This window comes from Corvus moneduloides, chromosome 23 (genome assembly GCF_009650955.1).
Source record: "Corvus moneduloides isolate bCorMon1 chromosome 23, bCorMon1.pri, whole genome shotgun sequence".
Classification (NCBI taxonomy): domain Eukaryota; kingdom Metazoa; phylum Chordata; class Aves; order Passeriformes; family Corvidae; genus Corvus; species Corvus moneduloides.
The window spans coordinates 1,030,452-1,593,380 of NC_045498.1; the positions used below are offsets into that span (position 1 = coordinate 1,030,452).

The 562,929-nt window shown below is 54.6% G+C and overlaps 7 protein-coding genes and 1 long non-coding RNA gene across 20 annotated transcripts; 4 read left to right on the forward strand and 4 right to left on the reverse strand.

Annotated features, from left to right (window-relative positions):
- Nucleotides 1–228: 228 nt before the first annotated feature.
- SNRNP40 (small nuclear ribonucleoprotein U5 subunit 40) lies at nt 229–14,261 on the reverse strand. Its single transcript, XM_032132579.1, has 10 exons — nt 14,035–14,261; nt 13,194–13,323; nt 12,668–12,761; nt 11,530–11,695; nt 10,862–10,984; nt 8,896–9,016; nt 7,319–7,401; nt 6,864–6,925; nt 3,898–4,001; nt 229–647 (listed from the first exon to the last, which is right to left on the reverse strand). The coding sequence occupies exons 1-10, from the start codon at nt 14,254–14,256 to the stop codon at nt 598–600; spliced, it is 1,155 nt and encodes a 384-aa protein (XP_031988470.1). The 5' UTR covers nt 14,257–14,261; the 3' UTR covers nt 229–597.
- Nucleotides 14,262–14,508: 247 nt separating this feature from the next.
- ZCCHC17 (zinc finger CCHC-type containing 17) lies at nt 14,509–29,806 on the forward strand. Of its 6 annotated transcripts, none has more exons than XM_032132463.1 (8): nt 14,509–14,661; nt 14,778–14,885; nt 16,094–16,151; nt 18,443–18,543; nt 18,625–18,716; nt 19,187–19,287; nt 21,086–21,234; nt 26,743–27,108. In XM_032132463.1, exons 2-8 carry the CDS (start codon nt 14,844–14,846, stop codon nt 27,052–27,054), a joined length of 855 nt encoding a protein of 284 aa, XP_031988354.1. In that variant the 5' UTR covers nt 14,509–14,661; nt 14,778–14,843; the 3' UTR covers nt 27,055–27,108. The 6 variants fall into 6 exon arrangements, with proteins under 6 accessions (XP_031988354.1, XP_031988356.1, XP_031988355.1 ...); XM_032132465.1 differs by lacking the exon at nt 26,743–27,108 and adding an exon at nt 25,622–26,391 and having other exon boundaries at nt 14,511–14,661; nt 21,086–21,241; XM_032132464.1 differs by lacking the exon at nt 26,743–27,108 and adding an exon at nt 29,073–29,806 and having other exon boundaries at nt 14,512–14,661; nt 21,086–21,241.
- A 788-nt stretch (nt 29,807–30,594) lies between these two features.
- Nucleotides 30,595–34,246, reverse strand: FABP3 (fatty acid binding protein 3). Its single transcript, XM_032132469.1, has 4 exons — nt 34,037–34,246; nt 33,193–33,365; nt 31,017–31,118; nt 30,595–30,890 (listed from the first exon to the last, which is right to left on the reverse strand). Exons 1-4 carry the CDS (start codon nt 34,107–34,109, stop codon nt 30,837–30,839), a joined length of 402 nt encoding a protein of 133 aa, XP_031988360.1. The 5' UTR covers nt 34,110–34,246; the 3' UTR covers nt 30,595–30,836.
- Nucleotides 34,247–37,979: 3,733 nt separating this feature from the next.
- LOC116455156 (cAMP-dependent protein kinase inhibitor beta-like) lies at nt 37,980–52,713 on the reverse strand. The gene is made up of 5 exons (XM_032132639.1): nt 52,488–52,713; nt 40,520–40,653; nt 39,471–39,572; nt 39,059–39,210; nt 37,980–38,467 (listed from the first exon to the last, which is right to left on the reverse strand). The coding sequence occupies exons 4-5, from the start codon at nt 39,201–39,203 to the stop codon at nt 38,385–38,387; spliced, it is 228 nt and encodes a 75-aa protein (XP_031988530.1). The 5' UTR covers nt 39,204–39,210; nt 39,471–39,572; nt 40,520–40,653; nt 52,488–52,713; the 3' UTR covers nt 37,980–38,384.
- An 11,588-nt stretch (nt 52,714–64,301) lies between these two features.
- SERINC2 (serine incorporator 2) lies at nt 64,302–76,326 on the forward strand. Its single transcript, XM_032132605.1, has 10 exons — nt 64,302–64,418; nt 71,463–71,624; nt 72,364–72,551; nt 72,658–72,737; nt 72,849–72,986; nt 73,101–73,270; nt 73,892–73,982; nt 74,099–74,234; nt 74,998–75,216; nt 75,570–76,326. The coding sequence occupies exons 1-10, from the start codon at nt 64,380–64,382 to the stop codon at nt 75,706–75,708; spliced, it is 1,362 nt and encodes a 453-aa protein (XP_031988496.1). The 5' UTR covers nt 64,302–64,379; the 3' UTR covers nt 75,709–76,326.
- Nucleotides 76,327–83,691: 7,365 nt separating this feature from the next.
- LOC116455042 lies at nt 83,692–85,522 on the reverse strand. The gene is made up of 2 exons (XR_004244286.1): nt 85,371–85,522; nt 83,692–84,872 (listed from the first exon to the last, which is right to left on the reverse strand). It is a non-coding gene; the product is annotated as an uncharacterized LOC116455042 (long non-coding RNA).
- An 87,358-nt stretch (nt 85,523–172,880) lies between these two features.
- On the forward strand, nt 172,881–430,396 carry HIVEP3 (HIVEP zinc finger 3). Of its 8 annotated transcripts, none has more exons than XM_032132044.1 (12): nt 172,881–173,003; nt 174,170–174,279; nt 282,898–282,969; nt 309,661–309,753; nt 331,923–332,017; nt 358,711–358,775; nt 363,628–369,298; nt 374,194–374,336; nt 410,450–410,625; nt 419,637–419,735; nt 424,688–425,754; nt 428,417–430,396. In XM_032132044.1, exons 7-12 carry the CDS (start codon nt 364,184–364,186, stop codon nt 429,239–429,241), a joined length of 7,425 nt encoding a protein of 2,474 aa, XP_031987935.1. In that variant the 5' UTR covers nt 172,881–173,003; nt 174,170–174,279; nt 282,898–282,969; nt 309,661–309,753; nt 331,923–332,017; nt 358,711–358,775; nt 363,628–364,183; the 3' UTR covers nt 429,242–430,396. The 8 variants fall into 8 exon arrangements, with proteins under 8 accessions (XP_031987935.1, XP_031987934.1, XP_031987936.1 ...); XM_032132043.1 differs by lacking the exon at nt 172,881–173,003 and adding an exon at nt 234,213–234,278 and having other exon boundaries at nt 173,730–174,279; XM_032132050.1 differs by lacking the exon at nt 172,881–173,003 and adding an exon at nt 427,524–427,588 and having other exon boundaries at nt 173,731–174,279; nt 428,417–428,469.
- Nucleotides 430,397–532,377: 101,981 nt separating this feature from the next.
- EDN2 (endothelin 2) lies at nt 532,378–537,949 on the forward strand. Its single transcript, XM_032132608.1, has 5 exons — nt 532,378–532,634; nt 532,933–533,065; nt 534,174–534,293; nt 535,104–535,208; nt 535,905–537,949. Exons 1-5 carry the CDS (start codon nt 532,577–532,579, stop codon nt 536,014–536,016), a joined length of 528 nt encoding a protein of 175 aa, XP_031988499.1. The 5' UTR covers nt 532,378–532,576; the 3' UTR covers nt 536,017–537,949.
- Nucleotides 537,950–562,929: the final 24,980 nt, after the last annotated feature.

The window sequence follows — 562,929 nt, forward strand, 5'->3', positions numbered from 1 at the left end:
GGGGCTGCCCCTGGATCCCTGGCAGTGCCCAAGGCCAGGCTGGACATTGGGGCTGGGAGCAGCCTGGCACAGTGGGAGGTGTCCCTGCCCATGGCAGGGGTGGAATGGGATGGGAACCATTCCCTGAGTTCAACCTCGATGATTTCCCTGGTCATCCACAGGTGAGGACTTGGATTTAATATTGGAGAACAGAAAAGGAACCAGAGCAATAAAGGCCAGGCACTGAGCTGTGTAAAAAGCCATTTATTGCAGTTTTAACTGTATCAAAAAAACCCAAGAGAAACAGGACAGGGAATTTACAGGCCACGGGTGGAACTGAAACAAAACTCCTCAATTTCAAGGGATCTGGAGAAGGGTTTCATTGTCAGTGGCAGGGCCAAAACGGAATTCCTTTCAATCCCAAATTTTCCTGCCTCCCCAAAGAAAAGGGGAGGCGGAAAAAGCTGCACAGTGAGATGTGGAGAGGGGACAGGCTGCAGCAAGGTGGGCTGGGCTGCCACACCGAGCTGCTGTGACCTTCTCCACTGGAGAGAATCCATCCAGCTCCCGCAGATCCGGGATCCCGAGGGCGCGGATCCCACCAGCTCCTCGTGGGCCTCACTGGATCTCCCCCATGTAGAGCCTTTTGTCACTGGATGCGGAGAGAACTGAGGGGGGGAGGAAGAAAGGAAGACAACAAAGTAAACATAAAAATGGGAATGGAATACAAAAATGAGAATAGAACATAACAATTAGAATATAAAAATGAGAATAGAACATAACGAATAGAATATAAAAATGAGAATAGAACAATTAGAATAGAATATAAAAATGAGAATAGAACATAACAATTAGAATAGAATATAAAAATGAGAATAGAACATAACAATTAGAATATAAAAATGAGAACAGAACATAACAAATAGAATATAAAAATGAGAATAGAACATAACAATTAGAATAGAATATACAAATGAGAATAGGACATAACAGAATAGAATATAAAAATTGGAATAGGACATAACAATTAGAATAGAATATAAAAATGAGAATAGGACATAATTAGAATAGAATATAAAAATGAGAATAGGACATAACAAATAGAATATAAAAATGAGAATAGGACATAACAAATAGAATATAAAAATGAGAATAGAACATAACAATTAGAATATAAAAATGAGAATAGAACATAACAAATAGAATATAAAAATGAGAATAGAACATAACAAATAGAATATAAAAATGAGAATAGAACATAATTAGAATAGAACATAACAATTCTCCCAGTGGTCTGAGACCTCCCGAAGGCCACAGCACTGAACTCCTCATTTTGCTGGAAGCCGAATTTCAGTTGCTTCCCAAAAAAAGCCATGGAACGAGTGACACCGATCCCAGGCCGTGCTGGCCGCTGCCATCCCCTGTCCCGAGTGTCCCAAAGTGCAGGCGGGAACGGCCGAGCCGGGAGTGGAGGGAGAGGGGGATAAACAGCTCTGGAAAGGCTCCCGAGCTCCACCCCGGGAGCGCCGAGTGCCGCTAGAGGGCCCATCCGGCCAAGAAAGCGGCCCCAGGACCCTCCAAGCCCTGGGAACAGGGAAATCCCCCCGGGAGCCGGCTCGCACTGCCCGGAGCCGCCCTGCCCGCAGCCACGGGACCCGAGGGGCTGGGGAGCCCCGCCGAGCCCAGCGCCAGCCCCAGGGCCACCAACACCCACAGGACTCCGGAGCGTCTCCAGGGATGGGCACTCCACCACCAGGGCTGGACAGCCCTTTCCATGGGGAAATGTTCCCAAAATCCACCCTGAGCCTGCCCTGGCCCAGCCTGAGGCCGTTCCCTCTCCTCCTGTCCCTGTTCCCTGCCAGCAGAGCCCGACCCCCCCGGCTGCCCCCTCCTGTCAGGGACTTGTGCAGAACCACAAGGGCCCCCCTGAGCCTCCTTTGCTCCAGCCTGAGCCCCTTTCCCAGCTCCCTCAGGAATTCTCCAGCCCCTTCCCAGCTCCTTCCCTTCCCTGGACTCGCTCCAGCCCCTCAGGGTCTCCCTCACTGTGAGGGGAAAATAAAAAAGTGGGAGAAAACGTGAGGGGAAAAGAAAGTGAGGGAAGTTTGGGGAAGGCTCTGCTGCAGAGCTTTTCCCTTCTGGATCCTCCTTTGCTCCAGGCTGAGCCCCTTCCCCAGCTCCCTCAGGAATTCTCCAGCCCCTTCCCCAGCTCCCTCAGGCACTCCTGGAGCTCCAGCCCCTTCCCAGCTCCCTCAGCCTCTCCTCACAGGATTCCCTCTCCAGCCCCATCCCAGCTCCCTCAGCCTCTCCTCACAGGATTCCCTCTCCAGCCCCTTCCCAGCTCCCTCAGCCTCTCCTCACAGGATTCCCTCTCCAGCCCCTTCCCAGCTCCCTCAGCCTCTCCTCACAGGATTCCCTCTCCAGCCCCATCCCAGCTCCCTCAGCCTCTCCTCACAGGATTCCCTCTCCAGCCCCATCCCAGCTCCCTCAGCCTCTCCTCACAGGATTCCCTCTCCAGCCCCATCCCAGCTCCCTCAGCCTCTCCTCACAGGATTCCCTCTCCAGCCCCATCCCAGCTCCCTCAGCCTCTCCTCACAGGATTCCCTCTCCAGCCCTTCCCCCCTTCAGGGAATTCAAGGCACAGAGCCACAGGAATGACCCAGAAGAGCTGGGTTTGACACCAGCTGTGGTTTAATCCCTGTCCAGGAGAGCTCTGGGGGCTCCACCACCAGCTGCAGCCCGGTGTGTGTCACCCTGCCACAGCCTGGCTGCCCGTGCAGCTCAGCATCCCGCACTGCTTTATAGGATTAGCGTTCCCAGGCCTTCACAGCCAGCAGCTGCACGACTCCACAGGTTCTTAATAATAGCTTTTTAATTTTTATCTGAAGCCCAGTGATTGATGACCCAAGAGGAGCTCGGCACATGATCCCACACCCAGAGAGGAGCTGGCTCTGCTCCTCCAGCACGGCCCCAGCCTCAGGAAGAGCCATGAAGAACCAGGAATGAATCCAGAACTCCCTCCCTGCCCCTTGGCATGACCGAGCTCTTAGCTTGGCTTTGGGGTGGACTGCTGGCAATTTTTGGCTGCTGACCTGGCCAAGGTGAGCATTTCCATGGAAACACAGCACCCCGCACCCCTGCCCAGCCCATGCTGGACCAGTAAATGGGGATGGAACCTGGTCCCAGCTCCTGCTGAGGGTAAAAATGGCTCTGAAAAGCCACCACAAGCTCTGCATCACCCAGCTCTGACTGTGGTGCCACGTGTGAGACACCTCCACTGCACCAAGAGCTTCCTTTGGGTGGGATCTTGGGAAGGAATTGTTCCCTGGCAGGGTGGGCAGGGGCTGGCATGGAATTGCCAGAGCAGCTGGGGCTGCCCCTGGATCCCTGGCAGTGCCCAAGGCCAGGCTGGACATTGGGGCTGGAGCAGCCTGGCACAGTGGGAGGTGTCCCTGCCAGGGCAGGGGTGGCACTGGGTGGGATTTAAGGCCCCTTCCAACCCAACCCATTCCATGATTCTGTGATTTTGTGATTCTCTGATTTGCTTCCTACAGCTTTTGGGGAAGTCAGGACACCGCAGGTGATCCACGTCCTCACAGAATCCCCAAACACGGTTCTATCCCTGTGTCCCAGACATCTCAAACCCTTTCCTCGTGGCCCCTGGGAAGGCTGGACGAGCCCTGGGCAGTGGCAGCCACCCCCAGAGCCACCCTGCTGCCCTCTGGGTGTCCCCACCCCAGTCCCAGAGTCCCTGTGCTCAGCCCAGGCTGCCCCCACCCAGATGAGCAAACAAGACCCTGCCACCCCTAAATCTGATAATGGGGCTCTGAGCCACTCTGGCAATTTTGGGGGCTGCTTCCCAGAGGATCAGCAGTTCAGTGAGCCCTGGAGCTGCCTCCTGGGGAGGAGGGGAGCACTTACTGATGGGTTCCTCAGGGTGGAAAGCCAGTTCATTCACGGAGCCGGCGTGGCCGGGCAGCTTGTAGAGGATCCTCCTGGAGGTGGTGTCCCACACGTACACAAACCTGCAACAGAGGCCCGATGAGGGCAGCAAGCAGGGAAAGAAAGCACCCCCGGGTGGTTCTGAGCTGGCTGGAACAGCTCAGAGTGCGGATAAACAGGAACTTCTCGGGAGAAAAATGCTGCCCTGACTGATTCAGGAGAGCAGAGGGCTGAGCAGGTAGGAATCAAAAGGTCAAGAGGCAAAAACCTCACTGCCAGCACTGCATTTCATCCCTCAGGGCACAGGGGATTTGGATTTGAAAGCTGTGAGGCCAAAGGAATCCCTGATAGTGCAGGCACAGGGAGAAAATCAGCACTGGGAATGGGGAGGAGGGGTCTCACCTCACAAACACCCCCAAACACTCTCTGCACGTCCAGGCATCACCTTGGGCTGGCAGTGAGGAGGGGCCCAGAGCCCCCCAGCCCCTGCTGCAGTGCAATCCCTCACAGCCAGCAGCTCCAGAGATGGATTTCCTCTGGCTGTGCCACATGATCCACTTCCCAGCAGTTACTAGGGAGTGATGGGATCACCCTCATCACCCTCCCTCAGGCCTGAGCCCCCACCTGAGCTGAGGGGCAGAACCCGCCAGGATCCTTCCCTGGGAGCTCAGGAAGGAATGGCTGGCACCAGGCCCAGCTCAGCTTTCCCACTGCTCCTACAAATGGCCTCAGAGCCAGGGAAACAGAGCCCCAAATCCCTGGGTGTGCTGTGGGGAGCTCCACAGGGAAGCAGAGCCACGCCCTGGCCTGGCCAGGGAGATTTGGATGCAGCACAACAAGATGCACACCCTGCAGGCCCAGGGGAGGCGGTGCTGCAGCTCACCTGCACAGGTATCCCACATCCCTCCCTCCCTCCTTCCCTCCCTCCCTTCCCAGCACCAGGGAAGGGAATTTGGCACGAGGCTCTCAGCTCTGCAACAACAGAAGAGAAATCAGTGGCTGGGGAGAGCTGCAGCTGGGTGATGCTCACCCCGCTCCTTGGGGAGGTGATGGACAGCTCAGACGGAATTCCTGGAGCAGGAAAGGGCAGCAGTTGGGTTTGGGGGCAAGAGCAGCTCTGCAGTCGCCCCCCAGGGCATCCCTGGGCTTCCAGAGGCTGAGGGAGGGGGACAGCCCCTGGACACTCGGAAAAGCAATCCCCTGCTCCCAGGGAAGGTCACTGTGCATCCCAGGGTTCTCCCGCAGGGATTCAGACCTGCTGGGGATGGGTGGCCCCTCCCTCAGCCCTCAACACCAAGGCTGGACCCTTCCAGGCTTCTTTGGGGCTCCTCAGTTTCCCCCTTCCTTTCCATGGCAGGGCTTTGCAAACCAGACAAAAAAAAAAAAAGATGATTTGTTTGTACAATCAGCCTGGATTTTCACTGAAATGCTGCTTTTCACCCCCAGAAAAAGCCCTGAATGATTTATAACCCCTGCTGGCTGCCCAGACAGGGCACTGGGTACCAGCACCAGGTACTCCTCCTCCTTAGGAACTTTTCAGGCTGGTGCCATTCTGTGATTTATTTCCTTGAGGGAAGCCCCCAGGCCTGCAATGCAAGCCTTGAATGAGGATGATTTCAAGCCCAGCCCTTATCCAGCAGGCAGGAATTGTCCCTGTTGCTTTCTCAAGGCACTCTGCTGTTGTGGTTTTTAATTTGGTGTTGCAAGGCAGGCAAAGTGGCTGATTTTACTACAACACTTCTGAAGGACTCAACCCCAAAAAACATTCAGGTGATTGTCCCTCCAACACAGGCACAGTGCACAAGGAGAGAGAAATCACTGGGGGACTGTTTTGTACTCAAACCAAAATGTTTGTTTAACCTCGCTTTGCTTTTCCTGAAAATAGTCCTAAAAAAATTAAAATAACAATAAAAACAAAAAAAAAATTTAAAAAATAATTTAAAAATAATTAATTAAAAAAAAAAACAAAAATGAAAATAAAATAACAATTAAAATAACCTGAAAGCTCTCTGATAGCAGAAAGATTGGAGTGGCCTGGTCTGACCTGCCCCAGGAGCTCCATCAGCACCTGCAGAATGAACCCACTGACCCAAACTCCTGGCACAGCTGCCCAGAGCAGGGCTCAGCCTGCCCCTGACGCAGGGATCCAGGCAGGAATTCCTCTCCCAGGCAGGAATTCCTCTCCCTGTCACTGCCCAGCAGGGCTGGGGGCAGAGTCCTGGCTCAGGTTTATGCTGGGACAGCTGCCCCACTAAAAGTGGGCAGGGAGAGCTCGAGTTCTGCCTCTCTGCTACCAGAAACTCATTAATCTGCTGATTACTGCTGCTCCATGCCCTGGCCCCCAGCCTGCAGGAATTCCTGTCTCCCTGGCTCTGCATTTGGGCCTGGATTTGCTCCAGGGGCCGTTGGTGTCCTTCACAGGGACCTTCAGCCCCCCTGCTGCTTCTCCCTCTGCCCCTTTTGCTCCTCAGTTGTCTTTACAGAATCTCTCATTCACGAGTCTGATGTGTGCTAATTGATCTTTATTTCTCCTCAGTTAAAGGAGGGATCACTAATGATCCCTGGAATCCCAGCATGCAGGGATGTAACTGGGATTTGTGCTCCTCATCCTCTAACCCCACACGCAGACCCTGCTCTCAAAGACCCTCCCAAGCTTCTGCCAGGACACCCAGGGGTCCAACCCAGTGGCAAAGATGTCGCTGTCACCTGCTGGCCCTGCTGGGGGATCCTGAGCAGATCCCCAGCCAGTTTTTGACACTAATAATCAGATTTTACAACAGTCAGAAGCTCCTCCACAGACACCAAAGCAACAGAAACGCATCCCTGAGGAAATCAGGAAAACTCCTGAGGGTTGTTTGGGATCTCACACCCAACCCTGAGCCTTCAGAGTTGGATCCAGGAATGCTGCAAATCCATGGGGACAGAGGGATGTAGTGGCAACTCACCTGTCAGCCGACCCCCCTGCAATTTTGCTGCCATCTGGGGACCAGGAGCACCTCAGAAGGTTCTAAAATAAAAGAACATGCACAGATCTGCTCAGTTTTCCCCTTCTCCTTGAATTAAAATCGCCAGGAGACTTTAACCAGCACCACTTTAATGATCTCCCTTGGAAGACGAGGTGGTAATTACAGATTTTATTTTATTGCTGCAAACAGCCAGTGCCTTGTTATTTCACACAAAGTAGATGGTAAGTGTAGAAAATACTTAATTTACAGCTAATTACAGCTGAACTGAGCAAAGAAATCTTGTTACTGAGGCTTTAATTGGAATCCCACTTCGAGTATTCATCTTTCTTTGAGTTCTTATTAAGGCCCTTTCTGGCCTAAACTTGAAGTGAAAAAAACAATTTAGAGAAAAGTTAATAGCAGGGGGAATTGAACAAGGAGTGGAGCACACTCACCTTCTCAAAATTATGGACATTCCCCTGGAAAATCTTCACACATCTCTCCTTGGGGGCGAAGGGCCTCACGTCCCAGATCCGAACTGCAACAGAGTCAGAGCCAGCAGCTGAGGGTGCCAGGGAAAGGGCAGCCCTGGAAAACCCTTCCCCGTGCCCAGGACGTGCTCCCTGTCCCCTTCATGTCCCCAAAAGCCAAAGGGAACCAGCAGCTTTCCCTGCAGGAAGCTTTGCTCTGGCAGGACAAAAGCAGCAACGTGTAACTACACCCAGAGCGGGAAAATCCAAACCAGCTACCCCAGAAGTCAGCCACCACCTCCTTACAGGAGGATTTGCTTTATCCTGACACATCCCATGGGCACGGTCCTGATGGGCTCAGCCTCACTGGGCACCTCGATGGGACGGGCAGGGTGGCAGCTGGGCTGTCACTGCCATGAGGGGACAAACCTGTGCCATGTCCCGTGTCCCCAGTGCCCTGCAGGAGCTGGGCTGTCACTGCTGCTCAGGGACAAACCTGTGCCATGTCCTGTGTCCCCAGTGCCCTGCAGGAGCTGGGCTGTCACTGCTGCTCAGGGACAAACCTGTGCCATGTCCCGTGTCCCCAGTGCCCTGCAGGAGCTGGGCTGTCACTGCCATGAGGGGACAAACCTGTGCCATGTCCCGTGTCCCCAGTGCCCTGCAGGAGCTGGGCTGTCACTGCTGCTCAGGGACAAACCTGTGCCATGTCCCGTGTCCCCAGTGCCCTGCAGGAGCTGGGCTGTCACTGCTGCTCAGGGACAAACCTGTGCCATGTCCCGTGTCCCCAGTGCCCTGCAGGAGCTGGGCTGTCACTGCCATGAGGGGACAAACCTGTGCCATGTCCCGTGTCCCCAGTGCCCTGCAGGAGCTGGGCTGTCACTGCCATGAGGGGACAAACCTGTGCCATGTCCCGTGTCCCCAGTGCCCTGCAGGAGCTGGGCTGTCACTGCCATGAGGGGACAAACCTGTGCCATGTCCTGTGTCCCCAGTGCCCTGCAGGAGCTGGGCTGTCACTGCCATGAGGGGACAAACCTGTGCCATGTCCTGTGTCCCCAGTGCCCTGCAGGAGCTGGGCTGTCACTGCCATGAGGGGACAAACCTGTGCCATGTCCCGTGTCCCCAGTGCCCTGCAGGAGCTGGGCTGTCACTGCTGCTCAGGGACAAACCTGTGCCATGTCCCGTGTCCCCAGTGCCCTGCAGGAGCTGGGCTGTCACTGCTGCTCAGGGACAAACCTGTGCCATGTCCTGTGTCCCCAGTGCCCTGCAGGAGCTGGGCTGTCACTGCCATGAGGGGACAAACCTGTGCCATGTCCCGTGTCCCCAGTGCCCTGCAGGAGCTGGGCTGTCACTGCCATGAGGGGACAAACCTGTGCCATGTCCTGTGTCCCCAGAGCCCTCCAGGAGCAGGCACAAACCCCCCTGAGGGAGCTGCTCCCCCCGCCAAGGACGCGAATCCACGGTTTAACTCCGGAGCCAAACTCCCTGCAGCCCACCCCACCTCTGGGTGCTTTTTTCCCGGGATGAACACCCAGAGGTGTCCCGGGAGCCTCAGCAGGGTGTACCTGTGTTGTCCATGGCGTTGGAGAGCAGGTAGGAGCCCTCGGAGCTGAGGCTCAGGCCCGTCACGGAGTCGGCGTGGCCCCGCATGGTGTAGGTGAGCTTGTTCTGCCGCAGGTCCCACACCTGGCACAGCAAACACAGCCAGGAATGCTGGAGCTGCAGCTCCCAGAGCATCCCACACAGGTACTGCCAAATCAGCTCTGGGTTCCAGCTGCTGGGGGCTGGAGCTTGAGGGGTGTTGTAGGAAAAGGGGATTTGTGCCTTAGGAGATTCCTGACTGAACATATTCAACCCCCAAGGAGTCACACGGCAGCAGCCCCACATGTGCAGGACCCAGGCAATGGCTTCCCAGTGCCAGAGGGCAGGGCTGGATGGGATCTGGGGAAGGAATTGTTCCCTGGCAGGGTGGGCAGGGGCTGGCATGGAATTGCCAGAGCAGCTGGGGCTGCCCCTGGATCCCTGGCAGTGCCCAAGGCCAGGCTGGACATTGGGGCTGGAGCAGCCTGGCACAGTGGGAGGTGTCCCTGCCCGTGGAGGGGTTTGGAGTGAGCTGGGCTTTCAGGTGTTTCCCACCCAAACCATTGCATGATTCTATGAAAATATGAGGCTGGAACTTTGTGTGTGTTGGAGGAAGACAGAATTTGCCTTTTAGAAGATTTCTAAGTGAAGATGTTCAACCTCCAAAGAGTTCAGTGTCAGAACTCCTGAACTGGCTACAAAATCCCCAAATCCCACTGCCAGGTGGCACAGAGAAGCCAGTCCCAATTCCCAGTTTCAGGCTGTTCTTCCCAACGAGGGGCAGTGGGAACAGCTCTGGGGGCAGTGCCAGGCTGGGGACAGCTCTGGGGGCAGTGCCAGGCTGGGGACAGCTCTGGGGGCAGTGCCACACCGAGCCCTGGCTGTGCCACGCTGGGGACAGCTCTGGGGGCAGTGCCAGGCTGGGGACAGCTCTGGGGGCAGTGCCACACCGAGCCCTGGCTGTGACACGCTGGGGACAGCTCTGGGGACAGTGCCACACCGAGCCCTGGCTGTGACACGCTGGGGACAGCTCTGGGGGCAGTGCCACACCGAGCCCTGGCTGTGACACGCTGGGGACAGCTCTGGGGGCAGTGCCACACCGAGCCCTGGCTGTGACACGCTGGGGACAGCTCTGGGGACAGTGCCACACCGAGCCCTGGCTGTGCCACGCTGGGGACAGCTCTGGGGACAGTGCCACACCGAGCCCTGGCTGTGACACACTGGGACAGCTCTGGGGGCAGTGCCACACCGAGCCCTGGCTGTGACACGCTGGGGACAGCTCTGGGGACAGTGCCACACCGAGCCCTGGCTGTGACACGCTGGGGACAGCTCTGGGGGCAGTGCCACACCGAGCCCTGGCTGTGACACACTGGGACAGCTCTGGGGGCAGTGCCACACCGAGCCCTGGCTGTGCCAGGCTGGGGACAGCTCTGGGGGCAGTGCCACACCGAGCCCTGGCTGTGCCACACTGGGACAGGCTGGAGCAGGGGCTGAGGGCACAGGGCCACAGCCTGAGCCCTGCAGCCACCAGGGAAATCAGCTGAATGAAACGCTGAGCTCACTCTTAAATAAGAACTTTCCACACCAGCAGGTGCCAGAGCGAGCTGCAAACTGGAGCAAAGGGCACAGAGGGGACAGAGGGGACGTGGCACCACATTTTCTTCAGCTGAGCTCACATTTGCCCTGTCACAGGCTGCCAGCACAGCCAGCATTCCACACTGGGTGACAGCAGAGCTGGGACACCAGGAATGCCAGGCTGTCACGTGCCAGCCCGGAGCGGCTCCCTGCCTCTTCAGCCACCAGCAGGGATGGACACAGCGGGTCCAGGGGGGGTTGGGATGTAAAATTCAGCAGGTGACCCCCATGGGTGCCCTTGAGCAACGCGGGGAGCGACAGGATGGAAAAGGGGGGCACAGTGGGAAAGGGACACGGGGACACGCAGGGTCCTACCTTGATGTCATTGTCGATGCCTCCAGAGATGATCTGGTCACTGGTGTCATTGAAGGTGACAGCCAGGACCTGGTAGGTGTTCTGGAATGTCTGGACAGCAGCTTTTTTCCTGATATCCCACAGCTGGGAAGAAACGCGGCAGTTGTAAGAGGTGGACACGGATATTTAACACCAAAATCCCAGGGAGCTGCACAGATATTGGCAGAGACTCAGACTGCTCTCCTAAAATCCCTCTTTAGGTCTCGGGAGATCATGATAAAAAAGATTCAATCTAGAGATCTTCATAAAAAACATTAAACCTGGTGTGTTTGGAGCACAGGAATGGAGGGAGGGAAGAAGGGGCCAGCACAGGAGAGTCCAGGAAAGAGAAGAAGGGGCCAGCACAGATTTCAGGAGAAGGAAAAAGGGACCAGCACACATTTCAGGAATAATTTTCTCATGCTTTGCTAATCCAGAGCAGCAGAAAAAAAATCCAACTGAGCAGCTCAACCTTCACAACCCCCTGAGAACCACAGAAAAAAAAAAAGGAGCAGTGAAATTCGGTGTCGCATTTTTGATTTTGAACTCGCAGCGCTAAGATAACGGAACGAGCAACAAAAGGCTCAATTCAGATCCCAAAAACTCTTCCACCTTTCTTCCCCAGCCTTTTCCCCTGGGAACACTCCGACCTTGACGGTGCCATCGTCGCTGCCGGTGCAGACGAGCTGGGGTCCCCTCCGGGCCGGGTAACAGGAGTTGACGAAGGACGTGTGGCCCTTGAGCCTCTTCACCCTCTCGCCGGTCTCGCTGTCCCACACAGCCACGGTTTTGTCCGTGGATGCTGAGAAGAGCATGCTGCAGGCAACAGCCACCGTGAGGGCTCCGCTCCCTCCCCAGCTCTCCTTCAGGAATAGCCAGCAAGGGAAGAATGTCCCCCCATTTGGTGTTTCAGAGGAGCCTGACTGACACTGGAGCAGCACAAACTCCCTCTAATCCTGGTTATCAATTGTTTTTCTGCCTCCTCAAATGTTCTCTGGGATGAACACAGGCAGAAAAGCTCAGCAGGAATGGTGGAACAGCCTCTTAAATTAACCAGTATCTCACTTGTTCTCTCTCTCCCTCGCCAGCACCCCCCAGACACCCAACAGAAGCTTCCCTCTGTTCCCCAGAACTGCATCAATGGCACTGGTGGGTCACAGGTGCCCCCAGATCCTTTGGGCACGCAGGAAAAGCCACACTTCAGGGACTGGATGTCCATGGACTGAGCAAGGGCAACAATTCCAGGATCACTGAGGTTGGAAAAGCCCTCCAGGATCATCAAATCCGAGCTGTGCCCCATCCCCACCTCAGTGCCACCTCCAGGAATTCCCTGGGCACCTCCAGGGATGGGCACTCCAAACCTCCCTGGGCAATTCCAATCCCTGAGCACCCTTTCCATGGGGAAATTCCTGCTGCTGCCCACCCTGAGCCTGCCCTGGCCCAGCCTGAGGCCGTTCCCTCTCCTCCTGTCCCTGTTCCCTGCCAGCAGAGCCCGACCCCCCCGGCTGCCCCCTCCTGTCAGGGACTTGTGCAGAGCCCCAAGGGCCCCCCTGAGCCTCCTTTGCTCCAGCCTGAGCCCCTTTCCCAGTCCCCTCAGGAATTCTCCAGCCCCTTTCCCAGCCCCCTCAGGAATTCTCCAGCCCCTTTCCCAGCCCCCTCAGGAATTCTCCAGCCCCTTTCCCAGCTCCCTCAGGCTCTCCTGGGGCTCCAGCCCCTTTCCCAGCCCCATTCCCTGAGGCTCAGTGAGTCCCCGGGGGACCCTGAGCAGCAGAAGGCCCCTGCCCTCACCTGCCATCCGTGTTGTAGTGCAGCTCCATGACGGCCCCGCTGTGTCCCTTCAGCGTGGCGAAGTTGTCGCAGTCCCCGTAGACGTTCCAGAGCACTGGGGGACAGCAGGGGAGGGGTGAGTGCAGGACAAACACGGGAACACCCCCCTGCTGTGTGCAGTGTGGGATAATTAACAGCAGTAACGAAGCACTGTGTGAGCTCCAGGGCAGAGATGATTTAGGGGTTTTGATTAAGGTGAATTTATTAGGAAAAAGATCATCTTTGCTTCAGCAACTCTAAGTATTAAAAAGGGCATTTCTGCACACTTCTGCAGCCTGAGTGAGGGGGACACAGCGCTGTGCCCAGCAAGACACATTCCCAGCACCATCAGGATGGGACCTGGAGAGGAGCTGGGAAAAGCTTCCTGCACCCTCCTGGGGAAACCCTTCACGCTCAGGACCCAGCCAGGCCAGGGCTGAGCTGAACCCCTCAGCAGCAGGGCCTGAGCCCGTGTGAGCTCAGCCTGGGGGACAGCAGGGACACTCACAGATGAGCCTGTCGAAGCCAGCCGAGGCCAGGGTGTTGCCATTGGGATGGAACTTGCAGCAATAAACCTCCCCCTCGTGTCCCGACAGCAGCATGATGGGGGCCTGCAGCGAGGAGCAGCGCGGGGGGCCCTGAGGGACACACGGACACGGTGAGGGGACGAGGGACGAGCCCAGGGTGTGGCCAGCCCTGCCTGGCATCCCGGCCTTCCCACACCACATCTCACCAGAATTACAGAACCCCAGGATCATCGAGGGGGGAAAAGAGCTCCCAGAGCATCGAGCCCAGCCGGTGCCCCATCCCCACCTTGTCCCCAGCCCAGAGCACTCAGTGCCACCTCCAGGAATTCCCTGGACACCTCCAGGGATGGGCACTCTAAACCTCCCTGGGCAGCCCCTGCCAATCCCTGAGCACCCTTTCCACGGGGAAATTCCTGCTGCTGCCCACCCTGAGCCTGCCCTGGCCCAGCCTGAGGCCGTTCCCTCTCCTCCTGTCCCTGTTCCCTGCCAGCAGAGCCCGACCCCCCCGGCTGCCCCCTCCTGTCAGGGACTTGTGCAGAGCCACAAGGTCCCCCCTGAGCCTCCTTTGCTCCAGGCTGAGACCCTTCCCAGCTCCCTCAGGATTCCCCAGCCCCTTTCCCTGCCCTGGACTCGCTCCAGCCCCTCAGGGTCCCTCTGAGGGGCCCAGAACCGAACGCAGCACTGGAGGTGCCTCAGCAGTGCCCAGCCCCAACAGCCTCCTGGCCCTTCCCTCCCACCGGAACCACCCCCGGGCTTCTTCCCTCACCCTTCCATCCCATCCCGGGTCTCTTCCCACCCCATCCCTCAGGTTCCCCCCATTACCGCCTGCAGCAGAGCTCCGGCCGGAGGCTGCCCCCCTGCACCGCCCGTGCCCGGCGCTCCCGGCAGATCATGGCGGGGCCGCTTGGCGGGCACGGGGACGAGCGGGAGGTCGGGGCCGGGCGCGGGGGCGGCGCCGGGGGCGGCGGGGCCCGGGGGGGGCCCGGGAGCGGGGCCGGGAGCGGGGCCGGGGCCCGGCACCTTCCGCTTCTGCTGCTCGATCATGGCGGGCCGCCGGGCCCCGCCCCCCGCGCCCCATTGGCTGCCGCCGCCGCGCCCGCCGCGCTGATTGGCGGAGCGCCCTGGATGTCCCGCCCCCCGACGCGCTACCGGCGCGCCGGGGACTGAGCGGGGAGTGCGGTGCCTTCTGGCGCGCCTCGCTCTGATTGGTGGAGAGAGGGCGCTGGCTAGCATGAGTAATACTGATTGGCTGTGGGTGGCCACCCGGCAACATTGCGCGCTGTGATTGGCGCGCAGAGCGGCCTCTCAGGGTGAGGGCGGCATGGCGGCGGGCGGCGGGAGCGGTTGAGGCGGTGGCGGCGCGTTGGTGTTGCTGTCGCGGGCACTGACGAGCCCTCGCCGCCCCGCGGGCTTCGGGAAGAGCTGTCTTGTCCCACCGCGCCCGTCCGGGTCAGTCCTGTACCGGGGCACCGCGGGTTCCTCTCAGGTCCATCCCCAAGCCGCTGAACCCTGAGGGTTCTCCGCGGGCGGGTTTTCAGGCGTTCATTAAATGTTCCTTTCCGCAGCACCCCCAGGGGAGATGCGGTAGCGCGGGCTGAATCCTGCTGGCTGCCCCGGGAGCGTTGGAGGCGATGGAGCCGCTGCCAGAGCTGTACTCGATCTTCCAGGGCGAGGTGCGGGCCTGGCCCGTGCGCTTCGTGAATTCCTTCTGTTGGTTTGGTCCGGGTTTAGCGCAGGGAGGCTCGAGGGCCTGATGATGCCTTTTCCTGGTCTTAAATTCAAGAGTCAAACACGGTTAGAAGGGAAAAGGGATTTTACCTCGGGATTTATTTTAAGGATCCTTAGGTGCACACGTCCAGGTCGAATGCAGCTCAGTGCCCCCCGCAATGCCCACCCCGATAGATCGGGTAGATCATTATAGGTGTTACTAATTAGCAGATCTATCAAAGATTCCCCAAGGAGAGGCTCGAGTGAGGCTCCCTCCCCAAGGAGCCTTCCCCTGGATGGTTCTATCTTGGTTTACAGAATGTGTTCTGGAGAGGACCTTGGGCTCTGGGGCAGGCTGATCCCTGGCTACGAAGCTTCTAAAATGTTGAGTCTCTCAGCTTGACAAACAAGGCCAAGAATGGAGGCAAAAAGCACTGAGAATACAGAAGTTGTAAAAAGGTGTAATAGGGGTACAAAACAAAAGGCAAAAATCTTCATGGCATCACTGAGAGCTCTGTGGCAGCTGCCCAGCCCTGTGTCCGTGCTCAGCTGGGTGAGCAGCGATGGGGGGATTGTGCCCCTCCGCCCTCCTCAGGTGATTCCCCACCTGCAGAGCTGGGATCCAACATCAGCAGGACCTGGAGCTGCTGGAGAGAGTCCAGAGGAGGCCACGGAGCTGCTGCAGGGCTGGAGCCCCTCTGGAGCCGGGCTGGGAGAGCTGGGGGTGCTCAGCTGGAGAGGAGAAGGCTCCAGGGAGAGCTGCGAGCCCCTTGCAGGGCCTGAAGGGGCTCCAGGAGAGCTGCAGAGGGACTGGGGACAAGGGATTCAGGGCCAGGAGCCAGGCAATGGCTTCCCAGTGCCAGAGGGCAGGGCTGGGTGGGATCTTGGGCAGGAATTGTTCCCTGGCAGGGTGGGCAGGGGCTGGCATGGAATTGCCAGAGCAGCTGGGGCTGCCCCTGGATCCCTGGCAGTGCCCAAGGCCAGGCTGGACACTGGGGCTGGAGCAGCCTGGCACAGTGGGAGGTGTCCCTGAAGTGGCACTGGGTGGGATTTAAGGTCCCTCCAACCCCAAGCATTCCCTGATTCTCCCCACATCAGACGAGCTCGGTGGGTTTGTTGTGCGTTTTCTCCCCTGAGGCCTTTCCCTCAGCTCCTGTGTGGGTTTCCTCCCCAGGTCGCTGCAGTGACAGATTTCGGGGCGTTTGTGGCAATCCCGGGCTGCAGGAAGCAAGGTTGGTGTCTGTGTTTGCTGGGGGTGCAGCTCCAGGCTGCTGCGGCCGCTCCGAATTCAAGGGTTTTGGAAAAAAGCTCCGAAAAGCAGCGAGCAGAAAGTAGGAATTGAGAAAGAGCGAGCTAAAGGTGAAAGAAACGCTTCCGAAATTAGGAAGAAATTTGAGTTCTTGAGGGGTGTTTAGAAGGTGATGGATTATTGCCTGCTTGAAAAAAAGACTCGGAGGGGTTTTTGGAAAATTCAGAATATGTTGGGTGGGTTTTTGGTAAGTTTGGGATATTTGGGGTGGGTTTTTGGTAAATCCTGAATGTTTTGGGTGGGTTTTTGGAAAATTCGGGATGTTTTGGGTGGGTTTTTGGAAAATTCGGAATATTTTGGGTGGGTTTTTGGAAAATTTGGGACATTTTGGGTGGGTTTTTGGTAAATTCGGGACATTTTTGGGCGGGTTTTTGGTAACTTCAGGATATTTTGGGGATGTTTTTGGTAACTTTGGGATATTTGGGGCGTGTTTTTGGTAACTGGGATATTTGGGGCGTGTTTTTGGTAAATTCGGGACATTTTGGGGATGTTTTGGGTAAATTCGGGATATTTTGGATGGGTTTTTGTTAAATTCAGGACATTTTGGGTGGGGTTTTGGAAAATTCAGGACATTTTGGGTGGGTTTTTGGTAACTTTGGGATATTTTGGGTGGGTTTTTGGTAACTTTGGGATATTTTGGGGGTGTTTTTGGAAAATTCAGGACATTTTGGGTGGGTTTTTGGTAAATTCTGAATGTTTTGGGTAGGTTTTTGGTAAATTTGGGACATTTTTGGGGGTGTTTTTGGTAACTGGGATATTTTGGGGATGTTTTTGGTAACTTTGGGATATTTTGGGGGTGTTTTTAGTAACTTTGGGATATTTTGGGGGTGTTTTTGGTAACTTTGGGATATTTTGGGATGGGTTTTTGGAAAATTCAGGACATTTTGGGTGGGTTTTTGGTAACTTTGGGATATTTTGGGGGTGTTTTTGGTAACTTTGGGATATTTTGGGGGTGTTTTTGGTAACTTTGGGATATTTTGGGGATGTTTTTGGTAAATTCTGAAAATTTGGGGGGTGTTTTTGGTAACTTTGGGATATTTTGGGTGCGTTTTTTGTAAATTCAGTATATTTTGGGTGGTTTTTTGGTAACTTCAGGATATTTTAGTGGAAGTTTTGATAACCTCAGGCTATTTTAGAGACTCATTTGAAGATAATGGCAGAACTATAGAAAATCTGCAATTAGCAAGTTTGCCCAATTCCCTTCTTTTTGTGGCCAATGTAAATTAGCAAAAAACCAAAAAAGGAAAAGACTGAATGGAAGCTCAAATAAAAAATACTGGGAAATCCAACTTAAAGCTGTGTCTGTGTTTGAGGGAGAGCTGCAAAGCCCAAGGAGCCCCTTCTCTGCTGCCCTGCTGAGGTTCCTGCTCCCTGCAGGACCCTGGGCAGGAATTTGGCTGCTGGGGGATCTCACCCGGAGGCAGAAAGTGCCCTTGGAATGGGAGCTGGAACAGCAAAGTGCTCCTGGATTTCTGCTCCCCTGCTGCTCACTTGTCAGTCACCCAAATTCAAATCTCATTTGGGGCAGTGGGACCTGTTTGAGCAGGTAAAAAAATGAGAGCCCTCTCCAAAGGACAGCTGTATTTATTTAGAATTGTGTTTATTATTTAACTTTATTGCTTCCGTGAGCAGCTTTAGTAGTGGCACCTACGTTATAAACAGCAGTCAAAAAATAGAAATTAAAAAAGAATGAGTTGAAGATGAAATAAACACTGCTGGTTTTTAAATGGCTAGGTTTTGTTATATTTTACTTATTATGTGTTTTTGTTTGGTTTTATTTCTATTATATATATATTTATATAGAATGTATTTTTAATATTTATTTGTATTCCTATTATATAGATATATAAATAAGTTTATTCCTACTACATAAATATTTTTATGTTTTAATGCATATTTTACTTCTTAATTATATATATTTTAATTTATTATATTTTACCTATTAGTGGTATAAAAATACATTTTCCTCACACCACAAAGGACTATCTGCTCCAAACCATTTTGGAAGCTACAAATCCAAGGTTCAGTGGAGAATTGTCTGGATAGAAGTGAAAAAAAGGATGAGCTAAGGATGAAATAAATGCTGTTAATTTAAAAATTGAATTTATTATGGTAGAAGAGTACATTCTTTCCACAGCCCAAGGGATTATCTGCATCCACTTCAGGAACTGCTGAGGGTTTTCTTCTCTCTCTTCTCTCCCAAACCCGCTCCAGGCCTCGTGCACAGGACTCACATGTCCTCCTGCCGTGTGGACAAACCCTCGGAGATTGTGGATGTTGGGGACAAGGTCTGGGTGAAGCTCATTGGCAAAGAGGTAACCTCAGCTTGAGGAGCATCTCCTGCCTGTTCATTAACCCCGTGCTCGTTTACTCGCTGCTAATTGCCTGCTTTGCAGATGAAGGAGGACAAACTGAAGCTCTCCCTGTCCATGAAGGTCGTTCACCAAGGCACAGGGAAAGACCTGGATCCCAACAATGTTTGCCTTGAGTAGGTGAATGTGCTGAGCAGAGCAGCTCCAGGGGAATGGCTTCCACCTGGAGCCGGGCTGGGAGAGCTGGGGGTGCTCAGCTGGAGAGGAGAAGGCTCCAGGGAGAGCTGCGAGCCCCTTGCAGGGCCTAAAGGGGCTCCAGGAGAGCTGCAGAGGGACTGGGGACAAGGGATTCAGGGCCAGGAGCCAGGCAATGGCTTCCCAGTGCCAGAGGGCAGGGCTGGGTGGGATCTTGGGCAGGAATTGTTCCCTGGCAGGGTGGGCAGGGGCTGGCATGGAATTGCCAGAGCAGCTGGGGCTGCCCCTGGATCCCTGGCAGTGCCCAAGGCCAGATCAGCTCTGCTCTTTGCTTTTACAACGTTTTACTTTGAGAGCAGCCTTTAAACCTTGTGCTCAGGTTGTGTTGGTGTAAAAACGGAAGGTTAAAGATGAGAATGGATTGAAAATGGCGCTGTCCTTCTCCTCCCAGCCAGGATGAGAGGAAGAAACGCACCTTCAGGGACTACACGAGCCAGAAGATCACCCTGGAGGCCGTCCTGAACACGGTGTGCAAGAAATGTGGCTGCAAAGGTGGGTTCTGCTGCTTCCTTACTGCCCTGTCCCAGGCAGGCAGCGACCCTTGGTGGGCTTGTATCATGGTTAGAATCCCAAAATGGTTTGGGTTGGAAGGGACCTCAAAGCTCATCAGATTCCAGTCCCCAGGGACACCTTCTGCCATCCCAGGCTGCTCCCAGCCCCAGTGTCCAGCCTGGCCTTGGACACTTGCAGGGATCCAGGGGCAGCCCCAGCTGCTCTGGGCAGCCTGCTGACGTGGTTACACATGGTTGTGCAAAGGGAATGAATTTTTGTGCCATGTTTCTCCTTTAGAGGAGGCATTTTTTATCACTTGCTGCAAAAACAGAAGACTTAGTTCGAGTCCTTTAAAAAAAAAAAAAGAGTTTATTCCTTAAAATCACACCCCCTTGGGCTCCTGGTGAGGGGCCACAAAGATGATGAAGGACTGGAGAGATGAGGAGAGACTGAGGGAGCTGGGCCTGGTTGTTGTGGAGAAGAAAACACGGAGGGGGAATCCCATCACCCACACAAATACCCCCGGGGTGCCCGGGGATGGTGCCAGGCTCTGCTCAGGGACAGCACCTGGGGTGATGGCCACAAACAAAACCCAGCGAGCTCCACATCACCCTGAGGAAGAACTTCTGGCCATGAGGGTGGCAGAGCTCTGGAGCTGCTGCCCAGGGAGGGTTGGAGCCTCCCTCTGTGGGGACATCCCAAACCCCCTGGAGCTGTCCCTGTGTCACCTGCTCCAGGTGATCTCCAGGGCTCCCTTCAACCCCAGCCGTTCTGTGCCTCCAGCTGGGCACAGCTCAGGACGAGTTCCCTTCCTGCCCTCTTTGCTTCCTGTGTCTCGTAGCTGAGATCTTATTCTGGTTTCGGTTTTTGAGAAGCAAACCAACCTTGAGCCATCACCTCACTGCCAACAACCACCACTGAGAATTCCAGCTCAGCTGCTGGGACGCTGGAGCTGTGTCTCAGAGCTAAAACCGAGTCTGTGACCTGCTGAAAGGGCATCCTGCCTGGTTCAGCAGCGTGAAGACGGATTTTGAGGTGCCTTCCAGCAGGTTTATTCAAGTTGCTGAGGCATAAAGTAGTTTTTTTTTGTGCAGGAGTTTTTGCTGTGGCCCTACTTGTGTTATGTGGAGTGAATGGTTAACGGAGCTCCTGCTATTCTGGAGGAGGTTAATGATCAGTGTGGGCTCTGTAGTGGTACATGAGTATCCTTAAAATACTATTTTAAAGAATTATTCCTATTTGAAGGACTGTTCTATATAAAGCACTCTTTGAAAGAACCCCAAAACCCAGGATTATGCCTATTTCCAACCTGCTTTTTAATAACAGTGTCTCCTCCTAACAGCAGGTGCCAGCTCTCCAAATTTCCACTGCAGCTCTTAGTAGGTCAACTTTGATGTCTCCAGAGGAGAAAGGGAAGAACCAGATGAGCTGAATTTCTCTTTCTTTGTGGCTTTAGCTCATTTTCCGGGTGCCAATCACACCAATTTACCTTTGCCCCACTCTCTTCTGGGCTGATTAAGCCCCTGCAGAGACACATTTTTGCTTGTTGAGACAAGACTTATTTTCTTCTTCGCCTCCAGGATGACCTGGGTTATGTTTGTTCCCTGTCCTGTTTAATCAGGACACGTTCAACCAGCTAAAATTTCAGGATCAAAAATGGTCCGGTGGAGATTGTCTCCTTGTCACTAAAAATAATCAAAAAGAGCCTTGGCAGCACTTGAGGTGTGTGAATTGTTAAAAAGAGAATAAAACTAAAGGAAAAGGGGATGGGTTGTTCCTTCAAACACCTTTTTTCCAGGTCACTTTGCCAAGGAGTGTTTCATGCAGCCTGGAGGTACCAAGTACAGCCTCATTCCAGAGGAGGAGGAGGAGGAGGTGGCAGCAGCAGGACGTGAAGGAGATAAAAAGATCAGCAAGGCTGAGGAGTCTTCAAAAAAGAGGAAGAAGGTACAAGGTGGGCTCAGGCTGGCCTGGAAAAGGACGAGGGGGATGGGTATTTGCTCTGTGGTTACAACTGAGTTACTACAGCAGCGTGGGTGTGAGTAGCCAGGTCTGGCCTGAGGAGCTGCCTCAGTTTTGGGCAGATTCTGTAGCAAAACAGGAACGTCCTATGCAGATTTCTTACTAATTCTTAGCTTTTCTCCTTTTATCCTTGTCAAGCTGTCTTTAAGCTGGTTTTGTGCTACAGCACCCAGCTCTCAGAAGAGATTTCTGGCAGTGAGATGATTACTGTTTTTCCTGGTCGTTGTGAGGCTCTATAGGAATTGCTTCAGTGCCCTGAATTTCTGTGATTGCTGCCAATGACCTGTTTTCCTCCCTTTTCCTGCCCTCACACCTTTCTTTGATCTGAGCTCAGTGCCCTGCTGGCTCCAGGGGTATCCTGACCCAGCCAGAGCTGTGGGAATGGGCTTTATCTGCACGCTCTGGGGGAAAACCCCTGGCTGTGTTTGCACAGGGAGCATTCCCAGGCTCCAGAGCAATTCCTGTCCCTGGGAAAGTGGCACCAGATAAGAGACATTTTCCAGGCAGTGTTTGCCCTCTGCCTCAGAGCAGGATGGGTTAAAATAAAACACAGAGGAGGCCTGAACCCAAACCAGGAGCTTTTGGTGGTCAGGTTTATTCAGTGACAAATATTCACAGAATCCCAGAGTGGTTTGGGGTGGAGAGGCCCTTAAATCCCATCCCAGCCCTGCCATGGGCAGGGACACCTTCCCCTATCCCAGGTTGCTCCAAGCCCCATCCAGCCTGGCCTGGGACACATCCAGGGGCAGCCACAATCCAGTTCAAGGCTTCAATAAATCAACTCTTCCATCAGCCCCTTCACAGTCCCACTTTTAATTACACTTCCAAAGCCCTTTTTCTTTTTTTTCACCCCCCCTTCTTTCCAGCTCTGTGGCCTCTCTGTATCCCTGGAGAGTGGCACCAGGCAGAAAAGGCTCAAATTATTTCAATGTTGTGGGGAGAAATTGCACTTAGAGGTGCACAAAGAGCTCGTTATCCTACCCCTGCCCATCCACCAGGATGGGGATTCCCAGTGGGGTCTTGCCCTGCTGACACTACAGGAAATGTGGGTCACTGTCCTGAATTTGTCCCTGATTTTTTTGGGGGGTTGCTGGATTAACAGCTTTCCTTGAAATCTCCCTTGTCCCTTTGATCTCCCTCCCTTCTCAGGGATGACATCAAAAGTTTTCAGATGTTTTCCAGAGCTGGAATAATAAAACTGGGAGCTTTTTTGGAGGCAGGATGTGGGATCCTGGAGATGAATAGTTCCCTTGTAGTCTCGAGTGCCTGCGGGGATCTTGTCTGGGAGCTGCCATGTGCCTCCCTGGAGCTCCGGGATTTACAGCACGTGGAAATGGCTCCGTGTCCTCAGTGCCAGCCTCCTTGTGACCTGTCCCATCCCATCTGTGTGACACCACTGTGGGGCTGGGGTTTTGAAATGAGGGGAGGGAGCTGCCAGCCCCCAAGGGATCCCGTTTCCACCGAGTGTCACAGCAGTGAGAATGACATTTGTGCTTGTTCAGGATCAGCATTTTGTGCTTTCCTGGATCTGATGTTTCCTTGCAGTTTCTGGGGTTTTTTTCCTCTTCCCAGAGATTCCTCTCCTGAGGTACTCCGGGGTCCTCACCCCCTTTTTTCTCACCTTGCCTTCCCAGTGGTTCCCAGCTTCTCTTTTCCCTCTTGCCTGAGCCCCACAGCATTTACAGGGTGGAGCTGGATTCAGGTCCCTGCACGGGGGTGGCACTGGTGTGACAGTGCCCATCTCTGGGGTGGCAGATCTCCCTGGCAGCACTGGGGGTGTGAGGCCTCTCCTGCCTCCTGGAATCCCTGAGAAAATGGGGGACTTGGGAGGGAGGAGGAGATGCTGGAGCGAGTCCAGGGAAGGGAAAGGGGCTGGAGAATTCCTGAGGGAGCTGGAAAGGGGCTCAGGCTGGAGCAAAGGAGGCTCAGGGGGGCCCTTGTGGCTCTGCACAAGTCCCTGACAGGAGGGGGCAGCCGGGGGGGTCGGGCTCTGCTGGCAGGGAACAGGGACAGGAGGAGAGGGAACGGCCTCAAATTGTGCTGAGAGAGGTTTAGACTGGATATTGGGAAAAATCCTTCAGGGAAAGAATTGCTAAACCTGTCCAGGGCAGGGGTGGAGTCCCCATCCCTGGGAGTGCTCCTAAACCACGTGGATGTGGCACTTGGGGCCGGGCTGGGTTGGACTGGCTGATCTTGGAGGGCTTTTCCGACCTGAACAATTCCACAGTTCCGTGGTGCCGTGGCAGCCGTGAGCCCCGGAGCCTGTTTGGGACAGCTGGGCAGGCACAGGCTCTGTGTCCCTTTCCCTCCTGGGGTCACGGGGTGAGGGAGCTCCTGTGGGAACAGCCGTGTCCCTGCTGGGCTTGTGTGGGAGGCAGCAGGCTGGGAATGGCTGAGCCCTTCTGATCCTGCTGTCTTTGCCTTCCAAGAAAAAACCTGCAGTGCTGACCGAGGGATAACCCCTGGGAGTGAAATTCTCCAAGTTTGTCCCATCTTCTGCTCACACAACCTCCAATTTGAGGGGTTAGATCCATTTCTAAGTTCCTTGCAGGCTTTATTCCACATGGAACAGCTCATCCCTGAGGTGGTTTTGGGTGGCCTTTGGGATTGGGGCTTTTTTAAGGCTTTGCTGCTCTTTTCCCCACCTTGTGGAAGATTTCCAGATCTTCCTGCAGATCTTCATGTGCAAACCACGCCTAAGGGTGTTTATTCTGTGACCTGTGGCTCATCCAGCCTTGGTCCATCCTCACTTTTACTGGTTTTACTGGTTCTTCCATGGCATTAAGAGGGCGCAGCCCTTCACACATTGTCTTCATCCGAATTTTTCCGAATCTGGCTGTCTTTATTTACTGGCTATAGGCTGGGTGCTTCTCCTCAGCTTCATCCTGCCTGCTCCTCCAACAAAGGATGCAAAAATACCTCTAGATTTATGTAATGCATCTGGTTTGGGATGAAATTGGGTGGTGGAATAAGGATAAAGAATAAAATTGAGAAGCCTGGAAGGATTCTTGGCACACCCTTGGAGATGCAGACACACATTAGAACTCCATTCTGGCTTTCCACAAGGACAGACACAAAATCTTTGGGAATGGGATCATAACTCCTCAGAAGGGTCTGGTGAAAGATATTTCAGCTTCTTGGAGAGTTCTGGGCACTCCCCTCTTATCTCAAGCCCGAATACCTTTAGGAGGAATGAGCTGTTGTAGCATTCTCAGAGCCCAGCCTGGAGCAGTTTCCTCACCAAGGGCAGGAGGGAGCCTGGAGTGCTGGGGGGGCCCCTCTTGGAGCAGGTTTTGGAGCAGTAGGGAAGGAATTCCATGAAAATCGGCACTGGAGCCTGTTGCTGTCCTGCTGGCAGCTCCGGCAGGGGCTTGGGAGAGAGGTTTTGGGGCGCTTTTGTTGGGTTCTGGTGTGTTTGCTGCCTAGGTGGGGCAGGATGTGCAGGGAACCGTGAAGTGCAGCTCTGTGTGCTGTGAGCCCTCTCGGCACTGAGAGCTGCTTGAGCCAAATCCTCTCCAAATACTCCCCCAAAATGCCGTGTTTGGAGTGCTGGGTGTGCCCAGAGCTGAGCTGAGCCCCAGCCAGCACTGCTGGAGGGCACTTGGCAGCTCGGGGTTGTGTCAGGGCTGGGCTGTGTCCCTGCAGGCACAAACCTGGGCTCTGCTGGGCAGTGCCTGAGCTGGAAGCGCTCCCCCTGCTCACTGAGTGCCCTGGTGCCCTGCACAGTGCTGATCTCCCCGGGCTGGGATGCTGCATCCAGGGAGAGCTGTGCTCTGGCAGCAGGATGCTGCTTCTGCAGGAGGATTTTGGAGCAGCGCCGCCTCCTGCTACCGAAAAAAAACGTGGAATGCTTTGGGGTGGAAGCACCTTAAACCCACCCAGTGCCACCCCAGGGACACCTCCCACTGTGCCAGGCTGGTCCAGCCCCAGTGTCCAGCCTGGCCTTGGGCACTGCCAGGGATCCAGGGGCAGCCCCAGCTGCTCTGGGAATGCTCAGCTCTCCTTGCTTCCCGCGGCATTTCCAGCCCAGGCTGTGCTCACTTGCTGAGGTGCCTGCACTGCTGCACGGAGAGAATCAGAGAATCATGGAACATCCAGGGTTGGAAGAGGCACAGGGATCTCTGAGTCCAGCTCCTGGCCCTGCACAGGACACCCCAAGACCCCCACTGTGTGCCAGAACAGGAATTTGTCTCTCTTGGAGTGATCTTGGCTGTTAGAAGCCCCCAAAAAGGGGAGAGAGAGGGTTTGTTGATTTTTTTTCCAGCCAGCACAATGCCCTCGTGTGCTTTCATGTCCCCTGTTCCATCCCCAGGAGCGTGTGTGACATCCTGTCCTGCCTGCAGCCCTCACGTCCTGAGAAAGTTTCCCAAGCTCTGGAATGAAACTCTGTTGCTTGTGAAGGTCTTGTCAGACTTTCTCACCATGTGCACGGGCTGCAAAAGCTTGAGAAAATTCTCCTTGCTGCATCCCCTTCTCGGGAAGATTTAACTCCTTCCCATCCTCTTCTCAGGACCGGGAGGATTTGCTTCTGCCTCTCCTCTGTGGGTCAGGGCCTTCGTGGTGAGGCTGTTGTTACCCCACAGGAGAACAGACCCCATTTTGGGTGTTTGCAGCGCTGTTGTGGAGCTAAAAAGTGCCAGGGGTGTGGTGGGTGCGACTCCATCTGCTGCTCCCTTCCCTGGGATTCCAGAGGACGCTGATTCTCAGCTCCAGGTGTTGTCTTGGCTCTTGCAGCTCCCTGGAATTGTTCTGTTTGATTAAAAATAAGCTGCCAGCTCCTTTCCTTCTTCCCCAGCTGACAGCCCGGGCCTGGTGCTTGGACACCCAATCCAGTTTGGGCACAGGAGCTTAAAAGCTGGGTTAGTCAGAGCCCTGAGCTGAGCTTGCTGGACCACATTCCTCACTGGGGCTGTCCAAGCCTGTTCCAGGGCTTTGGTTGCCTCACTGGACATCTCTGCTCCCTGAAACCCTCCTTGGCTTCTTTCCTTGTGTCCTCAAATAGAGCAAAAATTCCTGATCAGCCCCTCTGGAGCCAGGCTGGGAGAGCTGGGGGTGCTCAGCTGGAGAGGAGAAGGCTCCAGGGAGAGCTGCGAGCCCCTTGCAGGGCCTAAAGGGGCTCCAGGAGAGCTGCAGAGGGACTGGGGACAAGGGATTCAGGGCCAGGAGCCAGGGAATGGCTTCCCAGTGCCAGAGGGCAGGGCTGGGTGGGATCTTGGGCAGGAATTGTTCCCTGGCAGGGTGGGCAGGGGCTGGCATGGAATTGCCAGAGCAGCTGGGGCTGCCCCTGGATCCCTGGCAGTGCCCAAGGCCAGGCTGGACATTGGGGCTGGAGCAGCCTGGGACAGTGGGAGGTGTCCCTGGGGTGGAACTGGGTGGGATTTAAGGTCCCTCCAGCCCAAACCATTCCCTGATCCTCTGAGAGCCTTTTGCCAGGAAAGTCTCTCAGGTGTGGATGTGTCCAGGGATGGAATTGGCGGATCCTCGCTGGGGGCCGGTGCTGCTGTGCTTGGGCAGAGCTGGAGCTCTGCGTTCCCCGTGTGCGAGGTGCTGCAGTGGTTTTGGAGGCCCATTCCCCGCTGTCCCTTCACTTCCCAGAGCTGGGGGGGTTCGAGGGAGCACCTGAGCTTTTGCAGGATGGGCTTTGCCAGGCCCTCGGGAGCTGCTGGCAGCATTCCTGCTCCTGCTCCCTGCTGGAAGGGGATGCAGCAGCACGGGATCCATCAGATCCCCTCCCCAGGCCCGTGATCTGATTGAACATCCCCAAATTGCCATCCTGCACCATTAAATAGTGCTCATCTGCCTCGGGGTGATCCCAGTGCCCCCGGGCCTGGTCTCAGGGCAGTCTCTGCCCGCTGCTTCATCACACGCCTCAAACTGGAGGCTTCAGAGCCATTTCAAAGTTCCTTCCGAGCTTCGTTCCAGCACCACCTGCTCTCGTGCTGCATCCGAAGGTCGGGTCTGGAGCACAGGATGGGGGGCTCTGAAGGGGGAGGGAGCAGGAGGGGGTGCGAGGGAGGTTGGGGAACAGGAGAGGGTGCAGTGGGAAGTTGAGGATCAGAAGGGGGTGCAGAGGAAATTGGGGAGCAGGAGGGAGTGCAGGGGAGGTTGGGGAGCAGGAAAGGGTGAAAGGGAAGTTGGGAAACAGGAGGGTGTGCAAGGGAATCCAGGAGAGCAGGAAGAGGTGTGAGGGGAAACTGGAGAGCAGGAGGGGGCACAGGGGAAATTGGAGAGCAGGAAGGGGTGCAATGGGAAGTTGAGGGGCAGAAGGTGCAGTGGAAATTGGGGAGCAGAAAGGGGTTCAGGAGAAATTGGGGAGCAGGAGGGTGTGCAAGGGAAGCTGGGAAGCTGGAAGGGGTGCAGTGGGAGGTTGGGGAGCTGGAAGGGGTGCAGTGGGAGGTTGGGGAGCTGGAAGGGGTGCAGTGGGAAATGGGGGAGCTGGAAGGGGTGCAGTGGGAGGTTGGGGAGCTGGAAGGGGTGCAGGGGAAGTTGGGGAGCTGGAAGAGGTGCAGTGGGAGGTTGGGGAGCAGGAAGGGGTGCAGTGGGAAATTGGGGAGCTGGAAGGGGTGCAGTGGGAGGTTGGGGAGCTGGAAGGGGTGCAGGAGAAGTTGGGGAGCTGGAAGGGGTGCAGTGGGAGGTTGGGGAGCAGGAAGGGGTGCAGTGGGAAATTGGGGAGCTGGAAGGGGTGCAGTGGGAGGTTGGGGAGCTGGAAGGGGTGCAGGAGAAGTTGGGGAGCTGGAAGGGGTGCAGTGGGAGGTTGGGGAGCTGGAAGGGGTGCAGTGGGAAATTGGGGAGCTGGAAGGGGTGCAGTGGGAGGTTGGGGAGCTGGAAGGGGTGCAGGAGAAGTTGGGGAGCAGGAAGGGGTGCAGTGGGAGGTTGGGGAGCTGGAAGGGGTGCAGGAGAAGTTGGGGAGCTGGAAGGGGTGCAGTGGGAGGTTGGGGAGCTGGAAGGGGTGCAGGAGAAGTTGGGGAGCAGGAAGGGGTGCAGTGGGAGGTTGGGGAGCTGGAAGGGGTGCAGGAGAAGTTGGGGAGCTGGAAGGGGTGCAGTGGGAGGTTGGGGAGCTGGAAGGGGTGCAGTGGGAGGTTGGGGAGCTGGAAGGGGTGCAGGAGAAGTTGGGGAGCTGGAAGGGGTGCAGTGGGAGGTTGGGGAGCTGGAAGGGGTGCAGGAGAAGTTGGGGAGCAGTGGGAGGTTGGGCAGCGGAGGGAGTGCAGAGGAAGTTGGGAAACAGGACGGCACGTGGTGAAATCTTTGTGAGGTTGTGCAAAGAACCACATCTTGCAGAAGGGCGCTGACCTCGTCCTGGTGCAGGAAGCTCCACTGGGCTCTCCTGCAGGAGCAGGGAGTGTTTGGATGCTCCAGGGCTCTCGTCCTGGCAGGCTGGGGGCTGCTGATGGGCTGGGGCTGCAGGGATGCTGCTCATGGCTATTTTAGAAACACATTTTTGGGGGGGGCAAAAAAAAGCTTCATCCTTCCAACTTGCGTTAATAAAGAACAATGAAATAATGGAGTGAGGGCAAGGACTCTCGTTCCATGGAAAATCCAACATTTTCCAGCCTTGGATTGCCATGGTGCTGCCCCTGTGCTCTGGTTTCTGCCATGCCCTGTGCCCTGCCCCTGCAGCTGGGGGCTGGCAGTGCTGGTATCTGCTGGCCCCCGGGGCACAGCGCCCTTTCCATGCAGGAACAGGCCCAGAGAGGCCCTTGCTGCCCTGCTGAGCACCAGGGACAGCGTTCCCACATTCCCGGGCTTTTCCTGTGTTTTCCTAGGAGAAGAAGAAGAAGAAGAAGAAGCACAAGGCCAAGCAGTCCTCAGAGTCGGACTCGGAGAGCTCAGCCTCGGACAGCGATGGAGCTCAGCCCTGCAGCAAGAGGCCCAAGCACTGCGGGAAGCCCAGCAAGGCTCCCAAGAAGAAGAAGCACAAGAAGCACAGGAAGTAGCCCTGGGCTGAGCAGGGCAGGCCGGGCTCCCGGGTGCACAGCTCGAGCAGCCAGCAGGGCTCAGCACCTCTCCGGCTCCGGGGACACGGAGTTTCCCTCTGGAAGTCACACGGGCCCGTGGTGGTGCCGGTGCCGACCTTGCTACGAGCTGTCCTCTGCCACCTTGGGCACGGCTGCCCCTTTCTGCCACAGCTGCTGCCAGCCCGGGCTCGTGACGCCCTGCAGGGCAGCTCTGCTGTCCCACAGCCTCGTGCTCTGCTGGAGCTGCTGCCAGCTCTGGGTGACACCAGCGCTGTCCCTGGGGTTGGGGTGGCACAGCCAGGCCCGTGCTGTGCTGGGGACAGGGTTTGGTGGTGCTGGGCCCTGTGATGGGACCACAGACCCCTGGCACAGAGCTCGGGGCTGCAAACCTGCCCCAGCTCCCTCAGTGTTTCTGCAAACACTGGGAGTGCAGGAGCAAGGAGCAAATGGGGGAGCGGAGATACGGGGAGTAAACATGAACTGTGGAGTGTTTGCTGCCTTGGACAGGGATGGAAAATAATTCTCTGCCCTCTCCAGCTGGACTTTGGACCGGCTCCTTTCTTCTGTACCCTCCACACTTCATCTTGGGCAGGGGGAGAACAGCGTTGGCCGTGTGGAGGGGACAGGAAAGGGTTTTTTTGGGAAGTTCTGGCTGCTTCCCAAGGCTCCCGTGGGTGGGAAGGGGGTGTGTGGTGAGGTAACCCGTAGGAGAAGGCTGCTGGAAGGAGCATAAATGTTGTAACTGGAGCTGAAGGTCGGGCGGGGATGGCAGGGGCAGGGTGCCAGGAGCAGCTCGGCCCTGCCGGGACAGATGTGAGTGCGGGGAAGGAGTCGCCGCTGTGGCCTCTGGCTCTGCAGGGAGCTGGGGCTGGGTGGGGTTGGCAACCTGGCATCACAGGAGGAGTTGGGGTTGCTGGTGGAGCCTCCGCCTTATCCCTTTTCCTTCCCTGGGCTTCCCACCGCAGCTCCCCACGGCTGCAGCGCCCTTTGGGACCATTTCCCGTCCCAAATCCAAGTGCTGGGAACCTTTATTCCAGCTGAGCCTGCAGCTCTGGCTGGGGCTGCGGCTCCCTGCTGGATCGGCCTCTGGCATGGGAGGGGCATTCCGCATCCTGAGCTGGGCGGGAGAGCTCATTTCTAACCAGAACCGATTCCCACAGGCTGGAGAAGAGGCCGAGATGGGATCTGGGATCACTGGCCATTAACCCCATCCCTGCCAGCGCGCCTGGGCTGGCTGAACGCCGGTGCTGCTCGGCAGAGCCCGGCCTGGCTCAGCCCTGTGGGTGGGCCCGTGCCAAAAGCGCCTTTTCCCGAGCAAACCGCGCACGGAGCTGTAACAACACCTTTATTGTTTTTCCATGTGACTTTTCCCACTGTTAATTAAAAAAGAACCCAACAACAAACCACGAGACCACCACCCGAGTCCCTCGAGCCCCTGCAGGCGCCGGGCGGGGGCACGAGTGGCCCTGGCGGGGCAGAGGCTCCGAGCCCACGGGAAGCCGCGCCTGGCACGGGGCCAGGAGGTGGGGACGATGTGGCACCGGGTGACAGGCAGGGGACCTGGGACAGCGTCTATGTCGCCTTCTCGTAGGTGCGGGTGCAGACGACGTTGCCCATGGTGAGAGTCTGGGGACAGAGGGGTGCGGGGGGTTAGTGCTGCCTTGCCCGGCCCCCAGCCCTGTCTCGAGCTGAGCTCTTCCCACTTCAAACCATTCCTGAGGTGGGAACCTCAGAACAAAACCATTTCCTTACCAGAATTAACTTCCCATCCTTCAGCTCCCGCACCAGCGATGTCTCCTTCCCGTCCCACTTCTGCACGTGGACGAGTTTGCCTCCGTCCAGCGTGACCACGGACTGCAGGGAGGGATTGAGACCCACGGTTACCCTCCTCCCCGGGCTTTCTGGGCTCTGGGGGGGGTTTATCCCTCAGAGGAGACCCTGGAGTCCGGCAGGGCTCGGGATCAGCCTGCGGGTGCCACTGCGGGGATGCCCACCTGGCACCATCCCCGCCTGGCTCGGTCAGTGCTGCTCAGCCCAGCCCGGATCCTGCGCTGGGTCACGGCCTCGGCTGCCCCGCCGTGACCCCGCAGTGCCACCGGCACGGTCACCCTGCCCTCCGTGCCCGGGGCCAGCACAGGGAGCGCTGCCCGGGGCCACGTCCCGCTCCGGGGCCACCGGGACCTGTCCCGGCCGCTCCCAAGCGCGGCTCGCCGGCTCCGGCGGGGACCAGAGAGGCGGGGCAGGGATCGGGGCTTGGAACCGACCCTTCCCTGCCCTGCAGGGCCCATGAGGGTTTTTGGAGGGGCTGGTGCAGCCAACACGCCCCTGCTCGCCGCGCTGCTGTTTGCACAGCGCCGCTGCTGACTCAGCCCCGAGAGCCCGGCCCGTGCCAAGGCTGCTGTGACAGCGCCAGGCCAGGGCTGTGCCGGGACAGGCACTGGCACCAGCACTGGCACCGCCCGCCTGTCCCCATCCTGCCCTGTGCTCCCACCCAGCCCCTCCAGAGCCGGGGGCTGCCCCTCGGGTGCCCCCCTGGCTTGGGGCTGTCCAGAGCTCAGGTGTCCCCCAGCCTCAGGTCCCCACAAGGCTCTGTGTCCTCTCTCAGATCCCCAAAGCTGGGTCCCCCCACGGCTCAAGTGTCCAAAAGTTTGGGTACCCGCAGGGTTTGGGTGCCCCACAGGCCTGGATCCCAGTGCCAGAGGGCAGGGCTGGATGGGATCTTGGGCAGGAATTGTTCCCTGGCAGGGTGGGCAGGGGCTGGCATGGAATTGCCAGAGCAGCTGGGGCTGCCCCTGGATCCCTGGCAGTGCCCAAGGCCAGGCTGGACATTGGGGCTGGAGCAGCCTGGCACAGTGGGAGGTGTCCCTGTCCATGGCAGGGGTAGGATGGGATTTAAGGTCCCTCCAACCCAAATCATTCCACGCAATGCTGGGTGCCCCGCAACTCCCTGCACCCCATGGCTGACCCCCCCCGCCCCATCCTGTCCAGCCCCGTGCCCCGGTCAGCCGGCCTGGCCCCACTGACCCATCATGTGCCCTCTGGCCCCCGGCCGAGGGGCACCCCAAGGGCACGTCCCGGGCTGTGGCAGCGGCTCCGCGCCGGTCACACGTTCCTGCTGCTGGAACGGCTTCCAGGAGCCGGGCCGGGAGGGAGCCCGGCAGCGACGGACCTCGCACTCAGCCCCTTCCCCCAACCTCACTCCGAGCCCAGCCCTTTGTGCTTCCTGCTCTGGGGCCAGGAAAGGGTTTTGTGCCCAAAGAGCCCCCGGATCCCTCCTGCAGTGCCCCCGGGCTGGGTGTGGGGCACAGAGCTGCCAGCTGCTCCGTGCATGGAGTGTTTAGTGGGGCATGGGAGCAGCAGCGGAAATCTAGGAAAAATCAGGAGCTGGGCCGCTCCTTCAAGGGAAAATGTCCCTGCAGGGTGCGAGAGGCCGGGAACGACACTGCTCTCGCTCAGGTGGTTTTTTCCCTTGCTCTTAAAGGGAGGAGCAGCCTGGCCTGGGAAGTTTTGAGCTCCCCAGGTACCCCCCCAGCCCTGGGGAGAGGCACCGACCAGCCGGGATTGTCCGGCGCTCCATCCCTGTCCCTGCCTGCAGCCACAGAGGGGGCTCAACAAAGAGGTTTGGTGCCCCTCTTCCCCACCCCACGGCGGCCTTCTCTTGAGCAAGCTGGCACTCGCCAGCCTGGCTCTTGCACAACCTTCCCGGCAGCTCCGTCCTGCTCCCGGGGGAAGCCGGCGGCGAAACGGGCTCGGGAGGGGCCGCCTGGACGGGACCAGGCTTGAGCAGCAGCCCCGGCGGGCAGAGAGGTGTTCCCCTCCCACGGGCAGCCGGGCTGGAGCCCTGGAGCCGCGGGTGGATGGAGCGATCCCCCGGAGCCCGCAGAGCCCGTCGGGGGTGCCCCGGGGCGGGGCAGGGTTGGGGGCTCACCTTGACGTGCCTGTCGTCCGCCGTGGTCTCGTCGAACTCCTCGCCCAGCTTGAAGGTGATCTCGGTGTTCTTGAAGGTGCTCTGGGTCTTCACGGTGACCTTGTCGCCATCCAGCTCGATGATGGTGGTGGGCTTGGTGAAGCCGGCCACCTGCCGCGTGGCGAAGCCCACGCCTGGGGGGGCGAGGAGGGGCACGATGCAGCCACGCAGCCCCGGCATCACCCCCGAGCTCTTCCTCCCCGTGCTGGTGGAGGGTGAGCCCCAAAACTGCTCCCCGCAACCCCAAAACTGCTCCCCGCTCATGGTCCTGGGGGGTTCCGTGCGCCCCCGGGGCAGGAACAGAGAAGGGGGGCCAGGGAATGCTGTCCTTGCTGAGGGATGGATCCGGGACCAGCACCCACCAGCCCCTGAGCTGGGTGAGGGGGGGCACTGGTGTCTGTCCCCCCTCCCCGCACTGCTCTGGGGTGGGGGGCTCCCTCTGGCCGTGCTGGGGCTGGCTGTGGGGGGCTAGGGAAAGCTGGGGGGGTCCTGGGCGGCCCCCAGCAACCAGAGTGGGCATCTCATCCCTCCACCCTCTGCAGAGGCTGCCCCGGGGGGGGCACGGGAAGAACGAGACCCCCTCACCCAGCCCGAGACCCCCTTCCCCAGCCCGACCACACGCGCACAAAACCCCAGAGCCGCCCTAAGCCACCCACGCAGGCAGCAGCGACCCCCCCACCGCCTGCATCCCCCCAGCCAGACCCCGTGGGGGGGAGTGGGGGTTCACCAAGCAAATTGGGGGGCGTAGTAAAAAAAAAAAGGGGGTGATGCTACTCCGAGCCCGCTCTGAGCCGCGCCCACTCACCCAAAGCTTTCATGTACTCATCGAAATTGTTGGTGTCCACCAGCTTCCAGGTGCCCACGAAGGCGTCGACCATGGCGAGAGGGCGCGGGGGGGCGCGGGGGTCCGGCCGGCTGCGAGCGTGGCACCGCCTGCAGCTGCTCCGGCCCCGCAGCCGCCTTAAATAATGTCCTCATCACATGATTGGAAAGAGCGCGGCGCGCTCCAGAAATACTCCCCGGCAGCGCTGCCAGCGGCCAGCCCGGCCCGGCCACCCGCCCCCGGCCCCCGCCCCCCGCCCCGACCCCCGGGCAGGGCAGGGATGGGACAGCGCGGAGGGGCACTCGTGTCCTGAGCCGCGCCCGGGCTCTGCGGGGCGGCGGGTGCGGGGTAAGGGCGTGCTGAGGTGGGCGCGGGGGGTGTGCCCAGCCCAGGGGGTCCCATGGGAACGTGGGGGCTGCCCGTGGGCGCCGTCAGGGCGGGGGGACAGCGACAGTGGTGATGCCCTTCGGGGGCGGGGGAGCTGGGCACGGGGAGCAGCGAGCGCCGGGGGGTGCGGGGACACATGGGGGGACTCCAGGGGAGTGTGGGGACGTGTGTGACATCCCCCGCCTCCCCGTGTGGGGGGACGCGTGACGCTGCCCCGCTCGCTGCGCCTGTGTGACCCTGTCCCCGCCCAGTGCGTGCGTGCCACCAGGGATGCTCTGGGTGCCGGGGGGACGCTGGGGACAGGGACAGGCACGGGGCTCTGGGACCCACAGCCCGTGCCCCCATCTCCCCTTGCTTTGGGGCCAGCGCAATCCCGGCCCCTTCCCAGCGTGGGTGGGGTCACCCCTGGCCGTGGGATTCGGTGTCGCCCGGACCCCAGGGGGCGGTGCCCACTCCTGCCCCCATCCCCGGGTCGTGGACGGACCCAGCTGGGGGATCGGGTGTCCCTGAGCCCCGTGGCTGCAGCGCGTCCCGTTGTCTTGGGGACCTCGGCGTCAAAGGGACCCCATGAGGGGCTTGAGGACACTTTCTCCCTGTCTCTGGCCCCTGCGTGACATCGCAGACACCCAAAAATAGCCGGAGCTCGTGTTCAGCTTCCTCCTGCTGGCACTGCCACCGAGCAGGACCCCTCAGCTCGTGCCCGGGGGGGACAGGACCCGTCCCTGTGGGATGGGTGTCCCCTGTCCCGGCTGGGACACCGGGCACGGCTCGGCTCCCCAGGGTCACAAGGACAATTTACTCCCCAGAGAGACAGAGCCCCCATGGCCTGGGGGGAGACACAGAGGGCGAGGACTGTCCTCTGTCCCCTCACCCGGGTGTCAGTGTCCCAAACCTGCGCAGCCGTGCACCCATGGGTGCTCCTGCACCAACAGCACCGTGAGATGGGGACATTGACAGGAGCAGCTGCCCAGGCACAGGGACAGCAATCCACAGGGACAGCAATCCACAGGGAGCACCTGCGGGCAGGGACACCCACAGGGATACCAATCCACAAGGTCACCCACCCACAGGGTCACCCACCCACAGGGACAGCAATCCAAAGGGTCACCCACCCACAGGGACACCCATCCACAGGGACACCAATCCACAGGGTCACCCACCCACAGGGACACCCATCCACAGGGTCACCAATCCACAGGGTCACCCACCCACAGGGTCACCCACCCACAGGGACACCCACCCACAGGGACACCAATCCACAAGGTCACCCACCCACAGGGTCACCCACCCACAGGTACACCCACCCACAGGGACACCCATCCACAGGGACACCAATCCACAGGGTCACCCACCCACAGGGACACCCATCCACAGGGACACCAATCCACAGGGTCACCCACCCACAGGGACACCAATCCACAGGGTCACCCACCCACAGGGACACCCATCCACAGGGACACCAATCCACAGGGTCACCCACCCACAGGGACACCCATCCACAGGGACACCAATCCACAGGGTCACCCACCCACAGGGACACCCACCCACAGGGACACCCACCCACAGGGACAGCAATCCAAAGGGTCACCCACCCACAGGGACACCCATCCACAGGGACACCCATCCACAGGGACACCCACCCACAGGGACAGCAATCCACAGGGTCACCCATCCACAGGGTCACCCATCCACAGGGACACCCATCCACAGGGACACCCACCCACAGGGACAGCAATCCAAAGGGTCACCCACCTACAGGGACACCAATCCACAGGGAACAATCAACCAGGGGGAGCACCCAGTGCAGGGTCACCCGCCCACCGGGACACCCCTCCACAGGAACATCCAAACCAGGGGGACACCCAGCCGGAGGAGCACCCATCCACAGGGACACCCATCCACAGGGACACCCACCCACAGGGACATCCACACGGCTGCCCCTGCACACCCACCCTCAGGAGCACCCACTCACACGGACACCCACAGACACCCGCAGACGTGTGGGTGCTCCATGCACACAGAAACCCCTGGATGCCCACGCCCATGGATGGCTGTGCCCACACCCCTGGATTCACGTGCCCACGGGTGCACACACAGGGATACGCGTGGCTACACAAACGCACACACGTGTCCGTGCCCTCGAGTGCCCACGAAATGGGTGCCCGTGCCCCTGGATGCCCACACACGTGGATGGACGCACATGGACACCAGTGCCCGTGCACACGCAGACCCCCACGCACACGGATGCCCGTGGATGATCACGGGTGCCCCTGCCACACACACGGATGCGCACGGGTGCCCATGAACACGTGCACACAAACACAGATGCCCCTGCCCACGCACACGGATGCCCACACATTCGGATGTCCGTGCCCACACATAGGGATGTCCAAACGCACAGATGCCCATGGCCATGGATAACCACGCACGCGGGTGCCCACGCACACAGATGCCCGCACACACACGGATGTGCGTGCACACGCGACTCCATGCCCACGGACGCCCATATAAATGAGTGCCCACGACCACAGAGGTGCCCACACACGCGGATTCCCACGCACGTGGGTGCCCGTGACCCTACACGTGGATGCGCGCGTGCACACGGGTGCCCGTGGAAATGCGCGCCCCTGCACGCGGGTGCACACGCACAGGGATTCCCATGCCCACGAATGCCCGTGTAAAGGTGTGCCCACGCCCAGGGATGCCCACGCCCGCCGATACCCACGCACACGGATGCCCCTGCGCACGCCCACTCACACACAACCCTCCCTTCCATCCAGGACTGACCTCCACGCCAAGGGACGGACGCGGTGCCCGGGAGCCCGAGGGCGGCCACGGTAGCCTGGGGTGCTGGGGGCGGGGGCTGCTGGCCACGGTGGCCCCGCCTGTGGCCCCGCACGGCTCTCGCGGTCCGCTGGCGGTGGCCAGAGGGGAGCTGGCCTGCGGGATTCCTTTGCTGGTCCCACAGCGACGGCTATAGGTGACCATCCGGGATGGGATGGATGGAGGGATGGGGTGGCTCCAGCTCCACGTCCAACCACCCTGCCCGGCTCCGGCCACCGGCCAGCGACCCCCAGAGCGGGCAGACGAGTCCTCCCTCAGCCCCTCAGTGCCCGGCCGGGAGGGTCCCATCCCGCCCTCTGGCAGAAGCGGAGGATTTGGGGAGCACGGCCAGAGCCTGGGAAAGCCCCACTCCGTGCCGCCCGCGTCCCCAAGCGCCGCAGGACCCGGCTGGCCCCGTTGCTACCCCAGACCCCGGGGCTGCGGGAGAGGATCCGGCGTGGGGACAAGGGTGACCTGGCTCGGGGGCTGGGGGTGCCCCGAACAGCATCGCCCTGCTCCCCACTCCCCAAAACCACCAGCATCCCCCATCTCCCGGAGCGGGGACCACCCTGGGGTGCTCTGCTCCTCAGTGGGATCCCCTGGCAACCCGGGGACTTTGCTCAAGGGCTGGGGGACTCTCGGGTTGTTTCCCCAGCACCCCAAAACTTGGGAATGGCTCCTGCGCCACGCAGAAGAAAGGCCAGGAGACGACGTGGTACCCAAAAACATCACAGTGAACACCACACTCAGCAAGAAACACCCGTGGCTGCTCCTGCGGCCAGGAGGGCCCCCCCGGGCCCCCCCCGCGCTCGGCTCCGCCAAATGCCCCAGAAGAAAAATATTCCTCCCCCCGGGGAGGCAAAAAAATTCCCCCCCCCCCCCCCGAGTCCTGGCCCAGGGCGTGGGTGGGAATCGCCCCTGGGTCACGGCAGGTCCCCTCCATGTCCCCGCCACGTCCCCGCCACGCGCTGCTCCCCCATGGCCGGGGGGACGCTCCAGGGTCTCGCTGCGGCAGCACCGAGGAAATCCCAGCGGACTCCGGCTGGGCCAGGAAAGCTGGGCTGGTGCTCCACAGCCTCCTCCTTCCTCCGCCGGTCACAAATGTCCCCCGCGGGCGGGGTTAGGACGTGTCCTTCAGCTCGGGGCTGGGGGGCTGCGGAGGGGGCACCTCCGCTGAGGGCGACTGCATGTCCTGGGCACTGCCTGCCGGGAGAGAGAGGGGAGAGGGTCATGGGATGGGATCAGAGCATGGAATCACGGAATCGTTGAGGTTGGAAAAGAGCTCCGAGAGCATTGCGGCCAACCTGTGCCCGATGTCCGCGTTGTCCCCAGCCCAGAGCACTCAGTGCCACGTCGAGGCCTCCCTTGGACACCTCCAGGGCTGGGCACTCCAAACCTCCCTGGGCAGCCCCTGCCAATCCCTGAGCACCCTTTCCATGGGGAAATTCCTGCTGCTGCCCACCCTGAGCCTGCCCTGGCCCAGCCTGAGGCCGTTCCCTCTCCTCCTGTCCCTGTTCCCTGCCAGCAGAGCCCGACCCCCCCGGCTGCCCCCTCCTGTCAGGGACTTGTGCAGAGCCACAAGGGCCCCCCTGAGCCTCCTCTGCTCCAGGCTGAGCCCCTTTCCCAGCTCCCTCAGGAATTCTCCAGCCCCTTCCCAGCTCCGTTCTCTTCCCTGGACACGCTCCAGCCCCTCAATGTTTTCCTTCTCATCCTGAGGGGCCCAAAGCATGGGATGAACACGGGAATCGCCGTCCCTGCCCACCCCACATCCTCCTCCTCCTCCTGGTCACCCACCTGCGCTCAGGGACATCTCGGCCAGTTTGAGGGGCAGGTCCGCGGGGCTGACGCCGGCGGGCGAGCCCAGGATGTCGGGCAGGGCATTGCGCCGGCCCGTCCTGCCCGAGGATGCGAAGTCCAGCACGGGTTCCACCTCGGTCATGCTAACCCTGGGGAGAGATGTCCCCTCTGTCAGCCCCGGGGCACAGGGAGCGGACGGGACCCGGCTCTGCTCTGGCTGGGTGCTCTGGTGCCCTCTGCTCCCCCCCGCACCCCCTCTGCTCCCTCGGGGGCAAAGGCGAGGCCACCCTGCTCACTCGCCACCCCCACCCTGGCACCTTTGGGTGCTCTGATCTCCGCCGGTCACTGCAGCGTGGAGGAAGGGGGTCCCCGGAGGTCCCACCAGCACCCCCACCCCGGGCAGCCTTACCGGGCACCCTCCAGCCTGGCCTGGCACCGCGTCTGCCCCGTGCCCGGGTGAGCACCACGGGGGACAGGGATCAGTCCCGGCTGGGTCCCCTCTGGCTCCGACCTGAGGGAAGCAGAGCAGGGGGTCACCAGTGGGGCAGGGGGCAAGGAGGGGAAAAGGGAGCAGGGAGCGAGTCTGGGAGCGGGGGGACACAGCTGTGTCCCCATGGGAGCACCCACAGCACCCCCACCCTGGGGGCTGCTCTGAGCCGGGCTGGGACAGGCGGGGACCCCTCGTTCCTGGTGGGATGCAGGAGGGGGGAGCAGGGATGGATGGAGGGATGGATGGATGGAGGGATGGATGGATGGATGGATGGAGGGATGGATGGATGGAGGGATGGATGGATGGATGGATGGATGGATGGATGGATGGATGGATGGAGGGATGGATGGAGGGATGGATGGATGGAGGGATGGATGGAGGGAGGGATGGATGGATGATGGATGGATGGATGGATGGATGGATGGATGGATGGATGGATGGATGATGGATGGAGGGAGGGATGGATGGAGAGCAGGGATGGGGTGCAGAGGTGACAGGGAGGGAGGCTGAGGCAGCACTCCCAGAGAACAAGGGCGTGGAGTGCCCAGCCGGGGGACATCGCCGTGTCCCTTGGCTCTTGCTGAGCCAGGCAGGCACCAGCAATGCTGGGGTGCCCTGGGTGGGTGTGGGGGCTCTCCTGGGAAAGCTCTGGAATCAGGAAAATCCCACCGGCGCGGGGCCATCCTGGTGCTGGCGCTGCTGGGACCTTCCCGAGGTGTTTGCTCAGCTCTGGAAACACTTCAGGCTTTTGCCATGGGAGGTGGGAGTGGCACAGGGGTGGCACAGGGGTGGCACAGGACCTGGCAGGGACAGAGGTGCCCTCCACGCCCCCAAATGCCCTCTACCCCCTCACAGGGCGCAGGGACCCCACAGCACCACCCCAGCAGCCCCGTCCCCTCCAGGCCAGATGCCGGTGGCAGTGCTGGGACCAGTGTCCCAAGCTGGTGACAGTGGGGGTGTGAACTCACCGGTGTCCCACTGGGAATCCCTGCTGGGAATGGCTGCTGGGAGTCACTGGGAATTCCTGCTGGGAATCACTGCAGGGAGGACGAGCCAAGGTCCTTGGGCGCAGGTGCCGTGTGCACGGGAGGGGTGGCCGCGGCTGCGGGGAGAAAGAAATGATTAACCGGGAGGTGATTAGTTAATTAGTGATCAGTGCTGGGGTGGCTGTGCCGTGAGGGGCAGGACCCGGGGGCTGCTCGGGGGAAACTGAGGCATGGGCGGGGCCGGGGGTGACAAGGGCAGGGACGGTGACAAAGGTTCCCTGCACACCTGCACGGCCGCGGCCCTCTGGAGCCGCCGGCACTGCTCCAGCACAGGTGTGCGTGCATTGTCACTGTCACACGGGTGTGCATCGTCACTGTCACACGGGTGTGCATCGTCACTGTCACACGGGTGTGCGTGCATTGTCACTGTCACACGGGTGGGCATTGTCACTGTCACACGGGTGGGCATCGTCACTGTCACACGGGTGTGCGTGCATTGTCACTGTCACACGGGTGTGCATCGTCACTGTCACACGGGTGTGCATTGTCACTGTCACACGGGTGTGCATCGTCACTGTCACACGGGTGTGCGTGCATTGTCACTGTCACACGGGTGTGCATTGTCACTGTCACACGGGTGTGCATTGTCACACGGGTGTGCATTGTCACTGTCACACGGGTGTGCGTGCATTGTCACTGTCACACGGGTGTGCATCGTCACTGTCACACGGGTGTGCGTGCATTGTCACTGTCACACGGGTGTGCATTGTCACACGGGTGTGCATTGTCACACGGGTGTGCATTGTCACTGTCACACGGGTGTGCATTGTCACACGGGTGGGCATTGTCACTGTCACACGGGTGTGCATTGTCACTGTCACACGGGTGTGCATTGTCACACGGGTGGGCATTGTCACTGTCACACGGGTGTGCATTGTCACTGTCACACGGGTGTGCATTGTCACACGGGTGGGCATTGTCACTGTCACACGGGTGTGCATTGTCACTGTCACACGGGTGTGCATCGTCACTGTCACACGGGTGGGCATTGTCACTGTCACACGGGTGGGCATTGTCACTGTCACACGGGTGTGCATTGTCACGTGTGTGTTTGTGTGTGTCACCTCTGGTTGGGCTGTTCCATGTGACTGTACAGGTGTGCATGTGTGACACTCCCTGCCACACCTGTGTGCCTGTGTGACACCCCCGTCTCTGTGTGTGTGCACGTGTGACATTCCCTGACACACACCAGTGCCTGTGTGACACCCCCTGCCACACTGTGCCCTGTCACTGTGTGTCCATGTGTGACACTCCCTGACACACCTGTGTGACACCCCCTGTCACCGTGTGTCCATGTGTGACACCCCCTGACACACCTGTGTGACACGCCCTGTCTCTGTGTGTCCATGTGTGACACCCCCTGACACACCTGTGTGAGTGTGTGACACCCCCTGTCACTGTGTGTCCATGTGTGACACTCCCTGCCACACCAGTGCCTGTGTGACACCCCCTGTGTGTGTGACACCCCCGGCACACTGTGTGACACCCCCTGTCACTGTGTGTCCATGTGTGACACTCCCTGACACACCTGTGTGACACCCCGTGCATGCTGTGTGACACCCCCTGTCACCGTGTGTCCATGTGTGACGCTCCCTGACACACCTGTGCCTGTGTGACACCCCCTGGCACCGTGTGTCCATGTGTGACACCCCCTGACACACCTGTGTGACACCCCCTGCACACTGTGTGACACCCCCTGCACACTGTGTGACACCCCCTGTCACCGTGTGTCCATGTGTGACACTCCCTGACACACCTGTGCCTGTGTGACACCCCCTGTCACCGTGTGTCCATGTGTGACACTCCCTGACACACCTGTGTGTGTGTGACACCCCCTGCACACTGTATGACACCCCCTGGCACCGTGTGACACCCCCTGCGTGTGTGACACCCCCTGTCACCGTGTGTCCATGTGTGACACTCCCTGACACACCTGTGTGAGTGTGTGACACCCCCTGTCACTGTGTGACACGCCCTGTCTCTGTGTGTCCATGCGTGACACTCCCTGACACACCTGTGCCTGTGTGACACCCCCTGGCACCGTGTGTCCATGTGTGACACTCCCTGACACACCTGTGTGACACCCCCTGTCACTGTGTGTCCATGTGTGACACCCCCTGACACACCTGTGCCTGTGTGACACCCCCTGTCACTGTGTGTCCATGTGTGACACTCCCTGACACACCTGTGTGACACCCCCTGCACACTGTGTGACACCCCCTGTCACCGTGTGTCCATGTGTGACGCTCCCTGACACACCTGTGTGTGTGTGACACCCCCTGTCACCGTGTGTCCATGTGTGACACCCCCTGCACACTGTGTGACACCCCCTGTCACCGTGTGTCCATGTGTGACACCCCCTGACACACCTGTGCCTGTGTGACACCCCCTGTCACCGTGTGTCCATGTGTGACACTCCCTGACACACCTGTGTGACACCCCGTGCACACTGTGTGACACCCCCTGTCACCGTGTGTCCATGTGTGACACCCCCTGACACACCTGTGTGAGTGTGTGACACCCCCTGTCACTGTGTGACACCCCCTGGCACCGTGTGTCCATGTGTGACACTCCCTGACACACCTGTGCCTGTGTGACACCCCCTGCACACTGTGTGACACCCCCTGGCACCGTGTGACACCCCCTGCACACTGTGTGTCCATGTGTGACGCTCCCTGACACACCTGAGTGTGTGTGACACCCCCTGCACACTGTGTGACACCCCCTGGCACCGTGTGACACCCCCTGCACACTGTGTGTCCATGTGTGACACCCCCTGACACACCTGTGTGTGTGACACCCCCTGACACACCTGTGCCTGTGTGGCACCCCCTGGCACCGTGTGTCCACGTGTGACACTCCCTGCCACACCTGTGCCTGTGTGACACCCCCTGGCACCGTGTGACACCCCCTGGCACCGTGTGTTCATGTGACACTCCCTGACACACCTGTGTGTGACACCCCCTGTCACTGTGTGACACCCCCTGGCACCGTGTGACACCCCCTGGCACCGTGTCTGCACCAGTGGCTCTTCCCGACTCCCGCTGCCGTGTCACCTCCTTGTCCCAGAGTTTGTCCTCACTCCCCACCCACTCACGGCCCCGTCCCTCACCTGGCACCGCCTGTGCCACGGCAGCACCCGGGGGAGCCCCGAGCCTGGCACAGGGACACGCGTCGCACCCTGTGGGTGTCCCACCGCGTCCCCGGGGCTGCTCGGGAACACGCACCTGCGTGTGATGCTGTGAGCACACGCGTGCCAGGGGGTTCCGCGGATTTCAGGGAGAAATCCCGCATGGAAAGGGCTCTCCAGCCCTCGGAGCCACCAGTCCTGGGGGATTTCACAGCCACGGGGATGTGGCGCTTGGGGACGTGGGTTGGTGGCTGAGGGAACGGTTGGGCTCTGATCTCGGATGGTTTTTCCAAGCTAAAGGATTCTGCGGATCCCTGTGGATCCCTGTGGATCCCTGATCCCACGCTCACACACACACGCAGATTCCCTGCACATCCCAGCGGAGCCGGAGCCCCGCAGGCCGGATCAAAGCTCCTTCCTGACAGCCCCAGCGGCTCCCGCTGCCTCCAGCGCTAGAGAACCAGGAATAAGCATCCTCCAGGACCTGCTGGATCCTGCCCGTGTCCTTCCCGCAGCTCAACGCTCCCAGGGATGCGGGGATGGGCTTGGATCCTGCCACATCAGGGATCAGGACCCTGCTGCTGGCTGGGGACCCAAACCTGGGGGTTGTCAGCACCCTGAGCTGTCCCGTCGCTGTCCCAGGAGCCCATCGGGCTGTCCCTGCGCCCCGGGGACAATGGCCAAGCCACCAACACCTGCTCCGTGCCACGTCCTCCCGGTCCCACAGGCAAATCCAACCCGAACGGGACAAATCCCGCTGGATAAACGCGGTGAGCGGGGATTTCCCCCTGTAAGCAGGGACAGTTTCTGTGGCTTAACCTGGTCGCAGCCTAAAAAAGCTCCTGGAGTCACATGGAAGGTCCTCAGGGCCCCTGGCTCCTGCCTTAATGCCCCTAATGGGATAGAGGAGGGAAGGGCAGAAATAAACCTTAATCCTGCTGGAGATGGGCGGCAGGGAAGGTGCTGGGAGAGGCGGAGGGAGGAGATGGACAGGGATGTGCTCCTTGGTCAGGTTCCTTGGGAGCAGCAGAGCCCTGGAGGAGGGAAGGAAGGTGTGAACAGGGGGTGTGACCCACCCTGGTCATGAAGCAGTCCAAGAAACCCAGCTCAGGGTCAAACACATCCGTGGGCACATCCATGAATCCCCTCAGCACTGGGATGGCCCCTCTAACACAACTCCTTGGGGTGCTGGGGGTGGCAGGGACCCCAAACAGCACCTGGAGCCTGGGGACCACCACGGCCACACCACAGCTTTGCCAAACACATTCCCCCTGCCAGGGCCAACAAACCAGGAATGCTGCAGGAATTCAGGACCCAGGTGGTGTTTACAGGGATGCTGAGGATCCCATTTAACCACATTCTTCAGCTTCTGAGTGGTTGGTGGTCACGAGCTCCTCTCAAAGGGGTTTTGGGGCATTTGATGCTCTTGGCTTTCTCCATTTTGGGGGTTCCTCCTGCTTGTTTAATTCAACATTTTATGGGATCTGTGCTGGGAATGCTGCAGCCCACAACAAACGCCCTGAAAATCCCCCAGCAACCCCTCAATGCTGATGAACACGCTGAAAAACGGGAAGGACTTAGCGAGATGAAACCGTAAAATTGAGTGAAATGGGAAGGAAAGAGCTGCCCCAGATCAGAAGGGAACGGGAGCATCATCCCGGAAAATGAGCCAGGAGCCCACAGGGGAGCGAAATCCAGCGGGGCTGGGCTCACCAGAGCCCGACAGCCACCAGACAGCCCGAGCAGGCCCTGGAGCCGGGAACGGCAGATGGCAATAATTAAACACAGGATGGAATCTGGAGAGCGGGGAGCTCTCCGGGGAGGCAGCAGGTTCGGTCCTGGCAGGTTTAGTCCTGGCAGGTTTGGTCCTGGCAGGTTCGGTCCCAGGAGGTCAGGTTTAGTCCTGGCAGGTTTGGTCCCGGCAGGTTTGGTCCTGGCAGGTTCGGTCCTGGCAGGTTCGGTCCCGGCAGGTCAGGTTTAGTCCTGGCAGGTTCGATCCCGGCAGGTTCGATCCTGGCAGGTTCGGTCCCGGCAGGTTCGATCCCGGCAGGTTCGGTCCCGGCAGGTTCGGTCCCGGCAGGTTCGGTCCTGGCAGGTTCGGTCCCGGCAGGTTCGGTCCTGGCAGGTTCGGTCCCGGCAGGTTGGGTCCCGGCAGGTTGGGTCCCGGCAGGTTCGGTCCCGGCAGGTTCGGTCCCGGCAGGTTGGGTCCCGGCAGGTTCGGTCCCGGCAGGTTCGGTCCCGGCAGGTCCGGTCCCGGCAGGTCAGGTCCCGGCAGGTTCGATCCCGGCAGGTCAGGTCCCGGCAGGTTCGGTCCTGGCAGGTTCGGTCCCGGCAGGTTCGGTCCCGGCAGGTCAGGTCCCGGCAGGTTCGGTCCCGGCAGGTTCGGTCCCGGCAGGTTCGGTCCCGGCAGGTCAGGTCCCGGCAGGTCAGGTCCCGGCAGGTCAGGTCCCGGCAGGTTCGATCCCGGCAGGTTCGGTCCCGGCAGGTCAGGTCCCGGCAGGTTCGGTCCCGGCAGGTTCGGTCCTGGCAGGTTCGGTCCCGGCAGGTCAGGTCCCGGCAGGTTCGGTCCCGGCAGGTTCGGTCCCGGCAGGTTCGATCCCGGCAGGTTCGGTCCCGGCAGGTTCGGTCCCGGCAGGTTCGGTCCCGGCAGGTTCCTCTCCAGGGAAGCGGCTGCAGGCAGCAGCAGTCCCGTGCTGGAGCCCTGGGAATGCTGAGCCGGGTGGGAATGGGCTGTGCCACCTGCCCAGGGACGGCTCCAGGATCCCGGTGAGAGGGAAGGATGGGGATAAACATTATCCCGAACTCATCGCTGCCTGGGAAAGGGGGAGAAGGCCGCAGGGGTGTGGCTGGTGCAGGAATATTGAACGTGGAGGTGCAGAATGACTTTGGGAACAGGTTTTGCTCCGCACGAGGAGGTGTCTGGGGAGGATGATCCCTCCTGGCAGGGATGCAGATTCCAGAACCCATTCCCGTGGGATTCCAGCACCCCCCCCTTGCCTGCCCTCAGCAGCAGAACCTCTCCAACCATGGCCTGGCACTTTTATCCCTAAATCCCCAGGATTCCAAGTGGGCCAGGCAGGAATTTGGGCCGGCTCGGATCCTGCCAGGCACCTTTGGAGTGATGGTGTGGAGTGAAGCGATGCAGGGATCCTGGATCTGCTGGGAGCACCAGCAAGGTCTCGCACTGGTTTTTCCCCAGTTTTCCCCTGGCTCCTCCTCCTGCGTGGCCTCAGCTCTTTCCCAAAGCTCTGAGGAATTGTCCTGGTGGGATTTCGAAGCTGAGGTGACACTGGCAGCTCCCCAAAGCTCGGGCCCAGCCTGAGAAGCTCCAGCACATCCCGGGAGCTGCAGGATTGGCTCTTCCTTGTGATTCCCTTCCCAGCAAACCCCATATCCCAAAGGCATCGGACACGTGGCTCTCACTCCTTCCCTTTCCGTGGAGCAGCAGATGCTCCTCGTTAGGATAACGCACTTCCAGAGGAATTCCCGTCGCTCTCTGAGCCCCTTCCCGTTGTGTCCTGCCTTGAGCTCTGACTTCCTCCTGCTCCTGCACACTCATCCTCACAGCCAGACCAACGTTCCCTCTTCTCCACCGCTCCCGCTTGTGCCTGGATTGCCTCATCCATGGATTTGGGGAATGCTGAAGTGTCTCTTCATCCCCTCCACCATCCTCCCACCCCTTTCCCTTCTCCCTGCCTGGTCCCCATCGCTGCCCTTCACATGGGCAGGACCAGCTTTAGGCTCAGTCCCACCCCTGCTCGTACCCTGATCCTGAATTACCCCACCCAGACCTCTCCCTGGATTCCAGGGATCCTTTTAAAGATCAGCCTTCATCCTCTGCTTCCTCTCACACACTTCAGGGTCTCACTGCCTGGAGAAGCCGTGGCTGCCCCTGGATCCCTGGCAGTGCCCAAGGCCAGGCTGGACATTGGGGCTGGAGCAGCCTGGGACAGTGGGAGGTGTCCCTGCCATGGCAGGGGTGGCACTGGGTGAGATTTAAGGTCCTTTCCAACCCAAACCAGTCTGGAATTTTATGACTTGTTTTTTTTAAGGATTTTTTTTCCTCCAGCTGTAGGACTTGGATTTTTTTTTCCACACAAAACCTGAGCTGTGTCCCAGCTAAGATCGGCCTGGGTGGAGCACAAACCTTTCCCTTCACAGGCTCAGCTGGGCTTGTGGGATACAGGGACCTAAATTTCTGTTCAAGGCCAGGAGAAGGAAGGGCTCTGAAATGGGACACTGGTAATCTCCATTCCCTGTAATTCCCGGCTTCCAGCTGGGAGACGAGCACGGGAGGAGGGGTTTGCTGCTGACATCCACGGAATGGAGCCGCCGGGAGAAGCAGAGGCTCTGGTATTTCTCTGGCAGTCAGGGGGATGATGGCAGAGTTCAGCCGTGTTTGATATCCCACAAAACCCAGGAAAAATCCTGAAATCCAACCTGAGTCTCTCCAGAAGGGATTTCAGGCTGTTCGTACGAACTGGCCCTTTGGTTTCTAACGCTGGGAACACAAACCAGAGCGAGTCCTGCTCCGGGCTGGGAGTGAATCCGGCTCTTGTGCTCCCTGACATCCCAATCCTAAATTTTCCTGAGCAAACCCAAATTCTGCCAACGCAAATCCAGGTGCTTCCAGCCCTGCAGCTGCTCACACCACATCCCACACCAGGGCTTGGCTCCCCCAAAGGGCGGTGACCCCAGAGAAAATCCCCTCTGGATCCCGCAGGCCTGGACTGGGCCAGGAAAAAGCGCTCCCGAGGACTCAGCAGTTTAATCCTGGCACAGCCCTGCTGAGCTCAGCATCTCCTCCGAGTCCACACCGGGATAAAACGGAGGCGTTTTTCCTCTGGGAGCAGCACACGGGGCATCCTGGAAAGATGCCGGAAGCACCGGGCAAACCGGGATGCGTGATTCCCTCTGGACCACCTGGATTCCAGCCCTGGACAAGCCTGAGCTGCTGTAATTAGAGAGCAAAGCCCCAAAGGCTCAGCGGGCAGAGGCACGAGGACGTGGGCTGACACTGCAGGGCTTCGTCCTGCATCCCAAACCTCCGGGAGAGGGCACGGAAAACCTGGATAACCTCAGCTGTGCCGCCCGAGGTGCCCTGAGAGGGAAGGGCCAAATGCCAGCTCCTCTTCCCCATCCTCTGGGGCTCCCAGCCCAGCACATGTCACTGCTTCCCATCCCTCCTGCTCTCCCCTGGGATCCCAGTTCTCCCCTGGGGAATGTTTCCATCACTTTGTGCTCATAACAAGGGTTTCTAGCTTTTCCCATCGTGTGGAGCAGGATTCCTGCTCCCTGGAGGCTGGGAGGGGAGAGATCCCTCTGCCAGGAGGCACTCGGGGCTCTGGGAATGCTGCTGCTGGCAGGGGTGGAGCTGCTTGGCAGGAGGGCATCCCTGGGGAAGGGATCAGCTCCCTGGCTGGGCAAAGCACGGGAGTGGGAGCAGCTCCGGGACACCAGGAAGGGCCCCTCTGCAGCACCAGGGACATGAAAAGCACCCAGAAACCACCAGCAGTATTCCAGCCATGGCTATTCCCTGTGGGAACATGGCAAATCCCAAGGGCTGGCAGCGGTGGCAGCTCCGTTCTTCCCAGTGCCAGGGGGAGGGGACAGCCCCGGGGGAAGGGAAGGGAAGGGAAGGGAAGGGAAGGGAAGGGAAGGGAAGGGAAGGGAAGGGAAGGGAAGGGAAGGGAAGGGAAGGGAAGGGAAGGGAAGGGAAGGGAAGGGAAGGGAAGGGAAGGGAAGGGAAGGGAAGGGAAGGGAAGGGAAGGGAAGGGAAGGGAAGGGAAGGGAAGGGAAGGGAAGGGAAGGGAAGGGAAGGGAAGGGAAGGGAAGGGAAGGGAAGGGAAGGGAAGGGAAGGGAAGGGAAGGGAAGGGAAGGGAAGGGAAGGGAAGGGAAGGGAAGGGAAGGGAAGGGAAGGGAAGGGAAGGGAAGGGAAGGGAAGGGAAGGGAAGGGAAGGGAAGGGAAGGGAAGGGAAGGGAAGGGAAGGGAAGGGAAGGGAAGGGAAGGGAAGGGAAGGGAAGGGAAGGGAAGGGAAGGGAAGGGAAGGGAAGGGAAGGGAAGGGAAGGGAAGGGTCCCACCACATCCCAGGAAGCACTGGAAGCTGCTCCAGCCACTCCCAGGCCTTTGCCAGCCTGTGGGCTGTGACCTATTCCAGAGCTATTCCTATTCCAGCCCCCACCCCCATCAGTTAATTCCCTTTAATTAACCAATTAAAGGCAATCAGTTGTGGTGGGAGGAGCACAGGAATTTCTCCTGGGGGGGTTTGGGTGCCCATCAGGGACCCTACAAAGGTGCTGGCTGAGCCCCACTTCCCCACGCTCCTCAATCCCATTGGCTGTATCCGGGTGCTTTTGGAATCCAAGGGGGAAACGCGGCGGCCGCTTTGGGATGAGGGGGATGGAAACCGCCGGCAGCCCTCGGAGCGGGACCAGGAGAACCCAGCCCTGCTCCGGGAGCCAGCGGAGGCAACAGGATCTCCACGTCTCCGTGGGGAAGGAGGGGATCTAATGAGGGTAATTAGGGCGATCGAGCCCCGGGTAATGGAGCTCCCAGCAGAACCCTCAGTTCCCTGCTCCGACACACCACAAACTGTAATTTCGCATAATAAAACCGGGTAATTTTGTATAATAAACGTGTCACCCACACCCACAGCGCTTCCATTCCTCGCCAGGTTCAGGCTCCCTCCTCCCCGAAGGGTTTTCATCCTCTGCTCCAGCCTGAGCATCCCGGGTGGAGCCGGCGGGCACCAGCCAGGGATGGGGCAGGGGACACCCTCGGTTCTCCCGGCTGTGGAGCCGTGGGTGGCACAGGGATTGGTGCCAGGGGAAACCCAGGGAGCCGCGGTGAGGGCTGTGGGCTGTCACAGGGTGCCAGCTGGGTGCCACCAAGCCCTTCCCAGGCTGTGCCACGCCGGGATGCCACGGGCTGGGGGACACCGCAGCTCGTGCGCCACGGGACCCTCACCTCCCAGCACAGCGCCCTTCTCCTCCACCAGCCACTGGTGGCACCTGGGGAGGACCCTGGTCCAGCTGGGAATGGAGGAGGCTGCCAGCCCTGCCGGAGCACTGGGATGAGTGCAGGCACCTAGAATTCCAGGGAGCAGAGACAGCTCCCCGGGGAGCCCTGGGAATGTGCTCCCCCGGGCCCCTGGGTGCCGGCGGCTCCTCTCCTTCCCACTCAGCTCAGCCAAGGAGGGAGGTGGAAAACTTCCAGGACACCCAGCTCTGAGGCAGAACCCCCCACCCTGTGGCGAGGCCTTGCACGGAGGTGATACAGATGTTTTCCTCCGTCCCTGCACCAAGGATGGAAGCACCAGCAGGATTATCCAGCGTGGTGGCTGTCACCACCTCCCTGTGACAAAACCCCCGGCCCCGGGGAAGCTGCGAGGGAAGGGACCAAAAGCCAAGGAGGGAAGAAATCTGGGCAGGCACCCTGGGATCAGAGGCACGGCTGGAAATCCGTGATGGAGCAGAACCAGATCCAACAGCCCAGGGCTGAGCCAGAGGCTGGAATTGCCTGGCCCAGGGGCCAAGGGCAGAGCAGGGCTGGGTCCCCATCCTGTTCATGGTGCCAGGTCTCCCCAGGGCCCAGAGCACCCTGGCCAGGTCAGGAATGGGTGTCAGAGCTCCTCAGCTGCCCAAGGAGCTGAACCCCAAGGTCTCCTCCTACAGCCAAACCCCCAGAGCACCCCCAGAGCACCCCCACTCTGCCTCCCAGCATCCCAGTCCGGGCAGAAATGCTGGGATTCCCTCAACTGAAAGAAGTGAGAATCTGGCTGTGCCACCACCTTCCCCCTTCCCGACCTCCCGCTTTTTGGGGGGAGATGGCGCTGAGCAGGTGAAGGGTGGGGACAGGGGGACAGCGGCAGGGCCGTGCCCGTCTGTGACAGTGAGGACTGAGGTGTCCCTTGGTGGACACCCCAAGGTCATGGGCTGGGAGCATTCGGGGTGAGCACGGGCCGTCCTGCCTCTGCCACCTCCTCGGTGGCACTGCCACCCAGCCAGGGGACAGCAGCCAGCTCCGGGGACCAAAGGGACCCGATCCAAGCATCTGCAGGGGCAGCCTGCCAAAATGATGCCCTGAAGGCGGGGAGGAGGGGCTGTCCCTGGGGGAAGCCCTTTCCCCCCGGGAGGGAGCACCAGAGGAGTGTCCCCTGCCCGGGGGGTGCTCAGCCCTGGCGGGCTCTCCGTGCCTGGGGACCCCCGCAGCTCCCCGGGCCCAAATCATCCGGGAAGCTCCAATCCGGGAAGCTGAGGGCTGGAGCTGGGGGTGGGGGAGAAGTGTCGTGGTAGCTGAGAGGAGGACGGGGCAGGGGGAAAGGTGGAGGGGGCACTGGTGACCCGGGACAGGCAGGGGGTGGGTGCCGGGGTGCGACAGAGGTGCCACCACGGGGGTTGATCTGAAGTGCCCACCCTGAGACAGACGAGCCTCGCTCGGTGCCTGAGCGCTGCTCCCCCAAATCCTCCCCGCAGCCCCCTGCTCCTGGGGGGGGGGGGGGGTGGGCACAGACACCCCAAGCCCTCAAGAGAGACCCCACCGCAGCTGCTGCCAACTTTCATCCCCCCATCTGCCCCCGAGGCCACCGCCAGCCCCCGAGCCTCGGCCTCTCCGCCTTCCCAGGGAGGTGCCCAGGGCACCCAGTCCCCGGGATGGGCACCTGGTCCCCCGCCCCGGTGAGCGCAGGGCACCCTCCGCGGTGGCCCAGGGCCTCGGTGCCACCACGTCACCTGCACCCAGCAGCCGCCAGCCGCTCACCTGGTGCCAGCGGCGATCCCGGTGCCGAGGCCGGTGGTGATGGTGACACCGAAGGTGATGCCGATGCCGATGCCGGCGGTGCTGCCGGTGCCGGTGTTGATGCTGCTGCCGGTGCCGGGGGTGGTGGGGATGTCGGTGCCGGGGGTGGTGGGGATGTCGGTGCCGGGGGTGGTGGAGATGTCCGTGCCGGGGGTGATGCCGGTGCCGATGCTGATGCTGATTCCGTTGTCAGTGCCGATGCCGATGGTGTTGCCGGTGCCGGTGCCGGTGCCGGTCCCAGCCCGGCTGCCGGGGGAGGGAAGGATGCTCCGCGCTCGGCAGGAGCCGCGGGGAAGCCTCCGGCTCCAGGCGGCCCTGGGGCACCCGGGGCCGAGCCGCCGCCGCCGCCGCCCGCCCAGCGCCGCCGCTCCCGCCCGGCCCGGCCCCCGCTCGGCGCGGGGGGGACCCAGCGCCGGCCCCGCCCGCCGCCCCCCCCCCTCTCCCCGCCGCAGGGGCCGCCCCTCGGTCCCCCCCGGGCTTCTGTGTCCCCGCTTCCCCCCGCGCTGACACAAGGAGGGGGCTGCGACGTCCCCCCGGTCCCATCTCCCCCCGGCTCTGTGTGACTCTGCCCCGCTTGGACCCCCCAGCCCGGGCGGGGGCTCCCAGCTCGGCGTGGCCACCAGCCCTGCTCGGGGAAATGGGGAATTTTCCCTCAAATTTCCTCTGGATTCCGCTCCCCGGCTGCAGGAGCCCCACGGGCCCCCAGGGGGGGTGGGCTGAGGGGGCTCTGCTCGCCCACCAGGACAATTTGCCCCCAGCCCGCACAGCTCCATTTAGTGCAGCCAAAACCAATGTCGGGCTCCAAATCTTTGGGGGGAAAAAGGAGAATTAAAAAATCTGTGGCTGCACCTGCGTGGGATGTGGTGGATGGGGGAGGGGGCGGGGGGCTGGGAGACCCTGAACGCGGCTGGCGAATCCAGCGGATCGCGGCACAGCCCCGCGCTGTGCCCTGCACGGGGGCTGTCCCCGCCGGAGGACACCGGGCACAGCCTGGGCGCGGAGCGGATGCCACCGGCTGCTCCTGGCCTGACACCGGTGTCACCTTCAGGGGGGGACACGGCCAACGCCGAGGGTGTGAGACGGGGGTTCCCACCCCCACCCTGAGCTGGGTCAGGGCAGCGAGCCGGGGGAGGCAGAGGGGGAATTAGAATCGCCTGGAATTCCACACAGGAGCAGTAACCACCTCCCAAGGCTTCCATCGGCGCTCCTGCAACCGGGAAACCGCGTGGGGCTGGTGAGAGGCTCCAAAATGTCCCTCCTGGTCCTGCAGGTGGCTGTGCCCAGGGCTGGGGGAGCGGGCTGTGCTTTTGGGAGTGACCCCCGTGGGGGACGGGGTCCCTGCTCCCCATCCCTGCACGGGGACGCTGCTCCCCCCAGGAATTCCCAAATTCCTGGCTCTGGCCAAGCTCCTCTCCCTGCTGATGGCGCCTGGACCAAGGCGTCCATCCCGTCCCTTCCCCTGGAGCTCGTGGGCCATGGGGACACCGCGGTGGCTGCTCCAGGCACAGCCGGTGCTGCTGACCCGGGACGGGCGATGCTGCCCTGACACCCCCGCACCCACAGCGGGACAGCCCCGGCCGTGCCAGGGGACACGGCCGCTGCTCATCCCCGGTACCCCCGCACCCCAAAACCTGGGGAGGGGCTGCAGCCGCCGTCCCCGGCAGCCGGGGGAGGGACACTGGTGCCGCCGCTCGCTCTCGCGTGGTGACGGGCGAGTGGCAGCTCCCGCGCGGCCGGCGGCGAGCGGAGCCTTCGCCAGCCGCTATTTTTAGCTCCTCACGCTCCGCTTTCTCCTTGACTGTCTCCCCTCTCCGGAGCAGTCTCGGGCCGAGCAGCGGCGATGTTTATCCTGCCTGGCACCCGGTCGGATGTGACACGGCTGTCGCGGGCCGAGGGGACGGCTGGGAGCGAGGGACGGGGTGCGGTGGGGATGGGGAGGGACAGGAGGGGAGCCCGGCGTGATTCGGAGCACCTTGGAGAGTTCTCCCTTTCTCGAGCTCCCGGGCGGCCCCAGGGGATGCTCTCTGGAAGGGCAGCCACACCACGTCCCCGTTTCCTCCAAGGCTCAACAATTCCCAGCGGGATCCTTCGGGGATGGCTGGGCTGGGGGAGCTGGGGAAACTGAGGCACAGCAGAGGTGTGTGAGTCCCTCCACATCCCACCAGTGCGGCGCTGACACGGAAAAACCTCTCCCAAGCCGCCTGCATCCAGGGCATGCTGAGCAGCAGCAGCCCAGAGCCCCAGAATTCTCGGGTACAAACCCCAGGGGTTCAGGACAGCAGCTGGGAAGGGAAAATTATTCCAAACTTCTTCCCTGCTCAGGCAGCCCCCACTGGGAGCTGGTCCGGGACAGGGCCGTGGCTCCTGGTGCTGCACCAGCGTGGGGACAAAGGCTGCTCTGAGCTTCCTCTGCTCCTTCAGCTCCTGCTCTGGGGCTCTGCAGACCTTGGAATCCTCTTCCCAGGATGCTCCCAGCAGGATCAGCTTCTCTGCTGGTGCAGGGCCTAAAATACATCATTTGTGCCCTCCAGAGCTTTGGGAGAGTCCCTGGCTGACCCATCAGGGATGTGAGGGCAGCAAGGATGGGCTCAGACCACTCCCTGCTCTGCCACCTGCTCTAAATCCTATTTTCCCCTAAAAAGCCAGGATCCAGAACTGGGACAAAATGGGTCTGGGAGGGTTTATTCTCCTCGTGCTGCTGCTACTGCCCAGCTGCTTTATCCCCTGGGGCAGGAGGGCCAATAATCCCCCAATGACCCCCGAGCCGCCGCAGGTCTGGGGCAGTTTTTGGGGTGGAGGCAGCAGGGAGGGAGCAGAGCTGTTTTCCACTCCCCTGCCCAGCACTGCAGGCTCTGATCTGGGCTAAAAGTCACAGCTGAGGGAGAGCAGCCCTTTGCTGTTCCACTTTTAGATGCATCTTTCCGATTTCCAGCCCGGTTGAGCCCCTGCTTCCCTGCTGGGGACGCAGGTGACGCCCAGGGAAGGTTATTCCTGAGCTCAGGGGCTGCGTCAGTGCCGCAGCTAAGGAGCTATTTCGGGACGTGGGTCACAGGGTTTGGGGACCTGCAGGTTGTTCCCTGGCTGGGGCTGGGAGTTTCCATGAGCTCCAGCAGGACACGGCCTCGAGGCAGCCCCGGAGTGATGGAGTGGCATCCTGAGGGATGGATCCGCAGGGAACGCGCTCGGCCCTCGGGGAAAACCTTCCTGCCTGTGAGATCCCGGGGGCCACAGGCAGCGAGAGCGTTTCCTCGCCTGGGGGATTTCAAAGCAGAGGGAAAATGCCAGCAAACGGCTCCCAGGGAGGAGATTTGTCACCAGGCAGGCTGGAGTGTCACGCTGAGCCGAGAGTCTGGACATCTCCGTGCTGCAGCAGTGCCCTTCCCGGGCATCCTCCGTGCTCCAGGACTCTGCCATCTGGACCCCGGTGTGCCGCTCCGCCCCGTCCTTCACCGGGCACCAGGATTCTGCAGCTCCATCTGCCCCCAGGACACCTGAGAGCTTTTGGAGATCTTCCCCCCGCGCCGTGTGCCCAGCCCAGAGCATCCTGCCCTGGAGGGGGACAGCACACGAGCTGCTTTTCCTGGTTTTATCCCCTATTCCGAGCTGTCAGGGCAGCTGGAATACCTGCAGCGAGTTGCACAGGTCTTTGCAACTCGTCTGCAGCCTCGCCGTCCCCGGCGGAATGGAAAATTTCAACCAAAGGGATGATTTGCTGCTGTTTTTGCAGCAGCAGAAGCTCCTTCCTGACCCAAAGGTGAGGTGGATCCGGCAGCCAGGTGCGATCCCAGCCTGAGGCTCATCCTGCTGCCAGTGCATGGCAGGAGCTGTGGAAAAAAGGGGCATTGAACGACCCAAAATGCCTCTCTTGGGGCTCAGCCACCAAAATATTCATCCCCTGCTCCAGTGGACCAGCAGAAGGTGCAAATTGATTCTGGGAATTAGTTCAGGAAACCACCTTGCCTGTGCATGGGCTCTGATATTGGCTGGAAGCCCACATTTCTGGGCAGCAGCCACAGGCAGGAGAGAGCCCAGGCAAGGTCAGGACAGCAAAGAGCAGCACGGGAAGGCTTGGAAAGAGCTGGGATGTGCTGGGAAGAGCCGGGATGTGCTGGGAAGAGCCGGGATGTGCTGGGATTTGCCCAGTTCTTGCGTTAAGGGGCCAGATCAGGGCGGCGAGGGGAGCGCTGGGAGGAAAGGTGTGCTGGAGTTACCCGAGCAGAAAGCCAGCATCCCAAAAAAATGTGTTCACGGGCAAAAAAAGAAGCGCTCAAATCTATTCTCCACGCTCCAGTAACTTCCAGATGCCTCGGTGGGGTTGTGGAGCCTCACAAACACCTCCCAGCTCGGGTGTCCCTCCCGCCTGCCACTGTCCCCTGTGCGCAGAGGGGCACAGCCGCCCCCAGAACTCGGAGATTTCACCGAACCCCCCACATTTCAGCCCCCGACTGCCCAGCTGAGTGCAGGGATGCTGCAAACCAGCCCCAAAACCGTGCCAAGGCTCCAGGTGGGCGGACAGGGAGTGGCCACGGCCCGGTGCTACCGGGGGATGCGGGCACTGCCTGCAGCCCTGCCCGCCTCCACCTCCCGCAGCCGCGGGGATTTGTGCAAAGCTCCCAGAGCCCGGGCTGGGCTTTTTTTATCCCTGGCTGCTCTTACGTTGACATTCTGAGCTGTGCCACTGGCTCCAGCGCTGCTCGCTAACCCCTTTTACAGGCGGCTAAATATAGCCCAGGCAGCCAAGCAAAAATCTGCTCGGCACGGCCACGTGGGGCTCGGCAGCGCCGCAGCAGCCACGCCGGCCCGGGGGGGCTGCCAGCACCGGGGGGCACCGCCAGCTCCCTGCTGGTGGCATCTGTCACCCCGCGGTGCCTCAGCGCCGGGCAGCTGAGCGCTGATGCCCCCGATCGCTCCTCCCCGCCTTGGAGCGCCAGTTCTGCTCCGATCCCGAGGTTTTCTGGGGTTCTTGCACTCATCTGGAGCATCTGGAGTTTGTTAGGATCCCTGATCCTGGAAGAACGCGGTGTGAAAGCCCGGCTGGCTGCTGGGCCGAGCTAAGAGCAGCCGAGCGGCTCTGGGAGGCCGCGGGGTGCAGGGAGCAAGCCCCAGATCCGTGGAGGGCTCATGGGCACCCCACAAAGGCTCTGCAAAGCGGGGACGGGGCTCGGGGACGGGCTCAGCTCGGCTCCTGCCTGTCCTGTCGAGGAGGGACGTTTCCGCCGGAGCCATGAACTCATTAAGCAGACACTGATCTAATTGTCTCCACGCTGCCACTTGTGGGTTGTTGGGGTTTTTTTCTCTCTTTTTGGTTTTAACTGGCAAGAACGAGGTGAAAGGCCGAGCAGAGGAGTCTAATTGGATCCCCACGGCTCATTAGCCATTCTCCGCGAGGGAGAATCGCTACGGCTGCAAATGGGGAGGCTGGAAAACCTCACGTGCCTTGGGCAGCTCTCCCAAATTTGCCATCCCCACGGCATTGCCCTGAGTCCTGCGCATCCAGCTGGCACGGGGGATGTCCTGCCAACCAGGGGACACGAGGGATGCGTGGAGGGGCTCGGGGGGGCTCGTGATGGAGTTTGGAGGAAGGCTGGAGCCTTTGGGTGACTTTGGACACCAGGAAAGACAATTGAAGGGCTCAAATCCAGAGCTGGGCTGAGGATCCGAGCAGGAGCTCCCAGAAGGGAAGGGAAGAAGCAGCTCCTCCTGCCGGGTGGACCAAGGACACCTTCAGAGCAAGGTCTCACGCTGCTGCTTCCTCCTGCAGGTTCCCTCCCTGTGCCGCCACCTCTGTGGCTCAGACCCTTGGGGAAAAAAATGCAGCTCACGGTGGAGTAACCCCCCAGATTTTCCACCCCATGAGAGAGCCAGCAGTTGTGACAGCACAGAATCTCTGCTGTGACACCGCCATCCATCACCAGCCAGGCGTCTGGGCACTGCCAGGAGAAAGACAAACAGCATCTGTCCGAGCTCAGCAGGGAAATGCCGCAGCTTTCCCAGCCCGTCCCTGTGCCTGCGAGCCCGGGATAAACCAGGATCCAAGGACAGCGTTTCCTGCCCTCGCAGCCCTTCACCCTCCTGGAAGGGAGAGGCTGTGGGGAGAAGAGGGGATAGGTTTGGTGACGGCCCCTCAGCCATGGCAGCTCTGGGTCACCCCAGTGGCCTTTAAGACATCTCAAACTGGCCAAAGGTCCTTGAAGAGGGTCCCAGTTGCTCAGTGAGGTTCCCAGGAGCAATGCCAGAGCGTGGGAAGCCCATCAGGAAGCTCAGAGGGTTTTCTGGGGCTCCATCGGGCTCCTGTGCTGGGCTGCTCACAGGAGCCCCAGGGAATGGTGACATTCCCAAGGAGCTCCAGGAGCGCTGGGACACCGCTCCCAGGGGTGCGCAGGATGGGATTGTTGAGGCGTCTGGGCAGGGCCAGGAGCTGGGATTGATGATCCCTGTGGATCCTGTCCAGCTCAGAACATTCTGTTATCCAAGATTCTGGGATTTGAGACGTTCTGGGCTGGGAGGGTCCTGGTGAACGAAAGGGACAACAAAGGAGCTCAGGCTCAGAAGGTTCCGCAGATTCCTGACGTGTTCCTCCTGGAGATCGTCCCCCTCATTTCCCCCGGCTCTGAATCTCGGCTCCCGTGACCCTGAACACCCTGACTGGCTGTAATTAAAGGCCGAGCAATTGCCCGTCGCTCTGTGTCTCTGTTTATTACAGAGGAGCTTAGTGGAAAACTAATTCCCCGCCTGCCTCAGGGCATCCTCGGACCGGGGGAAGGGAGATGCTTCCATCTCAGCCCTTTTGCATCCGTCCTTCCCTTCCCAGGCTGGCTTTGTGCCTGTCCCCATCCTCACCTGGGGGCTGCAGACCCTGAGGGAGGCAGCAGAGCTGAGCAAAGGCACTTCGGGGGCTCCGTTCCTGCCCCTCCCAGCAGCACAGGGTGGGCGGGGGGACCCCCACACCTCCCAAAGTACCCCAAACACCAGGCTGGGATGTGCCTGATTGCAGCTGGGGGCTGAGGGGAAGGGTCCTGTATGCCCTAAATCCCACGCAGGAGCCCCCAGGATGCCAAAGACAGGACAACCCCACAGATCAGGAGTTTACCAAACCCAAACCCAAACCCAAAATTGTACCTGGTGCCACGGCTGCATTTCCCTGTCTAGACAATGCTCTGAAGAGCATTGCTGGGTTTTGCTGCTTTCCCAAATACAGACCCAGTTATTAATTATCATTAATTGCTCTGGCGTAGGTTTATCCATGCCGAGCAGGGCTCGGGAGCGGCAGGATTCCTGCTGGCTGCACCCACGGCTAAGCTGGTATTGTCCCAGATACGGTCACATGAGAGCGTTTGTTTTCCCGGGCCGAGGGCATCCCTGGCAAGCTGCTCCTGGCCCTGCTCCCCCAGCCCTGTAATCCCCTGCGGGGGCAGAAATGGGGCAGAAAATGAACCATATTTTAGGTTTTAGGTGCCCTGACCCCTAATGAACCACGCCAGGGGGAAAGATGCCCAGGGGATGCTGAGGGATGCAGGAGAAGAAGCAGAGAGGAGGCAGAGGGGGAAAAAAAGATGTTTTCTTGGGATACAGGGATGCTCCCAGCAGTGGGACACAGGCTGGGGTGGCTGGAGGCAGCCCCGCGTCCCTGAGCTCCGGTAACATCCCCCAGTGCCCGGTCCTCATCCCCCCGTGCGTAGGGTGAGGTGAAACCGGTCTGACCGGGCCCGTCACAGCTCTGCCACTCGTGACACTGCTGCCACACGGCTGCCACAGCGCTGCGTCCCGCCCGGCCCGGGACAGCCCTCGCTGCCCACAGCCCCTCCCGAGAGGGGGACACCGAGAGGGGGACACCGAGAGGGGGACATGGGGAAGGGGACACCGAGAGGGGGACACCGAGAGGGGGACACCGAGAGGGGGACACCGAGAAGGGGACACCGAGAAGGGGACATGGAGAAGGGGACATCGAGAGGGGGACACCGAGAAGGGGACATGGAGAGGGGGACACCGAGAAAGGGACACCGAGAGGGGGACATGGGGAAGGGGACACCGAGAGGGGGACACCGAGAAGGGGACATGGAGAGGGGGACACCGAGAAAGGGACACCGAGAGGGGGACATGGGGAAGGGGACACCGAGAGGGGGACACCGAGAAGGGGACACCGAGAGGGGGACACCGAGAGGGGGACATGGGGAAGGGGACACCGAGAGGGGGACACCGAGAGGGGGACATGGGGAAGGGGACACCGAGAGGGGGACACCGAGAGGGGGACATGGGGAAGGGGACACCGAGAGGGGGACACCGAGAAAGGGACACCGAGAAGGGGACACCGAGAAGGGGACACCGAGTGGGGGACATGGAGAGGGGGACACCGAGAGGGGGACACCGAGAGGGGGACATGGGGAAGGGGACACCGAGAGGGGGACACCGAGAGGGGGACACCGAGAGGGGGACACCGAGAAGGGGACACCGAGAAGGGGACATGGAGAAGGGGACATCGAGAGGGGGACACCGAGAAGGGGACATGGAGAGGGGGACACCGAGAAAGGGACACCGAGAGGGGGACATGGGGAAGGGGACACCGAGAGGGGGACACCGAGAAGGGGACATGGAGAGGGGGACACCGAGAAAGGGACACCGAGAGGGGGACATGGGGAAGGGGACACCGAGAGGGGGACACCGAGAAGGGGACACCGAGAGGGGGACACCGAGAGGGGGACATGGGGAAGGGGACACCGAGAGGGGGACACCGAGAGGGGGACATGGGGAAGGGGACACCGAGAGGGGGACACCGAGAGGGGGACATGGGGAAGGGGACACCGAGAGGGGGACACCGAGAAAGGGACACCGAGAAGGGGACATGGAGAGGGGGACACCGAGAGGGGGACACCGAGAGGGGGACATGGGGAAGGGGACACCGAGAGGGGGACACCGAGAAAGGGACACCGAGAAGGGGACACCGAGAAGGGGACACCGAGTGGGGGACATGGAGAGGGGGACACCGAGAGGGGGACATGGGGAAGGGGACACCGAGAAGAGGACATAGAGAAGGGGACACCGAGAGGGGGACACCGAGAAAGGGACACCGAGAAGGGAACACCGAGAGGGGGACACCGAGAGGGGGACATGGAGAAGGGGATACTGAGAGGGGGACATGGAGAATGGGACACCGAGAAGGGGACACCGAGAGGGGGACACCGAGAAAGGGACACCGAGAAGGGGACACCGAGAGGGGGACACCGAGAGGGGGACACCGAGAAGGGGACATGGAGAGGGGGACACCGAGAAAGGGACATGGAGAAGGGGACACCGAGAGGGGGACATGGAGAAGGGGACATGGAGAGGGGGACACCGAGAAGGGGACATGGGGAAGGGGACACCGAGAAGGGGACACCGAGAGGGGGACACCGAGAGGGGGACACCGAGAAGGGGACATGGAGAAGGGGACACCGAGAGGGGGACACCGAGAAGGGGACACCGAGAGGGGGACACCGAGAAAGGGACATGGAGAAGGAGACACCGAGAGGGGGACACCGAGAAGGGGACACCGAGAGGGGGACACCGAGAAAGGGACATGGAGAAGGGGACATCGAGAGGGGGACATGGAGAAGGGGACATGGAGAGGGGGACACCGAGAAAGGGACATGGAGAAGGGGACACCGAGAGGGGGACATGGAGAAGGGGACATGGAGAGGGGGACACCGAGAAAGGGACATGGAGAAGGGGACACCGAGGGGCTGCTGCTGGGGGTGCTGGCAGTGGGGTGGCCTCTGGTGGGGGCCACCGCTGCCAGGCGGGTGGGGACCCTCTCCCTGCTGCCAGCCGTGCCCGTGGCGCTCCGGGAGCGGCAGGGACCGAGCCCGGTGACCGCCCCCGGTGTCCGGCAGTGCCTCACTCCGGCGCTGCCATCTGGTGGCATCATTAAAGGGACCACGGGACAGTGCCCGTGGCGGGGGGACTGGGCCCTTCAGGGTGCGTGGAAGGATTCCTGCTGCTGGCGTGCCAGCGGGCTCACGAGCCTGCAAGGACAGCACGAGCAAGGGGACAAACACCTGCCCGGCCGCTTTGTCCTTCCTGAGAGGACAGGGACTGAAGGGCATTCCCGCTGTGGATGTCACAGGGCCCTGACACCCAGCCAGGAGGAGATGGAGCTGCCAGACCGCCCCCGCCCCTCCCGGGGGGCCGTGTCAGAGCCAGCCCAGAGCGTCCCGAGGCCGCGGGGTGCTGCCAGACCCGTGCCCGTGGCAGGATGTCCCCGCACACGCCCCAGCGCCTCCGGAAAGGAGAAACCTGAGCCCAGCTGAGATCAGAGCGCAGTTTTCGGCTTCTGACTTCTCCTGTTGCAGGGCTGAGCCCTGCCAGCAGCGTTTGGACGCCCGCAGAGGCTCAGACAATCGTTTATTAATTTGTGCCAGCTGCTGAACAGGGGCCAAACCACGGAGTTTTACCTCTGGAGCAAGAAGTGTGACACCCTCCTCTTCCTCAAGGACACAGGGGACACGTGGCCCCAGCCCTGTGCCCCCAGGTCTGCTGCTGTCACATACTCATGTACTTTCGCCTCTGTCTAAATTTAGGGTCTGGAAGTGGGCTGGCACCTCCCGGTTTATCCCAGCCCTTGAATTTTGCATGGCAGCAGCCCTCACTGCCCTGGGAGGTGGTGCCAGGCTCTGGCTGGGCAGGAAGGGCAGGGAAATCCTGTGGTGTGCCACCCTCAGGCCCCCTGACCCGGGGTCTGGCCCTGCAGGGGAGTGGGTTCAGGCTGGTGGGTCTGCTGGGAGTGCTGGGAGTGCTGGTGCTGGACGGTGTGATGTGAAATCCAGCAAGAAGGGCTCCTGGAGGAGAAAACGGGATCCAGAGATCCCATGGGCGAAGGCAGGAGCAAGGAATTCAGACCCTTGGTGGAAGAGGGGATGCTGCAGCACACCGGCTGTACTTCAGTGCTGCCTGATGCAGCCCAGGACACCTCTCACCTCCTGCACTGCTCTCGTTGCTGCCTCGTGTTCCCCCCGGTGCCCCCCGGCACCCCCAGGGCCCTTCCCAGAGCTGTTTTCCAGCTGAGAGGCCCCCAGCACGTATTGGAAACTGGGACTGTTCTCCCCAAGGCCAAAACTTTGCCATTCACTCTCCCTGTTGGGCTTCCTGAGGTTCCAGTCAGGCTCCTTGCAGGGCCTGAAGGGGCTCCAGGAGAGCTGCAGAGGGACTGGGGACAAGGGATTCAGGGCCAGGAGCCAGGCAATGGCTTCCCAGTGCCAGAGGGCAGGGCTGGATGGGATCTTGGGCAGGAATTGTTCCGTGGCAGGGTGGGCAGGGGCTGGCATGGAATTGCCAGAGCAGCTGGGGCTGCCCCTGGATCCCTGGCAGTGCCCAAGGCCAGGCTGGAGCAGCCTGGCACAGTGGGAGATGTCCCTGGGGTGGCAGGGGTGGCACGGGATGGGCTTCAGGATCCAACCCAAACCACTCTGGAATTCCATGACTCTTTCCCGCGGGCTGCTTCTAGCCCAGACAGGGTTCCTGGCCATCCCCCCCAGCCCTGAGGATGTCCCAGAGCCCCCACCCCGGCCCGTGCTCATGGGGTGGGTGGGGTCCCCTCGGCGGTAACCGGGGACAGAGGGGAATGGAGGAGGATGAAAGGGAGAGGGATGGAGAGGGATGGAGAGGGGGATGGAGGAGCAATGGAGGGACTCCCCTGCGGCCGGGAGGGGCCCGGACCATCCCTCGCTCCCCGCTCCGCCGCCGTAGGGGCCGCCCCGGGGGAGGCGCGGCGGGAGCGGCCGCCCCGAGCTCCCCGGTCCGGGCGGAGCTAACGCGGCGGCGGCGGCGGAGGGAACCGGGAGCCGGGAGCCGGGAGCGGGATCCGGGAGCGGCGGCAGCACGATGGGGGCCTGTCTCGGGGTCTGCTCCCTGCTCAGCTGCGTGAGTGTCCGCCCGGAGCGAGGGGGAGCCGCGACGTTGCGGTGCCGCAGCGGCGGGCGCGGCCCGGGGCGGGCGAGTCGCGGCTGCTGCGCGTCCGGAGGAGGGTCCAGGGAGGCCCGGGGAGGGCTGAGGGACACCCCGGGGATGTGCCCCGCTACGCCCGGACGCGGGGGGGGGGGGTCCAAGGGATTCCAGGAGGGTGATGCGGGTGACCCCCGGGGGGTGCACCCCTGTGTACATGGGGATGTGGGGCACGCCCGGGGGATGCGCCTCTGTGTATGGGGGGGGGATTCCGGGGGTGCGTCCCTCAGTGGCTGGAGAGATGTGGGGGATTCCCGGAGCGGGGCGTCCCACTGCCTCCGGGGTATCCATGGGAGACACAGAGCGTTCACTCCAGAGAACTCTGGGGCTCATGGTGGAGGGGAACGGGGTGGGGAATGGGGTGGGTGGCGCACCCCAGGGCACTTGGGGGATGTGAGAAGCCACAGGAGCGATGTGCTGCTGCACCTGGAGGAGCTGGGGGGTCCTGGCCCCGCCAGGCAATGAGGGGCTGGGGATCCTGCCTGGTTCTCACTGCCGAGCCCCAAAGTGGGGATGGAGTAAGAAAAGGGGCTGGGACCGGGGGTGCAGGGGGCTGTGTGTGGGGTGGCCTGGCCCACGGCGGGCGCAGGGAGTGGTGATTCGGGGGCCCGGGGCAGGCTCAGGGTGTGCAATTCAGGGTGTTGTGCCCTGTGACGTGGGGTGTGTGGTTTGGGTGACGCAGGCACCTGCTCACACCGGCCCTTCCTTCCCTGCTGGTGCCTCACCTGTGGGCACGGCGCCAGGGCAGGGCCGTGGAACCAGCCTGGGAGCTGCCGGCCTGGAAACCTGGAAATGGGACCTCTTTTGCAACTTGCCCTCTGAGTGCTGGAGGTTTAAGGAACAGGATGTTTAGAAATGAGGGGTCGGAGGGGGGTGGTCTGCAAGGCCCCCCCTCTGTGACACATTCCCTTACTTTTCCTTGTGGGCAGGTATTGGGAAAGCAGGGAGCTACCCAGAGCAGCGCTGTGCAGGTTTCTGGATGAATTCTTGGTGGTTTTTTCCCCCCAAAAACTGTTGTGGCTCAGACTGTGGTAACAGAGTAGAGTCACTGTGTGGGTTTAATTTTCTTGTTCCTTCTGGTGGAAGTCGTTGACAAAGGGGCTGTTTTAGCACCGGCCTGAGCTGAAGAACCACAACACTGAAAAACCCCAAAGCTGAACCAAACAATGCCTAGTCTATGTAATTTTAAAAAATTATTATTTTTCACAAGCTTTTGTTTAATTATCTTGTTGACGAAAGGCCTGTTCTTGCACAGGTCTGAGCTGAAGAACCACAACACTGAAAAAACCCCCAACCAAGCTGAACTCCCCTAGTCTGTGTCATCTTTTTTTATTATTATTAATTTTAATGAGAACATCCTGACTAACCCCTTCTGCTCCGCCTGCATCCCTTGAGTCACAGCACCACGAGATTGCCGAGCTCTTTCTTCAGCGCTTTCCCATTAAAACCCTGCAAGCTGCTCCTCGGTGAAACCTTGCATCACAAATGGAGAATTTCTCTTTCCCCGCCTCCCGTGGTTTTCCAGGCTCTGCCCGTGGCTGCCGTGAGCAGTGTGGTCATTCTGAGCTGCCTTCTTGGGGTTGGGGGTGCCAGCAGAAGGCTGCCCCAGCCAAAGCAACCTCAGGGGCTCAGGCAGCCCTTAGGCACCTCCTGGGGACACTCAACCTCGTGGTACCGATCCAAAGCCACCTGCCGGGCAGGAAAGCCACCAGCTCCCCAAGCCTGTGCCTGTCGCGGTGGGTTTGGTGCTGATTAAGCTGCCCGCTCGTTAACTTGGCAGCAGAGAAACACCGGTCGCTCGGCATTGCTTTGGGTTGACTCACTCCCGGTGTTCCTGGGGCTGCCGGGGTGAAGGCAGCTCAGAGATGTGATGTTGGGGTGGTGTAGCTGGGGTGGTGCGGTTGGGTTGGTGTTGTTGGGGTGATGTTGGGTGGGTGTTCTTGGATGGGTGTTGTTGGGCTGGTGTAGTTCACTCAGTCATGTTGGGCTGGTGTTGTTGGGGTGGTGGCGTGGGTCAGTGTTGTTGGGGTGATACTGGGTGGCTGTTCTTGGGTTGGAGTTGTTGGGGTGATGTTGTTGGGCTGGTGTAGTTTGGTTGGTGTAGTTGGGCTGTTGTTGGGGTGGTGTAGTGGGGATGATGTAATTGGGGCGGTGTAGTGGGGTTGGTGGTGTGGGTCAGCGCTGTTGGGGTGATGTTGGGTGGGTGGTTTTGGGCTGGTATTGTTGGGGTGATATTGGGCTGGTGTTGTTGGGTTGGAATAATTGGGGTGATGTTGGGCTGATGTACTTTGGTCGGTTGTGTTGGGCTGGTGGTGTTGGGGTGGAATCGTTGGGGTGATGTTGGGCTGGTGGTGTAGTTGGGCTGTTGTTGGGGTGGTGCAGCTGGGAAGATGTAATTGGGGTGGTGTAGTTGGTGCTGTTGGGGTGATGTTGTTGGGGTGATGTTGGATGGTATGGTTGGGCTGACACTGGCTGGGTGGTTTTGGGTTGGTGTTGTTGGCGTGATGGGCTGGTGTAGTTTGGTCGGCTGTGTTGGGCTGGTGTTGTGGTTGGGCTGTTGTCGGGGTGGTGTAGTTGGGATGATGTAATTGGGGTGGTGTAGTGGGGTTGGTGTTGTTGGGGTGATGTTGAGGGGGTGTTTTTGGGTTGGTGTTGTTGGCCTGGTGTAGTTCAGTTGGTCGTGTTGGGCTGGTGGAGTTGGGATGATGTAATTGGGGTGGTGTAGTGGGGTTGGTATTTTTGGGGTGACGTTGTTGGGCTGGTGGTGTGGACTGGTGTAGTTTGGTTGGTCACGTTTGGCTGGTGTTGGTGTAGTTGGGCTGTTGTTGTATTGGTGTAGTCAGGATGATGTAATTGGGCCGGTGTAGTTGGGTTGACGTTGGGATGATGTTTTTGGGGTGGTGGTGTTGGGCTGATGTAGTTTGGTCAGTCGTGTTGGGCTGGTGTTGGCGTAGTTGGGCTGTTGTTGTGGTGCTGTTGTTGGGGTGAAACTGTTGGGGTGAAATATTTGGGCTGCTGTTTTTGGGGTGCTGTTTTTGGGGTGCTGTTGCTGTATGCGTGTATTTGGGGTTCCTGTGGTAATTCCCTGGCTCTGGCCACGCTCTCCCGGCCCCTGGGCAGGGGAGGGATGGAGCAGCCGTGACGCCCGGGTCTCACTGGAGGTGAGCTGGACTCACCTTCATGAGGAAGTCGGCAGTGAAACTGGAGAGTTTAATCATCCACCAGCGGCTGAAAACCGACACTTCCTCATTAACCCCCGGCTCTCCTGCTGCTGCAGCCACTTCCCTCGCTGGCTTTTTCCATCCTTCTCTTTGTCTCTTGGTTGTGTTCACATTTTTTTGGTAACTTTAAAAGTCTTTGGAAGGAGAATCAGAGTGTCCAGGGACACTTTTCCTGGGATAAAAAAAACCTGGGAGGCTTTTCCTTGCTGTTAACCTTTGTTTTTTAGAGAAAAAGGCTGAAATCAGGAGTGCCCAGGCAGCTGGAGGGGTCAGTGTGTGGCACAAAGGGTTCCTTTGCTTCACTGCGAAGGAGCTTTCAGGGAGTTATCCTAAAAGGATATCCTAAAAGGAATCCACAGGATTCCCGTGTTACGGAGCAGAGCAGTGGAATGGGGATGTTGTATCCCGTTACCTCAGCGGCTGCAAGGGCCTGTGAAACCTGAACTACAACCACAGAGTTTGGCTGCGGAAGAGCCCTTCAAAATCAATCTCCAGTGATACTGAGGGCTCCTAAAAACCTTGTGCCTGTTCAAGCGAGTCTGGAGGAAGCCACGGAGCTGCTCCAGGGCTGGAGCCCCTCTGGAGCCAGGCTGGGAGAGCTGGGGGTGCTCAGCTGGAGAGGAGAAGGCTCCAGGGAGAGCTGCGAGCCCCTTGCAGGCCTAAAGGGGCTCCAGGAGAGCTGCAGAGGGACTGGGGATAAGGGATTCAGGGCCAGGAGCCAGGGAATGGCTTCCCAGTGCCAGAGGGCAGGGCTGGGTGGGATCTTGGGAAGGAATTGTTCCCTGGCAGGGTGGGCAGGGGCTGGCATGGAATTGCCAGAGCAGCTGGGGCTGCCCCTGGATCCCTGGCAGTGCCCAAGGCCAGGCTGGACATTGGGGCTGGAGCAGCCTGGCACAGTGGGAGGTGTCCCTGCCCATGGCAGAGGTGGGATGCGATGGTCTGAACCCCCAAACCACAACTTCCTAAAGAACACCAAACCTCAAGATTTTCCCATCCAGCACCAGTGATTTTGGGACTGGTGCTTTTTGTTTCAGTTGGCACTGAAGGAGGAGGAGCTGGAGGTGTGGATGGAGCACTGGGGTGCTTTGCTACATCAGGAGGAATAATGCAGGAATTCTGCATTTAAAGGGATTTTTGTTGTTGTTCCATGGTTTGTTTTTTTTTTTAATTTGAAGGGAAATACAGCAACGCCAGCACATTTTAATGCACTCTGATGCACGTGGTGCATTTAATGAGGCTGAAATGAAGCAGTCTCTAATTGAAAGCCATTTCCCCGTGCTTCCAGGTTGGAAACACAAAGCGAGGCCCTTCGAGCAGCTCCTGGAGAGGCAGGATGAGGGTTTCCATGGGATACCTGGGGTCTCTCACCCTGTGGGTACCATCAGCTCTTAATGGGGCAGGGATGTGGGGATAAGAGGAATAAGTAGGAAGGAGGGGATTTTTCTCCAATAACGGTGTGCTTATGTTTAAAAAAGATTCGAAGCCACCTTTGGTGATTTGGGGACATCAAAGTGGTCGCTTTGCAAAGGGAGCCACAGGCCTGGGCTCCTGCTCACACAGCAGCTCCACCCCTGGTTGTGTGTTCTGCCATGTCCGTTGTTTACTCTGATTTCAACAATGAGAAATACACCTTTGACTCGATGCCGAGCCATCTGTGATTAATACCGATGGCAGGGCCTGATGTGGGGGCACGTGGCCACAATAAACGCACAACCCATGCACATCCCTGAAGAGCAGGAGAGAGCATAGCCCTTCTCCTGCCTGCAGGGGTGTCTGGCTGCTGTGCCGAAGTGCAGGAGAGGAGGAGCAGTTCCACGGGAGCAGGGTTTGTTCTGCACCGTCCTTGTGCGGGAAACTCGCACCCGTGTTTTGGTATCAGTGAGGTTGGGTTTCCTCAGTGTCTCGGTTTTGAAAGACAGGTGTCTGCTAAGGAAGGCAGAGGCCCCCCCTTGAAGTGGCAGATATAACCCCTTTTCCCTCCAAGTTATTATATTTTGAAATCAAGAGCCTTTAGGCAAAGATGTGGGAAATAGGAATAACAGTTCTTTACTCTCTATATATATGTATATAACCAGTCAAACAAAACAACAACAACTATGGCAGTAACAGCAATCACAAACCCAGCCCCAGCCTTCTCGGCTGTCAGGCTATTTCCCCTCGGGTGCAGTTCCGCTCGCAGCCGGCAGGGGCGCTGGCGGCTCCCGGTGAGCAGGGCAGGTGCGATGGTTCCCCCGCGGCTGCAGGGGGCGCTCCGGAGCGAGCTCGGGGAGCACGCGGCACCGGTGCCCCGGGATCCCGGGAAGGGATGGAACAAAGGCTTCACAAACCCCTGGGCAGCCGATCCCGGACTCTCGGGAACAGCAGGCCGAAACGGCAGAGACGGACGCAAATCCCGGGTGGCAGGCGAGATGTATCCAGATGGGAGAACCCCACGGAGGCCCAGGCAGGCAGGGCGAGCAGGGCTACAGCGTAGCGGAAGCTCGAAGCAGCAGCGGGGCAGGGCAGCCACAGCTCGGTCTCCAGCAGGGCAGGGAAAGCGGCTTTTGGGGTCCCGGCGTTGCTTCCAGCAGAAAGAAAGAACGGCCAAAAAGAAAGAAGCAGCAGCTCCTTTCTCTGCAGCTTCTCTCTCCGGACGCTCAGAGCGAACTGACCCCACACCCAGGTGTAGACAAAGGAGTAGCCAGGTCCGCCCCACTCCCCTTTTGTCTTTCTTAAGTACAGCTATTTGTCCCCTAGCAACATGCATATGGGAGAAAATTCCTTTAACAGAGAAAAAAACAGACTAAACTAAAACCCCAACACTCAGCCAGGATTTCCCTGGTTCCCCAGCAACGGGAGCCTCTGGAACGGGGTGCACCTGGCAGCACTGCCCATGCTGGATTTGGGGACACACCGAGGACTCTCGGGAGTGCTGTGCCTCAGTTTCCCCACCTGTAAAGTGGCCCTTGCAGAGGGGGAAGGACAGCAGGAGTGCTTCCCCCATGATGGTGATCTCAGTGTCTCCCCAGCCTGGATTTGACTGAAAGGACAGCCTGAAATTATTTTGGGAACCTTATTTCTGTACAAAAAGGAGGCTCCTGCAGGGCAGGGCTTGGTTTGACCGGACCTCTGCATGAAGCACATGAGGGTGTCTCCAGACTCTCAGTGGCATTTTCCACGCTGGCTGTTCCTGTGGCTCTTTTGGTTTTCAGCAACTTTTTTGGGGGGGATTTGGTGCCGTTTCCATGAGGTCCTGTATTACCGCAGGCCTCGTTCCTACGGTATATCACCGTGTCCCGCAGCCGTAGGGAGGAGGACAAGAGAAGATCCAGCAGGCAGGAATTGTGCAGCAAGATTGATTTATTTAATTATTTTACAAACTCTTTTATAGACTTTTTTCTTCATAGTCTAATTGGACAAAGGATCAGCCACCCCTTGGGGGGTGATTGGCTAAAATCCTAAAACATCCATTGTCAAAATATTTTTCTACTATACCATAAACAAGACTTTCCAAGGTTGCAGGTGGCTTGGTTGTTTACATACTCTGCTACCTCTTCTGTGAGAGAGAAAAGTCTCTCACGGACTTAGAAAATAGCAAGAAAATCCTCGCTAGCAGCATTTTTGTATCTACAGTCCTGTGAGCTGTGGTGTGAGTAGCTCTAAGCAATGGTGTGGATTCCCAGTGGGATCTCCTTAAGGATTGCCTTGGGCACATATTTTGGGGCCCATTTCTCCCCCTCAACTCGGGCTGGTCTCCTTGCAGGTGTCGTGTCTCTGCGGCTCTGCCCCGTGCCTGCTCTGCGGCTGCTGCCCCTCAACCAAGAACTCCACCATCTCCCGCCTCCTCTTCACCTTCTTCCTCTTCCTCGGCACCCTCGTGTCCATCATTATGATAATCCCTGGCGTGGAGAAGGAGTTGCACAAGGTAAAGAACTCCTGGAGGTCGCTGGGAAGAAACAACCCAACTCGTGGTGGGGACATGAAGCTCAATCAAAAAAGTGAATTTTTGGGTCACGATGTGCTCCTGTTCCTTTTTTTCTGAGCATCTCACTGGGAGAAGGTGTTTTTAGCCCTAGTTTTCCACAGAGGGGAGAATGCAGTGGGATCATTTCGTGCAATTTCTAGTTTTCCCAGGTGTCTCCCTGGAAAGTTTCCTACATCCTGTTTTTTGGGGTTCAGCTGATGACTTGCACGTCAAGGAGGTGGGACTTGAGGAGGAGGGAGCAGAGCTCTGCCAGCTGAGCTGGGCTTTAGGGAAAGGCCATTTTCATCCCAGCTTTCCACTGACTGGCTGGGTGGCTTTAGCTGTGTCACCTCACCACTGTCCCCAGGCAAGTGGCATTGGACCAGTCATGGTCTGGCCCATCTTTAGTGGCACCAGGGCTTGTGAAGGGTGTGGAATCACAGAAGGGATTGTGTTGAAAGGAATCTCAAAGCCCAGCTCAAAGCCGTGGGCAGGGATGCCTCCCACTGTCCCAGGCTGCTCCAAACCCCGTCCAGCCTGGCCTTGGACACTTCCAGGGATCCAGGGACAACCACAGCTGCTCTGGGGCTTCCCAATCCAGGAGCTGATCTTCAATCAGCTCAATCCAAGACCTTCCCACAGCCACCAATCCCCAGCAGGATGTGCTGAGGTGATGCTCACTCCCCCGCCACAATTCCAGCTCCCCGGTTTCTGTGAAGGCAGCGGCTCGGTGCTGGGGGTCCAGCCCCACCTGGACTGCAGCAGCTTCCTGGGCCACAAGGCCGTGTATCGCATGGGCTTCTCCATGGCCGCCTTCTTCTGCCTCTTCGCCGTGCTCATGGTGTGCGTGCGCAGCAGCAAGGACCCGCGGGCCGCCCTGCAGAACGGGTGCGTGTGGTCCCTTTGGTCCCCGGGCTGCTGGGGTGGGGGTGGGCAGGACCCCCCATCCCTGTCCCCGCTGGGTGCACACCGTGCCTCCTCTCTCCTCCCACAGCTTCTGGTTCTTCAAGTTCCTGGTGCTGGTGGGGATCACGGTGGGGGCCTTCTACATCCCCGACGGTGCCTTCACCACAGGTGAGGAGCTGCCCGTGCTCTCCTGGGCACCTCTGCATGGGGTTAAACCCAGGCCTGTGCCCCCGAATCTCACTCGCCCTGCTCTCAGCTGGTTTTTCTCCTCCTCTCAAGTCTGGTTTTACTTCGGTGTGGTCGGCTCCTTCCTCTTCATCCTCATCCAGCTCGTTCTCCTCATCGACTTCGCGCACTCCTGGAGCCAGCGGTGGCTGTGCAACGCGGGCGAGAGCAACGCCAAGGGCTGGTACGCAGGTGGGTGTGGTGGCAGCGCCCGTGGCTTGGGGCTCAGCTCATCCCAGGGCCCGGTGAGGCTGAGCTGGCTGCGACTGGGGGCTCTGCTCCAGCCTCTTTGGTGTCCTCCCCCAGCCCTCTGCACCGTCACCTTCATCTTCTACGCCGCCTCCATCGCGGCTGTTGCGCTGCTCTACGTCTACTACACCAAGCCCGAGGGCTGCACGGAGGGCAAGGCCTTCATCAGCATCAACCTCATCCTCTGCCTCATCGTCTCCGTTGTGTCCATCCTGCCCAAGATCCAGGTGAGGTGGTGGGGAGCACCCAGGAGGCCGGGGCTGTGTCACCCTGGGGTACAGGAGCACCCAGGAGGGGCTGTGTCACCCTGGGGTACAGGAGCACCCAGGAGGCCGGGGCTGTGTCACCCCAGGGTACAGGAGCACCCAGGAGGGGCTGTGTCACCCTGGGGTACAGGAGCACCCAGGAGGGGCTGTGTCACCCCCGGGTACAGGAGCACCCAGGAGGGGCTGTGTCACCCCAGGGTACAGGAGCACCCAGGAGGGGCTGTGTCACCCTGGGGTACAGGGGCACCCAGGATGCCGGGGCTGTGTCACCCTGGGGTACAGGGGCACCCAGGAGGGGCTGTGTCACCCTGGGGTACAGGAGCACCCAGGATGCCGGGGCTGTGTCACCCCAGGGTACAGGAGCACTCAGGAGGGGCTGTGTCACCCCGGGGTACAGGAGCACTCAGGAGGGGCTGTGTCACCCTGGGGTACAGGAGCACTCAGGAGGGGCTGTGTCACCCTGGGGTACAGGGGCACCCAGGAGGGGCTGTGTCACCCTGGGGTACAGGAGCACCCAGGATGCCGGGGCTGTGTCACGCCGGGGTACAGGAGCACCCTGAGCACCCACTGTTGTATTTGCAGGAGGCTCAGCTGCACTCGGGGCTGCTGCAGGCGTCCCTCATCACCCTCTACACCATCTACGTCACCTGGTCCGCCCTGGCCAACGTGCCAAGTAAGGCAGACACAGCCTGGGGTTTGGGAGAGGGGAGGATGGGGCAGGAACGCTCACCGGGGTGGGAGTTTGTCCCTCCGTGTCCTTGGGGGCTGACCCCCCGTGTGTCCCCTCAGCCCAGCGCTGTAACCCCACGCTGCTGGTGAGGAACAGCACTGGCCCGGCCACGGCCACCGAGCTGCCGACAGCCTGGTGGGACGCCCCGAGCATCGTGGGGCTGCTGATCTTCATCCTCTGCACCCTCTTCATCAGGTGAGCTCTTGGCTCGTGTCCCTGAGCACAGAGCCATGGGAGGGGTCTCTGGAGGGGAGGTCACACCTTGGTCCGGGGGTTTTGTCACTGAAGGCTCCTTGCCTGCCCATCCCAGCTGCCCAGGGTGAGCACAGTCACTGTTTTTAGGGTTTTCCCACAGCCCCAGATTGCTCTGCCTGTCCTGGGGATGGCCCCAAGGACAAAACCCCTGCCATGGCAGGGCCTTATCAGAGCTGGGCACTGGATCCCGTCCCTCAGCCTGCTGGCAGTGCTTTGCCTGATGCAACCTTGGCTTTCTGCAGCTGTTCTCGTTGCTGCCTCGTGTTCCCCGGTGCCTGCCAGCAGCCCCAGGGCCTTTCCCGGAGCTGTTTTCCAGCTGAGTGGCCCTCATTCCACATTGGAAACTGGGATTATTCTCCCCAGGGCCAACCTTTGCCATTCATTCTCCCTGTTGAGCTTCCAGTCAGGCTCCCATGACCTAAAGGGGCTCCAGGAGAGCTGCAGAGGGACTGGGGACAAGGACGACAGAGATTTTAGGGTTTCCTCACAGTCTCTGTGCCCTAAACTGCCCTGACTGTCCCACACCTAAAGGGGCTCCAGGCGAGCTGGAGAGGGACTTTGGACAAGGGCCACAGTCACAGCTTTTAGGGTTTTCCCACAGCCTGCATCCCTCAAACTGCCCCGGGGACGGCCCCAAGGACAAAAGCCCCGCCGTGGGGGCGGTGACCAAGCGATGCTGATCCCCTCATCCCTCTGCCCGCAGCCTCCGCTCCTCGGACCACCCGCAGGTGAACAAGCTGATGCTGACGGAGGAGAGCGGGGCCGGGGCCGGGGCCGGGCCGGGCGGGGCGGCCGAGGAGGGCGGGGTGCGCCGCGCCTACGACAACGAGCAGGACGGCGTCTCCTACAGCTACACCTTCTTCCACCTCTGCCTCCTCCTCGCCGCGCTCTACATCATGATGACCCTCACCAACTGGTACAGGTGGGCAGAGCTGCCGCGGACACCCAGGGCTGGCCCCACTCCTCCACGTCCCCTCCTCCTGGGGTGCTGGTGCTCCCGTGCTGGGCACGGCTGAGCTGTGCGAGGCCGCCGGGTGTGCTCCCTTATCAGGTTAATTGTCTTTAGGGTTGTGCTTGGGCTTGCCAGCGTCCTCTGCTGCAGCCCGGGATCCCTTGGGATGAGGGGGGAGCAGGGACCGAGGCCCTTGTGGGGTCACACCTCCTGAGTGGCCACAGCCATGGGGCTCCCCCGTGTTCCCTGGGTGGCACCCGTCCCTCCCGGGGCGCTGGCAGGGTGTCACGGTGATGGTGCCACCCTCCTGTTCGCTGTTTCAGGCCGGATGAGAGCTTGCAGGTGCTGAGGAGCCCCTGGACGGCCGTGTGGGTGAAGATCAGCTCCAGCTGGGCCGGGCTCCTGCTCTACCTCTGGACCTTGGTGGCTCCGCTGGTGCTGCCGGACCGGGACTTCAGCTGAGGTGGCCCTGGAAGTGCTGCTGCCATCGTGGCTTTGTCCGTGGAGGCTGGGGACAGCCCCAGCTCTGCCTCAGCCTCGGTTCTGCTGTGCTGGGTTGCGCCTTCTTGCAGCTCTTTTGTTTTAATTTGAAAGGGATGAAGTGCCAAGCAGAGAAAATGAAGGGCTGAGAGAGAGACCTGAGGGTGTTTTCAAAGCTCTCATCATCTCCGTGTTCGTGTAGTGCCTTTGGCAGTGCCTCCAGACCCTCTGCACCCCGCAGACCCCACTGCCTTGCCTTGCGAGGGTTTGGTTCTCACCAGCTGGTGGTGCCCCGGGACCGTGGTGCCTTTTGGGGTCTCTGGGCTCTGGCCGGGTACCAGGACCCAGGACCCGGCCGGTGTCGTGTCCCCAAACAGCCTGGAGGAAAACGAATCCCAGGGACTTGTGGCTGGAGGCAGAGGTCCCGCTGCAGCCCCAGCCTCGATGGTGGCCGCAGCTCCTCGGGGCTGTCCCGGCAGGAGGACAGGTCCCTGTCCTCTCCAGAGCACAGGTCAGGTTTCCCACAGGCTGCGCCGGCCTGGCCCCAGCACTTTGCCTCGTTAATAAAATCTCATTTGGAATAAACACGGTGGATTTGTGCATTTGGAGTCTTTCCTGACGTGTGGGTGCCCAGGAGGCAGAGGGAGGGGGGTGTTTGACCCCACAGCGGGGAGGGGGCACAGCTGGCGGCCCGGGGGTGCAGGCAGGGGTGGCATCACTTTGGGGCATGGAAACTTGGAGCCCTGGACCCCATTGCCAGCCTGTGACAGCCCGAGAGCCGTGGTGGTGGTCAGCAAAGGGGGGTGCACGATGTGGGGTGCACGATGTGGGGTGCTGACCGTGCCCAGGGGCACCCGGGGATGGGGTGAGCCCCGCGGCGGGGCACACCCAGTGCCGGGGGGCACAGAGCAGGGGGTGGCCCCGGCTGGGAGCTCTCCCTGGCAGGAGGTCCCTGCCCTGCGGCGGCCGCGGGGCCGGGCGGTGCCCGCTGCCCACCCGTGAGCCCACCCCTGGGTTCCCGGCCATGCACTGCATTCCCGTTCCCATTTCATTCCCGTTTCCATTCCCGTTCCCATTTCCATTCCCATTCCCGTTTCCATTCCCATTCCCGTTTCCGTTCCCGTTTTCATTCCCATCCCCGTTTCCATTCCCGTTCCCGTTTCCATTTCCATTCCCGTTCCCATTTCCATTCCCGTTCCCATTCCCATTCCCGTTTCCATTCCCGTTCCCGTTTCCATTCCCATTCCCATTTCCGTTCCCGTTTCCATTCCCATTCCCGTTCCCATTTCCATTCCCGTTCCCGTTCCCGTTCCCATTCCCATCCCCGTTTCCATTCCCGTTCCCGTTTCCATTCCCATTCCCATTTCCGTTCCCGTTTCCATTCCCATTTCCATTCCCGTTCCCGTTCCCGTTCCCATTCCCGTGCGGGGCGGCTCCAGCCACGCGATGGCGCTGCGAGCCCGCGGTGCGACTCCTGCGCCCCGCGCCGGCACCGATCCGGCACCCGGTGACCCCCGCCCGCACCCAGTGACCCTTATCCCGCACCCGGCACGGATCCCGCACCCATCCCGCACCCATCCCGCACCCACTGACCCCCATCCCGCACTCGGCACCGATCCTGCACCCATCCTGCACCCACTGACCCCCATCCCGCAGCCGGCACCGATCCCGCACCCATCCTGCACCCACTAATCCGCATCCCGCACCAGGCACCGATCCGGCACCCGGTGACTCCCACCCGCACCCAGTGACCCCCATCCCGCACCGATCCTGCTCCCAGTGACTCTCATCCTGCAGCCGGAACTCAGCGTCCTGCACTCATCCTGCACCCTACATAGTTCACCCAGCACCCTATAACCCTTACCCTGCTCCCAGCACTCTGTAACCCTCATCCTGCACCCTTCATCCTGCACCCAGCACCCCTCACCTTTCACCCTGCACACTCATCTTTAACCCTTCACCCCCCTGCACCCTTCATGCTCAGCAGCAGCGGCATTTCTGGGAGAGCTGGGGGTGCTCAGCTGGAGAGGAGAAGGCTCCAGGGAGAGCTCCGAGCCCCTTGCAGGGCCTGAAGGGGCTCCAGGAGAGCTGCAGAGGGACTGGGGACAAGGGATTCAGGGCCAGGAGCCAGGCAATGGCTTCCCAGTGCCAGAGGGCAGGGCTGGATGGGATCTTGGGCAGGAATTGTTCCCTGGCAGGGTGGGCAGGGGCTGGCATGGAATTGCCAGAGCAGCTGGGGCTGCCCCTGGATCCCTGGCAGTGCCCAAGGCCAGGCTGGACATTGGGGCTGGAGCAGCCTGGCACAGTGGGAGGAGTCCCTGCCATGGCAAGGAGTAAAACTGGAGGAGCTTTAAGTTCCCTTCCAACCCAACCCATTCCGTTTCCATGATCATTTGCAGGGTGAATAATTCATCAGCGAACATCTGCCACCTCCAGCTCAGCAGAAAACACAGCCCTGGGCCCGGTCCCCTCCCTGCCTGTCCCTGCCCCGAGTCACAGCTCCAGCCTGGAGAGCGGGATCACACCAGGGGCATGCTGGGATCCCCCCCCCCCCCTCATTATCTCCCCATTAATTGCTCTAATTACTCTCCCTGGGGGGCCACCCCGGAGTGATGAATGGGGGGGGGATTAGGGTTGTGTGGGACTTTGGGGACCCCAGGTAAAGCCATGCAGCTGTCACAGAAGGTGACTGTGACCACTCTGTTCCCAAATTAATCGGGATTTAACCCCAGGGGTGGGCACAGGACCCTCATGGGGTCACCGAGGGCTTGGGACTATGAGAAGGGAGGATCCCCCAGTGACTCCCAGGTCAGGGCGGTGGGGACAGAGCTCCCACCCTGGCTCCCGGCGATCCTGCTGCTTCCAGGGGCTCCCCGGCATCACTTTATTCCCTTTAATGCACGGGCTCCCTTGGTTTTTATTTTATTCCTGGGATTAACACATCGGGCAGCAGCCGGACTGGCTCCTGCTCAAAAGAGGAGGGGAAGGCGTTTACATAATTCATTGAAATGAGGCACCCGAGGAAACCCGAATTGGACTTGCAGCGTGTTTACAGAGCCACGCAGAGCTCCGCCATCCGCATCTGGAGCCATTAATGCCTCCCAGGCGGAGCACAGGCCATGGATAATTAATTAATTGTGCAGCAGAGCCCTTGCCCAGCCTTCGAGAGAACGCTCGGGGGCACAGGGACGCCCAGAGCTCCTCCCCTGGCCTGCGGATTTGCTTCTCCCGAGCTTTTTCTCCTTCCCAAAATGTTCCTGGGGCCAGGAAGATGCTGGGGAGTGGTGGGGTTGAAGCCAGGGGAGGAATGAGCCGGGCTGGGCTGGAAAATCCCTGCCTGGGGGGGGTTTGTGGGGAGGAGGAGCCCTGCGAGGGCTCCGGGGGGCGGTGGCAGTGCCAGGGCTGAGCCCTGGCCTGGGGAGGGGGGACAGGAGGGGACAAACCCCCCCTGCAGCGGGGAGGGGACGCAGGGACCCCTCGGAGGGGACACAGGGACCCCTCAGAGGGGACAAATTCCCCCTGCAGCGGGGAGGGGACGCAGGGACCCCTCGGAGGGGACACAGGGACACCTCAGAGGGGATACAGGGACACCTCGGAGGGGACAAACCCCCCTGCAGCGGGGAGGGGACGCAGGGACCCCTCGGAGGGGACACAGGGACCCCTCAGAGGGGACAAATCCCCCTGCAGTGGGGAGCAAAGGGCCCTGCCCCAGTTAACCGCAAACATCCCGGTTTTGTAGGATCAGACACCAAGAGGAGGGGGTCTGTGAGACATCGGGGGTATCCCGAGCACCCTGCCCCACGCTCAGCCCCCTCCTGCCCTCGGGAATCTCTCCCTGTGGATCCCACAGGGGCTGGAATCCCTCCCTGGGGTGCTCCAGCTGCGGCACCCGGAGGCAGCTCCAGCTCCAAACCCGGCCCTGATCCGGGGGATGCTTTGGGGGGCTCTGAGGAGCCCCCGGCCCTGCCCAGGGACACGGGGACACCTCAATCCACCGAAACCCTTCATTTCCACCCCCTGCAGCTGGGATTGACTCCTCAGCCTCCCCGCTGCTCTCAGAGCTGCTGCCTCTACCCTCAGCACTGCTTTGAAGAGCAAAGGAGGGATGGGAAGGAAGACAGGGAGGGAAAAGAGAAGGAAAAAAATTGGAAAACCTCCAGCTTGAACCCTGCTGCTGGAGGAACATCTGTATCTATAAATATCCGTGCTGGAGTGGGAACAGGCTGTGTCTGTATCTGCAGCAGCTCCCGAGGCAGCAGCAGCCCCGGCTCACCCCGCTGCCGCTCCAGCACTGGAACACACTCCAGGCCCCGCAGCCCGGCAGGAGATTTTGGGGATAAAACCCCCAAGCTGGTCTTTGATAAACCAGGGAATAAAGCAGGGTCGTGTTCGTGTTTGCAGCGCGCGCCCGGCGAGGGCGAGCGGCGGCCCTGGGGTCACTGGGGCTCTCTGGGGGCGGTGGGGCTGTCCTTGCTGGGACACGGTGTCCTGCTGCTGTGCCACTGCGCTGCCACTCCGGCCGGGACCTCGACCACCCCTCCAGCCTGGAGCACGTGCGCTCAGAGAAACCCACACCCCAATCCCGCATCCCAATTCCACATCCCAACCCCGTATCCCCAACCCCGTATCCCCAGTCCCGTATCCCAATCCCGCATCCCAATCCCGCATCCCAACCCCGCATCCCAATCCCACATCCCCAGTCCCGCATCCCAACCCCGCATCCCAATCCCACATCCCAATCCCACATTCCCAGTCCCGTATCCCCAGTCCCGTATCCCCAATCTCATATCCCCAATCCCGTATCCCAACCCCGCATCCCAATCCCACATCCCAATCCCACATCCCAACCCCGTATCCCAATCCCACATCCCAATCCCGTATCCCAATCCCGCATCCCAATCCTGTATCCCAACCCCGTATCCCAATCCCGCATCCCAATCCCGCATCCCAATCCCGCATCCCAATCCCGCATCCCAATCCTGTATCCCAACCCCGTATCCCAATCCCACATCCCAACCCCGCATCCCAATCCCACATCCCAATCCCACATCCCAGTCCCGCATCCCAATCCCACATCCCAATCCCGCATCCCAATCCAATATCCCAGTCCCGCATCCCAATCCCGTATCCCAATCCCGCATCCCAATCCTGTATCCCAACCCCGTATCCCAATCCCGTATCCCAATCCCACATCCCAATCCCGTATCCCAATCCCGCATCCCAATCCTGTATCCCAACCCCGTATCCCAATCCCACATCCCAGTCCCGCATCCCAATCCCACATCCCAATCCCGCATCCCAATCCCATATCCCAACCCCGTATCCCAATCCCGTATCCCAATCCCACATCCCAATCCCGTATCCCAATCCCGCATCCCAATCCTGTATCCCAACCCCGTATCCCAATTCCACATCCCAATCCCGCATCCCAATCCCATATCCCAACCCCGTATCCCAATCCCGTATCCCAATCCCACATCCCAATCCCGTATCCCCAACCCCGTATCCCAACCCCATATCCCAATCCCACATCCCAATTCCGCATCCCAATCCCGCATCCCAATCCCGCATCCCAATCCCGCATCCCAATCCCGCATCCCAATCCCGTATCCCAACCCCGTATCCCAATCCCGTATCCCAATCCCACATCCCAATCCCGTATCCCCAACCCCGTATCCCAACCCCATATCCCAATCCCACATCCCAATCCCGTATCCCAACCCGTATCCCAACCCCGTATCCCAACCCCATATCCCAACCCCACATCCCAATCCCGTATCATGGTTTGAGACAGGGGGGACGTGCAGGGCACCCCAGAGCTGCTCAGCACACAGGGTACCCCCACATTGCTCAGAGTCCCCTGAAGTGAATCCCATCCTTATCCCTCCTTTGGATCAGGGCCATAAATCCTCAAGAATTCCCTCATTTGGCTCAAGGAAGGGGGGCCTGGAGCTCCCCAGCTCCGAAGATCCCTGAGGACCGAGCGAGGAGTGCAAACATTTCTCTGACAGACCTCTGGCTGTTCCCCCCAGTTCTCCCCATTTTTTCTGGCTTCTCTCCTCCCAAAATTCCTCCCCGTGCTCCCAGTCGGGGCCTGTGGGGTGGTTTTATTCCCATTGTTGGGATGCTGCAGCTCCAGGGGCTGCAGCCAGCAGCCGGCTCCTGGGACACGCCACTGTCGCAGCTTTGCGAGGACCCAGCGCATCCCAGATCGCGGAGATTCCCGTGCCAGGAGCATCCTCCCTCCCGGCACGTAGGGCCCGGGCAGATGGGAAACCCTTGGGATCGGCTCCGAAGGCAGCGGTGTGGGAAGCACGGGCTGCCCGCACGTCTCCCTCCTCCTCCCCGGGGTCTCCGCCGGAGCACCGCGCCAGAGCCGCGTTGTTTTTCCCTTTTTGTGCCTTTTTTCTTCCCCCCGTCTCCCTGTAACAACCAGGACTTTTCACGAGCCGCCTCCCTCCCCCTCTTTGCCTCCCTGACTCATTCCCGCTGTCCTTCCAGCCGGGATGTGCCGATCCCCACGTCCCGCGGGAGGGGCGATCCCGGGCCAGGGGACGTCGAGGGACTGAACGCGGCGTAGGGAACATTTCCTTTCCTTTTGTGCTAATTCCAGCCGGGAATTCCAGCGCCAGACACAAACAGCTCCTCTCCAAGGGGTTCAGAGGCAGAATCCCCCCACCCCGCGGCAGTGGGGCTTTCGTGGATCCTCATGGAGGGACGGGGTGGCCTTTTCCGAGCTAAGCCATTCCATGCTGGACGCAGGGAGGACAGCCTGGTCAGGGGCTGCTCCAGCACCACTCTGGGCCCTCCCTGTTGGTGTCTGGGGAGGGGACAGGGTGGGGTCACCCCGGTCCCGCCGTCCCCGCTGGGCTGCGAGAGGGTTTGGCTCCTGCTGGGATGGAGGTGGCTCCCTGAGCCCTGGGGTTTGTCCCCCAAACGCAGCAGTGCTGCCACATGGCAACCACCCGTGCCAGCCGTGCCCCACTCCTCTCAGGGACCTGCAAGGCTCCTGGGGGCTGCCAGTCCTGTCGCTGTCCCCAGAGCCCTCTGGGGACAGTTGTACTCCAGGAAAACAGTGAGGGACAAAAGCCACCAGCCCCTTCCATCCACACCCCCTTGATCCACAGATCCAGTCACTGACCCCTCTTCAGGTGTCACACCCCAGCCCCACCCCTAATCCCAGCATCCCCCCCGAGCCCCGTTAAGGGCACTCTGCACCCCATTAAAGGGGTTCAAGAGCCTGGAGCAGTGGCCACTGCCACAGAGGGACCCAGCCCGGTGACAAACTGGTATTTGTGGCACCCAAAGCCACGCTGGACACCCCTCGCTGTGCTGTGGCTCGCCATGGAGGGGTGGGAAGGCACTGAACCCTTCACTGAACGTGTGGGGTCGTCGCTGCGCAGGGCTCCAGTCCCATCCCAGCCTCTGAATCAGAGAAAAATAGAATGAAAAAATCATGGAATCACTCACGGGGTCACAGAATCAGAGAGTCACAGACGGGTTTGCGTTGGAGGGAACTTAAATCCCACCCAGTGCCACCCCTGCCATGGCAGGGACACCTCCCACTGCCCCAGGCTGCTCCAGCCCCAATGTCCAGCCTGGCCTTGGGCACTGCCAGGGATCCAGGGGCAGCCACAGCTGCTCTGGGCACCCTGTGCCAGGAAGATTTTTCTCCCTAATATCCAATTTAAATCTCTCCTCTTTTAGTTTGAAACTGTTCCTCCTTTACCTATCATGATCTGCCGGTGTTAAAAGTCCCTCTGCAGCTCTCCTGGAGCCCCTTCAGGCCCTGCAAGGGGCTCGCAGCTCTCCCTGGAGCCTTCTCCTCTCCAGCTGAGCACCCCCAGCTCTCCCAGCCTGGCTCCAGAGGGGCTCCAGCCCTAGAGCAGCTCCGTGGCAGGGACATTTCCCAGTCCAAAGCAATGCCACTAAATCAGAGAATCACGGAGTCACGGAGTCACAAACTGGTTTGGGTTAGAAGGGACTTTAAAGCTCATCTCCTTCCAGCCCTGCAGAAGCATTTGGAGACCAACGCAGTGGGGTGGGGCACGAATGCAGATTGATCCCTGTGCGTTTCTGTCAACAAATATCCCTTTGTGCCCTGACATCCTCACCGGGGCTCTGCGGAGGGAAATCTCCGGGCTGTGCCCTCCTGGGCACGGGAGGACGGACCTTGGTGCCACTGCAGTCGCTGCTCCTGCAAGGCTGCAGCCTGGATTTGCGGGATTTAAGGGCTGGAGGATTTACAAGCTTCATTTTGTTGCTTCTGGTGGAAACAGCTGGGAATTGAGGAGAGCCGAGTGTTGGTTCTCCCCTGGCAGGGATGCCCCGAGCTCCTGCCCCCTGACCCCACTGCAGAGGTGCCCAGGATCCTTCCTGGGGTGACCTGGAAGCCGCTGGTGACAGCTTTGCCCCTCTCCCTCGGTGCCACATCGCTTTTCCTCCCGGATTTCGGGGGAGGAGAACTCTTTGCCAAATTGCTGGAAGCGCTGCAAGCACAGATTTGAGTGTGAGACACCACCAGAGCCCCAAACCTCCGCTGCTGGGCCCAGCCCGGGCGAGTCCCGAGGACACCGATGTCTGAGTGACACTCTCGGTGTCCCAGCCTCCTGCTGTCCCCTGCTGCAGCCCCGGGCAGGGTGCTGGGGGTGCTGGGGGTGCCTTCCCACCCACGCCCAACCATCCGGGGCTGCATGAGCGAGGCTCAGCTGACGGCGAGCAGCGCCCGCGGGCGCGGGGACCGGGGCGAGCGTGGCTCGGCTGCGCATCCCCCGCTGCCAGCGCGGCTGCCGGGGCTGGGAAAGGAGCAGAAATTCCTTTTTCCAGGAGGTAAAGGCTGAGGAGGTGTTGGGGAAGGTGCTTCGTTGAGCTGGATGTTTCCGAGAGCACGGAAAGGAATCTGCTGGAAGAGGCTTCTCCCTGCGCAGGGTGCCCGGGTCGTGTCCCCGCGGCTCCCCGGGGACAGCAGCTGCTCAGGAGCCTCCCCCGTTCTCACAGCCCCGCGCTGGGGATGTCACCGCGGTATCAGAAATAAACGAGCAGCTCAGGCTGTCGCCGGGGGAGCTGCAGCCTGGACGCGGCCGTGGTCACATTCCGTCCCTCCGGCCACCGGTGCGGCTGGTCCGGCCCAGCCAGCGGGAGCATCCCTGCGTGGGAAGGAGCACCCTGAGCACACCCACGGCCCTGGGACAGAGGTTCCGCGGCTGGAGCTGCTTCTGGAGCGTGCCCGGCTCGCAGCAGCGCTGCAGCAGGCGCAGGACGGGCCGCTCCCCTCCTGTTTGTGCTGTCCTGGATTTTCCTGGTGCTTCCCGCAGGATCTATAACCCACCGAGCCCAGGATGGCCCCGAATAAATCACTCCTGACCGACCTTTCCCTCTCTGGGCATTAAATCCCCCCGAGAAGAGTTAAATCCCTGCAGCCCCGGGGATGCTGCATCCCCTCAGGCGAACCCTCCGCTGCTGGAGCTGTGTCCCGCCTGTGCTTCCCTGCAGGGACCATTCCCAGCTCCGTGGGCGCCTCTGCCGCGTCCCCAACACCCAGCGCGGAGCAGCCTGGCGCCTTCCCGTGTCTTCCAGTGATTTCGCTGTTTCCAGGTCCCCAAGCCCCGTTTCTCTCCTGCGACAGCTGATCGGATCTGACTCACGCTCGGCGTGTGATCGGCTCCAACCCCGGCGCTGCTGCTCCTGAGCTCCGCCGGCTCCTTGTGCTCTGGGTTTGTCCCACCGGGGCAGGACTGGATGGGATCTTGGGCAGGAATTGTTCCCTGGCAGGGTGGGCAGGGGCTGGCATGGAATTGCCAGAGCAGCTGGGGCTGCCCCTGGATCCCTGGCAGTGCCCAAGGCCAGGCTGGACATTGGGGCTGGGAGCAGCCTGGCACAGTGGGAGGTGTCCCTGGGGGTGGCACTGGGTGGGATTTAAGGTCCCTTCCAACACAAACCATTCCATGATTCCATAAAAACCCCCAGCAATGTCCTCCAGGTGACTCTTTCCAGCTGTGCTATCCCAGTCCTCACTGCCTCCATCTTTTGCTGCTTTTCCCTGCGATTGGTAGCAGTTAATGGAGTTCTTTCACATCTTCAACATCCCTGGAGGTGTCCAAGGCCAGGCTCGATGGGGCTGGGAGCAGCCTGGGACAGTGGGAGGTGTCCCTGCCATGGCAGGGCTGGGATGGGATGAGCTGTAAGATCCCTTCCAACCCCAAACCATTCTGGGATTCCCTGATTCTTTCCCTTTCCCAAAGGCACAGTCTCAGTGAAGCAAATCACAACATCCAGCCCCAGAAGGAACCTCCTGGAGCTCTGAGCATCAGCCACAGCCCGGCAGTACCCAGAGCCGATATTCCTGACTGGCATTACTTTCGAGAGAGGATGAGACAGACCCTAATATGGTTTTGAAAGATGATGCAAGCGGGCAGGAAGGATTGCTGGAGCTTATTTCCAACTGTGGACACTGGGAAAGGAGCGGGGATGTGGCCACAGCTGAGCTGTTCCTGTTCCCAGGAACACCCGAAATCCCTGAGCTGTTCCCAGGGACACCCTGAATCCCTGAGCTGTTCCCAGGAACACCTCAAATCCCTGAAATACTCCGACTCCTAGGAACACCCCGAATCCCTCAGGAGCTGTTCCCACTCCCAGGAACACCCTGAACCCCTCAGGAGCTGTTCCCCTTCCCAGGAACACCCCAAATCCCTCAGGAGCTGTTCCCCTTCCAGGAACACCCTGAACCCCTGAGGAGCTGTTCCCCTTCCCAGGAACACCCCAAATCCCTCAGGAGCTCTTTCCCTTCCCAGGAACACCCCAAATCCCTCAGGAGCTGTTCCCCTTCCCAGGAACCCCCTGAACCCCTCAGGAGCTGTTCCCAGGAACACCCTGAATCCCTCAGGAGCTGTTCCCCTTCCCAGGAACCCCCTGAACCCCTCAGGAGCTGTTCCCAGGAACACCCTGAATCCCTCAGGAGCTGTTCCCACTCCCAGGAACACCCCAAATCCCTCAGGAGCTGTTCCCCTTCCCAGGAACACCCCAAATCCCTCAGGAGCTCTTTCCCTTCCCAGGAACACCCCAAATCCCTCAGGAGCTGTTCCCCTTCCCAGGAACACCCCAAATCCCTCAGGAGCTGTTCCCCTTCCCAGGAACACCCTGAATCCCTCAGGAGCTGTTCCCGTTCCCAGGAACACCCGAAATCCCTGAGCTGTTCCCAGGAACACCCTGAATCCCTGAGCTGTTCCCAGGAACAGCCCGAATCCCTCAGGAGCTGTTCCCCTTCCCAGGAACACCCTGAATCCCTCAGGACAAGTCCCGTGGCTGCACTGTCCATCCTGAGGGCACAAGGACAACCTGCCTGGCTTTCCTCTGGTCCATCTCAAGCTGAAATCAAAATAATTTCAGTATTTTGCCCTTTTTTCTTTTGCTTCCGAGGAAATCTGGCTGCAGGATCGTTGCTCCCCACGTATTTCCATGTTCCGAAGCACTGGGAATATAAAAATGGAGGGTGAATCATATCCTTGCTTTAAATAAAGCTCCTTCCACCCTCGAGGACGTGTTCGTCACTGACTGTGTGACTCCTGTGATTGAGCAGTGCTCAGTAGGAATAAAGCAGCCAATAATTATCCTGAAATTCCCAAGGAGCGCTTTATTGAGGAAGAGATCATGAAAGAGGCAACGTTTGAGGGGAAGAAATGAAGGTTTTTATTAAATCAAACTATAGAGCTGGAAAATAACGACTGGCTTTTAACCACTGCTCGGAGTTCAGCCATGGACAGTGGAAAGTGTGGAAAAACCAATTTTTTCTCTCTATCCTGTTGAATCTAAAGATGTTTGTGAGTCAGCCCTGCCTCCCTTCCATCCTCTCCCGGCAGAGCTGTCACGGCACTGTCACAGCGGGACAATAAAAGTCACCTCCTCATCTGCCAGAGGGATGGACTGGGGGGATGACTTGTGGAAAAAAAGGGAATGTTGCCTTTCCCTGCTGCAGATCCCACCCTCACCTCGTTGTTTTCCTGCTTTTCCCTCGGGATGCTGTGCTGGGAGTGCTGGGAAGGGCTGGGTGATCCCTCACCTTGGGAGCTTTGGTGGCCTTTCCTCCTTTCCTCCACTCCAAAATGTCCCAACACTTTCCAGGCCATAAAAGAAAAGTTTGGAGAGCCGGCCTTGGAGTCAGGGAAGTTTCTCCAGTGGAGTCCTGGAGGAGGTGAGAGGCTCACGGCCGGAGGTCTCAAGCACCCTCTAGGGATGGGGACAGCCCTGCTCCTGTGGGAGGAGGCACTGGAGCACCTCTGCAAACCCTTCGTGCCCCAAACCAGGGCAAATCTTCCTAAAAATCCTCCTTCTCTGCAGGTCAGCAGGAAGGAGTGGTGGGTGGGAAAGGTTCCTCCTTGTTCCTCAGAGCTCTGCAGCAGATGCTGCTCCTGCGCAGAGAATGGGGAGGAAATGCGGATTTGAGTAACTTTTTGCACCTTCCCCTCCCCTGTCAGCAGCCTTGGAGCAGCAGGTGTGGCAGAAAACAGCCGTGGTTTGGCACAGGGTCCCTGTAAAGGTGATTTTCCTGTGTCCCGTGCCACGGCCACCCTCATTTCCGTCACCCTGGGCCCAATTCCCGCCGTGGAAAGGCCAGGGCAGGAAGCACGGAGCTGTTGGGCCAGGATATGAACCAACAGCTCGCTGTGTCTCTGCACAGTCCATCTCCACATTTATCTTCCTCTCCCCATCCTGCTCTTCCCACGTGCAATCTGCTGCTCCGCAGCGAGCCGGGTTTCCGTGAAGCCCCTGGGGCGATGGGGAGGGAGCTGCTCCACTTTGGGAGCCTCTTTTAGAGCTGGGTTGGAATCTCTGCTGCTCCTTTTCCCTTCCCAACTCGCCCCGGTCTCCAGGGAGATCGGGGGAACCTTTCCAAGCGGGGAGGAATTTTCCACCTAAACACTTTCCTGACCTGAAATCACTTCTTATCTTCCCAGCAGAAAATGTTATTTCCATAGAAGGTGCCTTTCCTCTCAGCAAATAAAAACCTGGAACTCTCAGCTCTCAGAAAAGAGAGGTTTTGTCCTGAACACTGAGGACCAAGGTTTTTTGCAAATAAAATTCCCCAGGATCCATCCTGAGGGGCCCACCCTGGGATTTTCCAACCCCCCAGCGAAGGCTGGGAGCCAGCAGCACATCAGCTCCCTGCAGAGCTGCTCAGCTCCTTCAAACCACCAGCACCGAGCTGGAAAGCCAAGGAACCCTCCAGAGGCAGCAGGACTTGGCTGCCAGAGGGGGCTGAACTCATTCCTGGTGATGCTGCTGGCAGCTCTGCTTGGCTGGGATCTGTGGATCCAGCCCTGGAAAGGCTGGGGCTGCCTAATGGCAAACACGTGGGCATTCCCTTCCCTTCCCTTCCCTTCCCTTCCCTTCCCTTCCCTTCCCTTCCCTTCCCTTCCCTTCCCTTCCCTTCCCGTCCCTTCCCTTCCCTTCCCTTCCCTTCCCTTCCCTCCCTTCCCTTCCCTTCCCTTCCCTTCCCTTCCCTTCCCTTCCCTTCCCTTCCCTTCCCTTCCCTTCCCTTCCCTTCCCTTCCCTTCCCTTCCCTTCCCTTCCCTTCCCTTCCTTCCCTTCCCTTCCCTTCCCTTCCCTTCCCTTCCCTTCCCTTCCCTTCCCTTCCCTTCCCCCTCCCCCTCCCCCTTCCCCTTCCCCCTTCCCCCTTCCCCCTTCCCCCTTCCCCCTTCCCCCTTTCCCCTTTCCCCTTCCCCTTTCCCCTTTCCCCTTTCCCCTTTCCCCTTCCCCCTTCCCCCTTCCCCCTTCCCCCTTCCCCCTTTCCCCTTTCCCCTTTCCCCTTTCCCCTTTCCCCTTTCCCCTTTCCCCTTTCCCCTTCCCCCTTCCCCCTTCCCCCTTCCCCCTTTCCCCTTTCCCCTTTCCCCTTTCCCCTTTCCCCTTTCCCCTTCCCTTCCCTTCCCTTCCCTCTGGGATGGAGGCTCAGGACACGGATGGAGGCTCAGGACAGGGATGGAGGCTCAGGACACGGATGGAGGCTCAGGACAGGGATGGAGGCTCAGGACACGGATGGAGGCTCAGGACACGGATGGAGGCTCGGGACAGGGATGGAGGCTCAGGACACGGATGGAGGCTCAGGACAGGGATGGAGGCTCAGGACACGGATGCTCCATCCTCTCCTCTGCTCCAGCAGCTCAGCCCAGCAGGACCAGCTGGCCCTGCACGGGGCTTGGCAGCAAATCCCAGGATTCTGTGCTCAAAGGAGCCTTTTCCAGGCCAGATGGAGGCTTGGGGACGGTGGCCTGTGGTGCTGCCAGCAAGGTCAGGACAAACCTGGAGAGGGAAAACTTGAAGGTTTCCCTTTGGGTTGTGTCCCCTGCTATCCCCACCTTCGACAGCCCAGGCGTCGGAGTAGGCTGGCCTGGGAGCAGCTGGAAGGATTCTCCTTGCACAGGGACACCTGCAGGGCCTCATTTGTGCCCACAGCCACAAGGGCTGGAAGATTTCCAGGAAATCTGTTCCTACCCCAAGGAGCGCCTTGAAGAACCCCCTGAGGAGCTGTGGGGGGGGGCTGGTGGAGCAACTGGGGCCATCCGAGAGGGAAAACCGAGGTGTGAAACCAGGGCATGGCTTCCAGACAAGCCCTGGAAGCATTCATGGGTTGATTTGTTTTATGGATACACCAAGGAGGTTGATATTGTTAAACCTTTCCAGGGTGGAGTGATGGCGAGGACGATTTCTGCAATCAAAAAACGGATTTTGCCCAACCTCTGTCCCTTGGTACCTCCCTGCATGAGATGCTGGGTTTCAGCTGCCTCATCCTGCAGAGCCAAATCCTCCTGGCAGAAGGTCTGGGACCCCAGGGACAACATTCCCTGAGGAGCCCCTCAAAGCCCTGAACCCCAAATCCATCTGCACAACCCTTTGTGTCCATGGCTGGAATAACAAAATCATTGAGGTCGGAAAATCCCTCTGAGATCATCGAGTCCAGCCATTAACCCAGCACTGCCAAGGCCAGAACCTCCAATCCTGGGCTCAGTTCTGGGTCCCTCAGTTCAGGAAGGACATGGAGGGGCTGGAGCGTGTCCTGGGAAGGGGCTGGAGCCCCAGGAGAGGCTGAGGGAGCTGGGAAGGGGCTGGAGAATTCCTGAGGGAGCTGGAAAGGGGCTCAGCCTGGAGCAAAGGAGGCTCAGGGGGGCCCTTGTGGCTCTGCACAAGTCCCTGACAGGAGGGGGCAGCCGGGGGGGTCGGGCTCTGCTGGCAGGGAACAGGGACAGGAGGAGAGGGAACGGCCTCAAGTCGCATCAGTGGAGATTCAGGTTGGATATCTGGGAAAAATTCTTCCTGGAAAGGGCTGCCCAGCCCCGGCACAGCTGCCCAGGGCAGGGGTGGGGTCCCCATCCCCGGAGGGGTTTAAAAGCCCTGTGGATGTGGCACTTGGGGACAGGGCTCAGTGGTGGCCTTGGCAGGGCTGGGTTAAAGGTGGGACCCAATGATCTCAGAGGGCTTTTCCAACCTTGATTTTATAATTCTATAAAGGCCTCAGAGCCTGGCCCTTCTGACCCATGTTCAGCATCCAGCAGGGCTCCATGACCCCCCCAAAGCCACCTCGGGTGCCTGAGGGCTCCAGGGCATTTTATCCTTGGAAACATCCCTGATTCCCTCAGGTGAGATGAGCCATTTCTTGCCTCTAAACACCCTGCCGGGTCCACGTCTGCTGCCATCCTGCCTCCCAAAACTGGAGTCCCACCCCTGGACATGGGATTGTATTAATGATGAAGTCACAGCTGCCCATACATCAGCAGAGAAAACAGCTGGATTCACACTCAGGAACAGCTGCTGTCTTATAGGAATATCACCCAGGAGCGATGATTTGACTGGAATCAGAGATAATGTGTTTAAAGGCTCGTAAAATCCGACCTGAATGGCTCTCGGATTATTATTATTATTGCCAGTGGATTGAAGCTGGGAGCTGCTGACACCAAAACACAAGTCCCATAATTAGTAACAAACAGCAGCGTGGTGGGGTTTTGTTTTATTACCTCATAATTTGAACCAGAAACTGCTGGTGGTGTCTTCTGGGATTAAAATAAAAACAACAATGCTCTGCTCCAGGCAGTTTGAGAGGAATATGCTGGATTTGATGGAAATGAAGGAACAGCTCCAAGGCCTGGAGTTTGTTGATTTCTCTGCTGCTGTTATTTCCAGTTTAAGTGTCATCTCGCTTGGATCTTCCATCCAAACTCCTTCAGGAATGTGTGAACCTCAGTCCCACCAGGATCTGTCTCGCACAGTGTGTTCCGTGTCGGGAAGCAAGGCCCAGGCTGTCTCTCAGCTCTGCCTCAGGCAGCTGCTGCCAGCAGGGACCTCACAGAATCACAGAATCCCTGAATCAGCTGGGCTGGAAAAGACCTTTGGGATCATCAAATCCAAGCTGTGCCCCATCCCCACCTTGTCCGCAGCCCAGAGCACTCAGTGCCACCTCCAGGAATTCCTTGTGCACCTCCAGGGATGGGCACTCCAAACCTCCCTGGGCAATTCCAATCCCTGAGCACCCTTTCCATGGGGAAATTCCTGCTGCTGCCCACCCTGAGCCTGCCCTGGCCCAGCCTGAGGCCGTTCCCTCTCCTCCTGTCCCTGTTCCCTGCCAGCACAGCCCGACCCCCCCGGCTGCCCCCTCCTGTCAGGGACTTGGGCAGAGCCACAAGGGCCCCCCTGAGCCTCCTTTGCTCTAGCCTGAGCCCCTTTCCCAGCTCCCTCAGGAATTCTCCAGCCCCTTCCCAGCTCCCTCAGCCGCTCCTCACAGGACTGCCGCACATTCCAACAGCGTGAGCTAAAAACAGCCTCAGTGAACCCCAGAATTCCAGACTGCTTTCGGTTGGGAGAGACCTTAAATCCCATCCCATCCCAGCCCTGCCATGGGCAGGGACACCTCCCACTGTCCCAGGCTGCTCCCAGCCCCGTCCAACCTGGCCTTGGACACCTCCAGGGATATTGAAGATGTGAAAGAACTCCATTAACTGCTACCGATCGCAGGGAAAAGCAGCAAAAGCTGGAGGCAGTGAGGACTGGGATAGCACAGCTGGAAAGAGTCACCTGGAGGAGGAATATCTCATGTCGGGCTCTGAACAGCTTCCCGAGTTGCCAGAAGGATTCGGTATCTGGAGTCACATCAGGACAGCAGCCCTGGCTGTGGATGCAGCTTTATTTGCAGCTCTGGCAGGAAACTTCCACTTTAGCCCTGCTGATTTCACTGCTGCTCCCCTCACCCGCAGGATACCAAGTGTCAGACTGGATGTGTTTGCAGATGAGAGATAACAACTGTCGGGAAATTAAATTCGGAGTGCTTAGAAAGTGTTCTGGGAGCTGCAGAGCCAAGCCAGCTGTGCCTGCCACACCTGGGAAGCGCAGGGGGAGCTGATAAAATCTTGCTGTTTCACCCAAAAACAGGTCCTGGAGGGAAATTGTCACCTGGCCAGGGAGGAGGAAGCGGCTGTCGGAGCCAGGAGAAAGCAGGGGCAGGTTTCGAGAGGCGCTGAGGCCTCGCCAGGCCTTTGAGGTGTGTTTGCAGGGCAGGTGCCAACAGCTGCGCTCCCAAAAAAAGCTGCGCCTCCTCCTCGTGTTTTGTTTGGATCCCATCCCTCAGGTCAGCAGGAGGGGACAGGGATTGAGGAGGCCTCGAGGCTGGGTCCCCCATCCCCAAACCAGGTGGGTACAGGGAGAAACTGCCCACGAACAAACAGATGCCAAATAAAAACCCCTCGTGGTTTCTCAGGACTGGCTGCGGAACCGGCCGTGCGCAGAATGCCGAGATTTGATTTTATTGACAATCAACTGGCCAAAGAGGGGAGAGGGGGAATTTGGGAATGATCTTGGGAAAGATCCATTTTCACAAGCAGAGGTCCCAGGGATGGGCAGCAGGACACCCTCGGGGTGGCCTTGCAGAGCTCTCCAGGCCCTGTCAGCGGGATCCGGCTCCAAACCCAACCCAAGCCCACAGAAATGTTGTTTTTGTGGGGTCGCATGGCTGGGAGCTCCTGCAGCAGCAATCGGTGCTTTATCCATAAAATTCCCTCCTTCACCTCATTCCCAACAACCTCCTTGGGATGATCCTGAGCTCTCTGCCCTGGAGCTCCTCTTGAGGAACAGCAAGTGCTAAAAAAGCCACCAGTGGTCGTGTCCCCAGGTCCCCGCCCCGTCATGGACACACCACGGACCTGTCCCCTCATGAGCCAGAGCAACACTCAAGCCCTTGGATTCTGGAGATATTCCACAGAAATTCCTTCCCTCCAAATATTTATTTTCACGACCCAACGGGTCAGACAGCCCGAGATGTTTTCTCGGTTGCTTCAAAGCTGAAGCAATCCAAGAATTCTGGGAATCTGCCTCGGAGTCGAGGTCCTGGGTGAACAATGCAGGACGTGGAGCACCCACCCTCCACATCTGCTGGGCTTTCCCTGGAGATTTATTATGGATAAAAGCAGCTCTTGGAAGAGTTGTTCTTCTGCTGTTGGAGCAGATGGACAGAAATATTTCACACATGACTCAAATCCTGGATGGCTCCACCAGAAACTCCAGACAGGAATGAGCAGGATGGACATTAAATCGTCCTCGATTTATGGACAACCCCACAAAATTAATCCCAGCCTTGTGCCAGGATCTTCCGCACTTCGGTTTCACTCTTGATCTCCAAGCCAAGAGGCTGAAATTCCAGGTTTTTGCAGTCCCAAAGCCAGGAGCAGTAAAAGTTTATAAAATCCTGGTGGATTTGGGCTGCAGGTTGAGTGGGAAAAGTGATCCGAGATGAAATTACTGCTCTGGAAAACAGGGATGGATTTCCAAGGCTGCACTTCCAGGCCTTTGCTCCTTCCTACCTGGGTCGGAACAATAAATATTTAACGAGGCAAATGGATCCTCCTGCACTCATAATTAACGAAGAGGGGGATAAATTGCATCCTAATTATTCCTAACAAAAGGGAAAGCAATTTCCTCCACGATCTCTGAGAATTCCCATTTCTCCCCAAGCGAAATAGGAGCAAGGGATGGGTTTGGAAAGGAACGGGTTTGGAAAAGGACATTTAGCATCCGATGGGAGATAAAAGGCAGCGCTCACCTCTACTGGGGTTTTATTCCATTTAAACTGGTTTTACTGGGATAACAGCGGGAATTCTGGGCTCATGGACCATGGGACACTCCCCATCCCCAGGCCTCAGTTTCCCATTTACAATCTGAGGATAAAACCGGCTGGAGCTCACCAGGACTTTGTTCCTGGAACGCTTTTTTCGAATGCCAAAAGTACGGATTGCAACATCTCTTGGGAAAAAATCCTCTCCGAGCAGATTTGCTGTTGGAAACCCTGAATATCCGAGCGTGGAATTCTCAAATATTGCTTCATATTTTATGATTTCCCCCCCCCCCCCCCCCCCCCAGTTATTTTTACGACTTTGAAGAGTTTTGCCTCACAAGCCTCAACTGTGAACAAAAGGGATTTATTGACTGATAACAAAATCAAACGCAGATGAACAGCACAGAATCGTGGAAGTGGCATCCAGCCTATCCCCAGCTGTCCCAAAAAGAGGGGAAATGGTCCTAAAAAGAGGGGAAATGGTCCTAAAACGAGGGAAATGGTCCTAAAATGAGGGAAAATGGTCCTACAATGAGGTTAAACGGTCCTAAAAAGAAGGAAAGGAGCAGGGGCTGGATCTCTGCTGGCTTTGTTCCTGTAGGGGAATCCCCTCCAATTTCACCCTCGATCCCATGAGGCTGCAGCCTCTTCCCTGCCCTCTCCGCCCCATGCTGGAGCATCCCTAAATCCCTGGCACTGTTCACACCCTTCTCTTTCCCTGGATGCTCCCTCCCCGTGCCCTGGCTCCCATTCCAGGAGTTTTTTCCCTTCCCATCCCTTTGTGCAGCTGATCCCGATCTGGAATCACATCTTCCACCCCACCAGCTCTGTGTCCATTCCCAGCCCCTTCCCCAATCCCAAATCCCTGGGGATATTCCTATAACTGTTCCCACTTCCCGTGCTCCACCCTGCCCCCTGTTCCCAGTGGATTTAACTCCAGAATTTTCACCTTCAAGACCCCAGACTGACAAATCCTCGAGGGCAGGAGGAAGCCACGGCTCTGCTGTTGGAGCTGTGGGATCTGGACCCCTCTGATAGGAACGAAATCCCCCCGCAGCCCCCACGGGAAGGACTGGGAGGTCACAAATTTGGAACAAAAGTCGGCTGGAATTACCAGGCTGGGGAACAAAAGGGAATTTTTTCCCTTCTAACTTTGTTCTTCAGAACTACTGAATTGTTTTGGCTGAATTTCCTGCCTCCCTCGTCCCTTAAAAAATAAAACCAGCCCGAGGTAGAGGCACCATTAGAGAAAATCTCAGCATAAATGATGGGAATTAAAATTATAACTCCAAGCAGAGCTTTCCAAGGGGAGTTTCAGGGCTTCTTAATAGGCCAAGGCTCTCCAGCTGCTCCAGTGAATCCCTGATTTGCTGGGAATATTAATGGGCCTCTCTGCACAATTACAGCCAGAAACAGCAATTAAAGACAAAATCGGAGAGGGGAGAAACTCAGGGAAGGATCCTCAGCCAGCGCTAATTGGAGCAGCACAGAAACCAACAGAGCCGAGCAGAATTCCACCCGTTCAGGGCAGCTCCGAGGAATTCCTGATTTGCAAAAATGAAGAATCTGGGATAATTGCGGATTTCTTCCGGCTTGGAAAAGTCATTTTGGGTTTTTTTAATGATACGTTTTATATTTTTTTGAAGATTTTTAAGAGTTCCAGTTCTGAGCATCCTCCAGGACCTTTCCTTTCTCTTGCAGCCTTTGAGGAAGCAAAAGAAACTCTTATTAGGCAGTTAAAAAAATGATATTTTTGTGAAGAAAAGGTTCTGATTGGAATTCTTTTAGATCTGGGAAACAAAGGACTTCACTGTCGTCATGTGCAGAGAGGTGGGAATAAAACAGAGGAGAAGAGTCCCATCAAAAAGTGAATTTTTCAGTGTCTCTAAACCCTTCCCTGAGCACAGAGGAGCAGAAAAAAACTGAAAAAAAGAGCAAGAATGGCTGATTTTCCTCTCAGGTCCAAAATCCCCATCTGTATTTAATCCATGACCTGCAGACAAAGAATTTGGGAATTTCTTCAGAAGGTGTTTCTCTCCTTTGGTGCCACTCTCTCAGTGGCTGGGTGACAACCTCAGGGCAGCAGCAGATTTGTGGGGCAGCTCCAGAAGCCCCAGAGTGCCTGAGGAAATTCACTTTTTTCCATCAAAATTGGGTTCCGTTAAAAATCAACCTTTTAATTTCATTTTCTGAGGAAGGTGACAAACGAGCCCTGGGGAAGTGAGAGGGAGGAGGGTTTGAAAGGCAGATCTTGGAGTCGGCATCTGGATTTGGAGGCTCCTGCATCCATTTAGCTGCAGATATCCAGGGAAAGGCACAGCTGGATCGACATGGGAAGACCTGAGCCAGGAATTGCTGTTGCTTCATGGAATTCCAGGGTGATTTGGGTTGGAAGGGACCTTAAAGTTCGTCCCATCCCACCCCTGCCATGGGCAGGGACACCTCCCACTGTCCCAGGCTGCTCCCAGCCCCAATGTCCAGCCTGGCCTTGGGCACTGCCAGGGATCATCTCAGAGCCCAGGGATTGGGCAGAGGGGATGGAAGTGATGCTGAAGCCCCTGGAGGGGTTTGCACAGAGCTGGAACTGCTTTCTGCTCTCCCCTCTGCAGCCTGGAGCACCAGGGAAGACCGAGGGGGTTGAGTTCCTGAAAACAGCTCTAGGAATCAACCAGGGAGGAAAGAAATCCTTGAGAACATCCTCGAGAACCCGGTTTTGGTACCCCTGACTCCTGCAGGGACAGTGCCACTGTCACCCCCCAGAGCCACTCGGAGTCAGAGAATGTCCTGAGCTGAAGGGACCCACCGGGATCATGGATTCCAGCCCCAGGCCCTGCCCAGACACCCCAAATCCCACCCTGGGCATCCCTGGCAGCGCTGCCCAAACGCTCCTGGAGCTCTGGCAGCCTCGGGGCCGTGCCCATTCCCTGGGGAGCCTGGGCAGTGCCCAGCAGCCTCTGGGGGAAGAACCTTTCCCTGCTCTCCAGCCTGAGCCTGCCCTGGCCCAGCTCCAGCCGCTCCCTGGGTGCTGTCCCTGGCCCAGGAGCAGAGATCGGAGCTGCCCCTCGGGAGGAGCCGCAGATCCCGGAGTTCTCTGCTCCAGCTGAACATTCCAAGTGCCCTCAGCTGCTCCTCCAGACCCTTCCCCATCCTCTGGACACTCTCCAAGGGCTCAGTTTTATACTGGGGCACCCAAAGTGCCCCCAGCACTCGAGGTGAGGCCACCCCAGCCCAGAGCAGAGTGGGACAATCCCTGCCTGGCCTGGCCTGGCCTGGCTCTTCCTGGTGTCCCCCAGCACAGGGATGTCCCTCCTGGCTCCAGGACAGCTCAGGTCACCAAGGCCTCATCCCGTGGCTGTGTAGGGCTCCTGCACGTGTTAAACACAGGCAGTGCCAGGCTGGGCTGGTGGCCATGGCACAGTGACAACCCCAAACCAGGCATCACCCCCTCCTTCCCACCCCAGCACAGAACACTGGCCCGAAGTCCAGCCCTCGGCTCTCTCGCTGACTTTCTAAAGCCCTGGGCAAAGCATTGAACCCTGCAGGAAATTCACACCGGGAGGGGAGGTAGGAAAATTGTCCTCCCCTTGCCTATGTGAGGGGAGAAAGAAGCAAAAAATCTGATTTTTAAAGCCAAAAATTCAGAAGTAATGAGTGACACCCCCCCCCACCTCCTCCTGAAATATTGTAAAGCCAACTCAAAAGCCAAGATCTCGGCTGCTGTTAAAAATAGCTGATGAAGTGACAGGAATTGCTCCGGGGGTGAGCCCCAGCCAAGTCCCAGCTCATCAGGAAGTTTAGAAGCATCCAACGGCAGCACCCGAGTCCTGCAAGCCCAGTCTGGGAGAAAACAGCGATTGTGCAAGAAAACCTGGCAAAAACAAGCCCCAAAACCAGCCCTCTGTTTGCTGCTCTCCCGGTGTTTGCCCGCTGGGCTTTGAGGCTGCATGGCTCAAGTTTTCCGTGTTTGCTCCAAAACAAATCATTGCCTTTTCCACTGGAGCTCGGGATCAGCGCATCATCGTCACCTGCTTCCCTGGGATGAGGCGAGGAGGCAGCGGCCCAAGGCCCAGCGTGGCCAGAAAACCCCGTGGTGTTCAGAAATGAGGTGTCTGTGGACACAGAGCGCAGGAGAACTCCGACCTCCCCCTTTCCAGACGTGTGTGAGACGCTTTCCCCGCGCTGCTGAGACTTGCAGCGGCCACAGAGCCTCATAATTAACGTAGGGGATCCAGAGCAGTGGAAAAAAAACCCTGGAAAAAGAAAACTGTTTCCCTTTTCTCTGCCAAAACCCGTGCCTGGTGTTTCACCTCTGCCTTGTGCATCTCCTGTGTGCTGCAGGAGGGGGAAAAACCTCCAGGGATTTCACTGCTGTGCCTTGTTCCTGGTGATATTTGAGGAGCAAAAGGGGTTTGGGAGCATCGTGTGTGCCCCGAGCCACACGGAGAGGGGAAAACCCAGCGGAAAATTCTCCTCGCAGGATTTTGGGTGCTGTTTGTCCCCAAGGCCAGGGTTTTCTGCTTCCATCTCCGGGGTGCTGGGGGCAGCAGGGGCGCTGTGAAATCGGGCAGAGCAGGGGGAGGTTCCTCTGCTTGGTTTGCCCAGAAATCATTTAAAAACCCAGCAGCTCATCCTGCACACCCAGGCACACACGTGTGGCAGAAAGAGAGTGGGAACGGGGGTTGCACTCCAAAAAATGTGCAGCTTTTTGGGGTTTCCCCTTCGAATTGAGCTTTGGGGGCTGCGAGAGCAGGGAGGGTTGGGCAGGCCGGGCAGAGGGAGCGTTTTTGACACGGGGCTGGCCCAGAGGAGCGGGATTTGGCACTGAGCAAGTCCCAGTGAGTCCCAGTCAGAGCGCTGGGATTCGCTCCAGCCTGAGCTGCTCGAGCCATTCCCAGCTCCCCGTGAGGGAGGAGAGGGCAGAGATGGGGTTTGGAGCATGTGCAGCCTCAGGGGTGCCTGGTGGTGGTGAGGAGCTGGAGAAGGAGGCTGAGCTCGCGTCCAGGGGTTTTTCCTGGGTTTCTCCAGGATTTGGGAGCCAGTGGCGCCGGGATCAGTGCTGGCCTGTGCTGCCTGGCTCAAAAAAAGGGAAAACCACCAAGGGACAACAACTTTGACAACTGGCTGCCACCAGCAAGGCGTGCAAAGGAGCTGGAAAGGCCACTCTCGTTATTCCCTCTGTCATTAAAACAGAATTTACTCCTCGTTCCAGGCAGCCTCCTGCAGAGAGTTAACCACGAGACTAACGAGGTGCCGGATGGTTTGTGCAGCCCCGCTCAGAACCGGAGCAACCGTTGGCTCCTCGTGTGCCCGGGGCTGCGAGGGCAGCCAGCTCCCCCCTGGCGACCTCCTGGGCTACCAGCGACGGCTGCAGATGGACGTTGGCGCTCGTGGCCGGGATTTGGGAGCAGCAGAGATGAGGGAACACGCTCCAAATCGCTGCCCTGAGCACGGGGAGGGGGACAGCAGCTCGGGGAAGGAGCAATGCCCAGTTTGCTGGCCCAGGAAGGTGAGGCCCATGAGTGGCTGTGGCATGGCTGGCCCATGAGTGGGTGGGATGTGTTATCTTGTGCTCTCCATCGTTTTCCCCAGATTTTAAGGACCTCTTGCTCCCAAAGCTCTTCCACATCAAACGCAGGCGGCTCTGAAATCGAGCTGCTGGCAAGACTTTGGCACCAGTGCCACAGAGCCCTGAGGGGCTGTTGCAGGCAGTGTCCCCCTGTCCTGCCCGTGTCCCCAGCGAGCAGTAATTACTCCAGGTTTTATTGGATGTGTTATCTTGTGCTCTCCCTTGTTTTTCCCCGATTTTAAGGACCTCGTCCTCCCAAAGCACTTTCACATCAAACCCACACGGCCTCCAAACACGGATTTCCCGTGCTGCTGCCACACCTTGATCCTTTCTCCAGTGGGAAGTGCTGACCCCCAAGGGATGCCCTGCACGGCTGGGAGTGAGAGGGACACAGCAGGAATTAGAAATGCCAGGATTTTCCCTTTCCAGACTTTTTTGGAGGGCTTTTCTTGCTGGCATCCTGCAGGGTGCACAGGCAGCTGTGCCTGCTGGGACGCTGTGACATTGTGACATCGGGACCTCTGCACCTCCTGCTTCCTTTCCCCTGTCAGGACACGGGGTGGGGCTCCCCAGGGGCCTGTCCCTGCTGCTCCTCTCCGTCCCCATAACTCTGAGGAGCTCAGGGATCCGTGTCCTGGAATTCGGGGGCATCACTGTGGCACTGGTGGGGTTCCCCCCTAAAATTTCTGAGGAGGAACAGTAGGGTCTGTCCCAGGAGGTGGCATCAGCCATCCCCTGCCCTCATCTTTTGTGGGTACCACCCTGGGCAGACCCCTCAACCCCTGATAAGAACCCAACCACCCTCCACTGGCAAAGCTGGGACTTCCCAACTCTCCCATCAGGGTTTTCTTCCTAAATTACCCTAAACCACCCAGAACGACCCTAAATCACCCTTCCCATGATGTGGAGAGCGCTTTGTCTCTCTCCCTGCACTGCCTGCTCTCACGCATAGCTCAGAGCTGTTATCACGTCTCCCCTCCAGCCCTTCCAGACTAAACAGGCCCAGGTCGTGTTTTTGGGACCTCTGAGCAGTCCTGGCCTGGCTGATCCTCCTCTCTCCCAAGGCAGTGCCCGCTGGATGCGGTTCCCCGGCCGGGATGGGAAGCAGAGGGATTCTTTGGCATTTCTCCTGGCCGGAGTCGGATTTACGGCTCCCAGCGGAGGAGAGGGGAGGAAGCCAAGCTCTGCTCGGCAGCTCCACCGATCACCCAGTTATGACTCCCAAAATCCAACCGGACACGGAGTTTTAGGAATTTTCTCCCTGATTCTGTAGCCCCAGGACCCGCTGGGTTTGGCTGTTCTGGTGTTCCCTGCACGTGGGAAGGGTGGGAGGCCCAGACCTCCCCCACCAGGGAGAGACTGCAAATGCTGGGATGGCAGAGACAGGCAGAAAAATGAGAATCCCTGTTCCCTGGGCAAGGATCGGGAGCAATTCAATGTTTTTTCCCCAGAGAAAATCAAAATTCTGAGAATTCTGGGCTGAAAACCAATAGGGTTTTTTTCCTCTTTTTCTTTTTCTTTTTCTTTTTTTTTCTTTTTCTTTTTTTCTTTTTCTTTTTCTTTTTCTTTCTTTCCTTTTTCCTTGTTCATTTTATTTTTCTTTCTTTTCTCTTTTTCCCTTTTTCCCTTTTTCCCTTTTTCCCTCCCTCCCTCCCTTCCTTCCTTCCTTCCTCCCTTCCTTCCTTCCTTCCTTCCTTCCTTCCTTCCTTCCTTCCTTCCTTCCGAATTCCTTCCGAATTCCTTCCTTCCTTCCTTCCTTCCGAATTCCTTCCGAATTCCTTCCGAATTCCTTCCGAATTCCTTCCTTCCGAATTCCTTCCTTCCTTCCTTCCGAATTCCTTCCGAATTCCTTCCTTCCTTCCTTCCGAATTCCTTCCGAATTCCTTCCGAATTCCTTCTGAATTCCTTCCTTCCTTCCGAATTCCTTCCGAATTCCTTCCTTCCTTCCGAATTCCTTCCGAATTCCTTCCGAATTCCTTCCGAATTCCTTCCGAATTCCTTCCTTTCTTTTTTCCTTTTTTCCTTTCCTTTTTACTTTTTTCCTTTTTCCTTTTTTTTTTATTTTTTTCCTTTTCATTTTCCCGTTCCCTTTTCTTTCTCCTTTTCCTTTTCTTTCCCTTTTTTCTTTTTTTCCTTTTTTCCTTTTTGTTTTTGTTTCCCTTTTTGTTTTCCTTCTCCTTTTCTTTTTGTTTCATTTTGTTTTGGTTTTGTGGGTTTTTTGTTTCATTATGCTTTGATTTTTTTAATTCTAGAAATTCTCTTCAGTGTCTCCTGCATCCTTCTGGACCTTCCTCTCATTCTCCAGCCAGACCCATCCTCCAGGTCACTGCACCTCCACCTTCACCCGACCTTGCTGTTCCAGCAGGGAGGGTCTGACCCCCAGAGATGCCATTTTTGCCCCAAAATCATCCCTTTTTGAACAGAAAAATGAATCTGTGACCCAAACCAAGCCCACAGCATCCCAGAGGTGCCCCTAAACCTCCCCTGGCCCAGCCTAAGGCCGTTCCCTCTCCTCCTGTCCCTGTTCCCTGCCAGCAGAGCCCGACCCCCCCCGGCTGCCCCCTCCTGTCAGGGACTTGTGCAGAGCCACAAGGGCCCCCCTGAGCCTCCTTTGCTCCAGGCTGAGCCCCTTTCCCAGCTCCCTCAGGATTCCCCAGCCCCTTTCCCAGCTCCCTCAGGCTCTCCTGGGGCTCCAGCCCCTTCCCTGGACACGCTCCAGCCCCTCTTATCATGAGGGGTGAACGGAGAACTGGGGGTCTCAGCTTTACACTCATCCAAGGAGCTTCAGGAAAGGTGAGTGGGACAGGAGTGGGGACAAACTCAGACAGAAACATCCCCCAGTCCCACCCAGCACCTCGTCCTGCCCCACTTCCCAAACACGACCCCACAGGAAAAGGCCCATCCAGCCCTCATGCTGTAAATCCAGGAGCTGTTTCCTCACCGAGGGACTCTCCCAGGCCTCAATAACGAACCTCCAGGAGGCTTTTCTTGTGGTTAGACACTGAGCTCTGTCTTGGCCAGGCCAAGTGGGCTCTGCTCTGTCCTCTGGATGAAGTGGGACTGGATTTACTGTTGTTTCTGCAGCAGTTGGAGGTTTACTCAGAAGGCAGCGTTCCTCACGGAGCTGCCTCCTGCAGGGCTCCTCTGCTTTTGCCGATGTTTCCCTTCTTGCCTTCAGCTGGATTCTCTCTGCCGTGAGCCATCAAACACAGAACTGCTCATAGATCACCTCCTGTCAGGGGCTGGCAGCGATTCTGGCTTGGCCTCTGAGCTCCGAGCTGTTGGAGAGCTTGCTTTGGATGGAGGGAGGGAGGGTGGCCTGGGCCTCTGGGCCTTTGAAGTCCAGGGAGCCCCTGGACATGTGCTCAGGCTCTGGGGTGTCCTCAGCCCATCCAGGCTCTGGGGTGTTCTCAGCCCATCCAGGCTCTGGGGTGTTCTCAGCTCATCCATGTTCCAGCAGCAGCTGGATTTTGGCTGGAAAACCATCCTGTTGTGAGAGGAAAAGCAGGAATGCAGCACCCACCTCAGGTGTTTCACAGAATCCCAGATTATCCTGAGTTGGGAGGGATCCACCAGGACCATCCAGCCCAGCCTCAGGCCCAGGCCCAGACACCCCAAATCCCACCCTGGGCATCCCTGGCAGCGCTGCCCAAACGCTCCTGGAGCTCTGGCAGCCTCGGGGCCGTGCCCATTCCCTGGGGAGCCTGGGCAGTGCCCAGCAGCCTCTGGGGGAAGAACCTTTCCCTGCTCTCCAGCCTGAGCCTGCCCTGGCCCAGCTCTCCGTCCCTCAGCCCTTCTTGAAGCTGAGCTCAAAACCTGAAGGATCCTGCTTGAAATATGGAGAGGGACTGGGACACCGGGAACGGCTTCCCAGTGCCAGAGGGCAGGGCTGGATGGGATCTGGGGAAGGAATTGTTCCCTGGCAGGGTGGGCAGGGGCTGGCATGGAATTGCCAGAGCAGCTGGGGCTGCCCCTGGATCCCTGGCAGTGCCCAAGGCCAGGCTGGACATTGGGGCTGGAGCAGCCTGGCACAGTGGGAGGTGTCCCTGCCCATGGCAGGGGTGGCACTGGGTGGGCTTTAAGGTCCCTCCCACCCCAAACCATTCCATGATTCCATGATTCCATGATTCAATGATTCCATGATTCCATGATTCAATGACCGTGTCTGTGCCTCTATCCTGACAAACACTCTCAGCTTTCCTCACTCAGCTCTGAACACATTTTCCAAGCCAGGTTATTATTTACTCACCCAAGGCAAAGAAAAATATTCCAAGCCGAGCTGGAATTGCTCTCACCCAGCCCCTGGCAGGTCCCTCTCCGGGTGCTGTGATTTAGGATGGGGAAGGCAGATCAGACAGCCTTGATGTGGTTTTGCTTTCTCCAGGAGCTTCTTCAGCACCCTCATTCCCTGCTCCCCGTGCCAAGCCCCTCTCCCTCCCCTCCCAGCCACAATGGAATTGCTTCTGATACCAGGAACTAAAGGAAAAACACTTTGTAAACTGCCTCAGGCTGTGCAGATAAAGTTTCCTAATTAAGGGTCCCAGAGCCTGGTGCACCCAGCTGCCCTTCACCTGCGTGGAAGGGATTTTGGAGGGATCACTTCTGGAACGCCGGGGTAATTTTCCAGCACTGCCTGGGTGCCTGGGATGGCAGTGAACTGCATGGGATTAGGAGGAGATCCTATTTTCCCACCTGGTCCCTGTGTTAGCCTGATCTGAAATGGCAGCCAAACCCCAGCACACACTGTCATTAGTTTTCAATTATGAATTAATAGATTAAAAAGTCCTGCCGGTTAATTACAACGGGCTAACGCAGCAACGTGGCTTTGCAGCAGAGTGTCCTGAGGAGGAAAAGCAATGGGATGAGGGCAGGGAGAGCAGTGGGATGAGGGCAGGGAGAGCAGTGGGATGAGGGCAGGGAGAGCAGTGGGATGAGGGCAGGGAGAGCAATGGGATGAGGGCAGGGAGAGCAGTGGGATGAGGGCAGGGAGAGCAATGGGATGAGGGCAGGGAGAGCAGTGGGATGAGGGCAGGGAGGTGCAATGGGATGAGGGCAGGGAGAGCAATGGGATGAGGGCAGGGAGAGCAGTGGGATGAGGGCAGGGAGAGCAATGGGATGAGGGCAGGGAGAGCAGTGGGATGAGGGCAGGGAGAGCAATGGGATGAGGGCAGGGAGAGCAGTGGGATGAGGGCAGGGAGGTGCAATGGGATGAGGGCAGGGAGAGCAATGGGATGAGGGCAGGGAGAGCAATGGGATGAGGGCAGGGAGAGCAGTGGGATGAGGGCAGGGAGGTGCAATGGGATGAGGGCAGGGAGAGCAGTGGGATGAGGGCAGGGAGGTGCAATGGGGTGAGGGCAGGGAGAGCAGAGGGAGAGGGGATAACACTGAAGGGTTACAGGGAATTCACCATCCCTGTGTTTTCTGCTGGAAAATTCGGCTTCATGAGCATGGACATGCTTCCATTTGGAGCTGAGGTCTGGATCTCCCATCCTGCACCGATTCCGAGAGGATCTGCAATCCCACCGAAAAAGCAGGATCAGTCCCAGTGCTGGGTGTCACTTCCACCCCTCACCAACCTATTCCCTATTCCCTGACCCTCCATGGGTTTTATAATTGTTGATCCCAAACTATAAATAATCCCCCTTCTCCCAAATTAACAGTGCCTTCCTCTGGCTTTTAATTATTTTCATGGGTTCTTTGCTGGAAATCTCAGCAGATTTCTGCTTCAAAGCTTCGTGGGGAATAAATCCTGCGGGGAAGGGATGGGGCAGGGTGAAATCTGTGTTGAATCCATGAAATCCTGCTGTGCCTCTTGGATTTTGAGTGGATTCTCTCCCTGATTCGTGCCTGTTCCTCTCAGCACAAGCTGGGTCTGGACCTGGTTTCTTTAAGCTGCCTAAAAAAGTGTTTTACAGGGCACTGGAGTTTATTGCCCTGTTGGAATCCCACATTCCTCCAGATGAAAAACGAGCCACTTAAAATGATAAAAGGCGCTGCTTTTTATTTCCTGGAGTGGCAACAGAGCTGCATCCCTCTCCTAGGCTGGATCCTTGTGGATCAGGCACTGCCAGGCTCTGTCTTTCCTGACATAAACCTGTTTGAAGGCTGCTGCAGGAATTCCTACCTGGCCTGAAGTTTATTCCCCTGAAGTTGAGCCATCCTTGCATCCTTCTCTCCGATCCCTGCATCCTTCTCTCCATCCCTGCATCCTTCTCTCCCATCCCTGCATCCTTCCCATCCCTACATCCTTCCCTCCATCCCTGCATCCTTCTCTCCATCCCTGCATCCTTCTCTCCATCCCTGCATCCTTCTCTCCATCCCTGCATCCTTCTCTCCGATCCCTGCATCCTTCCCATCCCTGCATCCTTCCCTCCATCCCTGCATCCTTCTCTCCATCCCTGCATCCTTCCCTGCATCCCTGCATCCTTCTCTCCCATCCCTGCATCCTTCTCTCCATCCCTGCATCCTTCCCTCCATCCCTGCATCCTTCTCTCCATCCCTGCATCCTTCCCTCCATCCCTGCATCCTTCTCTCCCATCCCTGCATCCTTCGCTCCCATCCCTGCATCCTTCCTTCCATCCCTGCATCCTTCCCTCCATCCCTGCATCCTTCTCTCCATCCCTGCATCCTTCCCTCCCATCCCTGCATCCTTCTCTCCATCCCTGCATCCTTCTCTCCATCCCTGCATCCTTCCCTCCCATCCCTGCATCCTTCCCTCCCATCCCTGCATCCTTCTCTCCATCCCTGCATCCTTCTCTCCATCCCTGCATCCTTCTCTCCATCCCTGCATCCTTCCCTCCCATCCCTGCATCCTTCCCTCCCATCCCTGCATCCTTCTCTCCCATCCCTCCATCCTTCTCTCCATCCCTGCATCCTTCTCTCCATCCCTGCATCCTTCCCTGCATCCCTGCATCCTTCCCTGCATCCCTGCATCCTTCTCTCCATCCCTGCATCCTTCCTTCCATCCCTGCATCCTTCCCTCCATCCCTGCATCCTTCTCTCCATCCCTGCATCCTTCTCTCCATCCCTGCATCCTTCCCTGCATCCCTGCATCCTTCTCTCCATCCCTGCATCCTTCCTTCCATCCCTGCATCCTTCCCTCCATCCCTGCATCCTTCTCTCCATCCCTGCATCCTTCCCTCCATCCCTGCATCCTTCTCTCCATCCCTGCATCCTTCTCTCCATCCCTGCATCCTTCCTTCCATCCCTGCATCCTTCCCTCCATCCCTGCATCCTTCTCTCCATCCCTGCATCCTTCCCTCCATCCCTGCATCCTTCTCTCCATCCCTGCATCCTTCCCTCCATCCCTCCATCCTTCTCTCCATCCCTGCATCCTTCCCTGCATCCCTGCATCCTTCCCTCCCATCCCTACATCCTTCTCTCCATCCCTCCATCCTTCTCTCCATCCCTGCATCCTTCCCTCCATCCCTGCATCCTTCTCTCCATCCCTGCATCCTTCTCTCCATCCCTGCATCCTTCTCTCCATCCCTGCATCCTTCCCTCCCATCCCTGCATCCTTCCCTCCATCCCTGCATCCTTCTCTCCATCCCTGCATCCTTCCCTGCATCCCTGCATCCTTCCCTCCCATCCCTGCATCCTTCTCTCCATCCCTGCATCCTTCCCTCCATCCCTGCATCCTTCTCTCCATCCCTGCATCCTTCCCTCCCATCCCTGCATCCTTCCCTGCATCCCTGCATCCTTCCCTCCATCCCTGCATCCTTCCCTCCATCCCTGCATCTTTCCCTCCCAGCCCTACCCTGGGAGAGAGGCAGGATGCAGGGAAGGGATGGAATCCACCCCGGAGGAGCAGCCGTGCAGGAGGGAAGGCAGTGGAAAGGAAGAGGGAAGGTGTCACGTGATATCTGGATGGGGTGGAGAGGGCCTGGGCCAGGGGGAGACCCCAAACCTCTGAGGAAGATGAAGGAAGAGAAGGGGGAAGGAGCGGTGGGGGCCTGACCTTGAGAGGGAAGGACAGAGAAGGGACACCAAAGCCACAGGGAAGGGGGGACAGGACTCCCCCAGCCCTTCAGCGGGGTGGGACGGGAGAGAAGGGTGGCAGGGAGAAGCTGCAGGTCCCTCCTGCAGACCCACAGAGAGAGGGGAGGGAGGGGCACAGCCACGGCAGGGAGTCTGACAGAATCAGGGAATGTTTTCAGCAGAGCTGAGCCAAACCATGCCCTGAGTGCTGAACCATTTCACCCTCCATGAGCCTGCTCCACCTCGGGCTAAAACCCCATTTTTAGCAGTTTCCAGGCTCCAAACCCTCCTGATTTCCGTGCGTCACAGGCTGAGATCCGCAGTCCCCGGGGACGGGGCTGCAGGAACAGCGAGGTGAAGGTGGCTGAGCCCTCTCCGAGGCGTTCACCCCCCGCTGTCCCCGCACGTGTCCCCGAGCTGCGGCTGCAGATGTCTGGGAACGTGTGCTGGCTCCAGCATTACATCACTGCAGGCAGAAATGCAGCAGCCTCAGAGCCGGGGCCGTCCAAAACAAACCTCTGCTGGGAAGGGGGAGGCGTTCCAGTGGAAAATGTTTGGGTTTTCACAAATCCCGTCACCTCAACGCTTGTGCCTTCAAGATCCTTCCTGAATACAAGGATGGGGAGGCGCTGGCACAGCTTGCCCGGGGCGGATGTGGATTCCCCATCCCTGGACACGAGCCCAGCCTGGCACCGCTGCCCTGCAGCAACACTGGGCATCCTAAAAACATGCGGGGACCCTGCCAGGGGGCACGGCCACACTGCCCTGCCCAGCCACAGGATGTGACCCTTTCCAAACCAGCTCATTCCTCATGCTAGGAGATGTGTTAAGATGGGTTGAGTCGTTCCCGTTCCCATTTTAAACTGCCAGAGGGCAGGGCTGGATGGGATCTTGGGCAGGAATTGTTCCCTGGCAGGGTGGGCAGGGGCTGGCATGGAATTTCCAGAGCAGCTGGGGCTGCCCCTGGATCCCTGGCAGTGCCCAAGGCCAGGCTGGAGCAGCCTGGCACAGTGGGAGGTGTTGCTGGACGGGAACTGGATGGGATTTAAGGTCTTTTCCAACCCAAACCAGTCTGGGAGTCTGGGATTCTGGGATTCCGTTCTGGTTGGACCCTGCAGTGATGGGATCACACAGGGAACTCTGTTCCCGTGGTTGCCATGGGAGAAACCAAAGGCTCTGTTCCATGTGCCATCCCTGGATGGGGAGCAGCTGTCATGACAACAGTGGCACTGTCACTCCAACACCAGGGTGAGTGCTGCAAACCAGACTTAAAGCGTCACCCCACGGAGCAGAGGAGCTTGCTGGGAGCTTGATCCAGATCCAGGGAAAAGTTGTCCCTGTTGGATGTGGCAGTGAGTGGACTTTCAGCCCCGGGGCCACCAAACAAAGGTGGCCACTCAGGGGATGATTTCCATCCCTTCCCTGTCCATACAGAATCCATATGGGAACCTCTGTAGGGACAGGGATGTTGGACCTTTGCCCAGCTTTAGTGGGAATGGCCCTGGATAATCCCAGCCTGTGGGGCAGAGCTCGGAGCTGCAGCGTTCCCGTTGTTTCCCGGCTCCTGCCACTCGCCGGGAATGCTGTGGATCTGTTTATAGGCACTTCATCAGCAACGTGGTGCTGAGGAACTGCAGCGAGTTCCTCCAGGGATTTGGTTTTTTTGGAGGCTGGAAGGACTGAATGTGCTCAGGATCTACAAAAAGGGCTCAGCTCAAAGACAACCTCCCGTCTGTCAGGTGGAAATGGCACTGCCTGGGAGGAGAACAAAGACTGGGATGGTTTGAAGTGGGAAAACAACTTGGGATGAATCGAGGCATGTGGGCCTTGGGAAGTAGAAAAGGATGGATGAGAAAAGCTTTTTCTTTTTTTGAATGGGAACTTAAAGGAAGACCAAAAAGATTAAATTTAAAAAGCAAGATAATAATTATTTTAAATATAAAAGGCAATGCAATAATTATTTTCAATTTAAAGGCAATCTGATAATTATCTTAAATGTAGAAGGCAATATAATAATAAAGTCTGAAAGACAATATAATAATTATTTTAAATTAAAACGCAATATAATAATTTTAAATTTAAAAGGCAATATAATAATTCTTTTAAACTTAAAAGGCAATATAATAATTATTTTAAATTTAAAGGGATATAATATTGATTTCCAGAGGAGTTTCATGGCTATCACCCCTTATTTCCTTTCTGGGATCCTTAATGCAGCTCTGTTGAGTGAAGGGCTTGGCCACTCTTCCAGATCCTCATTTTCCACATGTTTTTACTCCTGTGGATTTTAGTCAGGCTGAACCTGCTTCCTGCAGCTTATTCCAACCCCCAACCTGCTCCCATGGAATTCCTGCTGGGATCACCCCGCCGTGCTCCCATGGAATTCCTCCCGGGATCTCTCCACCTCCCAGGGACTCTGCCCAGCCCAGGGATGCGGCCACAGCAGTGGGACCGGAGCTGGTCCAGCCTCCCAGAGAGTGAGCTCAACCCCAACCCTGGGATCACTTTGTTTGGAAAACCAAATATTTTCCTTCTTAAAGAATATTTTTCAGGCAAGCAACGATTCCTCTTGTGTGTCACTCAGCCTAAGGAAGAATTCCCAATAAAATCCACGCTGGGCTGCAGCCTTCAAAGGCAGGAAGTGGATTTTGAAGCAGATTTTGGAGCTAATCTCCGTCCACAACAAGCCCCAAAGCATGGCTGTGTTCATTCTGGGACAAAACCCTCGGGAACGAATAAGTCCGAGAAGGGCAAGGAAATTTAGTTTTTTTCCTGGATGGAATATTTTTAATATCTTGTTATCAAGGAAAGGGAATAATAGAGGGAAAGGCTTCAGAATGGTGGCTGGAAGGTGGCAGCAGGTGAGGCTGGAGTTCCTCTGGAAGAAGAAGCCCTGGAGCTGCGGGACATTGGTCAAAACTGGGCCACCCTCCCCCTCCACAAGGTTCTCCTGCTTCCATCAGCATTCCAGCATCCACTCTTCCTTTGGAGTCAGGCTCCAGCTCCACCAAATCTCCCACAAGCCACCCACAGCCTCCCCCAGCAGGGTTTTTGGGGGTTGCTGGTGGTGCTGGGTGGTTTAGCACGAGGAATGTTGAAATTCTTCCAGGTTTTAGGTTGGCCGAGGGTTTCATCTCGGGAATGATGCCCTCATCCCATTTCCTGGTGGCTGAAGAGCATCTCCAGGCCACCTGCACCATCCCTTTCCAGGTGTGGATAATCCAGGCCACCTGAGGCTCCTCGTGATCCGTGGGGATGTGGGTGTGGAGTGGGACACGCCTCGGTCCAGTCCTGACCTGCCCTCGGGATTTGGGAATTCGGAGGTGCCCAGTGTGGACAGCCACAACATCAAAGCGCACTGATTCACCCCAGGGAGCTCTCTCACCACTAATTGCATTTTGTTCTTCAAAAACTCCAAAATTCCTTCCCCAAAATTCCACATCCCCACCCCTTGGATGAGATAATCCTTTCCAAGTGGGGAAACAAAGCCCAGAGAGACATCAAAGTGAGGGAGCTCTGGAATTCAGGCTCAGGGAAAACAGGAAAAATTCCTTCTCCAGAAAGATGGAGGAGGACAGGAGCAGTGCAAGGAGGAAACTTTGGGAAGACGTGGAAAAATTGTGAAGCATCCCCAAGGAGGAATCAGAGGTTCAAAGGCAGCGGAGGATTTGAAAAAGAGAAGGAAATGACTAAAAAGAAATTAATATGCAAAATGCAGTCGCACTGAGCGAAAAGTTCAGGCCTGGACATGGCACTGCAGAAATCCGGGTGGGAAAGATGGAAAATCCCAAGGGGAGATGGTTTCCCACAGCCTGGAATGAGTCAGAGCTCCAGCCCAAGCTCCGGCTGCCTGTGGAGGTGCCTTCCCCTCAACCTCTGGGACACTCACAGCCAAAGGACACGGGATTGTGGCATTCCAGAGCTTCCAGGTGGGAACGAGGCACCAAAACGCCTTTTTGGCTCGGTGTTTGGCCTCCCTGGCACCTCTGCTAAGGAAGTGCTGCCTCTGTCCCTCTGGAGGGCGGTGGGGATGGAGATTTTCCACCCCCGAGGTGTTTGTGGAATGTGGGATGTGCATCTCCCACTAGGAGGGCTGGGAAAGGGTTAACAGCATTCCCAGCTGACAAATTCCCCATTCCTGAGACATTTCAGAGCTCGGGACAGCTCTCCTGGCGTGTCTGGCAGGAGAACAACGCCCACCAGGAAAATGCCAACGCAGGAGCCTCGGTCTCCTCAAGAAACGCGTCCCACTCCGCGGGTTTTTCAGGAATTAATTGCAAAGACATTTCTGGGCTTTGGTGCGGTGGGGGTTGCCACGGCAACCGCTCCAGCTCCTCAGAACAAATCGGGAAGGCTCCCACTGTCACTGGGGCCATCTGTCCCTTCCATGGGGGGTCATTTCGAAGCCCCGCTCCAACCTCCACCAGCCAAATCTTCTTTTTAAGCCTCTGAAGGCCCTTGGTGCGATTTATCAACCAGCTCCTGCCCTCAGTGTCTGTTTCCTTTCTCGGCACTGACAGGATAATTTCCTCTCTATCGCTGCAAATTAAATTCGAATGAGGAAGCTCCGCATTTCAATGTGATGGAGAGCTTTTCTTCTCTGGGATGCTCCGGAGAGCTGAATCCATCAGGGTGGGAGGAGAAGGGATGAAATGGGAATGCCTGAGGTGCAGGAACTCTCCAGCTGCCTTGGGAAAGGCGGTTTTGTTGACAGGACAGGAGGACACGGCCTCAGGCTGGGCCAGGGGAGGCTCAGGTGGGACATCAGGAGGAATTTCCTCATGGAAAGGGTGCTCAGGCCTTGGAATTGCCCAGGGAGGTTTGGAGCACCCATCCTGCTCTCGCCCCGTCAAGCTCCTCCTGTCACTCCTCAGGACCTGGGCCCAAGAGCACATTTGCTCTGTTGTTCCCTTCTCCTCTTTCCTCTCCATTCTTCTCCTTTTGGGTCAGTTTTCCCAGATTTTCCACCAGCTGGATGTGCCATCACGGAGAAGTTTAAGACTTCTGAAATTGGCCCTGGCATCTGGGAGAAAACACCTCTAGGGGAACTCAGCTCTCTGCAGTTTCCTTCAGAGATATTTCTGAACCGGGAGTGAAGACGCCTGAATTTACCCCGGCGCTGCTGAGGGTGCAGGAATGTTCTGAACTTCAGCTGTTCTGATCCTCGGGATGATGAGAAGCCAGAGAGCTGCTCCCGGGGCTATACTTTAATGACAATTTGGGTCGATTTTCCTCCAGGAAGAAGCTGCAGACACACAGATACTCAGCTGATAGCACCCAGATGCTCAAGTGACAATCCAGAAAGTCCCTTCCCAGAGATTCCCCACCCCATGGATGCCGTGAATGAAGGGATGAGTTCCTAAGGGGGCGGAACTCCGGTGTTTTCATGCAATTTAAGGATGAGGAGATGTTAAAAGTGAGATTTGTGTTTTTAAACCACCAGGGCAGGGTGAAGATGGTCCCAGGCCTTCCCTCGGCCCCTAAAGTGAAATATTTGTGGAATCCTAGAATAATTCAGGTTAGTAAAGACCTCGGAGCTCATCAGAGCAGGAATTAACGAGCAGGAATCCTTTAATCCACCAACCAGGCCAAGCTGTAAAGTTTTGGCTCTCCCAGCGCGACGAGAGCTGATGCAGCAGAGTAGTTAAAAACTTGCTTAATTTGTTCATTTGACATGAAAGGCTCGCTGAACAGCTTTGAAAAACTCAGTCAAAACAGCTTCCGGCAAGTCCAGAGCAGGAACAGACCTCGCGCATCACCAGCTCAGCTCTTTGGTAGGTGAAGGTAAACAGCAAATAACTCAAATCTGTGTTCAGAGGGTGAATCATTCGTGCTGTTGGGTGAAGGCTTGGTGCAAATCCAGGGATATCAAAAATCGTGGTTTCCCTTGCTTCAGCCCCCATTTTAGGGTGAATTCCAGTCTTCCACTGGCTTAATTTTCTTTAAATCAGCAGAAATTCTGGGTTCAGGTGAGGAAAACCCTTCTCCTGCCAGGTTCTGTTTGGGTCCAGCCACAAGGAGCCATCCTGGCCCCTTCCCTTGGTATTGAGTGAAAAACCAGAGCATTTCTGTGCTCCACACATGGAGCCCATGGAGGAGTTCGCTCCAGGAGTGCAGGGAATGAGTCTGTGCCGAGCCCTGATCCCGAACTGTGCATCCAAAGCCTCTCCAAACGCAGAGCCAGAGCACATCCTGTTTTCCCGAGCTGAGTGCGCATCCACGGATAAATGTGCCAGGAGCTCCCCAGGCAGGGAATGGTCCTCCTGGGACTCCACAAATGAGTCTCTCCTCGTTAATTCCTGCACTGGGAAGTTGCACCACGATGCACATGAGGCCGTGGAGGAGATCCAAGAGCACAGAGCTCCTGACTCCGCTTTCTTCCCTGGAAATCACAAGGAGGAAAACCGAATGAGGAGTTCTCCCACCCCTCTAAAATTAACAGAAGTAGAACTTGAGTTTTGAGATGGTAACCAGAAGGGTTGTTTGAAGGCACAGGAAGTTCCTGCTTGCACTCTTGGAAATGGCATTCCCAGAGGAGACAACACTTCCTGAAGATAAAGCATTCCCGAGAGATAAAGCAGGAGGACACCGAGTCCTGGGAGTGTCCTGCTCTCGCCCCGTCAAGCTCCTCCTGTCACTCCCCAGGGCCTGGGCCCAAGAGCACATTTGCTCTGTTGCTCCCTTCTCCTTTTTCCTCTCCATTCTTCTCCTTTTGGGTCGGTTTTCCCGGATTTTCCGCCAGCTGGATGTGCCATCATGGAGAAGTTTAAGACTTCTGAAATTGGCCGCTCCGAACGTGTGCTGTGCTTGGCTTCCCTGTGGCTCCCAGGGTTATCCCAGGGCTGTCCCAAGCCTGGCTCAGGCTCAGCCCACACAATCCTGGCCCAAACGCGGAGATGAGCTTTGCTTTGCCTCTCTCTGGTGACATTTTCAGGGTTCCATAAATGGTGCATGAATGGGAATCAGGTGGCTCCTGCTGTGCAAGGAGATGCAGCAGGGCACGGACCCAGCGTCCCTGGGGCAGCTCCAAGGAATTCGATGCTCCTCACATGGCCAAAACCACCAGGACACGGCTGAGGACTCAGCAGCATTCCCAGATCCAGGCCTTCCAAGCAACTTCTTTAGAACAAGTTAGAATTTCCTTCCAGGAGAACATTCCTGGGACAATCTGGCAGCTGCACCCCCCAAGGAGGGGCGGAGTTCATTCACAGATTTTTCTCTTTTTTTCTCTCATTGATGCAAATTTGGTTTATAATCGAGGTTCCTTGGAATTTGCAACCCTGGAGAAACCATGGCTCTTCCAGGACCTTTTGGTTTCTGCCCTGAGTTTCCTTGTGAAGTTTCCGTGTGAGCAGCTTCCCAAGCAAAGGGCACAAGTTCCTACCCAAATCCCAGGGACAACCACAGCCAGGCATCCAGGGAATAACTCCATGGGGGCAGCAAAACGAGCTTCCAGTGACCTTGGTCAGCTGGAAAAATGTCCTCAAAAAAATATAATGCTGATGGGAAAGAGCACGGGAGAGAGCAAGAAGGACCACGGGCTGAGAGATCCAAAAATTAGGAGGTTGAGGGAAGGTCGAGATATCCAAAAATGAGAAGATTGAGGGAAGCACAAGGAGAATTTCCAGGAACCGGAAGGGTGGAGCAGATGCTCCGTGAGCAGGGCAGGCAGGACAAGAGCTGACAATCCTGCAGAGGGGTGGCTGGAGTGGAGATTTGGGAAAACCATCCGATGACGGAGGATTTCTGGGCACAGGGAATTGCTTGGGGTGGCCGTGGAAGCGCCATCTCACAGGATTTCGAAGGACAGAGGTCTCAGAAATTCCCAGCTGACCCCGCTCGGAGCGGTGGATGAGGGAAATGACATTTCCAGACTTGTTGTCCTTGGTTGTCTGTTATTCCCTGGTTTTGGCACAACCCAGGGAACGCAGTTAATTATAGCCCTGGAGGGAATTGATCATTGTTTTACCTTATTTGGTGGATAACAGCAACTCTTTCTTTGTGGCAACGAGGAAACCTGGCCTGGGAGCTCTGTCTGCAGTTACTGATCCAGGCGACAACCCAGCCCAAGGATTTTGGGTTCTTCCCTGGTTCTCCATGTCCCCCAGTGGGGTCAATCCCCTTTTCTTGGACTTTGCAAGGATTTTTTCCCGTGCAGCTCAACCCCACGTTTCGTCTCAGCAAGCCAGGGCGCCTCTTGCTGTGCACAAATCCAGCTTGGATGAGGAAACCCATCAAAATACACAACAGAAATTCAGATTTCCATGGAATTCAAGGTTGTCAGATGCAGGAATAGCAAGAAATGAGTGGCTGTGCAGGCTGGGAGAGCCCTGAATGCCAAGAAATCCTTGGGCTCCCTGCAGAGCTGCAGGGAGGCACCTGCAAGGAGAGAAAGAACCACTCCAGGTATCCAAGTCCTTTTCCCAGAAATATGGCCTAAAAATTCCCTTTTCACTTCCAAATGCCTCACATCTCAGCATAATACATCAAATTCAGGAGTGTCGGTTCAAAAAAACCTCAGGGTGAAATTCAGGCAAGAAGAAACCAAGATATTCCTGGGGCAGAGATTCCTGATCCATCTTTATCAGTGGGACAGGCACAGAAGGGCTCCGGAGCTCTGGGAAAAGCTGGAGGAACAATTAAATTCCTGGAGCCTCAGTGAGATCTGTGCGAATCGGGAGCTCTGAAGGCGTGAAATGAGATCAGAACCAGCCCTGGAGCTCCCTGCCCTGCCCCAGGCTCATCCTCGCTTCCCTGTCAAGCTCCAAGCGGGATTTCTTGGCTGAACGTGCTCCCCTTGGCACAGTGCCACCACAGGATCAGCCATCCCGTCCCTCGTCACTTCCAGATCATTCAATTATTTCTCTCTAATCCAATTTGCCACGAAAGCATGGAGCAATCCATGGGATACTTGAGCAGGAGGCTCCGTATCCATTTCCTGGAGTCCAGAGCATCCCTGGGGAGGGGCAGGCAAACGGGGAGCTGTTGATGCCATGGCACCACCTTAAAGATCCAGGTAATTTGTCATGAATTCCATGTTTTCTCCACTTCCAAGGATTTTTCTCCTCTTCTGTCTAGTCAAGAGGCGAACACCACGTTTTTGTCGAGCTTGAAAGGCACCTGTGAGGTCAGCAGGGTGGGACAGCATGTCCAGGAGCTCAGAGAGGGGATCAAATCCCACAGCTCTGGCTGGAAACCATCGGAACTTGTGGGAACCAGGCTGGAGAGGCAGCTCGGGGCTTTCTCCATCCTCCTGCGCCAGCAGGGAGCTCCAAAACCCCTTGGGGGTACCCCAAAGTCCAGGCTGAAGCACCTCAAAGGTTGGCCCAGCATCAGGTGGGGTGTCCCGAGCCCTTCCCGGAATTCTCCCGCAGCCCTGAGCAGGGGAATGGTTGCCCTGGTACGAATTCCAGCCAAGGAAAACATCCTGCAGCCCATAAATGCTGGATCTGGTCCATGGGGCTGCTCCAGGGGCACATCCCAGCCCTCAGAGGCTTCCCAGGGCCTTTTCCAGGGATCTCACACCAGAAACAACCCCAGACACTGAAGGGGGATGAGGAAGCAGCACAAGACGTTTTCCCCACCTGAGTTCCCCTGTTTTTAACTTGTCCCAGGGCTTTCCTGCCCTTCCCATATTCCCTGGGATCCCACACGTCCCTTTGCTGGGGTTGGCATCAGACGCTCCACATTTCCCTGCCTCATTCCGGCGTCCCTGCAGTCCTTCCTCTGACCCTCTTCCTCTCAAAGAGGATCCTTCAGGTGATGACAGCAGAGGGAAATAAAGGGGAAAAGCTCCCAGCCTGAGCCAGGAGCGGCTGGGAAAGCTCTAAGCACGAGTGGGATGCTGAAAATTTACAGGGATTCAGAGGGCAACTGGAAAAATTCTCAAAAAGAAAAGGTTTTTAGGGTTGCTGACTGCTAAACTCCCCCTTCAACTTGGAAAAACCTTAAGAAACACCTGGACGTGGCACTCAGGGCTCTGGTTTAGCTGACAAGTGGTGTTTGGTCAACCTTGGAGGTCTTTTCCAACCTAAATCCTTCTCTCATTCTATCCCAGCAAATCCCAGAGGCACAAACCAGCAGGGAAATGAATCCGGAACCATCTCCCTCCTGTCCCTGTTCACCCACCAAGCACCCACAGCTGCCTGGGATGAATTCCAGTCATGGAAAACATCCCGCAGTCCATAAAAGCTGGATCTGGCTCAGCACCCTGCTGCAGGACCCTTGAGCTGACCCCAAACCGCTGTTGCTGTGCTCCGAAGGAAAATTCCACCCAGCGGAGAGTTTGAGAGGAGCCAGCGCTGCCCTCAGCAGCCGCAGGCTGGTGCCTAATGAGCTTTCAGCTGATTGTTCCTGAGGGCAGAGGCACAATTAAAGCCCATTAACTGCCATGACATCACCGGCTCCGAGGAAACTCTGTGCTGGGCAGGAAGGAGGCAGGACAGCCATGGAATGATGGCCATGGAATGAGTTACAGCCATGGAGTTACAGCCGTGGAGTGAGTTACAGCCATGGAGTGAGTTACAGCCATGGAATGAGTTACAGCCATGGAGTTACAGCCATGGAGTGAGTTACAGCCATGGAGTTACAGCCGTGGAATGAGTTACAGCCATGGAGTTACAGCCATGGAGTTACAGCCATGGAGTGAGTTACAGCCATGGAGTTACAGTCATGGAGTTACAGCCATGGAATGAGTTACAGCCATGGAGTTACAGCCATGGAATTACAGCCATGGAATGAGTTACAGCCATGGAGTTACAGCCATGGAATTACAGCCATGGAGTGAGTTACAGCCATGGAGTTACAGCCATGGAGTTACAGCCATGGAATTACAGCCATGGAATGAGTTACAGCCATGGAGTTACAGCCATGGAATTACAGCCATGGAATGAGTTACAGCCATGGAGTTACAGCCATGGAGTTACAGCCGTGGAATGAGTTACAGCCATGGAGTTACAACCATGGAGTTACAGCCGTGGAATGAGTTACAGCCATGGAGTTACAGCCATGGAGTTACAGCCATGGAATGAGTTACAGCCATGGAGTTACAGCCATGGAATTACAGCCATGGAGTGAGTTACAGCCATGGAGTTACAGCCATGGAGTTACAGCCGTGGAATGAGTTACAGCCATGGAGTTACAGCCATGGAGTTACAGCCATGGAGTTACAGCCATGGAGTGAGTTACAGCCATGGAATGAGTTACAGCCATTGAGTTACAACCATGGAGTTACAACCATGGAGTGAGTTACAGCCATGGAGTTACAGCCATGGAGTGAGTTACAGCCATGGAATGAGTTACAGCCATGGAGTTACAACCATGGAGTTACAACCATGGAGTGAGTTACAGCCATGGAGTTACAGTCATGGAGTGAGTTACAGCCATGGAATGAGTTACAGCCATGGAGTTACAGCCATGGAATGAGTTACAGCCATGGAGTTACAGCCGTGGAGTTACAACCATGGAGTGAGTTACAGCCATGGAGTTACAGCCGTGGAGTTACAACCATGGAGTGAGTTACAGCCATGGAATGAGTTACAGCCGTGGAGTTACAGCCATGGAGTTGTTACAGCCATGGAGTGAGTTACAGCCATGGAGTGAGTTACAGCCATGGAGTTACAGCCATGGAATGAGTTACAGCCATGGAGTGAGTTACAGCCATGGAGTTACAGCCGTGGAATGAGTTACAGCCATGGAGTTACAGCCATGGAGTTACAGCCATGGAGTGAGTTACAGCCATGGAGTTACAGCCATGGAGTTACAGCCGTGGAGTGAGTTACAGCCATGGAATGAGTTACAGCCATGGAGTTACAGCCGTGGAGTTACAACCATGGAGTGAGTTACAGCCATGGAGTTACAGCTGTGGAGTTACAGCCATGGAATGAGTTACAGCCATGGAGTGAGTTACAGCCATGGAGTTACAGCCGTGGAATGAGTTACAGCCATGGAGTTACAGCCGTGGAGTTACAACCATGGAGTGAGTTACAGCCGTGGAGTTACAGCCATGGAGTTACAGCCATGGAGTGAGTTACAGCCATGGAGTTACAGCCATGGAGTGAGTTACAGCCATGGAGTTACAGCCGTGGAATGAGTTACAGCCATGGAGTTACAGCCATGGAGTTACAGCCATGGAGTGAGTTACAGCCATGGAGTGAGTTACAGCCATGGAATGAGTTACAGCCATGGAGTTACAGCCGTGGAATGAGTTACAGCCATGGAGTTACAGCCATGGAGTGAGTTACAGCCATGGAGTTACAGCCATGGAGTTACAGCCGTGGAATGAGTTACAGCCATGGAGTTACAGCCGTGGAGTGAGTTACAGCCATGGAGTGAGTTACAGCCATGGAATGAGTTACAGCCATGGAGTTACAGCCATGGAGTTACAGCCGTGGAATGAGTTACAGCCATGGAGTTACAACCATGGAGTGAGTTACAGCCATGGAGTTACAGCCATTGAGTGAGTTACAACCATGGAGTTACAGCCATGGAGTTACAGCCATGGAGTTACAGCCATGGAGTTACAGCCATGGAGTGAGTTACAGCCATGGAGTTACAGCCATGGAGTTACAGCCGTGGAATGAGTTACAGCCATGGAGTTACAACCATGGAGTGAGTTACAGCCATGGAGTTACAGCCATTGAGTGAGTTACAACCATGGAGTGAGTTACAGCCATGGAGTTACAGCCGTGGAATGAGTTACAGCCATGGAGTTACAGCCATGGAGTTACAGCCATGGAATGAGTTACAGCCATGGAGTTACAGCCATGGAATGAGTTACAGCCATGGAGTTACAGCCATGGAGTTACAGCCATGGAGTGAGTTACAGCCATGGAGTTACAGCCATGGAGTTACAGCCGTGGAATGAGTTACAGCCATGGAGTGAGTTACAGCCATGGAATGAGTTACAGCCATGGAGTTACAACCATGGAGTTACAACCATGGAGTGAGTTACAGCCATGGAGTTACAGTCATGGAGTGAGTTACAGCCATGGAATGAGTTACAGCCATGGAGTTACAGCCATGGAATGAGTTACAGCCATGGAGTTACAGCTGTGGAGTGAGTTACAGCCATGGAATGAGTTACAGCCATGGAGTTACAGCCGTGGAGTTACAACCATGGAGTGAGTTACAGCCATGGAGTGAGTTACAGCCATGGAGTTACAGCCGTGGAGTTACAACCATGGAGTGAGTTACAGCCATGGAGTTGTTACAACCATGGAATGAGTTACAGCCATGGAATGAGTTACAGCCGTGGAGTTACAACCATGGAGTGAGTTACAGCCATGGAATGAGTTACAGCCGTGGAGTTACAGCCATGGAGTTGTTACAGCCATGGAGTTACAGCCGTGGAATGAGTTACAGCCATGGAGTGAGTTACAGCCATGGAGTTACAGCCGTGGAATGAGTTACAGCCATGGAGTTACAGCCATGGAGTTACAGCCATGGAGTGAGTTACAGCCATGGAGTTACAGCCATGGAGTTACAGCCGTGGAGTGAGTTACAGCCATGGAATGAGTTACAGCCATGGAGTTACAGCCATGGAGTTACAGCCGTGGAGTTACAACCATGGAGTGAGTTACAGCCATGGAGTTACAGCTGTGGAGTTACAGCCATGGAATGAGTTACAGCCATGGAGTTACAGCCGTGGAATGAGTTACAGCCATGGAGTTACAGCTGTGGAATGAGTTACAGCCATGGAGTTACAGCCGTGGAGTTACAACCATGGAGTGAGTTACAGCCGTGGAGTTACAGCCATGGAGTTACAGCCATGGAGTGAGTTACAGCCATGGAGTTACAGCCATGGAGTTACAGCCATGGAATGAATTACAGCCATGGAGTTACAGCCGTGGAGTTACAACCATGGAGTGAGTTACAGCCATGGAATTACAGCCATGGAATGGTTAAAGCCATGGAGTTACAGCCATGGAATGAGTTACAGCCATGGAGTTACAGCCATGGAATGAGTTACAGCCATGGAGTTACAGCCATGGAGTTACAGCCATGGAATGAGTTACAGCCATGGAGTTACAGCCATGGAATTACAGCCATGGAATGGTTAAAGCCGTGGAGTTACAGCCATGGAATGAGTTACAGCCATGGAGTTACAGCCATGGAGTGAGTTACAGCCATGGAGTTACAGCCATGGAGTTACAGCCGTGGAATGAGTTACAGCCATGGAGTTACAGCCATGGAGTTACAGCCATGGAGTGAGTTACAGCCATGGAGTTACAGCCATGGAGTTACAGCCATGGAATGAGTTACAGCCATGGAGTTACAGCCATGGAGTTACAGCCGTGGAGTTACAACCATGGAGTGAGTTACAGCCATGGAATTACAGCCATGGAATGGTTAAAGCCATGGAGTTACAGCCATGGAATGAGTTACAGCCATGGAGTTACAGCCATGGAGTTACAGCCATGGAATGAGTTACAGCCATGGAGTTACAGCCATGGAATTACAGCCATGGAATGGTTAAAGCCATGGAGTTACAGCCATGGAATGAGTTACAGCCATGGAGTTACAGCCATGGAGTTACAGCCATGGAGTTACAGCCATGGAGTTGTTACAGCCATGGAGTTACAGCCATGGAGTTACAGCCATGGAGTTACAGCCATGGAATGAGTTACAGCCATGGAGTTACAGCCATGGAGTTACAGCCATGGAATGGTTACAGCCATGGAATGAGTTACAGCCATGGAGTTACAGCCATGGAATGGTTACAGCCATGGAGTTACAGCCATGGGATTATGGCCATGGAATGAGTTACAGCCATGGAGTTGTTACACCCATGGAATTACAGCCATGGAATGAGTTAAAATAATTGAGTTACAGCTGTGGAATTACAGACATGGAGATACAGCTGTGGAGTGAGTTAAAACCATGGAGTTACAGCCATGGAATGAGTTGCAGCCATGGAATTATTGCCGTGGAATTACAGCCATGGACTTGCTACAGCCATGGAATTACAGCCATGGAGTTGCTACAACCATGGAATTACTGCCATGGAATGAGTTACAGCCATGGAGTTACAGCCATGGAATTACAACCATGGAGTTACAGCCATGGAGCGGTTACAGCCATGGAATTATGGCCATGGAATTATGGCCATGGAATGAGTTAAAATCATTGAGTTACAGCCATAGAATGAACTACAGCCATGGAATTGCAGCCATGGAATTAAAGACACGGAATTGCAGCCATGGAGTTATCCAACAGGATGCTCAGGGTGGCCAGGACTGTCCCCAGCTGCTCCGTGTCACCCCCAGCACCCCATCAGTGACATCCCGAGCTGCCCCAGCCCTGAGTGAGCAGCAGCACCGAGACTCCCCGAGATCTCCTGATCTTTGGCTGTTCCCTTTCCCTGCTAAAGGGAGCTGGTTTTCCCTGGGACCACATTTCCCTGGAGCAGGAGGGACGGTGCTGCCTGGGGATGCCGGGGTGCTCCATCCCTCTGAAAACTGCTCGAGTTACTGGAGTTTTGGAACTGGAGCTGTGGGAGTTTGGGAGCTGCTGGAGCTATTTGGGGTTTCGAAGCTGGAGCTGTGGGAGTTTGGGAGCTGCCAGGATTTCCAAGCAGCAGCTTGGGACCTGAAATAGGGCACGGTCCCAGCCCTCCTGAGTGGGACAGGCACAGGCACAGCACCACGTGGGAGTCAGGGATTGCCTTAAAAAGCCATGGAAGTTGAGGAGAGGCTTGGGACTATTTTTCCATGGATGTACGCGGAATTCCTCGTTTCATCCGCACTGAGGAGCCGCTCTCCAGCCTCCCCAGGGTCCGTCCCTCCTTCCTTCCTTCCGTCCTTCCTTCCTTCCTTCCGTCCTTCCTTCCTTCCTTCCTTCCTTCTGAATTCCTTCCTTCCTTCTGAATTCCTTCCTTCCTTCCTTCCTTCCTTCCTTCCTTCCTTCCTTCCTTCCTTCCTTCCTTCCTTCCTTCCTTCCTTCCTTCCTTCTGAATTCCTTCCTTCCTTCCGAATTCCTTCCGAATTCCTTCCTTCCTTCCTTCCGAATTCCTTCCGAATTCCTTCCTTCCTTCTTCTCTCCCCTCTCCCTCCCTCCCTCCCTCCCTCACATATTTAAGCCCTGTTTTTCGAAGTTATGAAGAGTTAATGGCTCAGGGATGTGCTGCCCCCCTCACAGATGTGTCTGCTTTGGACGTGTTTGAGGTGCCCACCTGAGCACGGCCTCGGGGATCCTTTATGGGGAGGTTTGGCCCCATTGGATTCCATCAGAAACACCAATGAACAATTCCCCCCCGCTTGTTAACACCCTGTAAATTTATTAACACTCCGTAAAATGTCTATAAATGGAACCTTAATGTACAGCACGGCCTGGGGCAGCCCCTAAATGAAAACAAGGCATCCGGAGTCACCTCTCCAAGCCTCGGCCGCAGTTTTCGGAGGCTGTGGCAGGAGGCCAGATGTTGTCAGGCCAGATGTTGTCAGGAGCAGCTCTGGCTTTGCTCTGATATGCAGCACAGATGAATTCTGTGGATGAATGTGGATGAATTCTGCTTTCTTTCTGAATTCGAAAATATTTTGGTTTGCAGGAGAGGCTTTGGACCACCACGTTTTGTGCTGAACCCGCCAGAGCCGCCTTCGCTCAGCTCTGTTGGGTTGGAACCTCTTGCACTCCTTCACCTGGAGCTTTTCCCTCGCCCTGGAGCTGCAGTGGGAGCCCTGCTGGAGCTGGAGCTGCAGGACTGAGCTCGGGGCTGCTTCCAGGAGTCCAGGGAGCTGCGGGAGCTCTGTAAGCTGAGCCCGAGTTACACAACCGCGGGATTGCGGTCGGGCCTCAGCTCTGGATGTTGGCGTTTCCTTCAGTCAAGCTCCAGCCTGCAGAGCTCTGGGCTCCGTGGCCTGGGAGGTTTTTGGGAGCTGTGGGAATGCTCGGCTCAGAGGAGATGAAGAGTTCAGTTCCTCTCACTTCCCTTGAAATCCCAGCCCGGAGCCCTCCTGTGACTGTGAGCACGCAGGCAGCGCTTGCTGGGCTGACAGAGCCTGGGTTCCCCTTCCCAATCCACTGGGATTTTAGCAGCTTATCCCTCTGGAAAACTGGCAACAGAGAGGGCTGGTCCACAGGAGGAGAAGCATCATCTCAAAGCTCCAGTTCAAACATTCTTTTTTTCCTCCCTTCATCTCTCTTTGTTCGGTTCTGTCCATCCCCTGAGAGCTCAGACTCTCTGATTCCAGGTACTCAGCGCTGGGTTTTATCAAAAAATTCCCAGGGCGTTGATATGACCAGACCAAGGATGGAAAAGCACCCGGAGATTACCCAAAGGTGCAGCATTTTTTGGGTTTCAATGTGAAGCAGGGAATTGTTTCTATTTATAGGGAAAACCGCACGCAGTTCCTAAATGGGCTTTGGCAAATTTACATTCCCAGGAGCTGAGGTTCTCCTTTCCTGCCGGCATTTCACATGGACGCAGCCTGACAATCCGGGAACCCGGTGACCCCACACGTTTTCTTTTCCTTGCCATCCTTTTGCCCTCTTGCTCCAGAGCAGGAATTTCCTACCAGCGCCTGCAGAGCCCAGCCAGCCGCGAGCACTCCCAGCTTTTGCACAGATTCCGTCTTTCCAGACCCAGCTTTTCCCTGTTCCTTTCTCCTTCCCGTTTGCTTTCCCTCAGCCATTCCCAGCAGCACAGCAGCGACTGCACCGCTGCATTAACAATTAATAACAGAGCAGCAACGAGGAGAAAAATGGACCATAAATCAACTTTAATTGGACAGGAATGACGCCAGGTATCCCCCTGCCCCTTTTTCATCTGGGCTCAGCCAGGCTCCCACCCTTTGAGCTCCAGGATGCTCCTCTTGGAGCTTGAGCCAAGGATTTTGGTGTCATCCACGCACTGGATCAAGGCTGAGCCTTGAACAGGATGCACCTGACAGAGCTCAGGAGCACAGAGAAGGCTTTTATTGCCATGGAAATGCAAAGAAGCATCTGGAAACCTTGAAACCAGCCCAGGTTGGGCTCCGGTTCCTGCAGCAGGAAGTGTCCCCAGTTGGGAAGAGGCAGATGGTCCAAAATCCTGACGGCAGCAGCTCTGCAGGCTCCAGCCCAGAGCCTTGGGCTGAAATCTGAACCCTGAGAGGTGCCCAAAGCTTCCTGAGAGAGGCAGAGCCTGGCACCAGGGGGGATTTTAAACCTGGGACTGGAGCTGTCCCATCCGGTGTCACGGTCAGACCCCGACCTGGGGGTGCAGCCTTGGCCCAGACGTGGCTGGAGCCCAAATGTGGCAGAGAAATTAATCCAGACTCAGGAAAGCTCAAACCCCGCCTTGTTTCATCGCTGGGGGCTTTTATGGAATCATGGAATGGTTTGGGTTGGAAGGAACCTTAAATCCCATTCCATTCCACGGGCAGGGACACCTCCCACTGTGCCAGGCTGCTCCAGCCCCAATGTCCAGCCTGGCCTTGGGCACTGCCAGGGATCCAGGGGCAGCCCCAGCTGCTCTGGCAATTCCATGCCAGCCCCTGCCCACCCTGCCAGGGAACAATTCCTTCCCCAGATCCCATCCAGCCCTGCCCTCTGGCACTGGGAAGCCATTGCCTGGGTCCAGGCCCTGAATCCCTTATCCCCAGTCCCTCTCCATCTTTCCTGTTGCCCTTCAGGCCACAATTATTTGATCCCAAAACTTCTCTTCTCCAGGCTGAACAACCCAAATTCTCCCAGCCTTTCCCAAACCCTTCTTTAAGAGTGGATATCACAACCAGAACCTCCCCTGCCAAAATCTGAGCTCCCAACCACCCGGGCTACAGGAAAATCCCACCTTGGATGTGACTCAGTGGGATACGGGCACAGGATGTGGATTGGCTCGGGACACAAATCTGTGTTCCCACCTCAAGAGCCCTTAAAATATCATCTCTATTTGTGTGTGGGATTTCTCCTCTGAGAAATGTCCCAGGTTCTGCCCCTTCGGATCTCTCCCTTCTTTCCTTCCTCATTTCCAAGATCCCATCTGGGAGGCGGGAGCGATTAGGAGTAATTAGCTCGGTCACCGAGCCCCTCATTAGCACTTCTGTGGGGTGGGAAACAGCCTGAGCAGCTTCTGGAAAATAACTTCACCCGTATCCTGCCTGAATCATCCTCCCAGATTCCAAATGCCAGGCTGCTGGCATCGAAGGAACGGGATAATGATGCCCTGGGTGTCTCGGAAAGGAGGAATTCCATGGGACAACGGGAAAGGTGCTGAATTCCAAGCGGGGTGTTTGGATCAGGCTTCATCAGCTCCTATTTTATACCCCAAACCTGACATTTTCCTTCAATAAAACTGATAAAGGGAGGGCGAGAAATGCAACTCCCCCAATGAAATCTCTGCAGAAGGAGGAAAACAGGAAGCATTTCTTGGAAATCCCTCGTCCCCCTCATTCCCATAATTGCCCAGTGAGGAACTCCTGGGTTTTTCTCTCTAGTCAGGCATTTTCCCTGGGTTAGAAATCCACTATAGAAGTGCCAGCTGATGAAGTTTACAAGCGGCGTGAGGGCTGAGTTGCTGTGGAATTACCCCGCATTTGCTCTCGAGCGTTGCTGTCTTCAACTCTGATCCTGCAGGATCTGGTGGGCAGCAGGAGCAGCCAGAAAAATAAAAATAAAATTCAAAAAAGAAGGAGTTATCCTGGTATTTGGTGGCTCAATTCCAACATAAATCCTGCTCAGCAGAGCTGGAATGCTGCAGGACTCTGGGGCAGAGTGAAAATCCCCTGGTTTTCACATCCAAACACCCCAAACCACCAAAGTTTCCCATCCTCAGCTTGAAACCTCTGAGGTTTTGCAGCCAGGAACGGCACAACTGACAAATGGGAATTCCAAGCAGGAGCTGCTGTGGGAAGACAGGCCAGGAAAGGGAAAAACGGAATATTTCCAACCGGAGAAATGTGCAGAGGCTTCGCTGCTGAAGACAGGGCTGATATTTGCTGTTGCCCTGGCCAAAAACTCGCTCCTTTAAAACAATTCAGTGGTGTTGAGCCGGGGGCAAAACAAAGTCCAAAATTCCCAATTTTTTTCCAGACCAGCTTTTTCCCAATGGATTTTTCACTGAATGGGGCTTTCCACGGACGGAGGCATCATTAAAATGCGAATTTGCTGTTCCCTCCTCAGTTTTTCATCACGGAATGGGCCGGGCTGGGAGGACCCCAGTGGGTCACTGGTGCCACTTCCCTGCTCCAGAAGGAGCACAGGGCACAGGATTGTGTCCATGTGGCTCTGGAATATCCCGTGAGGAGACTCCCCAGCCTCCCTGGGATCTGTCCAGGGCTCAGGCATTGCCCAGGGAAGAAGTTTTCCCTCATTTCCAGGGGGAATTGCTGGGATCAGTCCCTGCCCGTCCCTCGGGTGCCATTGCTGGGCCCTGCACACAGGGACACACGAAGTCCCCTCCATGTCCCTTCCATGTCCCCTCAACGTCCCCTCAATGTCCCCTCAACGTCCCCTCAATGTCCCCTGTCCCAGCCCCTCGGTGTGAGCAGCTCTCTCCTTAAACAAATCCAGCCCCGCCTCCTCCTACCAGAATTCCCGTTTGGAATTTCAGGTGGAGCAGCAGCATTTTGGGGGAGTTCCAACAGGCAGAGCTTTACAATTCCGGCCACGGGGATGCCACCAGCTCTGTCCCCGATAAACGGGCGTGGGCACACCTTTGATGCATTATTATGGGCTGCATCCATAGGAAAAATGACGTCAGGGATCCCCAAAGCGCCGTTAACCAACAAAAGGACCCCGAAATCCAAACCCAGCCTGATGCAGCATCGGTGAAAGGAAAGAACCTTTTAATTAAGGACAGGGGAGGGGACGCTGATCCTGCAGCAGGAATGAGCCAAGAAATCCTTAGTTTTCCTGGATTTCAACGCTCTCACGTCAGCGGGACATCAGCACATCATGGAGTGTCCCCAGCAAATAAAGGGATGCGAGCTCAGCCTTAATTCCTCGGCACAACGGTGGCCTTGGAATGATGTTCCTGGGAGAAAAGAGGGATGCTGGGCTGGGAAAGCAGCAGGATCCTTCGGATGTCTCCACGTCCTCCAAAGGCTCCCCACGGTGGGAGGGTCTGTTAGGTTTGACGTATTAGGGCTGTTATGGGACCAGAGCAGCTCGGGTTTGGCCTTAATGAGACCTTTTAAATGAAAAACAAATGCTCAGACTCCCATTTTCTGTCACAGAAGGTGGGAAAAGCCCCATCAATCATCATTTTTGGGCTGCAGAAGAGGATTTCGTCCTTCCCCAGCTGGAGTTTTAGGGGTCTCCAGCATCAGGAAACGCTGCTGGTTTTATTTACGCTCTCAAATAATAGCGGGGCTTTGGGGAACTGGGCTATTTTTCAACAACTCTTTGCAAATCTGAGGCTCCCACAAATCAATTTTGTACAGATCCTGGGTGGGGAGGCACAAGAAGAGCCCCATTTCCTCCACCTTTGAATGATTTTCTCCCCAAAGATTTGGGATCTGCATCCTCAGCACCCTCCCCTCCTCGCTCTGGGGTCGTGTTTTGGGGCCGGGAGGTTTTTCAGGTCATGGAATATTGTTGGGCTTTTGGTTTTGAATCCCTGGTTTTGATTTGAGCTGGTGGGAAGTGGGGAGTGGCCCAGATCAGCCCCCCAATGGTTCTGCAGCTTTGAGATGCGCAGGTCCTTGGGAATTTTGGACTGGGAATTGCCTTTCTCTTCTTCGTTAAAAGCTTTATCCTGGATTCTTTTGGCTTTTGGTTGGGTTTTTGTTGTTGTTGTTTTGTTTTGGGGTTTTTTCATTTGATTTGAATTTTTTTTGGTTTTTAAAAGTTGGGGCTTTTTGTTTGTTTGTTTATTTGTTGTTTTTTGTTTGTTTTTTGGGGAGGAGGTTTGTTTGGTTGGTTTTGGCTTTTTTGTTTTGTTTTGGGTCTTTTTGTTGCTGTCGTTGCTTTTGTTTTTGTTTTGGTTTTTTGTTAACAGCTGATTTTTTTTCCCATCTTGAAAAGCACCGAGGGGACAACGATCCAGAGAATTCCTGGAGAAAACGGGCATTTTTGTGGACTTGTCTTTCTCCTGCTGAGCTAGTGGCACATTCGGAGCAGAACAAAACCCATGGAAGTGAAAGGCTGGGATCTGGGAAGGAGCAGGAAGGCAGAGACCACGTTTGGGCATTGTCCCCTCTTCTGTCCCCACCTCAATGACCCCGATTTTCCCGGTGCCTCAAAGCCACCTTTGGAGACTTTGAGGTGGATTCCTCAGGAGGGAAAATGCTGAAATATTTCCAGAAGAGGCTCCAATTAGGCTTTCAAACCTAAAAACCAAAAAGTCAGTTTTCAAAACAGAGATTAAACAAATATCACATAACCCAGGAATACGCAGGGCTCCATTCCAGGGGCTCTGCACGGGCACTCCGGTGTGGGACTGACAGGGAAGGCCGGCACCGGGAAAGGGATTCAGGAGAATTCCAGGTGAAATGTTGGTCCCACCCATCCCCAGCCTGGATTTGTGGCCTGAGACTGTGGGATCTCAATGTATCAGCCCCCACCTTTCCTAATCCCTGGATTAGGTGTTCCCGTTGCCGGGAGGAGCAAGCACAGCCCGAGGCTCCCATGGGCACAGGAGCACCTGTGAAATTCCCAAGGATTTGTGTGGGCAGAGCTGCCCCGGGCTCTGGGACAGCTTTGGCAGTGATCCCGCTCCGTGGGGAGTTTCCATCCCCAATCCCACATGGATGGGCCATCCCTGCTTTCCCCCACCGGGAATGGGGTTTGCTGTGCTCTGTGGGGAGCTTCCATCCCCAATCCCACATCCTGGGCCATCCCTGCTTTCCCCCACAGGGGTGCCAGGACACCCAGGGGTGCCGGGCACCGCTGGGCACATCCCTGCCATAGGGGTTTTCTCCCTCGCTCCAGGGATTTGCTCCACTGGTGCCAGGGCAGGGGGAAGCTCTCCCTGCTGGCCCCATCGGTGTCCCAGGGGTGTCCCAGATTTCTGCCCCATTCACTGATGGCTTTGGGGTTTTGCCCTGAGTGCTGCTGAGCAGATCCTATCCCTGACAGCAGCTCCCTATGATGCCATGAAGTTCTTTTAAACCCCTTCTATACCTTTTTACAACTTCTGTATTCTCAGTGCTTTTTGCCTCCATTCTTGGCCTTGTTTGTCAAGCTGAGAGACTCAACATTTTAGAAGCTTCGTAGCTGGGGATCAGTGTGCCCCAGAGCCCAAGGTCCTCTCCAGAACACATTCTGTAAACCAAGATAGAACCATCCAGGGGAAGGCTCCTTGGGGAGGGGGCCTCACTCGAGCCTCTCCTTGGGGAATCTTTGTTAGATCTGCTAATTAGTAACACCTATAATGATCTACCCGATCTATCGGGGTGGGCATTGCGGGGGGCACTGAGCTGCATTCGACCTGGTCGTGTGCACCTAAGGATCCTTAAAATAAATCCCAAGGTAAAATCCCTTTTCCCTTCTAACCGTGTTTGACTCTTGAATTTAAGACCAAGAAAAGGCACCACGTAAATCTTTGTGAAGTTCCGTGGATCTCATAAACCCAGCAAAGGCTGCTCCCGGAAATCTTGGTGCAGCCCTCGGGGCGCAGCGAGCTGGATTTGTGCAAAACCCCAAACGCAAGCAGATGAAATCCTGCAGCAGCCCAGAGCAAAATCCTATTGCAGTGCTGAGCACAAGAATGAGGCAACCCTGCCCTGGTGACTCCTGCCCCAGCTGCTTCCAGAAGTGTTTTCCCACCCTGTCCATAAAATTCCAATGTCTCTGGAGAACGCAGCAGCTTTGCTTCGGTTTTCATGGTTGTTAATAAGGATTTTTGCAGCAATTTCTTGGGGCCACTGTTACAGGTGATGTCCCAGAAGTGACGCCTGATTCCTTCACCTGAGGATATTCACCCTGCCCAGGTGATTCCCCACCTGCAGAGCTGGGATCCAACATCCAAAGGACCTGGAGCTGATGGAGAGAGTCCAGAGGAGGCCCCGGAGCTGCTCCAGGGCTGGGAGAGCTGGGGGTGCTCAGCTGGAGAGGAGAAGGCTCCAGGGAGAGCTGCGAGCCCCTGGCAGGGCCTGAAGGGGCTCCAGGAGAGCTGCAGAGGGACTGGGGACAAGGGATTCAGGGCCAGGAGCCAGGGAATGGCTTCCCAGTGCCAGAGGGCAGGGCTGGGTGGGATCTTGGGCAGGAATTGTTCCCTGGCAGAGTGGGCAGGGGCTGGCATGGAATTGCCAGAGCAGCTGGGGCTGCCCCTGGATCCCTGGCAGTGCCCAAGGCCAGGCTGGACATTGGGGCTGGAGCAGCCTGGCACAGTGGGAGGTGTCCCTGCCAGGACAGGGGTGGGGTGGGATGGGATGGGATTTAGGATCCATCCCAACCCAAACCATTCCATGAGTGTTTTACTGGAAAAGTTCCCTCAGCTTATTTCACCCCCAAACAGCTGTTCCAAGGATGCTGAGCTATCCCTGCATCCTCTTCCTGCAATAAACAGGGAATTTCTCACTCTTCTGTTCCCCCTCAGCCTCCAGCAGTTCCTGGAGCACTCGCAGAGCCACCACAAATTTATGGGGCAGCCTCACATCGTAAAACCTGTCCGGAATCTTCCTCTTTGAGCGGCTTTCAGACCACAAGAATTTGAAATCTCGCTGTGCTGGAGGCTCGGGCAGCTATCAGGGCTCCTTGTTTTTCCTTTTTAAAAGCTTGTTCTGAGTTACGGACATTTTTTGGCCAATTTAAATCGGGAGTTGAAGATAAAATTCCAGCCAAAATATGCTCTGCCTCTCCCTTCCCCGAAATAAGTTGGTTATTCCAAGGGAAAACGCTCCATGTTCAAAAAGAGGGGAATATTTTTTTCTCTGTCCCAGACTAAACTGGAATTCCGTGAGATTATTCCTACAGAAATTCCTGTTAAAGATGAATGTGGAGTGAGAAGAGAATCTCACAGAGGGTAAAACATATCCAGGATTTCACCACGGTGAGGGAAGAGTGTGTTGGAATCGCTCCTTTATGGAATATCTTTGCTCTGGAGGGTTTTCCAGGGATATTTCAATCAAGTTTTTAGCAGGAATTTGATCACTTTGGGAAAAACACGGTAGCCGTGGATTGAGGGCTTGTGAGGGTTTTTTTTCCTCACTGATTTTTATCTGGATAAAAGGAATTGAGGACACACTGGAAGATGGAACAACTTGGAGAAAAGTGTCGGATAGGGAAGAGGACAAACAGTGCTCAGAGTGAAGAAAAAATTGTGTTAAAATTTTTAAAAATGGAAAGTTGGTTTCCCTGGATTTCCCGCTGTGCGGCTGCTGGTGAAGGCACATCGGGATAATTCCTGTTGTTGCGGAATTTGGGGAGCTCGAGGAAGCATTTTCTGCCAGGCCAGGTTCACACCTGGGCATCCTGGGAGCCTTGGGGCTGCTGGGACTTGGGGTGGCCGGGAAGGTCCCAAGGCAAAGCTTTTGCTGCTTCCCCATCCATGGAAGTGCTCGGAGGAAAGGCTGCACGGGAATTCCACAACCCCTTTTCCCAGGAAAACAAAGCTTTCCCTGTTTTTTCTCCCCTCAGCCTCTCTCAGAGCAATTTTCCCTGGGCTGGGATAAGTTGGGAAGCACTTCCAGGGGTTCTGTGCTAGGACACGTCCCACGGAGCGGGAGGTGGAGCAGAGCTTTGGGTGCACGGGGTCGGTGCTAGAAAATTGGATTCCCCGGATTTCCCGCTGAGGGGCTGTTGGTGAAGGTACATCCTGACAACTTTTCTTGCTGTGGAATTTTGGGAGCCAGGAAATAGGAGCAACAGCAAAGAAAATGTGGAGTATTTTCCTGACCAGGCCCTTTTTCTCCAGTGGGATTTCAACCCCTTCCTGTTGTGGTGACTTTAAATCTCTGGATCTGTTGTGTCTGGATACCCTGGAGCTGAAATGTTCCTTAGCTCCTCTCCTAGGAGGGAATCCTGGATTTGCTGTGAGATTATGGACTCTGCTCTCTCCTGGGAAGGCTCTGCTTCGCTTTCTGCAGCCACAGCTTGGCAGGGAGTGGTGCTGCTGAGGTTCCCCCAAATTCCCCATCCCACAGAAGGATCTGGATTTATCCAGCACCCCCTGGAATTCCTGGAGGGAAGGCACAGCAGCAGCAGCTCCAGGAGTCCATTAAAACTCGTTTTTGGCAGATCAGCTGAAGAATGGAGATCCCGGGGCCTGCCCGCTCTCTTTGCAGCGCTCACCCTGTGTTTTCCTCATCCCGAATAAAACAAACAATTCCCAATGTTAACCCAGCTCAGGTGTTTTCCTCTAAATCCATTTGGAGGCAGAGCAGACGAGGGTATTTTCCCTCAGGGAATGTGAAAGGACCAATTCCACAAATTCACACATTTTTGGGACCTTGGGCTGAGCTGGAGTGGCCCCCCAGGGACACCAGGTCTACCCAGGGAATCGCAAATTCAATTCTTGCTGCTCCTGCCTCAGCCAGGCTTTGGGAAGGGCTGTTCCCAGCAAAAACGCTTCCCTGTGGCTCAAGCGTGGGCAGAACTCTCTGGGAGCCCCAGGCTGGCAGGGTGAAATCAGGATTTTTGCTGTGGGCAGGATGAGTTTCTCGCAGCTGGTTGTGAAATTCTTGGGCCAAGCCTGAGCAGCTCCGGCCTGGAGCAGAGAGTGGCAAGGGGTAAATGCGGATCCCAGCAGCTGGCTCAGCCTCGCTTCTCCCCTGCCAGCTTGGGGCAATTATAGCTGATTATAAAGAGCCCTTCGCTGAGCTGGAGCTCCAGGGAAAAGAGGGAATGTGCACAAAGAGGGATTAAAAATACCGGTTTGGGGTGAGCTTGCCCTGGTTGTGGAAGCAAAAAGCTCCCAAACGTGGCAGGAGTGGGCAGGAGGTGCCAACACACCAGCTGCCCGAGGTGCCACGAGGAGCTGGGGCTCAGCTCTCAGCGCTCTGCTCCTCCCGGAGTTAAACATATCCCTTACCTCAGATGCCCTTTGCAGGAGGCTGAATCATTTGCATTTTGATGCTCTGGCATTTTCTAAACCACCAAGACATCAGAATTTTTATCGCCTTCAACAACTGCGTTGCCAAGGGCAACGCTCGGGAATCTGTTCCCGAGCATCCAGCCCTGCCTGCAGCAGAGGGCGGTGTTTGAGTGGGAAAAATGCATATTTATGGAAAAATTATGGAAAAATCTCTCTGGAACCCTGGGCAAAATTCGGGGTCCGGGTCTCTCATGGCCGTGGGAATGGTACCAACCCCCCCCAGTCCGTCTGCAAACTCCTTTGTGTGCTGCTCGTGGGTTGTAACTTTGACTGGATAATCCCTGTCCCAAAGGATTTGGGATTTAAAAACCCTCCTCCTCACGCATCGCTGCCGTCCTCCTGGATCCCAGCCTTCCCTGGCTCCGATTCCTGGGATCTGCTCTGCTCTGAGAGGAAAACTCCACAAGCAAGCACCGTTCAATATTTGCTGTGGTTGTTTCCAAGAGAGAAGTGGAACACTCAAAGCCTTGACTTCCATTTCCCGGGATGAACTTCCCCAGTCCAGGTCATCCGTGCTCCGATGGTTTCCTGTCAGCACAGACAGAAAAGTGATTTAATTTTTAGTGTCCCTTTGAACTTCTAGAAGTGAGAATGAGTCAATTGTGCTGCGCTGGGGGAATCCCTGAGTCCTGCTCTGGCTCTGGCCAACCTTTGGGGAAACCTGGACATCTTTATGCTCTTTAATTCCCATCATTTCCATATGGATGAGGCTGATTCTTCCTGATGTTTAAGGATTTTTTTGGTGGAGAGAAGCGGGGTGGTGCCCACGAGGGTTGGTGGAGGCTCTGTTGATATTTCTCCACCGTCTCTCCCTTCTCCCTGGGAAGGGAAAAAGAAGCCAGACTTAAATTCGATGTTTCTGCATTGAACAGGAAACTCTGTGACAAATCAGACGAGAAAATAACACGTTGCAAGAAATAGTGCAGCCACTGGTGGGCTGCTGCTGTCCCTATTTAACTTCTCAGCAATTCTTCTGGGTTTTTTTTTGCCTTTTTGGCTGGGCTTTGTAAAGGGAAAAGAAAATGTTTGGCCTTTTCCAGAGGAAAAGCAGTGGGAGAGAGCAGCCCAAGGCTCGGTGCAAACCTCCCCTGGTCCCACAGCCACTTCAGGGTGGGTTTTAGGGACAATTAATTACCTGAGATCTCTAATAAGAGGCAAGGCTCAGCCTGATGTGCAGCTCTCAGGCCATGTTCCAACTGTGTCCCATTCAGGGAGCTCACCTGAATTTTGGGGCATCATTTCAGCACCAACCCCGCCCCTGCCCCAAACCTGGGGATGGGCCCCTCAGAGAGCACCCACAGGTTCTGCCTTGGGACTTTTCCAACCCCAACCCTTTTCCAACCCTAACCCACTTCAGGCTGTGTTTTACGGACACTTAATTACACCAAATCTCTTAAGAAGAGATGAGGCTCAGCCTCCTCCACCTGATGTGCAGCTCTCAGGCCGTGTTCCAGCTGGGGACTGGCGTGGGGGAGCTCACCTGGATTTTGGGGCATCATTTCAGCACCAACCCCGCCCCTGCCCCAAACCTGGGGATGCATCCCTCAGAGAGCACCCACAGGTTCTGCCTTGGGACTTTTCCAGAGGAAAAACAGCAGGAGAGAGCATCCCAAGGCTTGGTGCAAACCTCCCTTTGTCCCACAGCCACTTCAGGCTGGGTTTTAGGGACAATTAATTACCTGAGATCTCTTAATAAGAGGGAAGACTCAGCCTCCTCCACCTGAGGTGCAGCTCTCGGGCCGTGTTTCAGCCGGGCACTGCTGCTGGCTGATGTGGGGGAGCTCACCTGGATTTTGGGGCACCATTTCAGCACCAACCCTGCCCTGCCCTGCCCCGAACCCACGGGAGAGCCCCCCGAGGTCCTGGGACCACGAGCGGCACTCGCCGGTTGTTGCTCTCACCTGGCCCAGCCACACGAGCTCGGGATCGATTTTTTGCTGAGTAAACACCTTAAATAACTCCCTGAAGTGCTTCTGTGGTGTTTGGGGTTTAAATAAACTCCCCTGGGTGAGAGGGCAGGAGCTGGTGGGTGATGAAACGGTGCCAGGAAAACCAAAGCCTCCTTAGAATAAGGAGGGGGAAAAACATCAGGGAGAAAAGGGAATAAAAGCAGGAATTAAAGCCCGGGATGGTCTATAAACAGCAATAAATTCAAAGCAGAGGGTCGGGGCTTCTTGCTGGTTTGGATTTGATGCTCTTTGGGGGAGATGGGACCATATTTTGATAGGTTTTATGACTTTTTTATCACTGTTTTTTAAATCACTGCTGCTGCAAGGGAGATCTTTTATAGATACTGATTTATTTTATATATGTGTATATTTCATATATATTGATGTATTTTATATATATTGATGTATTTTATATATATTGATGTCTTTTTTATCTATTTATATATTTTATATATATGTGTATATTTTATATGTATTTTATTTTATTTTTTTATTTTATATATATTATATATTACATATTACATATTATATATTATATATTACATATTTATATATAAAATATAATTATATTAAAATATATAAATTATATATATTATATATGTATAATTTTATATATATAGATATATTTTGTATATTTCTATACCTTTTATATATATGTATTTTATATATGTTGGTATATTTTTATATTTGATAGTATATATATATTATATATATTATGTAATTGTCTGTTTTATATATTGATATATTTTATATCTATTTCTATATTACCTATTTTTAATTTTTATCTATTTATGTATTATAGGCGTATTTCTATATTTTTACTATTGATCTGTTTTTTATCTATTGATATATTTTATATATATTTATATCTTTTATACATCCAGAGCTGTCAGCTCTTGGTCCTGAGCCACCAAGGGATGGCCCTGCTGGAGCAGTGACACACTGGGGTCCCTTCCAGCCTGACCTATTCCGTGATCCCGAGAAATCCAGGGCAATTCCAGAGGGGTTCCACCCCTTCCAGCCCGGCCAGCACCCCTCCACCCCAGCCCTGGCAGCGCCAGCTCGGATCTCCCCCCCTCTGGAGGAGTGTCCCACCAGCAGGACTGAAATCCACATTTCCCCGAGAGTTGGAAATGATTTTAAAGAGGTTTTCTCACAGATTTTGTGGGGTCGAGCTCCTCTCTGGGTGAGCAGGTGGAGGAATGTATTAACTCATCCCAAGGAAGCCGAGCTGTCAGCATTGATCCGAGCAGGCAGAGCATGGAAATGTTGTTTTTTTCCCCATTTTAAATCTCTCAGCTCAACACAAAAGTTGCAAATCTGGCAGCGGAGCAGACGGAGGGAGGAGGAATTCGAGTTAAAAAGGCAATTTTCCCACCATCCAATTCCCCCCACTCTGTGTTTAAATGCTGGATTTGCTGCCGAGCACACAAAGAAATGATTTAAACCACAAAATAAATAACGAGAATTGCCAAACCCTCCGGGTTTCGCCGTTTGCTCAACAGATGCTCCAGGTAACCTCATTTAGCGGCTGGAAAGGGTGGAAAGGATGAATGCAGCTGCAGATTTTGCACAGTGGGGCCACCAGAACACCCCAATTTCTGCTCACGGATATTCTAATCAGGGCCTTTGCCCCGGTCATTCAGCCACTCCGCTTTTCCGACCGCTCTTTATTCGTGGGGCAGCAGGAAAATTGGGCTTTGATTCAAACAGCAAGGGAATGCTGCAAGGAGGAATAAATCACCCAGGGTTTGCTCAACCCTTTCGCTGGTTCTGTAAAACTGCCTCGTTTTAAGGGTTTTTTTCTAAGATTTGAGGGGACTTTCCTGGGCTGAGCTCTGGGGTTTTGCTGCCACAACTCAAATTTCAGCCATCAGTTCCTCGCTTGCCCTGCTCCCCTGAGAGGATCACTCTAAAACCTCACTGATGATACTCAAAAAACCCCCCCAAAAGTCGAATTTCCTACACAAAGCTTGATTTTGAGCTGTTCAAATTAGACCTGGCTTTAATTCATGGGTTTTTGCACAGAGCTGGGGTTGCCTCACATTATTTAGAGTCTAATTAAATAGATATTGATTACGTTATATTTAATGGATAGGTTCTCCAGCGAAGGTGTGAACAGAAGGGACACGGCCAAAGAGACCTGGTGGGGTTTGCCTCCTGTAAAATCCTTTCCTGAGATTCTCCCATGGGATTTGGGGCAGCTGGAAAACCACCAAAAAATTGCCAAAAGTCACTGCTGGGGGTGTGTCATGAAATCTGAGAGTCTCCACTCGTGACCTGGGGCTGGCACAGCCTCCCATCAGCCAAAACCAGGGAGGTTCAGCCCAAAGTTTGTGGATTTTGCATTTAAATTGAATGGTTTTATGGGGAAGGGAAGGGAAGGGAAGGGAAGGGAAGGGAAGGGAAGGGAAGGGAAGGGAAGGGAAGGGAAGGGAAGGGAAGGGAAGGGAAGGGAAGGGAAGGAAAAGGGAAAGGGAAGGGAAGGGAAGGGAAGGGAAGGGAAGGGAAGGGAAGGGAAGGGAAGGGAAGGGAAGGGAAGGGAAGGAAAAGGGAAAGGGAAGGGAAGGGAAGGGAAGGGAAGGAAAAGGGAAAGGGAAGGGAAGGGAAGGGAAGGGAAGGGAAGGGAAGGGAAGGGAAGGGAAGGGAAGGGAAGGGAAGGGAAGGGAAGGGAAGGGAAGGGAAGGGAAGGGAAGGGAAGGGAAGGGAAGGGAAGGGAAGGGAAGGGAAGGGAAGGGAAGGGAAGGGAAGGGAAGGGAAGGGAAGGGAAGGGAAGGGAAGGGAAGGGAAGGGAAGGGAAGGGAAGGGAAGGGAAGGGAAGGGAAGGGAAGGGAAGGGAAGGGAAGGGAAGGGAAGGGAAGGGAAGGGAAGGGAAAGGGAAGGGAAAGGGAAGGGAAGGGAAGGGACGGGAAGGGAAGGGAAGGGAAGGGAAGGGAAGGGAAGGGAAGGGAAGGGAAGGGAAGGGAAGGGAAGGGAAGGGAAGGGAAGGGAAGGGAAGGGAAGGGAAGGGAAGGGAAGGGAAGGAAAAGGGAAAGGGAAAGGGAAAGGGAAGGGAAGGAAAAGGGAAAGGGAAAGGGAAGGGAAGGGAAGGGAAGGGAAGGAAAAGGGAAAGGGAAGGGAAGGGAAGGGAAGGGAAGGGAAGGGAAGGGAAGGGAAGGGAAGGGAAGGGAAGGGAAGGGAAGGGAAGGGAAGGGAAGGGAAGGGAAGGGAAGGGAAGGGAAGGGAAGGGAAGGGAAGGGAAGGGAAGGGAAGGGAAGGGAAGGGAAGGGAAGGGAAGGGAAGGGAAGGGAAGGGAAGGGAAGGAAGGGAAAGGGAAGGGAAAGGGAAGGGAAGGGAAGGGAAGGGAAGGGAAGGGAAGGGAAGGGAAGGGAAGGGAAGGGAAGGGAAGGGAAGGGAAGGGAAGGGAAGGGAAGGGAAGGGAAAGGGAAGGGAAGGGAAGGGAAGGGAAGGGAAGGGAAGGGAAGGGAAGGGAAGGGAAGGGAAGGGAAGGGAAGGGAAGGGAAGGGAAGGGAAGGGAAGGGAAGGGAAGGGAAGGGAAGGGAAGGGAAGGGAAGGGAAGGGAAGGGAAGGGAAGGGAAGGGAAGGGGAAGGGAAGGGAAGGGAAGGGAAGGGAAGGGAAGGGGAAGGGAAGGAAAAGGGAAGGGAAGGGAAGGGAAGGGAAGGGAAGGGAAGGGAAGGGAAGGGAAGGGAAGGGAAGGGAAGGGAAGGGAAGGGAAGGGAAGGGAAGGGGAAGGGAAGGGAAGGAAAAGGGAAGGGAAGGGAAGGGAAGGGAAGGGAAGGGAAGGGAAGGGAAGGGAAGGGAAGGGAAGGGAAGGGAAGGGAAGGGAAGGGAAGGGAAGGGAAGGGAAGGGAAGGGAAGGGAAGGGAAGGGAAGGGAAGGGAAGGGAAGGGAAGGGAAGGGAAGGGAAGGGAAGGGAAGGGAAGGGAAGGGAAGGGAAGGGAAGGGAAAGGGAAGGGAAAGGGAAGGGAAGGGAAGGGAAGGGAAGGGAAGGGAAGGGAAGGGAAGGGAAGGGAAGGGAAGGAAAAGGGAAGGGAAGGGGAAGGGAAGGGAAGGAAAAGGGAAGGGAAGGGAAGGGAAGGGAAGGGAAGGGAAGGGAAGGGAAGGGAAGGGAAGGGAAGGGAAGGGAAGGGAAGGGAAGGGAAGGGAAGGGAAGGGAAGGGAAGGGAAGGGAAGGGAAGGGAAGGAAAAGGGAAGGGAAGGGGAAGGGAAGGGAAGGAAAGGGAAGGGAAGGGAAGGGAAGGGAAGGGAAGGGAAGGGGAAGGGGAAGGGAAGGGAAGGGGAAGGGGAAGGGGAAGGGGAAGGGGAAGGGGAAGGGGAAGGGGAAGGGAAGGGGAAGGGAAGGGGAAGGGGAAGGGAAGGGAAGGGAAGGGAAGGGAAGGGAAGGGAAGGGAAGGGAAGGGAAGGGAAGGGAAGGGAAGGGAAGGGAAGGGAAGGGAAGGGAAGGGAAGGGAAGGGAAGGGAAGGGAAGGGAAGGGAAGGGAAGGGAAGGGAAGGAAAGGAAAGGAAAGGAAAGGAAAGGAAAGGAAAGGAAAGGAAAGGAAAGGAAAGGAAAGGAAAGGAAAGGAAAGGAAAGGAAAGGAAAGGAAAGGAAAGGAAAGGAAAGGAAAGGAAAGGAAAGGAAAGGAAAGGAAAGGAAAGGAAAGGAAAGGAAAGGAAAGGAAAGGAAAGGAAAGGAAAGGAAAGGAAAGGAAAGGAAAGGAAAGGAAAGGAAAGGAAAGGAAAGGAAAGGAAAGGAAAGGAAAGGAAAGGAAAGGAAAGGAAAGGAAAGGAAAGGAAAGGAAAGGAAAGGAAAGGAAAGGAAAGGAAAGGAAAGGAAAGGAAAGGAAAGGAAAGGGTTTTAGTGGGAGCTTGCATGGCTGGAAGAAGAGAAATCCAAATATTTATTAACACTTCCTCATTTAAAAGCGTTTTAGGAAGAAAAGGCAATAAATGAAGATGATAAAATAAACGAAGATGATAAAATAAATGAATATAAAATGATAAAGTTTAAAAATGATAAAATAGAAAAGATAAAATAAATGAAGATGATCAACCAGGACCTGGGAGGGTTTCATTTGTAGGGAAGGTCACCCCGAGGCCATCCCCCAAAAACATCTCTATCCTGACCTTCAGGGGGTGGAAAATCGGAATTCTGATCATTTCAGTTCTCCCAGACAGCAAAAGCACCCAAAATCCTCTTTATTTTTCTGCTCAGGGGCATCAGAGACCCTCAGGGAGCAGAAGCACTGGCAGGTGCCACCAGCACGGGCTGGCAGCTGGCGGCTCCTCGGTCATTTCAGGACAGGAGGGAGGAGAAAAAAATCACAGAGAAAAATCAAAGACAGAGAAAAACTCTCCCTGGGGACAGAGCTATGGAGCATCCAGGGAAAACATGGAACAACAGCACACCTTGGACACGGGGAAGGGAGGGGACGTCAGGGAAACCCACCCCAGCCCTCAGCTGGGAGCTGGGCAAGGACTGGGCTCTGCTGTCCCCATGCCCCGGCACCAGGACATGGCAGCAGAGCAGGGCTGGATATAAAGAATATCGAACTATGTATAAAATATAGAAATATATATATCTATATGATATAAAAAAATAGACAAAAATAGACAAAAAATAGACAAAAATATAATATATAATATATAATATATAATATATAATATATAATATATAATATATAATATATAATATATAACGTATATATAATATATAACATATAGTATGTAATATATAACATATATAACATATAACATATAACATATAACATATAATATATAATATATGATATATAATATGTAATATATAATATGTAATATGTAATATATAATATGCGATATATGATATATGATATATATGACATATAACATATAACATATAATAAGTACATACAAATATATGTAATATATGTATATATAACATATAATCTATAATGTGAATATATTATATATAAAACTATAAAATAAATATATCGTATATAATATATATGAAATATATTCTATATAGTATATAATATAAATATATAGCAAATATATGCAAATATATATAATATATGAACACATATAATATATAATATATATGAAGATATATAAGATATAAGATATAATATGTAAGATATATATGTATTTTAATATATATAATATATAAAAATATATATTTATATATTTTTGATATATACCTGTATATAGTATATAAGTAGATATCAAAAATAAATTAATGTATTAAATATATAACGTATCAATACATAAAAATACGTAATAAATATATTTATATATAAATATATATAAATATATATTTTTATATATATATTTATATATATAAATATATATAAATACGTCTATAAAAGAACTCCCTCGCAGCAGCAGCTGTTTAAAAAATAGTGACAAAAAAGTGACAAATCCCTGTTGAAAAACGCTCCCGTCTCCCCCAAAGGAGCACAAAATTCCAACCAGCAGCAAAACCCGACCCTTCCCCGTGCCCCTGACCTTGGAGGCTTTTCCTGGCACATCCCGGTGAGGAGGCTCCAGCCCCTCTCCGCTCGTTCCCGTGCTGCCCTGGGCTGCCAATTCCCAGGAAATACTTTGGGCTGAGTTTTTTGCCTGTTTTTTTTCTCTGTCCCGGGCATTTTCGGGCTGAGGTCACTGCAGGGTCCTGTCCCCTCCTCCTGCTCTTCCTCCTCCTCTCCCTGCTCCCTCCTGCCCATCCTCACCAAATAAAAGGTACCAGATCCCGAGGTTTGTTTTTTTTTAAATTTTGTGACTTTTACGACTTTCCCAGCCATTCCCAGCTCCCCCAGGCACGTGGGGAATATCATCCTGCAGACAACCGGGATTTCTTTTCCCCTCCAACGCCGACCCTGTGAGGAACCAGAACCCAAAAGCGTTTCCTGCCTCGGCATTGGGAATTCCAGAGCATCATTCCCACCCCCAGCTCCTCTCCTGCTTTCCTCTGCTGATTTTGGCCCTTCTCCAGCCCCCTGGAGCATCCCCAGAGCTGGGAGGGGGCATCCTTTTATTTCCTGGGGTTTGTGGGGTTGTTCTTCCCCACCCAGGGGTTTTTATGGGGTTTCTGGGAACGGGCGGGTGCTGAGCCGGGGGAATTTGAGGGCTGAGCCCGTCCTTGTCCCCTGGGAGCAGCAGGACCCCGCAGCTTTCAGCCCCACTGAGGGCAGGAAGCAAAACCAGCCCCGTCAGCGCCGGCTTATCCCAAAATTCCCAGATGCCAGCAGCTTCCTGAGATATTCACAACCCCAAAATGCACGGAAAACAAACAAAAACGCTGACAGCCGGGCCCTGCTGATTTCACTGCTTCAAACAGTTCGGTTTTCCTTTTTTCCCTCCCCTCTCCCCAAAAGCCAAGAGCTGGATCTGCCTCGGCTCCTGAATCATCAGGAGCTTTGTTCCCCGCGGCAGCTGCAGGAATTGGGGCCGGGACGATCCTTTTTGAAAGTTTAATTTCGCCCATTTTGGAGCTTGAAAGGCTGGAATGGAGATCACAGAATCACAGGGAGGGTGAGGCTGGAAGGGATCGCAGAGAGGAATTAACTCGGGGATTCTCCTGCCCAGTGGGTCGGGATTTCAACCGGAATTTTCATATTTCTGATTGCATTTCCAAGCTGAAACTACTTTAAAAAAAAAAATAAAATTCAGCTTTTCTTGCTCCTTGCCAGAGGGGACAGAACAGGTTCGGCACAGTGGGAAGGGGGAAATCACTGAGCTGGCTCCTTTGGGGTCAAATTAAATATTTGGGCAGTTCTAAATTAATCTGTGCCTTAATTTAGGCCTGTCCCAAGGACAGGACTTGAGAATGCCACCGCTGAAGGATCAGCTGCAGCCCAGTGCCCATCATTATTAATAAATCGATAATTAATTTTTATTAATTAGTCCAAGAAATGTTTGGACAGCGCTGCCAGGGATGCCCAGGCTGGGATTGTTGGGGTGTCTGGGCAGGGCCTGGGGTTGGATCAGTGATCCCGGTGGGTCCCATTCCAGTCAGGATACCCTGTGATAATGGACAACACTGGGGAGAAAACTCGAATTGGGAAAGAACAACCTGGAACAGACGAGATAAAAAACTTTGGGCTGGCTTGGGTCGGGTGTTCTGTGTTTTGATTTACCTCGTGTTGATGAAACTCTCGATGAACTTTAAGATCATGAAAAAGAGAGAAGCCCAGGAAAAAATCCACAACTTCCCAGTTTAACACTTTAACAACTCAATAATTTCCCAATTTAACCATTTAACCACTTAAAATCTCACGATTTCACCATTTAACCCTTTCACCATTTCACCATTTAACCCATTTCAGCCACTTCAACAATTTCAGCCATTTCACCATTCCAAATTTCCCGCTTCCTGATTTCACGGGCCAGCCAGAATTCCCCACCTGGAACCCAGCAGCAGAAGGAAAAGCCCAGAAATCCGTGAATATTTTATAAAGCACTCAAAGCCCGCAGCGCTGAGCGCCACAGCAAAGCCTCCGAGGATCGGAGCGAATTCCTCTTTCCAGAGCAGATGTTGAAATAATTCAGGGAAGTAAAGCACAAACCTCGCTCTGCCCTCGGCTCTCTGCTGCGCCTCGGGGCCTGGCGGGAAGGAGTCACCTCAGAGGGATGCAGCAAAATTTATATGGGCAACAAATTGCATTTAAAGTGAGGGGAAATCCCTCTTTTTTTACATTCCCAAGCTCTGGACACCTTGATTTTGCCGTGCTGGTAAAACGGTGAGCACGGTGTGAGAGCAACTCCAGTGCGGGGAGGAAACTGAGGCTGGAAAGCTAAAAACGAAATATTCTGATGGCTTTAAAGAGAAAATATCTCCTGTGGCAGGAAAGACGGGATGGAAGTGGATGTGATGGTGCTAAAGGCCTTTCCCAATGTAACGATTCCAGGATTTTCTGGTTTGGAGAATTAAAAAATGGGAGATTTTCAGAATAAGCAGTGAAATGTGGGGTTATTTTTGGGCTCTGAAGGTCAGCCATTTTTTGCACCGATATTATTAAATAGAACATTTATATTTTCTGTAATTAATTAGTTGTACCATTTACACCAATATTGAATATAAGATTTGCACTGATATTAAAGATAACATTTATACCAATATTAATGACACCATTTATATCAATATTCATTATACCACTTACACCAATATTAGTTGTAAGATTTATACCAACATTAAATGTAGCATTTACACCAATATGAATTATAGCATTTAAATGAATGTTAATTACACCATTTATACCAATATTTTACACCAACATTAAATATAAGACACCAATATTAAAGATAACATTTATACGAATATTAATGACACCATTTATATCAATATTTTATATAATTATTAAATAAAGCATTTACACCAATATTAATTATATCATTTACACCAATATTAAAGCATTTACACCAATATTAATTATATCATTTACACCAATATTAAATAAAGCATTTACACCAATATTAATTATACCACTTGCACCAATATTAATTATATCATTTACACCACTATTAATTAAAGCATGTACACCAATTTTAATTATAGCACTTACACCAATATTAATTAAAGCATTTACACCAATATCAAATAAAGCATTTACACCAGTATTACTAATACCACTTACACCAATATTAATTATATAATTTACACCAACATTAATTAAAGCCTTTACACCAATATTAATTATACCACTTGCACCAATATTAATTATATAATTTACACCAACATTAATTATATCATTTACACCAATATTAAATAAAGCATTTACACCAATATTAAAATACAAACAGAAAAATCTTGGTCGCCCAGACAATAAAATATAATAATTGTCACAGGGCTGGAATTTATTATTTTTGTTCCTCTGTCCATAGGAACGGTTTGAATAAGCTCTGAGTGTTCCTAAAATTTCCCTGCCTCTCTTCCCCCCATCCCAAAACCACGGCAGGAGCTGAATTTCCACTGGTTTTGCTCCGGGAGGGATTTTCTGGTTTAGCAACTTGGTTTTTGCAGAGAGAGGAAATTTCGGGCTCGTCCTCTTCTCCAAGGGTATCAGGAAAAATTCCTTCAGGAGGGCTTCACATTCCCGGCCTTTGCCACTTTTGGGGGATGATTTTTGGGGCACCTACACCATCCCGAAGGCGGTTTTCCCCTGGATTTTGAGTCTGCTCTGTGCACCGACAATTCCCGGGGCTTTGCACACCTGTTTTGGGTTTAGTTCCACCGGGAAGAGCAGAATCGGGGTTGTGAAACCCTGGTTTGCATGGGAAACTTTGCTGATCGGCCACGTTCAGCTCAAAAACCCATCAGAGGTACAAATCTGCATTTTAACCCTGCTTCTCACCTCCTACAAACCGTGTTTTACCTCTGTTTTCACCTTTTATAAACCATATTTTAACTCTATTTTCGCCTCTTACAAATCCACATTTTAACCCTGCTTTTCACCTCTTACAAGCCACATTCTAACTCTATTTTCACCTCTTACAAACCCCCATTTAACTCGCTTTTCACCTCTTACAAACCCATATTGTAACTGTTTTCACCTCTTACAAATCCACGTTTTAACCCTGCTTTTCACCTCTTACAAACCCATATTTAATTCTGCTTTTCACCTCTTCCAGGGCCACATTTTAACCCAGTTTTCACCTCTGCTGGAGGCACTTCCCAGCCCCTGCGATCCCACCGCGTGCCAGGGCACGACAGAGCCTTGGGCTCCCCGCTCCTGCAATTCCAGGCAGCAAAAATCAGAAGGAACTCGGGGACTTTTAACTTCTCCTCCTGGATAGCCAGGTATATTTATTCCTTGAATAAATAGAAACATGCAGATTGAAACAAAACCCCCCAAAACAAAAAAAAAAAAAAAAAAAAACCCAAAACAAACAAACAAAAAAAACCAACCAACCCCAAAAGCCAAAAATTCTATGATTAAACCATGCTTGGTCACCGGTTGGATTTGGCTCTGTGAGCTGTTGGAGTTGGGCAGGTAAATCCACAAATTTGGGCACATCCAGGTAAATTCACAGATTTGGGCACGTCCAGGTAAATCCACAAATTTGGGCAGGTCCATCCTGGGAGCTCCCTTTGCCAGCCCCTGTCCCCGCTCTGCCTCATCCCCTCGGTCCCAGAGCTGGCAACTCCCTCAGGTTTTGCTCCCAGCCGTCCTCACCTCAACCCCTCATTATTTGCCATCCTCAACTCCAAATTTTCCTCTTTCCCCACATGTGGAATTTTACTCTGGACAGGGGTGGAGGAGCAGGAGTTCTCCCAGCTGGGCCACCTCTCCCTGGTTTTGGCAGGGGGAAATTTTGCTGTTCAGCCATGAAACCCCTTCCTCTGACCCCTTAAACCCCTTCCTTCTACCCCTTAAACCCCTTCCTTCTACCCCTTAAACCCCTTCCTCTGACCCCTTAAAACCCCTTCCTTCTACCCCTAAAACCCCTTCCTCTGACCCCTAAAACCCCTTCCTCTGACCCCTTAAACCCCTTCCTCTGACCCCTAAAACCCCTTCCTTCTACCCCTAAAACCCCTTCCTCTGACCCCTTAAACCCCTTCCTCTGACCCCTAAAACCCCTTCCTTCTACCCCTTAAACCCCTTCCTCTGACCCCTTAAACCCCTTCCTTCTACCCCTTAAAACCCCTTCCTCTGACCCCTTAAACCCCTTCCTCTGACCCCTTAAACCCCTTCCTCTGACCCCTTAAAACCCCTTCCTTCTACCCCTTAAACCCCTTCCTCTGACCCCTTAAACCCCTTCCTTCTACCCCTTAAACCCCTTCCTCTGACCCCTTAAACCCCTTCCTCTGACCCCTAAAACCCCTTCCTCTGACCCCTAAAACCCCTTCCTCTGACCCTTTAAAACCCCTTCCTTCTACCCCTTAAACCCCTTCCTCTGACCCCTAAAACCCCTTCCTCTGACCCTTTAAAACCCCTTCCTTCTACCCCTTAAACCCCTTCCTCTGACCCCTTAAACCCCTTCCTCTGACCCCTAAAACCCCTTCCTCTGACCCCTAAAACTGCTTTTTTCTCTCTCGATTTCTCGCTTTCGCTCCATCCCTCTCCTTTTCCAGGCGAGGTGTCCCCACTCCAGGGTTGGTTCGATTTCCCTGCAAGCCCAGAACACCAAATCGCTCCGGGAGTTGCTCTTAATTCCCATTTCCCTGAGTTTAGGAGGGCTGCCTGCAAATATCCACGCAGGCTTTGAACGTTTCTCCTCTATTTTAACCCACAAAAAAAGATTAAAATGAAAAAAAAAAAAAAGAAAAAAATTTTAAAAATTTAATTTTTTTTTAATTTGAAAAAAATCGAGAAAAAAATTGGAAAACTTTTAAAAAATTAAAAATAATGAAATAATTAACAAAAAAAATCCTAATAAGCTGTGCTGGCAGCGCCGAAGCCTTCGACAGGATCATGTAGGGCTTTGTGCTGCCTTTGTGAGGCATAATTAGCACTTGGAATGTGCTCACATCAGATGGCGGCCGAGCGGGAGAATTCCTTTAACCCCTGAGCCTCCGCGCATCCCTGCGTGTCCTGGAATGACACCGCTGGGAAGCAGCCCGAGAATTCCCGGGGGATTTGAGGCTCCGAATGCAAAGCGCCGAGTCCGCGCTTTGCTCTCCGCGTGTGGAGCAGGTGGTGGCAAGAGCGGGTTTTGTTTTGATATTAATTTGAATATTTGAATAATTTTGTATTTTACATTTTACATTTTAATATTTTTATTTTTTATGTTTATATTTTAATACATTGAATGTTTTTATCATTTTTATATCTTTATTTTACATTTTTATGATTTTTATATTTTTATAATTTTTATATTTTTATAATTTTTATGCTTTTATTTTATTTTTTTATTTTTTCGTATTTTTTATTTTTATATTTTTATATTTTTTATTTTATACTTTATATTTTATATTTTATATTTTATATTTTATATTTTTATGTTTTTATATTTTTAATGTTTATATTATATATTTTTTATATATTTATATTTTCTATTTGAATTTTCTTATATATATTCTATATTATATTTTATTCTATTATATTTCATATTTTATATTTCATATTTTATACTTCATATTTTATATTTTATATATTATAGATAATATTATATATTATATATCATATATCATATATTACATATCATATATTATATATCATATATCATATATTATATATTATATCGCATATTTCATATTTCATATTTCATATTTCATATTTCTATTTTATGTTTATATTTTATATTTTTTTATTGTTGTATTTTTAGATATTTTCTACTAATTCCGGCATTTAATCCCTTTTTTCCCAAGCCTTTGTGCCCATCTAAACATTTTCCCATTAATTCCAGTATGAAATCTCCATTTTTTAACATCTTTGTGCACATTTAGGGATGGCACAGGGAGTTTCAGTCCGGTGTGGGGGTGTCAGGATGGAAGCTGCTGCTCCTCTGCTGAATTCGGGATTTTCCTGACCAGAAAAAACCCCTCCGGACATTCCATTTCATTCCCTTCAGGCAGCAGCGTTTGAAGGTTGGAAATCAAACCCAATTTGCCCCAAATCCGTGAGCCAAGCGCAGCCCGGGCGGGCAGCACGGGGAAGGCTTTGGAATTCCCATGGGATTCCTCCGCCCCGTGCAGGGCACGGCTCGGCCTTTGGCACATCCCTGGCACTCCTCGCTCACCACGAGGCATTCCCGGAAGGACCCGAACACTTCTGGGAATGCCAGAGCGGGATCCAGCCCCAAGCCGGCCCCGGCTGTCGCGGTTTCCTGGCTCTTGGGATTCCCTGGCTGCGGCCGTTGGCTTTTCCTTGCTATGGAAGAGCCTTTGCTGTGTTCACGGAGCAATCGTGGCGGCAATTCAGCCAAAAACTTCGAGTTTATTCCTTGGCCCAGACTCGGATCAGCCTCTGGAAGGCCTGGCTTTTCCGGGACGTGCCCAAATCCCAAGGAAGGATGGGATGAGAGGAGCAGGGTGTGATCCCAGCCAAGCTCCTGCTGGCCGCCCCTCCAGCTCGATCCATGAATCCAAAGGAACTCTGTTTTCCTCCGTCCCTCGGCCCAAACCTCGAGAACGGAGATTTTGTTGGGAATGGAGCAGTGATTTTGGGAGTTTTTGTCTGGATTTGGAGTTTTTGTCTGGATTTGGGGAGTTTTTGTTGGGAATGGAGCAGTGATTTGGGATTTTTTGTCTGGATTTGGAGTTTTTGTCTGGGTTTGGGGTTTTTGTTGGGAATGGAGCAGTGATTTGGGGAGGTTTTGTCTGGATTTGGAGTTTTGTCTGGATTTGGGGTTTTTGTCAGGAATGGAGCAATGATTTGGGATTTTTGTCTGGATTTGGAGTTTTTGTTGGGAATGGAGCAGTGATTTTGGGATTTTTTTGTCTGGATTTGGGGAGTTTTTGTCTGGATTGGAGCAGTGATTTGGGATTTTTGTCTGGATTTGGAGTTTTTGTTGGGAATGGAACAGTGATTTGGGGAGTTTTTGTCTGGATTTGGGGAGTTTTTGTTGGGAATGGAGCAGTGATTTGGGGAGATTTTGTCTGAATTTGGAGTTTTTGTCTGGATTTGGGGAGGTTTTTTTGGGAATGGAGCAGTGATTTGCATAACTTCGCTTTCTTTGCTCGCACAAGTCCGAACAGATCCCTCCCCCCCTTCTCTCTCCTTCGACATCTGTTCCTGGATTTCTTGTTTTGTCCCTCCCAAATTTCCAGGCTGTTGCACGAGGTCCTGGATCCTGCAGAAAACTGGGATCCCAGGAGTGGGACCTCATCCCACCAGCCCCGTCCGGGCTCCCAGCACTGATTTGGGGTCAGAATTTCTGCTGCTCCTTTTGATCTCGATTAATAATGACCAAAAATCGCACTCGGGGGCCTCCTCCTTCCTCCCTCTTTGTTCTCCTCGTGGCTGTTGGAAAGTTGAGGTTCCCGGTGGAATGCCAGGGGTTATCTGGGATTTATTCCTTGCACAGGAGGAGGAGGAGGTTTCCGAAGGGAAGGGATGAGCCGAGCGTGGCCTGCCCTGGGATTTATGCAAATCTGGGTATTTTTATGCCAATTTCGAGTCAACCGCCTGGCTCGTTAGGGGAAGAGTGGCAAGGCTGGCTGCGAGCCAGAGCACAAGGCTCAGTCCCGCCATTCCCGCTTGGTTTTCAGGGATGGGGCTCCGATGGATGCGGGGCTGGGGGGAATCGCTGATTTAGGGATCCAGGCTGCTGCTCCCGGGCTGGGAGGTGAAACCCCAGGCTGGGGACGATTCCCTCATCCCACATTTCCCCCTCTGGAAGGTTCCTCTTGGTTCTGCCCCTCGGGATGTCCAGGATTTGATTCCTGTCTGGAATCTGCCTCTCCCAGCCCCACCCTGCCCTAATTATTCCTGGGCATCCCCCTTAGGAACTTTTCCTGTGTCCCATCCTTGTGACATCCATTGGGAAGGGGAACAGCCAAGAAATCCCGGAGTTAGGAGGTGAAACCCCAGGCTCGGGATGATTCCCGCATCCCACTTTTCCCCCTCCGGAAGGTTTCTCTTGGCTCTGCTCCTCAGGATGTCCAGGACTCGCTCCTGGGCTGGGAGGTGAAACCCCAGGCTGGTGGAAAATTCCTGATTCCTTCATCCCACATTTCCCTCTGGAACGTTCCTCTTGGCTCATCCCTCAGGATGTCCAGGATTCACTTCCCGGCTGGAATTACCGCAGAGCTGGAAGAGCGGAGCTGCCTCTCCCAGCCCCACCCTGCCCCAATCATTCCTGGACATTCCCTTTTTCAGCTTTTCCTGTCTCCTGTCCTTGTGACATCCATCAGGAATGGGAACAGCCAAGAAATCCCAGGCACGCCGCAGGAAGCCGCGGACGATGTGTGAAGCCGGAACCCCGCAGCTGCCTCGGGCATGTGGGGAAAAAACTTCCCATAAACATTTGGGGCTTCCAGTGAGACTTAAAAACAATAAAATAGAAATAACTCGAATCAAAATTCCTGCTGGAGGCTGGTGTTTCATTGGGAATTCTGGAATTCTCTTTCAACTCGGGGTTAGCGTCGGTTTTTTTTTCAAAGAAGAGCTGTGGGAGGCTCTGGGGACGAGACCTGCTTGGGGCTGAAGGATTTAAAAAGGTTTTTTTAAGTGATCAGAGTTTCTGCAGCACTGGCAGGGACTGCTGGAATACACGGAATTTAAACCAGGAGAGAGCAGGGCTGGATGGGATCTTGGGCAGGAATTGTTCCCTGGCAGGGTGGGCAGGGGCTGGCATGGAATTGCCAGAGCAGCTGGGGCTGCCCCTGGATCCCTGGCAGTGCCCAAGGCCAGGCTGGACATTGGGGCTGGAGCAGCCTGGCACAGTGGGAGGTGTCCCTGGGGGTGGAATAAATGGGATTTAGGATCCCTCCCAACCCAAACCATTCCGGGATTCCCTGATATTTGGATAGTTCCGGTTAAATCCCAGTAAACAAGGAAAGCTCTGATTTTATTTCCATTTTTTTTTGTCCCAAAGCCCTGATTCCAAACCTTTTGTCACTCTTGTTTTCCATGGAATATTTGGGGAGGTTTTTGTTTGTTTCGTTTGGATTTCTCCACCCAAAACCCAGCACAGGGAGAGGAATTCCAAAACTAGGAGAGTTTGCTGCAGCCAGAATTGGAAACACGAGGGGAAGGACGGACTCTGCCACCTCCCAAACCTCTGATTTAAACCTTCAGAGCCATTTTTTCCCGAAAAATCTTCAAAAATTCCTGGGAATTGGGACCTCAGCTCCTCATTTCCATGGTGCTTTGATATCTGAATTCTTGAGGTATTTTGAAACCTCCTGTGAGGAGCTTCATGGGCATCTTGAGGCACATATTATTTATATTGAAATGTGTATTATTTATATTGACATGTATATTATTTATATTGAAATTTATGTTGAAATTTATATAGAAATTCATATTATTTATATAGAAATGTATACAATTTATATAGAAATTTATACAATTTCTATTGAAATTCATATTATTTATACTGAAATTTCTATTGAAATTCATATTATTTATATAGAAATTTATATTATTTATACCGACATTTATATTATTTATATTGAAAATTTATATTGAAATTTATATAGAAATGTATATTATTTATATTTAAATCTATATTATTATTTTGAAATGTATATTATTTATATTCTTAATATTGAAATTTATATTGAAAATTATATTATATTTATATTTTTATTTATATTTGTATTTGTATTATATTTGTATTATTTATATTTATATTTATATTATTTATATGGAAAAATCAGATGTTGACCTGGGAGTTTCAGCTCACAAACTCCATTTACTGCACCTCGTGCTGGAGGTGCTTGGTTTTGTACCCAAAATATGCTTTGATAATTCACTTTTTGGGTCTTTCCAGCATTTTAAAATTTTATTTAGGTAAACAATGAGAAAACAAATACGATTTTTTAATAGAAATCCAACCAATTTCCGATTTCAGCTTGCCAGAAATTATTAAATAGCAAATGGAAGCTGTCCTGTGTCTTCGGGAAGAAATAAATAAAATAAATAAAGAAATGGATAAATCAGGGCTACAAACAGAACTTCTGAGAATCTGGGTTATAATTGCTGAGAGTCTTTTGCGTTCTCCAGGTAGCAAAAAACTCCCAAATTCCGGATTAATTAATTTATTCTCATCTCCCCAGCAGTTAAGGAGCATCAGGAATGAGACAAAAATCCATTTTTAAAATGGAAGTTCCCCATGGTTTTTCGCTCTGCTCAGAACCGTGGTGTTCATTCGGTTCCTGCTCCGAGTTTGGGATAAATTCGATGGCAGGGGAGGGAATTCTTGCCCAAGTTTCGGGTCTGTGGGTCAAAATCCTGGGGTAGTGCTAACAAAGCGCAACAATCCCCCAAAAAACGTAGAGAAAAGGAAACAAATTCGATAATTTAGGGTTTGTCATGGAGGAAATGAGTTCCTGCACGGCCAAGGAGACGGGATTTGGGAAGCAGAGGAGAGGTCTGAGCTGGAAATCCTTTGCCAGCCAGGACTGAGCTTTTTTTCCTGCTTTTCCCATATTTCAGGTGAGGCTCCTTTGGGTAGAAACCCAAAGTTTGGTCAAAGAATTCGGTAAAATCCCAAGGTTTTTGGGAAAATAATTTAGGGTCGCTTGGATGGGTCATGGAGGGGTGTTTGTGGCAATCCAGGAGAGATTTAAAGCTGGAATTTTATCAAATCCTTCATGGGATTTCATCAGAAAATGATCTCAGGGGCAGATTTCTGAGGTTCGGCCTGCTGGGGTTCAGCCCTGTCCCTCTCTCCCTCTTCCGTGAATTTTTGGGGATGAGTCCTGGGGGATACGAAGCTCATCCAATCCCTTGGTGAAATTTGGATTATCCTGATGTGGGGAAGGTGAAATCCCCAGCAGAGATATGGAAAACCTCAGGGAAAAAATCCTGAAGGAATTTTCCAGGCAGCAGCAGGAGCCAGTGGGGTGGGAGATGCTCCTGGAAGTTCTGGAATCAGGATGGGTCCTCCCTGAAGGTCCAGGATGGTGGGAGATGCTCCAGGAGTTCCTGGGAACAGGATGGATTCTCCCGGAACATGGAGGATCATGGGAAATGCTCCAGGAATTCCTGGGAGCAGGATCATGGGAGATGCTCCAGGAATTCCTGGGAGGATGATGGATCCTCCTGGAACATGGAGGATCATAGGAGATGCTCCAGGAATTCCTGGGAGATGCTCCAGGGATTCCTGGGAACAGGATGGATCTTCCCAGAACATGGAGGATCATGGGAGATGCTCCAGGAATTCCTGGGAGCAGGATGGATTTTCCCAGAACATGCAGGATTATGGGAGATGCTCCAGGAATTCCTGGGAACAGGATGGATCTTCCCAGAACATGGAGGATCATGGGAGATGCTCCAGGAATTCCTGGGAGCAGGATGGATTTTCCCAGAACATGGAGGATCATGGGAGATGCTCCAGGAATTCCTGGGAGCAGGATGGATTTTCCCAGAACATGGAGGATCATGGGAGATGCTCCAGGAATTCCTGGGAGCAGGATGGGTCCTTCCAGCATTTCCTTCCAGCCCCAGTTCTCCCCTTCCTGAGCCAGCCGGGGCTTGGAGGAGCTTTCAGAGGGAAGTGCTGGGATGCCACAGGCAGAAAATTCCTGGTGCTCCAGCCCGCTCAGCTCCTGCAATTCCACAGGAAAATTCCTGGTGCTGGACCTCCATCCCACTCAGCTCTCCCTCTGCCCCATCCATCCCTCGGCCCAGCTGGGATCAGAGCTTCCCTCCTCCTCCCCCTTTTCCCGGCAGGAAAACCTTCCCTGCTGCTCCTTTGTGCCGCTGGCAGCAGCTGCAGCTGGTTCCTGTCTTTCCCATGAAATATTCCTGGTTTTCCAGAGATGGGGGATTGCTTTTAGGGAAGGGGTTAAATTAAAACCAGGCTTAGTCCTTTCCCTCACTCCACATTTCCTCGCTGCACCCTTTGGAAACCAACTCCTGGGCATGGCTGGGATGCTGTTTTCTGGGATAATCTGGATGCAGTGCAGGGAAGCTGATCCCATTAAAGCAAATCCAGCTGCCAGGAGCCCTTGGAATTGTGCCAGGCCCCGGGCAGGACAGCCCTGGGCTGGTTCTGCTGCACCTCATAAACCCCTGATCCCACATCCCCACCTTCCATCCCGCATTTCGGAGCATTCCCGTCGTATTCCTGGCCACGGGGAGGGAGGAGGGGGGAAAATATTCCAGTGGGAAATGGAAGGAAACTCAATTCCATCCTGCCTGGGCTGGGAGTGGAAATGAAATCGAGATTTCCCTGGGTGGAAGGGGAAGCTGTGAGTGTGCAGCTCTTTGCCTCGGCTTTCCCACCCCTTCTCCTGCCTGGAATCATCCCAAGGCAGGACAGGACACTCTGCATTCCCGTTTTTGTAGGGAAAGCCGGCTTTCTGGGATTTTTGAGGCTCTGTAATTGCCGGCTTGGTGGTGAGGGGCTGCTGGGTTATAATTAAGAGCTGAATTTTTGGGGTGAGGGGAGGGAAGAAAAATAATCCAGCGGTAGCTGGGACAGCCGGGAACGCCTGGAATTCATCACTGGAAGTGCCAGGAAATGGGGCTGGACAACTCCTGGGTGTGCCCTGCAGTCCTGGGCCTTATCTCTGGCTGGAAGAGAGATAAGGGTGGTGGAAGAGATAAGTGGTGTCCCTAAAACCCTTCATGGCACCGGGACATTTCTTTTTCCCGGTAGAAATGGGAATTTGGGTTGATTCCAGAAAATTCCTGGCTGCTGGGAGGGTGACAACTGAAGGCCTCCAAACCCTGCTGACCAAATCAATATCCAGGAATGATTCCATCTTTTTCTTTTTTCCCAAAAAACCTTAAATTGATGACAGGATAAAGCGTTACCACCAACTCAATAATGAGGAGCAAAAATGTCACAGAATCCCACACTGGTTTGGGTTGGGAAGGACCTGAAATCCTCTCCCATTCCAACCCTTCCATGGGCAGGGACACCTCCCACTATCCCGGATTGCTCCAATTAATTGGAGCAATTGGATGGAGAACTTCCCACCAGGCAGACTTTGGTGACGTTGCCTAATAATGTGACTTTCAAAAATAAGAAATTAAAACCAACATAACGAGGCATTCCTAAAGTTCATGAGCAAAAAAGGGAGGGATCATTACGGCCCCACTCCTGAGGGAGAGGCTCCCAGCGTGAGGAAAAGAGGGAATGCTGCGTTCCTTCTCTCACACCTCCCGGCAAATTAAAGCTTGGGAGATTTCTGAGCTTCTGGGAGCACAAAGAGGCTAAAAAATGGTAATTCCAGCTAAGGAGAAACACGGCAGGTTGGAAATGAAAACGCTTCCTGTGTGGTTTGCACGGAAGCTGGAACTTTGCTCCTCCTGGCATCCGTAAAACCCGAAGCTCTCGTTCCCGGGTTTAAACAGCAAGATTATGAAATGGAGTATTTTAATTAAGTTTTTCTCCTAAATGGGGAATTTCTGGGTTTTCTTGAGGTAAAAGCAAGGCAGGGCCTGATCTTCACCTCCCTGGGCTGGTTCCTGCCTTGTCCTGGGAAATCCCGGTGTGGGATTTGGGGAATAAGGTTCAAACCACGCCTGTGGCCTCATTCCTCATCTTTCCTTGGGATCCCACCTTGGGTTTGGGTTCCTGCGTTGCTGGGAAGCCTCAATTTGTCCTCAGACACCAAAAACCACAGAAATTCCAACGGTTTCCATGAGTGTTTTAAAAGGGACTGAGGAATTTTTAACACTATTCATTTTTAATTCTACTTTTTCTGTTAATTCGATGAATGCCTCTGTTAAGGTTTGGTCGTTACCTCCGCTCTATCCTGCTGTGGCAGGTTCTCCCAGCCAAACCTCTTCCAAGTGCCCCAAAAATTCCAAATTTGACGCCCCAAATTCCCTGGAAGTGCTGCCAGAAGGCAGAGTTTGGAACAGGATCTTTGCTGATGTTCACATCTCCCTGTGGTGCCGTCACATTTCGTGTCCTGAGGCCACGCTCCGACCTGGAGGCTTCTCCATGGAAAAAAAACCTTCCAGGTTTGGGTTCAAAAAGAGGGCAGGGAAAAAGCTCTGAGCAGCCGATCCTGGTTTTTCTATCCAAAAATGGTTGGAATTTTGGGAAATTGGACACAATGCAGGTTGAAAGAAGGATTTGAGACGAAGTCTGAGGGAGATTTTGCACCGTCCTGAGGAATCAAACATCGGCAGCAGCTCTGTTAGCCCAGGCTTGATGGTGGTGGACCTCAGACAGGGATTCCTGGGAGAAATTCCCCTCAAAGTTCCTTAAAAACTTCAGAAATTCGTCATTCCTGCAGGCTGGGGATGGGTTTTATTCCCTTTTTTTAAGATTCCAGCTCAGGTTTGAGGTCAGCTTTCCCTTAGAGGAAGAAAGAGACCAAACCCAAGGGGGGATCCCAAGGAAGGAACCCAAATCCCAAAGTGGGATCCCAAGGAAGGAAACCCAAATCCCAAAGTGGGATCCCAAGGAAGGAAACCCAAACCCAAGGGGGGATCCTGAGAGAGGAACCCCAAACCCAAAGGGGGATCCCAAGGAAGGAACCCAAACCCAAAGGGGGATCCCAAGGAAAGAACCCCAAACCCAAAGGGGGGTCCCAAGGAAGGAACCCAAACCCAAAGGGGGATCCCAAGGAAAGAACCCCAAACCCAAAGGGGGATCCCAAGGAAGGAACCCAAACCCAAAGGGGGATCCCAAGGAAAGAACCCCAAACCCAAAGGGGGGTCCCAAGGAAGGAATCCAAACCCAAAGGGGGATCCCAAGGAAAAAACCCCAAACCCAAAGGGGGGTCCCAAGGAAAGAACCCCAAACCCAAAGGGGGGTCCCAAGGAAAGAACCCCAAACCCAAAGGGGGATCCCAAGGAAAGAACCCCAAACCCAAAGGGGGGTCCCAAGGAAGGAACCCAAACCCAAAGGGGGATCCCAAGGAAAGAACCCCAAACCCAAAGGGGGGTCCCAAGGAAAGAACCCCAAACCCAAAGGGGGATCCCAAGGAAAGAACCCCAAACCCAAAGGGGGGGTCCCAAGGAAGGAACCCAACCCCAAGGGGGGATCCTGAGGAAGGAGCCCCAACCCCAAGGGGGGATCCCAAGGAAGGAGCCCTAACGCCAAAGGGGGGTCCCAAGGAAGGAACCCAACCCCAAGGGGGGTCCCAAGGAAGGAACCCAACCCTGTTTTATGGAAGATGATTTTTCCCTCTGGTTTCCAGTAAAACCCCCCAGTTTTGTGCCATTTTGGGGAAGATTTCGAGCTGTGTCTGTGTGCCTGGGTGCTTCCCACCCCGTGCCACTCTTCAGTTGGCTGAAGCTGATTTATCCGCAGAAAAGAGGCAAATGAAATATTTGACATTTATTTTGAAATATAAATATAAATATAAATATAAAAAGATAAAAATAAAAATAAGAATAAGAATAAAAATTAAAAAAAATTTTAAAAATAAAAATAAAAATAACTTTAAAATATTTTAAAAATTTAAAATAATACAAATACAAATACAAATACAAATACAAATATAGATATAGATATAGATATAGCTATAATTATAAATATAAATATGCATATAAATATTAATATTAATATAAAATAAGAATTAAAATAAAAATAAGAATTAAAATAAAAATGAAAATAAAAATAAAATAGAATATAAACTTAAACACAAACATAAATATAAACATAAATATAAATACAAATCCCACCGATCCCCAACTCCCTTACACCATTTTAAAACCCACCTGTGGGATCCCCCCGATGCCAACACCGACAGCTCTCTGCTTTAGCAGCTCGACCTTCCCAGGCCCAAAAATTGGGAATTCACTGCACAATTTCCCATTCCTTTGTCCAGAGCTCGGGGGTTTTTTGCCCCAAGCCAAACTCCACGTCTGAAATCTTCTTGTCAGCCCTGCTACCTCGAGGCCGTCCCCATCTGCTGTCTCCAGCAGGGCCGAGAGAAGCGAGCTTGCCTCCTGATTCCTTTCCCATTTCAGTGACAAACTTCCCACAAATCCTTCCCAAATCCATCCAGTGCCTCCTTTTCTCCTTGTTTTTCCCATGCCTCCTTTTTCTCTTGGTTTTCTTTGCCCTCAGCTGCTCCAAGGATTCTCCTTGGGGTCAGTGACACACCCTGAGCACGCTCAGGGTAGCGCTGATTTCAGCTGCAGGGAGAAGCAGAAATCTTCCGTCTTCTAAGGAATTTTTTCCCAAGCATAGTCCCGGAGGTGATGATCTTGCAAAGGGGTGGTTACAGCTTCCTCTGTGACCTAACAGGACCTATCAGTGGCCAGTTTGAATATGGACAATTCTTTGAACCACTTAAAGTTGTCACCACCTCTGTGATCCACACGTAAGAATAGGAAACTCCGAGGCAGAGTCTCTCTGTCTCGTTTCTGGTGCTGGGACAGGTGGCTGCGGGCCCCATGTGGGGGCCAGTGGGGCTGGCCCAGGCCCTGCTCAGGCCAGGCCGGGCCGGGCCACGGCCATCCTGGAGCCGATGGGCCCTGTTCCACCTGCGGAACACCCCCCCCCCAGCCCTGCTCTGTGCAGCCGGAGAGGCTCCGCTCCACCCCATCACCACTGCGGCCAAGATTCAGCTGAAGCGGCCCTGCTGTCCGGCAAAGATCATGTGACCAACAGCGATAAGCGAAATTCCAGCTGCAAGGCGGAGGTGAGATTAACCCTTTTAGTGCTGTGAAGAGCTGAAAACCTGAGGGAAGAGAAAGAGGAGATGCTTAAAGCTGAAATTCTGTTGTGAAGCTATGACATATCAGAGTATCCCGTTGTCATTTCATGAAGATCTGGGGGGTGGAGTGTTCAACTCGTGAGCAAAAGCACCTGCGCTGAGATAGGAGATGCTGACGCAGCTGTAATTTCATGAGAAGTTTGGACAGGGAGAGATGGACCAGATGAGGACTTTTGCTCCACAGGGGAAAGGAGAAAACCTCAGTCCCTAGAGATGGACCAGATGAGGACTTTTGCTCCAAATGGAAAAGGAGAAAACCTCAGTTCCTAGAGATGCTCCCAGAGATAATCCTAACAATGAAGATGAGGAAGACCCTTTGCTCCCAGGGAAGGCGAAGGGCCTCTTTTCTTAGAGATGAAATGCTCCCAGAGATGGGTGAAGAGAACTTTTGTTTCTGAACGGCTCAACCTTAAAATTGTACCCCACAAAACTTCAAGAGCGGACCCTCGAAAGCAGTTGTGGGAAAAGCTGCAAGTCGGGGGAAAGGACTCACATGCAGGCAGAGAGACTCCTCTTCCTAAATGGACTGAACAATATTTGGAAGTGGGCGGCTGGCTCGTTGTGATAATGTTTTCATAGCATGAGCAGGAAGAGACTTCTCTTTCTAAATGGACTGAACAAGGTTATTATGGAAGTGGTAACAGACTGAACATCTTAAGGGTTGTCTTTGAACATTGTCAGTGGGAGAAGGGAGGAAGGTGGGGGGAGGAGGAGAGTTCTGAAGGTGTGTTTTTTTTTCCCTCTTTTAGGTCTGTTAATAAACTTCTTTATCTTCTTTCAAGTTTGGTGCCTGCTTTGCATTTCTCCTAATTCTTATCTCACAGAAGATAAACAGTAATGAGTATTTTGGACCAAACCACTACATCGTCCCACCCCGACACCCACCACGAGAAGGTTTTGGGTCTCGGCCCTGCTGGAAGACGACGGGAGGACTTCGCAGAGCTCCTTTGCTTTTCACAAATTTCCCACTTTTTTTCCACTTTGAACATTTCCAGGGATGAGGAAGAGAAGAGCAAAGAGATCCCAAAGTTTCCCATCCTCATGGAGAGGCTCTGCCAGCTCCGGGATGGGAGGATGGGGCTGTGCCTCTGCTCCAGCACCACCAAAAAGGGATTTTCCTGTGGTTTTGGGTCGTTTTCCTGCATTTTTGGGTTGTTTTCCTGCATTTTTTGAGTCGTTTTCCTGCAACTTTTTTTGGGTGATTCTCCTGCATCTTTTCGAGGTGCTTTTCCTGCATTTTTGGGTTGTTTTTCTTAATTTTTGGGGTCATTTTCCTTCATTTTTGGGTAATTTTCCTGCATTTTTGGGGTCATTTTCCTTCATTTTTTGGGGTCATTTTCCTTCTTTTTTTGGGATATTTCCCTGCATTTTTTGGGCCATTTCCCTGCATTTTTTGGGACATTTTCCTGCATCTTTTTTTGGGACATTTTTCTTCATTTTTGGGTTGTTTTCCTCCATTTTTTGGGACATTTTCCTTCATTTTTTGTGTCATTTCCCTGCATTTTTTGGGACATTTTCCTGCATTTTTTGGGTCATTTTCTTTCATTTTTTGGGACATTTTTCTGCATTTTTTGGGGTCATTTTCCTTCATTTTTTGTAATTTTTCTTCATTTTTTGGGTAATTTCCCTGCATTTTTGGGGTCATTTTCCTGCATCTTTTTGGGGTCATTTTCCTGCATTTTTTGGGACATTTTCCTGCATTTTTTGGGGTTGTTTTCCTCCATCTCTTCTGGGTCATTTTCCTGCATTTTTGGGTCTTTTTTCTTCATTTTTGGGTCATTTTCCCCATCCCCAGCTGGAGCTGCTGCTGTCCCCACTGCTGGAAGGACGCCGTGGTGCAGGGACATCCCGGGCAGGTGACAGGGATCAGCTGCTGCCTCCAGCTATTCTTGGAGCCAGGAATTGCTATTTTTACTCGGAGCAGCAGCGAGCTGCGCTCCCACAACGTGAGACAACCCGCTCGGTTTAAAGAGATTCAGTTAATTTCAGCATTAGGAGCAATTTAAACTCACTCATTTCAAAACCAGGGACCTTTTCAGCAGCTCCCCATCAGGCAGCGCTGCCACTTCTCCATTCCTCCTCATTCCCAATGTTTTTCCTGGTTTTTCCACGGAGAATCTGGAGCTTCGCTCCCCAAAGCCAACGCAGGCAGCTTTGGGCACTCGGAGAGCAGAGCTGCTGCCTAATTAAAACTTCCCAATTTGGTGCTTGGAGAGCAGCAAACCACAGGCAGAGCCCTGCAAAAGACGGAACCCAAAGGAGCAGAAGCAGAAAAAGGAACATTTTAGTGTGGGAACGTGCAGGGGGAACTTCCAGAACCTCTGGAGCTGCAGTCAGGCTTTGAAGTGCCTCAGTGAGGGATTTTTGCTCCTCACTGAGCTCTTGTGACTTTAAAACTTTATTGTTATCAATTTATGGGATGTCCTGAGTGGGGAGGGATCCACAGGGATCGAGTGCAGCTCCTGCACCCTGACAACCTCACCCTGGGCATCCCTGGGAGCGTTGTCCAAACGCTCCTGGAGCTCTGGCAGCCTCGGGGATCCTTGGGCACCCCAGCATTTCCTTGGCTTGGGGTTTAAACCTGCTTGGGGCAATATTTGGATGGGAAACCTCTTTGGGAATTGCCAATATTTTATTAATATGAAAACGTGGCTTGCTGAGATATGAAAGGGTTCCTCTGCTGGGAGCTCTGGCAGCCTCAGGGGTGCTGGTCAGTCCCGGAACACTTTTCCCCAGAATCCATCCTAACCCTCCTGAGAGTTTCTCACTGTTTGTATTTTCAATTTTCCAGCAGAGGAACTCCAGGGAAACGGTTTGTGCTGGGAAGGGGAGGAAGGCACCTGAATGAGGACCACAAACAGCTGGGGCAGAGCCCTGGGAAAGATTTGCCCACGTGCTCCTGGTGGAAGGTGGATTTTGCACCCATCCTGCCAGCTCATCTTTTGCCCACTCCTGGCTGGTTCTCCTTGTAGGAACCCGGTTTATTCCCAACCCTATTTTTCCAATTTCTGGATCGAGTTTCCCTTGTTAAAATTCCTGAGGTACCTGTGAAAGCCCTGCCTTCCTTGTGCGGGTTTATGGACAAATGGCTGCCCCCTCCCCTTGTTTGATTTATTGAACAGTTAAAAGTTTCTCTTTAAAGAACAAAAACAACCCAGAAAAAAACCCTGCCCTGCGGCGTTTTTCCCTTTTTGCAGAAGGTCAGCAGGGACGCTGCGGTTTTCCTCCGGGATAACAGATCCTCTGGAGAAGTTTGAGCAGTTCAAGGGGAAAACAAAACATTGCCAGTGCTGGGAAGTGAAATCATCTCCATTTGGAGATGGGGACATCCTGCTGGATTTTCTTCCTTTTTCTCGGGGATATTGATGGGGTTACGTGGGGTTGTTTTATTGTGAGGCCCATCTGTGGCTGCGGCCCCCCTGCCCTGGAAACTTCCGATTCCCAGGACTCAATAATGCAAATTAGGTGTGTGTTAATAAATTATTTCAGAAATCCTGTTGAAATCATGGAATCAGAGTGGTTAGGGTTGGAAAACTCATCGCGTGCCACCCCTGCCATGGGCAGGGACACCTCCCACTGTGCCAGGCTGCTCCAGCCCCAATGTCCAGCCTGGCCTTGGGCACTGCCAGGGATGGGATGAGCTTCTCTGGGATGCCAGATCAACACCTGCAGCTGGCAGAGCTGAGCTGAACATGTGCCAGAGTGGGATGGGACTGGGAATATGGCACGGGGAGGGAAAAGCTCTTCCCATTGCTTTTCTGTTAATACTGAATTTAGGGAATGTTTTCTTTCCTATTGCTGTCAACACAGGGAATACAGGGCAGGCAGAGCTGGGAGGTGCCAGAGGGGTTACCTGGAATTACAGAATCATGGGATATCCTGAGCTGGAATAACCACAGGGATCATTGATCCAGCTCCTGGACTCCAACAATCCCACCCTGGGCATCCCTGGCAGCGCTATCCAAGGTTGGATGGGGCTTGGAGCATCCTGGGACAGTGGGAGGTGTCCCTGCCCATGGCAGGGGTGGCACTGGATGGGATTTAAGGTCCCTCCAACCCAAACCATTCCAGGATTCTGTAAATGAGATTGGCAAGGTCACAGAATCCTGGAATATCCTGAGCTGAAGGGACCCACAAGGATCATCAATTCTAGCCCCAGGCCCTGCCCAGACACCCCAAATCCCACCCCGGGCATCCCTGGCAGCGCTGCCCAAACGCTCCTGGAGCTCTGGCAGCCTCGGGGCCGTGCCCATTCCCTGGGGAGCCTGGGCAGTGCCCAGCAGCCTCTGGGGGAAGAACCTTTCCCTGCTCTCCAGCCTGAGCCTGCCCTGGCCCAGCTCCAGCCGCTCCCTGGGTGCTGTCCCTGGCCCAGGAGCAGAGATCGGAGCTGCCCCTGCTGGAACTGGTAAATGGGACTTTCTCAGTGAATCCAGAGTTGGACCAGACTTAGGAGCTACAAAAATCCATCAGAAATTGAGATAAAGGGGAAAAGAATAAAAATTCCAGCTGCCTCCATGTTCCCAGTGGTGAAACTCCAACGAATGTCCGGCTCCACAGTGTGCAAAGATTCCTCCTGGGATGCTGGCCACCGTTTGGAATTCAGCTGGGATATTTTCCTGATCCAAGCAGGATGTTATCGGGAATACCAAGCACTGCGCAGAAAGGGAGCGGTGGAGGCTCCCCTGGGATATTTCACAGTTGTGTTGTCCTGATCCTGCTAAAGCAAACGGAGCCGGGCGTTGTTTATCTCAGGCCGTGTGGGAGAGGAGTCGCTGCCAAATCTGCTTCCAAGCTTCTCCTTAGCCCTGAATCCCTCCCTGAGGAAAATCTGGGCTCAGGAGCAGTTGGTCTGTCCTAGCTGCAGGTCTGGGTTTGGTTTAGGCTTGGCTTGGCCTTGCCTTCCACAGCCCGGTTGCTTCCTGTGCCGAGGGGGATGTTTATTCCTGACAATCCTGTTGGAATTCTTTTCTTTTCTCCATGCTTTTTAGGGTTTTTTTAAAATCCATAATTCACCTGGAGAGGTTTAAACAGGACTGACTTCAGCTCTCTGCTCCCAATGTTTCTAAAGCCTTTTCCCTTTTCCTTTTTTGCATTTCCCTTTTCCTTTTCCTTTTCTTTTCCTTTTTCCCTTTTATTTTCCTTATTTTCCTTTTCTTTTCCTATTTTCCTTTTCCTTTTTTCCTTTTCTTTTCCTATTTTCCTTTTCCTTTTCCTATTTTCCTTTTCCTTTTCCTATTTTCCTTTTCCTTTTCCTTTTTCACTTTAATTCTCTTCGCAGTCTCTGATTCACTTTGTTATTTTTAGAACACTGTTCCCCATTTCTTTCTTTTTGCCTTTCTTTGGGATCCTTTCTTTTTGCCTTTCTTTGGGATCCTTTCTTTTTGCCTTTCTTTGCTTTTTCTCTGCTTATTTCCTGCCTCTTCTGAGAGAGATTTATTCCACTTAGTCTGGAGCTTTCCTTCATAATTTTCCACCTCCTCCTCTTCTTCTGAAATGCCAATTCCTGCTGATTTTACACCCAATACCAAAGAAATTCCTTCTCTCTGTTCCCATCCTTAAACTCATCTAACAGAGCTTTTGGGGGTTTTTTAATAAGATATTTTCCCTTGAATCAAAGGTGGATTTTACCATTTTCTGGTTTTATTCTTCATTTAGTTGATAAATTTAAAGAATTCATAATTTACATGAGGCACCTGGGACTGGGAATGTCCTTGGGGGGGCTGAATTTCTAATTTCCAGCTCTCCCTGCACACCCCAGGCCCCTCTTGGAGCTGATTCTCCATCCCATCCTTCAGAAATTGGGAGCTGTGGCCTGCCAGTGCTCCTGGGAGAGGCTCTTCCTGCCAGGAAACTCTGAGGATCTCCCCCTTGACGAGGAAAAGGAGAGTAAAAGGAAATATTCTACTTCGTGATCAACCAGCACCACCGAGACAGATTCCAGCTGGAGGATCCCGGGACAGAAGCAAACCTGCCCCAAAATCTGATGGAATGGGTGCCCTGGGATGGCTTTTTTTGGGAGCAGGAGGAGCAGTGGGAGCTCTCCAGGACAGGGCAGAGAATTTCTCCCCCTCAGGGGCCCAGTCAGGCACTTCCCAGTCCCCAGAGTGTGATGCTCTCGAGCTCTTTAACCAATTAATTAATCCAGTAGTGGATATTTCCGTTAATTGCCCCAATTTCTGCTTCCACAGCAGCTGTTTCTCTGGGAATCAGTTACTCCCCACTAAAAATCAGGAATAACAGGGATTTCCGTGATTTATTCTGAATGTCAATTCCTCGTATGCACCAGAGATTTTGGGATTTTGTTATCCCATCCCAAGGAATTAAAGGAGTTCCTAAGGACTGGTCACGTCTTCCACTGGGCCTGCTGCTGTGACTGACAAAAATAGGCCTGGTTTTAGGCAAGCTGGGACTATTAATTCCAGTTTTAATCAGTTGTTTTCAGAGAGATCCAAATTCTTCCACGCTTGAATTCTCCTGTGCACCGCTCTCTGCTTGGTATCAATGTCAAATGCATATTTTTGGTGTAAATAATCAATATTTCTGGTCAAATCTCCCAGCTCAGTGTTTATTCAACCTTTTAAAATCCATTTTTGGAGCTCCTACCTGCGGCTGCCGTTCAGCTCCCGGCTGAGCTCATTTTCTCCAGGGTTAATGAGAACAAATCTTTTGAACTCCCAGCTTTTTTCTGGCTGATTTGGTGCCGGGCTCTCCCTGACGGCCTTTCCAGGGAAATTGCTAAGAGGAATTATCAAGGGTTCCACCGTGAAAAAGTTTGATTCAATTAATTAGAAATTCAGGGCTTGGCCTTTGGCCAAAGCGTAATTTGCTTTCCCCCTGCCCGATTTGAAACGAAATCTTTGGGCAGGTTTTAAGCTAAATAAAGAACAATCACAAGTTCTCTTAGCTCTTCTTTTCTACTGTTTAAAAATAACCCCAAATAAAATCCAATCGACCGACCAAAAACACCCCCCAAAAATCCCCAAACCCCAATAAATGAAAAGTGTGGAAGTATTTAAACAGGAAAATGAAACTCGGGGAGTTCTAAGCCAGGCCTGGGATCAGACGTTGATCCCAAATCCATCAGTGGGATGGAGATGAGGCCCAGTACCTGTACTGGTCCCAGTACCTGTACTGGTCCCAGTACAGCTCTGGAGAAGCCTTGGGCATCGGAGTTTCTGTGGAATCATTCCAGGGTTTGGTGCACAGAATGCCCAGTGGATTTTTTTGGTGTAAATAATCAATATTTCTGGTCAAATCTCCCAGCTCAGTGTTTATTCAACCTTTTAGAATCCGTTTTTGGATCTTCTACCTGCGGCTGCCGCTCAGCTCCCGGCTGAGCTCATTTTCCCCATTCCTGCAGGCCCAGCCTGGGCTGGGATCAGAGCAAAACCTGAGCCAGGGATCATCTTCAGGGTGGAATTCTGACCTGCAGCTTGGGCTGCCGCGCTCCCCAAACTCCTGGATTTGGGGTTCCTGAGGGACTCCAAATTTTCCACCCGTCCTTCCTGGTGGAGGCACCTGGATACTCCCAAATCTCCACGGGACCGGGATCTGAGCACGGCCAGAGGTCATTCCTGGGCCACTGTGCCAAGTGCCCAAGGTCAGGGTGTGGGGAGATGTTTTGTGTCCCAGATTTCCAGCCCCATGAGGATCCTCTTCCCAATCCCATGAGGATCCTCTTCCCAACCTGGTGAGGATCCTCTTCCCAAACTTCATGAGGATCCTCTTCCCAACCTTGGGAGGATCCTCTTCCCCTGGTGAGGATCCTCTTCCCAATCTCATGAGGATCCTCTTCCTAAACTTCATGAGGATCCTCTTCCCAACCCCATGAGGATCCTCTTCCCAACCTTGGTGAGGATCCTCTTCCGAACCCCATGAGGATCCTCTTCCGAATCCCATGAGGATCCTCTTCCCAGCCTGGTGAGGATCCTCTTCCCAACCTTGGTGAGGATCCTCTTCCTAATCCCATGAGGATCCTCTTCCCAGCCTGGTGAGGATCCTCTTCCCAGCCTGGTGAGGATCCACTTGGACTTTTGGGACAATTCTAGAATGACACAAGGAGGCATCAGTAACATCTGGGCCATGCTCTGACAGGCAAAAGTGCTCCCAAAATCAATGATTTTCCTGGTCCTTCTTTTAAATGCTCCCTGTGTTGGATCCAAGGTGAGAGATTGGAATTCCTGATGATGCAGGATGAGAAGTGGGAAGAGGGACCGTGGTTATCCATCCTCCCTGCAGCAGGGAGTTCACAGGCCTGTAAACTCTTTTCCTTCTGTCTCCACACCATTTATCCCCCCATCCCTCCACCTGCAGATGTGAACAGACAATTCTGGAATAACACAATTCATATCTGGGACCTGCTCTGATGTTCACAGGGAAAAGTGCTCCCAAAGGCAACGATTTTCCTGGTCCTTCTTTTAAATCCTCCCTGTGTTGGATCCAAGGTGATGGGTCAGAACTCCTGCTGAGAAGTGGGAAGAGGATGGAGAGCCCAGGTACCCCCAGCAAGGCTGGCTGGCTCCTGTCACATTTAACCTCCCTGGAGGAAGGAAAGCAACTCCCTACCTATTCCACCTAGATGATTTTATGCTCACCCCCGGCCTTTATTTCATTCTTCTGGCCATTCACTATTTTAATTATGATTTTTCCCCCCCTCCCTGGGCAGCCAAACCTCTTGGATTTTGCCTTTCGGTCGGGTTATTTCGGGAACTCATTAAACGCTGGGGTCACGTGCTCATTATTAGAAAATGAAAACAACTTGGTGGCCGTGCCACAGGAGAGGCTTCCTGGTGAATTACCGGAGTTAAGCAGTGGCTTAACAGCTTGAGGCTCCTGGAACATTAGGCAGGGTTTTTTTAGACCTCTAATGCACGGCAGATTACGACGCTTCCTGCTCGGAATGGTTTGAGGTTGTTGTCTGTGGTCGGTTTAATGGGGATGCTGCAGGGGGATAACGGAGGAATTAGAGAGGGGTGCCTGGGTGAGGACAAGGATTCGAATAAAGGGATGGGGAAAGCAAGCCATGAGAAAAGCCTGTCCTACAGCTGAGCCAGGATTGGGGCTGGGACCGGATTTGAATCGTGGTGGGATGCAGCAAACCCCAAATCGTGGTGTCAGACCTCGAGAAATCATTCCTTGGGAAGGAGCTGCTCGCTCTCCTCCCTCCCCTCCTGCCAGCTGAGATCATCCAAAGCCCCAGTGAAGCGGGGAGTGCTGGAGAGCCCCAGAACCTGCCCTGAGCAGCAGCAGAATCAGTGGGGAGACAGCAGAGATGAGGGATTGATACCTCAGCCGCACGGAGTTTGAGGACTTAACGCCTGTCCCTGAATGCCACCGGCAGACAGATGCTGAGGGGCCAAATGTGGCAGTGAAGGGACTGCAGCAAAGCTTTTCCGGCTGTCCCTCCTGTGCTGGGACATTCTTTATCTCATAAGGGCAGATTGTGGGGTTTTATACTGGTTTCTAGTTAACTGGGCAAAAATGTGTCCCATCTGAAAAGGTTGTGGGCTCAGGGAAAATCCAACAGGAAAAACTCTCCTAAACTGCCAGCTTTCTAATTGAAAACTTGAGTTTGTTGGGTTTACCCAGCCTTTGGTATCAGATGGTAACTTTGGAGCACAGAAGTAACAATCCAAATATTTCCAGACACTTCCACGAACTCTGCCCAGCTCTCTTTGTCACTTGTGGCTGTGGGCAGCGAGGCCCATGAAGGCCACCAAGCCTGGGTGGCACAGCCTGGTGGCACCTGGGGGTCTGGGCTCCCGTGGGTGGCGTTGGTGGGAGCCCGATGCCAACGTGGTGACACCACCCCAACACCTCCATCGGTTCCCCCAGGTTCTCCTGGATGGTGCCTGGCTCCTTGCACACCCTTGGATCATCAGCGAAGCCCAGGGGTCGATGGTGCAATGTCTGGGTTTGGAATTCCTCTTGGAATCTGGGAGAGGAAGAGAAGCTGAAGAGCTCTGGGGTTTTTTTTTTTTTTTGCTCAGTGGGGGTTTTTTGCTCAGCAGCCCGATTCTCTCATTTCTCCTCTCTGGTTTCAATGCCTACAGTGACACACAGTGGTGACGGCTTCTGCTGTGCCAGAGCCCTGCCTGGGCCTGGGGGACACTGGAGATGGTGGCAGTGGTGACCACCAGGCTCCCCTTGCAGGAGCATCTCCTGCCTGATGAGCTTTGGGCTCCAGGCTGCTCCTCACATGGCCAGAGAAGGAAGCTTTGGAGCTTTTCACTCTTCCACCCAATCTGCTGCCCATTTCCCACAGAGCTGTTTCCCAATTAGCAGAGAACCGCAGGTTCCCTAAGCTGATTTGTGCCACAAATGCCGCATCAAATCCTCTTTAGTTTCTGTGACAATGCAATATTTTTTTTGTCCTCATATAAGCAACCAGGAAATAAATGTTGGCTTTTGGCTGTCGTGTTTCCCCTGTTCCTTCCACTCCAGGAGAGCCCATCAGGCAGAGGTGGCTCTGCTGCTCCTCAGGAGAACATTTTCCATCGTCCCTGGATATGTTCATTTTCCATTGCCAGGTGTTTGCAGGGGGGGGATATCCCGGTTTTCCTCAGGATTATTCCGTTCTGCCACTCCATTGCTTCGTTCCCAAAGGCTTTTTTCTCACCTTCTTGGAGAAGGAAAATGATCAGATCAGGAGAAGTCTTGGGCTGTGTTCCCGCTTGAGCTGGGGATGGAATCCCAGAATCCCGGACTGCTTGGGCTCGGGAGGGACCTTAAAGCCCATCCTGTTCCATCCCATGGGCAGGGACACCTTCCATCATCCCGGGCTGCTCCAAGCCCCGTCCAGCCTGGCCTTGGACACTGCCAGCTTCAGACAACCCCTATTTCCAAATCCCAGCTCTCCCAGCTATTAAAAAGATAAAGAAAATACTGATACATCCTAGAAAGGTCTGGAAGTAAGGGGCAAGCTGCAAAAAAATGCCTTGAAAATGGGTGGAAACCGCAGGAATCCTGCATTTCTCAGGGCTCATCCCTCCGAGCAGCCGCGGTACCTGCGCTGTGCCCGGGCAGGCGGCTCCCGGAGCGGAGCAGAGGTGCCGGATCTCCCCCGGCCGGAAAACGCTCCTCGCTGGCAGCCACCGCACCCGCGCGGCTCAAGGTCAAGCTGCTGGCAGCTCCGTCCCTCCGGAGCCGAGCCAGAGGGGCACAGAACCCTCTACGAGCACCCAAATCCCTTCTCCCCGCACTCCCCGCGCCCTCTGCCCCGGCGGTGCTCGCAGCCTCGGGGACGCGGTGGTCCCGGGGGGGACGGGGCGGCCGCGGGCGGGCAGCGATGCTGGGCTGCTCTGACATTTCCGCCCGCGAGTGCCCAGCCAATTGGCGGGGCTGGAGCAGCCACACATGAAATATGATGATTTTCAGGAGGAGGAGGAGGAGGAGGAGGAGGAGGAGGAGGAGAGGGCGGGAGAGCCGCTGGCTCGCATGCCGGGGGCTGCGCACAGCACCGGCCGGAGGCGAGCGCGGCCGGCGGAGCCGCAGCACCCCGGGCATGGCCCCGCGCACTGACCAGGAGGATGCCACCGCCACCCAGGTGGGCCGGGCACGCTGGCACCACGACCGGGGGACGCTGCCCTGGGGCCTGGGGACGCGCAGCTTTGGGGGGATTGTCCCCCCACTCCCCAGACCTGGTGGCTCGGCGCTGTCCCCGGCGAGCTGTGCCACACGCGGGGCCACCGGCGCTGCTTCGCGGAGGGCTGAGCTTTTTTTTTTATTGGCGGGGGAGGGGGGGGTTTGGTCGGGTTCACCAAAAACCCGAAATGCCAGCCCTGGAAGGACGCGGTGCTGCTGTGCCAGAGCTGCTCGGTTCAAACTTCGCAGCCTGGTCCTCAGTTTGATGGGAAGCACTTGACAGAGCTGCTCTGTGCATGGCGTTAACCCTCTCCCAGCCCCGGCCGGGCTGGAAACTGTTAATCCTGAAAAATTCACTCGCAACAAATTTAACCCCGATAAGGAACCACGGCAGAACTCCGGGAATGGCATCCAGCAGCTGCTCCTTTTTATAATGACTTTGCATTTATCCCAGAGCCGGCTGGCGAGTTCGCACTTTATTATTATTATTATTATTTCCCCAGAGGGGAGGGGGTCCGATTAAAAATAATAATCATACAATAATATCCCCGAGGCAATCCTGGCAGGGCAAACCACACCTCCCCGTGCTCCGGCTGTGCCACCGCTGCCGCTTTATTAATTTCCCTGCGCCGTGAGTGACAGTCCTCCAGAAGTGATAATTGGTGCGCTGTGTCTTTAAAAGGTTAAAACCCTTTTCAAAAAGGCCTCGACTCATAGTGGGAAAAGACAAGAGAGGCTTTGGCTGGCTTTGGATCCAGAAAACAGCTGCTGATTAGAGTCTGCGTCTTCGGGCTGAATTTATTACATATTTTTCAGCAGCAGGGATTCTAGGAGGAAGCTTCCGTTTGGGTTTCTTGATCGTGGTTTATTTTTATTCAGAGGAATAACAGAGGAAGGATTTGTTCCGGCTGGAGCATGCTCACAACCTGCAAGACCTCCCATTATTAAACTGCCTACTTTGGGCTTTAATATCCATGTGGTATTTTTTTTGATTTTTATTAGCGTTATTATTATTTGGCAGCGTGCATCTCTCTATATTCTTTTTTTTTTTTTTTTAATTTTTTTTATAATTTATTCGGAGAGGAAGCTGATCTCGCAATGAGCTTTCTCCTTCCTTACTTGAAACAGGTGCTAATGAAAGAATGCAAATAGCACCGGCTGAGCCGAACATTTCATAAAGAAGGGAACAGCCACCGACCCCAAACGCTCCGGGATCTGCCCGCTGGCCCCCGGCAAAGGTAGGCACAGGGGCTTTTGTCGCTGTTTTTTTGCTGTTGTTCTCTGCGTGGATCTTTGCGATATTTTGTCGCCCTTCCTTCCTTCCTTCCCTCCCTCCCTCCCTTCCTCCCTCGCTGGCTGCGGGTGCCCAGCCGGCCGGCCAGATTCCATTTTGCCTCCCCGAAGGTGTCAGCGTGGCGTCCCCAGCCCGTGTCCCCGCGTCCCCGCCGGGGGTGGCCGAGGCCACCGCGCTGGGCGAGCGCCCCGAGCCCGGCGCTGTCACCGAGCCCAGCCCGGAGCCGCGGCCCCGCCACGCTCGCAGCTACTTTGCCGCTTAATTAGCCCTGGCTGTCGCATGAATTTATCGTCGCTTGACAGCAACTTCATTTTCTCCCACCGTGCGGGGAGGAGGAGGAGGAGGAGGAGGAGGTGGAGGAGGAGGAGGATGAATTGGCGCTGGCTGGTGGGAGGCAGCGCTGGGGGCGGTGGGAGGCGATCGCGGGGTGTGACAGGGACGTGCCAGCCGGCCAGGGGCGTGCGGAGGGACACGGGCTTGGGGACGTGTTGCTCCGGGGGGGAGCCGCGTCCTCCCGGGGCCCCGCCGGCAGCCGGAGCCCGGGGCCTGCGCCGCTTCCATCGCTTCCCTCCCCGCTGCCTGCGGCTGCTCCCTGATGCTACAGCCTGGATGGAAATATTCAAATTGAAAAATAAAATAAGGTTCCAAGGTTCATCCCAGCGGCGAGGTCCCTGCTGGTGGCTGGGTGACAAAGCCCCGGGGTTGGGGGTTTTTTGCCTCCTCCTGCTTGGTTTTATTTGGCTGTAGCATTCGGGGATCATCCTGCGCGGTTTGTCCTTTGGGAAGCCCGAGTTTTCCCCGGTGGTGGAGGCAGGTGGAGGCATCCGCAGCCCCTTGTGGTACCTGCCCGCGGCTCTGGCCGCGTTTTGTGCCGTGTTCCCAAGCCCGGGCTTGCAGCAGGGACTGCAGTGGCCTCTCCAAGGGCCAAATCCAGCCCTCCTCGGGATGATCCAGCTCCTCTGGCTGTGGGAGCCTCTGAGAGCAGGGATTTGCCCTTTGTCTGGAAGTTTGTGTTGATATTTCGGCGCGTTCAAGTGTTACATATTTCTGTTCGGGCTGTGCACGCAGGATATTTGTGGGGGTTTTGCCTGAGCGTTCAGGAAAGGATCTGCGAGAAAAGTTTCCCCCGATGAGTTGTGCGAGCTGAGGGTGGGCAGCACGTGAAAGAAAATATTTGTTTTATATAAACAGCCCCTTGAGGCTTCCTCGAGAGAGAACTTGGGAAAGTCTGACCTGACAGAGGAAAAGTAACCAAAACTCAGTGTGCATCTGGTCTGTCCATCCCCCCCGTTCCAAAAGCTGATGATTTTTAATTAAGAATTTGGTATGGGGTGTGTGTGCAGGAGAATGGGATTGAAATGTGTTCTGGAGCCAGCAGGATGGGAATATTCCTCTGCTCCTGGTTTGGGTCGGCTGAGGGGCCGGCAGCACCTCGTGTCCCTTGCCCTGCTGCTCTAAAAGACAAACCCAGGTGCTGATGGCTGCTGGAAACTCCCAGCCTCGGGCTTTGGGATGGGAGAACATGGATTTTTCCCAAAGCCTCGTGCTCCGTGTGCTGAGACAGCCGCTGCTCCTGCAGGATTCATTTCTTGCCATGCCAGCAACGGCGTTTGCCCAATGCTACTTCTTAAAAATTTTTGTTTCTGGAACTTGCAAAGCCCCTGAGCTGTAACAGAACTTGGGGGGGGGGGGGGGGTCTGGCTTTATTCCCTCCTCCCCCGGCTCAGCCGGAGCACTGCGATCTGTCTGAGCTCGGATCTGCTCCTCTCCATGCCCAGCACTCGCTCTGCTCAGGGAAACATTCGGGATGAGAAACCTGCCAAGAAAACTCCAGGGGGTGGTGGCTGAGGGGGGAGAGGACGGGAAGGTGTTTCTCCTATGGAGGGTGGTGTTTTCCTATAGAAGTTGGCGTTTTCCCTACGGAAGGTGATGTTTTAACTGTGGAGATGTTTCCCCAATGGAAGGAGGTGCTCCTCCTGTGGAAGGTGCTGTTTCTCCTATGGAAGGTGGTGTTTTCCCTATAGAATTTGATATTTTTCCACAATGGAAGTTGGTGTTTTCCCTATGGAGGTTGGTGTTTCTCCCATGGAAATGTTTCCCCTATGGAAGGAGGTGTTTTCCCTATGGAAGGTGGTGTTTCCCCTATGGAAGGAGGTGTTTTCCCTATGGAAGGAGGTGTTCCTCCTGTGGAAGGAGGTGTTTCTCCTATGGAAGGTGGTGTTTCCCCTATGGAAGGAGGTGTTTCTCCTATGGAAGGAGGTGTTTTCCCTATGGAAGGAGGTGTTTCTCCTATGGAAGGAGATGTTTTCCCTATGGAAGGAGGTGTTTCCCCTATGGAAGGTGGTGTTTCTCCTATTAAAGTGTCTCCTGTGTATGGTTTTGCCTTCTGTGCTGCCCGTGGGGCCGCAAACCTCCTTGTGCACAACCCAAACCCTCATCCAGCGATTTGGGCAGGACACAGTGGGGTTTTGTCCCAGGGTGCTTCTCAGCAGAGGTGGCGGCACCTGGGCCCTGCCAGGGGCGGCTTTGAGGTCTCTGTAAAACCCTGGGGACCGGTGGGAGTCGATGGCCCTGCATCCCCATGGTTTTTATCATTTCAACCCCCTGAGAAAGGGAAATAAATCTGGTTTTTGTCCCAGGGACTGCAGCCCAGCTCATCTGGCACTGGAAAGGATTCTGGTCATTATTTTCCTCGGAACAGTCGTAAAACTCCTGTAAACGCACACAACACGCAAGGCCGGGCCTTCCAAACGCTTCTCCAGCATCTTGGCTCCTTCCTGGGAATGGCTGTGGCTGTTCCATGGGAATGGGGAGATTTGCTGGGAATTCAGAGAGCTGCTGATGGGCCAGGAAGTTTTATGGAGCCCTGGAGGAGCCGGGCTCAGAGCGCTGAAAGGCCTCCTCCTTGTCCTCCTCCTCACGTGGAATCCACTTTAATTCTGGATTCGCACTTGGATAAAATTCCCAGGATTTTCTCTCTGCTCAGTGCGTGGAGCTGGTGAGGGAGGGATGGGTGCCAGGAGAACGGGAACTCACCGTTGACCTAAACCCCTCATTTTTCATAGGGGCAGCTGTGGGGGAATCGCCTGCCTGGTGCTGGTGGGAGCACAGAGAGCTCGGGGTTTGTTTGGGGTTAAAAACCTCGCTTTTCTCCGTGCCCGGCTCGGTCTCTGCAGCTGGCTCAGGGCTCAGTTCGTGCACATGGCTAATGTGGGGAGCACGGCAAGAGCGAGTCCAGCTCCCTGATGGATTCCCTGCTTAAAGGTGCCTGGTGAGACCTGAAGAGGATCTTCCAAAATACCTTACAGGGCTGGAGGTTGCTACCCATATTTAAGCTTATTTACCCATATTCCTGACCCATTTTTAACCATATTTACCCATTTTTACCCATATTCACCCATTTTTACCCATATTCCTGACCCATATTTACCCATTTTTACCCATATTCCTGACCCATATTTACCCATTTTTACCCATATTCCCGACCCATTTTTACCCATTTTTAACCATATTCCCGACCCATTTTTACCCATTTTTAACTATATTCCTAACCCATTTTTACCCATTTTTACCCATATTCCTAACCCATTTTTACCCATATTTACCCATATTTTGAACCCATTTTTACCCATATTCCCAACCCATATTTACCCATTTTTACCCATATTCCTGACCCATATTTACCCATTTTTTACCATATTCCTGACCCATTTTTAACCATATTCTTATTTACCTATATTCTTGACCCATTTTTACCCATTTTTACTCATATTCCTGACTCATATTTACCCATTTTCACTCATATTCCTGACCCATATTTACCCATTTTTACCCATATTCCTATTTATCCATGTTTTGGACACATTTTTACCCATTTTTACCCATATTTTGGACACACTTTTACCCATATTCCTGACCCATTTTTACCCATATTCTTATTTACCCGTATTTTGAACCCATTTTTACCCATATTCCCGACCCATATTTACCCATTTTTACCCATATTTACCCATATTTTGAACCCATGTTTACCCATATTCCCGACCCATTTTTACCCATGTTTACCCATATTCCTGACCCGTATTTACCCATTTTTACCCATATTTTGGACATATTTTTACCCATTTTTACCCAATATTTACCCATATTTTGAACCCATATTTACCCATATTCCTGACCCATTTTTACCCATATTTACTCATATTCCCGACCCATTTTTACCCATTTTTACCCATATTCCCAACCCATATTTACCCATATTTACCCATATTCCTGACCCATTTTTACCCATATTCCCAACCCATATTTACCCATTTTTACCCATGTTCCTGACCCATATTTACCCATATTTACCCATATTCCTGACCCATTTTTACCCATATTCCTGACCCATTTTTACCCATTTTTACCCATATTCCCAACCCATATTTACCCATATTTACCCATATTCCTGACCCATTTTTACCCATATTTTGGACACATTTTTACGCATATTTACCCCTATTTACCCATATTCCCAACCCCTATTTACCCATATTCCCGACCCATTTTTACCCATTTTTACCCATATTCCTGACCCGTATTCACCCATTTTCAGTGCCACTCCTGACCTTCCTGTGGCAGGCCTGTCACGATTCACAGGCTGCATCTCTCCCTTCAGTTCTTTAAAAAGCTCCCAAACTTCTTCATGGCTGGAATGGCAACGTCGCAGCCCCAGCAGTCAGGGATTTGCTCTCGGTGCTGGGGGGGGGGGGACCAGAATGGCCTTTTTTGTTCCTTTTTAACCTTTCTGCGCCTTCACTTTTCCTCCTGTGTGGGAAACGGGGAGGAGGGAGGGAGGGGGAGCTCCTGACCTGGCTCTCAGTGGGAGTCCCTGGCAGACTGAAAATATAAATAATAAGTTTTGACTCTAAACCCCAACTGCAGACAGCAGCACTCGCTGGGGTTTTTGGGGTTGTTTTCTTTAATTTTAGGTCATTATTTGCTGGGCAGACCGTAGGGAAAATGCCGTGGGGGAATTTTGCTGTGGAGCCCAATGGGGTTTGTGGCACTCGGAGAAGCCCCAGGGCTGTGGGTGCTCAGGGGGATTGGGGCTATTTCAGGGGGATGTCACACCTGGCAGTGAATAACGGGATCCTTTAAGCGGCCTGGGAAAGTCTGGGCTCTCAGAGGGCTCTGGGATGCTGCTGGCATCCCCACGGAGCACAGGGAGCCCAGGAATTGCCCCTGAGATGCTTCCCGGGAGCTGATCCCAGCCTGGATGTGCTGCTGTGTCCCACGACGCCCTGACCCCACTCCCTGCAGCTGGGAGAGGAGGATCCCACAGGAGGATTCCACAGGAGGATCCCACAGGAGGATCCCATGGGATTCAAGCCCTTCCAGCCCTGAAGCAGTTCAGATTTTCAGTGCAGCAGAATCTCTTCCTTTCTTCTCCTCTGTGCCACTCTGGCAGCTCCTGTGGGACCTTGGGAAGGAGCTGGGACAATAAAATCCGGGGGGAGAAGCCCGTGGATGGCTGGATCATCTCCTGCCTCCCTGGGGGAAGGGTCCAGGGCAGCTGCTGACTCAGGGATGGGATTTGGGCTCAAGCAGTGAGCAAATCCTGACCTAACCAGGGATGCTCTGGGATCAGCGAGCCCAGAATTGATCCCTGAGTCAAGGAGGGATGAGAAAAGCTCGTGGTGATGTCAGGGATGAGCTCAGAGGCTTTGGAGAAGCACCTCGGATCCAAACAAAACTTCCCTGCTGCTTTTTTAACTGCCTCGAGAGCTTAAGCATCTTTTACATATTATATTATTTTATTATATTATTAAATATTATTTAAAACGCTGTCTTATTTTACAATCCCAGTGAGTACTCCTGGAGGGATTTGTTCCTGGTGCATGGATTGGAAAACAAAAGGTCCAGGATGTTTGAAATAACCAAAAATGGATTTTAAATGGAATTTTATGTGCAAAAGAGTCCCTGGGAAGGGCTCAGCTGCACCATCCCCATCCCCATCCCCATCCCTGGAACCCCCATCCATCCCGCCGTGTTCCAAAGGCATTTCCAGTCCTCCCCCGCCAATTCCCCTTCGTGTTTTAATCCACGAAGATAAATTCCCCCTCATCCCTCATCTCTCCCATCCTTTCCCTGACTCCGTGTCCCTTTTCAGCGTCCCTACACTTGCAGGGATGTTCATTTTCACCTCCCTTTTGGTGGCTTGGGCTCATATTTTGAATTTCTTTTTTTTGTTTCCTGTACTTCTGGCATCAGAGGGAATTTCATGGGAGAGTGCAAATCGCTGGGACAAACAACTTGTTTTGGTTTTAAGGCCTGTTCCAAAGCAGTTTGGTCAGATTTTTCCTGAAAAAACCCCCCCCAAAACAAACCAACTCCTTGCTGCAGAGAATTTAGGGCAAGAAAGGAATTCTCCTGTGCAGCAGGAATGTCCCTCCCCCAAAAAAACGGTGATATTTGATTGATTACAACTTGGATTAATTAATTGGAGAGGAATTCTGTGCAGCAAAATAAAAATAAATCTGGCAAGTGAAAGGAAGGGAAGGGAAATATTTTGGGGTCAGACAAAGGTTCTGAGGTGTTGGGGGACCAGGAGAGCAAGAAATGCAGATTTAAATAAACAAATTAGGTAATTATAGAAGATCTTGCTGTTGTAGGCACATTAATTGGGGTTTTTGGGGTGTTGAGCCTGTTTTGGCTGACAGTGAGAGCAAAAGGTGCCTCTGAGCTGGGGCAGAAGTGACATGATTTAACTCCTAATTACGCTGGCTTCATCAGTGGGATTTAATTTTGCTTTGGGGACTCAGGGGCACCTGGAAGCAAAAGCCTTGGTGGAGGTTTTGTTCCTAAATGGCAGAAGAGGGGAATTATTTGGGTGCCTCCATCCCTGAAGGGAGTGCAGGGACCCAGAGCCCGGGGCAGGGGGTGTTTGAGGCAGCTGAGGGGAGGAAACCCCCGGGGCCGGGTTCTGGTTCTGTCTTTGGGGTAAAAATGTCATCCCTTGGCTTTAATTCCTGCTCAGCACCTCAGAGTGCCAGTTCTGCGGGGTTTGTGTGGGGTTTGTGCGGGGTTTGTGCGCGGTTTGTGCGGGATTTGTGTGGGGTTTGTGCGGGGTTTGTGTGGGGTTTGTGTGGGGTTTGTGCGGGGTTTGTGCGGGGTTCGTGCGGGGTTTGTGTGGGGTTTGTGTGGGGTTTGTGTGGGGTTTGTGCGGGGTTTGTGTGGGGTTTGTGCGGGGTTTGTGCGGGGTTTGTGTGGGGTTTGTGTGGGGTTTGTGCGGGGTTTGTGCGGGGTTTGTGCGGGGTTTGTGTGGGGTTTGTGTGGGGTTTGTGTGGGGTTTGACCCAGGGCTGAAATTCCCAGTTCCGTGGGGTTTGTGCGGGGTTTGTGTGGGGTTTGTGTGGGGTTTGACCCAGGGCTGAAATTCCCAGTTCTGTGGGGTCTGTGTGGGGTCTGTGTGGGGTTTGTGCGGGGCCAGAGCAGCAAGTGCCGGTTCTGTGGGGTTTGTGCGGGGTTTGTGTGGAGTTTGTGTGGGGTTTGTGTGGGGTTTGTGTGGGGTTTGTGCGGGGTTTGTGTGGGACCAAGGCTGGAAATGCCGGTTCTGTGGGGTTTGTGCGGGGTTTGTGCGGGGTTTGTGTGGGGTTTGTGTGGGGTTTGTGCGGGGTTTGTGCGGGGTTTGTGTGGGGTTTGTGCGGGGTTTGTGCGGGGTTTGTGCGGGGTTTGTGCGGGGTTTGTGTGGGGTTTGACCCAGGGCTGAAATTCCCAGTTCTGTGGGGTCTGTGTGGGGTCTGTGTGGGGTTTGTGCGGGGCCAGAGCAGCAAGTGCCGGTTCTGTGGGGTTTGTGCGGGGTTTGTGTGGGGTTTGTGTGGGGTTTGTGTGGGGTTTGTGCGGGGTTTGTGTGGGACCAAGGCTGGAAATGCCGGTTCTGTGGGGTTTGTGCGGGGTTTGTGCGGGGTTTGTGTGGGGTTTGTGTGGGGTTTGTGCGGGGTTTGTGCGGGGTTTGTGTGGGGTTTGTGCGGGGTTTGTGTGGGGTTTGTGCGGGGTTTGTGTGGGACCAAGGCTGGAAATGCCGGTTCTGTGGGGTTTGTGCGGGGTTTGTGCGGGGTTTGTGCGGGGTTTGTGTGGGGTTTGTGTGGGGTTTGTGCGGGGTTTGACCCAGGGCTGAAATTCCCAGTTCTGTGGGGTCTGTGTGGGGTCTGTGTGGGGTTTGTGCGGGGTTTGTGTGGGGTTTGTGCGGGGTTTGTGCGGGGTTTGTGTGGGGTTTGTGCGGGGTTTGTGCGGGGTTTGTGCGGGGTTTGTGTGGGGTTTGTGTGGGGTTTGTGTGGGGTTTGTGCGGGGTTTGTGCGGGGTTTGTGTGGGGTTTGTGCGGGGTTTGTGTGGGGTTTGTGTGGGGTTTGACCCAGGGCTGAAATTCCCAGTTCCGTGGGGTTTGTGCGGGGTTTGTGTGGGGTTTGTGTGGGGTTTGACCCAGGGCTGAAATTCCCAGTTCTGTGGGGTTTGTGTGGGGTTTGTGTGGGGTTTGTGTGGGCCCAGGGCTGCAAATACCACTTGTGTGGGGTTTGTGTGGGACCAAGGCTGGAAATGCCAGTTCTGTGGGGTTTGTGTGGGGTTTGTGTGGGGTCAGAGCAGCAAGTGCCAGTTCTGTGGGGTTTGTGTGGGGCCAGAGCAGCAAGTGCCGGTTCTGTGGGGTTTGTGTGGGGCCAGAGCAGCAAGTGCCAGTTCTGTGGGGTTTGTGTGGGGTCAGAGCAGCAAGTGCCAGTTCTGTGGGGTTTGTGTGGGGTCAGAGCAGCAAGTGCCGGTTCTGTGGGGTTTGTGTGGGGTTTGTGTGGGACCAAGGCTGGAAATGCCAGTTCTGTGGGGTTTGTGTGGGGTTTGTGTGGGGTCAGAGCAGCAAGTGCCAGTTGCATGGGGTTTGTGTGGGACTAGAGCAGGAAATGCCACTTCTGTGGGGTTTGTGGAGGACAAGATCAGGAATTGCCACTTGTGTGGGGTTTGTGTGGGGTTTGTGTGGGCCCAGAAATGCAAATGCCAGTTCTGTGGGGTTTGTGTAGGATTTGTGTGGGCCAAGGGCTGCAAGTGCCAGTTCTGTGAGGCTTCTGAGGGACAAGATCAGGAAGTGCCACTTGTGTGGGGTTTGTGTGGGGTTTGTGCAGCCCCAGAGCTGAAATTCCCGGTTCTGTGGGGTTTGTGTGGGACCAGAGCAGCAAATGCCACTTGTGTGAGGTCCAGTGCTGATGTGGGGCTACAGGAACAGCTCTTTTCCCTCTTGTTGTAATTCCATGCTCCAATTCCAGCATCCCAAGGATGGAGGATATAAACAGCAAGGCCTTAGGATGATGGGAATAACACCAGAACGCAAAGGAGTCCTGGAAAACTCTCCTGGGGAGCCACCAGGAAGGTGACAGAATTCCCAGAATGGCTAATCCAGCTGGAATTCGGCCTATCCATGGATGCTGGAATGCAACAAGTCGGGATAAAGCTGCGCAGAAGCTCTGGGAATGGCAGGCCTGCACCTGGCAGGGCCGATATTCCTTTTGCCACTGGAATTTTGGGATGCAGCGTTGCCCCTCCTGGGTCCATCCTGGGCTGAGCACTTCCCAGTGCGATCTCCTGGTGGGCTGTTATCCCTTGGGATGATTTTCCAAACCTTAGGATAATATTTTGATCGGAAGGAATCCAAGGAAGCTGCAATTAGCCTGTATCCATCATTATCCCGGGCTTTATTTTGGGATCTGAGTGCATTTTAGAGGCCTGAACCCATCCCTGAGCAGCCTGTTCTGAACGAAATCAAAAATTCCAAGGGAAATTTTCCCCGCTCCAGGTTCCTGTTGCTCCTGTTGCTATTTCTGCCTGCGTTTATCCATTTTTTTCCCACATCCATTTGGATTTTCCACTGGAGGAGCTGCTCAGGCCCTCGTGCTGTCTGCAGGAGCCCAGTCCCGGCTCAAAACAGCATTTCAGCATAAAAACAGCACCAAAAAACCGCATAAAAATCCTCATTACGGACCAACTTTCCCGGCTGAAAATCCCTAAAATGAACTCGGCAGTCGGGAGCAAAGGTGGAGGAGAGGGGAGAGGATGCGAATATCCCAGAAAGTTGGAAGTGAAGCATTCCAGAGTGGGAATAAGAGCTGGAGGTTGAATGTGTAATCACAGCCTCCCTTTGTCTGCGGGCTGTTTATCAGCCAAGCTGCAATCTCGTGGCAATAAATGGATATTTAAGATAAGATAATCGTGTAATTAAAGACTTCTGCCACGCGGCCAGATGCTCGCCTTTATCTTTGTGTAAATGAGAGCAGAGGGGGCTCTGCCTGCGCTCGAGAGCCCAAAAAAAGGGGGGAAAAAAAAGGTTCTTTGTCCCAATTTGCATCCGTTTGCTGCAGGGTGGGAGGGAGGGAGGGATGGGAGCATCCCTTCCCCAGGGAAACTGGGAATTGTGGTGGTGGAAGGGCTAAAGGGAATGAAATGTGGTGATAAAACGTGTTGCCCTCAGTTTCCCTGGTTTTTTCCAGTGTTTTGGGATGAGAATTCAGGGAGGGAGGGATGGGATTGTCCTTTCCCCAGGAAAACTGGAAATTAGCTCTAAGGAGCTAAAGGGAATAAAATGTGGTGATAAAAGGTGTTGCCTCAAGCGGGAGAGTTTCCCCGATTTTCCAGTGTTTTGGGATGGAAACTCAAGGAGGGAGGGATAGGAGTTCAGCGAGGGAGGGATGGGGCCATCCCTTCCCCAGGGAAGCTGGGAATTTCAGTGCTCTGAGGAGCTAAGAGGAATGAAATGTGTTGATAAAAGGCGTTTCCATGATTTTCCAGTGTTTGGGGATGGGAATTCAGGGAGGGAGAGACTGAAATTCAGGGAGGGATGGGATGATTCCAAGGAAACTGGAAATGTCAGTGGTGTAAGGAGCTAAAAGGAATGAAATGTGGTGGTAAAAGGTGTTGCTCTCTGCCAGGAGCCCTCAGTTTCCCCGATTTCCCAGTGTTTTGGGATGGGAATTCAGGGAGGGAGGGATGGGAGCATCCCTTCCCCAGGGAAGCTGGGAATTGTGGTGGTGGAAGGGCTAAAGGGAACGAAATGTGCTGATAAAAGGTGTTGTCCTCCGTTTCCCTGGTTTTTTCCAGTTTTTCGGGATGGGAATTCAGGGAGGGAGTGATAAAAGGTGAACCCTCAGCCAGGAGCATTTCCCGATTTCCCAGTGTTTTGGGATGGGAATTCCGGCTCCCCATGCCGGTGACCGTGTCCCTGCTCTGGGAGCCCAGGCTGAGCTTTGTCCTCATCCCACAGGAAGGGTGGGATTAAAGCTTTGGGCTGAGGCCAAGCATCTGGAACAGATTTTACCCCAGCAGCTGCCCAGGAGGGAATTTCGGGATCACTGAGGTTGGAAAAGCCCCCCAGGACCATCAATCCCCAGCCCAGAGCCACATCCAGGTGTTCCTTGGACACCTCCAGGGATGGGGACTCCAAACCTCCCTTCCAGTGTCAGACCCCCCTTTCTGTGTCCCACAGGGCTGGAGCAGGACCCGGAGCACAGAAATCCTGGAAAAATCCACCCGGGGGACTTGGGGGATGTTTGGAATTGCCAGGAAAGGCTCCAAAAATAAAAATTCTCCTTGGCTCTCCGAGCTCTGCAGCTCAGCAGGGTGGGAATTTGGGAGCATCAGGGGGGTTGTGCATGGTCCTGGCAAAAAAATCCACCTGAGAGGGGAGAATTCCATCCTGGAAGAGCCTTCCCGGCCCTTTCCTGCTGCAGGAGCCCCTGGAATTGGGGAGCTTTGCTCCAAGCAGGGCCCGTGTCGTTAGTGGGGTCTGGGCTGAGCTTTTCCGGCACCTCCTTGGATTTCAGATCCCCACTTTGGGCTGGAATCCTTAAAAAATGGACGAGAAGTGATGCCTTGCTTTGGGGATACAAAGCTGGGAAGGAGGAGAGGAAAGTGGAATTTCTTGGGTTCGTGTCCCGGAATTTTGCCTTCTTCTCAAGGTGGAATTGTTGGATTCAGTTTTTGTGCGATTTTTTATGGGATTCCATTATTTTTCCAATGAGTTCTTGGCGTTTTACCTCTCTCCTGCCACTCCTCTCCCACTTAGGCCAGCCCAAACCCTCTCTAAACTCACTATTTGCAAACTTAGTCCTGACTAACTCTGACTTTTAGTCAAATATTGGACTCCGGGATATTTTCTCCCCGTTCCAAACCCCACGAAACGGCAGAGCCAGCTCCCACCAAACCCCACTGTGGTTTTTGGGAGCTGGGTTTTTACCAGGCTAAACCCTTTTAAACCCCTCAAAGCTGCGTAAGCAGCTTAAACCCAGCTAAAGCCTGAGATCATTTTAAACAGCTTGTGCCAATAGAAGGGCTCAGATTATCCTAAATACCCTAAACAGATCTGCAGCTTTAGGGCAGGGATTTGGCCGGGTTTGGTTGATTGTTGGATTTGGGCGATTTTGGTGTCACCGCTGGGTGACTCCACCCAACCACTCCTGGCTGGGAGCCAGAAAATCTGGGAATTCTGTGGGGTTTTGGGGTGTTTGGTGTCAGGAAAATCTGAATTTATGACCTTAACCTCGTGCTCAGGTCAGGATCGTCTGTGACTCCTGGACACTTTGGGTTCTTTGGGATAAATCCTTTCCTAATTTGCACGAAAAGTTGGATTTTATTGCACCAAGTGAGGATTTTCGGGCTGGGAGACAGAAAATCTGGGAATTCTGTGGGTTTTTGGGTGTTTGACACTTTGGTGTGTGAACACTGCAGGAAAATCTGAATTTACGACCTTAACCTCATGCTCAGGTCAGGCTCATCTGTGACTCCTGGGTAATTTGGGATAAATCCACAGCTGACTTGCAGGAAAAGTTGGATTTTATTGCACCAGGTGAGTATTTTCAGGCTGGGAGACAGAAAATCTGGGAATTTTGTGGTTTTTTTACACTTTGGGTGTTTGTTTGACACTTTGATATGTGAACACAGCAGGAAAATCTGAATTTGTGACCCCGCCCTTGTTCTCAGGTCAGGATCCTTTAACTCTCGGGTAATTTGGGATAAATCCATTTCGAATTTGGAGGAAAAGTTGGATTTTGTTGCACCAGGTGAGGATTTTCAAAGAATCTCCTGGCTGGGAGCCAGAAAATCTGGGAATTCTGTGGTTTTTTGGCTGTTTGACACTTTGGTGTGTGAACACTGCAGGAAAATCTGAACTTACGGCCTTAACCTCATGCTCAGGTCAGGCTCATCTGTGACTCCTGGGTAATTTGGGATAAATCCACAGCTGACTTGCAGGAAAAGTTGGATTTTATTGCACCAGGTGAGGATTTTCGGGCTGGGAGACAGAAAATCTGGGAATTCTGTGGTTATTTTACACTTTGGGTGTTTGTTTGACACTTTGGTGTGTGAACATGGCAGGAAAATCTGAACTTACGGCCTTAACCTCGTGCTCAGGTCAGGCTCATCTGTGACTCCTGGGTAATTTGGGATAAATCCACAGCTGATTTGCAGGAAAAGTTGGATTTTATTGCACCAGGTGAGGATTTTCAGAGCCACAAGTGCCTGGAATACTCTTTGCAGCCTGGATTCCCAGCAGGAGCCTCGTTTTATTTCATGCACAGTCCAGTTTTCCAGGGAGACCTCAGAGCCCCTTCCAGGGCCTAAGGGGGCTCATAAAAACCTGGGAAAGAGACTTTTTATGGGGCCAGAGCGAGACAGGACCCAGGGAATGGATTTAAAGGAAAAGAGAAGGGATTTAGATGGGATTCTGGGAAGGAATTGTTCCCTGGCAGGGTGGGCAGGGGCTGGCATGGAATTGCCAGAGCAGCTGGGGCTGCCCCTGGATCCCTGGCAGTGCCCAAGAGTCCCTGGAAGTGCTTGGAGCAACCTGGGATTGTGGAAGTTGTCACTGGGTGGAACCGGATGGGATTTAAGGCCCCTTCCAACCCAAACCATTCCATGATTCTGGGATTGATGGACGCTCAGTTCCCACTGCTGCCGGTGACACCTTCAAGGGGTGTTTTTTTCGGTGATTTTGGGGTGTTCAGTGGCGTTTTGTGTCCCTGTGGGGTGGCTGAGGCACCCTGGAACCGATGGGGATTTCCAGATGAACTCCCTAAACCTTTTCCTGGTTGGGCTTTCCCAGCTCTGTGTAAGGAGAGTGGACGCAAAACATTTTAAAGTGGTCAGAGTCAGAAAAGGGCTGGATTCTGCACAGAAATTCCTGGGTTTAGGGCGTTTAGGGGCTTTAGGGGATCTAGGGCGTTTAGGGGTTTTAGGGGGTTTAGGGGGTTTAGGGGGTTTGGGGTCTTTGCGGCCCATCCAGGTGTGTGGGGTCCCAGGTAATGCCTCCCTCCCAGAAAATAAAACCGAAACAAGGAGCCAGAAGGGGTAAAAAAGGCCAAACCAAACCAGGGAAGGGTCACAAGGGAGCAGAAACCAGGAGTGTGGGGAAGGAAGGAAAAGGGGACCAGCAATAAAACCCCGTGGCTTAGGGCAGAACGTTTCCTAGAGAGCAGTAAAAGTGAAAAATAGCTCAATTCCCCGAAACCTGCAACTTCGGAGTGAGAAAAGCCCAGAAATAGGCTTTTCATGGGGATTTGTATTAAAAATGTTCCTTTGAAAACTTTTCTTTTCTGGGCGTCGTTCTCGGGAGCTGCCGCCGCTTTTCCGTCGCTGCCGGGACATCCTCCCGTGTCCTGCAACACCAAATCTCGCTGCTTTTCCCCCAAATCCTGCCGGGGTCCTGCTACCCACGGAGCTCCTGCCTTGTCCTTTTTGCTAGCGGAGAACAGCACTTAAAAACAATTCAATAATTAAATAAAACAACAACAAAAAGCCTTCTCTTTACATTATTGGATGTCTCCACGCGTTTTTCTGCATCAAATCCCATTTTTTTGCTCATTTTTCTCGTGAGGCAGTGACCTACCTGAGCAGAATTGGGTGTGTGTGTATATAAATATTTATTTATTTATTTGTTCATTCCTTCATTTATTTATCTATACAAAGAATAAAATTGACATTTCCCCCACGAAATAGAAATCAGGAACAAAGGAAAGCAAAAAAAAAAAGATTTTTTTGCTGTAACATCCAAAAAGTTCTGTGTTTTTAGAGGTATTGGTTAATAAGAAGGAGCAGCAGGGAGATTCCCATGAGGTGGCGAGGAAATGGTTGTGGCTGAAAGGTGTGTTCAGACCAGGCAGGGATTTATTTATATTTATATATTTTTTTTAATTATTTTTTATTTTATTTTTATTTTTTATTTTTATTTTTATTTTTGTTATTTTTATTTTTATCTATATCCATATCTGTTTTTATTTTTATTTTATATATTCATTTTATATATTCATTTTATATATTTATTTTATATATTTATTTTATATATTTATTTTTATATTTATTATATATATTTATACTTATGTTATGTATTTATACTTATTTTTATATATGTATATTTATTTTTATAGATATATATTTATTTTTAATTTTTTAATGTATTTTTTATAAATTTAATTTTATCTATATTTAATTTTTATACTTGTTATATATGTTAATATATAATTCTTATCTATATATATTTAATTTTTCCATTTTTTTAATATTTATTTTATATATTTACATTTAATTCTTGTATATCTAGACTTAATTTTTATTTTATCTATTTATTTTTAATTTTATGTATTTATATTAATTTTACAATTTTTAGATATTTTTATATTTATATATTTTAATTTTTTTTTTTAAATGCAGTTTCTTGCCCTGCCCCCCAAATTGCCCCGAGCTTCTCTCCTGAGCGAGGCCTCCCCAAAATTCTTTGCTGAGGGGTTTCAGCAATTCCCGGTTTTCCAGGGATGCAAATGGAGCAGCGCTGGAGCCCGCGGGGTTTTTGGGACCTCGTGCCAGGGGGCACCTGCAGGACTCAGGGTGGAAACCAACTCTGGGGGAAAACGCCTTTCCCTCTCTGATTCTCCTCTTGGAAAAAATCCCATCTTTGGATTTTCGGGCCGTTTGCAGGACAAAAGCGGCCGCTGTGCGCGGGGCCCGCGGGGATCCGTGTGCCCGGGGGCCGCGGGACGCGCCTGCCCCGCCGGGGCCGCCCGCACAGCCCGCACCCTCCTCCTCCTCCTGTGGGGAACGGGACGGCCCCGAAACAGCCCAGAAACAGCCCCGAAACAGCCGCAAAACAGCCCCAAAAACAGCCCCGAAACAGCCCCGAAACAGCCTCAAAACAGCCCAGAAACAGCCCCAAAACAGCCCCAAAACAGCCCAGAAACAGCACCAAAACAGCCCAGAAACAGCCCAGAAACAGCCCCGAAACAGCCCCGAAACAGCCGCAAAACAGCCCCGAAACAGCCGCAAAACAGCCCCGAAACAGCCCCAAAACAGCCCCAAAACAGCCCAGAAACAGCCCCGAAACAGCCCCGAAACAGCCCCGAAACAGCCCCGAAACAGCCCCGAAACAGCCCCGAAACAGCCGCAAAACAGCCCCGAAACAGCCCCGAAACAGCCCCAAAACAGCCCCGAAACAGCCGCAAAACAGCCCAGAAACAGCCCCGGAACAGCTCCGAAACAGCCTCAAAACAGCCCCGAAACAGCCGCAAAACAGCCTCAAAACAGCCCAGAAACAGCCCCGAAACAGCCCAGAAACAGCCCAGAAACAGCCCCAAAACAGCCCCAAAACAGCCCAGAAACAGCCCCGGAACAGCCCCGAAACAGCCGCAAAGCAGCCCCAAAACAGCCCCGAAACAGCCCCAAAACAGCCCCGAAACAGCCCCGAAACAGCCCCGAAACAGCCGCAAAGCAGCCCCAAAACAGCCCAGAAACAGCCCCGGAACAGCCGCAAAACAGCCCCGAAACAGCCCCAAAACAGCCCCAAAACAGCCCCGAAACAGCCCCGAAACAGCCGCAAAACAGCCCCAAAACAGCCCTGAAACAGCCCCGAAACAGCCGCAAAACAGCACCAAAACAGCCCCGAAACAGGCCCGGAACAGCTCCGAAACAGCCCCAAAACAGCCCCAAAACAGCCCAGAAACAGCCTCAAAACAGCCCCGAAACAGCCCCGAAACAGCCGCAAAACAGCCCCAAAACAGCCCCAAAACAGCCCCAAAACAGCCCCGAAACAGCCCCGAAACAGCCCCAAAACAGCCCCGAAACAGCCGCAAAACAGCCCCGAAACAGCCCCGAAACAGCCGCAAAACAGCCCCAAAACAGCCCCAAAACAGCCCCAAAACAGCCCCGAAACAGCCCTGAAGCAGCCCCAAAACAGCGAAACAGCCCCAAAACAGCCTCAAAACAGCCCCGAAACAACCCTGAAACAACCCCTTCTTCCTTTCCCTTTCCTTTCCTTTCCTTTCCTTTCCTTTCCTTTCCTTTCCTTTCCTTTCCTTTCCTTTCCTTTCCTTTCCTTTCCTTTCCTTTCCTTTCCTTTCCTTTCCTCCCCTTTCCTCCCCTTTCCTCCCCTTTCCTCCCCTTTCCTCCCCTTCCCCTCCTCCTCTCCGGGTTTGCCCATCCAGCTGTGAGGACAAAGTTTGAACCTTTCATGTTTCTCATCTCCCCAGCCGGTTTTCAGCCGTCCTGCAGAGCCAAGCAAAGGCCAGCCCAGCTCAGGTGAAAAACCTCGGTGATATCCCTCAGATTATTAATTCATGGCATAATTAAAGATGAAATGAAACCAATTTATCCCAATTTCTTAGGGACAGAGTTGATTTTCCAGCAGATTTTTCAGAACCTGGGAGATCCCTGGAAGTGCTTGGTGCTGGCACACGGAGGAATTCCCAGCAAGGGAGTGACTCATGGGGAATTAGGGACGAGGAACAGCTGGGAGAGGAGACCCCAAAACCAGCTGTGGGCTGAGCCTCTCTGTTACGTTGATAACCTGGGAATATCAGGAGTTTGAGGAATTCCTGGAGGAGACCATCAGCCAGAACAGTTGGGGATGGGAGGAGAAGCCCTGGGGAACCTGGATGAAATTCCAGATTCCCTGGTCAGGGAGATGAATCCAAGTGAGGATAAATGTGAGGAGCAGCGATTCCAGAGAGGAGAGCGGAGCACTTTCCTCATCCGGAGGGGATTAAGGGCCCATCTCCATCATCCTAACGAGGGCCAGCCCCGGGTCGGGGCTCCCAGCCCGGCGGGAACACCCAGCAGTGAATGGATAATGCCGGAGCTGAATTTGGGATTTGCCAAATCCGCCGGAAAACTCCTCAAGCCGGCATTAAACAGAAACAATTATCGATGGCTCCAGGGCCGCTGGGAGCCCGGAGTGGGGACTGGCGCGGGAGGATCCCGGGGCACGCGGCCCCCACAGCTGCCGGGATATCGTTTGGAGAAGGAGGCTGCTTTTCCATAGGGATGCGTTTCATCAGGATCTGAATTTTGGACTTTTCCCAGCACATTTGTCCCTGAATTTCAGCCGAGAGCCGTGTGGGCTTTGCTTCCTCAGCCCTGGGCTGTCACAAACCACGAAGCACAGAGCGGGAGCTGCTGGCTGATGGTGTGTGGATGTTTATTTATTTTATATTTGGAATTTTCTAATTGGAATTTCCCTCCTGGATGGGTGGGAATGCTCTGCTGCTCTGGGGAGCTCTGGTCAGTTCTTTGCTCACCCCCCAAACTTTGCAAAGCCCACGAGTGCTAAAATCCTTCCCCGTCCCAGCTGTGGGGCAGCGGGAGAGGGGAACCTGCAGAGGCAATAATTAAAAGTGGAATTTGGTGCCTGATTTTCCATCTTTTCCTCAGGAATAACCCCGAGGTCCCTCCCAGCCTCTGCTCTGAGCTCTGACATCCAGGAGCCTCCGGACAGGCCAGATCCACGTGGCTCCTGCAGAAAACCATGGGAATGCTCCCATCCCAGCTGATCCTGGGCTCCCGGCAGGGATTTGTCCCCTCTGTGCCGTCCTTGTTGCTACCGCTGCAGGAGTCCTGGAATCATGGAATGGTTGGGGTTGGAAGGAACCTTCAATCCCATCCCAGCCCCAGGGACACCTCCCACTGTGCCAGCCCCAATGTCCAGCCTGGCCTTGGGCACTGCCAGGGATCCAGGGGCAGCCCCAGCTGCTCTGGCAATTCCATGCCAGCCCCTGCCCACCCTGCCAGGGAACAATTCCTTCCCAAAATCCCACCTAAATCCCTCCTCGTTTCATTTAAAACCACCCCCCTTGTCCTGTCGCACTCTGCCCACGGAAAAAAAGCCTCTCTGCCTCTTTTTAATCTGCTCCCTTTAAGTCCTGCTTAAGTCAAAAGCTGAGCTCAGCTCCTTTGCACTTTATAAAATAATGACGTTGTGTAAGAATTCCTGGGGTTTTTTTGGAAAAATGAGGGAAGACGCAGCACGTGGAGAGTTTGGGGATGCTGGGCCACGAGCTGGGTGCTGGATCCTCTCCCTGCTTCTCTGCCAGCCTTAAGAATTCTGTTCTCCGTTCAATATCAGGGATTTAGGGATGCCAAATACACCCAATTCCTGATTTTCTGTGCTGCCTGGCGCTCCGGGCGAGCCTGGATTCCTCCCCCGTTATCAGGGCGGAGATCAAAGCTCATCACTGAAAGCACAAAGGCAGCAAATACCTGGAATTGATGCGCGGACTCTTTCTTGGGAGCGGGAATTGTCACAACAAGCTCGAGCTAATCCCGGGATTTGGCACCAGGAGCTGTGAAGTGACACCTGAGGAGTCGGGAATCGCAGGATCCGGCCTGTTTTTGTCAGGAATTCCTGCTCCCCCGCCTCAGATCTGGGAATATCCTCAGGATTCTGGGCACGCCGGCAGCTGAGTCAGGGCTCTTCTCGTCTTCCCGAGGTGTGAGCGATTTATTTTTTCCAGCTCCGGGGTTATTTTTAGCATGTGCTGGAGAGTTGCACACCTTGACAAGGAAAAGCTGGGGGCGAGGCTGATGCTGAGCTGATTCCTCGGCTGCAAATGGTTTTATAGAGGCATTTACTGGTTTTATAAAGGCATTTACTGGTTTTATAAAGGCATTTCCTTCACTCTAAATCCCTTTTGCTCCACGAAAATTGTCCCCGAGGTGTCACTTCGTCCTTTTAGTGCAGTCTGGAACTGGGGGAAGAGCATGAGGAGCCCTCTAAGAACTTTCTCCTGTCCCATCCGACAGCAAATTTTTATCTTCCCTGGTTTAAAAGTTGCGATTTGAGCTCAGATTAACTAATCCAGCACTAAACAAGAGATGGGCACAGCCAGGGTGGATTTAGAGATGCAGCAGCCACGAGCAAAATTGAAATTCTTTGCTGTTGTCAAGCCTTGAAATCCTAACATTCCCCATAAATTTTTATTTCTTATTGTATTTATAAATTAGTTATTATTTATAAATGATTTAGTTGTTTCTTTATAAATTACAGGTTGGGTAATTTAAACTGTGAGTGAAACAGTGCAAGATAAGCCCACCCTGAGGGGGAGTGACAGCACAGAAATGGCTTTTGTGGATCTCGTGAGCAACGTAAAGGCATTTATTTGCCTTTAAAACCTTCAGTGATGCTGCAAACCCCGATGTTTTAATGAGCTGGAAACCACCGGGCTTGCTTATGGTGGGGATTTTTATTCAGGTGTGTCCACACGGGGTTTTCTGAATTCAAAATCGATTTTTTTTCTGCCTCTGTTCTTCACCTCTTCATCGTCTGCAGCAGGGCCAGGATTGGCCTGGCTGATCCTCGTGGGTCCCTCCCAGCTCAGTTTATTCCGTGGTTTTCCAAGAGTTTAAATTGCCTGGTTTGGGGTTTTCTGTGTGAGCTGCTGGGAGGAATTTTATGTGTCTCGAGGAACTCTAAAACCAGTTCTTCGTCAAAAGAAAATGCAATTTTTTTTCAGTATCAGGAAAATCAGGACAACACTGACACCCTCAGCCCTCAGGGACAGCCAGGCTGCGACCTCTCTTTTCCTTTTCCAGAGGCATTCGGAGGCTGGAGGGGGAAAATTCCTTCCCTTTCCACCTTCCCTGTGTGGCAGATGGGGAAAAGGTGAGAAGCCACGAGCTCTGCTGGCGCTGCCCTCCCGAGAGCAGCCATTTGGCTGCTGCTCATCCCAAATTCTCCAGCAGGAAAAAGTCACAAATCCTGCAGAATTCCCAGCTCGAGGAGCAGCTGGCTCCGGGTCCCACGGGGTTGGAGCTGGGAGGAGGGGAGAGGGTTCTGAAGGATTTGTCCTTTGCTGGATCCAGGCACTCTCTGCCTTCCCAAATGCCAGGAATTCCCAGCAGTGCCCCTGACATATCAGGAGTGGATTCCCGGGGGTTGCAGAGAGAAAAAGACCTCTCTGAGTTCATCCCAGTCAGGTGTGTCCTTGGAAGTCAGAAATCGGGAATTTCTCGCTGGCTCCAAGCGAAGCAGGACAAGGCAAAAAGCTCCACGTGCAAGGGACAGCTTGGAGGTGTCCTGTGGGTCACCCTGCGAGGCAACATCACCCTCAGCTCCAGCGCAGGATTCCAGAGGGACACAGAGCTGTGCAATTCCAGAGTGGTTTGGGTTGGAAAGGATCCTAAAGCCCATCCAGTGCCACCCCTGCCATGGCAGGGACTCCCACTGTGCCAGGCTGCTCCAGCCCCAATGTCCAGCCTGGCCTTGGGCACTGCCAGGGATCCAGGGGCAGCCCCAGCTGCTCTGGCAATTCCATGCCAGCCCCTGCCCACCCTGCCAGGGAACAATTCCTTCCCCAGATCCCACCCAGCCCTGCCCTCTGGCACTGGGAAGCCATTCCCCGGCTCCTGGCCCTGAATCCCTTGTCCCCAGTCCCTCTGCAGCTCTCCCTGGAGCCTTCTCCTCCCCAGCTGAGCCCCTGTGTCCCACACAATCACTGCTGCATCCCTGCTTTTCCCCTCTGTCCCACTGGATTTGGGAGGATCCCACTGGGCTGGGGCCGTGCCTGGGCTGGGAGCAGATCCCGAGCCCTGTGCGGTCCCTGTCCCTCAGCCCAGCCCGGGGCTGCCACCGTGGTGCCACCTCTGTGCCCTCCTGTCCCATCGCCCCGTGGGGAGCGGGGCTGCTCCTTCCCTGCCTGGAGGGCCCGGTTTGGAGCTCTGATTTTGTCAGCTCGAGGGGATAAATGAGCTCTGCTTTCTCTGAGCCGCACGTTTGCTTTTCTTCATCGCCTTCAGACCAAACGGTGCAGCTGCGGGAGGCTCCTGCCAGGCTCAGCCCCTGGCAGGGAATTGTTCCCAGCTCGGAATTGTTCATCCAGGTTCTGCTGCTGGGCCTGGCCTCGCTCAGTTCGCGTTGTTCCACCCCCACCAGGTACTCTTGGTTAAGATTTTGGGGTATTTTCTCTGCCAAGGCTGAAGAATTCCCACCTGGCTGCTGGCGGTGCGTGTGAAGGGTGGATATTCCTCTGGAATGAACAGAAACATGAATACAATTATTAACTCGTGGTGTGGCTGAAGATCCCCTCACAGTGCAGGGAGTTTTCCTGATTTTCCACACACCAGCTTCCACCTGGATGTGTCTCATGAGGAAAGAAGGGAACACCCCCGAATTCACACATTCCCATTTATTTTGGGGGTGTCATTTCCTCTTTAGTCCTCTGGGTTCTTCTGGATGCTCCCACTGAGGGGATGGTGGAGCTCAGAGAGGTCCAAAGCATCGAGGAGAACCTGAAATCGGAGAATATCCCGAGCTGGAAAGGACCCACAGGATCATGGATTCCACGCCTGGCCCTGCACAGATACCCCAAATCCCACCCCGTGGGATTTCCCAAATGTTCCTGGAGCTCTGGCAACCTCGGGAATGTCACCATTCCCTGGGGAGCCTGGCCAGTGCCTCAGCACTCTGAATTTTCCCGATATCCAACCCTTGGCTCAGTCCCTCCCTTTTCCCACCTGGGAGTGTTCCTGGGGAAACCCCCTGGAGACAAAGCCAGCGATTTCTTCTCTCCGTTGCTTTGGGGTGTGCTTGGAGCTCGGCTCTGGGAGGGAGAGGGATGAATTTCGGATGGGGAGTGAGCTCAGGGGCTGGAACTGGCAGAAAACTTCTCCTGAAATTCTTCATCATTCCAGATTTCCCTCAAGGGGACCTCGGGGGGAGGAATCAGAGCCCCTGCAGCTCCTCTGGGTGGGTTTGTTTTGGGATGAGGGCTCTGAGGAACATCAAATTCTCCCAGCACATCCACAGCCGGCTCTGCCGCATCCAAAATGCCGAACAAACCACGGGACAGGGAGAAATTCCACGCCTTCCCGCCGGGCAGCCTCAGCTCAGCTCTCGGCTCCACTCGGGGCTTTTCTGCACCCAAAACCCCCGCGGGCCAGGGCCGAGGATCAACTCCCAGCGCTTCACTGCCCGCAGGGCTTGCGCAAAACCAGCCGGGGCGCTCCGTGCAGCTTCCACCCTGGGAGAGGGAGCTGATGTTTGCAGGCAGTCGTGGAGTGCTCGGCGCGCCCGGAGCAGCGGAGTTGTCTCCGGGAGCTCCGGGATGCGGCACGAAGCCGTCGGAAGCCGGAGCCGTGCGGCGCTTCCCGCTGACAAAGGGAGGGATTGTGCCTCGGGAGGCACCGGGAGAAGTGGGAGGAATCCCTCATTGTTCCTCCTGGATTGTTCCAGGAAGGACACGGGGGCTGCTCGGTTCAGAGATTCACGGAATCCCAGAATATCCTGGGCTGGAAGGGACCCAAAGGGATCTTGGATTCCAACCCCAACAGTCCCACCCTGGGCATCCCTGGCAGCGCTGCCCAAACGCTCCTGGAGCTCTGGCAGCCTCGGGAATGTCACCATTCCCTGGGGAGCCTGGGCAGGGCCCTGGAAGGACAGCGGGAGGAAATCCCTGGAGCGAATTCCGCCGTCGGGAATATTTAGGAAGTGTTGATGTGTTGTTGGGAGGGAAAGGCGGTGGGGACGTCCCTGAGTTACTGGAGCTTTCCAGCCTGGAAATTCCCAATTCCAGACTGGTTTGGGTTGGGATATTAAAGGTCCCATGGGCAGGGACACCTCCCACTGTGCCAGGCTGCTCCAGCCCCAATGTCCAGCCTGGCCTTGGGCACTGCCAGGGATCCAGGGGCAGCCCCAGCTGCTCTGGCAACTCCATGCCAGCCCCTGCCCACCCTGCCACGGAACAATTCCATAACCTGGCCTAGCCTCCTTCACTGGAGCAGCGTTTGGAATCCAGAAGGGAATTGTGGATGATGGAATTTTCCTTCCTTCCCTCTCCTCCTCCTCCTCCCGTTCTCCTCACGCAGGTGGGCACAGCCTGGGCTCTGTGACCTCCCTGGTGTCACCAGCTCAGCGCTCCTGGCTTTGGACACATCCCAGCCTCTCCAAACCACTGAATTTTGGGGGAAAATCCCTGTTTTTCCAGCAAAGAGCCCAAGTTGTGCCTGACCTGCTCAGCCGAGGAGCCACGGAGAAGATCCGGGGTTTTTCGTTCATTGGAGTTAAACACGATCCCAAAGAATGGGGATCCCAAGGCTCTCACGGGCTCACTGCCCTTGCCCTGATCCCAGATTCCTGCAGGATTTGGCATTTTTACCTCAAAACTCTTCCAGATGAGGCCAAAGAGCCGCATCCCCGCTTTGGGTTGGATATTTTTCACTTGGATTCCGAGATTTAATTTGGGAACAAATATTTCTGAGGAGTTCTTTCATCAGTTCTTGTGTCCCTCTGGTGTCTTCAACAACACCAGGCTGCTCCTGAATCATTTCCCATCCTAAACTGGCTTTAGAACTTGCAAAAACCATCCAGATTGTTGAAAAATCCTGGTAATTCCAGCTAATCAAACACATCCTGGAATATTTCCAGGCTGTGCAATCAGCCGGTCCGACAGGACGGGCAAATCTGGCTTGTGAGGGATTTTTAGAGTTTAAACCATGGTGAAAATATTTGAAAAGGGATAAAAACGAAGCTGTGGCCCCCCAGAGCTGGGGTGTGACCCATCCTGGGGTCTGCTGAGCTCCGAGCTCCCGGACAGGAGAACTTTTCAAAGGATCACACATGGATCCCCCCCTTTTTTTTTTGGGATTAATGTTTCCTGAGCGCTTTTCCTTTCAAGTGTTTCTGTTTGCGGCGGGGCCTTGCTCGAATTAAAGAGGCTTCCCGAGCCTTTCAACCCAGCAGGTGTCCAAGGGGGGAGAATTCCCTTTGAAGAGTCCCCAAAAAAAAAAAAAAAAAAAGGGGAAAACAAATCCCAGGGTTTTTTTTTAAAAAAAAAAAGGGGGAAAAAAGTTCCAGGGTTTAAAAAAAAAGGGGAAAAAAAAAAGGGGGGGTGGGGGAAAGAAGTCCCAGGGTTTTAAAAAAAAGGGAAAAAAAGGAAAGGGAAGAGCAGCAAGTGGTGGCTGGGGTGGTGTGAGGGGAGCTCAGGAGGGCTGGGAATCCACATTTTCCAAGGAAAAAGGGGTTTGTAGGCAGATTTGGGAATGTTTGTGGGATCTGGGTTAAGCTCTGTGGTGTCACCAGGGATTTCGGGGAGGTTGTGGTGTTGGAGAGCACATGGAAAAGGGAAGGCGGCACCTGGGCTGGCAGGGCTGGTGTCCTGGGAAGGGAGGGAAAAACGGGAAAGGATCCCGAAAAACTGGGGTTTGGTTGGGATGTGACGGGGATTTCGTGTCCCTCGGACACAGAGTGCTCCGCGTGGTGTCGGTTTGGATGAGCTGGGAAGGGATTTTGGGATGGAATGCAGGGATTTTGGGATGAAATGCAATGATTTGGGGATGGAATGCAGTGATTTTGGGATGGATTGCAGTGATTTTGGGATGGAATGCAGGGATTTTGGGATGGATTGCAGTGATTTTGGGATGGAATGCAGTGATTTTGGGATGAAATGCAGGGATTTTGGGATGAAATGTACGGATTTTGGGATGGATTGCAGTGATTTTGGGATGGAATGCGATGATTTTGGGATGAAATGCAGGGATCTTGCGGTGAAATGCAGGGATTTTGGGATGGAGCACTGATTTTAGGAAGAAATGCAGTGATTTCAGGATGAAATGTTGGGATTTTGGGGAGAATTGCGGGGATTTTGTGATGGAACAGTGATTTCCTGATGAAATGCAGGGATTTTGGGTGAAATGTGGTGATTTTGTGAGTAATGCAGTGATTTTGGGATGAAATACGGGGATTTCCTGATGAAATGCAGGGATTTTGGGATGAAATGCAGGGATTTTGTGGTGGAACAGAGCATTTTGGGATGAAATGCAGGGATTTAGGGATGAAAGGCAGTGATTTTGGCCTGAGTCAGTGATTTTGGGATGGAACGCAGCAATTTTGGGATGAAATGCAGGGATTCTGGGATGGGTCACAGTGATTTTCTGATGAAATGTGGTGATTTTGTGAGTAAACACAGTGATTTTGGGATGACATGAAGTGACTTGGGGGTGAAATGCAGTGATTTTGGGGTGAAACGCAATGATTTTGGGATGGAAAACAGTGCTTTTGTATGGAACAGTGATTTTGGGGTGAAATGCAGTGATTTTTGGGGTGAAATGTACGGATTTTGGGACGAAATGCAGGGATTTTGGGATGAAATGCAGTGATTTTGGGATGAAATGCAGGGATTTTGGGATGAAATGTACGGATTTTGGGTTGAAATGCAGGGATTTTGGGATGAAATGCAGTGATTTTGGGATGAAATGCAGGGATTTTGGGATTAAATGTATGGATTTTGGGGTGAAATGCAGGGATTTTGGGATGAAATGCAGGGATTTTGGGATGAAATGTACAGATTTTGGGATGGAATGCAGGGATTTTGGGACGAAATGCAGGGATTTTGGGATGAAATGCAGGGATTTTGGGATGAAATGTACAGATTTTGGGATGGAATGCAGGGATTTTGGGACGAAATGCAGGGATTTTGGGATGAAATGTACGGATTTTGGGATGGATTGCAGTGATTTTGGGATGGAATACAGGGATTTTGGGATGAAATGCAATGATTTGGGGATGGAATGCAGGGATTTTGGGATGGAATGCAGGGATTTTGGGATGGAATACAGGGATTTTGGGATGGATTGCAGGGATTTTGGGATGAAATGTACAGATTTTGGGATGGATTGCAGTGATTTTGGGATGGAATGCGATGATTTTGGGATGAAATGCAGGGATCTTGCGGTGAAATGTACGGATTTTGGGATGGAACACTGATTTTAGGAAGAAATGCAGTGATTTCAGGATGAAATGTTGGGATTTTGGGGAGAATTGCGGGGATTTTGTGATGGAACGGTGATTTCCTGATGAAATGCAGGGATTTTGGGTGAAATGTGGTGATTTTGTGAGTAATGCAGTGATTTTGGGATGAAATATGGGGATTTCCTGATGAAATGCAGGGATTTTGGGATGAAATGCAGGGATTTTGTGGTGGAACAGAGCATTTTGGGATGAAATGCAGGGATTTAGGGATGAAAGGCAGTGATTTTGGCCTGAGTCAGTGATTTTGGGATGGAACGCAGCAATTTTGGGATGAAATGCAGGGATTCTGGGATGGGTCACAGTGATTTTCTGATGAAATGTGGTGATTTTGTGAGTAAACGCAGTGATTTTGGGATGACATGAAGTGACTTGGGGGTGAAATGCAGTGATTTTGGGGTGAAACGCAATGATTTTGGGATGGAAAACAGTGCTTTTGTATGGAACAGTGATTTTGGGGTGAAATGCAGTGATTTTTGGGGTGAAATGTACGGATTTTGGGACGAAATGCAGGGATTTTGGGATGAAATGCAGTGATTTTGGGATGAAATGCAGGGATTTTGGGATGAAATGTACGGATTTTGGGTTGAAATGCAGGGATTTTGGGACTAAATGCAGTGATTTTGGGATGAAATGTACAGATTTTGGGATGGAATGCAGGGATTTTGGGACGAAATGCAGGGATTTTGGGATGAAATGCCGCCATCACCCTCTCACACTGACCTGATCTCCCCCTGCCCCTCCCTCCCAACCCAAACGTCGGGATCGGGGCCGTTCTGGTGATTTCCAAGGACAACATTCCGAGATTTGTTTGGTGCTGCTGTAAAGGATCGGGGAGCGCGAAACGCCGCAGTCCAGCTCCCCCAGACGCTCCCCGCGAACCTCCTGGAGCGTCCTGGCTGCTTCTGGCAGCTTTTGGAGCATCCTGGAGCATCCCTGGAGCACCCCAGGGCGCAGGAGCAGGAGCGGATCCCGCAGGGCTGCCATGGGGAGGGTCCCTGGGGGCTGCGATGTCCCTGAGCTGGCAGAGCTGGGGCTTCGGGAGAGCCCCCTCCCCTCCTTCCCCGCATTCCTGCTGCTCCCTCCGGGGATCCCGGAATTGGTCACCTTGGAAAAACGCTCTGAGCTCACCGCTAAAGCCACATCCCTGTGGATTAGGGACACTTCCAGGGCTGGCGACTCCAAGCCTCAGCAGGCAGCGAAGGAAACGCTGGAAAAGCTCCCAAATCCGCCCATGCCTCTGTAATTGCCCAGGAGCTGCGATGTCCTTTTCAATCCAGGCAAAACTTTCCTGGGAAGCGGCTTAGAGGGTTATTTGTGTCTGTCATTAGCTGATTACCTCAATGCTGATTGACGGGGAGCGGCTGATCCCGAAAAACCGCGGGGATAACCTGGGCAAGGGCAGGCGCGTCCTTCGGGGGACAGCAATTATCTCCCAGCAATTAAACATCTCCGCGTTCCTAAAGCAGCTCTCGGAATCCATCGGGATAATTCTAAATTGCTTTATTTCTTTGTGTTTTCCTGGTTTGGGGGGTTTTTTTCCCTCCTACTTTGTGTTAAATGTGGAGCCAAAACTCTCCCTGGGGGTTTTGAAGGTGGAAGGTGAATTGATAAATTAAAGGTGAATTGCTAAAATACAGATATGCTGATAAATTATGGATGAATTGATAAATGAAGGGTGAATTGATAAATTGCAGATGAATGTTAAATTACAGGTGAATGTTGAATTACAGATACGCTGATAAATTACACAAGAATTGATAAATTAAAGGTGAATTGATAAATTAAGGGTGAATTGATAAATTGCAGGTGAATGTTAAATTACAGATATGCTGATAAATTAAAGGTGAATTGATGAATTAAGGGTGAATTGATAAATTACAGATGAATTGATAAATTGCAGGTGAATGTTAAATTACAGATATGCTGATAAATTACAGGTGAATTGATAAGATAAAGGGGAATTGATAAGATAAAGGTGAATTGATAAGTTACAGGTGACCTGATAAATTTAGGGCTCCTCTAAAGTAAAAACATTCAGGGCAGGAGCAGTGAAAGTATCGGGAGAATAAAACAAATGGAAAGTTTTGGGGATGATATTTTGCGTGCAGACACCTCAGTATGGGATCAGGGAATATCCCGAGTGGGAAGGGACCCACAGGGATCATCAATCCCAAATCCAAGCCCTGCCCAGACACCCCAAATCCCACCCTGGGCACCCCTGGCAGCGCTGCCCAAACGCTCCTGGAGCTCTGGCAGCCTCGGGGCCGTGCCCATTCCCTGGGGAGCCTGGGCAGTGCCCAGCAGCCTCGGGGGGAAGAACCTTTCCCTGATATTAATAGGAAAAGGGGAAAAAAACCCATTTTGGCTCGACATGAGATTATCTTTTATAAAAATCCCAGAATGTTTCCAGTCCCACTCATGCACAGCCCCTGATGTGGCACCTCCACGGAAAAGAGACTGGGAAAAGGTGCCCCATCCACTGGTTCACAACTGGGAAGCGATTCCAGGGTCTGGATTTTTTGGATCCCAATCCCCTCCCTTTCCCGTGGCCTGACATTTCCTCCTTCTCCATCTGGAATGCACCCAGAGGACATAAATTTTCCTGAAAGCTCTCCAGATGCTCGATCAAAGGTGCAGAGGGTGAAAGGCCAGGCAGGGAAAGCAGATGTTGGGCTGAGGTGCCAGAGGCTCCCTCGTGTTGGATATCGGGATTTGCAGCTGGGATGCAGCGCTGGGAGCAGGAATTCCAGAGGGAAAAATGAATTCCTTCACTGTGGGATTTGGGATGCTGTGACAGCACAATTTGCTCTGCTTGAATCCTTTTTTGTTGGGTTTTTTTTGGGAGATGTGGGGATTATTTTTGTTTGGTTTTGGTCGGATCTGGAAGTTCCGCGTCAGGAGCGGGGCTGTGTTTGCTCACGCACCCCTCAGCTTTAGCTGGCTCCGGGAATCCCTCTCTGCACGTGGATTTGAATTCCAGGGATGGAGCTGCCGGCCTTGGGGTGGGCCAAAAAAAGGCTCCACTTGCTGGATCTCAGCTGCTCCTGGCGTTTCTTTGCTCTTCTGAGCTGGCTCCTGGTGCTGAGGGAGCAAATCCTGATCCTTTTAAGGGAGCAAAAAGGGCACCCTGGAGCAGGGAGAGGGGATCTGTGCTGTGGTGAGGATCGCCTGCCTTTATCAGCACGGTTTGCGTGGGCCAGGTAAGAGGATTAAAGTGTGCAGGGGAGAGAAACGTGAGGGGAGATGAGGTTATGGAGGAGCCTCCTGGGCCAGGCAGGGCCCGAGCCTCTGCTCGGCCTCCTGCGGGAATGGCACAGTGAGTGCAGACCCCAGGAATGCCCCCGGTGCCCCAAAATGTGCAAGGCAGCCCTTGGCTTCGGCCTCACTCCCACTGCATTGACAGCTCCTCGTTCCAGGGAATCCTCGCAGGATCATGGAATGGTTTGGGTGGGAAGGAGCCTTAAATCCCATCCCGTCCCATCCCATCCCATCCCATCCCATCCCATCCCATCCCATCCCATCCCATCCCTGCCATGGCAGGGACACCTCCCACTGTGCCAGGCTGCTCCAGCCCCAATGTCCAGCCTGGCCTTGGGCACTGCCAGGGATCCAGGGGCAGCCCCAGCTGCTCTGGCAATTCCATGCCAGCCCCTGCCCACCCTGCCAGGGAACAATTCCTGCCCAAGATCCCAGCCAGCCCTGCCCTCTGGCACTGGGAAGCCATTCCCTGGCTCCTGGCCCTGAATCCCTTGTCCCCAGTCCCTCTGCAGCTCTCCTGGAGCCCCTTTAGGCCCTGCAAGGGGCTCGCAGCTCTCCCTGGAGCCTTCTCCTCTCCAGCTGAGCACCCCCAGCTCTCCCAGCCCGGCTCCAGAGGGGCTCCAGCCCTGCAGCAGCTCCGGGGGCTCCTCTGGACTCTCCCCAGCAGCTCCAGGGCCTTTGGCTGTTGGAATTCCCGGCTCACAGCTCCCGGGAATCACCCGAGCGGGGCAGAGGGACGGAATTGCCCCTTCCCCGCTGCCCGTGGTGCCGGAGGTGCGGCCCCAGCAGGATTCTGGAGCATTTCTGTCCCCCAGAAATGGATTTGTTGCTCTGGAGGATGCCCAGGTTCCCTCCGGGAGCAGAGAGAGGATTTTGTGTTCCCCAGCTCCCGGTGCCTGCTGCTCCAGGGGGAGGCGGGAGCCTGCCCAGGCTGCGCGGTTTTGGTGTGAAATGCGCAGATTTAACCATAATTGCATTTATTTATTTAAAGATTTGTTTCGATGCCCAGCTGAGAGCCCTTCGTGGGGCCGGGTTCTTCCTTGGAATGAGGCGAATTTGGAATATTCCACGTTGGAATAGGGCATTTTGCAAAGCGAATGGGCACAATTTTGTATTTTAATATATATTTATAGATCCGTATTTCTGTGCTATTTCTCTCTGTACGATTGACCCTTGCTGGAGCACTCTGTAGATTAGAATGTTATATTTATATATATTTTCTAGATATATTTATATATCTATATTTCCATGATATTTCTCTCTGTGTGCGCCAATTGGAGCACTCTGTAGATTAGAATTTTTTATTTATATTAATATTATATTTATATTTATATTTATATTTTATATTATATTTATATTTATATATTTATATAATATTTGTATTATGTTTCTATCAGTGTGATTAGAATTTAATATTTTTTTAATTTATATTTTTATATATTAATATATTTTATATTTTAAAATATTTTAATTAATTTTTTTAATATATATTTATTTATTTTTTAAAATATATGCTTATATATTTCTATCTGTACAATTGTCTCAGTGGAGCACTCTGTAGATTGGAATTTCATATTTATATTTCTATATTTCTATATCTATTTCCATTATATTTCTCTCAGTGTGATTAGAATTTTATATTTATATATATATAAAAAAGTATTTTATATATATCTATATATTTTATATATTTTAAAATATTAATATATATTTATATGTATTTCTATAATATATATTTATTTATGAATATATATTTTTATTTATATATTATATATATTTAATACATATTAATATATATTTTTTTATAGATATATATTTCTATATTTCTCTCTGTATGATTGACCCCGATGGAGCACTCTATAGATTAGGATTTTATATTTATATTTATATATTTCTTTACCTATTTCTATGATATTTCTCTCTGCGTGATTAGAATTTTATATTTTTATATATAAATATATATATTATATTTATATATTTATATATATAATATATATTAATATATATTATATATTATATATTATATATTATATAAATATCAACATATTATATATTTATAAATATATATTTGTATATAAATATATATACATATTTTTATATTAATGTATTAATATACTTTATATAATGATTATATATAGTAATATATATTTTAATATATTTATAGATTATATATTTAAAATATATATTAATATATATCAATTTCTAGATATATTTCGATATTTCTCTCTGTATGATTGACCCCACTGGAGCACTCTGTAGATCAGGATTTTATATTTATGTTTATATTTATATTTATATTTATATTTTTCTTTACCTATTTCTCTGATCTTTCTCTCTGTATGATTGACCCTAATGGAGCACTCTATAGATTAGGATTTTATATTTCTATTTCTACATTTCTTTACCTATTTCTCTGATCTTCCTCCCTGTGTGATCGCCCTGATGGAGCTCTCTGCAGATTAGTGGGAAACGCTCTTATCAGCTCTTGATAAGCAGCCACTTTCCAGCGCAGCTGTTTTTTAATTAACCAGGAATCTCAAGTGCAGCTGTTCATTCCAAAGGCATTTTTTTTCCAGCATTTTCCACTGGTGGGGCCTGGAGCAAAAAGGGAAATGTTTGATAAAATCCGAATTGAATTCGTATTAAATGTCGAACAAATAAAACAGCTGAAGGTGAGCTCAGTTTGGGAATTGTTAGCAAAGGTGAGGTGAAGTTTTAGGAATGGGGAGAGGATTTCTTTTATTTGCTTCAAAGATATTTTGGTACTTTAAAAAGGAAAAAAAAAAAAATTGTGGTTTTCTGTGTTCAGCTCTGCCTTGACTTGAGGTTTCCAAAAGCTCCAAGGGGCAGCAGCTTTCCAGGGATTGTCTGGAGGGTCTGGGAGTAAATCAGGACTGCTGGGGTCTGAGAGTGTTGGGGCTGACTGTTCAGGAGGACAAAATTCCCTGCTTCAAGCCCAGATATTATCCCAGGATGACCCCAAATGGCACGAGCTGCTGGAGTGGGAGCTCCTGGTCGCTGATGGAGACCAGGAGTGGGTTTGGAGAGGATTTTTCTTGGCCACCAGCACTTGTTGTTTTCCCCCAGAGCAAGGCACGAGGAAGAGCTCCAGGAAGGGAAGTTCTCCTCTCCCCTCCGGAGTGAGCGGGAGCTCAGGTGCATCCCGGAGCATCCCGGGGTTGTTGTCTGCAGGCAATGGATTATCCAGGATTCGTGTCCCGCTGCTGTTGCTGCGTTTCCCCGGGGTCCTGCTGGCTTTGCCTGGCCTCCCTCCTGCTTTCCTTGATTCCCACTGGATCTTGGGCTGCTGAAGGAAAGCCAACAGCTCCTCCTCCCTCTTGGACTGCTGTGGGATTGGCACCGGCACAGGCTGCCCCTGCATCCCTGGCAGTGCCCAAGGCCAGGCTGGACATTGGGGCTGGAGCAGCCTGGCACAGTGGGAGGCGTCCCTGCCAGGGCAGGGCTGGGATGAGCTGAGCTTTAAGGTCTCTCCCAACCCAAAGCATTCCATGATTCCGTGATTCCTCTGCGTTATTCCCACATTCAGGTGCAGTGTGACCATCTGGAGATGAACGTCTCCCTGCACACGGCGTCCCCTGGTCTGTCCCTGGAGAAAGGCACCCCAGGCGGCAATTCCAGAGGCATGGATGGTGTCAGTGCCCCAGGGACAAGAGGGGTGGCATCACCCATGGCTTGGACACAATGCTCACTGCCCGGCACCGCTGGTTCCGGTGTTCCTGTGCCAAGGAGGGCCGGGATCCCTTGGATTTAGCAGCACATTATCCCCAGTCACCAGCAGTGACACGGGATGGAGGCAGAGGAGTCCTGAATCCTGCCTTCAGCTTCCAGCTGGGACACCCCCCCTGGATCACAGGAACACCAGAGCTGCCTCGGGCACTGCACCACCCACGCCTTAAAGGTGGCAATCCCAAGGCCTTATTCCCGATGCATCCAAAGCCTGTTCCCTGTGGCTGGAAGCACCGAGGGCTCATCCCGGCCATGTTGGGCCCCAACGCTCAGCGCTGACTCCTTCCCCTCTCCTTTTGTGCAGCCCCAGCCTGCAGAGCCATTCCTGGATGGAATCTGAGCTCGTTAAACCTGCGGCTCCGTATTTTCATTTGGTTTTTTTAAGGAGAGAGGGAGGCAGCGGATTTGCTGGAGTTTGTTTGACCTAGTTCAGGGAAGTCTCAGCTCGCCTCAGGCAGGTAATTAATTTGTCCACACTTCCCCCTGCTCCCGGCGTGGTGCGTGCTGCCAGGCTCTCCTGCAGGTGAGGATGAGGCTCCGCAGCTCCCCGAATTCCTGCCTGGATTTGCAGCTGTGAGAGCAGCGGCAGCAGGAGAGCTCCAGATGGTGCCGGTTGGAGGCCTCGGCGGCTGAGCAGGGATGATGGAAAGGATGGAAAGGATGGAAAGGATGGAAAGGATGGAAAGCTGCCCCCGGTGCTGTGCCTTTGGCAGGAGCTGCTGCTCCGTGGCACTTCCAGAGGGGTTGGCAGGGCTGGATTCGAGGGCATTTCTGCCTCCAAAGGAAGCTCCCGGCAAATTCCTTCTGCGCTGTTCCTTCCCAGCCCACAGGGGATCAGCCTGGGGTGAAGGTGATGGGGTCGGTCCCTGCCCCTACTCCTGGGACAGGTTATTTATCCCAAGGTGACACCAGCCCCACCCCCTGCTCCTCTCAAGTTCCTTCTGTGCTGCTCAGCTCCAGCTCACAGGAGCACCAGCCTGGGGTGAAGGTGATGGGGTTGGACCCTGTTCTTGTCCCCACTTGGGACAGGTGACACCAAGGTGACACCAACCCCACCCCCTGCTCCTTCCGTGCTGCTCAGCTCCAGCTCACAGGAGCATCACCCTGGGGTGAAGGTGATGGGGTTGGACCCTGTTCCTGTCCCCAGTTGCCAGGTGACACCAAGGTGACACCAACCCCACCCCCTGCTCCTCTCAAGCTCCTTCCGTGCTGCTCAGCCCCAGCTCACAGGAGCATCACCCTGGGGTGAATGTGATGGGGTTGGTCCCTGTTCCTGTCCCCATGGCCAGGACAGTTTATCCCAAGGTGACACCAACCCCACCAGCTGCTCAGGAGATCCAAACCCCTCCTCTCCCAGCCTCCAGAGCTGGGTGATTTTGCCCCCAGTGCCCGTCCTGCTCGGGGCTCTGTGTTTTGGCAGCTCAGCCGTGCCCCTTGGCGCTTCATTTTTAGCAAGGTATCGAACACCGTGGGCATAGGGCCAAGCCACGGTGGCAGGGAGGTGACAGTCACCCTTCCAATGACAAGAACTCATCTTCAGGCTCAGAATCGAGACCTTTGTGGAGCCCAGTTGGGGGAAACCCCCCCAAATTTTTCATATTTAAGCATCTGTTATAGGAAATTCCTGTTTGCCCAAACCAATGTGGTTCTCACAGGCGTGGAATCATCGGTTCCCGAATTTATTCATCCCAACTCTTCCCCCCATCCCATTGGGATAGAGGGATGTCCATCAGGTTAAAAAGTCCCTGAAGGTTTTTTGTTTTAACCTGGAAATCCTGAGCTGACAGAAAGATGGACCCCGAACTCCTGTCTGGCTTAAATGGTAGCATTGAAAGAGAAAAGAAAAGAGAAATTTTCGTGGTGGCTGCGAGGATCTCTGGAAGAGAAGATGGAATTTAATGAGGAATCATTAAGAGGGATAAATAACATAAAACTGAAATTTTGTGACCTGACCCAGCGTGAAAATTGTTCTTTGGGGATTTTTGAATTATTTTTTTTTGTCATTGTTTGCTTTCCTTGACTTTCCTTGTTCCTGATGGGGTTGAAGGGCTTTAAAAACGAATTAAAATGGAGATAACTTTGATTAAAAGTTGAGGAATCAATGAATCAGATGCAAGGAAAAGAACAATTAGGACACCACACTTCAGCTGGGAGCAGCATTCCTCAGCCAGCAGCTCAGGGGCTTTGTCCCATTTGAAATGATCGGAATTGCAGACTTTGGTGATCCAGAATCCCGAGAGAGACATCACGGAATCATGGAATGGTTTGGCTTGGAATGGTCCCTAAAATCCTTTCTGACCCCGTGCCGTGGGCAGGGACACTTCTCACTGTCCCAGCTTCCCCCGTGCAGCCTGGCCCTGGACACCCATGGTGGTCCTGGGGTTCATTGCAGGGATCCCACATGGAGCGGGGATGGGATCAGGGATGGGATCCCACATGGAGCAGGGATGGGATCAGGGATGGGATCCCACCTGGAGCAGGGATGGGATCAGGGATGGGATCAGGGATGGGATCAGGGATGGGATCCCACATGGAGCAGGATGGGATCCCACATGGAGCAGGGATGGGATCAGGGATGGGATCCCACATGGAGCGGGGATGGGATCCCACCTGGAGCAGGGATGGGATCCCACATGGAGCGGGGATGGGATCAGGGATGGGATCCCACCTGGAGCAGGATGGGATCCCACCTGGAGCAGGGATGGGATCAGGGATGGGATCAGGGATGGGATCCCACATGGAGCAGGGATGGGATCAGGGATGGGATCAGGGATGGGATCCCACATGGAGCGGGGATGGGATCAGGGATGGGATCAGGGATGGGATCCCACCTGGAACAGGGATGGTGGTGGCAGGTTCCATCCAGCCTGGCCCTGGACACCGATGATTTTCCTGGGGTTCATTTCAGGGATGTGACCCTGCAGCTCCAGGACCATGGGAATGGGGATATTTTTTATCCCACCTCCCTGGAACTTGGCCTTTTTTTTATTTTCTCCCCAGTGAAAAAAATCATCTTAAAAAGTGCAGCGTCATTTTTTTTAAGTGGAGAAAAAGCTGGGATAAAGAGAATCCTTTCATTTCTGTGGTGATGCCAAAGACCCTAATGGACATCAGAGGACAGGGAATATTTGTTTAATGCACCCTTGGATCATTTCAGCGCCGATGCTGGGAAGCACGGGGCCGTTTTTCCGGAATTTATTGTGTTTTGGGGAAAAGAAGCGCTGCTGGTGTTGCTGGAAAAGAGAAGGGGTTTGGGAAGCATCGCGAAAGGCAGGAGTGGGGAGATGTCCGGGAGAAGGGGCAGGAGAGGGGTCACCGTGCTGGAAATCGGGAAGAGGGGAATGACGGATTAATGGGAGCTGAGCAGGGAATCCAGGAGAGCTCTGGGAGCTGCAGCTTTGGGGGCATTTGGATCAAGAAAGAATTTTTTAAGCTGTGACCCCCCAGAACTGACATTTCCCGGGGAGGTTCCGGCATTCCCAACCCATCCCTGCCGGCAGCAGCAGGAGGGGAATTCCCAGACACTTCCTCCCTCCCCTGGAATGGGAATGGGATCCTGCCGGGGCAGGCGCTGCTGCCGGAGGCCGTTCAGCCCCTTCGGGAGCTGATTCCTGCCTTTCATTTCCTCTCCCAAAATCCACCCCGGCGTTGTTGTGGCTGCTCAGCCCCCGGGTGGTGCTGGAGCCTTTTTGGGATTGGAAGGAAGCCGGAGGAGAAATTCCCAGCATTTTCATGTTCACGTGCCTCGGATTTATGAATCAGCGCTTCTCACTCTGGGATGCGCCAGCGGGGTTCCCTTCCCTCCCAACACCCCCTTCCCAACAGCATCCCCTGATTCCGAACAACTGGCACGGCTCAGGGGGAGGGGGGAAACAAAAAGGAAAAAAAAGAAAGAAAGAAAGGAAAGAAAGAAAGGAAAGAAAGAAAGGAAAGAAAGAAAGAAAGGAAAGAAAGAAAGGAAAGAAAGAAAGGAAAGAAAGAAAGGAAAGAAAGAAAGGAAAGAAAGAAAGAAAAAAAGAAAGGAAAGAAAGAAAGGAAAAAAAGGAAGGAAAAAAAGAAAGGAAAGAAAGAAAGGAAAGAAAGAAAGGAAAGAAAGAAAGGAAAGAAAGAAAGGAAAGAAAGAAAGGAAAGAAAGAAAGGAAAGAAAGAAAGGAAAGAAAGAAAGGAAAGAAAGAAAGGAAAAAAGGAAAGGAAAAAATGAAGGAAAAAAAGGAAAGAAAAAAAGGAAAGGAAAAAATGGAAAGGAAAAAAAGGAAAGGAAAAAAAGGAAACCAAAAAAAGGAAAGTAAAAAAAGGAAATGAAAAAAAGCAAAGCAAAAAAACGAAGCAAAGAAAGAAAGGAAAGAAAGGAAGGAAAAAAAGGAAAGGAAAAAAAGGAAAGGAAAAAAAGGAAAGGAAAAAAAGGAAAGGAAAAAAAGGAAGGAAAAAAATAAAGGAAAAAAAGAAAGGAAAAAAAGAAAGGAAAAAAAAGAAAGGAAAAAAAAGAAAGGAAAAAAAAATAAAGGAGAGCTCCAGAACTCCTGGAAAAGGTTTGGAGGCTGCAAGATTTTTAGCGTGAAGCAGTTTGGGATTGAGGGCTGAATATTTATCCACTCCTTGGGGTTTTCTCTCGTGGGTTTTGAGGATTTAGGGTCAAGTTTTCCTGGGGCTGGGGCTGTTAAAGGACAGCGGAACTCTCCCAGAGCTCCGGGAACGGAACGGGGCCTTTAAGGAAAGCAGCGTCGGGATATTCTGGGGAAACGCTGAGTTTGCAGCTTTCAGATCAATCTCGGGCCGAGCAGCTCCGAGTGACACCGCTGGAATGCGATCCCTGCCGCTGGAATGCGATCCCTGCCCGTGTCCTGTTCAGGGAGATCCTGAGGGATTTTACCCCTGCCTGGAGGGAATCAGGGAGGGAGGAGTTGCCACGTTCGGGATCTTGCTCTGAACCCTTGGCAGGGGAGAGCTGGTGATGGAATCGCTCGGGTCTGTGCACTCCCAGGTGTGTGGATCCACCTTCCATAGAATCACGGAGTCATGGAATGGTTTGGGTGCAAGGGACTGCAAAGCCACCCAGTGCCACCCCAGGGACACCTCCCACTGTGCCAGGCTGCTCCAGCCCCAGTGTCCAGCCTGGCCTTGGGCACTGCCAGGGATCCAGGGGCAGCCACTGCTGCTCTGGCAATTCCATGCCAGCCCCTGCCCACCCTGCCGGGGAACAATTCCTTCCCAAGATCCCATCCAGCCCTGCCCTCTGGCACTGGGAAGCCATTCCCTGGCTCCTGGCCCTGAATCCCTTGTCCCCAGTCCCTCTGCAGCTCTCCTGGAGCCCCTTTAGGCCCTGCCAGGGGCTCGGAGGTCTGAAAAGCAGCCCCGGCACTGCCTGGGATGGGTGACAGCGCCCAGGCCTGGCTCTGGGGACACCAGCGGGACCTGGAATGTTTGGGATGTCCCTCAGCACCAGGGGGAGCAGAACCCTGTGGGCACAGCCCGGCCTGGCACAGCCCAAAAGCAAATCTGTGGCTCTGAGGTACAGTTTGGGTTGGGAACAGATCCCCAGGATGGGAGAAGGGTTTGCCTTGGAAACGTGTCCTGAACCTCCCGGCTGGGCACTCTGAGAGCAGGGATGGGATCCAGGATGGGATCAGGGATGGGATCCGGGATGGGATCCCACACGGAGCAGAATGGGATCAGGGATGGGATCCCACATGGAGCGGGGATGGGATCCGGGATGGGATCCGGGATGGGATCAGGGATGGGATCCCACATGGAGCAGGGATGGGATCTGGGATGGGATCCCACAAAAACAGGGATGGGATCAGGGATGGGATCCCACATGGAGCAGGGATGGGATCAGGGATGGGATCCCACAAAGAACAGGGATGGGATCAGGGATGGGATCAGGGATGGGATTCAGGGATGGGATCCCACACAGAGCAGGGATGGGATCAGGGATGGTATCTGGGATGGGATCTGGGATGGGATCCCACAAGGAACAAGGATGGGTTCAGGGATGGGATCCCACAAAGAACAGGGATGGGATCAGGGATGGGATTCAGGGATGGGATCCCACAAGGAACAGGGATGGGATCAGGGATGGGATCCCACATGGAGCAGAATGGGATCAGGGATGGGATCCCACAAGGAACAGGGATGGGATCAGGGATGGGATCCGGGATGGGATATGGGATGGGATCAGGGATGGGATCTGGGATGGGATCCCACACAGAGCAGGGATGGGATCAGGGATGGGATCCGGGATGGGATCAGGGATGGGATCCCACACAGAGCAGGGATGGGATCAGGGATGGGATCAGGGATGGGATCCGGGATGGGATCCCACACAGAGCAGGGATGGGATCAGGGATGGGATCCGGGATGGGATCAGGGATGGGATCCCACACGGAGCAGGGATGGGATCAGGGATGGGATCCGGGATGGGATTCAGGGATGGGATCCCACACGGAGCAGGGATGGGATCAGGGATGGGATCCGGGATGGGATTCAGGGATGGGATCCCACACAGAGAAGGATGGGATCCGGGATGGGATCCGGGATGGGATCCCACACAGAGCAGGGATGGGATCAGGGATGGGATCCCACACAGAGCAGGATGGGATCCGGGATGGGATCAGGGATGGTATCTGGGATGGGATCCGGGATGGGATCCGGGATGGGATCCCACACGGAGCAGGGCTGGCGGCTGTAATGGGCGCTCGCTTTGTGCTACTCCAGCATTTCCCAGACACCCCACCCCACAGCTTTAAGTGCATCTTCCTGTTAATTGGCCTAATTAGGCAGGGAACGAAGGGGTATCCTAAGCAGGACTCGCAGCTGAAAAATGGCTTTCCCCTCTGAGCCCTGTAATTCCTGCTCCCACCCGGAATCACCCGCGCTCACGGCTGATTTTCCAGCCCCGCAAACCCGCGCCAAATCCCGGCCGGAGCCATCCAGAAACAGAAATCCTTCGGGAGAATCCGAGCCTTAATCTCGAGTTTAATCCCCTTGTGTGAGGCAGACACCGCTGCTCACCCACCCACGGCTCGGCCTTAATCCGGGCTCTTCCCAGCCCTGATTTGTGGCCACTCCGACACTTGAAAGCCTCGAAAACCAGAAAATTCCCGCGGCCGCTCCGTCCCTGAGCGCCGCTTGCCGCTTTTGTGCCGCCGCTAACCCGGGGGAAGCCTGGGGATTATCCCGAGTGCTCTGAAAACAAGAGCGGCTCTCTCCCCTCGGCAAAGGAAAAAAAGGATTAACTCCTTGCTGGAAGCAAATTAATTCCCCCAAAACATCATCAGCTCACCTCCAGCGAGTCACCGAGGGTGATGGATGGAGTGGCTCAGCGGCTCTGTGACCCCGCTGCTCCTTTTTTATTGTGTCTGGAAGCAAAATTGTGCTGGCCCATACCGAAATTTCTGGGCTCAGCAACCGCTGGGAGTAGGGGTTTGCTATAAAAATAAAAAGTATACAAACAGAAGAAAAAGTAATCTAGAAATGAAAATTAGAATTAGAATTGCGAATTGGAATTAGAATTGAAATTAGAATTAAAATTAAAGTTAGAATTAAAATTAGAATTAAAATTAGAATTAGAATTAAAATTAGAATTAAAATTCGATTATTAATTAAATTAGAATTAAAATTAGAATTCACGGAGCAGAATGGGATCAGGGATGGGATCCCACATGGAGCGGGGATGGGATCAGGGATGGGATCCGGGATGGGATCAGGGATGGGATCAGGGATGGGATCCGGGATGGGATCAGGGATGGGATCCCACATGGAGCAGGGATGGGATCTGGGATGGGATCCCACAAAAACAGGGATGGGATCAGGGATGGGATCCCACATGGAGCAGGGATGGGATCAGGGATGGGATCCCACAAAGAACAGGGATGGGATCAGGGATGGGATTCAGGGATGGGATCCCACATGGAGCAGGGATGGGATCAGGGATGGTATCTGGGATGGGATCAGGGATGGGATCCCACAAGGAACAGGGATGGGATCAGGGATGGGATCCCACAAAGAACAGGGATGGGATCAGGGATGGGATCCCACATGGAGCAAAATGGGATCAGGGATGGGATCCCACAAGGAACAGGGATGGGATCAGGGATGGGATCCGGGATGGGATATGGGATGGGATCAGGGATGGGATCTGGGATGGGATCCCACACAGAGCAGGGATGGGATATGGGATGGGATCCGGGATGGGATCAGGGATGGGATCCCACACGGAGCAGGGATGGGATCAGGGATGGGATCCGGGATGGGATCCCACACAGAGCAGGATGGGATCCGGGATGGGATCAGGGATGGGATCCCACACAGAGCAGGGATGGGATCAGGGATGGGATCCGGGATGGGATCAGGGATGGGATCCCACACGGAGCAGGGATGGGATCAGGGATGGGATCCGGGATGGGATTCAGGGATGGGATCCCACACGGAGCAGGGATGGGATCAGGGATGGGATCCGGGATGGGATCAGGGATGGGATCCCACACAGAGCAGGGATGGGATCAGGGATGGGATCCGGGATGGGATCAGGGATGGGATCCGGGATGGGATCAGGGATGGGATCCCACACGGAGCAGGGATGGGATCAGGGATGGGATCCGGGATGGGATTCAGGGATGGGATCCCACACAGAGCAGGGATGGGATCAGGGATGGGATCCGGGATGGGATCAGGGATGGGATCCCACACAGAGCAGGGATGGGATCAGGGATGGGATCCGGGATGGGATCAGGGATGGGATCCCACACGGAGCAGGGATGGGATCAGGGATGGGATCCGGGATGGGATCAGGGATGGGATCCGGGATGGGATCCCACACAGAGCAGGGCTGGCGGCTGTAATGGGCGCTCGCTTTGTGCTACTCCAGCATTTCCCAGACACCCCACCCCACAGCTTTAAGTGCATCTTCCTGTTAATTGGCCTAATTAGGCAGGGAACGAAGGGGTATCCTAAGCAGGACTCGCAGCTGAAAAATGGCTTTCCCCTCTGAGCCCTGTAATTCCTGCTCCCACCCGGAATCACCCGCGCTCACGGCTGATTTTCCAGCCCCGCAAACCCGCGCCAAATCCCGGCCGGAGCCATCCAGAAACAGAAATCCTTCGGGAGAATCCGAGCCTTAATCTCGAGTTTAATCCCCTTGTGTGAGGCAGACACCGCTGCTCACCCACCCACGGCTCGGCCTTAATCCGGGCTCTTCCCAGCCCTGATTTGTGGCCACTCCGACACTTGAAAGCCTCGAAAACCAGAAATTCCCGCGGCCGCTCCGTCCCTGAGCGCCGCTTGCCGCTTTTGTGCCGCCGCTAACCCGGGGGAAGCCTGGGGATTATCCCGAGTGCTCTGAAAACAAGAGCGGCTCTCTCCCCTCGGCAAAGGAAAAAAGGATTAACTCCTTGCTGGAAGCAAATTAATTCCCCCAAAACATCATCAGCTCACCTCCAGCGAGTCACCGAGGGTGATGGATGGAGTGGCTCAGCGGCTCTGTGACCCCGCTGCTCCTTTTTTATTGTGTCTGGAAGCAAAATTGTGCTGGCCCATACCGAAATTTCTGGGCTCAGCAACCGCTGGGAGTGGGGTTTGCTATAAAAATAAAAAGTATACAAACAGAAGAAAAAGTAATCTAGAAAATGAAAATTAGAATTAGAATTGGAATTGGAATTAGAATTGAAATTAGAATTAAAATTAAAGTTAGAATTAAAATTAGAATTAAAATTAGAATTAGAATTAAAATTAGAATTAAAATTAGAATTAAAATTAGAATTAAATTTAAATTCTAATTTTAATTTTAATTTAAAAAAGAAAAATTGGATTGGGTTTTCCAAGGCCCACTGGTTGAATCTTGAGGTGGCAAGAGAGGCAAAAATATTATCATTCCTGTCAAAGTGCTGCTCCCCGGAAAACCTACAGGAGTGTCCTTCCGTGACCTTGGGAAGGCCTGGCATTCGGGAGAGGGCTTAGCTGGTGCTTTTGAAGGTCTAAGGAACCCAGAACCCGCCCAGGAAGGCTCAGCTTTGCTGACATTCAGCTTTCCCAAGGAAATCCCATCCACACGTTTGCTCCCAGCATCGTTCCGCGAGCTCCCCGCATCCCAGCGTTTCTGCGGGAGGTTGTTGATGGCAATGAGCCTTTCCCTCCTTGGATTTGGTTTTTTCCTGCTTTTCCCAGCGCCAGGCCGGGGCAGGAGGAGGTTTTTCCCTGGGGTCAGGAGGGCTCAGTCTGTGGGGCCGATGGATTTCGGGGCTGTGAACACAAAACTGCTCCGAGGCCATGGAACATTCTGGGGAAGGGAAGGGCTTTGGATCCTCCCCAGCTCTGCCAGGCTGGATGCAGGCTGGAATTAACGAAGCCTGGAGGCTCCAGGGTCACTGCAGGGCTGCCTGAAAGGACAAATGGGAGATTGGCATGGCCTGGGAAGGGGATCCAGCGGGGAGCCCGAGCTGGGAATTGTAAAAGTGGCTTTTGGTTTGGAGTTTGTGCACTGGATCAGACGTGAAACACGGATAGATGGGGGTATTATATAGAGCTAATTTCATATTTATAACATAAATGTATCTGTTTATATTGTATATTGAATATTAAATATTATACATTATGTATTATATATTATATATTTATACTATAGAATATAAATACATATTTTATATTTTTATTTTATATTTTATATTTTATATTTTATATTTATGTTATATAATATAAATTAATATATAATATACAATATATAATATATAATATGTAACATATAATATATAATATACAGTATATAATATACAATATACAATATATAATATATAATATATTATATATAATACAGTATATTTTATATATTATATTTTATACTTTAAAATATTACTATATAACACAAATTTTTGTATTTCTATTATAGATCATACATTTTATTATTATACTATATAACATAAATACGTATTTTATATCATGTTTTATATTATGCCTTTTTTAATTATGCTGTATAATATGAATTTATATCTTTCTATTATACAGTGTATTTTATAATTATACTACATATCATATTGTAAATTATTATCTTAGCATATCATTATACTATATTTTAATATTAGCATGTTTTTATATGGTAAATTTTGGAAATATGCTATGTAATATAGTATATTTGATCTTATATAATATATAAAATATGATATATAATATATAAAATATAATAGATAATATATAGAATATAATATGTAATATATAACACTATATTTCTTATAGCATACTTACATAGCATTGTATCCATAAGGTCTAATACATATAAAATATAAAATAAAATAGAAATTAATAAAATAAAAATATGAAATATAAAATAATATAAAGTATAAAATAATATAAAATATAAAACTATAAAATATAAAACTATAAAATATAAAACTATAAAATATAAAACTATAAAAATAATAATGCTGTAGGAGGAAGTGGATGATGTATCTGCGGTGTATAAATGTATCAAACAGTCCATTTTTATATAAATGAATGGAGTCCCAGGCTCACTGAGGTGGGAAAAGAGCTCCCAGAGCATCGAGCCCACCCCGTGCCCCATCCCCACCTTGTCCCCAGCCCAGAGCACTCAGTGCCACCTCCAGGAATCCTTCCTTGGGCACCTCCAGGGCTGGGCACTCCAAACCTCCCTGGGCAGCCCCTGCCAATCCCTGAGCACCCTTTCCATGGGGAAATTCCTGCTGCTGCCCACCCTGAGCCTGCCCTGGCCCAGCCTGAGGCCGTTCCCTCTCCTCCTGTCCCTGTTCCCTGCCAGCAGAGCCTGATTCCCCCCGGCTCCCCCCAGGAATATTTGTGGGATGAGCCCCTGGCTCGGAGCAGCATCCAGGGCTGCTCTGAGCCCCTTCAGGCCGGGATTTTTGGGAACATCCCTCGCCGTGTCCCAAATCCAACCCCTGCTTCCAGCGGTGCCTTCGCTCCCTATTTTTGGCATCTCGGACTCGGGCTGGTGGGGGGAAGCGAGCTCCAAGTGGGAGCAGGAGGGGTAAAACCAAAGCCCATCCTGGCTGGAAAACAAACAAAAAGCAGCCTAAAAAAAAAGGAAAAGAGAGAGATTTGCAGGCCCTGCCCAGATGGTCACCGCAGGGTCCCGCGGGGAGCAGGGATGGAAATCAGGGAAATGAGGGGATTTTAATGCCTGCAATCATCACCACGCTGTCACACCCGTGCTGGGGAGAACAATCAACAGCTGACTCTGATGGGACATTTCGCGGTTGCCATTGGAAACGTTCGCGGCTCCTTCCAAAAACCCCGAGCCGGGGGAAGGATGCGAGCGCACGAGATTCCTGCTCGCTTTCCAGCAGGGATTGATTGATTTATTTATTTAATTTTTTTCCCTGGGTTCATTTAAGGATAAAAGCAGGCGATGATTGATCAGGGGCAAAGCGGCTCCATCTGGCTCGGGGATCCGACCGTTTTCTCCGCTTTCCCAGGTAGTTTTCCCGGTGAAGGGGCTCAGTTCTATCCCTGAAATAGAATTTTATATTTGTGAGAAGGGCTGAAAATCCCCCGTGCTTTCAGCAGAGCTCCGAGCTGGTGATACAGAAACATTTTTAATTGCAGCCCTCTGCTCTCACCAGCCTTTCATCCACGTGCTCCGTTTCTCTGCATCCTTAAAAGACTCCTTTGGGATGTCTCGTGGCAGAAATGACTCATCTCACCTGACACGGGGAGGGAGAAAACCGGAGCCTGCTTTTTTCCCTGCCTCCTTTCCCTCTGATCTCGGGATTTGTCGTTCCTCTGCTCCGTTTAAAGCCTCGGCTTCGCCTCGATTACCCCACGAGGAGAAGAAAACAACCCCCAGGGTCGGGTGGGGGACAGGAGGGGGAGGAAGGACGAGGCAGTGGGGTCCTGGGAGGGGTTTGGGGCTGCTCGTGGGGTTTAGGGTCAGGTTTGGTTTTGTCCCTCTGTTTATACCCCTCAAATGTCCCAGCAAAACCCAAAGGAGGGAAAGGGGAAAGGAAATGGGAAAGGAAAGGGGAAAGGAAAGGGGAAAGGAAAGGGGAAAGGAAAGGGGAAAGGAAAGGGGAAAGGAAAGGGGAAAGGAAAGGGGAAAGGAAAGGGGAAAGGAAAGGGGAAAGGAAAGGGGAAAGGAAAGGGGAAAGGAAAGGGGAAAGGAAAGGGGAAAGGAAAGGGGAAAGGAAAGGGAAAGGAAAGGGGAAAGGAAAGGGGAAAGGAAAGGGGAAGGGAAAGGGGAAAGGAAAGGGGAAGGGAAAGGGGAAGGGAAAGGGGAAGGGAAAGGGGAAGGGAAAGGGGAAGGGAAAGGGGAAGGGAAAGGGGAAGGGAAAGGGGAAGGGAAAGGGGAAGGGAAAGGGGAAGGGAAAGGGGAAGGGAAAGGGGAAGGGAAAGGGGAAGGGAAAGGGAAGGGAAAGGGGAAGGGAAAGGGGAAGGGAAAGGGGAAGGGAAAGGGGAAGGGGAAGGGGAAGGGGAAGGGGAAGGGGAAGGTGAAGGGAAAGGGAAAGGGAAAGGAAAAAGGAAAAAAGGAAAGGAGAAAGGAAAGGGGAAAGGAAAGGGGAAGGGAAAGGGGAAGGGAAAGGGGAAGGGAAAGGGGAAGGAAAAAGGAAAAAAGGAAAGGGGAAAGGAAAGGGGAAAGGAAAAAGGAAAAAAGGAAAGGGGAAAGGAAAAAGGAAAGGGTGTGTTTACAATGAATCCATTTTTTTCCTCCAAAACTCCAAGCACTGGAGGTCCCTTGCAGGGAATCACAGAGTTGGAGCTGGAAGGGACTTTTTAGGGCCATTTCGTCCAAAGCCCTCCATGAGCAGGGACACCTTCCCCTAAACCCCTAAACCAGGTTCTCAGAGCCTCACCCAACCTGGCCCTGAATTCTTCCAGGGATGGGGCAGTCGCAGCTTCTCTGGGCATCCTGTGCCAGTTCTGACCCCCCTCATCGCAAACAGCCTCTTCCTTGGATAATTCCAGGGAATTATCCCGTGCCAGCCTTTGACCACCCTCACTGTAAAAATAAAATCTCCTCTTTATCTTTTTACCCAAATCCCCCAAACCGCTCCTGTGTCCCCCCTCCCACAGCTCCAGCTGCTGGCAGACAAAATGTGTATTTTCATTCCTTCCCCCACTTCACCCGACCTCTTTCGGCTCCTGTGGCCTGAGCGCTGAAATAACCCCCAAAATCCCGGAATATCCCTGTCCTGAGGAGCCTCAGGGCGGTGACCTCCCTGCGGTGACCGTGGCACCTTCAGCTCTCGGATGCCCGAACAACCCCAGGGTTTCAAATTTCTTCTCCTCCCTCTCCTGAGTGCCTCGGAATGATCCCTTCAAATCCCTGCCCTGCGCTGAGTCAGGCTGCCTGGGAGGGAAATGTTGGAATGTTCGGGGTAAGGCTGTGGTTAATTAGTGCTTCATTAGTGCTGGGTGTTGTTTTATGGCCTGGGGGGGGGGGTGGGGTGGCTCGGGATGCTCCAGCTCCTCTTCCCGGGCCCCTGAGCAGCCCAAATTCACCTGGGAATTGTCACAGGCCACCCCTGTCCCCGGGGTAGGGGTGCGGTGGCTTTGGAGCAGCTTTTTTGGGTGCAATTCGGGATGGATTCCTTCCCTTTGAATTCCAGAGCTGGAATTCGGGGTGGATTCCTGGAGCACACACAGCCCCTGCCTGAGCTTTGCACTTTTCCAGGAGCGCGGGGCTTGGAAAAGCCGCCTGGAATCTCCAGGTGCCCGGAGGAGGGGAGGGAGCGGTGCTGGTGCTCCCGTAGGATTATTTTTGCTGTAATTATTGATGGAATCACAACTGGAGAATGGGCTGGGAGGGGACTTGGAATCATCTGGGGCATCTTGCACTGGGAAAAGCCATAGATTCGCACCAAAACTGCAGGGAAAAAAGAAAAAATCCTCTCCAGCAGCATTTTTTTAAGTGTTGGAGAATGGAGGCATCGCTTTATTCTGGCCAGGATAAAGAGAAATCGTTTCGTCCTCACACTGCCTGGGTTGTGCAGGGAAAATCATTCCATCCATGGGATTTGTCCCGAATTTATCCAGGCAAAACCCAGGGAGATTCATCGGTTCCACACCCGTCAGTCCCAAATGACCAAATTCTTATATTTGGGGTCCTGCTGGTTATTGATAATTTCAGCTTTTGTTTTGTTTTTCATTTGACTGAATTTCCCGTTGCTCCCAACCAGGAAATATTTGGGGAAAGAGCACAAAGAGCTGTTATTAACCTCTGCCAGAAGTTCCTAAATTTTGCATAAATTCACTCTGGGCTTGCAAAGAAGAGCTGTGAGGAGTTAAACCCATCAGGCCTCACCCAAGGAGCAGAATCCTTTGAGGAGAATCTTCCATTCCGTCCCCTCTGGGCAAAGACAAACAAAAAACCTCTAAAAATCAGCTAAAAATTGAAAAATTTGTGTCATTTCCAACACTGGGAGTGGGATCTCTTGGAATATTGGAGCCTCCAACCCTGTGGAGCAGGAGAGGGCCAGAGCCACAGGATAATTTTGGCTCTTTGCACCTCTGGCACTGATTAAGGACCTTCCAAACGACAGCTTATTTATAATTTATTTATTTCAAATCGATTCGAACGATTTGTAATTCATTTATTTCAAATCGATTCAAAATTATTTCTTTCGTGATTAAAAATGAGAATTGATGTAAAATGTTTTTATTTAAATTGGAAAGCTCTGGGGCTGTTCGCTCTCCTTTATTCCCACTGGTCCTGGCTGAATTTATCCTGGAGTGGTGTCCGTGTCTTTTCCCTGGTAATCCTGCCCTAAATGATGGATTTTTCCATGGAAATCCCGCTCTGACCCCCCTTTGGCCCCTTTGATTTGCACTTTTTTGTGTGGAGTGGCTCCTCTCAGTTGATTTCAGAAGTCCCAGCAACCATTTCAATTAAAGGTTTAAATTTTAAATTCAATTAAAGGCTCAAATTTAAGGTTTTGTAGCAGAAAAATGTGCTCTTTTCTGTTCCCCAGGTGGAAACAGAGGAGAGAGGCCTCTCTGCTTGGCACAAAATCCATTTTTTTGCAAGCCCAGAGTAAATTTATGCAAAATTTGGGCATTTCTGTGAGAGATTAATCACAGTTCTTCGCGCTGTTTCCCCAAATATTTCCTGGTTAGGAGCAACGGGAAATTCAGTTAAATAAGAAATAAAAGGAAAGCTGAAATTGCAATAATTGGAGTTCCCCGCAGGGAGAAGCTCACGGAGTCAGGAATGTGGACCTGGCCACGAGGCTTTCGTAGGAATGATTATGAAAATGTTAAATATTAAACATTAAACTGTCCTTTATCCTCTCGATTTGGGGGGATCTGGGCTGGGCTGGGGGTGAAGGAGGAGGATCAGCAGAGGGGTGGGAGAGAATAAAAAGAGGGAAGACCATAGCGAGGTGTTCATTTACCTTCATTTTTAATTAACTCCTGGCTAATGAGGAGGAGAAGTTTCTTTGCCTCCCTCTTTAGGGAGCCTTTAGGGGATCCTGGAGGTGCTGGCAGCTCCAAGGGAGGAATCCCGAGCGCCCGTGGTTGATCCCGTGGGGATTAGGCTGAATCGTCTTGGGAGAACGGGAGCCAAGCCAAGGAAAGCTGCGCATTCCTCCGGGGCGGGGCGAAGCCTGGCAGGGTTTGTGTCCCTGCTGTCACCTGGGGTGCGCGGGGGACTGGAGATTCGGGATTTCGGAGCTGCTGGGAAGTCCCAGAGCCCGCCTTGGGCACTCAGGGAAACCCCTCAGAGTTTAAGAGGAACGTAAAATGGGTCACTTGGCAAAACTCTTCTCTCGTTCTCCCAAGTTCTCTCAAGTTCTCCAAACTTCTTGGAAGGCAGAGGTGTCGTCGAGGGCTTGGCAGCTTTTCAATCAATTAACCCTAAGGAGTAATTGCTAATAAATATTATTATTCAATAATAATAATAATAGGCTGGAGGACAGGCCGCTGTCCCAGGGGTGGGTGAGGAGTGCTGCAGCTTCTGCTGGGAGGGGAATTCCCTCTTAATCCATTGGATGCTGGAGAAGGAACCCATGGAAGGCCCTTGTTTGTGAGCAGGAGCCTCCCACCCTCCTGGAGAGCAGGGTTTCGGAGAGGCCAGGGGAGCTCTGGGTTAGTTTTGAGGATTTTTGCCAAGCAGAGGCTGTGATGCTCCAGCAGAGCCCCTGCACAAGCACAGAGGCTCAAAATCCACCCTGCCTGTGATGAAACAGCTTTTTGTATTTTATTCAAGAACTCAGTGGGAATGCAGGGGGCAAAAAAAAGCTGGAATTGCTGCGAAGTGTTTGGGATTTTAACTTTTACAGCTTCCAGCCTTTGCTTTGGAGCTGTCCCTGGCCGAGCCCTTTGATGGATGCGCTGATGGTTCCCGTTGGTGAATTCCCCGTTTATGAATCCACCGGCAGGGCCGGAGCGTCTGATGCCGTCCTGTGCCGAGGGGCTGCCAGGCTGGGCCAGGAGGGCGCTGGCTCGGGGGCGGTGCCAGGGTTTGGTTGGCAAAATCAGCACCTTGTTCCCAGCCTGGACAGCAGCAGCAACTCCTTTTCCTTTCCTTTTCCTTTCCTTTCCCTTTCCTGTCCATTTACTTTTCCTTTCCTTTTCATTTCCTTTTCCTTTCGCTTTCCTTTCCTTTCCCTTTCCTTTCCCTTTCCTTTCCCTTTCCTTTCCTTTTCCTTTCCTTTTCCTTTCCTTTTCCTTTCCTTTTCCTTTCCTTTTCCTCTTCCTTTCCTCTTCCCTTCCCTTTCCCTTTCCCTTTCCCTTTCCCTTTCCCTTTCCCCCTTTCCCTTTCCCCTTTTCCCTTCCCTCCCCTTCATCCCTGCACATTAGGGAACGAACAATCCCACTGGGAAGGGTTTTTCGGGATAGCACAGCCTCCAGAATTCCATGCTGAGTGGGTTGGGATGGAGGGCACTTGAGGGCTGTAAACAGAGGGACAGGATGGACCCCGCCAGGAAAACTCCAGAAACTCCCCACAACCCCTCAGCAGGACCCGGGAGGGTCTGGCCCCCGGATTCCTCCTGTGGGAGAGCAGGAATTGATGGATTTGCTGGCAGGGAATGGCTGAGTTTTGTGGGAATGCAGCTCCAAGGATGGGTTTGCAGAGCTGGGGAGGGAGGATGGGGCTGGGCCCAGCTGGGGGTGCCAGTCAGGGTGTGCCTCCCACATCCATGCAAATCATGGAATTGTGGAATGTCCTGAACAGGGATCATGGATTCCAGCCCCAGGCCCTGCCCAGACACCCCAAATCCCACCCCGGGCATCCCTGGCAGCGCTGCCCAAACGCTCCTGGAGCTCTGGCAGCCTCGGGGCCGTGCCCATTCCCTGGGGAGCCTGGGCAGTGCCCAGCAGCCTCTGGGGGAAGAACCTTTCCCTGCTCTCCAGCCTGAGCCTGCCCTGGCCCAGCTCCAGCCGCTCCCTGGGTGCTGCCCCTGGCCCAGGGGCAGAGATCGGAGCTGCAGGGATGCAGAGTCCTCCAGGTGGTTCCAGCCTGTCCCGCTGCCCTTTGTCCCTGGTCCCTCGGGCTGGAATCTGGAATCCTTCCCTGCTGAGTCCGGAGGGACGGGAACACAACTCTGGGAACACAACTCCGTGTGTGAGCGAGGTCAAACCCCGCAGAAAAGCCCCAAACCGCAGCTCTGCTGTGCCCGGGATCCTTCCTGGCCTCTTCCAGGCGCTTTTCCATCCTGTGCTGGCACCTCGCGATGCCCTTGGATGCCCAGGAAGGGTCTGACCCTCCAGAGCCGTGGCAGATCTGTCGATGTGGCTGTCACACTTCCCTCCTTCCCCTCGCCTTTCCCTGGGCTTGTTTTGCTTTCATTTCTTTCACTTTCTTTTTTTTCTTTATTTCCCCAATTTAGTTCCTCCTCTCCTGAAATTGGAACCAGGACTGGGGACAGAAATTGGAATCCCGAGGCTCTGGCAGATGCAGGCTCCAGACGGGCGCGGGTTTGCTCCCTCTGCTCTCCAAAAGGCAGGAAGGGGGGGACTGGAATCCGCAGGGGTTCAGCGTTCAGAGCTGGCAGCTCTGTCTGGCTGAACACTTCTGCCTTCTCCAAGCTTCTCCCGATTTTCCAGTTTTTCCTGGCCACGGACCTGACCTCCTGCTCACTTTTCCCACTCTCTGTTCATCCCCCCACGCTGCTAAACCCGGCCCAGGGCAGCGGGGGGTGAAATCCGACCTCCCCAATTCCCTCCCAGCGAGGGAGGTGTCCCAGGGCTGCCCATCCATCCTTTCCTTCCCTGCTTTCCAGCTGTCCCAGCCATTCCTGGCCAGCCAGGGCTGTCCCGTGCCGCGGGATGCAGCTGGAATTCTTCCCCAGCTGGAATGATTCCCTCCTCGCGGTGCAGGGTGAGAGATTTAAAGGCTGTTCAAAGATTTGTTTCCTAGTGAAGTTGATCCAAACCGGGCTGAGGGAAGCTCCAATCCCGGATTTTCAGCCCGGAGAGGAGGGAAAACATCTCATTCCCTGCGCTCCCAACAGCGACCGCGAGCTGTCACCTTCTTGGGATTGGTGGGAAAGGCGCGGCCCCCTTCCAGAGGGGAGCAGCCAAAAGCATCGCTCCATGATTTCCATGCATGGAATGAGCGGTGCCAGGGAAAAAAAAACAGGAAAACCCCTCCTGTCTGTGTCCCGGAGTTTGGGGTTTTAGGGGGAAAAAAACAGGAAAAACTCCTCCTGTCTGTGTCCTGGAGTTTGGGGTTTTAGGGGGAAAAAAACAGGAAAAACCCCTCCTGTGTCCTGGAGTTTGGGGTTTTAGGGGAAAAAAACCAACCAGGAAAACCCCTCCTGTTTGTGTCCTGGAGTTTGGGGTTTTAGGGGGAAAAAAAAAGGAAAACCCCCTCCTGTCTGTGTTTTCCAGGTGTTTTTCCAGGTGTTTTTTAGGTTCCAGATTGTTTCCTGCCCCACACCCTCTCTCACCCGCATCATTCCCCGCCTAATTAACTGTGGGCCCATTAATTGCCCTGTGTTAATGCGAGCTGGGAATAGAAACAGAAATTGTCCTTTTCAGAGCCCAAATCTTTTCCTTTTCTTGCCGGTGCCCGAGCTGGAGCTGAGCTCCGTCACCTCGTCCCGATCCATCCCTGCCTTAAAACCAGCCCTGGATCTGTTCCCTCCTTTTCCTTTTCCTTTTCCTTTTCCTTTTCCTTTTCCTTTTCCTTTTCCTTTTCCTTTTCCTTTCCCTTTCCCTTTCCCTTTCCCTTTCCCTTTCCCTTTCCCTTTCCCTTTCCCTTTCCCTTTCCCTTCCTTTTCCTTTCCCTTTTCCTGCCGTTCTTGCCTCGCTGCTGTTGTTTCTCCATCTGCCCGGCATTCCAGGGAGGCTGCGCTGCCTTTAATTAACGAGGGTTGTTGTTGGGTTTGGGCTCCTCGTTCCTTCAGGAACGCGGCTTTATTCCTCCTCTTGGTTTTCCACGTGCAGCTGGCCTTTTCCAGCAAAATCCCAGCTTAAAGGGGATTTTAAAGCTCAGTTTAAAGGGGATTTTGGGGGTTGAGAGTGAGCACTTGCACTCGGCCTGGGTAATACTTCCTTTTATTCCTAATTTTTACTCCTCTTTTGGCCGAAATCTTCGTTTTCCACTTGGGGAATGACACCGGCTGTGGGACAAGGAGATTTGGGATGGGTTAAGCCCCAGCACTGGGGACTAAACCTGGTTTTAAGGGGGTTTTTAGGCCATCCCAGAGCCCTGGGCACAGGTGAAGGGTGCAGGGATAGATCCAGGGCACAGCAAAGGTTCAGGAACTCTGTGGGATTGCGCTGAAGCCCCAGCAAACCTCGTCTGGAGCCTTTAGGATTTGCCTGGAGAGCTGCGGGACCAGCGGGATGCTCCCCCTTGGAGCTCAGGATCCCGGGCTGGACACCGGGACCAGGCAGATGGGTGTGGCCCTGCACCCTTCCCGTGGGTGCTGAGTGCCTAAAAACCCCCTTAAAACCAGGTTTAGTCTCCAGTTCTGGGGTTTAACCGATCCCAAATCTCCTTGTGCTACACCCAGCGCCATTCCCAGCCAGGGGAGGGAGGATTTGGTTGGGAAATTTCCTTTGGGTGCCTCTGGGACCCCCAGCCCTGGTTAATTCAACCCCAGAGGGTGCCGTGGGTGCTGCCCCAAAGCCCTGACTGAGTGAGCTCAGCCTAACTGGACCAGACCCAGCACCCGAGTGGCAGCTGGGCTCGGGTTTTGCTGCTCCTGCCCAGCTCTGACTCAGAGATTTCCGCCCTTACTGGAAGCCCAGCTCGGTGTTGCAACGCCCAATAAAGTCCTCAGCCAAACCAAAATATTGACAAATGTTTCGATACTGAAGGGAAAAAATTGGAGTTTTGGGATTAGGGATGCTCCATCTTCTCCCAGATCTGACTTTCCATGTCCGGAGTTGTTTCCACGGTCCCTTGCCAGGCTGGACGGGGCTTGGAGCAGCCTGGGATAGGGGAAGGTGTCCCTGGGGGTGGAACGAGATGGGATTGAAGATCCCTTCCCACCCAAAGCATTCCAGGATGAAAGTGAGAAAGTGTGGATTCCCTGGGTTTTGGGCAGGAATTGTTCCCTGGCAGGGTGGGCAGGGGCTGGCATGGAATTGCCAGAGCAGCTGGGGCTGCCCCGGGATCCCTGGCAGTGCCCAAGGCCAGGCTGGACATTGGGGCTGGAGCAGCCTGGCACAGTGGGAGGTGTCCCTGGCTAGGACTGAGTGGTCCTTAGGGCACATCCCAACACAAACCATTCCATGATTCCAGGATTCTGGAGCCCCTCTGGAGCCAGGCTGGGAGAGCTGGGGGTGCTCAGCTGGAGAGGAGAAGGCTCCAGGGAGAGCTGCGAGCCCCTTGCAGGGCCTGAAGGGGCTCCAGGAGAGCTGCAGAGGGACTGGGGACAAGGGATTCAGGGCCAGGAGCCAGGGAATGGCTTCCCAGTGCCAGAGGGCAGGGCTGGGTGGGATCTTGGGAAGGAATTGTTCCCTGGCAGGGTGGGCAGGGGCTGGCATGGAATTGCCAGAGCAGCTGGGGCTGCCCCTGGATCCCTGGCAGTGCCCAAGGCCAGGCTGGACATTGGGGCTGGGATAGGGGGAGGTGTCCCTGCCCGTGGGATGGGATTTAAGTTCCCTTCCCCCCCAAACCATTCTGGGATTCAGATTCCTGAATCCAGGATGGAAACCAGGACCCAAACCCTGGCACAAAATGTCCAACGTGAAGGAAAGGAGCCGTGGGCTGAGGCCCGGCAGGAATTCCCGCTGGATGCACCCACGGGGCAGCAGGATGGGGGCTCCAGCTGGATTTGGCACCCGGATCGGGCACGGACCAGGCTCCCACCGGGGATTTCTGGCGCCTGGAGTTGGGCTCGAGGATCCCTGGGGGGTCCTTTCCAAGGAAATCCTGGGATTGCCTGAGAATAAAGAAGGGGTTGCAGGGATGAGAACAACCAAAGGGAACCGGAATCGGAGCAGGAGCCGCGAGGATAAATGGAATTGTTGGGGGCACAGCGGTGCTGAATTCCCGGAGTTTTACTGACAGGGCTTTGGGAATTCTTTTCCTTCCCTTTCTATGAAGGAATTCCTTTATTTAATTTTGGTTTTGGAAGCGTCTCTTGTTGTGTTCTTTGCATTGATCCAGCAACCTCTGCAAGAGATAGATGGAAAATCATTCCTTAATTTTAATCTTAATTTTAATTTTAATTTTAATTTTTTAAACTTTAATTTTATTTTTTAAATTTTAATTTTAATTTTTAAATTTTAATTTTAATTTTAATTTTTTTACTTTTTAAAATTTTTTTATTCATATTTTTACCTTTATTTTTATTTTATTTATATCTACTTCTATATTTATATCTATACCTATTTATATCTATGTTTATTTTTATATTTTTATCTATTTTCCATATTTTTCTACATTCTATACACTTTTATATTCTTATATTTTATATATTTATATTTATATATTGGTGTAATAATATTCATATATTTATATTTTAATTTTAACTATTTTCATTTATATATTTATATATTTATATATTTATATTTTTTTATGTTTGTATTTATATATTTTGATATTTTTCTGTATCTGTCTATATTTGTCTACATTTGTCTGTATTTTTCTATATTTTATATACTTTTTATATTTCTATATATTTCTATATATTTTAATATTTTATATTTATATATATATGAATACTTTTAATTTTTACATTTCTATATTTTTATATTTATATTTTTATATTTCTATCTTTCTACTTTTATATTTTAATATATTTATATATTTATATTTTTATTTCTATATATTTATATTTTATTTCTCTATTTTTGTATTTTTGTATTTTTGTATTTTTGTATTTTTATATTTTTATATTTTTAATGTATTTTTAATTTTTCTCTATTTTCTCTGTTTTTATCATTTACAAGCTTTCACATTTCTGGGTTTTTTTATTTTTTTACCTTTTCGATTTCTATATTTATGGTTTATATTTACCTATCCATCTATTTATATCTTTACACTCTGTATATTTCTAAAATATTTTTCTGTTTTTATTTTTCCATCTCTCTCTGACACCTGCAAAACCCCCCTGCCATGAATAATTTATCCCAGCCCGCCCGGCCCTTCCTCCGCATCGCTCTGAATTCCTGCAAGGCTTTGCACAAAGAGTGAGAATTCCAAAGGATTTTTAAAAAGAAGGAAAAATCCCCATTCCATGGCCCGGAGGAACCTGGGAATGGAACCCGGGGTCGCTGCGGGGGCGGTGGCAGCTCCTCACCTCTCACCGAGGGCGGGGTGACGCTGCTTTCCCTCTTTTCCTTCTTTTTCCCCTCTTTTTTCCCTCTTTCCCTCCTTTTTCCCTCCTTTTTCCCTCCTTTTTCCCTCCTTTTTCCCTCCTTTTTCCCTCCTTTTTCCCTCTTTTCCCTCTTTTCCCTCCTCTTTTCCCTCCTCTTTTCCCTCTCTTTTCCCTATTTTCCCTCTTTTCCCTCTTTTCCCTCTCTTTTCCCTCTTTTCCCCTCTTTTCCCTCTTTCCCCTCTTTTCCCTCTTTTTTCCCTCTTTTCCTTCCTTTTCCCCTCTTTTTCCTCTTTTTCCTCTTTTTCCCTCTTTTCCCTCTTTTTTCCCCTCTTTTCCCTCTTTTCCCCTCTTTTCCCTCTTTCCCCCCTTTTTCCCCTCTTTTCCCCTCTTTTCCCCTCTTTTCCCCTCTTTTCCCCTCTTTTCCCCTCTTTTTCCCTCTTTTCCCTCTTTTCCCTCTTTTCCCTCTCTTTCCACTCTTTTTTCCATCTTCTTTTCCCCTCTTTTCCCTCTTTTTTCCCCTTTTCCCTCTTTTCCCCTCTTTTCCCTCTTCCCCCCCTTTTTCCCCTCTTTTCCCTCTTTTTTCCCCTTTTCCCTCTTTTCCCCTCTTTTCCCTCTTCCCCCCCTTTTTCCCCTCTTTTCCCCTCTTTTTCTCTCTTTTCCCTCTTTTCCCTCTCTTTCCACTCTTTTTTCCATCTTTTCTCCCCTTCTTTTCCCTCTTTTCCCCTCTTTTTCCCATCTTTTTTCCCCTTCTTGTCCCTCTTTTCCCTCTTTTTTCCCCTCTTTTCCCCTCTTTCCCCTCTTTTCCCTCTTTTTTCCCTCTTTCCCCTCCTTTTTCCCTCTTTTCCCTTTCCCCCCCCCCTTTTCCCTCTTTTTTTTTCTATTTTCCCTCTTTTCCCCCTCTTTTCCTGCTCTTTTCCTGCTCCTTTCCCTGTGGACGCTGTGACTCCACGCTCAGCTCTGGACCCTTCCCAGGGTTGTCACCCGGCACTGTCCCCACTCCCTGCAATCCCAGCAGGATTAAACCATGGGGGTTTTAATTCTGGGAGTTTGGAGCCATTGGGTGTCATGTGAATGATCGGGATTTTGGAATGATCAGGATTTTGGACTAATTGGGATTTTGGAACGATCGGGATTTTAGACTGATTGGGATTTTGGAATAATTGTGATTTTGGACTGGTTGGGATTTTGGACTGATCGGGATTTTGGAATGATCAGGATTTTAGAATGAATGGGATTTTGGAATGATGGGGATTTTGGACTCATCGGGATTTTGGAATAGTTGGGATTTTGGAATGATCAGGATTTTGGAATAATTGGGATTTTGGACTGATCGGGATTTTAGAATTGTCAGGATTTTGGACTGATCGGGATTTTGGACTGATCGGGATTTTGGAATGATCGGGATTTTAGTGGTTTCCCAGCCTCTCATGGAGCTCTTTTTGTGGAAAGTCTGGGATTGCTGTGTCAGAGGATCCAAACCTCCTGCTGCTGGTGCTGATTTTAGGGAAAGATCAAAAAGAAAGTTCTTTCTAAATGAGCTGCCCTCGCTGATCTCCGGCCTGGGATCAGGGTCCTGAAGGCTGGAAAAACCCTCTGAGGTCACTGAGTCCCTTCCCCTTCCCTTCCCCTTCCCCTTCCCCTTCCCCTTCCCCTTCCCCTTCCCCTTCCCCTTCCCCTTCCCCTTCCCCTTCCCCTTCCCCTTCCCCTTCCCCTTCCCCTTCCCCTTCCCCTTCCCCTTCCCCTTCCCCTTCCCCTTCCCTTCCCTTCCCTTCCCTTCCCTTCCCTTCCCTTCCCTTCCCTTCCCTTCCCTTCCCTGAATTTAGGCTGTGCTGAGGACAAATCCAGCTTTGGTTGATTTTTCCCTTCTCATTCCTGATTTCTCCATGGTTTTCCCAGTGGATTTGCTGTCCCTGAGTCCTTTTCAGGTCTCGTTGTAGCACAGGGCTGTTGTGGCAAAACCTGAAATCTGAATTCTGATGCTGGAAATCTCTTCATTCAATTCCACTGAAAATCTTCAAATATTTCCTGTTTCCCTTGAAATATTCCCGGCCTGGGGAGGCACAGAGAGAGCCCAGGGTGGCAGTGAGGGCACTGATTCTGATTTATTATCTCTTTTCAGACCTTAAACACCTCCTGGATGCTTCCCAGTCTCTGCCCTGGAGACGCCCCAGCCCCAGAGCATGAAGTAAGCCTTGGCTTCTGCTACTTCCAGACAAAACATTCCCAGTTTTAAGTCTGTTTTAAAGGGAAAAGAGTGGATTTGGGATGTAAATTGAGGCGTGTGTGAGGAGCAGGAGGAAGGGAGTGGATTGCAGCATGGCCGTGCCCTGAGCCTGGGGGATGTGAATAATTTGAGGATCATTTGGGGGCCACCTCGTTAATTAAACGGAGGTTTTTAATCATCTGCCGAAATTCCAGATGGAAATTGAAGAGGAATTGTTGTTAGGAACATCCTCCTGCCCCTGCCCCATCCTCTTGGGGCGAGACGAGGGCACAGACGGGGCTCAGCTCCCTGGGGATCCTGTTTTGGGAGCAGTGGAGGGATGTGAACCCCAGACCTGGGTGTGAGGGACCCCAGAGGGTCCCTGCTGCCCCCTCCCCGCTCCAGCAGGGCCACCCCGGAGCTCAGGGCACAGGGTTGTGTCCAGGTGGCTCTGGAATGTCCCAGGGAGGAGACTCCAGGCACTCTCTGGGCTCTGTCCAGGGCTGGGCACTGCCCAGGGAAGTCAGGGAATGATTAAACGGGCCCAGGGAAATCAGGGAATGATTAAACCTCTCCTCGTCGTCTCCACGGCTCCGTGGACAGGGCTGGGAAAAGCTGCAGGGATTTTGTTGTTTCAAGTCCCTGATATTCTGAAGATGGTGAAGGTCTGGGGAGTTCCTGGCTGTGGAATAAATCATTTCCAGGGGAATCATGGCATCATGGAATGGCCTGGCTTGGAAGGGAATTCCTTAATTTTCTGTGCAAGATTCCTCTTTGTGGCTGCTGACAGAGCACGGTCGCATGGACTGGGGGTGCAAATCCTGATCCCACGTGTGGTCCCACCTTGCTCCGGGATTCCTGCTCCTTCCCCACGGGCTCCTGGATCCCTTGGGTGGGGTTTGTGTGCGGCAGCTCCAGGATTCCTTCCTGCCCATCCCGGTTTTGGGGTGTGAGAGCTGCTCCACAGGCTCCCAGAGCGCTCCCTTCGGAATTCCGTGTGCAATCTGGTGGCTTTTAACTCCATCCCTGCTTTCTGGAAATGCGGGATTTCCTCGCCTGCTGCGTGTGTTGGAGGATGAATTCCTGCCTGGGATCGTGGTTGGCACCATCCCTCTCATCCCTGGGAATTTCCCTGGGAATGTGGGGCATATTCCCTCCTTTCTGTCCATCCTGCCACACCCATTGCTAAAACTTGCTGGATTTTTGGAGTGACCCCAAAATTCTGGGATCAGGAGTGGAGTGACCCCAAAATTCTGGGACCAGCAGTGACTCTGCACTGTGAGCATCACCTTCCTGCCAGGGTGGGGACGGCAGCTGGGATTTTAGTGTGGGTTTTCACTCCATCCCTGCTTTCCAGAGATTCGGGATTTCCTTGCCCACTGTGTGTGTTGAAGGATGAATTCCTGCGTGGGACTGGGGCTGGCACCATCCCTGGGAATTTCCCTCTTTTCTGTCCATCCTGCTGCGCCCATTGCTAAAACTTGCTGGATTTTTGGAGCGACCCCAAAATTCCGGGACCAGGAGTGGAGTGACCCCAAAATTCTGGGACCAGCAGCGGAGTGACCCCAAAATTCCGGGACCAGGAGTGGGGTGACCCCAAAATTCTGGGATCAGCAGCGGAGTGACCCCATGTAATTTTGGGATCGGCTGTGACTCTCACTGTGACCATCGCCTTCCTGCCAGGGTGGGGACGGCAGCTGGGATTTTAGCGGGATAAATGAGATTATCACCCTTTGGGATCAGGAATATCCCACTGCTCCGGGATAAAAATCACTTTTTATCCATGTAAATCCTCAGGAAAAAGCCACAACCAAGTGGGGCTGGTTTATTCCCTGATAATTCCCAGGGCTGGGAGTTTTCCCTCCTCCTCCCCGCTCCCAGATTTCCCTTGATTTTCCTCTCTGGCCCCTCAGACCCTCTCAGCCCACAGAGCCCCTTCCCCATCCCATGGGAATTTATTGCTCCCTCCAGCATCCCCCCTTTGCCAGGATTGATCCCGAGCCCCTTCCAAGTCCTGACATCTGAAGATGCTGAGCTGCCAGTAGGACTTTTTAATTTATTTTTAATTTCATTTCCCTTAATCTCGATCCGTACCAAAATGGGATTTCCCTTTATTTGATAATCGACATCAACCACATCCTGTGAAGGGTCCGGCTCAGAAATTCGGTGTTTTTGTGGTTTTCTTGCTTTGTTTCAGCAAAAATTTGCTGGGTTTGTTGGGGTTTTTATTCCTGGGCTTGCAGCAGCACAATTATTGAACAAATGGAAGAGGGTCTCAGCTGTTTGGTGAGAGGAGGAGGGCTAAAAATGTTCCTTCAGCACCTTAAAATATAAATATAAATATCAATATCAATACAAATACAAATATAAATATAAATATAAATATCAATATCAATACAAATACAAATACAAATATAAATACAAATATAAATATAAATATAAATATAAGGTGTAAGTATAAATATAAGTATCAATATCAATATAAAGTATAAATATAAATATATAAATATAAATAAAAATTAAATATAAATATAAATAAAAATATAAATTACACAGAACAGAACTGTGTCCTGCTTCCTGCTGGGTTCCCACTTTTCCTAATTGATAAAGTGGAAGTTTCTGCTTAATGATCAATAATTAGACAAGCAGCGAAAATGAAAGAGGAAGGATTTAAAAAGCCTCCTTCGAGGCCAGGTTGGACGGGGCTCGGAGCAGCCTGGGAGAGGGGAAGGGGTTGAACGAGATGGATTTTTAAGGCCCTTTCCACCCCAAAGCAGCCGGAGAAGTCTGAATTTTAGAGGCAGTTCCCTGTATTATAAACAAAATTGCCCAATCAAAATTTATAAAGAAATGACATTTATTATGTGACCGAAATATCGGTCTCAAAAGCCACGATCGAGAAAAGCAGCTTCGAGCCCGGGGTTGGAGTTGGGTGAACACATGGATCTGATCTCTATCGCACCAGACCTCCCAAGTTCACGAGTGCTGCTTCAGCTGGTCCCTTCTTACACAGTTTTTGGGTAGAGTCCGAATTAATTCCATTCTTCTCGTATTCATGAAGTTTTCTTGTCCCGGAGTTGGGCTGCACAAAGCCTTTCCTGGGTCTGATGAATTGTCCATCCTGGGTGATGAGTGGGCCATTTCTGCTGATGGAAGGGCCATCTCTGGTTCCTGGAACAGTTATTTTTAGTTCCCGGAATGTCCGATTCCTTATCAGATGCGATGTAGATATCAGAGTGTGGTGATCAAGTCGTCATGGTGCGAATGTCCCGGTGATAAGATCCAACCCCACCGAGGTGGAATCCTCACTTCTTGTGAGAGAACTTCTTTTAGTGTTGTGAAATTTTTCTCTCAGCCAGGCTGGTGGAGGGATTTTGAAGCTGTCTCTACATGGTCTGTTTACATTCTGATTTTATACATAATAGCACGAATTACATATTTTATTTATAACACCTGCTTCAGTCGTGTGCAGCGAGTTCTGCGCTCCCTGCGCTGGCACCTGAGTAACTCTGCAGCCCCGGAATAACTCGGGATAAACCCGGTAACCCCGCGTGCCCACAAACGCTCGGGCAGCAGCAGCAGGGATGGTGGATGCCCCAAAGGCAAAAACAAAGGGCCCTTTAGCTCTGGTCTGGTCCCTTCTGGCCCCTTTTGTTCTCTTCTGGTCCCTTCTGCTCCGTTCTGGCTCCTTTTGGTCCCCTTTGCTCCATTCTCATCCCTTTTTGGTCCGTTCTGGCCTCTTTTGTTCTCTTCTGGTCCGTTCTGGTCCCTTTTGTTCTCTTCTGGTCCCTTTTGTTCTCTGGTCCCTTCTGCTCTGTTCTGGTCCCTTTTGTTCTCTTCTGGTCCTTTTTTGGTCTGTTCTGGTCCCTTTTTGGTCCGTTCTGATCCCTTCTGGTCCCTTCTGGTCTGTTCTGGTCCCTTTTGTTCTCTTCTGGTCCCTTTTGGTCCCTTCTGGTCCCTTTTGGTCCGTTCTGGTCCCTTTTTGGTCCCTTCTGGTCCCTTCTGGTCCCTTTTTGGTCCCTTCTGGTCCCTTTTGTTCTCTTCTGGTCCCTTTTTGATCCATTCTGGTCTGTTCTGGTCCCTTCTGGTCCCTTTTGTTCTCTTCTGGTCCCTTTTGGTCCCTTCTGGTCCCCTTTGTTCTGTTCTGGTCCCTTTTTGGTCTGTTCTGGTCCCTTTTGGTCTGTTCTGGTCTGTTCTGGTCCTTTTTGTTCTCTGCTGGTCCCTTTTTGGTCCCTTCTGGTCCCTTTTTGGTCCATTCTGGTCCGTTCTGGTCCCTTTTGGTCCCTTCTGGTCCCTTTTTGGTCTGTTCTGGTCCCTTTTTGGTTCCTTCTGGTTCCTTCTGGTCCCTTTTGGTCCATTCTGGTCCCTTTTGTCCTCTTCTGGTCCCTTTTTGGTCCCTTCTGGTCCCTTTTGTTCTCTTCTGGTCCCTTTTTGGTCCCTTCTGGTCCCTTTTGGTCTGCTCCAACCCCTTTTGGTCTGCTCAGATCCCTTTTGGTCTGCTCAGATCCTTTTTTGTCTGGTGAGATCTCCTTTGGTGTCCTCAGGTCTCTTTTGGTGTCTTCTGGCCCCTTTCTGCTCTCTTCTGGTCCCTTTTGGTCTGCTCAGGCCCCTTTAGGTCTGGTCAGAAACCTTTTGGTCTGTCCTAGTCCTTTTTGATCTCTTCTGGTCCCTTTTTGGTCCCTTCTGGTCCCTTTTTGTCTGTTCTGGCCCCTTTAGGTCTCCTCAGATCCCTTTAGGTCTGTCCCAGTCCTTTTTGATCTCTTCTGGTCCCTTTTTGGTCCCTTCTGGTCCCTTTTTGTCTGTTCTGGCCCCTTTAGGTCTCCTCAGATCCCTTTAGGTCTGTCCCAGGGTGGTGCTGGATGTCCAGAGCTGCTCCTGCTTTTCCTTGGGTTGGGAATTGTCATGAAACCAAAATTAAATCAGGGAAAGGGACGAGGCACGTGTGTGAAAATAATCGGGGAGGAAAGAATAAAACCACCGGGAAAACCCTGCTGCAGCCCAGCCCTGCAGACAGGGAATGGGAAAAATCCCACAACCAACCCCAAATCCTGAGTTTTGGAGGCTGGGTCACCCCACAAACGCGAAGGAAACCCCGCAAAGGGCAAAGCTCTGCTGGGGCTCCCCCGTTCAAGCAGCGAGTGCTGAATTTGTGCTTTTGTCATCATTTTTTGGGGGCGATTCAGACTCAAATCTTCCCTTTGGGTTTCCACATCTGCCGGGGATCCTCAGGAGCACAAAGTTTATTTCTTCCTGCCCAACTGAAGGTTTCACTTTTATTTTTCCCCTGTTTTATCTCCCCCTCCTCCTGTGCCTTTGGGCTGGAACCTGGGGGGGAAGGTTACGTTAGGGGGGGATTTATTTGCATCCCAAAAACGGTGAAAGAAAACAGCAAATAGGGCACGGATGCCCAGGAAAAAATGAACTCTCTGCTGGAAAGTCCTTCAGGAACTCCAGATTGATCAATCAATCAATCGATCAATCAATTTATTTAATAAGTGAGGTTTTCAACGCTTAAAACTCTTGTGGGAGGCCAGAGACTGGAGCTGTGTCTGCTTTGAGGTGCCAGGTGCTCCTCCAAAGCCACAGGCAGTGGAATTTGGGGTCATTTTGGACATTTTTGGTGCCGTGGTTGCAGGAAGGAGGAATCTAAGTGAGAGCCTTTTCCATGGAAAACGTGTCTGGAATTGCTTCCTTCCGGTTCTGGGCTGATTGTGTTGGGAAAGGATTTTCAGCTGATGACGTGCAGGGTGAAAGAGTTAAGGAGTGATCAAAATATCAGGGAATCCTGGAACGCTTTGGGATGGGAGGGACCCTAAATCCTATCCCATGGGCAGGGACACCTCCCACTGTGCCAGGCTGCTCCAGCCCCAATGTCCAGCCTGGCCTTGGGCACTGCCAGGGATCCAGGGGCAGCCCCAGCTGCTCTGGCAATTCCATGCCAGCCCCTGCCCACCCTGCCAGGGAACAATTCCTGCCCAAGATCCCACCCAGCCCTGCCCTCTGGCACTGGGAAGCCATTCCCTGGCTCCTGGCCCTGAATCCCTTGTCCCCAGTCCCTCTGCAGCTCTCCTGGAGCCCCTTTAGGCCCTGCAAGGGGCTCGCAGCTCTCCCTGGAGCCTTCTCCTCTCCAGCTGAGCACCCCCAGCTCTCCCAGCCTGGCTCCAGAGGGGCTCCAGACCCTCCCTTTTCCCTCCCTTTCCCTCCCTTCCCTCTGCTCCAGGTGTCTCCAGCAGATCCCGCTCCCAGCCCTGGACATAAAAGCGTTAATGGCAGCACAGGAGGAAGACTTTTTCCTCCCTCTCCCCCTGGAAGTTTGGGAAGCATGTGCCTCGATTTCCATATAAAGTGGCCATTGATGGGAATGCCGGGAATAAAAGGAGCTTTTCTTTTTCCCTGGCATCGAGGCTTTGTCCCGGGATTTCGGTGAATGCGTTTGTGTGTCAGCGTGGAGGGGGTGTAGGAACAGCCACTGGCAGCAGGAATTTCTTGAGAATCCATTGGATTTTTCCCCTAATCCATCTTTTTTACACCCTCTGGAACGACCAAAATTCTCTGGATTTCCCGATAGGACACAGAGGTTGGAGGGAGAGGAAATTCCTCCCCCTGCCCTGTGGAAATCCCCCCCAAACCCGCTCCCAGCATCCCTGAAAGCCACTTTGTTCCCGAGTTTTCTCGGGAATGTCGATAATTCCAGTGGGGAATGTCCATAATTCCAGTGGTTCGTCCTTCCTTTGGCTGAGGGAATCGCAGGAATTGTGCTGATCACCAGCTGGGATCCACATGGGGCACGGATTATGAGGAATTTCAACTTCTGTGGGGAAGGAGCAGAGATCCAGGATGAGGGAATTTTGTGTAATTCCAAGGACGGGTGAGATGTTCCCACCAATCCTGCAGCAAAGAGAGATTTCTTCTTAAGAAATGACAAATTTCTGGATAAAATAATCAACTTTCTGGCTAAAGGAGCAGAGATCCAGGATGGGGGAATTGTGTTTAATTCCAGGAGGAGGGAATTGTGTCTAACTCCAAGGACAGGTGAGCACAGGTGAGATGCTCCACCCTGGTTCTGAAGCAAAAAAGCTGCATCTTAATTAAAAGTTATGACTATCAGGAAAAAAGATCAAGTTTTCTGCAGAAGGAGCAGAGATCCAGGATGGAGGAATTTTGTGTAACTCCAGGATGAGGGAATTTTTTGTGATTCCAAGCACAGGTGAGATGCTCCCCCCCAGTCCTACAGCAAAGAGAGATTTCTTATTAAAAAAGTTATGAATATCTGGATAAAATATAAACCTGTGTGAGGAAGGAGCAGAGATCCAGGAGGAGGGAATTGTGTGTAATTCCAAGCACAGGTGAGATGCTCCCTCCAATCCTGCAGCAAGGAGAGATTTCTCAATAAAAAAATTAAGAATTTCTGCATAAAATATAAACCTCTGTGAGGAAGGAGCAGAGATCCAGGAGGAGGGAATTGTGTGTAATTCCAGAAGGAGGGAATTGTCTGTAATTCCAAGCACAGGTGAGATGCTCCCCCCAATCCTGCAGCAAAGGGAGATTTCTTATTAAAAAAAAAAAGGATCATCAATATCTGGATAAACTTCAGTGAGGAAAGAGCAGAGATCCAGGGTGATGGGACAGCAATGCATGGAAAGCATTTTTTTGGGAGAAAAAGAGGTTATTTCAGGGAAAAAACCACAACTTCCCAGTGCTGGGATCCTCCCCTGCCTGTCCCACTCCACCCTCTCACTCCTGGACACTTCCAGCCTCACCTGCTCCGTGTTTTCCATGGGATCTTTGCCTGGAAAATTCCCGGGGATCCCTCTGCCATGGCGGGGGAATTCTAGGCTTTAATGGAAGCTTTGCAGCCAAATGGGATTCATTTGGAATATTTTTTTAGCAGGAACGATGCCTTTGGCTGGGGGAGGCCACAACGTTTCTGGTCCTGGCAGCAGCAGCAAATTGGGGTGACAGTTGTGCAATTGTCACCCAAAGCGATGTTAATTTGCTTCATTTCGAGTCAGGGCTGAAAATGTGTTAAATCCTAAATCCCCGCCTCATTCCCTCATTCCCATGGCCCTGCCGAGCGCTTCCCGAGTTTCTAAAAGCATTCCTGGATGGAAAAAGCTGGAAGCGTTCGCAGTTCCCTGCTCTCTTCAGGGCTCTGGGTGTGGCAGGTTAAAACCGTGGAATCATTAAGGATGAGGGGAAAAAGAAGGGAATTATTAATGTTGGAGAAAACCTCCAGTGTCACCAAATCCTCCTGCAAACGCAGGAGTTGTGACCAGGTGTTTGTGCACTTGGCTTTACAAAAATGCTGATTTTAAACCCATCCCTGTGGCAGCCATGGAGTTCTGTCCCCTCAAAGTCGATCACAGGGCCCAAAATGGGTTTAAAATCTGCATTTTGGGGCCTAAGAGCGACTTTGAGGGGACAGAACTCCATGATGTCCCAAACACTTTTTTTTTTTTCCTGGCTGAATTTTGAGAAAAAAAGCCAGTTTGAGCCCAAAATATTCCCCTGCTCCTCCCAGCAACTGCTCTGGGCTCTGCGGGTTGTCAGAGAAGGGGCAGAATTTGACTTCATTTACCAAAATAATTGTGGCTTTTAAGAACTTGGTGATGCTGGAGAGTTCCTTTTACTCCCAGATAATTTCTACCCGTTCTTTAGGATGTCCTGGGAGGTTTGGCCGGGCAGGCAGTGCCGCCACACCCCAAAATAATCAGGGAAAGGTAAAATTAAACCAGACCAGATCACGCAACAAGGCCTGGCCCAAATATTGAGCGAGGCCTCTAATAACCGACCCGGGATAGCAACAGAACGTGCCTGGTTTATTTTCCTGGGAAAAGGGGATATTTTGGAAGGGGCTTGAGGCTCGGTAATTGTGGGTTGAGTGGCTGTAAACAGCCCGGCCCTAATTGAGGCTGTGGGGTCAGGCTTTAATTGCTGTTTTCTGCCTCGGAAATAGAAACCTCGGCGGCGCCCCCGGCTCACTCGGCAGCTCCTGAGGGAAGAATTCCCATTCCAAGGAGCTCTGCGGGAGGATCCGCGCCCCTTCCTCCCCACCCCGGGATGTGCAGGGCCAGGGGAGCAGCCCCAGCGCCTCTCTGCTCATCCAGAGGGACGGGGATCGATTAATTAAAGTCCCAAACGATTCTGCTCCAGCTGGAGGATGGGGCTGGAACGTGGAGAAGCTGAGGGAATGTTGTCCATCCTCCATCGCACTCGGTGCCTCCTCGGGGCACAATTCCCACAATTCCCGCAGTCCTGGCATGCTTTGGGGTTGGAAGGGAGCCTGAAGCTCATTTCTGGTGATATCCAACCCCTGCCACGGCCGGGTTCCATTTCCACATTCCCACCGCTCCAGGGCGCTCCCAGCCCCATCCAACCCCAGTTCCCACGGTGTTCCAGGAGTTTCTGGAATACGGCTGGGATTGCGCCACGGAAGTCCAATAAAAGTTCCTATTTCCCTGTGGAGAGTCCGAGCAGGAGTTTCAAGGGAGTCTCAGCCTGCTGCTGCTGCTGGATTTGATCGTTCCTCTGCGCTCCTGGAGGCTCCCGAAAGGCAGCGCGGTTCATTCCCGATCCGCGGGTTAGAATCCCAACAAGAGGGGCAGCAGGGTCGGTCCTGAGCTCCCTCCCTGGCTGTGCCAGGCTGATCCCACGTCCCCTTCCGCACCTTCCTGTCACCGTCGGAGCCAGGATCCTTTGTTTCGCTTCCCCGTGGGTTTTAGTGGGAATTCTGGATGCCGGCGTTCACCCAGAGCCGCCTTAAGCTGTGAGGAAATCAAAATGCAGAATCCGTGGGATAAAAAATTCCTGGAGCCCCCGTGGCACGCAGAGGCCACAACCCTCCCCTCCCAACCCCGCACCCCACAGGGGCTCCACGCTCCCATGGCTCCCAGTGCTCCCAGTGCTCCCAGTCCAGCGGCTCGGGGGTTTGGGATGCAGAGCAATCCCAAGCCTGGCTGCTTTTATCCTCTGGGAGGGCCAGAGCCACTGGGAATCTGCTCCCTCAGCGATCCCTGGAGGGGATTTGTGCTCTCCTGGGGATGGGGATCTGGGAGATTCCAGCCTGTGGCTGCTCCTCGAGCTTCCCTCTCCCCCGGGAGCTGAGAATTCCTGGTCAGAGACGCTGGGAAAGGAAAACTTTTGCAGGAAAAGACGCGACAAACGCTGGTGAGACTCTCCCGAGATGGTGTTTCATTGTCAGGGTTAGGAGAGCAAAGGAGGCAACTCCAATAATCCCAAATTTTGTCCTCTGCTCCTGGATACACAAAGTGCAAATGTGGCCAGGCTGGATGCTCTTCCAGGTGGGAAAAGGACATTTTTTCCTACAAAAATGTCAGATAAGTGGCTTAGAGATGGTACTTAGTTGTCAGGAGAGACCTTAGGAGAGCAAAGGAGGCAATTCCAATAATCCCAAGGTTTTCTCCTCTGCTCCTGGGACTCCTACAAATCCACATGAAAGAGAAATCAGGCGGAAAACAGGGATTGGGGTGTCCCAAAGGCAGCCTGGATTTGGGGAATGAGCAGCATGAACATCCATCCTCTGCCTCCCTGATAAAGTCTTTCCAAAGAAAAATCTGCTGGAAAACAAGGGATGCTCTGGAGCGGGGAATTTTGCAGTGTCCAACACCCTGCTTGAAGTCTGGAAATCATCACGTTTTGGGGTTTTTTGGTTTGTTTTTTTTTTTCACTTGGAAAAGGAATGAATTTTCCCTCATTTCATGGTCTAAACGTTGGGCACCTGCCCAGGCCTCCTGGAAAATCAGGAGCTGCTGGAGGGTGACCCAGCCCATCTGTCCCAACAACAATCCCAGCGGGAAACGATCCCTCTCCTTTCCTCCACCAGGGAACGGGGACGACTTTGGGGTTGAGATGTTTGGGGTCGAGCAAATCCACGCCGAAGAGAAAGCAGCAAACCCCGCCTGCTGCCCTCCAAACTCCTGCAGCGAGCAGGATCCCACCTGCGAGTGGGAAGAGAAGCGGGAAGTTCGTGCTGCCCAAGCAGCACAGTTAAACCAGGACTAAACTGGGGTTTAGGGGCATTGTGCTTGTGAGCCTTGCTGGTTTGTTCCTTTAAAGGTTGTGCTTTAGGAACTCCTGAGTGCTCAGGATGCGAAGCACCTTCCCAGTCACGTTTTAAAGGATTTCACTGATTCGTTTCTTGTGAAAGCTTCGCGTTCTGGGGGTTTTGCTGATGCGATGTGCACAGTGAGACTCAAATCCAGCACCTCCCACATCCTGAGCTGGGGGGGATCCACCAGGAGCGTCCAGCCCAACTCCAGGACACCCCAAATCCCACCCTGGCAGCGCTGTCCAAACGCTCCTGGAACGCTCGGGAATGTCACCATTCCCTGGGGAGCCTGAGCAGTGCCCAGCACCCTTTTAGGGAAGAACCTTTCCCCAAAATCCCGCCTGATTTCCCCAAATCCCTGGCATTCCATTTCCATTGATCACATTTCATCCCATTTATACAGGGAAAAAGTCAAGGAAAAAAAAATGGAAAAGGAAAATATGGGGAGCTTGTGTTACACACAGGGAGAGCACATCCAGGCGCCAGAATTCCCAGGAAATCACAGGGACCCGTCAGGAAAACCTTCCTGGTTCTTCCCTCCCAGACACAGGCGGGGATTTCAGCCCCCAAAGTTTTCATTCCATTCCATGTATCCCATTTCCATGGGAAGCCAGGAGATGCGAACTCTGTGGATTGTTCAAGACCTAAATCCATTGTAACCCCAAATTTTGCCTCTCTGTCGATATTCCCAGGTTTCCTGGCAGAGAATTCTCTCTTTTTTAACCTAAGAGGAGCTAAAATGGGGATTTTTTTTGGTCCAGTTAATTGAGTTCATCTGCGCTCGCAGGAGGGGAACGGATCCGACTCCGAAATTCCTCCTCCACCGGGATCTCTGCTGCTCTTGCCCCGTTTTCCCAACACACACACGCTGCTGATCCGCAGAGGAAAATAATTGTTGTTCAATCCGGGCTTCTTCTCAGGAGTCGTTGCCTTTCATCCCTGTGGGTGGTCCTGAAATTCCTCCTCGTCCTCAGGAACTTCCCAGGCCTCCTTCTCCAGGTGTGCCATGGGAAATGGAGAGATTTGTGTGCAGCTCAAGCGCTGAATTCCCACTTTTGGGGACATTCCCTGGGCATCCTGAAGGGAATTTCCCTGGATCCCTGTGGAAGAGGAGCCCTTCCTCCCTCAAGGGAAGGGGTTCAAGCACTGAAATCCCACTTTGGGGGGCATTCCTGGGAATTCCTGATGGGCAGGGCTGAATTTCCCTGGATCCCTGTGGAAGAGGAGCCCTTCCTCAAAGGGAAGGTTCTGGGCAGATCCTTCAAGCACCAGTGGGCAGATTTGTTGGGAATTGTTGGCTCCAGGGAATTTCAGGGCAGAAATACCCCATGGAAGGTGTGAAAGGAACACAGGGAATGCTGGAATTTGTGGGATTGGGCAGAGGTGACCTCCCTGTCCCTGGGGTTGTTGTGTCCTGGAGATGCCAATCTCAGGATCCCTCCTTGTGTCGCATCCATCTCTTCCCACCAAACGTTTTTGAGCTGGAAAACCTCTGCCTTGACAGGAATGTGTTCCTGGGAGAGCTCGGAATCTCTCATCTTTGGTCATTAACCCTGCAAACCCTGTCAGGAATTCTTTGGTTCGGCTCTCCCAGTCCGTCCCCGTGCTCCCAGTTTTCCTCCTATCCCTGTTCCCATCCCGAGCACTGGCTGGGGTGGGACTGACCCGAGCAGTTTTCCTTCAGAAGAAAATTCCTTTTTTTTCCTCAGAGAAGGATTTTTTAGTGGAGCCTCCCTCTCCTGCTTTTCCTGTGCTCCTCCCAAGGCACCGGGAGGGCTGCGAGGGGTTTTTTGGGATGCTGGAGCACAGATGGCCTCGGAGCCGCTCTCCCCAGGCCTGGTGGCTGCTGCTGCTGCCCATCTGCTGCCCTTTGTCCTTCCCGAAATAGCAATTCCTGAGGGATGCCAGGAGCCGGCCCTTCCCAGCCCTTCCAGCCTGGATTTGGGATTCTGGATCGAATTCTCCAATCCCACAGTGGGATTTGTCCCTCCTGGAGGTGTTCCCAAGGCTCCACAGCCCCTTGTGGTGCTGCTCATGGGTTCTCCTTTGTCCTTCCCAAAACAGCAATTCCTGAGGGATGCCAGGAATGGGCACCTGGGAGCAGGTGAGAAGGGGATAGACAAGGAAAGCCTGACTTCAGACAATTCTAATTTAAAACCTTCATAGGAAGCCAAAAAAAAGCCCAACCCCAACAATTAAAAAGAAGATTCAAGAGGCAATAAAGATTCCAAATTCATTCCCAATGCACGGCCTTTCCCCCTCAATTCTGTAGGAAAAAAGGCTGCAAGGAATGTCCCGGTTGGAAGCTCATTTTCCAGCGCAGGCAAATCTGGATTTTCCATCCTAAAAGGGCTGGAGGCACCAATCCCAGCAGGGAAAAAGACCCTGCAGCCCTTCCCAGACGCTCATCCCAAGGTTTAGGAGCAGGAGGGGGTTTGATCTGGGATTTTCCCCCCTGGTTTTTAAACCAGCAGCCCAAGAGGCATCTCCACTTCATCCCGAACATTGTCTGTTTGTTTGGAGAATTTTGGGATGGCTTAAAGGCCACGTTTGCTTTGGATCCCGAAGGATTTGGGATTGATTCCTTTCCAGCGACACGGAGCTTCCTCCTCTTTCCATTTTTCATCCCCAGTCCTGCGGAGCTGTGAAGTTCAAACAAACCGAAACCATGGAAAAAGAAATCATTCCGGGTTGATGTATTCCCAGATTTATTTTGGCTCCCGCCGAGGCAGGAATGTGGGGGGAGAGATTTGATTAAATTCCAAGTGCAGTCGGATTAAAGCAGGAGGTTTTTGGGATTTTCCTTGGGATGTTGGACTTGTGGTTTTAGGGTTGTTTCCCAGGGATCCTCCCTCCACAGGGACCTTCCACAGGGACGTGGGATGAGCCTGGAATAATTCGTTCATTGGGGTCCTATTGGGGGATTTTGGGAAAAATTGGGATGCTTGGACAAGGGAATTTTTTACCAGAGATTTTTCTCGAGGACTCCAAGTCTTGAAACTTTGAATTAGGGATGTCCTGGAGCATCTTGGAACAGCAAACAGCTCCTTTTAAACAGAAAACCCTTTGGAAAGTCCATTTTTGGTCATTTTTTGGGGCTGCTCTCTGGATTCCTCACTCCCTGTCTAACCCAGGTGTTGCTGGGGTTATTTATCCATCAGGAATTAGGGCTGTCCTGCAGAATCTTGGAATATCTGGAAGGAACCATCTCCTTATAAACTGAAAACCCTTTGAAAAGTCCATTTTGGGGTTTTTTTGGGGCTGCTCTCATAATTCCTCACTCTATGGATGCAAGCAGCTCCTTTTAAATTGAAAACCCTTGAAAATTCTATTTTTTGATCATTTTTCAGGGCTGCTCTCTGGATTCCTCACTCCACATCCAACCCAGGTGCTGCTGGGGTTATTTATCCATCAGGAATTAGGGCTGTCCTGCAGAATCTTGGAATATCTGGAAGGAGCCATCTCCTTTTAAACTGAAAACCCTTTGAAAATGGGTCAGTTTTTGACCCTTTGGGTCATTTTTTTGCTGTTCTCACAATTCCTCACTCCCTGTCTAACCCAGGTGCTGCTGGGGTTATTTATTCCCATTATTCCATCAGGAATCTCTTCCCTGGAGCCTCAGGCAGGGCTCCAGCTCTGGGCATTTGGGAGCCTCAGGTTTTCCTGTGCCCGTCTCACGCTCCCGGCGTGGCCCTGGCATCCATCTGCCAGCCCCAGCTGCTCCGTGGAGCTGAGATCCGGAGGGGAGGGGGAAAAGGATCCCTTTGGACACAGATCCACTTGGAAAATCACCTCCTCTCCTGTCCTTAGGGAAAGAGTCCCAGTTTTTATTCTTTATTTCACTATTTGTTGCCACTCCGCTCTCGCTTTCCTGGGAGTAAAACCAGGGATGAAGTTAAAGGGGACTGCTGGAGGTTGGAATATTTCGATCCAAATTAATGAATCCCAATTTTTCTCCTCGAGGTGCCATTTTTTGGGAGCAGCCCTTGGAGGAGCTGCTCCTTCCCAGCTCCAGGAGAAGCTCTGCTGCCTGGGGGATTTTCCTCTGCGACCTCATCAGCTCCTGGGGCTCTCACAGGAGGGATGATGGGGACATCCCTGCTTCTTCATTTTGCTTCTTTCCCTACAAATTCCCCCTGATCCCGGTCTCTCCCTCCACTCCAGTGGGCTCTGGACACTCCCTGCCCTCTCTGCCAAGAAAGATTTGATTTTTTCCTGTTTCAAACCAATTTCCTCCGGGTTCTCTGTGTGATTTCCTGCTTGACAACCCCGTGTGGGAATGAGCTGCCTGTCCTGGAGCGCTGCTGTGGCTCCATGGAGAACTTTTCCAGAAATCCCCATGCCTACATTTTGTGTTTAATGGGGGAATTCTGCAGTTTTTCCCTGAGTTTCACCCTAAACCCCTCCCACGCCGCACTTGAGGTAATCAGGGCCTATTTTGGATCCCATCCTAATCCCTTGATTGGAATTAGCTCTTATCTGCTTGGCACTAATCAGGGAGCAGATCCGGCGGGGTTGGAATTGCTGGGGCAGGTTGGATGAGAGATCCCAGCCCCCCCAAAAGAATTCCCACAAATTTTCCAGGGCTGGAATGATCCCAGCAGGGGCCTGAGCCCTGCAGCTCCTCCAGAGCTTTGGTGCTGTCCCAAATTCCAAAGGCAAGGCCCCAAATCCTTCAGGAGCAGGAATGAAAGGGTTTAATAATGAAATATTTTGATGCTTGGTGTTAATCATGAAATATTTTGATATTTGGTGTGGGTGTCAGGGGCTGGACCTGGCCACGGCTTAATTAACCCTTTCCCAATTAACCTTTTCCCAATTAATCTTTTCCCAATGCTGTTGGAAAGGCATTTTTGATGCTTGAAGGATTTATTTCTTATTTAGGATTTGATTCCTTGTACTTCATCTGTGCTTCGTGGTGCGTCTTTTAATCCAGAGTTTAGCGAGATAATTCAAGTTTTTCATGGAGTTTCTCCTACTGGAACAACGCTCAGGGAATATTTCTGCTGATTTCCTGTCTTTATGGACTCATGGAATGGTTGGGGTTGGGAGAGAACTAAAAATCTTTATTATCTCTTTATTATCATCTCTTTTTTATCTCTTTTTTATCTCTTCATTATCATCCCACCCCTGCCATGGGCAGGGACACCTTCCACCATCCCAGGGTGCTCCAAGCTCCATCCAGCCTGGCCTTGGACACTTTCAGGAATGGGATATTCCACATTCCACAATTTTTATTTCTTTAAAGGCACTCCCTGCATGAGTTTTTGAGGAGTTTTGGACCCTTTGTAAAGAACTTGCCCCTTGAACATCGATCTCCTTTTCCTCCACTATCCCTGATCCCTCCTTGCTCCACACATTGAAATCTCCCAAAACCAGGCCAAAACTCTCCCAAAAAGCTAAAACCGAGCCTAAAAGGATACTTAAAATCCCAGGGCATTCTTTTGGGCTGCACATCCCCTGAGCTCCTCTAAACCATTGATATTTTCTCACTTTTAATGGACATTAATCACAATTTTTTGCTCCTTTCCTGTTCCCAGCTGGTGGATTTTGGGCTGAGGGATTTTTTTCTTCCCCAGCCTTGTGGGAATTGTGCTCTACCTGTTTTGACTTTTAAATCTGGCTTTGCCTCCGTTGATCCCATTACATTTTATTTATAGCCCAAAGTGCTTCCTTGGAGCTCAGACGTTGTCTGGAGACAGGGATTGTTTCGGGAACAGCTCTCTCACATTCCCGCCATCCTGATTTTCCCGCTCCCTGTTAGCCTGCTGTACCTGAAAATCAGGATTTGTGTCTTTTTTGGGGAGGTTTTGGGGCTTGGTTTGGGTGCAGAATGGGAGGATTGGGGTCGGAGAGTTACAAAAATCTGGTCAGGAGAGGTTGAAACTCTTTTCTCCTGAAAAATCCTGCTGGTTTTGTCCTCTAAAAATGAGCATTTGTGCCTTTTTGGGGCAGCTTTTGTGGCTTGGTTTGGGTGCAGAGTGGTAGAATTTGTCTCAGAGAATTTTTTGCTGGTACCAAAGGGTGGTCAAGAAAGGTTGGAACTTTTCTCCCAAAAAATCACGGTGGTTTTGTCCTCGAAGAATCGGGGTTTGTGTCTTTGCTCCTAGGCTGATTTTGTGGTTTGCTTTGGCTGCAGAAAGGCAGAGTTGGGCTCAGAGATTACAAAAATCTGGCCAAGAGAGAATGAAAGACTTTTCTCCCTCAAATTCCCGGTGGTTTTGTCCTCTAAAAATCAGTCTTCACTCTCAGAAGGTTTTTGTGGCTTGGTTTGGGTGCAGAATGGCAGAATTTGGCTCAGAGACTTACAAAAATCTGGTCAAGAGAGATTGAAACTCTTTTCTCCCTTCAGATCCTGGTGGTTTTGGCTCCTGAAAATGGGGACTTGTGTCTTTTTTTTGGGCAGCTTTTGTGGCTTGGTTGGGGGCACAAAGGCAGAATTGGGCTGAGAGAGTTACAAAAATTTGCTCAAGAAAGGTTGAAACTCTTTTCTCCCGAAAAATCCTGGTGGTTTTGTCCTCTAAAAATCAGGATTTGTGTCTTTACTCCTGGGCTGATTTTGTGGCTTGGTTTGGGTGCAGAATGGCAGAGTTTGGCTCAGAGACTTACAAAAATCTGGTCAAGAGAGATTAAAACTCTTTTCTCCCTTCTGGGGCTTTTTGGCTTCTGAAAATCGGGATTTGTGTCTTTTTTTTGGCAGGTTTTGTGGCTTGGTTTGGGGCCACAAAGGCAGAATTGGGCTGAGAGAGTTACAAAAATTTGCTCAAGAAAGGTTGGAACTTTTCTCCCAAAAAATCACGGTGGTTTTGTCCTCTAAAAATCAGGATTTGTGTCTTTGCTCCTGGGCTGATTTTGTGGTTATTTTGGGTGCAGAATGGCAGAGTTGGGCTCAGAGAGTTACAAAAGTCTGGTCAAGAGAGATTAAAACTCTTTTCTCCCTTCAGATCCTGGTGGGTTTTGGCTCCTGAAAATGAGGATTTGTGTCTTTTTCTGGGAAGCTTTTGTGGCTTGGTTTGGGGGCACGAAGGCAGAATCACCTCCCTCGACCTGCTTTGCATTCCAACTGCAAATCCATTTTCCGGTGGAGAAGCTCCACCTTTTCGTGAAATTCTCTGGTTCCCTGACTTCTGGGTCTTAAAACCTCCTTGGATTTGGGAAGGGCAGCACCCAGAGGCTGCAGGGATGTGCCTGTGGTGGGAGTTTCTCAATTCCATGCCCCAGTTTGTGCTGGGTGAGGGTGAATTCCCCATCCCGCTGACACCCGGTGCACTCTCATTACCCTGAATTCGGCAGGAAATGCGAATAATTAACATGAAATCAAATTCCTCATTATTTCTTTCTTTCTTTATTCATTTATTGATTTTATTTTCCCTGTCTGGCCCTTCTTGGAGCTGTGACTCCAATTTAGCCCTGCAGGAAAATGGGAAAAAAGCCTGGATGAGGCACTGATGTTGATCTGTAAAATGGAAATGCTCTGGAAATCTTCCTTTCCACCTGTATCCTGGTTTTTTGTTTTTTTTTTTTTTTTGGGGGGGATGACACAGCAATGCAGCCCTGGAGCTTTTTGCTGGCTGGCTGGAAAGCCCCGACTCTGGAGACCTTTGAGGGGAGCCAAAAAAAATCCAACCACTGCATCCCAACCAGCCCGGAATTTTGGGAACGTGCCGGGATTTATCTCCGTTCCTGCCCCTCCCGGCCCTCCTGGCTGCTCCTCAGGAAACATTTCTGCACCTCCAACCTTTGGATTTCCAGGTAGCTCGAGGTGAAGCTTGATGAAGGGCTGGTAATTAAAATGCAAAGGGGTTGGTGCCCTCCGGGGAAATCTGAAACCCTCAAATGACTCCCATCTGATTTGGCCTCAAAACTCCAGAGCTGGATTCCTTATCCTCGTGCAACTTTTCCTCCCGAGCCACATGAGGAGCTTGGGATGGGAGCAGGGAATATTCCATGGCCCCAGCCTTGCAAAGAGGGGGAAAATGCAGCCCAGACCCTTCCCAAAGGCCTCAGGTACCTCATGGCAGGATGAAAAACCCCAGAAAAAACCGTGGGGAAGTGGCTGTTAAGGAATATGGGGGGTTTTTTTTGGTGCTACAGTCCTGAGGTAAAGTTTAGTTTTTGAACCTGTCCAGGCCCAAAATGTATTGAAAAATAGATTTTATTTATAAATAACTGACAGGACACAACATCTGTGCTGTCTCTTTTCCCTCTATTTTTAAATCACGGCCCATCCTGAACTCCACCTGTGAACATTTCCGATTTCACCGAGCAGGAGGAGATAAAAATCCACGGATTTCTGGTAGCACTGCTGCTACCAGTGGAGATTTCCTCACATCCATCCCTGAAAACAGGGATTTGACCTTGCAACAGCACATCCAGCAGGGACAGCCCGGGATGGGGGTGGCCTTGAAAGCAGAGATGGGTTTGGTGCCCTGAAGAGGGAGGAGGTGGAAGGGGAGGTGCTGGAAGTGCCGGGCCAGCAGCGCAGAGTTGGGTGTCAGGTGGAAATTTGGCAGGGACAGAAGCTCGGAAGCAGCTGGGGACGCTTTGTGGGGTGTGGATGTGGGGAAGGCCCTGCCTTTGGAGCGGGAAAATGAGCCAGAATTCCCAGGCTGGGATGAAGGTTCCTGGGGGAATTTGAGGATCAGCTTCGAGGCGGCAGCTCCAGGTCCCAGCGTGGTGGTTTTGGGGATGGAATTGAGGTCACAAATGAGGCACAGAGCACCAGTGATGCTTCTCCTGTCCAGAATTGTCTCCCTGGCCTTGTAGGAATGAGGTTGAACAGACTGATATCCATAATCTCCCTTCCTGGTATCCCGAGAGGTCCAGGAAGGCCGAGATCAAATGAAAACAAAAGCGGAAAACGAATGAGTTCTGCTGATCTCACTGATTTTAATCAAATTATGAACAAAGCCAAGGCCCTGCCACTTTCAGAGCTGCTCAATTTTGTGTACCTGAGGCTGCACAATTATTTTCTCTTGCTGGTTGAGGTGATGCCTGAAGAGGCCACCTGAAAACAGAGACTGGACAGGAGAAGGGGAATAAAGGCAGGGATTTGTTTGAAAGGCCTTCAAAGGTACCCCTGGGGGCCAGAGGCCACTGCCGAGATGGGCCCCAAGGTGGACGGCAGGGCACGAGTTCTTCACACCTTTATAGGTTGGGTTCATTTGCATAGCAGGGTTAATTCTCCAATTAAAGCTTCAGTTAATGAGGTAATTCCCCTCAGCTTGCCCCCCTTTAGAGGCTCTTTGGTTTATACTTTTTGGGCCTAGGACGGTCTGGGTGTCCCTGGAGAGCAGGCCCGGAGAGGCTTTGTTCTGTCTGCCCAGCACAGAGAGCAGAAGTGAACAGGCCACGAGAAACTCCAGAGTTACTCACTGGGCAGTGCAGGGTTTGGAAAATAGGAAAGTTAAAACCTAAGGCATCATTCTACTCCTTCAGAGGCTTGACAAGGCCGCAGGTTTCCCAAGTGGAATTGTTCTTTCTGTGGCCATGCAGGGACAGGCAGCTGGGATGAGATGAACGATGGAATTATCAACTCGTAAACATTGAAAGTTAAGCCAAGGTTAGCGTTTCATGGCCTCTCCTCAGTGATGGCCACACTCTGGGAGTCGCTTCAGCTGCTTTTTGGGGTTCCCTGATGGGAATTTGTGGGTCCTGCCTGGATCGTTGGCTCTTGGGGCCCTGCTGGATCCACCCTCGTCCTGACAGCGGCAGAGGTGGGACTGCAAAGTGCTGAGGTTCATTTCAGGCACTGAGAACGTGAATTAGCACGATCCTTGTGTTATTTTTAATCAGTTTTATCCCTCAATATTTCTCTGCCAAGCCTTTGTCCCGACCCCATTGTTAATCCCTCCTCCAGCCACTCAGGGATGGAGTGTGGTGCTCTCTCCTTGGGAACCTCTGCTCTGCGTGAAAGCACTGAAATTTGGGAATTTTCTAATGCCCTCCCCTCTCCCAGTACTGAAATCTGGGAATTTTCTAATGCCCTCCCCTCTCCCAGTACTGAAATTTGGGAATTTTCTAATGCCCTCCCCTCTCCCAGTACTGAAATTTGGGAATTTTCCCATGCTCTCCCCTCTCCCAAGACTTTTTTCCACCTCTGTCACCGTCAGCTATTTTGTACACCACCCACATGACTGTGGGGTCACTTAAGAGCTTCTTTTCCTCCACTGGAAGACCCCAGGAAGTTGTTCCTGAGGTTCAGCTCCTCAGCACCGCTCTGACTTCATACTGAGGGATAAAACAAGAGGAGGAAGCAGCCTTGTGGCTGTGGATCCCTTCAGGGATTCAGGAATCGGCCCTGGGAGCCTCCAACTCCACGTGGAAATCAGCTGGAGGCCAGAGGGGCACTGAGAGAAGGAGAAGGAAGGGAAAACTGGGAAAAGAGAATGAGAGGAGGGGATTGGGGATTGTCCCGCTCTGCTCTGGGCTGGGGCAGCCTCACCTCCAGGGCTGGGGCACTTTTGGGTGCCTCAGTGTGAGAGGGATCTAAAGATGTTGGAGAGAGTCCAAAGGAGGGCACGGAGAGGGTGAAGGGTCTGGAGGAGCAGCTGAGGGCCCTTGGTGTGTCCAGCTGGAGCAGAGGACACTGAGGGCAGAGCTCAGCGGGGGCTGCGGCTCCTCCCGAGGGGCAGCTCCGATCTCTGCTCCTGGGCCAGGGACAGCACCCAGGGAGCGGCTGGAGCTGGGCCAGGGCAGGCTCAGGCTGGAGAGCAGGGAAAGGTTCTTCCCCCAGAGGCTGCTGGGCACTGCCCAGGCTCCCCAGGGAATGGGCACGGCCCCGAGGCTGCCAGAGCTCCAGGAGCGTTTGGGCAGCGCTGCCAGGGATGCCCAGGGTGGGATTTGGGGTGTCTGGGCAGGGCCTGGGGCTGGACTGGATGATCTTGGGGGTCCCTTGACTCAGGATTTTCAATGAGAGATCAAACAAACCCCACCCAAGCAGCTCCTGCTGTCCCCAGAGCTCTTGGGGACATCAGCACGGGCGCCTCTCCCAGTGTCCCTCCTTGGGATCAGCAAAGTCCTTCCTGGTGTTCCCCAGCCTGGCCGTGGCTGTGGGTGAAGAGAGGGGACTCTGAGGTCACCTGGGTGACCGGGGCAGCTCAGGTGAGCTGGGCCATTCCATCAGCTCCATGCCAGGGCGGGCACAGTGGGATTTTCCTCTCCCAGCACAAGGACTGGGCTGTGCAGAAGGAATTCATTGCTCGACGAACATCAGAGCTACCCCACTGTGCTTTTTTTCTGAAGGCCGCCGCTCTTTTCTTCCTTCTTCTCTCTCTTTTTCTTTTTTTTTTATTATTTAAATGAGTATCTCGCACACTAAAAAACCCCCAAAATCATCTGAGTTTCAGCTGTGCCTCCAAATGATGTCAGTTAGCGCCTGCACCTCGTGAACTTCCCCTCTTGCTCACCACATCCTGGTGGGGTTTTCTGTGTCAAACCCGAGCCAAGCCCTTCTGACAGGAGGTAAATTTAGCCGAGCACCCACTCGTGATGAAAGGCGTGGGCCGAGCAGCCGCCCTCGGGGGCGTAAAACCCTTCTAATTATAGCTGGGCCGCCTTCCTCTGCTCTGCCCTTCTCACATCATCGTGTAAAAAACTCCTTCTGCTCGCTGTCTTTCCTGCTACAGGAGCTGGGGGGTGTTGAAATCGTGTCCTGGCCCCTTTGCCCCGGTGGGAACAGGCCCAGGGGACAGCAGGTGACAAGGGCAGCCTTTGTTTGGCTCCGTCAGGGCGGGGAAGGTGAGCACAGCAAACATTTCGAGTAGGCCCTGTAAAAGTTGGTTCGATTTGCCTCCAGTAGGCCAGAGAACAAAACAAGCTTAAACTGCACTGGGAAAGCTGGAGTTTAATCACTGAATTTCCATCTTTCATTAAATTCTCCGTTGTGAAGGTGGCACTTGTGGCCCAGCCGCTCTCGGGTGGCTTTTGTTGCGTTTTTTTGTGGGTTTGGGTTCTTTGTGGGTTTGGGTTTTTTAAGGGAACTGAAAGGCTGCCAGGTGAGGGTCCTGCTGTGCTGTGTCTGTGCCCTGCACGGTCACCAAGGCTGGCTCCTGGAGCGCAGGGGACAGGCTCAAGGTGAGGTGGCACCGGGGTTTCGTCCTCTCCGTGAGATGCTCCAGGCTGGGATTTTTCTGCTGAAGGCCTGGGATGAGCTCAGCTGGGCAGAGCTGGGTCCTGGAAACACCAAAATTGTGGGTTTAACCTCTGCCTGGGCCGCTCACTTGAGAGCTGATGATCCATGTGGGGCCCTCCCGATATTCCATAAAATATTCTATAAAATATTCCATAAAATATTCCATAAAATCTTCTGTAAAATCGCTTGGGCAGGGCCTGGCTGACTGCAAATGAAGTTTCCATTGCAGGGAGAGCTCAAAAAGGGCAAGTTTTGGGGATGCTGCTCCACCACCCCTCCCAAGGGGGGCACAGCAGCCACAGGCTCTGCCCTGGGTCCATCCCAGTGGTTGCCCTGGATTTTGGGACCCTTCCCTGTCCCAGTTTGAAGAGCAGGGTCCTTGTGCCTGTGGATGCTGCAGCCAGCAAGAGCTGGAGCTTTGTGGGGTGCAAAAAGAGGAGAGATTTGGGTTTTTCACCTGTGCAAACTGCCCCTAAGCAGGTGCCAAGTGCTTTCACGGTGGGAACAAGATTATCCCGTGAAATATGGAGGCATTTCCAAGAGAATTCATCCCATGGCAGGCACGGAATGGCTCTGGCTGAGCAAATCCAGAGGGCCCTGCAATGTTCCCGGAGATAATATTCCCGGCTGTCCAGGCCCTGTGATTTATCCCGTTGTTTTTATCCCTGCTGGTTGTGGATATTGCCCAGGGGTGGTGATGGATCGCCCCCGGAACCTTTCTGCTGCTTTGTTCTGGGGTTTCAGCTGGGTTTTATCGCAGCTCAGCGCTGAGTTCTGCTTATCAGCTCCCTGCTGAGGCTGGGGGTCAGGGGGAGCAGGGACAGAGGTGTCCTGGGCAGCCAGAGTGGGAATAACTCTGGAATTACAGGCTCTGGAATAACCACAACTTGCTTCTCCTAGCAAAGGGTGACGTGAAGCTCCTGCGGGGTGACAGCAGAGGGACGGTGGCGAGGGTTTGGGATCACTTCAGGAATTGTCTTTGATGGCTCCATCCCTCACAGAACAGGAGTCAAAATCCTGGGATTTGGGTTTTTTACCGCCATGGAGTGAGGGGGGTTTGGTGGGAAACGCCCAAAACTCCAACCTGGTGAAGGCTTGGGGCTTCCAGGGGTGATCTGCCCCAAGCCCCAGTGCGAGGTAGAGAAAAGCAGGTAAATAAAGGCCTTTTCCCCCAGAACGTCCCTTTCTGCGGCTGAGGTTCCTCCTCAGCCCTTCCCTGGCCGCCAGCTCCAAGTGTGGGTGTCGGGAGGAGTGCAGGGGTTATCCTGGAGATGCTGAGCAGCTCCCTTCCTGGGCTGGCTCAGGGAAAAAGGATCCTGCAGCTCCATGGAGCTCCAGCGCCCAAAGCAAGCCCGGCTCCTCTGGCTCCCGGCACCTGCCGGGATGAAATCGCTCTTCGAGAGACAAAAGCATCCCAGGAATTCCGCTGCTTCCCTGCCTTGTCCTCCAGCCCTGCTGGAAGAGCCTTCCGGGGCTGTCAATGCTCCAAAGGGCCCTTTGGGGACACGGGCACCTTCCAGGACAGCAGCTCTGGCTGCCTCGGCAATTCCGGCTCAGGAGCTTCCTCCGTGCGGCTCCAGCCTGGAAAAATTCCTGTTTCAGTTGGATCATTTTCCCGAAAGAGCGGGAAAGCAGCACCCAAAAGGATGTGATTGCAGGAGCAGGTAACAAATACTGACTGGTGTTCCCACAGCCAGAAATAAGAGTTCAGGGCATTTGCTTCCCCAGAGGAAGAAAAAAAAATAAATTTTTTTTTAAATTAAAATTAAAATTAAAATTAAAATTAAAAATTAAGATTAGGATTAAAATTAAAATTAAGATTAAGATTAAAATTAAAATTAAGATTAAGATTAAGATTAAAATTAAAATTAAAATTAAGATGAAAATTAAGATGAAAAATAAGATGAAAATGAAAACGATAATTATAATTAAGATTAAAATTAAAATTTAAATTTAAATTTAAATTACAATTAAAATCAGAACTAAAATTAAAAATGAAAAATGAGAATGAAAAGAAACATTTAAATCAAAATTAAATAAAAATGAAAAATTACAATGAAAATTAACATTAAAATTTAAATCTAAATTTAAAAAATGAAAATGAAAATAAAAGTAAAAGTAAAAGTAAAAGTAAAAATTAAGATTAAAATTAAAAAATGAAAATGAAAGTAAAAGTAAAAATTAAAATTAAAATTAAAATCAAAATTCAAGTTAAAATTAAAATTAAAAAATGAAAATAAAGTAAAAGCAAAAATCAAAATTAAAACTAAAATCAAAATTCAAGTTAAAATTAAAATTAAAAAATGAAAATAAAGTAAAAGCAAAAATCAAAATTAAAATTAAAATTTAAATTAAAAAAATGAAACTAAGAGTACAAATTAAAATTAAAATTAAAATAATGAAAATAAAAATTAAAATTAAATTTTTCCAGGCTGGAGCCGCGCGGAGGAAGCTCCTGAGCCGGAATTGCCGAGGCAGCCAGAGCTGCTGTCCTGGAAGGTGCCCGTGTCCCCAAAGGGCCCTTTGGAGCATTGACAGCCCCGGAAGGCTCTTCCAGCAGGGCTGGAGGACAAGGCAGGGAAGCAGCGGAATTCCTGGGATGCTTTTGTCTCTCGAAGAGCGATTTCATCCCGGCAGGTGCCGGGAGCCAGAGGAGCCGGGCTTGCTTTGGGCGCTGGAGCTCCATGGAGCTGCAGGATCCTTTTTCCCTGAGCCAGCTGCGATTGAAGGTTGGATTGGATGCTCTTGGAGGTTTTTCCAGCCCTAATTCCATGATTTTGTGGTATGGAGGTTCCTGTGGGTGCTGCTGCCAACAGCTTTGTTCTGTTACTCAACAGCACTTTGCATTTCCCTGGAACATTTTGGGTGGCTTTCCCTAAATCCAGGGAAATGATGATTTAGGGATATAAGGACGGTGCTTTAGGGTTTGGCTTTGCTGCCCTGAGCCCCACGTGCAGCGGGATTGCTCAGGGGGCTTTTCCGCATCCAAAAGTGAGGGATCCTCCTTTGCAGCAGGGATTGGGAAAGACGCCCCTCGCTCCCTGCAGGCCTGGGATGATCTCTTCCCTTTTCCCTGGCTCGGGAGATTTCCCGGGAACAAACGTCTCCCTGCCGTGGAAACGCCCTCACTTGCCGGAAATCTGTGGAATTTGCGATTCCGGCGCCGCTGCTCCCAGGCCGAGGTGCCAAACGTCGAGGCAGCAAAAATATCTCAGCTTGAACTTTGAGACCTCAGCTGGAACGTCGAGGCCTCTCCCGTGTGTGTGCAGAAGGCTTGGAATTCTTGGAATCCTGTGTTCCCCATCTCCAGGGCGGCAGTGGGAGCTGGGAGCAGTTTGGGGATGCTCTGGATGAAATCATCCCTCTGTCCTCTGCTGCTCTCTGAATCAGCTGTGCCTCGTCATTCCCTCCAGGAATTGCTGATCATTCTCTCCAGGAATTGCTCAGGGAAAGCAGCAGGGATGTGTCTCTCACAGGCAACGATCTGGGAATCACGGAATCATCCAAGACCTCCAAGATGCCCGAGTCAGGCTTCCAAGCAGGGATATCGTGGTTGTACCCCGATGCTAGAGGGATACCAGGGAACGATTCCTCTGTTTCCTGGTGTGGGGTGGACACAGTGCTGGATTTGGGGATCTGAGAGGTCTTTTCCAACCTTAGAGAAAGGATTTTTTGGGATTAAATGATCATTCCCATCAAATGAACTCCGGTGTGTGCAGCTCCCAGAGATGATCCTGATTTTACCGGCACAGGGGTGGGGAGGGTTTGCGGTGTCCCACCATCACCAGCGCCACCCCAATCACCCGAAAATCACCCCAAACCACCCCTTCAGGGAACCCCCCAAACCTCCCCCAACCCCTCCAAACCCCACCAAGGACCCCCCAACCCCCCCACAAACCCTCCAAATCGCCTCAAATCCCCTCCAAACCCCCTCAGGACCCCCCAAACCTCCCAGGCCCCTCCAAACCCCATCAAGGACCCCCCCAACCCCCCCACAAACCCTCCAAATCGCCTCAAATCCCCTCCAAACCCCCCGAGGCCCCTCCAAACCCCATCAAGGACCCCCCAACCACCCCAAGATCCCCCAAACCCCCTCAAGGACTCTCTAAACCTCCTCAAATCCCCCCCAAACCCCATCAGGGACTCCCCAAATCCCCTCAGGATCCCCCAAACCAAGTGTCACATCCAGATATTTCTCGAACACTTCCAGGGATGGGGACTCCAGCACCTCCCTGGGCAATTTATTCCAACTCCTGACCACTCCTGTAGGGGAAAAAAAGCCCAATTCTGATATTTAGTGTGAACCTCTGAGGGCTGAGCTTGCTGGAGCCACTTTTTGAGGGTGAGAGAATCAGGAATTCTAAGGTTGGGAAAGTCTTTTAGGATCCCCAAGTCCAACCATCAACCCGTGCTCACCTTATCAATTAATGAATAAATAAATAAATAAATAAATAAATAAAAGAAATAATATATTTAATAGCAAATACAATTATTCATTATAAATGGATAACACTCCATAAAATGATTCCATGGAAATCTGGCGCTGAGGTAGAACTATGACACCCCTCTTTTGGAGCATGATAAGGAAACAAACTGGGCATAAAAACCTTGGTTTGAGGGCTGTAGGAAAAAAAAAACCCCGAAACCCTAATATCGTTTGTTGTTTTGCTGTTTCATGGATCACCTGAGCCAGGAACTGACACCAAACACCCTCAGGTTGTAATAAATGCACACAAAATCACGAGATCTGCGGGGAAAACCCCGCAGAATTTCACCAGGGCTGGTTTTATTCACCTCTCCGAGGCTCCTCGGGCTCGGGAGGAAAGAGGAGGAGGCAGCTCTGCTCAGCCTCGCATCAGGGCAGGAGGTGTTGGAGCAAAAGCCCAGCTTGGAGAGAAATTAGTGAGGGGCAGGGCAGTAATTAGTGAGGGGCAGGGCAATAATTAAGCAGGGACAGGGCAATAATTAAGCAGGGACGGAGCAAGAAGCAGCCAAGGCTCTTGAGGGCACTGCCAGCACCAACCCAAACCTGTGGAATTCTGCCCCGAAAACCGGGATAGGGCCCTGCGGGAGCTGAGAGGGGGTGGCAGAGAATTCCAGAGCTGCGCCCAAAAACCTGGATGAGGGAGCTGGAGAATCTCCCAGTTCGTGGAACCTGCTGGGATTCTGCCACTGTTGGTTTTTGAAGGGAATCCATCGAGGCTGCAGGGCCAGGGAGCCAGCCTGGGACATGGATCAGCTCCCGAAAAATCCCCGAGGGGAAAAGTCTCACTTGGAATTGGAGCTGATTTTTCAAGGGGCACCTTTGGGTGATGGAGGAGAAGCTGAAATTCTCTCTGGGCCGGGTTTGAGTGCGGGATTCGTTAGAGCCACGCGTGGGGAGGGTTTGGGATGGCTCAGGAGGATCTGAACCTTTACAGGGACCCTGCTGGGATTCTGCAGCTTCTGAATTTTGAAGGGAATCTCTCGAGGCTGCAGGGCTGGAGAGCCAGGCTGGGACGTGGATCAGCTCCCGAAAAATCCGCGAGGGGAAAAGTCTCACTTAGAGAGATTTAGAGCTGATTTTTCGAGGGCCGCCTTTGGGTGATGGAGGAGAAGCTGAAATTCTCTTTGTTCGTTTTCTGTGGTGTTGCCACACGTGGGGAGGGTTTGGGATGGCTCAGGAGGATTTAAACCTTTGCAGGGAAAACGTCTTCATTTGTCCAATCCGCGGGGTTTTTAGCGGCGTTTTCCCATCCCTTGTGATTCCCGGGATCTGCTGCTTGGGAAGTTCAGGGCTGGGGCCGAGCAGCGACAATAATTGGAATATTTGATCCCGCTGGAACTCGGGCCCTTATCCATTCCCAGAGTGTTTCCTCTGGCACGGACTGTCAGGAAAATACTTTCTGGCACTGCTTTCGATTAGATCCTGGAATAATCTCCCGGAGGAAGTGGCGGGAGGCCAATTGTGGAGCCAATTAAAACAATGGGCTGGGATTAACCCCTTCAGCGCCGCCGAGCACACGTGTGGTGAATTAAGCAGAGAAAAGCGAAGTATTTGACGACCCGGAGGTTAAAACAACCTGGAGCTCTGGGTATCCCCTCTGCATCATTCCTGGGGAGTTAGGATTTTTATTTTCCCTCCATTTTTTCCCTGATTTGTGGCCAAAATTAACCCTGAGCTGCCTGGAGAGGGTGTTCAGCCAGACCTTTGCCATATATACATTGGGGTTTTTCAAACAACAGGAGCTGTCTGTGACAATGGGGCTGAGTCTGATGGGTTTTGTCTCTTTTTTCCCCCCCCGTTTTCCTCCCCCCTGTGATTCCTGGGAGCGATATCTCACCGGGAATGAATGGCAGCGAGGGAGACAAAGAGCTGCCTTTGTGTGCTGATGAATTCGGAGAGCATGTGGGTGGCTGCTGAGCAGCACACCCTTCCCTCAGCCCTCCGCCACCGAGCTTCCCGGGTGTTTTCCTCCGGAAAAAAAGGGGAATTCAGAGCAAATCGGGGGCTCGGCGAGGAAATAATGCGCCCTCAATGAATAAGGGTGGCTCAGGGGGTGTCAAAAGTCTTGAAGGGAGCAGGATCTGGGCTGGAGTTAGTTTAATAAATGTTATTTATTGATGCTCATCTCACAGCTTCCTCTGCTTTGCTCGCTGTCACACCCACGAGAAGCCCCTGGAGTTTGGGTTTGCTCCAGGTGATGCCATGGTGATTTTTTACCTTTTCTTTTGTACCCCTGTTATACCTTTTTACAACTTCTGTATTCTCAGTGCTTTTTGCCTCCATTCTTGGCCTTGTTTGTCAAGCTGAGAGACTCAACATTTTAGAAGCTTCGTAGCCAGGGATCAGCCTGCCCCAGAGCCCAAGGTCCTCTCCAGAACACATTCTGTAAACCAAGATAGAACCATCCAGGGGAAGGCTCCTTGGGGAGGGGGCCTCACTCGAGCCTCTCCTTGGGGAATCTTTGATAGATCTGCTAATTAGTAACACCTATAATGATCTACCCGATCTATCGGGGTGGGCATTGCGGGGGGCACTGAGCTGCATTCGACCTGGACGTGTGCACCTAAGGATCCTTAAAATAAATCCCAAGGTAAAATCCCTTTTCCCTTCTAACCGTGTTTAACTCTTGATTTGAAGACCAGGAAAAGGCATCACAGGAAATGATAAAATTCCTCTTGGAGCAATTCCCACCGCTGCCCTCGTGTCCTGCTGGGCCTGAGCGCTGGCCCTGCACTTTTCCAGGGCGTCCCTGGCTGCAGGGTGCCATTCCTGCTGCAGGGATCCAGCACACGGAGCGGGCTGCTGCCAGGAGCCACGGCAGGGAACGAACCCCGCCCGTTTGCCAGAGATGAGCAGCGTTTCCACGGAGGGTGCTGTGTCTGCGCTCCTCTCCCGCGAGCATCCCCCGTTGCCTCCCTGCCTTCCTCCCTGCTGGGCTGAAGCCCCTTTTCCAAGGATTTCTAGGAGGGAGAACATGGGAAAGTCTAAACCTGGCTTAACACCCACCAAAACCTCGCTTTTCTCCCCTGGCTTGTTTTGAGCAGGAGCTTCCTGGGGGTGCAGCCCCTCCTTGGTTCTGCAGCCCCTCCTTGGCTCTGCTCTTGCCCTTCCTGATGTCTTTTCCTGCTGTTTTCTGCTGGATAATTCCGAATCCCTGCTCTTCCTTGCCATGGGAATCCCTCGTGGGGATCCCTCATGGCCTCCTCACTGTCCTGCCCACCCCTGCTCTGCTGCCCAGGCTGATTTTGGGGAGAGCCTTGGGGGGAAGCTGCCCCTGGGATTTAATTTTGGAGGCTGGGCACCACCCGCTCTCGCCGTTTTTTATCTTTGCTGCGTCCTCCACCACCCAGGGATGGGTTGGGACAGGCACAGACCCCCCCAGGAGGGATCCTGGGGATATTCCAGGCATTTCCCCCCATTCCTTCACCTCCCAGGGCTGTTATTCCTTCCTCTCATGCAGGAAAGGAACATTTTATTCCACGAGGAGTCCTGTGAGCCGCGGTGTCACAGCCTGGCCTGAGCACAGGCTCACCCTGCTCACTCTTGCTTTCTATTTTCCCCCAGCTTTTCCAACAGCTGCTTTTCCATGGCCACAAGCTCTGCACATCCGATCCCAAAAGTCTGGAATTTTCAGCCTCTCTGTCCTCCAGTCACTTCCAGAGCCCAGGGCCTGAGTGGTCGGGCGAGGTTTGGGACCCCGGGTTTGGAGCTGCTGCTGGAATTGCAGCACTTGGTGGCACCAAGAGGCAGCAGAGCACCTTTAGCCAAAGGGATAAAAGGAATTTGAACCTCCAGGTCCCAGCCTGTGGCAGTTTAACCGATTCTGGGTTTTTTGGGGGGCCTGGATATTGCAGCCTGCGTGGTAAAAGCGTAGAAAGGGCTGAGAAGTCACTGAATACAGCGAATAAATCAATTAAATACTTCTTTAATAAGATATTTGATGGACATTTAATCACCAGCAGCTCGTGCTTGCAGGAGTTGCCCTGATGCGAACGGTCTGAGCAGGGAAATCCCTCCTTGTACCCCATGCGTGGAGCACCCGGGTGTGCGCACAAACAAATCCCTCTCAGCCCCAAAAATTCAACCTCCAGCTGCCCTTTGCACAGCCAGAGCTCAGCAGCCTCATTTCCCACCCTGGGAGAGCATTCCCAGAACAGATCCAGCTGCAGGAGAGCCCAAATGTGTCCAATCTGTGGGGAAAAATTTAAACCTGGCTTAAAACCCACCAAAACCTCACTTTTCTCCCACATCTTGCTTGGAGCTGGATCCTCCCGGGGGCCGCAGCTCCTCCTTGGCTCTGCTCTTGCCCTTCCTGATGTTTTTTCCTGCTTTTCCTGCTGTTTTCTGCTGGATAATTCAGAATCCCTGCTCTCCCTTGCCATGGAAATCCCCCGTGGCCTCCTTGCTGCAGAGCCGGGGTCAAAAGAAAGAAAAGGAAAATTCTTTGCTGCCCGGGGATCATCTCCTGGCCTGCCCCTGCAGGGAATTCAGCCAAAACCAACGAGCTGGGTGCTCGTTTCACCCTTCCCTCTCGTGACCTCGTGTCCCGGAGTGATTGCATCGATGGTTATTGCAAATCCAACCTCGGGGTCCCCTTTTGCATCATTGAACCAGGAAAAAAATGAAATAAAACCCCTTGGAATATTGTGCCGGGTCGGAGAACACTGAGCAGTGTGCTGGGGTTATCTCAGCCGCTATCTCGGATTTCCCTTCTGATAAGGGAGATGTTTTGTTCTGAAAATTCAGCTGGAGCTTGGGAGGGTTGAGGATGACAAGGGAAATCCAGAATTCTGAGCTGTGAGAGCGGCAGCTGAACCCACCCCAAGCCCCAGATCCCCACCAGGAGCTCTGTGGCTCCGGGAAATCCTCGTTCTGTGTTGTTTCCGTGCCGTGGGGTGGGATGAGGGGGTTCCAGGGAGCCATAAAATCCCTCGGGATCTCAGCTCCCTCCTCCTGCAAAGGGACCTCAGGGCAGTGCGGGATGGAGGGGCTGGAGCGCTCACGGCGGGGTTGGAATCAGGGAATCACAGAATATCTCGATCCCCCACGGCTCATCCCTGTTTTTACATGGAATTACAGGAATTATTCACAGCTTTCCCCTGAGGGATTCTCCAGGAGAGGGAAAACGAATGAAATAAGAGGGCAGAACTTTTGCTGCGCCGGCCTAAGTGTGAATAAATTTTATTTGCGTTCAGCTGCTGAGGGTTGGGTTGGAAAGGTGATAAAAGGGGCTGATAGGAAAATCATCTTTGGGCTTGGAAATAAACGCTCAGTGCAGACCTCAGCAGCTCCAAACAATTCTCTAACAAAGCAACATCGCATTATTTAATCAAACCGCGAGCAGTTGATTTCTTTAATTAATAAATAATTTCATAAAAAATTGAAGAAATACATTTTTAGTTTTGATTTATTTAATAAAACCAGAGCAGCTGTGGCTGCCCCTGGATCCCTGCGAGTGCCTGAGGCCGGGCTGGAGCAGCCTGGGACAGTGGGAGGTGTCCCTGGGGTGTCGCTGGATGTGCTTTGAGGTCTCTGGGATTCCGTGATGTCCTTTCTATTTCGAAAGGAAAATGGAACTAAAGCAAACAAAATTTCCAACAGCAATTTCTGGTCTCTCTTCACTGAACTTGGGCTTCACTTCAGTTTTTCTTGTGCTTTATTTGTGTTTTCCTCTGGCCTGCTTCTGCTCGGGCTGGGGTGAAGGGGAGGGCAGGAAGAGATGTTTGGGAAAGTCCAGATTTCTGCGGATTCACGGAGGGCCGATGAGTGCAAATTGTGCTTTGGGGTCTCAGCTCTCTGCTTTTCCCTTCAGTGCTCGGCGTGTGTGGTTCCCACACTCATAAAGGAGGTAATTAACGAGCTCTGCCCGTCACGCTGACTTTATTACCTTTATCCTGCAGATAAATATAATTATAAAGCTGAGGTAATTAAGAGAAATTCTGTGCCCAGAGTGACACGATTCCGTGTTTACAGCAGCGTGCACGAGGGGAAACGCTTCAATCCCATATTTCAATCCCAGATTGGTGTCCTTCCTCTCCGGGGCCAGGCCGCTCTCGGAAATCCCCGTGGTGTTTTCCTGGATGCTCCTTCCCCGAGCAGTCTCGAGTGGTGAATGAAAAACTCCCGGCGTGTTTGGATAACGCCTCGTGCCCGAGGATGCAGCAGCTCCCTGGAAATCCCGGGAGATCCTCTGGGTGGGCAGGAATGAGCTGCTCCCTGTCCTCTCCTCGGGGTGGAGGTGCCGCAGGGGTGTCCTCAAATCCTTTCACATCCCACGTGTCCAAGGGCCAGGGTGGTGGGCAATCCTGAGCATGGACAGAGCAGATTTTGGGAAGGAAGGTCATGGAATCGTGCAGTGGTTTGGGATGGAAGGGACCTCAAAGCCCTTTCCAACCCAAAGTTGGGAAGTTCCAGCCCCTGCCATGGTCAGGGCACCGTCCACTCTGCCAGGCTGCTCCAAGCCACCTTGGACACGTCCAGGGACAGGGCAGGGACATCGTCCAGCACAGCCTCAGGGGGGTGGGACCGAGTGGTGCTGAGGGGACGTTTCTGACAGAAACCCCGGCAGCTCTTGGCTCTTTCAGGAGCTTTGGATTCTGGGCAGGAGCGCAGGTGGGAATCGTGGTGTGAGCCTGTTCTACCCAGGGAGGACAGGCCTGGGGGAAGCCGGGCTTAGGGAGAGCTCTGGCTCAGCTCCTCCGGGCTGGGCTCCTGCTCAGCCTCTCCCGCTCACCCGGCTCAGGTGTCTGAGGAGCTCAGAAATCCATGAGCTGGATGACCCCAGCTGGGACCACTGGACACTCTGGAGGGCCCCAGCTTGCTCAGCCTCTCCCTCTCACCCAGCTCAGGTGTCTCAGGAGCTCAGAAATCCATGAAGGAGCAGGGCAGATCTGGATGACCCCAGCTGGGACCACTGAACCTTCTGGCGGGTCCCAGGCCCTCCCTCTCAGCTGACTCGGTGTCCCTGAGGTCAGAAATCCATGAGGGAGCAGGGATGACCTCAGCTGTGACACCTGGACACTCTGGAGGGCCCCAGGCTGCTCAAACTCTCCCCACTCTCCTGACCCAGGTGTCTCAGGAGGTCAGGAGTGGTCACAACCTCCCAGAGCCTCTCAGATGTTCTCAGCCCATTGTTTGTCCCCGGGCTCTGCCAAGTTTGCTCAGGATTTGTTGGAGATGGGAGGGATGTGGATGCTTTGTGACATCTGTGAGCCCCATCAGGAGCAGGAAAAGCCTTTTTTTAATTCTCCCCCTGCCTTCCTGATGGAGTAGAAGTGGTGGAAGAGCCAAAGAGGTCGTGGTGGACAGAGAGCTGAGCTGGGACACTTTGGATGAGTGGGAAACAGCTCCAGGAGAGGAGAAGGAGCTGGGCAGGAGGAGAACCCAACCAGATGAGCTCCTCTCTCTTCATTTTACATCATTCTTGAAGAAAATACCCAGTTTCTTGCGGTACTAAAGGAAAACTTAACCTGGACCTTCCCATTTTATTCCCCGTGACGGTTAAAGGAGAAACCTTCCAATAAAAGGAATCAAAAATTTCCAGAGGATCCAGCAGAAACTGAGGAAGTCGCTCTGTGGGGGTTTCATATTGATTCAATCATTTCCCTATAAAACTGGATCATTTGTGGAGCATCTTTGGTCGAGCTCTAAGCTTCCCTTTGCCACAAATTTAATTATTTCCTTAAATTTAAAAAAATAACAGCAAAACCAATAGCGGTTTGGATGATATTCAGAACACGAAGCGACGTCTGCTCGTGATTCCGGGGCTCTGGGAAGGGAGCTGCGTGTGCTGCTGCAGGGGTTGGGTGGCTTGGACTGAGAAAATCCCTTCGGACTTGGAATGAGCCTGGAATTGAGAGCGGAGCTCCCCAGGCCCTGGAGCGGTTGTGCAGAGCAGGCAGGGTGCAGGGTTTATTGCCTCTGGAAGAGCCACTTGGCAGGAGAGTCCAGAAATGGGGCGGGGAATGCAAAGTGCAGGTGCCGCGGTCGGAGCCTGCGTTCTCTCCTTCTCCCACGCTCCAGGAAAAGTCTTCTAGCGCAGGAGAAAAAAGAATCACAAATGAGTTTTCGATCTTCTCTCCAAGCTGAGGGCCTTCCACGAGGTTTTTGGTGCAGGGAGTGTTTCCTTTTGTGCGTGAACCTGTAATTGTTGGAGTGCTGGAGGGTACGGAGGGGAAAGAAACCCAGAGCCCTCTCCTGGATGAAAGGACAGCTGGAAAAATGGAACAGCTGGAAAAATAGAACAGCTGGAAAAATGAAACAGCTGGAAAAATGGAACAGCTGGAAAATAGTACAGGGATGGGATGGGATGGGATGGGATGGGATGGGATGGGATGGGATGGGATGGGATGGGCAGGAGGAGGGAAGGCCCACACACTGTGGTGGGACTGAGGGCAAAGCCCCACACGGGGTTTAAAACCCGAATTTAAACGGTGAGAGGGTCGTGGGTGATGCAAATGGGCAAAATAAAAGTGGGTTTGGGGTCGTGGCTCCCCTGCTCTGCTCAGGGGTGAGGACAGCCCGGTTTGGGGGGGGTGGGAGATGAGGGGCTGAGAACTGGCTGAACAGCTCAGCAAAGGACTGAAGGAGGGGTTGGAAGGCAGGGCAGGAGGTGCCTTTGGAGTTTTCCTGGATTTCCTTCCCAGTGTGAGCAGCAGCTCCGGGGGACACCACGGTGTGGTCTTATCTCCAAACCCCAGCACTCCCAGCCCAGCTGAGCTCGTTCCCACCTCAAGGACATCAATATGGAGCAAAAACTCAGCTCAGGGATGCGGGACTGGGCCCTGCTCTTCTCTGAACCCTTTTTTAGCATTTTCCTGCAAATCTCCCAGAGGATGGGGACGGCCCCGGGGCTGTGCCGGCTCCAGGAGCGTTCCTCACCTTGCTGTTTCCAGAGCTTGGTGTGATCTCAGCATTGTCTCCGGGATCTGCCCCTTCCATGCCATGTTTTCCATCCGTGGATGTGTCACCCATTCCCTGGAAGCCTCGGGTTGCTGTGGGGTGTGCGGGCTCTGCCCCACACCCGGCTGTCCCGAGGGTGTCACAGTCTGGTGCTGTGGGCAAGCCATTGTGGCCATTGTGGGTCACTGGGGAGCATCCCTGAGCTGGCCTGGAGCAGGTTCTGTGGTCCACAAACACCCCCGAGGTGGAGATCGTTGTCTCATGGTTGTAATTCCAATGTTGGCTGCATTTGTGCCTCACCTATAAATCCAAAGTTTATGGGTACAGCCAAGGTTTAGCTCTGACCTGCGCAGGACAAACCCTTCCGTGCCTTTGTGGGGTGTAAATCTCCTTTAAAAGTGAAAATACAAAATTATTGAGCTTGGGAGAGACGTCCAAGATCATCCAATCCAACCTTCAACTGAATCCCAAATAATCCCTGTCCTCAAGTGCCACCTAACCCTAACGAACCCCACTAAACCCTGTCCTCAAGTGCTGCATCTGCTCAGCTTCTGAACGCTTCAGGGCTGGGCACTCCAAACCTCCCTGGGCAGCCCCTGCCAATCCCTGAGCACCCTTTCCATAAGGAAATTCCTGCTGCTGCCCACCCTGAGCCTGCCCTGGCCCAGCCTGAGGCCGTTCCCTCTCCTCCTGTCCCTGTTCCCTGCCAGCAGAGCCCGACCCCCCCGGCTGCCCCCTCCTGTCAGGGACTTGTGCAGAGCCACAAGGGCCCCCCTGAGCCTCCTTTGCTCCAGCCTGAGCCCCTTTCCCGCTCCCTCAGGAATTCTCCAGCCCCTTTCCAGCTCCTTCCCCTTCCCTGGACTCGTTCCAGCCCCTCAGAGGCACAAAGGTGTTTATAAATTAAACTTTCCAGTTCCAAAACACCCCAGAGGATTTTGATGTCTCCATTCCTGGCTGCTCCTGGGGTGTGCAGGGGTTGGGGCAGAGGGGGTCAGTCCTTCTCCAAGCCTCACATCCCCTCCTTCCATGGAAAAGGAGGCTGGAAAACAGGGGTGAGCGGTTTCATTTGTACAGAGATGGGGGCCTCAGTTGCTTCCCAAAGAGACAAAACCTTCCCCTCGTGTCCTCCTCGCTTCCAGCATCCCAAACTGCTCCCGGTTCCACTGCCCAGCTCTGAGCCAGGTCATTTCCAAGCCCAGAGGTCCTGGAAAATGTGTGGGAAATGGATGTGCTGTCAAAACAAACAAACAAACGCCAGGGAGGGATCCTCTCGCGGGGCTGGGGCCGCTCCTACCCCTGCCCCTGGGCGCTCTCCGCAGAGCAATTTGGTTTTTTCCTGGTGATGGAAGCAGTTGGAGGCTTTGGATGGATGTGGGAAGGCTGATCCCGACCTCAAGATGAGGAAAATCGTGGCTGGGGTGAAGGAAAATCGGTACTGAGAGCACGGGAAGGTGATACCTCCACGGGGCAGGGCACTCAGGCCTCAGCGAGTAAAACCCTCCAGCCAGCGCTGCCCTGGAGCACCGTGGCCACATTTTGGGGCCGATGCGGTGCCCAAGCCGTGGCTCGGGGCTGGCACCCCCCGGGCACTGCCAGGGGTATTTTACAGCCTAATTCAGGTGAAATCCGTGCCCTTTACAGACGCTCGTGCCACATTTCCATCCCGCTCAGCGCTCCCTTGGGGCAGCATCTGTGCTGCCAGTTCCCATAACAACTTGTGAATTCCTCTTTGCAAAGCTGCTTCTGGTTTTTTTTTTATTTTAATTATTATTAACCAAAAAAAAAAAAAAAAGGAAGAAAAAAAAGGAAAAAGAAACGCAGCCCAAATTCTCTTGTCTTTTGTCAGCTCCCGAAGCGCTCCCATCCCTGGCAGGCTGCCTCTTCTTTTCCCCCTCCTCTTCTCCTTGTTTTCCATGAAAAGGAAGGCATGCTCGTGCTTAGAAGGGTGATTACCATGATTTATGAAGAGAAAGGAGTATCACCTCTCCAGCTTTAGGGATGCTGGGCCTTGGTGAGCCCTGAGAGTGGAATAAAGAGGAGATGAAAAGGTTTGGGTGTGCGGGGTGCTGATTTGGGTGATGGATTTGGGCTCTTCAGCATCTCCCTGACAGGTTTATTTAAAGCTTCCCTTGGCTCTGGCCTTCCCCAGGCGCTGACACTCATTCCTGGCACTCCAAAGGAGTTAAAACCGAGTTTAAGCCGGGCTCCTGACGCGGTGATAAATACCAGCGATAAAACTCCCACCTGGCAGCACCCCCGGGGCTGGGACCGCTCCCATCCCTGCCCCGGGGCGCTCTCCGCAGAGCAATTTGGCTTTTTCCTGGTGATGGAAGCAGTTGGAGGCTTTGGATGGATGTGGGAAGGCTGATCCCGACCTCAAGATGAGGAAAATCCCGGCTGGGGTGAAGGAAAATTCCAATGTTTTCAGTCCTGAGCACGGGAAGATGAGAACTGGGGCAGGACACACAGGGAGGGGATTTTGGGGTGTGTGAAACCCTCCAGAATCCTCGGGGAAAACGCCCAAATATTTCATAGCTCTTCATTGTCTACGTGGACATTCACACCCCACACTGACCATTAACAAGGAATAAAAACGATCATTTAAAAATGATGAGAAAAATTGTTATAAAATCATCCTTGCCTGGCTCAGGATGAACTCACCTCTGGTCTTTCCAGCTCTTTGCCCTCACTGAGGTTTCCCTGCCCAGGTTTAAAGAGGTTTTAAATTCCCCATCTCACTGTGCCTCGGCACTAAAGGATGGCAACACTTGGTGCCACTGCTTTTCTCCTTCTTTCAGAGAATCCCAGCCTGGTTTGGACTGGGAGGGACCTTAAATCCCACCCAGTGCCAGCCCTGCCATGGCAGGGACACCTCCCACTGTCCCAGGCTGCTCCAGCCCCAATGTCCAGCCTGGCCTTGGGCACTGCCAGGGATAAGAATTTTATTTTTTTTCCATAAAACCACGCAGAGAACGGATCTAAACTCAGCCGTTCAGGTGCTCAGAGCCATCAGATGTGACTTTGAAGCTGTAGACAGAGAAGTTCTGCAGATGTTGGCACCCAAGGGGTTGAAATTATGTTGGGATGGAGCCACGTGGCGTCATCCGAGCTGGGAATGGGAAATACAAGGGGCTTGGGGCAAAACCTGTGCTGTGGGCAGTTAATTGCTGGGTTTGGTAATTAGCAGCCACACCACATTTTAGTGCAGAGCTCCGTCTGTGCCGTGGAAGGGTTAAAATCCTGAATTTACCCAGGGAGCCTCCATCCGCCCTGTGCCAGCCACGAACTCCTCTCTACTGAGCAGACCCTGATTTGGTGCTTTTAAGGACAGCGAGCTGCTGCCGAGGAGGAGGAATATTCCCACTGGAATTCGATTATCCCACGATTCCAGTGCAACTGCGTGGAAACAAAGTTAAAATAACATCCAGGTGTTAAATGTTAAATGTTAAAATCATATCAGAAAGGGCCTCCCAGCACCGGCCTGAGCTGCTTGGCTTGCAGAATGGGGCAGAAGTCCAGCAAAAAATCCCACAAAAAGAAAGGAAAGGAACCTTTCCATGGATGTAAACCCCAGTTTTTGGACATAACGGGACAAGCCAAGGTTGTGGGGCCAGCCATGATTTCGGCACTTCTCAGCTTTGCAAATAAACCTTCTTTAATTCAAGCTCCTCTCTCCCTTCCCGTGATTTTTAGGAAAAGCAAACAGAGGCAGAGCTGCCTTGGCTGCAGCACAGGGAACATTCCCGTTTATCTTTGGGATATTTCTGCCTTGCTGCTGCTGCTGGGATGGCACCAGGGTGGCAGTGACAAGAGGGACACTGAGGGGCTGGAGTGAGTCCAGGGAAGGGAAGGAGCTGGGAAGGGGCTGGAGAATTCCTGAGGGAGCTGGAAAGGGGCTCAGGCTGGAGCAAAGGAGGCTCAGGGGGGCCCTTGTGGCTCTGCACAAGTCCCTGACAGGAGGGGGCAGCCGGGGGGGTCGGGCTCTGCTGGCAGGGAACAGGGACAGGAGGAGAGGGACCGGCCTCAGGCTGGGCCAGGAGAAGTTTAGGTTGGATTTTAGGAAAAATTTCCTCATGGAAAGGGTGGTCCAGCCTTGGATGGTGGAATCACCACCCCTGGAAGTGTTCACAGAACCCACGGATGAGGCACTTGAGGTGATGGCTCTGTGGTGACCACGGTGGTGGGTGCTGGGCTGAGGGTTGGACTCAAAGGTCTTGGATGTTCATCCCGACCTCGACTGCTCCGTGATTCCACGATTCCAGGGACAGTTTGTGGGGGTCCAGAACTCCATTTGCTAATTAGCTCCAGCAGCTCATTCCCAGCCTGGGGAGCTGGGCCAGCAGCAGGACCCGGCACAGGCCCCTCTGGCTCCTGCCACAGCCCGGGGGACATTTCCCGGGTTGAACCCGAGCCCTGGAGCCGCAGCTGTGCCAGGATCTTGTGCAACTTCCCCTCCGGCTTCTTTGTCCGAGTCCTGGATTTTATTTGCCTCCCTCTCCAGATCGATGGAGCCGTTGCTCAATTTCGGAGCGGCCAGAATCGCGGCACTCCCAGGGCTCGCTCCAGGAGCACGTGAAAGGTGTTCCTGACGTCCCTTCCTCAGGGGCTGGGGCGTTTTTGGGAAGCAGGGCACCCTCCTGGTGCCTCCCTGGAATCGTGTCCCAAATCCGGGGGTGGCAGAGCCGGAGCGAGCAGAGCCCCAGGTGCGGGTGAGGATTTGCAGCCGTGTGTGACCTGGAGCCAATTTTCGTGGGATTCGAAGATCCCCTTCCCCAAATCCAGGAATTCTGCCATGACAAATTTCCAGCTGGAAGGGGGAAGCTGAGAGGGTTTTTTAGGGGAATTTTGGGACAGCACAGCGATTCTATTTGGGGTGAGGCATTACTTTTGCATTCGCTTTTTGACTCTGCTGCTAAAATGATTATTGCAGTTGGGCTGAGCTGATCCTCGCTGATTTAAGTGTCTAAAATAAAGTCATAAACGAGCTGTGTTTTCCATGAGCAACATTCCCGTTCATCCCTAACTTCATGGCAGTGAAATCATTCCCAAGGAGCAACGAGTGTGCTTGGAAAACACTGGAATCCTTTGGAGGTGATAATTTAGTTCATGCCACTGAAAATTTTACATCTATTTACATTTTGCTCAGGGAGGGTGAGAGCCCATCAGGATCGGCCTTTAGGGAGCCTCCCCCCGCTCATTCCTTTGATTTTCGTCCCAAATTCCAGAGGCTCCAATGGGTTCTGCTCTGTAAACCTGCCAGAGCTGACTGTGACATTTCCCTGCATCTTTTTCCCCATTAAATAGGAAAATTTGGCTTCTACCCCACTTCCACTCCCTAAACTCTAAATTAATCCCAAATATTGCCCCCGGGAAGTGGCAGATTTAGGTTTTCCAGGGTTTCCCAGAGGGATTGGATTAAACTGGATTTGGGGAGCAGTGGGATCGCTACCTGCGACCTCGGGAGTTTTCCGAGTGCATCCTCCCAGGGAATAACCCAGCCTCGGATTTTCTGGAGCTCTTGGCACGGGGAGGAGCTGGGAGCGCTCAGCCTCTCGGAGCTGGATGCGAACTTGGCTCTTCCCCTGGTTCATTTTCGAGGCAGCAGCAAAATCCTTCCTGAAGCTGGGCTCCAGCCAGGGTCTGGGACTCGGGATGGGGCTGTTCCCAGGCATCCCAGACATCGCTCTGCTCTCCCTGGAAAACCGCGTCTCCCTCGTTCCTCTCCTGCTCCCCGGGCTCAGAGGGAGGCTGCTCACGGCATTTTGGGGTTGTTGGTAGTTTGAGGCACTGTCGGCAGCAGGAGGCACCGCCAGGAAACGCCTTCAGGGATTTGGATCAACTCATAAATTCCACTTAACCCTTTGGCTGCTGTGCCAGGCAGAGCTGAGTGCCCGAGCTCGGCATCCCTGCCACAGCGGGGTGAAGAGGGGGGACAAAATCTGCATTTGGGGCACGGCTGGGGGTGAAAGGTGTCCCTGAGGGGTGGCACAATCTGTCCTTGGGGTAAATTTGTGTGAAAGGTGTCCCTGTGCCTGCAGGTGATGACAAAATCTGCTCTCAGGGCAGGGCTGGGTGGGATCTCTCTGAGGTGTCCCTGAGGGGCCCCAAAATCTGCTCTCAGGGCAGGTTCATGTGGGAAGAGGCTCTCCGAGGTGTCCTTGTGCCTGCAGGGTGGTGGCTCAGGGGTCACAGCGCGGAATTTTGGTGGAGCTGCTCTGAAGTGCCCAGTTTGAAGGCGTTCCGGGTGTGCAGACATCTCTCTCATCGTCCTTCAGCGATGTTCTCATCTCCTGGCACCTCCAGATCACCCAAATTCGCCTCTCAGCCATGCCCAGGAGCAGCCTGGCTCCTAATGAGAGCTGGAGGAGGTTTTGGGGTGCTGGTTTGGAGTCCGGGGTCCTGCTCAGATCGAGTTTGGGGTTTATTTGGCAGCAGGGTGAACGTCAGCCTTTAGAAGAGCAAGAAATGAGAGTGGTTTTGCTTCACTGGTGTCGTTCTGCTTCTCTTCACCTCGTTCCCTGCAAACTGAGGGGGGTTTGGAGCATCCCTGATCCCTCCCCGTTCCCGGAGCAGCCCCTTTCCAGCTGGAAGATCCCAGCAGGACCTTCCCAGTTCTCTGTCCTGAGGGTTCCCCCCAGAGCTGCCCCAAGGCACGTGGAAAAGCTTTCCCAAGGCAGCTCCTGCAGGGAAGGTTCACCCCAAGGGATCCGGGATCCCGGCTGCTCCAGGGATTCCTCACAGATCCCTGAACCTTTCCAGGGATGCTCAGGTAGGGCCTGAGAGGTTGATGAGAGGATCTGGGGGATCGGGGCGGTTTCGTGGGGGATTTTATCTTGGCACGGAGATGAATCTCCCAATAAAAGCTCGTGAAGGCAGCACTTCGCAGCGGGAATTAACGCACGGCGGGAGCCGGGGAGGAGAATTTGAATGAAATGGTTAGAAATAATCAAATGATTGGTTTTAATTGAGCTGCAGCTGACCTAAAGGGTGTGAGCCACATTCCTCCTTTTTCCAGCTGGGAAAAGGGGGGGACACCCTGGGAACAGCAGGAGGGGCAAGGCCACGCTGCCCTCGGGTTGTTTTGCTGTCTGTGCCGAGGCAGGCGAAATTCCCACTGGAAAAGGGATTTCCAGAGGGCGTTTGTGTCCTGCTGGGGGTCGCCGGGCTCTTTGGGGACACAGGAGCCCCAGGGAAGCAGAGTTTGGGAAGTCCTGCTGGAGAAAAACCGGAGGAGAATCAGCTTTTCCAGCAGGAACGTGCTGAGGAAAGGCGCTGCTGGAAATCTGGGCTCCAGAGGGGCAGGAGGAGGGTGAAATCAGCGTCACCCCCAGCCAAGGGACACATTCCTGGCCCTGCCGCCGCTGTCCTCAGGGGGCTGTGCCGCCTCATTCGTGTCCCTTCTCCTCGCTGGGAGTTCAGTTTTGTAATTCTCAGCCTCAATTCTCCTTTCCATCACCTGCCTCGTTAGCAAAACACAGCTCCCCAGAAATTTCTGCTCAATCTGGCGTTCCCACCCGTCGATTATTTGCAGGTTTTTATTCCCTCACACTTTTTTTTCCTTTTTCTTTTTTTTTTTCTTGGTTTTCTTTTTCTTTTTTTGGACTCGAAGGAAACATGCAGCTTTTTCTCCTTTAACTTCTCCAAAGGGATCAATGTTTCCAGAATCCAGAATCCTGCACTGCTGATAGCTGGACAGGGGGTTTGGCCACATCTTTTAGTGGGAAACACTCACTCTAAATGGGCAGAGGAAGAGTTTTGGGGTTACATTCCCGGGCTGAGGATGCTCCTGAGATATTCAGAAAAACCCCACGTGGAAGGATGAAGGAGATGGTTCTGGAGGGATGAAGGAGATGGTCCTGGAGGGATGAAGGAGGGGATTCCAGAGGGATGAAGGAGATGATCCTGGAGGGATGAAGGAGATGGCCCCAGAGGAATGAAGGAGATGGTTCTGGAGGGATGAAGGAGGGGATTCCAGAGGGATGAAGGAGATGGTCCTGAAGGGATGAAGGAGGTGGTTCTGGAGGGATGAAGGAGATGGTTCTGGAGGGATGAAGGAGATGGTCCTGAAGGGATGAAGGAGATGGTCCTGAAGGGATGAAGGAGGTGGTTCTGGAGGGATGAAGGAGATGGTTCTGGAGGGAGGAAGGAGGTGGTTCTGGAGGGATGAAGGAGATGGTTCTGGAGGGAGGAAGGAGGTGGTTCTGGAGGGATGAAGGAGATGGTCCTGAAGGGATGAAGGAGATGGTCCTGAAGGGATGAAGGAGGTGGTTCTGCTGGACCTTCTCTTTGATTCTCTGGTCCAGGGTTCCAGAACTGCCTGGGGCGAGCCCAGCATCCCGAAAGATGCTCTGAGTGGTTTTATATAACAACATTTCTGCTTTCCTGGGATTTTGCCCTGCCCTTATTCCTGCAGTTGCCTCTGTGGTTGTTCTTTTTGTTCTTTCCCCTTTTGTTTTTTCTCTTTTTTTTCGCTTTTCCCCCCTATTCCGCTGGAGGTTTTGGTGGGGGCAGGGACAGAGCTGGAGCCACGTGAGGGCTGCTCTTTGCCGCATCACCGAGCTGTGATTTTTTTTCTATCCTTTCAAGTGAAACCCAGACTTTTCTGGCAGTCCCATGACCCAAACCCCTGCCCTGGGGCTGTCCCTGGCACTGCTGTGCCTCTGTTTGTGCCACATCCCAGATCCTGGCACCCCCGACCCTCTAATGGACACCTCCATCCCCAGCTCCGACCTCCTGCCTCGGCCATCTGCTGCTTCTGCTTGGTCTGGGGAGAACCAGAGCTGTGTTTTGCTAACGAGGCAGGTGATGGAAAGGAGAATTGAGGCTGAGAACTCCCAGCGAGGAGAAGGGACACGTCTGAGGTGGCACAGCCCCCTGAGGACAGCGGCGGCAGGGCCAGGAATGTGTCCCTTGGCTGGGGGTGACGCTGATTTCACCCTCCTCCTGCCCCTCTGGAGCCCAGATTTCCAGCAGCGCCTTTCCCCAGGCCCTTGGTCTCTTTGCCAGGCAGCAGAGCAGGCTCAGCCCCCGCAGGAGAGGGGTTCAGATGGTTTTTGGCCTTTCCTTGCACCATCTGTTTGGGACGGAGCCACGAGCTGGGTTCAGGTGCTGGGGCAGCCCGAAAGGAGCAACCAGGAGGGAGAGAAAATCCCCCCGAGCCTGAGCCAGAGCCGAGCTCAGGGACACCTCAGGACATCTCTGCTGCCTCCAGGTGCCACCAGGCAGCCCAGGGATGTCACAGGGACTGGGAGCTGGCTCGTGTTGCCCGTGGCAACCCGGGATGGAGGCAGCGTGCCAGGCACACACTGACACACGTGCGTGGGTTGCCATGACAACCATCCCGGAGTTTTTATGGATCCTGGGCTTTGTTTAGCAGCTTCCAAAGCACCTCCCTGATGCCACAATCCAGGAGGGAAAGGGCTGCCTTGGGGCTCTGCCCCACTCCAAAAAACCAGAGCCCCAAATCAGGGATGAAGGGCAAAAAGTGTGGAGTAATGATGGAAAAAGTGGGAAAAGAGATTCCCACAGGGCTCGGTGCTGGTGCCGGTGCAGGCTGGACTGGAGGTGCTGGGGTTGGTGTCCCCAGGCTGTCACAGCCCAGTGACGCTGCCAGCAATGCCACTGGTGCCAGCGGGCAGCCGCGGGTCACCAGGCAGGGATGAAGATCTGCCCTCAGCAGCCTCTGACCCGGCGTGACCCCGGCTGAAGCTGGGACTGGCGGGGCAGGAATGGGACAGGGTGGGACAGCAAAGAGCCCTGAGCTCCCCTGGGAAGGTCCCACCCCACCCCGGGCCTGGGCTGAGCCCAGCGTGGACAGCGGGGAAGGGGGATTCCGTCCCTCTGCCCCACTCAGGTGATTCCCCACCTGCAGAGCTGGAAATTCCAACCCCAGTAGGATGTGGAGCTGCTGGAGAGAGTCCAGAGGAATCCATGGAGCTGCTGCAGGGCTGGAGCCCCTCTGGAGCCAGGCTGGGAGAGCTGGGGGTGCTCAGCTGGAGAGGAGAAGGCTCCAGGGAGAGCTGCGAGCCCCTTGCAGGGCCTGAAGGGGCTCCAGGAGAGCTGCAGAGGGACTGGGGACAAGGGATTCAGGGCCAGGACCCAGGCAATGGCTTCCCAGTGCCAGAGGGCAGGGCTGGGTGGGATCTTGGGAAGGAATTGTTCCCTGGCAGGGTGGGCAGGGGCTGGCATGGAATTGCCAGAGCAGCTGGGGCTGCCCCTGGATCCCTGGCAGTGCCCAAGGCCAGGCTGGACATTGGGGCTGGAGCAGCCTGGGACAGTGGGAGGTGTCCCTGCCCATGGCAGGGGTGGGATGGGATGAACTTTAAATTCCCTTCCCACCCAAACCATGCCGGGATTCCAAGCTCTGCCTTCCCGCAGGGATCCATCCCAGCTGCGGGAACCCTGCTCTGCCTTCCCGGGGCTGCTCCGTGCACGGGGAGAGGCTGAGGAGCTCCGAGGGAGCTCTGTAGCTCTGCAGAGCTGTGCTATTCCTGGAGCTGGAATGTGTGCGCGTCCCGCCTGGCTCCCTCCAAATGTTTTCCAAGCAGCGAAGGAGGTAAAATAGAGCAGCGCTGTGCCGGAGCCAGCTTTGCCATGGCTGCCTTCCCCGAGCCTGCACGGGCAGCCCCGGGCACGGAGAGGGATGTGCCGGCCACCAGCACGGTGGGCAGCGGACAGGGGACAGCGGCTGGGTGCGGACAGAGCGTGCCCACCCAGATTTGAGGCAGAAAAGCTCAGATTTGGGTAAGGGTTGACAGCCCTGATGAGCAGAGGCGGGGTTACACCGGGGGAGAGGGGAAGGAAGCACCGGGAAGAGGGAAGCAGCAAAGGAGAGCATCCCCCCAGCCGCAGCCCCTGGTCCCAGCTCCCCTGCGGGAGGAGCTTCAGGAAAACCAGTTTGGGTGCAGCTCTGGGCACACTGGTCCGGAGCCCCCCGTGCCTGTCACCTCCCAGGAGGGACGCGCGGGCACAGCGGTGCCTCCCCCTGCCACGGCCGGGCACTGCTGCCACGGGTGTGCGCAAACATCTGCCGGGTCTGGCTGATCCAGAGGAATCCCGCCTGGCGTTATCCCTGTGCAGTGCCCAGCCCCGGTTCCTGCTGGTTTCCTTCCTTCTTCCCCTTGTCCTCCCTCCGAGTGGCAGCGAGGGGACACCGGGTGACTCCAGTCACCTCCATCCCTCTGCCCGTCTCTTGTCCCCCCTGGCTGGCATCACCCAGCATCAGGAAGTGCTGAGGCCCTGGCACAGATTCCCCGGGCAGCTGTGGCTGCCCCTGGATCCCTGGCAGTGCCCAAGGCCAGGCTGGACATTGGGGCTGGAGCAGCCTGGGACAGTGGGAGGTGTCCCTGTCATGGCAGGGGGTGGGATGGGATAAACTTTAAATTCTCTTCCCACCCAAACCATTCTGGGATTCTGGGATTCTGTGAACTTCATTAAGCCAGCCCCAGCCTTTAGAACATTATTTTTCCTGGGTACTTTCCCATAACCTGTTGGAATTTTTACTTTTCCAGTAAAGTTTAGCCCCACTGAGGCTGGGAGTGGATGATCCAACCTCGACTGTGCCCAGAGCCCAGGGCCGAGCTCAGCTTCATTGCCCAGCTCAGAATTCCTCAGGATGGGCTCCAGTTTGCATTTTAGGGTCGGATTTTGGGAGAACCAGAAACCCCAGCAGCAGCCAGGCTCCCGTGCCCTGTCTTTGTGTCTCTGGAAATGGATCGTTCCACGTGCAAAGAAAACTCCCTGCAGTTCCGTCCCTCCAAAACGATTTGGTTGCTTGGGAGAAGAGGACAGCACAGGGAAAAATGCCTAAATGATAAAGAGATAAAGATAAAGATGAAACGGTGACAGAAGGGTTGAGATAAGGAGGGAAAGGGCGAGCAGGGAAAATTCCTGAAGTGTGGATGGGAGCAAGGAATAAAATCCCGGATTTGGAGGGCTGTGAGTGTCTCTGGGATACAGTGGCACCCCTTTCAAGCTGCCTCCTCTCACGGATGTCTCTTCTTTCCCACCTCAGGCACCCTTTCCCTATGAACACCTGAGTCCCCTCCCCGTCTCAGAGGATGAACCTGTAGCAGCTTTCCCACAGGTAAGAGGCTCAGCCGTGGCCCCAGTGCCTGCTCCAGGGATTTGGGGTGTGGGGATTGCAGACCCTGTGCCCCCAGGGATTTGGGATCACCAGCCCCATGCCCTCAGTGATTTGGGATTTGGGATCACTGGCCCCGTGCCCTCAGGGCTTTGGGATCACTGACCCCATGCCCTCAGGGCTTTGGGATTTGGGATCACTGACCCCGTGCCCTCAGGGCTTTGGGATTTGGGATCACTGACCCCGTGCCCTCAGGGCTTTGGGATTTGGGATCACTGACCCCATGCCCTCAGGGCTTTGGGGATCACTGACCCCATGCCCTCAGAGCTTTGGGATTTGGGGATCACCACCCCATGCCCTCAGTGCTTTGGGATTTGGGGATCACTGACCCCATGCCCTCAGTGCTTTGGGATTTGGGATCACCCACCCCAGGCCCTCAGGGCTTTGGGGTCGAGCCTGGCCTTTGCTGCCTGGTTTTGTGATGGTTTCGTCGCTTTCCGTGGGCTCCCGCGGGTTTTGTGGCCCTCTGAGGTGGCACAGCCCCAGGGGGTTGCAATTCCCACAGCAGGTGTTGCTGATGGAGCATTAACAGATGTTCTGAGGGGTAAGGACTGGTCCAGACTTGGCTTTTCACTTTGTTTCCGCCGACGGAGCGCTCTGGTTTGGTTTGTGGGTGATCCCATGGAGGTGTTTAGTGTTGGCAGTGATTTTCTGATCCCTGGTTTGCAGGGTGAGGGTGGAGCTGGCAACTCCTGCTGCCGTGATTTTCCTTCTGGCTCTTTGTCCAGCAGCTGGAAATAGAAAATATCCCAAAACAGAAGCTGCTGCTGGGTCTGTCCCCTTGAAGGTGACCAGCAGTTCCCAAATCCCAGCTCCCTTGCAGCTCTGCCTTTCCCCCTGGCAAACTCCGTCAAGTCTCCTGATTTGCTGGTGAAGTTTCCCTTCCTTAGGGATGCTGCCTGCCCGCTTTGGGGCACTTTGTGGGAATAAAATGGAGCTCTTGGAGCTGCCCGTGGATATTTTCTTCCAGCACGTTGTAGGGACTCAGCTCGGGGTCTGCTGCCGGTGTTGGGTGGATTTTAAGGACTGGGAATCACTTGGCTGATGTGAGGCAGGTGAAAATGGGACGGTTTGCTCCCTCCTTCGGGGCTTTATCCAGAGGGATACACATCCCTTGGCGGCATCCAGGCTGTGGGGTGTTCTCCCAGGTAAAGTGTGGTGGCACAGGATGGGCAGCCCGGCAGGGAGAGCTCCGGGGATGGGTCAGGCTGCGGGAGGAGGTGCTGCTGCTGCCGCTGCAGAAGGCACCGATTGTTTTAGGCAGGACTTGAGGGTGGCCGGGGCAGTCCCGGGGAGCCTCTGGCTGGGCGATAATTGGAGGGGACAGGTTGTGCTCCCCGGGACAGCTCAGAGCCGCCTCCCTCAGCATTTCAAGCTGATTTTCTCCCGACCTTTCCCTCCCGAGCGCTCCCTGCAATGTCCCTTCGGCCGGGCCTGGCTCCAGCCCTCCGCTCCCGGCGGCAGCGGGACAATAAACCCGATAAATTCATCTGCTGCGTCGTCTGGCCGCCCCACAGCCCCTCCCTCGCCGTCCTTTTTGGCAATCTGTCATTTCCAGTTCTGGTGCGGGGCCAGGAGTTGAGTAAAAACTCCTCGGGCAGCTGGAGCGCGACACAATGGGGTTTAAATGGGGTTTAAATGGGGTTTAAATGGGGTTTAAATTGGCTTTAACGTGTTTGTAAACAACTGCACTCGAGCGGGCCGCGCCCAGCCCAGCAGACAGAGCTGATGAGGCTCTGCTGAGATCAGAATTAATTAATTACCCCGCGCGGAAATGCTGCGGAGAGGACAGGGAAAAGGGGAAATATCCCCGTGCTGTGGTCCCTGTCACCTCCGTGGTGCCACCGCGGCCACCGAGCAGCTGGGCTGGCTCTTCCCGGAGCGGTGGCAGCGGAGGAGATGAGCAGGGACAGCTGGAAATGCTGGGAGGGCAGCGAGGATGCTCCGCTGAGGTGTCGGCTTGGCTTGGGAATCAGGGAAGAGCGGGGCAGGGAATGAAAGCTTCTGGCTTGTCAAAATAGCCCCGTTTCTCCGGAATTCACACAGCTCGTTTCTGGTGAAACAAAAAAAACCCCCAAAAACAACAAACCCCAAAATAGTTTAGCGGTTTCTTTGCAACAGGGAATAAAAAAAAAAAATCCTTCACTGAGGAGGATTTGAGGAGGGGAAAAAAGCTCAGAAAAATAAGGAGGGGGGCAAAAGAGCTGTAGTCGGAGCACATGGATAGGATGGTCCCAAGCCATCAATTTTGGTGAGAAAAGCCTGACTTTGCAGGGATGGGCTCCCACTCTGCTGCTGAGGGCTGTGAGCGAGCGGGGCTGACACGGGGAGATCGCTGTCCCCACCCGCGGGAGCTCTTCTGCTGGGGAAGCCGGGGAGGGGAGAACTCGGAGGGCTTGGAAATGAACCCCTCGGGGCTGAGCTGGGCCGGGCCGGCCCTGCAGGGGCTGCGCTGCTCCTCTCGGGGTGGCTGCGGCCGCTCCCTGCCCGCGGCACCGCGGCATTGCCGGCGCTGGCACCGCGGCTCGGAAAGGGATCTGATTAATTCATCCAAGACCTGCTGGGATTCAATTCCATTAAACTTTGGAAGCCGAGTCGAGGAGATGAAATGTAAGCGGAGGTCGGGAAGGGGAAGGAGGGGCTGTGCCACGCGTGGTGCCTGCCAGCCCTGCTGCCCTTCGCTGGCGGGTCCTGAGGGGTGCTCAGGTTATCCATAGGTAACTACAGGTGATGGATTAGAGAGTCCCAGAATATCCGGAGTGGGAAGGGATCCACAGGGATCATCCAGTGCAATCCCTGGCCCTGCTCAGACACCCCAAAATCCCACCCTGGGCATCCCTGGCAGCGCTGTCCAAGGTTGGATGGGGCTTGGAGCAGCTTGGGACAGTGGGAGGTGTCCCTGCCCATGGCAAGGGTGGCACTGGATGGGCTTTGAGGTCCTTTTCAACCCAAATTATTCCATGATCCTCTAACTGAGATTGGCAAGGTCACAGGATCACAGAATCCCCTGAGCTGGAAGGGACCCACAGGGATCATCCAGTCCAGCCCCAGGCCCTGCCCAGACACCTCAACAACCCCACCCTGGGCATCCCCGGCAGCGCTGCCCAAACGCTCCTGGAGCTCTGGCAGCCTCGGGGCCGTGCCCATTCCCTGGGGAGCCTGGGCAGTGCCCAGCAGCCTCTGGGGGAAGAACCTTTCCCTGCTCTCAGCCTGAGCCTGCCCTGGCCCAGCTCCAGCCGCTCCCTGGGTGCTGCCCCTGGCCCAGGAGCAGAGATCGGAGCTGCCCCTCGGGAGGAGCCGCAGCCCCGCTGAGCTCTGCCCTCAGTGTCCTCTGCTCCAGCTGGACACCCCCCCACACCTGGTTCCACTGCAGCCAGGGAGGTTCTGCTTTCCTTGTCCATTTGCTCCGGGATTTTCCTGACCCCTCCCTCTCTCCTGCAAGCCTGGCACCCCTGGCCATGAATTCCCTGATCCCATTTGAAGTGAAAATGAAGTTTCTTTCCCTTTTCCCCTGATTCTTTGCTGGTAAAATGTCGTGCCCTATCCAGCCCTGCCTGGTTCTCCTTGATAAGGGATGGCAGCTCCATCTTTGCTGCCTCTAAAATGATTTGGGATCTTCTGAGATGGAAACTCAAGTCAGTCACTGCTCACATGTTGCACCTCGCTTCTTCCTCTGCTCCCAGAAGCTGCTGGGATGTGCTGGCACAGCCTAAATCCGCTGGACTTTCCAGGAGCAACCGAGTTTTTCGGATAAGTGGGGATGTGGGGTGTGTGAAACCCCCTCACCTCCCAACAAGGGGTGCAGCACAGGCTCTGGGTTTTTTTGGGAATGCTGTTTTGCCTGCCGGATCTCCAGCATCCCACGTGAGCTGTCCTCCCTCCTGACAGCTCGGGGAATAAACTCCCGCTAATTTTAGCTCTCCCTCCGAGGTGGATCTCGGAGGTTTGGGCACCGTCAATGCCTTATTCATAAATCTACAAACACTGTAAAAAGAAAGGGGGGGCAGGAGGGGGCTGGGAATGTCCCACCCTGGACGCGTCTGAGCTGCCAGCAGCTGCAATTTCGGGAGAACAAGCCGGGGTTGTTCCTGGAGCAGCCAGGAAAGGGCTGTGTGTTTATATTTAGGGCCCTGGCCGCGTGTGCAGGTGGCACATGAAAACCTGGGATGGTTTCTCACCAGGACAGGGCCCTGTTTTTCCTGGACTGGCCTTAGCTCCGTGTGAAAGCTTGGAAAAGTTCCTCGTGGCCGTCTCTGGCGCTGGATTTTGGAGCCTTTGGGTGTTGTTCGGTGCTTAACCCCGGGGGGTTCCTCCCATGCACTTTTTTTGTGGAGTTTTGCCCAGAACATACATTTTGTAGAGCAGGTTGGTGGCTTCTACCAGTTGGAGTCCGCGGGGTGTTTGGGATCATCACTGAGCTCCCACTGGAAATAAATCGGTGGGGACGAGACCTCTTCCAGCAGGGAGGTGGGGGGTGGTGGTGCAGGAGATGGGTGCTGCAGCTCTGACCTTCACCTGTGACCCTCACTCCCCTGTGACCCTCACTCAGCTCTGACCCTCACTTTTGACCCTCACTCACCTGTCACTGACCCTCAGCTCTGACCCTCACTCAGCTCTGACCGTCACTTGTGACCCTCACTCTGCTCTGACCCTCACTCTGCTCTGACCCTCACCTGTGGCCCTCACTCACCTGTGGCCCTCACTCACCTGTGACCCTCACTCACCTGTGACCCTGACCTGTGACCCTCATTCAGCTCTGACCTTCCCCTGTGACCCTCACTTGTGACCCTCACTCAGCTCTGACCTTCCCCTTTCCACCCCCACAGAGCTCCTCCCGGGGCTGTGGCACTTGGGGACACACTTTAGTGGCGCTGGGTTGATGGCTTTGATCTTGTCCAGCCTTGGTGATCCCAGGATTCCCTGGGCTCTGTCTGAGGAGGTCCCATTCACCCTCAGCCTTCCTTGTCCTGCAAAGTGAGAAATGGGGCAACAACGGGAAAAACTCCGAGCTGGGTTCCTGATCCCACAGCTCTTGGTGAATTCCCAAAGCAAGAAATGGGGGAATGCTTTCTCAGAGTCCTGAATCCCACAGTTGTTGATGTATTGCCAAAGTGGGAAATGGGGGAACAATGGGAAAAATTCAGGATTGAGTCCCTAATTCCAGAGCTGTTGGCACGTCCCCAAAGTGAGAAATGGGAGAGTGATTCCAAAACTTGGAATCCCTGGATCCACAGCTCTCAGGATGTTCCCAAAGCTTCACCTCGTGGCTCCAGGAGCTGCCAAAACTGAATCACTCCTCACCTGGAGACATCTGGATTTTGATGCTTTTGCTTGGAATGAGCTGGAGAGCACCAAAAAAGGGGTTTTGGGGCTCAGCTGGTGGAAAGTCCTGGTGGGGATGCAGAGGTGGCAGCTGGGGTTGGCCCTTCAGAGGGAGCAGCAGCAGCTCTGGAAAAGCAGGAATTGCTGGAAAATGTGCGTCCCACGTGGCTCTGGGGTGGAGCTGGACCGCAAAGGTGATGCAGCTCTCCCCTGATGGTCAGGAATGGAAAGTCGGACTCATCACTCCGCATCATCCTCGGATGGAAATTCCACCCTCACGGGGAGGAACTTCCGCCACCCCTCAGGAGCTGCTCCCTGGTCTTGCCCTGGCAGCGGTTTTTCCTTTAATTCCTTTCCACAGGGGTTCCAGAGGCTTGGTTGGTGGCTGCCAATGTACCAGGGCTGGGGAGGGTTGTGAAAAGCAGAGGCCAGCTCCTAAAATCCCTTCTTTTGGTGCCCTGGAGGGTTCCCGGGCTCTGAGGTCACAAAATCAGGAAGTTGTTGGTGTTTTTTGGTATTCAGAGTTCTGAAATTCCCGTTTGAACGGACTGGAACTCCGGGCAGCTCTGAGGAAACGAGGCTGAGCCTGGGAGTAAAAACTCCAGGGTTGGGTCCATGATCCCACAGCTCTTGGTGGGTTCCCAAAGCCAGAAATGGGGGAACAGTGGGAAAAACTCAGAATGAGGTCCCTAATGGGGACCCACGATGGAGCCCGAGGAGGGAGGAGATGTTGAGTTTGAATTCTCTGTTCCTGTTGCCACCCGCGGCGGAGAGGGGGCCGAAAGAGGCGAACTCCAGGTTCTGTTTGCACTGAAATATTTTTGGGCGTGTTTGGGTTCTTTGCTGTGGCAACCGGAGGGGTTATTTTTAGAATTTCTCCCGAGATGCTCCTCCGTGCCTCCCTGAGCTGCTTGGGAAGCAAAGCTCTCCCAGGGGGTTTCCAGTTGGAATGAGCATTAATTGAGAAAAATTCCGAAGGGTTTCGTTCCTCAAAACTCAGCAGATCCCGTGTGAATCCTTCCGGCTGCCTGGACCTCATGCTGGGCATTCCCAAATTCCAGCTTTTAGGCATGGAAAAGCTCTGCTTTCGTTTGGGAACCCCTGAGTATGGAACCAAACCGGGGACGTGATGGCAGCCTGGCTTAGCGGTTCCATGGAGTAATCCCAAAATATCCCTTGGCATTTGTGTTCCTGGCCCCGAGCCAGGGAAAGGCCTCCGAGGCTTATCCAGCCAAGATCCGATCCCTGTTTTCCTGGGGAGTCTCGCCAGGGAAGGGAACATGGGCTTGGTTGGGGTTTTGGGTGTAATTCTACGGCAAAACTTCTTCATGGAAAACAAATCCGTGGAATTATGGAATGGGACCTTCAATCCCATCCTGTTCCACCCCATCCATGGGCAGGGACACCTTCCACTATCCCAGGGTGCTCCAGCCTGGCCTTGGACACTTCCAAGGACAGCCACAGCTTCTCTGGGAATCTCAGCTCCTCACAGGGAAGGATTTCAGCTCGAAACCCTCCAGGATTTCCCAAACTGTCACCGGGACCTTTCCACCTTCCAAACCCTTGATTTGGGATATTCAGGCTGGAGCAATTCTTCCTTAGGGAAACGTTGCTGTGCTCCATCAGGCACAGATCCCAAAGGAACAAAAGCAATCCCAAGGGATCCCTTACAGAGCCCGCAGGGGAAGGGAAGCTGCTTTTCCAAATGTCATAATTCGTATTTTACTGCCTTTCATCCCTAATCGCTGCAACACTCTGACACGGATTGGGAAAATCCATCGGGAAAACCAACAGCAGCCCAGCACCTCCCCTTTCTCCACAGCCTGCTCGGGAATCCTTTGTGTTTTGGGATGTGTTGTTCCTCTCGTGGAATTTTTTCCAGGATGCTCTGGTGGAAAAAAGTGTTTCCAGGTGCATTTGGACGAGGCAATTCTCTGTCTGCCTGTGGGTTCGGTCAAGGGCTCCCAGTTGTGTGAGAATTTTGGAAAAGCAATCATTAAAACGTGCAGAGGAGCACCCACAGATGGTCTGGTTTGGAGGAAAAAGTTTCCTTATCTCCATAAATTGATGAGTTGGAGAGTTACAGGAGGCTTTGGGTTGGGGGGACCTTAAAAACCATCGCCTTCCAAACCCCACCGGTTGGAGATCCTTAAAAATCACCAAATTCCAAACCCTTGAGGGCTTGACAGCCCAGAGAAGCTTGGGAATCCTCAAAAATCACCGAATTCCAAACCCTGAGAATTTTACAGCCCAGAGAAGCTTGGGAATCCTTAAAAATCACCAAATTCCAACCCCTGAGGGTTTGACAGCCCAGAGAAGCTTGGGAATCCTTAAAAATCACCAAATTCCAAACACTTGAGGGTTTGACAGCCCAGAGAAGCTTGGGAATCCTTAAAAATCACCAAATTCCAACCCCTGAGGGTTTGACAGCCCAGAGAAGCTTGGGAATCCTCAAAAATCACCAAATTCCAAACCCTGGGGGGTTTGACAGCCCAGAGAAGCTTCAAATCCAGGGATTTCAAACCCAGCCCCAAGTGGGTGATCAAAGATTGGGGGAATTTGGGCTCGTGGATTTTAAATGCATTTCAATATTTGAGTGCTGAGGAAAAGAAGCAGCAGAGCTGCTAAAATTCCCTGCAAGCAGTGGAAATCGAGCCACGTTGTGGTGAGAAATTCAGGGGGGGTGGGTTTGCCTTGAGAGGTCCAACCACCACGGGATCACCCAGGGAAAAAGGGGAAAAAATCAGGGAAGGGACGGGAAGTCGATGAGTGTGACAGGGGAGAGCTCAGCTCTGGAAACATCTGACTTTGAGCAGGATTTATCTGCGGAATTTGTTGCTGCCTTGAGCCCTAATCCAGATTCGTGCTCCGTTCTGCAGCCATAGAAGCAATTAGAATATTTAGTGTTTGTTTATCCTCCACGCTACTGGTGTTTATAGGAACAAAAATCAGCTGCTCGCAGCCCAAGGAGCCAGGCAGAGAGTCGGAGTTTTTTTGGATTTAAGCCCACGTGAGCGGTTCTGATTTAATCCTGGAAGATGCTGCAACCTTGAAACTCCAAAGTTGGAACAGCCTCGTTTGCCATTTTGTGTTGATGCAGAAAAAATGGCCTTAGTTTGTAGTGGTTGTATTCTTATTTCTTCTACTATTATTATCATTATCATCATTATTACTATCATTATTATATTATTATAATATTATATTATTATGATATTATATTATTATCATATTATCATATTATTATATAATATTATTGTTATTATTATATTTTATAATATTCCATTATCTTTTATTATCTTTTATTATTATATTTATATTATTTTATTTATTATCATTGTGATATTATTATTATTATTGTTATTACCATCCTCCTCCTCATCATCATCATCCTCATTATACCACCAAGGCAAAATTAGGAGGTGAATAATCAGTATTTTCCAGCAGTCAGGTGGGGCAGGTTCATTTTCAGGTATTTTTCTGGGTCCAGAAACTCAAAATCCACTCTCTGGGGGGGGAATATCGAAACTCCCGTGGAGCTGGGGACGTGCAGGTGGAGGCAACAGCGCACCTGAAATCTGTGAGCGATGTCATCTTTGTGGAAGGACCCTGAGGGGCTGGAGCGAGTCCAGGGAAGGGCCTGGAGCCCCGGGAGAGGCTGAGGGAGTGGGAAAGGGGCTCAGCCTGGAGCAAAGGAGGCTCAGGGGGGCCCTTGTGGCTCTGCACAAGTCCCTGACAGGAGGGGGCAGCCGGGGGGGTCGGGCTGTGCTGGCAGGGAACAGGGACAGGAGGAGAGGGAACGGCCTCAGGCTGGGCCAGGGCAGGCTCAGGGTGGGCAGCAGCAGGAATTTCCCCATGGAAAGGGTGCTCAGGGATTGGCAGGGGCTGCCCAGGGAGGTTTGGAGTGTCCATCCCTGGAGGTGCCCAAGGAAGGATTCAGGATGTGGCACTGAGTGCTCTGGGCTGGGGACAAGATCAGGCACAGCTTTGATGATCTCGGAGCTCTTTTCCAACCTAATGAACTGTGTGGTTCTGTGATCCATCAGCGTTGAATCTGTTTGTTGTGTCCTGGGATGGGGAATCCCGGAATAGTTTGGGTTGGAAGGGACCTTAAATCCCATCCAGTGCCACCCCAGGGACACCTCCCACTGTGCCAGGCTGCTCCCAGCCCCAATGTCCAGCCTGGCCTTGGGCACTGCCAGGGATCCAGGGGCAGCCCCAGCTGCTCTGGCAATTCCATGCCAGCCCCTGCCCACCCTGCCAGGGAACAATTCCTTCCCAATGAGAAAATTTTATGAGAATATTTTGGCGTTTCAGCTCGCGGGAGAAGCTGAAAGATGGAGACACAAAACCTGTCCTGGGCCTGTCCTTTGGGAGTGTGAAACCCCTGTAGAGGCAGGAACCCAGCTCACCCCGCAGGGAATTGGGTGTGGGAGCCCTGGGCACAGCCCCGGTGGCACCGTGTCCCTCTGGAAGCCGTGACATTTGTCACCTGCTGGCTGGGCTGGCACCACGACCACCGGGAAGGGTTTATTTGAATAAACAATGCAGAAACTTCGGTTTTCCCCCCCCTAAACCCTGCAGGAAGCATTGCTGGGATGAGCGGGGAACGAGAGACATTTCTGGCATTAACTGAGGTGGAGGATTCCTATAAACCAGTGCAGCATTTCCGGGGCTGCCTCCCTTTGTGAAGATCCTCACTGCTCCCGAGCCACCAAAATTCCGTGGATCCCATAAAAAGGTGGAAAGGAGACGCTTGTCTGGTGATTTCATCTGCTCCGAGCAGCACGTTGCCTCCTCTCCCAGACATGTAAAAACAGCCAGCCCGTTCGCACGGTGCATAATTAAAGCCTGGAAGTCGTTGCCAGTGAAAATCTCGCCGCGGATTTTAATAACATTTGGAAAAAAAAACCAACCAAGAGAGAGACAGCAGCGTGTTTTATTAATAACACGAGGCACAGCTCTGCTCCGGCGCGGGGATAAATCAGCCCCGCTGCCTCAGGACCAGCCCTGCACGTGCAAGTCGAACCCTGCCTTGCCTGGCAAGGTGGATTTATTTATTTATTTATTTTATTTTTGGTATTTTTCTTTTCCACTCGCGGTTCTGCTCCGACTCGCACCTGTTTTGAAGGGCTGTGCCCAGGGAAGTGTTGGCAGAGCGGGGAGGGAGATTCAGGAGGTGCTCAGATAAACCCCGCGTCAGCTGAGGCTCCTGTGGGGCCGTTTGAGGTGACTTAGCAGGGAGAAAAACCCCAAAAGGTGTCAATTCTTGACAGCCCCGGGGGTGTTTTGGGAGCGGTTTTATCTGCGGACAGCCCAGTGTGGGGCTGGGGCTGCTCCTGAGATCCCTAAAAAAGCTGGAGGAGGAGGAGCAGGCCAATGAAAGGGGCTGCCAGCAACCTCAGAGCGTTCCTAGCTTTCGCAATCCCCGCTCTGGGCTGGGCTTAACCCCAGGAAAACGAAGGGGGAAGGAAAATAGGAAAATGGGACAAGCCTTGTGTGTCCCGTGGTGGCCCTGAGAGGGCAGGCACGGCTTTGCTCCTGGATCCCGTTCCCTTCCCAAGCAGCTCGGTGGCATCGGGAGCTGACAGGACCTGGCCCTGGCTCCTGTGGGGGCAGCTCGTGGTCACAGAGCCCCCGAGCCACCGGAGGGGTTGAGTGGAAGGGATCCGAAATCCCATCCCACCCCTGCCATGGGCAGGGACACCTCCCACTGTCCCGGGCTGCTCCAAACCCCAAAGTCTGGCCTTGGGCACTGCCAGGGATCCAGGGGCAGCCCCAGCTGCTCTGGCAATTCCATGCCAGCCCCTGCCCACCCTGCCAGGGAACAATTCCTGCCCAAGATCCCATCCAGCCCTGCCCTCTGGCACTGGGAAGCCATTCCCTGGGTCCTGGCCCTGAATCCCTTGTCCCCAGTCCCTCTGCAGCTCTCCTGGAGCCCCTTTAGGCCCTGCAAGGGGCTCGCAGCTCTCCCTGGAGCCTTCTCCTCTCCAGCTGAGCACCCCCAGCTCTCCCAGCCCGGCTCCAGAGGAGCTCCAGAATCCTGGAATCATGGAATGGTTTGTGTTGGGATGTGCCCTAAGGACCACCCAGTGCCACCCCCAGGGACACCTCCCACTGTCCCAGGCTGCTCCCAGCCCCAATGTCCAGCCTGGCCTTGGGCACTGCCAGGGATCCAGGGGCAGCCCCAGCTGCTCTGGGAATCCGTGCCAGGGAACAAATCTTCCCAATATCCCATCTAAACCCCCCCTCTGGCACTGGGAAGCCATTCCCTGTGTCCTGGCCCTGAAGCCCTTGGAAATGTCTCTTTCCGTGTTTCCTCTCGGCTCCTTCAGGCCCTGGAAGGTCACACTGAGCTCTCCCTGGAGCCTTCTCCTCCCCAGGCTGTGCTGCTGCTCCCCACGGGGTTCTGCCATCCTGGGGGATGAACCCGGGCAGGACAAATCCCCTGGGCAGGGGTGGGCACACCCCTGGAATTCTGGAGTCACTGAATATCCCGAGCTGGGCACCCGGGAATGCCGGGCTCTGCCCTGCTGTCCATGTGGCCTCTGGTTGTGCCGGGCACCTTCACCAGCTGGAGAAAAGAAATTTCCCAATCTCTTTCAAATCTTCCCTTTTGCTGCTTCCAAAAATCCATGCTCAGGAAGGGAGCAATGGTAGAGAATTCCCAAAAAAGCCCAGGCTCAAGCTGCCAGCTCCAGGTTTCTGGGATGTTTGAGAGCCCCCTGAGAGCACCTGAGGAATGATCCTCATGTTGGCTGCTCCTCCTGTTCCTCCCTGGCTGTGGCAGTCCTGGGAATGGCAGAGCCCCACCGGGTTCCGCTTCCAAAATTCCCCGCTCAGGAGGGGAGCGGTGGTAGAGGATTCCCAAAAAACCCCTGGCTCAGGGCATTCCAGGTTTCTGGGATATTTGAGAGGCAGATTGATATCTGAGAGCACCTGAGGAATGATCCTCATGTTTGCTGCTCCTCCTGTTCCTCCCTGGCTGCAGCAGGAATGTGGGAATGGCAGGAGTCCATAATTCCATACTCTGTCCCGAGCCTCAGCCCAGGCAAGGAGCGCAGAACATCCTAAATTTCATTCTGTGCCCCAGCAGCCTCCCCGTGGCTTTTAAATCGAGCCTCTGAAGCTGGAGGTGAGAAGAGACAAGAGGGGAACCTCAGGAACATCGCCCTGCAGGTCTGAAGTGGATTTGATGCCAAAACATCATTAATTTCTGCCCGATCAGAAACGAAATTCAGGCGTGATCAGCGCTGATGGGGAGGTCTCTGCAGAGCCCCGTTAGCTCCATTCCCCTTTCCCTTCCAAGACAGTTCCAGCACTAATTGAGCAGGATTCAAACCAGCTTTTCCTCGCGGTAATGTGGGTTCAGAGCTCATAATTGACCTGCTGTGCTGGCAGGGCAGGGAGCTCCAGCAGCCACTGCCCGCCTGCAGCCTGTAATTACGGAGATTTCAACCCCTGAAGGAAAGTTTGAGGAGCTTTCTGTGCTGAGCTGGAAGTGTGAAATAATTTATAAACCTAAAAGGAAAAGGAAAAAGTCCAAGCGAGGCTTCGAGACATCTGAGCAGAGTCAGGGGAGGGAGCTCACAATTCTGGGCTGGTGGCACGACCCAGCTTTGTGGAGGAGGTTTTGGGCTGGGATCTCCTGGAGGGGGGACCAGGGAAGGAATTTTTGGGTCTTTTTCTCAGAGCTGTTGGGTGCAATGGGTGGGACAGAGGCGCCAGAGCAGATTTTCCATCCTAAAATCATAGAGGGCCACAGAACCCCTGGGTTTGGTGGTGTAGGTGGCCTCTGCAGCAACTCCAGGGGCTGGTGCTGGCCTCCCACGCAGCACATCCACAATTCCCTGGCCAGCAGCTGCCCAGGACACCCCAGTGCCCCTGGCAGCCCTTCTTCCATGGTCTGAGCTGCAGAGTGACCCCAGAGTGGCCACCAGGACCTCCCTCCACTGGCCACCAGGACCTCCCCCCGCTGGCCACCAGGACCTCCCTCCACTGGCCCCCAGGACCTTCCCCTGCTGACCACCAGGGCTTCCCCCCACTGGCCACCAGGACCTCCCCCCGCTGGCCACCAGGACCTCCTTCCACTGGCCACAAGGACCTCCCCACACTGGCCACAAGGACCTTCCCCCGCTGGCCCCCAGGACCTCCCTCCACTGGCCACCAGAACCTTCCCCCACTGGCCCCCAGAACCTTCCCCCACTGGCTACCAGGACCTCCCTCCACCAGCCACCAGGACCTTCCCCCACCGGCCACCAGGACCTGCCCCCGCTGGCCACCAGGACCTTCCCCCGCTGGCCCCCAGAACCTTCCCCCACTGGCCCCCAGGGCTCCCCCCACTGGCCACCAGTCCAGCCTGGTGTTTGCCAGCGGCCACACCAAGCTCTGCCCCAGCCCCAGCCCCACTCAGAACGGGGTGCCCCAGCCAGGGAGAGGTTGGCAGTGAAGTTCCCTGAGGCTGCACTCGCACAGGGCGCGGGTGGCGACGCTGACCCGCACTGGGCACCCAGGGTGGCACTTGGTGTCTCCTTCTCCTCTGTTTTACCCCAAATGTTCCTCCCCGACCCTCCTGGGTCCCTCCCTTCCCCAGCTGGGGTTCCTCCCCTGCTGGAACCCCCCACATGCCCTTCCCCTGGCCCCTGGTGTCCCACGGCACCCCAGGTGACCCATCCCGGTGCCTTTCCGTGGTACAGCCGTGCCCTGGGGCTGTGGCTGTCCTGTGGCCCTTCCTCTGAGCCCAGAATTTGTGTCCCCACCAGCCACTGTGGGACCGGGCCTGGGATGGGCTGAGGGCCCTGGGATGGGCCTGGGAGCAGCTGGGCAGGGCTTTAATTTTCAATAATTCCCCCGGCAGTGCCCAAGGCCAGGCTGGACACTGGGGCTTGGAGCAGCCTGGGACAGCGGGAGGGGTCCCTGCCATGGCAGGGGTGGCACTGGGTGGGATTTAGGTCCATTCCAACCCAAACCATTCCATGATTCCATGAGATAACCCCATAAACCTCTCCCTGGGACTGCCCAGGAGCTGTTCTCACACACAGCAGCTGAATTTGGGGGCTGTTCATGCATCCAGCCGATCCCTTTGGATCCAGACATGGATTAGATCCCAGCAGAGAGTCCAGGCCCAAAGCCTGGGGGATTCCTGAGCCACGCGTGGGATGTTCCAGGCGCTCCATGGAGTCAGTCAGGTCAAGGCTGAGCAGCTTGGAGCAGGGCAGGGCTGCCTGCTCCCCCAAAAGCCAGAAATGCCAAGGCAGATGTGAAAACATCTGGACATCACCTAAAGCTCAAAGATTTCCCCCATCTCCTGCTGATGCCCAGCACTGGCTGATGCCCAGCAGGGCAGCAAGGAGCCCGCAGCTGCCACAGAGCCGCGGGGCAGCGAGGAGAACGGGCAGAGTGGGGAGGGCAGCTCGAGGTTTAAATGGACCTCTCTGGGACCCTCTTTGGAAGGCAGCACAAACGATTCCCACCAGCCCCTCTCGGCCTTCAGGTTCGCTCTGGGCCTGTCTCCCTGCAGCTGCAAGGGAATCACGGAGCGCTCCAGGAACGCTCTCATGGAGAGGCTCCCTTTTATTTGGCCACCTGACAGCTCAAACACGACTCTTGGAGGCAGCTCTGCCTCCTCTCCAGACCCCCTGAGTTGGGAGCTTTGGGTTTGCACTCAGGTTTTGCTAGTTTTTTGTCTCTGAGGTGCTGCAGGTGGGGGCTGCGGGAGCTTTTTGGGAGTTACAGTGGGAAACTCAACAAGGATGAGCAGAGCTTTAAAAGCTGCACCCTCCAAAAACGCTCGGGATGTGCAGGGATGCGGGATCCTTAAGGATGAGCAGAGTTTGAAAAGCCCGAGCCCCCAAAATGCTCAGGATTTGTAGGGATGGAGGAACCCCGAGCTCACCAAAGCCGTGTGGCAGCAGAGAGGTGAAGCCTCACCCACCTGGCCCCGTTTTGCGCCGGGCACAGGAGCTCAGACCCAGAAAATGCTTTTTTATCTTTCCACTGCAAAGTCAGAGCTAATCCAAAGTTTCGGGATTTGTCCTTAACTGCTGTGAGATTTACAGCGAAAGAGGATTCCGGAGTATTTCATTTTTTTCTCTGCTCAATAAAACAACCAAAGGTAATCCCTTGGCTGCTTTTACACCCTTGGCACGATGCTACACTGGAGAATCAACTTCTAACCCAAAAGTTCTGTGAAAAATGACCAGACTTTGGAAGGTTTGGATTTGAATTTTTACACCGAGCCTGGCAGAGTCAGGCTCAGCTGGTCCTGCATGTGGGACAGCCTTGCTCTTGCATGGAGAGCCCCGGAGGATGTTTTCCTCCCGCTGATAACTCCTCGTTTGCACAGGACAGATCCAGATCCTCCTGTGGAGAGGTTCTGATCCACCCCAAACCCAGCAGATATTGAGGCTCTCCTGGCTGGAGAAAATCAGGTTTCACCCGAGCTTCCCTCCCTGAGGCCAAACACTTCAAACAGCAAATTCATTCAAGTGAGAGCTTCTTCCTCCTGATCTCATTCCTCACACTAAAAATTGGGAAATAAATCAGCTACATCCCAAGGCAGAGCAGCCAAATCCCTGGAATAAAACATCTGTGCACACCCAGAGCAAACCAGAGCCCTTCCCACGGATCCGAACCCGGCTGAGCTCCCACACCTGCCCCTCGCAGGAGGGTCCTTCCCTTTTCTCTGGGGGTGGGGGATTGCAGCACTGGTGTGCACTGGTGCGCACTGGTGTGCGCTGGAGTCCAGGGCACCCCCACCCCGGGGGCTGTACCTCCTTTTTCCGCAGTCTCAGTGCCTGTTCTCAGGGTTCCCAGGAATCTCCCTCCTCATTTCCCAGGCCGTTGCCACGTGATGTTTTTCAGGAATCAACCCCCAAATGGCAAATTCTGATTTTTCCAGCACCTTTAACGACCCTGGGAGCACACAAAAAGATAAAAATCAGGGAAAAATCTCTTCTCGTGTCCAGGAAGTTTATCTGGGGCTGTGCTGGGGGGTGTGAAAACCCCTTCAGGCCCTAACAAGATGCAAGGTTGTGTTGTTTGCGGGATAACCAGGCTAAAACCTCCATCAGCAGTGGGCTTAGGAGAGCTGGGATCTTCCTTCTTTATTTTTAAATTGCCAAACCCCAGTCTGGAGGGACGTCAGGCAGCTCTTGTCTCAATCAGGAATGTCCTGCCCAGTGCTGGGGCTGTTTTGGGGGCAGCAGATGGGGCAGATCCGCCCCCTGAGCCCCTACATGGCTACTTAAGCTTAAATTAAATACTTAAGTTAAACTTCACCTGGGAACACTCCAGCCCCAGTTAAGTCTCAGTTCCTTGGCCATGCCAACCAATTCCTGGCTGCTCAGAGAATCCCAAGGGTTCCAAGCTCTCTGTGCCAGCGGGTTTGGGGTTTCATGGTGGCACTGGTGGTGTCCCCTCAGCTCCTGGAGGGACCCTGTCCCTGATGCCCCCACTGCAGGTTGGTGGCAGAACCGTTCTGGCCCCTCCCAGAGAGCAGAGCTTGGCCCGGCAGCTCAGTGTTGGAAGCACAAAAACCGCTTTTAGGATTTCCTGCGAGTTTAGGGTTTGCTGCAATGCCTTGGCTCAGAGCGTGAGGGGGTTTGGATACCTCCTCTCCAATGTTTATTTGAGTTTATTTTTGTGTGTGGCCTGAAGCCTCCATTTCCTCCATTTCTAAGCCGTCACATCGTGTTTGGAAGGAATTTTTGATGCGTTTCCTCGTCTAAAATATTTGGGATTTTTTTTTGCTGTGGCGCTCGTTAGTGAACAAAGCACAACAGGAGCGACAAACAACATAAAAACCGCGGTGAGGGCGGCCAGGTGACATTTGTGGAGGTGAGGGTGGCCAGGTGACACTTCAGGGCTGTGAAATAATGCCACTCGTGCCCTCCCATCCTGTTATGAGCACAGGGCTGGGATTTTCCAGTTGGGAATTCATCCCCTCTCCCTTTGGAGCCAGCAGAGTGAAAAAAAAAAAAACCGTTCTGGGTGTGATTCACCTACTCGAGATGTGGCTCTTGCACTGAAGTGAATCCACTCCAGGGCTTCCTGCACAAAAGGAGGCGTGAAGGAATTCACTCGGCCGGGTGGGATGGATTCCAGCCGGGAAGCGCGGGACAGGCACTGGGATATTTTTATTAGGAACAACTCGGCAGCCTGGGCTGCCAAGAACAGCAGATTGGGCAAAGGTGTGCAGGGCTCGAGCCCCCCCAGCCCCTCTTTGCTCCGGATTTCAAAGGATTCCTTTGTGCCATGGAGCAGCTCGGGAGATTCCAGGCAGGGAGGAGGAATTCCGGGAGCTCCGAGGGTTCAGAGTGCCCCGGGGTTTGTGGGAGCCGGTGGCAGGTGAGGGGTGGGACCTGGTGCCACACTCTGCTTTCCCTGCCGCTTCCCCCATCACAGAATCCCAAATCCTTAAAGCTGGAATTTCCAATCTTTGAGGTTGGAAAAGCCCTCCAAGACCAAATCCAACCATCTCCACCTCCAGGTTGGAATTTCCAATCCTTAAGGCTGGAAAAGCCCTCTGAGACCAAGTCCAACCATCTCCTCAAGGTTGGAATTCCTGGAATTTCCAGAATTTCCAATCCTTAAGGCTGGAAAAGCCCTCTGAGACCAAGTCCAACCATCTCCTCAAGGTTGGAATTCCTGGAATTTCCAGAATTTCCAATCCTTAAGGCTGGAAAAGCCCTCCAAGATTATCAAGTCCAGCCATCTCCTCCTCCAGGTTAGAAAAGCTCTCCAAGATCAAGTCCAACCATCTCCTCAAAGCTGGAATTTCCAGTCCTTTTAGGATATTTCAAAGGCAGTTTTAGGGTGATTTCAGGCAGTTTTACGGTGTTTTAAGGCAGTTTTAGGGTGTTTTGAGGCAGTTTTAGGGCGTTTTGAGGCAGTTTGGGGTGTTTTGAGGTGGTTTTAGGGAATCCATCAACATTTTGTCCCTTGAAGGAGTAAGAACCAGCATTCCCAGCCCCATCCAGGCCTTGTGCTCACCCATCCCACGGTGCCGCCCCATTTCGGGCTGAATTTTGGGATGTATCCAGGGACCAGGATGGTTTATCCAACGCTTCCTGTGTCATTGGGTGTTTTCCCTGCGAAGTGTCCGATTTCAAAGAATCCAGGGCCAAATTCCACCTCGCAGTCACTCAGTGGAAACGAACGGGCAAATTTTTGGGAAAACTTTCCTGTTTCTCTGTGTGCACACGGATGAGGCTGCAGGAGTCAATGCAGAGGTCGGGGTGGCCAGGGGGGAAATACTGAAAATATTTAAAAATATTTAAAAATAATGAAGCAAGTTCAGCTGGAGCCAGGGAAGGGAAGGGAAGGGAAGGGAAGGGAAGGGAAGGGAAGGGAAGGGAAGGGAAGGGAAGGGAAGGGAAGGGAAGGGGAAAGGGGAAAAGGGGAAAAGGGGAAAAGGGGAAAAGGAGAAAGGATGAGATGTACAGGAAGGTGTGTGTGTCCCATCCCTGGTGCAAACAGGGTGACCCCATGAGGATCTGGGTGACCCTGTCAGGACCTGGGTGACCCTGGCCGGAGCTGGGTGACCCCAGCAGGACCTGGGTGACCCTGTGAGGATCTGGGTGACCCCAGCAGGACCTGGGTGACCCCATCAGGACCTGGGTGACCCCGGCAGGACCTGGGTGACCCCAGCAGGACGTGGGTGACCCCATCAGGATCTGGGTGACCCTGGCCGGAGCTGGGTGACCCCAGCAGGATCTGGGTGACCCCGGCAGGATCTGGGTGACCCTGGCAGGACCTGGGTGACCCCAGCAGGATCTGGGTGACCCCGGCAGGATCTGGGTGACCCCAGCAGGACCTGGGTGACCCCAGCAGGACCTGGGTGACCATGGCAGGACCTGGGTGGCCCTGGCAGGACCTGGGTGACCCCATCAGGATCTGGGTGACCCCGGCAGGATCTGGGTGACCCTGGCAGGACCTGGGTGACCCCAGCAGGATCTGGATGACCCCGGCAGGATCTGGGTGACCCCAGCAGGATCTGAGTGACCCCGGCAGGATCTGGGTGACCCCAGCAGGACCTGGGTGACCCCAGCAGGACCTGGGTGACCATGGCAGGACCTGGGTGACCCCAGCAGGACCTGGGTGACCCCATCAGGATCTGGGTGACCCTGGCAGGACCTGGGTGACCCCGTGCCCCAGCAGGAGCTGGCAGGGACAGCCCCGAGCCAGGGGGCACAGCCAGCCTGGCTCTCCAATCCCGAATTGCTGCCGGCTCCTTCCCCAAGCGGGATCTGGGATTACTCAGACTTGGCTGCAGCCTCTGCTCCCAACATCTTGTTTGACAAATGTCAATTCTGAAGGGAAGAAAAAATAACTGAAATTTCTCCGAGACGGAGTTTCGGATTTAACATTGAGCAGATGCTCGGGCTAAAATTAGCTTAATGATTCCTCGTGCCTGCCACTTCCCAGGACATGTGGCTTTAATGGGAGCCTGGAATATCAACCCAACTTTGCAGGGATTTTTGGGATCATTGAAGATTCTGCGTGGCTTTGAGACATTTGGGGTTTGGGGGGAAGGAAAGGGAAGGGAAGGGAAGGGAAGGGAAGGGAAGGGAAGGGAAGGGAAGGGAAGGGAAGGGAAGGGAAGGGAAGGGAAGGGAAGGGAAGGGAAGGGAAGGGAAGGGAAGGGAAGGGAAGGTAAGGGAAGGGAAGGGAAGGAAGGGAAGGGAAGGGAAGGGAAGGGAAGGGAAGGGAAGGGAAGGGAAGGGAAGGGAAGGGAAGGGAAGGGAAGGGAAGGGAAGGGAAGGGAAGGGAAGGGAAGGGAAGGGAAGGGAAGGGAAGGGAAGGGAAGGACGCAGGGACCTTTGGAGTTAAGGAATTGTGCAGATGTGGAAAGGAGGATGCAGAATTCCTGGGGTGCCCCAGGTCCAGGATGGAGGGGATGGACGGTCCTGGGCAGCCAAAGGAGCACTGCCCTTAATTAGGGGTATTAATTACCCTTTGCTTGCCTAATTGATGGATGGCTGAAAAGGGATTTGGGGCCCGACTATTCCAAACAAAAAACACCTCAGGAAAGGTGCCCGGAGGGATTTCCATGAGCAGGGGGAGCTCAGGGGTTCTCGGTGCTGCTGCCTGAGCCTGAAACTCCTGAAGGTTCTCATTCCACAGGAGTGTTCAGGGATTGACAGGTCAGGTTGGAAAAGGCTGTTAAATGTGTCTGAAATGTGGCGGATTCACAGGTTCTGCTGCTCCAGATTTCCCAGGGGGAGGGATGATGTGGAAAGAACATTCCCTGTCCCCTCTTCAGTCAGGAGTGGGAATGCTCAGACTTGGGCATTGGGGCTTTAAAATGAAAAAATCATCTTGGAATGGTTTGGGCTGGAGGGACCTTAAATCTCACCCAGTGCCACCCCCAGGGACACCTCCCACTGTGCCAGGCTGCTCCAGCCCCAGTGTCCAGCCTGGCCTTGGGCACTGCCAGGGATCCAGGGGCAGCCCCAGCTGCTCTGGCAATTCCATGCCAGCCCCTGCCCACCCTGCCAGGGAACAATTCCTTCCCAAGATCCCACCCAGCCCTGCCCTCTGGCACTGGGAAGCCATTGCCTGGCTCCTGGCCCTGAATCCCTTGTCCCCAGTCCCTCTGCAGCTCTCCTGGAGCCCCTTTAGGCCCTGCAAGGGGCTCGCAGCTCTCCCTGGAGCCTTCTCCTCTCCAGCTGAGCACCCCCAGCTCTCCCAGCCTTCCCAATCCCAACAGGAGCTGTACATTCCCAGACATTTTCCCTGGATGGGAAGATTCTGACCCAGAAAGGTGAAGTGACTCGCTGAGGGCTGCACAGGAAATCCGTGGGAGAACTGATAGGAAACTTCCCAGTTCCCACAGTGGATTCCCAGTTCTTTGCTGGGAACCTCCTTTCTCACCAAGAGCAGCTCTGCAGCCGTGTGGATGGAAAAGCTGGAAGCCCTGGCAGCATTTTCAGGCTCTGTGAGTGGATTTTAGGAGGAGAGGGATGAGCTGGGAGCAGCTGGGAGCATGCGGAGCACTGCAGGGCGCTCCAAGGAGGAGCTGGGAACTCCTGTGCCATAAAAAGGCTGGAAAAATGAGTAAAACTCAAAACAAAACCCCACCAGGAGCGCTGGGGATGGTTTGACAGAGGCCTTTTCAGGCCCTGGGTAATTTTTTCACAGTCTGGGCCGGGCTGAGGTAAGGGATGGGGCGGAAAAGGCTCCGGGTGAGGAGGGAGATGAGGTGGTTTAACCCTCCCGCACCTCAGGACAGTCCCTTTCCTGACTAAACAAAGGATTCCCACAAAAACCAGCGTGGCCTGAGCTTCACCCCGCGTTTCCGTGCGCCTGCAGTGGGAACAGGAGTCTCCGGGGAAGCTGGGCCTTCATTTTCCAATTTCAGCAAAACCACAGTTCGGTGCCCTGAGAGAAGCCACCAGCAGCGGGCAAACACCTCTGTGTGCACTGCCCTGAATGGCCACTTGTGCTGTTCGAGGGAAAATTACCCAAAAACGCCTTTCAGGGCGCTGGGGCACCGAGATCAGCGCCAGGGTGTTGGGGCTGTTGGGTGGCACGGGCACGGTGAAGGACCCTGGGGACAAATCAACTTTAAAAAATCGACAGCGGCTTTGAGTGAAAATCTTTGCTGTGCTCGTGTTTGGCTCAGGGAGAAGCACTTTAAAAGTGACTTTTGTGCTTTGCCAGGAATTTTGGTGCTTTTAATTTTACTTTTTACCAGGGCCTGGAGTGACAGGACACAGGAAATGGCTTTAAGGTGAAGAAGAGCAGGGTTAGGAGGGATTTTGGGAAGGAATTGTTCCCTGGCAGGGTGGGCAGGGGCTGTCATGGAATTGCCAGAGCAGCTGGGGCTGCCCCTGGATCCCTGGCAGTGCCCAAGGCCAGGCTGAAGCAGTGGGAGGTGTCCCTGGGGTGGCACCGGATGGGATTTAAGGTCCTTCCAGCCCAACATTCCATGATTCTGGGATTTCTGTGAATTCCTGGGACTGATGGGAGCAGAGGCACTGCAGCCTCTCCCTGGCTGCCCTTCCACACTGGACGGTGCCATTTTCACACGAGCTCCTCCCAGCCCGCTCGGAGCTCATCTTCATCTGCCAAAAACCAATAAAAAAAGGAAGGAAGAGTGGGGCTGTGTCAGGAGGAGGAGCTGCTCTGAGTGTCTGGGGGCTAAAATCCCGGCCTGGGGAGCTGCTGAGGGCGCTGGGGGCTCTCACACAACCCCCGAGGTGTAACCGACTTCTCCCGCTGGGACACGGAGTGAAGGAGGGATTTCTTTGGGAAAACTTTCCTGTTTCTCTGTGTGCACATGGATGAGGCCGGAGGAGTGAATCCAGTGGTCGGGGTAGCCAGGGGGGAATATTGAAAATATTTAAAAATATTTAAAAATATTTAAAAATATTTAAAAATATTTAAAAATATTTAAAAATAATAAAGCAAGTTCAGCTGGAGCCATGGAAAAATGGTGGCATGAGGAGTGAGGGAAGGGGAAGGGGGAGGGGAAGGGAAGGGAAAGGGGAAAGGGAAAGGGAAAGGGAAAGGGAAAGGGAAAGGAAAAGGAAAAGGAAGAGGGAAAGGAGAAGGAGAAGGAAAAGGAAAAGGAAAAGGAGAAGGAAAAGGAAAAGGAAAAGGAAAAGCTGCTTCTGCTTCTGATTTGGGTTCCTTGAGATTCTATCCATGCTCCTGGGAGCTTTAATTCATTTATTCCATGTCCACCCAAATATCTGAGCCCAGTTTGAGGAAGAAACTGGATTTCTTGTCCTTCCCAGTCCCTTCCATTGCCAGAGCCCCCCATTCAGTCCAGGTTTTGTGGCCTCCGAGTGCCAAACCTTAGGCTGCTCCTGGCCCGTCATGGAATCATCAGGGTTGGAAAATATCTCCAAAATGATCAAATTCAACCTGCAACCCACCAGCACTACCCCACGTCCCCGAGGGCCACATCCCCCCCCTTTCCTGAGCACTCCCAGGTGACCCCACACCTCCCTGGCCGGTGCATTCCAATGCTTGAGCACCCTTCCAGGGAATAAATCTACCCTGATATCCAACTTAAACCTCTCCTGGTGCAGCCTGAGGCCTTTTCCTGCTGTCTCAGCAGAGCTGAGCTCCAGCTGTGACCTGATCCCAGCGCCGGGGCCGGAGCAGCTCCCATAGGAAAGGTCCCTGCAGGAGGAAAGAGCCCCAGTCCCGGCGTTTATCCATGAGGTTTGGCAGGTTCCGAGTCCTCGAGGTGGATCCAGGGTCTGGCTGCATCCCTGGAATTCCTTAACGGCCTTGAGCAACCGCGCCTGGTGACGCCTGGTGACACCTCGGTGACACCAGGGTGACTCAGGCTGAGGACAGGGCGGAGCAGCCGCGGCGCAAAAGGAAACCAAGAAAACCTTTTAACCCCGGGCTCTGATTCTCGTTTCTGGCAGGAAGGAGAGCAGCTGAAATTGGGTGTGAAACGGGGCTACTGAGGGCACGGGGCTACGTGCTCGTGGTGAGGGCGAGTTGTGGGTGCGTTATGGGCGAGCATCTCCTTGGGCTGGGCACCAGGAGCGCTCTGGGGGCGCAGTTTTGGGGCTGCTCGCTCGAGCCAGGCTGGGGCTCGACAGCGGCTTCATTCACTCTCCTGCCAAGCAACACCTCGGGGGATGTTCACCCCAAAAAGCACATCCTGTGAGTTCCTCATTTGGCTGCTGGTGTCATTCTTTCCATCCGAGATTTCACACCGTCTTTTTTCGGCTTAACCCTGACTTTATTGAGCCTGGAGTCAGACGGGAACGGAGCCAGTGGTCGGGGGGGGGGATGGTTTTTTCTCTTTTCAACCTTTTTTTGTGGCGCATCAGTCAAGGGGAGAGGGGATGGAGCTTTGCTGTGCCAGCTTTGGGGTGCAGCTGCCTTCACCAGGGAATATTCCACCAGGGATGCCCTGGAGAGCAGCAATCAGTTATCAAATCACTTCTCAAACACGTCCTGATGGGCTGAGCAAAGCAATCCTGCCAAGAGTTCTCGTTTTCCCCACCTCCAGCAGGACTTCAGTGAGCACGGAAGGAACAGAACCGTTGTGCTGAATAAGCAGATGTAACTTAAGTGTAAACACAGCCCGGGCTGCGCTTCTGCTTTCTCCTAAAAAGCCCCAGGCTGCCCCTGCCCAGCTGCCCGCAGCACCCAGGGGTGTCCGGCTGTGTCCTCAGAGCTGCCTGGAGCTGGGATCCTGTGTGGGAAGCGTCAGGGAATCCCTTTGTCTCCCCTTTTTATCCCAAGGGCTCAGGCGTCCCCTTTGTATGGGAGCGATCCCAGAATCCCGGAATGGTTTGGGGTGGAAGGACCTTAAATCCCATCCAGTGCCACCCCTGCCCTGGCAGGGACACCTCCCACTGTGCCAGGCTGCTCCAGCCCCAATGTCCAGCCTGGCCTTGGGCACTGCCAGGGATCCAGGGGCAGCCCCAGCTGCTCTGGCAATTCCATGCCAGCCCCTGCCCACCCTGCCACGGAACAATTCCTTCCCCAGATCCCATCCAGCCCTGCCCTCTGGCACTGGGAAGCCATTCCCTGGGTCCTGGTCCTGAATCCCTTGTCCCCAGTCCCTCTGCAGCTCTCTCGTAGGCCCACTCCGAATGCCAGAAATCCAAGCAAAAAAAGCGATAACCCTCTGAGCATAATGTGATAAATATAAAAATACCCAAACCCCGAATACGGAAACAATCCAAACCAACCAAAAGAAAAAAAAAACAGAAAAAAAAAGGGAAAAAATTAAAATCAAACCTTGGGATGTGTTTTAGGGATACATCAGGCACGGAGCGGGCCGAGGGCAGCTCCGTGCATGTGGCGTGAGGAACTCGGAGTTCCCTGCGCTGGAAACTCCGGCTGTCCCCACTGTCCCCTCTGTCCCCGCTGTCCCCGCTGTCCCGGGCTGTCCCCTCTGTCCCCACTGTCCCCGCTGTCCCGGGCTGTCCCCACTGTCCCCTCTGTCCCGGGCTGTCCCCTCTGTCCCCGCTGTCCCCACTGTCCCCGCTGTCCCCGCTGTCCCCTCTGTCCCGGGCTGTCCCCACTGTCCCCGCTGTCCCCTCTGTCCCGGGCTGTCCCCTCTGTCCCCACTGTCCCCTCTGTCCCCGCTGTCCCTCCCGCAGCCGCGGGGATGCTCCGGGAAGGGTTCCCGCTCCCCCCGGGCGGGGGTGCCCCGCTCCGCTCCCGCTCCCACGCCGCATCCCGAGGGAAGGGCTCCGGCGCTCGGCTGCCGGGAAAGGAGCGGAAAAATGCGGGAAAATGCGGAAAAATGCGGGAAAATGCGGAAAAGCGCGGAGGGGAGCGGAGGGGAGCGGAGGGGAGCGGAGGGGCTCCCTCGCCGTGCGCTGCCGGGGGCGGCCGCCGCGGGCAGCGCCGGTGCGGGAGCGCCGGGAGCCGGGACAGATGGGGAGGGACGAGGAGGAGGAGGAGGAGGATGTGGGGGAGGAAGGCGGCGGGAGGGATGGAGAAGGGAGGGAGGCGGCGGCGGGCGAGCCGCGCTCAGCGCCGGGCCCGCAGCGCCGCCTCGGCCGCCGGGACCCCCGGCTGCCCCCGGCTCCTGCAGGCAAGGAGAGGTGGGAATGTCGGGATGAGCGATGGGAAGGGCTGCGGAGTGCGGGGGGGCAGCTCGGACCCGCTGCTGTGTCCGGCCCGCCCAGCTCGGCCCCGGGCGGGACAGTGGGACCGGGCGGCGGCCGGAGGATCCCCGGGGATGGAGGATCCCTGGGGATGGAGGATCCTTGGGGTGGAGGACCCTTGGGGTGGAGGATCCCTGGCGATGGAGGATCCTTGGGGTGGAGGACCCTTGGGATGGAGGATCCCTGGGGATGGAGGATCCCCCTGGCCGGAGGATCCCGCTGCTGGAGGACCCCCAGGACTGGAGGATCTCCGGGCATTGTGGACTCCCAGAACGGAGGATCCCCAGAACTGGAGGATTCCTGCGGCTGCAGGACAGCCGGGGCCGAAATATCCCCAGGACTGGAGGACTCCCAGGACTGGAGAATCCCCGGCGCTGGAGGATCCCCGGGGCCGGAGGACGCCCAGGACTGGAGGATCTCCAGAACTGGAGGACCCCTGGAGCTGGGGGATCCCCGGAGCCGAAGGATTCCCAGACCTGAAGCACCTCCAGGACTGGATAATTCCCAGGACTGGAGGATCGCTTTGGTCGGAAGATGCCGTGGCCGGAGGATTCCTTTGGCCGGAGGCTCCCGGGCCGCGCGCGGAGCCCCAGCAGCCGCTTGACAACAGGAAACAATGTGGAGTGAATGGAAAAAGGGGGAGGCGCTGCCCGAGCGACTTCCCTTGACATCACTGCCCAAATAAGGAGCTTTAAACCAACCTTTTCTATTGCAGCGCGGCAGAAGATCCCCCTGGAGCCGCGGGGTCCAGCCTGGCGCCGGCAGAGCCATGGGAGAGCCGCGGCTGCCGCGCGGGGGGCGAGTGCAGGTAACGCCGAGCGCTTCTCCGGCCCGGCTCCGTGTGCGTGTGTGCGTGTGCGTGCCCGGAGAGCGGAGGTTTGGTGGGGTTTTATCGTGTGTCAGCCGTGCCCAGCGCCGGGAGGGCACGGCAGGCGCTGAGGAGTCACTGGTGGCACAAGGGCACCGCCGGTGAGGTCACCGCAATGAGTAACCAGGAGTTGGGTGTCGCTGGTTTTAATTTCTTTCCCTCCTGGGCACTGCGCTCTGTTGGACACCCCGAGGGGGTTGTGGCTCTTGATCGGCCGCCAGCACCTCCGGGGCTGCTGTGCTGGCACTGCCACCAGCTCGGGCTGTTAATTGGCGGCCGCCCTAATGAAGGAGCCGCGCGCTGTGGCTGCAGCTGAGCGCTGGCGGGGCTGGGCTGGGCTGTCTGCCTGTCTGGGACGGATTTCCTCCTTATCACTCGCACAGGAAAGCGAGCGCGGAGCCGAGGGGTTGTTCTGGGGCCACACGTGATGCGCCAGGAGCTGTGCCAGCGAAACCCCCGCGGGAGCTCCTGCCAAGGAGGATGTTTGGATGTCCCCGAGCCAGGGGCTGGACCTGCTGTCCCTGGGGTTGACCCGCGGGGAGTTTTATCCCTTTTAAGCGCTCCTTGATTAGCACCTGCTCATCAGCAGAAAATGAGGCAGCTTTAAAAATGCATTAAGGCTGAGTAAATGAGTGCTAACGATTTAAGCTCCTTAATTCTCCTCGATGGAAATTAATAACGCCTTTGATGCGCCCCGAGGTGCGAGCGGCGGTGCCTCCCGGGCTGAGCCGCTCTATGCAAATGCGGGCATTGTTATTCCGGAAAAAGGCGCTGTGCATGATTTTATTTTTCCCCTCCTCGTTCCTGCGCTCCCTGGCCGTGGGGAGAGGCCCTGGCACTTTTACCCAGTTGCCGGCTGGCGCGTGGAAGCGGCCGGGGCAGCTGACGCGGTGATTTATGGTGTGAGCAACACAATCCAAGCCCCACTCCGCTGCCCGGGGATCACCTGCAGCTCCCAGGCTTTGAGTTTCCCCTGGTGCTGAAGGATCCTTCGTGTCAGGGCACGGAGCCAGGTTTTACCTTGGCTCTCTGGATGTCCCGGTGGCCCCTCTGTCCTGATTCCCAGCTGTCCCGGTTTATTTGGCATCAGCGATCCCCCCAGGAAGGTGCTCGTGCTGGTGGGGACTCGGTGTTCTTCTCGCAATCTCGGTGCTTCGGGAACTTTTCCTTTGGATTCTCGTGGGAAAATGTTCCCGACGCCAGCAGCGTTTCCTCAGCCGGAGCAGGTGGGGGGTGGGAAGCTGTGATTCTCACTCGGCTCGGGGGTGTCAAAAGGCTGCGAAGTGTCACATTGTCCTCACCCCCTTCTGCCTGGCCCTCTTTAACTGAGGGGCGCTGGAAATAGGGTTTCTTTCATCCCTTCGGGGCAGGGGGGGTTGAGCTGTGCCGGTCTGGGCTGATTCTCAGGAATTCTGCCCCCAGGGTTTGCCGTGGGGCTTCTTGGGCTGATGGAGAGTTCTCTGCAGTCCTTGTTAAGGAAGGACACCCCAAAATCTGTAGAGGGCCTGTGTGAACTGTGCGTCCGAGAAAGAACTTGCAGGAGTTCCTGGGTGATTAATTAATGAGCGTGTTGGCAGCAAACTGGGGCTGGGGGGCACAGGGGCGGTGCAGTCCCTCAGAAAACCCTCTGAGGAGCCCGGAGAAGCTCTTGCAGCCCGGAGGAAGGGGATTTACTCGCCGTGAGTGACCATTTTCATCCTCACCCACAACGGGCGCTTCTCCCTCCTCCCTGTTGGCCCCCATCCATCCCAGGAGCGGTGTGCAGCTCCTTCCTCGCGCTTCCAGCACGGGAACAAGGCACCCTCAGAAGGTTTCTGTGCCCCCTGCGCTGCTCAGAGGCCGCCCCAGGTACGGGAGAGGCGGAGAGAGCAGCGCCAGCACCGCAGGCTCCGCTGGGTTGGTTCTGCTGGCGGGGCACGTTCCCAGCTGGGCTGGGCTGGGCTGGGGGGGGGCGAGCAAAATCCCAAATGTTTGGAGTTGGCTCTTGGAAAACACGGGGCAGGAGAATGGCTCAGTGTTCGGGGCAGCGTGATCGGATGTGGGGAACCACTCCGGGGAGCCGCGGGTGAGTCCCGGCAGCAGCGCTCCCGAAAATAACATTTATCCTGCAGCGAACAACAGAAGCGCTGTTGAGAAACCTCCCCCGGGCTGCGGGGCCGGGCAGCGCTGCCTCGAGAGGTTTCCCAGGAAGCCGAGGCAGCAGGGAAGTGTGTCCTGGAGGGAAGTCACCACGGCCATCCTGGGGATTGGGTGGCAGCCCGGTAATGAGGGGCTCCTGGGAACTCCCCGCGCGTCACTGGCACAGTCCCAGGGCCGCGTCCGGCTGCTCCTGCCCCAGCAGAGCCGATTTCCCTCCGCCTTCCTCCGCTCCTGCCCCAGCAGAGCCGATTTCCCTCCGCCTTCCTCCGTCCCCGCTGCTCGCCGAGGTTCCTGCTGCCTCCCAGCTCTGCTGCCAGAGCTCCTGGCCGCGTTTGGCCTCACGCGTTGCGCTCCAGAAGCGCCTCAGCAGCCTCTAAAGCGCCTCAAAGCCTTCGGTTTCTTGGCAAGGGGAGGGTCAAACGTAGGGGAAAAGGGAAATGACCCTCTGGGAAGGAGAGCGATTTATTTCAGATGTGCACTCAGCAGCACTGTCCGTGCCTTTGGAAAGGCTGCTTGTTAGGGGGTTTTATGGCTCTGCTGGGATCTGCTCGGGATGCAGGGAAAGGGTTGTTCTGTTTTCCACCCTGCCTGCTGCACTTGCTGGGTTCTCCCTCCCCACCTCTGGCTCGTTAATCCTCACTGAGCTCAGACCACCTTGCAAGAAGCCAGCGGTGATTTGTGCCCCGGCTGGAATTCTAGAAATTGGGCTTTCCCAGGGCGCTCAGCCGGGATCCTGGTCCCTGCGATGGGGCAGGAATCACAAATGAAGAAGATTTCCATCGTGCCTGGCTCTAATTAGGAGCCTGCAGAAGGTGAACCTTCTAACGAGCATCAAAGGGCGCTTTGTGCGTCCGTGCTGAGGGGGCTGGGGGGGTTCAGGCACTCGGAAAACATTTGGGGACAGTGGATGCAGCCAGAAATCGTCCTTGGCCCCCACACGGCCTCGTTTTCTCTGCAAAGCCCTGAGCCAAGCCCAGGCTCTCCTCCCTGGAAGTCTACGCTTTCCCTCTCTAGGAAGTCCAGGCTCTCCTCCCTGGGGAGCCCAGGCTCTGAGAAGCTCCTGCAGTGCTGAGTTTTGGCCACTTCCCACTTTTTGGAGCTTTCACAAAACATTTGGGGAGAATGAATGTGGCCATAAATCGTCCTTGGCCCCCACGCTGCATCGTTTTCTCTGCAAAGCCTTGAGCCAGGCCCAGGCTCTCCTTCCTGGGAAGTCCGGGCTTTTCCTTCCTGGGAAGTCCGGGCTTTTCCTTCCTGGGAAGTCCAGGCTCTCTCCTCCCTGAGCCAGGCCCAGGCTCTCCAGCCTGGGAAGTCCAGGCTTTTCCTTCCTGGGAAGTCCAGGCTTTCTTCCCTGAGCCAGGCCCAGGCTCTCCTCCCTGGAAGTCCAGGCTCTCCTCCCTGGAAGTCCAGGCTCTTTCCTGGGAAGTCCAGGCTCTTTCCTGGGAAGTCCAGGCTCTTTCCTCCCTGAGCCAGGCCCAGGCTCTCCTTCCCGGGAAGTCCAGGCTCTCCTCCCTGAGCCAGGCCCAGGCTCTCCTCCCTGGAAGTCCAGGCTCATTCCTGGGAAGCCCAGGCTCTTTCCTGGGAAGCCCAGGCTGTGAGGAGCCCCTGCAGAGCTGATTTTTGTCCACTTCCCACTTTTCGGAGCTTTCGGAGAAGACGAGCAGGGCCTGCAGGTGCAGCAGGTGGGGGAAGCAGCCCCGCAGAGCTGGGTGGGATGAGCTCAGCCATCCCTGGGTGTTTACAGTGGAAACCTTCAGAGCAGCCTCTTCCCGCAGAGGAACAGGAACCAACCCATTAAAGACCTCGGTGGTATTTTTGTAACCCTTTTTTTTTTTTTTTTTGGTGTTTGTTTCCAGTTGGACGGAAAAATTGCAGTTTGGGGACGCTTTCCTTCCTTCTGGGAACTGCTGGGCAGCTTTTGGGCTGGGATGAGTGAGGGGAAAACATGAGATCAGGTTTTCCTACCTTCCCAAAATGGACTTGCTGTAAGCTGTGAGCTGCTTGCTCCCCACTGCCTCGAAGCCAGGCACCACCCTGAGTGATTTTTAGGAGGGTTTTGGCCCCAAAATCAGAGCAGAGCATCTTCAGCATTGGGGGAAACCTCATTAAACCCTTCCTCGTGCTAATGAGGTTTCCAGCTTCAGCAGCTCCTCGGTTTCCAGATCCTAAATTGTCTTTTAGCCTGTCCCTCATTCCTTTCCAGGACTTTGGAGGGTCACCTGCTCGTTAAAGTGTTATTCTTTGGGGTTTCAGGTATTTTGCTCTGTTTCTCCAGTAATCCTACAGATTTTAGGCAGGGCTTTGCCAGAAAACAGCAGGATCCAGCTGAATTCAGACCCGGCATTTGGGGTTCTCCCAAATCAGATGCAGCGAGACCTGGAGGGGTTTGCTGAGCCCTCACTTGGTGCTGAAAGAGGGGAAACCTCTGGAGAATCCCATAAAATTGAGCGTGGCCCTTTTCCCAGCAGGCTTGGGCTGAAGGGCAGTAATTCCCTGAAACCTTTCCAGGACTGAACCCCAGCTCTGCCATGCTCAGGTGGCCTCTCCTGAAGGATTCACTCATCCACAAGGTGCAGAGCCACACAGCCAGCAGCTCCGTGACCATTTCTTGTCACTTTTTATCAGAATTAGGAGGAGATTTCTGCCTCAGGCGTTCCAGGACCGGCCTCCTTCACCCTCAGCTCTGGGATCCACCTGCTGGAGGCGACGGAGTTGTTGGCATTTAGGCAGGGAGGGATTTGCAGTGGGAATTGGGAAAGTCTGAGGGTTTTTAGGAGCTTTTCGAGGGTTCAGGAAGGACCCCCTGAGCCCTGGATTTGTGGCTGGTTCCTCCTGCCTCAAGCAGCTGGGAGATTCCCAGGAAAAAGGGTGGGATAGGAAGGCTGCCCCCATTCCCTGCTGCCCCTGAGGATGCCGAGGGATGCACGGAGCGGCCCCAGGACAGAGCAGGGGGTTCGGAATGCCAGGGAAGTGCCTCAGAGCTTTTCGTGAGGCGTCGCTGACTCCTCAAACGGCTGCCCACAGCTTTCCTGTGTTCCCTTTATTTTGGGGGGCTTTGGGCTTTGTTCCCTTGCTGGGGACACTCACTACATTTTGAATTTCTAAATTCAAACAACCCAAATGACAAACGACCCTGTTACAAATTTGTGGGGAAAGATGGGGTTAAAAGGAGGCAAATAAGATGAAAAATACGAACTATTCCTACAGCCCACGTGGATGGATTCCCATGGATGCTTTTGGGATGGTCCCATCACCTGTAAATCAGGAGCTGCGCTGGGTCACAGGCTCAGTAAAGGGCTGGAAGTTGTGTTTGACCCTTTTGTCACAAGGTTTAAATCTGATAAACCCCCCTGAGAGCCCTCAGCCCCACTGAGATCAGTGATTCTTTAATTCTTTGTACAAATTACTCAGATTTGAGGCCTCTCGGCATCCCAGCTGCAGTGCTGGTCTGAGCTGGGAGGAGTGGGATGGAGGCGCAGGACAGAGCTTTTTGTCTTTTGGGTGTATTTGAACCCCCGCCGAAAATCTGCTGGGTCCGTGCATGTTTTAAAAACTCAAATAAAGTCTGGGTTGTGTTTGAGGGAAAGATGCCCTCAGCCCGAAGTGTTTGTGGAACCAAACGGGGCAGGGGAAGGTCAGCCTGGAACCAGGAGCGAAAACAGAGCTGGAGATGCCTCCAGCAAACGTGGAGCTGCTCTGAGCTGGAAGGGAAGTGGGGCTGGGTGTTTAATTACCTCCCACCAGCTTGCCCGTGGCGCTGAGGTATTTCCTTCATGACTTTCTCAGGCTAAAATTAACAAAACCTGAAGAGAAACCACTCTCGCACCGCGCTGTTTACGTGAGAAAATCGGCCGGGGCACAACGGAGTGGCCACCGTAGTCTGGAATGAGCGTGGGCTCCTTGGGGCAGCTGGCATCTCTGCTGGAACTCGTCCTGCGACGATCCGAAAAGGGGTTTGGGGCCGATCTCCCTCTGTGGAGGAGTGCGTGCCTCAGTTCCCACTTGTGTGAAATGGGCTTAAAAACCAGGAGCAGGAGCCGGGCTGGTCCCGCAGGGCTCAGTAAAGGACCGGAAATTTGCAGTTGTCACCCTTTTGTCACGGGATTTAAATCTGGTAAACACCCCTGGCACCCCTCAGCCACACTGGGAGCTGATTCCCAGTTTAAAGAGACTGATTCCCAGCTTAATTAAAGAGATTCTTTAATTCTTTGTACAAATTACTCAGCGTGGGCTCCTTGTGGCAGCGAGGATCTCTGCTGGAAGTCGTCCTGCGACGATCCGGAAAGGGTTTTGGGGCCGATCTCCTTCCGTGGAAAAGTTCGTGCCTCAGTTCCCACTTCTGTAAAATGGGGTTAAAAATATTCTCCCTCTGTCCGTCCGTCCCGGCAGCGCTGCCACTCTCCCCCCACAGCAGTTTGCAGAAGACCACAGAGTTTTTTCCACCGAGGGTGAAAAACACTAAATAAAAATAAATTTGCTGCTATTTTAACTGGGATTCCAAGGAAATGGTGCTGGAATTGTGCAGGGAGTGACTGCAAATAACTGGAACCTGGCACAGAATCCCGGAATGGGATTTGGGTGGGAAGGGGACTCAAAGATCCCATTCCAGCCCATTCCATGAAGGTGTCCCTACACCTCCCACTGTGCCAGGCTGCTCCAGCCCCAGTGTCCAGCCTGGCCTTGGGCACTGCCAGGGATCCAGGGGCAGCCCCAGCTGCTCTGGCAATTCCATGCCAGCCCCTGCCCACCCTGCCAGGGAACAATTCCTTCCCCAGATCCCATCCAGCCCTGCCCTCTGGCACTGGGAAGCCATTGCCTGGCTCCTGGCCCTGAATCCCTTGTCCCCAGTCCCTCTGCAGCTCTCCTGGAGCCCCTTTAGGCCCTGCAAGGGGCTCGCAGCTCTCCCTGGAGCCTTCTCCTCTCCAGCTGAGCACCCCCAGCTCTCCCAGCCCGGCTCAGCCTCATTAATTAAAGATTCCCAGCTCTGTTCACCGCTCTGGCCTGGGGCATCTCTGGGGGCCCAGCGGCCACCCCAAAAACTGCTGGCAAGGGCAAAAAAGACCCAAGAACCATTTAAGATTTCACTTGAACCCAGGCTGTCTCCTCACCCCTCCCCTCCTCAGCATCCTCCGGCGATGCCTCAGTGCCCCACGAGCTCCCTGGCTCATTCCAAAGGCGATCCTGCTGAATTCCAGGGGCGTTTCTTTATCCCAAACCCTGGGCACCCTCGCAGAGCTGGGGAGCTCTGGGGAGCTCTGGGTTGCACCGGGAGCAGGAGCGGGAGGAGGGGCGAAAAAACCCCTTAAAACTCCTCTCCCCAGGGCAGGGACAAGTTCGGCCCGACCGAAGAAACCAAAGGCTTTGTTCAGCTGTCTGATTTCCAACCCAACCCAGCTGCAGAGCTTTTCCTCACCCCAAGGCGCTGCTGTGATTGTGCTGGAGCAAAACCCTGCAGGGCCGGCTTTAGGATGCTCCGTGCGGGTTCTTTGAGGCGTTTTGAATGTTTTAGGACGCACCGTGCGGGTTTTAGGCTGAATCACACAGGTTTAGGATGCATCCTGCAGGCTTAGGATGCACTGTGCAGATTTTGGGATGCCTTATGCAGCGTTTGGGATGCATTTTGGAGGGTTTAGGGTGCATTTTGCAGCTTTTAGGATGCATTAAGCAGTTTTAGGATGCACTATGCAGGTTTTAGGCTGAATTATGCAGTTTTAGGGTGCATTTTGAATGTTTTGGGATGCATTGTGCAGGTTTAGGATGCATTTTGGAGGGTTTAGGATGAATCACACAGGTTTAAGATGCATGATACAGTTTTAGGGTGCATCTTGCAGGGTTTTAGGCTGAATTATGCAGTTTTAGGATGCATCCTGCAGGCTTAGGATGCACTGTGCAGGTTTTGGGATGCCTTATGCAGGGTTTGGGACATATTTTGGAGGGTTTAGGATAAATCACACAGGTTTAGGATGCACTATGCAGGGTTTTACAGTGCATTTTGGAGGGTTTAGGATGCATTTTGGAGGGTTTAGGGTGCATCCTGCAGGTTTAGGATACGTTGTGCAGGTTTTAGGATGAATCACACAGGTTTAGGATGCACCGTGCAGGTTCAGGGTGCATTTTGGAGGGTTTAGGATGAATCACACAGGTTTAGGATGCATTCAGCAGTTTTAGGATGCATCGTGCAGGTTTTAGGCTGAATCACACAGGTTTAGGATGCATTTTGAATGTTTTGGGATGCATTGTGCAGGTTTGGGATGCATTTTGGAGGGTTTAGGATGCATCGTGCAGGTTTTAGGGTGCATCTTGCAGGTTTAGGATGCATCCTGCAGGCTTAGGATGCACTGTGCAGGTTTTGGGATGCCTTATGCAGGGTTTGGGACGTATTTTGGAGGGTTTAGGATGAATCACAGAGGTTTAGGATGCATCTTGAAGGTTTAGGATGCATTATGCAGGTTTAGGATGCATTGTGCAGGTTTTAGGCTGAATTATGCCGTTTTAGGGTGCATTTTGGAGGGTTTAGGATGCACTGTGCAGTCTTAGGATGCATCATGCAGGTTTTAGGATGAATCACACAGGTTTAGGGTGCACTGTGTGGGTTTAGGATGCATTTCGGAGGGTTTAGGATGAATCACGCAGGTTTAGGATGCATCTTGCAGGGTTTTAGGGTGCATTTTGGAGGGTTTAGGGTGCGTTGTGCAGGTTTTAGGCTGAATTACACCGGTTTAGGGTGCATTGTGCAGGTTTTAGGTCTTTAAAGCAGCGCAGGGGAAGTCCCAGGGATTCTGGATTGAATTCCGCGCCGTGGCCCCGCTCTGCTGCCTGCGGGGTTTGATGTGGCACCCACCGGGCAGAAACCCCTTTGTGTTCCTGCTTGCACCGGTCAGAATCGGGAATCGATCCCGGGCAGCCAAAACGTGACCCCTGCAGCGGAGTTCCCGAGGCAAACGGGTGCAGAGGCAGAAATGTGGGAATTCAAACAGCGGGAATGGCCTGATCCCATTCCTTGGAACGGGAACCGAGGCTCTGCTGGCGCTCAGGGTGGATCCAGCCTGGCCTGGGCGGCCTCTGGGTGTGGATGGGGCTCCAGGAGAGCTGCAGAGGGACTGGGGACAAGGGATTCAGGGCCAGGAGCCAGGGAATGGCTTCCCAGTGCCAGAGGGCAGGGCTGGATGGGATCTTGGGCAGGAATTGTTCCCTGGCAGGGTGGGCAGGGGCTGGCATGGAATTGCCAGAGCAGCTGGGGCTGCCCCTGGATCCCTGGCAGTGCCCAAGGCCAGGCTGGACATTGGGGCTGGAGCAGCCTGGGACAGTGGGAGGTGTCCCTGCCTGGCACTGGGTGGTCCTTAGGGCACATCCCAACACAAACCATTCCATGATTCCAGGATTCTGGAGCCCCTCTGGAGCCAGGCTGGGAGAGCTGGGGGTGCTCAGCTGGAGAGGAGAAGGCTCCAGGGAGAGCTGCGAGCCCCTGGCAGGGCCTGAAGGGGCTCCAGGAGAGCTGCAGAGGGACTGGGGACAAGGGATTCAGGGCCAGGAGCCAGGCAATGGCTTCCCAGTGCCAGAGGGCAGGGCTGGGTGGGATCTTGGGAAGGGATTGGGAAGGAGTTGTTGGAAGCACAAAAAAACCTCTCACCAAAAATCCTGGCTGTTCAGGGCTTTGTTAACCCCCCCAAACTCTTCCTGGGACCCCCCAAACCCCCACCAGACTCACCCCAAACTCCTCCAGGGAACCCCCAGACACTTCCAGGGGCCCCTCAGTCCCTTTGGGACCCCCCCAAATTCCCTCAGTCCCTTTGGTCCCCCTCCAACTCCCTCTGGGAGCCCCCAGATTCCTTCATATCTCCCCGAACTCCCGCAGAGAGGCTGAGCAGGGAGGAGGGGCGGAGGCTGTGCCCGTGCTGCGCTTCTTTGATGGTTTGCATTTCAATAATTACCTTAATTAGCGACCCCAATCCCCTCTCACTTTATTTTGGGGTCTCTCTGTTTGCTGAACACCCCCCAGGCCCTGGAGCCCTCCCTGGGTGATTTATGGGCACTGATTGATGGGGCACCCAGGGCAGGTCCTGGCATTTAAGTTCCCTAAATCCCCTGGAGGAATCCCCAAAACCCTTTAAGGCATCCCCAAATCCCCTGGAGGCGTCCCCAGATGCCTTGGGGGGAATCCCAAATCCCTTGAAGGCATCCCCAGATCCCCTGGATTCATCCCCAAATCCCTGCATTCTCAGGCTCAGCGGTTTGGAAGCTCTGGCAGAGGTGGAATCTTGCAGGGTTTTGTTTTTCCCCCATGGCTGAGCCCCCTGGAGCCCAAAATTGAGGTGAATCCATGAAATTCCTGGAGAGGAGGGTTTGGAGCTGGCAGTGTGGGATGTTTGTGCAGCCTCCAAGGGATGGGATGAGTCCTTTTGGAGGGATTTCCTGGTGTTCATCCCACTTTTCCTGCTGTTCATTCCACTTTTCCTGGAGTTCTTTCCACTTTTCCTGGAGCTCTTCCCACTTTTCCTGCTGTTCATCCCACTTTTCCCCATCCCACCAAGGAATTCTGCCTGTGCAGGTCTGGCTCTCATTGCACCCTGGAAGTTGAATCCCCACTAAAACCTCTCCAGTGCCTTTCCCGAGCGAAATCCTGAGTTTTTTCCGGGTTTTCATTTCAGAAAACGCCTCAGGGATCGTTTTGGGGCGCTCAGGAACTGCCTCCAAGTCCCCTCTCGCTTTATTTTGGGGTCTCTCGGTTTGCTGAACACCCCCAGGCCCTGGCAGCCCTCCCCGGGTGATTTATGGGGCACCCAGGGCAGGTCCTGGCAGCCCCGCTGACCCCCGGTGAAGCAGAGCCAGGTCCTGGCAGCCCCATTTACCCCCGGTGAAGCAGAGCCAGGTCCTGGCAGCCCCGCTGACCCCTGGTGAAGCAGAGCCAGGTCCTGGCAGCCTCGCTGACCCCCGGTGAAGCAGAGCCAGGTCCTGGCAGTCCCATTCACCCCCAGTGAAGCAGAGCCAGGTCCTGGCAGCCCCATTTACCCCCGGTGAAGCAGAGCCAGGTCCTGGCAGCCCCATTTACCCCCGGTGAAGCGGAGCCAGGTCCTGGCAGCCCCACTGACCCCCGGTGAAGCAGAGCCAGGTCCTGGCAGCCCCACTGACCCCCGGTGAAGCGGAGCCAGGTCCTGGCAGCCCCGCTGACCCCCGGTGAAGCAGAGCCAGGTCCTGGCAGCCCCGCTGACCCCCGGTGAAGCAGAGCCAGGTCCTGGCAGCCCCACTGACCCCCGGTGAAGCAGAGCCAGGTCCTGGCAGCCCCACTGACCCCGGGTGAAGCAGAGCCAGGTCCTGGCAGCCCCATTTACCCCCGGTGAAGCAGAGCCAGGTCCTGGCAGCCCCACTGACCCCCGGTGAAGCAGAGCCAGGTCCTGGCAGCCCCGCTGACCCCCGGTGAAGCAGAGCCAGGTCCTGGCAGTCCCATTCACCCCCGGTGAAGCAGAGCCAGGTCCTGGCAGCCCCACTGACCCCCGGTGAAGCAGAGCCAGGTCCTGGCAGCCCCATTCACCCCCAGTGAAGCAGAGCCAGGTCCTGGCAGCCCCATTTACCCCCGGTGAAGCAGAGCCAGGTCCTGGCAGCCCCACTGACCCCCGGTGAAGCAGAGCCAGGTCCTGGCAGCCCCACTGACCCCCGGTGAAGCAGAGCCAGGTCCTGGCAGCCCCACTGACCCCCGGTGAAGTAGAGCCAGGTCCTGGCAGTCCCATTCACCCCCGGTGAAGCAGAGCCAGGTCCTGGCAGCCCCACTGACCCCCGGTGAAGCAGAGCCAGGTCCTGGCAGTCCCATTCACCCCCGGTGAAGCAGAGCCAGGTCCTGGCAGCCCCATTCACCCCCAGTGAAGCAGAGCCAGGTCCTGGCAGCCCCACTGACCCCCGGTGAAGCAGAGCCAGGTCCTGGCAGTCCCATTCAGCCCCGGTGAAGCAGAGCCAGGTCCTGGCAGCCCCACTGACCCCCGCTGAAGCAGAGCCAGGTCCTGGCAGCCCCATTCACCCCCGCTGAAGCAGAGCCAGGTCCCGGCAGCCCCATTCACCCCCAGTGAAGCAGAGCCAGGTCCTGGCAGTCCCATTCACCCCCGGTGAAGCAGAGCCAGGTCCTGGCAGCCCCATTCACCCCCAGTGAAGCGGAGCCAGGTCCTGGCAGCCCCGCTGACCCCCGGTGAAGCAGAGCCAGGTCCTGGCAGCCCCACTGACCCCCGGTGAAGCAGAGCCAGGTCCTGGCAGCCCCACTGACCCCCGGTGAAGTAGAGCCAGGTCCTGGCAGCCCCACTGACCCCCGGTGAAGCAGAGCCAGGTCCTGGCAGCCCCACTGACCCCGGGTGAAGCAGAGCCAGGTCCTGGCAGCCCCACTGACCCCGGGTGAAGCAGAGCCAGGTCCTGGCAGTCCCATTCACCCCCGGTGAAGCGGAGCCAGGTCCTGGCAGCCCCATTTACCCCCGGTGAAGCAGAGCCAGGTCCTGGCAGCCCCATTTACCCCCGGTGAAGCAGAGCCAGGTCCTGGCAGCCCCAGTGACCCCCGGTGAAGCAGAGCCAGGTCCTGGCAGCCCCATTTACCCCCGGTGAAGCAGAGCCAGGTCCTGGCAGCCCCACTGACCCCGGGTGAAGCAGAGCCAGGTCCTGGCAGCCCCACTGACCCCGGGTGAAGCAGAGCCCGCCCCGCTGGCCAGGAGAGGGGCGCATTCCCACAATCCGAGCCTCAGGCACTGATTATTTCTCCAGCTGTGGGTTCTGCCGCCGTCACTCTCCCTCTGCCCACCCTGACTTCCCCGGGAGCTGCTCAGGGCCTGAGTGCCCGGGAGCTCTGGGCCTGCCTTAAACCCCCGAGGCTCCAGGGAGGAGCTGGGCTCTCCTCTGCCCCTGGACACTCCGGGAGGCATCCCCAAATCCCCTGGATTAATCCCTAAATCCCCTGGAACATCCCTGAATCCCTTGGAACATCCCAAAAATCCCTCGATTCATCCCCAAACCCCCTGGAGCTGCGAGCCCCTTGCAGGGCCTAAAGGGGCTCCAGGAGAGCTGCAGAGGGACTGGGGACAAGGGATTCAGGGCCAGGAGCCAGGCAATGGCTTCCCAGTGCCAGAGGGCAGGGCTGGGTGGGATCTTGGGAAGGAATTGTTCCCTGGAAGGGTGGGCAGGGGCTGGCATGGAATTGCCAGAGCAGCTGTGGCTGCCCCTGGATCCCTGGCAGTGCCCAAGGCCAGGCTGGACATTGGGGCTGGAGCAGCCTGGCACAGTGGGAGGTGTCCCTGCCCATGGAATAGGATGACTTTAAGTTCCGTTCCCACCCAGAGCAGTCTGGGATTTGATGATTAATTAGTCGAAATGATTCTATTTTATGATACGAGCCCGAGCAGAACCCCAGGCCCCACAGCCCATCTCAGAGCCCCCCTCAGCCCCAGGGGCCATACGCTGCCACATCCGAGCCCCAAACCCCTCACCCCGCACTTCCCCTCCTCCCACAGAGCTCCTTCATGGATCCCTGGGCTCCGCTGCTCCTTCCCGGTCCCACCGGGAGGAGCTGCTGGGAATGGCCGCGATGAAATTTTAATTAAACGCCGGGCCCTAATTGCAGCGAGTGAATGGCAGGCGCTGACAGCTGCTCCCGGCCCCGCAGGGCCCGCAGGGCCCGGGCCCAGCACCGCTCCCTCGCCGGGGTTTTATTCTCCAGCCCCGGGCAGAGCCACCCCCATGAATATTTCATGTTCCTGCTTTGTCGCCGTCCTTCCCGGCAGTCGTTTTTCCAGCAGAGCCCCGCGCTGTCGGAGCCCTTTGGAGGGTTCAGGGCGGGCTGGGAATCTGCTGCAGGGAGGGGATTTTATGGCCTGAATTGCCAAGTGCCGGGAGCAGGAGCAGGTTCCGGGCTCAGCCTGCCCGGGGAAGGTGGCAGTGCATCCCCAAATCCCCTGGAGCGTCCCTAAATCATCTGGAGCATCCCCCAAATCCCTGGAGGCACCCCTAATTTGCCTGTAGGCATCCCCGAGTCCCCTGGAGGGATCCCAAAATCCCCTAGAGGCATCCCCAAATGCCTTGGAGCATCCCCAAAACTCCTGGAGCATCCCCAGAAACCCTGGATTCAGCTCCAAATCCCCTGGAGGCATCCCCAAACCCCATGAGCATCCCTAAATCCCCCAGTGGCATCCCCAGAACCCCTCCAGGCATCCCCAGTTCCCCTGGATTCATCCCCAAATCCCTGCATTCTCAGGCTCAGCGGTTTGGAAGCTCCATTCACCCCGGGTGAATCTTGCAGGGTTTTGTTTTTCCCCCACGGCTGAGCCCCCTGGAGCCCAAAATTGAGGTGAATTCATGAAATTCCTGGAGAGGAGGGTTTGGAGCTGGCAGTGTGGGATGTTTGTGCAGCCTCCAAGGGATGGGATGAGTCCTTTTGGAGGGATTTCCTGGTGTTCATCCCACTTTTCCTGATGCTCATCCCACTTTTCCTGCTGTTCATCCCACTTTTCCCCATCCCACCAAGGAATTCTGCCTGTGCAGGTCTGGCTCTCATTGCACCCTGGAAGTTCCATCCCCACTAAAACCTCTCCAGTGCCTTTCCCAAGTGAAATCCTGAGTTTTTTCCGGGTTTTCATTTCAGAAAACGCCTCAGGGATTGTTTTGGGGAATTCCTTGTTGTTCCCACTCTGTTCCAGGGCCCGAACCTGGGCACAGCTCGGTGCTGTTCCACTGACTCTCAGCAGCCTCAACAGCTCTGAGGACAAAAATACCCCCGAATTTCACTTCAACAACTGCAGTGGAAACTTTCTATGGAAAGAAGCCACCCTGAAAAGCCCCAGAGAGAGCAAAGCCCGACACAACGACTTCCTTTCGCTGCCTCCCTTTCCGTTTGCATCAGCCCTGGGCCTCCCCGGGGCTCTGCTCTTGTGGTTCTTCGGTGTCATCCAGCAAAGGTGCAGCACAACCTCTGTGCACAGGAGAATTTGATGCTTTTTGGGCTTTTAAACTCTCTGAGAAGGCAAAAAAAAAAAAAACATAAAAACCCCTCAGCTCAGTTGTGCTTCCTACAAATGGAGTCGGTGGCGTGAGTGGAGTTAAAAATTGGAGTTACTCAGGGAGATGCTGCAGTGCTGCCGTCCAGATGAGGAGGATGGAGAGAGGGAGGGGTGGCAGAGAAATGGCCAAAATGTGGGAAATTCTCGGCCAGGGAGATGGGAATTCTGAGGGATTTCAGCCCCAGGGCCTGAGCTGCTGCTGGCCAGGCTGGGAGAGCTCAGCTTGTGGTGGGGTGGCTTTGTCACAGAGCCATGGAGTGGTTTAGGTGGGAGAGATCCGAAATCCCATCCAGTGCCACCCCAGGGACATCTCCCACTGTGCCAGGCTGCTCCAGCCCCAATGTCCAGCCTGGCCTTGGGCACTGCCAGGGATCCAGGGGCAGCCCCAGCTGCTCTGGCAATTCCATGCCAGCCCCTGCCCACCCTGCCAGGGAACAATTCCTGCCCAAGATCCCACCCAGCCCTGCCCTCTGGCACTGGGAAGCCATTGCCTGGCTCCTGGCCCTGAATCCCTTGTCCCCAGTCCCTCTGCAGCTCTCCTGGAGCCCCTTTAGGCCCTGCAAGGGGCTCGCAGCTCTCCCTGGAGCCTTCTCCTCTCCAGCTGAGCACCCCCTGTTCTCCCAGCCTGGCTCAGCCCTGGAGCAGCTCCTGATTCCTCTCAGCAGCCCCACATCTTCCCGGTGTTCATCCAGCTGGTGAAGCCTTAAAACCCCTGGAATGTCCCAGTTTGGGCTCGCTGTGCCAGCGCAGAGCAGCGCGGGAGGTGTCCCCTGTCCCCTCACTGCTGATGGGGTGGGGAGGCTGCTGGGACCTTCCTGGCTCTTTCCTCCTGGGAGGAGCCTGGATATTCCCATTTTGGGGGCTGCAGAGTGGAGTTTTTCATTTTTCACCGCTGGCAAGATGAAGCCAAGACTTTTCCCTTAATGAGTCGTTGGGGCAAAGGTTTGAGCGTCTCCTTTTCTGTGCCCGGTGCCATTTTCTGCTCAGGGATGGAGCTAATGGCCAACGTCCAGCCAAGACATTTTGGGTTTTTTTTTCCTCCTCTTCTCTCTGGCTGGTTGCATCCTCGTGGTTCAATCTCAGTTCACAGCCTCTCTCCACATCCTTCAGTGCAGCACAGAGCTTTTCCTCTGCACAAGTGTCAAAACCTTGAAGTGCCTCGCGCTTCCCCGTGCCTCTGACTCTCTTTGCTGCTCTTAAATGACTTCTAAACACAAAGCTCATCCTGAACAACCCCTGAGATCCCAGATTTGGGTAAAATAAACCCGAGAAGGAGCAGGAATGGGCCACAGGAATCATTTTGCTGTTGGTTTTGGTGCACTCTGGGTGTGGCTGTGGGGGAAATGAATGAGCAGAAGCTGCCACAGGCACTGAGGAGCTTGAGAGAGGATTTATTTCCAGGGCCTCGTGTTTGGATTGTGCTTTCAAAACTTGGGAAAGGAGGGATGAAGATCTCCTGGGGGTCTTGAGGTCAGGATGTGCCTGGAGCTGATTTCATGGATCCCTGCCAGGCTGGAGAGGTTGAAGCAGCTGCTCCGAGGAGCCACATCACAGAATCCTGGAATTGTTTGGGTTTTTAAAGGAAGGGACTCAAAACTCATCCAGTGCCACCCCTGCCATGGGCAGGGACACCTTCCACCATCCCAGGCTGCTCCAAGCCCCAGTGTCCAGCCTGGCCTGGAACATTCCCAGGGATCCAGGGGCAGCCACAGCTGCTCCTGTCCCTGCTGGGGAAGTGACAAATGGGGTCCCATCCCAGCCTTTCATCCCAGCTTTTCATGGAGACAGGACCTTGTGCTCTCCTTCCCTTACCACACCTGCCTGGAACTTCATCATTTTCATGGCAATGAGTGACCTTATGAGGACCGGGAGCCTGGTGAGGTTGGGGGTGGGTATTTGGAGGAGAATTCAGAGGAATTCCCTTTTCTCAGCTGCTCCTCCCTGATTTCAGAGCAGCACAAACTGCTGCACTCCTTTTTCCTTCTCATACTTGCAGCATCTTCAGCTCCAGGTGCACCTTGCTCCCCTCAGACCAGCTCCAGGCTTTGCCATGGCTCCTTCCAGCCTGGGAATGTGGAAACAAAAGGGAATTCTGGGCTTGGGAAGGGTGCATGGAAAATAAAGAGCCAAGAGGGAGTTCCCCAGAAGGAGAGGTTGGGGCTGGTCCCACCCTGGCGAGCGTGGTCAGCCCAGCATCACGTGGGCTTGGCTTAATTCCCTGGGAGATGACAGCAAAGGCCTGGTTAGGCACCATCCTAATCTTGCCAGTGCTGTTAATTAATCCTGATTCATTATTCTGAGCCCGAGAGGCCAGGCAGGAAATGAGCAAAAAGCATTACTGTGAAAAAAAAAAGGAAAAAAAAAAAAAGATCTCTGATTTCACACTCGAGGGTGTGGGGAGCGAAGCTTTGAAGATGCTGCTCTTGCTGCACTAGGATGCATCCGCGTTTTATTTTGCTTTGGCTGCCGAGGGGCTCTTTCCCCTCACCCTTAGGGGCAGTGGATGCAGCAAGGGCCCTTTCCAGCTCTTTGCTGTCAGCAGGCGGAAATCGCACAGAAATGGGGCACTTTTGGGGCTTTTTTTTTCCCATCTTAGTGGGTGAGTGGCCACTGCAGAGCTTCAGTTCCTCAGTGCTGCTCCCTCCTGAGGGTTTCAGCTTGGCTGGGCTCGGTTTTCAGCTCTCAGTCAGGAGCCTGGGTGGTTTGAGCTGCTCATTTCTTCGGCTGCCTCTCGTGCTGGGAGGATGTTCGGGGTGATGTGGGGGGAGATGGGAATCCTGAGCTGCTGCCCTGCTCACAGTCACTGCCACAGCTCCGTGCCGTGCTTTTCAGAGCTGTGTTCAACCCCAAATGGAGATTTTCCATCCAAATGCCTTTGGAAGCTTTTACCCCACAAGAAAGGAGCAGCGGAAGGCGCTTCCCTGGCTGACAGGAGCTGCGGGGTGCCCAGCAGGTCTGGCAGTGCCACCAGCCCCCAGAGAAGCTCCCAGGAGCTGCCGCCCTCCCCTGGCTCAGGGAGGGCCGTAGGAATTTTTGGGAATGCGTCTCTATGGCCGGGCTATGAATTTTTAACTTGCACTCCAGCTGCTTTCCCAGGGCCGTTGCCTGCAGGTGGAAGCCACGCTGATAAAAGAGGCTGCTGAAGCTGTTTCATCTCCAGGGCCTGAGCTGCTCCTTTTTTGTTATCTTTTTTCCCCTTTTACCCTAAAATTCTTTGTTCCAAGCCCAGGAGGGGCCGATGCCTCCCAGCTCAGATGTGGCTGAGCAGTGGAAATGTGGCTGCTGCTTCACAGGCTGCTCCTGAACTTAATTGGGGACAAGGCTGAGCTTCACTTGTCAGGGAACTGCAGAAGGAAATGTCGGGGATGTTTATTCATCAGCAAGGCCAGCGGTTATTGCCATTGGTATTCCAGCTGTTCTTGTGACTGGAGAAGCCTCAGCAGCAGGGGAGGGATGTGACAAAAAATTCCCTTCTGCAGCCAGGGCAGCACTCACTGGGTGCTTCTGAAATGTTCTCCTGATTCAGTTTTATTGTTTTTAAATTTCCCTGTTGAAATGAGAATTCCCTTCTGAGAAAAGCCTGTCCTGGCTCTGAGCTCCCCCAGGTTCACCACAGCCAGGTGGCAGCGAGGGCTTGGTGTTCATGGAATCATGGAATGGTTTGGAAGGAAAGTTCAGGATCTTCCCATCCCATCCCATCCCATCCCATCCCATCCCACTGCATCCCATTCTCATTCTGTGCCTGGAGAGAGAGCAGCGGGGCAAGGAAAACCTCCTGCCCAGCAGGGTGTGGTTGCCCAAAAGAGTTTTTGGCGTCTTTAATGCTCTGTCCACAGAATTAATCCCAAGCGTCCATCCCCTCCCAGCCTGGGAGCCCTGATGTGGCTGCTCCTGGTGGGCAGTGCAGCCCAATCCTGGATTCCCCTCCAGATTTCCTAGGAAAAAAATCAATATTCCGGATTCTGCAGGGGCTGGGGAGGTCGGGGGAGGTCACAGGGCTCTGGGGGGCAGAGGAGTGGGGCTGCTCCAGCTCTCCTGGAGCCAGGAACCCACCAGCAACACCCTGTGAGGCAAAACTCAAACCATAGCATGGGGAATCACAGAATTATGGAATTATGGTTGGAAGGGACTTCAAAGCCCATCCAGTGCCACCCCTGCCACGGGCAGGGAGACCTCCCACTGTCCCAGGCTGCTCCAACCTGGCCTGGGACACTTCCAGGGATGGTTCCAGCCTCTCTGGGCCCCCTGTGCCAAGGGTGATGCTGGGAGAGCCTTTGGGCCTCTTGAGCCCCTTGGGAAAATCCCAGCCCATCCCCGAAGCTCCCCATCCCTGAGTGTGCAGAAGGAAGATTTTATTGGTGACAAGATTGGCCCAAAGTGTCCCCAAAGGGAGCTGGGACCTCTCAGGCAACCCGGGGAGGGACCTGTGGCAGCCTCTGCTGCACCTGGGGGAGCAGCCTGCTCTGGATCTATTTTTGGACTCTGAAAATGCTGAAAACGTTCTCTGTCGCTCAGGAGCCGCCACCCCTCTGCCCCCAGCCCCAGCCAGATTCCCGCTGAGGAACCAGAGCAGCTCTGCTGAGCCTTTTCCACCTGCCGAGGAAGGTTTTGCCTGCTCTGTGGGAGGGCGGATTGGTGCAAAAATAAAACGGGTTTGAGATCCTGTCACGTGCAGGGCACCTGCAGATATTTGAGTATTTTGAATTTTCCTCTGATTCAAAGGGTCCTTTTGGGATTATTCCACCGGTCAGGGCTCCCCCGCCGTTGATCCTGACCCTCTGTGCGATGTTGGCACGTTTTGGTCTCCTCAACCTCTGCTTCTTCTCCACAAAATGGATTAATTTTTCCTTCTTTTGCTGTGTAACAGATCCCTCTGCCTGCATGGGTGATGTGCTGGAGGGGCCACGGCCTCAGCTGTTAATTTCATTAATTAACTTGGGTAATTGAGCCACTGAGTTGCTTCCTAAGGGTTTTTTCTACCCTTAGACCAAAGAAAATTGGGAGTTCAAGGTAAAGCCACCTCCTGATGGGCTGTGCCTTAAATTCCCTGACCCAGGTGTTGGAGAGCCCTTGAATTGCTTGAATTCCCAGTCAGGAAGCACTTCCTGGGCTCAAGCCTGGCGTTCCCTGGTGCAATTTAGGGCTGTGACACCCCTGACAAACCCGTTTGTCCCTTTTTGTTCTGTCCCTTGGGATGGGTTTGAGGACCAGAGCGATGCCTCCCTGTTGCCTACTCAAAATGAGCCCAAATCCTGGGAATTTGAGTCCCCATCCCTGGGAATGTTCAAAGAACACATGGACGTGGCACTTGGGGACATGGTTTGGTGGTGGCCATGGTGGTGTTGGGTTGCTGGTTGGACTGGATGATCCCAGAGTGGTTTTCCAACAGGAATGATGCCATAAATGGGATTTTCCTCTCCGGTTTTCCGGTCTGTGCTCTCTCCATCCAACCTGGATCATCCTTCTTGTCTGCATTGGGAATTTCTCGATGAAATATCCAACACCAGAAGCTCAGCGGGGCCGAAGAGATGGGAATTCCCTTTGTGGATCTGGTGGACAGTTCCTGTCTCTGTATCCCATTGCAATGCTTGGTTTTATCCCACTGCTGTGTGCTCAGTTTGTGATCCATGGAAATCCTCGGATTTCCCAAAAAACCTCAGCTTTGCGTGCTCAGTTTGTGATCCATGGAAATCCTCAGATTTCCCAAAAAAACCCAGCTTTGTGTGCTCAGTTCATGATCTATGGATACCCCGAGATTTCCCCAAAAACCACTATGGTGTGCTCGCCCTGTGATCCATGGAAACCCGGAGATTTCCCAAAAAAACCCCACCCTCGTGTGTTCAATTCATGATCCATGGAAATCCTAAGATTTCCCAAAAAACCCACTATTGTCTGCTCAGTTCTTGATCCATGGAAATCCTGAGATTTCCCAAAAACACCCACCCTTGTGTATTCAAGTCATGATCCATGGCAATCCTCAGATTTCCCAAAAAACCCCAGCTTTGTGTGCTCAGTTCGTGATCCAAGGAAATCCTCAGATTTCCCAAAAATTCACAACGTGAGCATCACTTTGTGATCCATGGAAATCCAGAGACTTCCCAAAAAACCACTGTGGTGTGCTCACTTTGCGATCCATGGAAATCCTTGGATTTCCCAAAAAAGCACCCTTGTGTCTGCAGTTCCCGATCCATGGAAATCCCAAGGTCTCCCAAAAAAACACCTTTGTGTGCTCACTCTGTGATCCATGGAAACCCTGAGATATCCCAAAAAACCCCCACCCTTGTATGTTCAATTCATGATCCATGGAAACCCTGAGATACCCCAAAAAAACCTCCACCCTTGTGTGTTCAGTTTGTGATCCAAGGAAATCCAGAGATTTCCCAAAAAACCACTATGGTGTGCTCAGTTCTTGATCCATGGACACCCTGAGATTTCCCAAAAAAACCCAGCTTTGCATGCTCAGTTCATGATCCATGGAAATCTTCAGATTTCCCAAGAAACCACCCTTGTGTGCTCACTCTGTGATCCATGGAAACCCTGAGATATCCCAAAAACCCCCCACCCTTGTGTGTTCAATTCATGATCCATGGAAACCCTGAGATATCCCAAAAATCCACCCATGTGTGTTCAATTCATGATCCATGGAAACCCTGAGACATCCCAAAAACCCACCCTTGTGTGTGCTCACTTCATGATCCACGGAAATCCCAAGATTTCCCCAAAAACCCAACCCTTGTGTGCGCTCACTTCATGATCCACGGAAATCCCAAGATTTCCCCAAAAACCCAACCCTTGTGTGCTCACTCTGTGACCCATGGAAACCCCGAGGTTTCCCAAACCTGCCCTTTCCAGCTGTCCTTCCTTCCCTGCTGGCCACATTGATTATTCCCGCCTTCCCAATTCACCCATCATTCCTGAAGTGTTTTTTCCCTTTTTTCTTGTTTTTTCCAGACCATTTCTACAATTTATCAAGACCATTTCGACTCCTAATCCTGGCCTCCGAAGCACCTGCAGCCCGGCCCAGCCCCCTGTCCGCAGCAATTTTAGTAAGAAAAATCTTCTTTTCCATCCTTCAAATACATGTCAAAGGTACCAAACTCTGCTGGAGCTCCCATTTTCCCTTTGGTGCTGTGGAGTTGGAGTTGGTGATCCTGCTGGATCATCTCAGGATATCCTGGGGGTGGTCTTAAAATGCTGCATTTTCCTGGGAAAAGCTCCAAAAGCTCCAAAAGGTCCAGAAGGTTCAAAAGGTCCAAAAGGTCCAGAAGGTCCAAAAGACCCAAAAGGTCCAGAAGGTCCAAAATGTCCAAAAGGTCCAGAAGGTCCAAAAGACCCAAAAGGTCCAGAAGGTTCAAAAGGTCCAAAAGGTTCAAAAGGTCCAAAATATCCAAAATGTCCAAAAGGCCCAAAAGGTTCAAAAGGTCCATAAAGGTCCAAAAGACCCAAACAGTCCAAAAGTTCCAAAAGGTCCAGAAGGTCCAAGAGGTCCAGAAGGTCCAAAAGTTCCAAAAGGTCCAGAAGGTCCAAAAGGCCCAAAAGGTTCAGAAGGTCCAAAAGGCCCAAAAGGTCCAAAAGGTCCAGAAGGTCCAGAAGGTCCAAAAGGTCCAAAAGTTCCAAAAGGTCCAAAAGGCCCAAAAGGTCCAAAAGGCCCAAAAGGTCCAGAAGGTCCAAAAGGCCCAAAAGGTCCAGAAGGTCCAAAAGTTCCAAAAGGTCCAAAATGTCCAAAAGGTCCATAAAGGTCCAAAAGGTCCAGAAGGTCCAAAAGGTCCAAAAGGCTCAAAAGGTCCAAAAAGTCCAGAACGTCCAAAAGGGCCAGAAGGTCCAAAAGGTCCATAAAGGTTCAAAAGGTCCAGAAGGTCCAAAAGGTTCAAAAGGTCCAAAAGGTTCAAAAGGTCCAAAATATCCAAAATGTCCAAAAGGCCCAAAAGGTTCAAAAGGTCCAGAAAGGTCCAAAAGGCCCAAACAGTCCAAAAGTTCCAAAAGGTCCAGAAGGTCCAAGAGGTCCAGAAGGTCCAAAAGTTCCAAAAGGTCCAGAAGGTCCAGAAGGTCCAAAAGGCCCAAAAGGTCCAAAAGGCCCAAAAGGTTCAAAAGGCCCAAAAGGTCCAGAAGGTCCAAAGGTTCCAAAAGATCCAAAATGTCCAAAAGGTCCATAAAGGTCCAAAAGGTCCAGAAGGTCCAAAAGGTCCAGAAGGTTCAAAAGGTCCAGAAGGTCCAGAAGGTTCAAAAGGTCCAAAAGGTCCAAAAGGCCCAAAAGGTCCAAAAAGTCCAGAAGGTCCAGAAGGTTCAAAAGGTCCAGAAGGTCCAGAAGGTCCAAAAGGCCCAAAAGGCAATGGAACTCCTTGGGCTGGTGGGATTCATGTCCCAAAGAGGGGATTTCATCAACTTGGAATGTTTGTGATGAAAACTGAGTTTATTTGTGGTGTGAGGGCCTGAGCAGGGCTGGTTCTGTGCAGGTGTGAGAGGGAAGAAGCTGGGATTTTGGAATTTTGGGATTTTGGGATTTTGGGATTTTGGGATATTGGGATCTTGGGAAGGAATTGTTCCCTGGCAGGGTGGGCAGGGGCTGGCATGGAATTGCCAGAGCAGCTGGGGCTGCCCCTGGATCCCTGGCAGTGCCCAAGGCCAGGCTGGACATTGGGGCTGGGATGGTGGGAGGTGTCCCTGGGGGTGGCACTGGATGGGATTTAAGTTCTCTATCCAACCCAAACCATTCCGTGACCATTCTCAGAAAATCAGCAATTCAGCTTTTCCCCGTGGATTTGTGAAGTTTTGGCTTTTCCTTCCCTCCCCACCTGCCACGGACACCCCGGAGCTGCCCTTTCCAAACCCTCGTTCCTCACGGAGCGTTTGGGGCTGAGACCCCGAGGGGTGGAAATGCGAACAGGGATTATTTCAGGAATTGAAAGCAGCCGAGGCTGTCGGGGTGGATCTTCCATACCCTTGGAATTCCGCCCTCTTTCAAATGCTGCCTGGCTGTACTTGCGTCTGTACAGGTTCATTTGGGGGCAGAAGGCAAGATTCTGGGATTTATGACTTTCTGAGGAATAAAAGCTTTGTTACAGACTAGATTTATGTTTCTGAAACAAAGGGGCAGGGCCACGGGCTGCCCACAGGGACCAAAATCCAGTGGGCAGCCACTGCTGCTGTCCCTGAAGCTGTCAGGGCTTGGCAAAAAGGAAATGAAAACAAAACCAGGACCCCAAAGGTGATCAGGTGCAAATAAACTCAATTAGTTCCGTGGTTTTCCCTCAGGAGGAACCTAAGTCTGGGCTTTGCTGTTGTGTTTGTCAGAGCACTCTTGGTTTCAGGCTTTCTCGTTGGTTTGAAAAGTTTAAACTTAAACAAAACCCGAAAAACTCCTGCTTGTTTTTCACTTCCGGCTTCCCTAGGACTGAGCATGGATTAGGATTTTCAGCACCTCTGAAATTCCCTTCCCATTTTCCGGGGGGGGGAAACTGAGGCACGAGAGGCCCGAGTTTGGCTCCAGGGCTGAGCTCGAGTGGGAAACGCTGATTCCCCGTGACCTGCCTTGCCCAAAGTCACAGGAATTTGAGAGGAAACGAAGTTCTGGGAGCAAAGCCTTGCAACTTGATATTTCCGAGGGCTTTAACGACATGAAACTGATTTACTTGGAGGGGAAAAGCTTTAAATATCCCTGCAGAGAGCACTAAGGGGCCTGGTTTTGTGTTTATTCCCCGCATTTCGGTGAACGGATGAAACCTCTCCCAGCCGTACTGGAATTAGGTTGGGATGCGCTCGCTGGTGCTAAAAGCAGGTGCACAAAGGGAATTGTTTTATGAGAGAGGGGGAAAAAATCCCCCTTTGTGGTACCAGTGAATGATTCTTAGCCCTGCAATAATTTGCTGGTGTTTGTGTGGTATAAAAACCCATCTAAGGGGTTTGGTTAAAAATCTTTGTAAGTTTTAGTGATATCTTTGAGTTTTTTCACCTGGGCAATGTAAAAATCTCTGCCTGCTTGGGCTTTTAGGGGAGAATTCTGCTGCACGCAGCATTTGGAGCCATTAATTCTCCATCTCCTCTTCCATTTTTGCTGTCAGTAAATCCATCTCCTGTCCCGATTCCCACCTGGAAGTGACGCAGCTCTCCCTGGGTGTCTTCAAATTTGGGTTTTTTGGGTTGGTTTTTTTTTGGGAATTGCACCAGATCTCCCCTGTGGCAGCAGCCTGGTCCTGCTCCTGCTCTGCTGCCCCATCCCACATGAGGCTTTTTCCCTCCTGTAATTTTCCACCCGCGTGCCTCACCCACAGATGTCTCTTTCCTCGCTTGCTCACGCCACTGACTTTTCTCCTCACTTCTCCTCACTGTTTTCATCTTCCCCTGCTGTTTCCCGTCCCTGGAAAAGCTGCTCGGATTTTCACCAAACAAACCCTCGCTCACATGCCTGCCCAGATGGATCCGTGCAGAGCGAGGGCCGCGCAGCAGGAGCTGTCAGAGGAGGGAATTTTCCATCAGCCCCAGCCCCTCCACTCCCATTCTGGATTTAATTCCTTGCAGAGCTTCAGCCAGATCATGGAAATGGCTCTGGGTTTGGCCAGGCTGAAGGAGCAGGAGGTTTTCCCCCAGGAAGGAGCTGGGAAGGGCTGAGGTTGAGGGGCCACGGGTGCTGACAGAGCCTGGTCCTCGTCACCTTCCAAACTCACCTGGCTGCTCTTTGCCCTTTGGTTTTCATGGTCACGGGATCCCAAATGTTGGAAAACTCAAAATCATCAAATCCAAACTTTGACCAAACCCCACTGTGCCCACTGAACCATGAACATCCACTCATTATCTGAGCGCCTCCAGGGCTGGGCACTCCAAACCTCCCTGGGCAGCCCCTGCCAATCCCTGAGCACCCTTTCCATGGGGAAATTCCTGCTGCTGCCCACCCTGAGCCTCCCCTGGCCCAGCCTGAGGCCGTTCCCTCTCCTCCTGTCCCTGTTCCCTGCCAGCAGAGCCCGACCCCCCCGGCTGCCCCCTCCTGTCAGGGACTTGTGCAGAGCCACAAGGGCCCCCCTGAGCCTCCTTTGCTCCAGGCTGAGCCCCTTTCCCAGCTCCCTCAGGAATTCTCCAGCCCCTTCCCAGCTCTGCTCCCTTCCCTGGACTCACTCCAGCCCCTCAGGGTCTCCCTTGCTGTGAGGGGAAAATAAAAAAGTGGGAGAAAAAAACGTGAGGGGAAAAGAAAGTGAGGGAAGTTTGGGGAAGGCTCTGCTGCAGAGCTTTTCCCCTCTGGATCCTCCTTTGCTCCAGGCTGAGCCCCTTTCCCAGCTCCCTCAGCTGCTCTTGGGGCTCCAGCCCCTTCCCAGCTCCGTTCCTTTCCCTGGACACGCTCCAGCCCCTCCGTGTCTCTCTTGTCATGAGGGGCCCAGAACTGGACACAGCCCTCGAGGTGGGGCCTCCCCAGTGCCCAGCACAGGGCCAATACAGGTTTTAATTCAGCTTTTCTTGTTAAACTTGGTTTCGCAGGGCCATGAACCTCTGGTGTTTTGTATCCTTCACATTTGACCTTGCAGGGATTCAGCCCTGTCCTCATCCACAGATGCGCTTCCCCAAAAGGGCAGAGAGCCCAGGGAGGTGCGGAGTGGCCACAGAGTGGGCACAGCGTGGCCAGGGAGGGTCAGGTTGGAGAGCAGGGAAAGGTTCTTCCCCCAGAGGCTGCTGGGCACTGCCCAGGCTCCCCAGGGAATGGGCACGGCCCCGAGGCTGCCAGAGCTCCAGGAGCGTTTGGGCAGCGCTGCCAGGGATGCGCAGGGTGGGATTTGGGGTGTCTGGGCAGGGCCTGCGGCTGGAATCCATGATCCCTGTGGGTCCTTCCAGCTCAGGGGATTCTGTGATCCTGTGACTTTGCTTTCCCATCACTTCCCACGTGCAGGAGGTTGTGCTGGCAGTGCCAGATCAGGAGCTGTCCCAGATCTTTGCTGGTTCTGCAGGGACAGTGGCATCTCATTGTCAATGGCATCTCCAATCAAGACCCAACATTGCCCCAGAGCCCATTTCAGCCCCAGGCTTTGCTCTCAGAACCAAAACCCCTTCCCCAAAGCCCCGCAGAACCTTTTCCGCTCATCTTCTAGTGGGAAATGTTGTCACTTCCAAAATCTGCTTTGAATCATCCCTTTACACTCCTCTCTTCAAGCCCTGGCATCTTACTACGCTGGCAGGGAGGTGTTAAGGTCAATTTTGGGTTTCCTCCCCTGTTTTTTTGCAGTGTTTTCTCTCAGCTTGGTGCTGTGCAGGAGTCCTGGGGAGGGTGTGAAGTGTCTGTCCCTCAGCAGCGTCTCGCTGCTCTGATATCACCCACAGCAGCACCGAGGGGATGTTTTTGAACGAGGTACCACGCGCTATTTTGAGCAGCTTCTAAAAATAAATCCCTGCCCAGGCTGCTGTTGTGGTAGCTGATGTTTTATCTCTTAATTGGGGCTGTTTGCTGAGGGTGATTCATAGAAAGGAGCTGAGCTTTCCAAGTTTTGCCCTGAGGTGGAACGGCGGAGATGATTTGCTGATCAGAGCAGAGGCCTGCGCAGCCAAGAGGAATTTTTGGCTTTTCTCCACGGCTTATTTTGGCTTTTCCCCTAAGGCTGAAGTGTCACATTAAACCCTGGACAAGCTCTTTCTCCTGGAGGTGTCTGGGAGCTGGCAGAGCACATTCTGTGCAGGGGCAGTGACCCACAGAGCTTTGGAGAGTCCGTGGCGTTGTCACATCGAGTGAGAGATAATGACTGAGGGAAGGAGTGAGGAAGGAGATGATTCCTCTGGGAATTCCAAGTGGAGATTTAAAACTTGTGCTTGAGCTACGGGGAAGAAGAGCCAGAGGTGGAGGAAGGCATTTCATGATTATCTGAGGAGCAGGAGGTGACTCAGCCTTCCCACACTGCCACCTAATTTCTCCTGAGCTGTGTCCAGTTCTGGGCCCCTCACTGCAAACAGGACATGGAGGGGCTGGAGCGAGTCCAAGGAAGGGCCTGGAGCCCCGGGAGAGGCTGAGGGAGTGGGAAAGGGGCTCAGCCTGGAGCAAAGGAGGCTCAGGGGGGACCTTGTGGCTCTGCACAAGTCCCTGACAGGAGGGGGCAGCCGGGGGGGTCGGGCTCTGCTGGCAGGGAACAGGGACAGGAGGAGAGGGAACGGCCTCAGGCTGGGCCAGGGCAGGCTCAGGGTGGGCAGCAGCAGGAATTTCCCCATGGAAAGGGTGCTCAGGGATTGGCAGGGGCTGCCCAGGGAGGTTTGGAGTGTCCATCCCTGGAGGTGCCCAAGGGAGGGCTGGAGGTGGCACTGAGTGCTCTGGGCTGGGGACAAGATCAGGCACAGCTTTGATGATCTCGGAGCTCTTTTCCGACCTAATGAACTGTGTGGTTCTGTGATCCATCAGCGTTGGATCCCCACCCCTGGAGGTGTCCGAGGAAGGCCTGGACATTGGTCTGGGTCACAAGGTGGGGATCAGGCACAGGCTGGACTCGATCCTGGAGCTCTTTTCCAACCTAAAAGACTCTGTGATTCCACATCCTGGGGGGAACAGCTTCCTTGCTGCAGCTCCCAGCTCCCAGATTTGTTCTTTTTGATGTTCAGCAGAACAAATCTTCACCGCTGAGCTGCCATGGTCACCCTTTCCTGGCCAACTACATGAGCAGCTCCCAGAGCCAACTCTGGCCTCTTGTCCAGCCCCAGGATGTTCCCTCTCCAGGGGTCAGCGCCCACTTGGAGATGATTTTGGGCTGGATGTGAAATAAGAAGAAAGAACCAAAAGAGCTGAAGAAGGGAGCAGGAGTGGCTCAGGTTCCCTGAGCTGCTCAGATCCCAGTGCTGGTGGGGTTTGTGTGCTCAGGAGAGTGAGAGGATCCCAGGGGCGCTGTGCTCGAGAGGCCAGAACCTCCAGAGCTGTGATGTCCAGGGGGACAGCGATAGGAACAAGCAGTCCCCATGCTGAGGGTAGCGCTGGCCTTGCTCTTCCCGGAGATTTGGAGGCTTGGCTTCATTTGGACTGCCATGAAATGCTTCTCCAGCATCCCTCCCATGTTTCAGCCCCAATACGGGAACGATGCATTTCTGTTTTGTGGGGTTGTTTAGGATTTGCTGGCGTTGGATTTGGGATCCTGGGGTAACACTGCTCCATAAATGTGTTAAGTTTTGAACGGAATTCGTAGGCACGAGGTGACCCAACGGCCATGGGTTTGTCCCCACGGGCCTGAGAGGGGATAAGGGAACACCTGTAGGGTGTTCACATGGACAATGTGGGATCCTGGAAGGTGTAGGGTCACCTTTACTGCACCCAGATCACCTTTACTGCACCCACAAAATGTTCTCTTGTGCTGCCAGTGATGGCTCCAGTGCTGACCAAACAGGTTGTGCTTGGTTCCTTCCTCTTGCAGGAACAATCCAGAACATCCCGTGCCCTCACTGAGGGAGCCTGTCCTCTCACCTGGGCAAAGGAAACCTCCCCTGTGCCCTCACCTGGGCAATGGGAACCTGCCCTGTGCCCTCACCTGGGCAAAGGGAACCTGCCCCATGCCCTCACCTGGGCAAAGGGAACCTGCCCCGTGCCCTCACCTGGGCAAAGGGAACCTGCCCCATGCCCTCACCTGGGCAAAGGGAACCTGCCCTGTGCCCTCACCTGGGCAAAGGGAACCTGCCCCATGCCCTCACCTGGGCAAAGGGAACCTGCCCCGTGCCCTCACCTGGGCAAAGGGAACCTCCCCTGTGCCCTCACCTGGGCAACGGGAACCTGCCCTGTGCCCTCACCTGGGCAAAGGAAACCTCCCCTGTGCCCTCACCTGGGCAATGGGAACCTGCCCCGTCCCCTCACCTGGGCAAAGGGAACCTGCCCTGTGCCCTCACCTGGGCAATGGGAACCTGCTCTGTGCCCTCACCTGGGCAAAGGAAACCTCCCCTGTGCCCTCACCTGGGCAACGGGAACCTGCCCCATGCCCTCACCTGGGCAAAGGAAACCTCCCCTGTGCCCTCACCTGGGCAATGGGAACCTGCCCCATGCCCTCACCTGGGCAAAGGAAACCTCCCCTGTGCCCTCACCTGGGCAATGGGAACCTGCCCTGTGCCCTGTCCCCTCACCTGGGCAAAGGGAACCTTCCCTGTCCCCTCACCTGGGGAATGGGAACCTGCCCTGTGCCCTCACCTCGGCAATAGGAACCTGTCCCGTGCCCTCACGGGTGCCCTGGGCAAAGGGAAGCAGAAGCTGAGCCAGAGCCGTGGCCCGGGGATGTTGTACCACGCTGAAGTTACAAACGAGGCTTTCCTTCTCCTTGGAACCTGCCGTGGGGCAGATTTGGGGCAGAGTTTTTGTGCTTTGTGAGGAGGCAGAGCGGAGTGGGGGCTGCACTGCCACCCCCATGTGCCCCAGGAAAGAGAATCAAAAACATCCTGAGCGGGGAGGGACCCCGTGGATCATCCAGCCCAACACAGGCACCCCAAGAACCCCACCCTGTGACACCAGAGAGGCCACAAGGCCTGGCCCTGCGGAGATGTGCCCAGCTCCCTGCAGAACAACAGGAAAACCCATCAAAGGGCTGGGAAGTCGTGTGGTGATGACACAAACCCCTCGTGGGATCCTGCTCTCCGTGAGGCCCTCAGGGTGTCACAGCGTTGGGCATTGGTCTGGGCGCTGCCACCTCCTCCCTCCTGGGGTGCAGGTGCCTTTCAGGGGGTGACAGCACCCTCAGAACCTCTCCTCGGAGCCCTCTGGGGTGCCACCAACCTGCAGCAGGTGGGCAGAGAGCCTCTGTGCCTCCTGGAAGAGGTGAGGAGGCTGCACTCTGCAGCTGGAGGGAGGTGGGAGGAAACTATCGCTGCTTGTTTACCCTGTGCTGCCTCAGGATGGAAAAAAGAGGCTTATCGTGATCAAAGCAGGCAAAACAGGACGTCGGGGCCGAGCTCTCGTCAGGCGCTGCTGCTCCAGGCTCCTGCGTTTCAGCTCACTACGGGAACGGGGCATTTCTGGTTTTGTCAGGCTGCCCAGGACTCGCTGCCGTTGGATTTGGGATCACAAGTGCTGCTCAGTAAATTTGTTTAGCTCTGAGCTGGCAGCGGGGAAAGGAGCAGAGGGTCAATTCAGGGCTAATTCTGACTTTATTTGCTGCCCGTTTCAGGAATAGCCGCCTCAAAGGCAGCAAAACCAGCTAAAAACCCCCAGAATTGTTCCAAGGCAAAAGGGTGCCAGAGGCTGAGGCTGAGCAGAGGGGAATTGGTTTTGTGTGCAAAGGTTCAGGCTCTTTAAAACGGAGTTTCCTTCATTCATCTTCATTAAGGAAATGACACTCAGAGCAAAAATGAAACACCCTGGGGAAATAAAACCCCTCCAGCTGTGGAGGAGATCTGCCCAGAGCTGCAGTGCAGCCCTTTTGGAAGAGTTTATTCCTTGCACTGCCTCGTGCGGAAGGGGATGAGACCATCCCCATCCCTGGCAGTGCCCCAGGCCAGGCTGGACAGGGCTGGGAGCAGCCTGGGACAGTGGGAGGTGTCCCTGCCGTGGCAGGGGGGGAACTGGGTGGGATTTAGGGTCCCTTCCAACCCAAACCATTCCAGGATTCTGGGATTCTGGGATTCTGGGATTCAGTGATTCAATAATTCAACAATTCAATAGTTCCATGATTCCATCATTCTGTGACTCTATGACTCAATAATTCAGTGATTCCGTGATTCTATGATTCAATAATTCAACAATTCAGTGATTCAATGACTCCATGACGCGATGACTCCATGATTCCCTGATTCCATAATTCTGTGATTCTATGACTCAATAATTCAACAATTCAGTGATTCAATGACTCCATGATGCGATGATTCCATGATTCCCTGATTCCATAATTCTGTGATTCTGTGATTCTATGATCCAATAACTCAGTGATTCCATGATGCCATGATTCTGTAATCCTGTGATTCAGTGATTCGATGATTCAATAATTCAGTGATTCTATAATTCTATAATTCTGTGATTCAACAATTCGATGACTCAATGATTCCGTGATTCCACAATTCTCTGATTCCATGATTCCATGATTCCGTGATTCCATGATTCCATGATTCCGTGATTCTGTGATTCTGTGACCTTGCAGAGCAGGCAAGAGATTGAAACCTGAGAGAAATGGGGAAAACCCCCAATCTCCCTGTTTGTGCTGGGGTAACGAGCTCTGCCCGGCTCAGCAGGACACTGGGGACATCCGTGGTGACTTTTGTGCCCTGGTGCTGCTTGGTTGGGGTTGAGGCAGTGCAGGGACCGGGGGAAGCCCCACTGGCAGAGAGTTAATCCTGACATAATCCCGACGTGATCCCAGCATGATCCTGACATGATCCCAACATGATCCTGACATAATCGTGACATAATCCAACATAATCCAATTTAATACCAACATAATCAAGACATGATCCCGACATAATCCCGACATAATCCCGACATAATCATGACATAATTCTGACATAATCCAACATAATCCTGACATAATCCTGACATAATCCCGACATGATGGCCCCATTCTCCTGGGAGAGGAGCTTTCCTGGGGCTCTGCAGAGGGGAATAAATGGGGACAAACTCCCGGGAGGGAGAAAGGCCCTCACTGAGTGTTGTCCCCCCGAGCTCGTCTTGCCACGGGGCCCGGGGAGCTTCCTCCTGCTGCAGCTCAGCAAAATGTTTGTGTTACCCACGGTGAGGGCTCTCTGAGCTGCGAGGGAAGCTCTGGAGCTGCTCCTCGTGGCTGACCTTGCTCCTCGTGCCTCCCGAATTAGTGATCTCTGCTCAAAGTGCGGGCCACATGGAGCTGCCACCAGGCCCGCTCCCTCCAGGCTCACTTTGCAAAGTGCTGCCACAGCCCTGCAGAGCCACTGCTGCTGCAGGGAACCAGAACGGGGCTCTAAAACCCGCAGTGCACCCTCCCAGCGCCCCCAGTTTGTGCCCTGGGCAGCTCCCAGTGGGGCTGGGGGTGCTGTGGGGCTGGACTTTGAGTCCTGGGCTTTGTGTGCTCTGATCTCAGACCTGGGGCTGGTCAAGGGAGGGATTGTCCTGCTCTGCTCTGGGCTGGGGCGGCCTCGCTGCGGTGCTGGGGGAGTTTGGGGTGGAAGAAAGATCTAAAGGTGTTTAGAAAGTGTCCAAAGGTGGGACAAGGGGGTGGGAAGGGTCTGGAGGGGCAGCTGAGGGCCCTTGGTGTGTCCAGCTGGAGCAGAGGACACTGAGGGCAGAGCTCAGCGGGGGCTGCGGCTCCTCCCGAGGGGCAGCTCTGATCTCTGCTCCTGGGACAGGGACAGCACCCAGGGAGCGGCTGGAGCTGGGCCAGGGCAGGCTCAGGCTGGAGAGCAGGGAAAGGTTCTTCCCCCAGAGGCTGCTGGGCACTGCCCAGGCTCCCCAGGGAATGGGCACGGCCCCGAGGCTGCCAGAGCTCCAGGAGCGTTTGGGCAGCGCTGCCAGGGATGCCCAGGGTGGGAACTGTTGGGGTCCAGGAGCTGGGCTGGATATTCCATTATTTAAGAACATAATTTAAAAAATCTTGGTGCTCCAGAACAAAAAAATCACAGATTTTGTCACTGGCAGCCAGTCAGACATGGCTACAGAAACGTCAAATACTTTGTAAAGGATAGAAATATTTTTTTGTAGTATTTTTTTTTTTTCTTTGACCTTTAGCACTGCAGGCCCTCCATGACCAGAGAAAATTGTGATGGTTTCTGGTTTCTGACCATTGCTGCTCATCAAAAGCCATTCCAGAGTGTCACAGTTGACCACAAAGGCAGCTGCAGCCAGAGGGTCTGGGTGAGATGCACAGAGGGCTGATTGAAAAGGGGCAGGTTTCCAAGAATTCCCCAGGTTTTGGTTTGTGCAAAGCCTACAATGCAAGAAATGCTTCTCTTAAGGCACAAGGATCTCAAGCAGCAGTTGTAGGTGAATTACAGCAGGATTTGCTGGGTTCAGGGAGGGCCCACAGAGATCTGTCCTTGGGCTTTGGGAGTTGGGGGCTTTCTCCTCGAAGAGCAGAAACAACAACAAAAACCATCTGGTGCTGAATTTGAGAGGTCTGGGCAGCGAAGCCAGACAAAAAAAGCCTCGAGAAAAAGGGAACAGAACCTTAACAGAGAAGAAATCAATCACCAGAACATCTCCACTCAGAGCTGCTGCTTCTGCTGCCGTTTGTAGTCTTTCAATCCAGACTGTTTTCTATTTTCATACGAGAAATTGAAGCTTAAGGACGAGTCCTGAGCCTGACGCAGAAATGCCTGGGGCCTTCTGCAGCCTGGGTTTAGCAGGTCAGGCTTTGTCAGTGCTGGATCCTGGTGTCTGAGGGTCTCTGAGGAGCCTATGGGGTTGTGGCACCACTTTCTGAACCACCAATCTTTTCATCTTCCTGGGAATGCTGATTCCAAAGAAACCAAGGGCCTTGACTGCAGCAGAGTTGTTTTGCTGGAATTCCCTCTCTGCAGTGCCCCAGAAGTTTGAGCACCAGTTCTGTTGCTGCTCAGTCTGGGGCTCAGAGGAGCTCCCAAGACAAATGCCGGGCTAATTTCACTCCACTTCATCGCTGCTGGTGATTTTAGGGAGTTTAAGGCGGCTCCTGCACAGCTCACAAAGCAAAAGCTGAGACCTCCAGGGCTTCTTCTGCCCCCTGGGCAAACAAACAACCTCTCGTGCCATGATCCTTTCTAATCTGACACATTTGGGGGGATTATTTTTACAGTTCTGAGCCCCTTCCCTCGGACTCCGGGTGTGGGTGTAAGCCTGACGCTTCTGCTGGGGGAAGGAACGGCATCTTCCAAACTGACTTTCAGGAAGGAAAATAAAAACCAAACCCAAAAGGGGCCAAAAACCCCTTGAAAAATAAAGGCGTTGTAGGCCACAGAGTGGTTTGGGCTGGAAGGGACTTAAAGACCATGGGCAGGGACACTTTCCATTATCCCAGGCTGCTCATGTTGGAAGTTTCTCTCTTTTGGGGAGTGAGGTCAGAGTTCTGCTCATCCTCCCTGTGCCACCAGAGCAGGGCCATGTTTGCAGCTCTGCTTTTTGTCCATGAATGAGCACAAAAGCCTCAGAGAGGAAAATCCTGCAGAGCTTTTAGAAACCCAAGGCTGACATTTCATGTCCCCCGGTGACCCGACCGCTCGACTTCCCCCGGCCTTGCCCACTGTGGGTGTGAGGTGAGCAGCTCTGGAGGGCCCTGGGGTTTCCTGCAGCCCCGGGGATGATTCAGCACCTTGCAGGCAGCTCAGGTCGGGCTGTTTTGGGGTGCGAGCACCATTCTTGCAGCACCACCCTCTGGTGCTCAGCCCCGCACCGTGCGGGCCGTGGAGCAGCACATGGAGCTGCTGCTGCCTGCCAGGCCACCAGGGAAACTCCTGGCTGGCTCCTGGCCAGATCCTGAGGGGCTGGAGCACTCCTGGGGGAATCGGAGCCACCCCCAAGCTGTGTTTGCTGCAGGATTTCCGAGCCCCGCGGTGCTGGCGGTGCACAGGAGGTGCGGGACCACATCCTGCCCACAGCCCGGAGCGCCAGTGGGGAGAGAATTACTGAGCTGCAGAGTTCAGAGGAGACCCAGGAGCCTCCTGCCCTTTCACACCATCCCACGGGGGAGTTCTCTCCTGCTGCCCCTCATTTTCCCACCCTGTCACCAGCTGGTCACCAGTTGGTCACTGGTTGGTCACTGGTTGGGTTTAATGACTCACCCTGGGCACAAGTCCCGGTTTTATTGCCCTGCACGGGGCTGGAGCTGCTCAGGGTGGCTCTCCCTGTGCCAACTGTTCTGTTTAAAGCGCTCAACTCCTCCTCCAGCCCTGGCCCTGCACTGAGATCTCCCAGTTCCCCTCCCTGACTGGATGTGACGGAGCTGCCTGTTCGGGGGCACTCAGCCACCTCACCCCACACCTTCCCTGGGCCCATCCCTGCTGGGACAGAAACGTCCTGCTCAGGGCACTCAGCCACCTCACCCCACACCTTCCCTGGGCCTGTCCTGCTGGGACAGAAACGTCCTGCTCAGGGCACTCAGCCACCTCACCCCACACCTTCCCTGGGCCCATCCCTGCTGGGACAGAAATGTCCTGCTCAGGGCACTCAGCCACCTCACCCCACACCTTCCCTGGGCCCATCCCTGCTGGGACAGAAACGTCCTGCTCAGGGCACTCAGCCACCTCACCCCACACCTTCCCTGGGCCTGTCCTGCTGGGACAGAAACGTCCTGCTCAGGGCACTCAGCCACCTCACCCCACACCTTCCCTGGGCCCATCCCTGCTGGGACAGAAATGTCCTGCTCAGGGCACTCAGCCACCTCACCCCACACCTTCCCTGGGCCCATCCCTGCTGGGACAGAAACGTCCTGCTCAGGGCACTCAGCCACCTCACCCCACACCTTCCCTGGGCCTGTCCTGCTGGGACAGAAACGTCCTGCTCAGGGCACTCAGCCACCTCACCCCACACCTTCCCTGGGCCTGTCCTGCTGGGACAGAAACGTCCTGCTCAGGGCACTCAGCCACCTCACCCCACACCTTCCCTGGGCCCATCCTTGCTGGGACAGAAACGTCCTGCTCAGGGCACTCAGCCACCTCACCCCACACCTTCCCTGGGCCTGTCCCACTGCTCTGTCCCTTCTGGGACAGAAATGTCCCGCTCAGCTGCTCTGCAGACACAAAACCCCTCTGCTCTGTGCAAATCCCAGACCTGAGCTCTGCCTGTCAGGGCCTGCAGCCATCCTTCGTTTGAGGCTCAGGCACCAAGCAGGAATGCTGGCCCCTGGAGAGGGTTGGGTTGTTTTTTTTTTTTGGTACTTCTAACATTTTTTTTAAGCTTTCCTAAAGAGGCTGGAGGCAGTTTCAGACTTGCCTCGTGTCCAAACATTGCTCTGCACATGGGGCAAGAGGCAGAGGAGTTGTTACAACAGGAATTGTCTCTCCCTGGACCCAAACCCAGCTTGTTTGGGATCACGGAGGGGTCTCTGTCTGAGGGGACGGTGCTCAGGGCGGGTTTGCAGCAGCCCCTTGAAGAAGGAGTGGTGGTTGGAGGTTCAGGGCTGCGCTTTGTAAATGGGATCTGGGGGGGGGAAAAAGTTGTTGCTGCTCTGGGATAGACCAGGAAAAATCCATTGGGAATCCAGCTGTGAGGATTCCTGGATTTAACCAAGGAATCAGAACAAAACTCCAAAAACCTGTGCTATTTCTCACGCTGGCACAGTCAGAGGGGGACGGATGCTGGCTGAGGATCCACTTTGCCAGCAGTTGATTATTTTAAGTGTTTGTATTTGCTTTGTTTATTTATTTTTTTCTAAAGCAGCCGTTTCATCTCAAGTTCAGATGTGTGGCTGCTTGGGATCTTTGACTGAAGAGTTTCTTGCTTGCGTTAAAAGAATGATTTTTTGGTTTTTTGGTGATCTCTCAGTTGTTCCATCAGAGATTTCATCTTAGGGAGGGTTTTTGAAGCATTCTTCCTCTCGAGGCTCTGCAGAGCAGGAGGCTTTTTGGATCAGTAGCTGAGCACATGAGTAATTTCTGGCTCTGGATTCTCTGCAGGTTTCAGATCTGGTTTTTTAATTTCCTAGGAAAAGGTAACACGCAGTTAAATAAATAAAACAGGTTGGATGTGCTGAGGAAATTATTTGTCCATTTTTTCTTGACAAACACATTAAAATTCTTTTAAAAATATCCCCAAATGAATATTTTGAATCCAATTGTTGATTGAGCCCCATGCTAAGCTGAAGGAATATGCTCTCAGATTTTCTGCATGTCTGTCCACAGGGATATATCCACTGTCTTTGCTTGGGTTGTGGCACCAGCCTTCCAAAAAATATTTATTTACCTTGAAATCTTTAATATTTGACCTTGATGCCATTCCAGCTCTGAGCCCTGATGAGCTCAGCGAGGTGTTTTCAAGGTATTTTTGGTCACCAGTGTGAGCTCGTTGCTAACGAAACAGGAGCTCACACCTTATCCCGTGAGAGACGTGGTAATAAATGTGCACAGCACTGGCTGGCTCTTGGAAACAAATTCCCTGAGTCTGGCAGGGTTGGAAAAGGGGGGTTTGTGCCACTGAATGCTCTCGTTCTCCTGATCCACTTGAGGATGTCGCTTTGCTCCCGGCTTGGATGTGTTGGGATAATTTATCCAGCCCCTGGGTGTGACAGCAGCAGGTACAGCTGGAATGTTTCCAGGAGGCATAGGCTGGACTTAGGGTTGGTTTCCTTTTAAATCAGGGGAAGTTCTGGAACCTCCCAGCTGCTTTTGGCCTCAGTGGTGGCTCTCGGGGTCACCTCTCCATCTGCCAGCTCCACCTGCAGGTGCCTTCACCACACAAACATCAGTGGTCAATAAAGGCACCAAAATCGAGTTGTTTCTCATGAATCTGTGGCTGCTCCATCCCTGGAAGGTCCCAGGTCAGGTTGGACAGGGCTTGGAGCCACCTGGGAGAGTGGAAGGTGACCCTGGGGACTGGATGAGCTTTAAGGTCCCCCCAGGCCAAACCATTCCATGGTTCCACGATTCCATGTCCAAGTGAGAATCCAGCAGGTGGGTGCAGCAAACACAAATCCTTCACGTGAGCCCTTCCCTTGGGGTATTCCAATCACCATTCCCACACTGTGGGAGTGGGCTTTTGTTGGGAATGGGGTGAAACTGGGGGTCTCTCCTGGAGTGGATCCTCCTGCTCATCCTCACCCCAACTCCTGCAGATCCTGTGGCGGCCTCGTGTGGCTTCGTCCTCCCGGCTGCATCCTGAACTCTGCTCCCACTTGGAGCCCTCAAACCCTTACAGGGATAAAGGGAAGGAAAATGTCAGGAAATGGCACTGGAGCAAGGAGCAAGGAAAGGGCAGCACCAGGATTCCTGGGGTTTAAATTAGCGTTTGAATCTTGGAGTGGCTGTTCCATCCCAGGCACAGGCAGGAGGCTCCAGGTTCTCATTTCGATAAAGAATCATTCGATTAATGATCGTTCGTTGTCCTGCAGCTTTGCTGGAGGCTCAGGAGATTTGTCCCACCAAAGGGCAGAGCTCTTCCCCTCCAAATCCACCTCAGGTGTCCCAAAGAGCCACCCCAATCCACTGGGAGCAGAAGATGCTGGAGGAAATATTTGGCCAGGCTGCATCCCTGTGTAGGAGTCGAAAAAGGGGAATTTCTGATGGATGCAGCGGGTTGGGAAGAGTGGAGACTCTCTGGTGAGGAGGAGATCCTGTCTGGGGTTCTGAGGATGTGGAAAACCCTGCTCTGGGTTTTCTCCCACTGCCCCAGCCAGCGCTGGGCTGTGGATTCCTGAGGAACAGGTTTATGAGGGGAAAAACCAGGAGAGACGGACACGCAGCCAATGGGGTCCCTACACAAATATTTGCCTTCATCTACAAGCAGGATCTGTTAAGAGGAGCCCAATCACCTGGAAATGACCCAAAACACGCTCTGGCGCTCGTTAAGGCCTGGTTCCCTGGCACAAGGTGGATTTTTGTGAGTGCAGACAAGGGAGGTCTGTGGAGCCAGTGATGACAGGGGAGCAAACACTGCCCAGACTTGACTCCGCTCTCCCCGCACAGCTCCCGACATTCCCTCCAAACTCTGTCATGCTTTTCCTCCCTTTCCTGTTAAACAAACGCATATCTTGATTTAAAAGTTATTTGTGCTCTCTCTGTGTGCGCTCCAGAGCTCTAAAATGTGAGGTTTCCCCCCTGGATCTGCTGTGGGGAACATCAGGATCTTCCAGGGGGGCCAGGTCTTCACAGCCTTCCCAGCTGTGTGAAATTGGGATCTGCTGAGAATGGCCTGGAATTGGGATTTGGTTTGGAATTTTGAGTCAGAGTCGCACATGGAGGGGCGTGTGTGCGCGCAGACAACTGCAGGATATAAATATATATAAAAATAAAGATAAAGCAGAAATAGCTACACTCTCCTTTGGAAGGGATGGAAAAACTCCACGCCTTGCAGCTGGCTCTGGGTTCCCTGGTGAATCCCTTTCCAGCAGCTCCACCTTGCCTGGGAAAATATTTACCTGGAGAAAAGCTGTGTTCATGAACCCAATTCTCCCCCAGTTCCCCTGCCACGGAGTGGGAGCACAGCAAAGGCTTTGTGGGGCTGAGGGTGGCACTGGGGACAGGCAGGGACCTGCTCACTGGGCCTAATTCACATTTCTGGGTCTGTCACCATTTCTGTTCCGGGACAAAACGGAAAGGAGTTTCAGGATGTGCTCCCTACGAGCCTCTGGTGAAGGGAGATTCCCATCCTGGAGAAAGGACCAGAAACTCTGGGTTTGCCCGCAGGGAATAAAAGGATCATTTTCTTCTCTTTCTGCCTTTTTGTTGAGGATAGGGAAAAACCCCATCGCCTTTGGTCCTGAATCGCTTGGGGAAGTTCCCTTGTTGAATTTCCACTGAGATTCCAATTATTTTTTTTCATTTCAACAGAAATCTTTCAGCATCTCCTCTGTATATTCAATTAAATAACACCGCACTGTGTGTGGATGCTGTGTCCAGAGAGTGGAAAATATGACTTATTTTGGTTTTCAGGGGCTGCACACACAGGTGAAGGAATTGCCAAGCGAAAAATTCCCAGGCAAAAATGCTTTTGCACCATCCTAATTCAGGGAATTTATAATATATTTGCATTTTTACAGTACCTTCTATCATTTAGAGTACTTGGGACCTCGGTTAACTCGAAGCTGGAATTCTGAAGCTGGAATTCTGTGCATGGAGAAAGGGAAAGGAGAACCTCCTGCCCAGAAGGGTGGGAATTGCAGGCTGGGGTTGCCCAGAAGATTTCGTGGCATCTTTAATGCTCTGTCCACAGATTTCAATCCCAAACTTCCATTCCCTGCCCAGCCTGGGAGCCCTGATGTGGCTGCTCCTGGTGGGTAGGGCTGGATTCTCCTCCAGGCTCCCTAGGATGGGGAGATGGCCCTGATGGGGCCGGGGAGATCATAGGATCGGGAATCACAGAAACCTGGAATGGTTTGGGGTGGAAGGACCTTAAATCCCACCCAGTGCCACCCCTGCCATGGCAGGGACACCTCCCACTGTGCCAGGCTGCTCCCAGCCCCAATGTCCAGCCTGGCCTTGGGCACTGCCAGGGATCCAGGGGCAGCCCCAGCTGCTCTGGCAATTCCATGCCAGCCCCTGCCCACCCTGCCAGGGAACAATTCCTTCCCAATTCCCTCCCTGCACCTCTCCTGTTTAGTTTAAAACCCCTTGTCCTGTCACTCTCTGCCCCTGTAGGACGTTGATCCCCCCTTTATGAGCCCCTTCCAAGCACCAGGAGGCTGCACCGAGATCTCCCTGGAGTTTTCTCTTCTCCAGATCCTTTGCTCTGCCTGTCCCAGGTTTTTTTCCGCCTTTTTTCAGCCTTCATCCCTCTTTTCTGTGCTTGAGGGCCCAGAAAAAAGCCGAGCAGGCCGAGGGGGTGAAGCTGTCTGTGTTTTCTGTGGGAATTCTCCGTGTGAGGCTGCTGGAGCTGTGGGAGCAGCAGTCAGGAGGCTCTGGAGGAGCTCTGAGGTTGTGCCCTGTGTGTTTTTGGCTTTTGGACGTGGCAGATGTGAGGCTCCACATTTTCCTGGCTGCTTTTCCAACGCCTCTCTCACCTCCACCAGCGCCTGGCATTTAATCCCTGGAAGGATGCAGCCCTTGGCACATCCCGGGACTTCGCTAAAACCCTGTAAATTCACTTCGTTTTCTTGCACGGGGAAATGACAAAACCCCGTAGATATTTCATGATTTATTTTTTTTTTTAAACATAAACCAGAAAACATTAAAAGGAAAAAACCCGACCTCAGTAACTGCGCGTGCAGCTGCCAAAACAAAAGCCCAGGTGCCAGAGCTGTGCCAGGAACTGAGCACAGAGATGAACCCGTGGGTGGGTTCTGGCCCCGCTCCCACAGTGCCATCCAGGGAAGGGGCAGAAGCTGCCAGCAGCAGAGCCTTGGCTCGGGCAGGGGCTGCTCCTGCTTCCAGCTCCTTTGGGCCCTGCTGGGGCTTCCCTGGAGCTGCTGCTGTCGGGACATCTTCGTCTGCCAAGAGCAGCGGGCTCCAGGAACCCCTGTGTGTGTCAGGATGGGGGATTGGTGGATGTGAGGCGGAACCATCCCCGTTGTCCTCAGGGATCAGATCAGAATTCCTCCTGTGGGGCACAGGCCCTCTGTGCAGCCACCACTTATGGGGCTTAGAGAAAACCCATTTTCCAGCCCTGATGTGTGTCTGGAGGGCACAAAACTCCCCCGTGATCTTCTACAGGTAAATCCATCAGGGAAAATAGTGACTGGGGGAAAGGGTGTCAGTTTGGGGTCGGTGTGGGCTGACAGGGAAGGGGTGCTCAGCTGGAGAGGAGAAGGCTCCAGGGAGAGCTGCGAGCCCCTTGCAGGGCCTAAAGGGGCTCCAGGAGAGCTGCAGAGGGACTGGGGACAAGGGATTCAGGGCCAGGAGCCAGGGAATGGCTTCCCAGTGCCAGAGGGCAGGGCTGGGTGGGATCTTGGGAAGGAATTGTTCCCTGGCAGGGTGGGCAGGGGCTGGCATGGAATTGCCAGAGCAGCTGGGGCTGCCCCTGGATCCCTGGCAGTGCCCAAGGCCAGGCTGGACATTGGGGCTGGAGCAGCCTGGCACAGTGCCACCCATGCCAAGGTTGGATTTAGATGGTTTTTAAGGTCTCTTCCAACCCAAACCATGCCAGGATTCTGTGCCCGTTGTCCCATGCCAGGAGGAAGAGAGGAAGCCTTGCTGAGGGCTCGGGCTGGAATTCAGCACAGGGATAAAGCTGAGGCAGCTCCCAGCCCTCCACAGCCTCTGTCCCAACGGAGAGATTGTTTTTAGGGAGACGTTTCCTGCAGAATTTCTGCTTCTCCGTTTTGCATTTGAAGCAAACCGGCAGCTTTTTGTGATACCAGCTGGAAGGGCCCCGTCAGTGGGGTTATACAATAATCCCGGAGTCGGTTTAATTCTCTTCTGTTTAAGTTTTATTGCACTTTGCTTAATTGCTTCTGCTTTATCGTTAACGAGACAAAGAGCAGTTTGTGCAAGACTAAAATTGTCGAGGAGCAGAGCTGGAATTTGCATGTTAAAAGTTTCCCTTTTACTGTTCTCTTTGCCTTCCAATCCCTCACTTGGTTTTGTTCAATCCTACAAAGCTGCTGTGCCCTGCAGGTGACATCACTGGCCTGGCTATGTCCTGCCGGTGCATCCTGAGGGAAAACTCCTCTGGATCACGGCCCGGGAAGGTTCTCCATGGGCAGGCCCAGCCCTGCTCACACGTGGATCGAGGCAGAGCCTCCCTGCCCCGGCCCTCCCGCAGCCGTTCAGTGCTGGGCACTTCTGCAACCTGCCAGAAGTGTCCCTCTCTTCTGCTATTGGCAGAACACACCAAAATTCCTCGTTTTTCCCCTTATGGAGCGGTTCCAGCTCCCGCAGCAACCAACGGTCAGGAAACCAGGGGCTGAGCCAAACAATGCAGCCAACAGCCCACGGCACTTCTTGGGGGTTTTTTGTTGGTTGGTTTTTTTTCTTTTGTTCCTTTTTTTTTCCCCAATTATTTTCTTTAGTGAAGCCTAGAGGGGAATGCTGCTCTCAGGAAGCCCCTGGAATGCCAAATAAGCTGGGAAGGAAATGGTATTAATTCAGCTGGAGAGCGTCATGCAGGAAACTTGGGAAAAGCTGCTCCTCCCTGGTGTTCCCCCGCTGTGGAGAGCCAGGAAAGGCTGAGTGACTACGGGCTGAAAAGGGCACTATTGCAGCCTGATTGCTGAGCTTTCCCCGTGTCCTTGTTGGAACAAACTTCCCAGGGAAGTGGTGGAATCACCAGCCCTGGAAGTGCCTGGAAAACGAGTGGCGATGTGGTTTGTGAACATGGTGGAGTTGGGTCGAAGGCTGGAGTTATCCTGGAGGGCTTTTCCAGCTTTAATGATTCAGTGTTTCTGTAGAAATCCTGCAGGAGTTACGTGGGCTGGCGTGGGGTCTGGATCCTGGGTGGTCAAATCCGTGTGGATAAAGCTCTGGGGAATATTCTGGGAATGGGGATTAGCTTGTTATTCCCACAGCCACGACGTCCCTGCTGCTGCCTCCCGCCTGTCCCTCAGCTCCGGCCCGGGTGGTCACTCACTGGCCATCTCACTGGTGTGGCTGCAGCTCTCCTGCTGCTCCAGGAATTGTTCTCCGGGATTCTGGGAGAGGGGAGGTTCCAAACTGGTCTGTCCCGGACAGCTCAGGCCAGGATGTGTGAGCAGCAGCCAGCACCTGGGACTGGCTGCGCTTTGTTGTAGGGCAAAAGGAAACCAGGAAAGGGCTGGGACAGAGCTGTTCCCACTTGTGGGCTTGGCTGGGGTCTGGTGCTCTCCCTTAGTGCTGGAATCCCTGCTGGGTTCCCGTGCTGGGAGTTTGGGATCTCAGCTCCCACTGGGGCACTGCCTGGGCTGGGATTTGCGTGGGGTTTGAAGGATGAGCCAGGCTCTGGCACATCCCAAGTCAGCTCCAGGAACTGGGCTCTCCCTGACCCACTGCAGCTCCCAAACCAGCGTGGCTCCACGGAAAAATGGGCTTATCTGGGAACTCTCCTCATCCCTGGACTTCTTGCTGGAGCTCCAAACTGGACCCAGGCTCAGACAGCCCTGAGTGGGTGTCTGGAGGTTGCCCTCTGATCTCTTTCTGAGCAGTTTGGCAGCCTGAGTTCTGTTGGGCTTCATCTGTCCTGGTTCAGCTTCCCTGGGAGCTCTTCCTTCTGCTCCATCCCGGGAGCTCAGCTGGAGCAGGAGGAGCCGGCTCCGGAGGGCAGGAGCAGCAGGGCAGCGCCTGGTGGGGAGCACCCGGCACCCTCCAGCTGCAGAGCCCCTGGGGCTGCTCCAGTCCCAGCACATGGAAGGAGCCAGGATCAATGTCCTGACCGGAATTCCCAAGCTGAAGGAGCTCCCTCCATCTCAGGGGCTGCGGTGGGGCTGTGCCCTCTGCAGAAGGGGGAGATCCCCCTCAGAGCAAAGCCTGCTGCTCAAAATCCTGCTGGAAAAGAATCCTTATAAAAACCCCTTCCTGGTCCTGCCTGGGCTTTGGGTTGGAGATGCTCCATGGGCTGGGAGTGTATCCGTGGGCTGGGAGTGCGGGGTGTGCATCCATGGAGTGGTGAGTGCATCCATGGATTAGTGAGTGCATCCATGGATTTGTGAGTGTATCCATGGATTTGTGTGTGCATCCATGGGCTGGAGAGTGCATCCGTGGGCTGGGAGTGCATCCGTGGATTGGTGAGTGCATCCATGTTTTGGTGAGTGTATCCATGTTTTGGTGAGTGTATCCATGGATTGGTGAGTGCATCCATGGATTGGGATGTGCATCCCTGGATTGGTGAATGCATCCATGGATTTGTGTGTGCATCCATGGATTGGGGTGTGCATCCATGGGCTGGGAGTGCATCCATGGATTGGAGAGTGCATCCATGGGCTGGGAGTGCATCCATGGATTTGTGAGTGCATCCATGGATTGGAGAGTGCATCCATGGGCTGTGAGTGCATCCATGGATTTGTGAGTGCATCCATGGATTGGGGTGTGCATCCATGGGCTGGGAGTGCATCCATGGATTTGTGAGTGCATCCATGGATTGGGGTGTGCATCCATGGATTGGTGAGTGCATCCATGGATTGGTGAGTGCATCCATGGGCTGTGAGTGCATCCATGGATTGGTGGGTGCATCCATGGATTGGGGTGTGCATCCATGGATTGGTGAGTGCATCCCTGGATTGGGGTGTGCATCCATGGATTGGGAGTGCATCCATGGGCTGGGAGTGCATCCATGGGCTGGGAGTGCATCCGTGGATTTGGGAGTGCATCCATGGATTGGGATGTGCATCCATGGATTTGTGAGTGCATCCCTGGATTGGGGTGTGCATCCATGGATTGGGAGTGCATCCATGGGCTGGGAGTGCATCCATGGGCTGGGAGTGCATCCGTGGATTTGGGAGTGCATCCATGGGCTGGGAGTGCATCCATGGATTTGTGAGTGCATCCATGGATTGGGATGTGCATCCATGGATTTGTGAGTGCATCCCTGGATTGGGGTGTGCATCCATGGATTGGGAGTGCATCCATGGGCTGGGAGTGCATCCATGGATTTTTGAGTGCATCCATGGATTTGTGAGTGCATCCATGGATTGGGGTGTGCATCCATGGATTGGTGAGTGCATCCGTGGGCTGTCTATCCCTGCAGGAAAGTCAGGGCAGTATCCAAGGAGAGGCTCATCCAGGGGAAGGTCAGGGAGAGCCGTTCCCACTGACCCCTCTGAAGCTGGCCACGGATCCAGGGCTGTGGGATTGACTCCTTCCTGCTGCAATCCTGAGGTTGAGCAGGAATCACAAACTCCAACTGAACTGGAGTTGCCCGTTCCTCCTTTTTTTTCCCACTCCTGTGCTTTGAGATGGTGCAGGAACGTTCTGGGAGGTTTCTCAATCCCTGGGTTCACACAGGAATCTCTGCAGGCGAGCACATTTCCAGGGAAAGGCAATTCCTGCCTTCCCTGCATTACCTTGGATGGAATCAGAAGCTCACCACCAGCTGCCTCCCCACCCTGGATCTGGCAGGCCTGGAGTGGTCAATCCCGAGGAATTCTGAAGGAATCATCAGGCAGGAGTGGTTTAAAAGTATTAAATAGTGACTTTTGAACAGTGAGAAGGGAGAGCAGCAGGGATTTGCACAATCCCGTGGAGGAGATGAGATGGGAATGCTCGGAATTCCTCACAATCACAGGCACTGCACCTCGAGGGTCATCTTAAATGTCTCTAAAAAAGGTGATTTTCTTGAATTTTGGCCGCAAGAAAACAGGATCGGTGTCCTTATAAAAGTAAAAATCCCCTCTGGAATACGGGAGTGGATTGGCAGCGCCTGCAGGAGTGGGAGCCAGGCTGCAAATCCCATTTTAGGGAAAAAAATGGAAATGGATCAGCCTGAGCTGGGCTGGGGCTGCAACAGAGCTGGGGCTGCCTGGAGCCTGAGCCAGAGCCTTGTCCTGGCTGGCCAGAGCCGAGTGCTGGCTCCAAGGAATTCATGGAAGTGCTGATGCTTTGCTCCATCTCTGCCCTTCTGCTGCTGCTGCTCCTCAGGCTGCACGGGCCCGGCTGCTTTTTGTATTCCCCCCTCCCCTTCTAGTGTTGAGGGTGATATTTCTGGGAAGATTTAGCTCTCAAATGTGCAGATTTTGCAATGATTTCTCTGTTGTGACTCAGACGCTTTTCTGGAAAGCCTCTTTGAAGTGATGAAACTCTGTAGGATTAACCCTTTGCCTCGAATAAATGCAGAGTTGGGTTCGTTCATGTTTTCCTCAGGTTCTGGGGGCCCTTCTCTGCCTGGAAAGGTGGGAGGGAAAATTGCTGAAACCACGTGGGATAAAAATAAAAGTGAATAAGCACAGCCTTTTAATCCTGGGGTTTTTTAATGAGCAGAGAAAGTCTCCTGGCTGTCTCCCCATCTGTTTCCAGTTAAGAGGATCCCTGTTTATCTCCGTGGGTCTCTCCCTTCCCGTAGGATCCAGGGCCCCCCAGACGCTCAGTGCTGAGTCACAGCACCGCTGTGGGATAGGGAAGTGTTCCCGTTTGGAAATGGGGACGAACTTGGGCCCGAGTGGGATGAGCTTGCCCAGTTTCACCCAGGAAATGTGTAACCAAAGTGGGAACGGAACTGAAATCTCTCCATCTTAGCCCCGGTTTGTCTTCTCCCCTCGGCAGCTCAGCAGATGTTGCTCAAGCCTGAGGATCCAAACATGTGAATTCCAGAATCCCGGAATGATTTGGGTTGGAAGGACCTTAAAGCTCATCCCATCCCACCCCTGCCCTGCCATGGACAGTGACACCTCCCACTGTCCCAGGCTGCTCCCAACCCCAATGTCCAGCCTGGCCTTGGGCACTGCCAGGGATCCAGGGGCAGCCCCAGCTGCTCTGGCAATTCCATGCCAGCCCCTGCCCACCCTGCCAGGGAACAATTCCTTCCCAAGATCCCACCCAGCCCTGCCCTCTGGCACTGGGAAGCCATTGCCTGGCTCCTGGCCCTGAATCCCTTGTCCCCAGTCCCTCTGCAGCTCTCCTGGAGCCCCTTTAGGCCCTGCAAGGGGCTCGCAGCTCTCCCTGGAGCCTTCTCCTCTCCAGCTGAGCACCCCCAGCTCTCCCAGCCTTTCCTCATCGGGAAGGTGTTGGGATGTGCTGGGATGTCTGTGGAAGGTGAATGTGGAGCAAATGAATGATTTCATTAAAACTAAAGGTGGTATAAATGCAAATATTGAGACTAAATATGTGCTTTGGAGGAAGAGCTGGGCCAGGAAGGGAAATAGCTTGTCCAGGAGGAGAAGTAATTGGTCCAGGGGGAATAATACCTGGTTCAGATGAGGAATACCTGGGCCAAGAGGAGGAATATAGGAATACCTGGTGCAGGAGATGGAATACAGGAAGAGGGAAGTAACTGGTCCAGGATGGGGAATAACTGGTCCAGGAGGAATAACTGGTCCAAGAGAAGGAATAACTGGGCCAAGAGAAGGAATAACTGGGCCAAGAAGGGAAACACCTTGTCGAGGAGTAGGAACGCCTGGGCCCAGAGGGGGAATTCTTGGGCCAGCAGGAAAAATACCTGATCCAAGAGCAGGAATACCTGAGCCAGAGGAGGAACACCCCACAGCGCTGTGTTGTCTCTGAGCGTTGGTGTCACCCGAGGGAGGGGATGCAGCCCTAGGGGCTCCCCAGCCGTGGCACTGTTTGTGCCCTGCTGTGGTTACCTGCTGCTGTCTCCAGCAGGGCCTGGCTGCTCCTCGGAGGTGGCACTGGGATATCTGCACATTCTGAGCCCAGCCTGCTCTTCCTCCCACAGACTGAACTCAGCCGTGGGCAAACGAGAGAGGGACACCACCAAAATTCCAGACTCCCCAGTCCACTGTGAGTAACCTCTGCTTTTCCCACCCTGGGGGCCTCCCCCGCCCTTTGCCGTGGGCTCCACCTGGCAGCAGGACCTGCCTTTCTCCTTGTCCAGTTTATTTTGCTTTCACTTCAATTCATTTGAGAAACTTTTGCCTTTGGAGTCTTCCGAGTGCTTCATTTTTATATTTCTGAGTTACAAGAGGTGATTTCAGGGGGTCTGCCCCTGCTGTTGTTTGCATTAAATCCTTCTCTTCATCAATCGCTTGTTCAAAGCTAATTTGGGGCCTCCCACAACCTCCAGGTAGCACCAAACTCTCCACCCCGTGCTTCTCACATCTGGTTTTATACAGAGGTCAAGGTGTTTTGGAAGAGCTGAGGAACACCATCAGCTACTGCAAAAAACCTGCTGTTTGTTTTCCCCCCAGATGTGCATCTCCAGATTGATTAACCCCTAATTAAAAAGGGGTACATGCTGGATCCTCCCACAGGCAGGGCACTTTAGTGGCTGCCAGTTCTGTCCGTGGAACAGAAATAGGAGCTGGTACTGTGCCTGCTTCCCTCGCTTGCACAAAAGTTGGAAGATTTAAAGTTTATTTAACAAATTTAACAATTTTTAGCAAAGTATTTAACAAATGTCCAAGGCGGTTGGTCGTTAAATTTGTCTAAAGTTTGGCTTCACACTTGTGTCCAACAAAGATGTGGATTTTCCAGCAGCCCACCAGGCTTTCCCCATAAGCCTGGAGTCCCTAAGAACAGGCTAAAATTGGGTGTATACAGAGAGGAAATTGCTGTTGTGGTTGGAAAAGGCAGGGCTGTGACAGCTTCCCAAAAATCCCACTGGAAAATCCTGATGTCTTCTCAGTGATGTTCCCACTTGGAGCTCAGGCGCCAGGCCCAGCATTTCTCATCCCGTTCAGGAGGGGTCTCAACCCCAAATCTGCTGGGGAAGAGCTCGTGTGGGTGGGGTGATGGTCCCGGGCCTGAGGCTGGGCGGTGGTCAGCTCTTCCTCAAAGCCTTCAGGAGGACTTGGGAGAGGCTTAGGACTGGGTGAGGTTTAGGATTGGGAGAGGTTTAGGATTGGGTGAGGTTTAGGATTGGGTAAAGTTTAGGATTGGGTGAGGTTTAGGATTGGGAGAGGTTTAGGACTGGGAGATGTTTAGGATTGGGAGAGGTTTAGGACTGGGTGAGGTTTAGGACTGGGAGAGGTTTAGGATTGGGAGAGGTTTAGGACTGGGTGAGGTTTAGGATTGGGAGAGGTTTAGGACTGGGTGAGGTTTAGGACTGGGAGAGGTTTAGGATTGGGAGAGGTTTAGGACTGGGTGAGGTTTAGGATTGGGAGAGGTTTAGGACTGGGTGAGGTTTAGGATTGGGAGAGGTTTAGGATTGGGTGAGGTTTAGGATTGGGTAAAGTTTAGGATTGGGTAAACTTTAGGATTGGGAGAGGTTTAGGACTGGGAGATGTTTAGGACTGGGAGAGGTTTAGGATTGGGTGAGGTTTAGGACTGGGAGATGTTTAGGACTGGGTGAGGTTTAGGATTGGGTGAGGTTTAGGACTGGGTGAGGTTTAGGACTGGGAGAGGTTTAGGATTGGGAGAGGTTTAGGACTGGGAGAGGTTTAGGACTGGATGAGGTTTAGGATTGGGAAAACGTGTGCCTGGCCCTCCTTGCATGACCCATTTCCGCCATAATAAGGTCGTTCAGAATCCCAACAATTGTGACTTTCTAGAAGAGCGTTTTTCTGGGCATTTTCTCTCAGGCTTTAGGGTAAAATTCTGGTCCCATTAAAATCAGAGGGAATTCTGTCACCGATTCCTTCCATTGGGGTGGCAGCCTTTGTTTCTGGCACTGGGAACGCAATGGGCGTTCCTGCTCGTGTTTGCTCCACTGCATCTCAAGTGAAACCCTAAGAAATCCTGTCTGAATAGAAAGAAAAGCTGGAATCCCCAGTTTGAGTGCCTGTGCCTCGGACCGGGCCGCAGACATGTGACGGCAGCAGCTGGAAACCGTGTGCCAGATAATCCCTGCAGCTTTTTCCTTTAGGATTTGCTGTTGTTGTGCCAGTGCCAGGCTCGGGATGCTGAGGGGAAAATATTGTAGGGTTGGAGAATCACGGAATATCCTGAGCTGGAAGGGACCTCAAGGATTATCAAATCCTGCCCAAACAACCCCAAATCCCACCCTGGGCATCCCTGGCAGCGCTGCCCAAACGCTCCTGGAGCTCTGGCAGCCTCGGGGCCGTGCCCATTCCCTGGGGAGCCTGGGCAGTGCCCAGCAGCCTCTGGGGGAAGAACCTTTCCCTGCTCTCCAGCCTGAGCCTGCCCTGGCCCAGCTCCAGCCGCTCCCTGGGTGCTGTCCCTGGCCCAGGAGCAGAGATCGGAGCTGTCCCTCGGGACGAAGCTCCTGATCCTGATGAAATCTCCCTTCCTCTTCTCCCTCCCTCTGGATTCTTAGTGGAGAAACCCTCCCGGGCTGCATGTTTTTTCTCCTGTTTTTTGTTGCACTGTTAAATTTTCCTTGGAGAAGTCCCAGCCTGGATGAACTGATCCAGCCAGGAGAGTTATCCTTTGCCATTGGCATTCCAGGAGCCTCATTCCCAGTAATGGAATAAAGATGTCCAAAGTAGCCTGAGCTGGCCCGGGATGGCCCCGCTCGCTGCTGTAGGCAGCCAGGTGTGTTTGTTTGTTGGCTTGTCCTTGAATTGTTCACTTTTGGGCAGAATTCCAAAAAAAAAAAAAAGTCAGCTGGGGCCCATGTGTTCATCAGAGGAGAACGAGGAACATCGAATGGTCTGGACGTTTGGGGTAATATTGAATCAACTCAAGAATTTTCTTTGCAAGCCTCACTGCTGTACATTTAGGAATTGGTACGTTGCCTATAGCAGGAAATTCAGTATTAAAAAGTTGCTCAGGTTGAGTTGGGAATTCTTAAGTGTGAATACTTGAGCTTGTGGCAGCTCACTCTGCACTTGCTGAAAAAATCCCCACCTAAATCCACTTCTGCCTGGTTAAAGTTCTCTGTCCCTGCTTAAATCCACTTCTCCCGAGTTAAAAAGCTCTGTGTGTCACGAGTGGGGCAAACCCCAGCAACGTGGGCAGAAATCAAGGTGATAAATCAGCCCCACGAGTGTCTTTGATCTTCAGTAAGTGCTGGGCTCAAAGTCTAGCCCAGACCACGCTCAGGGTTAGTCAGCACTGAGGGCTGCTCAGAAAACGGCTTTCAGAAGGTAATTAAATCCTTCTCGCAGCAACGAGCCCGACCTCCTCAGCAAGTCAGGGCAAGAGCAGGTGCTCTGCAGGTCCTGGGAAGTTTGGAGGTTGTGCTGGAGGGGAGCAGGGCCTGGATTTGGGGAAAAGGAAGGTGAAGTTCAAGCCTAGGACTGATTTTGTGTCATTGCCCTGAGACTTGGTGTCACAGCTGGGCAGTAACAGAAGCCACTTGTCCAGTGAGTAAAAAATGGCATCTCAGGGCCACCAGTGTCCCTGAACTGAGCCCCTCGCGGGGGATGCGTTGTCTCCGTTGGGTCCCTCAGTGGCAGCTGCCTCTCTCCGTGACAGAGTTGTGTCCAAGGACTTGCACCCTAAATTCGGCCATCTGAGGTGATGTGTCCAAACAGCAGAAGGTTTTCAGAGAGTTTTGTGAAGTCTGGCTGGTCACGATGTGTCCCCGGGTGTCCCAGCATCGTTAGACTCTGCTAATTAAGCTACATCCCCTTAAACCCCACGTCCCTTTTCTCATTGAGCCCACAGGGTTGCACGAATGAATGAGGTGTGGGGAATCCCTGGAGGACTTTGTGGTTCCTCCTGGTGGATCTTCACTCTTCAGGAGGAAGTCAGGCTGTCACAGAGCTCAAATCTCACTCCCCTGCTCCTCCCTGCTCTGCTGGACTTGCACTTCAGCCCCATCCCCAGGATGAGAACACAGGGCTTGGAACACTTTCCCCCTATTAAACCAAAGCAATCCTGTCCTAGCGAGGTGCAGCACCCCGGGGCAGGCAATACCTTCAGAAAGAGGGACAAGGATTCATTTCTCCTGATAGATCACACCTCTCGGTTCCCTTCACTCAAAAAGCACTGCCCTTCTTTTCCTTCAGAGCGTCCCACCCGTCCTCTACTCCATCTCTTGGAGACACCGGCTGATTCCAGTGCAATTCCCTCCTGGAGTGTCCCATCACAAGCTGCCCTTGCTGACCAGGGTGGTCAATAGGGCTTGAGAGGTCCCATCCCCACTCATTTCAAGAGGGTTTCCCTTTAGGAACAGCCCACGATGGCAGCCCTCACGTGTGCTGCAAGAATTGGATTTGCACCTGTGTTTGGTGACAAAAGGCAGGAAATTAAAGAGGCAACGCTCCCACAAAAGCTCCTCTTTACCTGCCTTTGTCGTCGGTGACGCTGAAGATTAGCACAGCTTAAGAGCAGCTTTCATCCAGAGAAGATCTCTCGTTATTTGTCAGGGCTGTAAGAGGCGTGAGGCAGTGCTTTGGTGTCAGTCAGTTTGGAAGGGAAATACAATTATGAAAACTTTAAACCCCTACATGCTTGCATGAGATTAGGAGGAATCCGAGTTTGAGAGCGTTTTAATGCATTTTTCCAAACTGTCTCTGTTTCCAGTTCATGTCTTTGGTTGCTGCCCCACAGCCAGGTTTTGTGAGCGTTAAACCGAGTCCCTGAGGTTTGCCTGGGTGCAGTTTATGTTTAGGTTGCCATTAAAATAATGTCTTGTGAATGGCAGACATTCAATGAGTTATTCTGAATTATTTGTGTGCAAAATATTCCCTGTGAACCCCCCCAGAACGAGCAGCGTTTAATTACTTACACACAAAAGCTAAAGTCATTTTTTTTTTGTCTGTTTTTCTTTTGGATGTAATTACAGAAATGTGGGAAGTACTTTTCCAAGGCTTTTGAACTCCAAAGTGGAACAGAAGGAAGACACAGGGGGACATCCACCGTTCAGTGTTATTTTCCTTGCACAGGAGAAAGAAAGGGAAAAAAAAGGATCTTTCTGAGATGAGCACTAAAGTCTCAAGTTTTCAAAGCTTTGCATAACAAACAAGAGACACATTGTGGGTTGCATCTTGACTTTGAAGGCTTGCCACTGTCAACTGAAATAAAATGGCAAGGTTTAAAGCCTTAACCAAGTTCACAAGGAAAATATTTGGACTGAAAGTTTTGGAAAGTTTTCTCTCTTTGAAGTAGTTTGTCATGTGTTACCAATGTGAACTTTATTGACCTTGAAACGTTTTTTTTTTGAATCAAATAGCAACTAGTGACACTTTAGTAAAATCTTAAATCAACAACCATCTCCTGGCGGCTCCAGCTTCGTAGCAAATGCAGGCAAAACAGGGAATCTACAGAGGAGACCTTTATTATTCGTAAATGAAGCCTGCCAAAACCTTCCCGAAATAGCATTCAAAGACCCTTTTAAGGTCATGGATCCTGAACAAAGCCAGAAGAGCACAAAAAAGGCTGAGGAAAGTCCAAGAAAGAGGCTTCCCAAAGGAGAGGCTTTCCAAGGCAGTATTTCATCCCCAACTACGTACCAGGGCAGCTCTGCTCCTTCCCAAGGAACCCCTCTCCGAGATATCATCTCGCCGCAGCACTTTTCCGGCTCTTTGCCCGTTCCGCGAGAGGAGCCCCAGGAGAAGCCCGGCCACCAGAAACAACCCAAGCCCTCCTCCTTCGACCACCCCACCCACGTCCCGCAGCTTCAGCAGCACGCACTGGCACCAGCATTTATGTCCCCGGGGAAGCCGGAGCATGTCCTGGAAGGTCCCACATGGCAGCTAGTTGATCCAGTCAGACCAGGGCCCTCTGGCTCCTTCCCATCCCCCGGGCTGCACTCCCACCATGGCCAGCTCCTCCCGTCCCACTCGCCCATCATTCCCACGGAGGACATGCCGGCCGTGCAGAAGGTCTTCATCCCTCGCCCTGCCCAGGTGTCCCTCAAGCAAGCTGAGGAGGTGCACAAGAAGGAGAAGAAGCCTCAGAAGCCGGGCAAATACATCTGCCAGTACTGCAGCAGGCCCTGCGCAAAGCCCAGCGTGCTCCAGAAACATATCAGGTCCCACACGGGGGAGAGGCCCTACCCCTGCATTCCATGCGGCTTCTCCTTCAAGACGAAAAGCAATTTGTACAAACACAGGAAGTCTCACGCTCACCGGATAAAAGCTGGGCTGGCCTCAGGGATCGGAGCAGAGATGTATCCATCGAGCCTGGAGATGGAGAGGATCGGCGGGGAGGACTTCGAGGAGCCGACAGAAGGGGAGAGCACGGACTCGGAGGAGGAGACGGCAGCGATGTCGGGTCATGCCGTGGAGCTGTCGCCCAGGCAGAAGCACACCCTGCTCTCCAGCAGCCTGCTGAGCGCAGGGAGCCAAGGCTCCAGCCATGACCGCTGCTCATTGTCCCATTCCAGCATGTCCCAGTCCCTCGAGGACAGCTCCCAGTTCGTGGAGCCGTCGTCGGAGCACGCCCTGAGCCATAAGTCCGAGGACACCCACACCATCAAGCAGAAGCTGGCGCTGCGCCTGAGCGAGCGCAAGAAGGTGATCGACGAGCAGGCGTTCCTGAGCCCCGGCAGCAAAGGCAGCACCGAGTCCGGGTACTTCTCCAGATCCGAGAGCGCGGAGCAGCAGATCAGCCCTCCCAACACCAACGCCAAATCTTACGCCGAGATCATCTTTGGGAAGTGTGGGAGGATCGGGCAAAGGACGGCGGCGCTGGCTGCAAACACCACCCAGGGGTTCCCACACCTGTCCGGCGACGAGAAGCCCAGCATGGTCCCGCTGTCTGTGCCTAGAACGCAGGTGATTGAACACATCACTAAGCTAATTACCATTAACGAAGCCGTTGTGGATACCAGTGAAATCGACAGCGTGAAGCCCAGAAGAAGCTCCCTATCCAGGCGTAGCAGCATTGAATCCCCAAAGTCTGGTGCGTACAGGGAACCGTTTCAGTTCGATATCAAGTCTGGTTCCAGCAGCCAGCTGGATGCAGCGAAAGTGTTGGCATCCCACGGTGAAAAAATGAAGCCCGAACAATCATTGTTGTCACTTCAGCAATCCCACAGTGCCACAGAGACAGTGCCTCTCCTAAGAAGCCACTCAATGCCTTCTGCTGCATGCACTATAAGCTCCCCACACACCTTTAGAGGTAGCTACTCATTCGATGATCACATCATGGAGCCTGAAGTCTTAAGCCGCAGCCAAGCGTTTTCCTCCCACCCTCGAATGCTAAAACGCCAGCCAGCTATCGAGCTACCCTTGGGAGTGGAATACGTCTCGGAGGAGGTCGGCTCTGCCAGCAAAGAAACTGTTCCCAAACCTCCCGAGGAGCCTGAAACCAAGGACAGCGATCTTACCAAAAAGTCCCGCAAGGGCCCAAAGGCAAAAGGGTTCATGTACGAGTGCAATGTGTGCGGCGCTCGCTATAAGAAGAGGGACAATTACGAGGCCCACAAGAAGTACTACTGCTCAGAACTGCAGCTCTCCAAACCCCGCTCTGCCACATCCCACACCTCGTCGGAGCCGGAGAAGAGCGCGGCAGATCCCGATGTGTGGCCCCAGATGATGCATTACAAGCTGGGCAGCACCTTGGAGCTCACCCCGCTGCGGAAGAGGCGGAAGGAGAAGAGCCTTGGGGACGACGAGGAGCCTCCAGCTTTTGAATTATCTGACACCCCCTCCTCCAGCACCGGCCCAGGCGCTCAGTTTGCAAACCTGGCCTCCTCTGATGTGGCTCTAAACCTGACACGTGAATCCTTGAAGTCACCAGCAGACCCGGGAAAATCTGCACCTTCCGAGGCCAGTGCCAGCTTCCATTCCAGGAACACCAAACCGGCTTCGAGCGCGGAGGGCAAGGAGAGGAGAACAACCTCGAAGGAGATCTCTGTCATCCAGCACACGAGCTCCTTTGAGAAGTCGGACTCCATCGAGCAGCCCAGCAGCTTGGAAGAGGACAAGCCCCCGTCCCAGTTCCCATCGCAGCCCACGCCCCAGCACAGCCGCCCCCCTCACTCCCTGCAGCCCAGGCTGGTCCGCCAGCCCAACATCCAGGTCCCTGAGATTCTGGTCACGGAAGAGCCGGACAGACCAGAAACAGAGCCAGAACCTCCTCCGAAGGAGCCAGAGAAAACCGAGGAATTCCAGTGGCCGCAGAGAAGCCAGACTCTTTCCCAGCTCCCTGCGGAGAAACTCCCACCCAAGAAGAAGCGGCTCCGGCTGGCAGAAATGGCGCAGTCCTCCGGAGAGTCCAGCTTTGAGTCCGTCTCTCTCACCCGGAGCCCCAGCCAGGAGAGCAGCCTATCCCACGGCTCCAGCCACTCCATCTCCTTTGATCGGGACGACCACACCAAGCCAGAGTCGAGTAGCCAGCCCTCCGAATCCCACCCAAAACCTCCTGGCGTTGGCTCCCATATGCTGATGGTCCCCAGCCACCATCACCATTCCAGGGAAATGCGGAGATCCGCGTCCGAGCAGACGCCCAACGTGTCCCACCCTTCCCAGATGTCAGAGACTCGCAGCAAGTCCTTCGACTACGGGAGCTTGTCGTCCACTCCTGCCTCCACCCCTGGCCCCTCCACCTCCTTGGCCCCCCAGGAGAGGAGGAAATGCTTCCTGGTGCGGCAGGCCTCCCTCACCAGGCACCCCGAGCACGAGCCAGACCCAGCCCCAGCGGGCTGGCCAGACACGGAGGATCCAGCTCCTTCTTCCAGTAAATCTCCTGCCACGAGTCTGCCCCATCAGCCGACCTCGTCCTCCCCTTTGCCCTCACACGGCACCTACCCGAGTGACAAGAGCCAGCCAAAGGACAGCCCCGAGCCATCCTACAGCCCGCCATACACAGAGGCGCTGCAGGTGTTCCACCACCCCGTGCCACAGCTGACACTGCACGAGAAGCACTTCATGGCCCCCCAGGTTTCCATATTTCCCTACCAGCACCTCCTGCCGCAGCCGGGGCAGTCTGCAGAGCTCTTCGCTGCCCACACCATGTCTGACATCCTCTCTGCCCAGTTCTCCATGCCTCAGATCCCTCCCTCCATATTCCAGACCCCGCCGCTGCCCCTCCCGCAGACGCTCATCCACCCCGGCCCGCTTCACATCACTCCTCCCTTGATGTCTCACCCCGCTGAGGTGTCCTTCAGGCACCCTTCATTCCTGCCCGTGCACTACCCTGGCTCCTCCCCGATCCCCTCAGCCTTCTTCCTGCCTCTCCAGTCTCAGTTTGCTCTCCACTTGCCAGGCGATGCTGGTGGACATTTGCCACAGATCAAATCCAGTTTGTTCTCGGCAGCAGGAAGCTCCAGCCTGTCTCCGTGCACGGATTATGACTCGGACAGCAGGTTGCACCCTCTGACCTGCACAGCGAGTCCCGCGGTGTCTGTCACCGTGACCCAGCTCGTTGTCCCCACCCGGACGGAGCCCATGGTGTCCCTGGTTGTCCCTGTTCGCATCCAGACCAACATGCCCTCCTACGGCAGCGCCATGTACACCACGCTCTCCCAGATCCTGGTTACGCAGTCCCAGTGCAGCTCCTCCACCATCGTCCTCCCCAAATTTGATGACCGCCAGCCCAAGGGCACCCTGGTGTGCAGCGCTGACGTCCATGGGCTGGGTTTTGACCTGGCCCAGATGATCACAGAGGAGCAGAGGAGCCTTTTCCAGAGCCCATACCTGAGAGTGCCCCTGCCCTTGCCAGAACGAAAGGGCTACATGCCCCTCACCTGCCCCTCGGACAGCGTCCTCGGCCTGGAAGGGGGCCCCTCCACAGTTGGAGGGAGCAAAAGGATGCTGTCCCCAGCCGGCAGTTTGGAGCTTACGATGGAGACACAGCAGCAGAAGAGGGTGAAGGAGGAGGAAGTGTCTGAAGCAGAAGAGAAGCTCGAAGTGGTGAAGCCGCCCAGTGCAGTAGAGGAAGGGAAAAAGCAGGATAAATCTCCCTTCCTTGCAGAAAGCCAAGACAGGGTTGAGGTTGAGACACCACCCAACGTGTCCGTGGAGCAGTCGGAGCCAAAGGAAACCCTGAGCAGTTCCCAGCAGGCCGTGTCCCGCTCGGGTTCCCCGAGCTTTGAGGCCCTGCAGGAGTACGAGCAGCCAGCTGGCAAACAGTTCCTCAGCCAGGAGCCTCTGCAGCCCGTGAAGAAGGAAGACTCCAAAGAACCGGTGGAGCAGCCTCCACCAACCCCTGCCAGCACTGCCCCCGTGCCCGAGGGCGCCGCCAGCGCGGGGAAGGCTCAGGAAGGCACAGACACCAAGAAGGTCCTGCAGTTCCCCAGTCTCCACACAACCACTAATGTCAGTTGGTGCTATTTAAACTACATCAAGCCAAATCACACCCCGCAAGCGGACGGCCGCTCCTCGGTGTATGCCAGCTGGTGTGTCAGCCTCTACAACCCCAACCTGCCCGGGGTGTCCACCAAGGCAGCCCTGGCCCTGCTGAGGTCCAAGCAGAAGGTGAGCAAGGAGACCTACACCATGGCCACTGCTCCGCGGCCTGAGGCGGGCAGGCTGGTCCCGGCCAGCTCCAGGAAGCCCAAAATGACCGAGGTAATGCAATCCTATCTCTTTCTCCTGATCCATTTGGATGCGTGGGCAGAGGGGGCTGAGGGCCGGGGCGTGGCTGTGCTTAGGTTGGTTGGGGTTTACTCGTCCCGCTGGCGCTTTGAGAAGCGCCTGTTCTCGGTGAAGCTGTTAGAGTGAAGAACCCAAACCCCACTGAAACCCCAACCCAGGAGGCAGGAGAGCCTGCTCCAAGGCCAGGTTTCTGTTCTCCAGTTCCTACTTGCCTTGTCACCCAAAAAGTAGGAATCACCACCACCACCCCACGAACCACCACGGCTCCAGCACAAAGGATTAGACTTCATTTGCATTTGTCTTGATATTTCAAATAGCTTTATGGCTTCTTTTTTTTTTTTTAATGCTGTTCTAATTCCCTACATTTTGCATGTTAGAAATGGAAAAAAAAGAAAAAAAAAAAAAAAAGGATTACCTTGGGGAAATGGGATTCTGTCTGGTTGTGCATCTGCTCATCTCACATTAATGAACATGGAGAGGCATGCTTAAAAGTATTTAAAAAATATTAAAGAGAGATTTGCAAGTGTATTTAGGCCCCTGAAGAAGCACAAAGGCTGGCAGTGACATTTATAAAAGTGCCTCAGCGGGGCAGACACGTTTTGTTAAACACTCCTGTGGTTTGGTCCGTTTGGTCCATAGCTGCCCACCTGCTTTTCCAGGTATTTGAGGACATTTTATGCCTGGTTTTAGAGTTAAGACTTCGCAGTGGCTTCCCAGGGGCAGAGCTCCCCCAAGGCAGTGCCCACACGGGCACAGAAGTCTTTAAGACGCTCCTGTGAGCTGCCTAATTTTATGTATCTCATTTTAAAGCCAGACTTTACCCCTCCTGCTTAATGCTGAACCAAACAGATCCCTTTAATCCAGATCATGTTCATGTAGATTAGCAAACAGAATCGCTCTAAAGATTTTGCAATTTGATATTCATCTCAAGTCAATTTATATTGATGGATTATTCATTTTATTTCTGTGTCATGAAATGAACTCTGAATATTAAATTTATCATAATCACTGCTGCAGCTGCTGCTTATAAATATGTCTTAAAATACACAGTAGAGTGGCTTTGATTCAATAAATCTTTATTTCTATTCAGCATTTCCATCGCTCTCCTGCCAAAATCCAAGAGACAGATTTCCAGGGACACAGGGGCAGATAATTACCTGAGCAGTGCAATAACCACACTGACATTTATGCACTATTTTTCCGAGGGTTTTATCTGAGTGCTGTCGTAGCATCCTCGATTTCAATCCCTTAAGGAAGTGCCTGTGCTGCTCTGAGCTCTGCTCTTTGCCATGGTGCTAAAACGCACACCCCGTGTGTGTGTCCAGAGGTACGAGACCCCCACGCCCTGAAGGGATGGGCTGAACAGCGATGGTTCAGCCCTCACTCATCCAAAGCCACATTTCACTGCATGCATGTCCCCCAGCGCCTCCTAAACCCCCTCACAAAACCCCTCCAAGCTGTCTGCTGGTGCAGGTTCAGGTTCCCGTGGTGCCATTTGCAGAAGGAAGAGTTTGCCCTGCCCAGTTCACCTCCATTCAATTGGCCTCCAAGGGCTCTGGAGAGGGATTTGTGCCCCTCCAAGGGCTCTGGAGAAGGGTTTGTGCCCCTCCAAGGGCTTTGCAGAGGGATTTGTGCCCCTCCAAGGGCTCTGGAGAAGGGTTTGTGCCCTTCCAAGGGCTTTGGAGAGGGATTTGTGCCCCTCCAAGGGCTTTGGAGAGGGATTTGTGCCCCTTCAAGGGCTCTGGAGAAGGGTTTGTGCCCCTCCAAGGGCTCTGGAGAGGGATTCGTGCCCCTCCAAGGGCTCTGGAGAAGGGTTTGTGCCCCTCCAAGGGCTCTGGAGAAGGGTTCATGCCCCTCCAAGGGCTTTGGAGGGGGATTTGTGCCCCTCCAAGGGCTTTGGAGAGGGATTTGTGCCCCTCCAAGAGCTCTGGAGAAGGGTTTGTGCCCCTCCAAGGGCTCTGGAGAGGGATTTGTGCCCTTCCAAGGGCTTTGGAGAAGGGTTTGTGCCCCTCCAAAAGCTTTGGAGGGGGATTTGTGTCCCTCCAAGGGCTTTGGAGAAGGGTTCGTGCCCCTCCAAGAGGAGGGAAACGGTGGATCCTAAACCCAGCCCTTTGTCCCCGCGTGGCTGGCAGAACCCCTGATAGCTGCAGTGGAGGTAAATGGAATTCTCGGCAGGCACAGAACTGATTTGTGCTCAGTGGGAGCGAAATCCTCCGTGCAGTGCTTAAAACACACACAGGTGGCACGGGCGGGGCAGCAGCGGCTGCCAGGACGTGCAGGAGCAGTAGCATCACTCCAAGGCTGGGAGTCCAACCCTCAGCTAACTCTGCTCTGGCTCCTTCCCTTCAACATTCCCTCCTTTCTGCAACTCCAGGCTGTCACTCGACCCCCCAGGAGGTGTAACAAAGCTCCGCTGTTCTGTACAGTCATGCATGCAGCAAGGAGTAGTTCCGTACGTGCTGTCTCCGTCCTCGGCTTGGGGTTTGAAATTTTCCAGTGGGATTTGCCGAGCAGATAATTCTGGAATTCTGGAGTGGCTGCGGGCTCCAGCGTGCATGTAGGGATGGCTGGTGACACTGTACTGGGGCATGCACACTCTGTACATTCGAACGAGACTGTAAAAGGGGATAGCAGTGACTGTATGACTTTGGCTCTCCGGTGCCTTTCATCTGTCAATGTTTTTGTGCTTTCGAAAGTTGCAATAAACAAACCTCGTGCTACATCTAGCAAGTCAATTGTTTTGTATTCCTCAGCAAACCTGCGAAGGTTGTCCCCAGCAGTGTTCTGAGCCCATAGCTCCCATCAAGAGGTGAAGCCCCAACCCTAAAAGTTTAAATTTTGAGGGTTCTGAGTGTGTCTCCTGCCGCTGGTTTCCTCGCTGTTATCTCCATGCCCAGAGCCACCAGCTTGAGACCATTCCTCCTGTTAAATATTCAAATGGTTCCTGGCACTGTTCTGCCCCGGACCCTTTCTCATGAAATTCCTGGCACTTTTAGGCAGACAGGACAGCACAGGGACCATTCCGAGGAGGCTTTAGGAAGGATGTGTGGATGGTGTGGGCATGAGGCTGATCTGGCCCCACGGACAAAGAGCAGCCCTGGGTGAATTTAATGCTCTGAGCTGAGTTCCTGAAATTCCTGGGCAAATCTGAAAGGTTTCACCTCATTTCCCAAAGCGACTTCTGGGTTATCCCTGCTCCTACCAAGCATCCCGTGGCAGCTCCAGCAGCTGCGGGGGCTGGGTTACATCCCCCTGGATTCTGCCGGTTTCCGTTTGAGCTGCTCACTCTGTGGCTTCCCCCAAAACCAGGGGAGACAAAGAGGCTCCGCTGGGGTGATTCATCCCCCTTAGGACAAGGCTGAGGTGGGGCAGGGGAATCACCTGGGGAGCCGCCACTCCTGGCAGCCAGAGCCAAGGGTGACGAGCTCTGCTTTGGGCTTCAGGGGCTGCCTTCAGGCCAAAAACTGCTCACAGATGCCTTCAGCCTGATTCCATAAATGACAGACAGTGTGAGGACACGGGGATTCCAATTGGACGGCAGAGTTTCTGTGCGCAGAGTGACCTGGGGGAAAGGCCTCTGCTTTCCTTTCTCTGGAGACCCCTGGGTCTGTCCTGTTAGGGTTTAGGGGACCAACACCCCAACATTTCATTCCAGGCATGGAGAGCTCTCCTGGGGTCTGTCCTGTTACATTTTAGGGGGCAACACCCCAACATTTCATTCCAGGTGTGGAGAGCTCTCCTGGGGTCTGTCCCGTTAGGTTTTAGGGGGCAACACCCCAACATTTCATTCCAGGTGTGGAGAGCTCTCCTGGGGTTTGTCCTGTTAGGTTTTAGGGGGCAACACCCCAACATTTCATTCCAGGTGTGGAGAGCTCTCCCTGGATTTGTCCCATTAGGATTTAGGGGACCAACACCCCAAAATTTCATTCCGGGTGTGGAGAGTTCTCCTGGGGTCTGTCCTGTTACATTTTAGGGACCAACACCCCAACATTTCATTCCAGGTGTGGAGAGCTCTCCCTGGATTTGTCCCATTAGGATTTAAGGGACCAGCACCCCAACATTTCATTCCAGGCATGGAGAGCTCTCCCTGCATCCCATTCAGAGCCACAGAGGCAGCTTTGATGTTTAGGTCCATCCTATAGCAAACATTAAACGTGTAGCTGAGCTGTCAGGGCATGACTTAAACCTTGGGCTAGGCAAGGTTTAGACCCCAAACCCCCTCACCAAGGTGGCAATTTAACAGTAAAAAAGCAGATCTGACCCTGGGAACGTGTGGGGAGGTTGAGGATTCTTTTCTCCCTTGGGTTTTGTGGCTTTCTCCGCGCGGCGCCCTTGGCAGCAGGGTTGCAGCGAAAGGAAATCACCCAGGAGCGCTGCCTGGCGAGTGATTTATGTCAGGCTGAGGTGGCTAAAACCCAGATTTGTGTGAGTGTGTGTGAATGAGGGGGAAGGCCAGACGTTCAGTGTATGAATTCTGCTCATTCCTCCTCTCCAGCCCTTTCTGATGTGCATTTTTAGAGAGAGGATTATCCAGGGACAGAGATTTGGGAACAGAGAACCCCACACGCTCAGAGTTACCCCAGCCACTGCCATTCCCTCCATCCCTCATTTTTCCAGTTGGCAAGAGCTGGATAACGTGGCGGGGGCATTAAAAAACTTGTGAGAGCTCACAGTAAATGCAACAGCACCCTCAGGGCCCCAAATCCAGAGGGAGAGGCCCCATTTGTTAGGAGGGTGCCCTAATTGGCGCCCTTGGTGTCGGGAGCAGCCTGGGGACGCTGCTGGCTCTGCTGGGCTGTTTGCTCTGTGTCTGCCTGCCAGTGATGTTGTCTGTAATCATGGATTGTTTTGCTCTTTTGGGGAGATAGGTTCATTTGCCTTCGCTCCTTTCTAATGAAGGTCGAAAAGATATAACTAGAGCTGAGAAGGAAGAGGAGAAAAGGGGAAAATCAGAAGAGGCTCTTGTGACCAAGCGAGGGGAGCCAGTGAGGATCAAGATCTTTGAAGGAGGGTGAGTGTCTCATTTTCTTTCTCTCTCTGTGTCTCGCACTTGCGTAGAGTTGTTACAGTGATGGCGAGGTGCCACTGGAGGTGAGCAGATGGAGCTGGATTTCAGTTCATTTTCCGCAGCCACTGTAAAAACTCGGCCCTCCAGCTCTGGAGTGCATTAATTCCCTATGTTTGAGCTGCCTTTAAGTCAGCAATCACCTGGATGTCTCTTCTGAGTGGGTGGTTGAGTGAAGAGCCCAAATCCATCTCGCGGCTGTCTCTGAAGTGACAGAGGTGCACTCCTCAAGCTTTCCAGAGCCTTCTCCTGAAAATGGTGCTCCTGGTGGTTGTTCCCATTGTGAGGAGGATCTGGGGAGCTCTCTCCTGATGCCTGGGCTTTGGGTGGGGAACAAAAGCAGCGTTTTGTTCATGTGATTTCCATCCCACCCAACTGAAATAGCTCAAACCAGGATGGCTGCAAGGCCTTGATTTGATGCGTCTCAGACCCCGGCTCCAGGTGATTCCGAGGATGCCTCAGGAATTCAGCACTGGTCTAATGCTGCTGTTTATTTCTTAAAAATTTAAAAAAATACCGAATGAGCAATGTGTCTGTGGGTCACCATTAGAGATCATCCTTCCTGGGCGTTGCAGAGGGGGGCCAGACTGGTGGGGGCAATTTCCAGCAGGATTTATCAGTCCTGGCCGTGCTGTTGGGTGGTCTTGGTTTCCATGTGTCAGAAAAAGGCTTTCATTAGGCTGTGCTTGTGGTTTTGCTGCTGTTACCAGCTGAAACTCGCGTTTATTTTAAAATATCTCATTAGCAGATGGTCAAACTAGCAAAGCAAGAGGGAAAAGCAGTGCTGTGGGACAGGAAAGCTGCGTCTTGGTCAGGAGAACTCAGCTCTGCTCCAGGTGTGGGCTCTGCATGCCCGGCTCAGGTCTGGGAAGGGAGTGGGGGATGCAAAGAGCCAAATAGTGCCAATCCTGTCATGGCTGTGGCCTGAAACGACTCAGGGAGCAGCAGAACGAGAGATTTGATGGGCTCAGGAAATCTCTGTCACCCCCCTGTAGCAGATGGGACCCACGGGACCGACCGAGCGCGGTTTATTCCCTTCAACCCCACGGCAACCTCGGTTCCCCTGGACTGGCTTGTCCCTGTGGCTGCTCAGGGGGACTCTGGCATTCCTTCCTGGAATTAAAGCAGCTCAGCATTAGCACGCCTGAACATCCCCCTGCTCCTCACAGGGCAGCTCAGGGGTGTTCAGGGCAGAGCTGGGGGGTTCTCAGTGCTGTGCTCCCACAGGGGTGGCTTTGTCCCCGAGCCCAGCCCAGCCAAGTGACGCTGGGGTCTGTGCTGGCGTCGCGGCGTGTCAGGGGATGGTCCCTGCCTGCTGCCATTCCCAGGGTGGGATCTGGGAGCGGAGGGGTGGGAACACCCAATGCCTGTCCCTCTGCATGACAGACACAAAGCAAAGCCTCTTCTCCAAGGTGCTCTGTGCCACCAGCACCAGGGAACGTGTCAGCCGTCCTCAACCCGCGTGGGGTGTACTTCGAAACCTCCTGTAGCTCTGACTGTGTCCCTCTGGGTGGCACACAGCGCCAGGCACTGCTGGGGCACGTCAGGTCATGGCAACGGGTTCTGTGTGTGAATTCCATGTCTGGATTCCATACCTGAATTTCATGGCACTGCCCAGGGCTGGCAGGACGGGCTCTGCTCCGTGTGCTCCGTGTGCTCCGTGTGCTCCGTGTGCTCCGTGTGCTCCGGGCCTCATTCCCACAAGGTTTCTCATGTTGAGGTGTTCAGCCCCAGCAGCCAGGACCTTTTCCCTGATGCTCTTTCCCAGGCATCTGCCAGGACCTTTTCCTGCAGATAAATCCACGGGGTGCCTGGTGCCTTCTGCTAGCTCCCAAATGGATCAGCCTCCCTTTCCTGGCCATCTCCTGAAAATGTTTTATACAAAGTGCAGCCATTTTCGAGACCTTATTTCACTCTCTTATTTTCCTTTATCCCCCATAAAAATTTCCTCCTGGACTCATTTCCCCCCTGATTTGTTGGTTTCACGCTGAGTGCTGCTGGCCAGGCCCATCCTTCCGGGGGGATGCAGTTGGATTCACAGCTTTTGGAGCCATCCCACGTTTTGTTGTCTCAGCCAAGGAGGGAGATTATCAAGAAATTCACAAAAGGTGAACTTGCTGCAGCTCCTTGAGCTCCTTCTTCCCCTCAGCTTTGATTTCTTTGGAGCTCTTGCCTTTCTCTCTTCTATTTCCAGCACTTTTCCCTCTGTGCATTCTTCTGGCTTCCCCAATCCCATCACTTTTCCCCTTTGCCACACTCCTTTTGGACTTCCAGGACCATCTCTGAGGCTGCTCCTGCTGCTCTCCAGCCTCCCAGCTGAAATTTTATTTCTTGGCCTTCAGGCAAGGCCAGAAAAGCCAAATTTCCTCCTTTCACCATTGAAATGAATGAAAGATGAACCCCCGAGAGCGCTGGGGGCAGCCTGGCTTCTCCTCTCCTCCTCTTCTCTTCTTCTCTTCTTCTCCTCTTCTTCTCCTCTTCTTATCTTCTTTCTCCTCTTCTTCTCTTCTCTTCTCTTCTCTTCTCTTCTCTTCTCTTCTCTTCTCTTCTCTTCTCTTCTCTTCTCTTCTCTTCTCTTCTCTTCTCTTCTCTTTTCTCTTCTCTTCTCTTCTCTTCTCTTCTCTTCTCTTCTCTTCTCTTCTCTTCTCTTCTCTTCTCTTCTCTTCTCTTTTCTCTCCCTTGGAGGTGTCTCCTCCCCAGCTCTGGGACTGGATGGTTCCTTTGTTTTCCCCCTGGGAATGGGTTTGGATCCAGCACCTGCAGGTTCCCTGAGCCTGGAGGTTTGTGCCTGGGTTTGGGATCAGGGGTCAGCAGTGCCGGGCACGGGGCTCAGTCCTTCCCTCCCCACTCTCTCCATGAGGGATTGGCAGTGCCAGCTCAGGATGAGGCTCTGGGGCTGCCAGGAGGGCCCGGCTGTGGATGTTTCCAGCTCCTGGGGAGTTTCCAGCCCTTCCAGCACCGTTCTCCTGGTGGGAAGAAGCTCTGCAGACCCTTTGCAGAGCCTCTGGTTCCCTGGAAGCCTCAGGAGGGACGTGCACGGTCCCACCTAAACCGGTCCACATTGAACTGGGGGTGGGACCCACGGAGTATTGTGTTTAAAGAACAAATTCCTCTTGAAGAGGTCACTCCATGTGCAATTTCAGCAGTGGCTTTTTATTTGAAACCGTGGAATTCTGTCAGACTGGATATATCCCCATTCCCAGCAGACGGCCCCAGCCCTTGGCTGGAAGGTTGGGGTCATTTAACACCCCCAGGACAGGCTGGAGGCCGCACAGGCTGCTCGGGCTGTGTTTGGGAGAACCATTAAACAGCCAGGTCAATGCCTGAGCTCCTCAAGGAGCAATCAAAACATCCACGGGGCTCGTCCTGAGGGATGCTCTGGTGGTCTGGGGCAGGGAAGATGATCTCTGAAGGTCAGGCTGGCAGGAGCAGTCCTGTGGTTCCTCGGTGGCTCAGTGTCACCTTCACCACCCCCCTGCGGTGCCCATCCTGCAATCTGACATCATGAAACCAGAGACTGGGATCGACCTGGGCCAGAGCGGGGCCTGTGCTGCTCTCAGGGGCTGCTCAGGGACGCGTTCCCTGTTTGCCGCCCTTCCCACTGTGGGATCTGAGAGCAGAGGGGTGGGGACGCTCAATCCGTGTCCTTCTGCTTCACAGCCCAGCCCTCTGGGCTGTTGTGGGGACAATTAGTTGGTTTGTTTAATTAGTTAATCGCAACCAGTGGGAAAAACAGCGCCAAGGTATATAAAGTTAAAAACCTGGACTGACACCCCAAACCAGTGCCGTGGGGAGTGAAAACTGCATTTTCTCCTTGGAAAACTGTTCCTTTTTTTCCTACTTTAGGGAAAAAAAACCCCACTGTAACATTACGATTGGAGACACAAATATCTGGCATTCCCATTTTAAAAAACCCCTCCCCTTCACACCACGCCATGGCACAAATCCACACATCCCCGAGAAGAATTTCTCCCTTCCAGAGGGACGCTCAGAGTGGGGCTGTGCCCCAGGGGCTGCTCCGCTCTGCAGTTCGGAGGAATCCAAACCCTTTCCTCTTTGTCTTCCCCAAAATGTGACAGAGCTGGAGGTGCCCCAGCCATGGGATCTCCTGAACTGGGATCTCCTGAACTGGGATCTCCTGAACCCCACTCTCCCTCGAGCCTGGGCGCAGCCCCTTCCCAAATGACCGGGGGGTGCCTGAGGTTGGATTTGCATTCCCTGGTGAGCCCCAGTGCTGAGGGCTGGAGCTGCCATGCGGCCCTTCCCCTTCCTGTCCCGTCTTTTGGGGTTTTAGGCACTCAGGAACACCATAGAGCCTTAGATCTTCCTCCTTTAGCCTGTCCAGCAAAAGATTTCCTCCTGGTCGAAGGAAAATGGAGAAAACGCAGCTGTTTTAGCAGATTTGAGCATGATTGCTAATTAGTGGATGAATAGGGGAAAACCCCCCACCTTGGGGTTACCCCTTAGCTGGTCTGAGCCTCCCTTCCCCGCTCTCCTCCCAGTTCTTGCCGCCGTGGGCTCACTGGGAATTGCGGTGGCTTCTCCGGGGTGATGTCACCCCATTCCTGTGCCCAAACTGCGGCTCCCTCTGGCACTCACCTGGTGGAAAACCCCTGGCACAGCCCGGGGCAGGCTCTGCTCCCCCGGGAAAGGCTCTGTGTTAAAGCAGCAGAGTTCCCGGGCTGTGACCCCAACCCCTGCGGCACCGCGGGGATTTCCTCGGCTGAGATGAGTTCTGGGAATCCTCCGTGTTTGTTTTGGAAGGAGTCGCTCGTCCCATGGCAGGGATTGAGCGCACACAGGACCAGGGACGGAGGGATCCGAGGCACTTCCAGCTGCCCTGAGCACTGGGGAGAGCCGAGGGTGGTTCATTGAATATGGAATCGGGGATTATCCAGGGTGGGAAGGGACCCACAAGGATCCTGGAATTCAGCTCCTGGCCCTGCCCGGGACAAGCCCCAGATTTACCTGGAAACCTGGCAGTGAACTCACTCAGAGCCCCAGGGCAGTGCCTGAAGTGGGAACGCGCCCGTGATGAGAAGGGCTGGGCTTAAATAGGAGCCACAAATCCCAGAATGGTTTGAGCTGGAAGAGAACTTAAATCCCATCCAGTGCCACCCCCAGGGACACCTCCCACTGTCCCAGGCTGCTCCAGCCCCAATGTCCAGCCTGGCCTTGGGCACTGCCAGGGATCCAGGGGCAGCCCCAGCTGCTCTGGCAATTCCATGCCAGCCCCTGCCCACCCTGCCAGGGAACAATTCCTGCCCAAGATCCCACCCAGCCCTGCCCTCTGGCACTGGGAAGCCATTCCCTGGGTCCTGGCCCTGAATCCCTTGTCCCCAGTCCCTCTGCAGCTCTCCTGGAGCCCCTTCAGGCCCTGCAAGGGGCTCGCAGCTCTCCCTGGAGCCTTCTCCTCTCCAGCTGAGCACCCCCAGCTCTCCCAGCCTGGATATTTTGCTCCATTCCTAGATGTAAGCAAAGAATTCCTGCAATTTACATTTCTGAGTGAAAGGGGTTGTCCTGAGTCTGTTTGCTTTGCGTGGCTGGGAGAAATTGGAGTTCAGCCTTTTCCACGAGGGCTGGTGGTGCCAGGCTGACCACTCAGCATCCACTTGAGCATCTCCTGGGGGTTTGGTTGCTGGATTTTCCCTGCCCTGAGCAGTGCTGAGCAGGCACTGCTGCCCTGTGGCTGCACAGCCCTCCTGGGAATCACAGAACCACGGGATCACAGAGCGGTTTGGCTTGGGAGGGACCTTAAAGCCCATCTCATTCCAATCCCCCACCACGGGCAGGGCTGCCCCCAACCAAATCCCATCCTGGGTGTCCCGAACTGCTCCCTGGGACAGGAGTTTAAAGTCTCAAGCAGCAGCCCCTGCACTGGTGTTTGTGCTGCCTCTGTAAAGGGTGTTTCAGTAAAAAAGTGGGGTTTATGTGGGGAATTTTTGGTTGGTTTTCAGCCAGGACTTCACCGGCAGTGCAGAGGGGAGGTTTCATGTCCCCCTGAGCCCCCCAGGGACAGCCTCGTTGCCCATCAGCTCCAAACACCATTAACCCACTGGTGCTGGGATGCTGGGAAGAAGGGAGAGCAAACCCTGGATTTGGCAGAGCTCAGCTGAGAAAAAGCTCCTGGCAGCTCTCCAGAAATCCAGGCCCCATTTTCCCTCCCGGAGCTTCATTTCTTGTGGGGTTTCCATGGGGTCTGGGTGTGGCCTGAAGGGTTGTGATGCTCTCACTCGGCAGGATCCATCCTGGGTGCCAAGGAAAGGTTCTGGAGCTGGGCCAGGGCAGGCTCAGGCTGGAGAGCAGGGAAAGGTTCTTCCCCCAGAGGCTGCTGGGCACTGCCCAGGCTCCCCAGGGAATGGGCACGGCCCCGAGGCTGCCAGAGCTCCAGGAGCGTTTGGGCAGCGCTGCCGGGGATGCCCAGGGTGGGATTTGGGGTGTCTGGGCAGGGTCAGGATTGGGCTGGATGATCCCTGTGGGTCCCTTCCAGCTCTGGATATTCTGTGATCCTGTGACCTTGCCAATCTCAATTATAGGATCATGGAATAATTTGGGTTGGAGGGACCCTAAATCCCATCCAGTGCCACCCCTGCCATGGGCAGGGACACCTCCCACTGTCCCAGGCTGCTCCAAGCCCCGTCCAACCTTGGACAGCGCTGCCAGGGATGCCCAGGGTGGGAATTTTGGGGTGTCTGTGCAGGGCCAGGATTGGGCTGGATGATCCCTGTGGGTCCCTTCCAGCTCAGGAGATTCTGTGATTCTCCTAAAAGAGCCCAAGGTCTCTCTGAGCACGGCAAATTTACACTTTTTTCTTTTTTTAATAGCACAAGAAAAATACTTTTTCTGCTTAAAATGTAATCTAAAGGAGACAAAACACAGCGTGGCAATTTAAGGAAGGAGAGATTTTTGAATTTTCCCAATGCTGACAAGATAAAAGGGGGAATTGTTTAAGAGTCAGCTCTGCAGTGGGAGCTGCTGCTTGAAAGATGCATTCCTTAATAAGACGGGAGAAAAACAGCCAGGAGAGAAAAATATTTGCAAAATGAAAGGAATCTGCTTTTTGCTTTGGAAATCATTATATTCTTACATTAAAAGATACTTAAAAGCCAATATTGCAAAAAGCTTCAATTCAATAGGAAGCAAATGCTTTTTTTTCCCTCCCCATAAAGTGTCTTCATGAAAATTTGGATTTTTCTCGTTAATTTTGGGGGTTACTTAAAAAGCAAATGTTTTCCCTGGTAACTCAGGGAACAGTCAAAGTGAAAAATCAATTTTTTTCCAGTGGTTTGCTCAGGGAATCTTTCCTTGGATGGGAGCAGCGAGGTAGAGGGCAGGAAACAGCACTTGGAAGAGGAGGAAAGGGAGGAATTTAAGTGCAGAGTCAGAGCAGGAGCAGCAAAGCAAAGGCGTCACTTGCTGGGCTCTGAGCTTGGACAGCTCAGCGTGTTCTCGTGGGATCCCAGAATGGTTTGGGGTGGGAGGGAATTTAAATCCCGCCTCATTCCACACGCAGGGACACCTCCCACTACCCCAGGGGGCTCCGAGCCCCGGCCAGCCCAGCCTGGACTGAGGTTTGGCTGGAAGAGCTGAAGGTTTCCGTGCCACGGTGGCTGTTAACAGCACCACTGCCCAGAGCTGCCCCTCAGCAGCCATGAGCTGGCCACGAGCTCCTGGACAGGAAAATTTGTACAAAATTTGTACAAAACAGGAACAATGTTGGGTTATTCACTTGAAATCAACATTAATTTCTGTCAGGAGCAGCTCTGGGTTGTGGAACCACAGCTGGACCTTCAGGCACGACCCCAAATGTTACAAACACAGTCCCAGACTGGTTTGGGTTGGGAAGGGCCCACCTTGCTGTGGGCAGGGAATGCTGTCGGAGCTCAGGGCTTGGAGCTTTGTGTTTTCCCTGCTTTTAGGACAATAACCTGTGAGTTGGTGCCTTTGGGAATGCACCTTAAGGGTCTGTGCAGAGCAACTCAGCATCCACCACATCCAATCTGCTTCCTTTGGTGTCCCCTTAGAGGTGGGGGTGGAAAAAGCCCCATTAACCCCCCCAAACCCCATTAAATCCCGCATGTTTCTGTCCATAGGCACAGATCCCTTCCCAGCTCCATCCCAGCCCTTCACTGGATGAAAAAAGACACGTGAGGCTTGGGCTCTTCCCGCTCCGGGTGCAGCGGGGCCTGGCCAGGCTCGGCTGGGGGGTGCAGGATGTGCCCCATGCCTCTCCTGTCCCAGCAGCTGGGTTTGTGCCCAGCAGTTCCTGGACAAGCTGTTCCCTGGCCTCCCCGACACCTCCAGGAATGCTGCTTGGAGCTGGGAAGGGGGACTGGGGCTGGTGGGATGAACCCTTCCCCTCTCAGTGTCTGGGTGTGTGAGGGGACACACAAACGGCTAAGCTCGATTATCTTATGCCTTTAAAATGTCTTAATAATGCTCCTCACTGGGAATTGTTGATGTGTCCTGGCCTGGACACCTCGTGGCTTCACTCGACAAACTGGGTTCATTCTGCAGCTTATTCCTGTGTTCCCAGGAAATCCCACGAACTCAGGAGGATTCTTCTGGGTTGTTGTCTGGTTTCCTTTGTTACTTTTCCTCCGTTGTTCCTGCTGGGGCAGCCAGCCCCCTTCCCTGACTCGTCTTCGTGGGTGCTAATTTCCCACAGCCAATTATTAAACAACGTTGTCTGCAGCTTCCTGCCTGACCTCGTGTGGGATGCTCAAGTTTCTGCAGGGATTTCCTTCCCCCAAAGGACCCTGCGAGTGTCCAAGCCCGTGGGATTCCCCCGTGGTCCCTCCTGGAGGAGGAGGATGAGGATGCTCTTCCTGAGCCCAGCATTCCCAGGGGTTTTCCCCAGCATCTTACTCCACTCGCCACCAGTTTTATCTTCTCTCTGACAAGAATTCCCATTTGCTTCCAGCTCAAATCAAGACTAAATAAATGGGATCAAGCAGGAAAATGCCTTTGCTGCCTCTCACAGGTGCCCAGGGTACCTGGCTGGGCCCTGTGTCACCTTTGGGGGAACAAGGGGTGCTCCAGTGCCAGGCTGAGCACCAAAGGAATTTAAAATCTACTCATTATCACATTTTGTCCAAGTAATTTCTTTGCTCTCAACACCTCGTAGATCCAAGGATCATCCCAGATGGGTAAAGAGGAGCAGCTCCTGCTGTGAGATCGACACCAAGTGGGTACCTGGGGAGGACAAAGCAGGATTTTCCTTTCTCATGCAGTGCTAAGGTGAATTCAGGGAGCAAAGAGGGAGAACGGGAGCATGGCCTCGCTTGGGGAATCTCCTCCATGCCTTGCCAGAGATTGGTGGCCCTGTCTCAGTCAGATCCGGGGCAAAATCAAGGATGGCAGGAGTGGTGTTGCATTTTTAGACCTCCTGTCTCTCCTTGGGGCTGGTTAGACCATTCCCAGGTCCGGAGCTTTTCCTCTTTCCTGGACCTCTGTGTGACTCCATCTCATTTTGGGGTCGGGGGTTTGCTTATGAAACTCTGAGTGAGCAACTCGGGGTCGTTTCCTGCAGCGAGGCCGAGGTTTGTGGGGTCAGGGAGGGGGAGAAGGGGAACGTGGGGGAGAGTCTGAGGGTGGAACCTCTGTGCTGATGTGATTTTTGTACCAGAGAATTATAAACCAAAATGAACAAAGAACTTTAGGGCCAGAAAGAGCCCGTGGGTGTTCCAGGCCCACAGGGGCTGTGGGCAGAGCAGGGCAGGGAGAAAATGTCACGAGCTGGGAGCAAATGTGATGTCCAAGAGCAGCTGAAAGGACAGGCAGGAGCATTTCACAGAGCCTCAATCCCACAGGTGAGAGGATTCCCGTGGGAAGGAGGAGGATTTCATCACACAGACGATTCTGGCAGCTGGACAGGGATGGAGAGAGGCAGAAATTGGTCAGAAGGCAAGAGCTGCAATTATCCAGCAGGAGAGGGACAGGCTGGAAGCTCTGAGCTCTCACAACAAAGAGGGGGGAGTGGAATGGAGAGGAAAAATGGCTCAAGCTGCTGCCAGCAGAGAAGGGAAGAGAGGCTGAGGGTCAGAGATGATCTCGGGATAGGGAGGTGCCAAACTCCCAGGAGTGGGTGGATGCAGGTACCAGCTTCAAACACTCCTGGTGGCTTTGTTTGCATTTCCAAGGGGCTGCCTGCCCTCAGTTTCCCAGGAATAATCATTTCCCCGCCGTTTTAGATGCTTTCCTTTGTCAGAGGGTTGCAAATTAAAACGCGGAAGAATTTATGTGAAGTCCTGCAGCAAATCCACGATCACCTGGGCTGTCCTTCCTCATCCCGGATTCCCAGGCATGACACAATGCCTGACTCCGAGCCACGGGATGACAGGGGCCAAACGTCTGGGATAATGAGCTGTGCCTGTTAACAGAGCATTCATGGGCTGCTGGCAGAGCTCCCGGCGCTGGGGTTTGCACTTCGTCCATGCTCTGACACAATCCCTGCCGTTAATTCCGTGGAAAATCAGAGCAGCCAAAGGTTTTTATCATTTTGACTCGGGATTAGGCAGCTCTTAACATCTGCATGCCCAGGCAGCCTCTCCCGTGCAGGGATGGGGTTTCTGGGAGCCCTTTAATGGATTCCAAGCTCTGTGCAATCAATCAAGAGCCCGGTGTTCAGGCAGACAGACCCAGAGCCCAGAGCCTGATGCTCCGTCCGTGCTCCGCTGGGAGAAGGGCAGGAAGATGACTCTGAGAGTGTAATTCTGCCCTGGCTTCTGGGACTTCCTTTTCTGTCACTTTCTAATGATGAAAATATTATTTTGGGGAGGCAGCTCCCTGTGCAAGGCTGACGTTGATCTGATTCCTGTTCAGTGTGGTTTTGGGGTTGTTTGTTTTTAATTTTAATGTTCCCAAATGTAGTTGGTTTTTAGTTCTCTTCAGTACTGACCAGCAGACATTTTATTTATTTGGGGATTAGGGTCAGGGTTAAGATTAGGGTTAAGGTTAGGGTTGGACTTGGGGTTAGGGTTAGGGTTGAGGTTAGGGTTGGGGTTAGGGTTAGGGTCGAGATTAGGGTTGGGGTTAGGGTTAGGTTTGGGGTTAAGGTTAGGGGTGTGCTTAGTGTTAGGATTAGCATTAGGGTCAGGGTTAGGTTTACTCTTAGGGTTAGGGTTGGGGTTAGGATTAGTTTTAGTGTTAGTTTTAGTGTTCGGGTTGGGTTTATGCTCTCTCTCCCACTGAGACAGATGGGATGTGGAATTTTTGGGAATGACAGCAATGGTAAAGGTCTGAGAGTAGAGTGTGGCTAAATCACGTTTTTCATAAATTACATGAATTTGGGGGTGTTTTTCCTGTAAAATCCATCCACTGACCAGGAATCCACCCAGAGTGGGGCCATGACCCTGGGAGTGGAATAAAGCCATCCCACATCCCAGTTTGCATTACAGTTTTAACTTTTTGAGAAGTGTTCCTGTTCTGTGGGTTTGGAAGGGAGCCCACAGCTCGCCCTGGTATGGGGACTGGGGACAGCCTATGACAGAACCCAGCATTGGCACTGGGAGCCCTTGCAGAGGAAGGTTTTCCAGTAGCTCCCAGTTTGTTGCTGGAAGGGGAGCAGCTGTGGGCTCTGTCCTGGTGGCTCCGGAGCTTTGGAGGTCATGGATTTCCTCCCTCAGCTGCCCAGCCAAGGGAGGTGTGGTGCTGGAGGAAAGGGAGATCACAGCTCCTCCTGGGACACTGCTGGCCTTGGAGAGGCTCCAGAGGCTCTGGGATGTGCCCGGAGCACATGGAATGAAGACCAACAGGGCCAGAGGGAGTTGGGCAGGCTCAGAAATCCAGGGAATAGCTGGAGGCAAGGATCCAACTCGGAGCCAGGGCTGCAGATAATTTTTTTTTAAATATCCCAAGTTGCTTTTCACTATTTAAAAATTATTCTCTTTTTTTAAATTATTATTTTATGGTGAAGCTTCTCTACCTAGTTTTTAATTTCAGTCCTTTTTTTGAGGAGGAGCTCCTCAGGGATGAGTCCCAGGCAGATCCATCCCAACCCTGCAGCCAGCCTCAGTCCCAGACTTCGGGATCAGCTGCCAGCCCAGCTCAGATTCTCCAGGCTGGAGCGGTGGGAAAGCTGTGGTCCCTCCCTGCAGGTGTTTAAAGGCATTTCCCTGCCTACAGGAGCTGCTGCTGCTGCTCCGGGAGTCCCACAGAACCAAGGGGATGGGCAGGGACAGGGTGCAGGGTCCGTCTCTTGAGAAATTCCTGCGTTTGTGTCGGAAATGTGAATTCAGCCCAGCTGTACCTGCAGGTTTCTTGCCCTGCAGAGCCTCAAACAAAAAGAAAATGCGACCTAGTAAGATGATAAGCTTCCCTTGCTGCTGTTGAGATATGACTGAAGAATTCTGAGATTTTTAAACTGGAAGAGGGGCGGATTAGGGGCAGGGCCTTGGCAAACTCTCCTGGGGATGCTCACCTGGCATCTGTTTTTTTGGAAATTCGGGTGGTTTTGGATGCTTGGGTACCCTTGTCTCTGTTCCTAACTTGGTATAATTGCTATGAGGGAGTAATCAGATGGATGTAGCCAAATTTCATATATTTTTCTGGGTTTTGGGTGCTCTGGCTCCTCGTAGACCCTGGACCAAACTGGTTTGTGTTTCTTGTGGGAAATTCAGGTGTTTCTGAATGCTTGGGTGCCCTTGTCTGTGTTCCTAACTTGGTATAATTCACATCATGGAATAATAACATGCAAGTTTTATAGATTTTTCTGGTTTTTGGGTACTCTGGCTCCTTGTAGACTCCGGACCAAACTGGTTTGTGTGACTCATCTTGTGGGGAATTCAGGTGTAGTATATTCGCTATAAGGGAATAATCAGATGGATGTAGCCAAATTTTATACATTTTTCTTGGTTTTTTTGGGTGCTTTGGCTCCTCGTGGACCCCGACCAAACTGGTTTTTGTTTCCTGTGGGAAATTCAGGTGTTTCTGAAGGGTACATTTGATATAAGGGAATAATGAGATGCAAATTTTATCATTCTTTCTGGGTTTTGGATGCTCTGGCTCCTCGTGGACCCTGGACAAAGCTGGTTTGTGTGGCTCCTCCTGTGGGAGCAGCACAGTAGCGGCACTTTCGGAGCGCAAATTCTTCTCCCATATGTTTCAGATCAGCACTTAAATCAGCGCTTTTCAACGTCTCTGGGTGTCTTGACATTCTCGTTTAAACAAACTATTTGATGGCAGAATTATGGTGGTTTCAAGGCTGCAAGAGCCCGAGCACTCACAGGGCTCTTGTGAGTGGTTCAGTCCCCTCACAAAACCCTAAGAGGCCTTCCAAGTGTGGGGTTATCTGCAAAGCCTCTGCCTGCGGTGTGCCAGCAAGCTGGGCTTGAGGAAATAGGGAATTTTCTCAAATGGGAACTGAGCAGAGTTAAAAACCCCCAGCCCTGTGCTTGGCAGGAGAGCTGCTGTGGGGTGGGGGAGCTGGAGGCTGCCGGGGTGCGCTAGTCTGAAAGCAAACCAGTGGGAGATCCCAAGTCAGGATTACAATTTAATAGGAAAATTAAAATAAAGGCAATGATACAGAAACAGCGGCTTAACCTGACAGGGTCAGGATCCAACCTGACACCCTGCCGGGCAGGGTGGTGGTACCAGTCCGATTAAGGGGTGTCTGCAGTCCTCTTTGAAGTGATAGAAATGGTTCTGTCAAAGCAGTGACCCTGTAGATGGGTCTGGTCTTCCTCTGAAGGTCCAGTGCTGGTTATGGAGCACTTGTCCTCTGGGAATCCAGTAGGTCAGGGCTGGCTGTGGTGTTCCAAACCTCTGATTATATCCAGGTAGGAATGCTTGGTTCCTCCCCCTGGGCGGAGTGTCTCACAATGGGATGATGTCATTCTATGAGTCATGCAGCAAGGCTTGGTGGCCCATTAAGAGAAGATATGGCTCCGGAGGGAGTTATCAGGGATGTGTCGAAGCAGAGACAAAGAACCCTGCCCCAGCTGGTTCTGACACTTCTGGTTACATCCTTCACTGAAACCTCAGACATGAGACACAGGGAATTGGTCACTGGGGAGCTCCCAGGTGAGGGTGAGGTGGGGAAATGCAGCAGATAAAGGAGCCTTGGGGAATTCAGGCTGGAGGTTGATGAGATTTTTCCCAGGAATTCACTGAGGCCAAGCAATGCATGGTTTGATGCGCACAGTGTACAGGGGATGTTTTTCCCGTGGCTCTGTTGTTGGTTTGTGGATATTTTCCTTTTTTTCCCTCAAATATTGAGAATTGCAGTCAGGTGTGTGTGAGAGCAGAGGGTCGCAGCACAAAAAAAGGGCAATTATTGACCCGGGCTGGGGGATTCAGAGCTGCCACGTGCCAGTCTGGCTGCAAAGTATCCCTAATTACAATAATTTATTATCAATTCAGCTCCTCATGTCTTGGACCTTGAGCTAAATTTGTTGAGCTGGGTTTCTCCAGCAGAGAATTCCCAAGCTCTGGGAGCCAGAGAGACTCTGGGAGGTTCTGTGGAGAGAGTTGGATGTGCAGCTGGGCTTTTCCAGCAGAGAATTCCCAGCCCTGGTGCTGTTGGAGGCGCAACTCTCCTGGGTAACCCGGCAGGAAACACCCTTGGGTTTCTCTGCTGAAGTTTGGGGAAGTTTTATTCCTTTCAGTGAAGAGAATCATCCTAAACCAGCTCCTGACTCTTCCCCAACTCCTTCAGGAGTCCCTGGTCCTCCCATTCCTGCCGTGCCAGGAATGCTGGAGAGCACAGGCTGTGGCAGCAGGAACAGCAATCAGATATTTTTGCATATTTTTGTCTCCATGGCCTTCTTGCCTTCCCTGAGGGAGGGTGGCTCCTGTCACCAGAGCCACTGCGGCCTCCAGCAGCTGAGGTCACCTCTGGGGCAGGGGTTCATGAGCTGTGCCTGGGATCAGATGGCTCCGAGTCCCTCTGGATCCGTTCAGGGAATTCCCAGCCGGGTTGGTGATCCCAGGAGCCACCAACAGAGGGGAGCAGGAGGGGTTTGGCGGAGGAGCCACCTCGGATTCCTGTGAGGTTTAGTGGGGCCTGAGCTGCAGCACAGGCACCTGTCCCAGATGGGGACACTGAGGGACTGGCCTGCGTGTCCCTCCCTGCCTTGAGAAAAGTCCTACTCTAGGATAGCCAGGGATGCTGGTTTTGTAACTTTGTGGAGCTAAAAATGGATCTGTTTTAGTCCCAGCAGAACCCACCATGAGATCCTGGTACCCTTGCACACACAAAACACGGAGAGGAAGCGTTCGGGGCAGGGAGCTGGGAGATGTCCCAGTTTTTTTCTTTTTAAGGGAAATATCCTGAAGCGTTAGTGCAGGAAGGGGTTTCCTGAAATCCAGGCAGAATGGTCTTTACTCGCGATTGCAGAATCACAGAACTGCTCAGGTTGGAAAATTCCTCTGAGTTCATCGAGTCCAACCACTGATGGTGCCACCAAGGCCAGCACTGATGGCTTCTAAATCTCTCCAGGGCTGGGGACTCCACCACTTCCCTGGGCAGCCTGTTCCAGTTCTTTCCATGAAGAATTTATTCCTAATATCCAATCTGAACCTCCTCTGGCACAACTTGTGTCCATTCCCTCTCTTCCTGTTACTCTGAGCAGGTTGGGTTTTCTCTGCAAGCCAAACTCGCCCAAATCCACTTTGAGCTCACCTCGAAGGAGGGTCCAGGATCTCTTCCCATTCCTTGGGGGTTATCCTGGCTCCCAGCACCCCGTTCTACCCTGGGAAGGGAAGCTGAGGGAGCAGGGAAGCAATCCCTTGCAATTCAGCTGCAATCACCAACCTCTTTCTTCTGGGCCACCAGAAAACTGTGCTGGGACAGCTTTCGGCCAGCACAGATCTGGAAATTCCAAGTGCCAGCCCCTCGGTGCCATCAGCAGGCTCTCAGGGCACTTCAACCTTTATTTTTCATCCTGTTTGCACCCTCTCCCCCTCCTCCAAAGCCTGGCCGTTCCGCCTGCACAAACCCCGGCACGTTCTGCTCCCTGTGCATTGCCTCTGTGAGATTTCCACGGGAAAAAATCCAAGCAGGGATCATTTCAGCCCTCAGGGGAGGCGGCCAGACCGGGGGCATTTTCCATCGCTGCCTTGGGAGCCGCTCTCCTCCTCCTCCTCCTCCCACCAGCTCCGCATTCCTGGGAGAGAATTCAGTGCAGCCGGTGGGTTTCCGTCCCTGCCTTCCTCATCTCCCAGCTGCTGTGCTGCTCCTGGCTCTGCTCTCACCCCCGAGTCGGGAAAACCTCTGGGAGCAGCGGGAGCAGCGGGATCCCATGGCCCGGGCAGGAACCGGGGGTGGTGCCGCATCCTTGGGAAGTGGGGGTCCCCTCTGGAGCGGGGAGACCCTTCCTGAGCCGTGTGTGGTGTTGGTCCCGTGAGAAGTGCTGAGCTCCGGGGCTTAGGAAAACATTTCCCTGCCGGAGATCCCCGGTCCGGAGCGGTGAAACTCTGGGGAAAGGGTTTGGGAAAAGGGCAGGATCTCAGTGAGGCTTTCCGTGGCTGAGGGACTTCCAAAAGGAATCACACGGGGATGCCTGGGTGCTGCTTAAGATATGCAAGAGTGTGCTCTTGTCATAATTATATCATTTATTTTTTTTAATTTTAATTTTTACTTCAATTTTATTTTTATTTTTACTTTTATTTGTATTTGTATTTTTTAAATTTTAAAAATTTATTTATTTTTATTTGTATTTTTATTTGTATTTCTATTTTTATTTGATTTATATTTATATTTATATTTATATTTATATTTATATTCTTTTTCTTTTCTTTTCTTTTTTTATTTTTATTTTTATTTTTATTTGTATTTGTATTTTTATTTGTATTTTTTAAATTTTAAAAATTTATTTATTTTTATTTGTATTTTTATTTGTATTTTTATTTGTATTTCTATTTTTATTTGATTTATATTTATATTTATATTTATATTTATATTTATATTCTTTTTCTTTTCTTTTCTATTTTTATTTTTATTTTTATTTTTATTTTTATTTTTATTTTTATTTTTCTTATAACATATGTAGTTATACAACTAGCTAGAGTTATATGGTTATATGGTTGTTGTCATTCTTATAATTATTTTCTCATATTATTATTTTAGTCTATTTTCTTTTATTTTACTATTATTAACTATAATACATAATTTGAAGAGATATATATATAAAATATATTCATATTAAATATATGGTATAGATATATATATTCAAATATATTCGAATATAATAGAATGGTTTATATAACTAGATAACTATAGCTAGTTATAGCTGTATATGTTATTATTAATATAATAATATCAATATTATTGATGTGACCACAAATTATTATTATTAATACTATTATTAATATTAATATTAGATATATAGTTATACAACTAGCTATAGTTATATGGTTAGATATACCAATATATTATATATTAATATTATTAGCATCATTATTTTATACTACAGTATATGATTAGTTTATTCCATTTGCTTTTATTATTTTATTCTCATTAGCTATAACATATAATATGAAGAGATATATTTAATATATTCATATTATATATATGGTACAGACAAAAAATTCCTTTAACAGAAAAAAAACCCTAGAACTCTTAAAACCCCAACACAGATATAATATATGTATTAAAATATATTAATATATAATATATTGGTATATATAACTATAGCTAGTTATAAATATATATGTTGTTATTATTAATATAATAATATTAATATTATCAATGTGACCAGCAGCAATAATAGTAATGGTAATAGAAATAGTAATAATAATAATAATAATAATAATAATAATAATAAATTCATAGTTATTATTACTACTACTATTTTTATTACTATTATTATTATTACTATTATTATTATTACTAATACTATTATTATTTACACTGAACCTTCTGCACAGCAATCAGTTTGAGGGGTTTTTTAGGTTCAGTTGCAGGGAAATGCCTGGGAAAATGGCGTTATGGGTTCGCCAGGTTTTTTCCCTCTCTAATTGTGGTGTCAGGTGTTCCTCAGCTCCGAGTGAGAAGCTGAGGGGGTTGAAGTGCAGGTCCTTTGCAGAGCTTTGGCTCTGCTCAGCTCCTCACACATCATCATCATCATCATCATCCTCATCATCATCCTCGTCCCGGGGAATGGAGTCCAGCCCTGCTTCCCTCCATGGATTTTCCTGCAGGATTGGAGCTGCACCAGCCCCTGCTTTGATGATGTGTAGGGAACAGCAGGATCCTGCTCCCCCTCCCTGCTGCTCCTCCAGCAGCAGCAGCAGAGGGAAATCGAGGGAAATCGAGGGAAATCGAGGGAAATCCCAGCCTAATTCCAGCTGGAGTTGGCAGCTGTGACTCCGACTCTCAGGGCGGAAGGGGCACCTCCAGGGCTGAGCAGCCCTGGAAAACCTCGGGGAGCTTGGAACTTGGCTGATGGGGTTTGGTCCTTAGGGATGTGGGATTTGGGCAGATTGGGGATTGTCACCCAGGGGCTCTCAGAGTGGGCAGGGAGGTGCCAGCCTGGCAGGAATTCAGGCACTTGGGTAAGGATTCCTTTGGGATGGGTGAGCCCAGCTTGTGCCCAGCCCTGCCTGCAGCTCTCCCGTGTCCAGACCCTCCACCAGCCTGGATTGGGCCCCACATTTTGACTGTAGGAGTGCTAAAAGAGCATCCTGGTGCTCATGGATTCAGCAGGACTGATGATTTAGGGCCTCTTTGCAGGTGTTCCACAATCCAGGTCCTTCCTCGGTACTACTGAGGATGAGTAGGGTTTAAAACCCCCAATTCCCTTCGTCCAGATGAGAGCCTGAGGGACAAAGCCCCTCTAGCCCACCTGGAATCTCTCACCTGTCTAGAACTGATCTGAAATTTTGCAGGACAGAACTTCCTCTCCTCCAGTTCCTGCTGTCCAGAGGGACCGATGGGATCTCAGGCCTCGCTGGGATCGCTCCTCATTTCCTCGCTCAGCTTTGACAGAAGGCAGGAAATGAGAAATAATTGAATCAGTTCCTACAAATTGGTTTGTCTCAGATCCAGTCAGAGCGATGGGGAAGGGCCTGGGCTGTGTCTGAGGCTCGGAGTGTTTCTCTCTCCGCCAGAGCAAGGCACAGAATTTCATTAACAATTACAGCCCCCAGGTTCTGGGGAGCAGGATGGAGGTTGATGGGGTGGGCTGCTCAGAGCTGATAATCCCAGCCCAATCCATCAGATCCTCTGGGATGCCGAGGGGTTGTAATAACCTGAGTGGCTCTGGGAATTCTGTCAGTGGTATTTATATCTGGAGATCAGAAATTCATCATCCATCTATGCCCAGTGGTGATGAGGGCAAGAACAGAGCAGAAATTGATATTTTTTTGGTACTTTCTGAGGATTTTTGTTGCTGCTGGTTCTCAGATTGTCTCTCCTGTGCTGTTGTGGAGTTTTGTTACCTCAGGAAAAGAGGGATGGGGCAGCTGGGCTGGGTTTTGTGTGCTGTGTTTCAGTAGAGCCAGAGGCTGTTTGGCTCCCGTGCTGTGGAAATAAACCCAGCCTATCATTATTAATTATTGTAATTATTTATTAGGAGCTTTCCCTGGGGAGTTGGGCCTCACTCAGGGAGGTGTCAGACTCGTGGAACTGCTCGGTTCCCCTCTGAATTCCAAGGATGGATCCCAGAAGGATCAGCTGGTGGGGAATGCCCAGGATGCTGCCAGCAGGGACGGGGATCTGCTCCAGCACCTCGGGGGCAGCCCCAGGGAATTACACATCCTGAGAAACCTCAGAGGGCTCAGCTCTGCTGCCAGCTCCACCCAGGGAAGGGCCTGAGGCTCCAAAGGGGACCATTCCTTCTGGAAAATCCTCCAGGTTCTGCTGGAGCTTCTCCAGGCACTGGCAGCGGGGTTGGCTGGGCTGCCTTGTGAAGGCGTTTGGGAACCGAGTCTGTGTGTTGAAGGAGTTGTTCCATCATGTGCAGGATGCCAAGTTCACATCCCAAATCCTCAGAAATCCAAGCCCTTCCTGTTATTCCAGAGCGTCACGGGGCCAACCCTTGGATGGGGATTGGGTTGTTGTGAATGGCCGGGGTTTTGGGATGTTCAGGCTGTGCCAGCAGGCTGTGGATGGGTATTCCTGGCACTGCTGGAGAAGGAGAAATCCAATATTCCCTGTGGGGCTGGAGCTGCTGGAAGGAGAAATGTTTGGGTCTCTGTTGCTAAGGAACAAAAGGCTGGGGATAAACACAGATCCTGACCAGCCCTGGGCCCCTCCAGGGTGGTTTCAGCCCCTTCTCAGAGAGGGACAATCCCCAAGGAGAACTCTCCAGCCTGTGCTGGTGGAGAGGAACTTTTCTTTCCTTTCATCCCCCTAAGGGCTTCATCCCGTGGAACTCTCAAAGGTGAAGGAGCAGTGGGAGGGGAGATGCAGGAGGTCACCTCGAGAGCATCCAGGCCAAAATCTTCCAGCAAAACTTCCAGGAAGAGGAGCTGAGCCCCCGTGGGATGAGAGGGAAACAAAAGGATGTGACAAAGCAGACAGAGCCCAGAGGAGGGGCTCGGTCTGAGCCAGTTTTGTGGCTCAGTTGTACTGAAAAATCAGAGTTTCCCATTCCATCCCTTCAAAACAACAGGGTCAGCATTGCTGGAGCTGGCTGAGGCTGAAGGGAAGCTGGAAGGGACCACAAATCCCTGGATTATTCTCCTGGGAGAAAGGAGTTGCAGCTTTTGAAGTTGGCTCGAGTGAGGCAGCGGCACCGGGAAATGCTTTTGGGTCATCTTGGGGAATACTTCACAACTTTGACACAAATCAGGGCTGGGAATTCCCTCCTGTCACTGGCAGTATTTGGGGTATTTAAATGGATTTCCTGGCCAGACAGCGAGGAAACAAGGATCCTGGAGGATCTGTTACCACCAGGGGTACTTGGTCGGTGGAAGGGTCTTCCAGTCCTTAATTCCATCAAAACAAATTCCATCGAAACAAATTCCATTAAAATAAATTCTATTTGTATAAATTCTATTCCAGTGCCAGGTTCTGTAGCTCGGACTGCAGTTCATGTCTCACCCACTCCAGTGAGTGCCAAAAGGCTCCTCATTTCCCTTTCCAGGGATTAGAAACATTCAGAATAAAGTGCATTTGTTGATGTTAAAAAATGAACTAAAATTTGGAAATATTCCATCACTTAGAATCATGGAATCATGGAATGGTTTGGGTGGGAAGGGAACTTAAGTCTCTTCTAATCCCACCCCTGCCATGGGCAGGGACACCTCCCACTGTGCCAGGCTGCTCCAGCCCCAATGTCCAGCCTGGCCTTGGGCACTGCCAGGGATCCAGGGGCAGCCCCAGCTGCTCTGGCAATTCCATGCCAGCCCCTGCCCACCCTGCCAGGGAACAATTCCTGCCCAAGATCCCATCCAGCCCTGCCCTCTGGCACTGGGAAGCCATTCCCTGGGTCCTGTTCCTATAAAAAATCCCTCTGCCTCCTTTTTAAAAAGCCCCTTTAAGGTACTGGAAAGCTTCTTCCCAAACTTGTCAACACTAAACCCAAAATCTGAAAGGTCATCTCAGCTGTGATCAGACCGCTCAGACTCAGTGCACAAACCTCTGGGTAGTATTTCTTAATTTTTAATTCATGACATTTTCTATTTCCTAATTTTTAATTAATGTCATTTTCCACTCAAAGTGCAAATTGGTTTCATTTTATCCCTTGGCATTCCTGGACCTTCCCTGCCATTCCCTGGCAGCTCTCCGGTGATGTTGGCTATTCTTGGGATGCAGAATGAGTTTGGGAACTGTGGAATAACGGCAGGTGCTGTTGATCTCCATCTCCATTTCCTTGCTGGAATCAGAGAATCAGGGAAATATTTCTGTGTTAAAGACCTCCCGAAATCGGCTGCTGCACCACAGATTGCTTGTAAAAGTCAGGAAATGACTCTTCCTTTTCCTGCTTCCTCCCAGTAATTCCAGCGGTCAGGGATGGGACAGCTCCATTTGGGGGTCAGGGATCCCAGAGAGCAGAGGAACCACAGAAAATGAGGCAATAATTGGTTGTGACAATGTAAATGTCATTTTGGACAGAATATTAGAGAAAATGTCCTACCCAGGCTTCTGTGAAGGGTCAGCTGGGGGTGTTTCTCGAACGAAATGATGAAATTCTGCTTTTTAATAATTTAAAATGGATTGGTGTGGCAGTGGAAAGCAGAGAGGGGCAGTGGCACCTGTCCCCAGGAGCCGCCCCTGTGTTCCTGTGGGGTGGAAGGTGTAAATGGGATATTTAGGGTGGACCGAAGAAGGTTTGGTGTGGTGACAGCGGAGAAAATGCAGTTCTGGGGCATTTTCACTGCAATCAGTGGTTTCTCACCTTGTCCCATGGCTGAATATTGAGCTTTGTTCCTGCGACTCGTGTTGGGACCGGTCTGAAACCAGAACTTCCCAGTGCTGCATCCTAAATACCTGGAAAAACTCAACGTGGTCCCACGGAGAGCACCAGGACCCCCTCAGGAATCAGAGAATCAGAGAGCCCTGACAATATGTTTTCTGTGTTGAAGATCTCAGAAAATCAACTGGATAGCACCACACAGAGAGCTCGGGCAGGACACAACCACGTCAGGGAGGCAGCTTTGGGAAGAAATCCTCAGGAAATAAATCCTCCAGCCCAGCCCAGCCCAGCCCGGCCCAGAGGGGCTGAGCATCCTCAGTGTGTCCCAGTCAGGCTGGGAGGGGATGGAAAGCCCGAGAAAATTCATCTAAAACTCAGAGTCTTGGGGAAGTGTCACCCCATAAAGCTGATTTTTTTCTCTGCCAGGAACTGTCTGTCACGAGGCTCTGTTACATCCCAGACCTGTGAATTCTTCAGTGGGTGCATTTCAGCAGTTAATGAGTGGAGTAATTAAAGACTGGAGAATCAGTGGTGATTAGCCTTGTGAGGAATAACCAGCTCAAGTCAAGGTTCCTGTGAGGAATGGGCTTGACTCTGAGCAACACGGGAGTTCTGCTGGGCTGCTGAAAGTTCTGCTTCTCAAACGAAGCAGTCGGCAAGTGTGAAAAATGCTAATTAATGGCACCAATCATTCAGTAAATGGCACGGGGAAAAAAGCTGCTTGAAATGAATGTGGAGGTGGATAAAATGCGATGGATCCAACCTGGAGAAAAGGGGCCATTTTTGGCAAAAATTGGGGGTTCTTTATAAAGAAATGCACCCAAAAAAAAGGGAATTTATGTATTTCAGGAGCCAAAACCTCACAGGGATAATTTCTTTGAATGTTTGTAGCTGTGTTGAAATAAATTCTTGAGTAGATTGGGGCAGCTTAAAAATAGAGAGGAGGGAAAGGCCCTGGAGCTCCCAGCCATGCAAAAGAGCAGTGGGGGAATGTGGGGATGGAGGCACTTGGCCTCTAACATTGGGAATTTCATGGAATCCCAGAATGGTTTGGGCTGGAGGAGAACTTAAATCCCATCCAGTGCCGCCCCAGGGACACCTCCCACTGTGCCAGGCTGCTCCCAGCCCCAATGTCCAGCCTGGCCTTGGGCACTGCCAGGGATCCAGGGGCAGCCCCAGCTGCTCTGGCAATTCCATGCCAGCCCCTGCCCACCCTGCCAGGGAACAATTCCTGCCCAAGATCCCAGCCAGCCCTGCCCTCTGGCACTGGGAAGCCATTGCCTGGGTCCTGGCCCTGAATCCCTTGTCCCCAGTCCCTCTGCAGCTCTCCTGGAGCCCCTTTAGGCCCTGCAAGGGGCTCGCAGCTCTCCCTGGAGCCTTCTCCTCTCCAGCTGAGCACCCCCAGCTCTCCCAGCCTGGCTCCAGAGGGGCTCCAGCCCTGGAGCAGCTCCGGGACCTCCTGTGGATTTGTTTCCATAACTGACCTCGATCCAGAACAATTTATGCAGGAATTTTAGGATCTCTTCAGTGCAACAAGTGCCGCAGAGGCCCTGAAGTGAGATCCTGCAGGGGGGAACGAAGCCCTGGAGTAAGGCCAGGAGTCAGAGCCGGCCCTCCTCACCAGGACGCAGGACAGAGGGACAAGAGCAGCCTGGAATTAAACAAACCAGCAATGGAACCAGCCAGAGCACCGGGAGAAAGGGCTGCAAAGGAGCTGTTGGAGAGCCAGGAGTGTCCGTGTCAGCCCGGAGTCACCCGGAGCCAGCCCCGGTCATTAATGTCACTCCTCCGGAAATTGGTCAACCCGTGCTGGGGAGGCTCAGGGAGTGGACAGGTCATCTGTGGGGATTTCCGTGCCAGACTTTCCCTATGAATATTTTATGAATCAGCTGGATGAGTCGCTGGTTGGTTTTTTTCCCTTTTTTTTATAGGGTGTTTTATTCTATTTCTGTTTGATCTTCCAAGGGAGCTGCTGGAGCACTGCCCAGGGCTGAGTGTGAGTGCTCACCCATGTGGACTTTTTATTGTGGTCCAACCTGTCTGAGTGGTGCTGGGCGGGCAAAAATACCCCCCAGCCTTGCATTAGCAGTGATGCAGCTTTAATTTATCCTCAAAACATCCAAAAACCCATCCAAAATGTGCCTGTAGAGGGGGGGGCAGCTGCCAGCACACCCCTGGCATTGCAAACCCTGCAGCAGCTCTTTGCTGCCTTTCTTCTCCCCTTTTTATGCCCCTGTGGTGGTGGATGAGGAGTTTGGGTTCAGTTTGGGTTTCAGGGCTCTGCAGGAGCTGGATGAGGAGTTTGGGGTCAGTTTGGGTTTCAGGGCTCTGCAGGAGCTGGGTGAGGAGTTTGGGGTCAGTTTGGGTTTCAGGGCTCTGCAGGAGCTGGGTGAGGAGTTTGGGGTCAGTTTGGGTTTCAGGGCTCTGCAGGAGCTGGGTGATGAGTTTGGGTTTCAGTTTGGGTTTTGGGGCTCTGCAGGAGCTGGGTGATGAGTTTGGGTTTCAGTTTGGGTTTTGGGGCTCTGCAGGAGCTGGGTGAGTGGATTCAGTTTGGGTTTTGGGACTCTGCAGGAGCTGGGTGAGTGGATTCAATTTGGGTTTCAGGGCTCTGCAGGAGCTGGGTGAGGAGTTTGGGGTCAGTTTGGGTTTCAGGGCTCTGCAGGAGCTGGGTGAGGAGTTTGGGGTCAGTTTGGGTTTTGGGACTCTGCAGGAGCTGGGTGAGGAGTTTGGGGTCAGTTTGGGTTTCAGGGCTCTGCAGGAGCTGGGTGAGGAGTTTGGGGTCAGTTTGGGTTTCAGGGCTCTGCAGGAGCTGGGTGAGGAGTTTGGGGTCAGTTTGGGTTTTGGGACTCTGCAGGAGCTGGGTGAGGAGTTTGGGGTCAGTTTGGGTTTCAGGGCTCTGCAGGAGCTGGGTGAGGAGTTTGGGGTCAGTTTGGGTTTTGGGACTCTGCAGGAGCTGGGTGAGGAGTTTGGGGTCAGTTTGGGTTTCAGGGCTCTGCAGGAGCTGGGTGAGTGGATTCAGTTTGGGTTTCAGGGCTCTGCAGGAGCTGGGTGAGGAGTTTGGGGTCAGTTTGGGTTTCAGGGCTCTGCAGGAGCTGGGTGAGGAGTTTGGGGTCAGTTTGGGTTTTGGGACTCTGCAGGAGCTGGGTGAGGAGTTTGGGGTCAGTTTGGGTTTCAGGGCTCTGCAGGAGCTGGGTGAGGAGTTTGGGGTCAGTTTGGGTTTCAGGGCTCTGCAGGAGCTGGGTGAGGAGTTTGGGGTCAGTTTGGGTTTTGGGACTCTGCAGGAGCTGGGTGAGGAGTTTGGGGTCAGTTTGGGTTTCAGGGCTCTGCAGGAGCTGGGTGAGGAGTTTGGGGTCAGTTTGGGTTTTGGGACTCTGCAGGAGCTGGGTGAGGAGTTTGGGGTCAGTTTGGGTTTCAGGGCTCTGCAGGAGCTGGGTGAGGAGTTTGGGGTCAGTTTGGGTTTCAGGGCTCTGCAGGAGCTGGGTGAGGAGTTTGGGGTCAGTTTGGGTTTCAGGGCTCTGCAGGAGCTGGGTGAGGAGTTTGGGGTCAGTTTGGGTTTCAGGGCTCTGCAGGAGCTGGGTGAGGAGTTTGGGGTCAGTTTGGGTTTTGGGGCTCTCCCGGAGCTCTCCGGTTGTTGTGTGGCATCATCTGGGGACAGGGACACTCATCCCCATCCTGAACAGAGGCTGGAGAGTTCCTGCATTTCCTGCCTGCACTCAAAATTGGGTTTAATGGGAGGGAAGCCCAGCAGGGACTAATTAGTGCGTGCACACAATCAGTGCAACCCTGCATTTTTCACACTCTGGTGGCTGAAGCCGAGCACCAGGCAGGGACAGTGCGCTCCCATTCCACTGAAATCCTCTCACCTTGCCCTGCACTTCCATGTTTTCACTCTGCTCCCCTCCCTAATTGTGTTTGAGCTGCCAGCGCCGGGTTTGCAGCCTGTCTGGAGCAGCGTGGGGCTGCTCGCGTTGGGCTTTTGTGCTTTCGTGGTGGTTTGTGGTGACAATTCAGTGATTGCAGCGTGCAGAGGATGGAGCTGTGGAGCAGCCCGAACGAGCAGAGCTGCAATTCCACCTCTGGTAGGCCAGCGGAGGCCTGGTGCCACAAGCCCAGATGGAACTGGGCCCTCACTCAGGCGTGACACTGAGGGGAGGAAGGTGAAGCCGCTCTGCTTTCGCAGCTTTGCATCCACAGCCAGCCCCGGTGCTGGCTCTGTGCGGGGTTCAGTGCACTCAGGAAGGGCCAGGCTCTGTCCTGAACACTCCTGCAGGGGCAGCTCTGGGAGCAGGGATCAGGCACAGGGTCAGGGATCAGGCACAGGAGCAGGGATCAGGCACAGGGTCAGGGATCAGGGTCAGGGTCAGGGATCAGGGTCAGGGATCAGGCACAGGATGAGGGATCAGGCACAGGAGCAGGGATCAGGGTGAGGGATCAGGCACAGGATGAGGGATCAGGCACAGGGTGAGGGATCAGGCACAGGATGAGGGATCAGGCACAGGAGCAGGGATCAGGCACAGGATGAGGGATCAGGCACAGGGTCAGGGATCAGGCACAGGGTCAGGGATCAGGCACAGGGTGAGGGATCAGGGTCAGGGATCAGGCACAGGGTCAGGGATCAGGCACAGGATGAGGGATCAGGCACAGGAGCAGGGATCAGGCACAGGAGCAGGGATCAGGCGTTGGATGAGGGATCATGCACAGGATGAGGGATCAGGCACAGGAGCAGGGATCAGGCACAGGATGAGGAATCAGGCACAGGAGCAGGGATCAGGCGTTGGATGAGGGATCATGCACAGGATGAGGGATCAGGCACAGGAGCAGGGATCAGGCGTTGGATGAGGGATCAGGCGTTGGATGAGGGATCATGCACAGGATGAGGGATCATGCACAGGATGAGGAATCAGGCACAGGATGAGGGATCAGGCACAGGAGCAGGGATCAGGCACAGGAGCAGGGATCAGGCACAGGATGAGGGATCAGGCGTTGGATGAGGGATCAGGCACAGGGTCAGGGATCAGGCACAGGAGCAGGGATCAGGCACAGGAGCAGGGATCAGGCACAGGAGCAGGGATCAGGCGTTGGATGAGGGATCATGCACAGGATGAGGAATCAGGCACAGGAGCAGGGATCAGGCGTTGGATGAGGGATCATGCACAGGATGAGGAATCAGGCACAGGAGCAGGGATCAGGCGTTGGATGAGGGATCATGCACAGGATGAGGGATCAGGCACAGGAGCAGGGATCAGGCACAGGAGCAGGGATCAGGCGTTGGATGAGGGATCATGCACAGGATGAGGGATCAGGCACAGGAGCAGGGATCAGGCACAGGAGCAGGGATCATGCACAGGATGAGGGAATCATGCACAGGATGAGGAATCATGCACAGGATGAGGGATCAGGCACAGGAGCAGGGATCAGGCGTTGGATGAGGGATCATGCACAGGATGAGGGAATCATGCACAGGATGAGGAATCAGGCACAGGATGAGGGATCAGGCACAGGAGCAGGGATCAGGCACAGGGTCAGGGATCAGGCGCAGGAGCAGGGATCATGCACAGGAGCAGGGATCAGGCACAGGATGAGGGATCAGGCACAGGATGAGGGATCAGGCACAGGATGAGGGATCAGGCACAGGAGCAGGGATCAGGCGTTGGATGAGGAATCATGCACAGGATGAGGGATCAGGCACAGGAGCAGGGATCAGGCGTTGGATGAGGAATCATGCACAGGATGAGGGATCAGGCACAGGAGCAGGGATCAGGCGTTGGATGAGGGATCATGCACAGGATGAGGGATCAGGCACAGGATGAGGAATCAGGCGTTGGATGAGGGATCAGGCACAGGAGCAGGGATCAGGCACAGGATGAGGAATCATGCACAGGATGAGGGATCAGGCACAGCTGCCCTGGAGCAGCTCCTGCGCTCCCAGCTCCTCCCATCCCTGCAGCCCACAGCGCTCCTCCAAACCCAAATGGCAAGGCGATTTGCTTTTGCTGATGGAGAAATGCCATTAAAAGTCGTTCTCTTTTTGTGTTTTTAGCCCGGTGAAAGCTCCTTGGGTGGATTTGGGTTGTTGGTGGATGTTTTCCACGCTGATTTTGCCGCCTCTGGAGGCAGCTCTGGGTGTGACAGAGGTGTCAGAGCTTTGTGAGCCCCTCCCGTGGGTTTACAGCAGGGAGCAGAGGCCCAGCAGGTGCTTTAAAGGCTGAACAGGCATCAAATCCTTCCATTGGTGCTCCTTGAAGACATTTTCCATCTTTGGTTCATGTTTAGCTGAAATCTTCCACTCCCTGCCTTCGCTCTGCCGCTCTCAGGATAACTGTCCATAAAAATGTCCCTCCATCCTGACCATCCCGTGCGTTTTTCCAGATAATCACGTGTCCCCGGACCTTTTCCTGGCTGTCCTTCAGTGTAACCATTCACTTTTCATGTTCGTTCCTCCCAAATTCACCTTTGCATCCACCCCCCTCACACAGATCTCGTTTCCCTCCCCGTTTTTCTGGTTTGCTGGCACCATTTGGATTTTGAAGTGCAAAAAAAAAAGACCCCAAACCGACCCTGGATGCAGTCATGGGGTCACATCAGGAGAGATTTCCTTGGATTTGGTGGCACTGACCTGCCCCTGTCCCGGTGGCCTGGCTGCTCCCGGGACACTGCTACAGGCAGCAATTCCTGTGGGGTTTTCCAGCGAAATGTGGACTCTGTCAGTGTCCATGTTTTGTAGGGAAGCTGGACCATCACTGATCTGCTGCTGGGCAGTGCCCTGGCCGTGGTTCTGAGGGGCTGGCGTGTCCCACTCAGCCCCAGTGGCACCGAGGCCGGGCTGGCAGAGCTGTGGTCACCAGGAGGGCACTGTGGGGACATCCCACTTCATTGTTTCCCACTCGGAGAAATGTGGAAAATTGCCTTGGGTAGGATCTGAGCTGTGGGGACCCACCAGGGACAAGATAAAAAGCAGAAAGGCTCACTCAGGCCTGGGTGATCATTTCTGGGGTTTTCTTTTCAGTGCCATAAAATCCCTCCTCCTCCTCCTGTCTGTGCTTGAATTCCCGCAGAGAGAAGTGAGCAGGATGCATTAATCCCATTTATTTGTGCCTTTGGGGGTTCTTGCTGGATTGAGGTGCATTCTGTGGTGCTCTGCGCTGTGTGAGATGGAGAGGGAACGGCAGAGCTGCCACCTTGGGCTCCCTGAGGGCAGATTTGAGGTTGTCAGAATCCCTTGGGAAGCCATCCTGAAAGGCACAGGAGTCCAGGAAGGCTGGACATCCTTCAAGGGGGAAATCCCAGGAGTCCAGGAAGGCTGGATTTCCCACAGGAGAGCAATCCCAGGAGTCCAGGAAGGCTGGACATCCTCCAAGAAGGAAATCCCAGGAGTCCAGGAAGGCTGGACATCCTTCAAGGGGAAAATCCCAGGAGTCCAGGAAGGCTGGACATCCTTCAAGGGGGAAATCCCAGGAGTCCAGGAAGGCTGGACATCCTTCAGGGGGGAAATCCCAGGAGTCCAGGAAGGCTGGACATCCTTCAGGGGGGAAATCCCAGGAGTCCAGGAAGGCTGGACATCCCTCAGGAGGGCAATCCCAGGAGTCCAGGAAAGCTGGACAACCTCCAGGAGGGCAATCCTGAGGGGCTGCTTTGCCTCACTCTTTAACAGTCAGATCAGTTTTTTGTGGGTCCCCAGCCCCCCGAACTGGAAGAGAAGAACTGGGAGCAGAAGGAAGCCCCATAATCCAAAGGGAAATGGTGTCTGTGACCCCACTCAGACACACACGGAGCTCTGGGGCTGGATGGAATTGGCAGAAACGTTCACCGAGCCAGTTCCCACCATTTCCCAGCAATCCTGGCTCACTGGGAGGTCACAGTGGACCGGAGGTTCCCAAATGTGACCCACAAGAAGGGTCAGAGGAGGATCCAGGGGACTCCAGGCCTCACCTCGGTGCTGGAGTAGGTCATGGACAGATCATCCTCAGTGCCACCACACGGCACGTGTGGGACAGCCAGGTCCAAACATGGACTGAGAAAGGTCTTCCCAGGCCAGGTGGGTGAGGGAGAGGTTGTGGGTGTGTGTCTGGACTTTGGGAGAGCCTCTGGCTCCCTTTCCCAAAGCATTTTGGGGCCACTCAGGGCCTGGGCAGGTGCTCTCTTTGCTGGGGAAAAGCTGGAGTTCAATGAGGGGAAGATTTCATGCCTCAGCTTTTCTGTGATTCCCCCAGCCCGTCCTTACCTCGGGATCGCTCCTAACCTGTTATCTAAATGAAATCCCGCTGCAAGCCACACCCCGGTGCTCTGCGCTGTGCCTGGGACAGGGGACGGGCCCTGCCCTGAGGCTGGTTTGTCACCTGGGGCAGTGCCACCCTGCCAGTGCCACACCCTACCTGAGCTGCTGACACCTGACTGGGGGCACGGGGATGGTGACAGTGACACACTCACACCATGGGTGTGTCCCTGATGGTTACAGTGACACCCTCACACCGTGGGCATGTCCCTGATGGTGACAGTGACACCCTCACACCGTGGGTGTGTCTTTGGTGGTGACAGTGACACCCTCACACTGTGGATGTGTCCCTGATGGTGACAGTGACACCCTCACACCGTGGGCATGTCCCTGATGGTGACAGTGACACCTTCATACCTTGAGTGTGTCCCTGATGGTGACAGTGACACGCTCACACTGTGGATGTGTCCCTGATGGTGACAGTGACACCCTCACACCGTGGGCATGTCCCTGATGGTGACAGTGACACCTTCATACCTTGAGTGTGTCCCTGATGGTGACAGTGACACGCTCACACTGTGGATGTGCCCCTGATGGTGACAGTGACACCCTCACACCGTGGGTGTGTCTTTGGTGGTGACAGTGACACCTTCACACCATGGGTGTGTCCCTGACAGTGACAGTGACACCCTCACACTGCGGGGCATGTCCCTGATGGTGACAGTGACACCTTCACACCTTGAATGTGCCCCTGATGGTGACAGTGACACCCTCACACCGTGGGCATGTCCCTGATGGTGACAGTGACGCCTTCACACTGTGGGTGTGTCCCTGATGGTGACGGTGGCACCTTCACCCCGTGGGTGTGCCCCTGGTGGTGACAGTGACACCCTCACACTGTGGGCGTGTCCCTGGTGGTGACAGTGACACCTTCACACCTTGAATGTGCCCCTGATGGTGACAGTCGCACCCTCACCCTGTGAGCGTGTCCCTCACCCAGCTCCCACCCTCTGTGCAGTTTCCCTGGCGACTGGTGCGTTCTGTCTGTACGGATCCATTATTCCAGCCAGGAAAAAGGAGATTTCCGTGCCAGCTCCTCCCGGATCCGTACCCAGCTTTGTTGTGCTTCTCTGGAAGTGCCTGGTTTGTCTCGCTGCAATATCTCTGTCTGGGAAATTGGGATGCTGGAGTGATTTGGGATGCTTTTAGGAACCTGGAAATGACATTGTCTGGTGTGGGGTTTGTGAAGGAATCCCTCTGTTTGCCCTGCTGGAGCTTGGCACGAGCGAGGGGACATCTCACGGTGACTGTATGGCCCTGAGGACACACCTGTGTGTGGTCATCCCAGCTGGTGTTTCCCCAGGGATTCCATGGGAAAGGCTGAGCAATTCTGCTGCACGCTTGGGTTCAGAGTGATCATTGTGTAGGGAGCTGTGAGGAAGGCAATTAATGGTCGGTAATTAGTGGCACTGTGGTGGTTACACATTTATCCGTGACCTGGCAGATTTTGCAGCAGACACAAAGCATAAATGAGATCAGTTAATCCCAGAGCAGCCTGTCAGGAACTTCCCGAGGACTTAGCCAAGCCAGATGAGTGGGCAGCCTGGTGACAGATGAAATGGGCCATCAACAAACCCAAAACCTGACACCAAAGGCCACAACTGCAGAGCTTGACTCGGTTCACTTGACAGGGAACCAAACCCAGCAGCTCAGGACAGGGATCAGATATCCCGTTCCCGTTCCTGTGTACCCAAAACCCAAAAAGCAAACAAGGGACTTTATCAAATGTCAAAACCAGTCGAGGAAATACTTCTTCAGTTGCTGTGAGAGCCTCCAGGGGTGTTCTTTGAGACAGCAGCGAGCTTCAAACTGTGGGAATTTACAGAATTAAGGCTGCTCACCTCAATTTTAAAAATGTAACCACTGTGCCCAGGCTGTGACCAGCAAGGCCACATCAGCAAAGCCTTTGCAAGGCGAGGTAAAATCCTGGTGGAATTTAAAAAAAGATTTGAGAAGGAAGCAGGAGGGAAGGGGTGATTCAGCCCAGCCGTGAGCAATGAGTCCCCCGGAAACCTGCTCTGCCTCGCCGCCTGCCAACCACCAAACTTCCTTCCCCCCTGGCTGTCCAGGGTTTTATCCTGTGGTTTCCAGCCACATGGAGATTTTGGATGTGGCTCACAGCACTGAGGGGAAAAAAAGAAGTGTTTGTGGCTAAAAAGGCTGGTCAGGAATTTGTAATAGCCAATACTGAGAACTAAAGCTCCTGAAGGCTGCGAAGGAATAAATGCTTCGTGGGTTTGGGTTTCGGCTGAAGGGAAGGAGCTGAGACAAAGCTTTTGCCAGGCTTGTGTTTTCCCATTGTTGGGTTTCCTGTGCCTCCTGACAGCCACGGCCCATTCTGGGGCTGTTGGGTCTCTGGTACTGCCAAGGGTGACACCAGCACTGCAGAGGCTGTGCCCATTCCTCCAGCTCCAAGAAGGCTTTGTGGTGGTGGCCCAAAATTTGCCAGCAGGACACACAAAAGAACCTTTCAAAAATGCATCAAATAGCTGAGTTTTTCTCTGTGTGTGTGTCTGTTTGAAAGGACAATTCCCAAATCAGTTTTTGGGCTCGTAGTGACCATTAACCCCCCGTGTTCCCAGCCATGCCCGCTTTGGAGGGGAGCGAGGGGAGCTGCTAATGCCGGGATTGTGAATTCCACAGTGCTCGGGAAGAGAAGCCCAGATGTGCTGACACAAACCCCAGCTGTGGCTGTCCACGGGATGTGCCAGCAGCAAACCCTGCGGAGCAGGGAAGATCCTTTGCCTGGGGTGAAGCTTCACACAGAGCGAGCTGTGGCTGATTTGTCTCTCTGATGCAAATCAGATGGGCACAGGAGCAGGGAAACCGGGATCACATTGAAGGAATTATGTCCATAAATCTATCGCAGCCCTCGGAGCAGGCAGATGGCATAGGCAGCAGCGTTCTCTGGGTTCTGGCACTGTCACCTCCTGCTTTCTTCCTCTTTGGTTTGGGATTCCTTAAGATTAACTTGCTTTTCACCTTTCTCCCTTCTCCCTGCCTGTTTTCCACGTGGTCTCGGGGAGCTGTGGGGGAATATCTGTGCTGGAGCCTCCCAGAGTGTCAGATGAAGTGCAGTGCCTGATTCCAGATTAAATCACTTGTCCCTTGTAACGCAGCCCCGATGGCTTTAATGAGGCCGAGGGAGGGAGGGACACAAAGACATTTCCACGGGAGGGTGTCATCAGGGGCAGTGCAAGTACAAGGCTGATAAAGGAGCAATTCCAGGTTTTAAATGGCCAGGTCATTCCCAGCACAGGGACAGGCAGGGAGGAGGCAGAGAGGGAAGCCTCCAGTACAAATCTGAACAGAAAAAAAATCAGGATTCCCGATTCCTTTTGCTCCTTCTGATGCTTTAAGTCCCTGGCTGAATGCCATCCCTAAGAATTAGTTACGTGGGATCTGTGTGGTTAAATGGAGGTAACTGGGCATACTGGGATGGACACTGGGGCACACTGTGAGCTCTTCAGACACCAGCTCAGCCCCCTCTGCCCAGATAATGAGAACCTTGTGACGATGGGTTTTGATGTTGGCTTTTTTAGGGGTTTTGGGGTTTTTTTTGGTGGTTGGGAATGGCCACAAGGGGGTGGCGTTGCTGCCACTTCAGTCACAGCAGATAAAATAAAGTACTTGGGCCGCCAGGTGAGCCTGGCAAGGATCTAGAGAACTCCTGATGGCACCCAAGGACAGAAACACAAACTGTTCCTCCGCACGTTGGGCACCAAGATCTGGTTTAGTCTGGTTTGTGCTCCTGCTGCAGACTGGGGCTGTCTAAACACCCAGATTTCCTCTCTCTTCTCTAATCCGTGTCCAAGCCTGAATCCGTGAGCTCATGCCCTGAACTCGCGAGCAGCTCATCCCCCTCTGAGCCTCTCCCACGTCTCTGTGGGGCTCAGCCAGGACTGGCAGCACAGAAGGGTTTAGTCCCAGCTCACCTCCTGCACCCAGGAGGATCATCCTGAATTTCAGCTGCAGCTCCCCCAGACACCCCCCTGGAGCTGGAATTGCCCAGACTCCTCCTGAGGGAATGGAGCAAAGTGTGTGGGAGACCCAGGGGTGCCTGCGGTGGGACTCTCCCACTTCTAACTGCACCCTCACAGGTGGCTGGGATGAGTTTCCACGGCTGCACCCTGTGCAGGCCATGCCATTCCCATCCTATCCATTCTGGGCTGGATCAGGGATCTTTGTGTATTTTTTTAACTCAGTTTTAAATGACTTTAAATGGTTTTTCTTCGCTATAAATACACAGAGTTTAGCATTTATTGTATATTCACTTGCTGGAGTGCTCAACCTATTCCAGTGCAGCTGTTTCTGTTTGAGCTTCTCCTCAGTCTGGCTGCTGTTTTCCCACCCTTCTGGTTTGGAATGGGCTTCGTTGGGAAGATACTAAAACCTGACAGATGGTGTTGGATGCCTTTGGATCCCCTATTAAGAGCCTTTAGACAGCCTGATTTTTCCAGGGTGGATGTTTGGAGATTTCTGAAGACCAGACTTAATTCCTCCTGGGTAGAAAAATGACTTGCAAGAAATGCCATGCTTCAAAAATTTGGCCTCTTTAAGATCTGAGGGGAGCAATTTCATGTTACCTTATTCCTCTTGTGCTGTGAGCACAGGAAATTGCAGACTTCATTTGCTGAGCAGCAGGAGGCCGGGAGATTTGTCTCAGTCTTACAAGGGTTTTTCAACCCCCCATCCTGCAGCCTTCTCCGTGCGCTAATGCCTGGACAGAAAATCAAATATATAATGGGAAGGAAGGATGACCAACCTCATTTTCTTGGGTAGAACTAAATCGTGATCCTGTGCCAAGGATAAAACAGCCTGGACTCTGCGGTGTTTACATTTAGTGGTAGCATGATTTATTTATTTTAAAAAAGGGTGTTTTCTTCTCTTTGTGTCCATTCTGGGTGTGTCATTCAGGCTGTGCGGGGGTCACAGAGGGAGATGTGGCATCAGTGACTTCTCAGCTGGCTCTTGCTGCAGCCCCAGTGGGTGGGAGGTGGTGTCTCAGGAGGTTTGGCTGGGATGTGTTTGCCCAGCACCCTGCACCGTGCTGGGCATGTTTTAAAAGGCAGGGAGAGAGGCAGCTGGGCTGGACTGGGATGAACTCTGTCCAGACTGGCCTGAGTGCCTCAGTGTGTGTTTGAGGACGGGGACATCAGGACAGTGAGGTGCCCCTGTGACTTAGCTCAGCCTCTTGGTGTGCACAGAGCAGCACATGCAGGACATGAGGACATGTTCCAGCAGAGGAATCAGGTGTCTGGAGGCATCTGGGAACAAGCTTTGGATGATAATTTGCATTTATCCTAATTACCCAGAGCTACCAAACAGCAACCAAGACCTGTGGTGTCAATAACGCGCTGAACTAACCCAGCAAAGTTGTGACTTCTTCTGTTGAGGTGGGAATCTTCTTTTTTTTTTTTTTTTCCTTTTTTTTTCTATTTTTCTTTTTTATTTTTCCCCTTTATCACGCCACCTGTTGCTCATAGGTACAAATCAAACGAAGAGTATGTGTATGTGCGAGGCCGTGGAAGAGGGAAGTATGTTTGTGAGGAGTGTGGAATTCGCTGCAAGAAACCCAGCATGCTGAAGAAACACATTCGCACGCACACAGACGTCAGGCCGTACGTCTGCAAGTACTGTAACTTTGCTTTTAAAACCAAAGGTAAGCCACAGCCAGCTCCCAGCTCCTCTGCGCAGTGCGGTGGCTCTGCCAGCCTGCTGGGGGGCACTGGCAAAGGGCAAGGGAAGGCCTTCCCAGGGGCTGCAAGAGCCCAGGAGTTGGAGGGAGGGGGATGAGGGAGTTGGAAATTGGTTGGTGTTTCCGGAAGAGGAGCAGCTCCGCTGCAGCAGAACTTCACTGCCGTCCTCCTTGTGCTTCTCTCCAAGGGAAAAATCCTGAAATGCAGCTTCCCTGGAAGGGCTTTCCTAACAAAGCCACCCCAGAACGCGAGCAGGAGCTCCAGGCTCCTGGCCGAGCCCCTGGATCCAGGCTCTGGGTGGCTTTTCCTGCTGGTGCTCTCCAGATCTGCCCATTCTCATCCTCTGCAGTTGCATGTGGCTTCCACATTCTCTGTGTCACATCAAGGGACCTTTTCCCTAAAGGCCTCCATCCCAGGACATCGAGCCATCAATGCCACCAGGTCTTCTCTGCCATGGCCTCAGGGAGGGTGTGAGTGAGCCCAGGAGGAGCCTGCAAACCACAGGCCAAAAAAAAAAGTCTATTCCAAGAGAAATGGGGATTGGGACTTCCCAAATGTGCCAGAGGTGCCTTTAACTTCCTGTTGGGTCTGGCACCGTGGGTTGGACAAATCTCTGGTGGCAGCAAGTGTTGGGGTAAAGGTGTGGGGCTCAGTTTCTCAGTTACAGCTTGACAGAGATCTGTGAGTTCAGGGAGCCTTTGGACAACGCCCTTGGCCACGTGGGGGAATTTTGGGGGTTGTCCCATGCAGGAGCTGGCCTGGGTGATCCTTGTGGGTCCCTTCCAGCTCAGGATGCTCTAAAATGCCCGTTGTCTGTCACCAGAAGGTGGCACAGCTGGGAGGGCTCAATAGGCAGGAAGGACCCGGTGTCATCCAGGCAGGGGCACGCTGTGGGTGTGGGGAGCGGCACTGGGTGCTGCGTGCTCTGTGGCACGGGTGCTGGCCCAGAGGTGACAGAGGAGGGCAAGGGAAGTGGCCGGAGCGGGTGACTCGGGGTGGGCAGTGCCTGGAGCCGGTGGCTTTGCTGGGAAGGCTGGCGGGGGATTTCTGGGTGACAACGTGCTGGTGATCACTGGGACTGGGGGAGAACGGGAAGTGATACCGGGTTTGAGGCCAGGCTTTCATGCTGCACATCCCAGCGACGGTTCTTCCTCTCCCTCCCATCCTGGAGCTGTTTCTGATTCATTTCCTTTCTCTTCCCCTCTTGCTTTGACTTCGTTCCGAGGTTTCCCTTGGAGAGCTGAACCTGCTCAGCCTCTCCCGTCACTTCACCTCACTCCCCACCATGCTTCTGTAGGGCTTTTGTCCAGGGTGCTGGGCCCAAACCATCCTCTCCACCACCTCTCTGGCTGCTCTGCTCTTCATCTCTGCTCCCTTGAAGGCCACGATCTGTCAGCTCTGACTGCACATTGCCCATGGACACTTCCCTTCTTCCGCTTGGCATGGGCAAGGGAGCATGGAAATGCTTCCTTCCACAAAAACCAAAAAAATCATCAACAGTCTGTTGGGATTTGAATGGCAAAGTATCCATTTGCCTATGGATGCATGGAATGGGCAGCACTTCCCCGGATCGGGGTTTATGGATAAATAGTTGCATGATGGTGACTTGGAATTGCATGAGAACGGCTCTTTGCTGGGAGGGCGTGACGGGCAGAGCCCTGGGACGTCCTCAGACTGCCCAGAAATGGGAGAAAAGCTCTTTGGGGGCACAAGGACCTCGGGAAGAGTGGGAGGAAAAGCCCTGAGTGTGTTGATAAAAGCATCAGCTGGTGATGGGGAGTTATTGCAAACGAGAGTTTGAGTTTGCTTAAAAAATCCCCGCCAGGGGTAGGAGGAAAATCTGGATTTTTGCTCATGCCCTCACCAGTGATTTTTTTAAGCCATCTCAAACTCTGGTTCTTAGCAAGAGTGACCTGGAGGAGCTGGGGCTTTGCAGAACTGGTGTTTCCCAGCTCATTCTGGAGCCACTCCGGAGGGGCTGGTCCGGGCCCCAGCTCCTGGGTGGCTTTGGCAGCCCCGGGAATTGCAGAATGCAGAAGCTGCAGCTCTCTCCCTCCTGCCAGGCTGCACTTGCACAAACACGGAGCTTTTTTAGAAATCAGCTTTGCAGAGTTAATTTTAGCCTTCGGCATCAGCTCCAGGGGGAGGTCTGTGGAGCTGGCTTCGTTTTGGCGGGGGGAGATCTCTCCAGCATGATCTAATGCTCTAAACTCTCAAGCAGCCTGGAAGCAGTTAAATGGGTCTTTATTATTATTATTTATTATTATTGTTTTTAATGAGGATCTTTATCTGGTTAAAATGTACCTCACCACCCACCCCTCCCACTCCACAAAATCCATCTCCGTGTTCCAAGAACTGGGAAAACTTTTGCAACAGAAAATGCTTTAAATATTTCCCCTTATTCACTAATTGTCTGCTTTTTTGTGCCTTTCTGTCACTGGAAGCAAAGCTGTTCCTTTGGGTTACAGAGCTGCAGGGAAATTTTTTTATTATTATTATTATTTTAAAGCAAATCCATGAGTTTGGTTTGGGGGTTTTGTTTGTTTGTTTGTTTTTTGTTTGTTTGGGGGGTTTTTGGGAGGTTCTTTGGGTTTTTTGGGGGGTTTTTTGTGTGTGTGCTCGCTTAGCTGATGGGAACAACAGCCTTGGAAATCTGGTTTGTAGAGATTTATCTGATTTGGTGTTTCTGGAGCAGATCTAAAGGTGCTTCTTTAATGAGGTGTCTCTTCCCCTCCGCTGAGGTGGGGCTCTGTGACCGTGGCCTCCAAGAGGGTCTCTAGAGGAGGCTCAGCAGCTCCTGCATTGTTTTCTGGGCAGGAAGGAAAGGAAGGAAAAGCTGTTTTCCCTTTCAGGAAGGTCGGGTAGAGCTTTTCCCTTCCCCTCTCTCGCTGCTGCTCGGGGTGAGCTGGGACGAGGGGCAGTGCTGGCACATTAATGCCCCCTGTGCAGACATTCCCCTTTTCCAGTCATTTTCTGCCCTCCTTCAGACTCACGTCACCCTCTCCCATCCTGGTTGCTTTCAGAATTCCTCAGAATTTCTGGACAAAATGTGTGGAACAGCTCTGGGTGGCTGCTGCTGCCTCTGCCTGGAGGTCAGAAGGGACGAGGAGCTTCATTTGAATTTAAAGGGAGCTGTGTGAAGGACACCGGTGCTGCTGGCTGGAGACACCCATTTCGCAGTCTGGGCCACTCACACTTCCCAGACACCAGACTGCTCCATGGCCTCAGCCAGGGTCTTTAATAAATTCATTTTCAGTTCCTTAAATCAGCCCTGACAGCACCGAGGTTACTGCACATGCGAATATATTCAATATAATAAATTAAATATATTAAATGTGTCCCCCCCCAGCCCTTAAAGGGCTGCACAGTTTGTTGCTATTGCAGCTCCAGCAGCCTCAGCCTCCCCTGGAAGGCGCAGAGCAGGTCCAGCTGGTGGGAAACCCCGGCAGAATTCCCTGCAGGGCACAGGGATGGACACATTCCCAAAATATCCGGAGGGCTGGGGCCCTTCCTCAGCGGCCTGGAGGAGGGGAAGGGGCTGAGCATCCCTGGGGAGCTGCTGGGTGTGGTCCCTGTGCTCCTGGGGATGTCAAAATGTCCCAAGGGATGGGGACAGAGTTCTCCTCAGGGATTTGCTGCCTGGACATCCTGTGGGGTGTGTGGCCAGGAGCAGAAAATGTCCCAGTGGTCCAGCCAGGAGGTGAAACACGGAGAAAAAGGGCTCTGGAACTCTCCAGGGAAAGGGAAAAAAATCCAGGAATCAGGGCTGGAAGCAAAGGACTGGTGACTTGCAGTGAAATACTCAGGGGTGTGTGCTTTAGCCAGTGCAGCCATTGAAGTCTCAGTCTCCATGGGAAATCTGCTCAGGGTTAGGATTGGGAAAGCTGCAAATCCAGGGCAACTTTCTGGAAAATCAGCCTTTAGCTGGTGCAAGGGATAGGCCTGATCCAGGAGGTGGCTGATATTTTATAGCCTGTGTGGACACAGGCAGGATGTGCAAATTCACTCCTTTAATATCTGTGTCAATAAGGATAAAAGATAAGAATTGATTTTTTAAAAAATTGAACTCCTTTGCCCAATGAGTTCTGTAAATTAAAGCTTTCCTCCTCCTAAAGTCTCACCTGGGGACGTTATCTCCCCACCAAGACCTAAATCAAGGCCTGTGAAGTATTTAAATCCCAAGTAAAACCTGTTTCAAGGATTTATCTGGGACACAGAGTATCATTTATGGCTGGTTCTCCGTGTGTGAGTGCATCTCCCAGCAAATCACAGAAACCTGGAACGGTTTGGGGTGGGAGGGACCCTAAAAGTCACCCAGTGCCACCCCAGGGACACCTCCCACTGTGCCAGGCTGCTCCAGCCCCAATGTCCAGCCTGGCCTTGGGCACTGCCAGGGATCCAGGGGCAGCCCCAGCTGCTCTGGCAATTCCATGCCAGCCCCTGCCCACCCTGCCAGGGAACAATTCCTTCCCAAGATCCCAGCCAGCCCTGCCCTCTGGCACTGGGAAGCCATTCCCTGGCTCCTGGCCCTGAATCCCTTGTCCCCAGTCCCTCTGCAGCTCTCCTGGAGCCCCTTTAGGCCCTGCAAGGGGCTCGCAGCTCTCCCTGGAGCCTTCTCCTCTCCAGCTGAGCACCCCCAGCTCTCCCAGCCCGGCTCTGTGGGATTCTCCTCCTTCCAGAGAAGCTGCTGCTCTCCTGGTGAATGATTTTCAAAGAGGGACGTGACAATTGCTAATCCTGGGAAGCTGAGACCGTTTGCGTCCCGGTGCTGCCTCCACGCTGAGCTCCTGCACTCGGTCATTTCATGGTTTTTTTGAGTTTATTTTTTGGCTGTTGCTGAATTGATCAGGTTAAAGGGCAGAAACAGAAAGGACGGTGCACCCCCAGCACAGACAGGATCGCTTTGACAGGAGTCTCAACGCTTCGGCTCCCCGCGCTCTGCTCTAACTCCGTCACCTTGCGAGGATGATAACGGCTCTTCCAAAAAAAAAAATTCATTTCCCTCATGAAATTTAGCTGGGAAATCACTTCTATCCCCCATTAAGCTGCTTTAGGTGCTTTTGGAAGGCTCGAGGCTCGGCTTTCTCCAAACAACACAGGCATTTAAGCTGCTCTAAGTCCCCAGTAAGACCTCACAGCATCGGCAGATCTCAAGCAGCTGTAGCACATAGTTCTGGGCAGGCGTAATGGGAGCCTCTGCTCCTCCTGGGGGCTCGCAGCTCCCAAGAATTCCTGAGGTTTTTTTAAATAGAGCCGGTTTATTTCAAATCTGGGAGGGTTTTGGTAAACAATCCCCAGAGAGGAGCACTCACCTGCTCAGGGTTCAGTGCAATTCCTCTGCTGTTTAAACCCAGCCTCCCTGCTGGTCTCTCTTGCTCCCTCGGAGATGTTTTTTCCATGGTTTCCAAGGAAGCAGTGCTGTGTGGTTTTCTTACTTTTTTTCTTTTTTTTGGCCTTTTTTTAACTCGGGAGCCAGAACTCTGCGAGGCAACAAGTAGCTGTGAGCCTTCCCTTGAAGGATCCAGGTCCGGCTTTCACTTAGGCAGAGTGGTGCTGATTTTACTGGAAATCTGCCGAAGGACTCGAGCAGCTTTCATCCTGCCAGCATTAATTAAGGGGTCGAAAAAAACCACAGACTGGAGGAAGAGCCCTGATAAGACAAATATCCTTGTCCTCCAGATTGCTCCCAGGATGACCACTCAGCTTCTCAGCTGGTGGGAAGCAGCATCCAGCTCTTCATTTCCTTCAAATGATGCAGTGAGGGCAGATGAGGATCTGGCCTGCTGAGTCTCCCTTCCCTGAAAGGATGCAGCACCCCAGTTCTGTTGGGATTTCTCCGGGAGTGTGTGCAGGATTTGCACCCCAAGCTTTGCAGGAGGATCTTGGCTTTACCTGGGGGGGATGAAGGAAGGGACAGAGCAGAGGAAAAAGAAGTTGAAGAGGAAGGAAAGTAAAGCTTGGAATGAGTTGGTGCTTTGGTGTTTGGGGTGAATTTGCTGGCGCTGGGGGCTGGCAGTGCCTGGGCTGGGGAGGGAGGGAAGGCAGAAGCCACACACTGGGACAGAAAGGAGAATAGGAGCTGACACTGGTGGCTCCTGGCACAGCTTCTCAACCCCAGCGGCTGCTGAGGTGCAGGGAGGGCTCTGGGAGCCCTGCCCAGGTCCTGCAGCTCCACAGGGACAGGGGCCACTGGACCTTTGGACACCTGAGGTGGCCACAGTGGCCTCGGAGTGCCAGTGAGGAGTCCCCAAGCACGGCACCGAACAGCCCCCCTCTCCTCAGGAATTCCTGCTGTTGCCTCCTGGTGTTTCCAGAGCCGGGTGCTTGTGGCACAGAGGATTTCTGGGCTGCTTTTGGGGCTGGGGCCACACCAGAGCTCCAGGGGATGTCCCCTCCTGCTCAGCTGGATCCCCACATCAGCCCCTGCTCACAGCAGGCACTGCCCTGGGCTGGTTTTGTGTTTGTTGCCCTTGGGGTGACTCCAGGCAGGGATTTTGCTGTGCTGGCTGAGCGGGGATGGGGCATTTCTGCCAGCCGGGCTGTGAGGTGCCCTGCTGGGCGGGCGGCAGCACAGGGTGGATTTCAGCACGCTGACTCAGTTTGTGTTTGTGCTGCTTTTCACTTCCAAAACCAAATTCCAGCTCCATGAGGCCGCAGTTTGGACTGGTTGGGTGCTTTTTTCTTCATTTTCAGGCAATGGTGATTCACTGGGAGCAGAGGTGGCCATGAGAACACGCTTCTGGCTCACAGGGTGGGTTTGGGGCCACAGCAAAACTCCTGGTTTGGGGTGGAGAAAGAGGACTCTGATTTGGAGCAGGGAGCTGAGCCAGGCTGGCCTCATCCTCACACCTGAGCGTCCTGACCATGGGGCTAAGGGGAATTAAACACGAGGCTTAAAAATAATAAATCTCTCTTACTTGGAGCTGTTTTGCTGCATTTAAATTATTAAACATCCCCTGGATCCACATCCAGCTTGGGTGCCAGCTACAGAGGGATATAGAGTCAGCCTTTGTCTCCCATGGTCTTCCCTGCTGGAGCTGCTCCATTTTGTATGAAATGGGCTGAAATCAATAATTCATGGGCTAAGGAGGAATCCAGGTGGCAGCTGGGTGGTTGTGGCACTCTCTGAGAGGTGAGGGCACCACGGGTAATGCTCTGCTCCAGCAAACAGTGGCTTTTTTATCCCAAATATCCAGAGCAGCAGCAGGAGAGGCTCAGAGAGACTCTCTGTGCTCCCACCAGCTCAGGGACTGGGCACTTTGGAGGGCAGGACCTCCATCCTCAGCTGGAGGTTGTAATAAAGTGGGAGAATTCAGTTTTTTCCTCTTTTTTTTTTTTTTTTTTTTAATTGTTTGGTGAGAAAGCCAAGCCTGGTTCCCCTCAGTGCCCTCAGGTGACAGTGGCAGCAAGGCTGAGGGCACAGCAGGGAACGGGCAACGCTCAGCCAGCGCTGGGAAATTCAAACATTCCTTCAGCAGGGCCCAGGTTTCTTCTCATCATCCCCTCAGCCCATAAATCCCTGGAAGCGTCCAGGGCCAGGCTGGATGAGGCTTGGAACAACTTGGAATAGTGGAAGGTGTCGCAGCCCGTGGGACTGGATGGGCTTTAAGGTCCATCCCAGTCGCAGTCTGGGATTTTAGGAAGAGCTGTCAGAGAGGAAAGGGAAAATGGGACATTTCTGCTTGAATTCTCCTCCCTTCATTTCCTGTCTGTTCCCCCCCTCCGCCTGCTTCTCCCCCTCCAGCAAACGCTCCCCTTTGTTCAGCATTCCCTGGGCTAAAAGTCGGGTTAATTAGTGTCTAATTAACCTGCCTGTAGTGTGGGAGGTCGAATTAGAGAGGTGCTCTGTGGTGCCCAGGAGTTAGCCCACCTCCCTGTCCCAGAGCAGCCCCCAGTGACCTCCCACGGCATTCCCTCCCCCACGGGGGCTGGCCTTCCCAGAGATTCCTGAATTCCAGAGGGTGTCCAAGGCTCCTCCTGCTCAAGGAGCCGAGAGCTTTGGCCTGGTCCTTTGGTGCATTCCAGAGCACCTGAGCCATCCTTGTGGGGGAAAACGGGAATGTGGGGGGTTTTCCCTCTTGCTGGCAGCTCAAACCCTCATTTCATCATGGAATGATAAAACCATTAAACCTGTTAAAGCCCTCCAAGATCCTCCAGCCCAATCACTCCCCAGCACTGCCAAGGCCACCCCTGCCCCGTGTCCCCAAATGCCACATCCACTCGTTTTTGCAACATTTCCAGAACACCTGAGCCATCCTTGTGGGGGAAAACGGGAATGTGGGGGGATTTTTCCCTCTTGCTGGCAGCTCAAACCCTCATTTCATCATGGAATGATAAAACCATTAAACCTGTTAAAGCCCTCCAAGATCCTCCAGCCCAACCACTCCCTCCCTGCCCCGTGTCCCCAGGTGCCACATCCGCTCGTTTTTGGAACATTTCCAGGGTGGAACCGCTCTGCCCTGTGGTGCTGAGGATCCCCTCACCTCCAGGCAGGCAGGGCTGTGTTGGGATGAGGTTGGAGGTGATGCCACGCTGGGATGTGTTTCCCATCCCCGCTTTCCTGCCATTTTTCCTTTGCTGCACCCTCACAGCTGAAAAAACCCAGGCCTTTTCTTCCCCCAGCCCCAAAACTGTGCCCCAGCAGTTTTTGCAGGCTGCAGAACACCTGAAGGGTCCCCCAGCACCTCCTGCTGCACCCCAGGGCAGCAGCAGAGGGAGAGAAGGGGGGACCTGGCCTTGTGTCACAGGGTATTTGCAGTGGGCAGGGGCTTGGGGACAGTCAGGGACCTTAGTCTGGTTCAGAGAGAGTTTTGGCTTGTGACTGCTGAGCTTGCAAAATGGGGAAAAAAAGGAAAAAAAGAAGAAAATACAAAAAAAATCTAAAAAAAAAAACAAAAAAAGAAAAAAAATAAGGGAAAAAAAGGGGGGAAAAGGAGCCATATTTGAGTAAAATACATTTTCTGCTTCTTTTCAGGGAATCTGACTAAACACATGAAGTCAAAGGCCCACAGCAAAAAATGTCAGGAGCTGGGCGTGTTGGTATCTTCACTGGTGGATCTGGAAGCCGAAGAAGGTAAAACCTTCCCCTTTCTAAAGCTGCTGTGGGTGCTGAGGGAGGGGCAGCATCCAGCCAGGGCCCAGCCCTGCTCTGCAGAACGTCCTGCCACAGATGGGAGCAGTTTTGTCCCCCCCAGGCTCCTTCCAGGGGTTTCTGTGTGCGTGGGGCCGTGCTGGGAGCTGCATCCGTGGGGGAAGTGTGAGCCTGGGTCTCCTTGCTGGGGGTTGGTGGTCCCAGAGGAATTTTCTGGCTTTAAGGGCTCTGGTTCTGTGCCTGCCTGAAGTTTTTGGTGGTGCAGGGATGGGCAGGGATGGGCAGAGCCGGTCCTGCTCAGTTCTCTGTGCGTGCATCCCAATAAACAGGGAATCTGCGGCATGAGAAGTCCTTGTTGGTATCCCAGGGTGTCTCTGCCATGCTCTGAAGGAGCTCGGGCCTTTCGTGGCTCTGGAGGGAGTCTCCAAAGCAGCAAAATGAGACCCCCGAGGATCCCACCCCAAGGATCCCACCCCGAGGATCCCACCTCAAGGATCCCACCCCGAGGATCCCACCTCAAGGATCCCACCCCGAGGATCCCACCCCAAGGGCGATCCCAGCCCCGAGGATTCCATGCGCGAGGCTGTGCAGCCCCACCCTGGTGCTGCAACCACGGGCTGGAGGGTGAAGGGGAAAAAACCATTCCTGGCAGCCTGGATTGGGGTCTGGGGGATGCTTTATCACTCCAAGTGCTGAATGTGAGCGTGGGGGCGGCCCTTTGGCGGCCCTGCAGGCCGGGGGGCTGTTCCTGCACCAGGCAGACGCAGGTGGTGCTTTGCTCTGCCCTTCCTGCAGGAGGGTACAGCCAAAACCCAGCCAGGGATTTTGCAGTTGTCATCCCGAGGGAGAAGTGTTGGTGTGGTGTGAACAGCAGGATGGGGAGGCTCCTGCCGTGGAACATCGCTGGAGAGCCCTTTCATCCCAGGGACTCACATAAAATAATTGATTAACTGAGATCTGTCCCTGCTCTCACACCCCCTTTTGGTGTTGCTTCAGCAGATCCCTAAAGCCACGGAGCTGCTCCAGGGCTGGAGCCCCTCTGGAGCCAGGCTGGGAGAGCTGGGGGTGCTCAGCTGGAGAGGAGAAGGCTCCAGGGAGAGCTGCGAGCCCCTTGCAGGGCCTGAAGGGGCTCCAGGAGAGCTGCAGAGGGACTGGGGACAAGGGATTCAGGGCCAGGACCCAGGCAATGGCTTCCCAGTGCCAGAGGGCAGGGCTGGATGGGATCTTGGGCAGGAATTGTTCCCTGGCAGGGTGGGCAGGGGCTGGCATGGAATTGCCAGAGCAGCTGGGGCTGCCCCTGGATCCCTGGCAGTGCCCAAGGCCAGGCTGGACATTGGGGCTGGAGCAGCCTGGCACAGTGGGAGGTGTCCGTGCCCATGGCAGGGGTGGGATGGGATGGGATTTAAGGTCCCTCCAACCCAAACCATTCCATGATCAAAGCCAGGAAGGGGGAGCAGGAAGGTGAATCCCAAGGGTTCATTTCACACTTCTGAAAGAACGACTGTTACTTTACACCCTTCCATCATAGAACCAATTCATCCCGGTGTGTGTCACTGTTGGAGACCCGCAAATCCAGCGTCCTATTTACGCTCCGTGGAGCTGCAGCCTTCTGAGGACACAGGGGCTCCTTTCAGCAGCTCAGGGCAGTGCTTCCAGTCCTGACTTCCCCGGCCATTCATCCCTGGATCACTCAGGGTTAATGCACCCAGCGTTGTTGTGGAAGTCGGGATGGGTGAAAGCTTGGGAAAAGGAGTTCTGTCAGGTGATGGCCTCATGGAAAGAGGAATTCTAAGGAAGGTCCCCTGGCATGCCCAGGGCAGCTGGGAGAGCTCTCAGCCCAAACCACGGCCCCATCAGCTGGGGGGCTCTGCCTTGGCCATCACTCAGTCACTGATCCCTCCCTGCCTGAGGCTGCCGGGGAGGGTCTCCCCTCCAGGTGTTGGTTGGCTGCAGAGCTGCCCCTGGAGTGTGTCTGGACTTTGTGCAAGCAATCCGTGTGAATTTGGGATTTGGAGCCCATTTCCTGTTCCCGTTGCTGCCGAGCCCCTGTGTGGGTGTTCAGGAGGTGCACAAAGGTGCCCTCGGGAGGGCTGGGATCACAAGAGGTTTCCTTTTGTTCCTCCCAGCTTCCCTCCCACCTGGTCAAAGCCAACACTGGACTTCTGCTGTAAATGGGAATATTCTGCTCTGCGAGCAGAGAGGCCCATTGCTCACAAATGTCGAGTGAATACTGAATACAGCAGCCAGGGAGATGGGCAGAAAATGGGATTTTGTCCTCTAGTGGTCAGGGCTGTTTGGATGGATGAGAAAATAACCCAGGAATGACAGAAAGGTGCATGAGAAATCCAAGATCCAGCTGTGACCACAGCCCCCGTTCTCAGGGCGAGGGGCTGCAAAGCGCCCTCCCCTGTGTCCTCTCTCTTCCTTGCAAAGAGGCTCAGAATCAGAACTAAAAGTACTGTTTTAATTAAATAATAATAATAATAATAATAATAATAATAATAATGGCTCCAATTTCCACATGACACAAAGCAGCACAGGAAGGTTGCCGTGCTTTCCTCTGGGGGCAGGCGGGGAGGGAGCAGCCGTTCCTAAAACTCCCTGGATTATTTTAAACCGGAGTTGTATTTCACTTGATTGTTTGTATTTCTATTTAAGGGGCAGCAGAAAGCAAGGGGTGTTACTATAAAAGGAGATTGGAGTAGAATTCCTCACTCCTGCCTGGGCTGGGCTCGGTGGGATGGCACCATTTGGGGAGGATAAATAACACACACGCAGTGAAATGCAACCTCAGACAAAGCTGTCAGCAGGACACATTCCCACTAATTCTCTCTCTCCTTCCTTCCTCCATTCCTCCCTCCCTGCCCTGCCCTTTCTCTCCCCACGAGCCCAGCAGGATGAATTTTGGAAGCCCGGGCTCAGGGGTGGTGTCAGGAGGCCAAAGCGGATCCCTGGGGCTGTCCCAGGACTCGCTGAGATGTTTCCCTTGCTGGAATTCGTGGTGGCAAACGCAAACAGCTCCCCCAGTTTGGGGCTGGCTTCACTTTCCCTTCACTCCTGACCCTGACCCTGCTCTGTCCCGGCCGGGGCAAAGAAAGGAGAGCACCAGGACAAGGCACAGCTCCTGTCTGTCCCCAACCCCAAAACCAGAGTCAGGGGCTGGCTCACAGCTCGGCCAGTGAAACGCGTTCCTCTTCCAAGCAGGAAATATGCACGGCTCAGCCTACAGCTGGGAGTTTGGAATAATATTTGTTCTGAGCTCAGCTCCTCTGGGAGTTTGCAAAGAGCCCGGGCCCAGCATCCCCCCATCACAGCGGAGGGTTTCACAATGTGAGCCAGAATCCCTCCCCGTGGAGAGCTGCTGGGACAGCTCTGCCTTCAGGGACTGCTGCAGGGATGTTTTGCGTGGATATTGGAGGGATAGATGAGATGCTCCTTTCCGTTCCCGGTTTCAGGCAGGCTCTTGGGTGGATTATCAGCCATGGGAAAATCCATGTGACTGGGAATGCCAATCGCTTCGTGAACAGTTCCTTGTAAGGCCCTGGCATTCAAAATAAACCCAATTAGTCCTTTTAGTCCCTCACAGGGACTCCGTGCTGTGCGGCCGTGTCCCCTCTGGAGCCACCCTGGCTGCTGCAGCAGGTTCGGCCCAGCTCGGCTCCCTTTAATGCCCCCTCCAGCTGGTGCTGCTGGCAGTGGCACCTCTGAACGGGGACCTGTTCCAGGCTGGGCGCAGGAGGAGCCGTGTCCCGGGCTGAAGCGATGCAATTTGTCACACACAGGTGTCACAGCAGCACCCGGGCCACGCCGGGATCCGAGCGTGTCCCAGCAGCTCCGCTGCATCTCCGGGCGCCTGGCGCGGGCACAGCTGAACATTTCCAGCCCCTCCGGAGCAGGGGGACCCGCGGCCCTGGCAGGGCGGTTCTGCTGAGCTGCAGTGACATCCAGTGGCTGTTCCCGACGGACCTGTCCTGCTGCCAGCAGCCCTGCGCATCTGCCAGGGGAAAAGCAGATTTTTCTCTGAGCGTTGAAAGCTCAGTACCCAGCCCCAAAAGCTCCTGCTGGCCCTTCAAGCAGCAGAGAGATGTGGTTTCACCTACAGGAATATTTTAAATCCTGTAAAATTTGCTTTTTTTATCCTCCTCACTGCCCCCAAGCTCTGATTTACAAAGCCCCAAATCCTCTGCCCCACAGAAGCCTCCGAACCACAGCTGGAATTTATCTTACCACAGGAAAATCCACAGAGGTTCCTTCCACCCTGTTGTTCGATTTTTAGAGAAAGCCTAAAAAGCCTTGCTGGAAAGCCTAAAGCCTAAAAGCCTAAAAATCCAGGCAGGAAAAGGCCCAACAGGTGGAGCTGGCCATATTTTGGCAACTGTGGATATTCTGGAGTCGCCACTGCCACAAATAATCATCAAACTCCACTGAAGGATGGGGGTGCTGCTGTTCTCATCTATTAAAGGGTTGGGTTTTTTTGCATTTTAGAGCAAATCAAGAGTGTGGCAGGTGCCCAGCAGGGCCTGAGGGCTGTGGGTGCTGACAGAGCTGGAACTGGGGTGGAGTGGGATTCACTGGGCTCTACTGGGATCATCAGCAGGGCAGCTGGCAGGGAGGGCAAGGCTGCAGCTTCAAAGCAGGAGATGATCAGACCTAGGAAACAGCTGGGTCCTGTCTCCTCCAGTGCCCTTAGAGCTTGTGAGCAGATTTAGCACAAAAATAGCCCCTTACAGGTGTTTTAGGGGCAGATGTAACACAAAAATAGCCCCTTACATGTGTTTTAGGGGCAGATTTAGCACAAAAATAGCCCCTTACAGGTGTTTTAGGGACAGATTTAGCACAAAAATAGCCCCTTATGTGTGTTGTAGGGGCAGATTTAGCACAAAAATAGATCCTGAACGTGTGTTTTACACTCTCTGTTTCGTGTTTGCCTCCAGGAACCAGTGAAGACCTTTTCCAGGACTCTGAGGGGCGGGAGGGATCTGAGCCCATCGAGGAACACCAGTTTTCAGACCTCGAGGAATCCGACGACGATGACGACAATGAGGACGAGGAAGACGAGGAGGAAGAGGAGAGCCAAGACGAGCCAGCCCTGAAGCTGCCCGAAGGCAAACACGGCACCCTCCTGCTGCACTCCTCAGGGGGCTCCCCATCTTCCCAAGAGGAAGGCACTGACACGGCACCATCCACAGCTCGAGAAGCTGCTTCCAGCACCCCGAAAGCGGGGGAAGGCCAGCAGGCCTCCTCCTCCTCCTCCTCAGGGCTGGAAAGCAAGTGGTCAGCAGACAGCAGCGACGTTGCTGTGTGCCACAGCTTCTTGAGCCTCCACAGACCAGCTTTGACCTCCACCGAGTACTTGGCTCCTGCTGAGAGAGAGTCTGTCACGAGGCCACCGATGTCCTTGGCCATGGACCTGTCGACCTCCAAAGACACCTCCCCGAGGAAAAGGTGGTCCCCGAGCCAGGACGGTGGCAGAGGGGGTGGCAGCAGCAGACCAATGATAGCGAGGAAGCACTTACTGACCAAAAACGAAACCTCCCCCAAACGCTTCTCCCCCACGGCAGAGCTGTCCTCCCTGAGGTGCCTGTCCCCAGGGAGGGGGCTGTCCCCCTGCCAGCGCCTCTCTCCCAGGAGGGAGGCGTCTCCCCTGAGGTGTGTGTCCCCAAGGCTCGAGCTGTCGCCCAGCAGGCACCTGTCCCCCCGGAGGGAGCTGTCCCCGAGGACAGCCCTCCCCCCAGACGGAGAAGTGTCCCCTGGCAGGCACTCATCGCCCAGCAGAGAGATGGCATCCCTGAGGTACTTCTCCCTGAAGAAAGTCTTGTCTCCAGGCTGCTTGGAGCTGTCCAGGTATCCATCCCCTGGGAAAGAGGACGTGCCTGGCACCAGCAAATCAGCGGAGGACAAAGTTCCAAGCTCCTACCAAGCCCAGCCCGGGATGTTCTCTTCGATGCCTCTACCTCACAGGTTCTTTGGCAAAAACTTACAGCTCTACGAGTCCAAGCTGGTAAGTCCAGAGCCCTGCTGCCCTCTGCTCCCCACAGGGTGTTCTCTGGTCGGGTTTTTGGTGAAGGCTGTGATGCAGAAGTGCACAGGGACAGGGGACAGCAGTGGGTTTTGCACCCATTTGGGTCCTGCCCTTCTCAGCTGGAGAGAAATAAAGTTATCCCTTCTCCGAGGGGTTATTCCCACCCCTGGGCCAGCCAGGCCTGCCGGGACAATCAGCAAGGACAACCTCTTAATGATTAATTGTCACTTAGAGCCTTTTTGTTCCTGGGAATTTCATTCCCATCCCTGAGGTTTCCCCGGCTGGGGTGGAGCTGTGACCATTTTCCACTGGTCAGTGACCTGAGGCAGCTCTGAGGCAGCCCTGGCTGAGCCCTGTGTCCACCCACAGCCAGCTCTGCTGGGGGAGCTGCTGAGAAAGGTTTGTTTGGACATCTCTCATTTCATCTGGCTTCTCTCTTCAGCACAGCGAGGGGGTTCCCACTGGGCCCAGAACATTATTTAATCTCTCTGCTGGAGATCCTGTGGGTGAAGGGAACTCGCCTGTTCCTGTGCTGCAGGCAGATGGATGGGGGCTTTGGTGGAATATTCCCCCTTCCTGCGGGAGTGCCGGGCTCTGCTGTCAGTTGTGCTGATGAACGTGAGATCCACTCGCTGTGGGGAGAGACTCCAGCCCTCAGGGACTGCCCTGGGGAGAGAGAGGCCTTTAGAGAGCCCCTGCCACCCTAGGTACTGAGCCAGGGCTTCTGCAGACCTTTCTCCCATGCCCATGACAATCTTCTGTCCTCCTTCCTCCTCCTTTCCACTCTGAGCCTTTGTCTCACCTTCTCAGAGACTTTCCTTTATTTTAGGCCCAAACTTTGGCTTTCTTTAATGCCGTTTCCCTCTCCTGTCAATTCACATCTCATGGTGAATCTCAGGGCTCTGGGAACCCCCATCCTTCAGATCTTCTGTCAGGATAACTTTCTGCTGCCTCTGCTTGGAGCAAATCCCCTCAGCTCCCAAATCCACAGTAGGAGACAATGATTGAAGCCCTGCTTGTCTGCCATTCCCACCTTTGTTCACTTCTACCTTTTGGCTTCATTTTCCTGCTCCTTTTCTGCACCCAGAGCCACCACTGTTGATTTTCCATGTGCCTCCAAAGCAACAGCAAAAAACCTGAATGGAAAACTTCCTGTTTACCAGCATGATGGACAGCTGGGCTTTCATTGCAAAATTAACATTCCTGCTAAGGCCACAAGAGACAGAAAGACCAGAGGAGGATTTGTCAGATCCCAAACAGGGCTTGAGGATGATCTTAGCTCGGTTTCAGTGTCAGGCTCTGCCAAGTCTCACCACGACCATCTCTCCTCCCACAGGCCCTTGCTTAGGGCAGTCTCTCCTTGTGGTGATTGTTGCACCACTGAAATATTTGTTTGGGGTTTCCCAGCATCCCTAAAGTGATTTAGCCAAGACTTCCTGTGGATAAGTGACAGTGTTTGACCTTGTCCCTGCTGACCCTACCTTTGGTGGCTCTTCCTTTTTCTCTTTCCTGTTCTCTTTTGCCGCTTTCCTCTGCCGCCTCTTCAGAGATCCAGCTCACAGGATCAGGGAGTTATTCCCCATAATCCTACAAAGAAATGTGCCCTCCTCACACGTGGATCCTCACATTTTATCTCCAACCCCATCTTAATGGAAAGTTGATTTCAGTTTCTGTTGCTTCCTCTTCTTGGGAGTCCTGTGCAGGGATTTAGTCGTAACCTCATCACTAATTAATCCGTTTCTGTTTAGCCACATATCTCTCCATGATGTACGTTAGGAAACTATGGGAAGCACCGAGAGAGAAAGAGGAAAAGGTAAAATGTAGGGTCGGAACCCTTGATTCGCACAGAGCACCCCGTGAGGGTGGTGGTGGGGACCCACTGCTGGGCGTGCCGGAGTTGGTGCCGCCTCTCACGAAGCATCCCTGCACTCAGCAGCTGCGAGGATGCGATCCTGCTTTAGGAAAGCACAGTCAAACCAGACAAATAAATAAATTAATTAATAACCTCATTCTGGGCTCTCGGGAACCCCCTGCACTGACAGGGATCCGAAGCAGCTCGGCTGGCAGCAAACACTGGCGTCCTCTGCCAGCATTTCCGAGGCAGCTCTGAGAGCAGGACGAGGGGTGATGGTTTTAAACTAAAAGAGGGGAGATTCAGATTGGATTTAAGGAGGATGTTTTTTACTCTGAGGGTGGTGAGGCCCTGGCACAGGGTGCCCAGAGAAGCTGTGGCTGCCTCTGGATCCCTGGAAGTGCCCAAGGCCAGGTTGGACATTGGGGCTTGGAGCAACCTGGGATAGTTAAAGATGTCACTTGCCATGGCAGGGGGTTGGACGAGATGACCTTTAAAGGTCCCTTCCAACTAAAGAATTCTCTGCTTTTATAATGATCCAGGCCTAAGCCAAATCCCTGGATCTGTTCCCCAACACACCAGGGGCATATTTGTACCCAGAAGGGAAACGCTGTGGTTTTTGCTGCTCTCACCTTAACGGTTTGGGGCTCCACATCTCCCTCAGTTGATTGACCTCCCTCAGATCCGAATAAAACGCTAACCCCAGTCCTTGCACTGAGCATTGCTGCTGCTGAGGCCATCACTCGTGTGCTGCACTGACCCAGCTCTTTCTTTTCCCCCCCGGCACAGAAGATGGAACCCCGCAGCCCGCCCTGCTCCCCTGGCACCCCGCAGCCCGCGTGCCCCCGGCCCCTGCAGGCCCCTCACGACCTCCACGCTCCCGGCCGAGGGGAGGAGAATGTCTTCAGCCACCTCCCGCTGCACTCGCAGCAGCTCGCCAGGACCCCGTACCCCATGATCCCCATTGGGGGCATCCAGATGGTGCAGGCCAGGCCCAGCACCCACGCCAGCCTGGTGCCCGGCCCCGTGCTGTCCCTCCAAGCGGGACACTTCGCCTCTGCAGCCAGCGGCCTCGCCCAGCCCAGCCGGGCTCCCAGGAGGGACGAGGAGCCCCAAACCCCTCCAGAGCCATCATCGGCGTCCGTGTCCCCCGTTGCGAAGGTCTCCAAGTACACCCTGTCCCCGGAGCCGGCGGGTGGTGGCTTCTCAGAGGAGAAGATGAGGACTAGTGAGCTCCAGCAGGAGCAGGAGGAGCACAAGCCCGCGGCCAAGGCCGAGCCCAGCCCGGCGGAGCAGACGGGGCCCTCGGTGTCCCCAGCCAGCCCCAGCATCCCCCAGGAGCCCTCTCCAGAGCCCTCGGCCAGCGGGGACGACCCCTCCAAACCCACGGGCAAGCAGCAATCGGGCAGCTCAAGCACCCCTCCGGAACCACCCTGCACTTTCATCTCAGCCGTCCCCTCGCTGGAACCCCCCCCCGGCCACCCCCAGGCCCAGCCCTGCTCCCTGCGCCCCAGGAACCTCTCCGGAGAGCCCGGCGCGAGCAGCCCACACCCAGAGCACTCCGATTTAGGTCAAACTCACAAAAAGGTGGATGAAAACACGGGAAGTACTTAAGCCTCCGCCAGCTGTTCCACCTTTAGGCTTCCTCTGTAAAATCAACAGACATTTTCAACACTATTTCCTTTAGTATAATCATAAGAAGCACTCTAGTGGATGACCAAACCCATGGAAAATTCCTGGTTTTCTTTGTCCCAGTCTGGTATTATCTCCACATGTATGCAGTTACTTGTGCCTTTTTCTATACCTTTTGTTGCTTGAAATGTACAAAACTGTTTGAGGCTGTGAATATTTTTTTAGAGTTTTTTGGAAAGGGGGTTTGTTAGACCTTGTCTTTTTTGCCATTTAGGTGTGCGTAATCCTGGGCCTGAGAGACGCAGAAAGGAAAGGGTTAAGCATTTTAAAGAGGAAGAAGATGCACTGAAAACAAAAGCAAAACAGAGAAAAAAACCTTTTTTTTTATATTGATTAAACAATTAAAAAAAAAAAAAAGAGAAAAAAACCCCAAACCCTTGCTCCTGTGTACAGAAGTTTATGATTCGTATTTATTACATGCTTTATTTAATTCTTGCAAAGTGCTTGGTTGGTTTTTTGGTTGTTTTTTTCCCTCGCATCCCTATGGTTGTGCTTTAAACAGTTGAAACTGCTTTACATTTGAAAAACGTGTTTACCCTGACCTTGTGACTGAAAGTAGCACTTCCTTGAGCAGGGGAGGTTCCTTGTTGGCAGGGAGAGAAGTTGTCCCTCGAAAAGAGGAAAACGAACCGCGAGCAGCCCTCCCTCCTGCAGAACCCAGCAAAGCACTTTTCTAAAAAAAAAAGAAAAAAGGGACAAAAAAAAACTTAAAAAAACCTAAAAAAAAAAAAAAAAAAAAGAGTTCTTCTTCAAAGATTTACCTGGAGAAGGTAGGAATGTATGGAATGTAGAGCCCGTGCCAGGAAGGGTCTCTCGCTGGACGAGCCCCCTGCTTTGCTTTAATCCTCCCGCGGTGCCCGGCAAAGCCCTGCCCGTGCCTGAGCCCTCCTTGGGCCGGGGGAGCCTCTGCAAACCCTCGCCCGGTGTCCCAGGGGAGGAAACCCAGCCTTGAAACCCTTTCTCTCCCTCCGGCATGTTGAGTTGTGGACAGGCTCCCCTCATCCCATCCCATCATCCCATCCCATCCCCTCATCCCATCCCATCCCATCCAATCCCATCCCATCCCATCCCCTCATCCCATCCCACCCCATTCCCTCATCCCATCCCACCCAATCCCATCCCATCCAATCCCACCTCCTCATCCCATCCCATCCCACCCGATCCCATCGCATCCCATCCCCCATCCCATCCCATCGCATCCCATCCCATCCCCTCCCATCCCCTCATCCCATCCCATCCCATCCCCTCCCATCCCCTCATCCCATCCCATCCCATCCCCTCCCATCCCCTCATCCCATCCCATCCCATCCCATCTCATCCCACCCCAGTCCCTCATCCCATCCTACCCCATTCCCTCATCCCATTCCCTCATCCCATCCCATCCCATCCCACTCCATTCCCTCACCCCATCCCATCCCTTCATCCCATCCCACCCCATCCCATCCCACTCCATTCCCTCATTCCATCCCACCCCATTCCCTCATCCTATCTCATCCACCCCACCCCATTCCTTCATCCCATCCCACCCCATCCCATCCCATCCCATCCCATCCCATCCCCTCGTCCCATCCCATCCCCTCATCCCATCCCATCCCCTCATCCCATCCCATCCCATCCCATCCCATCCCATCCCCTCGTCCCATCCCATCCCCTCATCCCATCCCATCCCATCCCATCCCATCCCATCCCATCCCCTCGTCCCATCCCATCCCCTCATCCCATCCCATCCCATCCCATCCCATCCCATCCCATCCCATCCCCTCGTCCCATCCCATCCCCTCATCCCATCCCATCCCATCCCATCCCATCCCATCCCCTCATCCCATCCCATCCCATCCCATCCCACCCCATCCCACCCCACCCCACCCCACCCCAGGCTCGCTCCTGGCTGCTTTGGCCCCGCTGAGCCCCAGGGCTGCGGGAGGGCTCCGGGCTCTGCTCCTCCGCTGGGGCTCTCGGTGACTCCGGCTCTCGTTCTCACCTTTCTTTCTTTATTCAAGCGGCACACCCCCAGCTCAGCCCTTCTGGCACAGACGGGCCCCGTTTTTGGGTGGTTTTGGGAGATAAAAACATTGATGCTGAACGGTGAATGCTTGCAAAATCAGCTTGTTATGCATGCGCAGCAGCTTTTTCCAGAGCAGATTTTTTGGGACGAGCATCCCTGGCAGAGCAAAGGCCTCAACTGCCAAATCCGATACCAAATCCAGAGCGACCCCGACGGAGCCTTCCCTCTGTCACAACTTTTTAAACCACAAAGCTTCAAGACGTTTGCCCCAGCAGGTCCTTTACTACTTCAGAGGGTTTTCTGGTCTATGGAATCTGTACAAACCTCTTTTTTTTTTTTCCTTATTTTAACAAAAAAAAGAAAAAAAAAGAAAAAAAAGAAGAAAAAAAAAAGAAAATAATATAAATATTTAACCAGTGGACCAGTTCTTTCTTCTTTCAGAGCTGTTCCAGTTTATCGGGTACATAATACACTTTTTAAAAAACAAAAAAAAAAAAGAAAAAAAAATTAAATAAAAGGAATCAAATAAAACCCTGAATAAGAACATATTTCCTTGCCAGACTTGATGAGCTACGAACTGTTCCCGATTCACGGGCAAAGAATAGAAATTTTTTAATAATATTCTGTCATTTTTTCTATTTTTTTTTTCTCTTCTCATAAAGGGAATTAAGTACAAAAAAAGATATCATGGAAATACCATTAAGGCTGTGACACTGACCAAAACAACGCCCAGACCCCATTTATCCCCTAATTAGCACTTCTATCAGGTTTCCCTTTTTCCCATCTCCCCGTTTTTGGCCCCAAGCCTGGAAGCTGCTCCTGTTCGCAGATCCCGAGGCAGGAGCAGGGGCTGGAGCTCGGCTCAGTGGCGCAGCTCCGTTTACTCGCGCTCTTAAGCACCAGCTTAAACCCCACTCAGGCTTTAAGTGCGTGCTTAATATGTGCTTAATCCCAGGGTGAATGGGAGTGGAGTGCTCTGGTGTGGGCAGCCTTGGAAACCATCCATGAAATCGAGCGACTTCCCTGATTTCAGCCACTTTCTGCCCCTTGTCACGCTCTTAACTTGATCCAAGGTAGCTTTTTGTATTTAATTTTACACACACACATATGTATGTATGTATGTGTTACATAACAATCCTGCAGCAGCTGTGTCTGGTTTTTTGGTGCATTTGCCATCAGTTTTGGGCTAGATCAAATCTGCTCAGCTTCTTTCTCTGCCTGCATTTCAATCTTTAACCTATTTCAACTTTGTGTGGATTTTTTTTTTTCCCTCCTCCGTCATTTGTGGAAAGGGCGGGGGGGAGGGGGTCATTTGTGGAAAGGGGGGGGGGGGGGAAGCCCCAAGAAAACCCAGAAGTCTTAATTATTGATTATTTTTTGCTGTTGTTGTGGGGGTTTATTATTGTCATTATCAGGATTTTTGAAGCTCTCCCAGCAGCTCGATGCTTTCTGCATCTCAGCTGCGGAGCATCGGGGCAGTGGGAATGTGTAACCATCCGGATCCCTTCACCCGGGGCCAAAAAATAGACCAGGAAACGGAGTTTGGGAAAGGGCTGAGGCGCTCCCGGGGACATTCCCTGCCCGGATCCCATCCCCACCCCCGGCAGCCACGGAGCGGGGCAGGCAGGGACCGCTGCAAACTCAGGAGACGGGCACAAAAACTGAGTCCCAACCCAGTTTGGCTTCTCTGGCTGGGGTGCAATGGTGCTTCACGCTGTACCCAAGGGGCGAGAAGGCTCCCCCCAAAATAACTAACTGCTAATTAAGGGCTAATGGTCGCACTGCCAGCTCAGAGCTCCGCGGGAGGGACCCGCAGCCCGCCAGCACCAGCATCTCTGTCTGCGGGCAGGGCGGGTCCCGGGCAGCCCAGCCGCGCTGGAGCCACCTGGGACCCTGGGCAAAAGTGTTTCCTCTGCCAAGGAGCACAGGAATGTCACTCCCGGGATTTTAATAGGGCTGGGGTTATTCCAGCCCTCACCGGTGGCTGTCGTTCCCCCCTGGATCCCCCTTTGGTTTCCCTGTGTCACCCTCGGTGAAAGCTGATTGCTGCTCGCAGCTTCTCCTGTCACTCTGAATGTCTGCTCTGCCTGCAAAGCAGGGATGGAAAACCCCATTTTGCTTCCCGCAAGGGCTGCAAGGGTGGCTCTGTTGTGTTGCAGAGCCCTTGGCAGGATTATCTGCCAGAGAATGTATTAATAATGCAAATAGGCAAATGAAAAAGCAGAGCCCAGCCCTTCCTTTTCAGCAGCAGGTGGAAATAAACCCCCCCGCTTTTCTCATGGCAGAGCTCCTCCAGTTTATAACCCATGAGGGCACACGGCGTGGCTGCTCCTCTGCTGTGTGGCTGCTCCATCGGCCCCGGTCCCGCTGGGATATTTCCCTCCCAGCTGAGCTCTTTGGGTGGCTCCCATCCATGCAGCTCCGGGTTCACACACAGATGCTCCAGCAGCCAGAAATCCTCCTGCACACAGAGGACTTGGCCCAAGCTCTGGAATCACTCCTGGATGCTGTTCTTATGCCAGGACTGACATCCAGAGCTCAGAAAGCTCTTGGACCTTAAGCTCGAGCATCTCTGGAGTTTCAGGAACTCCTTTGTGCTGCAGCATGGATTTAGCTCCTAAATTGAGCTCGGGGTCTTGCAGGGCCAAGCAGACCATGGGATGAGGCGAGGGGGCAGCTGGCTCCCCAAAACCCCCCCAATCCTCGAGGCAGAGCTCTGCCAGCTTTGGTTTTTCCCAGGTCCTTTGTTGGATACCCAGGAGCTGCAGCAGGGAACAAAACCATGACGGAATAGCTGTGAATTTCCAGCTTTTGACTGAGAAATGCAGTTCCTCACCTGCCCCTAAGGGGTGACATCCCAGCCCTGGTGTCCCTAATGTCCCACCAGTCCCAAGCCTCGCTCTGATCCCAAATCCTGCCCAGCCCTGTCTGAGCTGCCGGGTCCCTCTGGAGCAGGAGAGCCTCTGGCAGAGCAGGTAATTCCCACCCGTGTCCACCCAGAGCATCCCAAATCCTTCCTGCCAGGCCTGGGGCTCTGCCTCTCCCTCCCCAACAACTCTGCAGCTTTCCCTGCCCTGGGTTTTATCCAAAATCCACAGAGACAGCACCTGAACAAGCAATATCCTCGGAGAAGTCATCCAAATTATCCCAATTTCCATGCAAAATCCTCCAGGATTTGATCTAGCACTTCCCTGCTCTCCTTGCTTTTCCTCTGCTCACCATCTGCTTTTCTGGGTTTTTTTCCTTTCCTTTTAACATTTCTATTGCACAGTATTTACAAATAAAAGCGTATTGTAAATTATTTACAAAAAAATAAAAACAAAACAAAAAAAAAGCAAGAAAGAAACAATTTAAAAACATCAGTCCTGATGGCATAAAACCAATCTGTTTTCATTACTGAGATATGATGGCACTTACGATCACTTTAGTAAATGTAATGTAAAAAATAATGAATAATAATAATAATGAATAATAATAACAATGTGTACGCAAATTTAATATACATGGTCTCATGTAAGATAAATATTTGCCTTTTTTTCTAAAAGGTGTATGTATTCTGTAAGTGGAATAGTCTGTAGAAAGTTTCTATATGTTCTTAAAATGGCAATACATTCCAAAAAAAAAAGGTACTGTAAATATGTACAGCGTCCGATGGAATTTGGTAGTTTTGCCTGTAATTTTATTTGAACTCCAGTTTCTACACTTGCATCTTGCAATGTCTGTATGGTTATATCAGTGCAAAAAAAAGAAAAAAAAAAGCAGGTAAAAAGCACAGTCTGATGTAAAAACGACAAAAAAAAAAAAAAACAAAAAATGAACAAAAAACAAAAAACAAAAAAAAAGAAGAAAAATACTCAGTATTTGATGTTTGTGACCCTTATTGTAAATGACATCTGTACTGTGAATGAGAAGTTTTTACAAGTATAATATTGCCTTTACTACAGCTCAGATTGTCTGCTCGGTCTGGGCGTATTTTTAAAAAAACAGCATGTTGGAATAAATTTTAACGTCCCAACATATCACGCCGTGTACTAGTGGCACTCTTTAATTCCCGTTTTATTTTCCTGGGAAACGATGGAGGCACATCAGGGAAAATCTTGGTTTTGCTGTGTACTAGTTTGAAAACAAACTAGTGGGAGACACCAAGTCAGAATAACAATTTAATGGGGAAACAAAAATAAAGGCAGAAAACACTGGGTTAAACTGACAGTCAGGATACAACTTCACTCCCTGTTAATCAGGGTGGTGGTAGCAGTCTGATAGAATGGTGGCTGCAGTCCTCTGAAGCGGTGATCCTGTAGAAAAGGGTCTGCTCTTCCTCAGGTCCAGTGGTGGCTGTGTAGCTCCTGTCCTCTGGAAATCCAGTGGAAGGGTTGTCTCTGGTGTTCAGAGTCTCAGATTATATCCACGATGGGATGCTTGGTTCCTCCCTCTGGGTGGAGCATCTCACAATGGGGTCATGAGTCATGAGGCCAAGTGTTGATGAGGCTCATTAACAGAAGATAGTCCGGAGGGAGTTATCTCTGAGTCATGCGGCAGGACAATGATGGGCCATTAACAGCAAGATAGTCTGGGGGGAGGAGGCAAGGAAACACTGCCCCACCTGGTTTCAACAGCTCATGAGGATGGTAATAGAATACACTGCAACCCAGGACATGCTGCAGCCACCCCATCCCTGCCGAACCCCCACTGCAGGGGAAGTGCTGCCCTCGTGGAAATGCCACAATTCTATTTTTTTTCAGAATTTCCCTCCTTTTTTCCCCCCGGTTTTTCCTCCTCACGGAGCTGAAGCCGTGAGCCAAGGATGCTCTGAGGGGGCTCTGCAGAGGCCAGGCTGAATTCCCAGGATCCCAGACTGGTTTGGGTTGGAAAGGACCTTAAAGATCATCCTGTTCCAAGTCCTGCTGTGGGCAGGGACAGCTCCCACTGGGGCAGGGTACTCAGAGCCTCATCCAGCTTGGCCTTGAGCACAACCTTTAGGGGAAAAAAATGGGATAAATATAAAAAAAGTCTGGAATTTTCCCCTGCCACCTGCTCCTCCCCAGGAACTGAGCTGCCCTCAGCCCATCCATTCCCTTGATTCACCTGGAAACCCTTCTGAGCAGCTCCTGCCCTGCTCCCCTTCGCCCCGTCGGCCCCAGGGCTTCAGAAACCAGGGCAGGGAAGGAAATCTCTGTGGGATTCCTCCCTGTGATGCTCCAGCTGGGGCTGCAGAACCTGCTGCTCCCTGGCCAAACAGCAGCGCCTGTAGCCTGAATATTTGGAGTTCTCCAGCTCTGAATTCCAAGCGGGATGAGGGAGGCGAGGACGGGGTGGGGGAGGCTGGTCAGTCTCCACTAATCTCAGAAAAGCCCCATTTGTGCCTGAAGAGTGGGGAGAAGTTTTGGGGACAAACCTCTGCCTTCCCCTCGCAGGGATCGGTTGGAATTCAGCAATAACTGCTTTTCGAGGAAGGAGCTTCACCCCCTTCCCAGGACTCAGCCACTCTGTGCCTCAGTTTCCCCAGCTATGGGTACCCCAGCACCCCTGGGCTGCCCACAAGGGTCAGCAGGGCAGAGCTTTGGGTGCCAGCAGGGTTTTTCCTGGGAAAAGCTGATAAAGCTCTGGGGGCTGCGCTCTGCAGCCCCTGCTCCAGGGGCTCCCCACTGCTGCTGCTGTCCCTGACGCAGAGAACTGGATGGAGCATCCAAAAAACCTGGGGAAACGTGTGAGATGTGTGAAGGTTCCCTAATAACCCCTTGGATTTTCCTTTCTTAGGCAGCGAGCCCTGGCTGGAGGCAGTGGGATGGTGACATTTGTCCCGCTGCCAGCCCCTCCTGCCACGAAGTAGGCGAATAATTTTTTCCTTTAGAAGAAAAAAAATCGTTTTTGCAATGCTTAAAACTGCTGGAGGCAGCCAGAGCTGCCTGAGAACGCTGCAGTTAAACCCCGCTGAGCTCCCAAACCTGGAGCCAATTTGGGTCACACCGATCTCCAGAGCGGCTCCTATTAATCAGGTGTCCCAAGAAATTCCTTCCCCTGAAAGAGCCTTTGTTATCCCGACGAAGAGAGCAGACATTTCGTGCCCTGGGGAAGCCAAATGTGGGATCAAACTGTTCAGATTCCCTTGGCTGAGGCTCCAGGCGGGCTCCCCCGGGAAGTGCAGCCGTGTGGAGAAGGGAGGGTGGTGACAACGCTCCGGGAAGTTCAAACCAGTGCCTCTTTCTCTCTGGGAGGCTGAAATTCCTGCTGTTCTTTGGAAATATCCAAAATGGTTGTTCCTTCTCCCCAAGTTCTGCCTCCCAGAAGCTTGAGAGCTTCAGCTGGGAGAGTGGGAAAAGGAATTCCTCTCATAACCAGGCCTTGATGTGCATCACAGCCACAAAAGCACCTTCAGAAATCTTCAGTCTTTCAACTCTCATGGGACTCTTGGGTGAAGAACCACAGAGCCATGGAGAGGTTTGGGTTGGAGGGACCTTAAAGATCACCCAGTGCCACCCCTGCCATGGCAGGGACACCTCCCACTGTGCCAGGCTGCTCCCAGCCCCAATGTCCAGCCTGGCCTTGGGCACTGCCAGGGATCCAGGGGCAGCCACAGCTGCTCTGAAGAAGCTGCTCCTGGGGGGTTTCAATCCATTGCCAGCCACAGGCTTCCAGGGGAAATTTCTTTGAGACCCTGGATCTGATGGATTTTCTGGAGCACAGTTCGGTGCCCCCAGTGCCTTCAGGGGCTGCTCTGGCTCTGCCCAAGGACCTGGTTCCCCTTGGAGAAGCCTGTCCTGAGCCACAGGGAACTTCTGGGGCTCCTTAAGCTGCACCCAGCTGGTCTGGTTTGGTCCTGCCTGTGCCTGGGGGTTCTGCATGTTGGATGGTGTCACACAGGGAGTGGAGGAGAGGGCTGAGAGCATCGGGGACCTGGCTGCAGGGATTTGGGGTCTCACTGAGGAGAGGGCTGAGAGCATCGGGGACCTGGCTGCAGGGATTTGGGGTCTCACTGAGGAGAGGGCTGAGAGCATCGGGGACCTGGCTGCAGGGATTTGGGGTCTCACTGAGGAGAGGGCTGAGAGGATTGGGGACCTGGCTGCAGGGATTTGGGGTCTCACTGAGGAGGGGGCTGAGAGCATCGGGGACCTGGCTGCAGGGATTTGGGGTCTCACTGAGGAGGGGGCTGAGAGCATCGGGGACCTGGCTGCAGGGATTTCGGTCCCCAGGGAGCTGTGGAGGACACAGGACACAGCTGTGGAGGGCTGGCCGGGGATGTGCTGCACAGACCTGCCAGGGCCAGCTCCTCCTGTGCCCAGGACAGTGCGTGGCAGAGGGGACACAACCCCCGTCCCTCTGCCCAGGGCTCCCCTGCGCTCCTCCCCACCTGGGCCAGACGGTTCGGGGCTGGAGCTCCCTCCCGGGAGGAGCTGTTCGAGCTGGAAGGGCTGGCACGGCCACCCGGGCCGGTGCTCGTTGTTATGACAACAGGAGGAGGCTGCTGAGAGCAGAGAACAGGGAGGGAGGGAGGAAAAGGAGCAGAGAATCAGAGAATCAGGGGACTGTAGAATTATTACAGCCAGAAAAGACCTCCAAGAGCATCAGGTCCAATCTTTGACCGAGTCCCACCATACCCAGTGAACCATCGCACAAAGTGCAGGACTTTGTGGGGTAGAAGGGGTCAGGGAAGCCAGCGAGGGGTCAGGCTGAGGGATGGGCTGGGCACGGGGCAGGGATGGAGGGCAGCCCCAGGATGGGCACCAGGGTTGGGGTTGTGCCTTGTTCGTGACACTGCTGGGCACAAGAAGGGCTGAGACCTGTGCAGTGGGCAAAAACTGGGAGAATAATGCCCAAAACAGCAGCCTGAGGGTTATTGCAGCTGATCCCTCCCGGGGTGCGCTGGCAGCTGAGCCGTGACCTCGTCCTCCTTACAGGCACTGCTTGCACAGGCAGCAAAACAAACCCCAAATCACCTGAGAACAAACCCTGTGTCCTGCTGGGGTCACCAGTGTCCCCTGCCAGCCTCAAGAGGGGCACAAAAAGCGAGGTGCAGGAGTTGTCAGGGGACACCCGAGGTGTCGGGCCGTGCTTTTCATTTCCAAGTGGTGTTTCCTAACACGTCCCTCTCCATAAATCATAGCTCCCGCACCCAGAGGTTGAAGTGGAAAACTTGGCTTTCCTCATTAGAAGGATGCAAGCAGCCGCATCCGCTGGTTTATGGGGGAAAACCTGGAAATGTGGCCCCGGTGTGCCTGCCAGGAGGGATTAACACCCCTGTGAAATACAGGAGTCTCCCCTGCCTGCCTGGCAGACCTGCTCACATCCCTCAGGAGCTTTGCCAAAGGGAGAAAAAGCAAAGTTTTCAAGCCCAGATGAGATAAAGGCTGGAGTAACCTGGCCTGACTCCCTGGCTGACCCTGCTCTCCCAGCCTGGGTTATCCCGTAATCCCAAGTGATCCATCAGCGAGGGAGGGATGGGTTAAAGCCTCCCAGGTGCTCAAGTGGAGGCAACATCAGCCAGACTTTGCTTCTGTGCTCAGGAGCTTGGGGTGTGGGAGTCAAACCCATCCCAGACTGGAAGGACCCCATGCCCTGCCCTTGGGACTCAATCAGGTAACCAGAACCCACCTTAAAATTAAAATAAAACAACCCTGTGAGGTGAATTTGCTTTATTCTTCCTCAAATTCCAGCTCAGCCGCACAAAGGACATGGTTCCAGCAAGAGGTGGCTGTGGGTGAGGACACACTCACCACACTCATCGCATTATTTATCTCAGCAGGTCTTTCCCCATTTCCACTGCAAATTGCAGTTTAGGCCTCAGCTCTGCCCAAGTTGTTTGGTCCTAAAGGAATGCAGCATTCCAGCTGAAATATCTGGGTTAGGAGATGAAATCCCAAACTCCCAGAGGCTCTCAACACTTGGTTAAACCTTTGGTCCTGGAAGCGTGTGAGCGCTGGGAACTCCCAGCACTCCCGTGCTACCGCTGGCTCCAGGCTGTTCGCTCTCACAGCGCTTCTCCCTCCCTTTTTTTCTGCTCCTGGAATCAGGTTGTTCACTGAGAATCCAAATGCTTCTCTATAAAAATAGACTTCTTAAGTATCGTGGCTGCGAAGAGAGCTGGAAACCATGAGCTTATCTTTCCTAACATATGGCAAAAATGAAGGCTGCAGAATGTGTTATTCCTTTAACCTCGTAACTTCGGAGACACGGGGCCAGCAGGGCCCTGTGTGACACCAAGCTCCAGCAGAGATCTCTGGTTTTTAGATCTCTGTAACCCATTAGGGTGCAAATTTATTAAAGGAGTTGAGCTAGATAAAAACCAGGTGGTGTTTTAAGGTGAGTATTGTGCTCGAGGAAGGGATTTTCATGGGTTTTTTACAAGCTCTGTGCCCGTGGCTTCTGGCCTGGGACGGGGGTGCTGCTGGGCTGTGACTCAGTGCCAGCTGGCGGGGGACAAGTGCGGGGAGAAGAGGAGATGAGGGTGTGGGGAAGGAAGCCAGGATGGAGGGATGGATGGAGGGATGGAGGGATGGATGGAGGGATGGATGGAGGGATGGATGGAGGGATGGAGGGATGGATGGAGGGAGGGATGGATGGATGGATGGATGGATGGATGGATGGATGGATGGATGGATGGATGGATGGAGGGAGGGATGGATGGAGGGATGGAGGGATGGATGGAGGGATGGATGGAGGGAGGGATGGATGGAGGGAGGGATGGATGGAGGGATGGATGGATGGAGGGATGGATGGAGGGATGGATGGAGGGAGGGATGGATGGAGGGATGGAGGGATGGATGGAGGGATGGAGGGATGGATGGAGGGATGGAGGGATGGATGGATGGATGGATGGATGGATGGAGGGTATGGGGAGAAGCCTCTGGAATGTGGGTTTGTGTTGCTCAGTGGGAGAGCCCAACCTCTTGAGGCCGACACCGCAGCGGTGGCTGAGGCTGTGTGAAATCCCAGCTGATCCTGCTCTGAAAATCCCCTCCCCTCCTGTTTTCCATGCCTTCCTGGCTCTCTGGGAACGTCTGTGCAGTTATCACCCCCTTCCTGAGCTCCTCCTTCAGGGCCAAACCCCACAACTCCCAAACTCTCGCAGGGCACCAGGCGCTGGGGCTTTGAATCCTCCTCTCCCAGCCCAGGCAGCAGCAGGAGCCTCGCAGGCTGCTCGAGCAGCAGTGATGGCTCTTGCTAGCAGCAACCTCCTCTTCCAGAGCTTTGTATCTCTGACTGGAGACCTAATAAGCGCTGAATTGGTGGGTGATTTAATGAGGCAAACTTCAAAGCTGCTGTTTCCACACCTAATCCACTCATCTGGACTAATAACTGCAATGGGTGGCACTCTTTTTTTATTTCCTCCTAGCAATTTGTTATTTACCCAGTTGCTTTACAGCTCCTAATTTAATAAGTGCAATAACCCTGGGGTACTGCTTCAGTGAGGAGGAGAAGCTGTGAAATCCAACAGTCTCTGCTTTGCTGGACACCAGAGGTCCCATTACAACATTTTAAGCCCTTTATGGCACTGGCAAGGAGGAGATGTGGAGCTCTGTGCCTCTCCAGACAGCTCCATTCCCAAAATGTGCTGGCAGCTGCTGGAAGGGGAGGATGGCAGCGCTGCATCTCCTGTGGGTTTGTGTCCTGCAGCCTGGCCAGGTGTGAGCCTGGCTGACTGCACACTGGATGTGGATTGAGGCAAACTTGAGCATGGCAAAGCTCATCCCCTCTGGACAGATGTCTCATTTTTGGGCTCTCCTCACTCTGCCTCCCCCTTCCAGGGCCATGCATGAGGGAGCAGTGACCTCGTCCCAGCCCAGTTTCATGCTGGGGTTACAGTGATGGCCACAAACCCCGCTCTGCCCTCCAGGGGGAATTTTAGAGGTCCAGAGGAATTTTTCGGGGGGGGGTGGGGGGGGGGGAACAGAAGTTTCCAGGATCCTTCCAGGGGTGAGGGACTCCAAAGTCCCCAGGACCAGGATAAATAAGAGCTTGCTCTGCCCTGGCACTGCCCTGAGAGCCTGGGCACTGCCAGATCACCAGGAACAGCCCCTTTGCCTTTTTTCCACCTGAAGCATCCCTGAGGTCCTGCAGCTCCCTGCAGCTCCTTGGACATTTTCCAGCTGTATCCTGGGGAGGAACCTGAGCTGAGCCCCCCTGAGCTCCTCCTCAGCCATGATTTCTCGGAGCTGTTGCCTTCAGAGCTGCTCGGAGCCTGTTCCCAACAAGCCCCGTCCTTCCCCTTCCCCATTTCCCATCGTTTCAAAGCGCTTTCGCAGACATTAAAGAGCTGTTCCCCAGAACCCCAGAGGCTGCGGCTGAGCCGAGTCTGCTCTGAAATGTTCCTGCTGTTGCTGTGATACCGGCTGGCGCTCGCTGCAGCCGCCAGCCTTTTTATTACAGCCTCAGCTCGCTCCGGGGTTAGGTCATTCCGCAGATAAAAACCCAGCCGGGGATGTGGCCGTGCTGAGATCTCGCTGCGAGCCCCTGGCAGAACAAGGGACGCTGCTTGGCATTCATCAGCCTTTGAGGCAAACTCACATCCTCCTTTCCTGCTCTTGCGCCATCCTTCCCTCCCCCGATTTATTCATCCTTGGGGCACCGGCCGTGCTCCTCGTGCAGGGTAGGAAGAATTCCGGCTGTTTCGCAGCCTCTCCGTTAATCAGGCACTTCTGGAGAAGGGGAAATCCTAATAAACCTGCAGCGAGTTCCCCTGCTGCTAACTAGCTGATCCATTTTCCTCTGGATTTAAGTGGGAAAATCGCAGTGATCGGGAAGAGCCGCATTCCTGGCCCATGAGCTATTCCCAGACAGGCAGCCCTGGGAGCATCCAAGGCGAAATCGCGGCTCGCTTTTCCTGCCTGCGGAGCACAAGGAAAAGGGGCTGCGTTTCCCATTTGGGGCTGCGTTTCCCATTTGGGGCTGCTGCCGGTCGGAGCCAGCAAGAATTGCAGCCAGATTTGGGGGGTGAGCAGGCAGGGACCCGCCTGGGCCCCCGGCCACGGGGCTGGGCTCAGCCAGGGAGCTGCACAAGCCACTGCTGGTCCTGGGGCGCATCCAGGGGCTCCAGATCCACACAGAAACTCCAGTCTCAGCCCCCCCCCCCCGCACAGGGATGAAGGGAGAGGTGTGACCAGCACCGAGGGCTCTGCAGGGATGAGCCGCTCGTGTCCAGGGAGGTGAGCTCAGTGTGGACAGGACCGGGGCTCGTTGTGGCCTCACCACGCCAGCCTCGGGCTCTGCTGGAGCCAGAGACACCCGGAATTCTCCCTCCCAGTCTCCCAGTCCCCAGCAAAGTGACAGGGTGGTGAACTGTGCACCTCACTGAGGTCTGCAGGCACCACAGTCATGGAATCACAGAATTGTTCATGCTGGAAAAGGTTCTGAGATGATCAAGTCCAACTTTTGGCTGAGCACCACAGCACCAACTAAACCACGGCGCTGAGTGCCGCACTGGATTGTTTGCTGAGCACCTCCAGGGCCGGGGGCTCCAAACCTCCCTGGGCAGCCCCTGCCAATCCCTGAGCACCCTTTCCATGGGGAAATTCCTGCTGCTGCCCACCCTGAGCCTGCCCTGGCCCAGCCTGAGGCCGTTCCCTCTCCTCCTGTCCCTGTTCCCTGCCAGCAGAGCCCGACCCCCCCGGCTGCCCCCTCCTGTCAGGGACTTGTGCAGAGCCACAAGGGCCCCCCTGAGCCTCCTTTGCTCCAGCCTGAGCCCCTTTCGCAGCTCCCTCAGGAATTCTCCAGCCCCTTCCCAGCTCCTTCCCTTCCCTGGACTCACTCCAGCCCCTCAGGGTCTCCTTCACTGTGAGGGGAAAATAAAAAGTGGGAGAAAAAAACGTGAGGGGAAAAGAAAGTGAGGGAAGTTTGGGGAAGGCTCTGCTGCAGAGCTTTTCCCCTCTGGATCCTCCTTTGCTCCAGGCTGAGCCCCTTTCCCAGCTCCCTCAGGAATTCTCCAGCCCCTTCCCAGCTCCATTCCCTTCCCTGGACACACTCCAGCCCCTCTGTGTCCCTCTTGTCCTGAGGAACCCAGAACTGGACACAGCTCTGGCTCGGGTGCTCTCAGGTTTGTCACTGCCACCTCCCTGCCTCCCTGCGGGGACCAGCACACACCTGCCAGCCCTCCCGGCCCCTCCTGGGTGCTGTCACCTCTTGTCCAGCCTGGTGACACCCACCCGCATCGCTCTCTGGCCTGGGAGAGGAGCAAGGGGGGCTGTGGGTTCAGCACCCCCCTGGAGTGGCTCCCTGGAGTGACGTGACAGTGAAATCAGGCAAAATGAATGGAATTTGGGGTTCTCCAGCCGGCACCCGCCCAGGTCTGTGTCCCAGCCACAGGTTTCCTTCCTTCTCCTCATGTTCCTCATTGCCTGACCAGTGATGGTCACAGCCCTCCCCCAGTCACCCCTTGGTCCCTCAGCCCCAAACCCTGCGGGCTCCTCAGCACCATCCCCGCTCTCACCTTCACCCAACCCTTGAGCAGCATCATCTCAACAACAAATGCCATTTTCCCACCAGAAAACCCAAAAGCAGCCCAGCCGTGGCCGTGCCCGATGCCACCAGTGTCCACCCACCCCTCCAAGGACCGGCCACGCTCTCCCCTGTTTCTGCAGGGCAGCGATGGTGGCCTTGGGGCCACTCTCATCCCAAATCCCAGAGTTTCCTGGGCTGTCCCAGGCACAAGGATTCCCTGATGGCTTTGCAGGGTTCCCAGTGTGGGTGGAGGGTTAGGGTTGGGGTTGAGGTTGGGGTTGGGGTTGGGGTTGGGGTTGGGGTTATGGTTAGGGTTAGGGTTGGGGTTGGGGCTGGGGTTAGGGTGTGGGTTAGGGTTAGTGTTAGGTTGGGGTTAGGATTAGGGTTGGGGTTAGGCTTAAGGTTGGGGTTTGGGTTAGCATTATGTTTAGGGTTGGGGCTGGGGTTAGGATTGGGGTTAGGGTTAGGGTTGGGGTTGAGTTTAGGGTTAGGGTTAGGGTTGGGGTTTGGATTAGGGTCGGGGTTAGGGTTGGAGTTAGGGTTAGGGTTGGTGTTGGGGTTCGGTTTAGGGTATGGGCTGGGGTTAGGATTGGGGTTAGGGTTGGGGTTTTGGTTGGTTAAGGTTTAGGGTTTGGTTTATGTGTTAAGGATTGGGGTTAAGTTTAGGGCTCAGGTTAGGTTTAGCGTTAGGGGTCACTGGCTGCCATTAGGTTTTGGGATTAGGGTTAGGATTTGGGTTAGGTTATGTTTGGGGTTCTGGTTAGGGTTTTAGTTGGGTTTCGTGTTTTTTGGCTTTCATTTGGGTTCGGAATAATTGTATGGGTTAGGGTTTGGAGTTATGGTTAGTGTTAGGTTTAGGGGCTAGGCTTATCATTTGGTGTTAGGTTTAGGGTTTCTTTTAGTTTTCCATCATTAATTTTAGGATCTCTCTTAGGGTTTGGTTTATGGTCTGGGCTAGGTTTAGGTCTGTGAGTGCCCTCCAGCCTCTCTCACGGGCGGGTTTGTGTGCCTGGTCTTGCTGACAGAGTTAAATCGAGCTTGCAGTGATGTAACACAGAAAGTTTGGCTCTGCATGGCTGGGGGTGCTTGTGCCAGCCCCGCACAGCCCTGTGGTTGGCAGGTGGGCCATGCAAGGGTTTATCTTTAGGAAAAATTCATTATTTTCCTGGGTCTCTAATGAATGCCTGGGCAAGCTGTTGGTCACGCCAGACACCGCAGCCCCGCCGCCCAGCAGCCCCCCGGGCAGGCAGCATTTGAGAATGTTGGGCAAGGAACCAAGAGGGTACTATGAGCCCCTACGGGGTGGCACTGGCAGCAGGATGGCCTGGAGGTGTCCCCATTCCCCGGGAGTGGGGCTGGGAGCAGGGGGATGAGGAGGAGAATCATCCTGGGGAAGGGAAAACCCTCGTGGGCTCTGCTGGTGCCACAAACATCCCTGAAGACACCACAGAGAATGGTTTGAGGCCAGGAGAAATAAAGGATTGGGGTTTGGGTTTTGCTGGATGTTCCCCACCCCACAGCACACAGTGGGTTACCCGGTGGGGTCTGCCCCTCCCAGCTGCCCTCGCCCCCAGCACTGGCATGGTGCTGTGGGCTGGGAAGCGCCCAGACCCTCTCCTGTTTGATAATTACCTTCCTCTAAGCAAACAGGGCCCTTTTCCCAGCTCCTTTTAAGCCAGCAGTGCCCCCTCACTGTGCCAGCCTCTGGAGAAGTCCCCCACGTGTGTCACCACAGCTGGGGGGTCAGGCTGGGGGCAGTGGGCAAGGGGAGGAGGAGGAGCAGGAGGAGGATGCCCCTTTCTGCTGTCCCTGTCCTAGGGCTCCATCACAGGGCAGCTCCCTGGCACGAGCCAAGGGTGGAAGGGTCAAACCAAGATTTCTGTCACCCCACACGGGGATGCTGGGGGATGATGGGGACACCATTTCAATGCCACCCAAGACAAGGCTGTGGGGTGATGGAGATGCCTCTGCAATGCCACCCAAGACCAGGCTGTGGGGTGATGGAGACGCCTCTGCAATGCCACCCAAGACCAGGCTGTGGGGTGATGGGGACGCCTCTGCAATGCCACCCAAGACCAGGCTGTGGGGTGATGGAGACGCCTCTGCAATGCCACCCAAGACCAGGCTGTGGGGTGATGGGGACACCTCTGCAATGCCACCCGAGAAAAGGCTGGGGGGTGATGGAGACGCCTCTGCAATGCCACCCAAGACAAGGCTGGGGGGTGATGGAGACGCCTCTGCAATGCCACCCAAGACAAGGCTGGGGGGTGATGGAGACGCCTCTGCAATGCCACCCAAGACAAGGCTGGGGGGTGATGGAGACGCCTCTGCAATGCCACCCAAGACAAGGCTGGGGGGTGATGGAGACACCATTTTGATGCCACCCTAGACAAGGCTGGGGGGACACCGTTTCAATGCCACCCTCCGGGTCTGTCTGAACCCCCCAACCAGAGCAGGGGGGAGCAAGAGCAGCTCTTTCAGGGCTTCCCCCCCTTCATCCCAGCAAATCCCTCCCTGGCCTTAGGGCCCAGGTTCCCACCAGGAAACCCTCAGAGCAGCACTCTCAGCCGCACCAGGGGAAGGAGATCCCCGCTCGCAGGCCCCGGGATGCTCCCAGCCCCAGCTCCGTCTGCCCGGGGCTCTGCGGGAGCTGCGACGTGAATGATGCGCGTCCACCGAGTGCCATCTAGTGGGATTTCATCTACCATCCGTATTTCCTTCAAAAAAACCCTCCGCATTTGCTTGAAAACGGCTTTGATGCACGTCCGAGAGGAGAACGTGAGCTAATGAATGCAAATTCTCCCTCTCGCTCGCTCTCCCGGCAGCTCCTTCCCAGCGGTGCTGGTGCCGCTCCTCTCCTCGCACAACGTCTGCGGTTTCCTGGCACCAGATCAATCTTGATTTAGAGGAGGAAAACCTCGCAGCTTTTCAGGGCTGTTTAAAGCGCCCTGCAATTCACTACGGGGTGGAGAAGGATTGTCAGATCTCGATCCTACTGTGAAATTTAAACTCCCCGGTCAGATCCAGAGAGGGTTTCTCCAGGGACGCTGCGTGTTCCCCCGTGCTGGTGGCACCCCACGGGACATTCCGGGGAGGATCTGGCTCCTTGCAGCTCATCTCTGCTCTGCTCTGCCTTCAAGACCGACAGCAGGGAAAGCCTGATCCTTGTGCTCCCGGTTATTCCAGCCGGGAGCCATTGGAAAGGCCTGAGAAAGCCCCCCCAGTGCTTTCCTGGCCCAGCTGTGCCCGTGGGGTCCCTGTGAGGTGTGGGTGACGCTGGGCTGCAGCGACAGCTCCTGCTTGGAACTGCCGCGTCTGAGAGGGGGACACCAGCAGCAGGGACAAGAGGGAGCCAGGACTGGGAGAAACTGGGAGAAACACTCGTTGTCCCTTGGAGAAACTCATGGATGAGCCCCCCTGTGCTCACGGTGACACGCTGTGACCTCAAGGAAATGCAAATGTGCCCTTGAACGGGAATAAAACGGGAATAAACACGGACAATCTCTCAGCCTCTGTCCCTCCGTCACACGCAGCAACAGCTTTAGGAAATACGGGATAATTGAAAATAATTGTTAATTAAATAATGCCATTTCGCATTTAAAATCATGAATAATTTATTATTCCATAGAAAAATAGGGAATAATAGTAAGGGATTTGGGAAGGGCCAGCTCTGTGCTGAGGGTCTGGTTTAAAGCTGCCCAAGGCTCAGCCCTTCAGAGATAACCCGGGATGACGATTTTCCTGGGATGCTCCGTCCTTCCCTTTCCATCTGCATCCTCCCAGCCCTGCCCACCAGCAGCGGGTCCAACTCCACCCCCTGAACGCTCCAGCTGCGGAGCCAGCGGTTCTCTGCTGGCTGGGCAGAGAGGCTGCGGGAGGCTCCTCCAGGGAAATGCTGGAAAAGGGATGCAGGAGATGCCCCTGCTGAGTGAGGGGTGACTCCCTCTGCCTGAGTGACCCCCAGCCCTGGGAACACGGCAATGTTTGGAGCAAAATGCCAAAGAGCACTGGGAAGAGGCTTCAGCTGCTGGGAAATCCTTAATTTAGAGAAGCATTTGTTGATGTGGCAGAATAAAGGTGTGGCTGATCAGCCTGGAGAGGACAGGGTTATGGGGAGACCTCAGAGCACCTTCCAGGATCTCAGAGGGCTCCAAGGAACCTGGGGAGGGACTGTTCATCAGGAACTGCACTGACAGCACAAGGGGGAACGGTTTTGAACACAAAAAAGGGGAAATTAAGGTTAAATATATGGAAGGAATTGTTCCCTGGCAGGGTGGGCAGTGGCTGGCATGGAATTGCCAGAGCAGCTGGGGCTGCCCCTGGATCCTGGAAGTGCCCAAGGCCAGGCTGGACATTGGGGCTGGAGCAGCCTGGCACAGTGGGAGGTGTCCCTGCCATGGTTTGGGTTGGACTGGATGACCTTTAAATGTCCCTTCCACCCCCAGCCATTCCGGGATTCCTAAATCACATCTGCCATAGTACCAGTGATGTGGTACTGGTTTATCCTGAAGTCTTAGAAATCAGGAAAAAACCCCATCAGCTGATCAAAACTGGTTGTTCAAAACGAACCCTAAACTTGTATTTTCTTTCGGAATGAGATGAGAAAGGAGGAGCTGCCAGAGCGGAGCCATTTCTGCTGGGCCCAGTGAGTCCCTGTGTCACAGCCAGCCCTAGAGAGCATTAATCACTCACTCCTTACTCAAATCACCACCCACAAACGCCCCGTGTGAGCCCTGAGAAGGTGAAAGGGTCTATACTGAGCTCTCTCCCTGGGTTTATTTGCACTCTCATCACTGGGGACCCGAACAACACCAAATCTGTGCCATCACCACTCCCAGGAGCCCCCACCCGCAGCACAGCCCTGGCTGTGCCTGGGGCACCTGGGGGATGCTCTGGGGGTCGAGCCAGGTCTCCGCGAGTTGTCTCCTCCGTGGAATTCCTCCCTCCTGCCCAAGATGGCCCCGTACAAGGGAGAGTCGGAGAAAGGCTCCACTGAACCCCCAGCCCAGGCAGAGGCCTGCACTCCCCAGTGGGATCCCTGGCTTTGGGAACGTTCAGCTTGGCTCTGGCTCCTGTCTCCGCACTCTTGGCTGCTGCTGGGCTCTCTTGTTTGCTGCCATTAATCCTCAGATAGTCCTGGAGCCTGGAGGAGCCTCCCTGGGAAAAGGCCCTGTGTGCATTCCCGGGATCAGGCATGTCCAGACCTTAACCCTTCGCTCCTGTTTCTCTTGTGGGAGAAGAAAGGAGAAGTTGTATAATTGATCCCAAACGAGTTCCCCTTCTCAGTGATAACGAGACTGGGGAGCACAGCCCCGTCCTGCAGGTGGGAGTCACCACTATCCCAAATTATCCTGCCTGGTCCCAAAGTTACGCCAGGAGCAACCGCTCAGTGCAACGCCACAGTCCGAGGGAAAACATCCCCCTGCTGATGTTCCTCTTGGGATGAAGGACCTCCTGGTGTCCTCCATCCCTGGTGGGCCCACAGCCACCGTGGTCCCCCCCAGGAGAGCTGGGCTTGTGGGTTGGGTTTATATTGGAGGCTGGCTCAGGCTGTTGGGCACGGGCCATAACCCAACAGTGTTTATCTAAACCAGATCCCAACTTGGACCGGTCTGTTCCCCAGAGACCTCGGCCACAGCCAACATGGAAGCAGCAAAGGGGCCCCTTTGGGGATTTGGCCCAAGCAGAGTCAGAGCTGCTGGTGGTGGTCCAAGAACTGTGATTGATTCTGCCAACAACCCCCCCCCTCCCCGTGCTGTGAGGGGCTGGGGCTGGCCCGGAGTGTGAAACCTCACCCCAGGGGCCTCCTGATGCTGGGAGCTCTTGGCTCTGCACCTGGAACCAGCCCTGGGACACAGGCACGGGGCCCTGCCTGGGACCAGCTGCTGTCATCTGCTCCCGTGGGGGACAGCAGAGCACCCAGAGGGGACCTGCAGAGGGCAGGGACACAGCCCAGCACCCAGAGGGGATCGGGGCAGGGAGCAGGGACACAGCCCAGCACCCAGAGGGGATCGGGGCAGGGACACAGCCCAGCACCCAGAGGGGATCGGGGCAGGGAGCAGGGACACAGCCCAGCACCCAGAGGGGACCTGCAGAGGGCAGGGACACAGCCCAGCACCCAGAGGGGATCGGGGCAGGGACACAGCCCAGCACCCAGAGGGGATCGGGGCAGGGAGCAGGGACACAGCCCAGCACCCAGACGGGATCGGGGCAGGGACACAGCCCAGCACCCAGAGGGGATCGGGGCAGGGAGCAGGGACACAGCCCAGCACCCAGAGGGGATCAGGGCAGGGACACAGCCCAGCACCCAGAGGGGATCGGGGCAGGGACACAGCCCAGCACCCAGAGGGGATCGGGGCAGGGGGCAGGGACACAGCCCAGCACCCAGAGGGGATCGGGGCAGGGAGCAGGGACACAGCCCAGCACCCAGAGGGGATCAGGGCAGGGACACAGCCCAGCACCCAGAGGGGATCGGGGCAGGGAGCAGGGACACAGCCCAGCACCCAGAGGGGATCAGGGCAGGGACACAGCCCAGCACCCAGAGGGGATCGGGGCAGGGAGCAGGGACACAGCCCAGCACCCAGAGGGGATCGGGGCAGGGGGCAGGGACACAGCCCAGCACCCAGAGGGGATCGGGGCAGGGAGCAGGGACACAGCCCAGCACCCAGAGGGGATCAGGGCAGGGAGCAGGGACACAGCCCAGCACCCAGAGGGGATCGGGGCAGGGAGCAGGGACACAGCCCAGCACCCAGAGGGGATCGGGGCAGGGAGCAGGGACACAGCCCAGCACCCAGAGGGGATCGGGGCAGGGAGCAGGGACACAGCCCAGCACTCAGAGGGGATCGGGGCAGGGAGCAGGGACACAGCCCAGCACCCAGAGGGGATCGGGGCAGGGAGCAGGGACACAGCAGAGCATCCAGAGGGGATCGGGGCAGGGAGCAGGGACACAGCCCAGCACCCAGAGGGGATCGGGGCAGGGAGCAGGGACACAGCCCAGCACCCAGAGGGGATCGGGGCAGGGACACAGCCCAGCACCCAGAGGGGATCGGGGCAGGGAGCAGGGACACAGCCCAGCACCCAGAGGGGATCGGGGCAGGGAGCAGGGACACAGCCCAGCACCCAGAGGGGATCGGGGCAGGGAGCAGGGACACAGCCCAGCACCCAGAGGGGATCGGGGCAGGGAGCAGGGACACAGCAGAGCCCCGTGCTTCCCTTCTCACAGATGGATGGGGACAGAGCTTGGAAGCTGCCTGGCTTTCCATGGAGCCTTTCCCTGAGCTCTGCCGCTGTCCCGAGGCTGGGCTGCCCTGCAGAGCCCACGCTGCCGCCGCAGCTGGGGCAATTCCAGCCTCTTTTAGGCCGCCTCGCATCAGCGGGACGGAGCAGGCGAACGCAGAGCGTGCCAGGGAGCGGGGAACGTGAGCAGGGCGATAACTCCGCCGCCGGGGAGTGAGGCAGCAGCTATTTATAGTTATTGCTGATAACTGGCACGGGGAGCTCCGTGCAGCTCATTCACACCTCCCGCAGCGGAGACAAAGCCGCTGCGTGTGAAGCGCTGCCAGCCCGCTGCCATCCGAGCCCGGCTCCCGGCCCCAGCTGATGCCTTAGGATTTTAGCTTTTCTATTTTTCTTATGGATTTTTTAATATAACTTATCTTTTTCTTTATATTTTTCTTATTTATTTATTTATTTATTTATCATAAAATACGTATTTTTATATTTTGAATATTGTTGTCTATTTTGTATTTTTATATATTTATATTTTAAATATATTTCATATTTGTATATTTTTATATTTTTATATATTTTATATTTTAATTTTTATATTATATATTTATTTTTTTATATATTTATATTTTTATATTTCTATATATTTTATATGTCTTATGTATTTTATGTTTTATATATTTAAAATGTTTATATATTCTATATTTTTATATATTTATATTTTTATATTTCTATATATTATATTTTCGAAATTTTTATATATTTTATATTGTTTATATTTTTATATTATTTATATTTTATATATTTACATATTTATATTGTTTATATTTCTATATAATTCATATTTTATATATTTATATATTTATATTGTTTATATTTCTATATATTTTATATTTTATACATTTAAAATGTTTTTATATTTTATATTTTTATATATTTATATTTTTATATTTCTATATATTTTATATGTTTTATGTATTTTATATTTTATATATTTAAAATGTTTATATATTTTATATCTTTATATATTTATAATTTTATATTTCTATATATTTTATATGTTTTATATATTTTATATTTTAAAATTTTTATCTATTTTATATTTTTATATTTTTATATTTTATCTATTTTATCTTTTATATTTTTATCTATTTTATATTTTTATTTTTTATTTTTTTATTTTTCTATATTTATATATTTTATTTTTAAATATTTTTATCTCTTTTATATTTTTTATATTTTTAATTTTTTAAATATGTTTATATATCCTGCAGTTCTTTAGTGTATCATTCTAAACTCCACGCAGCCTGTTAGCTGCTGTTCTCCCGTCTTGGTCAGACTAAATTCCTCTCTAGGCCCTAAAATCAAGGACACCTCACTGTCTCAGGACCTGAGAAATACAAACAGTGAGTTGGGGGGGGAGCAAACCTGGAGTAAATGACTTCATTACCTGAAGCCGTAATCAGAGGATTAACCCCCGATATGCAAATGAGCCAAACCTAGAAGAGCGTGAAAAGCCGCGAGCCCGCGGCCCGTTCTGGGGGCTTTGGCTGCCCTGATGTACCCGAAGGCCCTCAGTAAACAGAACCGCTTTGATTCTCTTCATCCGCTCTGCTTTTAGGCAGCCCCATGAAGGCATCGCAGCCTCCTGCTGCCCCAGCCCGTCCCGGGACCCACGGCCCGGTGCCCCGCACGGAGCGGCGGGGCCGAGGTGGTGCCAGCGCGGCTGAGTTGGGCACCGACCCCCCATCCTCAGCCCCAGCCAGGAGCTGATTTTCACCCTCAGCGCTGCGGCTGCTTTCCCTGCTCAGCCCTCCCTGACCCCAGCTGCGCAGGAGCTAAAGGCTGCGTGGTTTCTCTCATGTCAAAAATGGACTCGTTGAGGCGTTTCGTTTTTTCTCACGGCAGTGTTTTAATTGCTCTATAAAGAACAGTTTAACAACGGTGTGTTCTATCAGCTTTGTGCAGTTGCTCAGCAGTAAATCAATGAATGGGGCGTGGGAATGAATGGCCCCCCCTGAGTTTTATCCATGCCCTGACCTGCCTGGGACCCCTGGAATTGTCAGGGCAGGGCTCACACTGGGGACTCTATCAGCTATGGCAAAGGTGTGGAATCTTCTCCCTGGAAGGGACCTTAAATCCCATCCCACCCCATCCCTGCCATGGGCAGGGACACCTCCCACTGTGCCAGGCTGCTCCAGCCCCAGTGTCCAGCCTGGCCTTGGGCACTGCCAGGGATCCAGGGGCAGCCCCAGCTGCTCTGGCAATTCCATGCCAGCCCCTGCCCACCCTTCCAGGGAACAATTCCTTCCCAAGATCCCACCCAGCCCTGCCCTCTGGCACTGGGAAGCCATTGCCTGGCTCCTGGCCCTGAATCCCTTGTCCCCAGTCCCTCTGCAGCTCTCCTGGAGCCCCTTTAGGCCCTGCAAGGGGCTCGCAGCTCTCCCTGGAGCCTTCTCCTCTCCAGCTGAGCACCCCCAGCTCTCCCAGGCTGTCAGGTTGCTGATTCAGGTGTCTGATCCAAGCGCTACCCTCTGGAAATTTCCCTGCCTTCCTCGGGGATTCTCAGGAGAGACACGGCCTGGAGTGACCCAGGAGGGACAGGGCAGCTCTGATGTCCCCGTGTCAGATCCTGTCACAGCCGTGCTGTGGCTGCCAGCGCCTGCAGGGCACGGAGAGCTGGGCTGGGCACGGGGCAGGTGCCACTGAGATCTCCTCAGCCTGGGATGTTTAATCATGGGATCACTGAATCACTGAGGCTGGAAAATCCCTCCCAGACCACTGAGTCCAGCCCTTCCCCCAATGTTTCAAAGCCACCCACGTCCCCAGGTGCCAGTTTTGCCTGTTCTTTGAACACTTCCAGGGGTGCTGATCCCATCACTGCTCCAGGAAGCTGTGCCAGGGCTGGACAATGTTTCTCTGTGAAGAAACGCTTCCTAATATCCCACCTAATCTACTCAGGGCTTGTTTTCCAGCTCCTCCGTGGGAAGGCAAGGCAAGATGACGCTGTGCAGCTGCAGGACAAGCGGGATTTGAGCTCCTGGGAGCGGGAGGCAGCTGGGGTTGAGGGTGTGGGTGTGCTCTGTGTGGAGGAGGCTGAAATCTCTTTTCCCTGTTTCCCCCAGTGCACGGCTCCGTGTCACCTCAGAGGAGCCACTCAGGCTGCGTTTGTGGCCATCAGGTCACCCTTTCCCTGCTCCAGGAGTGGCTGGGCTCCGTCTGGCAGCCCTGGGCCTTGTTTGGCCATAATTCCTGCCAGGTGCTGAGTTAGGGACGGCTGAGGTGGTGTCAGCCCAGGCACAGCTGAGAGGAGACACCAGCAGGGAGAGCTGCGAGCCCCTTGCAGGGCCTAAAGGGGCTCCAGGAGAGCTGCAGAGGGACTGGGGACAAGGGATTCAGGGCCAGGAGCCAGGCAATGGCTTCCCAGTGCCAGAGGGCAGGGCTGGATGGGATCTTGGGAAGGAATTGTTCCCTGGCAGGGTGGGCAGGGGCTGGCATGGAATTGCCAGAGCAGCTGGGGCTGCCCCTGGATCCCTGGAGGTGTCCAATGCTGCAGAGAGGGGAGAGCTGGCAGAGACACACCTGAGACCTGCCCGGAGCCCCGAGGTGTGGGGCTGGAGCTGCTCCCAGGAGGGGCCGTGGGGCTGGATGCTGTTTCCTCTGCCCCTCTGACAGAGCATTTCCCACACCCTGGCAGATTATTTGGGGTTTCAGCTGCACTGTGCCCTTTTTCCTGGTCCCTCACCCTTCCACACCCAAGTGGCCAGGCTGAGGAGCCGATTGGGATTGTGGCCAGGGGAACACAGCAGGACCAGATTCCAGGGCAGGACTGTCCCAGCAGCAGGCTGGAGTGAGGAGCAAAGCAAACACTGAACACGAATTCATGAGACCCCCCCAGGGGGCTTCTGCCTCCCTGGGGCATCCCCTGGGGATTGATACTGATCTTCCTGGGATTCCTCCAGCTCTTCTGAGCTGCTCATTACCCCGGCGAGGCTTGGGCTGGGGCGGGTCCTGCTTCTCATCCTCCCAAGAATTCCCCCCTGCTCCAATTCAATGAGCAGCTCTGGAGGCATCAGGGCTGATTTATTCCCCAGGGTTTGCATTCCAGAGGCCAGGGAAGCCCCACGGGGTGCCCACATGAATAATGTGTGGAGTAACTGCAGAAAATGCCTGTTGGAAGGGGGAAATCTGGCATTTCCAGAGAGCCGTGGCAAGGGATCCACCCCACAAATGCTCTCCCCAGGCTGGAGAGTGATCCAGGTTTGGGATTTGTGGGGTCACAGACTGGTTTGGGTTGCAAGAACCTTAAAGATCATCTTGTTCCAACTCCCTGCCCTGCTCTCCTTCCTGGCCTGGAGAGTGATTCAGGTTTGGGATTCATGGGATCACAGACTGGTTTGCGTTATCTCGTTCCAACCCTCTGCCAGGAACAGCAACAATTTCATCCACCTGAGTGTGTATTTTTGAAAATCAGGTGTTCACACCCAAAAAAATCAGTGGGTAGGAGACACCGTCAGAGGGGTCAGGGGAAGCCTTTCCCAGCCCTGTGCAGGGGTTCCCCACCTCTCCTGCCAAAGGACAGTGCCCAGCCTCCCTGACCTTCCCATTAAGGAAGCCAAGGAACCTGGAGCGAGAGCAGGGGAGGAGCAGGAATTCAGGAACGCCGCTCCCCGAGGCACAGCAGCCACGGCAAACAACAGCAAAGGGGGCTCCCAGCACGGGGCTTCATCCACTTCCAAACGGGAGCGAGGCACGCAGTGAGGAGAAGAATCAAACTGAGATTTGCCACTCTGGGCAAGGCTGCAGCCGGGCAGGGATGGTTAAAACAGTGCCCTTTGTCATCGGTAAATGGGAATGGAATCACCTTTTCTCTCCCTCCTCCACCAAACTTGCACTGTGCATGATCAGAAATATTTTGGTGGTTGTGTCACTTGTGAGCTCCAGGTCCTTATCTGCTGTAGGACTCTGACACACATTTCCACAGAAATGAGCCATCACCTAATTGGTCAAAGTCTTGGATGACCTTGGAGGTATTTTCCATCTTGAATGAACTGTTCCCTGGTGAGGAAAGGCACTGGGAGCAGGGTGGGTTTGGGTATTCCAGGCTGTGGGAAGAGTCCTCAGGTGGCTCCCGGGGCCTTGGGAGCACCTCGGTGTCCCTGCTGACACCAGGACTGGTCACAGCAACTCAGGATCTGTGCAGAAAGCAGGAGCAAACCCCTAAGGACACAAAGGTCAGTGCCCATCCCTCCTTTGGTGACGTTTCCATTTGACATCCTCAGCCCTGTGCCCTGTGGGACAGGGCAGAGGTGACACTCAGTGATTCCCTGGGCAGTCTTTACTGATATCAGTGGAGATAAGGGGGGATAAACCCCAGCTAGGCCCATTCCCACAGCTGGAGTGCGTTTTGGGGGACAGCAGGACAGCAGCCACTGGGGATTGGGGCCCTTTTAGGGGCCGAGCCTGGCGTGTCACTGATTCATTGTGAGAACAACAAACAGAGCCTGAGGTCACAGCTGTGACATCAGCGTCCCTAGGCACCCCAGGCTGCAGGAACCACGGCGCTGAGAGAAGTCCTTCACCAGACCCAGCCCTCTGCACCCCACGGGGAGCACCCTGGCCTGGGAGCAGGCTCCTGACAGAGCACTCACCTTCTCTTTGCAGTGTTCAGGTTAAAATCTGTTCCCCAGAGCTCTGGATCTCCTCAGGGCGGGACGGGAGGCTCCACGTTCCCCGGAGGCAGAGGGTTGGGTCCTGTTGGGTCCCTCCTTGCAGGGACCTGGCCAGGGAGGTCACAGGCTGATTTCCTGAGCTCAGCAGATCCCCTGGGAAGATGCAGAGGATTCCACAGCCTCCCTCAGCAAAATTCTGCTCTTTGGAGTCTCCAAATCATTAAGGTTGGAAAAGCCCCCCAAGCTCATCACCCCATGTTCCCCATCAAACCATGTCCTCGAGTGCAACACCCACTTGGTGTTTGAGCTCTTCCAGGGATGGAGACTCCCCCACAGCCCTGGGCAGCTGTGCCAACGCTTCACTGACCTGGCTGTGAAGAAATTTTCCCAAATATCCGATTTAAACCTCCCATGGCCCAGCCTAAGGCTGTTTCTTCTCATCCTGGTACCTGTGAGAAGAGACCACCCGGCTGCCCCCTCCTGTCAGGGACTTGTGCAGAGCCACAAGGGCCCCCCTGAGCCTCCTTTGCTCCAGGCTGAGCCCCTTTCCAGCTCCCTCAGGAATTCTCCAGCCCCTTTCCCAGCTCCCTCAGGAATTCTCCAGCCCCTTCCCAGCTCCGCTCCCTTCCCTGGACTCGCTCCAGCCCCTCCCCATCCTCAGTGTTTCAAATACAGGACAAGGGACCTGGTGAGGGGCTGGTTTCCATCTTTGGGAAGTCACTCAGAGCTTCCAAGGCTCCTGCAAGCACCTGGTGACCAGAAGGGGAATTCTCACCACTGACAGCGGAATAAAACACGGGAGGGGAGAAGCTGCAGCACTCCCGGCTTGTGCTGCACACCTGGGCCACCTGCAGAGTCTGCGCCTCCACACCTGTTTGCTAAAGCGCCTCTCCAGAGCCTTCCTCCTCCTCCTCCTCCTGGGAGCAGCTGAAGGTCCAGCCAAGCCCTGGGCAGGCTTTGCTCCCCCTGGTGATCCGTGCTCAGTGGATGTGCTGGGCATCCACAGCCACAGGTGAGTGTAAAACCTCACAGGTGAGTGCAGCACGTCACAGGTGAGTGCAGCACGTCACAGCTGAGTGTAAAACCTCACAGGTGAGTGCAGCACGTCACAGGTAAGTGCAGAACCCCTCAGGTGAGTGGAACACCCCTCAGGTGAGCGCAGCACCCCACAGGTGAGCACAGCACCCCACAGGTGAGTGGAACACCCCTCAGGTGAGTGCAGAACGCCGCAGGTGAGCGCAGCACCCCACAGGTGAGTGGAGCACCGCTCAGGTGAGTGCAGAACGCCGCAGGTGAGTGCAGCACCCAACAGGTGAGTGCAGAACGCCACAGGTGAGCGCAGCACCCCACAGGTGAGCACAACACCCCAGAGGTGAGTGGAACAACGCTCAGGTGAGCGCAGCAGCTCTCAGGTGAGCACAGCACCCCACAGGTGAGCCCAGCACCCCACAGGAGAGTGGGACACCCCTCAGGTGAGTGGAACACCGCACAGGTGAGCGCAGCACCCCACAGGTGAGCAGAACACCCCTCTGGTGAGCGCAGAACCCCTCAGGTGAGTGCAGCATCCAACAGATGAGTGGAACACCGCTCAGGTGAGTGCAGAACCTCTCAGGTGAGCCCAGCACCCCGGAGGTGAGTGCAGGACGCCACAGGTGAGCGCAGCACCCCACAGGTGAGCACAGCACCCCTCAGGTGAGACCAGCAACCCTCAGGTGAGCACAGCACACCACAGGTGAGTGCAGCACCCATCAGGGGAGCACAGAGCCCCACGGGTGAGCGCAGCACCTCTCAGGTGAGTGGAACACCCCACAGGTGAGCGCAGCATCCCACAGGTGAGCGCAGCACCCCACATATGAGTAAAACACTGCTCAGGTGAGTGCAGAACCCCACAGGTGAGCGCAGCAACCCTCAGGTGAGTGCAGCACCCCTCAGGTGAGTACAGAACGCCACAGGTGAGTGCAGCACCCCAGAGGTGAGTGGAGCACCCCACAGGTGAGTAAAACACCCCACAGGTGAGCGCAGCACCACTCAGGTGAGTGGAACACCTCACAGGTGAGTGCAGCACCCCTCAGGTGAGTGGAACACCCCTCAGGTGAGCGCAGTACCCCAGAGGTGAGTGGAACGCCCTTCAGGTGAGTGCAGCACCCCTCAGGTGAGCGCTGCACCCCATAGGTGAGTGCAGCATCCGAGAGGTGAGCGCAGCACCCCACAGGTGAGTGGAACACCCCTCAGGTGAGCGCAGTACCCCACAGGTGAGTGGAACGCCCTTCAGGTGAGTGCAGCACCCTACAGGTGAGCGCTGCACCCCACAGGTGAGTGCAGGACCCCACATGTGAGCGCAGCACCCCTCAGGTGAGTAAAACACCCCACAGGTGAGTGCAGCACAACTCAGGTGAGCACAGCACCCCTCAGGTGAGTGGAACACCCCACAGGTGAGTGCAGCATCCCACAGGTGAGCGCAGCACCCCACAGATGAGTGGAACACCGCTCAGGTGAGTGCAGAACCCCACAGGTGAGCCCAGCAACCCTCAGGTGAGTGCAGCACTCCTCAGGTGAGTGGAGCACCCCACAGGTGAGCTCAGCCCCCCACAGGTGAGTAAAACATCCCACAGGTGAGTGCAGCACCCCTCAGGTGAGCACAGAACCCCGCAGGTGAGCGCAGCACCCCTCAGGTGATTGCAGCACCAAACAGGCGAGCACAGCACCTCTCAGGTGAGCTCAGCACTCCATAGGTGAGTAAAACACTCCACAGATGAGTGGAGCACCACTCAGGTGAGTGCAGCGCCCCTCAGGTTAGTGGAGCACCCCTCAGGTGAGCGCAGCACCCCTCAGGTGAACACAGCACCCCACAGGTGAGTGGAACACCTTTCAGGTGAGTGGAGCACCCACAGGTGAGTAAAACACCCCACAGGTGAGCACAGCACCCCTCAGGTGAGTGGAACACCCCTCAGGTGAGTGGAACACCGCACAGGTGAGCGCAGCACCCCTCAGGCGAGCACAGCACCCCACAGGTGAGTAAAACACCGCACAGATGAGTGCAGCCCCCCACAGGTGAGTGGAGCAGCCCTCAGGTGAGCTCAGCACCCCACAGGTGAGCAGAACATTCCTCACCTGAGTAAAACACCCCGCACATGAGCGCAGCACCCCTCCGGCGAGCACAGCACCCCTCACGTGAGTGCAGCACCCCTCAGGTGAGTGGAACACGGCACAGGTGAGCACAGCACCCCTCAGGTGAGTGCAGCACCCCACAGGTGAGTGCAGCGCCCGAGAGGTGAGTGCAGCACCCCACACGTGAGTGCAGCACCCCTCAGTTGAGCGCAGCACCCCACAGGTGAGCGCAGCACCCCACAGGTGAGTGCAGCATCCCACAGGTGAGTGGAACACCCCACAGGTGAGCACAGCACCCCTCAGGTGAGTGGAACACCCCACAGGTGAGTGGAGCACCCCTCAGGTGAGCACAGCACCCCACAGGTGAGCAAAACACTCCTCACCTGAGTAAAACACCCCGCAGAGGAGCGCAGCACCCCTCCGGCGAGCACAGCACCCCTCAGGTGAGTGCAGCACCCCTCAGGTGAGCACAGCACCCCTCAGGTGAGTGGAACACCTTTCAGGTGAGAGCAGCACCCACAGGTGAGTAAAACACCCCACAGGTGAGCGCAGCACCCCACAGGTGAGCGCAGCACCCCTCAGGCGAGCACAGCACCCCACAGGTGAGTAAAACACCGCACAGATGAGTGCAGCACCCCACAGGTGAGTGCAGCATCCCACAGGTGAACACAGCACCCCACAGCTGAGTGGAACACCCCACAGGTGAGCACAGCACCCCTCAGGTGAGTGGAACACCGCACAGGTGAGCGCAGCACCTCTCAGGCGAGCACAGCACCCCTCACCTGAGTAAAACACCCCTCAGGTGAGCGCAGCAACCCACAGGTGAGTGGAACACCCCACAGGTGATTGGAGCTCCCCTCAGGTGAGTGGAGCACCCCTCAGGTGAGTGCAGAAGGCCACAGGTGAGCCCAGCACCATACAGGTGAGCACAGCACCCCACAGGTGAGTGGAACAACCCTCAGGTGAGCGGAGCACCCCACAGGTGAGTGCAGCACCTCTCAGGTGAGTGGAGCTACCTTCAGGTGAATGGAGAACCCCACAGGTGAGTGGAGCACCCCACAGGTGAGCTCAGCCCCCCAAAGGTAAGTAAAACACCCCACAGATGAGTGCAGCACCCCATGGGTGAGTGGAGCACCCCACAGGTGAGCGCGGCACCTCTCAGGTGAGTGCAGCACCCCTCACCTGAGTAAAACACCCCACAGATGAGTGCAGCACCCTACAGATGAGTGCAGCACCCTACAGGTGAGTGCAGCACCCCTCAGGTGAGCGCAGCACCCCTCAGGTGAGTAAAACACCCCACAGGTGAGCGCAGCACCCCATAGTTTAGTGCAGCACCTCTCAGGTGAGCACAGCACCCCTCAGGTGAGTGGAACACCCCACAGGTGAGTGCAGCATTCCGCAGGTGAGCGCAGCACCCCACAGATGAGTGGAACACCGCTCAGTTGAGTGCAGAACCCCACAGGTGAGCCCAGCAACCCTCAGGTGAGTGCAGCACTCCTCAGGTGAGTGGAGCACCCCACAGGTGAGCTCAGCCCCCCACAGGTGAGTAAAACACCCCACAGGTGAGTGCAGCACCCCTCAGGTGAGCACAGAACCCCGCAGGTGAGCGCAGCACCCCTCAGGTGATTGCAGCACCAAACAGGCGAGCACAGCACCTCTCAGGTGAGCTCAGCACTCCATAGGTGAGTAAAACACTGCACAGAGGAGTGGAGCACCACTCAGGTGAGCGCAGCACCCCTCAGGTGAACACAGCACCCTACAGGTGAGTGGAACACCCCTCAGGTGAGTGGAACACCGCACAGGTGAGCGCAGCACCCCTCAGGCGACCACAGCACCCCACAGGTGAGTAAAACACCTCACGGATGAGTGCAGCACCCCACAGGTGAGTGGAGCACCCCTCAGGTGAGCACAGCACCCCGCAGGTGAGCAGAACACTCCTCACCTGAGTAAAACACCCCGCAGGTGAGCGCAGCACCCCTCCGGCGAGCACAGCACCCCTCAGGTGAGTGCAGCACCCCTCAGGTGAGCACAGCACCCCACAGGTGAGTGGAACACCTTTCAGGTGAGAGCAGCACCCACAGGTGAGTAAAACACCCCACAGGTGAGCACAGCACCCCACAGGTGAGTGGAACACCCCTCAGGTGAGTGGAACACCGCACAGGTGAGCGCAGCACCCCTCTGGTGAACGCAGCACCCCACAGGTGAGTGCAGAACGCCACAGGTGATCGCAGCACCCCACAGGTGAGTGCAGCACCCCACAGATGAGCGCAGCACCCCTCAGGCGAGCACAGCACCCCTCAGGTGAGTAAAACACCCCACAGATGCGTGCAGCACCCCAAAGGTGAGCGCAGCACCCCTGAGGTGAGTGGAGCACTCCTCAGGTGAGCGCAGCACCCCTCAGGTGAGCACAGCACCCCACAGGTGAGTGCAGAAGGCCACAGGTGAGCCCAGCACCATACAGGTGAGCACAGAACCCCAGAGGTGAGTGGAACACCTCTCAGGTGAGCGCAGCACCCCACAGGTGAGTGCAGCACCCCTCAGGTGTGAGGAGCACCCCACAGGTGAGCGCGGCACCCCTCAGGTGAGCACAGAACCCCTCACCTGAGTAAAACACCCCACAGGTGAGCGCAGCACCCCATAGGTGAGTGAAGCACCTCTCAGGTGAGCACAGCACCCCTCAGGTGAGTGCAGCACCCCACAGGTGATTGGAGCACCCCACGGGTGAGCGCAGCACCCCTCCGGTGAGTGCAGCACCCCACAGGTGATTGGAGCACCCCACAGGTGAGCACAGCACCCTTCAGGTGAGTGGAACACCGCACAGGTGAGCGCAGCACCCCTCAGGCGAGCACAGCAACCCTCAGGTGAGTAAAACACCCCACAGGTGAGCGCAGCACCCCACAGGTGAGTGGAACACCCCACAGGTGATTGGAGCTCCCCTCAGGTGAGTGGAGCACCCCTCAGGTGAGCACAGCACCCCGCAGGTGAGCAGAACACTCCTCACCTGAGTAAAACACCCCGCAGGTGAGCGCAGCACCCCTCCGGCGAGCACAGCACCCCTCAGGTGAGTGCAGCACCCCTCAGGTGAGCACAGCACCCCACAGGTGAGTGGAACACCTTTCAGGTGAGAGCAGCACCCACAGGTGAGTAAAACACCCCACAGGTGAGCACAGCACCCCACAGGTGAGTGGAACACCCCTCAGGTGAGTGGAACACCGCACAGGTGAGCGCAGCACCCCTCTGGTGAACGCAGCACCCCACAGGTGAGTGCAGAACGCCACAGGTGATCGCAGCACCCCACAGGTGAGTGCAGCACCCCACAGATGAGCGCAGCACCCCTCAGGCGAGCACAGCACCCCTCAGGTGAGTAAAACACCCCACAGATGCGTGCAGCACCCCAAAGGTGAGCGCAGCACCCCTGAGGTGAGTGGAGCACTCCTCAGGTGAACACAGCACCCCTCAGGTGAGCACAGCACCCCACAGGTGAGTGCAGAAGGCCACAGGCGAGCCCAGCACCATACAGGTGAGCACAGAACCCCAGAGGTGAGTGGAACACCTCTCAGGTGAGCGCAGCACCCCACAGGTGAGTGCAGCACCCCTCAGGTGTGAGGAGCACCCCACAGGTGAGCGCGGCACCCCTCAGGTGAGCACAGAACCCCTCACCTGAGTAAAACACCCCACAGGTGAGCGCAGCACACCATAGGTGAGTGAAGCACCTCTCAGGTGACCACAGCACCCCTCAGGTGAGTGGAACACGGCACAGGTGAGCACAGCACCCCTCAGGTGAGTGCAGCACCCCACAGGTGATTGGAGCACCCCACGGGTGAGCGCAGCACCCCTCAGGTGAGTGCAGCACCCCACAGGTGATTGGAGCACCCCACAGGTGAGCACAGCACCCCTCAGGTGAGTGGAACACCCCACAGGTGAGCACAGCACCCCTCAGGTGAGTGGAACACCGCACAGGTGAGCGCAGCACCCCTCAGGCGAGCACAGCACCCCTCAGGTGAGTAAAACACCCCACAGGTGAGCGCAGCACCCCACAGGTGAGTGGAACACCCCACAGGTGATTGGAGCTCCCCTCAGGTGAGTGGAGCACCCCTCAGGTGAGTGCAGAAGGCCACAGGTGAGCCCAGCACCATACAGGTGAGCACAGCACCCCACAGGTGAGTGGAACACCCCTCAGGTGAGCACAGCACCCCACAGGTGAGTGCAGCACCTCTCAGGTGAGTGGAGCAACCCTCAGGTGAATGGAGAACCCCACAGGTGAGTGGAGCACCCCACAGGTGAGCTCAGCCCCCCAAAGGTAAGTAAAACAACCCACAGATGAGTGCAGCACCCCACAGGTGAGTGGAGCACCCCTCATGTGAGCACAGCACCCCTCACCTGAGTAAAACACCCCTCAGGTGAGCGCAGCACCCCTCAGGTGAGTGGAGCAACCCTCAGGTGAATGGAGAACCCCACAGGTGAGTGGAGCACCCCTCAGGTGAGCGCAGCACCTCTCAGGTGAGTGGAGCAACCCTCAGGTGAATGGAGAACCCCACAGGTGAGTGGAGCACCCCACAGGTGAGCTCAGCCCCCCACAGGTGAGTAAAACAACCCACAGGTGAGTGCAGCACCCCTCAGGTGAGTGGAACACCCCTCAGGTGAGCACAGCACCACACAGGTGAGTGGAACACCCCACAGGTGAGTGCAGAATCCCTCAGGTGAGCGCAGCAACCCTCAGGTAAGTGCAGCACCCCACAGGTGAGTGGAACACCCCTCAGGTGAGTGGAACACCGCACAGGTGAGCGCAGCACCCCTCTGGCGAACGCAGCACCCCAAAGGTGAGTGCAGAACGCCACAGGTGATCGCAGCACCCCACAGGTGAGCGCAGCACCCCAAAGGTGAGTAAAACACCCCACAGATGCGTGCAGCACCCTACAGGTGAGTGGAGCACCCCTCAGGTGAGCACAGCACCCCTCATCTGAGTAAAACACCCCACAGGTGAGCGCAGCACCCCTCAGGCGAGCACAGCACCCCTCAGGTGAGCGCAGCACCCCTCAGGTGAGCACAGAACCCCACAGGTGAGTGCAGCATCCCTCAGGTGAGTGCAGCACCCCTCAGGTGAGCTCAGCACCCCACAGGTGAGCAGAACACCCCTCAGGTGAGCGCAGCATCACTCAGGTGACTGGAAAACCCCAGAGGTGAATGCAGCACCCCACAGGTGAGTGGAACTCCCTTCAGTGGATGTGCAGCACCCCTCAGGTGAGTGCAGCACCCCTCAGGTGAGTGCAGCACCCCACAGGTGATTGCAGCACCCCAGAGGTGAGAACAGAACTCCACAGGTGAGTGTAGCATCCCACAGATGAGATTAGACCCCCACAGGTGAGTAAAACACCCCACAGAGGAGTGCAGCACCCCACAGGTGAGGGGAACACCCCACAGGTGTTTGCAGACGCCCACAGGTGAGCCCAGCACCCCTCAGGTGAGTGGGATAGTCCTCAGGTGAGCCCAGCACCCCTCAGGTGAGTGGAACACCCTTCAGGTGAGCACAGCACCCCTCAGGTGAGAAAAACACCCCACAGGGGAGCGTAGCACCCCTCAGGTGAGCACAGCAACCCACAGGCGAGCACAGCAACCCACAGGTGAGTAAAACACCCCACAGATGAGTGCAGCACCCTACAGGTGAGTGCAGCACCCCTCAGGTGAGTGGAGCACCCCACAGGTGAGCGCAGCACCTCTCAGGTGAGCACAGCACCCCTCACCTGAGTAAAACACCCCACAGAGGAGTGCAGCACCCTACAGGTGAGTGCAGCACCCTACAGGTGAGTGCAGCACCCCTCAGGTGAGCGCAGCACCCCTCAGGTGAGTAAAACACCCCACAGGTGAGCGCAGCACCCCATAGGTGAGTGCAGCACCTCTCAGGTGAGCACAGCACCCCTCAGGTGAGTGGAACACCCCACAGGTGAGTGCAGCATCACACAGGTGAGTGCAGCACTCCTCAGGTGAGTGGAGCTCCCCACAGGTGAGCTCAGCCCCCCACAGGTGAGTAAAACACCCCACAGGTGAGTGCAGCACCCCTCAGGTGAGCACAGAACCCCGCAGGTGAGCGCAGCACCCCTCAGGTGATTGCAGCACCAAACAGGCGAGCACAGCACCTCTCAGGTGAGCTCAGCACTCCATAGGTGAGTAAAACACTCCACAGATGAGTGGAGCACCACTCAGGTGAGTGCAGCACCCCTCAGGTTAGTGGAGCACCCCTCAGGTGAGCGCAGCACCCCTCAGGTGAACACAGCACCCCACAGGTGAGTGGAACACCTTTCAGGTGAGTGGAGCACCCACAGGTGAGTAAAACACCCCACAGGTGAGCACAGCACCCCACAGGTGAGTGGAACACCCCTCAGGTGAGTGGAACACCGCACAGGTGAGCGCAGCACCCCTCAGGCGAGCACAGCACCCCACAGGTGAGTAAAACACCGCACAGATGAGTGCAGCACCCCACAGGTGAGTGGAGCACCCCTCAGGTGAGCTCAGCACCCCACAGGTGAGCAGAACACTCCTCACCTGAGTAAAACACCCCGCAGGTGAGCGCAGCACCCCTCGGCGAGCACAGCACCCCTCAGGTGAGCACAGCACCCCTCAGGTGAGTGGAACACCTTTCAGGTGAGAGCAGCACCCACAGGTGAGTAAAACACCCCACAGGTGAGCACAGCACCCCACAGGTGAGTGGAACACCCCTCAGAGGAGTGGAACACCGCACAGGTGAGCGCAGCACCCCTCTGGTGAACGCAGCACCCCACAGGTGAGTGCAGCACCCCTCAGGTGAGTAAAACACCCCACAGATGCGTGCAGCACCCCAAATGTGAGCGCAGCACCCCTGAGGTCAGTGGAGCACCCCTCAGGTGAGTGCAGCACCCCTCAGGTGTGAGGCGCACCCCACAGGTGAGCGCGGCACCTCTCATGTGAGCACAGCACCCCTCACCTGAGTAAAACACCCCTCAGGTGAGCGCAGCACCCCTCAGGTGAGTGGAGCAACCCTCAGGTGAATGGAGAACCCCACAGGTGAGTGGAGCACCCCACAGGTGAGCGCAGCACCTCTCAGGTGAGTGGAGCAACCCTCAGGTGAATGGAGAACCCCACAGGTGACTGGAGCACCCCACAGGTGAGCTCAGCCCCCCACAGGTGAGTAAAACAACCCACAGGTGAGTGCAGCACCCCTGAGGTGAGTGGAACACCGCACAGGTGAGCGCAGCACCCCTCTGGCGAACGCAGCACCCCAAAGGTGAGTGCAGAATGCCACAGGTGATCGCAGCACCCCACAGGTGATCGCAGCACCCCACAGGTGAGCGCAGCACCCCAAAGGTGAGTAAAACACCCCACAGATGCGTGCAGCACCCTACAGGTGAGTGGAGCACCCCTCAGGTGAGCACAGCACCCCTCACCTGAGTAAAACACCCCACAGGTGAGCGCAGCACCCCTCAGGCGAGCACAGCACCCCTCAGGTGAGCGCAGCACCCCTCAGGTGAGCACAGAACCCCACAGGTGAGTGCAGCATCCCTCAGGTGAGTGGAGCACCCCTCAGGTGAGTGGAGCACCCCTCAGGTGAGTGGAGAAGGCCACAGGTGAGCCCAGCACCATACAGGTGAGCACAGCACCCCACAGGTGAGTGGAACACCCCTCAGGTGAGCGGAGCACCCCACAGGTGAGTGCAGCACCTCTCAGGTGAGTGGAGCAACCCTCAGGTGAATGGAGAACCCCACAGGTGAGTGGAGCACCCCACAGGTGAGCTCAGCCCCCCAAAGGTAAGTAAAACAACCCACAGATGAGTGCAGCACCCCACAGGTGAGTGGAGCACCCCTCATGTGAGCACAGCACCCCTCACCTGAGTAAAACACCCCACAGGTGAGCACAGCACCCCTCAGGTGAGCGCAGCACCCCTCAGGTGAGCACAGAACCCCACAGGTGAGTGCAGCATCCCTCAGGTGAGTGCAGCACCCCTCAGGTGAGCTCAGCACCCCACAGGTGAGCAGAACACCCCTCAGGTGAGCGCAGCATCACTCAGGTGACTGGAAAACCCCAGAGGTGAGCGCAGCACCCCACAGGTGAGTGGAACACCCTTCAGTGGATGTGCAGCACCCCACAGGTGAGCAGAACACTCCTCACCTGAGTAAAACACCCCGCAGGTGAGCGCAGCACCCCTCCGGCGAGCACATCACCCCTCAGGTGAGTGCAGCACCCCACAGGTGAGCACAGCACCCCACAGGTGAGTGGAACACCTTTCAGGTGAGAGCAGCACCCACAGGTGAGTAAAACACCCCACAGGTGAGCACAGCACCCCACAGGTGAGTGGAACACCCCTCAGGTGAGTGGAACACCGCACAGGTGAGCGCAGCACCCCTCTGGTGAACGCAGCACCCCACAGGTGAGTGCAGAACGCCACAGGTGATCGCAGCACCCCACAGGTGAGTGCAGCACCCCACAGATGAGCGCAGCACCCCTCAGGCGAGCACAGCACCCCTCAGGTGAGTAAAACACCCCACAGATGCGTGCAGCACCCCAAAGGTGAGCGCAGCACCCCTGAGGTGAGTGGAACACCCCTCAGGTGAGCGCAGCACCCCTCAGGTGAGCGCAGCACCCCTCAGGTGAACACAGCACCCCACGGGTGAGTGCAGAAGGCCACAGGCGAGCCCAGCACCATACAGGTGAGCACAGAAACCCAGAGGTGAGTGGAACACCCCTCAGGTGAGCGCAGCACCCCACAGGTGAGTGCAGCACCCCTCAGGTGTGAGGAGCACCCCACAGGTGAGCGCGGCACCTCTCAGGTGAGCACAGAACCCCTCACCTGAGTAAAACACCCCACAGGTGAGCGCAGCACCCCATAGGTGAGTGAAGCACCTCTCAGGTGAGCACAGCACCCCTCAGGTGAGTGGAACACGGCACAGGTGAGCACAGCGCCCCTCAGGTGAGTGCAGCACCCCACAGGTGATTGGAGCACCCCACAGGTGAGCGCAGCACCCCTCAGGTGAGTGCAGAAGGCCACAGGTGAGCCCAATACCATACAGGTGAGCGCAGCACCCCATAGGTGAGTGAAGCACCTCTCAGGTGAGCACAGCACCCACAGGTGAGTAAAACACCCCACAGGTGAGCACAGCACCCCTCAGGTGAGTGGAACACCCCTCAGGTGAGTGGAACACCCCACAGGTGAGCACAGCACCCCTCAGGTGAGTGGAACACCGCACAGGTGAGCGCAGCACCCCTCAGGCGAGCACAGCACCCCTCACCTGAGTAAAACACCCCACAGGTGAGCGCAGCACCCCACAGGTGAGTGGAACACCCCACAGGTGATTGGAGCTCCCCTCAGGTGAGTGGAGCACCCCTCAGGTGAGTGGAGAAGGTCACAGGTGAGCCCAGCACCATACAGGTGAGCACAGAAACCCAGAGGTGAGTGGAACACCCCTCAGGTGAGCGCAGCACCCCACAGGTGAGTGCAGCACCCCTCAGGTGTGAGGAGCACCCCACAGGTGAGCGCGGCACCTCTCAGGTGAGCACAGAACCCCTCACCTGAGTAAAACACCCCACAGGTGAGCGCAGCACCCCATAGGTGAGTGAAGCACCTCTCAGGTGAGCACAGCACCCCTCAGGTGAGTGGAACACGGCACAGGTGAGCACAGCGCCCCTCAGGTGAGTGCAGCACCCCACAGGTGATTGGAGCACCCCACAGGTGAGCGCAGCACCCCTCAGGTGAGTGCAGAAGGCCACAGGTGAGCCCAATACCATACAGGTGAGCGCAGCACCCCATAGGTGAGTGAAGCACCTCTCAGGTGAGCACAGCACCCACAGGTGAGTAAAACACCCCACAGGTGAGCACAGCACCCCTCAGGTGAGTGGAACACCCCTCAGGTGAGTGGAACACCCCACAGGTGAGCACAGCACCCCTCAGGTGAGTGGAACACCGCACAGGTGAGCGCAGCACCCCTCAGGCGAGCACAGCACCCCTCACCTGAGTAAAACACCCCACAGGTGAGCGCAGCACCCCACAGGTGAGTGGAACACCCCACAGGTGATTGGAGCTCCCCTCAGGTGAGTGGAGCACCCCTCAGGTGAGTGGAGAAGGCCACAGGTGAGCCCAGCACCATACAGGTGAGCACAGCACCCCACAGGTGAGTGGAACACCCCTCAGGTGAGCGGAGCACCCCACAGGTGAGTGCAGCACCTCTCAGGTGAGTGGAGCAACCCTCAGGTGAATGGAGAACCCCACAGGTGAGTGGAGCACCCCACAGGTGAGCTCAGCCCCCCAAAGGTAAGTAAAACACCCCACAGATGAGTGGAGCACCCCACAGGTGAGTGGAGCACCCCTCATGTGAGCACAGCACCCCTCACCTGAGTAAAACACCCCTCAGGCGAGCACAGCACCCCTCAGGTGAGCGCAGCACCCCTCAGGTGAGCACAGAACCCCACAGGTGAGTGCAGCATCCCTCAGGTGAGTGCAGCACCCCTCAGGTGAGCTCAGCACCCCACAGGTGAGCAGAACACCCCTCAGGTGAGCGCAGCATCACTCAGGTGACTGGAAAACCCCAGAGGTGAGCGCAGCACCCCACAGGTGAGTGGAACACCCTTCAGTGGATGTGCAGCACCCCACAGGTGAGTGGAACACCTTTCAGGTGAGAGCAGCACCCACAGGTGAGTAAAACACCCCACAGGTGAGCACAGCACCCCTCAGGTGAGTGGAGCAACCCTCAGGTGAATGGAGAACCCCACAGGTGACTGGAGCACCCCACAGGTGAGCTCAGCCCCCCACAGGTGAGTAAAACAACCCACAGGTGAGTGCAGCACCCCTCAGGTGAGTGGAACACCCCTCAGGTGAGCACAGCACCACACAGGTGAGTGGAACACCCCACAGGTGAGTGCAGAATCCCTCAGGTGAGCGCAGCAACCCTCAGGTAAGTGCAGCACCCCACAGGTGAGTGGAACACCCCTCAGGTGAGTGGAACACGGCACAGGTGAGCGCAGCACCCCTCTGGCGAACGCAGCACCCCAAAGCTGACTGCAGAACGCCACAGGTGATCGCAGCACCCCACAGGTGATCGCAGCACCCCACAGGTGAGCGCAGCACCCCAAAGGTGAGTAAAACACCCCACAGATGCGTGCAGCACCCTACAGGTGAGTGGAGCACCCCTCAGGTGAGCACAGCACCCCTCACCTGAGTAAAACACCCCACAGGTGAGCGCAGCACCCCTCAGGCGAGCACAGCACCCCTCAGGTGAGCGCAGCACCCCTCAGGTGAGCACAGAACCCCACAGGTGAGTGCAGCATCCCTCAGGTGAGTGCAGCACCCCTCACGTGAGCTCAGCACCCCACAGGTGAGCAGAACACCCCTCAGGTGAGCGCAGCATCACTCAGGTGACTGGAAAACCCCAGAGGTGAGTGCAGCACCCCACAGGTGAGTGGAACTCCCTTCAGTGGATGTGCAGCACCCCTCAGGTGAGTGCAGCACCCCTCAGGTGAGTGCAGCACCCCTCAGGCGAGCACAGCACCCCTCAGGTGAGCGCAGCACCCCTCAGGTGAGCACAGAACCCCACAGATGAGTGCAGCATCCCTCAGGTGAGTGCAGCACCCCTCAGGTGAGCTCAGCACCCCACAGGTGAGCAGAACACCCCTCAGGTGAGCGCAGCATCACTCAGGTGACTGGAAAACCCCAGAGGTGAGCGCAGCACCCCACAGGTGAGTGGAACACCCTTCAGTGGATGTGCAGCACCCCACAGGTGAGCAGAACACTCCTCACCTGAGTAAAACACCCCGCAGGTGAGCGCAGCACCCCTCCGGCGAGCACATCACCCCTCAGGTGAGTGCAGCACCCCACAGGTGAGCACAGCACCCCACAGGTGAGTGGAACACCTTTCAGGTGAGAGCAGCACCCACAGGTGAGTAAAACACCCCACAGGTGAGCACAGCACCCCACAGGTGAGTGGAACACCCCTCAGGTGAGTGGAACACCGCACAGGTGAGCGCAGCACCCCTCTGGTGAACGCAGCACCCCACAGGTGAGTGCAGAACGCCACAGGTGATCGCAGCACCCCACAGGTGAGTGCAGCACCCCACAGATGAGCGCAGCACCCCTCAGGCGAGCACAGCACCCCTCAGGTGAGTAAAACACCCCACAGATGCGTGCAGCACCCCAAAGGTGAGCGCAGCACCCCTGAGGTGAGTGGAACACCCCTCAGGTGAGCGCAGCACCCCTCAGGTGAGCGCAGCATCCCTCAGGTGAACACAGCACCCCACAGGTGAGTGCAGAAGGCCACAGGCGAGCCCAGCACCATACAGGTGAGCACAGAAACCCAGAGGTGAGTGGAACACCCCTCAGGTGAGCGCAGCACCCCACAGGTGAGTGCAGCACCCCTCAGGTGTGAGGAGCACCCCACAGGTGAGCGCGGCACCTCTCAGGTGAGCACAGAACCCCTCACCTGAGTAAAACACCCCACAGGTGAGCGCAGCACCCCATAGGTGAGTGAAGCACCTCTCAGGTGAGCACAGCACCCCTCAGGTGAGTGGAACACGGCACAGGTGAGCACAGCGCCCCTCAGGTGAGTGCAGCACCCCACAGGTGATTGGAGCACCCCACAGGTGAGCGCAGCACCCCTCAGGTGAGTGCAGAAGGCCACAGGTGAGCCCAATACCATACAGGTGAGCGCAGCACCCCATAGGTGAGTGAAGCACCTCTCAGGTGAGCACAGCACCCACAGGTGAGTAAAACACCCCACAGGTGAGCACAGCACCCCTCAGGTGAGTGGAACACCCCTCAGGTGAGTGGAACACCCCACAGGTGAGCACAGCACCCCTCAGGTGAGTGGAACACCGCACAGGTGAGCGCAGCACCCCTCAGGCGAGCACAGCACCCCTCACCTGAGTAAAACACCCCACAGGTGAGCGCAGCACCCCACAGGTGAGTGGAACACCCCACAGGTGATTGGAGCTCCCCTCAGGTGAGTGGAGCACCCCTCAGGTGAGTGCAGAAGGCCACAGGTGAGCCCAGCACCATACAGGTGAGCACAGCACCCCACAGCTGAGTGGAACACCCCTCAGGTGAGCGGAGCACCCCACAGGTGAGTGCAGCACCTCTCAGGTGAGTGGAGCAACCCTCAGGTGAATGGAGAACCCCACAGGTGAGTGGAGCACCCCACAGGTGAGCTCAGCCCCCCAAAGGTAAGTAAAACACCCCACAGATGAGTGCAGCACCCCACAGGTGAGTGGAGCACCCCTCAGGTGAGCACAGCACCCCTCACCTGAGTAAAACACCCCTCAGGCGAGCACAGCACACCTCAGGTGAGTGCAGCACCCCTCAGGTGAGAAAAACACCCCACAGGGGAGCGCAGCACCCCTCAGGTGAGCACAGCAACCCACAGGTGAGCACAGCAACCCACAGGTGAGTAAAACACCCCACAGATGAGTGCAGCACCCTACAGGTGAGTGCAGCACCCCTCAGGTGAGTGGAGCACCCCACAGGTGAGCGCGGCACCTCTCAGGTGAGCACAGCACCCCTCACCTGAGAAAAACACCCCACAGATGAGTGCAGCACCCTACAGGTGAGTGCAGCACCCCTCAGGTGAGCGCAGCACCCCTCAGGTGAGTAAAACACCCCACAGGTGAGCGCAGCACCCCATAGGTGAGTGCAGCACCTCTCAGGTGAGCACAGCACCCCTCAGGTGAGTGGAACACCTCACAGGTGAGTGCAGCATCCCACAGGTGAGCGCAGCACCCCACAGATGAGTGCAGCACTCCTCAGGTGAGTGGAGCACCCCACAGGTGAGCTCAGCCCCCCACAGCTGAGTAAAACACCCCACAGGTGAGTGCAGCACCCCTCAGGTGAGCACAGAACCCCGCAGGTGAGCGCAGCACCCCTCAGGTGATTGCAGCACCAAACAGGCGAGCACAGCACCTCTCAGGTGAGCTCAGCACTCCATAGGTGAGTAAAACACTCCACAGATGAGTGGAGCACCACTCAGGTGAGTGCAGCACCCCTCAGGTTAGTGGAGCATCCCTCAGGTGAGCGCAGCACCCCTCAGGTGAACACAGCACCCCACAGGTGAGTGGAACACCTTTCAGGTGAGTGGAGCACCCACAGGTGAGTAAAACACCCCACAGGTGAGCACAGCACCCCACAGGTGAGTGGAACACCCCTCAGGTGAGTGGAACACCGCACAGGTGAGCGCAGCACCCCTCTGGTGAACGCAGCACCCCACAGGTGAGTGCAGAACGCCACAGGTGATCGCAGCACCCCACAGGTGAGTGCAGCACCCCACAGATGAGCGCAGCACCCCTCAGGCGAGCACAGCACCCCTCAGGTGAGTAAAACACCCCACAGATGCGTGCAGCACCCCAAAGGTGAGCGCAGCACCCCTGAGGTGAGTGGAGCACTCCTCAGGTGAGCGCAGCACCCCTCAGGTGAGCACAGCACCCCACAGGTGAGTGCAGAAGGCCACAGGTGAGCCCAGCACCATACAGGTGAGCACAGAACCCCAGAGGTGAGTGGAACACCTCTCAGGTGAGCGCAGCACCCCACAGGTGAGTGCAGCACCCCTCAGGTGTGAGGAGCACCCCACAGGTGAGCGCGGCACCCCTCAGGTGAGCACAGAACCCCTCACCTGAGTAAAACACCCCACAGGTGAGCGCAGCACCCCATAGGTGAGTGAAGCACCTCTCAGGTGAGCACAGCACCCCTCAGGTGAGTGCAGCACCCCACAGGTGATTGGAGCACCCCACGGGTGAGCGCAGCACCCCTCCGGTGAGTGCAGCACCCCACAGGTGATTGGAGCACCCCACAGGTGAGCACAGCACCCTTCAGGTGAGTGGAACACCGCACAGGTGAGCGCAGCACCCCTCAGGCGAGCACAGCAACCCTCAGGTGAGTAAAACACCCCACAGGTGAGCGCAGCACCCCACAGGTGAGTGGAACACCCCACAGGTGATTGGAGCTCCCCTCAGGTGAGTGGAGCACCCCTCAGGTGAGCACAGCACCCCGCAGGTGAGCAGAACACTCCTCACCTGAGTAAAACACCCCGCAGGTGAGCGCAGCACCCCTCCGGCGAGCACAGCACCCCTCAGGTGAGTGCAGCACCCCTCAGGTGAGCACAGCACCCCACAGGTGAGTGGAACACCTTTCAGGTGAGAGCAGCACCCACAGGTGAGTAAAACACCCCACAGGTGAGCACAGCACCCCACAGGTGAGTGGAACACCCCTCAGGTGAGTGGAACACCGCACAGGTGAGCGCAGCACCCCTCTGGTGAACGCAGCACCCCACAGGTGAGTGCAGAACGCCACAGGTGATCGCAGCACCCCACAGGTGAGTGCAGCACCCCACAGATGAGCGCAGCACCCCTCAGGCGAGCACAGCACCCCTCAGGTGAGTAAAACACCCCACAGATGCGTGCAGCACCCCAAAGGTGAGCGCAGCACCCCTGAGGTGAGTGGAGCACTCCTCAGGTGAACACAGCACCCCTCAGGTGAGCACAGCACCCCACAGGTGAGTGCAGAAGGCCACAGGCGAGCCCAGCACCATACAGGTGAGCACAGAACCCCAGAGGTGAGTGGAACACCTCTCAGGTGAGCGCAGCACCCCACAGGTGAGTGCAGCACCCCTCAGGTGTGAGGAGCACCCCACAGGTGAGCGCGGCACCCCTCAGGTGAGCACAGAACCCCTCACCTGAGTAAAACACCCCACAGGTGAGCGCAGCACACCATAGGTGAGTGAAGCACCTCTCAGGTGACCACAGCACCCCTCAGGTGAGTGGAACACGGCACAGGTGAGCACAGCACCCCTCAGGTGAGTGCAGCACCCCACAGGTGATTGGAGCACCCCACGGGTGAGCGCAGCACCCCTCAGGTGAGTGCAGCACCCCACAGGTGATTGGAGCACCCCACAGGTGAGCACAGCACCCCTCAGGTGAGTGGAACACCCCACAGGTGAGCACAGCACCCCTCAGGTGAGTGGAACACCGCACAGGTGAGCGCAGCACCCCTCAGGCGAGCACAGCACCCCTCAGGTGAGTAAAACACCCCACAGGTGAGCGCAGCACCCCACAGGTGAGTGGAACACCCCACAGGTGATTGGAGCTCCCCTCAGGTGAGTGGAGCACCCCTCAGGTGAGTGCAGAAGGCCACAGGTGAGCCCAGCACCATACAGGTGAGCACAGCACCCCACAGGTGAGTGGAACACCCCTCAGGTGAGCACAGCACCCCACAGGTGAGTGCAGCACCTCTCAGGTGAGTGGAGCAACCCTCAGGTGAATGGAGAACCCCACAGGTGAGTGGAGCACCCCACAGGTGAGCTCAGCCCCCCAAAGGTAAGTAAAACAACCCACAGATGAGTGCAGCACCCCACAGGTGAGTGGAGCACCCCTCATGTGAGCACAGCACCCCTCACCTGAGTAAAACACCCCTCAGGTGAGCGCAGCACCCCTCAGGTGAGTGGAGCAACCCTCAGGTGAATGGAGAACCCCACAGGTGAGTGGAGCACCCCTCAGGTGAGCGCAGCACCTCTCAGGTGAGTGGAGCAACCCTCAGGTGAATGGAGAACCCCACAGGTGAGTGGAGCACCCCACAGGTGAGCTCAGCCCCCCACAGGTGAGTAAAACAACCCACAGGTGAGTGCAGCACCCCTCAGGTGAGTGGAACACCCCTCAGGTGAGCACAGCACCACACAGGTGAGTGGAACACCCCACAGGTGAGTGCAGAATCCCTCAGGTGAGCGCAGCAACCCTCAGGTAAGTGCAGCACCCCACAGGTGAGTGGAACACCCCTCAGGTGAGTGGAACACCGCACAGGTGAGCGCAGCACCCCTCTGGCGAACGCAGCACCCCAAAGGTGAGTGCAGAACGCCACAGGTGATCGCAGCACCCCACAGGTGAGCGCAGCACCCCAAAGGTGAGTAAAACACCCCACAGATGCGTGCAGCACCCTACAGGTGAGTGGAGCACCCCTCAGGTGAGCACAGCACCCCTCACCTGAGTAAAACACCCCACAGGTGAGCGCAGCACCCCTCAGGCGAGCACAGCACCCCTCAGGTGAGCGCAGCACCCCTCAGGTGAGCACAGAACCCCACAGGTGAGTGCAGCATCCCTCAGGTGAGTGCAGCACCCCTCAGGTGAGCTCAGCACCCCACAGGTGAGCAGAACACCCCTCAGGTGAGCGCAGCATCACTCAGGTGACTGGAAAACCCCAGAGGTGAATGCAGCACCCCACAGGTGAGTGGAACTCCCTTCAGTGGATGTGCAGCACCCCTCAGGTGAGTGCAGCACCCCTCAGGTGAGTGCAGCACCCCACAGGTGATTGCAGCACCCCAGAGGTGAGAACAGAACTCCACAGGTGAGTGTAGCATCCCACAGATGAGATTAGACCCCCACAGGTGAGTAAAACACCCCACAGAGGAGTGCAGCACCCCACAGGTGAGGGGAACACCCCACAGGTGTTTGCAGACGCCCACAGGTGAGCCCAGCACCCCTCAGGTGAGTGGGATAGTCCTCAGGTGAGCCCAGCACCCCTCAGGTGAGTGGAACACCCTTCAGGTGAGCACAGCACCCCTCAGGTGAGAAAAACACCCCACAGGGGAGCGTAGCACCCCTCAGGTGAGCACAGCAACCCACAGGCGAGCACAGCAACCCACAGGTGAGTAAAACACCCCACAGATGAGTGCAGCACCCTACAGGTGAGTGCAGCACCCCTCAGGTGAGTGGAGCACCCCACAGGTGAGCGCAGCACCTCTCAGGTGAGCACAGCACCCCTCACCTGAGTAAAACACCCCACAGAGGAGTGCAGCACCCTACAGGTGAGTGCAGCACCCTACAGGTGAGTGCAGCACCCCTCAGGTGAGCGCAGCACCCCTCAGGTGAGTAAAACACCCCACAGGTGAGCGCAGCACCCCATAGGTGAGTGCAGCACCTCTCAGGTGAGCACAGCACCCCTCAGGTGAGTGGAACACCCCACAGGTGAGTGCAGCATCACACAGGTGAGTGCAGCACTCCTCAGGTGAGTGGAGCTCCCCACAGGTGAGCTCAGCCCCCCACAGGTGAGTAAAACACCCCACAGGTGAGTGCAGCACCCCTCAGGTGAGCACAGAACCCCGCAGGTGAGCGCAGCACCCCTCAGGTGATTGCAGCACCAAACAGGCGAGCACAGCACCTCTCAGGTGAGCTCAGCACTCCATAGGTGAGTAAAACACTCCACAGATGAGTGGAGCACCACTCAGGTGAGTGCAGCACCCCTCAGGTTAGTGGAGCACCCCTCAGGTGAGCGCAGCACCCCTCAGGTGAACACAGCACCCCACAGGTGAGTGGAACACCTTTCAGGTGAGTGGAGCACCCACAGGTGAGTAAAACACCCCACAGGTGAGCACAGCACCCCACAGGTGAGTGGAACACCCCTCAGGTGAGTGGAACACCGCACAGGTGAGCGCAGCACCCCTCAGGCGAGCACAGCACCCCACAGGTGAGTAAAACACCGCACAGATGAGTGCAGCACCCCACAGGTGAGTGGAGCACCCCTCAGGTGAGCTCAGCACCCCACAGGTGAGCAGAACACTCCTCACCTGAGTAAAACACCCCGCAGGTGAGCGCAGCACCCCTCGGCGAGCACAGCACCCCTCAGGTGAGCACAGCACCCCTCAGGTGAGTGGAACACCTTTCAGGTGAGAGCAGCACCCACAGGTGAGTAAAACACCCCACAGGTGAGCACAGCACCCCACAGGTGAGTGGAACACCCCTCAGAGGAGTGGAACACCGCACAGGTGAGCGCAGCACCCCTCTGGTGAACGCAGCACCCCACAGGTGAGTGCAGCACCCCTCAGGTGAGTAAAACACCCCACAGATGCGTGCAGCACCCCAAATGTGAGCGCAGCACCCCTGAGGTCAGTGGAGCACCCCTCAGGTGAGTGCAGCACCCCTCAGGTGTGAGGCGCACCCCACAGGTGAGCGCGGCACCTCTCATGTGAGCACAGCACCCCTCACCTGAGTAAAACACCCCTCAGGTGAGCGCAGCACCCCTCAGGTGAGTGGAGCAACCCTCAGGTGAATGGAGAACCCCACAGGTGAGTGGAGCACCCCACAGGTGAGCGCAGCACCTCTCAGGTGAGTGGAGCAACCCTCAGGTGAATGGAGAACCCCACAGGTGACTGGAGCACCCCACAGGTGAGCTCAGCCCCCCACAGGTGAGTAAAACAACCCACAGGTGAGTGCAGCACCCCTGAGGTGAGTGGAACACCGCACAGGTGAGCGCAGCACCCCTCTGGCGAACGCAGCACCCCAAAGGTGAGTGCAGAATGCCACAGGTGATCGCAGCACCCCACAGGTGATCGCAGCACCCCACAGGTGAGCGCAGCACCCCAAAGGTGAGTAAAACACCCCACAGATGCGTGCAGCACCCTACAGGTGAGTGGAGCACCCCTCAGGTGAGCACAGCACCCCTCACCTGAGTAAAACACCCCACAGGTGAGCGCAGCACCCCTCAGGCGAGCACAGCACCCCTCAGGTGAGCGCAGCACCCCTCAGGTGAGCACAGAACCCCACAGGTGAGTGCAGCATCCCTCAGGTGAGTGGAGCACCCCTCAGGTGAGTGGAGCACCCCTCAGGTGAGTGGAGAAGGCCACAGGTGAGCCCAGCACCATACAGGTGAGCACAGCACCCCACAGGTGAGTGGAACACCCCTCAGGTGAGCGGAGCACCCCACAGGTGAGTGCAGCACCTCTCAGGTGAGTGGAGCAACCCTCAGGTGAATGGAGAACCCCACAGGTGAGTGGAGCACCCCACAGGTGAGCTCAGCCCCCCAAAGGTAAGTAAAACAACCCACAGATGAGTGCAGCACCCCACAGGTGAGTGGAGCACCCCTCATGTGAGCACAGCACCCCTCACCTGAGTAAAACACCCCACAGGTGAGCACAGCACCCCTCAGGTGAGCGCAGCACCCCTCAGGTGAGCACAGAACCCCACAGGTGAGTGCAGCATCCCTCAGGTGAGTGCAGCACCCCTCAGGTGAGCTCAGCACCCCACAGGTGAGCAGAACACCCCTCAGGTGAGCGCAGCATCACTCAGGTGACTGGAAAACCCCAGAGGTGAGCGCAGCACCCCACAGGTGAGTGGAACACCCTTCAGTGGATGTGCAGCACCCCACAGGTGAGCAGAACACTCCTCACCTGAGTAAAACACCCCGCAGGTGAGCGCAGCACCCCTCCGGCGAGCACATCACCCCTCAGGTGAGTGCAGCACCCCACAGGTGAGCACAGCACCCCACAGGTGAGTGGAACACCTTTCAGGTGAGAGCAGCACCCACAGGTGAGTAAAACACCCCACAGGTGAGCACAGCACCCCACAGGTGAGTGGAACACCCCTCAGGTGAGTGGAACACCGCACAGGTGAGCGCAGCACCCCTCTGGTGAACGCAGCACCCCACAGGTGAGTGCAGAACGCCACAGGTGATCGCAGCACCCCACAGGTGAGTGCAGCACCCCACAGATGAGCGCAGCACCCCTCAGGCGAGCACAGCACCCCTCAGGTGAGTAAAACACCCCACAGATGCGTGCAGCACCCCAAAGGTGAGCGCAGCACCCCTGAGGTGAGTGGAACACCCCTCAGGTGAGCGCAGCACCCCTCAGGTGAGCGCAGCACCCCTCAGGTGAACACAGCACCCCACGGGTGAGTGCAGAAGGCCACAGGCGAGCCCAGCACCATACAGGTGAGCACAGAAACCCAGAGGTGAGTGGAACACCCCTCAGGTGAGCGCAGCACCCCACAGGTGAGTGCAGCACCCCTCAGGTGTGAGGAGCACCCCACAGGTGAGCGCGGCACCTCTCAGGTGAGCACAGAACCCCTCACCTGAGTAAAACACCCCACAGGTGAGCGCAGCACCCCATAGGTGAGTGAAGCACCTCTCAGGTGAGCACAGCACCCCTCAGGTGAGTGGAACACGGCACAGGTGAGCACAGCGCCCCTCAGGTGAGTGCAGCACCCCACAGGTGATTGGAGCACCCCACAGGTGAGCGCAGCACCCCTCAGGTGAGTGCAGAAGGCCACAGGTGAGCCCAATACCATACAGGTGAGCGCAGCACCCCATAGGTGAGTGAAGCACCTCTCAGGTGAGCACAGCACCCACAGGTGAGTAAAACACCCCACAGGTGAGCACAGCACCCCTCAGGTGAGTGGAACACCCCTCAGGTGAGTGGAACACCCCACAGGTGAGCACAGCACCCCTCAGGTGAGTGGAACACCGCACAGGTGAGCGCAGCACCCCTCAGGCGAGCACAGCACCCCTCACCTGAGTAAAACACCCCACAGGTGAGCGCAGCACCCCACAGGTGAGTGGAACACCCCACAGGTGATTGGAGCTCCCCTCAGGTGAGTGGAGCACCCCTCAGGTGAGTGGAGAAGGCCACAGGTGAGCCCAGCACCATACAGGTGAGCACAGCACCCCACAGGTGAGTGGAACACCCCTCAGGTGAGCGGAGCACCCCACAGGTGAGTGCAGCACCTCTCAGGTGAGTGGAGCAACCCTCAGGTGAATGGAGAACCCCACAGGTGAGTGGAGCACCCCACAGGTGAGCTCAGCCCCCAAAGGTAAGTAAAACACCCCACAGATGAGTGCAGCACCCCACAGGTGAGTGGAGCACCCCTCATGTGAGCACAGCACCCCTCACCTGAGTAAAACACCCCTCAGGCGAGCACAGCACCCCTCAGGTGAGCGCAGCACCCCTCAGGTGAGCACAGAACCCCACAGGTGAGTGCAGCATCCCTCAGGTGAGTGCAGCACCCCTCAGGTGAGCTCAGCACCCCACAGGTGAGCAGAACACCCCTCAGGTGAGCGCAGCATCACTCAGGTGACTGGAAAACCCCAGAGGTGAGCGCAGCACCCCACAGGTGAGTGGAACACCCTTCAGTGGATGTGCAGCACCCCACAGGTGAGTGGAACACCTTTCAGGTGAGAGCAGCACCCACAGGTGAGTAAAACACCCCACAGGTGAGCACAGCACCCCTCAGGTGAGTGGAGCAACCCTCAGGTGAATGGAGAACCCCACAGGTGACTGGAGCACCCCACAGGTGAGCTCAGCCCCCCACAGGTGAGTAAAACAACCCACAGGTGAGTGCAGCACCCCTCAGGTGAGTGGAACACCCCTCAGGTGAGCACAGCACCACACAGGTGAGTGGAACACCCCACAGGTGAGTGCAGAATCCCTCAGGTGAGCGCAGCAACCCTCAGGTAAGTGCAGCACCCCACAGGTGAGTGGAACACCCCTCAGGTGAGTGGAACACGGCACAGGTGAGCGCAGCACCCCTCTGGCGAACGCAGCACCCCAAAGCTGACTGCAGAACGCCACAGGTGATCGCAGCACCCCACAGGTGATCGCAGCACCCCACAGGTGAGCGCAGCACCCCAAAGGTGAGTAAAACACCCCACAGATGCGTGCAGCACCCTACAGGTGAGTGGAGCACCCCTCAGGTGAGCACAGCACCCCTCACCTGAGTAAAACACCCCACAGGTGAGCGCAGCACCCCTCAGGCGAGCACAGCACCCCTCAGGTGAGCGCAGCACCCCTCAGGTGAGCACAGAACCCCACAGGTGAGTGCAGCATCCCTCAGGTGAGTGCAGCACCCCTCACGTGAGCTCAGCACCCCACAGGTGAGCAGAACACCCCTCAGGTGAGCGCAGCATCACTCAGGTGACTGGAAAACCCCAGAGGTGAGTGCAGCACCCCACAGGTGAGTGGAACTCCCTTCAGTGGATGTGCAGCACCCCTCAGGTGAGTGCAGCACCCCTCAGGTGAGTGCAGCACCCCTCAGGCGAGCACAGCACCCCTCAGGTGAGCGCAGCACCCCTCAGGTGAGCACAGAACCCCACAGATGAGTGCAGCATCCCTCAGGTGAGTGCAGCACCCCTCAGGTGAGCTCAGCACCCCACAGGTGAGCAGAACACCCCTCAGGTGAGCGCAGCATCACTCAGGTGACTGGAAAACCCCAGAGGTGAGCGCAGCACCCCACAGGTGAGTGGAACACCCTTCAGTGGATGTGCAGCACCCCACAGGTGAGCAGAACACTCCTCACCTGAGTAAAACACCCCGCAGGTGAGCGCAGCACCCCTCCGGCGAGCACATCACCCCTCAGGTGAGTGGAACACCTTTCAGGTGAGAGCAGCACCCACAGGTGAGTAAAACACCCCACAGGTGAGCACAGCACCCCACAGGTGAGTGGAACACCCCTCAGGTGAGTGGAACACCGCACAGGTGAGCGCAGCACCCCTCTGGTGAACGCAGCACCCCACAGGTGAGTGCAGAACGCCACAGGTGATCGCAGCACCCCACAGGTGAGTGCAGCACCCCACAGATGAGCGCAGCACCCCTCAGGCGAGCACAGCACCCCTCAGGTGAGTAAAACACCCCACAGATGCGTGCAGCACCCCAAAGGTGAGCGCAGCACCCCTGAGGTGAGTGGAACACCCCTCAGGTGAGCGCAGCACCCCTCAGGTGAGCGCAGCACCCCTCAGGTGAACACAGCACCCCACAGGTGAGTGCAGAAGGCCACAGGCGAGCCCAGCACCATACAGGTGAGCACAGAAACCCAGAGGTGAGTGGAACACCCCTCAGGTGAGCGCAGCACCCCACAGGTGAGTGCAGCACCCCTCAGGTGTGAGGAGCACCCCACAGGTGAGCGCGGCACCTCTCAGGTGAGCACAGAACCCCTCACCTGAGTAAAACACCCCACAGGTGAGCGCAGCACCCCATAGGTGAGTGAAGCACCTCTCAGGTGAGCACAGCACCCCTCAGGTGAGTGGAACACGGCACAGGTGAGCACAGCGCCCCTCAGGTGAGTGCAGCACCCCACAGGTGATTGGAGCACCCCACAGGTGAGCGCAGCACCCCTCAGGTGAGTGCAGAAGGCCACAGGTGAGCCCAATACCATACAGGTGAGCGCAGCACCCCATAGGTGAGTGAAGCACCTCTCAGGTGAGCACAGCACCCACAGGTGAGTAAAACACCCCACAGGTGAGCACAGCACCCCTCAGGTGAGTGGAACACCCCTCAGGTGAGTGGAACACCCCACAGGTGAGCACAGCACCCCTCAGGTGAGTGGAACACCGCACAGGTGAGCGCAGCACCCCTCAGGCGAGCACAGCACCCCTCACCTGAGTAAAACACCCCACAGGTGAGCGCAGCACCCCACAGGTGAGTGGAACACCCCACAGGTGATTGGAGCTCCCCTCAGGTGAGTGGAGCACCCCTCAGGTGAGTGGAGAAGGCCACAGGTGAGCCCAGCACCATACAGGTGAGCACAGCACCCCACAGGTGAGTGGAACACCCCTCAGGTGAGCGGAGCACCCCACAGGTGAGTGCAGCACCTCTCAGGTGAGTGGAGCAACCCTCAGGTGAATGGAGAATCCCACAGGTGAGTGGAGCACCCCACAGGTGAGCTCAGCCCCCCAAAGGTAAGTAAAACACCCCACAGATGAGTGCAGCACCCCACAGGTGAGTGGAGCACCCCTCAGGTGAGCACAGCACCCCTCACCTGAGTAAAACACCCCTCAGGCGAGCACAGCACACCTCAGGTGAGTGCAGCACCCCTCAGGTGAGAAAAACACCCCACAGGGGAGCGCAGCACCCCTCAGGTGAGCACAGCAACCCACAGGTGAGCACAGCAACCCACAGGTGAGTAAAACACCCCACAGATGAGTGCAGCACCCTACAGGTGAGTGCAGCACCCCTCAGGTGAGTGGAGCACCCCACAGGTGAGCGCGGCACCTCTCAGGTGAGCACAGCACCCCTCACCTGAGTAAAACACCCCACAGATGAGTGCAGCACCCTACAGGTGAGTGCAGCACCCTACAGGTGAGTGCAGCACCCCTCAGGTGAGCGCAGCACCCCTCAGGTGAGTAAAACACCCCACAGGTGAGCGCAGCACCCCATAGGTGAGTGCAGCACCTCTCAGGTGAGCACAGCACCCCTCAGGTGAGTGGAACACCTCACAGGTGAGTGCAGCATCCCACAGGTGAGCGCAGCACCCCACAGATGAGTGCAGCACTCCTCAGGTGAGTGGAGCACCCCACAGGTGAGCTCAGCCCCCCACAGCTGAGTAAAACACCCCACAGGTGAGTGCAGCACCCCTCAGGTGAGCACAGAACCCCGCAGGTGAGCGCAGCACCCCTCAGGTGATTGCAGCACCAAACAGGCGAGAACAGCACCTCTCAGGTGAGCTCAGCACTCCATAGGTGAGTAAAACACTCCACAGATGAGTGGAGCACCACTCAGGTGAGTGCAGCACCCCTCAGGTTAGTGGAGCATCCCTCAGGTGAGCGCAGCACCCCTCAGGTGAACACAGCACCCCACAGGTGAGTGGAACACCTTTCAGGTGAGTGGAGCACCCACAGGTGAGTAAAACACCCCACAGGAGAACACAGCACTCCACAGGTGAGTGCAGCACCCCACAGGTGATTGGAGCACCCCACAGGTGAGCGCAGCACCCCTCAGGTGAGTGCAGAAGGCCACAGGTGAGCCCAGTACCATACAGGTGAGCGCAGCAGCCCACAGGTGAGTGGAACACCTTTCAGGTGAGAGCAGCACCCACAGGTGAGTAAAACACCCCACAGGTGAGCACAGCACCCCTCAGGTGAGTGGAACACCCCTCAGGCGAGTGGAACACCCCACAGGTGAGCACAGCACCCCTCAGGTGAGTGGAACACCGCACAGGTGAGCGCAGCACCCCTCAGGCGAGCACAGCACCCCTCACCTGAGTAAAACACCCCACAGGGGAGCGCAGCACCCCACAGTTGAGTGGAACACCCCACAGGTGATTGGAGCTCCCCTCAGGTGAGTGGAGCACCCCTCAGGTGAGTGCAGAAGGCCACAGGTGAGCCCAGCACCATACAGGTGAGCACAGCACCCCACAGGTGAGTGGAACACCCCTCAGGTGAGCACAGCACCCCACAGGTGAGTGCAGCACCTCTCAGGTGAGTGGAGCAACCCTCAGGTGAATGGAGAACCCCACAGGTGAGTGGAGCACCCCACAGGTGAGCTCAGCCCCCCAAAGGTAAGTAAAACACCCCACAGATGAGTGGAGCACCCCACAGGTGAGTGGAGCACCCCTCATGTGAGCACAGCACCCCTCACCTGAGTAAAACACCCCTCAGGCGAGCACAGCACCCCTCAGGTGAGCGCAGCACCCCTCAGGTGAGCACAGAACCCCACAGATGAGTGCAGCATCCCTCAGGTGAGTGCAGCACCCCTCAGGTGAGCTCAGCACCCCACAGGTGAGCAGAACACCCCTCAGGTGAGCGCAGCATCACTCAGGTGACTGGAAAACCCCAGAGGTGAGCGCAGCACCCCACAGGTGAGTGGAACACCCTTCAGTGGATGTGCAGCACCCCTCAGGTGAGTGGAACACCTTTCAGGTGAGAGCAGCACCCACAGGTGAGTAAAACACCCCACAGGTGAGCACAGCACCCCACAGGTGAGTGGAACACCCCTCAGAGGAGTGGAACACCGCACAGGTGAGCGCAGCACCCCTCTGGTGAACGCAGCACCCCACAGGTGAGTGCAGCACCCCTCAGGTGAGTAAAACACCCCACAGATGCGTGCAGCACCCCAAATGTGAGCGCAGCACCCCTGAGGTCAGTGGAGCACCCCTCAGGTGAGTGCAGCACCCCTCAGGTGTGAGGCGCACCCCACAGGTGAGCGCGGCACCTCTCAGGTGAGTGGAGCAACCCTCAGGTGAATGGAGAACCCCACAGGTGAGTGGAGCACCCCACAGGTGAGCGCAGCACCTCTCAGGTGAGTGGAGGAACCCTCAGGTGAATGGAGAACCCCACAGGTGAGTGGAGCACCCCTCAGGTGAGTGGAACACCGCACAGGTGAGCGCAGCACCCCTCTGGCGATCGCAGCACCCCAAAGGTGAGTGCAGAACGCCACAGGTGATCGCAGCACCCCACAGGTGAGCGCAGCACCCCAAAGGTTAGTAAAACACCCCACAGATGCGTGCAGCACCCTACAGGTGAGCGCAGCACCCCTCAGGCGAGCACAGCACCCCTCAGGTGAGCGCAGCACCCCTCAGGTGAGCACAGAACCCCACAGGTGAGTGGAGCAAACCTCAGGTGAGTGCAGCACCCCTCAGGTGAGCTCAGCACCCCACAGGTGAGCAGAACACCCCTCAGGTGAGTGCAGCATCACGCAGGTGACTGGAAAACCCCAGAGGTGAGCGCAGCACCCCACAGGTGAGTGGAACACCCTTCAGTGGATGTGCAGCACCCCTCAGGTGAGTGCAGCACCCCTCAGGTGAGTGCAGCACCCCACAGGTGATTGCAGCACCCCAGAGGTGAGAACAGAACCCCACAGGTGAGTGTAGCATCCCAGAGATGAGATTAGAACCCCACAGGTGAGTAAAACACCCCACAGAGGAGTGCAGCACCCCACAGGTGAGGGGAACACCCCACAGGTGTTTGCAGACGCCCACAGGTTAGCACAGCACCCCTCAGGTGAGTGGGATAGTCCTCAGGTGAGCCCAGCACCCCTCAGGTGAGTGGAACACCCTTCAGGTGAGCACAGCACCCCTCAGGTGAGAAAAACACCCCACAGGGGAGCGCAGCACCCCTCAGGTGAGCACAGCAACCCACAGGTGAGCAAAGCAACCCACAGGTGAGCACAGCAACCCACAGGTGAGTGCAGCACCCTACAGGTGAGTGCAGCACCCTACAGGTGAGTGCAGCACCCCTCAGGTGAGTGCAGCTTCCCACAGGTGAGCGCAGCACCCCACAGATGAGTGGAACACCGCTCAGGTGAGTGCAGAACCCCACAGGTGAGCCCAGCAACCCTCAGGTGAGTGCAGCGCTCCTCAGGTGAGTGGAGCACCCCACAGGTGAGCTCAGCCCCCCACAGGTGAGTAAAACACCCCACAGGTGAGTGGAGCACCCCTCAGGTGAGCACAGAACCCCGCAGGTGAGCGCAGCACCCCTCAGGTGATTGCAGCACCAAACAGGCGAGCACAGCACCTCTCAGGTGAGCTCAGCACTCCATAGGTGAGTAAAACACTCCACAGATGAGTGGAGCACCACTCAGGTGAGTGCAGCACCCCTCAGGTTAGTGGAGCACCCCTCAGGTGAGCGCAGCACCCCTCAGGTGAACACAGCACCCCACAGGTGAGTGGAACACCTTTCAGGTGAGTGGAGCACCCACAGGTGAGTAAAACACCCCACAGGTGAGCACAGCACCCCACAGGTGAGTGGAACACCCCTCAGGTGAGTGGAACACCGCACAGGTGAGCGCAGCACCCCTCAGGCGAGCACAGCACCCCACAGGTGAGTGCAGCACCCCTCAGGTGTGAGGAGCACCCCACAGGTGGGCGCGGCACCTCTCAGGTGAGCACAGAACCCCTCACCTGAGTAAAACACCCCACAGGTGAGCGCAGCACCCCATAGGTGAGTGAAGCACCTCTCAGGTGAGCACAGCACCCCTCAGGTGAGTGGAACAGGGCACAGGTGAGCACAGCACCCCTCAGGTGAGTGCAGCACCCCACAGGTGATTGGAGCACCCCACAGGTGAGTGCAGCACCCCTCAGGTGAGTGCAGAAGGCCACAGGTGAGCCCAGTACCATACAGGTGAGCGCAGCACCCCACAGGTGAGTGGAACACCTTTCAGGTGAGAGCAGCACCCACAGGTGAGTAAAACACCCCACAGGTGAGCACAGCACCCCTCAGGTGAGTGGAACACCCCTCAGGTGAGTGGAACACCCCACAGGTGAGCACAGCACCCCTCAGGTGAGTGGAACACCGCACAGGTGAGCGCAGCACCCCTCAGGCGAGCACAGCACCCCTCAGGTGAGCGCAGCACCCCTCAGGTGAGCACAGAACCCCACAGGTGAGTGCAGCATCCCTCAGGTGAGTGCAGCACCCCTCAGGTGAGCTCAGCACCCCACAGGTGAGCAGAACACCCCTCAGGTGAGCGCAGCATCACTCAGGTGACTGGAAAACCCCAGAGGTGAGAGCAGCACCCACAGGTGAGTAAAACACCCCACAGATGAGCACAGCACCCCTCAGGTGAGTGGAACACCCCTCAGGTGAGTGGAACACCCCACAGGTGAGCACAGCACCCCTCAGGTGAGTGGAACACCGCACAGGTGAGCGCAGCACCCCTCAGGCGAACACAGCACCCCTCAGGTGAGCGCAGCACCCCTCAGGTGAGCACAGAACCCCACAGGTGAGTGCAGCATCCCTCAGGTGAGTGCAGCACCCCTCAGGTGAGCTCAGCACCCCACAGGTGAGCAGAACACCCCTCAGGTGAGCGCAGCATCACTCAGGTGACTGGAAAACCCCAGAGGTGAGCGCAGCACCCCACAGGTGAGTAAAACACCCCACAGATGCGTGCAGCACCCCAAATGTGAGCGCAGCACCCCTGAGGTGAGTGGAGCACCCCACATGTGAGTGCAGCACCCCTCAGGTGTGAGGCGCACCCCACAGGTGAGCGCGGCACCACTCAGGTGAGCACAGAACCCCTCACCTGAGTAAAACACCCCTCAGGCGAGCACAGCACACCTCAGGTGAGCGCAGCACCCCTCAGGTGAGCACAGAACCCCACAGGTGAGTGCAGCATCCCTCAGGTGAATGCAGCACCCCTCAGGTGAGCTCAGCACCCCACAGGTGAATGCAGCACCCCTCAGGTGAGCTCAGCACCCCACAGGTGAGCAGAACACCCCTCAGGTGAGCGCAGCATCACTCAGGTGACTGGAAAACCCCAGAGGTGAGCGCAGCACCCCACAGGTGCGTGGAACACCCTTCAGTGGATGTGCCGCACCCCTCAGGTGAGTGGAACACCTTTCAGGTGAGAGCAGCACCCACAGGTGAGTAAAACACCCCACAGGTGAGCACAGCACCCCACAGGTGAGTGGAACACCCCTCAGGTGAGTGGAACACCGCACAGGTGAGCGCAGCACCTCTCTGGTGAACGCAGCACCCCACAGATGCGTGCAGCACCCCACAGATGCGTGCAGCACCCCAAATGTGAGCGCAGCACCCCTGAGGTGAGTGGAGCACCCCTCAGGTGAGTGCAGCACCCCTCAGGTGTGAGGCGCACCCCACAGGTGAGCGCGGCACCTCTCAGGTGAGCACAGAACCCCTCACCTGAGTAAAACACCCCTCAGGTGAGCGCAGCACCCCTCAGGTGAGTGGAGCAACCCTCAGGTGAATGGAGAACCCCACAGGTGAGTGGAGCACCCCACAGGTGAGCGCAGCACCTCTCAGGTGAGTGGAGCAACCCTCAGGTGAATGGAGAACCCCACAGGTGAGTGGAACACCGCACAGGTGAGCGCAGCACCCCTCTGGCGAACGCAGCACGCCAAAGGTGAGTGCAGAACGCCACAGGTGATCGCAGCACCCCACAGGTGATCGCAGCACCCCACAGGTGAGCGCAGCACCCCAAAGGTTAGTAAAACACCCCACCGATGCGTGCAGCACCCTACAGGTGAGCGCAGCACCCCTCAGGCGAGCACAGCACCCCTCAGGTGAGCGCAGCACCCCTCAGGTGAGCACAGAACCCCACAGGTGAGTGCAGCATGCCTCAGGTGAGTGCAGCACCCCTCAGGTGAGCTCAGCACCCCACAGGTGAGCAGAACACCCCTCAGGTGAGTGCAGCATCACGCAGGTGACTGGAAAACCCCAGAGGTGAGCGCAGCACCCCACAGGTGAGTGGAACACCCTTCAGTGGATGTGCAGCACCCCTCAGGTGAGTGCAGCACCCCTCAGGTGAGTGCAGCACCCCACAGGTGATTGCAGCACCCCAGAGGTGAGAACAGAACCCCACAGGTGAGTGTAGCATCCCAGAGATGAGATTAGAACCCCACAGGTGAGTAAAACACCCCACAGAGGAGTGCAGCACCCCACAGGTGAGGGGAACACCCCACAGGTGTTTGCAGACGCCCACAGGTTAGCACAGCACCCCTCAGGTGAGTGGGATAGTCCTCAGGTGAGCCCAGCACCCCTCAGGTGAGTGGAACACCCTTCAGGTGAGCACAGCACCCCTCAGGTGAGAAAAACACCCCACAGGGGAGCGCAGCACCCCTCAGGTGAGCACAGCAACCCACAGGTGAGCACAGCAACCCACAGGTGAGTAAAACACCCCACAGATGAGTGCAGCACCCTACAGGTGAGTGCAGCACCCCTCAGGTGAGTGGAGCACCCCACAGGTGAGCGCAGCACCCCACAGGTGAGTGCAGCACCCCTCAGGTGAGTGCAGCTTCCCACAGGTGAGCGCAGCACCCCACAGATGAGTGGAACACCGCTCAGGTGAGTGCAGAACCCCACAGGTGAGCCCAGCAACCCTCAGGTGAGTGCAGCGCTCCTCAGGTGAGTGGAGCACCCCACAGGTGAGCTCAGCCCCCCACAGGTGAGTAAAACACCCCACAGGTGAGTGGAGCACCCCTCAGGTGAGCACAGAACCCCGCAGGTGAGCGCAGCACCCCTCAGGTGATTGCAGCACCAAACAGGCGAGCACAGCACCTCTCAGGTGAGCTCAGCACTCCATAGGTGAGTAAAACACTCCACAGATGAGTGGAGCACCACTCAGGTGAGTGCAGCACCCCTCAGGTTAGTGGAGCACCCCTCAGGTGAGCGCAGCACCCCTCAGGTGAACACAGCACCCCACAGGTGAGTGGAACACCTTTCAGGTGAGTGGAGCACCCACAGGTGAGTAAAACACCCCACAGGTGAGCACAGCACCCCACAGGTGAGTGGAACACCCCTCAGGTGAGTGGAACACCGCACAGGTGAGCGCAGCACCCCTCAGGCGAGCACAGCACCCCACAGATGAGTGCAGCACCCCTCAGGTGTGAGGAGCACCCCACAGGTGGGCGCGGCGCCTCTCAGGTGAGCACAGAACCCCTCACCTGAGTAAAACACCCCACAGGTGAGCGCAGCACCCCATAGGTGAGTGAAGCACCTCTCAGGTGAGCACAGCACCCCTCAGGTGAGTGGAACACGGCACAGGTGAGCACAGCACCCCTCAGGTGAGTGCAGCACCCCAAAGGTGATTGGAGCACCCCACAGGTGAGTGCAGCACCACTCAGGTGAGTGCAGAAGGCCACAGGTGAGCCCAGTACCATACAGGTGAGCGCAGCACCCCACAGGTGAGTGGAACACCTTTCAGGTGAGAGCAGCACCCACAGGTGAGTAAAACACCCCACAGGTGAGCACAGCACCCCTCAGGTGAGTGGAACACCCCTCAGGTGAGTGGAACACCCCACAGGTGAGCACAGCACCCCTCAGGTGAGTGGAACACCGCACAGGTGAGCGCAGCACCCCTCAGGCGAACACAGCACCCCTCAGGTGAGCGCAGCACCCCTCAGGTGAGCACAGAACCCCACAGGTGAGTGCAGCATCCCTCAGGTGAGTGCAGCACCCCTCAGGTGAGCTCAGCACCCCACAGGTGAGCAGAACACCCCTCAGGTGAGCGCAGCATCACTCAGGTGACTGGAAAACCCCAGAGGTGAGCGCAGCACCCCACAGGTGAGTAAAACACCCCACAGGTGAGCACAGCACCCCACAGGTGAGTGGAACACCCCTCAGGTGAGTGGAACACCGCACAGGTGAGCGCAGCACCCCTCTGGTGAACGCAGCACCCCACAGGTGAGTGCAGCACCCCTCAGGTGAGTAAAACACCCCACAGATGCGTGCAGCACCCCAAATGTGAGCGCAGCACCCCTGAGGTGAGTGGAGCACCCCTCAGGTGAGTGCAGCACCCCTCAGGTGTGAGGCGCACCCCACAGGTGAGCGCGGCACCTCTCAGGTGAGCACAGAACCCCTCACGTGAGTAAAACACCCCTCAGGTGAGCGCAGCACCCCTCAGGTGAGCGCAGCACCCCTCAGGTGAGTGGAGCAACCCTCAGGTGAATGGAGAACCCCACAGGTGAGTGGAGCACCCCACAGGTGAGCGCAGCACCCCTCAGGTGAGTGGAGCAACCCTCAGGTGAATGGAGAACCGCACAGGTGAGTGGAGCACCCCACAGGTGAGCTCAGCCCCCCACAGGTGAGTAAAACAACCCACAGGTGAGTGCAGCACCCCTCTGGTGAACGCAGCACCCCTCAGGCGAGCACAGCACCCCTCAGGTGAGTAAAACACCCCACAGATGCGTGCAGCACCCCAAAGGTGAGCGCAGCACCCCTGAGGTGAGTGGAGCACCCCTCAGGTGAGCGCAGCACCCCTCAGGTGAACACAGCACCCCACAGGTGAGTGCAGAAGGCCACAGGCGAGCCCAGCACCATACAGGTGAGCACAGAAACCCAGAGGTGAGTGGAACACCCCTCAGGTGAGCGCAGCACCCCACAGGTGAGTGCAGCACCCCTCAGGTGTGAGGAGCACCCCACAGGTGAGCGCGGCACCTCTCAGGTGAGCACAGAACCCCTCACCTGAGTAAAACACCCCACAGGTGAGCGCAGCACCCCATAGGTGAGTGAAGCACCTCTCAGGTGAGCACAGCACCCCTCAGGTGAGTGGAACACGGCACAGGTGAGCACAGCGCCCCTCAGGTGAGTGCAGCACCCCACAGGTGATTGGAGCACCCCACAGGTGAGCGCAGCACCCCTCAGGTGAGTGCAGAAGGCCACAGGTGAGCCCAATACCATACAGGTGAGCGCAGCACCCCATAGGTGAGTGAAGCACCTCTCAGGTGAGCACAGCACCCACAGGTGAGTAAAACACCCCACAGGTGAGCACAGCACCCCTCAGGTGAGTGGAACACCCCTCAGGTGAGTGGAACACCCCACAGGTGAGCACAGCACCCCTCAGGTGAGTGGAACACCGCACAGGTGAGCGCAGCACCCCTCAGGCGAGCACAGCACCCCTCACCTGAGTAAAACACCCCACAGGTGAGCGCAGCACCCCACAGGTGAGTGGAACACCCCACAGGTGGTTGGAGCTCCCCTCAGGTGAGTGGAGCACCCCTCATGTGAGTGCAGAAGGCCACAGGTGAGCCCAGCACCATACAGGTGAGCACAGCACCCCACAGGTGAGTGGAACACCCCTCAGGTGAGCACAGCACCCCACAGGTGAGTGCAGCACCTCTCAGGTGAGTGGAGCAACCCTCAGGTGAATGGAGAACCCCACAGGTGAGTGGAGCACCCCACAGGTGAGCTCAGCCCCCCAAAGGTAAGTAAAACACCCCACAGATGAGTGCAGCACCCCACAGGTGAGTGGAGCACCCCTCAGGTGAGCACAGCACCCCTCACCTGAGTAAAACACCCCTCAGGCGAGCACAGCACACCTCAGGTGAGTGCAGCACCCCTCAGGTGAGAAAAACACCCCACAGGGGAGCGCAGCACCCCTCAGGTGAGCGCAGCACCCCTCAGGTGAACACAGCACCCCACAGGTGAGTGCAGAAGGCCACAGGCGAGCCCAGCACCATACAGGTGAGCACAGAAACCCAGAGGTGAGTGGAACACCCCTCAGGTGAGCGCAGCACCCCACAGGTGAGTGCAGCACCCCTCAGGTGTGAGGAGCACCCCACAGGTGAGCGCGGCACCTCTCAGGTGAGCACAGAACCCCTCACCTGAGTAAAACACCCCACAGGTGAGCGCAGCACCCCATAGGTGAGTGAAGCACCTCTCAGGTGAGCACAGCACCCCTCAGGTGAGTGGAACACGGCACAGGTGAGCACAGCGCCCCTCAGGTGAGTGCAGCACCCCACAGGTGATTGGAGCACCCCACAGGTGAGCGCAGCACCCCTCAGGTGAGTGCAGAAGGCCACAGGTGAGCCCAATACCATACAGGTGAGCGCAGCACCCCATAGGTGAGTGAAGCACCTCTCAGGTGAGCACAGCACCCACAGGTGAGTAAAACACCCCACAGGTGAGCACAGCACCCCTCAGGTGAGTGGAACACCCCTCAGGTGAGTGGAACACCCCACAGGTGAGCACAGCACCCCTCAGGTGAGTGGAACACCGCACAGGTGAGCGCAGCACCCCTCAGGCGAGCACAGCACCCCTCACCTGAGTAAAACACCCCACAGGTGAGCGCAGCACCCCACAGGTGAGTGGAACACCCCACAGGTGATTGGAGCTCCCCTCAGGTGAGTGGAGCACCCCTCAGGTGAGTGCAGAAGGCCACAGGTGAGCCCAGCACCATACAGGTGAGCACAGCACCCCACAGGTGAGTGGAACACCCCTCAGGTGAGCGGAGCACCCCACAGGTGAGTGCAGCACCCCTCAGGTGAGTGGAGCAACCCTCAGGTGAATGGAGAACCCCACAGGTGAGTGGAGCACCCCACAGGTGAGCTCAGCCCCCCAAAGGTAAGTAAAACACCCCACAGATGAGTGCAGCACCCCACAGGTGAGTGGAGCACCCCTCAGGTGAGCACAGCACCCCTCACCTGAGTAAAACACCCCTCAGGCGAGCACAGCACACCTCAGGTGAGTGCAGCACCCCTCAGGTGAGAAAAACACCCCACAGGGGAGCGCAGCACCCCTCAGGTGAGCACAGCAACCCACAGGTGAGCACAGCAACCCACAGGTGAGTAAAACACCCCACAGATGAGTGCAGCACCCTACAGGTGAGTGGAGCACCCCTCAGGTGAGTGCAGAAGGCCACAGGTGAGCCCAGCACCATACAGGTGAGCACAGCACCCCACAGGTGAGTGCAGCACCCCTCAGGTGAGCACAGCACCCCACAGGTGAGTGCAGCACCTCTCAGGTGAGTGGAGCAACCCTCAGGTGAATGGAGAACCCCACAGGTGAGTGGAGCACCCCACAGGTGAGCTCAGCCCCCCAAAGGTAAGTAAAACACCCCACAGATGAGCGGAGCACCCCACAGGTGAGTGGAGCACCCCTCATGTGAGCACAGCACCCCTCACCTGAGTAAAACACCCCTCAGGCGAGCACAGCACCCCTCAGGTGAGCGCAGCACCCCTCAGGTGAGCACAGAACCCCACAGGTGAGTGCAGCATCCCTCAGGTGAGTGCAGCACCCCTCAGGTGAGCTCAGCACCCCACAGGTGAGCAGAACACCCCTCAGGTGAGCGCAGCATCACTCAGGTGACTGGAAAACCCCAGAGGTGAGCGCAGCACCCCACAGGTGAGTGGAACACCCTTCAGTGGATGTGCCGCACCCCTCAGGTGAGTGGAACACCTTTCAGGTGAGAGCAGCACCCACAGGTGAGTAAAACACCCCACAGGTGAGCACAGCACCCCACAGGTGAGTGGAACACCCCTCAGGTGAGTGGAACACCGCACAGGTGAGCGCAGCACCCCTCTGGTGAACGCAGCACCCCACAGGTGAGTGCAGCACCCCTCAGGTGAGTAAAACACCCCACAGATGCGTGCAGCACCCCAAATGTGAGCGCAGCACCCCTGAGGTCAGTGGAGCACCCCTCAGGTGAGTGCAGCACCCCTCAGGTGTGAGGCGCACCCCACAGGTGAGCGCGGCACCTCTCAGGTGAGCACAGAACCCCTCACCTGAGTAAAACACCCCTCAGGTGAGCGCAGCACCCCTCAGGTGAGTGGAGCACCCCTCAGGTGAATGGAGAACCCCACAGGTGAGTGGAGCACCCCACAGGTGAGCGCAGCACCTCTCAGGTGAGTGGAGGAACCCTCAGGTGAATGGAGAACCCCACAGGTGAGTGGAGCACCCCTCAGGTGAGTGGAACACCGCACAGGTGAGCGCAGCACCCCTCTGGCGAACGCAGCACCCCAAAGGTGAGTGCAGAACGCCACAGGTGATCGCAGCACCCCACAGGTGAGCGCAGCACCCCAAAGGTTAGTAAAACACCCCACAGATGCGTGCAGCACCCTACAGGTGAGCGCAGCACCCCTCAGGCGAGCACAGCACCCCTCAGGTGAGCGCAGCACCCCTCAGGTGAGCACAGAACCCCTCAGGTGAACACAGCACCCCACAGGTGAGTGGAACACCTTTCAGGTGAGTGGAGCACCCACAGGTGAGTAAAACACCCCACAGGTGAGCACAGCACCCCACAGGTGAGTGGAACACCCCTCAGGTGAGTGGAACACCGCACAGGTGAGCGCAGCACCCCTCAGGCGAGCACAGCACCCCACAGGTGAGTGCAGCACCCCTCAGGTGTGAGGAGCACCCCACAGGTGGGCGCGGCACCTCTCAGGTGAGCACAGAACCCCTCACCTGAGTAAAACACCCCACAGGTGAGCGCAGCACCCCATAGGTGAGTGAAGCACCTCTCAGGTGAGCACAGCACCCCTCAGGTGAGTGGAACACGGCACAGGTGAGCACAGCACCCCTCAGGTGAGTGCAGCACCCCAAAGGTGATTGGAGCACCCCACAGGTGAGTGCAGCACCCCTCAGGTGAGTGCAGAAGGCCACAGGTGAGCCCAGTACCATACAGGTGAGCGCAGCACCCCACAGGTGAGTGGAACACCTTTCAGGTGAGAGCAGCACCCACAGGTGAGTAAAACACCCTACAGGTGAGCACAGCACCCCTCAGGTGAGTGGAACACCCCTCAGGTGAGTGGAACACCCCACAGGTGAGCACAGCACCCCTCAGGTGAGTGGAACACCGCACAGGTGAGCGCAGCACCCCTCAGGCGAGCACAGCACCCCTCAGGTGAGCGCAGCACCCCTCAGGTGAGCACAGAACCCCACAGGTGAGTGCAGCATCCCTCAGGTGAGTGCAGCACCCCTCAGGTGAGCTCAGCACCCCACAGGTGAGCAGAACACCCCTCAGGTGAGCGCAGCATCACTCAGGTGACTGGAAAACCCCAGAGGTGAGAGCAGCACCCACAGGTGAGTAAAACACCCCACAGGTGAGCACAGCACCCCTCAGGTGAATGGAACACCCCTCAGGTGAGTGGAACACCCCACAGGTGAGCACAGCACCCCTCAGGTGAGTGGAACACCGCACAGGTGAGCGCAGCACCCCTCAGGCGAACACAGCACCCCTTAGGTGAGCGCAGCACCCCTCAGGTGAGCACGGAACCCCACAGGTGAGTGCAGCATCCCTCAGGTGAGTGCAGCACCCCTCAGGTGAGCTCAGCACCCCACAGGTGAGCAGAACACCCCTCAGGTGAGCGCAGCATCACTCAGGTGACTGGAAAACCCCAGAGGTGAGCGCAGCACCCCACAGGTGAGTAAAACACCCCACAGGTGAGCACAGCACCCCACAGGTGAGTGGAACACCCCTCAGGTGAGTGGAACACCGCACAGGTGAGCGCAGCACCCCTCTGGTGAACGCAGCACCCCACAGGTGAGTGCAGCACCCCTCAGGTGAGTAAAACACCCCACAGATGCGTGCAGCACCCCAAATGTGAGCGCAGCACCCCTGAGGTGAGTGGAGCACCCCTCAGGTGAGTGCGGCACCCCTCAGGTGTGAGGCGCACCCCACAGGTGAGCGCGGCACCTCTCAGGTGAGCACAGAACCCCTCACGTGAGTAAAACACCCCTCAGGTGAGCGCAGCACCCCTCAGGTGAGTGGAACACCCCTCAGGTGAGTGGAACACCCCACAGGTGAGCACAGCACCCCTCAGGTGAGTGGAACACCGCACAGGTGAGCGCAGCACCCCTCAGGCGAGCACAGCACCCCTCAGGTGAGCGCAGCACCCCTCAGGTGAGCACAGAACCCCACAGGTGAGTGCAGCATCCCTCAGGTGAGTGCAGCACCCCTCAGGTGAGCTCAGCACCCCACAGGTGAGCAGAACACCCCTCAGGTGAGCGCAGCATCACTCAGGTGACTGGAAAACCCCAGAGGTGAGAGCAGCACCCACAGGTGAGTAAAACACCCCACAGGTGAGCACAGCACCCCTCAGGTGAGTGGAACACCCCTCAGGTGAGTGGAACACCCCACAGGTGAGCACAGCACCCCTCAGGTGAGTGGAACAACGCACAGGTGAGCGCAGCACCCCTCAGGCGAGCACAGCACCCCTCAGGTGAGCGCAGCACCCCTCAGGTGAGCACAGAACCCCACAGGTGAGTGCAGCATCCCTCAGGTGAGTGCAGCACCCCTCAGGTGAGCTCAGCACCCCACAGGTGAGCAGAACACCCCTCAGGTGAGCGCAGCATCACTCAGGTGACTGGAAAACCCCAGAGGTGAGCGCAGCACCCCACAGGTGAGTAAAACACCCCACAGGTGAGCACAGCACCCCACAGGTGAGTGGAACACCCCTCAGGTGAGTGGAACACCGCACAGGTGAGCGCAGCACCCCTCTGGTGAACGCAGCACCCCACAGGTGAGTGCAGCACCCCTCAGGTGAGTAAAACACCCTACAGATGCGTGCAGCACCCCAAATGTGAGCGCAGCACCCCTGAGGTGAGTGGAGCACCCCACAGGTGAGTGCAGCACCCCTCAGGTGTGAGGCGCACCCCACAGGTGAGCGCGGCACCACTCAGGTGAGCACAGAACCCCTCACCTGAGTAAAACACCCCTCAGGCGAGCACAGCACACCTCAGGTGAGCGCAGCACCCCACAGGTGAGTGCAGCACCTCTCAGGTGAGTGGAGCAACCCTCAGGTGAATGGAGAACCCCACAGGTGAGTGGAGCACCCCACAGGTGAGCTCAGCCCCCCAAAGGTAAGTAAAACAACCCACAGATGAGTGCAGCACCCCACAGGTGAGTGGAGCACCCCTCAGGTGAGCACAGCACCCCTCACCTGAGTAAAACACCCCTCAGGCGAGCACAGCACACCTCAGGTGAGTGCAGCACCCCTCAGGTGAGAAAAACACCCCACAGGGGAGCGCAGCACCCCTCAGGTGAGCACAGCAACCCACAGGTGAGCACAGCAACCCACAGGTGAGTAAAACACCCCACAGATGAGTGCAGCACCCTACAGGTGAGTGGAGCACCCCTCAGGTGAGTGCAGAAGGCCACAGGTGAGCCCAGCACCATACAGGTGAGCACAGCACCCCACAGGTGAGTGCAGCACCCCTCAGGTGAGCACAGCACCCCACAGGTGAGTGCAGCACCTCTCAGGTGAGTGGAGCAACCCTCAGGTGAATGGAGAACCCCACAGGTGAGTGGAGCACCCCACAGGTGAGCTCAGCCCCCCAAAGGTAAGTAAAACACCCCACAGATGAGCGGAGCACCCCACAGGTGAGTGGAGCACCCCTCATGTGAGCACAGCACCCCTCACCTGAGTAAAACACCCCTCAGGCGAGCACAGCACCCCTCAGGTGAGCGCAGCACCCCTCAGGTGAGCACAGAACCCCACAGATGAGTGCAGCATCCCTCAGGTGAGTGCAGCACCCCTCAGGTGAGCTCAGCACCCCACAGGTGAGCAGAACACCCCTCAGGTGAGCGCAGCATCACTCAGGTGACTGGAAAACCCCAGAGGTGAGCGCAGCACCCCACAGGTGAGTGGAACACCCTTCAGTGGATGTGCCGCACCCCTCAGGTGAGTGGAACACCTTTCAGGTGAGAGCAGCACCCACAGGTGAGTAAAACACCCCACAGGTGAGCACAGCACCCCACAGGTGAGTGGAACACCCCTCAGGTGAGTGGAACACCGCACAGGTGAGCGCAGCACCCCTCTGGTGAACGCAGCACCCCACAGGTGAGTGCAGCACCCCTCAGGTGAGTAAAACACCCCACAGATGCGTGCAGCACCCCAAATGTGAGCGCAGCACCCCTGAGGTCAGTGGAGCACCCCTCAGGTGAGTGCAGCACCCCTCAGGTGTGAGGCGCACCCCACAGGTGAGCGCGGCACCTCTCAGGTGAGCACAGAACCCCTCACCTGAGTAAAACACCCCTCAGGTGAGCGCAGCACCCCTCAGGTGAGTGGAGCAACCCTCAGGTGAATGGAGAACCCCACAGGTGAGTGGAGCACCCCACAGGTGAGCGCAGCACCTCTCAGGTGAGTGGAGGAACCCTCAGGTGAATGGAGAACCCCACAGGTGAGTGGAGCACCCCTCAGGTGAGTGGAACACCGCACAGGTGAGCGCAGCACCCCTCTGGCGAACGCAGCACCCCAAAGGTGAGTGCAGAACGCCACAGGTGATCGCAGCACCCCACAGGTGAGCGCAGCACCCCAAAGGTTAGTAAAACACCCCACAGATGCGTGCAGCACCCTACAGGTGAGCGCAGCACCCCTCAGGCGAGCACAGCACCCCTCAGGTGAGCGCAGCACCCCTCAGGTGAGCACAGAACCCCACAGGTGAGTGGAGCAAACCTCAGGTGAGTGCAGCACCCCTCAGGTGAGCTCAGCACCCCACAGGTGAGCAGAACACCCCTCAGGTGAGTGCAGCATCACGCAGGTGACTGGAAAACCCCAGAGGTGAGCGCAGCACCCCACAGGTGAGTGGAACACCCTTCAGTGGATGTGCAGCACCCCTCAGGTGAGTGCAGCACCCCTCAGGTGAGTGCAGCACCCCACAGGTGATTGCAGCACCCCAGAGGTGAGAACAGAACCCCACAGGTGAGTGTAGCATCCCAGAGATGAGATTAGAACCCCACAGGTGAGTAAAACACCCCACAGAGGAGTGCAGCACCCCACAGGTGAGGGGAACACCCCACAGGTGTTTGCAGACGCCCACAGGTGAGCCCAGCACCCCTCAGGTGAGTGGGATAGTCCTCAGGTGAGCCCAGCACCCCTCAGGTGAGTGGAACACCCTTCAGGTGAGCACAGCACCCCTCAGGTGAGCACGGAACCCCACAGGTGAGTGCAGCATCCCTCAGGTGAGTGCAGCACCCCTCAGGTGAGCTCAGCACCCCACAGGTGAGCAGAACACCCCTCAGGTGAGCGCAGCATCACTCAGGTGACTGGAAAACCCCAGAGGTGAGCGCAGCACCCCACAGGTGAGTAAAACACCCCACAGGTGAGCACAGCACCCCACAGGTGAGTGGAACACCCCTCAGGTGAGTGGAACACCGCACAGGTGAGCGCAGCACCCCTCTGGTGAACGCAGCACCCCACAGGTGAGTGCAGCACCCCTCAGGTGAGTAAAACACCCCACAGATGCGTGCAGCACCCCAAATGTGAGCGCAGCACCCCTGAGGTGAGTGGAGCACCCCTCAGGTGAGTGCGGCACCCCTCAGGTGTGAGGCGCACCCCACAGGTGAGCGCGGCACCTCTCAGGTGAGCACAGAACCCCTCACGTGAGTAAAACACCCCTCAGGTGAGCGCAGCACCCCTCAGGTGAGTGGAACACCCCTCAGGTGAGTGGAACACCCCACAGGTGAGCACAGCACCCCTCAGGTGAGTGGAACACCGCACAGGTGAGCGCAGCACCCCTCAGGCGAGCACAGCACCCCTCAGGTGAGCGCAGCACCCCTCAGGTGAGCACAGAACCCCACAGGTGAGTGCAGCATCCCTCAGGTGAGTGCAGCACCCCTCAGGTGAGCTCAGCACCCCACAGGTGAGCAGAACACCCCTCAGGTGAGCGCAGCATCACTCAGGTGACTGGAAAACCCCAGAGGTGAGAGCAGCACCCACAGGTGAGTAAAACACCCCACAGGTGAGCACAGCACCCCTCAGGTGAGTGGAACACCCCTCAGGTGAGTGGAACACCCCACAGGTGAGCACAGCACCCCTCAGGTGAGTGGAACAACGCACAGGTGAGCGCAGCACCCCTCAGGCGAGCACAGCACCCCTCAGGTGAGCGCAGCACCCCTCAGGTGAGCACAGAACCCCACAGGTGAGTGCAGCATCCCTCAGGTGAGTGCAGCACCCCTCAGGTGAGCTCAGCACCCCACAGGTGAGCAGAACACCCCTCAGGTGAGCGCAGCATCACTCAGGTGACTGGAAAACCCCAGAGGTGAGCGCAGCACCCCACAGGTGAGTAAAACACCCCACAGGTGAGCACAGCACCCCACAGGTGAGTGGAACACCCCTCAGGTGAGTGGAACACCGCACAGGTGAGCGCAGCACCCCTCTGGTGAACGCAGCACCCCACAGGTGAGTGCAGCACCCCTCAGGTGAGTAAAACACCCTACAGATGCGTGCAGCACCCCAAATGTGAGCGCAGCACCCCTGAGGTGAGTGGAGCACCCCACAGGTGAGTGCAGCACCCCTCAGGTGTGAGGCGCACCCCACAGGTGAGCGCGGCACCACTCAGGTGAGCACAGAACCCCTCACCTGAGTAAAACACCCCTCAGGCGAGCACAGCACACCTCAGGTGAGCGCAGCACCCCACAGGTGAGTGCAGCACCTCTCAGGTGAGTGGAGCAACCCTCAGGTGAATGGAGAACCCCACAGGTGAGTGGAGCACCCCACAGGTGAGCTCAGCCCCCCAAAGGTAAGTAAAACAACCCACAGATGAGTGCAGCACCCCACAGGTGAGTGGAGCACCCCTCAGGTGAGCACAGCACCCCTCACCTGAGTAAAACACCCCTCAGGCGAGCACAGCACACCTCAGGTGAGTGCAGCACCCCTCAGGTGAGAAAAACACCCCACAGGGGAGCGCAGCACCCCTCAGGTGAGCACAGCAACCCACAGGTGAGCACAGCAACCCACAGGTGAGTAAAACACCCCACAGATGAGTGCAGCACCCTACAGGTGAGTGGAGCACCCCTCAGGTGAGTGCAGAAGGCCACAGGTGAGCCCAGCACCATACAGGTGAGCACAGCACCCCACAGGTGAGTGCAGCACCCCTCAGGTGAGCACAGCACCCCACAGGTGAGTGCAGCACCTCTCAGGTGAGTGGAGCAACCCTCAGGTGAATGGAGAACCCCACAGGTGAGTGGAGCACCCCACAGGTGAGCTCAGCCCCCCAAAGGTAAGTAAAACACCCCACAGATGAGCGGAGCACCCCACAGGTGAGTGGAGCACCCCTCATGTGAGCACAGCACCCCTCACCTGAGTAAAACACCCCTCAGGCGAGCACAGCACCCCTCAGGTGAGCGCAGCACCCCTCAGGTGAGCACAGAACCCCACAGATGAGTGCAGCATCCCTCAGGTGAGTGCAGCACCCCTCAGGTGAGCTCAGCACCCCACAGGTGAGCAGAACACCCCTCAGGTGAGCGCAGCATCACTCAGGTGACTGGAAAACCCCAGAGGTGAGCGCAGCACCCCACAGGTGAGTGGAACACCCTTCAGTGGATGTGCCGCACCCCTCAGGTGAGTGGAACACCTTTCAGGTGAGAGCAGCACCCACAGGTGAGTAAAACACCCCACAGGTGAGCACAGCACCCCACAGGTGAGTGGAACACCCCTCAGGTGAGTGGAACACCGCACAGGTGAGCGCAGCACCCCTCTGGTGAACGCAGCACCCCACAGGTGAGTGCAGCACCCCTCAGGTGAGTAAAACACCCCACAGATGCGTGCAGCACCCCAAATGTGAGCGCAGCACCCCTGAGGTCAGTGGAGCACCCCTCAGGTGAGTGCAGCACCCCTCAGGTGTGAGGCGCACCCCACAGGTGAGCGCGGCACCTCTCAGGTGAGCACAGAACCCCTCACCTGAGTAAAACACCCCTCAGGTGAGCGCAGCACCCCTCAGGTGAGTGGAGCAACCCTCAGGTGAATGGAGAACCCCACAGGTGAGTGGAGCACCCCACAGGTGAGCGCAGCACCTCTCAGGTGAGTGGAGGAACCCTCAGGTGAATGGAGAACCCCACAGGTGAGTGGAGCACCCCTCAGGTGAGTGGAACACCGCACAGGTGAGCGCAGCACCCCTCTGGCGAACGCAGCACCCCAAAGGTGAGTGCAGAACGCCACAGGTGATCGCAGCACCCCACAGGTGAGCGCAGCACCCCAAAGGTTAGTAAAACACCCCACAGATGCGTGCAGCACCCTACAGGTGAGCGCAGCACCCCTCAGGCGAGCACAGCACCCCTCAGGTGAGCGCAGCACCCCTCAGGTGAGCACAGAACCCCACAGGTGAGTGGAGCAAACCTCAGGTGAGTGCAGCACCCCTCAGGTGAGCTCAGCACCCCACAGGTGAGCAGAACACCCCTCAGGTGAGTGCAGCATCACGCAGGTGACTGGAAAACCCCAGAGGTGAGCGCAGCACCCCACAGGTGAGTGGAACACCCTTCAGTGGATGTGCAGCACCCCTCAGGTGAGTGCAGCACCCCTCAGGTGAGTGCAGCACCCCACAGGTGATTGCAGCACCCCAGAGGTGAGAACAGAACCCCACAGGTGAGTGTAGCATCCCAGAGATGAGATTAGAACCCCACAGGTGAGTAAAACACCCCACAGAGGAGTGCAGCACCCCACAGGTGAGGGGAACACCCCACAGGTGTTTGCAGACGCCCACAGGTGAGCCCAGCACCCCTCAGGTGAGTGGGATAGTCCTCAGGTGAGCCCAGCACCCCTCAGGTGAGTGGAACACCCTTCAGGTGAGCACAGCACCCCTCAGGTGAGAAAAACACCCCACAGGGGAGCGCAGCACCCCTCAGGTGAGCACAGCAACCCACAGGTGAGCACAGCAACCCACAGGTGAGTAAAACACCCCACAGATGAGTGCAGCACCCTACAGGTGAGTGCAGCACCCCTCAGGTGAGTGCAGCTTCCCACAGGTGAGCGCAGCACCCCACAGATGAGTGGAACACCGCTCAGGTGAGTGCAGAACCCCACAGGTGAGCCCAGCAACCCTCAGGTGAGTGCAGCGCTCCTCAGGTGAGTGGAGCACCCCACAGGTGAGCTCAGCCCCCCACAGGTGAGTAAAACACCCCACAGGTGAGTGGAGCACCCCTCAGGTGAGCACAGAACCCCGCAGGTGAGCGCAGCACCCCTCAGGTGATTGCAGCACCAAACAGGCGAGCACAGCACCTCTCAGGTGAGCTCAGCACTCCATAGGTGAGTAAAACACTCCACAGATGAGTGGAGCACCACTCAGGTGAGTGCAGCACCCCTCAGGTTAGTGGAGCACCCCTCAGGTGAGCGCAGCACCCCTCAGGTGAACACAGCACCCCACAGGTGAGTGGAACACCTTTCAGGTGAGTGGAGCACCCACAGGTGAGTAAAACACCCCACAGGTGAGCACAGCACCCCACAGGTGAGTGGAACACCCCTCAGGTGAGTGGAACACCGCACAGGTGAGCGCAGCACCCCTCAGGCGAGCACAGCACCCCTCAGGTGAGCGCAGCACCCCTCAGGTGAGCACAGAACCCCACAGGTGAGTGCAGCATCCCTCAGGTGAGTGCAGCACCCCTCAGGTGAGCTCAGCACCCCACAGGTGAGCAGAACACCCCTCAGGTGAGCGCAGCATCACTCAGGTGACTGGAAAACCCCAGAGGTGAGAGCAGCACCCACAGGTGAGTAAAACACCCCACAGGTGAGCACAGCACCCCACAGGTGAGTGGAACACCCCTCAGGTGAGTGGAACACCGCACAGGTGAGCGCAGCACCCCTCTGGTGAACGCAGCACCCCACAGGTGAGTGCAGCACCCCTCAGGTGAGTAAAACACCCCACAGATGCGTGCAGCACCCCAAATGTGAGCGCAGCACCCCTGAGGTCAGTGGAGCACCCCTCAGGTGAGTGCAGCACCCCTCAGGTGTGAGGCGCACCCCACAGGTGAGCGCGGCACCTCTCAGGTGAGTGGAACACCCCTCAGGTGAATGGAGAACCCCACAGGTGAGTGGAGCACCCCACAGGTGAGCGCAGCACCTCTCAGGTGAGTGGAGGAACCCTCAGGTGAATGGAGAACCCCACAGGTGAGTGGAGCACCCCTCAGGTGAGTGGAACACCGCACAGGTGAGCGCAGCACCCCTCTGGCGAACGCAGCACCCCAAAGGTGAGTGCAGAACGCCACAGGTGATCGCAGCACCCCACAGGTGATCGCAGCACCCCACAGGTGAGCGCAGCACCCCAAAGGTTAGTAAAACACCCCACAGATGCGTGCAGCACCCTACAGGTGAGCGCAGCACCCCTCAGGCGAGCACAGCACCCCTCAGGTGAGCGCAGCACCCCTCAGGTGAGTGGAACACCCTTCAGTGGATGTGCAGCACCCCTCAGGTGAGTGGAACACCTTTCAGGTGAGAGCAGCACCCACAGGTGAGTAAAACACCCCACAGGTGAGCACAGCACCCCACAGGTGAGTGGAACACCCCTCAGGTGAGTGGAACACCGCACAGGTGAGCGCAGCACCCCTCTGGTGAACGCAGCACCCCACAGGTGAGTGCAGCACCCCTCAGGTGAGTAAAACACCCCACAGATGCGTGCAGCACCCCAAATGTGAGCGCAGCACCCCTGAGGTGAGTGGAGCACCCCTCAGGTGAGTGCGGCACCCCTCAGGTGTGAGGCGCACCCCACAGGTGAGCGCGGCACCTCTCAGGTGAGCACAGAACCCCTCACCTGAGTAAAACACCCCTCAGGTGAGCGCAGCACCCCTCAGGTGAGCGCAGCACCCCACATGTGAGTGCAGCACCCCACAGCTGAGTGGAACACCCCACAGGTGAGCACAGCACCCCTCAGGTGAGTGGAACACCGCACAGGTGAGTGGAGCACCCCTCAGGTGAGCACAGCACCCCACAGGTGAGCAGAACACTCCTCACCTGAGTAAAACACCCCGCAGGTGAGCGCAGCACCCCTCCGGCGAGCACAGCACCCCTCAGGTGAGTGCAGCACCCCTCAGGTGAGCACAGCACCCCACAGGTGAGTGGAACACCTTTCAGGTGAGAGCAGCACCCACAGGTGAGTAAAACACCCCACAGGTGAGCACAGCACCCCACAGGTGAGTGGAACACCTTTCAGGTGAGAGCAGCACCCACAGGTGAGTAAAACACCCCACAGGTGAGTGCAGCACCCCACAGATGAGCGCACCACCCCTCAGGCGAGCAGAACACCCCTCAGGTGAGTAAAACACCCCACAGATGCGTGCAGCACCCCAAAGGTGAGCGCAGCACCCCTGAGGTGAGTGGAGCACCCCTCAGGTGAGCGCAGCACCCCACAGGTGAGCACAGCACCACACAGGTGAGTGCAGAAGGCCACAGGTGAGCCCAGCACCATACAGGTGAGCACAGAACCCCAGAGGTGAGTGGAACACCCCTCAGGTGAGCGCAGCACCCCACAGGTGAGTGCAGCACCCCTCAGGTGAGAGGAGCACCCTACAGGTGAGCGCGGCACCTCTCAGGTGAGCACAGAACCCCTCACCTGAGTAAAACACCCCACAGGTGAGCGCAGCACCCCATAGGTGAGTGAAGCACCTCTCAGGTGAGCACAGCACCCCTCAGGTGAGTGGAACACGGCACAGGTGAGCACAGCACCCCTCAGGTGAGTGCAGCACCCCACAGGTGATTGGAGCACCCCACAGGTGAGCGCAGCACCCCTCAGGTGAGTGCAGAAGGCCACAGGTGAGCCCAGTACCATACAGGTGAGCGCAGCACCCCACAGGTGAGTGGAACACCTTTCAGGTGAGAGCAGCACCCACAGGTGAGTAAAACACCCCACAGGTGAGCACAGCACCCCTCAGGTGAGTGGAACACCCCTCAGGTGAGTGGAACACCGCACAGGTGAGCACAGCACCCCTCAGGTGAGGGGAACACCCCACAGGTGAGCGCAGCACCCCTCAGGCGAGCACAGCACCCCTCACCTGAGTAAAACACCCCACAGGTGAGCGCAGCACCCCACAGGTGAGTGGAACACCCCACAGGTGATTGGAGCTCCCCTCAGGTGAGTGGAGCACTCCTCAGGTGAGTGCAGAAGGCCACAGGTGAGCCCAGCACCATACAGGTGAGCACAGCACCCCACAGGTGAGTGGAACACCCCTCAGGTGAGCTCAGCCCCCCAAAGGTAAGTAAAACACCCCACAGATGAGTGCACCACCCCTCAAGTGAGCACAGCACCCCTCACCTGAGTAAAACACCCCTCAGGTGAGCGCAGCACCCCTCAGGTGAGTGGAGCACCCCTCAGGTGAATGGAGAACCCCACAGGTGAGTGGAGCACCCCACAGGTGAGCGCAGCACCTCTCAGGTGAGTGGAGCAACCCTCAGGTGAATGGAGAACCCCACAGGTGAGTGGCGCACCCCACAGGTGAGCTCAGCCCCCCACAGATGAGTAAAACAACCCACAGGTGAGTGCAGCACCCCTCAGGTGAGTGGAACACCCCTCAGGTGAGTGGAACACCGCACAGGTGAGCGCAGCACCCCTCTGGCGAACGCAGCACCCCAAAGGTGAGTGCAGAACGCCACAGGTGATCGCAGCACCCCACAGGTGATCGCAGCACCCCACAGGTGAGCGCAGCACCCCAAAGGTTAGTAAAACACCCCACAGATGCGTGCAGCACCCTACAGGTGAGTGCAGCACCCCTCAGGTGAGTGGAGCACCCCACAGGTGAGCGCGGCACCTCTCAGGTGAGCACAGCACCCCTCACCTGAGTAAAACACCTCACAGATGAGTGCAGCACCCTACAGGTGAGTGCAGCACCCTACAGGTGAGTGCAGCACCCCTCAGGTGAGCGCAGCACCCCTCAGGTGAGTAAAACACCCCACAGGTGAGCGCAGCACCCCATAGGTGAGTGCAGCACCTCTCAGGTGAGCACAGCACCCCTCAGGTGAGTGGAACACCCCACAGGTGAGTGCAGCACTCCACAGGTGAGCGCAGCACCCCACAGATGAGTGGAACACCGCTCAGGTGAGTGCAGAACCCCACAGGTGAGCCCAGCAACCCTCAGGTGAGTGCAGCACTCCTCAGGTGAGTGGAGTACCCCACAGGTGAGCTCAGCCCCCCACAGGTGAGTAAAACACCCCACAGGTGAGTGCAGCACCCCTCAGGTGAGCACAGAACCCCGCAGGTGAGCGCAGCACCCCTCAGGTGATTGCAGCACCAAACAGGCGAGCACAGCACCTCTCAGGTGAGCTCAGCACTCCATAGGTGAGTAAAACACTCCACAGATGAGTGGAGCACCACTCAGGTGAGTGCAGCACCCCTCAGGTTAGTGGAGCATCCCTCAGGTGAGCGCAGCACCCCTCAGGTGAGTGGAACACCCCTCAGGTGAGTGGAACACCGCACAGGTGAGCGCAGCACCCCACAGATGAGTGGAACACCGCTCAGGTGAGTGCAGAACCTCACAGGTGAGCCCAGCAACCCTCAGGTGAGTGCAGCACTCCTCAGATGAGTGCAGAAGGCCACAGGTGAGCCCCGCACCGTACAGGTGAGCACAGCTCCCCACAGGTGAGTGGAACACCCCTCAGGTGAGTGGAGCACCCCTCAGGTGAGCGCAGCACCCCACAGGTGAGTGGAGCACCCCACAGGTGAGCTCAGCCCCCCAACGGTAAGTAAAACACCCCACAGATGAGTGCAGCACCCCACAGGTGAGTGGAGCACCCCACAGGTGAGCGCGGCACCTCTCAGGTGAGTGCAGCACCCCTCACCTGAGTAAAACACCCCAAAGGTGAGCGCAGCACCCCATAGGTGAGTGCAGCACCCCTCAGGTGAGCGCACCACCCCTCAGGTGAGTAAAACACCCCACAGGTGAGCGCAGCACCCCATAGTTGAGTGCAGCACCTCTCAGGTGAGCACAGCACCCCTCAGGTGAGAAAAACACCCCACAGGGGAGCGCAGCACCCCTCAGGTGAGCTCAGCCCCCCACAGGTGAGTAAAACACCCCACAGGTGAGTGCAGCACCCCTCAGGTGAGCACAGAACCCCGCAGGTGAGCGCAGCACCCCTCAGGTGATTGCAGCACCAAACAGGCGAGCACAGCACCTCTCAGGTGAGCTCAGCACTCCATAGGTGAGTAAAACACTCCACAGATGAGTGGAGCACCACTCAGGTGAGTGCAGCACCCCTCAGGTTAGTGGAGCACCCCTCAGGTGAGTGGAACACCTTTCAGGTGAGAGCAGCACCCCACAGGTGAGTGGAACACCTTTCAGGTGAGTGGAGCACCCACAGGTGAGTAAAACACCCCACAGGTGAGCACAGCACCCCACAGGTGAGTGGAACACCCCTCAGGTGAGTGGAACACCGCACAGGTGAGCGCAGCACCCCTCAGGCGAGCACAGCACCCCACAGGTGAGTAAAACACCGCATAGATGAGTGCAGCACCCCACAGGTGAGTGGAGCACCCCTCAGGTGAGCTCAGCACCCCACAGGTGAGCAGAACACTCCTCACCTGAGTAAAACACCCCGCAGGTGAGCGCAGCACCCCTCCGGCGAGCACAGCACCCCTCAGGTGAGTGCAGCACCCCTCAGGTGAGCACAGCACCCCACAGGTGAGTGGAACACCTTTCAGGTGAGAGCAGCACCCACAGGTGAGTAAAACACCCTACAGGTGAGCACAGCACCCCACAGGTGAGTGGAACACCCCTCAGGTGAGCGCAGCACCCCTCAGGTGAGTGGAGCAACCCTCAGGTGAATGGATAACCCCACAGGTGAGTGGAGCACCCCACAGGTGAGCGCAGCACCCCATAGGTGAGTGGAGCAACCCTCAAATGAATGGAGAACCCCACAGGTGAGTGGAGCACCCCACAGGTGAGCTCAGCCCCCCACAGGTGAGTAAAACAACCCACAGGTGAGTGCAGCACCCCACAGGTGAGTGGAACACCCCTCAGGTGAGCACAGCACCACACAGGTGAGTGGAACACCCCACAGGTGAGTGCAGAATCCCTCAGGTGAGCGCAGCAACCCTCAGGTGAGTGCAGCACCACACAGGTGAGTGGAACACCCCTCAGGTGAGTGGAACACCGCACAGGTGAGCGCAGCACCCCTCTGGTGAACGCAGCACCCCAAAGGTGAGTGCAGAACCCCACAGGTGATCGCAGCACCCCACAGGTGATCGCAGCACCCCACAGGTGAGCGCAGCACCCCAAAGGTGAGTAAAACACCCCACAGATGCGTGCAGCACCCTACAGGTGAGTGGAGCACCCCTCAGGTGAGCACAGCACCCCTCACCTGAGTAAAACACCCCACAGGTGAGCGCAGCACCCCTCAGGCGAGCACAGCACCCCTCAGGTGAGCGCAGCACCCCTCAGGTGAGCACAGAACCCCACAGGTGAGTGCAGCATCCCTCAGGTGAGTGCAGCACCCATCAGGTGTGCACAGCACCCCACAGGTGAGCAGAACACCCCTCAGGTGAGTGCAGCATCACTCAGGTGACTGGAAAACCCCAGAGGTGAGCGCAGCACCCCACAGGTGAGTGGAACACCCTTCAGTGGATGTGCAGCACCCCTCAGGTGAGTGCAGAACGCCACAGGTGATCGCAGCACCCCACAGGTGATCGCAGCACCCGACAGGTGAGCGCAGCACCCCAAAGGTTAGTAAAACACCCCACAGATGCGTGCAGCACCCTACAGGTGAGTGCAGCACCCCTCAGGTGAGTGGAGCACCCCACAGGTGAGCGCGGCACCTCTCAGGTGAGCACAGCACCCCTCACCTGAGTAAAACACCCCACAGATGAGTGCAGCACCCTACAGGTGAGTGCAGCACCCTACAGGTGAGTGCAGCACCCCTCAGGCGAGCACAGCACCCCTCAGGTGAGTGCAGCACCCCACAGGTGAGCGCAGCACCCCAGAGGTGAGCGCAGCACCCCTCAGGTGAGCGCAGCACCCTACAGTTGAGATTAGAACCCCACAGGTGAGTAAAACACCCCACAGAGGAGTTCAGTATCCCACAGGTGAGTGGAACACCCCCCAGGTGTGTGTAGATGCCCACAGGTTAGCACAGCACCCCTCAGGTGAGTGGGATAGTCGTCAGGTGAGTGCAGCACACCTCATGTGAGTGGAACACCCCTCAGGTGAGTGCGGAACCCCACAGGTGGGTGCAGCACCCCTCAGGTGAGCGGAGCACCCCACAGGTGAGCGCAGCACCCCACAGGTGAGCGCAGCACCCCTCAGGTGAGTGCAGCACCCCACAGGCGTGCACCGCACCCCACAAGTGAGTAAAACACCCTACAGATGAGTGCAGCTACCTACAGGTGAGTGCAGCATCCCTCAGGTGAGTGCAGCACCCCACAGGTGAGTGGAACACCCCTCAGGTGAGTGCAGCACCCCTCAGGTGAGCACAGCATCCCTCAGGTGAGTAAAACACCCCACAGGTGAGTGCAGCACCCCTCAGGTGAGCGCAGCACTCCACAGGTGAGTAAAACACCCCACAGATGAGTGCAGCACGTCACAGGTGAGCACAGCACCCATCAGGTGTGCACAGCACCCCTCAGGTGAGTGCAGCACCCCTCAGGTGAGTGGAACACCCCTCAGGTGAGTACAGCACCACACAGGTGGGTGGAACACCCGTCAGGTGAGCGCAGCACCTCTCAGGTGAGCACAGCACACAACAGGTGCGCCCAGCACCCCACAGATGAGTGCAGCACCCCTCAGGTGAGTGGAACACCCCACAGGTGTTTGCAGAAGCCCTCAGGTTAGCACAGCATCCCTCAGGTGAGTGGGATACCCCTCAGTTGAGCTCAGCACCCCTCAAGTGAGCACAGCACCCCGTAGGTGAGTGGAACACCGCACAGGTGAGCACAGCACCCCTCAGGTGAGTGGAGCACCACACAAGTGAGCGCGGCACCCCTCAGGTGAGCACAGCACCCCTCAGGTGAGCACAGAACCCCGCAGGTGAGCACAGCACCCCACAGGTGAGCGCAGAACCTCTCAGGGGAGCACAGAACCCCACAGGTGAGTGCAGCACCCCTCAAGTGAGTGGAACACCCTTCAGGTGTGTGCAGAATGCCACAGGTGAGCGCAGCACCCCACAGGTGAGTTCAGCACTCCTCAGGGGAGCACAGCACCCCTCAGGAGAGCGCAGCACCTCTCAGGTGAGCGCAGCACCCCTCAGGTGAGCACAGCACCCCACAGGTGACTGCAACACCCCACAGATGTGTGCAGAAGGCCACAGGTGAGTGCAGCACCTTTCAGGTGAGTGCAGCACCCCTCAGGTGAGTGCAGAACGCCACAGGTGAGCGCAGCACCCCAGAGATGGGTGCAGCACCCCTCAGGTGAGCGCAGCACCGCTGGATCCGATTGTCCCCGTTGCACATTTTCATTCCTCGCCTGCCCGGTTGTGCCACTCGTTCACTCCCCGGACCTCGCTGTTTCCCTGATGCCACAGCTTTTGTCAGCCCGGCATGTCCAGATTTCGGCTGGGCCGGGAACAAAGAGCCCGAGCGATTCCTGTGTGCTGAGTCACCCCGAGGCACGCAGAAAGCCGTGACCAAAACTGGTGCGGAGAAGGTGCCAAGGGAGCCGCGTGTGCTGGGATTTGCGTATCAGGGAGATGAGAGGGCCCGAGGCACGCAGCTCTCACCGCCGGAGATGCTTTTGTTCCCTCCTGTGAGTGTTTGTAAAGCCCCAGCCTTTCCCAAAGCGCCGCGGATAATCCTTCCATCTGGCCTGTCCTCCCAGAGGCTTTTATCCTCTCCCAGCACTTGATGTCAAGGCCAAACGAAGCATCTCGGTGGATTAAAATCTTTTTTTTTTGATTGACCACATGGAGGTGTTTGCTTCTTGACAGCTGAGGAACGTGACAGCATCCCACGGCCCCTCTCACACCTACGTGCTGGGGAGCATCACCTGGGAGAGCTTCTCCTGTGCCTTTGGCTGCTCCAGGTCTGCTGCAGGACGGCCCCATTCCAGCACCAGCCACAGCCCAGGGACCCACAGAGGGTCTGTGAGGAGACATCAACCTGTGTGAGGTCATGGAAGCCCTGCTGCAAACCTAGGTGAGGGTCCTGCAGTGGGGATCACGGAATCCTGGAATATCCTGAGCTGAAGGGACCCCTCAGGATCATCCAGTGCAGCCCCAGGCCCTGCACAGACGTCCCAAATCCCACCCTGGGCATCCCTGGCAGCGCTGTCCAAGGTTGGATAGGGCTGGGAGCAGCCTGGGACAGTGGGAGGCGTCCCTGCCCATGCAGGGGTGGCACTGGATGGGATTTAGGGTCCCTCCAACCCAAATTATTCCATGATCCTCTAACTGAGATTGGCAAGGTCACAGGATCACAGAATCCCCTGAGCTGGAAGGGACCCACAGGGATCATGGATACCAGCCCCAGGCCCTGCAAAGACACCCCAACAACCCCACCCTGGGCATCCCTGGCAGCGCTGCCCAAACGCTCCTGGAGCTCTGGCAGCCTCGGGGCCGTGCCCATTCCCTGGGGAGCCTGGGCAGTGCCCAGCAGCCTCTGGGGGAAGAACCTTTCCCTGCTCTCCAGCCTGAGCCTGCCCTGGCCCAGCTCCAGCCGCTCCCTGGGCGCTGTCCCTGGCCCAGGAGCAGAGATCGGAGCTGGCCCTCCGGATGAAGTCTCACTGCAGCAGCCACAGGTGTTGCTTCAGAAGGAATTCCAGCCACAGGTGTTGCTCCAGAAGGAATTCAAGTCATCAGCTCTGGGCTGCATCCCCAAATTCTCCTCTAAAACTGGCCAGAGAGCTCTTCTGATAATTATTTGTTGCTGAGTTAGGATTTAGGCATTACAGTTTTATGTTAAAGCCACACAGAATAAGGAGCCTCATTTCAAACCATGCAATCCCAGAACCTGGGACTTTCAGGGAGGTTTTAATAAGATTGGCAACTGTAGTCGTATGGCTGGTGCTGCTGGTCTTCTGAGGTCAGCCAGTATCCCAAAAACCAGTGCTGCAGCTCAGCCTGGGATTCTGTTTGGCTTGCACAGGGTAACAGGGTGGAGAAGCTGAAGCTGAGGGCCCCAGCACTGATCCCAGGGCTGGAGCCCCTCTGGAGCCAGGCTGGGAGAGCTGGGGGTGCTCAGCTGGAGAGGAGAAGGCTCCAGGGAGAGCTGCGAGCCCCTTGCAGGGCCTGAAGGGGCTCCAGGAGAGCTGCAGAGGGACTGGGGATAAGGGATTCAGGGCCAGGAGCCAGGGAATGGCTTCCCAGTGCCAGAGGGCAGGGCTGGGTGGGATCTTGGGAAGGAATTGTTCCCTGGCAGGGTGGGCAGGGGCTGGCATGGAATTGCCATAGCAGCTGGGGCTGCCCCTGGATCCCTGGCAGTGCCCAAGGCCAGGCTGGACATTGGGGCTGGGAGCAGCCTGGGACAGTGGGAGGTGTCCCTGACATGGCAGGGGTGGGGTGGGATGAGCTTTAAGGTCCCTCCCAACCCAACCCACTCCATGTTTCCATGACCTTCCCTTCTTCCCCACCCCTGTGACCTCTCCTGCTGTGCCACAGCCACCTCCAGCAGTGACATTGTCCCTGTGCTTCCTGGCTCCATCCCCTGGGAACAGCTGGGAGCAGCAGGTCCTGCTGAGCCAAAGCCGCTCTGCGCCCCGGGGGTGCAGAGCCGGGTGGGGAATTCTCCGGGCTTCAGGAATGTGCGCTCTCCATGAACTGTCACCCGAGGAGCTGCTGCTCCCGAGATTTGGGTTTCATGATCTGTCTGCAGCGCACAACCCCTTCCCGAGCTGGCATCTGTCACCAGGCCGATAAATCAGCTGCCTCCCAGCACTGCCACGACTCGTCATCTTCACACCTCTCTCATTATGCCATTAACCCAGGGCAGATCCTCCCTCCTGCCGAGCTCATCCCTCCGACATCCCCGGCCTGGGCTCTGCTGCTTCATGTCCAGGCAGCCACAGCACAGCAGGCATTTGCTGCTGCCTGCAATCGCCCGTGCACAGCAGCCCCGGTGGCTGCCTCTGAATTCCGCAGCTTTGAGCCCCGAACCACGGGGGTTTGAACAAAAAGCAGGGCAGGGGATGTCTGAGCTGGAGCTGAGCCCCCAGAGCATTTGCAGCCCCTCTTGAGTCCCAACTCCTGTCCCAGGAGCAACCTGGGATAGTGCAGGGTGTCCCTGCACATGCCGGGTAATCAATTCAGAGAGTTTGGCAATTTCTATGGCAGAGGGGTGAGGATTAGTGAGGAGAGAGAAGTGGGTGAGTTCTAAGGTTCCTTCCAGCTTGGCAGAGCAGATGTTGACAGCGGCCTTCAAAGCTGCTCCTGGTGGAGTCCTGTCCCTCTTGCTGTGCACAGAGAACACCATGAGTCCTTCTGGGAGACTGGGGAGAGCTCCCAGACTGTGCTGGAGCTTCCAGGGAAAAGAAAGTTGACTTTCTGTGTCTGCCACACCACGTCAGAGCAAAGCTGAGTTTGGAAAGAATTTTCTGAAATGAACTTTGCTCAATGGACAGCCCTTCAAAGGCCACAGCCAGATACAAAGGGTTTGGTTCTCGCATCCAACACTTCTGAGGAACCTGGGTTTGGCTTGTCCTGACAGACCCCTCTGAAGGCACGTCCCCACCTCTGGATGCTCATCCCCGTCAGACAGACTCTTGGTCATTTTTTGCTGTGGATGATCTTTTGGACACTTCCCTCTTGTCCAATCTCTTGGGCCCTCCTTGATGTAGGCTCCTGAAAAAGTTTTGGATTGTGAAGAGCAATAACTGCCCTCTGGCACTGGGAAGCCATTGCCTGGCTCCTGGCCCTGAATCCCTTGTCCCCAGTCCCTCTGCAGCTCTCCTGGAGCCCCTTTAGGCCCTGCAAGGGGCTCGCAGCTCTCCCTGGAGCCTTCTCCTCTAACATCTCTCCTCTCTGCGCTCAAATTTCGCCCCTTCCGTTCACAGGCAATGAAATCCAGGAACGAGGACTCCTGCTCAGGTCATTCCAGTGCAAATCTTGGCTTTGAGTTCCAACACTCTCCCCCTCTGCTGGGACTGCCAAGGGGAGGATGTGCCCCTGTGTCCCTCGATAGGACAGGGGGAAATGGCTTTGAACTGGAAGAGGGTGGGATTTGATATCAGGGAGAAATCCTTCCCTGGGAGGGTGCCCAGAACAGTGGCTGCCCCTGGATCCCTGGCAGTGCCCAAGGCCAGGCTGGACATTGGGGCTGGGAGCAGCCTGGCACAGTGGAAGGTGCCCATGGCACGGGTGGCACTGGATGGGCTTTAAGGTCTCTTCCAACCCAACCCATTCCACAATTCCATGAATTTCCACCATAAATCAACTCCAAGCAGTGACAGCACCCAATTACCTTTAATTTGCAGCCTGATCATGCATGGCCTTCCCCAAACTTCATCTTTAGCAGCTGCTCAAACATCCCCTCACCCGACTGACTTCCCCTCGCTGCCTCCAACCCTGTGGGGATCAATTTGCCACCACCCATCCTTGCCCTGCACCTGCAAACACCTTCTGCCACCTCAGCTGCGGGATTTCTGCGGGATTTGGAGGCAGAGGAGTTTTCCCAGGGCCTCTGTGTGTGTGTGTGTAATGAGCGTTCACATCTTCGACAGTGCTGGATTTCAGCTCAGGCAGCCAAATTCCGTGCAGATTTGGATGCACGCACACACACACACTCACTCACACACACACACACACACTCACTCGCACTCTCCTCTCATGAAAACCACTTTTGTTCTGTCTTGTTTTGTTCTCTTACACAATCAAAACCCCTGCTGGCTCCAAGCCCCTCTGCTCAGCGTGCAGAGAGAAGCACAGGTTGGGCCAACCCCTCTCCCTGCAGGGATATCCTGTCTGCACTGCTCCTATCGTTAGGCAGAGGCTGGCAGGCTGGTTTTGGGGCTCCATCCAACCCCCCTCCCGTCTCCCCCTTTGCCGGGTTATCAGGGTTTGTCCCGGCCCCGTGCCCTGCCGCGTGCTGCTCGATTCCCTTCCAGAATGTCACAAACCAGCGGGGACAGCTCTGTCGTGTCAGGAACGGGGCGAGCAGCCCGAGCTGACGGGGAATGTCGGGCCCATGAGGATGTGCACGTACCCCGTGGAGGCTGGCTGCCTGCAGAGACCTGCGTGGCACCAGCCCCGGGGTGGGGACAGCGGCGTGGGCACTCCTGGGCAGGAATGTCAGCGCTGGGCGCCCAGGGCACCTCCAGTGTTAGGTGGCACCTCAGGTTTTAGGTTTCTCAAGGATGCCTCATGCAGGGCTTGAGCACTTAATCCCCTCTGGATCGAGCTCTGTGGACACGGGAGCTGCTGGTGCACGAGCCCTGCAGAGCCGCTTACGCTGGGCGTGCCCCACTCTGTGTTTTTTTGGCAAGACCCGACCCATTAGGCATGTGCAGGGCTTGCCAAAGCCACACAAAAGAGGCAGAGCCGAGCGCTCAGACGTGTGAGAGTGCAGCAGCCTCAAAGCCGGTGGTTACAGCACTTCCAGGGCTGGGGGAGAGGCCAGGTGGGAATTACCTCACCTGGTTCGTGCCCTGGCTCTTCCAGAGCCCCCCGAGAAGGAGAAATGAGATTTTCTGGGATGGGATTTTTGTATCTTTCTTTGGAGTTTGCACATTAAAGTCATTAAATACTGGCTAAAACAGAAGTTTGGAAGTAAATGGGCTCCTGGGTAGAGTGAGAAGAGGCCTTGAGACCTCTTCCTTCCAGTTCCTCATCTATCCTGGGATAAATGACCAGTTCTGGTGCTGAACTTCTGGAGAACATTCCCACTCCATATTCCCCTGGCGCACAACCTCATCCTTTGGATTTCACACCAATTCAGGGCCACTCTCTGCTCAAGCTGGGCCTTCTCTGAGCCCTCACCTGTGGATTTACCATCTGAGACAAGAGCACCTGTGAAAATCCATGTTTCTAGAACATCCTCGCCTTGCCATGTTGGCAGGAGAAGCCTAAAATGGAAAAATCTGTGTTTGGGCTTTTCCCAGGGCTCTGGAGGAAGAGCAGCAGAAAAATGGGGCCAAACCTCAGTTTTCCAACAAAATGGATTTGCAGTGCTGGGTAATCATCCATTTAGAAAGTTTGGCAATTTCTGTGGCAGAGGGATGAGGGTTATTGAGGAGAGAGAAGTGGGAATTTGGGTGTGGGGAGAACAGTGAGAAGAACATCTGACCTGCAGATGGGACACCCAAGCCCAGGGGGCACAAGGGACACAGGGATTGAGCTGGGGCCAGCAGGAGCTGAGGGGATGCTCTGAGGGGAAGGGGGAGCCATGGTGGGAGCAGAGTGGGGGCAGATCTGGGGCAGTGGAGGAGCAGAGCTCAGCACAGGGCACTGGGGATCATGCAAGGGCTGGGGGTTATTTGGGTTTCAGTGAAATTATCCAGAATTTCCTTAGGAAGGGCCTGAAAAAATGAAGCAGGGATCACACCAAGGATGGCTGAATTTCCTGATACTTCCTCCAGCTGCTTGAAGATGGGATTTAAGGAGGCTTCCAGCACTCAAAGCTGCATTGGGGTTCTAAGTTTCCATTGGGATTGGATGCCAAGAACCCCCTGGAGCACCCGGATGGGCTGGAACCGGCCCTGTCAGCCACCCCTGGGTGTCCCTGCACGCTGACTTCAGAATCTGATCTGGCAGGGCTGGAAAAGCCCTCTGAGATCAACTCCAGCTACCAGCCCATGGCCCCACGAGCCACGTCCTCACGTTTCTGGGACACTTCCAGGGCTGGTGACCACACCAGGGGTGAGAACTGGGATCTGTGTTTGGGGCTAAGCTTTCCCGACGGGAGGAGCCTCAGGATGTGACATCAGCTGGGATGAACCCAGCTGGGGGAAGGTTGGGGTTTGCTCCAGGCTGACAGTGGATGTGGCCTCAGTGCTCAAAGGGAGGAGTTTGGGGAGATTAAGAGGATTTTTGGGTTTTCATCTCCCCCAGGGCTGAGCTTGTCCCTCAGCAGGTGAGACCCCAGGATGTGCAGGTGATGCTGAGCAGCAGGAATGTGCATCCCACACGATTCACGCCAGAGAAAAGCACCCTGCAAGCACAGCCAGGGCTGTTCTGAGGAATCCCTGAGGTTATAAATAGTAAAAACCCCGCGGGGAGCTGAGTCCTCTCACCTCCTCTGTTCTCATCTTGTTTTCTCCCAGCTTTCCCTTTATCTGCAGTGACAAAGGAGGGGGTTTGTGGCATCCAGGGGATGTCAGACATAAGCAAAGTGTGGCCTTTGGAGCGAAACCACTCAGCAGCTCCTGCTGGAAAACTGCTCCCTGAGCTGGGGCTGGGGAGCTCAGAGCCACCACAGCAGCCAGGGAGCTCCTGGGGGAAAGACACAAAGCAAGATACTCTTCTCTTCTCTTTTCTTTTTTCTCTTTTCTCTTTTCTCTTCTCTTCTCTTCTCTTCTCTTCTCTTCTCTTCTCTTCTCTTCTCTTCTCTTTTCTCTTCTCTTCTCTTCTCTTCTCTTCTCTTCTCTTCTCTTCTTTCTCTTCTTCTCTTCTCTTCTCTTCTCTTCTCTTCTCTTCTCTTCTCTTCTCTTCTCTTCTCTTCTCTTCTCTTCTCTTCTCTTCTCTTCTCTTCTCTCCTCTCCTCTCCTCTCCTCTCCTCTTCTCTTCTCTTCTCTTCTCTTCTCTTCTCTTCTCTTCTCTTCTCTTCTCTTCTCTTCTCTTCTCTTCTCTCTCTTCTCTTTTCTCTTCTCTTCTCTTCTCTCTTCTCTTCTCTTCTCTTCTCTTCTCTTCTCTTCTCTTCTCTTCTCTTCTCTTCTCTTTTCTCTTCTCTTCTCTTCTCTTCTCTTCTCTTTTCTCTCCTCTTCTCTTCTCTCCTCTTCTCTCCTCTTCTCTTCTCTTCTCTTCTCTTCTCTTCTCTTCTCTTCTCTTCTCTTCTCTTCTCTTCTCTTCTCTTCTCTTCTCTTCTCTTCTCTTCTCTTTTCTCTTCTCTTCTCTTCTCTCTTCTCTCTTCTCTTCTCTTCTCTTCTCTTCTCTTCTCTTCTCTTCTCTTCTCTTCTCTTCTCTTCTCTTCTCTTCTCTTCTCTTCTCTTTTCTCTCCTCTTCTCTTCTCTCCTCTTCTCTCCTCTTCTCTTCTCTTCTCTTCTCTTCTCTTCTCTTCTCTTCTCTTCTCTTCTCTTCTCTTCTCTTCTCTTCTCTTCTCTTCTCTTCTCTTCTCTTCTCTTCTCTTCTCTTCTCTTCTCTTCTCTTCTCTTCTCTTCTTTTTCTCTTCTCTTTTCTCTTCCCTTCCCTTCCCTCTTCCCCTCCCCTCCCCTCCCCTCCCTTCCCTCTTCCCCTCCCCTCCCGTCTCCTCCCTTCCCTCTTCCCCTCCCTCCCCTCCCCTCCCTTCCCTCTTCCCCTCCCCTCCCTTCCCTCTTCCCCTCCCCTCCCCTCCCCTTCCCTTCCCTTCCCTCCCCTCCCCTCCCCTTCCCTTCCCTTCCCTTCCCTTCCCTTCCCTTCCCTTCCCTTCCCTTCCCTTCCCTTCCCTTCCCTTCCCTTCCCTTCCCTTCCCTTCCCTTCCCTTCCCCCTGGGCTGAATCCCAACCACAGCCAGTGTTGATAAACATCCTTTACAAACCAATCCCTCACAATCCTCTCCAAACAATCCCCTTGATTGTTCTGAAACCACCAAACCAGCAGCAGAGGTCACAAAATCAGCCATTGTTATGAATTTTGCAACACCTCCTATCAGTTCTGGAATGGGCTGTGCCCATGTGAGGTTTAAATTTAGATCTCAAAAATGCAACACTCGTTTTAATGCACTAAAACATTGCTTAAGATATGAAAAAATGGCAATTTTTGCTCACAATAACACATTTCTGTGACTCGAGATAAAATTGCTCACGAGATTATTTCTGTTACAATATGAAATTCCGAATAGTTTGACGTCATTTTGGGCTGGAATAGAAAATCACAGACTTTCCAGCGGAGCAGAAAATCGGGTTGCTCCCCTCAGCTTTGATCCCTCTGGACTTGGAGTCAAACCCCCAGAGTTCCAGCCGGGAAGAATGGAATTTCATGGCAAACTGGTTAACCAGTAACCGAAATTACAGCTCCATCTGGCCAAGGGCAGAGACATCCAGCAGAAGACACTGCCCAGACTGATCCTATGCCAAGTCCTCCTCGGGATTCCTCAGCACCTAATTACTCCCACTTTAATTAAACTTTCTCATACAACTTTCCTTGTTTCCTTCCCTAACTGATCTGCTGCTGGAGCCTCTCATCCCCTCCCAAATAGAGCTGGATGGAAATTATGACCTCCTTGGTTTGCTGGAGATGTTTTTGTAGGTCTGAGTGGTTTGGGTTTTTTTTCTCCAAATTGAGTGTTTCTGACTTCTTCTAAATATGAGATGTTTTGGAAAGTTGTAAGTGGGATTAAAATGTGGTATTTTGACAGGAGTAACTTTTTGTTCCACTACAATTTTGACTCCCTGAGTGAAGAAAATGAAACAAATCCAATCATTTTGCAACGAATTGCAAGACTGAGAGCTGGAATAACTGAACTGAATGTAAAAAAATTCAAAAATTCAGGAGTTCATTTCTCCCCTTGCCCTAATTTAGGGGAAAAACCGAGATATTCTGAGTGTTCATCATTTTCAGTGCTTCAGCATCAGCACTTTTCCTCGGGAAACCTTTGTAACCCCCCTGGGTGCTGCCATGGATTTGCACATTGTTCAGAACAATGGGATCCGTCCTGCAGGCGGCACAATCAATGCGCCGATGTGCCAATAAACCATATCGATAATTAATAATTAACCTCCTATTAAAGTGCTGAGGTGTAAAGGGCAGACACTTGCATTGTGTTTGTTTTCCTTGCTTTTCTCCCCAGCGTTATGTCACCATCCAGAGGGACTTTGGCAGGCTGGGGAGGGGGGCCTGGGAGAGCCTCGTGGGGATCACAAAGGCCAAGTGCAAGGTCCCGCACCTGGGGAATCCCAAGGGCGAACACGGGCTGGTGAAGGCATCAAAACCAGCCCTGGGAGGGAGGAATTGGGGATTTTTGGTGGGTTAGAAGCTCAGCAGTGAAGGTTTGCAGCCCCAAAACCCCCTCATGTCCTGGGCTGCGTTAAAGGAATCCTGACCAGCAGGTTGAGGGAGGGGATTGTCCCTCTCTGCTCTTCTCAGGTGATTCCCCACCTGCAGAGCTGCCCCAGCCCTGGGGATTCCAACACCAGGAGGATGTGGAGCTGCTGGGGAGAGTCCAGAGGAATCCACAGACCCCCTCTGGAGCCAGGCTGGGAGAGCAGGGGGTGCTCAGCTGGAGAGGAGAAGGCTCCAGGGAGAGCTGCGAGCCCCTTGCAGGGCCTAAAGGGGCTCCAGGAGAGCTGCAGAGGGACTGGGGACAAGGGATTCAGGGCCAGGAGCCAGGCAATGGCTTCCCAGTGCCAGAGGGCAGGGCTGGATGGGATCTTGGGCAGGAATTGTTCCCTGGCAGGGTGGGCAGGGGCTGGCATGGAATTGCCAGAGCAGCTGGGGCTGCCCCTGGATCCCTGGCAGTGCCCAAGGCCAGGCTGGACATTGGGGCTGGGAGCAGCCTGGGACAGTGGGAGGTGTCCCTGCCATGGTAGGGGTGGGATGGGATGGGATTTAAGGTCCCTTCCCACCCAAACCATTCCGGGATTCTGTGATTCTCTCTTTAACTTCTGCCTTGTTCCCTGCAGGAGTTTCTCTCTCTGCTTTTTGCAGCTCCCTCCCCACACATCTCCCCTATGACAATATCACCTCGAAGGAGAGCTCAGGAATGGATTGAAGCTGCTGAACATCTCCAAACTCATTGCTTGAAGTCACTTCATGTGCTGGAATCTGCTCTGGTTCCCATTGCTGTGCCTGGACCTGGAGCACCTCAAGAGCTGCACGAAGGGGGCTTTGTGCCTGTCCCACCAGGCTTGTCCCAGCTGGAACCGGCCCTGTTGCACAAGCTGCTCTCCTGCACTTGCTGCAGAGGCTGGGGCTCAGAAAGCCCTGAGAGCCGGGAGACAGCTCCAGGTGGTGATTAATTGCATGACACCTATTGTAATTATGAATTCCAGGTCACTCATCAGGCTGGAAAGCTGAAGGAGCTCAGCCATCAGGGTGGAGTAAAGGCAGACATCCCTGTTAAAGTGTTCCAATGAACACTCAACACACGAGGAATGTCTCCACGGGGCTGTTTAAACACACTCTGCACTTTGCTTTTCTTGCCTTTTGGGCACACAAATTGTGTGATCAGGCAGGCACACGGGACTGACTGTAATTGTCATTCACTTCATTAAATAAACCCTTTCCTGACTGCAAATATTCCCTTTTCCATCGACAGAGAAAAGGTGAAACATGCTCCAGGTAGTGAGGAAAAGAGCAGGAGGAGTTGGGAGCCTTTGGAGTCCTGACATTTTTGAAAATGCTCAGCAGATTTCTTGGTGTGGGTGGGAGAGCTGCAAGTTGCCAGCAGTGTTTGTTTCTCTCTGCAGGAGCTCCCAGATCAGCATGGAAAGGTGTCATCGGGAGCACATTTATTATTTTGTTATGGTTTTAAAATCACTGTAAAGCCAGAGCAGGTCTGTGGCCTGTGGCTGTCACCAGCACAAGGTGGTGCCTTGAGGGACCACGTTTGGCTGCTCCTGAAGGGTTTATCCAGAGCCCTGCATGAAGCTGAACGTGCTGATTACACATCCACACACTCCCAATATTCCCAGTTTATCCGGTGCCTTCCTGGATTTAATTAAACCTTGCATCCCAGAGGCACATCTTGCTTCCTCCCACTTCCACCTGACTCAAAGCCTGGTCACTGCTGTAAATTCAGTGACATTTGTGTTCCAGGGTCAGGATCACCTCACCCTGCAGACCGGCAGCTCAGGACATTTCAAAGCCTCTGCAGACATTCATTTGTGTTTTTCCCTTCCAGACCCCTCAGATCACACCTCTCTGTCCCTGCCCTGGAGTTCCCTGCCAGACAGACATCCCAGGGCATCCCATCGGTGCCAGAATCCCAGGAACACCAAACATGCCCTGATCAGTGGCTTCTGTGAGCTCCAGTTGAAGGGCAAAGCCCTGCAGAAAGGAACAGGAGTTGCTTCCATTCCTGTCCTTCCCCTTTCCTGTCTCACAGCCACTCCTGGCCCCTGGAATTCCAATTCTCAGGCAGGAAAGTGCCACCAGGTCCTACAGGTGACACCTGTCTGCTGGTTTTGTCCCTTCTGCCTGCAGAGCAGACCTGGGATAATCGAGCCCTGGGAACAGAATTGGGATAATCCAGCCCTGGAGAACTGGGATAATCCAGCCCTGGAGAACTGGGATAATCCATCCCTGGGAACAGAACTGGGATAATCCAGCCCTGGAGAAATGGGATAATCCATCCCTGGGAACAGAACTGGGATAATCCAGCCCTGTGAAGAGAACTGGGATAATCCAGCCCTGGGAACAGAACTGGGATAATCCATCTTTGGAGAACTGGGATAATCCATCCCCGGGAACAGAAATGGGATAATCCATGCCTGTGGAACGGAACTGGGATAATCCAGCCCTGTGGGACAGAACTGGGATAATCCATCCTCGGGAACTGGGATAATCCATCCCTGGAAACAGAACTGGGATAATCCACCCCCAGGAACAGAACTGGGATACTCCATCCCTGTGGAACAGAACTGGATAATCCATCCCCGCAGAATTGGGATAATCCATCCCTGCAGAGCAGAACTGGGATAATCCATTCCTGTGGAACAGAACTGGGATAATCCATCCCTGGGAACAGAACTGGATAATCCAGCCCTGCAGAGCAGAACTGGGATAATCCATCCCCGGGAACAGAACTGGGATAATCCATCCCTGCAGAGCAGAACTGGGATAATCCATCCCTGGGAACAGAACTGGGATACTCCATCCCTGTGGAACAGAACTGGATAATCCATCCCCGCAGAATTGGGATAATCCATCCCTGCAGAGCAGTACTGGGATAATCCATTCCTGTGGAACAGAACTGGGATAATCCATCCCTGGGAACAGAACTGGATAATCCAGCCCTGCAGAGCAGAACTGGGATAATCCATCCCCGGGAACAGAACTGGGATAATCCATCCCCGGGAACAGAACCGGGATAATCCATCCTCAGGAACAGAACCGGGATAATCCATCCCTGCAGAGCAGAACTGGGATAATCCATCCCCGGGAACAGAACTGGACACTCCATCCCTGCAGCTTGTCAGGGTGCCAGGCGAGTATCCGCCTCATCCCCCCAGGCTGGCCCTTGGCACAGGGCAGTGTCCTGCCATGGGAACAGACCCTTGCTGGGTCACAGCCTGGCTCTCCTGGATGCCACAGTTGGTCCTTGCCAAGGCCACCTACCCCTTCCCACGTCCCTGGGAAGGATGGAGCCAGCACATCCCAGGATCTTCCCCTCCCTGTGTGACCCCAGCTTCTCTCCTGGGGACATCTTCGCCCACGCAGCAGAGACCCCTCGGGTTTGTGGTGTGGGCAGGCAGGGGCAGCAATGCCAGCGCCTGGGGCCTGTCTGAGAGGGGCACTGGGATCCCTGGGAGCCTCAGGATGGGGAAAACACGTGAAGATCCCCACTGAAACCACGGCAAACAGCCCCTGGCGGTGTGTGCAGACAGACCACAGCCAGACACGGAGCAGGACAGATCTGTTACCAGCAAACCCCGCACCCCTTCGTGGCTTTGTGCTCCTCTCGTCAGGGCTGCATTTCAGCCCTGGCTGGCACTCACTGAGCTCCTTTTTGCTGCTGAAACCCCACGTCCAGCTCGAGCAAGAAGTGCCACCTCCCCTGAGACAGCGCAGAAGGGACAGCGCAGAGCTGGGGTGGCTGCAGGGAAACCAACTGGGACCTTGCAGAGCAAATCTGGATTTTCAGTGACAGCCCAATAATGACTGAAAGCCATCCCAAGCCCTGAGAGCTGCCCAGCTGTCCCAGCCCTCCCACGGCACCAGTCCCCATCAACAGAAAGGAGCCAAAAGGGAATTCAAGAGCTGCCTCAGGAGAGGCCTGGATGCTGCAAATGAACTTCAGGATACTCTCCACAGAGCTTTTAAGCCAAAGAGATTTTAAGCCAAAATAAGGAGAAACTGGGATCTGGGGAACACCTTCAAATTGTTCATGTTGTTTAGTAGCCTTAAAAAATAATAATAAAAAAATGTTGAAAAAAATGTTGGAGTTGTTGAAAAAATTGTTGAAAAATTTGTTGAAATTGATGAAAAATTCATTGAAATTCCCCAACCACCACTGTTAGTGCAGGACTCTCTCCTGAGCCCCTGGCCATCCTCAGCACCTTTGGAACCCCACGAACAATGCTCCCAATTCACTCTGTGTCAGCTCAAAGCCCCACAGAGCTGGGAAAACTCTGCCCCTTTGCCTTTCAAGTGTCCAGACTGTGGTTCTCACCCTTTTTCACTGTGTGAAACATCTCCTTCAGCCTCCCTGCACCTCGCTGAGGCCCTCCCCGTCAGCAGCAAGCTGTGATTTATTACAGCTGATGTGCTGAGCCGGGCGAGGGCAGGGGGGGCACTGAGCATCCCAAAGGAAGCCTCACTTGACAATGTCTCTTTCCTACACTTCCTCACAGCGGCTCCGTGGGGGATGACCAACGCTGGAAAAATGTTGCTCACGTCCCGGGATAAGAATTATGATTATTTGCTGGGCTGCCATCCACCGTGGGGAATTCTGGCTCGTGACATCACCCCATTGTTCCTGCTGGTGCCAAGAGCACGCCGGGATCCCGACTGCTCCATGGTTAAAGGCTTTTCCTGTTTGCTCACTCCTTGTTTCCAAACAGTGCCGCTCGTGAGGGTTGCACGGGATGTCTGCTGTCCCGGGCTGCTTTGTCCCTTTCGTCATGTCTGCCTGGAACTCCTCACAGTGACACGAACAATGTACTCCCGCAGTCAGAAACAAAAGGGAAAAAATAACTGCAGGAGGCAAAGCCCATCTTTGGCGTTTAGGACCCTGTGCACGCCTTTGTTCCTTCTTTGGGAGTCGTTGTTTGTGCAGCTCGGCCCGGCCCTCCTCCAGCCCTTTTGTTTTCCTTCGTGATTTTAGTGTGGTGATAATGCCAGGAGGGCTGGCCTTGGGAAGCTGGCTCTTGATCCTTATCAGGGGAACAGGGACAGTGGCAGGAGCTGGGCAGGTTCTCTGCGCTTGGGAGGTCAAGGAGAACACCAGACCCCAGTGCAGGGTGATCCCCCAGCCCACAGCATGAGGGGATCGAACATCTGTGGGGTTTGGGGCACCAAAATACAAGAGCTAAAGGTATTTGAGGGTGCCCAAAGATGGTGAAGGGTCTGGAGGGGCCACAGGAGGAGCAGCTGAGGGCCCTTGGTGTGTCCAGCTGGAGCAGAGGACACTGAGGGCAGAGCTCAGCGGGGCTGCGGCTCCTCCTGAGGGGCAGCTCCGATCTCTGCTCCTGGGCCACGGACAGCACCCAGGGAGCGGCTGGAGCTGGGCCAGGGCAGGCTCAGGCTGGAGAGCAGGGAAAGGTTCTTCCCCCAGAGGCTGCTGGGCACTGCCCAGGCTCCCCAGGGAATGGGCACGGCCCCGAGGCTGCCAGAGCTCCAGGAGCGTTTGGGCAGCGCTGCCGGGGATGCCCAGGGTGGGATTTGGGGTGTCTGTGCAGGGGTGTCTGAGCTGGATGATCCCTGTGGGTCCCTTCCCACTCAGGATATTCCACAATTCAGCCTAAACCAAGCAGGTACTTTTGGAACCACACAGGCACTGGAACAGTCACTGGATCATGGAATCACTAAGGTTGGAAAACCTTCCAAGATCATCAAGTCCCACCCGCTCTGTGGGGACGTTCGGTGCTGAATCAGCTGCTTCACCTTCTGTCTGGACATTCTCCCTCACAGGCCCTAAAGGCAAAACAACTTGTTCAAGTATTGTTTTTCCACAGGAACTCTTCAGCTCTGGACAGAGCTCTCTGAGCTGGGTCAGTTCAAAGCCAATTCAGTGCCAAACCCACCTCTTCTCCACAGGGTTCCTCCATCCCTGCAAGAAACAGAGGCATTCACCCCCAGCCCCACATCCCCTGGGATCTTTGAAGCTCTGGTGCCAAACATCCCAAGGGGTGCCGCTCAGGTTGGTGCCTGCTCAGCACAGGGGGGTTTTTTTCTGGAGAATAAATGGAATTCAGGCTCCCTTCAGCCGGCACGGATGAACACGAGGGTGTAACATTTGCTCCGTTTTCTGTGGCGGTGTCAGCCTGGTGGGATTTATGGGAAATGAAGACAACAATTGAGAAATCTCTGGATGAAAGGCCTGGTTTGTAAAGATGTTTTTGCACCTGGCATGGCAGGCAGACAGCAGCAGACATCTGGGCACTTGCAGCCACACACGGATTGCAGGCAGGTACGTGGAGCTCCAGGTGCTTCTTGGAAACGTGAGCTGGGTGACAGAGCCCCAGCCACAAAAGGTGGAGGAAATTCCTTGAACCAGATGCTCAAATCCCCGGGTTAACTTGAGACTCTCATTCCTTGCCCAAGGCACGAGGTCTGTGTGTGCCAGGGCTGATCCCTTCAGCAAACCAACCCCGCGGAGTGGCAGCGCTGTGGCTCTGTCCCAGCCCTCACCCCTTCAAAGACAGCGCCCTTTTTGTACCAAATGATGTCATTGACTCGCCAGCCTTCCCTCGGGGTGAGCAAACACGGCTTCGTTGCCTTCCCCACGTCGAGGGGATCGTCTTTCACCCCGCAGTGACCAGGATGAGGAGCGCAGGAACGGGAGCCAAGGCAGAGCTGTTGTATCACTGGGCTGGAATCTGGAATGTCACACAGAACCCGAGCGCTGACATAACTCTGAAACTTGGCACAGCTGGAACATGGGCAGTCACAGGTAAGGCTGCTTTTGTGTTTCCCTGTTTTCTTTGGGATACTTGTCGCACTGGTGCAGAAGTTAAACACTTCCCTCTGTTTGCTTTATTTTATGAGCTCTGTCTTTATTTTATTCTAAATTTATCATTTGCACTCTTCCTGATTTTCTCTGCCTGACACATCCTCAACTCTGTTATTCTCATTTTTCATCTGCTCTGGCCCCTGTGCCCCTCATTCATGCCCTCTGTAAATGCCTGTGCTCTCCTGTGCAGGTTTTTTTTTGCTCCCGCTGTTTTTCCCTTGCACACATCCCCTGTGTGCATTTTGCACGAGCACAGGGAGGAATTCCCACAGCTGCTTGGACCCAGGGAATGTCAAATCCTCCAGCCTTTGCCTGCAGGACTGCAGTCATCACCTGTTTTCCTTCCACGAGCTGCTGTGAGCAGAAACTCTGGCTCAGGAGCCGTTTTCCTCACTCTCCCTCCCTGCAGTTTTCCTTATTTCCCTTTCCTTTCCCCCACACACGTGTTCCTGTGCATGAGACCTCACACTGGCTGTAATTGCCACCACCTTGCATCTGCCCATCACAACAGGGCCATAAAAATCTGAACTGCTCATGATAAACAAATAAAATACACTCCCTTTCCCAAGAACCTCTTGCAAAAGGCAAATGCGGGGATTTTGCTTTTTTAAACCGCTCGCAGGATTCGCCCAATGTTTGCCATGCCTGGAGCTGCCATTCCAAGCTGGAACGGTGGTCCCAGGGAATTCAGGGTGCCTGGAAGCTGTGATTCATCCCTGGCATGGTCAGGACCCAACACTTCCCCAGGAGCAGGAGGGATTTCCTGCTTCTGCCTGACACAGGACGAGCAAGGTGAAGGGCTTTGACTCCTCCTCGTGCATGCCAGGAGGTGACTCTGCTTCACATGATTCGCATCCTAAAAATGTGCAGATGATGTCGAATGCACCACATCATGAATGCTGAAGCGAAATGAGACAGCGCTAGGGCAGATTTATTGCAAGAAATTTTAATTGCTCCAAGTAGCAAAAGTCTTTAAACTGATTTAGAGGAAAAAAAGAGAAAGCCAAGACCGTCACTGCAGCAATTTCAAGCGAGTTTATCAATTTACGTTTTTATTAAAATAAAGTCAGTCAAATGAAGACATTTCAAGTGAAAACTTGACTTTGATCTTGAATTCTGCCCAGTTTGTGCAGGTTAAAGCATCCCCGGGGCCGGGGGAGGTGCGGGGGGCCGGGAGGGCTCGCAGGGGGACACTGCCCGCAAACTCCCCTCTGCTCGCTGCCTTCACCCGCAGCCCGGCCCCGCTCAGGACCCCTCGGGCACACTCCGCACACGCTCCACCCACGCCGCATCCCGGCCCCGGAGACTTTTCCCACTCCGCGGCACTTTCTCCCCGGAGCTCCCCATCCCCTCCGCCAGAGGAACCCGAGGAGCCCAGCGTGTCCCGGGGAGGAGCGGGGGGTCCGCGCCCGCCCCACGCGAGCCCGGCGTTCCCCGGGGGCGGAGCGGTGACGCGCCGGGCCGGGGCCATAAAGCACCTGCCGGGCGCCCGCCGGCTCCAGACGCAGCGCGGCGGCTCTGCTGGAAGAGCCGGGACGGCAGCGAAAGGAGGAAAAGCCCCGGAGAAGCCCCAAAGCCGCCAGCGCAGAGCCGCGGTCATGGGCAGCCACCCCACCGTGCTGCTGGCGCTCGCCCTCTGCGCCCTGCTGGAAGCCGGTGAGCCCCGGGCTGGAGGGGGGCTCGGAGCCCCGGGGGTGCCCGCACGGGAGGGGGGACCTCCTGCAGCCCTCGGCGCGGGGAGCGGGGCCGGGGGTGCCCGAGGGTGCCCGGAGGTGCCCGGGGTGTGCGCGGGGGCTGCGGGAGCGGTGCGGGTCCCTCGCTCCGGGGAGCCCCCGGTCCCTGAGAAAGCGCAGCCCCATCGCGCTCCGGCCGAGCCGCAGGCACGGGGACATCGCCGCGATCCTCAGAGGGGACACACGGACGGGCCGCTCATTCCTCCCTCCTTGTGCTGCAGGTCTGGGCCATCCCCAGCCCGAGTCTCACCTGGCCGCGCCGCCGAGGACCAAGCGATGTTCGTGCAACAGCTGGCTGGATAAGGAATGCATCTACTTCTGTCACCTGGACATCATCTGGGTCAACACACCTGGGTGAGCAGGAGCGCAGCGCTCGGGGCGGCTCCGGTGATGGGCAGCGGCTGTACCTTCTGCTGGAGGGGATGGGAAAGGGTCCCAGCGCTGCGAGGCTCTGGCAGCACCTGCTCCGGGGCGCACGTTCAGCCTGGAAAGGGACAAGCTGTGCTGCTGCTGCTGCTGCTCAGGTGTTTGTCCAACCCTCAGCGATCAGGGTGAAAGCACAGGGCGCTGCTTCCTCCCGGGCTTGGCTTTTCCTGAGGTTTGTACCTCTGCGAGCCCAGAGCAACACCGAAATGTTGTGATTGCAAGTCAGAAAGTTCCTTACCCCGCTCACAAACTGTAACCCTGGCTGCTGCCTGCCAGTATTGTTAAGGAGGCAGCGCTGGGCTGGCACTGTGGGCCCTCGGCTGCCAAGTCCTGCCCTCAGGAATGCTCCAGCAGCTTTCCTAGCGCTTTCAGACCAATGGCCATCGCACTGGAGCACAACACACACGCTCAGGTGTGGTTATAATCGTGCTCGCTGACATGCATTTACAACTCGCTGCTTGCTCGGGGAATAGTTGCAGTCCCTGCCAATCCCGGAGCCTCTGGGAGAGGAGATTGCCATCAGAGATGGAGTGGGAATGCGCTCGCAGCTTTGGGAGCAGGCTGTGGGAGCACGAGAACCTGCTCTGGCCCCGAGACAGCTGGGGCTGTGCAGTGTCCTGTGCGTTAAACCTTCGGGGAAGGGAGAGCCCTGACCCCTCAGCCGTGCTGGGGAACGGGGCTGCCGGCCTGGGCTGGCCGTGCTCCTCAGGAGCTGTGCCACCCGTCTGAGCTGCCAGCTCGCCCAGCCCATGTGGCAGCCCTTGCACGGGCACCTGGGCTGCTGCAAGGAGAGAAAACTCCCGTTCCCAGCCAGCACAGAGTGGCAATCTCCCGGGAGGGAGGGATGGGGGAAAGAGTATGGGGGAGAGGAGCTGGAGTTTAAAGGCTCGGACCTATCAGTGACCTTTTCACCTTATGTCTATAGATGAGTCTTTTATTATCCTGGCACTGGCTTGGCTGCCTCCCAGGACCCTGTTATAAACCCGCTGGCCAATGAAAGGTTGGTGGCAAAGCTGAATTCCTTTGTTTTTCCCAGGCACACCGCTCCCTACGGCTTGGGCAGCCCGCCAAGGCGGCGCAGGAGGGCCGCGGGCAGGTGCGAGTGCTCGCACTCCAGGGACAGCATCTGTGCCACCTTCTGCCAGGGGAAGCCAGGGTAAGCGCTGGGGATGTCCCCGGGGGGGATGAGGGACAGGCAGTGCTCAGGAGCTGCGGTGTCTGCACCGCCTCCCTGGGGACGGCTCTGTGCCAACAGCTGGGACTTGTCTGGTGGCTTTTTCCTCCCCTCCCGAGAGCCCTGGCAGTGTCACCGGGTGGTTTGGGTGTACAGTGGTCCCTTTAGCAGCTGACAGGCAGCAATGTCACCTCCATCCCTGCTGCTGCTGCCGCCAGGAGGCTGGGGAAGCACCGGGTGTGCTGGTGGGAAGGTGGAGCTGCCAGCACCCCGGGAACGGGGACAAGCAGGGGTGTGGATTTTTGGGACACCGATGTCCCCTGCTCAGAAGGGAGAGCTGGCAGCACCCTGGGAATGGGGACAAGTGACGGTGTGGAGCTTTGGGACACCAGTGTCCCCTTCATGGCTCAGAGGGGAGCGGAGCAGGCCTGCTCTGAGCTGGGACTCAGCAGTCAAACGTCCTCTGTGGCCACCTCTGTTCATGGTGCATGGGGGGTCTCAGTTCAGCTTCAGCAGCGCTGCTGAGGGGAGGTGGGAGCAAAGCCGCTGTGGATATCTGTCATTAATCCCATAGCCAGGCAATAGCTACAATCCCGATCATTAAATATTCCTGTGAATAGAGCAGCTCTGGCAGAAGGGAGCAGCACTCAGACCGAGCCGTGAATTGCTCCCAAATAGCTGCAATTAACCCTTCAAAGCCGTGCATTCAGCTGTCTGTCACCGGGGCAGGGCTCCCCCTGTGCTCCCCGCAGCCTGGCTGTGGTGGCTCAGGCTTCTCCTCTTGCTCTTTAGGTACCTCCAGAGTCTGAAGCTCCCCGTGAGCTCTGGAGCACCTGTGAGGTCTGTGCAGAGCGGTGCCACGAGGCCTCCCCATCCTGGGCTGCTGAGAGCTCTCAGGTGAGCAGGGCACCTAAACCCACTCTGAACGTCCCTCATGAGCACTTGAAAATGTGTGGTTGTGGCCCCAGGCTGCAGTTACCTCCTGGATCTGACCTCCTGCCCCCTTTAAATGGGGACACTTGGCTGTTTCTGCTCTCTGCGGCACTGAAGGCTCCAGCTGAGGGAGCCAGAGCTGCTTGTGCCCTTCCCGAAGCAGAGGGATGTCACATCGAACGGAATTCTTGGTTGGAGAGGGGAGTTCCTGATGTGGGACAGGCAGATGGGTGGTGTGCAGAAGGGGGATGGCACCGTGTAGGAAGTTGATTTATTGGGCAGCACCTTTGGACCAAAGGACAGAACTTTTCTAACCCCACATCAGGGAACTGTGGAATTGTGGGGAGAAACAACTCCAGGAGTGTAACTGAGCTAAGGAGAGGTGGCAAATGAATGAACTGGTGGCAGTTCAATCGGAGGCAATGGGAATGCTTTCTGAAGGGCAGATCTGGGGGAGCAGCACTTTGGGTCATCCTTGAATCCCCTGCCGCCTTGTCGGGCTTGATGGAGCTCCATTGTGGCTAGAAAGTCCTGCTCTTCCTTTCCCATCTCCTGCCTCCCAGCAAATCATGGTGAGGGGCAGATAAATGCCACAATATGGGGTATTGAGGAGGGGGCAGATGGGCTGGAGAGTGACCCCGGTGTCCCTTTTGTTCCCAGGGACCTCAGGGTGTCCAGCCCGCGCTCCGGCAAGCACCAGCAGCGCTCCCGGAGGGACACCCAGCCACCGGCGCTGCCTTGGGAGAAAAACATCTGGAAGAAGAAGAGATAAGAGACAGGTGCACAGCAAGCTCACCAGAAGAATTTGGAGTCCTGTGGGTGCCACCAGCTCCGCTGTCGGTTGTTAGAGATGAAGGGAAGGCCGTGAGTGGAGGGGAAGGAAGTGGAAGTCTCCGTGTTCCTGCTGCATGAACCAGCACTCAAGGGACTGCTGTAAAGGGAAAACTGTCTCCATGCAGTCCGAGAAGTGTCCTGGAGCTGAATTGCGCCTTTTTGGATCAGGCAAGGGTCGTGCTGGAGCAGCACCAGCTGGACTCTGCCCTGGAGCCCTCGGCAGAGGCTCAGCCCACGCTCAGTGGGTGAATCACAACCAGGGGGTCTGGGCAGTGCTGGACGAGGCAGTACCGAGCCCCTGTCAGTGGCCTGGGCTGAGTCTGAGCCTGGGCCCAGCCTGGCCCCATTCAGAGGGGTTTGGCTGCTCGCTGCAGTCAGGGATGAGCTGCCCCCAGCCCAAGCCCACCTTTGCACTATTTCCTCTTGGCGGTCAGTGCCTGTGGACGAGACTCCCGTGGTGAAACAGCTCCCAGTTTGTATTAAAAGTTTCTATCATCATCCTCTGGAGCCAGCTGAGCAGTCAGTGCCACTCACTGGCTGAGAAGCCACTGGGGTGAATTTTCACTGGGGTCCTGGCTGCGGCTGAGGTGGAGGATCAGTTACCCCAGAGCTGGCACCAAAGCGGGCACAGGGCTGGGGTGGACAGGCTGTTGTGGGGCTGGGTTTGTGCAGGAGCCGCAGCCCCCATAGCCAGGGCAGGGTGAGCAGAGCCCTGGTGTGGGTCAGTGACCCCATCTCATCTCCCTGGACATACCCTGAGTGAGGACTCCCAGCTCTTGATTATCCCAACTTTCTCCCAGCTCTGCCTGGAGGGAAAAGCTCAGGACAGGGGGTTTGGGTGGTGGGGAGGGGGCACCCAAAGCCTGGCTTGCTGCTTGGCTTAGGTCAGCCTGAGTCGGGCTCTGGACAATAAGTGCCCAGTCCTGGGTAGCCGGTCACCATGGGAGGGGAACCTGGCTGGGGAAGGCCTCAGGTGAGGGGCAGCCAGGTCAGAGTGATGTGGAGTGAAGGACTGGCAGGAAGAGCGGGTGGAACTGGATGATTTTAAGGTCCCTTCCAACCCAAACCCTCTGTGATTCTGTAAGAGAGCACAGCCCTGTCTGAGCTTAGGCTCAGGTTTAAACCCAGATCTTCTGGCCTGGGGGGAGGGAAGGAAAAATTTGGGGAAAAACACTGAGCCCAGGGCCTGGAGAACCAACGTTGCAGGCAAACTGAGGCTCAGGGCTCCGGAGCTGTGGCACAAATGCACTTTTATTCCTGGGCAGACTGAGCTCTGCAGGGAGCCGTGGCTGTCACCGGGCAGGGCAGGCAAAGAATGCCCTGGAGCCACTGCTGCGTCCCTCTGCTGCCCAGCCAGGAGTACACAGGAGCTTTGGAAAGGCTGCTTGAAGTTGCTGGTGGACCAAAATCTGTGGCTGTTGCAAGCGTCGTGCCGATGGACAAGAAAAATAATTCCTTGATTTTGCTTTAAGCCCCGGAGTGGGATAAAATGAGACCAGCTGATTGTATCATGAATGAAACAGCAGATTAATCATTTGGTCTCCAAAGCTGCAGAGAATCTGGTTTTATATTTGACCTTCTGAAGGTTGGAGTCATTCTAAAAAACTAAAAAAAAAAAAAAGGAGAAAATCCTGAAAGGATTTGTTCCAGAGGAAACTTTGCACATGGTTTAATGTGAGTAATTTAAAATAAAATTCCTGCTGTAAAGTACTCTGTCAATCTCCTCATGTGTGCAATGTCCCATCCCTAAGGGAATTACTGCACACCTGCCATATGTAGCATCCTGAAATCTGTATATTTATTTAAATCTATTGATTTTTTTAGGCAGTAATTGTCAAGATATAATTTGTAATAAATAATGACAACAGTCAGTGACACTTTCCTTCCTTATCTGGTGGCTGGGTGGCGGTGGGTGAAGTGAAAGGAATCCAGGTGGCCAAAAGAAATGGGAAAAGGAGTGGGAATGGAGAGGCTGGGAATGGTCCTGGGCACATTTCAGTTCAAAGTGAACCCATCTGCCTGATTTAAACATTCCTTAATGCCAACACCTTCTTCCTTCCCGGATTTCCCTGGGAACAGGGATGGGAAATCATCCCCAGGTTGTTGTGGGTGTGGGACCAGTTTGGATCCTTGTGCTGAGGGCTCCTGGTGGGGTTTGTCTGGGGTTGAGTCCAGTCCTTCCCCATCCCTTTGGCTGTGGGGTCAGCAGGGCAGGGACAGAGCTTTAGATCTGGGAATGGCTCCGTGGTTTTTTTATTATTATTATTAATAATAATTTTAGGTGCAGTTCAAAAGGATGATGTGACGATGCCGAAGAGTCAGGAGGGGCCCCATCCTTTCCTATTCCCTGATTTTCCTGGCTGAGCTGCATCTCCCATGGCCCAGCCTCCACCCCAGAGCTTGGTGTGAAACCCAGAGTCCTTGAAATGTTTCTGTGACTTTAATGGCAAAGGTAACGATAAAAAGGACCTGGAATTACAGGTACAAGGGGGAAAAAGGTACCTTGAAACACTGCAAAGTCCCTGTGTAATATGTGCAATATCCAAGGTGAAATTCTCCCCTCTTCTGCTCACCCTAACCCCAGAACAGGCCTGGAATTTCACCTGTTTGGGTTCATTTCCATGGTGTCCCGCTGGGGCTGATTTCAGTGGTGTGAATGAGGAAAATGACGGCTCTGTGCATTTCCCAGGAAAGATTTCCCCACCCTCTGCAATGTCCACTGAGCCAGGCCCAGCTTCTGATCTGTCTCCCTGAAGTCCCAAAGGAACTACAACCTTGGTCTCAGAGGGAAAATATCCCTGTTTGGGATGCTCAGAGGGTCCTGGCACCAGGGGAGTGCCACATTTCAGGAGGTGGGACCATAGAAGAGCTCTCCAGCTCTGCCACAGTGTCTGGGAAAGAGGGAAAACCTGAGCTAATCATTGGGTGGGGGGGGGGGGGTGTGAGAGGTTTTTGGGGCCCTAAGATGAATTAACAGAGGAAATTTTGGCATAGGAATAATGGGAAACATTCCAGGGAGGTTTCCCCACATTCAAGTGGGGAAACTTTGGACCGCTGAGAACCAGAGAAGGAAATGCTGCCAAGTGCCCTGATCCCAAAACCTCAGCAGAGCTCCTTGCTGGGATGTCCTACAAAGCCCCTCAGTGCCACCAAGGGCTGAGGGACAACCTGAACCCCGTGGAGGGGCCTGGGCTGATGCCAACCTCTGAGCAAAGCCTTCGGGCACAGCTTTAATTACGAGCCCTAATTAGGTATCACCCAAGGGAAGAAGATTCTTAAGAGCATCTTAATTAGGGTGAAAAGGGATAAGAGAGGACTGTGCTTATTCTTGAGGTTGTTGAATTCGCTGATAAAGATCAGCTGAAGGAGGCTGAAGGAGGAGTGTTTTATAAATTCTCACAAGTAACAGGAAAGGGCAGAATAATAAAGCTTCATTTGAGTGGAAAATCCAGGAAATCAGGCAACTTCCAAAGGCAGTTCTGAGTATTCGTGATGGGGCATCCTTAATAAGATCCGCCTTTTTTCCTATTGACAATTCCCATCAAAATGGACATCTCCTGCCATTCATGGCTCTCCCATTTTCCCAGAGTTCCTTAAAAAAAGCACTTCTTAAATGGCCCACAGGCAGCAAATTACCTTCTGCACCGTGGGACGTTTCTGTCCTCGTCAAATTGGGCAATATTTTTCTGATGGGACTTTTTTCCCTTTTAGTATTTGTTGGACTGGCTCTGCTTGGGAGAAGTGTTGAGATAAAATAGGATGAAGCCGAAAGATGAAGCCCCACGAGCAGCCAACCCTGGGGCTGAGACTGACAGACCGCAGAGATTCTGCGGGTGGAATTGGCCACAGAAATGGCTTTTGGTGGTTTTGGCTTCTCAACTCGGGTGGGCAGGAAGAGGGGAGGAGCTGGAGGAGAAAATGTTGATGGTCCCGGTGGGATTAAGGAATCACATCGTTTATAATTGCATTAATTAGCTGTGCTGGGTAATGAATGAGCTCCAGGTAAGCACATCCTGGATCCTGCAAGGACAAAACCTCTGTCCCCTGTGTTGGGGACAGGGAGGGAGGTGCCACTGGCTCAGCTCGTGCTGGGAATTGTCACTCTTGTGGTGCCTCTGGAGCACAGCCTGAAAAACAGGGCATGAACACCTTGCTGAGCATCTTTCCCTGTGAATTAGTGGGAAAACACCTCAGGTGCTGCATTCCAAGGGAGAGAATGACAAGGCTGATCCAAGAGACTTTCCCAAACTCTGGGATCTCTTTTTGCCTGCAGTGGGGTTGTTCTGGCAGCAGCTACAACTCAGAGAGCCCACAGAGGCTGGAAAATCCAACTGGGAGCTGTGAGACCCCCACAGAGGCTGGAAAATCCAACTGGGAATTGTAAGAACCCACAGTGGTTGGAAAATCCAACGAGGAGTTATGAGAGCCCACGGAGGCTGAAGAATCCTCTCCCATCTCCCTCCAAAGACAGGGATGTCCCCCTGGCGTCCCCCCTCTTTTCATCCTGACCCCATTTCCCTGTTATCTGCAGGATGTGGTGCCCAAAGAGTCACCCTGATGGCTTTTTTAGTTTCCATCTCTGAAAATCTCCACGCCTTCATTTCAGCAGCGAGACCGAGACCGTGACAGTTCAGAGAAGATCTGGGGTGGGGAATGAGCCTCTCCCGGGGATTAGAAGGCGAATCTGAGGTGCTGCTCTGTGACTTTGTTGTTAAAAGGGAATAAACTCCCTCCAGCTCCGTTGCAGGGGGAGGAGGAGGGAGCACATGTGGAGCAATTAAGAAAAATGTCTTTGACCTTCAGCAACTTAATCAGTTGCCAGTGTTCCTCCTAATAGTGTGCTAATGGTTAAGTTCTTCTGGCTGCCATAAAAAGTGCTATAACTGGAGGCTACAATAAAATGCTGATCAACCCATCAAGTGAGTCAATCCAAAAGTAATATCTGTCTTTGTAATGACTGTAATAAAAGCCATGCCAAAGCCAGGAGATGACGTGAATAAGAATGCTGCTTAATTATGCTGGGCTGCGCTGCTGGGTGCCTGTGCCACACTTCCACCGAGCTGCTCTTGGGTGACATTGCCACCCCTGCCTGGGGAAGCCAGAGTTTGTATTTGTGTGGCCAGTGCTCCAGGGACAGCCCTGGGAGGTTTGGACAGCTCTCCGTCCAAGCCAAGCGGAGTTTTGGTGCAGAAAAAGGTGCTGGATTTGGGTTGGGGCTGTTGATCCTGGCAAAATGAAGGATGGAGGCATCGCTGTGATTCCCTTTGTGAGAGGCTGGGGCTGGGAAGAGGGGAAAAGGGTTTATAAACTTTAGGTTTCCTGGTATTAAAGGCAGCCTAACATTTAATGCCATGGCAGTGGAGCAGGGTGAAGGTTCCCTGTGCGAAAAAGGGATGGATGCAAGGAAGGAGAAGGAGGGAAAAGCCAGGATCAGTCTGGGACACCCTTCTGGGAACTGGGGTGGAGCTGAGGGGCTGGCAGAGGTTGAACCCTGACCCTGAGTGTTTGCCATGGAAGGAAATGACCAAGTGCCCTTCAAAGCTCGTGCACAGGTAGAGGAGCAGAGGGGCTGGAGGATCCTTCCCCGCCTGATGCCTTGACTCAATTTTCCTAGGAGCTGGGGGCTCTCGGCACCCCCAGGCACTGCCCAGGGCAGGAGGGAGCAAAAGCCCCACTAAAACAGAGTTTGGTCTGTGGTGCCCTTTGCAAAGGCACAGGTGAGTGACAGGGTCAGTGACAAACCCGATAAACCACCCCTGGCATCAGGAATCTCCCTGCCTTGGGAATTGTCCCGCTGTTGGATGCAGCACAAAGGGACGGCGAGGGACACCTGCTGCGGCCGCTGGAAGGATGGCCGCTGTCTTCCTACAAAACATCCCGGCGCTGTGGGATCCCTGCGAGCGCAGAGGATGCTGAGGAGCAGGAACCCGATTCACAAGCCCAGCATGGAGCTGGTGGCAAACACGCCACAGCCTTTCAAGGAATGGCGCAGCGGATTCCTCCCCCATCGGCAGGGAAAACAGGATGCAGGCCACATTCCTGCTCGCATAGACAAGGCTCTCCACAGCAGCACAAACACATTGCTCAGTTCCAATTAAACCCTGGCTTTGTATCACCTTGCTGCTGATAAGGCTCTGATTAATGGAAGAATTGTCTTTTTCTTTTTTCAATAAAGTCCCTGGTGTTAATTGTTTTTTCCCTCTCGCATTTCTTGTTTCAAAGGCGCTTTCGAGGAGGGCTGCTGATTGTGCTGGAAGTTGTATGGGAACACTTAGTCTCTTCCTGGTTTTGTTTTTTTGGGGCTAAGTGCTGCCGCTGAGAGCAGCGGGCCCGACAGACAAATCAGCCCTGCGGATACCCAGCGAGATCCTGCCCTGGTGCCTCCCGATAAACAAGCGCAGGTTCATGTGTTTGTCCATGACACAGAAAGCGCCAGAACAATGATCTGGTGACTTTTGCCAGCGTTGTTTCCTCTGCAGAGCCGCCTTCCCTGGCGGAGCCTCAGGTGCGTAGCAACAGCTCAGCAAAACAAAAGCCAACCACGGCGAGGCTTTGGGAAAACATTACCCCGGTCCGAAGGGTGGGGCTCTGCTTTCCATGGAGCTGGGATCGGCCCCAGTGGCCGGGGCTGCCTCCTGAATGCCAGGCTCATCAGCCAAGCTCCCGGGAAGAGCTGCTGGGACAGGTGGCTGCTGCTCCAAGCCCGCGGGTGATGTGCTCGTGTGTCACGCTTGGAGCACAGGGCTGGAATCTCCAGGCAAAAATGGGTGTTTTTTCCGGTCATCCAAGAGCCTTTCCTCTCTGCCCTCCTGGGGGATGGCAGGTGGGAATGGCTCCATCGCCCCCGTTGTGGCCAGCTGAGGGACAGGGGTGTGGGCAAAGGTGTGGGCATGGAGCCACAGCCAGGGGTCCCTGCTCAGGGAGACACCCCTGATCCTGCCTCTGCCCTGGCGCAGGTAGGAAATCAGGTGAGAAATCAGCCCCTGCAAACCCTGACTTGGGTAAGAACTCGGGTGATAACTCAGGTGAGAACTCAGGTAAGAAGTCAGGCCCTGCAGAACCTGGCTCGGGTAAGAACTCAGGTGAGAACTCAGGCTCTGCAGACCCTGACTTGGGTAAGAAGTCAGGCCCTGCAGAGCCTGGCTCGGGTAAGAACTCAGGTGAGAACTCAGGCTCTGCAGACCCTGACTTGGGTAAGAAGTCAGGCCCTGCAGAGCCTGGCTCAGATGAGGACTCAGGTGAGAACTCAAGCCCTGCAGATGCTGGCTCAGTAAGAGCTCAGGCTCTGCAGACCCCAACCCCAGCAGAGCTGACACCAGCTCTGGACCCAGCAAGAACACGTGGTACTCGGCCCCTGAAGTGTCCTTGAGCATCTCTCTGGACACTGTCCCCACTTCTGGGGACACTCACGAGGAGACAGTGTTGAAATGCCAAATAAAGACACGCCTGGGACGCGGAGCTTCTCCCCCAGCTGTGCCAGGTCAGAGGAAGCCCAGCCGAGAGCTCGGAGGGACAGGATGTGGAGGAGACCAGGGAAATCAGGGCCTGATAAAGCAAGTGGAGATTGTGACCAGGGTAGGGACCCCAGTCTGGGCCAGGGGGTGAAGATGTCTGAGTTAACGGGAAAATGCTCTGCTCAAAAGCCCTGCCTGGTGCACAGCAGGAGGTTCTCCTGCTCTCTGGGCTGGTCCCACGGAGGAAATTTCAGACCTCTGTGCTCTGTGCCCTGAGCATCTCCTGTTTGGTGACTGGGAGCCAGTCCCCACCAGCACATCTGCTCCAGCTGTGCAGTCCTGTCCCCTCACTGCTCCCTGTCTGTGGTGGATGCCTGCCTGCCCTCATCTGGGGTGGCCTTTTCCTTTCCCCTTCCATTTCCACATTTCACTGCAGCTTTCTACACTTCCTTTGCACATCTCCCCTTGTCTCCACCACACTGCTGCACTCTCCTGCTCCGCTTTTCCTTCCCCTTCCTTTATCTTTCTACTTTTTTGTTGTTTGACTGCACTGATTAACTTCTTTCTTTCTTTCTTTTTCTTTTTCTTTCTTTCTCTCTTTCCCCTTTCTCCCTTTCTTTCCTTTCTTTCCTTTCTTTCCTTTCTTTCCTTTCTTTCCTTTCTTTCCTTTCTTTCCTTTCTTTCTTTCCTTTCTTTCCTTTCTTTCCTTTCTTTCCTTTCTTTCTCTTTCTTTCTCTCTCTCTTTCTTTCTCCCTTCCCTTCCCTTCCCTTCCCTTCCCTTCCCTTCCCTTCCCTTCCCTTCCCTTCCCTTCCCTTCCCTTCCCTTCCCTTCCCTTCCCTTCCCTTCCCTTCCCTTCCCTTCCCTTCCCTTCCCTTCCCTTCCCTTCCCTTCCCTTCCCTTCCCTTCCCTTCCCTCTTTTCCTTGCACATTCCACAGCAGGTGAGTTTTTAGATTTAAGTTTATAAATAGGACAACAGGAAAGAAAAGGGGTGGGAGAGGTCAAGACAGGAGATGTGGAGCAGGGAAAGAGAAAAGAAGCAGCAGGAAAGGGCATCCTGATGTCAGCTCACACTTCTGGGGTGGGCAGTGAAGTGAATTTATAGTTCTCATTTATATTAAATATTTATATTTATATTAACAATATCAAATTTATATTACTAAAAGCACTCACCCGCAGGCAGTGGGAATAAGCATCTCACATCCCACTGCCCAGGAGGCTCCTCCAGGGCACAGGGCCTGGGCCCAAGCTCTTTTCTGAGCTTTTTCTGGAACTCTGGTTGTTTTTGTGGTGGTTTCCTAGGTCCCAGTGGGATAAACCAGCTGGGGACACTCCGAGGAAGAGCAACAAGGGCAGGAGGGCCATGAGCAGCCAGGGGAAGGTGACACTAAGTCTGTGCCCAGGTCTGGGTACTGTGCTGGGCATGGGACCCTCTCACACTACACCTGCAGCCTCTGGGGGCTGTGCGTGGGAGATTTGGGCTGCTCACGGAGATGGTTTTTTGGCCAAAATCTCCTTGAGGTGCAGATTTATGGCAAGTGTTGGGTCCAGCACTGAGAGGAGCCGTGACAGGGAACAGGGAGAATTCTCCAGCCTGCACTAAACAAGGTGTCAAACTAGGTGGGTCCTTCCAACCTCACAGCCCCTCACGTGCAAAGGAAAGTGAGAATGGAAGAGAAATTTTGGGGATGATGGAGAGCACTGGCAAAGAAGAGCCCTTGGGCAGAGGAGTTTTGAGGGAATGGCTGGGCACTCAGATCCTGCCCCTTGGGTGTTTGTTCCTTCCCAGATTGTTTTATGACGTGTAAAACCTCAGGTGAAGGGTGCTGAGCAAATACGGAGCTCCCACACTTGTCCTAAATATCGAGAGGAATTAACCCATTTTTGCTGCCGTGGGAACATGCCAACTCTTGGACACAGCAGGGAAAGGGGGGCTCAGCAGTGCCTCACACACCCCCTGCCCTGGAGATTTGTGGGCACACTCTGTGTGAGCCATTCCCTTGGGAAAACAGGGGCCAAACTGCCCAGGGCTGTTGCCCCTTTGTACCCTATCGCTATCCTGGGCTCTCTGAGGCCTCTGTGCCGTGGCGTGGGGTGCAGCGATCTTCCCAGAGCGTCTCGTTAGCAAAGCCGCTCGGCAGGATCAGCCACACACACTCACACGCGTGCACGCACAAACGCACGGGTAGCGTCAGTAGTACGGGTCAACGGCAAAGAGGCAGGAGGGGTCTCTGCATTGAGTTCCAAGGACGGAGGTTTATAGCATCCACACCACAATGGGATCAAGAGGCAAAGACAAGAGACAACGGAGAGCTCAGGTTTAAGTACGGGAGCGGGGCGAGCGCCAGGGCCCAATGATCTGAGGGCACGGGGGCGGTGCACAGGCGGGACCAGGGAATGGGGACCAGTGGGGGAGCTCTGGGGCAGTGGCGAGGGGCAGAGGCCAAGGGGGGGAACCTGGTGTGGAGAACTTTCTGGGGCATGAAACAGCCAGCCAGGAACGCAGAAGTGGGGTACATTACCAGAACAGAACAAAGCATCCTGGCAGAGGCTTCTTTTCTCACCTGACCGCGGCATAAGTCTCTGGTGCCAGGGACTGTCTTACCAGAGAACTCTTCTCCCTTGTAGCACAGGCTAACCGGCCGCCACAGCACCCCTTTTCACCCCTCCTCCTTTTGCCTTTCTCCTCAACCACACCTTGAGCTGCTCCTGCAAACTCACCTCACCCTGGCTGCTGAGAGAGGAGCTGGAGGGCTGCCATGGGGGGCAATTGGAGAGTTCTTAGAGCCGTGACTCATGGCTTTGGGAAAGGTATGAAAACTGGGGGAAAATGAAGTGCAGCTACTGAAATAAAGACATTGCCATAAGTTGCAGTTCCTGAGAGTCCGCGGTTCAGCTGCTCTTTTATGGGTCATATCCCCAGAGGGGTTTGTAAAGTACTTTTCTCTCTTAGCTCAGAAATGTTAAAGATCACGAATCTGTATGAAAATGAAGTCAGTTTAACACTGACTTCAACATCTGGCTGTGTGGAGAATGTCGGTGTGGGTCTATTTAAAGGCTTTTTTTGATACCAAGCCAGCAAATGTCACATTTGAAGCATGCTTTTCAACAGGGAGCCTCTGTGGAAAGAGCGGAGTCTCACATCCCACCATGGATCCAGGAGCTGGGATTTAAGGAAGATGTCAAACACAGGTTGTAACTCCCAGTTGCTACATCCAGGTTTGGGGGAAGGATCCCCTTTCCAATTAAAACCCCGGAGTTTCAGCCTACCTGGTCATGGTGCCAGGGTCAGTCCAGGGGTGCCCAGGACAGAATGAGGAGCAGTGGCCATAAACTAAAACACAGCAAGTTCCACCTCAACATGGCAGGGAACTTCTTTCCATGGAGCACAGAACAGCTGCCCAGGGAGGGTGTGGAGTCTCCCTTCTGGGGACATCCCAAACCCACCTGGAGGTGTTCCCGTGTCACCTGCTCCAGGTGACCCTGCCTGGGCAGAACTCTGATGGTCAGAGGTCCCTCCCGACCCCAATATTCGATAATTCTGGGATTCTGTGGGCAGCTGTTTGTGGTATCTTCCACAGAAACCCACTTTTCTGCCCCGTGAAGCCCTTCAGCCTCATCCATGTGTTTTTGGCACCCTGGGAGCCCCGTTCCCACTGCCTGGGCCATGCTGGATCTGCCCTCTCGGATCAGGGGGAGCGGGAGAGCCTGGGCAAGCTGCAACAGCACCTCCACATCTGATGCTTTGTTCAAGGGCTGCTCTCACTGTGTCACCTTTGAATTTTCGCCAATTAGCCTCTAGAGGGTGATTTAAATATTGTTGCTAATGTTAATGGAGGGTGTGCATGTTTTTGTATTTACAGCTCGCCTGCAGGCTTGGAATAACACTTGTCATCCAGACAGGAGAAGGAGCAGCAGGGTCAGAGAGCTGACAGTGGAGAGGAGAGGTTTGCTGCCCATCAGAGATGTCCAGTCCTCCTTGAGGTCCTGCTCAATCACCTGAATTGATAATCCTGTAGCTCTGTTTCTGCAGAACCCCTCAAAATGGGTGACAGAACATCCCTGCTGTGAATTTTCAACTGCCCCCAGGAAGCCTCTGATGGGGAATGAGAACAAGGCAGGTCCTGGTGTTCCCCACTGTCCTGGGCGTGGAGGAAACCACTCGTGACTGGAATCAGAGCAGTGATTTGCTCAGATCACCCCACCCTGTGCAGCTCTCAGCCAAAGGCTGAATGAACCCCCATTCCCAGCATGGGGGAACCTTCCATGGCTCAGTGGGGCGGCAGGGGGGATGGTGCTGGAGTTTGCAGCATAAGCAGGGTCAATTAAAGGTTTCTCTCTGGGTCTTGGTGCTGCTCCAGCAGAAGGAATTCATCATGGTGAGGTTCAGAGCTGCACCAACGGGGGTGGAAATCAGGTACTGAGAGAGAGGTGCTGCTCCCAAGGCGAGGGGTGAAACCACTGCAGCTGCACAGAGTGGAGAACCAGGGACACAGCTGCCTGTTTGCTGCTGCCCTGGAGCTGGGAAGAGCTGGGAATGCTGGTGATCACTGGCAGGAGGTGTCTGGGGGGACCTCTGCCTGAATTTCCTCGAGGATAACTCCAGGACTGTGACCAAGCAAAGCTTTCTTGGATCACATTCTCCATTTCACAGAATCATTAAGGTTGGAAAAGAGCTCCAAGATCATCAAGTCCAACCTTTGATTGAATCCCACCATGTCGCTAAACCAGATCATCAAGTGCCACTTCAGCTTGGTTTTTGAGCACTCCCAGGGATGGGGCGTCTCCCACTGCCCTGGGCAGCCCCTTCCAATTCCTGACCACTCATCCATGGAAAAAATTTTTCCTAATGCCCAACCTGAACCTCCTCCGGTGCCTACCTGGATTTTCCCACCTGTTGCCACCCGTTAGGTGTGGCATTTCCATAACCACACGATTTCTCAATTTCACTTTCGCTTTCACTGTGCGAAGCCTGGCTGCTCCTAGGGAATCAGGACAGCCTCTCCTCATCCTCACAGATGGATCCATCGGTTCTGTGCTCCTCTTCCTCTCGAGTCTGTGTCTCCAGAGGCAGTGGGGGTTTGCTGTGCTGGAGAAGAGGGATGCTGGTGCTGCAGCCCAGGGATCCTGGTGGCACTGTCTTGGAAGCAATTCCGAAGCTGATAAGAGAGTTTTGCTTACGGGTGTAATCAGACAGGAATGGAGGACAATCTATCCTTCTGTTGACCTACCTGTGACACTGATCTAGAAAATTATCTGGCATTTAAAGAAGTAATTCTGAAATCAAGGGATGGTGTTTCAAGGAAATCTGTTACGGTTTATTGTCATCGGAACCCTCATCCTGTACTGGGACTGTGAATGATTAACTCCATGTGCTGGAGCATGAATGAGTTTTATGCATTTTTTTAACTGCATTTAAACTGTAAAAGCCAGGCCCAGCTTCTCAGAGCGGAGCCACCTGCAACTGCTGGATGCACCCCCAACTCAACTAAATAAACGTGGCTGGTGCAGAAGTTCTCAGTCTGAGCATGATTTGCAAGCAGCGGCGAACGAGTCGCGGTGCAAAGCAGAACTCTGACAGCTCCTGGCCACTGCCCAGGCTGAGCCAGCCCTTCTTCCCAAAGGAAAAAGCACTTTAATGCCACTTCAAAAGTTTCAAGTGTGTTTAATGAGTGTTTCTTTTACTCTCTTAAAGCCTGTGCCATCACTGGGCAAGGAGACATCGGAGGTGGTTCCCTCTGATGGGTAAAAATGGAGGAATTTCTACAGGGAGCAGCTGATCAGTATGCTTGAAGGACAAAGAAAATGATCCTGATGATTCCCAGTTCTGAGCCCAGTCCACAGGGAGCCATGCTCTTGCTCCAAGATTATCAGATCTGCCCTGGAATTCAGGTGGTGGGTGGTGGTGGGGAGGCTGAAAGGGCACAATAAATCAAGAAGTGTGGGATAATGAGCTTTAATCCTTTCCCAGAGTCAGGATGGAAATGTGTTGGTCATGGAATTATGACAAAAATGCCCAAATTCTGGGTAATCCATTTGAAGAAGGGACATGGAGAGACCACTTTGGTAATGTTTTATTTTAACTGGACAACCACCTGAGACCTGCTGCACTCTGAGGCTCAGGGAGCAGGACAGGCAGTGCTGAGGGCACCGCCCTAGGCCAGCAGGGTGTTTTGGGGTTAAAAAAGAGCTGTAATTTTAGAGCAGAGCCAATGGAGTGGCCAGGTTTGTCTGTAGGAAGGAAATGAGCCTGGCTTTGGGACAAAGGAGTTTTTTCTCTGATAACCCCAGACCTGAGGAGCTGCCTTGGTGCCATGAGTAGGTCCATGAACACCAGGAGATGTTTGACAGAGCAGCTTTTTGCCCTGGCCTTGGGGCTGAGGGTTTGGACAGGGTGGAATATTCAATCCCTCCTGGAGGACAGGGTGTTCTTCCTTAGGCAAAAGAGTGATTCTGTTCCAGACTTGTGCTGCAGGGCTGATCTGGGACTTGGCTGCCTGAGGGCTCTGAATTCTGTTTTAACACCCCTGGAACACCCCAGATGAGCCGTGATTTTGTACCAAGGTGAGACAGAAATCCTCCAGCACCTCCTTCCATACCCAGGGGCCCAGGTTATCACCAGGTTTGGGGTAAGAAAACTTTCCTAAACCGAATTCGGCAAGTTCACAGCTTTCCTTCACATACTCTGAAAAATAAGGATATCGGGTGGAGTATTCAGTCCTTCCTGGAGGACAGGGGTTCTTCCTTTGGTAAAACAGTGGGTTTGCTCTATTCTTGTGCTGCAGGGCTGGTCTGGGACTTTGCTGCCTGTGGGTACTGAATTCCATTTCACCTCCTCTAGGACACCCCAGATGAGATGGGATTTTGTACCAAGGTGGGACAGAGACCCTCCAGCACCTCCTCACCTGCCCAGGGCCCCAGGTTATCACCAGGTTTGGGGTAAGAAAACTTTTCTTATTAAATTTGGCAGCTTTCCTTCACTTACTCTGAAACACCAAGAGACACAAGAGTTTCTGGGGTCATCCCTCACCCGAGCCATGTCCTGCTGTCAGAGAGGCTCCAGGATTCAGATCTGGCCAGCCAGTCAGACGTGCTGAGCACAGAGCTCTGCCCAGCAGCACCCTGTGCTGTTCTTCTCTAGGAAATGTTGATTTAACCCTCTCAGGAATCATCACTCCTCAGGGCAGTGCTGCTTTGAAGTGGTTACCAGCCCGCTGAGCAGTAAGTGCAGGGCGTGGTGTGTATCTTCGAGGCAGGGGTGGCATTCTGTTTCCTGGGGACAGAAGCTTTAATAAAGGGAGTTTCCCTCCTTGCAGTGGGCAGGTGTGAGGCAGCTGCTCTTCTGGGGAGCCGAGTGAGATGCAAAATTTGGAGAACACGGCGAAATGCTGCTTTTTGTTAAGGCCACTTCATGCTTGTTAGTGGCACAAAACTTGAGGGTCCAACTCAGAGGACACAACACTGAGAGATTTGAGAAGTTTCCTGCTGGTGTTCAGGTCTGGATCAGACCTGCAGAGCCAGCTCTGCTTTGTAGGGGATCTGCAGTGATGCTCACTGATCCCAAAAGTGTTAATTCAGTTTCTGCTGTGCCTGTGGACTTTCCGCAGGAAAACAAGGCATGCAAAATTTGGTAACAATCTGGATTTCTGGGCTCTGCAGAGGTGGTGGCAGGGAAACGCCTCACATGTGAGTGGGCCAGGGGTTGTGCAGGGGATAACTCCGTGGATCAGGGTTTGCACTGGAACATGGGCATTTTCCTGGCTATTTTCCTCCCAGCTTTGCCCCACCAGCGCTGCACTCGGTAAAACAGCTGCCACCAGAGGCAGAGCTCCAGCTCATCCCTGTTGCAAAACACCTGGTGAGGTGTGAGAGATGCTCCCAGCCCGTCCTGCAGCCAGTGCTTACTCATCCCACTGATGGTCCCTGGGCATTTGTGTTGGCAGCTCTGCTGGAACACCTTCCCTTTTGGCAGTAGTTATGTAAGGAGCTAAAAATGCTGGGGTGACTCACGGGTGTCTGAGCAGAGCTGTTGGAACAGGAATGGAGCAGTGAGTTCCCCCAGCCACGGGCACAGAGCAGTCCCTGGAGACCTCTCCCCACTTGCTGCTGCCCCTGTTGAAGACCCCCTTGCTCCAGGGGATTCTTTTTCCTCTTGTTCCCCACTCCTGTTCTCCAAATGATGTTGGAGCCCTTCCAAAGCTTGTCAGCCATGCCTCTGATCCCTCCAGCAACATTTACCGGGGCCATCCCAAGCCCCTCTTATCTCTAGGCCTCCTGCATTCCATCTCCCTTTGTTGTCTTTTCTCCCTTTCCATTTCCCTGCTCTCTTCCTAAGGAAAACTTCAATCCAGGAGCGCCTGGAGTTAAGGGAGGCTGAATCCCGGTCATTTTCCTTCTGCACAATCTCGTGCTATATCCACTTGTGGGCACCTTGGTGTTTTACTCTCCCATCCTTCCCCACCCAACCTGGTCCTTGCCTGATCCATGTTGGGTGTCCCTCTCCAAAGGAGACTCAGGGAGCACCTCAGGTCTTCTTCCAGGAATGACTTTTCCTGATGTGGGCTCGTGTTTGAGTTCTCCATCAGATCCAAGAGAGGTCTCCCCCAAAGAGGCAAATCCGTACTTGCTGTACCCTTTGCGGGCTCATTGTGCCACCTCAGAGGCTTTGTCCCACTGTCTCCAAAGGGATGGGGTTTTCCATAAATGATGGAAACTCATCATTTTATTTGCCCTGAAGTTTTCAGCCCATTGTGCTTCACAAACCTGGATTGTACATCTACATGAAAGGAGGTTGTAGCCCAGTGGGGTTTGGCCTCTTTCCCCAGAAACAGCTCCAAGTTGTGCCAGGGGAGGTTCAGATTGGATATTGGGAAAAATTTCTCCATGGAAAGAGTGTTTAAATATTGGCACAGGCTGCCCAGGGCAGTGCTGGGGTCACCATTCCTGGTTCAAAAACCAAGCAGACGTGGCGCTTGGAGATGTGGTTCAGTGGGCACACGGGGATTTGGTCGAAGGTTGCACTTGGAGGTCTTGGAGTCTTGGAATTCTTTTCCAGCCTTTCTGCGATGACTCGTATCACCTATGACATAACCCCCAGTTCCAGTGGTGCCATTGTCCAAACAGAATCAAGTCAAGGAGCCAGATTGGTCCCTCTGCTGCTGCTGCTGCTTCTTCCTCTCTGAGTGCCCTTGGTTGCTGTCCAGAGATGCCCATTCCAAAAAAAAACGGAGAGTCTCTCCTCCCCTCGGCCCTCACGGAGGCAGGAGGTGGGAAGGTCTCTGCATCAGCTCTCTGGAGTGCCTGTGGTGCTGCAGGTGAGAAGCCTTAGCTCCAGAGGGAGCTCCAAACTCTGCCTGCTGGCCTGGGAGAGGCAAATGTCCATCGTCCTCCTCAGCAGCTGGACACTGGAGAGGACACAGCCAACTGTCTGCTCCCTGTGCCATTCCTCTTGGCTGGTACAGCAGTCCAGTCTCAATCCCAGTCAGAGTCCCAGTTCCAGTCCCAGGCCCAGTTCCAATCCCAGTCCCAGAGAGAGTCACAGTTCTGGTCACAGTCCCAGTCTCAGTCCCAGTCTACTCCCAGTCCTAGCCCCAGTCCCCATCAGAGTTCCAGTTCTAGTTCCAATCCCAGTTCCAGTCCCTGTTGCAGTCCCAGTCCCTGTTGCAGTCCCAGTCTCTGTTCCAGTCCCAGTTCCAATCCCCATCTCAGTCCCAGTCCTAGCCCAGTTCCAATCCCAGTCCCATTTCCAATCCCAGTCACAGTCCCTGTCCCAGCTGCAGTCCAATTCCCATCCCCATTTCCAGTCCAAGTCCCAGTCTCAGTCCCATTCCCAGTTCCAGTTCCAGTCCCAGTCCCAGTTCCAATCCCGGTCCCAGTTCCAATCCCAGTTTCAGTCAGTCCCTATCCCAGTTTCAGTCCCATTCCCATTCCCATTCCCCACTCCCAGTTCCATTCCCAGTCCCAGTCTTAGTCCCTGTCCCAGTCGCAGTTGCAGTCCTACTCCCATTCCCAGCCCCAGTTCCCGTCCCAGTCCCATTCTCATTCTCAGTCCCAGTCCCATCCCAGTCCCAGCTGCTCCCCTCCAGTGGCTCTGTGCTGGTGTCTGACACATTACAGGCTCACCTTGTGCTTCCCAGTCCCTGATCCCACGGAACCCTGGGGTGCTGGAAGGGGCCACAGAGGGTGACCTGATCCTGTTCCCTGCTCCAGAAGGGCTGTCCTGGAGCAGCAGGGAAGGAATCTCCACACCCTCCCTGGCAGCTCCTCCACTTCTCTCTCAGTAAAGAAGCTTTTCCTCGTGTTCAGGTGGAATCTCCAACCTTCTCTGTGTGTGGAAGGGCTACGGGATCGCTCCTGGATGGAGCTACCCCAACAGAGCCTTCAATTTACTGATTCCAGGCTTGATTTTCCCAGTGACCCTTAGAGGAAGGGTCGAACCTGGAGTGAATCCATGGGAAAAGATTTTTGGGCAAGAGGGCACTGAAAATAGGATGCAGGTGATTTATACAACAGCTCAGATATAGAATAGTGGAATCATGGAATGGTTTGGGTTAGAAGAAACCCTAAAGTTCACCTTGTTCCACCCTCTGCCATGGGCAGGGACACCTCCCACTATCCCAGGGTGCTCCAAGCCCCGTTGGACCTGAACTGGACCATTCCAGGGATGCAGGTGGGTGTCAGTGGGTGACCCACAGAGCACAGCACAAACTTCAGCTTTCCCAATGCTGGGCGATGTCCAAATACCTTGGAATTTTGTTTGCAGGAGCAGGAATGAGTTTTCCCTTGTCAGGAAGAAATCAGGAGCACTGACTCCACTCCAGAGGCATGGATTGCTCTCAACGAAAACATCAAAACCCAACCCAACCACGCCACCAAAGTGCTGGTTAGAGATTAAAGGGAGAGGGCGGCAGCTTGGAGGAAAGGTCAGGCACACAAAGGAAAACATCTAAACCAAAAACTTGGAAACTTTCCTGCCCATGGAGACACTTGAATTACCTCAGAACAAAGGCTGTTGACTTTCCTTATAAGGAGAGAAAGTCCTGATTTAACAAAAAAAAAAAAAAAAAAAAGGAAAAGCTTGGTCAATAATTGCTCTTTTCTTTATTGGTTTGTTGGGAGTTCAAACAAGCGAAAGTGGCCAGTTTGGAATGAAGTAAATGTTTTGTTTTGCCAAAAGAAATGGACAAAATTCCAGTTATTTCGCCCATTTTACAGTGGATTTTTTCCCCCTGTGATTTATGCACTTGTTTGCACTACAGAAATAAGTTTGAAACTGGAGTGATTAAATACTTCTTTTAGTTCTTGTTTTGAGACCTCTGTCTTCCCATTCCCGTGTAAACAATTTCTGAGGTAGGGATGAAGTCAGAGCTGCCTCTCCGAGAGCCAGGTCAGGGGGTTGTGGCCACCTGATGATGTCACAGGGAGTCTTGGCCCACAAATCATCGGGAAAATCTCCTTGTTCGTGTGCAGGACACGAGCAGAGGCCAGCAAAACATTCCCTCTGGATTTCCAAAACGTGGGTCCGTGAATAAACCTCACCAATTCAAACATGGTAAGGAAATAAAGGAGAGCTGTGAATGATTGTTAAAGCTGTGAATTGTGACTGCGAACTCCTGAGGAGGGGTGGTCACTCCGAGACCTTGGGAGGATGGGCATGTTGGTCAGGCTCCAGGGTCTAAAGGGGCTCCTGGAGAGCTGGAGAGGGGTTGTTCATCAGGAACTGCAGTGGTGGGAAAAGTGGGAATGGCTCCACACTGAAAGAGGGGAAAATTAGGTTTGATATTGCAAAGGAATTGTTCCCTGGGAGGGTGGGGAGGCCTTGGCACTGCCCAGGGCAGCTGTGGCTGCCCCTGGACCCCTGGCAGTGCCCAAGGCCAGGCTGGACATTGGGGCTGGAGCAGCCTGGCACAGTGGGAGGTGTCCCTGCCATGGCAGGGGTGGCACTGGGTGATCTTTAAGGTCCCTCCCAACCCAAACCATTCCATGATTCCTTGGAGGAATTCAGGTCAGAGTTCACAAACTCCATCCTGTGAGCACTTTGGGACAGGGCAGATGCTCTGGGAGGGAGGAGCAACAGCTGGACCTGGGGAAGGGATGGAGACTTCCATGAGCACCACTGAAAGGGAGAGCAGGATTCCATTTGGACAGATCAGAAGAAGCAGATGGATGTGGCATCTCATGGAGTGGACAAAGGATGGCAGGAGAGGGGCAAACTCTGTTTCCAGGTCAATGGATGGAATAGAGAGACGGTTTGGGAGTCATCTGGGTGAGGAGAGGCCTTGAGTTAAAGAGGCACAAAGGTTTGGTGAAATAAAAACTAAATCAGCTGGTCAGAGGCTCAGGTTATTGCTTCCAAAACTCAAGGGGATTTTTACCCAGCTCCAGCTAAATCCCCAACACAACCCCTGGTCCCCTTTCTGCCCTCAAAGCATCAGATATATAGGTAAAAATTTTAAAAAAAGCCAGGCAGGAACCAGGGCTTTCACTCTCCCACTGCTCACTCTTTTCCTTCCTTTGGATTACGCACCCTAAATTCCCATCAAATCCACCAGAAAGTGCATTCCTGCATCCTGCGTTTCTGCACATCACTTATCACACCAAATTCACAAATGTGGGCACAAGGCCAGGACCTGTTCCAGTGATTCACTGGCTGCCTGAGGTCAGCGTGAGAAATCCCTGGAGACAGACGCCAAAGGGTTTTCCCTTGGATGAGCTCAGAACCCCTGCACAGGCAGGACTGGAGCTGCTCCCTGCCAGTGCCGCTGTCCCACCGGGTACCCGTGGGATGGCAGACTGGGCTCCTGGGGCAGCTCTCTGGGGATTGAAACGAGCAGAGGCCACCAGAGACATCTCCTGCGTGCAAGGGCACGGAATCCTGGAATCATGGGATGGTTTGGGTTGGAAGCACCACGATCTGCACCACCCCGGGTGGATGGAAAGGACTCAGCTCTTGGTCGTTCTGTCCCCACCCCACTGGTCCTGCCCACCCAGGCTGTCACTGGCACCTGCCCTGGACAAAATTGTTTTGAGTTTCTTCTGCCCCTTTGCAGAAACTCTCAGTGACCCATTGTGGGTCTTACAGCTGGGTCTGTCTCAAATCTGGGAAATTTATGATCTCCAAAATTTATTATCTCCAAAACTTCCAGAAAGTCATGGTCTCTTCTGTGTGGATCTTTGTTTTAAAGTTTGCAATGTTAATATTTTGTCTCTTCCCCATTCTAGATTTTCTGCAATGGAGTTTTCCTTTGATTTTGTTGGAGATAACATGAAAACGTTCTGTTGGATGATCTGAATTTCTTCATTCCTGGGAGCTGTGTCCCATCACACCCAGCCAGCAGAGCTGCTCTCACTTCATGGCCATTATTCTTCCACTGCCAGCTCTGTCCACAACCTCTCCTCTTGCTTCCAGGCAAGAATTCTGATTTTAATTTCCTGTTTCTGGTGGGTCAGCTGGGAGATCAATGACCCAGGACCCCCAAATCGCCACTCTGGAAAAGAAAAATGGTGTTGTTTGTTCAGAGAGGTGGGAGGGTCCGGGACCAGCACTCAGCACTTTGCCATCACAATACACAAATATATTTGCACACTTGAGCCAGCCAAAGAAATTTCTGGGCTTTGTGAGCTCCTCAGGAGCTTTCCAGGCCTATGAAGTGCTCCAGAGAACTGTCAGGAGAACTGGAAAGGGACAGAAAGGGTGGGACAGCGAGGATGGGACAGCGAGGATGGGACAGCGAGGATGGGACGGCGAGGATGGGACAGCAAGGATGGGACAGCGAGGATGGGACAGCGAGGACAATCCTCCCTGGCTGTGCTGACTCTGCCCTTCCCTGGCACAGCATCACCTCTCTCCTGCTCTCCTCAGCTCCATCACTGCTCATGCAGCTCTGTGCACACTGAAATTCTTCCCCGTTCAGGAAAAACAGTCAACCATTAACCAAAGGACCCCTAAATAATGGATAAAATAAAGGATGGTCGGGGTATTATTCAAACACAAGCTTTTCTTTTCCAGCTTCCTCTGCTGGCTCCGTGTGCGGCCGTAATTCACAGATTTGGGCAGGTGCCACTTTGCTTTTGACTCGTGAGCCCGACACTGTCCCAGGCGGCCCCGTGTGTGATCTTGAAAGGAAAGGGAACAATGAACCATCCACAGATCACACGGAATTACTGAGGGCAGCCAGGACCTCGGGAGAATGGGAAAACCTCCAGGTGGACCTGCCAAAGGCAGGTGAAGGCAGAGGTTGGGGTGGGATGAAATGGAAGGTGGAAAACCACTGGGTTAGGAGGGATAAACTGAGCATTTCTTTTTGGCTGGGCAAGGAAAACCCTCAAGAAATCTCCAGTGAGAGCTTGGAGTAGTAGGAGAGAACGAGTGAAGGTGATGCTGGGCTGTGAAAAGGGTGAGACAGGAAAACGACACTGAAAAGATGCAAATATTTGATCAATCGGTGCCTCTCTCTCACTGGCAGTGTGCTGGGCAGCTGCCACCTCACTTAAGGGACGAAAATGGAGTCATTTTGGAGACAAGCAACGGAGATGAGTGACCTGAAGGAATTTCTGTGAGAGGAAATGGTGGAAAGCCCCTTCCCCACTTCTCTGCTTTGTGCCGCAGCCTCCATTTATCTTCTCCCTTTGCCTCCAAGTCATCCTGTTCTCCTCCTGCTCTCCATTATTTTGATTAAGCACTTTTGGGGGCTCTGATGGATGAAAGACTCCATGTGAAGTGCACCGGACCAGCGTTGCCCCTCCAGTTCCTGCTTCGCCTTAATTGTGCTCTCAGCCCTTTGTTTGGGCATCCACTTATTTCATTTGTCAGGATGTTGGAAAGTGGCCTTTTCTTTGATTTTTTTTTTTCCAGCTAATTTTAGTTTGTTTTATTGCATGCACACTGTCCAAGGGGGTGATTAATAATACTGCAGTGCCTGCTGAAAAGCTTAGGCTGAATTTTTTTTTTTTTTTTTTTTTTTTTTTTGACAAAATAATGAGCCTTGGAGTTTATGGAGCCTTGGAGTTTATGAAGCCTTTCCCAGAAGCAGTAGCTTTCTTCAGAAGCTTGATATTTTTTTTTAAATTAAAAAACAAAGTGCCTGAAAACTGCAAGTTTTCTGGTAATTTGGAAGTATTGTTATTTTGATAGCTGAAAGAAATTCTAACTTTTTTTTTTTTCATGTCGCTCATGGCTTCTGCGTAGGATTCCACGGAAGGGTTTCTCCATCCCATAAATCCCAGATCATCAGTGAGGGTTTAACCCCAGCTGTTTGCAGCTGCCTCAGCCAGGGCAGCTCTGCAGCATCTGCTGCATCCCCTGGCCTGAGAAGGGATCCCACACCTCCGGGTGCTGGAGATCCTCTTCCATCATCTCCCCGGGGGCTCCAGAGTGGTTTCCAAGTGACTCTGACGAGGATTTTTAGAGCACTCCGGCACTGCTTGACTGCTCCTTGAGATGTGTTTGTTAAAGGCTAGGAAGAACTTCAAGGATTAATTCTATTTGGAATCCAAGGAGATAAAACTCATCCAGTCCTCAGAGGCCACAGGAGCTGCTGCTGTAGCCCCTGTGCCAAGGCCTGGGGCTCCGTGGCTGCAGGGTTCCTCTGCAGGTGTCCCAGGGCTGGTGACCCCCGTGCAGGGCTGGGGACAGGAGATGGGGCAGCTCAGAGCTCTGCCCAGCTGGAGCAGCAGCTCCCAGCCAAGTGTGACAGCGCCATGGGCCTCAAGGGGTGCAGGACAGAGAGAGGTGACCAAGATGGGCTTTGAGGTGGGACCCAGGCACATGAAATACCCGAGTTTCTGTGTGAGCTGGGCATGTCCACTCCCAGCACAGCAGGGACAGCAGAACACGGGGTCGGAGTCACAGAGTCACAGAGCATCCTCTGAGCTGAAGGCACCCACAGGGATCATCCAGTCCCACCCCTGGCCCTGCACAGACACCCCAAATCCCACCCTGGGCATCCCTGGCAGCGCTGCCCAAACGCTCCTGGAGCTCTGGCAGCCTCGGGGCCGTGCCCATTCCCTGGGGAGCCTGGGCAGTGCCCAGCAGCCTCTGGGGGAAGAACCTTTCCCTGCTCTCCAGCCTGAGCCTGCCCTGGCCCAGCTCCAGCCGCTCCCTGGGTGCTGTCCCTGTCCCAGGAGCAGAGATCGGAGCTGCCCCTCGGGAGGAGCCGCAGCCCCGCTGAGCTCTGCCCTCAGTGTCCTCTGCTCCAGCTGGACACACCAAGAGCCCTCAGCTGCTCCTCAGGCTCCACCAGGAGTGGCTGAGGGAGCTGGGAAAGGGGCTGGAGAATTCCTGAGGGAGCTGGGAAAGGGGCTCAGCCTGGAGCAAAGGAGGCTCAGGGGGGCCCTTGTGGCTCTGCACAAGTCCCTGACAGGAGGGGGCAGCCGGGGGGTCGGGCTCTGCTGGCAGGGAACAGGGACAGGAGGAGAGGGAACGGCCTCAGGCTGGGACAGGGCAGGCTCAGGGTGGGCAGCAGCAGGAATTTCCCCATGGAAAGGGTGCTCAGGGATTGGCAGGGGCTGCCCAGGGAGGTTTGGAGTGCCCAGCCCTGGAGGTGCCCAAGGAAGGACTCAGGATGTGGCACTCAGGGCTCTGGGCTGGGGATGGGGCACAGATTGGACTCGATGGTCCTGGAGATCTTCCCCAGCCCAAATGATTTTGTGATTCTGTCTTTTCTCCTACATCACCATGCATATTCCCATTTTTTTTCCTTTGGTTGTTTGCGTATTTAGCTGGAGGGTAGCACTGTTCTCTCTGTGGTGAATAACGTACCATAGTGAGAGAAAACTCAGCAGTTCCAGCTTGGTTTGTAAACTTTCTACTCCAAAGGGTTCTCCACGTGCTCCTGATGAATTGATTTTTCCTTGTCTTTTTATCACTGACTGGCCCTCATGGAGGGTCAGCAGTGGCAACAACACCCTTGATATGTCCATGAATTGATAGCTTTTCCCACTAAATCTCAGAGGTTTTGAGAAGAGGTTGTTACATTTGGGATCAAACTGCAAAACTGGAGTTCCTTGTGGTGCTACTGCCCTGGTGAGAAACAAAGGAGAGTGGAGAACATGACGGGCAGAGCAGGGGACTGTGTTTCTGTGTCACTTTACCCCAAGGTCGGGTCACTCCCTGTCCAAGTCCCGGTTTGCCTTCCCATGTAAATGCAGGGGATGATGATAGTGAGGAAATCAGTTCCATCAGAAACGCTGAGCTGGTGTCTGTCACACTGAAAATGGGGACAAAGTTCCATTTCTATTACCTCTGAGGGCAACTTTGATCTTCGGGGATGTTCACTGCCAAGGGCCTTGAGCCAACCTCTCCCGGGCCTGGTTTCAGTGCTGCTCTTCCTCTGCTCGCGGCTGTTCCTGGGGAAGAGTCACAGATCCCCCTTGGACGTTGACTGAGACCTTTTTGCTGCCCATGGGGTTTGTTGCAGCTGGGTTTTGGCTCAGGCAATCCAGAATTGATTCCCTGGACTCAGCCTGCCCTGGGGTTTGTTTCCTGCCCCCCTGCCTCAGCTCTGGGCTTTTCATGACGCAAGGCCTGGAGTGGATGGGGTGGGGACATCTGCACACAACTCTGGTGGGCAAGGGGAAAACAACTAAGGAAAAATCCCTGAAAAGTGTAGAGGTCTTTCCGAAGGTATCTGAGCCACAAACCCTTCCTGGGTCCCACTGTTCTCCTTCATCCTGTAACGAGAACATCCTGAGTCCATGGAACTGAGAGCAGATACTCTCAAAGAGACGCCCAAGAACTGCTCCAAAGAGGACACTCTGCCCCCGTTGTCCCTGTATCCACATGAAAAGTGGAAACGTCTGAACCTGGCTGCAGATTGCATGAGCTGGCAGCAGAACTTCCCTCAGCACCAGCTCCCACCCCAACAGGAGGAATCTGAGTCAAAACAAGAATAATTTGCCTCTGACAGCAGCTCTGTGACCCTGGGCCCACAGGCTCTGCCCGAGCCTGGCTGGGAGGTGACACCTGCGTGTCCCTTCAGATGCCACCCATCACAAATGTCCCAGCCTGGGGGTTGCCTGCCTTGCAAAGTGTCTTTCTGCTGACTCCATCAAACCTGGAATGTGACAAATCCACGCCTGGCCCAGCACACTGAGCAGCTCCAGGACAATCCAAAGGGGTGTCAGGTCCCAGGTGTCCCCCACCGCTGTGTTTGGATGCATTGTCTCAGAACAGGGAATGCTAATCCAGACTTCAGAGATTCACCTAGACTTGCCTTTAATACCAGACATGCTTAAGGGTGAAAACAAGTTTATTCTGGCAAAACAAGAGGTTAAATTCCTCATTACGATAGTTCGAGAGAAGATTACAAAAGAGAAAATAAAACATGATTCGTGATCACCCTCAAGAGCAGGATTCCTTCTCAGCCCGGTATCTCTCACCTGAGATCTCTGGGGTGTGTTTGCAGCTCTTGGCACGAAGGGGGGAGCTGCACATGGCAGAGTGGCTTTTGGACAGGGATGGGGAGAGATGTGGCTCCAGATAGGGCTGGCAGCAACAGCCACAGGAGCTGCGTGAAAGAAGAGGGGGTTTGTGTGCCAGGCCAGCTCGTTAATGGGAATTCCAGCAGCAGCACTGCAGAGGCAGGAGGAGGGGGAAGGTGGGAAACATGAAATCCATGTTTGTGCAGAGGTGCTGGGAGAAAGGAGCACGAACAAGAGGGGCTTGAACCCTCGGCCAACACAGTGACCCCAAAGACACTGAGGGCCCACAGGTGGCCTCAGCTCAAATCTGGGGACAGCTTGGGGTGCCATAATTTACGGCAGGTCTAAACAGTGTAGGAGGTTGTGGGAGCACGAGGTGACACAGGTACATCCTGCAGTGTCACAGGTGAATTTATGAGCTCCCCTTGCATTCAGAGTGTGTAAAAAGTGGATACAGCCCTTGCTTGGCCAATCCAACAGCTTCCAGTGGTGCTCTGTGTGTTCCTGCTGTGTCAAGAAGGACAGACCCATTCCCCTGGGTTGAGCTGTGCAGAAACAGAGGACAAAAAGATGCCCCCCAGAAGCTCTGGAGTGGCTTTGTGGCTTGGCCACATCCTCATGTGAGTGCCACATGCTGCCATGCTCTGTACACAGCAGTTCCCATCGGCACAGCTGGCAAACCCCAGCCTAAGCCTGTAGGAAATGAATGTCCTGTGACCAAATTCAGGGCTCTTCCATGCTGGAGTGACTTCTGTGTAGATGTGTGGGTTCAGGAGCAAGAGCTTCTCAGAGTAACTAAGGGGATCGACTGTCTCAGCTCTCAGGGACTTGTTTTAAGTCATCACTAAAGGGACCCTGACACTTTGGAAAGACTCCCAGAGAGGCTGTTCAGGTCCTGGAGAGTTTAGCATGGTGTGCTCAGCTCATCCCACTGCCATGCATCACCACACTCTGCAGATGAGGCCAAAATTCCCTTTC

Coding starts and splice junctions, on each gene's coding strand:
- SNRNP40 (XM_032132579.1), bottom strand. CDS start 14,256: ATGATCGAGCAGCAGAAGCGGAAGGTGCCGGGCCCCGGCCCCGCTCCC. Junction 13,324..14,034: donor CCGGAGCTCTGCTGCAGGCG/GTAATGGGGGGA, acceptor TGTGTCCCTCAG/GGCCCCCCGCGCTGCTCCTC. Junction 9,017..10,861: donor GCATCGACAATGACATCAAG/GTAGGACCCTGC, acceptor TTGCTGTGCCAG/GTGTGGGACCTGCGGCAGAA.
- ZCCHC17 (XM_032132463.1), top strand. CDS start 14,844: ATGGAGCCGCTGCCAGAGCTGTACTCGATCTTCCAGGGCGAG. Junction 18,544..18,624: donor TGAAGCTCATTGGCAAAGAG/GTAACCTCAGCT, acceptor CCTGCTTTGCAG/ATGAAGGAGGACAAACTGAA. Junction 21,235..26,742: donor CTTCAAAAAAGAGGAAGAAG/GTACAAGGTGGG, acceptor GCCTTTTGCCAG/GAAAGTCTCTCAGGTGTGGA.
- FABP3 (XM_032132469.1), bottom strand. CDS start 34,109: ATGGTCGACGCCTTCGTGGGCACCTGGAAGCTGGTGGACACCAACAAT. Junction 33,366..34,036: donor TGAGTACATGAAAGCTTTGG/GTGAGTGGGCGC, acceptor TCGCCCCCCCAG/GCGTGGGCTTCGCCACGCGG. Junction 31,119..33,192: donor CGGACGACAGGCACGTCAAG/GTGAGCCCCCAA, acceptor CCCTCCCTGCAG/TCCGTGGTCACGCTGGACGG.
- LOC116455156 (XM_032132639.1), bottom strand. CDS start 39,203: ATGACCGAGGTGGAACCCGTGCTGGACTTCGCATCCTCGGGCAGGACG. Junction 38,468..39,058: donor CGAGATGTCCCTGAGCGCAG/GTGGGTGACCAG, acceptor CTCTCCCGGCAG/GCAGTGCCCAGGACATGCAG.
- SERINC2 (XM_032132605.1), top strand. CDS start 64,380: ATGGGGGCCTGTCTCGGGGTCTGCTCCCTGCTCAGCTGC. Junction 73,271..73,891: donor CCATCCTGCCCAAGATCCAG/GTGAGGTGGTGG, acceptor TTGTATTTGCAG/GAGGCTCAGCTGCACTCGGG. Junction 73,983..74,098: donor CGCCCTGGCCAACGTGCCAA/GTAAGGCAGACA, acceptor GTGTCCCCTCAG/CCCAGCGCTGTAACCCCACG.
- HIVEP3 (XM_032132044.1), top strand. CDS start 364,184: ATGGATCCTGAACAAAGCCAGAAGAGCACAAAAAAGGCTGAGGAAAGT. Junction 410,626..419,636: donor CTTTGCTTTTAAAACCAAAG/GTAAGCCACAGC, acceptor GCTTCTTTTCAG/GGAATCTGACTAAACACATG. Junction 419,736..424,687: donor GGATCTGGAAGCCGAAGAAG/GTAAAACCTTCC, acceptor GTTTGCCTCCAG/GAACCAGTGAAGACCTTTTC.
- EDN2 (XM_032132608.1), top strand. CDS start 532,577: ATGGGCAGCCACCCCACCGTGCTGCTGGCGCTCGCCCTCTGCGCCCTG. Junction 532,635..532,932: donor CTGCGCCCTGCTGGAAGCCG/GTGAGCCCCGGG, acceptor CTTGTGCTGCAG/GTCTGGGCCATCCCCAGCCC. Junction 533,066..534,173: donor ATCTGGGTCAACACACCTGG/GTGAGCAGGAGC, acceptor TGTTTTTCCCAG/GCACACCGCTCCCTACGGCT.